The following is a 509,220-nucleotide window of genomic DNA, read 5'->3' as shown; positions in this document are numbered from 1 at the left end:
AAGTAATCAATTAATGGTAAGGTCACGATACAAGTTAAACTTCAGCATTTTCTTGTAAAAAATTTAAAAACGTTTTTTTAATAGGAAGAAAATTATTCTCCTGAATCATTTAGGAAGAAACTGTTACGAGATTTTTCTCTTAAAGTTATTTGCATTTATACATCACTTACATTTTATAACTGATTATATTTTGAATACAATTGTATTTATATTTACCATAAGCAATTTAATGTTTGCTATCTATGAAATTCGATGTGCTTTATTGTGTAGTTCCATATCTTTTATTCTTTGGACATCTTCCATGATAGAGTAAAATCTACTAACTTGGTAGCTTTTGAGTTGTCACGCTATTCTACCCTTAGTAACTTATATAAAAATCTCTCACGAATGGGAAGAAAATATTTTAAATATTTGCGAGACAGGAAGTATTTTTCCGTGAAAAATTTTAACATTTTCTTTGCCATCACAACAGCACATATGCACATCATATATCTTTGATATATCATAAGCACTAAACAGGAATCTTTGCAGTATTATAGAGGTAACTAATATTCAGTATAATTCGTTAAACTCTTTCTCTCTAGATAACATTAAATACGTTTTTTATTAATATTGCACATTTTATTCCTCTTACGCCAATAAAATAAATAATGTATATCCAAAAGATTCAATGTATTTATACTTACAATGTAACGTTTTGCTATACGATACATATATACAAATATAAAACAATGATAATAGATTTTTATCCGTCACCTATGTTACCATCTGGCCCATGTTCGTTAATAGTTAAAAGACGAGATTGAATAAATATAATTGTTTAAAGTATACATCTATTATTCACTTGTATTTATTTTCTTGTATATTTAACGCACAAGGCATATAGAACTAGTTATTCCGGTTTACTGTTTGTAAGAGTTAATATTTCAGGTGCACGTACAAGTGACAAAGTGTTGTACGTTTTCATTCTTTCCTGGTTCCCCAGGTTGTTGTAAAGTGGACAACTTCCATCTGTCTGTGAAATTGTAACTTCAGATGAGTTACAGATACGTTGTAATGTTACTAAAGAAAAATAAAAATTGGACTCGCATTGACGTCATATAACTTTTTATAAGTTTGTTTATTAGACAATTCATGCCTCTGAATGTGCTGTTAGTTTAACAAGGGACTACGGTCTATAGTCCAGGATCTTTTTTCATTTTATTTCAGGATGTATATATAATAGGGATTGTGGTATTATCACTTCGCTCAAATCCATTGATGGCTTAGCGGTATTTGAACCCGTGGCTTCAAGAGCCGAAATCTGGCACTCTACCACTAGACCAGCTCACTCTTTGAGAGTTTATTAAAGAACTACAATTCTAAAATCCTCGCTTACCACAAAAATATCAAAACCTATTAATATCCGATTTCATTTGAGTTTTATTTAAGTATGTATACTTGCAACTATTTTCTAACGAAAATAAACCTCTACAGAATACAACTAATCCTTCCACACAAATAGAATTTATGATATTTTTCATAACGTGTGTGAAGCAAGGCATATATTTAAACATTCATACTTAACAACCTAAAATATCACATTGAATTGCCTGAATTTATATATTATTTTACTGATATAGACAATCTATTTATTTATTACCTCCGATGAATAATTTAGTTGTGTGCTTCTACGCCAGAGGTATTTCTTTTTTTCCTTTTTGAAAGGGAATGGTCCAAACCATGGTCTTGTTACCATATAATCGAAATATAGTTAAAACATACGTATATGCTATAGGCCTACAAGCAAATCATCGATATGTGAATATTATGTTAAAAAATATTTATAGTTTATAACTTGTTATTTTATCAACAAATTATTTCTCCTGACTGACAGTTATGTAACGTATTCAATACTTTAACAAATATGCTCAAAGTACCCGAGAGAAAGTTGGGATCAAATTGTGAGTCAAAACGTGAAGCCTAAAGCCCACCAGAGACATGCGTTGACAGAGTCTGAGGAGAAACTTTTATAATTTAAACAGATTCACGGTTTTATAAAGTGACAATATATTTTTGTAGATGTTTCCTTTCAAACCGTCATAAATGTTTAACTCATACACAGGGTTCCCCGTAATTAGGTACAAAAGATTCAGGAATATGTTAAATGGGTCAAAATAACACGAAAATCAAGCATTTTTTTTATTTTTAATTTTTTTTTTTACCAATTAAACGTATTCCTGAATTCATCACACGTACTTACGGGACGCCCTCTATAAGCAGGCTAGCACATAAGTACATATAATAGAAAAACATTTCATAGCCACAACACAAGAGGAAAAAACAAATTTGACCTTCCTCAGCACCGCTTAGCAAAAACAGGAAACTGCTTTAAAATTAACTATGTGAGATTTTTCAATAAACTGCCTGACACTGCCCGATTTGTGACTATAAAACAATTTAAAATTAAAATATCTGATTGGCTTTTTGCCAATCCTTTTTATAAAATAGAAGATTTTTTATCATGTCATGTTACTATTAACTTTAAGATTTAATTCATGTTATTGACTGTTACATGTAATGTATTTATTTAATTTATTGACTATGCCAATGTCTATACAGTATATGAATGGATCAAAGGCAATAAAGATTCTTGATTCTTGATTCTTAACTAAAATATACTATTTGTTAGTGGATATATCAGTTGTTATAGGTGAAACATTAGCTTAATCTTTGAGTTTAATAATCATAGGTTTAAATAAAAAGAATTCGTTAAAGAAACAGTTCAATTAAAAACAAGGTCATAGATAATCATTGTTTACCTATCAAACCTTTTCATTGACTTTTAATGTAAAATTTTCTTCCTGAATTTTTTGATTTAAATTTAAATGTTTAGTAGCACTTAAGAAATTATATTTAAAATAATACTTTACGACACAAGTTTATAAATATTCTTATGTGTAAAAGTGTGAACAAACATGTTAAATAGTAGTACAGAGGTGTAAATATGAACATCAGACTCAGCAGTGATGATTATCGAAAGAGTGCTGAGGATAAATGAGTTACACATCGCTGATGCAGCGCTGAGTCAGCTAAACAGCTGGTTCGTGGTCTTTTTGTAAATAAGGGGTAATTAAGAGACCCACGATATTTTATACACCTTATTTCTCTACTTCATTCATACATTTTATGAAATATTTTCTTTAGGTTGGTCAGTTTGTCATTCGTTGTAGCTTTCTCATACTTTATTCATATATTTTTGTGAAATATTTTCTTTAGGTTGGTCAGTTTGTCAATTGTTGTAGCTTTCTCATACTTTATTCATATATTTTTGTGAAATATTTTCTTTAGGTTGGTCAGTTTGTCAATCGTTGTAGCTTTCTCATACTTTATTCATACATTTTTGCGAAATGTTTGCTTTATATTGGTCAGTTTGTCGATCGTTGTAGCCAATAAACACATCTCATGATAATTAACATTTACCAAGCCGACCACATAGTAGGTAAGATGATTATAATGCCATAAATTACTTGATTAGCTAGATATTTACATTAGTCCATCAGGGGTTTTTTTTAATACAAAGCTAATTCCAACACAATCCATATATAAATCCCAAAGTACCCATGAACTTTTGAGAAAACTACAAATCACACCCCCATAAACCATATACAATGATCGTCATGACGAGAAACCTTGCGCAAAACTATCCATTATTTCATAAATTGTCCTTGAGGTCGTAATTCATTTCCAAAGGGAACTTTCCATATACCTAATGTTAAAAATACCTCAGCTGTACTTATTTGTTTGTTATTCTTTCAATGTATTACCTTATTAAATTCAGGTGTTATTATTTGTTTGTATTACTGTATTCTGTTTTGTTTATTTCAGCTTACCTTAACCAATCAATAGTTTTATTAATACTTATGAAGTCAAACGGGGCGAAGCCCGTGGATAACAGCTAGTTGGAATAAATTGGCAGTAAATTAAGAATTCCCAATGGTTTTGATTATTCCACGAATACGTCGGAATACCATGGATTAAAAAAATCTTTTCACGCAGACATATTTAATGCTTTAAAAATGTTAAAAAAGGTCCATCGAAAAATACTTAAAATACTTAAGGAAACTTAGTCTTCATTCTTTTTTTAGATTTGTTTATTCGTTGAATTATATTACAATTTGATTGAGTTTGGTCAACTAAATAACAATAGTTAAAAGTACAAATGAGTACATATGTTAAATACATCACAACCTATTAATCTAAAATTTTTTTCAAGTTAGCAGACTTATTTACCTGCAAGTCAATTTTATTACCTAATATTTATATACCTACCCTAATATTTATAATATTTATATTTATATTTATATTTATATTTATATATTATTTAATATTTATATATATATTTAATTTTTATATTTATACCTAATACCTAATATTTATATTTATTACCTAATATTTATATAAATAACCAGCTAGTTTTAACTAACACTTATTTACGCATAGAATATTAAATATCAGATTATTTGTAAACAACTTTTACAGGTGAACAAGATTAATCATTTCAAAGTATAATTAGTTTGAACCAATTGCAGGTGACGGCAGGCGTAGAGGATGAGTAAGTAAATTTCCTCTGGGATGTGAGTCGATTTCATTACCTGTGAAAATAAACACGATATTTGCTGAGGGCTCAAGAACATCTGATCTCGTCACATCAGGAGATGAGTGAAACAGTCTACTACAACTGATTACAGATGAGGTTTAGTGATTCAAATATACTGATTCATTAACTTATAATGCCATTAATTAATTAAGTTAATTAACTTATCATACAGGGTTTGACAAACGTTTGGATACCACTTTTGAACTTTTAAATGGACACTTTGGGACTCATTTAGGGGGAGTTGACGTAGAGCCTCAAAAATGGCGGCGATAACCTATACTACTGAAAACGTTAAGGTGGTCTCAAAATACCCCATTTTGGTGTCCCGGCAAGTTTGCAAGTTGTCTTATCACCTGAAAAGTTGCGCTTTCAGTACTGTAAAGATTTTCATTGAGTTAAGTTTTACTGGTGTAACCTATTGATAAGTTTAATTAATGCATTGTATTAATGCGTTTTCCTTACCCTGTCTAAACATAATTATTTGTATAGCAGCTTTATACATATGTAGTATTGTTTTCTTATATACAGCGTTAGTTTATTATTAAAGCTCTACTTCGAACTGTTTATTTATTAGTGTATAAAAACCAAAAGCCTTATTTGTATGTACTCTGGTTCTGATGCTTTGTTAATAAGGCAATACCCTTATTATTATTTCCATCAGGTTCGTCTGTTTTCTTTCTTTAAAACATTCAATGGCATTTAGTAAAAAAATTATAGAGTTTAACGGTTTTACTTAAGTATATTCTTTGGTACAAATCCATCTTTTACTCAAAGTTCTCACGAGTAAATATCACCTGCAGTTGTGTTTGACTTTCCTAAGGGGAAACAATCAAATAAGTTTCCCCTCAGATGGGGCGAAAAGCGCATTTGTCGAGCTAAACTTGACATAACCCATCAAACGCTTTATGAAAATATAATGAAATATTTTGTCAATTTTTTGGTTTGGATCTCCAGAAAAAGCAACAATAAGTAAGATCAATAAATTTGCTATATCTGCTTTATCTAATTAGTGATCTATGTACGTCTTAAACGTGATAAGTATTAGCAGTATGATCGCTCAGTGTAGTCTGCTCACATTTATCTTCATATTTTTGAATACAGCTGGAATTATTATAAACATGAATAATAAATCAGAGTTGCATTATAATAACTTGATAAGAACAGAAAATACACTCCAACCGATCACACTGCTCATCATCTAGCCCCGTCGGAGAGTTTGAGTACATTAATATACACTTTTCCTACAGTTACCTAACAATGTACATGTTCTCTCGCTGATTTGAGAAAGCAAAGTGGCCAATTCGCTCATCAGTGAGACAATGTTAACATTGTCTCACTCTAATTACTTTGTCTCACTCCAGATTTGCAACGTGAAGGCACGAAATAGTGAGCGCGTAACATGCAGGCAACGTCGTATGCACGCGAAATACGTTGGCAGCACTGGCTGTAAATCAGCTGATCAGCTGTTGTACTGTTGTATTTGTTACTTCACATTAAATTTAATATTAAAAGTTCACTTCTGTGTAAAAATATGTTACGTTTCTTTACCAATTTATTTGTTTTATGGTAACTGTAGGAAAAATATAATGTGCAACTCGAGTGCAAAGTGCAATTGCTCCCTAGTTGCACAAATAACTATAGTTGATAGCAATTTATTAATTATTTGCTTATTAACTCACTCACTGCACTTATTATGGGAGTATTAAGTAAACGATTTAAATATTTTTTCACTTTATCGTTAAGTTTGTTAATGTACATAATCCATTAAAATATCAAGCTACTGTATTAATAGTCAACGCTACTACATAGTAAAAGGTTGAGTTGAGTAAAGGTATGAATTAATAGGTTTACTTCAAAGATGAAAATTTGTAATTTTCTTTAACTGTTTTATAAAATGAACCCCATCCTCAAGTTGCTGCCCCGCATTATCAGATTGGTAAAGTTGCAGATTGTTGGTTGCGAATTTCACGCTCTCCCGACTGTCCAATATATCAAGGGTGGCAAATTGTATGTAGCTTATTCACACTAACAAGTAGAAGTTCATACGTAGATCATTTTTTCAAGCTTCTATAAATTATGAGTACATATTACAATATGTAGTTTTACAAAAGAAGACGAAATTCAAAAGGTTACAGAGATAGAAAGGTGGACTGGGCTGTTACATATTTAACATTCAACGTTTAAAGGGGTACGTTTATGTTGTACTTCAGCTGTTTATTAGTATCCCCGTAAACATTGAGTATTCGTGCTGTAATACTAGCTGTGGGCTCGTCGTACGCACGGGAATCAAGTATTTGGTTTAAAATGTTATTGATTCAGAACAGTGGGTTCAGCTCTTTTTATTTGTTTACGCATTGGCATTTCTTAAAGTTGTTTTCTTTTGTATAGGAAAGGCCCCTTTCGTCTTTCTACTATCAATCGTCGACCTCCTGATAACAAAGGAGTCTACGGGCCCGGAGATCTCTTTTGGAATCAAAATTGCAAACTTCAGATTTGAAGGTTGACTATAATCACTTAATTGTCAACGGCAAAAAAACATTACTTCACATACATTTACCTACAGAAAGGAATTTTTTTTTCATTTTTATCGCAAAAAATGCCTATTAAACCGGTTTTTAACCAATCATTTAAATTTTAAATCCAATGCGTTACGAAATAAACAGCATCATCGTTGTTTTGTAGAAAAGATTTTAAAATGAAATTTGGGGATAACTTTAACATCGGTCAGAAGTAACTACACACCACCTGCCATTGGATAATATTACTTACTTACTTCCGTAGCCATTGAAAACTTAAAAGGTGTTTGTCCTCGTCCAAAATTTGCCTACGTACTCTTCTATCACCTGCATCTACTATTGCAGTGCCCAGTCTGGAGATGTCTTTCGTTAGGCCTACTTGGTCGTTCTACCCCATTCTTGGTGTTCTAAGTGGTCGCCTACCCCGGGGTATCGTACCGGGGCTATAGAATACATGTATTCTATAGCCCCGGTACCGTTCTGGGACTTTTAAAAAAAAATATGTTCATAAGTAACTTTTGATTTCATGTACTTTTCATGTAAATGTTCAAATAATCAAAGAATATAATCATCACCCCTATAGGTGTAACATTATTACATATGTCAAATATTCTCAGCATAGCCCCAATCTGAAATTCGGTTCGGTTACGAGCAAAGCTGATTTAAGACCCGTATACTTTTTTTGCCTACTAGATGCTTTCTAACCAAATCCTACAATAGTTTTGGCCCCTACCCGCACAACACATGTCAAATTACCAATTCTATATAAAAGATAGCAAAAATAAAAGTATTACAATTTTTTACAAGTTCTTGTAGCTTAGCCATAGCTAGATGGGATGCTGAACCTCACAACGCGACTAAAAAGTAGTCATATAGTCATATTTTAAAATATATATTTATCGTATTGAGGCAATGGTATACCATTTTCATATTTGTTAACCCACTGTTTATACAAATGATAGTAGGTAATAGCTCAGCCAACATTTCAGCAATCCAAACAACTTATGTACAAACAGCAATACAGTGGTGAACGCATCCATGCAGAACAATGTTTGCAAAACAGAGCGCTTAAGATGTTTGCTTTCAGCCTTTTTAGCTTCCAAACTCACTCTTAAGCTCCGTTCATACTGTTAGCTGGGACAAAAATTTACTTACAATATCGACGTTCATAATTAATTTACCTTACAACATACCGGTACATATTCTATTAACAAATAAAACGTAGATAATTATGAATGTTTAAAAATATCCCTAGTCTTAGGTTCTATTTTTTTACATTTACCATGAATGTAAAGAAGAGCCTAGCTCATGTCAGCTATTGCGATTTTACTGTGCATTCCTTATAAAATATTGATTTAATCAAATCCATCGATAGAGGGGGTTTTATTTTTTCGCATTAAATAGTAACTCAAACTGCGCAGTTTTAAAAGTAAAAAAATTCAATAAAAACTAAATACATCAAACATAAAGTAGTTTTTGAGCAATACAGTATTAATGTATATGTACTAAACATTGGTTGTATTACAAATACTTTTACATGAATTGTAGATTCTTTATGTCATTATTTTTTTCACTATCTGGAGTGAAACGTTATACATTTTAATTATTTTACTGCCCTTACGATGTTTTAGCTATATTAGTAGTAAATACAATTAATTACAACTAATTAAGTAAAATTATACTTGTGAAGTACAACTTCAACAAATATAGAAAAAGAATTTTCCCACTATTTATTCAAAGAGGTATCCTAACATACAGATAATATTTATGTTCTACACCTTTACACAAATGTCAGTATTATACAAAGGCATACAAAGTAGAAATACTCCTATTCTGCTTGTATTTCTTCTAACTGCGACGCTTGTGGAATTTTGGATTATTCCAAGTATTTACTTGGACTCGGTCTCTAAAGCGAAGCGATCCGATTGTGGTAAATACCTCGGCTACATACAATCAAATATGTGCATTTCTCTGAGGTAGGGATTCTTGGATAATCTTCATTGCTGAGATGTTTATGTGTATCAAAAGATACGTTTGTGGAAACCTTGCAGTGTTTAAGTGCAATTCAATTGTGTGTGTCTTGTTTTACAGTAGGTTTTGATGATGCATTTCAGAAGCAGATTAATCTTAGTGTGTGTGTAGTTTTAGTATAAATGACGAATGAATTCAGGCCCTTAGTATTTTTTTTTAACTCCGCAACGTCTACTGACGGGGAGCGAGCTAGTATAGTAGTTAGAGCGCGGGGCCTTGGTCCCTGAGGTGCCGGGTTCAAATTCCGCAAAATTACCAATACATTTTGTCTAAGTGATAACGCAACCCATAGGTCTAGCCCGAAGTAATGTGAAAAAACGGCTCGTGCCTAGCGTCCTTGGACAAAAAGACTATACTGACGCCATACAGTGTGATTGGAAAGTCCCGTGACAGTGTAATATATAATTTACCATTTAAAAATGTAAGCTTGGTATGTCAATAATAGCCATAAATGTCTATTTTGAGCTATTGTCCTTTTTCCCATTAAGGGGAACGGCCCACGAGGTGTAAGACAAAATTCTTAATAAAAGCATAGGTCGAGTTTGGTATTACATTAAAGGTCTTAGTTATTAGAGCCATAGCTATTTGTGGTTGAACAGTTGCCTCAGCCCATACCAACAACCGAGTTAAAATGACAGCTGTTCAGAGATTCGTTGAATTTGCAATGCTAATTATTTGCTACCTCTTCAGGAGGAGGTAGCCAAAGAAATCGGAAGAAAACCATAAACGTACGCATAGGTAGCATATGCACTTTACATTAAAGGAATTTCTTTAGTAGAATACGATACCGCAAATTTGAGAGCAAAAGAACAGTTGAGTAAAAACTTGCGGCTGTTCAAAGATTCAAAATGGCAAATTCAATAATATTTGAACGGCTGCCATTTTTAACTTGGTAGTCCGTTTGATTTAGAGTTTGTGGAAACATCTGAGGTATTAAAATCTTTTGAAGACAACAAATATCTTAACGTAGCTTTAATGGATCTCAGTAAAGCTTTCGATAGTACGTCACACCAAATTATTTTGCATAAATTAAAATGTTATGGAGTCCAAAAAAATTAGCTAAATTTCTTCAATACTTATCTATGTGGCAGATTCCAACAAGTGGTTGGGCAGGACTCATCTGAGTTTGAGGAAATTCTAGCGGGAGTCCCTCAAGGGTCAGTGTTAGGGCCTGTTCTGTTTCTCTTAATGATTAACGACTTACCTAGTAACCTATCTTGCCAATCACTCTTATATGCCAATGATACCACTTTATTTTCCTCAAGTTGTAGTTTTACTGAGTCTGAAGCCACAGTCAACAACGCAATTACTTTGTCTTCTAATTGGTTTAATGCAAACTCTCTTACCTTAAATCATGATAAAACTGAGCGGATTTGCTTTTTGTCTAAAACACTATGAAGGTTCAAATATCCCGTCAACAGTGAAACTTTTAGGCATACATTTGGATGCAAAGCTTACATGGCAACGCCACACTACGCATGTTGTGTCTAAGATCTCCCGAGTCTGCTTTTTGTTGAGAATACTTAAGAGTTGCGTCTCGGATAGTATGCTCATTACTGCTTATTATAGTTTCTTCCACTCTCATCTTCTGTATGGAAACATTCTGTGGGGTAATAGCGCTGGAGCCAGAAAGGTTTTCTCATGGCAGAAAAAAAGCACTGAGAATAATTTTTGAAATACCACGCAGAACGACCAGCAAACCTTTTTTTAGCAAACACAGAATAATGACTCTACCGTGTATATTTCTTTTTCAAAATTTGCTATTTGTTAAAGAAAATCTGTCATCATTCCCAAAACGTAATGAATTTCACAGTTATAATACTAGAACAAGTAACCACCTAGATATTCCGATAGTAAGATTATCAAAATCAACTAATAGCCACAAATTCCTCCAAATACAGCTCTTTAATAAGCTACCTGTATCGTTTCAAGAGCTTAGCTTTAATAAATTTAAAAATATATTGGCTGTTTGGCTTCTTGACAGAAGTTTTTTTTTTCAGTAAAAGAATTTTTAGAATACCAAATACCTAATATATAGTTCATTGTTTTTTCCCTTTTAATTCCTGCTGTGACTTATTTTCTTTCAACACAATTGACCTAATCCATAGAAAGTTTGTATTTATTTTGACGTTGTCTATTGTACTTTTGTTTGTATTTAATGACAATAAAGATATTCTTATTCTTATTCTTATTCTTATTCTTATTCTTAAACATGTCCTACTAACTCAGAATTTAATTTTTATAACAAATTCGACCAATCCTCTGATCCTTCCCACAAGTGGGACTTTTCAACACTGTTAGTTGATACAATATTTTCAACACACTAACTTGTAGCACGGGGGTGTGTTTTTCACATATGACATTTTAAGATTTTTATGGGTATTTCCTTGACCGATCTTTTTTGTAAGACGTTAATACTGTTCTATGAAATGGCGACCATACAAAGTAGGTAGTTTAAGCCAAGTATGAATGGAGATGAGTGTAGGATGAGTGGCACGATCTTGTGGTCTTGCGAGTGACTAAGGCCGGCATATTCCTTAGACATAGTTGTTAATTAATAGCCCATACAGCTAATGGCAACTAAGGGACCTACAGTTTATAGTGGAATCCGAACTACATTTTTGCCTTGGTAATTACGAATTGGTCTAATTAATTGACAATTAATAGTCATTAATTGACCGTAACACACTTCACTTGACGTTTCACTTTTAAACGAGACTGTAGATTCAGTTTAATGGATTTTTTCCCCCTTAAACAGTAACAATTATAACTTGTGATAGTTATTGTTTCGTCAAACTATACAGAGAAACATTTGGGTTCAATGTCCGTAAAAGTGTGGACTGATAAATAGCTCATTGGGACACAATCAAATAACAACTTTACCAATTTAGCTCGGAACCGCAGTCTCGAGTACTTTCCTTCATCAGTCTCTTGTACTTTGACGGATACTACAAGGGGTATTTTAATGTTTGTTTGTACTTTTAAAAGTGCGCTAGAGTGAATGAAACAATGCATGACCTACTAAAGCCCTTTATTTACAATAACAAATTTGAAAATTACAATAGTTTTGTAGTATAGTATTTTGGCAACTCTTGATTTTTAAATTCCATGTTGACGGCCCCTGGATTACTATGAATGACTAAATATTGTGGTATAATTACCTCGTCAAGTAATCCAAATGTTTTGATGTTAGGTTAAAAACCTACATGTTTCGCCGTTAATACGGTATCTATACGGTATAATACGGTTTTTAACCTAACATCATAACATTTGGAATACTTGACGAGGTAATTATACCACAATATTTAGTCAACTCTTGATTGTTATTTAAGCTACGGTACATAATTTAAGAATCATAGCGTGTATGTGAAACTAACCTGATATTTATTTAACAAATATTTTGCATATGCGAGAATACAATGTTAGCATAGTAGAATTAAGAATTAATTTTATCTGTCCGTACTTCTGTACGGAGTGAGAATACATAATAAAATTATTGGGATTTAAAAAATCTACTGTAAGAAACAGATACAACACATTAGGGATCATAGAGGCAAAGGTTGGTGGTACTAGGCCTATCTATATTATTGTAACTGCTAAAGTCCTTTTGTTCTCTTTACGCCATAACTTCCTTATTTCTTTACCAATTTGCATTAACCAGGTTCCATTTTAAAGCTTTTTTACCGACTACACCAAAAAATATACAAATCACTTAGTTTTTTTTCGTAAAAACAATCGTTTATGGACTTGAAGTGTTTATTTATACTATTCGATCAGCACATAAGAACATGTGTTTCTTATTTTCTTAGTTTCTTATTTTAAAAGATCTGTTATGGGTTATCAATAAGCTGTGTGACAGAATCAAAATTCATAAATATTTTTGTAATTTAAACATAGACAGTTTACATAGTACACGAAAGCCTTCCTTAGTATGTAAAATCAATACTAGTACAGACACAAGTTATCAGATGTGACACAGTTAAATACAAAATACAAAAGTTGAATGTAATTTCTCGTTTCATTCCAAACATTTCCCACATCAGACGGTGTTCCTGTTGCTTGCAGTAATAACTTGGAACATTCATGACGAGACGAAATTACGTCTTGGCTCCGGATTCATACATTTTTAAGGGACGGAAGATTCCTTGCCATTGCAGAGTTTGTTTTCCAGTATTGTGTTGTGAGTTAAATTGGAGTCGAATTTGCGTAAATATTATTTATAGAAATCTAGTTATAATTTATACAATTTACACATGTGTTTCGTTTGAATAACAGTTACTTATACTCGTATATTCGGAAATTGTTTAGATAAATATGGCATTTACGTTTGGTTTTGTAACTTGTAATGCTAAATTCCATTAATTTATCTTTAAAACCTAGTCAAAGACTATTCAAAATCTCTTCTTTGCAAATAAATGTACACTTACAGTTATAAAGCATAGTTAACAATTGTATTATTAGACTTATATGTCCATTGTAGATAGCACGTATTGTGTAGTTACACAAACAAATAACTAAGGAAGCCAACCGAGTTTTAAACTCTTTATAATTAATTAAATTAAAAATACCGGTCAACTTACGTATTAATCTATGTGTATGCAATAAAATGAGATATACAATTTTGTTCCTAATGTGCTGCTAATTTATATAGGTAAAAGTATGATAAAATTGCATTGTAAAAATCGACAAATAAAATATTGCGTTGAAAATTTTTGATTAAATCCCAAACACGTTAAATGAAAGTTTTACTTCAAATTCTGTCGACGTGGGTATTCCTGATGGGGTTTAACCTTTTCATTCAGAAAGTTTGAAGTTCACCGTGTCTCTGGCGACCAAACTTATACATTTTATACTGATCAAATCAGATAAATTGTAAGAATGCATTATTGAATCTTTGATATGCCATCTGGAACTTTTATTAGTGCAGTTATTTTAACTACGAAATCAAACATTTAGACATTTAATAATCTTCGTTAACGTTTAGTTAATATTTGCCCCTTTGGTACTTTCCTGTTAAAGAGAACATTCATTATTATAGATGATTTTTTTCTCGATATATCGATATTAACAAATTGAAACATATCAGCTGACAACTACGAAAAATATTGTTCAGTATCAACAAACAATAATGAAATGAAACTGTTAAAAAAAATAACCCAACATAACTAACCAAACTTGCCGTAACATTTAAAAATTCCGTGTTTATAACTTGCCTTTTATATTCAATCCCAAACGTAATTGTTAAATGGTACAGCAAGTTTGGTTGGCTATGTTAGGTTAGCTTAGAACAGTTTCATTTCTTAATCCATATAATAGACTATTTTAGTCGAAACAAGATCAGTTAGTTGTTGTCAATTTGTAATCGATCGGAAAACAAAAACATCGATATATCGAGAAAAAAATCATCGATAATAATGAATGTTCCCTTTAACAGGAAAGTACCGCCCCTTTTAACCTACTTCCTGGTAGATGCTATAATAACAGTGTTTATAGTAAGAGCAAAGCTTAAATAAAATAGGTTAACCTTTTTGGAAATAAATATCATTCTTCTATTTTTAGAGCTTTGTGAAAGCAAATTAAAACTGAATAATCACTGGCATCTTAAGTGGTTCCAGTTTTGAACTTTCTCCCATCACTGTCTTGGAATAAAATATTAATAATTTATCACTATAGGATCTTGGGAAAATTAAATCATTAGAATGTATACATTTTAAACGATTCTCCGAGAATTTGGATTATTTACACAGATCTCATCGTTCCTTCCCCATTGTTTTCCTTTTCTGATGGGTATTGTCAAGTTAAGGTTGACAGATGCGCTTTCCGCCCCATCCGAGGGGGAACTTATTTGATTGTCTCCTCTTGAAAAAGTCAAACACAACTGCAGGTGATATTTTCTTCAAATGATTCAAGTATTTCCTCCTATATGAGCTTTAGGTTATTCGTGCTACAGGAGCTATAAACAAATGTATTGATCAACTTTGGTTTTGTACATATCTTAAGGGGTTGATCATTTTAATTTATATAATTGGATTATATTTCAATTTCAAAAGTTGATAGGTTTTGTTGTTTTTCTTTCTGATTGACCCAGTATGAATACAAGTTATGACAATGACAATGGCTGCGTATTTAACCTAAAAATGAGTGAAACATCATTGTTGGGTGACTGATATCCCTCAGGTAGCTTTCTTACTGATTAAGACCAGCTGTTTTTAGTCAGAACCGTTTTTCTTTTAAGCTAATGATCAAGGACATGGATATAAACATTAAACAATCAAAACGATTATGGGGCTCCACCACAGCCACCTCGAATACGTGTATTAAAGGTGGCTGTGGCTCCACTCGCGCCGGCTCAACTTAAGTGTGCTATGTGCATGCACTGCGATGTATTCTACCTCAGTTCGGGAAAATAATTAATTGTAAAGACTTTGTAAATGCAATGTGTTCTGTGTTCGGTACAAACTTTAAGTGTATTTAACGAAACGTTCTACGAGGATTGACCTGATGATGTGACCGTCGTCACGAAACCGGTCGTCATCTGACAAAGTCAAAATTGAGGTAACAGTTTATTTAATAACGACAGAACTTGGTTGTGATAACATCTTACCATTGCATTGAGTTTATTTAGATTTTATCCTTTTAAGAAATATAAATAAGTATAGATGTAAGTACTTTAATTTTCCAAACATATTTGGAAATATTGGAGGAGAGTTATCAAATTTCCTGTAGGAATACGTTGTCGATTAATAAAAGTGTTAATTTTTTTTATGTAACGCTTTTGTTATTCATACATTTAAAACTTTATGGCTGGATTGTGTGTTTTTTTTTTTCAAAGGATGTCTATTGGTTTAACATACCATAAGGGGATTTTAAGGAAAAGAATAAACTTGTCTGGTCTTACGACTTTTGGACATAAATTTCAGTTTAGTATGTTTAGGTGAGTCAATGTTTCAAGTGTTGTCAAGTTTATTGTGGTTACCCGGAAAACATACGAAAATATACAGCAACCAACAATCTGTAGGCTATATAAGTTAGATGAGTAGATCTAAAAACGGCACGAGTTACATTTTACATTCGTATGGTAGAACCAACGGACAACCTTGGTGAAGTTTCAACCACCAATTCCTCTATTTGCGGGTTTCCGTTTAAATACTTTATGACGCACGCACAGGTGACTGACTGTTGTACTTTCTCCCCTCACACCAATTTCCCCGAAGAAACACCAAGACAAACTTATAATCTTTCTTTGTTTATGGAGTTTTAAACATCCAAAATACTCACAAAGTCTGTATTTGTGTGAAGAAATTGCAACAATTACACTAAACTTCCTGTTCGAAAAAAATATTTTATATTACAGTAAAACCTCTCTTTATAACTGAAATACTTTCATTTCGAAGCAATTAATTCAGTGTACGAATGTTTTAGCTATGGATTAGTACATGTTAAAAATTGTGTGACAGCTGTAAACATTTGATAAATTTAGTAAATCAGTGTATGTTAACACAAAACGGTAGGTAGGTTTTGGATTGACCAAAACTTAAATTTAATAAACGTACTTACAAATGTATTTTTATTATTACGAGTAATCATAACAGCTAAGTTACCTTGGAGTAGGAATAGTATTTCACCACTTGAGCTTAAAGGGATTTTTTCCACAAGAGTTCACGTTTAACTGAGTGATGGTTAAAAATACGCCTTTTACCTAATGGTAAACTATAGTTTTCGTCATGTTGTACCATTATTCAAGCCAAAAGTTACATAAAAAAATTTTCATCTTACAAAATACTTCCAGATAGTTTTCAATTTTACGGAATGTAATTAAGCAGCCTTTCAATAATTTATTCTATTACGATTGTGTAAGTGTTGATTTTACTATAGATAGCCATCGATATGTCGTATTATTAGTGTATTTAAATCTCGATGGATCGATTGATTATCAATACTTAAATATCGAGCAATTAATTTCAATAATAAGGATTATTTTTTAATAACTAATTAATTATAGATGTAAAAAAACAACCAACTTCAAACGCTCTAAAAAGAGTGAAATAATTTTAATAAAGTAAACTTTTGTAATATTCAAACTCACGTTTTTCAAAACGGCGCGGCCTTATGACGATTTTTGACACAACGTACTCATGATTTGAAGAGGATGTCCACATTGCAGGAAATTATCTATAACTTAAGGTGTTGATCTTCATTTTTTTTTTTTTCAGAGGTATGCGTTGGGAGCGCCGACTTGAAATATGTGAGCTTGAATATTAAAGAGTTTACGTTATTAAAATTGTTTCATTCCTTTTAGAGTGTTTAAAGTCAGTTTCTTTTTTACAAAAATCAATTATTTCATGATTTTTATAGACCATATAGTTTGTTATTGTTATAAGCACTCTATGTATACTCTCTACTGCATGCCATTTTAAGATAAAAAAATATGTTTTATTAATTGTTAAGATCTATTTATATTACTTGTTTTCTTTTAATCAGTTTTGGTCTCAATCATACATCCATTGTTTTTCATATCTTTTATTGGGTAAATCTTATCAATCTTACTATCTATCGTTAACAGTTTAGGTTTTTTGAAAAGTAAAATTGTGTGGACCAATCAAAAACGTCACAGAACAATTATTATTTAAAAACTGCTTGAGTCACCTGTTCAGGGTGCGTAATCAATGGTTATAAAAATGCACATTTTAATGTTTTGGTAAAACAGATGTTGAATTGGCATTGTCAGAAATACAACTTTTGCTCCATGGCAAGAAATAGTTTATTAATCAATATAAAGCAACTGTTTCATGAAGAACTGACTGTCGGTAGCTTAATTTAAATGGTTTCAACTAACCGCTGAAGTTATTATTATTTATTGACTTATCTGCAGAAATATAAACATAATAAATGAATATTTGAGGTTTTCAGCATTTTTTACCGAAACAAATATTACACTTAATCATATTGTTACATTTGGTACCAAAGGAAAAATCTCCTGTTTATTTTAGGGGTGGTGGAACCACGCTGATCAGTGAAAGAAGAATTGGTGAACATCCATAAAAAAAAAATTGCCACTATACAAAATTGAGAACCTTCTCCTTTTGTTGGTAGTGGGAAGTCGGATAAAACGAAGCCCTAGCACCTATTACGAATAGATCATAGTTTATAGGTTGAATTATAGGTTATAAGTAAGCTGTCAGTTTTTCAATTAGGTTCTAAACATTTTTACAGTTATAAGTAACAATTAAGACACTAGTTGTTTGACTCCTCACACACTATTTACACTTTCTTCTAAATGCATAAAATAACTTTTTCAAAACTTAATAATAACAAAAAATAATAACAAAACTTAACTCATAATACAATTATCAATTAATAACATGATGAATGTTTCCTTTAATGACGCAGTAATCTGGGATTGGCAACTCATTTTATAAATCCGCTCAACCAAATTGTTGTGCAAGTTTTATCCAATATTCATATCTAGATTTTGTGAACCAGAAAACGTGTTAGAGCCATTGTTGTTTGCTGATATTACATCGGGAAGTGATAGTTATAATAGCTACCAATGATTACATTATTGTGTATACAGTTATTGTATGTTAACTAGGAATAGCTAGTGATAAATATTACGACTAATTATGCAGATTATACAAATTGGTATTATTTCATGAACAATTAAATAGCAAGTTTAATTTTAAGTTTCAAAATAATATACTTTATTTACAATCGTGTGCATTTTTTAATAGTCCATAATTTATAACATAAAATGTTGTTTGGCATATATTAACGAACTTAAAAATGTTATTAATTCTTTTGGTTTACCTTGTAACACAACTACACTTCAAGTTAATTAGTCAACGCATAAGTTTTCATGCGAAATTGAGTTCAGTGCATTAAAACAACAATACTCATACTTTACGTTTAATTTTGGTGAAGACTGAGACCAGATTTTCCTATTACTATAATGCAACTTCTTAACATTTGCGCAAGGGATAGCAAAAAATCACGTTAGCAAAAAAATCACCCAACGATTGGTTTTGTAACTAATAATTAGAATCCAGTGTGTTTAAAAATAATAATCAATATGAGAATATGTATGTCGAAAAATACAAAGTACATTCATAAACCAATAAAACTATACCTTAAACTTATTGTTAAAACTTAGTTTAACTGTTCAATACTGATCCCAATACTTAACATGTGAATAATACTATTATCACTTTTCCATATAGTATCGCGTTTGTCTGTTTTGATACTAGGCTGTGACTGAATAAAGTATGGCGGCCGTCGAGAAATATCGCCGAACATGAGAACTTTGTTGAATATTTTAAAGCGCAGTTTTGCAAGAAGATACGTCCAGGTGATGTATTCTTACTTCATGTGGAGTATTATATAAATGTCCCTGAAATGTTTTACAGAAAATATTTGAATTGTATACATTTTCATTTAAACATACCGCAACACAGTATCGTTGCCTTCTGATTGTTGACCTAGGCGTCCTGTTAAATAGAGTCAATAAATTTTAATCTCACTTTTGATTGGAACTTTCTTATCTATTGTAGTATTATATATCAATCTAATGGTGTCTGTCTGTATGTGTGTTACTAATAGGTGCTAAAACTTCTGAACCAACTGGGCTTAAATTTTACAAAAATATAGCTACCATACCAAGGACCATTATAGGACTCTTCACATTTCGATACTGCCCGTAGGCCTTGCCCCTTTGGCTTTAAAAGTTCTGAGGTGAAAATTTTATAAGTAAATATTGATTGGTCTCCATGGCTGCGATGAGAACACTAACAATGTTTGTTTACATTTGCTTTGACACTTAAATGTAAACAAGAAGAACTATTAAACTGAAAATTTCACAATTTCAGACAGCTGATACAAAGAAATTAAATATAATATTTTCCATATAACTATGAGGTAGGTTTATTTTAATCTAACCTTTTATCATGGATTATTTATTCTAAAACTATGTCAATGATAATGGAAAAAAATTCTATAACCGTTGCTGTATCAACTCCGGCTCTGCTTTGGATTGAAGCGTCTAAGTTATGAAAATAATGTTATTGATTGGGGGATGTGTAACAGATTATATGCAACAGATGTAAAGATAAAATGTCTCTATTTTGTGTCCTCTTCCCGTTGCAAAGTACGGGTACAACAGCTAGTTGATAATAAATGAAGCGATTTAACTCTTTCAGCTACCTATTGCGTAATACATATAAAATTGGAGAATAAAACTAAATTTTTAATCCCTGTACTTATGCATGGCTCAGATATAGTGGGAGGAATTGTAAAGCCCTATGGTTATGATGGCAGGAAGCATTTGAGGGAAAAATAGAACTCAATATTAAAACATATTGAGAAATGTTACTGAAGGCAGAAGACACCTGGAAAGCATAAGGTCAAATTTTGGAAATTTTGGAACCATGTCCGGATATGAGAATGTTGGGGCTTTATAAAAGAGGGCATTGCAAACCAAACCTATTGGAGAGGTTTTGTTAATGATTATGGATGTAACCTAAAATATTGTTAAAGCATAGAATAAAAAAATATATTTTTACATATTTTGTTAAGATATGTACTCTTAATTTTTGTTTACAAACTATTATTATGTTCCAATGTTAAGCTAGTGGTTTCACGGAGGTGGACAAACGAGAAAAATGCTCTGTTCAGTTCTTCCCTTCGTAAATTTACAATAGTTAAGCTTTTTAGAAACATTATTTTTTAAACAGTCAATTTCTGTGTAGTTGTTCTTACCCATGATTCATACGGTTAAGCACAAAAATAAAGGAATCAGTGTACTCATATTGCATTGTGACGATTCCATTAATGGTGGTTGTAAGGCCAGGTGCAGGTTTCTTGCGGTGGGGGTATTTTCAATTATTATTATTTTTCTTAGGAGTCAATACACAATATTTAGCACCTTTACTACTGACACTGTATTTTATTTCCGTATACTGTGCCACATCGATATTAACAGATATATGCATACAACTACAAATATATAAGGTTTGGTTAAGATTTAAAAAATGTCTATAACATAATTGTCTTTAAAACCTATGACACAAGTATCTCGAAGCCTATATTGAATGAGATGTTTGTGTGAATAAGTAAGGATCGTCGTCGGAAATTATTACCATGTGTATGAGATGAATGTTGAATATTTTACAATCTTTGCAGCAATCTGCATTTTGCTGGATCATGCCTACATCGCTAACAATTTTACCAGGTGTTTATTTTTATAAAACATACAAATCCATATATAAATCCCAAAGTACCCATGAACTTTTCAGAAAACTACAAGTCACACCCCCATAAACACAAACTTAAAACATCTACAACATATACTTAAAACGTTCGTCATGACGAGAAACCTTGTACGAAACTATCCGTTATTTCAAAATTGCCCTTTAAGGTCGTAATTCCTTTCTAAAGAGAACTTTATATACTAATGTTAGAAATACCTCATCTATACTTATTTTGTTTGTTATTCTTTCAATTTATTACCTTATTAAAATCAGGTGTGATTATTTGTTTGTATTACTGTATTCTGTTTTGTTTAGTTCAGCTTCAGTATCCAATAGTCAGTGGCTTTTATGCTTTAACCCAACCAATCAATAGTTTTATTAATACTTTGAAGCCAAACGGGGTGAAGCCCTTGGGTAACTTCTAGTTTGCATAAAGACATAAAAATCTTGATTTTCATAACTATATCTTATTAAATTTATAAAGTGAAATCGGAATAACAATTCCTTTGTTTGAACCAGACTAAAGTTGGGGGTTTCCAATTAGTATTATCAGGTCACATTAAGTATAAGTCAGTGTAGCTACTAAGTGCAAGAAATGAACGTTAAATTTCCCTCAAAATTGAAGCTATGATATAGCTTTTTATTAAAGAGGATTTCCATTACAGAGAATTTCCTCCTAACCTAAAGATCTGTCTACAATCTTGGTGGATCTATAGGTTAGTCTCCAAACCACCGTATCATGTAGATCTCATAGACAATAGTCATGGTTTAATTAAGTTTAAACTCAAGGCCTCCAAGAACATAAATCCTTCAATATGACGTGTTCCAGCACAATTTATCTACCAACGTTCATGATTCAACAGTTAAATATCAATCAATAATGTGTTCTGTATTAAAAATGTGTTTTGAGAGCAATCGATTCTAAACTATGCTATACAGTGTCACCGTCACCCTTTACCATTTATGTAAGGTAAATGCACCAGTAGCTGACAGTGCTCCAGAAGCTGATAGTTTGAGTTTCTTTACATTATAATGTGGTCTCTTAAAAATATTTACACATGATTGCATTGTCAGAAGAACATATGTTTATTCTTGATTTGTTTACAAACAAATCAGTGAAATTAAGCCCATACTCACTGAATGGTGAGGTGGTTTGAAAGCAACCCTGTCTGTACACGTCACATTTAGTCGATTACCTAATTAAATTGTTAAGAAGGTAAGTTTGGTTTTTTGTCATTTTGCTAAATTTCTTAAATAGTATTAATGATTAGGCTCAATATTTTTATCAATTATACCTTTGTTGACAATTTCATGATAAAATTGGGGTGTTAGGGGTCATGGATTTAAAATTATATCAATGTCAGGCTTTGGTACACAAAAGCCATACAAGTATAGCTGACAGGGGATATTTGCTACTTGCACAATATTAAATTGGTTTTACCCATCAAAATTTGCATGCTATTTATAATTTATCTGATATCACATTTTTATAAAATTATTTTAATTTTTTAATTAATAAGCCAAATTATCTTTAAAAAAATGTATATTTTATATATTTAAAATATACAGTATATATATTTTTTAATGTAAATATTTTTATTTTAAAATATGTAAAATAAATTTTCTTAAAAACGTTTTACATGATTTTATAGTTTAATTATTAAGTTAGATTAAATTTCTCTTATAAATTATAAAACCCTTAGGTTTAACAGCTAGTACATAGTTCCAGTGTCAGCTACTGGGACAACTGGCAGTCAGCTACTGGTACAAGCACTTTTTTCACTGTCAGCCACTGGAACACGTACAAAGGTTGAATTAAGTTTAAAAATGTTATAAAATATATTTAAAAACCCCTTTTTGTATCACAAATTTAAAAACTACACAAAATTTAGAATCATAAAATCCTTAATATCTCTTTAGTTCCTATTTATTCATTATTAAGTGCGTATAGTTTCTTATACTGTCAGCTACTGGTGCGTTTACCTTGGTTAATGTAGCCTATCTGAAAAGTCATGGCTCAACGTTATATAATAGAGTAGAATGATAAGATATCCACTCTATCAGCTGACTTTGTTTGCCAGCTGTTTTAGCACACATGTGTTAGGTTGTGTTTGAGTGAAGTGACACAATGTCTAAGTCACGGATATTGTTTGTTGTTTTCGCGGTTTCGTTGGCTTCGTCAAGTGCAGTTGAAAATGAAAATGAACCCTACAAAGTTGTTTTTGTTAACGTGGTAAGTACTATCATAGATAAAAAATTCTCCCTTAGTTTGTAGATCCTTAAGGATCAGGTGAAGACAATTTTATTGTTTATTAATTCCGTCTGGTGCACTCTAGCGGTCGTGTTTTGTTTACAATTTGTTTCTCGTCATTTGAGTGATTATAATCTTCATCCAACCATATAAAACGACCTAATCATAAACAATAATTCGTCCCTTAGATATATAAACAAATTTTAAAGCACAAATCGTGTCACGAACATGAACTATATTTGAAAATCGAGCTTAAAAATTTAGAATGGGATGAGAAGTCTACTTGTGTTGGTTAGTCTATTGCACTATATGTTGAGCATGCCATTTAAAGTCAGGCTCTTTTATAGATGTATACTTTGCTTCTGCCTTATTATGGTCGATGATTCGCAATTTAAAATTTTATTTATTCGTATCGAAGTTGATAATGTATTTTTAAAGTGTATTATTTCAAAGGATAATTATTTTTGTTTTAAGGTAAACCTGAAGGTTTTTCCCTATCACTAGGTTTTAACTACGCTACTTTACGGAGGATAATCGATGATAAGATCATGGTAGAATGAAGTTGAACCACTAAGTCCATCCATTTGATCTTAAATATTAAATAAATACTTAATTAAAGCTGTCGTTGTTATTGTAATAGTTTATTTTACGTCAGTTTTGTCATATATTCAAAACTGTGGATTCGTTTTAACTACGAGTATGATCCCCTTTAAGAGAAACACTACTTTTTATCTTAAGAACTGATACGGTATATGGACCCTAAAAGCTAGTGTTAGTGCATTACCACAAACTTCAAATCTCTAAAGCAAATAATGAGTATTTCATAGTTTAGCACTTTACATTTCTTACCAAGCTTGATAAGCATGATTGTATTAGGATAAGTGCGGTGGGTAGGTAGATTTTTAATTTGCAGCTTTGCAATTTTAATTACAGTATAATGTTGCAGTATTATTAGCATTATGAAATGGTGACACCAGGTTTTCTGTTCACAAAAAATTCCCTTAAAAACTTAATCCTAGCTTTAAAAACACAGCACAAAAGCTGTGTTTCGCCAAAACGCCAATCAGCTGCAAAGAAAAATAAGTAGGGGGGTCTTCTAAACTGCCTAAATTTTGTGAACAGAATATAAGAGTAAGTCACCTGTCTGCCAAATAAAGTAAACAAATTGAAAGCATAGAGAAAACATACGACCTTAGTAGATTTATCATACAGATGGACCAGCAAGACAAATGTTATTGTTAGTTCTGTCCGGTGCACTGTATAGGTCGTGTTTTGTTTACAATTTGTTTCTTATTTCAGTAATTCAAAAACCTCGTTTAACCAAATAAAACAATCCAATCATAAACAATAACTGGTTCTCTGGTTATATACCAAACATTACAGTGCAAATCATCAACCCTAAAATAATATAAACATAACTTTGTCAACCCTAGCGATCAGTGTCACCGGACATGAACTAGTCACGAAAAACGAGCTTCAAAATGTACAATGGCATGAGAAGTCTTCTTGTGTTGGTTAGTCTATGGTGGAAGGAAGTCACTGATTTCACGTGAAAATGTGCCACACTGTGGTCAGTTTAACATACAACATGGCAGTATCGGACCACATTAATATTTCATCAGTTGAGAGGAAAGGAGTTTTTTCCTTAAGTCTGAAAGCGTTTCCTTCCAAATATAGTTCAATAAGAAAATCTTCACTCTTCTTAAACCCATTTGTCCCAGTGACAGTAACGTTCTTTCTAGATTTAACATAGACATTTTTGTTCATTTAAATTTTAGGACAGAAGTAATTATTCCTTTTCTGTGTTTTTAGAGAATTGCCACAGAATAGTACAAGTATAGCTATTGCATTTCTATTGTAATTCTGAAGTATTTTGTATTGTATTGTGAGTTTATTTGGTTACTTTTCACTGTTCTGATGTCACCAAAATGGTTCACTCTTACTTCTGGGTATATAGTCTTAGTCTTGGGTATATCAATCTTTGGTCATACTACCAGAGAACAAGCCTGATTAAATGTTAATTTAATTTATTGGTTAATAAGAAATAATTGTAGAGAACAAAAAACGCCCTGTTTAAAATCCGGGGTGACCTATATTCCAACCCATAAAGATGATAAAACTGCAATAACGTAAGGTTTAATTTACCATTTTAAGTTTTTCTGAATGCTAATTTACACTTCTTATAATTTAACATCAAAACTATTTTAAACAAATAACACTATCCACTTAAAACTATAGCACGTGTCTTCTGATATCATACAGGAAAACCATATTGGTCTACATTATATCACTTGATAAAACTGGAGCGTTTAAATTTAAATTATGAGTCTACTTGTAATGGTTTTACTCTATACACTAGTTTACAAAATGGGGTTTCTTCTCAATGAAACTACAGGGGTTTTAATTTAGGATTACTATGATCAAGGTACATAATTATCAATGATCAATCATTGAGATAGGGACAATCAGCTCCCTAGCTGATAGGTAGGAGGGATAGGTCATAATAGAGATCGATGGGATAGGTGCGTATTTTTAACCTAAAAGAGTAAAATATGAGCGTAAAATATAGCGTGTGAGATGATCTGTGTTGCTTTGTTACTGATTACGATCAGCTGTTTCATTGGCCAGGATGCAAAAGTTTTATTTCAGGATTAGTTTTGCCAACAGTGTCAGTTAGAGCCAGAGCACAGAGGCTTCTGATTGACAATAATGAAGGTTTACTAATCGAAAAAAAATAGTTTTGTTCATAAAATCAAATTATAAATGCCTCAAATTCAATTTTATGCTGTTACTGTCATAGGTCATTTTTAAAGCCTCAATTATCAGGAACACATAAACTATGTTGTATTTACGGTTACGATAAAAAAATATCTTCAGTATCAATCGGTGTTTGCCCTTGTTCTTTAAAATACCATTTACTGATCTAAAAAAATCAATGATTTCATTTATTTTCCTGCGATGTTTTCTGAAATGAATATGATATTCCGAACAACTGCATGTTAACAGACTACAATGTAAACTAATATCCTGACCGCAAAGAATAAATTACTTTGACCACGCAAGAAAACTAGAAACTAAAGAAACGTAAATCCACTTAAGATCCTAGAGTAGTGTAGGGTCACTTACGACAACCAACGATGACGACAACTTTTATCACTGATTGAAATTGTGTAATTATTTTCAACACCCAATACAACACGACCGTAAAATCAGTGTTGCAACCTAACAAAAGTTGGAAACAGATAAAGTAACATTGGTAACTCAAAGACGCTCTTATTTAATCTTGATTAAACATGTGAGGTGGCGCAAAGGTTAAACTTGTGTAAATAAATTTCCTTTGGGATGTGTTTGTGGATTTAATTATACGTGAAAGCAAACAGAAGCCCCGCACTGAGTCTGCGATCCTTAACGTGACTAATACATTAAACCTCATTCAGCTTAAATTATGACTATATTAACTGCATTCAAATCATTGTGGATTTTCACAACTGAACTGTGCACATTTTTTTATTTATCAATGCCCATTCTTAAAATTGTGACTAAGCGTATTCCCTTTTTGATTTAAAATCCTTAAATCCTTATAGATAAGCTTAAGACAACATCAAGATAATTGTGTATGTAGATAGCTAGTTGATATTCACTAATTATTTTGGGTTAGATCAATTACGAATAAAAATAATTGTAAAACAGTTAACTTATTTGGTTATTAGGATTCACCATTTTAAGAGTACTCGCTAAAACAATTACCTTCGAATAGCAGATAAAATTTAGCAAAAGTCCCCGCGATCAATTATTACCAAGATGAAACACACATCAAAAAAGGCTTCCATACACTATTTCAAGTTAAAGGTTTAATTCACAACAATAATCTAAGAAAATGCCTAATTTTATATAGTTGTTACATTCAAGCCTTTTTCATTAAACTTGATCAAGTCCTCATATGTTTTTTGTTTACAATCATTATTAATCAACAACTTTAACTAAATAATACTTTCGCAATAACTTAACGTATTTTCCAAATTTCGCTAATATGAGTGACGAGGTGCGCCAATGCTACATTTGCTACGGGGATAGTGAGGATGGAGAATGGGTTTCTCCCTGTAAGTGTTCTGGAAGTGTGAAATGGGTTCATCAATCCTGTATTCTACTGTGGATCAAGGAACAAGAATCCACCAAGCCTTTCAGTACACCGGCCTGTAGTCAGTGTAAGACAGAACTGAAACTGTCCTCAAATAACGGGGTTGTCGTATCAGTCATGGAGTTCTTCGAAAGGCACAAGAGCACAATCGAAAAAGTGTTTCATGAAATTATCTTTTGCTTGGTCGAATCAAGGGTTCATCAAATGTTCTTCAAAATTGCGTTCATTGCTGTTGGAAACGGACTATCCTACTGTCTCCGGTACAGAAGAGTGAATCGACTTGAAAATGTTAAAATTCTACCGTACAAGGAAGTGTTGCCCAAGGATTCTGTCGAGATGGTTTGAAAATCTGTATAATCTATTGATTCACTAGAATGATCTTTCAAAAATCTTCTCCGTCAGGAGAATAAATCAGATGTCACAAAAGCAACTATCCATCATAAAGGAAATGCTTAAATTACTATCAGTAGTGTTGTAGGCTTATTTTATAAATTAAGTGAACTTTGGGAAATTAAAGTGCCATCTCTTACTCACATTGTTTGTTTTATTGTTTTATACGATAAACAAACCCAAAGAAGTATGCTTGTTAGGTATGCTTGATGTACGAGTAATACTTGTTAGGGTCTATAAATAATGGAAATCACATTCAATGAGTGTAGGGTATTTAAATAAAATCAGAACCATTCATTAAAATTGGTTTAATATTTTCTTTTATCTATGTAGGTTTTCATGAGTAGAACACGAGAAATCTAATTTTTATTAGAAAACATATAAATACGTATTACATTTTAAAAGAAACATCTGCTTCTGAATTATTTGTAAAACTTATTGTATGAGACTTCGTATATTGTAAATGTTACATGTAATTACTACTTCTTTTTATTGTTATTCTTATTTTGTGAAGTCTTGGTTAGTTACCTCTAAGGTATAGGGGCTAGAGCTCAAGAGCAATATTTCGAGCAAATTTCCAACAACCCAAAACATATGAAGTAAGTTAGCTTACTGCAATGAAGTGTTTCTATTTCCATTTTCCACCACGATGATTTTAGTTACAGAAGTTTATTTTAAGATCTACTTGATCATGCAATGCAGCCCTGTCAAAGCAATTGCTAAGTGAACGCTCAGTGTAAAGCCCCATGCCAGGAACCATGGTCGGGTGAAGATTGATAAAGGTAGCTGAGTTGATTGGGTTGGTGATTTTCACGGTAGAACTCACCCCTCATTTGTCTTACTTACCCCCCCCCCCTCTCACCACACAGGCCTAAATCACCTCATGTGAAACCCCACGTCTTTAGGTTGAATAGACCTTAGAGTCGTTCATGTTAAATCAAGATGTTATAAATTCTTAAGGTGGTTACGTAAGCAATCCTACTCCTAGTAAGATTATTTTTACATTTCCTGTACAAACGTTAGCAGTTTTACCAAAATTAAAAACCACCGCTTTTTTATGTGTGTATACAACTTTTTAATGTTAAACAGCCTCAATTTAAATAAATTGTGTCTGGCACAAGATGTTAACTAATAACAGGATGGTTTGTTTGCATGACCTCAGTGTTCGGTTTCTTTTACTTGCTATTTAAAATATCAATGTCACATATTTACTATGTGTAATAATCTAAGGGTTGTAGATTATTAATAATAATAACCTTGTAGTTTTTGAGCGCGCAGTATTTTTCGGCGAGGTATATTTTTGAAGCCAGTGAATATATGAGACCCAATATTATATTTTATTTACTTAAATCTCTCAAACAAATGTTGTACATGCTACATACATTTTCCCTATAAAATATCATAGTTACTCTCACCGCTTACGCATGATAAAGATTGTTCACAAGTTAATGGGAGAAAGTATGGGCAGATTGCTGGTACCGTTTATTTTGTTTTGCCTTTATTAACTTAACCTTAACTTTTGCCTTTTGTACTCACATAACAGCTGATATGTAGTTCCGTATATTTTTAAGGTTTTCTAGCAAAGAGGTAAAAAAGTACAGTATATGCATTTGGTATATATGAGTTACAGGACGGGCAGTATGCTAAATTGTAATGCCTCAAATCAAACTTTATGGTTTTATATTTTCGTATAGAATCGTGTTCCACGGGTGACGACGTGTGTGCTTGAAAAATATTTTCAGATATCAAACGGAATTACTCGATATAAATATTACAATTACATAGCATGTTAGTTAGGGGGGGGGGGTGTTAGTATTTCATTCATGGACACGGATCCCATATTGGTTAGTTGGCACATTTTGTAACTTCATGTTTCATCTGGTGGGGTAGTTTTCCGGGGACTAGTATTCCGCATCCCTGTAAGATGTATTAGAGCCAACAAGATCACTTCTACCACAGAAAACACACTACTATTACCATGTTTTCTGTGCTTCTACACTCTAACGTGTCCTTCACATAGAGTGTCATCTTCATGGTGACTAGACTTTCACTTGTGTTTCAAGTGACTCCACATGCAACAGTTCTAAGTGTTTTATCTTTTCAGTCATGGCATTATCATGACATTGGTAAACTAAACCTGCATTTTTCGAAGCAGCACACGAGTTCGACTTTTTGTTATTTTCTGGATACAACTTTAGTATTATAATTGGGCTGCAATTGTATAGTAGTGAATGTACTCAAAAACAAAATGTAAGTTACTTGTAAGCTTCTCGGACATCTAGAGAAATGGGTCAATTTTCAAGATGATATGTCTGACAATTTTGTACCACTTTACCTTCATTTTTTTTATACTTTTTCTACACCAGAATTGTCTGCCCGATTAGAGAAATAAAATACGAATATAATACATTTTTAGTCACAATGTACTTAGTGGTAGCTTTTATAATCGTTACAGAATATTAAACTTTTAACTGCCAGCTCCACAGACATGGTGCCAGAACTCCGGCCTACTTTTATCCGAATGACCCGTACCAGAATGCTTCCTACTGGCCGGTGCCCATGGGTCAGATGACAAATGTAAGTATCACAATACAAAATATAATAACACATTAGTCAAACATTTTTTTTTTTTTACGTTCTTACAGTCTTTATTGGTCATACTTTGAAACAGGTTCAAACTAATATCTTGTACAATAGTATATATTTTTAGTTGTAAGAAGAAGTTAATCAATCATTTTCAGGGTATGATGGAACAAAGAATAGACTTTTTAAAATACAAATCATTTTAACAGGCTAATGTTTTACTAAACATTTTACAAATTGAAGATTGGAGTTACGTAACATTTTTTTTCTACAATTCAGGGCAACAACGAGGTTTTAACTATTCTCTCCCTTTTATAAAATTTCATAATTTGAAGCCGTATATTTTATGTTGAATCTTTGTTACCAATAGAACATTATGTCTATCATAACGAATGTTTTACGTAGTTGAACATGATTTATTTTTGACAGCTAGGAAAACAACAAGTGTTCGAGCTCGGCCAGTGGCTGCACAAGAGGTACAGCGACTTGCTGACAGACCACTATAGCCCTGACTTGATCTACGTGCAGAGCACTGACAAGGACCGCACCCTGATGAGTGCAGACTGTCTTTTGGCGGGAATGTACCCACCAGAGGGAGCGCAGATATGGCGGGAGAATCTGACATGGCAACCCATCCCTGTGCACACGAGACCGTTGTTTCTCGACGCGGTAGGTAATATTGAGATGTAATTAACTTTTTCCTACAGTTAACAATGTCCATGTTCTCTCACTGATTTGAGAAAGCAAAGTGGCCAATTCGCTCATCAGTGAGACAATGTTAACATTGTCTCACTCTAATTACTTTGTCTCACTCCAGATTTGCAACGTGAAGGCACGAAATAGTGAGCGCGTAACAGCAGGCAACGTCGTATGCGCGCGAAATACGTTGGCAGCACTGGCTGTAAATCAGCTGGTCAGCTGTTGTACTGTTGTATTTGTCACTTCACATTAAATGTTATATTAAAAGTTCACTTCTGTGTAAAAATAGGTTATGTTTCTTCACCAATTTATTTGTTTTTTGGTAACTGTAGGAAAAGTATAATGTGCAACTCGAGTTCAAAGTGCAATTGCCTCACTCGAGAAACCATTCCTCACTCGCCTACGGCTCGTGAGTAAGGATTTCTCTCGAGTGAGTCAATTGCTCACTTTTCTCACTAGTTGCACAAATAACTATAGTCTCTTGATCGCGTTTGTTATTTCACTTCATTTGAAGGCCGTCAACACAAATAATAAACTAAAAAGTGCACACACACACACACACATTCAAAGTAGGTGCACATTAAGCGGAGCTTGCATATTAGCGTTGAAGTTGTGTTTTTACTGCCGGTGAGCGTGGTCAATGATGACGTCCATTCGTTGTATCCTTCCCTCCAGTTAGTTGCAGTGTCACAAATATAGTTTCTTATTATAGGAGTAAAAGACAAAATGGAAAAGCAAGATACGTAGACTGTATGAAGAAACAGTATTTACTACAGGAGAATTTTACATTATATACACCACGAAAAGATCCTGATAATATACTCAACGCGATCAAGATCATATTATAAATCAAATATGTCAAAAAATGTACAAGGCAAATAGAAATAAAATTAATTATTTATCAAATTACATTCATAATCAATCAAATTCGGACGTCATACAATACCCATCAGAGTAATACTACGACGTCATATAAACCCCCCTATTGATATAGTAAATTAAATATTATATAGTCAAATGTATAAAAAATATGTCCAAACTTATATTTCAATTTTTCTTTTGCAGGTTTTAGCACAGCCTCCAAGATCTCCTTGTCCTGCGTATGAAGAAGAACTTTACAGAGTGTTTGCAACTGATGAGAAAATCAAACAGTTGAACCAAACATACGCCGATCTATTAAAATGGACGAATGATAATTTAGGAACAAACTTCGATTTGTTGACTTTGTACAATTTGTATGACACGCTATATATAGAGGTAGGATGTTTTATCATTTATACTTTACCTTAATTTTTATTGGATAAGGTTTTAAGTACGCCGATATATTAACCTAACTTATTTGTGTCATTCTCATCTTCTGTGCCAATTTTTTTTTTCTTTTGCGTATGCTGCTATCGACTATCTCTAAGTTTGATGTCCTGATTGTATAAGAAGTTTACTTGGTAGGATAAACAGAAAGTCCTTCTGACGAAGCTAAGAATGTATTTCTAAGTTTTAAGATTGTTTATTTTTTTAAAGACGTGTATTCATTCCTAATTCTTGAAACTGAATTTTTCAGAGTCTGCACAACCTAACCCTGCCAGCGTGGACCACTAAGGTGTTTCCTGAGCCGATGAGAGAAGCCAATGTTTTCAACTACATGATTGTAACTTGGACTCCCAAACTAGCTAGACTGATGAACGGTAAGAAATTAGGATCACGTCAAAAATAAAAGTTCAATTCTTTCTTCAATTTTTCAAAATGGTATTTCTCGTCTTACTTTTTTTACTTAATTTGTATTCATCCAAAGGTGGGAGGAGGTGTAAAGAAACATCATCCTCATGCCTTTGATCCATCTGCTCCACTTATTCAAGGCCACTTATTGCAGATCTTGCCATTTCATGCAATTCTCAGTTGATCTCTCCCACACAACTTTTTAAATTCCCATTTTTTTACTTCTTTGACACATTGCTTTTGAATAGCACAAGTAGACTTCTCATCTCAGTGGAAAGAAAACTGTATGTTTGTATTAACGTTTTCTGTTGGTTACATGAAATTATTGTTAGCTCTGAAGCAAAATAGGGACTCACAGCATATTGGTGATCTTTTCTTTTCATTTCGGCTCAAGGTAGTTGTGGGATTGTAAGTTAAAATGCACAATTATTTGAGCATAAAATGCAAAATTCTCGATCACTCTTTATAACATAGATCTGTACCCGTGCTTCGCAACAGAAAGCAAATTCAGTTTAGAAAAACGGGTGCTCCCTTTAATGTATAATAACATATCTTGATAGCCTAGTTAATACTATCTCTGGGTTGATACAGCAAGGGTTATAGAACCTTCTTTTATTTCCATAATCAACTACATAGTTTTAGAATAAATAATCATTGACAAATTTTCATACCGTATAGATTTGTGTAAAATATTATATTTCATTTGTTTGGATCAGCTGTCTGAAATTGTGAAACAAGCATTTGCCAGTTCTGGTTGTTTACATTGAAATTTCAACGCTATGGTACACATTGTGAATTTCCCCATGGAGACCAATTAATATGTACTTTTGAAAACCTCACCTCTAAACTTTGGACATACAATCGGCGTAGCCCGAGAGGAACTCAGGGAGGTGAATAGCCTAAGACATTTCTAGATATATGTGGCCCATCTTTGTGCTTAATTTTGGGTGTATCAATTTAGTGTTTTAGTCGTGAGAGCCACACAGACGGACACCACCTAAATTGTATAATAGTATAGATAGAATACATTTCCCGTTGAAGAGCCGTGAATATAAAAAGTATTGTAATATGCTATAAGAATTTTTTTTTTCATTTTATCCATGAGTGTACTTCCAAATATCTGTTTTCCGACGTATTTCTTAATTTTATTCTATGAAATGAGATGTAATGAAAGAAATCAACCTAAGCTGTTTATTAACTTCTTCCAGAAAGAAATAGTGGTGGTCCATTCAATGCTCTAGTTTTTATAAACACTTACCAAAGAGTATGCTATGATGGCTGTTAAACTAAAATCTACCACGGTTTGTATTTAATCTTCGTTACATACTATGAACGTTTCCTCCATTCAGTTCAACAATCTCTGCGCAGGTTTATTGGTCCAAGAAATGATATCCAACATGATGGAAAAGGCGCAAAACAAGACGACCAGGAACCTCCATGTGTATACAGCCCATGACGAGACAATTGCCAACCTCCTCAACACTCTTGGAGCCTTTAACCACGCCCTTCCCCCGTACGCGGCCTGTGTCATGATGGAGCTCCAGGTGGACACGAAGGGAAGCTACTTTGTTTCGGTATGTTAAGTATTTCTTCATTAAAGTTGTGTTTTAATGATATTTACAGAAGATCTACCAATACGCTGGTTTTGGACTTTGTAATAGTGATCTGGATTACAATTCTTATGTTTCAGTCATCCTTTTTGTTGGGTGAGGAAGGGTTCTCTAAAGCTATGTTACACCACAGACAAGGGAAACTTATATTTCCTTAGTCAATGGTGGCACTCTTGGAATGTAACGTAAATTAAAACATTAGAGCAGTTAATGGGTGTTGACTTAATCTAAATTAGTAATTAACTCGTAGTAATACAACAACTTTCATGTTTCTTAAACATTATTCCAGATAAGGATATTTTAGTTATTAAATGTAAAACAAAGGTTTTTATGAGTTTTCTTATTAACATAGGTAGTTGTTTTAAACTCCATACACGCTTGTAGAAGGAATATTTGTATTAAAATATTTTATTCTAATCCAAACACACCCATCATAAATGTGTGCTAGTTTTGTCCTGAGTATACTAATTTGCATCACCACTGGTCCATGCAAAATATTTAGTGTGATATACTGTAACCTTCGTGTTGACAGTTGTACTACCGAAACTCTACTACAGAAGACCCCTACCTCCTGACAGTCGCGGGGTGTTCTCCACTGTGTCCCTTGGACCAATTCATCAACATCACTCGTCCTGTCATACCGGAGGACTGGAACGCCGAGTGTGATGTCTCAAGAAGTAACGGGCATCAGGATTTCTGGAGTGATTACAAAATTCGACTGTATTTATTAGTGTTTATTTATTATATTTTTAATAGATATTGAAAATAGTTTGTTGCCCACACTAATCCATAAATCACATTTAGTAACTTTTTTCGGAAAATCTATTTGTGACTGCATACGTTTATCGTTGCCATATTCTGCTGAAAAAAAGGTTGCCAAGATTGGTTGCTGAGAGCACTGTTGGATTTCAAAAGGTAGAGTAATCAAAACCAATTTTTATATTTAATCTGCAGGCTATCACTTAAATTGTTCACGACATTAACACCTAAGTTAATTAATTTTACTATGATTATTTTACTTCACTGCTAAAACGTGTCAAAACATATTTTTTTTCCAGTTTGAGCTCTGTTAACTCCAAAAAAATGATGACATGCATAAAATTTCTAACGAAATTGGCATACCTAAACTTAAAATATTTTTTTGTTATTTACGTAATGTTTTCTAAGTCGTTTATAATGATCAGTGTCTCCTATCTTGGCCAAATTTGTTTTTATAGTGCAATTTGTTTTAATCGTTTAGTGAAATTATGGACTATTTTTTTAATTTCTCTTGAGCTATATTGTATGTCTATGATTGTATTTTATTGTTTTTGTATATGTTTAAAATACCACCTTAATTTTTATATTGTGTAATCTGTGTAATGTATTTTCTTGTAATAAATACTCATAATAAAATTTCTAGTGAATTATTTTCCTAATTTTGGATTGATATCAATCTATATACTTAATTACATGAAGATTTCTTGGTGGGCGTAGAAGTGTTTTGTATAGAAGGGTTCCATTCTTAATAGACATACATGATTTTTTGTTGAGTAAAGGAACAATTTTGATAATCTTAGGCAGTAGTAAAAGGGGCACGCAACCTCTATATTAAAAATTAGTTATGAAGTATAAATACATTAGAGGAGGGGGGATATTTAGTATTTTTTGGCAATTTTGAAAGTGATTTCGACAAAGTAAAACTAAATGTACCAAGAGAATTGAGTGAACAAAGTTTTCTGCTGTTTCTGAAACTCGAACAAGAAATGTACAAACTGCTCACTTGAGAAGTTGGAGTTCAACTTAGGTTTGTTTTCTCTTGTTTTAGGGGCTGAAGGGCGCTATTCTTTCCTGAACACCGGTTGAAATCACTTGTTTCGTACAAAAAGTGTTTATAACTTTCTAGCTGTCCCACGTTATTTAGTTGTTAAGCCTTAAAAAAGCAATACCAATGATTAAACATTACCAATATTTTTCATCATTACATCACTTGTGATTCTTAAAATAGCATGTGTCCTTATCATGTTAGTGCTTTAAAAGGCAAATTTAGATGGATATTTTCCATATTTTAGATGTACCTGGTTTTATGCAGGAAATAGTAAAGGGAGTTGATTGATGATGACTTGTAGGCCAAAAGAGTTATGCGTGTTGATATATGCTCAAAAAAGACTACTTTGTTGTACGACTAGAATGTGTTGTGTTCAAAGTGTTATCACGACGTTATCAAAGTTGTTAATCAAACGTGGTAGTTTAGAGGCAGTGTTTTGGGCTTGTAAGCCAGATATTGTTGGTTCGAGATCAACTGCATACCTTAAAGCAGTCATAACTTGCCCCATATGACTCATACGTCAATCTACTTTATTGTTTTTGATCACCCACATATCCCAAATCGATAATGAAGAGCAGTTGAAGGAAAATGTGTTACCCAGAATAATACCTAATCATGTGAGGTAGAGTTTTATTTCACATCCTTACACTCCTTATCCCAGTCCTGAGGGATGAGAGACTTGGTTTTAGAAACGAAAGTTTTCAAGGGACATACTTCGTCACATCCAGGAATCTTCAGTAGGCGAGGCTCTGCGTTGGCCGAGGTACGGTAAAACAGCTGAAACATGTGTTTATGTTTGTGCTTACATTTTTATCTGAGCAACAAAAGGTACTGTAGTAGGCTTTGTTTTTGCATTGTTCAGTTCGGGGATGAATCAAAGATTGGATTCTAGTTTTACCCCAAGCCTCAGGGCATTTTTAGGCCCAAGAAGGCGTTGAAGTCAATGGATTAGAATTTTATTTTGGTGAACTATTGAGAATTGACGTTGAAAAAGCAGATTTGAGTTTTGAAAACTCGTAAAAGGAAATACTTCATTTGACGTTATCCGTGGACTTACCGTGACATAATACTCTCCTTCACTGTTTCTCCGCAACTCCAGCATGATACAGGATGCGTAAGGAGGCATCGTTTTGTCCCACACACCCAGGAGGTTCAGGAGGTTGATGATGGTCGTGTCGTGACCTGCATATACTTGCATCACCTTTGTAATGTTACTGTTCACTTTGTTTTCCACGTTTTTCACCATATCTTCAAGCAACGGTCCTTTAGAAAAATAAAAAGGGTGGGTTAGAAAAAAACATATTCTCTTTGATAATTGCAAGGGCTTATCTCGTATGTTGGTATTTTTCCTTGAGATAATATGTATCAGTAATTTGCTTATAAAGCTGCTTAGAAATTATGTTCATATAGAGAGTAAAGTAAAAGTAGGTATATAAAATTCCTGTTTATCTGTTCACATGTTCAATGCCTGCCCAAAAAGGTAGCTTGTTTTAACTTATCAGCTATACAACATCTGGTATACATTGCTGATGTTACTTTTGTTACTCATGTTGTTATTTAACGTTTAACAATCTTACGTTTAACTAGATTTCCATTTTCAAATAATAATTAAAAAGCTTATTGTGTATTATTTGTATACAACACTTAATTTGTTAATAAATGAATCAATATAAGACCAACTAACCATTTGACTCTTTTACAGGACTTGTCTCGGTTATTTTCATCCAAATAATGCAATACCCTGTTAATGCGCGCCTAACTCTGAAGTACTAGATTGGCTACTGGAATAATTGTTACAATTTATATATGACTCGTCAAATACAAAAACTTTCCAGGTAATAGGTTTCCTTTCCCCAAATTATTCGAGTAGATACTAAAAAACCCTATAGGGTACATGCATTTTTAATTAAACCCCCTCACTAGTCCAATGATAAAAGTAGGTTTATGAGTAGCCTCCTGCAATGTTCTTTGCCCCTGAATGTTCGTCATGTGAGTAAAAAGACCTTTAATATGTAGCTAGTAGTAAATGAAAATAATACTTTTATAGAATCGTACAAATTACCAGCCAATAGAAGAGCAAGTTTGGTGTTCCAAGTTGGTAGATGGAACCTGAGGACAGACGCTTCTCCCATTGGCTCAGGGAAAATATCCTTTGACCACTTGGGTAAGGCCATGTTGTGCTCATTCTAAATATAAAAATAATCATAAGAACTTTATATTCATTTTTTGCTCAAAACATCTAAAGGAGGTAAAACAATATGGCATGTTGATGAAGTACTACTGGAGCTGAACGTTTCTTTCCGTAACATTAAATTCACTTCTCAGACCAGATAGACCTATAAAAAACTAGTCCATTTATACGTTAGTACAATAAAACTTGCGTTGAATTGGTTTATCTGATTAGCATTGTTAATTTGAAAAAATATGTATCAATTTACAAATGTACACTTGTACTGTTGAAGAGGTGATAACCGCTGTTATTTTGTTAGTTGCATTGACTATACACAGAATAGACTTCCCATGTGATATGAAAGATTGATGCTAAGAAAATAGATGAAGATCAGGGCCATCTCACCAGAGTTTACTAGTGCATTAGGTTGAATATTAATTAAAACCAATGCAGTATCATAGCAAACATCTGATTGATTTATCACTTAACACAGAATATTGATTCACAGATTTTCTAGTAAAGACATTCTACATTTAATTCTGTAACGTACAAGTTAATAGAAAGTTGTACATAAATATTATTAAAATATTTTGTAAACGTTTGGAAACAATGTGATTTGAACAGATTCTTTTTGACAATTATATGCATGAAACATTAGGAGGTTCATTGATTTTAATGAGATTTATAAGGCAAACATCAAAATTAATCAGTCTTATAGTTGTTATGATCATTCAATATTTAATTGGTACATGTTTTCTGTGCCATTTGCAGCCTTATTTTTTAAGGCAGACGTGTTTACTTTAATTAATATTTTTTAATACGATTTAACCTTAGAAAGCTAGATTGTTCACAACATACAAACCTGAACCCTTAAAGTATCGTGTATATTGGATATATACTTCCAATCATCTCTTGTTTCTCCTGTATTTTTGTTTAGTATGTCTATTATATACTGGTATTTCTTACTTATATCCTTCACTTCCTTTGATTCCAATACGCGTGCTAGTTCGTTGTCATATGCTGGACATTTTTCCTTCATTGCTATAAGCTGGAATAAATTTTGCATCAATTAATGTAAAAAACACTAAAAAAAATTAAAATTTTATATGTTTTTTTTTTTGTGGTTTTATACAAATAAAATATATAACTGATGCAACTCTTTTACCTTGTCGCAGAAATCAAAATATGTTTCTTAATCAGTTGACGTTATCTAAATTTGAGACAGTAATATCAATGAATCTATTTCCATTTGTTAGCGTTAGTAACATATATTAAGTCCGTAGAACGGACACACAGCTAGTGTTTTAATCAATCAAATCAAATCAAACATAATTTATTCCATAAAACTAAAATTACAATGTAACAATGTACAAATGTACAATGTACAAAAATACAATATTGTTTTAATATCATTTAAGATTGTAACATACAACAGTTCGACTCTTCCTTCTTTTTCTACGTAAATTTAACAGCATGTTTAATATTCAGAAACCAAAAGAAAACACTTTATTTCTACAACGTGAACACATGAAAAAATTTCTCAAACTAATTCGTTGATGTTTTACAGCCAATATAACTTTATTGTAACCTAAAAATATAATAATATTTTACCATTCCTGGCGGATTCATTGCAGTTGCGAAAATAAATTGATATATAGACGAATAAATAAATAAATTACTAGTTATGATCACTCAAGGAATATATTATCATCATAAAATAAACATAAAACCATTTTACCCTGTCCATAGTCTGAGGTACAGTGTGAACTGGTACTGGCTGCCACTCCAGCATTGGGTTCCACTTTTGTTCACTTTTTGGCGGGTACATTCCCGCCAAATTGCACTGCGCGCTCATCAGCACCCTGTCTTTGTCTGAGGCCAACACATGTATCAAGGCAGGGCTGTACTTATCTGTCAATAAGCCGTCATATCGCTGACGTAGCCACTGTCCTAGCTCATAATGTTGGCGTTTGCCCTCCTAGAAACACAGATACTTGAATAGAAAAACAAAAAAAAATACTCGACACTTCAAATTTAGCGTATGACATTAGTTCATAATATTAAAACACCTATTATTTTCGTTCAAAATTAAAAAAGAGGGCGTGTTAATGATAGATAGTAAAATTTATACAATAAAAAGATAAATTTAAGAGATGGTTTAATGATCGTGATTTTCTAAGAACTGACAAAATGTAAACAAAAAGGTAAATAGCGTATTAACAATATAATAAAACATATGATTTGTGCACAAAAGGCAGGCAGAACATAGTAATCAGAGAGAACTTCTAACAGGGTGTTTGAGTAAAAAATAAACCTACTCTTTTCTATTTAATCTATGGTTGAGTGTGGCTTTGTTTTAGTGTGCGTATTCATCTGTTAAATACATCTACTCAAATAGTTAATCTAAATCTAAATACGGACTTACATTTGTAAGTTCTCCAAGTCCTTCGGGGAAATCGTTTTTGTGGGGATCATTCTTGTACGTCTTGTCAGGAGTGCGTGCTCCATGCCTGTATAGCTGAAAACCAAACAGGAATTTTTATTTTTAATTAATTAAGAAGGTACTTAAGTTACATAAATGACATTAAGTACTTAAATGACATTAAGCTACATATCTATATTATAACTGTATTTTTCATAAATTTACTCAATACATTAATATTATATTCTATATGGGCATTATTTATATTAAGCGTTTTCTGTCTCTATTTTACTCATGCCGTCACTTTTCATCACGAAAGTAAAACTTTGTTTTAGAAATTAATTAAATATTGGTCCTCACTTTCTGTAGTGAGTACAACAATTGTTCTTCAATCAATTAGAATCGAATGAAATAGATGCGTGGATTTTAATGTTTAGGTAATATTTTACTGATTAGATTTCAATTTCATAGGGACATTTGGAATCGTTTGTTATACAATGTGTAATTAAGAATTGATTGAGATTTTAAGGGGGGAATATTTTTGGGGAATTTTTGCAAGAATTCCGTCATAATTCAAGACATTTTAGACTGTAATAGAGAAACGGGCGCCGTTTCATGTTTATCCTCTAATATAACATCAATATATAGTTTTAATAACAAAAACTTTACTTTTACATACATAAGTAACTTAAAATTTTAAAAATACTTACAACGTTGACGAAAACGACATCACCCAACTCGTGACAGATCTTTCTTGATTCGACAAAAGCGAATGGTAGAATCAGCAGAACACTTAACACAATGTACATCTTACTTCACACGATGTACAATTGTGTATTCTTCCCTGAGTGACTCGCGGTTTGTGATCAACAATTAACACTGTGTAACTTTGAATCAACATTCTATTGTTCCTCAACACCTGACTGATTACAATTGGTAGCACACCAGCTTGGCAAATACCCGACAGAAGGTTGGTCTGCATTGTTGTACAACTGTTGTCATAGAACACTTGTAATATTCGTTTTATTATCATAATTTCCTAATTGATTATTACTTTAAAACAACAACGAACACTTAGATACGTGTTTAGCCTGAATGTGAATCCAATGTGGAAACAGAACTAGATCTGGCTTATCGATAGAGTGCAATACTTCGGTTTCAAAGGTCCAAGGTTCAAATCCCACCAATCACCAACGGGGGAAATGCCGAGTACCTCTAAGACCGAACCTCAGGTAACGTGCAAAATAGATCCGGACTTGAGCCGAGCGTCCTGAGGTGTGAAGGAAAGACATTGATAATGTAGTATAAAAGAGTTATACAGGTTGTATAAAGTCCCGCGCCGGCTTATTAATTTCTAAACGACAACAGATAAATCAATAATATTTGTTACATTAACACCACACCTAAAAATGCACTTGTTTGAGGACCTATCAATTTTCTGTCATATCATGGGGACGTCTTGCAAAGACTCAGAAGGAAATCTTAAATAGAAGCATACACTACACAATCCCTTTTATCGTCACTCATTTATATTTCATTTATAAGCTAATACTAGGGTACATATGTATTTACGAGGGAGCTGCACAATCCTTAAGTTGTTTGTTTTGAGACTAATCGTTCTGTTATGTGAGACAACGGTTTAAGTAGGATATATTACAGATTTCCGATTTAGATTTATGAAATATTGAACCTCCATGTAACTGCAACACTCCATAAAAACCTGCCTGTTGGGTTGCAGTCCTTTTTCTGCAAACTGATTAGCCATAAGATTTGGTAAAATATTATAGAATCTTTACCATTCCTACTTTCATCAACCATACAAATAACTTTTCCAAAGCTGTTATGAACATTAAAATGTCTAACTTAACAAAGTTTGGCTTAGTCTATTAGCGTGACTATGTTGGGCTACTTAAACTTTATTTGGACGTCCTAGGCTAACACATTCAGTAGTCCTACAACATGCACACTTTGCACAACATTTAATAATTCTATTAAATTGAAGTGAACAGGTAAAAAAACACTAGTATTATAGTGTAAGTTTATTCGACAATCTGACATTCCTTGTCCCAGTCTTCAGGTATTATTGGTAGAGTAAGGTTGATCAGCTGATCCAAGGGACACATCGCTGAACAGCCCGGCAAAATCAGCTGATATGGCTCAACAGCTGTATTGTTGCGGTACAACAGCTGGAACATGTAACACTTGTATTATTGAAATGATTTATTGATTTATGAACTCAACTCTTGATGATGACTCTGTGTCGGTGCTTCTTGTTCAAGTCCGTGTAGTATGTGGATATTGTCATTTTGTATTAAATAAGCTGACAAATTGAATAGTGAAACACACTTGGAAGTTTTTTTTCATAAATTATAGATTGATATAAGCTGCAAAAAATCTACTGAACACATTTCTTGATTCATATAAAATCACGCTGTATTGGGAACTACACCTACTTTCTTTCTGATTCAGTTTCATCAATTGTACACATTTCTATTGTTGTTCTATTGTTGTATTTGTTTTGTTCATAGCTAATTTTATTTCCCCAGTTATTGAACCATCCACACATAAAGGTTAAGGTTACATGGTAGGATACGAGATCCTAACCTAGACACCTACATATTTTCGGTTTTTTCTTGAATGCATCTATGGGATCAAACGAGGTAACCCATTCCGGGTTATCCGATTTGTAGAATACTTTTCAAAGTAGTTTTGTAATTGAATAAAACATTGGATAGTGTATCGATGACGTCACATAGCTTTCCTAGGTCACCCACCGTCACGTAATGATCCCCTCCGTTGTTCCTCAGCTCCATCATGATAGTGGAAGAGTACGGGGGATCCTGAAGGTCGAAGACACCCAGAGAGTTCAACAAACTGCCTATTGTAGAGTCGTGTGCCGAATAAAAATACACATTGAGACTTGATTTTCCGTCTATCTTAGCCTTCATGTTGTTGATCATTTCTTGTACCAAAAGTCCTGAAAACGTGTATTGGTGAATTAATCAACCTGACCATATTAGATCAAAGGATGTATATAAAAGTTATATAATACACCTTAGTGGTTAGTTAGGGTAAGGTTGGCTTAGGCGCAATGCTTTGACTATTAATCACGAATACTAGAAAAATACCGGTATGGATCATAAACATAAACAAATGACGTTTTTGGCCCGAAAATAAACATTATTTAACATTGCTTAAATGGAACTGCCAAAACATATGTTCAATGCTAGGATTCGGGCCAACAACGTCATTTTGTTTATGTTTATGATCCATACCGGTATTTTTCTAGTATTCGTGTTATTAATTGATGAAAGTAGAGATCGCATTCGAATGTTTAGTTTGTAAGGAGTTTTAAAGCCTGGTCGCACAATTTGTTATTCAGGATTAGTTTTGCCAACAGTGTCATTTGGAGGCTTCTGATTGAGTATAATGAAGGTTTGTTAATTCGAAAAAATAGTTCTGTTCATAAAATAAAATTATAAATGCCTCAAATTCAATTTTATATTTTTTTTATTATGAAATTAAACTGTCAACCTAACTAAACCAACCAAACTGCTGATAATGAAAAATCGAATGAAGGTTTAATTGAAAAAATAGTTCTGTTTATAAAATAAAACTATACATGGTTCAAATTCAATTTTATGTTTTAATTATAAAATTAAACTTTCATAACCTAACCAAAGCAACCAAACTTTCTGATGATGAAAAAATCCAAGACAAAAAAAATTGTGCCACGGGTGAGATTCGAACCCGACCCCTTCGGTTTATCAGCCCGGCACTCTATCCACTATATTACCGAGGCCCCAATCAGAAGCCTCCAAATAACACTGATGGCAAAACTAATCCTGGAATAAAAATTCAGCAGCCTGGTCAGCTTGCTGTAAATTATAGCATATCTTATAACATATCTCCTTTTAAAAGTACTGTATTTCTGTAACCACGAATATTAAAACATACGTGGTTTGGATCATAAACATAAACAAATGACGTCATAGGCCCAAATCCTACTCGAATAACACTAACATATGGGTTGATCAGTCCCATTTAAATAATTATACTAACACGTTTACTTGAGAGTCAGTGATACAATTTGCTTACGTATATAATACACACCGTTTATGTTCAAATATTCGTGTGTACAACTAAATGCTTAGTTGTCGCTTGTAAATTATGTCTGATCCACGAAACTGACTATCTCTGGTGCATTAAATTTCTCATTACCTGACTTCAAACGAGCGAGTTTTGTATTCCAAGTTGGGAGTGCAAAGCAGAAGCTGGAAGCTTCGTACATAACTGGGAACAGATCAACTACCCATTGTGGCACCGTCATGTTCTTCAGTTTCTGGCAAAACCGTTACAAAACAGTTACAACTAACAGCTTGAAATCGATGTTTATTGTGTTTGTGGTTCCTAAATTAAATATTGTTAATTATAACTTTTACAATTCATATTGTTATAGTGTCAGATGGCAGGCTGATATAAATAAATGACTGCTTGCCGTCTACTGTAACAACTACTACATTTGCACTACTGCCGTTTCCGATATAATTGCATTTTCAGGTTTGCCTGGCTGTCACAATATACTTAATACATTTATTTGTGTTGTGCCGATAGTTTAAATAAAAAACACAAAGAGAAACAAGGTGACAAGGATCACACATTCCACAGCCAGTGATACGCTGAGTGATACGAATTTCATTAAGTACCACCATTTATTATACTAAGCGATACTAGTCAAAGCTACTACTGTACTGCAAATAATTTTTACCGGACACCAGCTGATTTGGCCCATGAGTGGTTATAAAGGAAATAATAACCTCTCTTAGTTATGAGAAGTGATTGTTTCGTACTTAAATCGGTGGGAATATATAACGAGTTTGTAATTTTTTTTCTGTCTAGTTTAGAGTCACACAGCGAAATAGTTATTTGTGTAACTAGTGGTGAAAGTGGCACTTTGCTGCACACGAGAGCAATGTTTACGCACGAGCCGCAGGCGAGTGCGGAATGATCTCGAATGCAGCAAAGGCCTTTTTCACTCGTGTTACACATTATATTTTTCCTACAGTCACTATAAAGCATATAAATAATTATTCTTTCAAACACTATACAACACGTTTTTAGGTTCAGCTGGCAACACAAATGGTGGCCTCCCTATAGAAAGTAGTACCCGCGGTCCGTATCACTCCGCTATTTCTCCTCGGCAAGAAATGTGCTCCACGTTTTGAGAATATAGTTCCGTATGTTTTTGTAATTTTAAGTGGTTTCCGCTCCTAAAAAAATGCTTTAAAGGTATTTTCTTGTTTATTAAGATCGCACGAATGTTTTGAAAACGTTTAAAGGAAAAGTCCAGAAAGTTCAGAAATACCGAAACTATAAACACGAAATGACAGGTTAAATCGTAGTTATAATAGTCAATCAGCTGCTCATAGTATTATCATCTTTAAGTGTTGCCAACCTTATTTCCAAGCGTACACGGATTACGTGCATAATAGAACCACGCTGTTTTGTGTTGTTTCGTTGGAATCCTGATGTGCGGCAAAGTATAAACCGTACGGCAAAGTATAAATATGCAGCAATTAGCAGCTTTCTGTACTATAAACAGTACAAGGAAGCCAAATTTGTTGGGTGACTGTAGGAAAAATATTGTACGTCACTCCTCCAATAGTTATTTGTGTAACTAGTGGTGAAAGTGGCACTTTGCTGCACACGAGAGCAATGTTTACGCACGAGCCACAGGCGAGTGCGGAATGATCTCGAGTGCAGCAAAGGCTTTTTTCACTCGTGTTACACATTATATTTTTCCTACAGTCACTATAAAGTATATAAATAATTAGTCTTTCAAACACTATACAACACGTTTTTAGGTTCAGCTGGCAACACAAATGGTGCCCTAGAGAAAGTAGTACGCGCGATCCGTATCACTCCGCTATTTTTCCTCGGCAAGAAATGTGCTCCGCGTTTTAAGAATATAATATAGTTCCGTATGTTTTTGTAATTTGAAGTGGTTTCCGCGCCTAAAAAAACGCTTTAAATGTATTTTCTTGTTTATTAAGATCGTAGGAATGTTTTAAAAACGTTTAAAAGAAAAGTCCAGAAAGTTCAGAAATACCGAAACTATAAACACGAAATGACAGGTTAAATCGTAGTCATAATAGTCAATCAGCTGCTCATAGTATTATTATCTTTAAGTGTTGCCAACCTATTTCCAAGCGTACATGGATTACGTGCATAATAGAACCACGCTGTTTTGTGTTGTTTCGTTGGAATCCTGATGTGCGGCAAAGTATAAACCGTACGGCAAAGTATAAACCGTACGGCAAAGTATAAATATGCAGCAATTAGCAGCTTTCTGTACTATAAACAGTACAAGAAAGCCAACTTTGTCGGGTGACTGTAGGAAAAATGTGTTTACCATACTCGTATGGTAATCTCATTACTCTAGCTCGGGAAACCCCTATTTTCCGGACTAGTAACGTAATATAGGTACTTTTAGCGAATTTCCCTATAGGGAAGTAGCTATTACCGTAGGTCTCATGGTAAGACTTAGGCCCGGGACTGATTTACTTTTTCATTTTGATGTCCCCAGAGGCCAAAAACACCATTCGTTCAAATTTTTATATATAAGCTTATATAGATTTTTATATAGATTTATATATTATTTTCTTGCATTTTTAGGGCTACTAATATAATAAAAATCAAATATAATAATAAAATAATATAATAAAAATATATATATATATATATATGTGTGTGTGTCCGTGAACACGATAACTTGAGTAATTTTTATCCGATTTTGATGAAATTTGGTTTGAAGGTGTAAGGCGGGATAAACTTGAATGAGTTCGCGATCCAGCATGATCGGACCATGGGAACAGGGTTTTGTGGGGTAAAAATTGGTTTTTCTCACTTTTGACCCTTAAAACACAAAATTTCCCAATTTTTCTCTAAACCTTCTTAAAGAGCTTAAAAAAACAAACAATTCAGTATATCAAAGTGTTTTTGTACGGTTATTGGTTACGGAGAAAACTTAAAAAATGGTAAATTTAAAATTTCCATGTTATTCTTATGGAGAATATTGTAAAATGTTGTAGTTGGCTTGTTTATGGATATCTTTTGATCAAACTTGGCAAATATATTCATTTTATACTAAGCAATAATTATTTTACTTAAAACACAGACTTTATTAGATTCCTTGTAGCAGCAAACCTAGGTACTCGTTAAACCTAATGTTATTTAAATAGATCAATTGAAAATCAATTCAGCCAAATGGAAATTCGCTTAGACGGCAGGTTTGCTGCGGCGGGGGTATTTTTCGTAAGATTATCACTAAGTCGAGTTACTGAGGGTTTTATATTTTATTCATAAAACTTGGTAGAAATTGCAACATCGAGCAATTGCAGTAGAATCAGTGTATTTAAATTCTTTAGGAAAACAAAAAAGTGAAAATTTGTTACTCCCATTACAGGGTACGAATAATTTCTTAGTCGGGATAAGATCAATACTGTATTTCGTTTACTCACCTCTATATAAACATCATGGTATATCCAGTTAATGTCACAGAGTGTGGAGATATTTTCACCTGCAAAGTCTGTTAAGTTCTTTAATATATACGAATATCTAGAAGTTATATTCCTTATTTCTGCGGAGTTTAGCACCCTTAGATGCTCTGCCTGGTATGCTGGGCATGGGTATTTCTGTGCCAAAATCTGCAAGTAGCAAGTAAAAACTACTTTTATTCAAATGTAGCATAGAGTATAAATATGCTATTCGATTTAAATCAATAAATTAACCGTGAACTCTGTCGGTGGCGCACTTTGACTACGGTCGTTTCTAATATAAAACTGGCTAAAAGCATAGATAAAAACATACTAAATTTACAATGGGATGAGAAGTCTACTTGTGTTGGTTAGTCTATGCTAAAAGTAACCTGGTAATGGAATGCTCAGTTCTATCTATAATCAATGATATTGCCATAGCTCGATGTTATATATGTCACGAATTGTGCATATATATAGGCATGCACTTTGGATGCGATACTCCCTGGTGTGAATTAACGTCCGCACGAGTGAGTACTGCGACTATCCGCAGACCAAATAATTAGACCAATTCGTATATACCTAGGCAAAAATGTGGTTCGGATGCCAATTTATAGATTGTAGGTCATTAGTTGCCATTAGCTGTATAGGCTATTAATTAACAGCTGTCTCTAAGGAATATGTCGGCCTTAGTTACTAACAAGACTACAAGTTCCCGCCACTCATCTTACACTCATCTCCATTCATACTTGGCTTAAAATACCTACTTTGTATGGTCACCATTTCAATGAAAAGTATTAAAGTATACGTCCATGTAAGAGGTATTTCTCAGGCTAACTGCTCATCTTATGGTTCTTTTTCCTGGTTACCCACCTTGTCCAGCTTCTCAGGCGTTGTGTGTGTAGGTATGGGTTGCCAGATCAGCTGATCGTTCCACACCTGCTGTCCTTTTGGAGGGAATATTCCCGCCAAAACACACTTGGCGCTCATCAGTGCACGGTCGACGTCGGTGCTGCGGACGTACACCAGATTAGGGTCGTAGAAGTCTGTGAGGAGGCGGTCGTACCTCTGGCGTAGCCATTGGCCTAGAGCGAATTCTTGGCGCTTCCCTAACTGGAAATGGATGGAGTCAGTAGAAAGTATCAAGAGTTGGTAATAAGTCAGTTTACACAATGAAATATTTTCACGCCTTTATTGATGTGGCCTAACCCCAAGGCCCCTCTACAACAACCTCACGATACAATCGCTCCGACTCTGAATCATCCAAATAAATTTTAAGTCAAGATTGCAGAGAGCACAGAATAGAAATTCATATTCTGTGCTCTCTGCAAGATTGACACTAACAGTTTTTTCGTATAGTACGACAGTACCTAAAATAACAGGCTTCTTAATAATCATTGCTGGTTATTATGACTGAATATATGACTGTCATTTTTATCACAATAAAAAACTATAACATGTTTTACTTAATGTTGTTTATATTGTAAAAACTTAAAACTTGCAACTTACATTTGTCAGCTGTCCCAATCCTTCAGGCCAGTAAGACATGTTTTTGTTCGGATCATTTGGGTAATCTGTGATTATGTTGCGATCGCCGTGTCTGAAAAGCTAAACAAATAAGTTTATATAATGAAATGACAACCAATTAAAAGGCTGAACCGGAATATTAAAACACAATAGCTTAAAACACCAACCGTTGCCTGACTGAAAATGATACCGCAGACATAATGATATGTAACATCCTTTGTATGTCTATTGTATGTCCTTTGTTTAAAATACTTGCTACACTACTGTGAAATGACATGTTTCGTTACATGTTTGTCACCTGCGAAAATCTGTCATTACTTTTTTTACTATGGCAAAAGAATGTTTACTATGCAAAAGTAATATTTTTTGTATTTTGCCGACATAAACAAACAATTAGTTTTTAACTGTTTCAATTTTCAACAACTACTGTAAAGTTAACATCAACTTTAAATTGAAGGCATAACCTAAAAAATTCTATGAGATTTGTAATGAAGAAAATAATTATTCTTGTGGCAAAAAGTAACGTTCAAAACAGAGTGAAAGTGGGTATATATTTATTCTCGACCATTTAAAGTGCTCTATAAATCTCGCACTTCAAACATGGTCTCAAATGTGTAATGACTCACTTTCTACTCTTGTTATGAAAAATACTATTTAGTGATGGTAATGATATGTTGTTTCAAGTATTCGTGTTAAAAATCTACACATTGATTACATTTTATATAGTACATAACTTAACCCTATTAGGTAGTGGTGTTTTTGTATTTTATGTCGTTTAGAATACAACCTGTATAATTAAGTTGTGGAAAACCCATTGGGTAGGTAAGGCTAGATAGGGATGTTAGGTAAAGGTAAATTAATATTTAGTCACTTTAAAAATAGAGTAGTTTCCAGAAACATAGTGAAGTCATAACACTTGACGTAAGAAAAGTCTTGTAATGAGAGTAAGAATGAATGAAAAAGAACTTTTATCACCTTTTAAAAGGTTTTTAATAACTTGAACAATACTACATTATATTGAATTATAATGGACTTGTTTACAAACACAACAAAACAATAATAAAGAATTGAAGACACATGTTTTCTACTACATTCTTCCTCCCTAATGTTAATGCACGTAGTCATTTAAATAATTAGGAGTAATAATTTATGGACTATAGTTCGGCCGCTTAGAAAACGACCTGCGCGCTTATGCTAAACCAATGCTGGAGGAGGTCGCTTTCTAAGCGGCCGAACTATAGGAAAGTATTCAGGTTCATGTTATAAAGGTTAAAAGGTGATAAAAGTTCTTTTTCATTAATTCTTACTCTCATTTCAATTTTAATAACTTTATATTGTGAAATGGATACGATCCTAAAGCCAGATAAGTTTAGTGTAGATCCAAACTCATCATCTGCAAGTAAGGAATGAACACATTGGCACAAAACATTTCAGAATTTTGTTACCAGCATCACACCACAACCATCCATATATTATAGTATATTATAGTATTAAAATATTATAGTATATTCTACAAATGCTTATTAAATACTCACCACATTGGCAAATATAACATCTCCTCCGTCATCACCCAACTTTCCGCCCAAAACTGTTTGCGCCACAAATGTTAGAAATAGTGAAAATAAGAACATCATTCCACTACTAATAAAACCCTAGACTGCCATTATGATATGTACACTCCCCACTCTACAATGTAGGTCTTCAATGAGCTATCTAGAAATTAGATGATACTTTGTTCTTTCCAAGCGACCTAATGAATTAATTCCGTGTGTACTTAGTCACAAGTGTTTTTGTTATTGATCAATGTTATCTTGACAGGTGGATTGACTGATATTAATATCACTATATTAATTTCGCAGCTAACTTAATTCTCATGAAAGGGTTTTACCGTAGTGTTTTAGTTATTATCTATACTATTATAAAAAAGAGGTGGTTGCTGTATGTGTGTATGTGTGTATGGGAAAAGTAAACTCGAAAAATACTGGTCGGATTGGGCTGAAATTTGGCATGATGATAGCTCACATTCCCGATTAACATATAGGCATATTCTTATTTCAAAATTCCTTTCGGGCTCCGCCCCAGTGGCTCTGGAGTTTCCCATGTTAACCTTATGAGAAATGGAATTATTGAATCTTAACAGCTGTTTCAATTAAACAAGTTGGTTCTGTTCTATGATGTTCAATCGCATTAAAGTTACAAGGATAACCAACAGGGTGCAGCACTATTATTTCTTTTACATTTATGACAACAGCTAATTTGCAACCAAAAGGTGAGTGAGCGTAGCGAACGAACTTCAACCTGGATGCGAGTTAGCGTAGCGAACGAGCTAACCTAAAGGCAAGTGAGCGCAGCGAACGAGCCCCAACCTAAAGGTGAATGAGCGTAGGGAACGAGCTCCAACCTAAAGGTGAGTGAGCGTAGCGAACGAGCTCCAACCTAAAGGTGAGTGAGCGTAGCGAACAAACTTCAACCAGGACGTGATTGAGCCATGCGAACGAGATAATCTTGAAAATTAAGAAGTTAAACGGGGCAAAGCCCGCGGGTTACAGCTAGTCATCTATATATATATAAAATCCAATGTATGTTTGTTTGTATGTATGTTTGTTTGTTTGTTTGTCCTTTATGGACTCCGGAACCGCTCGACAGATTGTAATGAAACTTTCAGGCATTATTAAGCATTATTCAATGATGGTTTGTGTGAAGTTTGGTGCAGATCCGTCAAAAGGGCTCCGCCCCAGTGGCTCTGGAGTTTCTCATGTTAACCTTATGAGTACTCATATTTAAATGGAATTAAAGAATCTTAACAGCTGGTTCAACCAAGCAATTTGATTCTGTAATGTTCAATAGCATTAAAAAGTTAATAAGTTTGCCAACAGGGTGCAGCACGATTATTTTTTTTTTTTTTTTTTTGTAATTTATGACAACAGCTAATTTGCAACCAAAAGGTGAGTGAGCGTGGCGAAAGAACTTCAACCTGGAGGCGAGTTAGCGTAGCGAACGAGCTAACCTAAAGGCAAGAGAGCGCAGCGAACGAGCTCCAACCTAAATGTACCAGGATCTTGAAAATGAACAAGCATTTGACATAAAACCACAAGTTTAGGACATGACTACGTCTGTCGGGCCAGCTAGTCGGTGTATAAAACTAACTGTATTGTCCATTCTTTAACTAAGGAAAAATGTTATAGAATAATAATTATAACCCAAATTTGGTTACCATAAGAATAACTTTAATACAAGTAATTTAAATTTAATATACAGCTTTTTTAACAGCTTAATACAGTTATAAATAAAATCGCCAAAGCACACTCACTGAATAATAATATAATCTTTGATGACTGAGTTTAAAAACGCATATTCTCTCCAAATTATGCAAAACTACATAACAATATCTGTATAATACAGTATATCTATTTAGAGACTCTCAATTTTTACCTCAAGATTCAAAGGACGGTTTCCAAGCAAAACAGATAACAAGTTTCAGTGAGGTCTTAAGATAGCTTTCTTCACAGCACATAAAGCAGCAAGATAGTCACTTTAGCTCAGACAAAATTGTCTCAATTTTCCACAAACGGAGTCAAATAAGTGTATTAATTTCAGTGGCTAACTCATGTACTGCAATTAACGTTTTATTGAGAATAACTCACGCATTTTTACTATTCCTCCATCGAATTGAAAACTTGTACTGTATAGCAAATCAGTAAGATACAAGTCACTTCAATGAAAGAATACTTATAACACAAACCAATATATCTACAGCTAAAAATATCTCTAAAATGTCACTATACATTCCAAATAGGTGTTCTTAAGTTGAAAAGTTGAGCCAATTCGTGTAATTGATGGTAATTGCACCCTTACAATTATTAATAATACGTGAAGGCGATTTATACGAAATATTACTCATTCGTTAATAATGGACGGATTTTTACAAACGATGTGTCAAGTAAGGTATTTTTTGTGTAGACACCCCGAAATAAAGGTCCTCGGGCTTTGCCCCACAGGCGATCAAAACTCCAATGTATTAATTATGAAGAAAATATTTTGTTTACTTAAACAGACGAATCATTTGTATTAATTGCATACTAAAACAGCTGTGCAAAGTAAACACATGATATCATTACTTATTTAATACGCAAGCAGGTATTTTGTGACAATTACTCCTCCGAAACTACTGAACCGATTGACATGTTTTTGGTGTGATTGGAAAGAGCGTAACGTGAAGTTGTGCAGGAAACTTTCTTTTTAGGAAAATAATAAGAGAGTGAAACCCTGGGGCCCTTTAAAGTTTCGTAATTCTCCATAAGATTAACTTGGGAAACAAAAACCTTAATGAAACTCCAGCTGTTGTAAGAAATTAAAAGTGAGAAGAAGAAAATATGTTGATTGTAAACAGTCAATAAGTTTGCTAATTTAACAGTTTGGTACAAAAACTTACTGACTTGGTTAAAATGAAATATTTACCATTTGAATTTGGGTTGGCGTAAATATTACAATGGAAAAAAGCGAGAGAGCCTGGATAATTTTATTTACTAAAAAGAAAACTGAATTAACACTGTGCTGCATTTCTTAGTAATCATTGGAACATAGGAAAGTAATAGAACACCACCCAGGAGAAGAAATAGAAATAATGTTTTTTTTTTATTATTACCGTTATTATGGACAACCTAATGCGGCTATAAGTAAGTCTATTTGTAGAAAACACTAAAAAACAAGATTGGCTTTAGAAAAATAAAAAAATATTTACAAGAAATGTTGATTATATCAATCAGTTATGTACATCTTGAGTATTTCCATAATCTTTGAGTCGAATCTTTTAAAGTCATCAGAAATTATGACTGTTATTCATTTTAAAATAACACCTGTAATACTTAGCAATTGTTCGAATTCGAGCAACCTGTACACTAGTAAATACATAAACGGCATTTGGTGACAAGTGAATTATTTATTCAAATTTGTTTCTAATTTGATTAAACAAGTTACAAGAAACAAATAGTAAACATTCTCTCCGTAAATCGAGAACAACCTCAAGTTGTTTTAAACTTATTCATAAGAATAATAAGGATTATTTAGCATTTACTTACAATTTTGATAAATGTTGTATGTGTATATGCTAATGTTTGGAATCTCAAGATGGTAGATACAAACACGCGGTACGGATAATAAAATGCAGGAAGGAAGAGAATATCGGCCTAACATTCAACGCCGCTCGCTGATATTGAATATATCAATGTGATTCTCATATTTTCCACAATATTTTCCACGATATGTGCTTATAGCAATCTCCCTTTGTTTTATCTGCTTCTCTAAAATCTGATGGGGAAAATCTTCCTTCGTGGCAAATGGGGTTGGGAAAGTGTTTGGGAGCTTGTTTTCTTTTTTTTAAGACGCTAGGCACGAGCCCGGAATTGTTTTTCGCATTACTTCAGGCTAGACCTAGGGGTTGCGGCATTATCACAGGGATAAAATCAAAATACATTGGTGATTTGGTGGTATTTGAACCCGGGACCTCTGGAACCGAAGTCCCGCAATCTAACCGCTAGACCAGCTCGCTACCCTAAAGTGTTTGGGAATGAGACCCAATAAACATAATAATTGTACATTATACTATATTGAGAAGTAAATGGGTATAGTTATACTTATCCGTTATCATTCTTAGGCCTGTAAATTGTTCATGAGGTATTTAGAAGCTATTGCTATTTTAGAAGGGATTTTTTTGCTTAATTAATTTTTTTACTCCCTGGTTTTAAGTATATAGGCCATTTGTGTACAATGTAATGTAAAGTGTACTAAACTTATATTTTAACCTTAGTTTCAAGATAACTTTTTTGTTTCAAATTTGTCATTACATAAAGTGCCAATGGTATCTTCTAGAATTATTATGACGTAAAATGGTCAGATTTGAGTTATTTATATTTTTAACTCTAGAATTGGTTAAAAATATACGTGAGAGTAAAATAAGGGGTTTTACTGATTAATAATACAATAGAGTGGAATATATTTATTTTCCAATGATAATTATGAATTATCGCACTAACATAATTGGTGTAACTGTGATATGCTACAATTACATTCCTAAGTTTTGAACAAGTACAACCTTTCTCAATGAACCAGATAATTACAAAATAAGTAAACCCTGTAAAGTTCAGTAAATAATTTAGTTAGTAAAAATTAACTTTTTACGTTACACAAAACCTGTGAGTTTTTTTTATTAGAAAAAATGCACATTATGAAAAATTGTTACTTTTCAAAATGATACAAATTGAATAAGCATTTAAAATCTATAAAATAACAAGATTCGTTTGAATCGTTAGAACAATTTACTCTGTCAGTGTATTTGAAAAGGGCAATTTAACTAAGGTAACTTATTTTACCTATTTAAGTATTTAACTCATTAGTGGCATACATGACCACCAGGTGGATGTTCTACGACTCCTGACATTCTTTGTCCCAGTCCTCAGGTATCAATGGCTTGGTGAGGGAGAAGAACCTGTCCAAGGGACAAGCAGGAGCACATCCAGGAAGTGTCAGAAGATGGGGGTCCTCGGTGGTGGAGTTGCGGTAGAAAATCTGTAAAAAACAAAGAAGTCAAAAGAAGATTGTTTTGAAAATCGACACAGCAGTCCAAGATTGGTCTTCTGCTAAACGGTTTTGATTATGAGAAAGAAAGTTTGCGAAACTAATTTGGATAGGAAAATATAGATATGGATGAGATTATGGTGATTGAAATGGAGATGGAAGAATAATTCTTACCGGTGCAGTGACTGCTTACTTTTTACCATTCCTAACCCTGAAAATAAATTTATACTTGGAGGGATACAATAGATTACGAGATCGTGCCAATCATCCTACACTCATTTCCATTCATAGCTTAAATACCTACCATCGTAAGGTAGCCCTTTAATTTTAAAATATTTAAGTATTCGCAGATAATGACATTCAGCAATGATATTCATCATATAGCACCGTCAGTCCTTTTAAAATGGTTCTTGCTAATTAAACAGCTTTATCTTACTCAGAACAAAGCTACACAGATCATATCACTTCATTCTACCATTCTACGCTCATTCTTTACTTATACCATTCTTATACTAGCTGAATAGTCAAAGATTTAACCCACGGGCTTCACCCCGTTAAACTTTATAAGTATTAATAAAAATATTGATTAGTTAAGTTAAGTTGGAATAAAAATACAGAATACAGTAATACAAACAAATTAATAAGGTAATAGCATACAAATAAGTACAGCTTGGTGTTATTTTTAACATTAGGTATATGGAAAGTTCCCTTTAGAAAGCAATTACGACCTTATATAAAATAATGGATAGTTTTGCGCAAGGTTTCGGGTCATGACGAGTATTTTAAGTATACTAGTGCACCTTTTGCTCGAATTCGAGCAATTGAAAAATATTACAGGCGTTATTTCAAAACGAATAACAGTCATAATTTCCGATGACTTAAAAGATTCAACTCAAAGATAATATAATCAATCACTCCACCCCAGTTATCGAAACTTAAAACGAACGCTCACTCTACTCCAGTCAGTCAAACTGAAAACGAATGCTCTTATGTGTATCTATTTACTATGAACAGCTGTAATTAATACAAATTATTCGTCTGATTAAGTCAACATTATATTTTCGGTACTTTCCTGTTAAAGGGAACATTCATTATTATCGATGATTTATTTTCGATATATCGATATTTTTGTTTTACTTCACGATTGGTACATCTGTTTTAATATCGTCATACGCATTTAAATTACAAATTAAGAACCAACCTTGTTTAGGCAAAAGTAATAGCCTGTATATTGGATTAGGACATGAAACTATTCTAAACTAACCTAACATAACTAACCAAACTTGCTGTATAGGCTAAGTTACCGTTTCAAAATTCCATTTGATAACAGAAAAGGCATATGGGGATTAGGCTATCAAACGGAATTTTGAAATTTTACAGCAAGTTTGGTTGGCTAGGTTAGTTTAGAACAGTTTCATTTCAATATAATATTTTTTTTATCGTTTGTTGATACTGAACAATATTTATTTACTGTATCCTATATCGTACTTGTCAGCTGATATGGTTCAATTTGTTACTATCAATATATCGGATGGAAAACAAAAATATCGATATATCGAAAATAAATCATCGATAATAATGAATGTTCCCTTTAACAGGAAAGTACCATATTTTCTTCAATAAATACATTGGTATTTTGATGGCCTGTGGGGCAAAGCCCGAGGACTTGTTGTATTGCAGGAATTGGTGAAAGGGGTGTCTACACAAAAAATTCTTCATTTTGACAAATCGTTTGTAAAAATCCGTCCATTACTAACTGAAGAGTAGTGTTTCGTACAAATCGCCTTCACGTATTATAATATACTAGTGGTCGTCCTGTGGTCGAAACTCGACCAAAAATAATGAATGTACAGACTTCTCTATTTTCTCCCCACACTGTAAATAAAACATGTGATTGGGATTTCTTCCATTTGTTTTGATTTTCTGTTTACATTTTGTTGTTATTTCGTCACCATCATGGCAACCCAGTTGGTCCATGTTAATTTTTTTAAGTTTTCAAATTCGTTGTTTGTGCTTATTTTTTAGCCTATTTTAATTTATAAAGGAATTCTGCACATCTACAGGCAAATATCTTTCTAACAGTATGCGTAGATTTCCCTTGCGATGCACACGAGCTGAGAAAAAAGGTTTTAAAGAAACATGCTTGCCTATTAATATATAGATAGATAGATAAGGATGGTTTATAGGGATTGTGGTTATAGGGATGGTTTATAGTGGGATTTTTAGTTTAGTCAAAAGTTGTTGATACTTTGGGATTTATATATAGATTTGTGTTTAAATACACACCTAGGTAGCTGGCGTCCCTATTGCAAAATAAAATTATAACAAATATTATAAAAAGATAAATATAAATTTCACATTCTTTTAAAAACACAAAGTTCTCCTTATCTTATCTGGCTTAGGCTGGACCTAGTGCTTAAGTTTTGCTCCTAACCACCGGGTAAAAACATTATTAAGCTACTGAAAGCCATTGTTCCTCGGGATTAGAACCTCCAGTAAGTAAGGCCCACGGATTGACCACTAGACAACCGTACCTCCCACCACACGACATACCGTGACAAAGTGTCGGCCGTGGTTCTGCCTGAGCTCCACCATCACACAGGAGGCCAGGGGAGGCACCTCTCCGTCGTACACCCCCAGGGTATGTAGGAGGTTGGCGATAGTCGTGTCATGACCAGAGTAGATGTTGGCCACTCTACTGCTCAGCTGTTCCGTCCTGTTCCTCAGGTTTTCTACAATCTCTTCGATGAGTAAACCTGTTTCAACAGAAATATGCATTTCGAAATCAACGAATTTTAAATTCTGGGAAACGTTCTTTGTGAAAACAACAGCTGTGTGCTTTGTGTGTTGGCGATTGTAAGTTTATGTTATTTGCCGAATTGTTGCGGAAATTTCCTCTCACAGTTAGCGAAAAATAGTATAGGTATTACCAGTACCAAAAGTTGCATATTAGGAGCGTGCTCAAGTTTTACGTGGGAGGCAAAGTTGAACACATGAACACTAAATTTCACGTGAAAGGTGAAGCCGATCATAACAAGAGTCAATTTCAAGTACGAGGTGAAGCCGAGGAAAATCAACTTTAGTTACGGTTATGAATGATATTTCTCACCACTTTGCAAAAATTCACACGCAGAATAGTAACAACAGAATCAAGTAAAAGCAAATAAATGGGTTATAGCAATCTTACACAGCAACGAAAAAATGTTAAGGTTATGAAATTTTTGTTTTTTCCTGATCTTCTTAGGTGAGAAAGACCCTAAAATAAAACTCCTGTATAGTACGCAAACTCAGCAAATGTAAAAAAATCACAAAAGGAAACCAATGGAAAGATAAATTATATATTAGTATCAGTAATTGAAGTAGGGACAACACCTATGTGCGTGATTTATCTCAAATATCAATGAAGGATAGGATGGTTGTGGAATGGAGTGCCTTGTATAGCTTTATTACTGACTAAGATTAGCTGTTTCATTAGTCAGGGCCATTTGAGATTAATGATCAAGGGCAGCTGGGTCCAGCTTCGAACCATCAAAAAGCTACACGTCCTTATTCTCAGGATCGAACCGGCAACCTTTTGATTACTATGTGAGCACTTAAACACTGAGCTACCCATTATAGTCTTTCAATATTTTGAAATTATGTTCATCATTGTAGGCTTGGGGTTTGGATATTACCTGACTTAAGACGGCCTAGTTTCTTCGTGCAAGTTTCAATGAGAAATCTGTACTTTCCAATCTCGTGCAATCGTGGCATAATGGGCTCAGCCCACTTTGGTAAGGAATAGCCATTTCTCTTCTGAAATAAATTTACATTATTATTTCACGAGTTAACTAACATCATCGCCCTAATATATTTTGTTTAAGATCAATCGTGTTCAGAGTTTGCAATATATGTATCCTTAGTTGGTTATCACTATTGACTTTGGATACTGACGTTTTCTTCCCATCTGCATGGACCGAATTCTGAGGATGATTCTAATGACAAAGTTTGTTTGCTTTCGGTTAAGGAGTAAAATCAGCTTTGCAAAATTAAAATCAGACCATTGGTTATGGAGATACGTATCTATATAATTAATACGCTACATGAAACTTTGTCGGTTGAACTCCTCCGCCATATCTTAACCGATTTTATCCATTGACGTCTCATTGGAAAGAGCGTGTCGCGTAGATTTGCAAACTGGCCTTACATTTTTGAAAAAGTCCCTTGGGCTCTGCCCCCAGTGGCTTTGAAAGTTCCCATGTTATCCTTATGAAGAACATAATTGTTTACATTTTGATCAGCTGTATAGTTTAATTGCTGTTATTTATTTTTCAATTCAATGAAACGCATTGAGTACATTTATTTACTATTTGAGTTTATGTAAACATAACCCCCAAAAGACGGATCGTGTTAGTATGGTTGTATCTTAAATTTGTGTATTTATCGTTGTTTTGTGTCGCTATGACGGGTCGTGTTAGCATGATCGTAACTTAAATTTGTGCATTTATCGTTGTTTTGTGTATAGATATACCACGAACAAAACAACCTGCGCAGAAACGAAAAGATCACGTGGTTCGCGCAGGTAGGTGGGCCGTACCATTGAAACCTGCGCGGCTCGAAACGGCTGAGGGTTCTTTTGTTTCTGGTATTACTATAGCTATAATTTGTTTATTTGTTGTTTTATTCTTATGCCTCCGACACGACGACAACGACACATATAGACAGGAGGTGTAATCGTGATAACGACCGCAGCTACAGAACACTGGCTTAATAATAGGCTTAACTCACCACAGTCAGCACCTGACCCTGGACAATATCAACTATTAGGTTACAAATGCACCCTAACACTACCCCAAAACAAAACGACTTTTCGTTCTCAATTGGCCCTCTATCAATGACCTGTGTTGCCTGTACAGCGAGGCATTTTGAGGAGAAAACCGGCCGGAATGCTTTAGGTTTATCAATAACGAAGATAAACATGGTCTGAGGTACACACCGGTAATCTTTGAGTTGACTCTTTTAAACTCAATGTAAATATGACTGTTATTAGTTTTGAAATAACTCCTGTAATACTTTGCAATGTACACTAGTTAGAAAATAATCTAGCAATTTGGCGGCCAAACAACCATGATTTGGACCTCGTGACCAGTTGTTTTTTAGCTCCCATAGGTGTTAAACAAAACCCCGCAACAAAACTTAGGGGACATATAAGTGCACACCGGACATGGCCTAGCGCCTAGACTACATGATAATATAGGATCTACAACAGTTGATCGAATGTAGGAAACTGTATCAGCAATCTGGCGCATACTTTCTTACATTATCTTGTCAACAAGCTTTATCATGGGTAAGCGATAGGAGTAGCTATGATATTTTATAGGGAAAATTTCAAAGGTTGCAGTAACTTTTGAATCGTAATTTTTTCAGCAATGGGGGTTGTGCTATTTTTTAGAATTAATTATAGGGACCATAACACATTAATTTTAATAAAACCCGGGTTTTTCCATAAATCAGATTTTTTATGTGGTTTTTATGGGGAAATAGCAATTTTTGAGCGAAATAGGATTTGTGCCATTTTGTTCAGAGTTTAGAGGACGACATACTAATTTTTCATCAAAATCGTTCGCTCAAAGCTACAATCAAATGCCAATTTGACAATTTAATCTAGGCCTACCTCAATAGTCAGCGAATCCCAGGTATCGTGGATATACGTTAAGTCAATCACGCCTCCGTCCCCAGCAGAACTTTTCTGCTATAGTGTTTTTCAGAATTAACAAAACATGAAGACATGTATAAATGGTTAAACAAGACAATGGTATCATTCGCACTACTTACAACCAGTTAAGGGCTACGAAACTGTTTAGAAAATAAATTCTTGTATGTTATAAAACCCTTGTTATCTTGTTATAAATGTATTTCCAAAACCATTGTCTTTCCTAGAAGGGAAATATTTTATATCAATCCTTTTTAGCCATTGGGATCCTTTTGTGACAAAATATTCTTCTTTCCCTCTTTTTTAATCCAGACAAAGGTAAGCAAACATATTAATAAATACTATTTTTAGCGAACTTCCCCATAGAGAAGAAGCTATACCGTAAAGAACTTCCGGGACGATCGACAGACTGGGGCGGTTGGCGTCGTCCTGTAATCCAGCTACTAGGAGGTCACGAATTGTGGATATTTATAGGGATGCACTGTGGATGCGATGCTCCCTGGTGTGGATTAACGTCCGCAATAGTGAGTACTACGACTATCCGCATTACTATCCTGATAATTAGACCAATTCGTAAATTACAAGGAAAAAATGTGGTTCGGATTCCACTATAAACTGTAGGTCCCTTAGTTGCCATTAGCTGTATGGGCTATTAATTAACAGCTGTGTCTAAGGAACATGTCGGCCTTAGTCACTAACAAGACTACAAGATCGCGCCACTCATCCTACACTCATCCTTCACTCATATTTGGGTTAAAATACGCACATAGTGGCGTCCCCATCTTAAATAATTGATCATTGATTGATCATTGATCATTGATCACCCGATTAGGCTGAGCTATTGATGATGATATCGCTATTTCGAGAAGTTTTAAACAGTGTATTGAATTTACGAATCGGTTTTCCAAATCCAACATGGCCCCACAGTATAACTGACAGTGTGACTTTGAAGATGTCGTACCTACCCTGTCTACATCCTCGGGTGCAGTGTGTATGGGGACAGGCTGCCAGGGAAGACTCGTCTCCCACACCTGACGACCCTTGGGAGGAAACATACCCGCCATGTTGGCCTGGGCACTCATGAGGGTCCTGTCCACATCAGTGCTGTGGACACGCACCAGGTCTGGGCTGTACTGGTCTGTAAGAAGGTGGTCGTAGCGCTGTCTCAGCCACCGGCCTAGCTCGTACTGCTGCCTCTTGCCTGTCTGCAAATGTTCCAACTATCTCACTGTACCAGTATATCCCAAAATGATCATGGAATGTTGCAATAAATTGGACTTTTCCATCGTGTCTTGTGTTCAAAACTACACAAAGTTTCTGGAGGTGGATCAACTCCTCAAGTTACTTTGGCCATACAAATTTGAAAAAATACACTAGCCTCTGACGCGAACTTCTTACCTGGTTCCTGGTCTGCTAGCTTGGTGGTGGAGTCTAGCGTTAGTTCAGTTTTGTTTGTGTTTAGTTGTAAGGTTGTAAGTATAGTGTAGTGTACTAACAGATTTTTTTCTGCATTTTTTAAATTTTGCAATTTATTTTAAACTTTTTGTTTCAATATGTACTTGATCTTTTTTGTGTATAATGAGTTGTAAATAGTTGTTTTCAGTAAACAGTTATTTTTGACTGGCCTTTTCTTTTGAGGCCAATTAGATTGAATAGTAATTTTCAATTCACAACGGAAGGAGTTTTAAACACAAGACATGTTGGAAAAAGTGAATTGAATGATAGCAATTTTTCAGAACCAAAGTTAAACAACTCTTACAATATACATACCTGTTGTAAGGCCAGCAACATGACAGTCTTTATCACATGTTTTCTAGAGGTATTGGGCCAGAGTCAAATTGGATGTGATCAAATAAGTAAAACGGTAAAACCCTTTTTAACTAAATAAACAAGATCCCCTCTAACAAACCCGTCAATGCATCTACCCTAAATGCAAGATACAGCCCACTCAAACAATCATTCGAGTAAATCACTTGGACTTATCACTTGGACACTAATCACTTGGACCTATGTCAACCTTATGAATGAAATTCCATCTAAACACACGAAATCCCAAACACAAACGAAATCAGAATCGAATGAAACCTATGAGGAAAAGAAAGTAAAACAAGTCCTTGATCTTACTGAAAGAGATTTTAAGACACTTCCAAAATCTAAAGTCAGATGAAAATAATATGATTCTCCGGAAAATGTTTAGTAGTGCAGTACTTTACTAATTGGAAAAACTCGTAAATTACATTACTCCAGGAAGCATAAATAAACTCGTCCTTCCCCCAACCTGACTGAAATTCAGAACTGAACGTTCATGGAGATCTCTAAAATAGGTTGGTGAACATTTTCACAAATAGTGATTCCACGTCAAAATTAAAGATAACCAGTAGACTTAGTTCTAAAATATTGACGCGGAAATCTCATTTCACGGAGGTATCGTATGGTCTCCCCAGTCACCAGATCTCAATTCTTACAAATTGTTTACAGAAACCTGACACACTCGCTGATTTGAAGAACTTAAAGAAATTAGATTCCTGCAATACTAATGTCCATGGTGGTACACTAAATAATGACGAATTGCCAGAGAAAAAGCCAGAATTGTTAACTTACGTTTGTAAGCTGCCCCAGTCCCTCAGGCCAGTACTTCTTGTCATGGTAAGGGCTGCTGTAGTGAAAGCTTACTGGAGTCCTCTCCCCGTGCCTCCACAGCTGAAACGTTGCAACTTTTATAGAAACAATTGATGTAAAACGACAATTTAATTTTTTTATGAGTAGGACGTTTAGTTTTAAGATAAACTAGTGGTCTGTAGGGGCCATGGCCCCTAATCTAGACTACAGTAGAATTATACAGTAGCCTATATAAAAAGACAAATACCGACTTTAAATATGTTTTTAAAACTATAAATTTAATGTTACTTAAAGTTGACAGTTTTTTTTGTTTTATATCTTGGGTTTCCTTCCGGTGGAGTCGTATATTAGTTGTTTCTGATATATCAATGAAATACAATTGTCAATAAGAAGGCAACTCCCCATTTCGCGGTAGTAAGTCAGAAATATATCTATGAATTTGTCCCTGAATTTTAAAGCAGTAAGGCCCATTTCCCGGAATCTCTCTATAATTGTGTAGCGGAAAACGACGCAAAAGCCATTGCACTGTTGTATTGCCTTGTGTTTTTTATGAAGTTAGAATCATGTAAAAACAGTTCTTTTAGTTCGTCATTTACTTGTGGTTGTGGCATGTTAATGAGTCCATTGTGGCAACATGCGTTGAAATGACCATTTGTGACCTCCTCTGCGAAGTTAAATGCGCCACAATGCATGCAAGTGCTGTTAAGAGGACCTAGATTGTGAGAAACAACACTCAACTCATTTTCCAGCGTTCTTTTGAAGGCAGGTTGTGAGCTTGTGGATTTTTTTCATAGTTAGGCCTTACCTCTTTCAACATTTCTTGTGTCAGTTGAATTCCTGGATACTCTTCCACGTCTTGCAAGTTGCCCCTACCCCGTCTAGTTACTTCACTCATTATAAAAACGGAAATCAAAAAAATTAAATAAATAGGCTAAATTTCATTTTGAAACCTTATTTAACAACATTGACTTTCGGAATAAATGTAAACATTGCAAATAAATAAGTAACAGCTGATTAGAATGCAGACGTTTTTCAGTCCCCATGACGCACCATGCAGTGGTCAAAATATTACTCTGTTGATTTATTTTCGACTTCAACTGTTCTGCTACCTCTCAATTAAATAAATGAGTTTTTCTCACATTCACTCGTCACTAATCCTCTAACTTTCCAATATGAGATATTACTTTTTAGTTATGTAAAAACTCATACCAATCATCCAAAGTTCCATATGATGATGTACTTGTAACTGTACACAACTCGCTAATTATTGTACTTTAAGGCAGCCATGATCGTGGACTGAAATGTGTATTGTATGCCGTTATATTTCCGTTATATTTAAATCCTTATCGGGAATGAGACATAATCTAGTAACCGTTTTTCTATTTCTGTGTTAATTGACAATTCAAACAATAAATATAAAAAGCCTACAAGGTTATCTTTAGGAGTCAAAATTCCAAATGGGTGTTTTCTGATTTAACACTATCCTACTGAACAAACATTATACAACAACTTACTGGACCGAGATATCATTCTAAAGACCCATAGTACAAAATTCCAAATGGTAACATAAGCCTTGTAGAATTTTCTTTTTGAAAAAACCCCGTGCCTATACTGCCTATACTGTAGCTTAGCGGATGAGTAAAATGTAGCTTTGATTGTTAACTGTAGAATGTTCTGAAAGTGCAATCTTACAAAATAGCATAGAACAGAAATAGCATTCTTTGCTTTGTCGAGGTATTTAAAATCTGCTCTTTAGCGTTTTAAAATATTCAACACAATATGAAAAATACTGTTTGGATTAATTTATTAATTTTACCGTGCGTTAAGGATTACATGCTACAGAAAACATCCTTGTCAAATTGTAAACCAATCTATTAATAAACAAATGCCGATGAATCTTTCCTAGCGTCACTTATTGTCTGCGTTAAGGAATAATTTAATAGATTAGATGCGGTTCGATGACCTGAGTGACCGTTGCGCGCAATGGAACTGTACCTTTGGAGTGTCTAGCGCTTGTCAAAAAGCTGACCGCAAAGCGCAATGGGTATGTGTCCAGTGATATCCCACCTTCGACGTCCAACCTTTGAAAATAGCTTTAGAAAGTAAAACAGTTTTTTTGTAAAATACTATATAGCAACATCTGCATACAGTAATAACATACTATACATACAGTACTATAGTACGATGAGTATAGTCAATTATAATATCAACACAAAATAATTGTCTCAAAAAATTAATATTCACAATGAATAGCATTACCCCTTTTAGCGAATTTCCCATATAGGGAATAAGCTATTACCGTAGTACTCATGGTAAGACCTGGACGCGGGACCGATTTTTTTTTCGTTTTGAGGTCCCTAGAGGCCAAAAACACCATCCGTTCAAATTCATATATATATATATATATATATTTATATATTTATATATTTATATATTTATATATTTATATATTTATATATTTATATATATATATATATGTGTCCGTCAGCACGATAACTCGAGCAAAAATGATCCGATTTTGATGAAATTTGGTACAAACGTGTAAACGTACGTTTATTCAAACGAGTTCGCGATCCAGCATGATCGGACCATGGGAACGGGGGTTTACTTGGGGTTTTATGTGGTAAAAATAGGTTTTTCCCATTTTTGACCCAAAAAACATAAAATTTAGCAATTTCTTTCCAAACCATTTTGTAGAGCTTAAAAAAACAAATAATTTAGTATATTGAAGCGTTATTATGCGCCTAATGGTTACGGAGAAAATACCAAAAAATTGTACATTTAAAATTCCCATGTTATTCTTATGGAGAATAAGTAAACTGTTGTAGTTTGCTTGTTTATGAACATATTTTGATCAAATTTGGAAAATGTTTTTATTTCTTACTAACTATTCACATTTTACAAAAAAAAAAAAAACAGTTTTACCCTCCCTGATGCAGCAAACCTAAGTACTTGTTAAACTAATTCTATTTAAATCAAGAATAAATGTTATATTTTTAAGTAGACATTTCAGTGTAAATCCAATCAGTCAAATGGAAATTCGCTTAGTCTGCAGGTTTGCTGCGGCGGGGGTATTTTAAACTACATTTCCATAAATTAGATTGTTCCATTACATTTGTTCTGTATTACATTTCAAATTAACCGTTATTTCGCATAAATCTATTTTACTGTATAGTTAATTTAAATTCGTTCAGGAGTTTATTAGTGAGTTAACACCTAAGATGTTTTGTTCACAATCAAAATATGCGAAAATGGTGATTATAATTTCGTATAAAAACCCCAACTTACCAAGTTTACGAAAATAACGGATTCACTTGAAACAACACAATCGACGTGTAGATAAAACAACACTTTGAAAGCTAAGATTAATAGAAACTTCATGGTTTAAGAATATTATTTTAAAAATAAAGACTTCAACAAAAATATAAAATAACAACACTAAATAATTTACAGAAAAACAATCAAGGAAACATTGTGTGATGGGTCTAGAAGAGATGAATTTTCTCAACTAAATTAAAGGCAGCAGTAAAGGTCAAGTAAACTAGACAGCTTCTTGATAAGAGTTGACCAGCTGTTTGAAAACAGCTGATAAAATAGCTGGAACATTGGACACGATACAGAGTAAATACTATTATTGACTTTTAGATTGATGACAATAGACAATAAAGTAAATGACCAGCTGTGCTGATTTGTGTGTGTGAGTAAAGTGCGATGAGTAGGCCTATGTAAGCTGGGTTAACTATTGGCAAGAGAAATAGTCACAACCATCGATCTCTATTATTACTACATAGAGATCAATGGTCACAACAAGGAAATATTTTTCTCATACTTTTCAAATCAGCTGTTAAGTCACACCTCGTGGAATACATATTTGTACTACATTTATTTAGACGTTCAACTAATAATACAAAATATAGTAGAACGTTTACTTGTGTACCTGTGTACTTGGTTGGTTTTAATCAAGGTTATCTTTTGTATCTGTAATAACCTATTTTTACAGATTCTTGTATGATTCTTATTATAGTCATTTTACCTTCCATATCTAAAGCTAATAGTAAGGTATAATTATGATAATTAAAAATCGTAGCAAGTTCAAATACATTGGTTGAACATTTTCCAATACACGCATGGCGTGCTCGACATTTTGAATTAAATTTTATCTCAAGAAAGGATAATTTCACTTTTTTTACTGCATTTTCGTGGAAAATTTAGATACTTTTGTCTGAGCTAAAGTGACTATCTTGCTGCTTTATGTGCTGTGAAGAAAGCTATCAGAAGAACCTCACTGAAACTTTTTATCTGCTTTGCTTGGAAAGTTATCTTTTTATGTAGCGTGCATTAAAAAACAGCCAAAAACTATATCTGCATTAAAATAGATGTTATATTTTTGTCAGTGATTCAAATACACCATTTATATTCCAAATAATAATGTTCAACCACTTTTATCCTAGATAAAACAAAAATAACAAGATTGGTTCCCCATTAATACGTTACTTTTGTATAACTTCTTTCTCGCGGATTTTTGAAATATCATTACATTTTTTTTTTTTTTATTCAGAATGATTACCCGATTAGTTTTCGATCTTCAAAAACAAATAAAAAGTTTTAGGTAATGAGAAATAAATATTGTAAACGACAAAACGTTCTTTATACATATCGAACAGATCATGCATGTATCTTAAAATCGTCTCCAGTGGCTCATTATAGTAACATAACATGTAGTTGTAAGATATCGTAATATTTTATATCGTGATAATGTTTTATACATAATAAAAAACTGTAATATTCATCATAATGTACGTTGTGTAAGGATACAAATTAAAATACAGCGAGAATCTCACAATTTTGAAATATTTTGAACTTTAATCTATTTGAACATACCGGGATTTATTTCCTGAACTTTCGCCAACCAGAATAAGCGTCCAAAATTGAATTATGTCAAGCGACAAAAATTACACTCAAAAAGTAATACTGTACCAGTGATGCAGTGCAAAGCTGTTCTCGACTTAGGACTATAATTAATTTATGTAATTCATGTGAAGCAAGCCATTAATGGTGTGTGTTTACTCCAGTGGCATTTTGCATGTATCCGTATACAAAAAAACTGTTCAAACCCACTCTTCTTACTATCTGACGTTGACATGTTGTTGGGAAACATAATTAATTGTTAGACATTAGTTTGGATTCTGGGTCCAGAATTCACTTTACTTGGAATCGAACGGGCAACCATCAGTTTTAAAGGCAAGTACTCTAACCATTCTCCCGAAACAATAACATTGTATTTACTTCACCTCATGCTTGGAAATTGTAATTTTCCTAACAGTGCCGCGTTGAGTCAAATCTACTGACTTGGTGTCAAAAGTCAGTCTGATAAGTTTTGTGTCATTGGTTTCACAAGTTTGTCAGTTCCCTCAAAATCAGATGGCTCTACACCACAAACTTGGGCTTGACACAGCTGGCACATCCTGGCAAATTACGAATGTCTTGACTGGAGTTGTAATGCTCAGATGTTTAACTTTGCGTTTTTACTTTAAACTCGCTCATGAGAGACGTGTGTATGCAACATGTTCAATGTGAAATATTTTGCACAAACAGTTTTAGACTTTTCCTCGTCATTTTGTTCAACCAATGGTTACCTAGCAGCCCATTCTTTAGTCCTAGGCACGAGCACGGATTTTTTCACATTCACATTACTTCAGGGTAGACCTAGAGGTTGCGGCAATGTCACTTAGATAAACTCCATTTGTGACTTGGCGGGATTTGAATCCAGGACCTCTGGGACTGAAGTCCCGCGCTCTAACCACTACACCAGCTCGCTCCCCATAAGGCCACTACTAGCAACCCATAAAGCCAACGTTTGAAAAATGTTACTTTCAATTTAATTTTTTTACGTATTTAGATTTTTTTTGCAGTTTTACCTGCATTAAACCCGTTTTTAGGCCAGAAATGATTTTCAACATTTGAAGGAAATCGTCGAAGCCGAGAACTTTGTACAAGCATATAAACATACAAACAAACATTTCTCATAATATGACAACATTTACGTTTACATACATCGTGTAACGTAAATGTTTGAGCTCTTTTACAAAAACATCGATCCGAAAGTCATCATTTTCTATTTTACAAAATGTTATTTCCCCATTCATTTGGGATTTCACAAAATATTTACCCTAAAACAAAGCATGTTCCGAGGTTTGGTTAATTCAACAATGCGATTCCGCAAAACGCTTTCCCGTGGTTCAATTCCAGACCTTCCCTCGTATAAAAACACCAAATAAATAAACAGCTGGTTGGTGAGGGGGGAGGGGGAACAGTAACATTGGCGTGCCCGTGCGATGTTATTGCTCTCTGCCTCATTATATCAGCTTCTCGCCATGATAAATAAACATAATTACTCTGGAAACCAAGTTTGGAATGATAACAAGCTAAGTGTTTCTTGCGGGAACATGTTTTGGTTCCAAAGAGGCTTAGAATAATCATTTCCTGGGTTGTTATCCAGGTTTACAGAAATACTATATAAAAGAGGAGAGGACGCAGAAGGGAAGTTTACTGGGCAATGTAACTGTACTGTGTATACAAGTTCGCACTTACATTTGTCTACAGAAAACCAGTTGTTTAGTTGTATCACTTAGTTTAATAACTAAGTTTGTGTAGTTTATTGAGTGCATTCGTTGATTTACATTGAGAAATTTAAATTTGAAGGTTATGCCTACTCATCAATCTAATATCTGACAGCCCACACTAATGTTTTTTAAGTGAGTACTTGTATTAGATTCCAATATGGATTTGAAGCAACGTACAGTAAGAAGTCATTATTTCACATTGGTGTACATTTAACATGTGCACTATTTATGACTAGTTTTGCCTCTTTATTTGTAATTTGGCGAATTGTATTTAAATATTTGATTACAACATCGGAGAACAAGAAATAGCTGGAAATAGATTGTTATATTTTAGTTTAAAGTGTAAATATATTTACTTTAATAAGAAATAAATATTGTAAATAACAAAACGCTCGTTATCATAAGGACAGATCATGTGTGTGTCTTAAAATCGTTTCCAGTGGATCCTTATAGATAATATCATAGATTAAAGAATAGACACTGTCCACTCTTTTATCTAGGATGTAGACACAATGTCTATTCTTGGATCAATGATGATATTAACATAACATGTAGGGGTAAAATATTGTGGTATTTTATATCGCGATATTTTTATCCATGGTAAACTATGTCAATCCACCCCTTTATATTCATTATGTACCTTGTCTATGGAAAAGATGAAACGGCAAGAATCGCATACTTTCAAAGTACAAACGTCTAACCTACAGTCAAATATACTTCGACAGGGAATCTGTATGTAAAAGAATTATAGCTTGAACGCTTGAACAGCTGTTTGCACGGGGGCGGGAAATTGTCATTGACGCAGTAAAAGCTTGTACAGCGGAGCTGTGAATATTTGATTGCCCTTCTTGTACAATATGCATCCAGCCTTACACTGCACATGGTTGGTACATAAACCAGCTCAGGTGTTCTTCAGACGCTCCTTTACTTCAACTTTTCAACTTATATTTTACCAACTTTACACTACACAACTTGACGTAACAATACGATTTATGATTGTTTCAAATAGACTTATCGTATCGTCGTTTTAATCATTACGTTGTCTTAGGGACTCTTAAAAAAATTACAATAATTTACCCGTAATGTATAACCTCTTTAAGACACCTTTTGTAATAATTAGTGTCATTTTTAGAGAATAAAAAATAGATACTACAAACATTTATCTCTCAAACATACAAAACATGCAATGCATTATATGGTTATCGATTTCGTATATTTTAGAAGGTATTCTATTTTATGGAATAACATACAATATACCCCAGCCGCAGCAAACCTGCAGACTAAGCGAATTTCTATCCACCTGGCTGGAACTTCACCAAATTATTCCCTTAAATAAAAGTTTCAAATTAATATATAGATTTTTTCTCAGCTCGTGTGCATCGTAGGGAAAATCTAAAAAATTACATGGACCTTATGGGTTGCCATGTTTGTGACGAAATAACAACGCAATATATGTAAACATAAAATCTAAACAAATGGAAGACATTCTAATCACATGTTTTATTTAGAGCGTTGGGTGAAAATAAAGAAGTCTGTAAATTACATATTTTTGAGCGAGTTTTCGATCACTTGACAACCTGAATTAATTTTAATGAGTACAGGTTTGCTGCTACAGGGAAGACAATAAGGTGTGTTTTATTTAAATATCGATAGCTTGATATGAAGTAAAGGCCCGTATGTGTTAAAAATATTTTAATATACCCATATACAAGCATGCTACAACAGTTTATTTATTCTCCATTGGAAAGAATAACATAGTAATTTTAATTTACACTTTTTGGGATTTTTTCCGTAACCGTTATAGGCATACGACCATGCTTCAATTTATACCAAATCGTTTGTTTTTGGTTTTTTTTACAAAATGGTTTTGGAATAAATTGCAAAATTTCATGTTTTGAATAAATGTAGCTTAACACGTCTAAGTTATACCAAATTTAATCAAAATCGGATAATATTTGCTCGAGCTGTCGTGCTAATCAACAACTGCGTGCGACACACACGGTGCCGTGTTTCCCCCGGACGTGCTTGAGGCGGACAGTGCGTGAGGCGGACAAAACTGGTTCGGGTGGGTAATTGAGCGGACGTCTCCCTGCATCTACCCGGCTCGCGGGGAATATCCCCGTTACCGAATCGTCCGAGGAATTATCGCGTTTTGCCTCCCAGCGCCCAGTTCTTTCAACCACACATAAACTACCGAAGCAATATAGCTCTGATTTTGTAGGTTAATAGCTAAGAGACTATGTTTTATCTATAATTTCTAATAACCCAATTACAGTACCTAACACGTAGGCCTAGTCACCTCTGGTTACTCCCCGTGGACGTCCAAATTTTTAATGTTAACATTTTAGAAGGGTTAGACAAATCTTTAAACTCTAAAATACTGTGGAATCTTCAATTTAAATTTAAGACGTGAATAGGTCTATGTGTTAATTTAGGATTTGTTGATTTATATGTTCAGGATTTGGCGTTACCGTACTCATCTAAAATGTCGACAGACCGAAGTATACATTTGAATCTTACACATAGACCGGCTGTCACTTGGATAACAGTACACACAGACCACGGGCAAAACCCTGTAAAACAGTGATCATTTACATTGTAATACGCTACAATAATTGTGTTTGTGAATAATTTATTCTTGGCTGTTTGTTTGTACTTTTTATAACCTTACACCTAAACCTTTTTATGTATAAACCTTTTTATACAGAAATTGAGATAGCACGCGTTTTGGCTTTCCTATCTTAAAACTCGTTCCATACGATGAAACTAACCGAAACATTTATGATTCTAAGCAGTGTACAGACAAAACTCTAATTTTAGCGAATTTCCCATATAGGGACTAAGCAAAAATTCACCCTAGGTCTCATGGTAAGACACATGTAACACATGGTAAGACTAGACCCGGAACCGATTTACGTTATCGTTTTGAGGATAACTAGAGCAAAAATTATCCAATTTTTATGACATTTTGGCACAAACGTGTAAACCTACGTTTATTCGAACGAGTTTGCTAACCAGTTTTATGGGGTGAAAATTGATTTTTCCTATTTTTGACCCCAAAACACAATTTTTTTTAATTTCTCTCCAAACCATATTGTAGAGCTTAAAAAATAAATAATTTTGTACTCGTATATTGAAGAGTTGTTGTATGCCCAACGGTTTGGAGATAATTTTAAAAATTGTAAATTTAACATTCCCATGTTATTCTTATGGAGGATAAATAAACTGTTGTAGTTTGGTTGTTTATGGATATATTTTAATCAAATTTGGCAATTTTGTTTATTTCATACTAAGCTATCAACTTAGTTATCAACATTTCAATAAAAATCACACCTCAATATCTTTCCCGTAGCAGCAAACCTAAGTACTCACTAAAATTAATGTTATTTAGAAATAGGAAATAAATCTGACAATTTTGTGGGAATATTTTAGTAAAAATCGAACGAACCGGGTAAATGGAAATTCGCTTAGACTGCAGGCTTGCTGCGGTGGGAGTATTATTTACATAGATTTTTTGTTCTTGTGTCACTGAATTGTATTCACAGCATTTGTCAGCAACATCAATTTCTATGTTTTCAAAATATACTGAACTAATAAGTAAACAATTGAAACATAATTCAAAGATTTGAATATAGTCGAGTAAATCCGTAAGACAACTCTAAGAAAATTGCTTTAAATTGTTTAATTGGTTATTTTGACTAAGAATTGTGTGCATTTACTAGGGAAACGGTATAAAGAAATCGGAGTCTCGGAAGTCCAAAATTAAAGATGACGTACACGATTTTTGCAAATACTTGTATACTATTCATTCAAAAATTTGTTTTTTATTTATGAGAATTTTTGCTTGAAACAATGATTGTTGGGGAGAGTGTATCTAATTCATCTGTTGTGTGTCTTTATAATTATGTTTTTAGAAGATAGTTACGTTTCTAAATTTCAAATATTGTCAAACATCTAGACTTGTTTACGATCGCATAAACCACTCATTCGTTCTGCTAGGGCAAGTCGGCTTCTTAACAAAGCAGTTGAGACCGTCCTTCTGCGTAAAGAACTAATACGGTCACATAAACTCCCTTTCTATTTGTCTTTAGAATTGCTATCTAGGACCGTGGGTTAAGGGTGGTCTGTGGTCAATATGATTAGTAGGGTCTAGCCTAGAGATTGTCGTGTTCGGCCAAGTAACATTGCTTTCTTTCAGCTTCATAATATTCTTAAATTCACATTTAGTTTACAACCAAATCAGTTTCGATATAGAAATTCATTTATTGTAGTTTTACTATACAGTCCACTGATACAATTTGTTCATATTTACATCAATAAAATCATAGTTCAGTTAAAAGTGTTAGTTTTTATTATTACCAAAATATTGGCGCATCACGCGTGCCGCAGCAATTATTAATAGGTGTGAAAATAAAGGACATAAGCTAAAGTTCAACATACCTATTTTATTTACTTAAATAAATATCACTAGTGGCTTGTAAGGACATGAGTCCCTAAAAAGCTGAATAATTGACAAATTAGTTTAATATTTAAACAATCTCATAAATATGTTATCAATGTGTCAGAATAGATATCCCCGTACACCATATCTTTTGTGTAAAAAAACATTTTGGTGTTTTGCCTTTGTTTGCTTTTGTTGATGTTATACGGTGTTGTGAGTCATGAAAATATATTTATTATCAATAAATAATTTGAATCACTCCATAAGTTTAACTCTGCTAAAGGCAGCAAACATATAATTCATTCAATTCAATTCATTCATTTATTTAGAAAAAATAAACATTACTATACTTTTTACATTAAATAATCTGAAATCAGGTTCCTGCGAAGCAAAGCTTCAGTGCAGGGACCGAGTCGCAAACATCTTCCACCATGACCATAAACCATATACTTAAAATGTTCGTAATGACGAGAAACCTTGCGCAAAACTATCCATTATTTATAAATTGCCCTTTAAGGTCGTAATTCTTTTCTAAAGGAAACTTTCCATTTACCTAATGTTAAAATACCTCAGCTGTACTTATTTGTTTGTATTACTTTATTTTAATACAGTATTTGCTTATGTTAAATTAATTATTTTCAAAGCAACCATTGCTTAATTTGAAGACAATAATTAAATAACAATTTATTCATTAGTTTATTTGGAATTAGGAATCATGTCTCTATTTCACAGTAAATATTCTGTAATGACTATGTGATTTTATTAAAGTAGAGTAAGAGTAGAGTAGCCAGTTTGTTTGTTTTGATTTAACCATAACCAAAAAATTTGACACGTATGAACACATGATCGCACTAAAAAGGTTCATCTTCAAAGATATTTCACCACAGCTTAACCGCTTCTAGCTAACAAAATCCAATTGCACTGTACAGACTTCTCTATTTTTCACCCCACCCTGTAAATAAAACATGTGATTGTAATTTCTTACATTTGTTTTGATTTTCTGTTTATATTTTGTTGTTACCTATTTCGTCACCAGCATGGCAACCCATAAAGCCCATGTTAATGGTTTTTTTTAATTTCAAATTCATTTTTGTACTTATTTTTTAGCCTATTATAATTTTTAAAGGGATTCTGCAAATCTACTGGAAAATATCTTTCTAACAGTATGAGTAGATTTTCCCTGCGATGCACACAAACTGAGAAAACAGGTTTTAAAGAAACATGCTTTTCTATTAATCTATCTATTTATATAATTCGCTAAGCCGATTTTTGTGAACAGAACTCCTCCCTCATTTTTGGACCGATTTTGATGATTAAAGTCAAAAGAATGGCCCTGATCTATAGTTTTGCAAAGGGTTTTTATTTTTTTGAAATCTTTACTAGTTTGTGCAGTATCTTCCATCAAAGTTGGGTTTCATCCCATAAGATTAACATGGGGGAATCTACATATTTAATTGGAAACTTTATCTCCACTAATTTGAGAGAACGGCTGAGCGTAGAAACTTGGTAGAGGTGTCCAAAGAAAGGTCTTGGTCTGTAGATGAGTTATCAAAAGAAAAATGAAGTAAATTCGCTTAGGGCTCTGCCCCAGAAGCCTTTAAAGATCCCTCCACAGGTTTGTTTACATTTTGTCATGTGGATAATACTTTTTAATAAAACAGCTGTTAATTTTAAAATTGTATTGTAAACAACACACATATATTGGGAGTTACTGAATTGTCCAAAAGAAGTATTTGCAATGTTATTTTCTGATTTTAAAATTGATTTTCTTATGTATCATGTCATGTGTTGCAATATAAAGTTCCATTGCGAAATCAGTGGAAATCCTTTTATCACAATAACTCTTACAATCTATATAATTAATACGCTACACGAAACTTTGTCGGTTGAACTCCTCCGCCATTTTTTAGCCGATTATATCCGTTGACGTCTCATTAAAAAGAGCGTGTCGCGTAGATTTGCAAACTGACCTTACATTTTTGAAAAAAGTCCCTTGGGCTCTGCCCCAGTGGCTGTTAAATTTCCCATGTTATCCTTATGAATAACATTATTGTTTACATTTTGATCAGCTGTATAAGTTATCTGCAGTTATTTATTTTTCAATTCAAAGACATTAAAACTCATCAGAAATTATGATGACTTTTCTTTGGTTTTAAATAACTACTTCACTTCTTTGCAATTGCTCGATTTCGAGCAACGTGTTTACTAGTTATTTCTTATTGAACTATCTTATATCTATTTTACGGGTTGGTGTCTGCCTTTTTCACACTTTTTCCTTATATTTTATCATATTATTCTAGACAGATCATTATAGGTTCATGAGATTATTGTCATACATGCTTTAAATCATTGGAAAAATCTTCGATTGTGTAATACAATACAAAATAATACAAGTGCAGAAGGGCACGGTATACCCATTTGAGCCGTGTCCATAATTTGTTAAATTAATAGTGGTTTACATCAACTGGATAAAACATTTATTTTACAATATTTATGTAGAAATATGTGCATGATTTAGAAAGTCATTAAGCTGGAAAACTGCAATATACTGCAGATGTTTCAGAGAGGTTACTTCGATGTATTCATTCAGATTAGTGAAAACATAATAGGTCGATCTCAAAATAGATAAGTATACAAGTAAGAACTTGAACTCTTAGAGAGTCTTTGGATGTTATTAGACTAACGAAAAGGGTCTATGCAGATAACATTATTTCTGGTTTTATACAGTATACAGTACATTGCCGAATATACTGGCAAATAAGAGTATATTTGAATTATATTCGCAATCCTCTAAATTATAATATTGCGTACTGGATTAGTGATAAATCACGATCAGCAGTATTGAAGTAAACAAAAATCAGCTGTAAAATGGCTGCTAATGCTATTCTTGGAGAACACATTACTTTAATTTATTTTACTTTTGTGTAGAAACAGTTTGTTGTTTGTTTTTGTTTGCTTTTGATGATGTTATTTTCAATAGATTATTTGAATCACTCCATAAGTAAATCACTCTGCTAAAGGCAGCAAACATATACTTGTTTGTGAATAAATACGGTACTGTCATACTAAGGTAGATTTAGTTTCGTGATTAACTTGCATAAAAAAGGATTCCCTGATTTGAATGTTAGACATTGCCTTCGTGAAATAGAAAAAGGCAAATAAAGGCAAAGAAGGTGTGTTGAGTTATGCTTAGTTTTTGGCCAAAACAGCTAAATCAAAATAATAGTTTATACCCCTTTTGTAAAAGGTTTAACATTAGTGTGAAGTAAAGGTATCCCATTGGCCAAACCTAACCTGATCAACATAAAAAACTACAATAATTAGCCTAGTGTAAGAATATTAGGTGGTATTCCTCGTAAAGGTGCGATTGACTTGACACCACCACATAAAGTTTGACACCACCATAAAATAAGTCTAATCATCAGCTGATTCCTAACTCATTTGCGATTGGACTGGTTCCATTGCCCAGTTATCGAAACCAATTACGAAAATACTTTTCATCAGCATTTACATGCATATTTTTGGTTTGTTTAAAAAACGTAAAGAAACAGAAACTACATCTAGGTTTTACTGTTATATGTGGATGCTCCATTTACTACTATACAGTACCATACTTGCTAGGCTATATTATTTTAACCTTTTTTGCTTGGAAAGTAAAGACAGTACCTGTTTCAAATCTCCTCCAAACAATATTGTTTTTCCGCCTATTGGAACTTGTCATAGTACTCACTTAGTTAAGAAATTTATTTCCTGATCAAACCTATTTCATCTTTATTCCCAGGTTATTTTGTAAGAGTAGCCGTTGAGGTTATTTCAATTCATACCAAATATTGATTATATACAATAAATAAAAATTATAGGCCCTATTATATACAATTATATACAAAAATTATACAATAAATCTGAAAATTTAAAATGTTAGTTAATTTACAAAGAAGGTGTAGAATAAATCTAGAACATGTGTTTTGAAATATAAACAAAGCAGAAGTTTTCCATCTTGAATCGTTAATTATTTAGTCAACTAGGTTATTTCATGCGTTAAAAATACACAAATTTGAAAAGTTTCACAGTAAAATAATTTACTTCAACATTCTATAACCCTAAAAAGTCTTAATTAATATAGGTAACCTTAACCCTGATTTTATATAGTATACAGTATGTTGCAGAATTGACTAGCAAATGGAGTAATCCAAATGTAATTTTGCATACTGACTTAAAGATAAATCACGATCAAAAACGTTTTGGAATTTCACTACCGGCATTTTTCCCGCCGTTACGGGATCGAGACCTTTAATTTGAGCCCTCTCCGGTCGTTCTACAACTTCCCAATTGCCCACAATTTTGACGCAAAGAATCGACTTAACGTCATTAATATATAGTTGTCCTAATTTAAAAAATCCGGTACTGCAGTAAAGCAGTATAAAAAATTCAGGCTAAGAATCATGAAACAGTCTTGTTCCCCATCCGTGGGGCAGGACTAAAATTGAAGTTTAAATTTTGATTTTAAAATAGCCACCTAAGTAATCATTCTCTAATTGTTATGGAATATGCTCAGGTTCATTGTTAATAAGTATGTGCAATATTTGATATAATACTAAAATTTGAAGGCTTTACTTTCAATGTCCTTTATTTTATTGTTATATTTAAAAGTTATTGCTAAAACTAATATTTGTAATTGTAATTTATAGATTCCGTGCTTGCAATTATACAGGTAGTAATAACGTTTAGTTTTTGAAATCCGAATAGAATTAATAATAAATAAAAAAAACAGTATTTTCTACCACTTTTAGCTACGGGCCACCAGTTCTGGTTACGATAGTACAGTAATAATTCCCTGTGTTGGGAGGGAAACGCCACCGAGCGTCCTTACTCGATATAATGGGGGCGAAAAGCGACGAATTACCCACCCAGCCGTGGCGCGGGGATTTCTGAAGCGTCCGTCCGGGTGAAACACCATTTTGAGGGTGTCCGCGTCAAACACGTCCGGGCTAAACACGGAGCCGACACACACACCCCTACCATGCTTGGACTTGGTCGCAACTAAGGACAATTTTTGGGGCCCTTTGAGGGTTTAGCGCAGTCAAGGAACTCTTTGGCGACATTAAATGCAAGATCCTCTTACCACGAGACCTTCGGTAATAAATTATAAATATAGGGAATTATGGGAAATTTGCTAAAAAGATGGTTAGGGGATAGGTTACGTGCTTTTTATAAATAAAGATAATATAGGATTTTCCTTTTTCATAGCAAAAAATATAACCATCAAATAAAACGGAAATACTATTACAAAACAATATAATATCTTAATTGCCGTACGGTATATAAGAAGATACAATATCACTCGTGCATTAGATTATATATAAAGCAGTGTGTAAAAAGAATTATTCAAACGTTTTATTTGATATGTTTATTATATCGGCCCTTCAGAACGCTACAGGGACGTCAGTAACATATATTTTGTCAAAATAAACCACATACAGTTTTCTTTAACACGTAATTCTTCCAAATTTGCCGATATCCATCCCTTTTCTCATAATTATAGGTTAAACCCTTTGAAGCTGTATGTTAAAGTTCGCTCCAAAATTATATGTCCCCATGGAGGAAGATATTTTCAGACGAAGCAACAACTCGCTGGTCACAATTAGCCGGTTGTTGCTTACTTAAGTCAGCAACGAGCAAACAAGCCTGAACACACAGTCTCAATCCTGATTGCTTGGACGCCGCTTTCTCATATTCAATTTTTGCATTGCCAGAATTGTTGTTTTAGAAATGTTTAAACTATACCCTTGTTGCACCAGTGATAGCAAAACTGTCATCGCTATGAAGCATACAGAATAAAAATATTGTTTTTCAGTGTCCGCTATATTGCACCCACTTCAAACTTGAGTTTTAGATTTGCAAGATCGCAAATGACACCACATATGAAATAGCCTAAATTAGACAATAGACATAATAAGATACTTCCGTATAGATTAGTGAAAGTCTATTATCATTGACTATACATATACCTCCCTGTAGGTATATAGTCAATGCTATTATCATAGACTAATATTATTCATTTCCAAGTGCTGAAAAACAATGTTAAGATTGATATGTATACGGCTGTTTAGTCTAGATGGCGATTTGTTATGTATTTCTTGTTACTTTACCAGCCTTTAAACTTTTTAAACTGGATTTATTTGGATATTTTTGACCCTATGAATATGTTTGTAGAGTCTTGATTGACCTCTGGTAGTACCGGTAGCATATAACCTCAAAAGAAAGTACAGCATTTTTATGTATGTAAATGTAACGTGGTAATATTCATAAGCATGAAATTATTATCACTAAGAATTAGAATGGTATGTTTATATGTTATCTATACGAATAACATAATCAATGCAAAGCAAACTTAATGAGCTCAATATCTGTTTTCTTCATTCGATTCAATGTTCTTCTTTTCCCTTCTCAAGAAAAGAATAAAGAAACATAGAGGATACGCGTCCGGTAACCGGACGTGGATAAGGCGTACGGCAATGACGTCATGGGGTTGCGGGAGCCTGGAACGCCTTTACCACAACAATACAATGTTCAGCCATCGGTGGTCGTGGTGTAGTGGATAAGGTGCTCGGCTGATATGCAAGAGATCCAGGGTTCGAATCCCATTGATGACTTTAACTTTTTGTCGAAGAGTTTGCATTGAATACCATTTATTCTTAACTGTACATCTTTTATTAGAATTTTTGGCATTTATAATTTTTTTTTATAGAGAAAGAATTGAACCTTAATTCGATTTTTTCACTATCAGCAAGTTTGGTTGGTTAGGTTAGGTTATGACAGTAATTGCCGGACGTCTAATCCACGTCTGGTTACCGGACGTGTATCCTCTGCCATAAAGAAAACTCAAACTCACCACCACACACAGAACTAGACAACAATCAACAATGTGCTCTTTATCTTCTTGAAGTTAGTTGATATCACATTTTATTAAATTGTATAATAATAATTTAAATACAATGCAGATATGTCTAAGTATTACTAACAGTTTTGATATTCGTTTTTATATGTTCATTTGTTACCCAAGTTTATTGTGTGAAATTTTTAAGCTAGCTATTTAAAGAAGTCTTCATTTTTTTATTGCATTTTTAATTTAGTCAAAATGGAAAATAGGCCTACAGTTAGTGAAAGTAAGAAAGAAACACGAATGACAGTAAGTGTGCATAATTCTCTGTCGACCTAATTATTTAGCTTTGGCATTCTCTTAATACCAACTTGTTTGACCTCTTAAAACCCTTTTGAGACTTGCTAGCCATTGAGGACCAACTTGACTCGGAGGCTGATTCCAAAACTTAAGTTAGGGTATGCAGGATGTATTATATTGGCATATTATCTTTTGAATGTATATTATTCAACTTTTATCATGTGATATCCCACAGTTTTAAAGATAAGAACATCCTCATATTCTTGTTTTGCTACTTCTAGATGAGGGATTAGGCCTAAGTTACTGGGTAGGAAAGAAACGACTACCAATCTAACATTAGTTTTTAGCAGTTTTAAGTAGTTAGATCTAGAGCCTCTTTAAATCTACTTACTTAACTAAGTTAGTATATTTCCTTACTTAACAGAGGCTATTTCTGGAGGAAATAGCCTAGTAGGCTAAACTTAACGCAGTAAATTAAATGTATTGTCTATATTCTATGTTCTCGATTGGAATTTTTTGTATATTTGGACCTGACTTATTCCTCTGTGTTGTATGTTGTGTACCGTAACTTAATTTAGTTCATTTTTCAAAAAACTAAGTTAATCCACACCTTAAACTAGCCAAATTATTTCAAAAGTCTGACACTCAGCAAACATTCAACATTTTGGAAATAGTTGAAATGAGATTAAATTAAATGCTTTATTTTCCATTAGGCATGAAATGCAATAGGCATCATCAGAACAAATAACAATTTAACAAGTTTCCCCTACAACCCAATTAAACCTGACTGTTAGACCTAAACTGATGTTTAGTTGTTGATTGGGTAAAATTAATGACCTTAACTTAGGCCTAAATGTTTTATTTTTATATAGGCCTAGTCCTATTATGTACCTTATATTTTTTTGTTGTAAGTTGTCTACATTGTCTTATTGTAAATGGTTTGTTATGTACTTAGGCTAGTTTTTGTTGTTAATAGTCTAAGTTATTTAACTTAGGCCTACATTTGTTTTTGTTGTTTAAATTGTCTACCGTATTTAACTTATACTTATTGTTTTTCGAGCAACATAGCTGTTTACGTCCTGTAAATCTCTGTAGTATTTAATCATCAAAACAGTGTTGTTAGGCCTACCTATCGTATTTCACACTATCATTGCCCACACTAAGTTAAGGGAGTATGTTTTTATCTATGGTTATATGTACACACTAACACATACACACTAGGCTATACACATTAAGTTATCAATGTCAACTCAACACTCCTGTAAAATGGTGTTTGCCGTTCATATACAGTAATAAATAAATGAGTGAAAATTTAAAAACGTACGTTTTCAGGAAAAGCACTTTGCAAATTTTTGTCCCCTTTTTTCAAAACTTTTATTATTATTTTTATTTCATTAACATTTGAAGTTTCATAAAATGTCCATGGTAACGCAATGTCTTTGGTACTATTTTTTTAAGAAAAGAGCACCTTTAGTGGAAAAACACAAAATCCTGTCACGACCATAACAGACGTTTAAATGAATATTAAAAATAGTTAATATTATTTTTATAACTATGTTTTGCTATAAACTAATTTACTTTTATGACCATTATACAATAAAAAAGTCACTGAGCTTTTGGTATATTTGGTCTTTCTAGAAAAAAATAAAAATCTCAAAAAATTGAAAAAAAGCCAATAAAATCTTTTTAAGTTTGTATAACTCCGGAAAAACTTACCTGAGACCCGAAAAATCGTTATGTATGTATAGAGGTGTGCTTCTTTTGTGTATAAAACATTGAAATATGACGATATTTTAATTTTTGAAATTTTTATGATAGAAATCATAAACGTGATGGTCAGGGACAAGCGGTACGGTCGTGAATTTTCTGAAATAACCTAAATCTTTCTAAAAAATCCTTCAATTATACTGTTAGTTATAATAAAAATAAGTGTTTCAATTGAACTAAACTGTTCAAATTACAATTATATTAAAGTTATTATCACGACCAAACACACTATAATCCATAAGGCTGGATTGGTCGTGAAAAAACCCGCGATGGTCGTGAAACTTTGGTCGTGAAATTACGTGTTATTTGGCTCTGTTCTGGCGGTAGCCCTGCACCTCATGTTCGAGGATACAAAGTGAACTTCTAGGTTAATCTAGCAATTGAAATATCTTATAAACAAAAATTAAAACCATGTCTACTTCATCGAATGACTACGTACGGTCATGGACACACCAAAATTACAAAAAACACAATCTTTCCTTTATTAATCTTGTAATTCCTCCTTTCAACTCGAAATGACTGGCACTACAATCCTGACGTACATCCCGAACTAGTCTCTAAAACCAACTGACTCCATCGACGCCAGGCTTGCCACTGTCGTGCTCCAAAGTTGAAAATTTTTCCCAAATGGTCGTGACGCCAAATCGAGGGACAGACTTATTTTGTCATGGTAGTCAGTTTGCAATGACAATAAAATTATAATATGCTCCTTTTTTGTAAGTTTAATAACCATTGATGGCATAAAAATATGGCTTTATATATTTTGGCATGAACAATTAGTCTAAAAACAGCGTGAAAGTTGGAAAATGTACCCTAGGGACACGTCATGGTCGTGAATTTCGAGACTTTAAAAATACGAAAAAAATACCTAGAACCTATTTAAAACCAAATAAATGTGTGTAACATGTTGCCCCCGTCCCAAAAAATATTAAAACACATAATAATAAACTACAAATCCAGTATCTACGAAGTAAAAGGCCAGGGACATGAAAACGTACGTTTTTAAATTTTCACTCAAATGCACTTCTTAAATTGTGTAGGCCTAATTGTGTAAAAACAGCGTAAGTTATATTTAAGTTTAGGATAACTACCGTTAATTGTTAGGAGACTTTCTATCATAGACAATGTTGCCAAATTATTATTCTTAATGAGCTTTATGATTCCTAAAATTAAATCTATTGTTTTGGAAAGGTATCAGATGCTTACTTCAACACGACAATTTATTGTATTACACATAAGTTACTAAGTTATAGCCTAAATAATATGGTAGCCTAACTTACCTGGAGCCTAAATTACATCAGTTTAGTCTCAGTTATTTTCTTAGCCATATTTTAACCAGAGCGTTTACCTATGGTCTCCATGTCATATATTAACTTTATCCTTTCTAAAATGACTAAGCAGTTTCTTTATCTTTAATTTATTTTCAGATAGAAGAAATTTGTAAGAGATTTGACTTGCCTGAACGTAAAACCAAGTTAGACACTTTACTCAAGCTACGCCAAGAAAAAGAACAGACAGTCTATTGTTTGTGCCAATCAACAGATGTATCCAAGTTCATGATGTGAGTAATGAGTCCATTATTTTAAACAAATTCATCGTCTACGGTACTGTTGTGTAGGCCTAAGTTATTAATTTATTAGCTAGTGGTGTTAAGATCAGTGGCGGATGTACCATTTAGGCCAATAGGCTTTAGCCCCCCTCCCGCTTGGACTCTTAAACTCACACCAGATGAAACGAGCCTTGGGCTCCTCAACTTATATACCTTTATAAATACTACCTTTGGAAGGTTTAATCCCTTCCAATCTGAGCTGGAGGCAGCCAAAATATACGAGTCACACTTATCAGTGTAGCTCCACTCACATTACTCAAGTCGGAAATAAAGCTATGGAGAGGCAAGTGGAAAGATGATGTTTTGAAAATTCCGTCAACCCCTGCCAAAGCTCTCAAAAGGCTTGACTTTTCTTTTTCCCCCTGACAGCAGTGCAAGTACAAATGTTGGGTACTATGCCAGTAACCACTGCAATGCCAGGGAGAAGTTTTTCTGTTTTGAGGCGATTAAAGATCTACCTTAGGCCCCGTTTATGCACCAAGAGCGGGAGCGGTAGCGACAGCGGGAGCGGTAGCGACAGCGGGAGCGGTAGCGACAGCGGGAGCGATTTCTAACACCATTGAGTTGAATGGGGCAGTTTATGCACGAAGAGCGATAGCGGTAGCGACAGCGGGAGCGGTAGCAACAGCGGGAGCGGCAGCGACAGCGGGAGCGGTAGCGGGAGCGACAGCGGGAGCGGTAGCGGGAGCGACAGCGGGAGCGGTAGCGACAGCGGGAGCGGTAGCGACAGCGGGAGCGGTAGCGACAGCGGGAGCGGTAGCGACAGTGGGAGCGGTAGCGACAGCGGGAGCGGTAGCGACAGCGGGAGCGGTAGCGACAGCGGGAGCGATTTCTAACACCATTGAGTTAAATGGGGCTGTTTATGCACGAAGAGCGATAGCGGTAGCGGTTGACCTCCTGCTGCGGCTTCTAATTCGACCGCTATGTAGTTAGAAATCGCAGCGGTTGCTTGGGATAGAGCGGTTTTCAACTACATTGAGTCAAATGAGACTGTTTATGCACGGCGGGAGCGGTTGCAGGCAGGGTTGCCAACTGCCCCACGCTTGACCCACGCGCACTTGCACTTAGGACAAATAGTTGAGTTAATTATTGCTGTAGTTGAGTTGAACTGTTATGGCTGATTTCCCAAGCCATGTTAATACGTTCTGTAAAGCGGTAATGTTTGCTGACGACACCGTCCTGTTGACCTGCAAGAAGACAGCAGAAGAATTAGAAGTGGATAGTTTCATCGCCCTAAACCTGGCTCAGGACTATTGTGATAACAATGATTTGGTCTTCAACGAAGATAAAACTACCCAGCTCATCATAGGAAGACTACAAAACCAAGTCTCTGGCCCTCCTAACATCCAAACGTGCACTTTTACCAAGCATTTGGGAGTCGTTTTAGACCAAAAACTTACTTGGAATCAACACGTTGACGCACTCTGCCTAAAACTAAGCTCTGCAAAATTTGCTTTAAGGAGGGTTCGATCCGTCAGTACCTCCGAAACTATCGAACATGCTACCATGCTTTGTTTGAATCCCACCTCAGGTACGGGATCATCTTTTGGGGTGGATCATCACAAGAAAACCTGGAACGAGTTTTGGTGCTCCAGAAAGAAGCAATGCGAATAATGGTCGGTCTTCAACCAAGAGAAAGCTGCAGAGAAACCTTCCGTAGCTTACGCATACTCACCGCAGTCTCGATCTACATCTTGGAGGCAATTTCCTACACAATTAAGGTCTCTTCGTCGAAGCATGTTGCCTTCCACAGTTATGATACGAGGCACAACGAGGACTTCCATCTGCCCTCCCACAGAACATCACTCTTCTCGAAGAAGCCTTCGTATGCTGGAGCGAGGTTCTTCAACCTTCTTCCCCAGATTGTCAAAGAGGGCTCACCTACAACGTTGAGAAGGCGAATTCGGAATTGGCTTGCTGACTACCCAATTTACAGCCTTGAGGAGTTTACGGCCCGTGCAAGACCCCATCTACGGTTACACTAAAAATCTGTTCATGTAAAAAAAAAAAAAAAAATGTATTGACACCATTCTGTGCTTGATGCTTATGAATAAAGTACTCTGTATTCTGTATTCTGTATTATTTGGCAGAGTTTGAGTTGGCAAGACTGTGCCCCCCTTCCATTCACCTTTGACCAACCGCTACCGCTATCGCTTGCACAATTTTGACAAAATTTTCACAGTGGGAGCGGGCCCGCTCTTAGTGCATAAACGGGGCCTTAGGAGCACGATGGGAGAATCTCGACTCAATGGCCTAGCTTTAGCCAATAACTTATATTAAAAAACAGGGACAATGATGTTGATAAAGTAATACTGTTTTTCCCAAAAGAAAAGCAGATGTATGGCAATAATTGAGAACTGGGAATAAGACTGATCACTTATAAACAAGTTAAACTTACCGTAGGTTATGTGTATTTTTATTTTGTGATTTTACTATGAATTAAACATAACTATTTTAAATTGTTTTGTTTGGTTTAAAAAAAAAAACAATACCGTTACTCACCTTAAATTACTATCTGAAAAACTGTAAAATGTATCAAATGTTACCTTATATGGTTTTGATTATTACCGTTTTTATTATTTTAGCCTTTTTATTACATATATGTTTTATTTATTAGGGAAAAAATCATCCGTATTTATAATGAATCAACATTGAACATAACGGAATGAGCAGAAGAGAAATGGAAAAATGTAGCCTTCCTTTCTTTATTAAGTTTTTGTTTTAAATATTATTTATTTATTTCTACCAAGATTTAAAGAGGTTATCAACATAACCTTGTTATGATATTTAATATCAAAGACTGCATTAAAATTGTGTTATGGAAGGCTAACTTTTTCAAACATTTTACGGGGGAAGGAACATCTCACGAATCACCTTGTGAATACGGTACTGTACAGTAATTAATTGAACATGGAAATTGAAACAATTAGGTTAATTAAATGACAGTATTTTAATGCTTTTACTTTAATTGTCTGGGTAGCCGAGTGGTGATTGTGATCGCCTTCAAATTTGAAGGTTGTTGGTTCGAATCCATGCAAGATCATTTCCAGACCTAGATTTCATTTGTCATTGGGCTATGAATTAATGATGCTATCTAACAAAAAGGTTGATGTTAGATAGTAACAAGACCAGGGTTTGGACCGTTCCCTTTCAAAACGTAAAAAAAAAATGCCACTGGCAGAAAAACACACAAAAATAAAATAAAAGTATGCCTACAACATTCACATCAGAACAAAAATACTGAGTAACCTAGTGATTTTTTTGCAATGACAACTGGAATCCTTATATATAATACGTGAAGGCGATTTCTACGAAACACTACCCCTCCGTTAATAATGGACGGATTTTTACAAACAATGTGTCAAAATTAAGTATTTTTTGTGTAGACGCCCCCTTTTACCAACTCAACAATTAAAATTTCTCAGGCTTTGCCCCACAGGCTATCAAAATCTTATGGAGAAAATACTTTGTCTAACAGACAATTAATTTGTATTAATTACAGCTGTTCATAGTAAACACATGATACACACAAAAGTGTTCCTTTTCAGATAACTGTAGTGGAGTGATTGATTACATTATTTTTGAGTTGACTCTTTTGAGTAATCAGAAATTATGACTGTTATTCATTTTGAAATAACTCCTGGAATACTTTGCAATTGCTCGAATTCGAACAACAGGTGCACTAGTAACCAATAAATATGATCCAAATTATAAACAAATTAAAATATTAACAATAGGTAGCAAACAGCTGATCTCAATTCAAGATCAAGATTGTTGATATTTTCAAGAATGATTTCAGAGGTTGTGAAAAGTGTGATGGGTGGTTTCATGGCGAGTGTATTGGTCTTGATGAAGCGGACGCCCAACAGATAAAGAAGTGGTATTGCTTTGTAAGTATACTTAATTAATCCATCACAGACCGTAAGTAGTTAAATGTCAAATTCTTTTTGCCAAATACACTGGATTTGCCCAAACTTTTATTGGCACATGTTTTAATTTGATTGAGCTGTTGCTCACCACAATATCCAAAGGATAGGTTCTTGGGGTTGAAGCAAATTCACACCGATTTTAAATATTATTCACCTTAAACACATCATATAAACACATCATCCATTGTTATTCTGTTAAGTGCTGTTATGATTTAGAATAAAACTTTTAAAACTCTTTCCTGATTTGGAAATAAATAAATCAACTAATTTATTAAAATAATCGTGGATACACCCAATCTATAGGTGATTCTGATTATATTTGTCGCCAAACGTTTCCCCTATATTTGTCGCCAAACGTTTCCCCTGACTCCTACTCACTAACCTTTTATTTTGAGGTAGAATCCATATGTTTTCATTGTATCTACTGTATATATAGAGCCCAAAGTACCCATGAACTTTTCAGAAAACTACAAGTCACACCCCCATAAACCCTATAGGTACTTGAAATTTTCGTTATGACGAGAAACCTTGCGCAAAACTATCCATTATTTCATAAATTGCCCTTTAAGGTCGTAATTCTATTCTAAAGGGAACTTTCCATGTAGGCTACCTAATGTTAAAAATACCTCAGCTGTACTTATTTGTTTGTATTACCGTACCGGTACTGAATTCTGTTTTGTTTATTTCACCTTAACTTTTTTAACCAATCAATAATTTTATTAATACTTATAAAGTCAAACGGGGGAAGCCGGTGGGTAACAGCTAGTTTAAGTTAAATAAGTTCTTTTTTTATATAAGTGTTTAAAGTAACTTTGCAGTTTACACAATTGTGTTTATTAAGGAAGGTCATAGTGATTTCAAAATACCCTTTCTTTTTCCAGGATTGCTGTAGAACATACAACTTAAAAGTTGTGTTTTTCACAGAGACCAAAACTAAAAAATCACACAAGAAAACCACAAAGCCAAACAAGAAAATTACAAAATCATTTCCCAAGAAAAATAAAGAAAATGAAATTAAGAATATTCAGCAGAACGTTGTGACAACATGTAAGTCCAAAGGGTTTATAAAAATATACTTTCCATTTAAGTTACTTGAAATTACTCCTACAGGCTTACTGAACTGTTTAGTAAGAGAATTTTGATAAATTAAAGAAAATAAAAATACATAATTCAGTTATGCAAATTTAACTACTGGCAATTTTTTTTACATGGATATTCTAAGATGCATTGAATTTGCATTGTTATACACATACCTTCTCAGAGGGACGGCCCGCTAGAAGTCAGAAGAAAATCAAAGACGTAGCCTATCCATAGGTCGATATGCACATCGAATTAAAGGTCTTTATTAGTAAAATACAATGCCGCAAATTTTAGCTCAAAAGAACCACTGAAAAAAAAATGGCAGCCGCTCAAAGATTCAAAATGGCATATTTAAGAAATCTTTAAACGGCTGCCATTTTTGGCTCGATAGACCGTTTGAGTTCGGATTTGAGTCATTGTATTTTACTATCAAAGACCTTTAATTTGATGTGCATATCAACCTATGCTTACATTTAAGATTTTCTTCTGACTCCTAGCGGACCGTCCCCTGAGGAGGTAGTGTATAGCTAAATAATGTGTTAAAAAGATGTTATTGCCCCGGAACTGTGTATCAAGTTTTAAAGCTATATCTTTATCACTTTTTGAAATATTTAAAACTGTCCCGGGACTTTTTTTCCACCTGTATATTATGACGGAAATTCAAATATATATATTTGAAGGGGTGGTGTTTTCCTCCTATGGGGACCTCAAAACAAAAAAGTAAATGGGTCCCGGGTCTATGTCTTACCATGAGGCCTACGGTAATTAGCTTATTCCCTATTTGGAAAATTCACTAAAATCTAATAATCAGCCTTCTGGCCAGAGACCTCTTGGCCATTGATCAGAAAAAGGTCTAAGATACCTTAACTATTGAGGTTAAAACTGTTCGACTACAGATCAGTATGAAAATTATTAACCTCAGAATTCATGTTTTTCCTCCCACGGTGTTTTTTTAGTCAGTAGCCTATGTTAAAAACAGTACAAAGAATTTCAAGAATATCAGGGCAAGAAAATTTAATAATCTGTTCATTTCAGCCTACGAGAGAAAGCGAGATTTTTGTTGTGGTCAGTGTAGTAATTGTCTTCAAAACGAAGAGTGTGGAAATAAAGATGGAAGAATGTTTTTCAAAAAGCGCCTTATACAACAATTCCACAATAACAAAGAGGTAGGTTCTTAGATACTTCCATTTCATCAGATTGTGGCCTACCTTTAAGTTTATCTTGGCCCAGTGTTTAAGTAGAAAATGCTGACAGTTAATTTGTTGTCATAGTACTTAATAGCCCTGGATCACTGAATTTAAGCTAAATTTTTTAAATTGCCAAGTTATCCTTTGTTAGTAGTTTCAGCCTGTTGAAGTCCATGAGGTGTGACAAAAATATCTGATCATCATGTATATTTGGTTGGATCCATTAATACCATTTAAGAATGATAGTTGGTAGAAGAATGGTAGAACGGTACACACAACACAAATAAACGACAAAAATATGATTAACAAATAAAACAGCTGCCAGTATTATCACAGGAGGCACGTGCGATGACGTTATTTGACATAGCTAATGATGACCAAAAAAAATTTGGTTCTTGCTTTTCCAGCTTTTCAGATGTTAAATCTAAGCATTTCTTATTGTGTATTTTATGGTTTTCTAGCTCCTCATTGTTAAGGATTTTCAGCCCATTTCCAGTATTGGTTGAAGTTTTCATTCCTTGGGTGCGGTATTTTGAGAGGAGTGATTAAGTGCTTTTTCTGCATCTAAGATAGGCTATAATTAAAATATAAGTTGCTGTGGTTGTTCCTGAGATTTAGTGAAATTGTATCTCCAATTTTACTGTTTTGTTTATAAAGGGATTTGGTCAGTGTGGCCTATAAGTGAGATTATTATTTGCTCTTGAGAGTGATTCTGCAAACAGAAATTCTCCAGCATGCATCATCAGGGCTTCATCTGTAATGAACCTTCCATGTGATTGTGGCGTTGAATGTGCTGCAAAGCTAATGAAATGAATGAAGTGTTCTAAAGCTGATCCTGTAACTTCCTGACAACCAAGGAGGATCGCAGGTGTTGGAATTTGGGAATGACCTCTGCAAGCTTTATGTTCTCCATGTGCTTTGTACTTTGTAGATAAACATACTATTTTTCCTCAGCAGTCCTACTAAACATCATTGCAACTACATTGGTAGGGATGAGGAACTGAAAATGAATATCTGCTGCACATAATATAAGCTGTGCTATAAAATATTACAGGGTTGCCACCAGCCATGAAAACCTTGAAAAGCTTGAATTATGCATGAATTCTTGTGACCATGAAAAAAGGCATGGATTATGCATGGATTTCTCCTATGGACCATGAATTTTCAAAATCAGGAACAATTATTCAACCAGTACCATTAAATTTTACAAGTTCCACGATCAAAAACAATTGCTTTAGTTTATTCCAAGTCATCCAAAGATGCTGATGTCAGCTAAGACTTCCCGAGGACTGTACATGGTTTGAAAAATCATTAGTAGGCCTACCCCCCTCCCCCCCCCCCGCGTATGAAAAAGGGGTATGGAGACTTAAATCACAAAAACTGTTGTTTTAGACCATGCACTGAATTGAAACGGTATGCACAATAAAACCGAATTTCCGACTCTGATGCCTGATTTTTTTTAGCTTTTTGAATACCATCATATTAGCGAATTTCCCATATAGGGAATAAGCTATTACCATAGGTCTCATGGTAAGACCTGGACCCGGGACCGATTTAGTTTTTCGTTTTGAGGTCCCCAGAAGCCAAAAACACCATCCGTTCAAATTCATATATTATATATATATATATATATATATTAAAATTAAAACATATATAACAAAGTACCCTTTTAGTAATTATTTTATTTTTCATGACGACATGTTTTGGAACTAAGTCCATTGTCAAGTAATTTTTACCATAACCTCATTTTTTTCAAAAAAAAAAAAAAAAAAAAAAAAATGAGGTTATGGTAAAAATGACTTGACAATGGACTTAGTTCCGAAACATGTCGTCATGAAAAATAAAATAATTACTAAAAGGGTACTTTGTTATATATGTTTTAATTTTATTATATTAGTAGCCCTAAAAATGCAAGAAAATAATAATATATATATATATATATTTATACAGGGTGTTCATTTGAAAACTTTCCATATCTGTTGTGTGCAAAGGTAAGGCTTTTAACACTTGTTTGTTCTCATTTCCCCCTAATTTGGACATGCCAAATCCAATAAAATTATTTTCAATTTTGAAAAATGCCCCAAAAGGGCCCAATTTGGGGGGTAGGGGTGTTTTTTGAGAAATTTTCAAATGTAAACATGGGTTGTGTGATACATCAATTTAAAGGTCTAATCACCCCGATCATTTTGGTGAAAAAAAAGTTTAATTATCTTTAACCGTATTTACAGGGTGGGTCAAAACGTTTTAAAAAAGGACTTTGAAGTTAAGTACCGTATTACCCTAAATACTGAACGGAACAGTGCCAAATTTCTTTCATAGCTTATTCTTGAGTTCTTTCCAAGTTATTTTCCAATTTTAAAAAAATCTCAAATTTGAAGAATAAAAGAAAGCTGAAAACTCAAAATTCTTAAATAGCAATGTATCACAAATTTCATACCACAAGAAAGGTCCTTTTTTAACAAACATTTTACGTATTTAAGTTTTCTTTCTATCTCTTACCGTTTAAAAATTGCAGTGGAAAAACATATTTTTCTATGGTAAAATTATAACTAGTTTTCTAATAAAACACATTGCACTTTGTTCAACGATGTAGTATGATTCATAACAAATTGATCGACTATTTTTACGTGGGTCAGAATTCATCTTGGACCCTTCATCCTGATCTTTTCTCATTGGTAACTGAGCCAGTTTCAGAAAACTTCCTAACTAAATCATTTACAGGCATATGACTCAAGGTTATACCTGGATATCTATTGTTAAACACTTTACAGTTATCCTGGAACACTTTTGTTATGACCAATAAGTAAAAATAAAGTCTATTTTTTTAATTTTACGCCTTATTTGATTAGGTACTACAGGAAATGGTACTTTTGAAATTAGTACTACCATTGACTAGTCAATGGTACTACAGAAAGCGGCCCACGCTTGGGTTTTTCTCATCAGCTATAAAACTTGTTTTTCACAAAGTAAAACGTAATGACTTGTTTGCATATCTGCCTAAAAATAATTATGAATTGTTTCCTTCAGTTATTGCACCATTTAATGTGTCTAGAGACGAATTTTGGCTGTTTTATTAGAAAACTAGTTACAATTTTACCATAGAAAATTATGTTTTTCTACTGCAATTTTTAAACGGTAAGAGATAGAAAGAAAACTTAAATACGTAAAATGTTTGTTAAAAAAGGACCTTTCACGTGGTATGAAAATTTTTATACCTTGCTACTTAAGAATTTTGAGTTTTCAGCTTTCTTTTATTCTTAAAATTTGAGATTTTTTTAAAATTAGAAAATAACATGGAAAATGCCCTTACTACAAGTTATCTTAAAGAGTAGCTCAAGAATAAGCTATGAAAGAAATTTGGCGCTGTTCCGTTCAGTAGTTAGGGTAATACGGTACTTAACTTCAAAGTCCTTTTTTAAAACGTTTTGACCCACCCTGTAAATACGGTTAAAGATAATTAAACTTTTTTTTCACCAAAATGATCGGGGTGATTAGACCTTTAAATTGATGTATCACACAACCCATGTTTACATTTGAAAATTTCTCAAAAAACACCCCTACCCCCCAAATTGGGCCCTTTTGGGGCATTTTTTAAAATTGAAAATAATTTTATTGGATTTGGCATGTCCAAATTAGGGGGAAATGAGAACAAATAAGTGTTAAAAGCCTTACCTTTGCACACAACAGATATGGAAAGTTTTCAAATGAACACCCTGTATATGTGTCCGTTAGCGCGATAACTCGAGCAAAAATCATCCGATTTTGATGAAATTTGGTATAAACGTGTAAACCTACATTTATTCAAACGAGTTCGCGAACCAGCATGATCGGACTATGGGAACAGGGGTTTATGGGGGGTTTTATGGGGTAAAAATGGGTTTTTCTAATTTCCCCTATAAAAAAGTAATTTCTGGCCATATATGGCCATATCAAAATTCCATATATGGTTTTATAAAGCCATATATGGGTTTTGATGAGCATATATGGAAGCATATATGGCCAGATGTGGTTGTATCCATATATGGTGGTGTCCATATATGGCCATATATGTAGTATATATATGGAATTATTGTTCATATATGGCCATACATGTTTTCGATATATGAAATAATTGTTCTTATATGGCCATACATGTTTTCTATATATGAAATAATTGTTCATATATGGCCATACATGTTTTCTATATATGAAATAATTGTTCATATATGGCCATACATGTTTTCTATATATGAAATTATTGCCCATATATGGCCATACATGTTTTCTACATATGAAATTATTGTTCATATATGGCCATACATGTTTTTTATATATGAAAATATTGCCCATATATGGCCATAAATATCCTCCATATATGGAATTATGGTCTATATATGGTCATATATGACTCCCAGGTATGCAATTAAATTACTCATATATGGAATAATAATTTTCCATTTATGCTCATCTATAAATGAGTTTTTGACAATAACTGGAATTATTATAAGGGATTGTTGCCACTTTAGGATTATGTAACTCTCAAACTCCCAAACACTTCTTATAATATTAAAAATCTAAAGTTTATCAGTTTGTGTATTTTCTTGTTGCTCTCCAAGCACAAACTACTTAACTGATTGAGTTGATATGTGGTACAGTAAGGGGGCAGATAATATAGGCAATTCTCCTTTAAAGTAATTATTAGTAAAGAAATAAAATATCCAGATTTGAACCCTGATGACAAAATCCTGTACATACATCTATTGTACAATTTTATTATAACGCAACAAAATCTTAAAACTGACGTATAATTTTAAAATTGTAAGTGTAGTAGGCCTAAATAAGGAGAATATTATATTAATAATTAATTAATTGTACCTTTGCTATCAAACAGCCTCAAATATCAATGTCACGTAGTTAGGCTATATTAATAATAACATTCTTCAAATGACATAAAATGTCTAAGAAAAATCTTGTTTTACGAGACCAAATACAGCTTCTCTTATTCGTAATGGGTTTTGATCATCCACATGATATGAAGCAATCGTGGTGTAGTGGCTAAGGGGGCAGACTCTCACGCCGGAGTCCCGGGTTCAATTCCCAGTCAGATGCTTAAAAATTTTGTTTTGAAATTTTTGAATTTAAAATTTTTATTATAGTTTTAATTTATAGTTTATACCATTTAAGGTAAAAATATGTTTAATTGTTATTTTTTTATTTATTTATATATTTTTTATTAAAAAATTCCATATATGGAGGATTCCATATATGATCATATATGGAGGATTCCATATATGATCATATCTGGGGGATTCCATATATGATCATATCTGGTTGTATTTGGTCCAAAACCAAATATAACCGGATAAAAAAAATTTTATATGGCCATATATAAACTTTTTCATAAGGGTTTTCACCCTGAAAACATAAAATTTTGCAATTTCTTTCTAAACCATTTTGTAGAGCTCAAAAAAAACAAATAATTTAGCATGCATTGTTGCATGCCTAACGGTTACGGAAAAATCGCAAAATAATGTAAATTTAAAATTACCATGTTATTCTTATGGAGAATAAATACAGTGTTGTAGCTTGCTTGTGTATTCACATATATTAATGACATTTTGAAATTTTGTTTACTTCATACTGAGCTATTAATATTTCAATAAAAACCCCCTATTTTCTTCCCTGTGGCAGCAAACCTAAGTACTCATTAATATTAATGATGTTTAAATAGGAAATAAATCTGACAATTTTAAGGGAATAATTTAGTGGAATTCCAGCTGTGTATATGGAAATTCGCTTAGTCTGCAGGTTTGCTGCGGCGGGGTATTCTTAGTATGTTGTGGAATAAGATAAACCAGAATGTACATTTTATGACAAATATGTAGGGGGATAAAACAGGACTTTTTTGGCTGGGTGAGTGGGATTTTTGTTTTACTCCGGTGGAAAGACTTAATTATACCTAGACTTAATATATTTTACAATTCTCCAATATCTCATATAGTTATAATACAAGCTGGACCTGTTTTGTTTTCAACTTTGAATTGAATGTTTATAAATCAGAAAATCACTCAAAAAAAGTTGTATATTAGGTATGAAAGGTTATTCAAAAGTAACACACAAAACTGCCTCTTTAACGTCAGTTTATGAAATCAGCAAAACTCAATTCTGTTGAAATTGTATAAGCGCATCGACCATGAATAAACTACCAATGAAAACCATGAATTCTGCATGAATTTTATCATCCCACTATGGTGGCAACCCTGTATTACCTTTTTTTACAAGTATATTTTTTTATGGATACACCAATTATTGAATTGAAGTAGGTATGATTAATTAATTTTTTATAACCATTTTCAAAACTTTCAGTTTCCTTGCATCTTTTTTCTTCCTTGTCTGAAACATGAAATCCTCTAAAATTGGATACTTAAAGTCTGGTCCATGTTCTTGTAAGGGTTTGCCGATCAGAGGAAGAACTCTTGACAGCGCTCAGTGAATCCTGGGAACTTTAAATGGGTTGCAGCTAATAAAAACATTAGTGTTGTGTGCAGCTTGTTATTTTCATCTTAAATACCACAACAAATTCCATAAATACTTTTTTATGTGATATTTCATTATCAAAAGTGTAGTGTCAGTTTGGTTTACATCACTTAACCCCTTCGCTTACAACGACGGCGATCCGCCGTCGCGCTCCCGTTAGCCATTGTGTGAAGCGACGGCGAATCGCCGTCCGCTATTAAAACCTGTTTGTGCCGAGTTAGTTCCCCAGAAATCCAATAGATCGCATATGCTTCTTGTTCTATGATTTCCAGGCTTTCTTTTGGTTATATTTTCGTCATCTCAGTCCAGTCCAATCGGCAAAAAAACTGAAGTTGAAATGGTGCAACTTAGCAGCTGACGACGTCTACTCTGGTTTCACAGCTGATACGTTGTTGTGTTTACTTCGACGTAAACATTGTGTTAGAGCCTTGTTTTACTTTATTATTTTATTGAAAAGTGTAGTTATCTTATAAAATAAGTTATAGAATTTACTTAGTGTAAGTTTTTATCAGTATTTTACTTTTTCGTCGTTATAATGACTGAGTTATTAGGCCTATCATGTCGTGTTTCACTTCGTCGTGATAAAGATTGAGCTACAGTATCTTGTTTTACTATATTATTCAATTGAAAAGCTTTTGTATAATACGATGAGTCTTCAAAATAACTTGGTATTCGTGGATGAATGTGGAAAAGAGTTAGATGAAAGTGACATCATAAAACTTATAGGGGATTGTGACAGTGACAGTGATTGTGACTTGTTTGAGGAGAGTGGTTGGAGTGATGATGATGATTTGGAAGGGAGCAGAATTCAAGTGAGTAATAAGTCTAATACGCCTATTGATTATGAGACCACAGTTTCCCCAGAACATAATACTAATTGTGTTAGGCCTAGGCCATTAGAAAGTGACCAGTTGTTGCTTGAACAGCCTTCTTGCAGCTATGCTAGGCCTATGACCCCTCCAGATGCCCTTACTGTCCAATATAATTCAGATTTGTCTAGTAGGCCTGAAATATTTGATCAGCATGTATCTTCTCCATCACGTGATGAAGAATTGCCTAAATCAGTCCAGTTTCTTGATCGGTTATACCGCGGTAGTATGAGCGCGCCTTCTCTCTCGCCTACACCGAGTGAGGAAGCTGACGACCCTGGTTTCCCTGACTCTAGGCCTATAAATGATATAGATAGTGGCAGGCATAGGCCTATGACCCCTCCAAATGTCCAATCTGATTTAGATTTGCCTATTAGGCCTGAATTATTTGACCAGCTTGAATCTTCAATCGTGCCTGCCCTCTCACCTACACCGAGTGAGGAAGCTGACGACCCTAGCTTTCCTGACCCTAGGCCTAAAAGTAAACCTGTTAGGGGCAGGTCTAGAGGAAGAGGTAGGCCTATAGGAAAAAAAGCTATTTCACAACCATCTAAGCCTACTAAAAGGTCCAAAACTCAAACTAGTAACGATACAGCTCCACCAAAAAAGAAGAAAAAGGAGGGTTGGCAGTGGACCAGTACCATAGAAAGTAATATAATAAATAAAATCCCTTTTACTGGTTGTCCTGGTGTTAGAGCAAGTTTGGCTAGAAGTTTAGGCTCAGCTCCCTCTGAATTAGATGTTTTCAATGCGTTTCTTGATAATGACTTTTGGCAACATGTTGCAACAGAGACTAATAATTATGCCAAAGAAACAATTAAGAAAAAGAACGAAGCAGGCGGGGTAGGAAAAACTATATACTCAGAATGGTTTGACACAACTGCAGATGAGATGGCTTGTTTTTATACACTGTGTGTCCTTATGTCGCTTGTAAAAAAAAGAACCATACAATCATACTGGTCGCCTAATGCTGTAACTGAGACCCCTTTTTTTCGTAAAGTGATGCCATTCCGCCGTTTTTTGCTACTGTCCACATTTTTCCACCTTACAGACAATAATAGGAAACCTGTGAATGATAAACTGTGGAAGTTAAGGTACGTTATTGAGTACATGAACAGGAAGTTTTCCCATCTGTACATACCTGATGAAAACATAGCTGTCGATGAGAGTCTTATGAAGTTCCGAGGGAGGTTGGGCTATGTCCAATTTAATCCCAAGAAGAGAGCCAGATTTGGCATAAAGTTTTACAAGTGTTGTGAATCTGGAAGTGGTTATTGTTCTAAATTTAAGATCTATACTGGAGCTGAAGTCAAAGAAAATGTACCGGTTGAAGAAGGAAGTGGGGATTCTACACAGGAGGAAAAGCTTTTAACGAGTGAGGCGATAGTCGTTGAAATGACAAAAGATTTGGCAGGAAAAGGACATACTCTGACAATTGATAATTGGTACTCCTCACCTCTTCTCTTCTATAGACTTAAGCAAATAGGTTTCAATGTAATTGGAACAGCTAACTGGTGGAGATCAAACATGCCAGAGAGCTTCAAAGAGGGTAAACTTAAGTTGGGCGACTACGAGACAGCCTATAGCCACGATATGTTAGCAGTAAGGTGGCAGGACAAGAAGCAAGTTTGCATTTTGTCTACCTTTCATCAAAAAGCTGACAAAAGATCAACTGGCAAGAAAGACAGAGTTACCCAAGAAATTATAACAAAGCCAGAACCAGTGATCTACTATAATCGTTCAATGGGTGGAATTGACCGCGAGGATCAGCAATTAGCGTCGTTTCCTAGTATGAGGAGGTATGCTAAGGGATACAAGAAGATCTTCTTTTACATAATGGACATTGGCCTTTTTAACTCTTATGTAGTGTTCAAAAAATTAACCAGAAAAAAATTGGGGTTCAGTGAGTTCAAGGAGAGGTTTGTCAAGCAAATGTTTGAGTCGCGACAACTGCCACCGTACAATCGAAGAGGACGATCATCCAACTCAGAAACACCTCTGAGGCTCCAGGCAGCAACTTGGGGACATTTTCCTAGGCCTATTCCTCCAAATGAAGTCAAACAAACACCTTCAAGAAGATGTAAGGTGTGTAGTGCCCAGGGAAAGCGCAGTGACAGCCGATGGGAGTGTGAGCTCTGCCTTGTCGCACTTCACATGCCAGAGTGTTTCAAGGCATACCACACCAAAATGAACTTTGCTTGACATTTGGTGAGTTTTTATAAGTGTCATACAGTATTATAGACTAGTTCCAAAACATATATGAGCCCTATGTAGCTAAAAATTACCAATAAAAAAGTTTTTTTTAATTTTTTAATTTTTTTATTTTATTTTTATATGGTATAATAAAAAATTATAGTTATATTTTTTTTGGAAATATTTATATATTTTGAATCTACATTTAATTTTGAATAAGAAAATAATAATATCTTGCATATAAATAGTAAATGTTGCCTGAAAAAAAATTAAATCAGAAATGAATGAAACTAGCCACAACAAATTCGTTTGTTTTGGCCTAGGCGGGTAAAAAAAAAATCATAAGTGAATGGGTTAATTCTGGTTTCAGGGATTTAAAAGTTGACCTTATCGATGTTTCTCAAAGTGAGATATGATAAGCTTGTTTCAGAAGGTTTGGCTATTCTATATACTGTGTTTGGCAATTGAGATATGCATTGTAAAGTGTGCTTTATTCAAGAATGCAATTCGTCCATGTCTATTGTTCATATCACACTTATTTACAGATGGAAATTGGCCAAAACTTTAGTAGGAATCAGGAACTGAAAATGTTTCACAAACCAAATGAAAGACAAGCATCAGCCAGGATAGAACAAAGATGCTTAGGCCTGAATTGTTCCAAGTTTGTTAGAGTAAATAGTAAATATTGCAGCGATGATTGTGGAATGGCATTGGCCAAGGCAAGGCTTCTCGGGGTAAGAGTGTTTTTTATAAAATATTTTTATAAGAATATGAAAATTAAATTGGTTCAGTAAATTTTAGTCTTTTCTTTTTACAATTTTAAAGAAATCTTGCTCATTATCATAGCCTTTAGTGCTGGGTTTACAAAATACTTGTTTTTAACTCTCAAACACTTAGTTTCCTCTCCTTTATATTAAAATAAATATTTAATCTTTATTGGTACATACTTCATCACATTTTAGCGAATTTCCCATATAGGGAATAAGCTATTACCGTAGTACTCATGGTAAGACCTGGACGCGGGGCCGATTTTTTTTTTCGTTTTGAGGTCCCTAGAGGCCAAAAACACCATCCGTTCAAATTCATATATATATATATATTTATATATTTATATGTTTATATATTTATATTCTCGTATTTATATATATATATATATATATATATGTGTCCGTTAGCACGATAACTCGAGCAAAAATGATCAGATTTTGATGAAATTTGGTACAAACGTGTAAACCTACGTTAATTCGAACGAGTTCGCGATCCAGCTTGATCGGACCATGGGAACGGGGGTTTACGGGGGGTTTTATGGGGTAAAAATAGGTTTTCCCCATTTTTGACCCAAAAAACATAAAATTTAGCAATTTCTTTCCAAACCACTTTGTAGAGCTTAAAAAAACAAATAATTTAGTATATTGAAGCGTTATTATGCGCCTAATGGTTACGGAGAAAAATCAAAAAAATTGTAAATTTAAAATTCCCATGTTATTCTTATGGAGAATAAGTAAACTGTTGTAGTTTGCTTTTTTATGAACATATTTTGATCAAATTTGGAAAATGTTTTTATTTCTTACTAACTATTAACATTTTACAATAAAAAAACAGTTTTACCCTCCCTGATGCAGCAAACCTAAGTACTTGTTAAACTAATTCTATTTAAATAGGGAATTAATGTTATATTTTTAAGTAGACATTTCAGTGTAAATCTAATCAGTCAAATGGAAATTCGCTTAGTCTGCAGGTTTGCTGCGGCGGGGGTATTTTAATTCAAAATAAAAAATATGAAAAAATAAAATGTGATGGGTCATTTTTAACACGACTTAATTGTCTATTCCTTCTGACTGATTAGTGATAAGGTGTCACAGTTACAACTCACATCAAGCTAGATTCAAGATTCAAATTCACTTTATTTGATATACATTTTTTTTGTACATGAATGACATCAAGACTAAAACTAACTTAATGACTAAATAGGCCCCTGAATATATGGTTTGACCTAGAAATAATTAGAACACAGATGAAACCATTGTTGTTCGATAGTGAAAAGTATTGTGAATAACATATCAAAAGTCTCCAAAAATATCTTTGGTGGAACACCACCTTTTTTCCAAAATGGCGGCCAAATCCAGTAGTTTTTTGCTTTTTATTAAAATTCTGACTTACCAGTCAATATTGGTGAAAAGTTGCCAATACATTTAATGTTCCTCCTGAAATTACCTTTAAAATGATACCAAATACATGTACCTACAACAAAAAATAAACCCTGTAGAAATAATAAAATATTTCAAATAAAAATATTTGTTATAAATTAATGTAATAGTCCAAGCAAACTAAAAAAAAAAAAAAAAAAAAAAAAAAAAAAAAAACAGACACAGGGATCGTATAAAAATTTGCAAGTAAACATTTAATGGTTGTAATTTTATTGTTGTGTGCAGAGTTACATACCAAAAGTTGCAAAAAATCAGTCCACGGGAAACCCCTAAATTAAGGAAAAAATTGTGGTTTTTCCCAATATTGGACAAATTTTGCAACAAAAGATACCACATGTTTTTTTTGCACATTTTTCGAGATATTGACTTGGAACCACGACCGATATTTATTGGATGGTCCGTACTTAATTTCAATAGGGGACGATTTTTGGGCCGCCATCTTGGATCAGCCATATTGGATATAAATATTTTTTTATGTAATTATAGTGTTGTGACACATCATTATGAACTGGATTTCCACGCTGATTTCAATGCTGAAATCCGTTTTTAAATAAGTTTTTTCGTTGCTTAAGATATATTAAAACGAAAACTCTCTCCTATACATCAGTTATGGACGTATCGTAATTTACTTTGAAAATGTGCTTGGATTATTTTTCTCCAGGTATTATTAATGCTTGCAGTTCGTTCTAGCCTTAAAATATTCAGTGATAAAAGATCTTTCATTTTAGTTAGCTTTCATTTTGTTTTATTTATAGTTAAAACAGACTAGTTATAGACGAGGTACAAACTCCAACACAAAATTAAACTAAACTTTTTTTATCAGTTTTTGTTAAAAGATTTATATCTCGGGTTGTTAATATGTTAACAAGTTCGTTCTGGTATCAAAGTACTCAGTAAATGTTTGGCTTTAATTTTATTGATTATTAAATGACACATGACAAATTTAAAACGAATCATGTAGGCCTACCTTCAATGAACTATTGAATGAATTATTATTATTTTGAAATTTGTCTTTAGTTAAAGACATTTATCCCCAATTCTAAATAACTCCCAATAAGGAATCCATAGCTAAAATAAAAGTCAATACTTGAACGAATAGCTATGACGAGTTTTTCCCGTTTTAACTCTGCACAACACTACAAATAAAATAATAAAACGTTTTGTTGAAATTTGTTAACGGCCATATCCTATATTTATCTAAATATAATTTCCAAGTTACACAGTTACAGTTATTTATAAGTACAGTTATTTAAAGTAAGTTAGTCATATCTTCAACCAAACACCACTCCCAATCTGTTGGATCTGCTGGTGAACTATTTCCACGCCATACTTGAACCTGATAGCACTACCTTAGACTGTTGTTATTTTTCAATGTGTTTTTAAATTGTCAAAGTACGAAACGTCCATAAGAAATGTATGGGGGAGAGTTTTTGTTTTTATATATCTTAAAATTGTAAAACGCTATTTAAAAAAACTGATTTCAGCATTGAAATCAGCGTGGAAATCTAGTTCATAATGATGTGTCACAACACTATAATTACATTAAAAAATATTTATACCTAATATGGCAGATCCAATATGGCTGATCCAAGATGGTGGCCCAAAAAGCGTCCCCTATTGAAATTAAGTACGGACCATCCAATAAGTATCGGTCGTGGTTCCAAGTTAATATCTCGAAAAATGTGCAAAAAAAACATGTGGTATCTTTTGTTGCAAAATTTGTCCAATATTGGGAAAAGCCACAATTTTTTCCTTAATTTAGGGGTTTCCCGTAAACTGATTTTTTGCAACTTTTGGTATGTAATTCTGCATACAACAATAAAAATAAAACCATTAAATGTTTACTTGCAAATGTTTATACGATCCCTGTGTCTGTTTTTTTTTTTTTTTTTTTTTTTAGTTTGCTTGGACTATTACATTAATTTATAACAAATATTTTTATTTGAAATATTTTATTATTTCTACGGGGTTTATTTTTTGTTGTAGGTACATGTATTTGGTATAATTTTAAAGGTAATTTCAGGAGGAACATTAAATGTATTGACAACTTTTCACCAATATTTACTGGAAAGTCAGAATTTCAATAAAAAGCAAAAAACTACTGGATTTGGCCGCCATTTTGGAAAAATGGTGGTGTTCCACCAAAGATATTTTTGGAGACTTTTGATATGTTATTCACAATACTTTTCACTATCGAACAACAATGGTTTCATCTGTGTTCTAATTATTTCTAGGTTTTGCTATTTTTTTTTCTTATTTTAAGGCGCCTAAAAACTAAACATGAATTTATACTACTAAGCTATTTTGTTAATGAAGCCTAAGGCAACTAAAAACACAAAATTAAGTCTGTAAGAATAATCATCACATACTTTATAGAGAAAGTAATAAAAAAAAATATTCATTATTCTTTTCTCTCAGCCATTATTTTAGTAGACAATTTTAAAATTATATGGATTAACTGAAAGAATTATAAAAAAAATCCTATTCAGGCTAGTGAGATATTCCTGTACAATTATGACAATTTTCTTAAGTCGGATTTGTACTTCTGTGTATTTGTCCGTCTAAATATTGATTTTTATTGGTGTTTATGTCTTAAACTAATTCTTTGTGTTGTAATTTTTATGGCTGTTGTTTAGATTGTCAAAGACCAGGCTAAAGATCAGTTAACAAATCCAGGAGCAGCTTATCAAAAAGATACTGCAAAATTAGAAGAAATCAAAAATCAGAAGGAATATCATACAAGGGTGGTTCAAAAATTAAATATAAAAGAACACGTAAGATTTTTTTAACTTTTACCATCCCAGTTTAAAAAATTAGCAGATTTTTTTAGATTGAGCATTTGTTGAGCTCATGGTGTTTTCACTTTTCATGTAGTATTTTAACTGGAATTGCCATTTTTAAATATTTATTTATGTTGAAAGACTTTGCATAAACAAATTTCTTAAGTAACTTTCTACAATAATGCTCTAGAAGTCAAACTTTAAGATAGATTTACTAATTGCTTTGTGTATTTATTTTAATTTATCAGAGTGAATTTATCTATCATAGTGATTGTCTAGTCTTCAAAAACCAATTTTTTCTATCCAATTCATGACAAATAATACGGTACCTCTTAATGCCCTTTTATGGGCCTTATTTTGCTTAATCTGTTGTGTTGTGTGCCCTTTTCATTTTACCAAGGCTTATATTAAATTAGCACAAACCAATGTATATGTATGGTTTAGTAAATCAATAGAGCCTACACATTTTTTGTGAATTATAATAAATATATTTTAATTACCTAATTTTATAAATTTAGCGGACATTGTAAACTAGGAAAGTGGATTTGATAGAGTTATTTTTATGATAGTAGACAGATTCCCCCACTTTTGCAGCATTGCATGTAAGTTATGTCTTTATTCGATTAAAATAAATAAATAGGAAAATCATACCAGGTAAAACTTAAAAGTGTGGCTATTGATTTATTTTGGATGCAAGCCCAGGTATTTTAAGAGAGTATTATTTATGTTTCAGATCGTCAGGCGAATCATAGAATCGACAAAACGGTTGCAGATAATTGAGAATGAAGCAGAAATAGCAGATGACAGCAAAATTCACTGTGTTTGTTGCGGTTGGGAGATACCAAATCGATCTTATGTGAAACATGTAGAAAACTGCTTTAGAAAGGTAAATAAAATAAAAGCTTCAAGTGTTGACGATACTCATCTAATCCTCCTTCAGTTACTGTAACACAGTGGTGTAAATAGCACCCCCGCAACCCCCGAAGTCCGATTGTCACCATTCGCTGCAATCGTGGAAAAAAGATTATGGGTTCCTTTTACAGCGGGAGACGAAGATGATGTGTACAAGACCAAAGAAGATATTAATGATTTTGCCGCAATCGTGAGTTAATATTAACTTAGGTAATTTCTATGACCGCGGGAGACGAATATGATATCTACAAGACCAAAGAAGATATTAATGATTTTGCCGCAATCGTGGATTAATATTAACTTAGGTAATTTCCATGACCGCGGGAGACGAATATGATATTTATAAGACCAAAGAAGATATTCATGATTTTGTTGCAATTTATTGCAGAAAAAGATTATATAATTTCCATGACCTCGGACAAGTGAGGATACAGGATAGGCCAAAGTGGGGGGGGCTAGGCGTTTTGTTGTCCATAGTTACCATTATGCCCCCATAGCGGGAGATGATTACTATGTCCACACGACCATGGGAGATAATATAATGATGTATTGACGGCCACGAGAGATTTTCAGAATTTTACCGCATTTGCGCAAGACGATGATATTGTCCACACGACCCATATTTTTGCCTTGTAATTAACGAATTAGTCTAATTATCAGGATAATAAAAATGGATAACATGCAGGGCCGGATTTAGCATTTTGGCGCCCCTAGGCCCAACCAAATGATATTCCGCCCCCTAGTCTGGTCACAGTTAATTTCCTTCAAATCTCTATTTAAAACTATATCGTATCCCTAGGCCTAAGATAATTGCTTGAATACCACTCCTCGTCAGAATTTTATCATTGCAAGTTACTGTATTTGAAGAATTGACTTGTTTAGCCTTAACAATATGGCGTCTTAAACACTTTTTTTTAGCAATTTTGTGCTTTTAGTAAATGCTCACGTTTGTGGGACTGAAAAAAAACAACTCAACCCTCCGATCATCCTGCAAAAAATCATGGCCATTGATTCCAATTTTAGGCCCAAAAACATGAACTCCATACAGTACGTGTACCATAGATTAAACATAGGTACTCCTTTAGTAGATTTGTCATCATTATGGATTAGCTGAAAACAATTATTGTTATTTAAACATATTTTATAAAAAAAAACTATTTAATCATAAACCATAGGTCGTCTCCTGGTTATATTACAATAAATTAAAACACACATCATAGAACTAACCCTAAAATTATAGAAACAAAAGTAAGTCAAAACCAACGTCCAGTGTCACCAACATGAACTAGACGTGAACAAATTTGAATTTACAATGTGATAAGAAGTTGACTTCAGTTATGTGGTTACATTTAATCTATGGTGGTACTGCATCTAGGTTATATTTCCAAAGCAAAACAGAGCAACATTCCGGCCAACCATACCGATCCTTAGGTTTGAGGAGAAAATTAAAGCATTAATGGTGCTTTGGAGGGTATTGCATTTTTCTAAAACCTATTGCAAACTGAGATTAATATTTTTTCGTTCATTTTAAAGATAAATTCATCATTTTTAAATATTCAACACAACGTATTATATTATATTTTAACTTGATCCTGCAGATTGTTGTAAATTAATCAAAAGATTAGTTAATAACTTATGTTTTGTGAGTGAGGGTGGTAACAATGTCTAGCACGCTACGCATGCGCCCCTAATCACTCTGATCAGTAGTAGAGTAGTACCATAGACTAACCAGCACAAGGGAGTATGTTTTATCTATGGTAGTACCTAGATTTGTCATCCTTATGGAACAGCTGAAGCCAAATTCATTATTAGTTCTGTACGTCCAACTGTAGAGGTTATGTTTTGTTTACAATTTGTTTCTTGTTATTTCAGTTATTTAAAACCTCATTTAACCAAATAAAACTATTTAATCATAAACTATAACTGGTTTCCTAGTTATATAACCAAATAGTAAAGCACAAATCATGAAAATAACACTAAAATAATAGAAACAACATTTTGTCTACCCCAGCGATCAGTGTGGACGTACATGAACTATACACAAAAAACAAGCAAAAAATTTACAATGGGATGAGGAGTCTATATCTATGGCAGTAGTTATACTGTATATCGATGAGTGGCAGTGCAGTGGCAATACGATGCGTACCGATCGGGCGCTCGTCAACATCCTACAGCCTACTCCCGTGTAACCAATGTTTGTTACCAATGTTGTAACGAAATTGATGCGTAATTCTGAAAAATTAGTTTACATTTTCTAACAATTATTTCTACCTTTTAACTTCAGAATCAGAATGCTTTACTAGCCAGGGTTTTTTTTATCAAATATGACTACCTATTTATTTTTATTTTTAGATATAACAAAAAATCCTCTCGGCCTTGCGCCCTCTGGGAGCTCGCGCCCATAGGCCCGGGCCTACCGGGCCTATTGGGAAATCCGGCCCTGATAACATGTGTGATAAATTAAATTTAAAAGCTCCTTGATATAAACATTCTGATACAGACGGAAAATAAGGTATTTTTATTTTATTTCAAAACTATTTACAAACACTCATATTGATATAATGATGTAGTGATATAACTTTTTCATCAAACCATGACTGAAATACTTAACACACTCTTTTATGGAACATAACCCATAATTTATTTGCTATTCTATTTATGATTAATATGTTTGATCATTGTATCGGTGGTCCAAAATTAACTCTTGGGGGGAGGGGGAGGGCGTTTGATTATGTTGTATCGGTGTTCTAAAATAACTCATGAGAGGGGGCCCAAAAAATAAGTTTGCAGGGGGGCCCATAAAAATCTGTTACGTCACTGATCCTTGTTCATGTATATTTCAGGCTGAGAATCAAAACATTGTGGAGAGCTTTAACAAATCCAATACTCCGTTTTGCAACATATTTTGTGACCACTACAATGCATCCAGAAATACGTACTGCTCGAGGCTTCGTTATCTTTGCCCAAGCCATTTCAAAATTAGAAAATCTAGAGACGATGAGGTAATTTAAAGTCATTATTTAAATAATGACAAAACTTAGGATACCTATTATTGGAAAGATTTCAAATGTGTTAGTCACAATGTGCTTTAACTCCAATACAATAGTACAGTAGAACTCCAATCATTCGATTCAATTAGGGATCTTACCGCATTCGGAAATGATGATGATGAAGTCTACAAGTTCGTGGAAGATGTTCAATATTATTTTGCCGCGATTGCGGCTTGTGCTCTCTTTAACTTATAACAATTATTATTACCGTAGTATTTTTAACCTTTCTTTAAGCGATTTTGAGAATCATGATTTGGAGTTGGGATAGTTGGAGTTCTACTGTATTATACAATTCAGGTGGCTAGCAGAGTAGTTACAGTGCTTTTACCTGATGTGTTTATTTATTAGGGTATGGGTTCAATCCTGAGGAGCGTATTTTAAGAGTGAGACTACTTGTTGTTACTGACGATAATTGATAAGATCTGTTTCTATGGCCAAGATCTTTTATCAAAACTTAAAAATGATTGAGGTCAGATTCATGTTCCAAACCATATATAATTGACTGACTTTTCTCAGAATTGAACCGCCAAAACCTACATACATCCAGTTATCGCAATCATCATGTTTAATTGGTTTGACCTTGCTTTTAGGTATGCGGATGTCCAATTGTGAACCAACTCACTGTAGATTTATTCTTTAACGCTGACAAATTTTGCCAAAGGCAGAAAAATTTGTGCACTTTGCATTTCAATTGGGAAATTCTTGCAATTAGCGAAGTTGACACTGAACGTCTTAGAGAGGTAAGAACGCTGTACCATCTCTAATCTATAAAACACATAGTTTTGTCAAACATGTAGCTATACTGATCTCCTTTTCCTTGATTCCAATAGTACTTTATAAATTGCTAGTGTGAAGGTCTACTTTGTTAGATATGTATTTTTTTATTTAATATATTATGTGGTTGAATTGGTTCTAAAATAAGGTATTTTTTATTATAAAACTATATGATCAGTCTGTTTTCTTTTTTCGTTTCAGTTAATCAAACTTAACAGTTTAATCAAAGAAGAAGGAGAAATTTTGTCCAGGATGGCAAATAGAAGAGGAGTTTTGGGATTGCTACTCAACTCTTCTCAAGAACACAAATAATTGTTTTGAAATAAATACTTCACTAATATTTTAGTATTTCTTTAATGAGGCCTTTTGCCAGCTATGCAGACAAAGGTTATGTTTATGATAATATATTTTAATATCAACATATATTGGTATTTAAACATAAAGAAATATTCTGTCAAGTAGCCTACATTTTATATAGGTAAAATAATAAAAATAAAATTATATATGTATAAAGAGAAAACCTAAGGTAGGTTTAGTTTGGCTAGCATACACCATACACATACCAACACAAGTAATGGGATTTTTATCCCATTGTAAATTTTTAAGCTCATTTTTTGTGTCTAGTTCATGTTGGTGACACTGATCACTAGTGGGAAGAATTTTTTAAGAATTATTTTAGGGTTAATTTTATGGTGTGTGCTTTACTGTTTGGTTATGTAACTAAGGGTCGAGTTATTGTTTATGATTATATATTTTTATTTGTCTGGTACTGAAATAACTAGTAGTAAATTGTAATCAAAACGACCTCTACAGTTCACAGGTCGGAACTAACAATAAAATTGTCTTCAGCTGCTGATCCCTTTTAAAACCCATTGGCGCCGACTTACGACTTACGAGCGTTACTCATACTCGTACAGCTGCTGCAGGCTGTACGCCCGGCGGCTGACTTACAAGTGCCGCTCGTGTCACTGCTACGCAGCGCTACGCAGCGCTACTAGTTATTTAATTATTATTCTTCCCCCTTGTTGTTTATTCTTACTTTTATTTATTAAGTTGTTGTTTATTAAGGGGACTGTGACCGTAAAAATGATCAACAATTGAAATTTTTATTTTTTGGTCTTTTATTATTAATTAAAATCTTCTGATTACAACGGTATAATTATTTTTTTCCTAGCTTGACTGGAAGTTAGTAAAAAAAATAAAAGAAAATGTTTTTACCCGGTCTCATAGCAACAAAACATTGTTTAGTTATCTTGCACATGGGCCTACGTTTTCTGCGATTCCCGTAAGTTAGCTTTTTATAACTTTGATGTCACTTTTCTCAGCTATCTGTAGGACTAGAGTATCCAAATTTTTACCACATATTTTATACTTAATATACTAGTTCCTCCCAGAAGGATTTTGATTTATTACACCCACGAGTCGTAAAAAAAATCTTTTTGTACTAAATTTCTAGGAAAAAATTGTAATTTTTTGAAAATTAAAAAAAAACACTTGGTGTAAATATATTTTTTAAATCTTCTAGGAGGAACTAGATAAACATATGGCCTTTAAAATAAAAAAAATTAAGGCTCTACCTGTCATAGTTCTCTAGATATGTAGCATATAGATAACATTATATAAGATAGGCAGTCACAGTCCCATTAAGTTTATAAATATCTTGCATCTTGTTTTGCATATTTACTACTTTTTTTGCAAATAACAAACAAGGTTGTGTTGCCATGGAAAGCAGATATCACCCAAAATCAGCTGCGGTAAGGTAAAACAAACTACTATAAAATCCAATGTATGTTTGTTTGTTTGTTTGTTTGTCCTTTATGGACTCCGAAACCACTCGGCAGATTGTAATGAAACTTTCAGGCATTATTAAGCATTATTCAAGGGTGGTTTGTGTGAAGTTTGGTGCAGATCCATCAAAAGGGCTTCGCCCCAGTGGCTCTGGAGTTTCCCATGTTAACCTTTTGATTACTCATATTTAAATGGAATTATAGAATCTTAACAGCTGGTTCAACTAATCAATTTGATTCTGTGATGTTCAACAGCATTAAAAAGGTAATAGGTTTACCAACAGGGTGCTGCACTACTATTATTACCTAGTATTATTGACAACAGCTAATTTGCAACCAAAAGGTGAGTGAGCGTAGCGAACGAACTTCAACCTGTGGCCGAGTTAGCGTAGCGAACGATCTACTCTGAAGGCAAGTGAGCGCAGCGAACGAGCTCCAACCTAAAGGTGAGTAAGTGTAGCTAACGAACTTCAACCAGGACGTGATTGAGCCGTGCGAAAGAGCTCATCTTGAAAATGAACGAGCATTGACATAAAACCACATATTAGGACAGGACGACGTCTGTCGGGCCAGCTAGTATACTTATAAAGGAAACTTGTGATTTTTCTACGTAGGGAATCAATTGAACTTTATAACAGTAGTAGTGTCATTTGGTGTCTGGTGTAATCTTTGAATTTGTAAATCAAGTTTACTTTTAAAAAATAGTCTTAAAATTTGTATTTTAATCTTTATAATTTTTTTTTACATTTTACATTTTGACTATCTCATACCACTGTGAGCGAAAAGACATAAGAATAATTAATTTATTACCAAAGGTTTTCTTTCTATAACAATTAGAGTAAAAGTCTACAAATTTGGTAAAATCAATCAGGCAGGGGCATTAATTCCTTCCACAATGGGTTAAAGAAATCTACTAAGGAGTATTTTTTATCTCAAAATGCCATTTTACTAGTTATAAAAACAAAAACAATGAAAACCAAAAAATATATATGTGGGGTTGTATATAGTAGCATAAGGTGATAGAATATTTCAGTTTTGGTGGGGAACATGCCCCTTGAGGTGGTTATAGTATACACTATACAAGTCCCTGAACGTTAAACCGCCCAGACCCCAATTTTTAAGGACCTCGGCTGTCCGCTATGACGTCATCAAGATGGCGGCTGTAAAATGATGCTGAGTCGCCATGGTTATAACACCCAAATGCCTGAACCGATTTTAATGAAATTTGGCATTCAGAATACATTATCTCGGCCCAGCTTGCCAATGGTCGAGTTAAAAGTCCTTTCCGAATGGCACCCAATAGTAACTATAAAATAAGAAACATGCTTGCTATTTAGGAAGGGAGCCCGGTTAAAATACGCGTACCAATCTCATTCTCATAGTTTTAATGATGTAATTGGAATCTTTGAAGAGATCTGCACGCTGCGTCATAACATTTGAATATGAAACATTCTCATATAATAGGCCTACAAAAATAAATTCCAAGTTGAATAATTTTGATTCCTATATTACGCTAACAAACTCTTAAGATAATGTTGAAAATGCATGCATTGGCCATACAATTACAATATTTATAATCAATGGCACAAGATCAGCCAGAGTAAGCTGTTCCTTCACTTTTTACACAATAATACGTTAAATGTTGAATAATTTGACACAATATATATTATTGTGCTATTAGCTTACTTTTTTCATAGTGATAAGTACTTACAACAATAATTTTATAAACTTTGTCATAGTCTTATAATCAACGCTTCCAATGAGATTAGTACTGTATTAAATTAAGCAGTCAGAATCAAATAATGTTCTTGAACTTCATGGTGTTAAGCTTAAGCTTGCTTAGTTGAGGGAAAACGTGATTGTTGTATTGTATCAACATCAACGTCAAATGTTATAAACATAACCTCCATCTTACCTTAACTTAAGATTTTCCTAGTAAAAATCTTATGCGGTTTGATTAAATTGTTTGCTCTTGAACACAGCTCTAAGATTAGATCGAGCATCAATTAAAAAGTTTCAATAGTGTTTCGGGGTGTCTGCATAGCCATTAGCCATCACGACTTGTCCCTGAGCTGGAACTGTTGTAACTGTATACTCTTGTAGGTTTAATTATGTAATTTTTTATTTGATATTTTCTAAGGGAATAGGATCAACAAATAATAACGCAAACAATTGTTTTGTACAATATACATACTTTTTGCTATCATCACCACTTAAAATAAAAGGTTTCAATAATTTGTTTCCTATTTACAACTAACCTAAGTTAAGTTAACTTAACCAATTCCCTAACTTACATCTTGAGTTATTGTGTGTAGCCTATGTGTCTGTCTCTTTCTTATGATTTGATGATTAATTTAAGCTAAGTTATGTTGAATTCTTACACCTTTTGAATAGCCCAGGCAATGTCACGGGTAGACTTTCATAAGCAGGACTCCAATAAGCCGAATGAAATAATCTAAAAACACTTAATTTTAACAGAATTTTCGATATACCGATGTTATTTGATACCGATTATTTCATTTGATATAAGTTAACTTATCAAATGAAATACCGGTAACCAATATAAGTTATCTTGGAGTCCTGCTTATGAAAGTCTACCCTACGTTTTGAAAGGGGACGGTCCAGGCTGCACTTTACTTCACGTCCTACACTCATTCCAATGAAAATATCGATCGATATATCAATGTAATGACTGGGACGGGTGGTGTCGTCCTGGAATCCAGCTACTAGGAGGTGACGAATTGTGGATATTTATAGGCATGCACTGTGGATGCGATACTCCCTGGTGTGGATTAACGTCCGCACGAGAGAGTACTACGACTATCCACAGTACTATCCTGATAATTAGACCAATTCTTATATACCAAAGGCTAAAATGTGGTTCGGATTCCACTATAATCTGTAGGTCCCTTAGTTGCCATTAGCTGTATGGGCTATTAATTAACAGCTGTGTTTAAGGAATATGTCGGCCTTAATCACTAACAAGACTACAAGTTTGTGCTACTCATCTCCATTCATACTTGGCTTAAAATACCTACTTTGTATGGTCGCCATTTCACTGTAAAGTATTAAAAGTATTAAGTATAACAACTTGGCTACCCAGAAAATCTAAGTTATTAATCAGACTTGGTTGTTTTAGCTTGTTTAAGCCTAACTTTAGCTATTCAGGTGATGTCATTCCCCTAGGTACCTATTTTTAAATCAGTAAAGTGTAGAACTGCTTTATCAGTTTGAATGCAGTTTGCATGACTTGTACTCTCAAAGTTTGGTTTTAAATACCGGTACTCTTGGTCACCAATGGCTGGTTGTAATAGGCCCTAGTGTATTTACAGGGTAGTTAGACCCATCTATAAGCTGTAATCCACACCTTTAATATTTATTTAATGTAAAAAGATCGATCCCTTAGACGAAAAGAACCCTTTACCAAAGGTCAACCCAGTATGCTAATACTTAATACCGATTAATGCTACTAGTTTTTCTAACCTGCCCCTAGTATGCTAGGTTTGCGAAATTCTTTTTAAAGCTTTCAGTATGAGTATGCTTTTGGATGTATGAAATATGTCTTGATTTGTGTAGGCCCTACTTATATGAATAGTAAACTTTGCAGCAGATGAAACATAAGTTACAGACAAGGAAGCCCAAACATCGATGTACGGATAACAACGTTACGAAAACATCGATGTTTTGGGAATAAGACATCGATGTTTTTTCAGGTGTTCGTATGTTCTCTGTACCTTCCAGTAATGGAATACATCGATATCTCAACACTTGGCCAAAAACATCAGTAACCTACCATCGATGAAAAAAACATCGTACATTGATGCTCATCCCCAAGCCCAACCCACCTTCTTCATATGCCTAAATAAAACTGTTTGTTGTAAAATGATCAACCATAAATTAGGCCTAAGCACTTCTAGATCCCTTTGTCGTGTTGGTAATCTTTGCACTCTAAACCTCTTTGCATTTACTGATTCAATAAATTTTCTCCCCATTGTCTTCTAATCTCTTGTCTCGTTCTTGTCCAATTCAATTCAATTTATTTATTTCCACGGTAACACATATGTTTCTAGGCCTACTTATATGTTCTCTAAACACATGTTTGCTTTACACACACAGACTTGTCCAAATTGCCATATAGGTAGTTTAAGTTAGGATGCTATCCGAACCGCTCAACACCTAAAATTAGACCTTGAATTCATAATCTTTTATGTAGTTTTTTCGGACATTTGGGACTCTATCCGACAACAATTTATTGTATTTTAGGATTCAGGGTTAAAAAAAAAACTGTAAAATAGACAAAATATTTATATTTTTAATCTGTGAAACAATAATCAACATTTTTCCTGGAAGAAGAATAACTACAGCTTAACAAAATATATTTTGGTTAATCTTTCCTCTCAACAGCAATGTCTCGCTATTCCTCTCACATTCAGTCTTAGTAAATCGTACCTTGAACTCATTGATGCTATTCATTTATTTACGCCACACTACACTGTTTTAGCAAAATTCCCACACAAGGATTTAGTCCAGAAACAGCTATTTGCCGCCACCTTAATCAAATGAGGTTTCATTACATAATTCTGTACTGTAATAAGTTTTTACCAGACACCAATTAGCTATTATATTTGGCAATGAGTGGTTATTTGTAAGCAAAAACATTTTTAACCTCTCTCAGTCAGAGGTTATGAATAGTGATTGTTTGTCTTTTAGTCGGTAGTAATTTGTACCGGTTTTTATTGTTAAATTAGCTTAGAGTAGTATGGTGTAAAATATTGTGCGTCACTCATCCAAAATGTGTTTACCGGACTCGTATGTTAATCCCCCACTCGACTTTGTCTCGCACAGGAACCCCACTTGTCCGGTAAATACCTATTTTCAGGACTAGTAACGTAATATACTATTGCTTTAAAAGATTATATGTTTTTATGTTTTTGTTAAAGGAATGGTGTCCCCACTTCAGACATTACGAGTGTGTTGGCTGACAACAAGTTCCGTAGCCTTCACTTTCTTACAAGGATCTAAACGTGGGGCTCCTTTATTGAACCACACATCCTGTGTAGCAATGTCAAGCTCAACAAACGCTTCAGGAGAAACTAAACCGAAAATATTTGTCACTCGCACTGACTATCCCAAGAATGGAATTGATCTTTTGCTAAAAAAGTAAGTTTTAGAATTCCGACTGTTTGGATTTATAGCCTAGCTATCGTTATTTGTTAGTGGCAAAAGAACTAGACTTTTTTCGTTGGTTTTTTTAGGTTTTTTAAGGTTTTTTAGTACGTAGATTAAACCTGGGGAGTCCCTCATACTTCATGTGTGAAAAAGAACTCTTAAACTCTTGTCAAAATAAAATGTTTTTCAGTTCAGGTTAACAGTTTGTTAAGCTCCACCTAGGTGTATAAAAGAAGCTGTGTGCATAGAGAGGTGTAAATTCGTCCAGTTTGCGCAGCTACCTCACAAGCGAGCTGAATGTGTTTTATTTTACCAAATCATTTGTTTTCTTGTAATTTCTCAAAGACTTTCAAATGACATTCGTCACGAATTAGCATTGAATATATCGAATATAGCGCATTCAATATTGAATATGGTAGTGTTATACAGAATGGCAGTAGTGTAGAACATTTGATAGTGACTACTTTTTAATCGAAAAATAGTAAAGCAGTAAATACTGTACCTATGGCTGTTTAAAGGCTGTGCCACACTCACCTTACCTCGCTGAATTTTTTTCACGGGCGTTACACGTGTGTTTGGGCGATAAATTGGTATATGTGGTAGGCCACAATAAAAATGTCAGTAAACGCATTTACCAGTTTTGCTAGTTTGACCAGCGAGACTGACAAACGGAATTGGATGTGTATTCTCTACTAACATTCCACGGGCGTTGCGTGTAAATCAAGGTAAACTCAAGGTAATTTTCAATGTTAGAAAAAACATTCATTCACTAAGGTAGGTAATCAATAACCTTTAAAAAAAAGTTAAATGCATTTTAATATTGTCTTTTATTGAAGATGTCAATAACTATTATATATGATTGCTCACCATTTTCTGTCACTGACACCATTGGAATGTTAAGATCTAAGTTTAGGTCCCTAGGCATTTAAAAATGTTGTTGTGTATGTGGTAGGCAAAACTAACTTAAATACCGTACATGTTCTTTAAAAAACGTAAATTAATTTTTATTAAAATTGTAAAGTGACATTTATTTGAATGAGCTTCAAGTTCTTCACCTACAATAAATAAGCATAGTTGACATAATATTTAAATTATGTTCTAGGTACGATGTAGAAATTTACCCCAAAGAGAAGACAATTATAAGTAAAGAAGAGCTTATCCTAGGAATCAAGGGGAAATCTGGGATATTTTGTAGTTTAAATGATAAGATTGATAAAGAAGTATTAAGTGCAGCAGGTAACATTTCCTATAACCTTTACATATAAATATTTAGTTTTAGTTTGCGTACTAGGATAATTCTGATTACTTCTGATATTTTTTGTAGTAGCTCAAACCCCCAATGGTCTAAATTCATCATTGAGCCATCAGAAAGAATGCTAGGCCTACCTATAAAAGACAGAATTGTGCGCTTTGTAAAAGTAAACACCCCCTCCACAGAAAACCTGCAGACTAAGTAAATTGTCATTGAATTTTCACTTAAATATTTCCTTAAACATGTCTGATGTTATTTTTGGCTCTACAATGGTGTGGAAAGAAATTGCCAAATGCTTTGCAGGTCAAAATGGGAAAACCCTATTTTTCCTCCATAAAAACCCCATAAAACCCCGTTCCATTTAGGACAGCTGGGTCCAGGTTCAAACCATCCAAATACTTAAGATCACACTGGGCCCCTTTAGAGTAGGTACTGTACTAGGTGAGCATCTTGACTTATCAGCTATTTTTGCCTTTGACAGGTCCACAACTGCGAGTGGTAAGCACGATGTCTGTTGGTGTGGAGCATGTCGATCTCAAAGAGTGTCAAAAGCTGTCTATAAAAGTCGGCTACACCCCTAACGTTCTAACAGAGGCGACAGCAGAACTTACCATGGCTTTACTGTTAGCTACTTCTCGTCGGCTGTTTGAGGCCAACACACAACTCCGCACGTAAGTAGCCTACACTTCCTGCCAAGAGCATAGCAAGTTAGTTATTGTTTAATGTCGAGGCTACACTCCCAAAATATATTTTAAACTTATTTTTCTTCTTTGGTATTAATATTTACTATCATTCTTTTTTATTATGTACTTTTACCTACAGCATTTAAAATTATATTTTCTCCTCTGTACACTGCATTTTCAAGTTGGCCTATAAAATATGGGGTTGTATGTTGTTTTCTAGCAATCTAGGACTATAGTTTCTTTACTTTCCTTTCTTGATGAATTTGCGTCTTAGGGTTTGTAAGAATAAAAAAATTAAGGTTACCTATGTTAGCTGTTTTAAGCAACTGATACTGATGGATTAGCTAATAAAGTTAAGATTTGCTTCATTATTGCAGCATGATCCACGTGGTCATGACCACGCATCTACCCGTGCCGCGGCGTAATGTACTGTACTGGCCAGTATCTTTGAACATAATGTCAATCCGTGTTTTCATGTTTCATGTTATACGTGTGTGTTTTTGTGATTACCGATGACCTCAATTTGAGTGATGTGACATTTTTTAACCACCTGATGATGGGATTTTAATGTCGAAACCGGTCGCCTAAGACCACAATATGATCACTAACGGACAGGTAATATAAACCATTTTATGAAAAAGTTAATCGGTCCTGGGCCCAAATCTTACCATGAGACCTACGGTATAGCGACTTTCCTATAGGGAAATTCGCTAAAATAAGCAAAGAAATTTCAAAAATCACTGCTGAACTTTGTGAAATGGTGCCCTTGAGTAAGAAAGGCTGAAGAGCCCAGGTTTAAATCAACTCAATCAAGGTAAAGAGGTAAAGAAAAAAATGATTTTTAGCCATGGTCGTTCAATACTCATGAGTAAAATTTCAAAGTTTTATGCTGATGATTGTTACTACAGTGGAGGCTGGAGCTCATGGGCCCCAGTATGGATGTGTGGTCCAGCACTGAAGGGTTCCACAATTGGACTTGTAGGCTTTGGACGGATTGGTAGAGAAGTAGCATACAAACTGAAGGCATTCCATGTTGGCAAAATACTTTACACTGATTCTGGTAAATCACCGTCTGCTGATAAAAAAGAAGGTAAGTGGTTTTTAGGGTGGTACTTCTAGTTTGTCAGTAATTACCAAGTCCAATTTTTGCAGTGTGGGTTACTGCAGACAGGTTCAATATTTACTGTTTTTTTTTTACTCAAAACAAAAGGTTATGTCCATCACTCTTATACAAAAACACAACAAATTGGTAAACGTATCTTTGATATACAGCTATTCCCAAATCTGTAAGTGAACTTGTTATGTATTTATTCTATGCCTCCACAGTTCTTCTTTCTCATCTCTTCATCTTTCCTCTTTCACTTCTTCAACCCTCCCTTCTAGCATCCTTCTCACATGTCAAAATTATCTTATTTTCTACAAATAAAACTTATAAGGCAGCATTTTTTAAAAATCTCTTAATGAAATGTCTAATTCAATTTGATCTTGCTTTACTCTCAAAATCTGTTAAAATTCTCATTTGTACAGTTTTTAATCTCTACCTATTCAAGTTTTCTTCACAGTTAAAAATTTCAACAAAATGCTCTTATGTGTAATTGTGTATGATTGCAATATAATTTGATAAGTCAATGTTTGGCACCCCAAACGTTTCAGTTGATCGATAAATAACGGATTTAAGTTGACAACTAGTATCAATTAATGATGCTACCTAACTAAAGGTCTACGTTTAATGGTATATCAGGGTTTCAGCTGTTTCCTTTCAAAAAACAGAAAACACAAATAAATAAATAAAAAGGTACATGAAATTTTTCAGCTGCTACTGAGCTGGGAGCTGAGAGGTTGGATCTAGAACCGTTGTTGGCTGCCGCTGACTTTGTGATTGTCACGTGTGCTCTGACTCCCCAGACACAAGGAATGTTCAACTCACAGCGATTTGGCCTAATGAAACCCACAGCTATCTTCATCAACACTGGAAGAGGAGGTGATGACTTTTTTATGAGTTTTGATGGTAGTTTACCTCAAAAGGCTATTTTAATACTTAAATACTTTTCTTTGAAATGGCGACCATACAAAGTAGGTATTTTAAACCACGTATGAATGGAGATGAGTGTATGATGAGTTGCGCGATCTTGTAGTCTTGTTAGTGACTAAGGCCGACATATTCCTTAGACACAGCCGTTAATTAATAGCCCATACAGCTAATGGCGACTAAGGGACCTACAGTTTATAGTGGAATCCGAACCACTTTTTTTCCTTGGTATATACGAATTGGTCTAATTATCAGGATAGTACTGCGGATAGTCGTAGTACTCACCCGTGCGGACTTCAATTCACACCAGGGAGTATCGCATCCACAGTGGTGGATTTAAATATTTTTAAATCTCAGTTCAGAAAAAGGAAACATTGCTTACTGTCTGCTTAAATAACTTACTGAATACTATAAAAGAAATTGTGTATACATAGAGGTCCAGTGACGTCTGGTTAGTTTGGACCAAACACGCTCTTAAATAAATCAGCGATTGTTGCACTGACATTAAAATTTACTTTTAAATTTAATGAGTTTAGGCTCATTTCTTCCCTAAACTGCATTCAATACATTTGTGTAAATTTTAAAAATACATATTTCTTTAATTATTAGGAAATGTAAAAATGTATGTAAAAACATATCAGAATTTTTTTTTATGCTTCAAAATGATATTGGTTAGCTCTATGAAAAAATTATAATTGTCTGTCTTAATTTTAGGTCAAAAGAGAAAGAGCATATTATATTTTAACTTTCTTTGACATAATAATTTTCAACGCAGCATGGTTTTGTTTGCAGGAGTGGTAGACCATGAGGCTTTGTACGATGCTCTCAAAAACAGCAAGATTTGGGCTGCGGGGTTGGACGTAATGACACCAGAGCCATTACCTACGGACCACAAACTCATAGAGCTTCCGAACTGTGGTATGTCGTCCAAACAATATGAAGCATAAATAATTGCCTATTGAGTTCCTCTTTCTTGGACAATAAGAGTAATCTTATTTAACTTTACTAATTTGGTTAACTGTTTCAGTTCTACTTCCCCATATCGGCAGTGCTACTTACCAGTCTCGCATGGCAATGAGTGAACTCACAGCAAACAACATTATCTGCGCCCTTGAGGGACGACCAATGCCAGCGGAATACCTTTGATTACGACTAAACATCGCTTCCTTAAACATAAACATTCAATGACGTAACCAACCTAACCTCGACTGCTTGAAATCAAATCAAAGTGCCACCAATGCAAATATTTACTATGCTAGATTATTAGCACTAAGTCATAGATAAGCTTGAAATGTATTTATTAAATATTTAATACTTTATGGAATAGAGTTTATACTTTGTTAAAAGTTTTATACTCGTTAGAGAATTGTTTTACCAAATATATAACTGTTCTGGAATTGTGTGTGGATTTTTTTGTCTAGTACCAAACAAATTATTACCAAAAATTAATTTGTTTGCAAATTTATTTTAATATTGTTAAATTTTTTTTATCTAGGCCAATTCTTATTTTTACAAGAATTTATTAAACATTTTAGTAAAATAAGTGATTCAAGTACTAAATGTACTAAAGAATTAAATGACCAAGTACAAGTACTTAGATAAAACCCTTACATAATCTGATCAAGAATTTCTGACACAGAATGAAGCTTTTATAACAGTAATCACTTAAAATATCAGATATGGAAGAAGAGGAAATACAACAAATTCTAATTTGTCTACACCACTTTAAACAAAAAAATATTCAACATTTCAAATTTAAAATAGAAAAGTATAAGCTTCAAGACGGTTTCTAATAATGAATATAGACTATGTCAGGGATTCGTTGGCAGACTGTCTTTTAAATGATTTATTGTTTCAAAAATTTAAAGTATGTTTTTTACATTTTGGAAGGTTAATAATAGATTGATTCTTCAAACAATAATACTAACTTTATTGAGACCTGTTGTATAAAATATTTACAAATTGGTATTTACAATTCCTACATCAAAAAATGAATGAAAAACATGTTTAGAGTTGGTAAATAAAACAATACACTACTCCTCTCTTAATACAACATAACTGGATAAAAACTTGTTTTACTTCTTCAAAACATATAAAGTAATTTTTTTTTTACGTTACACTTATACACCACCCAACTAGTTTGATCAAAAGCTTGTTTGGTTCACAGGCTATACAAATAAGACTGGGTTTGTTACCAATAATTTCAACTGGTCTAACACTTATCTGTAGTATCTATGATCTGATGTTATTAACGATAAATAGATATATGCTTATTTAAATTTGTGAACCGTAAAGTTATGTTATTAATTGGCACGACAAACACAAACATTTTACCTATAAATTACAAGAAATATTTTCTCCCATATGATACATCCAAGAAAATGTTTATCAAATTACAAATAAAACTTATAAAACTCAAACGAATCCCAGTGACAAAGACCTTTGACATAACGTAAGTCGATTCACAGAATGAAAAGCAAAAACACTATCAACTTTCTTTTAACAGATTGACGGCTGCCATTGTGTACCATATTTTATCCTCAAGGATTTTCCAGTCTCTCATTTGTACCTCCTGAACTTTATCTAAATAATGTAGAAGAGCAGGTGTTGTTGCCACAGTGTTTCCGTGAACTTTCAAAAACAAGGCCATGTACGCCTGGCCAAGCTCAAAGTCTCTGTTACTCTCCAACAAAAAGTTCAGCATTTCCATAAACTTAAGCAGCAACCTCTCTCCGTCTTCCCCTTCCATTCCTAGAGCATTTATCTCGAAATCAATAGCTGAAGGTCCTAAAGACTTTAATTTGTCCACAACAACACCGAAATCCTTTGCGTCCCTCAACAGTTTTGCGAATGGAGTCAAATTTTGCTTAATGTTTTTCAAGGATATAGTTTTTTCGTTGTTTGAGTTTTTTATTGCAGAACTAAGATCAAATTCCATATTCAAAGTCGGTAGGGTTGGAAGGAAAAACGGAGCGTTCTTCGGTGTTTTTGGAGGCTCCAAAGGTTTGTTACGTTTCTTTATTATGTCAATGTCTAGGATATTTTGCCACCTTGAAACCGCTAATGTTGAGAGCGTGATGAGATTTTCTATTTGTTCAAATTCTTCACTTTCATCCTCCTCTGTTTCGCTCTCTTCCACATCCACAGTCAGGCAGGTTGCACCAGTCGATGGCAGACTGACCAAGGGAATGGCGCTGTCAAGAGATAGCGGCTTGAGAGAGACGAGACTCCAAAGAGTTTTATTGGACCACAAGAAGATCCCTTTGTAGTCAACGTGAGATGTAGCAAGCAGCTCTCCTGTAGGTGACATTGTAATTGAAGTACAAGCAGCGTCAACCTGCAACAACAAAATTGAGGAATTTAAATGACTGAAATAATTTTAAATTTCAGTTTATCAGTAGGCCTATTTAAGTGAATTACAGTGTAACATGATGATTGACATAACTAAGTTAAATATAAAAACACAATGTTTTACTGATATTTATTTATTGATCGGAATTCGGAACTACAGTATAATAATTATTAAGTCTCATCAGCCAAGTATAATTTTTGCGCATTTATAAAAAATGGACAGCATACTGATCATTTTTCAGCAACTCTAGCTGATTATTTTTCTGTTAGGGTTATAAAGAGCTACTCACTATGTTCATTGAAAAGAGCTGTCTTACTTCTGAATGACATATAGTAATCTATAATTAATAACAATTATTGAAATGTAAATATAGTTTTGAAAGAACTACACAAAAAAAATCTGTGGTACAAGAATCAGATTTGTTAACGTTTTCGTGAAAAGCCTTTGCAAAACAAAGATTAGCATACATTTGTTTTTAAATCTTAGTATGAGGACTTCACTTTGTTTTGTCCGATAAAAGTGTACTATTTTATTTTACACAACATAATTAAATAAGGTCCTAACCTGGAAACAATCTACTAGCTGAGCAGAAGGGATGTCCCAGGTACGGATTGTACAGTCCATCGAAGCAGAAATAACCCATCGGGAATCTGGGCTGAACGTAACGTCCGTAACTTGACCTGTGTGTCCTTCGAAGCGTCTCACGACGGTTTTGGTATCAAAATCAATGATTGACAATGAAAAATCCTCTAAGGACACACACAGTAAGGAACTTTCTCTGTGAGTCTGAAAGAAATTCACGGACTCTCCGAGTTTAAGGGTTTTTATTGGGTGTTTGCCTGGAAAATGTCAATGTTGATTAGAAACATGATTTAGAATTATACACATAAAAATATATAGCCTATAAATACACATCTACTAATTCACTTTTTTCTTCACTTTACAAGTCCTCCAGGGGACAGAATATTATGTGTAGGCCTAGGCCCTATAAATGCACGTGTGTACTTAATCTAAATTTTCTATGGCCTACCCGTCCTTTTTCAAAGGTAAGCTAGCGGTCCTTTACTAGTCTAAAATCCAAAATCCTAGCTTAAAGCATTTGGGCCATTCCAAAATTAAGTAGAATTTCCGACCAAGATTTTTTTACAAAAGAATATTTACATTTTTTAAAGTCTAATAACAAACTAAATACATATAGGCCTACACCATTTTTTGAAGGTTAAGAGAGAAACTAATATGGGGTGTCCCACGGAAGGTGCCTCAAACTGATTACGGAATAACGGCTTAACGTACAAGGATGAAATAAAATTATTTCCCGCTAAGTAATCGCAAGGAATAACATAAAAGTATTTTCAACTTGTTTCCAATAGGTACACGGTGTGCCAAAAAGCTACACTACTATTTTTAGCCTAGTCTAAGTTTATGTGGTGGTATTCCTCCTAAAGGTGCGATTGATTTTAAATATTCTATAAAAAAGGGTCTAATCAACGGCTGATTCCTAACTATTTTGTGACTGGTTAGGGTTCCATTACCCAGTTATCGAAACCAATCACGAAATTACTTTTCATCAGCATCCTCGACATGCATAAACTTATTTTTGGTTAGTTTAAAAAAACGGAAACTACCTCTAGGTTTTACTGTTATATATGGATGCTCCATTTACCACTGTGCATGCTAGGCTATATTATTTGAACCTTTTTTTGATTGGAGCAACAGGCAGTACCTGGTTAAAATCTCCTCCAAACAATATCGTTTTTTGCCCATTGGAACATGTCATAGTTACTTATTTAATGAACAAATCTATTGCCTGTACGAACCTATTTCATCTTTATTCCCAGATTGTTTTCTTAGGGCTGCTTTCCCCAAATCAAGTTTAACTTAATCTCGGTTAACTTTAATCGGCGGGTTTAACTTAGGATGGCTTTCCCCACTATTTTGTCATGGAAGTTTAGTTTAACCTAGCTTTTCTTTGCAAGCAACAATGTTGGCAACACTGTTATGCAATTAATAAAGCACGGTACTGTAGCCTATCTTTAGAAGAATGGAAGCATATTTCAGATAGGCCTACGGGTACACTTCCATATCTGTTGGCACTAATATCGAATGAGTACTTTTTATCGATATATCGAACAATCGATATATCGATAAAAAGTACTCATTCGATAGTTTGGTTAGTTAGGTTAGGTTATATAACGATTAATCGATACATCGATAAAAAGTACTCATTCGATATAAAAAGTACTCATTCGATATTAGTGCCAACAGATATGGAAGTGTACCCAGGCCTACTTCATTGGGCCTATTTTAAGATAAATATGCCCTACTGCACTTAATTCTTCATTTTCCACTTACCTCCAGTTTTAAAAATCCAAAATTTGCAGAGCCCATCTCGACCTCCTGAGACAACAATTTGGTTGAGCGAGTCTACAGCAACACCTCTGACAGGTCCAGAATGAGCCAATGGTGTACCATAGCTACTACGGTGAATTCCAGACTGGATGTTAAAACGCTCTATGTTACCAGAATTGTAGCCAATGACAACGAAGTTTCCACAGTGAGTTAGACAGAGTGATAGAGCTGTCAGTTTGAGTTTAGGTTTTACATGTTCCCCTTTCAAATTGCTCGGGAATAGCTGTAGCTCACCCATTTTTTGTTTGTGGAATGACCAAGTCGTAACCACTGGTAATCCTAAATGGGCTGCTGCTATATTATCCCATTCTTTTTCTCGTGTAGTTTCAGAAGTGAACTGAACAATAGGTGGCATTTGTAGACGAACTGCATCAAGTTTTCCTTTCTTTTTCGCTAATTTACGATTGAATGATCCTTTCCCAAGGCTCTTATTAGCTGTCTCAGAAATAGTGTTGAACACCCTAAGAGATGAATCGCCACCAGCAGATAATATACTTTGTCCATTATTACCATGAAACCTTATATAGGATGGAGGTGCTGCATGACCTTCTCGTAACCGTAGCAATCTTACTCCCCCATCAGGCAAGTCAAAGATCCAAATCTTTACAGAATTATCAGGTGAAGATGTAACCATTAAAGGTTCATTTGGGAGGCAATGTAAACCAGAAATTGCAGCATCATGGCCATTTAGAAGCTGTGAAGCAACTTTTCTTTCTTCCAGATTCCAGAAAACCACGTGTCCCGCTAATGTTCCAGAAGCCATGATTGGTTCCCCATCTGTGCGGAAGGATAAGGATGTCACTGGGCCCCAATCTTGCGTAAACTCCATAACTGTCTCGTCACATTTGATGTTGTGCAAGATTATTTTCCCACTTAATAATCCAACTGCAATAACGTCAACTGCTGGAGCCTGTTCCAGTTCTGTCACCGAACTACTCCATCCGGGAAACGTGTAAATAAGCTTGGATGTTTTAAGGTTCCATAGTTGCAGTGAACCTTGTTGGCTTCCAAGTAGAATTTTATTCAAATATGTACTAGGGTGGCATAGTGCAGATACTTGAAAAACGTCATTATCAAAAGTCAGTTCAAGATATACTTCCTCACTTTTGATATCCCATACTCTTAGTGAACTTGACTCGTCCACAGATATTAAATGAGGTCCAAAGGGAAGTAATAAATGAATGGCTTTATTATGCCCTGCGTATGTATGCTTCAGCTCAGTACCTCGTCTCCAGGCATAAATACAGTTACCGCTTGCCGAGTACACATGATATGTGTCTCCTGTCATACAAGTGATTTCATCATCATGCAGATTACTTACAGCTAGAAGTTTCAAATGTGTGCTGCCATAGGTGTGAAAAGACTTTCCTACACATGTGACGATTACGTTCTCTCTTCTTTTATGAATATACCTTACTACTGCAGGAATATGGTTGCTAACATAACCTAGGGCTCTGTGGGGTAAAAATATTTTGCTGGAACCTGGCATTTTAGAATCGCATTAACCAGAGATACTCATATACAATCACAAAATAAGCATAAACTGTATCACCTTTCGAGCTTTTTCTGCTATGAGAGATTTGGGCAGCTCTATTAATTAATTTACAACACGAAAAATATAAATATAACCTAAAACTCAACCATCATAACCTCAAAATTCAACACACCACAAAACACAAACAACACTTCAATTTCAATTCAATTCAATTCAGTTTCTAGGAGTGGAGTGGGAGTGATGAGTGGGGAGGTTGGGGGAGAGGTCGAGAGGAAACAAGAAAAAGAAGAAGAGCTACGATACCGAAAGAGTAAGATGTAAAATACCTAATTCCATGATTTGAGACATTGATTATAAAACAGGATCAATTTTTAAGTTCAACTAAATTGACTAATTAATTAAATATGACCGAGTGGGGGAAGGTATGGGGGTTTAGTGAGTCGGAGAACATTTCGCGCCGTTCCGGCCAAACCTCGCATGCATGCGGGGTTGGTTCGGCAGATTGGCCACAACCTAAACCCCAACTCTCACTTGTTAGCTGCGGAGAGCCGGAGAGCTACCTTCTGCCACTGGGTGTTGGTCCACCTACAGTACCAAGTGAGGGGGTAAAATTCCGGGGGTAAAAATCCGGACCGTACAATTTGAGCTGACCTCATGAAGGGGGTAAAAGCCCGGGGGCAAAATTCCAGCCCGTACACTCTAGGTTTTTATAATTTGATGTGTTCTGATTAAATTCACAACCATGACAATATACGTTTAATAAAGCGTTTAATCCATCGAACTGATGTTGCGAAACTCAAACGTTCACGGCCGGAATTTTACCCCCTGGTTTGTGACGTCACGTTCGCCCAGGGGGTAAAATTCCAGGGGGATAAAAATCCGCTACCCCAAATGAAATGAAAGACTTCAACCATCAACCGCAATTCAATGCTCTGTCTGATACTGCCCAGTCAGTGTCCACTGCAGACCTAAAGTATAGCGCCATATAAAATTATAATTTATCTATGGTATTTCTTCAGCGTTTTTGTAAGGTCATAACGTTTGCTACATATCCTAGAACTATGGCCACATCATAATTATTTTTTACTGTTGGTAGCCACGATGATATACATTGTTTTGTTATTATTTTTCCGCAACGGGAAAATTGAAAATTAGATAATTTTTGTTGTGAGAACAGTTTATTTCATAACACCTGTTAATTTCTATTAATTATTATCATATGTTTATTTGTTATTCTATGTTTGTAAAAAGGTAAATAAAGTTAGTTGAGTTTAAGTTATGACATAAAACAGTGCATTCACTTAATTCTTAGTAAAATAGTACATGGTGGCAGCGGTTTAGAGCTATGCCTCAGAAGAGAAATCCAAGAAGGAAACAATCTGACTATAAAGATAATGAAAATGAAAGAAGCAGAGAAAATGAATACAACAATTCAACTAAGAAGTCCATCATTGTATCAAACACTCATTCAGTTATTCAACCTCCAGCTAGTTTCTCCTTTGTACCAGCAGATTGGCCAAGATGGAAAACACGATTTCAAAGATATCGGTCAGCATCTGGGCTATCTGAAGAGTCTGAGAACAAACAAATCAACACTCTTATATACACATTAGGTGAGAAAGCTGATGAGATTTTTGCATCTTTTAATTTAGCAACCGAATCAACGCTAACATTTGAAGAAGTCTTAGATTTATTTGACAAACATTTTATTCCACGGAGGAACTTAATTTTTGAAAGAGCAAAGTTTTTGAAGAGACAACAAAAAATTAATGAAACAGTTGAAGAGTTTATAGTTAGTCTCCATTCCTTGGCTAGAACCTGTGACTGGGGTTCACTTAATGATGAAATGGTGTTGATGGTACTAATACTGGGTTTAAATGATGAGAAACTTAGTGATCGCTTGTTGCTAGATCCCGAGATGAATTTAGACAAGGCCATTACAGTAATAAGACATGCAGATAACGTAAAGAAAGAGAAGGCAGATTTATATGATGAGAAAAGAGTTCAAATTGAAGCAACTACGTCATCGAGTTCAAAACAAAATCAAGGATATAGGTTTCGTCAAAAGAAACAAGAATACCCAGCGCAATGTATCTGGTGTGGTTATAAACCGTCCCATCCAAGAAGCACGTGTCCAGCAAAAAGCGCAACATGTAACTTATGCAAAAAGATTGGTCACTTTTCGAAGGTCTGCAGATCTAAAGAAGCACAGGAAATAACTGACGAAAATGAAGTAAGTGAACTTGGACCTTCAAATAATAAAGTATTCATAGGTACACTTGGGGATGGGTCAAAATGTAAGCCCTGGAAACTAGAATTAGTATTTGAGGGAAAACCACAAACATTTAAAATTGATTCAGGGGCTGATGTAACAGTAATTCCCCCTGGCATAGTTGATCCAAGTAGGATCCAGCCGACTCTAGTTGAGTTGTTTGGGGCTGGTAGAACAAAATTAGAAACTGTAGGTTGTGTTAGAGCTAATATCCAATACAGAGATGTTAAAATAAATCACATGGTATACGTAGTGAAGGGACTCATAACACCCTTGCTTGGCCGTCCAGCAATACAGGACTTGAAAATTTTAACTTTTGTTAATTCAGTTGCAGAGGTAGACAGTGACTTTTTTACCGAATACCATGAAATGTTTAGTGGTCTGGGCGTCATTCCTGATCCCTACACAATAGCACTTAAGGATGGCGCAAAACCATACGCAATAATCACTCCTAGGACAGTACCTTTACCCCTAATGTGTCAAGTGAAAAAAGAACTAGAAAGTATGGTACAAAATAATGTAATCACACCAGTTGAGCATGCTACTGAATGGTGCTCAGCAATGGTAGTAGTGCCTAAATCTAATGGAGATGTCCGCATATGTGTTGACTTAACAAAGTTGAATGAATCCATCCAGCGGTCTTATCATCCGATTCCCAAAATTGAAACGTCTCTCAGCTCAATCTCAGGAGAAAAATGGTTTTCAAAACTTGATGCAAACAGTGGTTTTTGGCAAGTCCCCTTAAATGTAAATTCCCAGGATCTAAATACTTTCCTTACCCCTTTTGGACGTTTTAAATTTCTCAAACTTCCATTTGGAATCACATCAGCACCTGAACATTTTCAGAAATGCATGAACAAAATTCTAGACAACCAGTCAAATGTCGCAGTCCATATGGACGATATTCTGATTTGGGGCAAAACGAAAGAAGAACATGATACAGTTGTTCGGCAAGTACTTGAAAAGCTTAAAAATGTAGGAATGACACTTAACAAAGACAAAACTGAGTTTGGGAAGTCAAGTATTAAATTCCTTGGGCATTTCCTCTCATCCGATGGAATTTCTGTTGATAAGGAAAAGGTTTCCGCCATTCTCAAAATGGACTGCCCAAAAAACGTAAAAGAACTTCAAAGGTTCAATGGGATGGTAAACTTTCTTGGTAAGTTTATTCCTGACAAAGCTAAGATTTTGGCCCCAATGAATTCACTACTTCAAGCTAACGTTCCATGGATATGGGGTCCAGAGCAGGCGAAGGCATTTGATGAAATAAAACGCATTTTGACTAACTCTCCTTGCCTAGCCATTTACGATGTAAATCGGGAAACAATTATCTCCTGTGATGCCTCGCTTCAAGGACTAGGATCAACTCTTTCTCAAGTTCAAGATGATGGTTCTATACGACCAGTATCATTTGCATCCCGAAGCCTTCTTCCTTCTGAAAAAAAACTATGCAAACATTGAGAGGGAGGCTACAGCTGTTGCTTGGGCATGTGAAAAGTTTCAAGAATTTATTATTGGCAAGAGAATAACAATACAAACAGATCACAAACCACTACTTCAAATTTTGAAATCCAAACATCTTGATGAATTGTCTCCAAGAATTCAAAGAATTCGATTGCGTCTCATGAGATATGATTTTTCAATTACTTATATTCCTGGAAAGCAGCTTCTAGTTCCTGATGCTCTTTCAAGAGCACCTCTCCCATTTTCACGTACTGATGACCGTGAGTTAGAAGAAGAAACTCAAGCGTTTGTTCAAATGGTTTTGTCGTCCATCGATATAAACGACTGCATAGTTGCTAAAGTATTGGAGGAACAAAATAAAGATCCGACTTTACGTGAACTGAAAAAAATAATCATCCAAGGTTGGCCTTCTAAGACATCATTACGAGATAACCTAAAACCGTATAATTCAGTTAAGGATGAGCTAAGTGTTGATAATGAGATGATACTACGAGGTTCAAGACTTGTAATTCCGCCAGCTCTGCAGTCTTGGGCACTTCAAAGAGTACATGAAGGTCATTTTGGAATCACCAAGTGTCGTTTACGTGCAAAAGAGTCAGTCTGGTGGCCAGGAATTTCTTCAGCCATTGAAAGTATGGTGAAATCATGCCCTACTTGTATTAAACATTCAAGGAACAGTCATGAACCATTGCTTCCCACACAATTCCCTGACAGGCCATGGAAAACACTTGCGATGGATTTGTTCAAACTTGAAGGCGTTTGGTTTTTGACTGTGACAGATTATTACTCCAGATATTTTGAGATAGCTGAATTAGAGTCATTAACATCACGAGAAGTAATAATGAGATGCAAAGCCTTTTTCTGTCGACACGGCATTCCAGAAGAAATTAGGTCTGACTGTGGGTCTCAATTTCAAGTCCTTGAACATTCAGATTTCAAGACATTTTCCAAAGTTTATGGCTTCAAGCATATAACAAGTAGCCCAAAATTTTCCCAAAGCAATGGAGAGGCTGAAGCGGCAGTCAAAATTGCCAAAATGATTCTAAAGAAAAATGTGGAAGACCCTTATTTAGCGCTTCTAGCCTATCGAACGACACCCCTCTGGAATGGGTTCAGTCCCTCTCAGCTTCTTATGAACAGGCGATTACGGAGCACATTGCCTCAGACAGGACATTTGCTTTGTGGACCAGATCTAAAGGATCTTAAAGGGAGAGAAGAAACATATCGTGAGAAGTACAAACACAACTATGATAGAAGGCACAAAGTGCAAACTCTCAATCCTCTTCATATAGGAGACCCAGTTTGGATTGTGGACCTTAGAAGACATGGCAAAATTGTGAAAATCCTGGACAGCCCTCGTTCATATATTGTTGAAACTGATAAGAGGAATGTGAGAAGAAATCGATTCCACCTCAAACTTGCCCCTTATTTAAGAGAGGAAAACAGTGAACAAAATTTGTCAGCGAATACACATCAAACAGAACCATACAACACAACCGTCCAAAGAGAAATATACACAAACCAAGCTGGTTGAAGAACTTTCAAACTTAAAAGGGAGGATGTTTATTTGTTATTCTATGTTTGTAAAAAGGTAAATAAAGTTAGTTGAGTTTGAGTTATGACATAAAACAGTGCATTCACTTAATTCTTAGTAAAATAGTACAATTTTGAACTTTGAGGTTAAATAAAAGTAAGCAATAAACAAACGATCTTAAAAGATCTAGTGTTGTTTAAATTCGTAGTGCTTCAGATCGCCTTGTATTGATAATCCATAGTTGTTTAATTTAAACAGTTAATGATAGTTTACCAGTTCAATTGACAATCTAAAATTAATTTGTGCCTATGGACCACCAGCCAAGACCTACAACACAAATTTAAGGTTAGTTTAAAATGTAATTGGATTTTCTTAAGTAATCACTTTCAAATTACCTAAATTTAAATGTTTACGCCTAAGAATTGAGAGAATTTGACTTAAGAAATAAATGATATCACCAATCTTGACACATAAATTAACTTAACTTACTTCCTCCTTTTTCCTCTAGGCTTGAGCAAGCAGTGAGAGTAACTAGGCCTGCGATAAGCTTATTTTATGGGGAAAATCACAAAAGTGGCAATATATTTTTAACCGTGTTTTTTTCAACATTGGGGTTGTTAGCCAACAATTTGTTTTAACACTTAAAAAAGCACTATAAGCTTAACTTAGGCCTATCAAACTTGATTTCAATCAAAAATCATTCAAGCCATTTTGGTGAAAATCAGATTGCTAACTGATAGCCACGAATACTAGAATAAAACCGGTATGGATCATAAACATAAATGACGTTGTTGGCACGAATGCTATAGGCCTACTAATGGCTTTAACATATGTTTTGGCAGTTCCATTTTTAAGCAATGTTAAATAATGTTTATTTTCGGGCCCAAAAAGTAACTTAATTTGTTTATGTTTATGATCCATACTCTACCGGGTTTTTTCAAGTGTTTGTGCTAACAGCATTGACTGAATATGCCTTAACCCATGAAACTTGCAAGACACAAAAGTGGCCCGGCAGCTACAATATCTGGAATTTAAAAAAATATCTTAAGTTAGGCCTAATACATAAAATCGTCGAAACATTCAATGTTTGTCACGTTTGATTTTCAATAGCCTGCACCTAAGGGAGTATGCTTAATCTATGCCTATATGCAACCCTTGAGTGTAATTTACTCACACTATGGTCAGGTATTTTAGTGTAGGTAAATGCTATGTTAACTTATCACAGTAGGGACTTACCAATGGGAGCTGGGGGTACTGTTTGAATAAAAAATCACATGTGTTAAATATTTTATTTCATCATACAGTAAAATAATAGCCTGTACAAACGGTATTTTATCATTAGGGCGTAAAGTGACTCTTTTTGACCCGAGCTCAAGTTAATGAAAATAAGGGCTAAAAGAACCTTTTGCCTGTGTGATGAATTATATTTTTTGTCATATTGCACCATTACTTAACCGTTAAGAGTGCCAGGCGAGAAATTAAAGTAACGCTCAAAAAATGCCGATGATTTTTCCCGAAGGTCGCGCTAAAAATGCCGAGCGCGATCTGGCGATTTTTAGGTTAAAATTTTCGTAAAAATCGAATTTTCGATATTTTGACCAACGAAAATCGATGTATCGCATCTAGTAACTTTCGACTCAATGTTAATATATGGGTTAAAAGAATCCGAGTATCCATTCGGTTGTTATGACAACTGTTCGATCATTACGAAACGTCCGGCCAGCCGGACGTTGGCACTTTTGGCTCGTTCTAAAAACATCCGGTCGGCCGGACGTCGGCACTTTTGGCTCGTTTTAAAATCGTCCGGTTCCCCGGACGTTGGCACTCAAAGGGTTAAGAAAACTAAGTTACAACTAAAATACTTTTAAGCTAAAGAAAACCTCTCAAAACGACTATAATATAGGCCTAAACAAGCATGTGTATTGTAAGTGATTAAATCATTTGGTGTATTACGATTGTGTTAAACTGTAGGCTAGGCCTACATTACACTATTGATATGTCGAACTATTGACAAGAAGGCAAAAATAGAGTACAACCGGTAACTTACAACTGAGTTAACAAACAGCTGACTTTTAGTCCTTCCTAGAGACTAGAAACACTTTTTACTCCCTATGGAGAAAAACCTGCAACGCATGTAAGCTACTGTTGCTTTTGCTGCAGTACAACATAAAAAGGTACCGTACTTTCCTGTTAAAGGGAATATTCAGTATTATCGATGATATTTCTTTTCGATATATTGATATTTTTATTATCGTTTACGTCCCATATTCCTTTTGTTTTAATATCTTCAAACGTATTTAAATTACAAATTGAGAACTAACCTTGTTTAGACAAAAATAAAATGTATGGATTAAGAAATGAAACTGTTCTAAACTAAACCTTACATTGCTAATCAAACTTGCTGTACCTGTACCATTTTGAAATTCCGTTTGAACCAACAGAAAAAGCATTATTGGGAATAACGAACAAAATTTTGAAAATGTAATAGCAAGTTTGGTTAGTTGTTAGCTTATAACAGTTTTCATTTCAATAAAATATTTTTTTTATTGTTTGTTGATACTGAACAATATTTATTTAACATAGTTGTCAGCTGTATGTTTCAATTCGTTAATATCGCAATATCAGATCAAAATTAAAATATCGATGTATCGAAAATAAATCATCGATAATAATGAATGTTCCCTTTAACAGGAAAGTACCCCAAACAAATGTAAGATGGAAGACTTGGATTTCACAAAACATAGTGAACATCACTAAATATTAAAGAATTAGAGTTTAGCTATTAAGTTCATTTAGGCTACAAATTTTTTTCAATTTTAGTTTAAAATTTTATTGGTCATAAAAAAGATTATTTTCTTGTAGAGAGATGGTAATTTTTTCTTGTAGAGCTTCACTCCCTAACGTTTAATTTGCAGTATTTTTAGAGTGTTTATTCTTTCATTATGTTGCTGATTAACTTTCATAATAACAGGTTTAAATGTGAATTTTAATTTAGCAGCTGATAGCTCAGTCAAATGTTTAATAAAGGTAAACAAGATACAAACTGTTTTGGAGAATCTTTTTCAAATAGATCACGTTTTTGTGTCCCACCTACCTCACACTGACACGCGACGGTAAGTGTTATTTTACCAAGTGGTTTTGTTACATCTAATTGTCTTAAGCAAACATAATCTTTGAAGAGTTAAAAAGTTTTGCATTATTCTTTTTGCCTCGGAAAAAAGTTTTGAACATTTTAAAATGTGCAATTTGGGCACGAGTACCCTCATATAGACTATTATTAGTGTAAGCGGTAGTTGTTTGAAGATGCATACAAAACCTATGATAATGATTTGTCAAGAGATGGGAGGTTAGGTTTGTAATGCTGCAACACAACAGCTCGATTCTTATAAAAGTTGCTTAGTTATTACTAGCTTGGTAATGGTAACTTCTAGTTGTATAGGCCACCTAAATACCTGTTGTAACATTACACAAGTAATCCACATTTTTATTTTATAATTTATACTCATAGAAACACAGAAAGTATTGCTTATAATACTTTTTAGCTTTCAAACATAATTTTTAACTGGTCTTAATTAATATTCTGAAACAAAATAAAAGTAGCATTCCTAGAGGCTGTAGAATCAAGTTGGAAGTATGGAGTAGGGAACGTACTCCCTTTGGTTTTGTATTTGGAACAGTGGTGAAGTGTCACGGTCGGAAACCTTCTCTGTGCAGTTCAACAACTCGCTCATGAACGAGATGTAGGTTATAGCGAGCCGCAGGGTTTCGATTCTGGAAAGCCTCTTCTCGTAAGCGAACGTGGGAACTTTTCGTCGAAGTTTGTCAAACGCCTCGTTCAGGTTGAACATCCTGCGTCGCTCACGGATGTTGGCGGCCCTACGCTGAGCCATGGTGGCCACGCGACGTCGCGTCTTCTTGTGCGGACTTACACTGCTAGTAGAGGAAGCACTACAACTGCGTTGACCAAACCTGTGGAAATGGTTTTGTATTAGGCTAAGTATTGAAACTGTACAATTTACAACCTCTCTTTAGAGAGTTCTTTATTGACATTTTGAAATTAATTTTAAATCTTGAAAGAGTTTAAACATATTTCATAACTAGCTGTAACCCGCGGGCTTTGCCCCGTTTAACTTCTTAATTTTCAAGATTATCTCGTTCGCATGGCTCAATCACGTCCTGGTTGAAGTTTGTTCGCTACGCTCACTCACCTTTAGGTTGGAGCTCATTCGCTACGCTCACTCACCTTTAGGTTGGAGCTCGTTCGCTGCGCTCACTTGCCTTCAGGTAAGCTCGTTCGCTACGCTAACTCACCTCCAGGTTGAAGTTCGTTCGCTACGCTCACTCACCTTTTGGTTGCAAATTAGCTCTTGTCATAAATGTAAAAGAAATAATAGTGCTGCACCCTGTTGGTAATCCTTGTAACTTTAATGCTATTGAACATCATAGAATAGAACCAACTTGTTTAATTGAAATAGCTGTTAAGATTCAATAATTCCATTTCTCATAAGGTTAACATGGGAAACTCCAGAGCCACTGGGGCGGAGCCCGAAAGGATTTTTGAAATAAGAATATGCCTATATGTTAATTGGGAATGTAAGCTATCATCATGCCAAATTTCTGCCCAATCCGACCAGTATTTTTCGCGTTCACTTGTCACAAACATACATCCATACATCCATACATCCATCCATACATCCATACATCCATACATCCAAACTTTCTCATTTATATTATTAGTAGGATTAGTAGGATAAATTAGGGATGTATAATAAAATGCATAAATTGCCTGGGAAAGTATTTTTCTTGTGAAAGTTCAAAGCAAACATTATTTGTCTGACTCACACCACCTTTGGTTGAATTTGTTCTTGATGGGAGCGGACTAGGATCATCAACACGAAAATTCCCGTCCCCCACTAAACCTGTTCAAGTCCACATTTTAAAAGGTCGGGAACCATTTTCCATCCCAGCCTGGTTAACTCCCCAGGTTTGTCCCATAATATACAATGGAACTCACAATTTATGACAGCATACTACCTACTGCTAAACTTACCTTTGTTGATTACAAAACCAATTACTTGTGTTAAAAAAGTTTTTTTTTAGGTAGGTAGGCTTAGGTAGGTTTAGGTAGGCTGCAAGTTATGGCTGATTTAAAATGCTAAGACTTACCTTTGCTGGATCATACACTGCGCTCTGTGAGCTGAGGCGGGGCCAGACCAGAGCTCTGTGGAGCAAGCGAACCCTGGCATCAGCTCCGGATGGTAGCCGGGAGCACCGTGGTGGTCCCAGAGAGCGGAGTACGCCAACTCTCCATACCCTGGCGCTCCACTCACCTCCCCCTATAACATGTTTAATGGAACAAATGAGCTCTGTGGTGCAAGCAAACCCTGGCATCAGCTCCGGATGGTAGCCGGGAGCACCGTGGTGGTCCCAGAGAGCGGAGTACGCCAACTCTCCATACCCTGGCGCTCCACTCACCTCCCCCTATAACATGTTTAATGGAACAAATGAGCTCTGTGGAGCAAGCGAACCCTGGCATCAGCTCCGGATGGTAGCCGGGAGCACCGTGGTGGTCCCAGAGAGCGGAGTACGCCAACTCTCCATACCCTGGCGCTCCACTCACCTCCCCCTATAACATGTTTAATGGAACAAATGAGCTCTGTGGAGCAAGCGAACCCTGGCATCAGCTCCGGATGGTAGCCGGGAGCACCGTGGTGGTCCCAGAGAGCGGAGTACGCCAACTCTCCATACCCTGGCGCTCCACTCACCTCCCCCTATAACATGTTTAATGGAACAAATGAGCTCTGTGGAGCAAGCGAACCCTGGCATCAGCTCCGGATGGTAGCCGGGAGCACCGTGGTGGTCCCAGAGAGCGGAGTACGCCAACTCTCCATACCCTGGCGCTCCACTCACCTCCCCCTATAACATGTTTAATGGAACAAATGAGCTCTGTGGAGCAAGCGAACCCTGGCATCAGCTCCGGATGGTAGCTGGGAGCACTGTGGTGGTCCCAGAGAGCGGAGTACGCCAACTCTCCATACCCTGGCGCTCCACTCACCTCCCCCTATAACATGTTTAATCAAACAAATGAGCTCTGTGGAGCATGCGAACCCTGGCATCAGCTCCGGATGGTAGCCAGGAGCTCCGTGGTGGTCCCAGAGAGCAAAAGTACGCCAACTCTCCATACCCTGGCGCTACACTCACCTCCCCCTATAACATGTTTAATGGAACAAATGAGCTCTGTGGAGCAAGCGAACCCTGGCATCAGTTCCGTATGGTAGCCAGGAGCACCGTGGTGGTCCCAGAGAGCGGAATACGCCAACTCTCCATACCCTGGCGCTCCACTCACCTCCCCCTATAACATGTTTAATGGAACAAATGAGCTCTGTGGAGCAAGCGAACCCTGGCATCAGCTCCGGATGGTAGCCCGGAGCACCATGGTGGTCCCAGAGTGCAGAGTACGCCAACTCTCCATACCCTGGCGCTCCACTCACCTCTCCCTATGACATGTTTGTATCTGTAAAATACACCCTACATCTACGATGTCACTAGAGTTATGAAAATAGCCAGGAAACTTTATTTTGAGAATTCTACTTCTACAGTTTATGCTTCTTATATCTCTATTTACTGTTGTATCTCTATTTACTGTAGCTAAATTGCAGAATTCTGGACCGTGTGATGTAGGTGCTGTGTCCAAAATATTCCTAGCATTTTTAGTAATTACACAATAGTGTGATTCGCTGCATTCAGCTTTGTCCTGAAGGGGAAAATAAATTTTCCTCGAGGAGCTGGATGAAATATATTTAAAGGTGTTTTGTCTTACTCAAGAAATGATTGAGTGCAAAATCTAATCATGTTTTAATACCTCCATCTGTTCTAAGTCTATTATGTTCAAATTCAAATTAACTAAAATTAAATGATAAAACACCATGGTAGATTATTTAATTCTAGATTTCAATTTTTTGAAATTGGGTTTAATATTGAGTAATGTAATGGTGAATTATTTTCCATACATTATGTAAACTCAAAACCTGATTTTGTCTACAATGTTATTTAAAAGCTACCTGAGTGCAAGGGTGCCTCCAGAAAACTTTTAGGCCATTCATGGCTTATTACCGCTGGGTTCTAATAGTCCACAAAATTGTATAAGTCTAAGAGATTGTTAAACCGAAAAGAATTTTCGAGCTATGCTCAGGTCAGATTATTTATGTTAGAAGCGTTCGAGCGGTTCAATTTTTCAGCCGAGATTTTATTCTCCCGATCGCAGAAAGCATTTACGAAGATTGCACAATCGAAAATTCTCAATTTCACTCCATCGTAGGAGATCTCTATTTTTCCACGAGGATGACTTCCCCGCGATCGTGGAAGATATTCAAGATTCCACCTCAATTGCAAGGAGACGTTTGAGTTTTCCATTTAATGCCCACCTATGGTAGCAGAGAGTTCCCCGGCTACCTTACCAAGATTTCGCTGTGACCACATGACAGTTTCACGATTTTGTAGCAATCACGAGAGACCTGTCATGATTTTGGTGCAGTCGCGGGAGGTAATGTAAACTAATAAATTACAAATCTATCGTGGTATTACCAATTAATATTTTAGGACATCAATATTCTCCAAGTTATCTGATTTTGGCATGACTCGCTGTTAACCCGAAAACCGAAGGTCAGCATTTTTAACCCGACCCAAAGAGTCTAGCCCATAGACAACTACTTGGGGAACTGGGTTACATTCTCAAAACGTTTTTGAGCATTGGTAGCTCAAAAATGTGGTTTAAGTGTGTACTTTTTACAAAATATTGCACACAAAAACAAATGTATTTTCAACATGTAAAAGGGGTGGCCCTTTTATTTAGCCCCGAAAATATGCTAACATCATACACTTAACTCTATTTTTTGTTAAACTATTGTTCAACCCAATAGTTTCTGGTCTCAAGTTACTCAGTAAATTTTTTGCATTAATTTTATTTACCACTTAATAAAATATGACAAATTTAAAACGAGTTATGGACCTTCAACATGGAGTTAACATTAAATGATTTTTATTTCGAAACTTGTCTTTAGTTTAAGACATATATCCCCAATTCAAAATAACTCCCAATAAGTAATCCATAGCTAAAATAAAAGTCAATACTTTGACGAATTATTTAAGATTGAGTGTTGTGTGATGTGAACGAGTTTTGAGTGTTATTTCGATTTGGGGATCCATGTCTTAAACTAAAGACAAATTTCGAAATAAAAATAATTTAATGTTAAATGAAGGTCCGTGACTAATTTTTTATTTGACAGTTTTTATTTAGTGATTTATAAAAATTAAATCCCAACATTTACTGAGTAATTTGAAATCACAAAGAACGTGGGAGGTATTAACGACCCGAAATATAAATATTTTAATAAAAACTGATTTCTAAAAAGTTAAATTAAATATTGTGTTGGGGTTCGTAGCTCATCTCTAACTAGTCCGTTTTAATGATCAATAGCTCAAATGAAAGCATCACTGAATATTTTAAGTCTAGAACGAACTCCAAACGTTAATAAGGACTGGAGATATAAGGAAAATAATTTCAAAAAATGTTCAAAGTATGAAACGTCCATAAGAAATGCATGTGGGCCATGTGGGAGGGTTTTTGTTTGAATATATATTTAAAACAAAAAAAGATATTTAAAAACTGATTCCGGCACTGAAATCAGCTTGAAACTAGTCATTGATGTGTCACAACACTATCATTACATTTTCAAAATATTTATATCCAAGATGGCGGCCAAAAACGCGTTCCCTATCGAAATGAAGTACTTACTAACCACCTAATAAGTATCGGTGGTGGTCTCAAGTCAATTTCTCGAAAAATGTGCATAACGAAATGCATGTGGTAACTTTTTTTAATTTGTCCAATTTTGGGAAAAGCCGCCATTTTTAATCGTGATTTTAGAGGTTTTCCCGTTTATCAGTTTTTGCCAAATTTTAGTATGTTACTCTGCTCACCCGACACTACAAGTTAAAGCCATAAAACGTTAACTTGCAATTTTTAACGATCCCTTTTTTTAGTTTTTAGTTTAATTTGGACTATAAAAATGTTTTGCATTTTTTGAATCTTCTCATATTCGCCAAAATAAAGGTTGGACACCTTCAGACTTGTGGTCAGCCACCCCACAAATATTAAACAAACATTAAGAACAATTACCTATAAACTTTCCACTTCAAGCCCTTTTTAAGTCCATTTGACTAGACTGAGTTTTGAACCATCAAAAAGCTACTCCTAATGGAGCTACGTTATGGCCTATGGGTCACACATTATCTACTCCATTATATAATCACCAAATCACCCTGGTTTTATGTTCAGTCCAAATATACACCTAAATATTCTTCTATATTTTTGAGGATTGATTGATTGACTGATAAATTGAAAGAAGTTTACTGTTTAGAAAATAGACAAGTGGTTTTTACATAAAACCACAGAAAACATATTACTATATATAGTTATAGTAGTATGTTTTCTGTGATAAAACATAAGACATGTTTATTTCCAGTAGACATATTATAAATGTATTAGAAGAGTCAAACATTATTCATGCACAACAGTTGTCAAATTAACAAGTGTGTTTATAAATAATTGTACTTTGAAGTCTACGAAGAAAAAAATAGCATTTTAAGTTAATAAATACGTCTAAAACTAATGTTTATCAGTATCGAGAAGTGAAAACCATTTGAAAGTTTGCAAAACATTACAAAATTAGAAAGGTTGTACTACAAGGCATTAGGTGAAGGCACAAAAGTTAGACAATAACTAAAAACATCACTTTGAAAGGAAGGTCTAAAAAGTCTTTGAGATCGGAAAAAGGATTAACAACAAGCCATTGGAACACTTTGTTTAAAAGAATTATATGGGATGGGAGAGAAAACATAAATGTAGGAATCTTATTAATACATTCCATGCCCACTATTTCATAGCTTATCTTGTATTTCTCCAGTCTAACATAGGGAATGTCGAGTTTATTTCTGAATCGAGTATTGTGCTGGTGGACATCTTTACGGCAGTTAAAAGCATTTAAATTCTTAAAAGTATATAACAATAAATTAAAAATATACAAGTTAACAACAGTGAGAATTTTAAAATCAATAAAAATTGGTTTATGGTGTTCAATAACATCGACTTTGGCCATTTGTGTGGTTTTAGGCCCGGGAGATATAAAACCCTCTGTATTAAAAAAAGAAAAAAAACTATATATGCCTATTACGTTATGCCTACGTTATTTCCGTTATGAAAAACGGTGTAGTTTTCCTACGATTATGTAAACCACAGCGATAAATAAAAATTGGCTTGAATTATTATTATTCGAAAAACCTTATCCTACAAGGAAAGGACCAATGCTATCTTAAGCGCAAGGTTAAAGGTTTTAGTGGGAAAATATTCACTTAAATATGCTTTGTTGTTATCTAGTATTTCCGATGACAAGTACCTATCTGCTTGTATGTATTGTGTAATTACGCATTAAAAGCTGGAACTTTGTTTCATATAAGTTATCACGGCTTTGGGCCAGAGTCACGAAGTTCTGAAGAGCTAGAAATACAGAAGGTAACATTTATTTATTACGAGTTATGTATTGAACAAAATGTGAGTTCCAACAATGCAAAAACATTAGAAACAGCTGATTCTATTTATAGCCAGATGATCAAGAACCGTTGCTATTATTATAGAACGCTGCAAGCACTGTTTAGTGTTTACAAACATTGTTCGTCTAGCCTAAAAAAAGTAGATCCATTTTGACACTAGATGTATACGTCATGAACTGTTTTAAGTTGCGAGACAAAGTATGTAGTAATATAGGTAACGTTCTGATACTGTTAACCGCGGTCTCGTGTTCGGTGACGTTGATTTGTACGTACATTTTAAGTTAACTTTTGGTATTGTTAAAGGAAGGGGGATTCGGTTTGTTTAGGGCCGCTTTCCCCAAATCAAGTTTAACTCTGATCGCGGTTTAAACTCTAGTTTAACCTCAGATTCCCTTTCCCGAAAATAATTTCTCCGTTTAAACTAGGTTTAAGTTAACCCTAGGGGTGAGGCTGGTTTAACTGGCGATCCGTGGGTTAACCCAGGAGAGAAGAATAATAGCTTGATTTTGATTGGCTCTTGGCTGACTTGTTACGTTCGGCAGACGGCAATGGCAAATATCCTTGTTTGACATTTGTTAAACTTAACCTAAAATAAATTGAACTGGAAATAAATTAAAAATAACAAACCAGAACCTATGTAGACGGACAATTAATTCATGACTATTTCAAATTTAAAGATATAAGGCTACAGATATACAGTAATGGTTTTAAGGTTTTTAAATGCGTAGAGTAGGCCTAAATTACTATATTTTCGGTAGGTAGTATCGTAGTTGTGTACAATCACAATCGATAGGTTACCTTGTCCACAGCAACGCAACAGTGGTTGGAAAGTTTGCTCATAAGAAGCCTTTTGGTTTGATTTGATTTTAACACGAGTCTTACATTACACAAAAGTAAATATTAAACATTAATAGTCTATTATTATCATGTGTAAATTAACAATAACAACTACTGCAGTAGGCCTAAAATTAAATTTAGTTTAGAAACATCGAACGTGTCTAATGCTGAGTAGCCTAGGCCTGCCATTACAAAGGATAGGCTCTAGTTTTTAATCCACAAACATTAATTTTGCGTCTTTCCCAACATTTTATTTTCCCATGATTGTAAATGCTTTTATTTGATGCGTACAGTAGGTCTACTGTTTAATTAAGTTTGAGCTTAAATAAACACAATAAATGAAATGGTTATAAATTAGCATCAGTACAATTTATCAGCCTGCAAATAAAAAGGTTTCTTTTTAATGTCAACAATTGGAGACAATGACACGAAACTTAATACAAATAATCAAAACACGAGAAAATTAATGACAGATATGTCATAGTGGGGAGCTAAACAGCTAATATTACAGACAAAATTGCATAACAGTGTTGCCAACATTGTTGCTTGCAAAGAAAAGCTAGGTTAAACTAAACTTTCATGACAAAATAGTGGGGAAAGCCATCCTAAGTTTAACCCACAGATTAAAGTTAACCGAGATTAAGTTAAACTTGATTTGGGGAAAGCGGCCCTTAGTGTCGTCTCTTTAATAATAAAATTTTAAAAATGCTTTCATGTTACCCAACTCACCTTGTAATTAATTAATTAATGTGATAGTTAAACCACATCTTATGTGACGCATTTTAGGAGAGTATTTTGTAGACATTCAATTTGCAAAATATGTTCTTTAATTTTGAAAAGCGCAGGTTTTTAGTAGAGAAGTTTACTGTTAGAACTAAATTACAGCATGCTCAAAGTGTGTGTTGTGGTCGCTGGTTGGTAACTTCTCTTTATTTTTTTTATTCTACAAAGCTGTAAAACCCGCGTGTCGCGATCAATTACAACGCTCTGTTTGTAAATTACTGTTTGTTTGTTCCCTATTATTAAATGGTTTTAAACTATTCATAATTGAGACGAATCGATTAGGTTTTAATCTATGACAATTGTAACAATATACATTTTTAACTTTTCTTGCAAGACTTTGTATTTTTCTATTTTTTTTTATTTCTTCTTATTCCCATTAATGGTTCAAAGCACAGATACAACTATAAGCATTTTTTATTGTTAAACAATGAATTAAATACTGAAATACTGCTTTAAGGAAAAATAAAAATCTCAAAAATAGGAAAAGGTGAAGCTAGTATAAACATTTGCTGGAGTATTATGCGGCAAATTAGCTAAATAAATGTGCAATACTGCATGCATAAATATACCACAAAAATAAAATTAAAATACTAGTTCGCACAGTCCTATAGGTTAAAACTTACAAGAACTAAACAATTACATCCACGAAATCATGAAAACTAAACCCTCATTTTATTTTAGCGAATTTCCCTATAGGGAAGTAGTTATTACCGTAGGTCTCATAGTGAGACCTAGGCCCGGGACCGATTTACTTTTTCATTTTGATGTCCCCAGAGGCAAAAAACACCATTCGTTCAAATTTTATATACGATAAGACTACTTTAAAAAAATCTATAAATGATTTTGTGTTAAGTGGGAATATGTGTGTGTGTGTCCAACCGCACGATAACTTAAGTAATTTTTGTCCGATTTTGATAAAATTTGGTTTGAAGGTATTAATGCGGGATAAACCTGAATGAGTTCGCGAACCAGCATGATCGGACCATGGGAATGGGGTTTAACGAGGGGTTTTATGGGGTAAAAATGGGGTTTTCTCATTTCCCCCCTTAAAACACAAAATTTATCAATTTTTCTCCGGACCTTTTTTAAAGAGCTTAACATGTTAATTTAATACATTAATTGAAAGTCAATCCAGGCAAATGGAAATTCACTGAGTCGGCAGGTTTGCTGCAGCGGGGGTATTTATATTTGCATTACTTTGTCTATAGCGATATAATTTTAAAGGACTGATTATTTCATTTCCCGTGACCTGTGCTTATTTGAACTAAACGCAAACGTAGTTTAAAAGAGCCATCGATAAATTGAGCCGCGCCAATGTACATTATGACTTCTGTCAAATTCACATTTTTTAAGCAAGCTAAACTGGATCTTTTATGTTACATCCCGTCACAGTGTCTGCGAGTTAAAAAAGATACTGTAGCTGGTACAAATACTGTAGATGGTATGTTTCCTTTACTATCTAAACTTTTCTGATGTAGCTTCAAATAGCTGACCACTAATCCCCTGTGCTGGTAATCATTTCCAAATGGCAAGTAAAGTTTCTGAAAGTTATTACAATATTAAATAATGGGAAATATTAAATACAGTTACTGATTAGTCCAGGAGATCAATCATATATGTAATAATAGTGGAAAATGTACAAATTTTCGTTTAGTAAGTCAAGCACAAGACATTTTACATCTGATTCTACCTGGGCTAGAAGAATGAAAATTTTACAGCAAATACTGATAAAACAAATTTTTTTCACATTCACCACTGAAAAGATAATTTATTTAAAATTATATCTAAAATTCTACGATATTGAACACAAGATAGGGTAGTTGCTCACCGTGGGTGGCGGGTCCTGGGTCCACAGGGGTAGATGATGGTCGGGTACTGCCATGGGCCTACTGACTGTCCGGGCACACACCCCCGCGACGTCCACACCAGCGTCCCGACGTCCTATTGGTCGACGTCGTGGCGTCGCCGTCCAATAGCGTGACAGCACCGCCCCCACAACCCCCTTGTACACCCGGTGTGGATGTTGTAAACGACATTTTATTGCAAAATGTATTGGCGTTTTTGTGATTTTTTTATTAGTTAGGTGTTTTTTATTAGGTTTGCCAGGGATGCGTCTATTTATTTTACGTGTGTATGCAAGGATTTGCTGGGAAGTGGGAAGTGTTTTCAATGCGTACATTCCAAGTATAGACTATAGATGTTCGGGTGGCCGAAAATTATAAAGTACTGTACTTGTATATTCATTTATCACTCCAGAGGTCAGCTGAAGACAACTTTTAGACTTGTCGATATCCCGAATATTTAGAGTGCGTGTTGCAGTTTACTACAGTATTTGTTCCTTCTGCCAACTTACAATCTATTTTCACTAATTAATATATTAATCTATTTGTAAAATATTGCTTTTCCTTGGGTTTAACTGTATAATCAACAAGTAAAAGTTAAAACTAACTTAAGAGATAGAGGTATAGAGACATGTAGTTAATTCTTTGTAATAATTAAAATACGAACACAACAAAATAATATTACGTTGAGGTCTTCATACTGAGGAGAAGACAATAGTTTAAGCATGCAAAGTGTGATCGATTTCCTTTGTTCAACTTTATAAGTAAAGTACTGTACTTCTAAATAGTTACTTAAAGCCAGGTCACCTTTAATTGGTTTACGTTTACATTTCGTTATTCCTCGCCCCATCATTGAATTATAAACTTCGCAAAGCTGTCGGTAAATATCTTGATAAATATTTTCTAATATCAAACGTGTAGCCCAAATAGGGATATGTTTAGCTTAAACAACCTTTTCAGTTATGATATTTGTGTAATTTACTCCTTAATGTTTATTCGTTTTATTTTAAAGCTTTTATCTTGCTACGTCGTTCGAGAGCTGTTTTTAGAGCTAAATTAATTAAACAATTGTATAAACCGTCGGTATTCATAAATTTCCTATCAGTGCACAAGTAATTAATTGTTGGTTGAGTGTAAACCCCTGAAGTATTTTTTTCCTGTCACACTCTATTGTTAACTATATTCTGTTTGAGTGGGTGATTGAATGCCAGGCAAAGGAAGCGAAATTTATAATATTTTCCTATTTAGTTGTATCGTACACTTTTGTTACGTATTTTTGTTCAGTTCATAGTATCTTTTTTTATCTGCTAGAGGGTTACGTCTAAAGCTACAATGTGTTTAGTAACCTCAATAACGAAGTTTTTTAATTTCACTTAACTAACTTCATGTTTAACAACAATGGAAGATTTTCAAAACCATAATAAAGGTGATATAGGTAATGAAGACCTAAATTCGATTCAAAAATTAATATCTCCATTGAGCTTCATATTTTATCGCAGACTGGTATTTTGCGATTATACCAAAGGCCCACTATACGATTTCGGTCGTACGACACGGTGTCGGACCGACCATATTCCATAGTGAACCATTGGATCTTATGAGCGCTCGCACACTGTACGACAGTCTCACGACTACGACAAACTGTCGTGGTGCAGTCGTCCACTGCCACTGTGATCCACGACTGTCGCCCGACTGTCGTACTCGTACCCACACTACGATTTTTTTCGGATGTCGTGCGTATTTCCCAGTAGTCTGAGTTCTCGCTCAGGGCTAGAGATATACATATACCTCTCTGGCCCTGGTTCTCGCTGCGCCTTCTCGCTGTGCACTTCGCATACTGCGTTTGTTTTTCGAAGTGGATAGTGACAATGGCATCAGATGAATTGGCGCGTGGATCGAAAACAGCAACTTAAGTGATAATTGACAATCATGTTTTGTGATTTCATTAGTGGAAGCAAGCCCAGTTCTGTGGGATAAAACTTGAGCCGATTATAAGGACAGAAATGCAACGAAAGACTCGTGGAAACTGGTTTGCTCTGCTCTGAGAGAGGATTTTGAATAATCGGAGGATAAAGGACATTCTACTTCAGACATTCTGAAGTAGTTGAAAAACTTGTTATCATCACGCCGGACTTCAAGAGTTTGGAATGTTCCTGTGTGTTCGTTCCCTACTTTGATTAATTGGGTGGATCCAGTACTTCCGCTTAATTCCTCTGCGCCACAGCAGACACATTGCAACAACTCGTAACGGATTCATTGTTTTACTATTTAACACAGATCCACTGTTGAGAGATTGCGCAACACACACTCACTCGTTCACAGCTACCGAGCAACTGGTCATTTATCCGATAAAGTGTCGTAAATTGGGCCATTACCACACATACGATAAAAATCGTACAACACAGTGTTGTACGACCGAAATCGTATAGTTGACGAGGGGCCAAAAGTGTCAACAATATCAATGCGTTGACTTTTGTATCAAATCATTACACATAATTAGACACGTATATTTATTACACGCATCTATTATTTTATCTATTATCTATTATTTATCAACCGCTGTTTATAATGTTCACGTAGTTATATTTAACATTGTGCATGTCCAGATATGTCAGGCCGTGGTGAACTAACTCCGCGAAATCGACGGGGTAAAAGTACGTCTTCTTCTACTGGCGATCATGGTAAGTTTACATACCAGCTCTTGATAAATCATTAGATACAAGATGATTGTTTGGGACATAACTATAACCATTGAGTTGGATACACTGCTGTGTAGTAGATATCTCAGACCCCAAGTCAAATTTGTGTAAAGTTTCAAAATTTAAGAAATAAGCAACCGATAGAGTGTGTTCATGTAAAATACAATCTTATTCCATCACTTAACTAGTGTATAACTAAAGGATATCTTTGTTGTAAAAAACCGCATATTTTATGTCCCCGTCCAGTGTTGTAGTAACAAACACTACAAGAGACCATTTAACTTTGTTAATAGTTCAAACTTTAAAGTTTTTCTTGCATGGTGTGCTTTCTGGACTTAAGCTTGTGATTTAAGAGGAAATGCAACTCTATTTTTGTTAGTTTTAGTGACTTGACCAATTGTAAATTGCTAATTTTAGGCTCAATAAATCTTGAATCTTGAAACTATAAGGGGGTAATTATTTTGTAAAAAAGGTTCTGTGTTTCTTGTAGATAGGCTGTCTACTCAAATTGTTAATCATCGATTAGATTACTAACATTTTCATTCAAGCCAAGAGTACAATTTATTGCATAGAATAGAACCATTCACTGTATAACAGAATAATATTATACATTGCTAGAAACCCTAAATTAATATGGCCTTGGGGTTCTTATATGGGCGTTTTAATGCTGTTACTGCAACAAGGCACGATATGTTCTCATAAAGTGCTGAAGTTTAACGTTGTTGTAATAAAATACATTTTGTAATTACACTGATTCATAATCATGTTTATTTAGATATGCAAGATCGAAAATTTACCTTCATTATGTTTTATAGATCCTCTCAAGTTTTGCAGGTTATGTGCAGTTCAATTGTAATATAGTAGTAAAATTTGCAAAAACACGCTAAACCGGAATTAATTCATCATTTTGGAAGCTTACTCCACTAGGTTGTTGACTGTTTTTGTTAAATTTCCTCTAAGTAATATTATTATACTCACTTGAAAACTTAACGTTACCCCCTTCATCTTGCTTCAAATATGTACAAAATGCAATATATCCAGAATTATGATCACTATAGTTTCCCCGATCCTATGAAATCCGCATTAGCGCCCTCAGAGCAGGGAAGCGGGCAAAGTCAGGTGCAGAAACTGTTGAATTATGGATTTTGCGCGAAAACCAGCAGCTGGCTGTCAGATTACCGCCAAATTGTCAACGATCAGCTGTTTTCCGTCGAATCAGCGAATCGCGGCGACACGAAAGTCACAGAGTAGGCATTAGAGATGATTAAAGCTATTGAGCTTTAGTGAAGTTAAGGTGACATGACAAGATTATTCATGCTTATAACTTACACCCCTTAAATGATACAAATATTTTACTAAAATTTATAGTTTGCTTGAAGTGATTTCTAATGATCATTCAAAATTCTGTGCACAGGGTGGTTTACCTTAAAATTTACAATATTGCCACCTGCCATCAGAAAAAAACTGTTTAAATACGTCCAATCGACCAATCGTATTACGACTTCAGGTAGAAGCTTGTTTGTTACCTTACCATCTAACAAATTGCTCCATGGTGTATATACCGACAGATATACAAATAAAAACCATGATTATGGTAATGTCAAACTTGAATATGTGTTATTCAATATGTAGTGAGTCTTGTCAATCATTGTGTTTTATAATCGTTCCCTTGGATTAGATTCTTGCGTAGCTCCGCTGGGAACGGTGTCCGGACAGTTGCGGACACGGACAATTGGGGACACGTCTTAAAAGCGGACAATTGCGGACGCTAGGGATTGCTACCTAACAAGGGTTTGACAGGTCTCTACAAATATTTCACTGCCGGACAACTGCGGACACATGTTCTGGAAAGAGTCTGATTTCCACCTAAAGAACAGATACATACATGATGTATGTATGATTTGTGTAAGTGTGATGAAAATCAGTCTAAAATCAGACTCTTTCCAGAACATGTGTCCGCAGTTGTCCGGCAGTGATATATTTGTAAAGACCTGTCAAACCCTTGTCATGTAGCATTAATCCCTAGTGTCCGCAATTGTCCGCTTTTAAGACGTGTCCCCAATTGTCCGTGTCCGCAGTTGTCCGGTATTCCTAGGAACCACTGTTCTCATCCAGTAATACGCATTTTACCTTGTCCTTTATTTCAGGTAAAACAGAAAACTGACAGTATTCCGCGCCAAAGCTGGTGGCGGCTGAGGGATTAGGACCGCAAGGTAGGACCCTGGCGGTCCTAATCCCTCAGCCGCCACCAGCTTTGGCGCGGAGTATAATATATAATCAGAAAGTTTGTTCTTTAAGAAGAATCATATGCATATGTTTGTGTAGAGCTTTACACGTTTTGTTTTCCGTTGCTTTGCGATTGATTATGATTAGCACTCGAAAATAAATATCATCTCTGGTTAAATTTTGTCATCCAAGAGCTACGCATTTTCTGTTCGTTTTACTTCGTTAATATGCTGGGAAACGGACAGAGGAGCGCAAGTCGTAAAACTGTCAACCCCTTGGATGAAGAATTAGTCGGGGGTAGGACCAAGGAGCGCAGAGGTGCTTGCGCTCCTTGGTCCGACCCGGGCAAGAAACTAATCCCCTACTTACGAGGGTTGAACAAGACAATGCTTGGGTCGACCCTGTGAGTAAATCCCATTAGTCACGCCTCATTGACTACACCATTGATTCTAGAATATTTTTATAGTGCAACTTACCAAACTAATGTTGTATCAACAAATTACCAGGCCACTTTCGAATTTAAATTGCAATATAAAACCTGATCCTTCAGTTGAATATTGAACCACATGCCACCACAGGTGGCGTCCCCATCTCAATGATTGATAATTGATAATTGTCCAATATCATTTCAAAACGTGCAAAAGTAGAAAACATGTGAAAAAATCTAAACGAACTATCTCTTTTCGATTCCACCAGAAGTTATGCATTTTACTCGACCAACATATTTTTATTTGTAAGGTTTTGAGATAGATCTTTATCCAGAGCGTAAACAGAGAAAGTGTAATTCCTAATTATCCTTACAGTGCAAGAAGCTTTGAAAATAAATAATATATCAAATCACCTAAAGTAAATAGGTACACAATCTTTTCGTCATTTATATCAATACTTGGGTCCTAAACTTTACAACCAACTTCCGCTTCAAATTGAAAATACAACAAATTTAAAATATTTTTGTTAAAGAACAGCGGGCAGATACAATATTTGTTATTTGATTCTAGAATCATCAGTGTATTTTTTATTATAAATCAATTTACTTTGCAACTAGTAACAGTACTTGAATAAAGACCAGTTTTAATGTTTCAACAAATATTATAATTGTAGGCCTATACAGTGTTCTGTAATATAGGAAATAAATTAATTGATTTAATTTTTTTAATTTGTTAAAACTAAATAACACGTTTAGTATTATGATTGTCTTGTACAGTATAAAAATATTTCATACTCTAAAGTCTAAAGCGACGACTAACTAAGTGAAATAAATTAAAACCACTTTTGTGATTTCGGAAAAATAGTCAAAATTAGTGGTACCCTAGTTTTATGTGTGTTAAAGAATTTCTCTTTTGCGATTGCCACGTAAAATAAAAGCAAAATTTAAGTTGAAATTGAAGGTCAATTACTCGGGTGAACTGACCGGAGTGACCCGACACCCCAAAAACTGGAATGGGCTGTCGTGAAAGGGAAATCTGAAGAAATTGCAAATTAAATCCATTCGGAGTAACGTAGGGGATTAACGGGACCTTCATGTACGCTGTTCACTCATGATTCCTTTACATTTCCAAGTATTGACTGTTTACGTTTTGGACCAAACAATAGGTCAAATAGTTTGTACCAGATGCCTACGACTACAATTTACAACAGGTAGTACGTTCACCTTTCCTAGTAATAAATTCATAGTTTGTTCCTCAATTAACAATGAGGCATATTGTGTTATTGTTCTAATACAAATGAGAAAAATTCACCAATTTGTACTGTCCAAACGACAATTTAAAAATCAACCCATGAGTGATCAATACACAGTCTAAAGCTGCGTTTACGCGAGGCAAGTAGAGCAGGCAGGTTTACTTACCTCTAATGTATTTCAACCTACAGCACAGAAAAAACGACGATAATTTAAGATTTATAATTCTCCTTTTTGATTCTAGACTCAAAAGTATTATTATTATTATTTTCTTCATAAATTATTCAATTATATTTTTCATAAATAATTTACTTCGTAACTGGTAACACTACTTGAATTAAAACCAGTCTTAATTTGTATTATAGTTTACTCTTTTTTATCCGGCCAGAGTACGTGCTGGTTATTGTTATTTGAATTTATCATTAAAATATAGTAATTATGAGGCTATAACATCTACCTAAAGTATTCTTAAACCATTACTTTGGAAATAGCCTAGTAAATTCTGACTAAACGAATTTGTGCTTGACTAATAATTTAGGAATAAATAATTATAGGAACTTAAGGGTAAAGGTTTTCATTAGATAACATTTTATGTCGGCAATATTACAGTTAAAAAACTAAACGAAACAAAACAATCGATTTACTTTAAGATATTTCCAATAATATACTACTGCGACAATATACTTTCAGAAAACCCTAAGTTATTCTTATACAAAAAGTATTTTTAAATTTAAACAAAGCCTATGTAAAAATACACTACTTTTGAAGTAAATTTAGCCCAGGCACATTGTCATTTGGCAAAAATATCACTTTCAGCAATAAGCTCCTCACCCATCTAAGCCGGAAATGCACAACATAATATATTGTTCTTAAGAATAAGTTTCAAGAATGGTATGCATTGCTCCTAAATAGTACGAACGTCCGGTACTAGCTAGTATTGAGTCATTCAATATCATAACTCAACCACGAGAGAAAATTCCATGTGTTTCCGTAGGACGAAGGGTGAATCACCGGTAGAGAGAGGATCAAGACAAATTACGTAGAACCATGCATGTTTTAAGCAATAGTCGTCATGCCTTCAAAGCTATTTTAAAATTATACAAACTATACCTGCAAAACAAAATACTGTACATCATTTGATAATTCTCAGAGAGCAAGTTTAACTGTCTCACATAATCTAATATGATTTTAATCATAATAAAATAATGCATATTTAGTTCCGCACTATTTAGTATTAAATATTTAATTTGTATTAAACTGCACTTAGAAAAATATGCAGTGTGTCTGTATTTAAAATGGGCTGATTAACGTCGGACAAAAACAAATTGTTTTCAAGATAACTACTTCGAATACTTAATACAGTTGTTCCTATTCACAAAAAGGGTTGCAAAAGTAATGTCAAGAATTATCGACCAGTGTCATTAGTGCCTATTTTAGGTAAATTAATTGAACGAATTGTAAAGCACCAGGTATGTACACACTTTGATAGATTTAAGCTTTTTTTCTGCATGTCAGTTTGGTTTTCTGAGTGGAAGGTCAACTACGGATGCCATTGATTGCTTTGTTTCTGGGATTTTGGAAGCTTTTGAGGGAAGGAGTCTTGCTCAGGTGACTGCGTGTGATTTGAGCAAGGCTTTTGATTGTGTCGATCATGGTCTCTTGCTGTGTAAATTGGAGCACTATGGCATCCGTGGTTGTCCTCTCCAATTTTTTAAGTCTTATTTAAGTGGTCGTTCACAGTTTGTTGATGCAAAGGGTGTGCATTCCAGGTGCGTTGAAGTGAAAACTGGGGTTCCCCAAGGCTCGGTCCTTGGTCCCCTACTCTTTTTGATTTCTGTCAATGATTTGCCACTTAGTATTGAGGGTTCTCAAACCACAATGTTTGCAGATGATACAACGTTCCTAACTGTTCACCCTGATCTCAATAGGTTAAAGTTATCTGTAGAACATACAATGAAACAAGCTGGGGATTGGTTTAGTGCCAATAAACTCCTTCTTAATGTAGACAAGACACAACACCTAGTTTGCCATACTAAAAACAAAGATTTGGGCTCAGGTGTAATTTGTAAAGAGGTTAGGCCCATAAAAGTCCTGGGTGTGTTGATTGACAGCAGCCTTTCTTGGTCAGCTCACATTGATTTAGTATGTTCAAAACTGTCAAGAGTTATTTATTTAGTGAATAGGTTAAAAACTGTTGTTTCTGAGAAATATATCCGAGTAGCCTATTTTGCATTTTTTCAGTCAGTGTTAAGCTATGGTCTGATTCTCTGGGGTAACGGTAGTAATATAAGTGATGTTTTGTTACTTCAGAAAAAGGCACTTAGAATAGTAACCAAATCAGCTCTCAAAGCCCATTGTAGACCTTTGTTTATAAAAACTAGGATATTGACTGTCATTAACCTGTACATATATGTGTGTTTACTTGATGTTAAATTAAAATTAGGAGACTTGGCTGTTAGAAAAGATTTCCATTCTCATTACACTAGATCTAACTCTCTACTTGAAATTCTGTCCCATAGACTAAGTAAATGTGCCAGTAACCATTCAATCATGAGCTTAAAGTTATTCAATGTATTGCACTCTGAGTCAAGAGCGTTGCCTGAGTTGGTTTTTAAAGATAGGTTATACAACTGGCTTGTTGAACATCCTTTTTATGTGATTAAAGAGTTTTTTGATGTAAAAGTTGTTAAGTTTTGATGTTTAATAGTTTATCTAGTATATTCTCCACCCAGCCTACAGCCTTCTTTTTACTTTTAAACTTTTAAATTTTTACCTGTTATTGTCTGTGATATTAGCTTATTAATCTAGTCTGACTGGGTTACTGTGTAACCCTATTTTACCATAATATGTGACTATGTCTATTGCAAGATTGTTTTGCTTAATGACAATAAAGGATTTCTGATTTCTGATTTCTGATTCTGATTTCTGATTTCTGATTTCTGATTTCTGATTTCTGATTAAAGGATTTCTGATTTCTGATTTCTGAGTATCTTAATGTTAATGTTTCAAAATTACTCATTACACTTTAATTTTTAAGTGGTGTATTCAGTGAGGCGTGACTAATGGGATTTACTCACAGGGTCGACCAGCCATTGTCTCTTTTAATCCGTATAAGTAGGGGATTAGTTCCTTGCTCGCGTAGGACCGAGGAGCGCAAGGTACCTCTGCGCTCCTCGGTCCTACCCCTACGGTTTTTATTTATGACCTCCCATTAGAGGAGGTATTGTGCGCTCCTTGGTCCGCGAATCGCTTGCGAAGTGGATATTTTATTGAAAATATTTTGAAAACAGATATCAAGGAGCAACAGCTGGAGTCATAGTTTACCTTTATGAATGTGTTTTACTTCTAGTTCTCCACTGACAGATCCCGTAGCCCAAATTAGTAAATTGACTACAACTACTAGTCTTTAAATCCAGTTTAAATCCCTATTTAAATCACCGAGTGTATCAAGGGAGGTAGGCCTACACTTGTTCGATGCTAGTTAGCATGACAAAGCGCCGGTTAGACGTGGCGGTCTAAATATTTACATATTTCCATACTGCAGATGCACCGGGCCCTCCCCTCGCAACAATATGCTGCTATTGTTATTGTTATTGAATCGCGCCTTCCCCATTGTCTGACGAACACGATTTTCCGCCGATTTGACATCGGCTAATATTGTCTGTGGTGTTTTGCCGCTGTGACAGTAAAGTGTAATATATTGGTAGTAATTTGTGTTTTATTAAATTAGTTTGATGGGTGAAAATTGAGAGAAAATCGTTTTTTCGAAGCGTGGCTGGACTTGAAATTCACATAGGATTTGACAGTATGAGAGGTCTCATTGTTGCATCTAAAGTCAGGTTGTAGAAATATCAGTACGCTCCTGCTAAATTTACTAAACTTTATTAAAATATTGTACCATAAATCAAACACTGCCTTATCGATTTGCCTAGAGGCCGAAAATCCCATTCTAAAGACAAATTTATTGTATACTAGCTGAACCCGGCAGACGTTGTCTTGCCTTTGACTATTTATAATTTAAGTACCGTTACGTTTAATTTTCAAGATGATCTCGTTCGCATGGCTCAATCACGTCCTGGTTGACGTTCGTTCGCTACGCTCACTCACCTTTAGGTTGGAGCTCTTTCGCTACGCTCACTCACCTTTAGGTTGGAGCTCGTTCTCTGCGCTCACTTGCCTTCAGGTTAGCTCGTTCGCTACACTCACTCACCTTTAGGTTGGAGCTCGTTCTCTGCGCTCACTTGCCTTCAGGTTAGCTCGTTCGCTACGCTCACTCACCTTTAGGTTGGAGCTCGTTCTCTGCGCTCACTTGCCTTCAGGTTAGCTCGTTCGCTACGCTAACTCGCCTCCAGGTTGAAGTTCGTTCGCTACGCTCACTCACCTTTTGGTTGCAAATTAGCTGTTGTCATCAATGTAAAAGAAATAATAGTGCTGCACCCTGTTGGTAATCCTTGTAACTTTAATGCTATTGAACATCATAGAACAGAACCAACTTGTTTATAAGGTTAACATGGGAAACTCCAGAGCCACTGGGGCGGAGCCCGAAAGGATTTTTGAAATAAGAATATGCCTATATGTTAATCGGGAATGTGAGCTATCATCATGCCAAATTTCAGCCCAATCCGACCTGTATTTTTCGCGTTCACTTGTCACAAACATACATCCATACATCCATACATACATCCAAACTTTCTCATTTATAATATTAGTAGGATAAATCAAACACTGCCTTATCGATTTGCCTTGAGGCCTAAAATCCCATTCTAAAGACAAATTTATTGTATATTTACGCCCGCGTTCTATATGTTGGGTGAGTTTTTATGTTTGATATTTATTTATTTTCGTTTAAACATTATTAAGACTAGTTTAACTAACATTTGTCACCGTTAACTTTATTTATTTTACCCTTGAAGGGTACTTTCAAGCCAATTACAATTTTTACTCAATTCGAGTGAATACTGAACTTAAACTTACATTGAGCCAATTCTAGGTATTTGTGCCACAAATATTGGAACATTTTTAAAATTCAAACCAAATTACAATTTAACAAATAGTTGGGCGAGTTAACTGAAAATGTATCTATTTCAAATAATTACATGTCCTCTGGTGTTAACCGAATGCAAAACTATTTGACAAAAGATCATTTAGATGACACGCACTTCAAACCAGTATTTGCATTTATTTTACAATAAAATGAGGTTGAAGACTATTTGGTCGGTTATACAGTATAGACCTGTTTAGATAGTAATAGTATATTACGTTACTAGTCCTGAAAATAAATGTTTACCGGACGAGTGTGGTCGTTCCCGTGCGAGACGAAGTCGAGTTACGTACGATAGTTTACGCCACACTACATTATTTTGATAAACTTTCCACGCAAGGATTTAGTCCAGAAAACAGCTGTTTGCCGCCTGCTTATTCAAATGGGGTTTCATTGCGTAATACTGTTCTGCAATGAGTTTTACCGGACACCAATCAGCTGATTATACTGTATTTTCGTGGCAATTAGTGGTTATAAACAAAAACATAACCTCTGACTAGTGATTATTAGTCCTTTAGTTAGTGGAAATATATAAGGATTTGTACGGATTAAGTATTATGGCGTAAACTATCGTACGTAACTCGTCCAAAATGTGTGTACCGGACTCGTATGGTAATCCCGTACTCGACTTCGTCTCGCACGGGAACGACCACACTCGTCCGGTAAACACTTATTTTCAGGACTAGTAACGTAATATACTATTACGCCATACTACTTAATTCGTCCAGATCCTTGTATATTTCCACCAACTAAAGGACTAAACATCACCAGTCATAACCTCCAAGAGAGGTTATGTTTTTGTTTATAACCAATCATTGCCACGCAAATACAGTATAATCAGCTGATTGGTGTCCGGTAAAATTCATTGCAGAACAGTATTACGCAATGAAACCCCATTTGAATAAGCTGGCGGCAAACAGCTGTTTTCTGGACTAAATCCTTGCGTGGGAAGTTCGTCAAAATAGTGTAGTGTGGCGTAAATAACATTTTTCTGAGGTTAATAATGAACAACATATTGTTCGGACTGAAATCAATAAAATCGCTGTATCAAAGTTACCAAGTGAGTTTGTATAACGTCCAGTTTTATTTGGATACAAATGTGTTTAAATTGTTTGCTACATGTGTAGGATCGGAATATAACTCTTTAAGTCTATTTGAGTAGACCTCAAGCTGAAGTAAGTACATAATTGGTGACCGCAGAGGAGAAATGAATGAAAATTTATATTTAGCCAGAAGGCTGTGGTCTGCTCCTACATTCCTGAGGTCTTAAATGCAAAGGGTTTTTATTACACTGAAGAGATGAAAGTTATTTGAGCATCAGCAAATGTTATAAACAATCTTTTTTACGTTTTGCCTCTTAATGTACAGGCTATTTAAGTTGCAAAAGAAAGTGATAATTAAACAACTGATTGAGAACTCGACTGAAACTGATTGACTACTGGTACTGAGTTCTGGTGTTGAGAACTGGTTGAACTGTTTGACTGATTGAACTGATTGTGATTGTGATATTTCTTTAAAGATAACACTCCCTACGATCAGGTTACTTCAGCAAGGGAGGTGTGAAGGTAAAGAATTCATATGAAGATAGAAGAATTGTGCTAGGCAAATAATTTAAAAACAGAATATTATCAATATAATCCGCCGCAGCTAAACTGCAGACCAACAGAATTTCAATTTGTCTTATTGGGTTTTAACTAAATTATTTTATAGTCAAGTCATATTTAATCTCTATTAAAATAACATTAGATGGAACGATCCTGTAATCCAGCTACTAGGAGGTCACGAATTGTGGATATTTATAGGGATGCACTGTGAATGCGATACTCCCTGGTGTGGATTGACGTCCGCACTAGTTACGACTATCCGCAGTACTATCCTAATAATTAGACCAACTCGTTAATTACGAGGAAAATGTGGTTCGGATTCCACAATAAACTGTAGGTCCCTTAGTCGCCATTAGCTGTATGGGCTATTAATTAACAGCTGTGTCTAAGGAACATGTCGGACTTAGTCACTAACAAGACTGCAAGATCGCGCCACTCATCCTACACTCCTTCACTCATATTTGGGTTAAAATACGCACATAGTGGCGTCCCAATCTTAAATAATTGATAATTGATCATTTATAATTGATTACTAAGGATTGCTGCTATGGAGAAAAGGGTAAACGTGTTTTTTTGTTTTTTCTAAATGTCAATTAAATTTTAATCATTTAACTATTCAATTAAGTCTTATAAGAATCAAATCAAAATCTCTTTATTCCTGAATTAATGTTACATGTTTGTTAAAAATTGTGTGTACACGAAAAATAATTCCCAAGTAGACTATCCGTCTGTGTTTGGGAATGAGTTGCTAATACAGCTATACACAGGTCCATAAACATTCAAGAGTACTTAGACACTTAATGATGATAGTAAATTAAAAAAAAAATATATTAACAAGATCAAGAGAGAATAAAAACCTAATTGCATCGAAACATCCAAAACTCAAATTTAGTGATTGTAAGTGGTATTTAGCAAAGAAGGAAAAAAAGTGACGCATGAAACTGCAGAAATTTACGAGTACAATGATTTGAGTAATCCTTCTGATTGCTCCCTGCCGATATTTAAAAGCCAGCTCATGACTCTACGCTTAAACACAGCGACGCTGTCACTCTCCGCCTCTCGAATATGTGAAGGCAAGTTTCTATACAATGTATGACAAACGTAATAAGGTATAGTTTTAAGGGTTGAATGGGAGAGTCTGGGAAAAGAAAAGCCGAAGTTAATGTTACTTCTAGTCAAATAACGATGTTGAACAGGAGAAAAAACCGAACATTTATTAAGTTTTATGAAAATAAGAAGATTTTTTATGAACAATTGTCGAATTTTTAAAACTGGAAAGTCGCAAAACAGTTGCAAGGAAGAAAATCTAGAGTTTCTTATTTAAAATAGTTTTGATAACAGATCGTTAAAGTAAGATAATAATAAGACGTTTATTTTATTTACTTTCCGTATAAAAAACCCTTAACGTGTCTCGAAACACACCTTTTCCCATCAACCCTACACCGTCAACTCGCAGATTTGTCCACAGAGGTCAAAATTGACACGTCACTGATGAGCTGATGAGTGGCGGAGTGTGCAATGCGCAATGCGTGATGCGTGCGTCATTGGATCATAACGAGTCAATTTCAATAAGTCGCATTTCGCACGCCGCCGTGGCTAAGCGGCTCGGACACGCTGCGGTACAATATGTCATCCCTCCACCATCATCCCCTCGTGCGGCTAAACTGTTTACGAGGACTGTTGACTGCAGCACGCCGAGGAGTTGATCTAGGAGCGTGTGTTTAAGCTGTTCACGCATTAGCTGTCAATGGAGATCTGTTGAGCTCGAAATCTTTATCCTTTGCAACATTGATGTTAGTTGTGAAATTAGCACAAGCATAAACATCGATGTCTATGTCTATAGTTCCTTCTAGTTCCAGCTCTAGCTCAAATTACCGGCCGTAGAACGATTGGCACACATTTTTAGCCGATTTGGAATAGCACGACTGGCACAATTAATCATTAGAGGGGATTAAGAAGGGTCCATCTGTAAGGTTCGGAAAGGCACGATTGGCATAACGGACCGGTAAGGAAGTAGAAGCCAGGTAGCCAAAATGCGGGAAAATGGAAATTGTTTTGTCCCCACAAATTCCCTGCTGTGGTGCTTATTGGAGTAAGCAAGGTGTAAGTTAGCGCGACAAATCTGCAGCTAAGGTCACTGCGCTAGCTGGATCCAAATAAAACTACACTAACCTAACTTAACCTAACCTTACCGAACCTAACTTAACCTATCCTAACCTAACTTAACCTAACCTAACATAACCTAACCTAACCTAACCTATCTTAACCTTTGAAAATACGCGATATTACCGGTAAATGACTGTCGTAGCAAGTTGACGGGGAATTGTAAACTTCCCGTTTTCCCTCGTTGGATGGCGTCTACCTGGTCGAGCGGTTGTGCCAAGCGTGCCTTTTCCAAGCAGGCGAGTTGACCCTACTTATTCCACTCAAATGATTGTGCCAATACTGCCGTGGGCAGAAGACCCAAAAATGTGTGCCAATCGTCCCGTTCCCAAATTATCTACACCATCCATTCCCGAGTAATCTTTGCTTCCAGATATCAAACTTGATGTCCGTAGTTGAATCGGACATCTTGAAAACATGTCTGTGATAACAATGTATGTTTAACAATTGTAAAAATTACACTGTGTTAATCTTACACAGCTTACTCTTAGCATCCATAACTTCATGAGGATTCACATTTTTTAACCATCTGAGGTTTTGCATTTACCATGGAAATCAGTAAGCCTTAAAATTGCTATTCTACTTAACTGATTACCTTCTTCTTTGCCTGCGACAGTAAGCACTGGATAGCCTGCGTCCAAATAATTTATATGTACATATTTACAATAGGCTATTTACAAAACTTCCAAGATGGAGTTAAACGTGTCCCATATGGACAATGGTCTTGTGCTATCGAAATTTACCACGAAAAACTCTCAAACTATAGTAGGGCTTTTCTATCATGAGGCTCTTAAAATTTAAGGCAAACGTGTTACCCTTGAGCTGTTTCGTTCTATCGGAGAGATTATTGTAGAGCTTCAGGGCCATAACTGGGAAAGCATCCCTGGTTTTGCTTAGCCTGCGAAATGGAATGTAGTATTTGGTTTTGCACCTAGTAAGTTATTGTGGCAGTGTACATAATTCCTTTAGTCCAATTTCACTAGGCTATCATGGACATTTTTTATGTACAGATGAAAGAATGTAGTTACTGTAAACGGTCAGTATGCCCGTCCTTATAAAAAGCGGCCAACAGTGTTCACGCCTACTACTACCGGTGATATGGACCTTGAAACAAAATGTTGTTCAAACTCTTTCCGTTCGCTTGTGTCCATGTAAAAAATTAATCTCTTCAAATATTACATCTTAAAGTTCTTTCATTATAATTAAAAAATATATTACTACTGACTTTAAAGTTATTATTTTTGTAACGCCAAGCTGGGAACTTTATGACATTTACGGAATGACGCAACTTTTGTTGCACAAATTACCGTACATACAAATCTATTCATGTTTGAAACACTTCTTTCTGTTTCGGTTTATACCAAGTTTATTTTGTAGTTCCGAAAAAACATGCAGTATTGAGTGTTGAGCTAACTAACTTTTGGAAATATCTTACCCTTTATAGTAACGTTTGGTTAGAAATTAGTTGTCCATAAAAGGTGTTAGGTAATTTTCTTTAGGCTTAAAATACTAAGCGAGGTACACATATTTTCTATACATATATTTTCTACAGAAATCCTACTATCCAGAAGTATTAACAAGCTTCGTTGATAAAAGATGGTCTTGCTATGGAGGTTTTTGTTTTAAATCTATACTATACTGTATAAAATTATATTCCTTAATCCCTTTCGTGCATTTTCACGGATCTTTGCTAAGTTCATCTCGAGCTATGCCATGTCGCCGCCATATTGTTTCGAGGGGTTGTACCCAGCGAGCGGGGGGAGGGGGGGGGCTGCAAGCTGTTACAGTAATATTTCCTCCCCCTCACATCTAGCATTGATTTGCCGTCTAATACAGTACACTGGCAGCACATTATAAATGTACTGGTTTTATTAAAAAAATATTTAATGACAAATTAAACAATTCATAACGAAACTTTGGTCAATTTGACTAATGGGAAATGTTTGAGTTTCTAAAAAAAAAATTTTAAATGGGAAATGTTTTTGATATTTTCTTTGTATCTAGTTTAACTTTCTTACGAGTTGTACTTATCATTACTGAGAATGATGCGTGTTTAGTAAATAAAATGGACACTTTGATTCTGACCAAGACAAACTGACTATTTATCTAGGATCATTAAAAAACTAATAATCAGGGGCAAATTGGTCAAGTTAAAAAACTTGGTTTTTGTTCAAAATCGAACTTGAGATATTTTAATTTCTAGGCGAGCACTATATCCACTCAGTCAACATATTGTTCAGTTAAGTCGGTCCACTCAAATATTTGTGACAGTTATTTTTGTTTACAGCTAAATGTAGAGTTATCTATCTATACACAACACATCCCCTACATAACACAAATTTTGTCGTCTGAACTCCTCCGTGGATTCTTAACCGACATTTGAAAGATCTAATTTGAGTAGATATCATTCAAGGTCTGACCTGTTGGAAAAGTCCCTTGGGGCTCTGCCCCAGTGTCCTTTAAAGTTAACAATTTATCCTTATAAAGAACAGATTTGTTTACATTTTTATCAACTGGATAATTTAATTGCTGTCACCATTCAAGCAGAAATTTAAGGAAACTCATGCGACCGACATTCACTGACTTGGTAAAAATTAAAAAAATACATTATTTCTTTTGCTTTTAAAACTAAATTTTCTACGTAATATGATTTCTAATTAATGGGGTTGAGTAATCACAAGATTTAGTATTTGCTTTGGTTCTAAAATCTATACTTCACTGCAACTAAATATTATATGGGATTATATGGGGATATATGGTGTCATTGATGATATGAGGTGATATTATATGGGGACAAAATCCTTAGCCTCCTCCTCTATAAGGCAGCGCGGAAAAAGCCGGTAAACATTTGTACGAAACACTAAAAAAACTAGGTCAGATTCTAAAAATCGTAAATTTTTACAAGAAATTTTGATTACATAAAATCTTTATGAACAGAGTCAATATTTTTATTAGCTGTTTTTAAACTCTCAAAAGTTATGACCATTGTATGTTTTAGAATAACTGCTGTAATACTGTACCCTACTTGGATTACGATTTCGAGTAGCAGGTACACTAGTTTTGATTTTAATATGCATACAGTAAATCATATTTTAGTTACATTATGAAGAAATTTCTAGTGAACTAACTTTCTCGATGTAGTATAACCATTGACTATTGTATAACCTATTCAAATATAGCGTTACTAGCTGTAACCCGCGGGCTTTGCCCCGTTTAACTTCTTAATTTTCAAGATTATCTCGTTCGCATGGCTCAATCACGTCCTGGTTGAAGTTTGTTCGCTACGCTCACTCACCTTTAGGTTGGAGCTCGTTCGCTACGCTCACTCACCTTTAGGTTGGAGCTCGTTCGCTGCGCTCACTTGCCTTCAGGATAGCTCGTTCGCTACGCTAACTCGCCTCCAGGTTGAAGTTCGTTCACTACGCTCACTCACCTTTTGGTTGCAAATTAGCTGTTGTCATAAATGTAAAAGAAATAATAGTGCTGCACCCTGTTGGTAATTTTTGTGACTTTAATGCTATTGAACATCACAGAACAGAACCAACTTGTTTAATTGAAACAGCTGTTAAGATTCAATAATTTCATTTCTCATAAGGTTAACATGGGAAACTCCAGAGCCACTGGGGCGGAGCCCGAAAGGATTTTTGAAATAAGAATATGCCTATATGTTAATCGGGAATGTGAGCTATCATCATGCCAAATTTCAGCCCAATCCGACCAGTATTTTTCGCGTTCACTTGTCACAAACATACATCCATACATCCATACATCCATCCATCCAAACTTTCTCATTTATAATATTAGTAGGATGTTAATTTCCAGATATATTATGAAAATCAACTTAATATTAATCCTATAGACAACATCTTATACATTGATCACATTGTGTTTTATGCCTTAACATGAGTAGATTAACTTAACGATATTTTTGTTTTGCTTTGGTTTCCCCTTCATAACATAATGCTATAAGAGTGTACCAACGGAGAGATGTGAAGATGTTTTATTTGTTGGTAAACATAATTCACGTAGCATCTGAGAAAGCCATAAGTGTGTACGTGTATACTCAATGGTACTGTAGTGCGATGATAGCAGCATAAGCAGTGAGTGTGTTGTATTGATTGTAGTTTGCTGCAACATTCTTTTCCAAGGACAATGTGTAAGTTTTTAGTTCATTTGTGTCATTAATTGTTGTTGCTTTTAGGATACTTGGTAAGCAAATCTTGCACAGGGAAAAAGTAATGTGTTGTTGTGTCGTGGGTAATTTTTGTTGCTTATAGAGGTATTGGTTAGCGAATCTTGCAGAAGGAAAAAGTCAACTAGAGTGTGGGATGTTTAGGGTGTCTAAAAGATACTTGAGTTGCTGAAAAGTCACTAATTGTACGTAAATAACAGTAATCAATTAATAGAATTTGAAGAAAAAAGGCAATTAATAGTTTATCAAATATTATAAATAAAATAAGTGATAATCGTTTTATTACGGCACTATCTACAGAAAGTCCCTTAAACAGAAAAAGTCTTGGTAAACTTTGTTTTACCAACCAGTTGGTTTGGGGCGGTATGTTTTCAGTGCAGGTCATATACACACTTTAAGTCTGATACGATGTGATTTGTTATTAAATTGTTATATTTAGTTAGAACATCTTATATAATTTGAACTTTACTGCTATTGATAATTGTGTAGTAAACATTCGAGATTCTTCTGTGTCTGTCCGGTTCACGTTGTTATATAATAAACAAAAATTAAAGCTTTGATGTTTAGAATTTCAAATAGTTAAAAATTGGAACAAACGGAGATTTAATTTGACACTGGCTTAAAAATAATAAGGATTTTTGTTTATTTATCTTTAGCATCTTGAATCAGCGTCGTTTTACATTGAAGCTATATATTTTTCATTTATTTTGCTTGGAGTAGGATCTCTAGATTACAGAACCTTATTATACACGATAAATCGATAACAAGATTTATATGGTGATTATTTAATGTTATTTGTTATCAAGGCTGAATTATATCGAGGTTTGCAATAACATGTGATTAAGGGTAAAATAAATCCAAGGGGTATTTGAAAATTACACTTGTTATCGAGGTTCCACTGTATTCCCGTTCTCTGGGGATTTATGACTAAAATACAGGCTTATACAAAAGAAGAAAACTGGTTTTTGCTAAAGCACAGCATTCTCTGTCGATAGTTCAATTAATTTAATTTACTTAGTAAATTTTTTTACCAGCTAAATCTTAAGCATGGGAATGGAGTGTGATTCACAATAATTGTCAACGAGTGCACAATAGTTGGTGTCCTTGTGGGTTTTCTCATTTATGGGCTATAAGTAGTTAACAAAAAACTAATAAAAGCATGTATTGTTTTCTAATTTCTAAAATATAGTTTGATTTGATTTTCTTCGTTACGCAACGCTCCGACCGCAGTAAACCTAATTAACACATAACGGAAGACATCGCCGGCGCAGTGGCGCGAAGGCGGGTATCCGAAGTTACATAACCTGTGTATCTACAGGGTCTAGTTGAGATTTCCACCACCAGAGTGTAGGTAAAAGGGTCGGAACTGTCGGTCCTGTCTCTGGGTCTGGGTCATTCCTCCGGTCTATTACAAGGATCAAGGAGCTGTTGCAGACGTGTACTTCATTCACGTGACTAGTGCTAGGAATTCAGTCATGGATGTAGATGGAGGTTACTCCACTTTTCGTAAGTAGTCTGTGTCTGTGTTAGAATTGTTTGAAGCGTTTATTTCAGTGTTTGTACATTTGCTTTTTGTCCGTGTTTGGCTTATTTTCATTGCTAGGTGCGTATTTTAAGCTGGATTTGAATGTATTAAGTGTAGAATCATAAAAGCGTACTCAGTATAACTTATTTAATCCATTGTATAATTAAGTGTACGATCTGTGTTACTTTTACTGACTGCTTTCTCCACCCAGGAACATTAGTTTGAGTCCATTTTGACTCCAATCAAAGTTATTTGTGTTAGTAATTAGTTAGTAACGGTATAATTTTCAATTTTAAGACCTATAAAAATAGGTAAAGAGTATTGTGATTATTTCCGTATTGAAAATTCTTGAATTGTTTAACCGTATATTTTCTTCAGGTGTATATTACGTAAATAATCTATTGTTAGGTGTAATATAATAAATGTAATTGGGTACAATGGTATCATTGACTTAACCAGTATTAAATGGTTGTATCCAACTTTCTTGGTTGTTTTGTAGCTGAAGTAGTACTGATCAAAAACATTCCTACGAATAACCATCACGATTATTTATATTCTTACAATGTTATGCAGACAGATTACGTAATAAAAACACTATTACAAAAGTCCTTGTAACTTATGTAAAAGATTAGGACTGTAAAGATTACCATTGTAAAACGAATAATTAACTATGACACTTATAATGAGACATACGAGTACAGTACTGGTTTATTTGTACTGATTATTTTCAGAATCAACCTACTACAGTGACTTAAGTGTTTCATGTACGTTCCGGTATTTTTGTTAACTCTAGGACACTGTCAAAATCCTTGAATGTAACTACACTGCACCAGGTTGCAACATGTTGCTATACACAATGTTGCAATTCATATAATATCTTCTTCAGCCAGCCACCAGAGGAGCTGTAAAAGACGTTCATAGTAATATATTTGTATTGATTTTTCTTAAGACCAAATATCGATTCAACGAAAATCAAATCTTTTACAGGCTTTCGCATTATGGCTTAGTTCTTACAGGATTGCGAAATCCTCTGGAGATCCACCAAAAGGCAATCAATGGCTGTTCAGTTCTTTTATCTAATAATTTTCTTTAGCCTTTACTTAGAACAGCTGATGATTTTAAAAAAATATTCATACTGTACAAATAAACATCATTCATTTCTGTTCTTCTTGAAAACATGACTTTTATTTTTCTCTTTTAATTTTTCATTAATTTACTCAAACACTCCACAAATGGCATTAATAATTCGTAATCCGAAACTTTGTGCACTACATAATCAAATCAAATAATTTACTGTCCATAAACATACATAGCCTAAAATGCACAGACAAAACTCAGACAATACTTGACAGATTGTCTATAATTTCTTCGATAAGTTCATCATACTCGGAGAAAGAAAAATCGTACCACTTGGATAGTAGAATTTTACAATAAAATAAAAATTATCAATTTTTTTAACACGTTTAATCCATTATCACCAAAACGTGCAATGCTATAGAAACAGTGGCGTACAGATAGTTTATATACCTTTATCTTTGTTTTGATGATCGTAGGGATGTTTTTGGATTATTGAAAACGAAGTTTGGATGTTTGAGTAACCGACGTTCTATCGATTGCTGGATGACAATCTCAATTACAACTCAGCACGTTATCTTTGTGAAGAAATAAGGTTTCTCATAGGCAGGACATGTTACTAGCATACTCGTACATTCGTGATTTGTACATATGGATATACATCAATTTAAAATCTTTGAGGTTTTATGGCCATTATACAAGTTTTTAACTGAGTTTTTGCACGTAGATGTAACTTTTGGGGGAAAATCTAGAATGGCAGACGATACTTTAGCTAAATGACACAAAATGTGTTGCCCGACAATTTCTTAGCTCAGTAACCGTAAATTGTAAGCAAACTGATAGAGAACCGGTGTCGGGACACATAGGCCTACTGTGAATTGCATACAGTTAAAGTAAAATAAAGATTTCCTAGTTAGAATTTGTTTTTGTACAGACTTGTTTTTGTTACATAAGTAGGCCTATTGTAAATCAGAGACCAAAATAAACTCTTGACCCTTGAGTCAGTGGATATTAGATAATGGACCAATCTTATATAACCCCAGAAGTCATAAGACTACGTTAGACTAATCACAGGTTTTTATAATGTAAAATAACTTATTTCCGCATTCAATTAATGATAAAATTTGATTAATGTCTACCTGTACGTCAAATGCATTAAATTGCAATGAATATCAACCTGTTAATTATATCACTTCGAAACTTATTTTCCAGTAAAGGTTGGCAACCGTTTCTATAGCGATCTTTGCGTCTGCCGGGTTGTCAAAGTTGCCATGTTAAGTATATAATTGTTATTTGTGTAACCAGTGTGCGAAGTGTCACTTTGTTGCACATGAGAACATTTTTACTCACGAGCCGTAAGCGAGTGTGGTAAGTTTCACGAGTGTAGCAAAGGGACTTTGCGCTCAGGACTACAAATATAACCATATAAATCATAAGTCTTTCAAACACTATACAACACGTACACTTGGGTTAGGTTAAATCCAAGCCTTGAACGAAAGTAAAATGTTGACACAATGACACAAAACAACAGGTTAAGTTTAGCGTTGACTGTATTACAGCTGTCGTAGTATTAATACTCAAAAGGCTATGAATCTGAAGCACTGCACCAGCTGATCGTACAGTAGTTGTAAAAGTTGCAATGGTTTCTTCTTACAATAGTCCGACATATCGATGTTATAAAGTACACTAACACAATAATATTAGACAAAATAATTGAATTACTTAAAAGCTGTTTTTTCATAAGCAAAATGGAAGTAAGTCGGAGGTTTTAGTTTTCATAAATAATCGTGCAAAATGGCGATAATATAGTTCAACACATTGGCAAAAATGTCTTTTCAACGTATTTTAAATGTTAACTTCCAATAGAATTGAATAATTAGTTAAATAAATAACATGTTTGAACAGCTGATTTTATTGTTACATTGTTGTCATCTCAAAAATACTAATATTAGTATTTTCTTCGCTAACAACATGAAAATTTTAAATTTTTAACTCGTTTGTAATAAAATAATAGAATTTTGTACTTGATATGATGGAAACGGAATGAACACAATAGCTATGAAGATACAGTACAGATAGTAATGCATTGAAGCGTGTTATCAATGCTGCCTCAAGGCCGTGCTGATAACTGATAAGACGTCTGATGTTTCATAGGACGTGGGAAAGATGAAAACAGCGATGGTCTTTAACCTCTAGACCTTGACTTGTTATCATTAAAATCTGCCATAGCATGAATGACTCACGTCTTGACCAAACTAATTAAGATCACTTCCATAATGGGGATGGAGGTAGAATGTCTAGTTGTATAGTTGAAGGTGGAATCAACAGTAACATTTTGACAAGTGAGAGGAGTGCTGCTTTTTAGTGGCAACATTTGTATTAATACCCCGCCGCCACAGCAAACCTGCAGACTAAGCGAATTTCCATCTACCTGGCTGGAATTCCTCAAAATTATTCCCTTTAAATTGTCAGATTTATTTCTCATTTAGCTAAGTATGAAGTAAACAAAATTTCGTTAATTAGTCCATAGACAAGCAAGCTACAACAGTTCATTTATTCTCCATAAGAATGACATAGTAATTTTAAATTTAAACTTTTTGGATTTTTTCCGTAACCGTTAGACAACAATGCTTCATTATACTAAATTGTTTTTTTTTTAGCTCTACAAAATGGTTTGGGGAGAAAGTAAAAAATGTTATGTTTACAAGGTGAAAAATGGAAAATTCCCATTTTTAACCCCCAAAAAGTCCCCATAAGCCCCTGTTCCTTTAGTCCGATCATGCTGGTTGGCAAACTTGTTCGTTTATACCAAATTTCATCAAAATCATTTTTGCTCGAGTTATCGTGCTTGCTAACGGACACATATATATTTGAATTTGTACGGATGGTGTTTTTGGCCCCTGGGGACCTCAAAACGAAAAAGTAAATCGGTTCCGGGTCCAGGTCTTACCATGAGACTTACGGTAATAGCTTATTCTGTATGTGGAAAATTCGCTAAAAAGAACTTATGTAGGTGAATGAGCCTGTCTATAGAGAGTGTCACTGTCCAAATTCCGTTTTTTCTCATAGTTTTTGAAAATATGGTAGTTTATGTAAGCTAATATACAAAGTTAAAGAATAAATATTTTTCAATCAGTCGTATTTTCAGTATGGTTTTGCTAAAATGTCTGTGAACACTGCATAAATCAGTGATTGACCATAAGCACACACTGTCCGACTCAACTCAATTAATTTACGTTCGGTTTACTTCTGAAACTGGATACAGATTACAACTGGGACGGGTGGAGTCGTCGTCATGTAATCCAGCTACTAGGAGGTTACGAATTGTGGACATTTTTAGGCATGCACTGTTTCATGTTTTAAATAAAAACACAATTGAAGTTTCAATACTATTTATTATAAATTGCATTTAACATCGACAGAAATACATTTAGGCTGCAGTTAATGAGCCGACATCTTTTATTCTGAATCGGAAATCAAGTACACTTAAAAGAGAATACACAAAGACCAAAGAGTAATACCTCTAAACATGGACTTCACTATATACATATATCAACATCCCCTCTCTTTTACAAAATTGAAAATTTTAACTTTCCAAAATACAACTTTAACATTTTCCTTTCAAGTCTAACAAAATATACACCAAAACCTAATCATAAGACAACCTCTTTGGATTTCTTATCAATCTACCCTTTCGGCTTACACAACCATCGAAACTTTTAACAATTTGTTCTTCTGATGAAATTCTAGGAGTTAGGCCTACTGGTCTTTGAAACAACACTGGACTACTTTGCGGAGAAATAAGGCTATTACCATTAGTACCTGACAAACTGATTTGTGAATCTGACTTAGGACTTGTTTCAGGCATTATGGTTTCATTACCTGTATCATTAGACAAATCTGGCCTAATCATCTTCCTATTTCTTACAAACATTTTATCTTTCTCATCAGACAAAACATAGGATCTGGGGATTCTATTTTTTTCTACAACTTTTCCTGCTGTCCAAGGTGAATCAACAGTTTTCTTAAAATACACTTTGTCTCCTACATTTAAAGAAGGTAACTCTTTGCTATTTCTATCATAGTACTTTTTAATACAATCTTTTCTCTTGTCTGACAAAATTTTGTTAGGTTTTGTTACTTTAGGCTGCAAACTACTTTTAGACAGTGGCAATAGGCCATTGAGTTTTCTACTAAACATTAACTCTGCTGGTGAAGGTTGATATTGTTTACTAGTGTTACGATAACTTAACAATGCAAGATACACATCAGACTTAGATTCTTTTGTTTTCTTCAGTAAGTTTTTCGCTATTTTGACACCTGACTCAGCTTGACCATTAGATTGAGAGTGTTTTGGACTAACTATCACTAGCTTAAAATCGTACAACACAGAAAACTCGTGAAAAGCGTTAGAAGTGAATTGACTTCCTGAATCAACTACTAAAGTAACAGGAATTCCATGGCGAGCAAATATTGATTTGCATTTCTCGATTACAGTTTTTGAAGTAATGTCTGACAAAGATACTAACTCAATATATTTAGAATAATAGTCCATTAGTACAAGAAAATATTGGTTATCAAACTCAAAAATGTCACCTGACACTTTATGCCAAGGCAAATCTGGTACATCATGAAACAACAACGGTTCTTTTGCATTCATAGGCTTAAACTTAGCACAAACACTACATTTATTTACAAAACTTTCAATGTCTTTATGTAAGGTGGGCCAATACAATAAATTGCGTGCCCTAATCTCACATGTTTGTTTTCCTACATGGCCACAATGCAAACTTTCAAGCATCATTTTATGAAGTGAACTAGGTACAACAATAGATTGATTTTTGAAAACAAGATCATCTACAACATGAAGATCATGTTTAATACTCCAAAATGGTAAAACCATATTACTGACTTCAGGCTTTTGAGGCCAACCTTTAGATATATACATCTTTAAAATACCTAGACATTCATCTGAACTGGTTTTTTCTCTTAGCAGGTTTAGTTTACTTTCAGACACGGGAAGATAAGATTTTAACATATTTACCTCACAAATGATGTCCTCATCTAAAACATCAATATCTTCTTTACCTTCTACTGGAAGTGCTGCACGTGACAGTGTATCAGCTATATACATCAATTTACCTGGCTTGTATACAACAATTAAGTCATAGCGTTGAACTTTTAGCATCATTCGCTGTAATCTTAAAGGAGCAGCAGTAATGGGCTTCCTAAACAAACATTCTAAGGGTTTGTGATCAGTTTCAACAGTTACTTTCCTAGAGAAAATAAATTGGTGAAATCTAGTGCAACCAAAAACTATGGCTAGCATTTCTCGTTCTATCTGACAATAATTTGACTGAGTCTTAGTGAGCGCTCTAGACGCATACGCAATTGGATTATCACCACATAACAATACAGCACCTAAACCAGTTGAGGAACAATCTACAGACAATGTTATTGGCTTACTTGGGTCATAATATGATAAAACAGGAGGAGATACTAACAAAGACTTTAAAGTCAAAAATGCATTTTGTTGTTCGGCATTCCATTGAAATAAAACATCTTTATGTGAAAGAACTCGCAAAGGAGATGTTACAGTCGAATAATTTGGAATAAACTTTGATAAGTAATTGGTAACTCCTAAAAATCTTTCCAAGTCTTTACGATCTTTAGGTATTGGCATCTCCTGTACAGCTTTAAGCTTAGAAGGATCCGGAGTTAAACCATACTCAGTAAACCGATGACCCAAAAACAAAACTTCACTCTCAGCAAATTTACATTTCCTAGAGTTAAACTTAATATTAAAATCCTTAGCTCTTTTTAATACTTCCTTTAATCTTAAATCATGAGTTTGTTTATCAGGAGCACCTATGCAAATGTCATCTATGTAGGTGACTACACCATCAATACCTTCAAATATTTGAGATACAGTAGAATGAAATATATCCGGTGCACTTGAGATACCATATGGCAAACGAAGGTATCTATATCTACCAAAAGGTGTATTAAACGTACACAACTTGCTACTAATATTATCCAACTTAAGCATCCAAAATGCACTGCTTGCATCAAGAGTTGAAAATATCTTACAATTATTAAACTTTGATGACACTTCATCTATAGTTGGCATTTGACAGTGTGTTCTTTGTATATACTTATTCAGGTTTCTTGGATCTAATACTACCTTTAGTCCAGAATTTTTTTTGTTTATCAAAACTAAACTGTGAACCCATTCTGTAGGTTCATTTTCTTTTACAATAATTCCATTAGCTTCCATTAATTCAAGTTCATTTTTCAAAGGATTTAACAAAGCGAATGGTACTCTACGACATGGTTCAATAATAGGCTTAGCATCTTCACTTAATGACAAATGAACTGTTGTAGGAATGTTACCAATACTACCATCAAAAAGTGAGCTATATTCATTCAAAATGCTACTAACAGAATGTACACTTTCATTAGGCCTATGCATATTTTGACCTAGAACAATATTATTTACACTTTGGTTCTTAACATCAGACAATACCTGACCGTTGTAGGCTGCTATAAGACCTAACACGCGACAAGAATTTAAGCCTAAAATTGGCGAACATTTCACATCAACTATTACAAAAGTAATACAGAACATTTTCCTGTTGAAAGAGCAATCTAAATCTACAATACCTAGTACCGGTATTTTTTCACCAGTTAGTGTACTAAGATTTATATTTGAGGTGCGTATTAATGCCTTTGATAGGCCTAGCCTATTAAACAAATCAATTGGGATTATATTTGTCTGAGCACCTGTATCTATTTTAAATGATATTGTGTGTTCCCTAATGTTCAAATTCTCTAGCCATTCATTAGCCCTGGATTTACACATGTAATTTTTAGGAACAGAATCATTAACTGAACATATATTACTGAATAAAAAGTTTTTGTCAATCACGTAATTAGATATAGATTCAGACGTGAGCGATACCGTATCAATTGAAAAATATTCTTGTGCACAAGTACTTTTAGAAGAACTGTCTTGCCTACCTTGCCTTATAGCTACATCACTCGAATTAGAATCTAAACTTAGGCCTACTTCACAAACCTTTTTGGCTGATTTGCATACACTGGCAAAGTGGTTGTTTTTACCGCACTTATAGCACACTAAGCCATACGCAGAGCACTTGTTAATACCGTGATTTTTCCCACAATTACGGCAGTTTGAAATAAACTTCTTAGCACTTGTACTTTTGTTAGGCCTACCTGTCCCAGTTGATTTCTGCTGTGATGGTGGATGAAATTTGTTCCGTTGGTCCTGATGAACCTGTTTCTGTCTGAACGTTTGTGGTTGTTGGTAACCCCTCTCTCGTTGCTTATGGACGTTTACTGTATGGACATTATGTTCTGCTTCAAGTTCTCTGATGTGTTGTTTAGACAGTTCAGCAGCTTTACAGATTGCTAAAGTCTTCTCCAAGTTAATCTCCGGCTCTCTCAATAATCGTTCCCTGACATTCTGGTTTTGAGAGTTAAGCCCTGATATTAAGACATCGCAAACAAGACTTTCGCGGACAGAGTCAAATTCACAAGCGAGGCTCAAGTTAACTAAGTCCGTATAGAAACTATCGATGGATTCAGATGGCAGCTGTTTCCTATTTAGAAATTTATGTCTCAGAACCGTGAGGTTTTTCTTAGGCGAGAAATGGTTTTCAAATTTACTTACCACCACGTCGTACTTTTTTGCATCTTCGGATGAGAGGTTGAACGAATTGAAAATGTCTATGCATTTGTCACCCAAATTATGTAGTAGTAGAGCAACCTTCCTAGCGTCATTTTCAGAATTTAGGTTAGAAGCCAAGAGATAAATCTCAAATTTCTGATACCAGTGCTTCCAATTTTCGGATAAATTGCCCTCGAAATTAAAATTCTGAAGATTGCATGGAACCATTGTGAAATTTTCAGTTTTTCTAGACACAGTCCTTTGTTCAGTTTGTTGAAGCACGTTTTCATCTTCCGACTCACTCATTGTTATAACACATTTTTATGTTAATTTATTACTCACGCACTTGAATTTATTTGTATCCCACTTATAAGACACCATGTTTCATGTTTTAAATAAAAACACAATTGAAGTTTCAATACTATTTATTATAAATTGCATTTAACATCGACAGAAATACATTTAGGCTGCAGTTAATGAGCCGACATCTTTTATTCTGAATCGGAAATCAAGTACACTTAAAAGAGAATACACAAAGACCAAAGAGTAATACCTCTAAACATGGACTTCACTATATACATATATCAACATGCACTGTGGATCCGACACTCCCTGGTGTGGATTAACGTCCACACGGGTTAGTACTACGACTATCCGCAGTACTATCCTGAAAATAGACCAATTCGTATTTACCATGGCAAAAATGTGGTTCGGATTCCACTATGTAGGTCCCTTAGTTGCCATTAGCTGTATGGGCTATTAATTAACAGCTGTTAAGTCTAAGGAATAAGGAATAAGGAATAAGTCGGCCTTAAGTTACTAACAAGACTACAAGATCGCGCCACTCATCCTACACTTATCTCCATAAAATACCTACTTTGTATGGTCGTCATTTCATTGAAAAATTATTACTGTAAAAGTATGGGAGTGGGATTTTTACTTGTCACATAGTCAAATTTACTTCTTAGGGTATACAATAACAGGCCTATTATAATTATATGTCTATTATATTGCCTAGTTATATTGACGGTAGTGAAAAGCGTGTGGGAAATTAGTTAACTCTGCCAAACATTGGTTTTGTACCTCCTCCACAAAAACGTTAAAAATAAAATCCCTTTGGTAAGAACGTGTCGTCATTATATTACAGTATACTTGTGTTATTGAGCAAACGGGGCATGAATTTTGTAGAAATTCAACATATTAAGGGTAGATTATGTGTCGTGTTGTTCTCTTTAGGGATGATGGGGCTAGGACATGCAAATAAGGGAGGAGGCGGACTTATCGCTGTTACGGTGATCATTAAAAATCTAAACAACTGTTTAATAACTTATTCTGGCAGAGTACGTAATTGAACTATTACAGTATTAGGTGTGATGCAAGTTTAATTCAATACTATCGTTGCTTTCAGATGTAGTCAATGTACTTAACCTTCTTGAAAGGTGTTTTGTAACTGATTTGGAAATATTAATTATGTTAAAAATGTTGTTGAACTGTGTGGTTTTTATTAAAAAAATGTAGTTTTATTTATTAGTGTCTTATAAATAAATAAGAGTGATGAGTTATGAATGTAGATAATTGGAAAATTAAGGTGATGCGGTGTAGCGGAACACCCACCGAATTAATCATTTGTAAAGAATTTTATCTGTGATGTTTCATTATTTCCACAGCCTTTCTCAACTCGAGTATAAACCTCTTGAGTTGTCGTGGTCTCCCTTCAATTTTTCTTAAAACATAATTTTGCTAATAACTGGAATTGTAAAACCGTAGGAATTTCCCACAATGCACCACTCATTGGATTCACGTAACAATACATGAGTCACTACAACCAGCTGATCTGATAACATGGCGGCGTTTCTATACTTAGATAAGCATCTGCGCGTCATCAGGCCCGAGGCCCCCTCCAACACACTCACTCAGTCGAGCCGTTCCACTGTCGCAGTACGCAGTGAGTTTGAGTTAGTGAGTCAGCCGTGAGTTCACTAAGTTGACCGATTCACCGTGTTTTGTCAAGTGTTGTATAATTCGACGGTGCCTACAGCGCGTGAACGTGAAGGACTGCAGACCAGCGGAGCGCATGCCTGCATACACAGTAACCATGACAGATCCAGGTAACCATAACGATAACAGTTTAGTTTCATGTCGCGATTGTCGCGTGCTGGACAGTGTAGAGTTTAGTACTGTAGTGTTGTGTGAAACGCGATGTCCACAGCCCCAGTGCCCGTGCCCGTGCCTGTTGTTACCAATGGGGAAACAGGTTAGATTGTGTGAAAAGTGGAAATAAAGTACAGATTGAGATTCCATCTATACTATTATAAAAAAGAGGTGGTTGCTGTATGTGTGTATGTGTGTATGGGAAAAGTAAACTCGAAAAATATTGGTCGGATTGGGCTGATATTTGGCATGATGATAGCTCACATTCCCGATTAACATATAGGCATATTCTTATTTCAAAAATCCTTTCGGGCTCCGCCCCAGTGGCTCTGGAGTTTCCCATGTTAACCTTATGAGAAATGGAATTATTGAATCTTAACAGCTGTTTCAATTAAACAAGTTGGTTCTGTTCTATGATGTTCAATAGCATTAAAGTTACAAGGATTACCAACAGGGTGCAGCACTATTATTTCTTTTACATTTATGACAACAGCTAATTTGCAACCAAAAGTTGAGTGAGCGTAGCGAACGAACTTCAACCTGGAGGCGAGTTAGCGTAGCGAACGAGCTAACCTGAAGGCAAGTGAGCGCAGCGAACGAGCTCCAACCTAAAGGTGAGTGAGCGTAGCGAACGAGCTCCAACCTAAAGGTGAGTGAGCGTAGCGAACGAGCTCCAACCTAAAGGTGAGTGAGCGTAGCGAACAAACTTCAACCAGGACGTGATTGAGCCATGCGAACGAGATAATCTTGAAAATTAAGATGTTAAACGGGGCAAAGCCCGCGGGTTACAGCTAGTTACTTATAAGAATGTGATAAGAACTAGTGTTGACTAATTTTTCAACGTTTTTACTTTTTGAATTGTTCGGAGAGGTGCTATTGGTTCTAGGAAGTTATTTATGTTTACGATGAAAATAAATAAACATGTTTCAGGATGTAGGATTGTTTTAGTAGTGTGATGTTATGGTTTAAAACTGTACTTCTGTACTGGAGGCCGCAAGTTCGAACCCCAACAATCACCAGGTTCGCGATAAAATGCAATAACACGTAGCCTATGTCATACTCAAACTGATTATTTAATTCTCCTACCAAGTACAATACACACTGAGGCGAAGTCAACGTTTGCGCTCATTTTACTTGACGTTGACGAAAAAGTCCTCGTTTCAAACCGTGGTCCGCGAATATGGAGGGCAGTTTGGTCAGCATACTTTCCCATCCGATTTTGGAAACAAAATTCCAGAAACCCAAAACTATAGTAATATTGTCAATACTGAACCCTGTCATTGATGTTTAAAATGTCCGTGGATTGATTTGTAGAGTTGTTAATAGGTGAAGTTACCAAACCAGTGAGTGGAATTTCTAGGGGAGCATACGTCGTATGTTAGTAGTGACTTAGCCAGGGGGGTCCTGGGGTCCAGACCCCTCCTTCCGGTCTTAAATATAATATTTTTTTGTTAAACTAAATGTAAAATTATATAATCATACTGTGTTGACGTTGGGGTTGATTGTTTTCAATGCCAAGAGAGCTAAAAAGACCTTTTTAGGGCCTATATTTAAAAAAAAATTCCCGGACCCCCCTTTGGAATACCCCCCAGACCCCACCCGGTCGGTTGACCCTCCCTATTTTGAAATCCTGACTACGTCACTGGTAGTACAGTCACGCTTTCGAGGATAATTAATTATTGTAACATTTTTCATTGTTTTCAGTCGTTTCAGTTATTATAACGTAATGCGATGAAAAATTCATTTTCACTGTTAAAACAAGTGTTAATGTGTTTATTTTAAGAAAAAGGAAATTTCATCGTAGAATTGTTGTAGTAAGTCATTTCCACAACAAAAAGTAAACATAAGGGTTTGGCGTGTGTTGACTTGCATCGATTTGTGGACTTGTCGTTTTACTTGATTGTATGTCAAAAGTGTCCACAATCTTGAGGTTCACTGAACTGATGTTACTGAGGTTTGGTTGCCAACAACATCTACAATTTCTTCAGAGTCATAATTAATCTGCCCGTACACTTTGTCGAGTCTTATTGTATCTTTCAAAAACTATCCTTCTTATTCATGGTTGTTGAATCTAAAGATTCTTTTTTAGCCTATTATGAAAACCAGATTATATTTATTATTCTAACATTGTATTTGTATTGTTATTTATACTGCGTTAAATTACTTACAACAACTGTACAGTATGTTAAAACCTGTAAAACTTAATTTGTGAAGACGTTTATAAATTATAAACTATATTCTTTACAATCGAATCAATTTAATAAACCTACATTTTATTTTATTTTCGTAATTTTAATTGGTACTCTACCTTTAAAAAACATTTTAATTTTGTAATTTTTTCGTACAGAAGGAATATTTTATAGATTTCAAATTGTGTAATCTTTAAGTGATTACAATTATTCATAGCAGCATAGCTTATTTAAAATCTAATTCTATAAACAAAATACTTGAGTAACAAATATCGAAATCAAATCAGATTCTATTTCAACAAACTGACGTAAATAATTCTTTGTTTATAGTGCAAAACGGCTGCTAGACTTGAATTGGAGTTAAACTTTTAAAAACTGAAACCCAAAATTAAAATAATAGCTTCGACATTCACTACCTCTCAAAATTATCTCTCTTTCATCGGTAGAATCATGAAAACGCATCTAGTGGTTGAAACAGGACCTTCGAATTAACCCCCCCCCCCACGTTTAATGTATGATAATTAACTATAACCAGAGATACTTTCATAACCGATCAGTATCACCACGTTTTCGAATCTGGTATCTGGAATGTGTTCGTCTTTTGGTGGGAACGAACCAAGAAGATGGCATCATTAGCTATTTCAAATCAGCGCCGGGAAACAAAATAGCTGGAAAACACATATCCCGAGAGTTTTTAGAGCAATCAAATGAAAAAATACAACAATATTTACAATAACACCATTATTATAGGGATCAAACTCTTACATACGTTTGGTTAGGACTCGAGTTACGGCCTCATCAGTTCTTGTATCTTCTTGAAAACTTCTTGAACTGCGAGTTCACGCCTCTTGTCCCCTGAAGACGGGGTCGGATTCTAGACTCCGAAACGTAGTAAAACTACTGTTTTGTATTGTAGTGTTGGAAAACGTCGGCAGCAATACTTCAAAAGGCCTTTATCCATTTATCTCAAGTATAGTTATACTTCCAAACATGTCATCTAAATGTGCCATCATGTCAGAGATCCGTTTTAGCACGCCACGTGCGCTGTTAGCCTTACATCGTTGCTGTTAGCTGCCTAGCTATAAATAATACAAGCGTCGCTCACTAATTTAACATTAACAACTCGTTTACTAATTTACCTATTGCCTATTTACCTATGACATATTACCTATTACTAACCAGTATTGTACTGAGAAGCGTTCGAGAATAAAGGAAATTTGATTAGATGATTTGATTGGATTTGATTACAGTACTATATAGTCAATGGTACTACACTACAAAACTGGGGAGTGAGCTGGTCTAGTGGTTAGAGCGCAGGACATCTGCCCCTGTGGTCCCGGGTTCAAACCCCGCCAAATCACTAATGGATTTTATCTGTGATAATGATGCAACCCCAAAGTCTATCGTGGAGTATTGTAATAAACAATACAATGCTCTTGCCTAGCGTTCTTGATAAAAATACTACTAAACTCCACTTTGTCGGCTGCCTAATAGATTGACAAGAAATTAATTGTTTAGTTTGCATTGGGTTGTTTTCGTGGTTCAACCTAGCGATTGCTTGAGACAAATATTTGTTGAAAGTGAGTGTAAGCGTTACCTTATACTGTATATTTTGAATTAAGGAATATTATTGCTTATTGTTAATTAATATATGTCAGACATATTACCTTTGATCATTAAATTAATTATAGCCATGTATTTCTAAATATTTTTCAACTCCAAAACTGAAATGATTATACTGTGGTCCACCCACGTCTGTGTGTTGTTGATGATTCCCCTACGAAACAAACGTTTTAGTCACTTCAGTTACTTGTTATGTGTGGGTGTTAACTGTGATAGTCCTTATCACTTCCGGCCTTTTTATGTTTATGATGTGTAGTAGTGTGGCGCTTCTAATAATGACTACAAAACAATAATTTAAACACTATGGATCAGCTAAAGAAACTTAAGTTAACATTTTAATCCGGTTTTATAAGCTAAAGGTAGATAACAAATCGTAAAATCCACCCTAAAATAGGAAAAGAAACATTTTTTGACATCAGTGTATTCAATATTTACCAACAATAACCATTAATAGTCAATGATAAAACATAAAGCCTATTCAAATTCACTGCTAATGCTCTGTCTATTCTGTTAATTTGGGTTATTTAGGGATAATTTACTCCTAGTGACTAATTATTGATCAATTAGTGATTGTTCTGAGAGAGAGAGAGAGGTTCAGTTCCAGTGATTGACCAATACTCGACCACCGTTTCCGATTTCAAGGTCTGCAATTGATTGTCAGCAGTCCCGGACTGTTAGTCATAGCATTGACTATAGATACCGTGAACTAGGCATACTATGGTCGTTGTACAACTTTTATCAGTTAAATGTGTGACTACGATTATAGTGGTATTTAACTCTTTGGTGTGAACAAAGTTTGAGTAAAACACTGGTAACTGTTTATGCACTCTACACGTTTTTCTATATTTAAGTTATTTAACTATTTAATATTGAAAATACAACTACAGCATTTAACAGTTTAACCAGTCTGCTTTGACCTTGCGTTTGCCCGCCCGCATCGGTTACGGATCTATGCATGGAACGAATCAAGCAAATCGACCAGTTCAAACAGTAGGGCCTACTTTAGTTTAGACTTTGCATACTGAATTATCATGTATTGTAAAATCTAAAACCTGTTGCCATTTGTTTCATGTTAGGTAGAGTTTGAGTGTAAGACTACAAATTCGAGTTTAATTTCCTGATTTAAGAGTAGTTTTGGTGTGTAAACTTTACCCTTTAGTTAAACTAGTAAACAACAGTTACAAATAAATGTCGTAGTTTAAATCGTTCTACTTAATCTCGATGGATTTAATTGAGTTAGTAAAATAACGTAAGACAGTACTGTAAAACTGTTGAACTTGAACTCCCTTGAAATTGAATCATTTAAAATTTGAATATAAAAATTGTTAACCAACCATAGTTAAATATAACATCATTTCAGACAAAGTAAGACACAAATACATATGAATCGTTGAACTGTACAATAATAAGATTAATTTTGTTAACAACAAACGCGCACTACATATCCTGTGCCGAAATTGTATAATTGTCTTTAGTTGAGACATAAGGTGACAAATCTATCCCGGAGTATGATTTTTTTGTCTTAACGCTAGACACGAGTCCGGAATTGTTTTTCACATTACTTCAGGCTAGACCTAGGGATTAAGGCATTATCACTTAAAATCCATTGGTGATTTGGCGGGATGCGCTTTAACCACTAGACCAGCTCGCTCCCCCGAGTATGATTAATCTTTGTAGTATAACTACAGCTACAGCTGGTCCATGATGGAGGAATGGTTATCAAGCCGCGCCTCAATGTTGTAACTCTAATCTAACTATCGTTGTAATGTAGGTTAACAAGTACAAATCACAACAGGAGTGTACGATACGAAGTGCGTGAGCTGTCAAACGTCAATCGTTGGTTCGATCACTTCTAGAGTGGAGTAAAGGTTTTGGGAACGTGTTGTAAAATTGAACACTTTGCTTTTGTCATTTGGCGTTTCCTGGCTATAGTTGCATTAGTTGTGTTACATGGGCTTTGGAGGATAGATAGAGCTGCGGTTTTGTTCCTAGAAAATGTAGGACAATTGTTATTAGTAAAGATGGTTAATCCTCCTCGCGAGGGGATGATGTTGCCGACGTTTCGAATGAGATGCTGTAGTTCATCCTCAAGGCACTCACACTCCTTCAAATACCAGGATTACCACCTTTGAGTCTACTGACTTTTCACAAATAAAAATTATTATTGTAACCAATTTAAATTGGTGGGATGTATTTAAACCGAAATATGTAACCGTAAAATAAAGATTCCATATGTAACTGTTAGTGAATAATACTTTTTCTTTACCAGGGCCATTTAGAAGCTCATATACTAAGGACAGAAGAGGCTTGTTCCAAACAATCAAAATGCTAGGCAGGATTCAACATCGAGCATGCGACAATGGAGTACCCCAACTACTCAGCTTACATCAATCGTCTCCTAAATTGTCCATGGAAATTAACATATAGTATCAGCAATGTGACGCATACTTTCTCCCATTAGCTTGTCAACAACTCATATCATGAGCGGTTGGAGCAACTATGATTGTTATGGTAAAAATCGCAAAAGTTTCAATAACTTTTGAACCGTAATTGTTACAGCAATTAGGGATGGAACACTTTGTTTATGGTTAAAAGGACTGTAATGTACTAAATTCTAACCAAAACGTTCTAGTAGTTTCTTATCAGATTTCTTAATTATTTAATGCCGTTTTTATGGAAAATTTCAAATTGAAAAAAATGGAAAACGCCTGGAGGTACCATTTTTTAGTATCTTCATGTCAAAATTTAATCAAAATTGGCCAAAGGTGTGTTCTGTAGCTCTGTACACATCCACATATATATACATCACTTCAAAACCATGGTGGACCCAAAACGGATATTTCCACCAAATCTCCAACTCGAAAATGTTGACTTAAACAATACTTTCTCCATATACAATGTCACCATGTCATAGATCATGTGTAGGGAGAGAAAGTAAAAATAAATGAAAAATACTCATATGGAATAAACCTTTGCCCACGCCTCGCGGAGGCAGTTTCAAGGTGAGTTTCGTGGTTTCATTCACCTTGAACTTGTCACAATTTCTTCCGGGATTGTGTTAGAGGGGAGGGGTCAACTTGCTTTGTAATTATTGTAACCATGCCAACTACGCAGGTAACAATAACAGATTATGTCTCTTTGTTTAGGGATTAAATTAATCAGGATATTGCAAAATTGTCTTTATTGTGAAACTTGTAACTTTCCCTTGGAATTTTGTTTCTTGTAAGGTTTTATTGACATTTCGATTTGTATGTCCTGCGGTCGATTTAGCTGTATGGTGAAATTATAAATTAGTAGAACTATTTCTACTCTTGACTGTACTGTAGAGAAATATTCGTTTGAGGCTTCAGATGCTAGCATTTTCGGTCTAGTGTCCATTTACACGTTTGCATTGTTTAATTTTCATTATTTTTAGCTGCATACCTTAAATACTCGCAGAACCTGAGTCTGGGTGTAATTAGATACACCGTTTGTATAACAATGTTTGCCAGTTAATAATTAATACCCTGCTGCAGCAAACCTGCAGACTAAGCGAATTTCCATTTGCCTGTTTTTTTTACTCTACAAAATGGATTGCAAAATGTTTTTAGGGTCAAAAAGGGAGAAAACCCATTTTACTTCATAAACCCCCCCTAAAAACTTGCTCATATAGTCTAATCATGCTGGTTCGCGAAATCGTTCTAATGTAGGTTTGCACGTTTATACCAAATCTCATCAAAATCGGATCATTTTTGTGTGTGTGAATTTGAACGAATGGCGCTTTTGGCCACTAGGGACCTCAAAACAAAAAATTACATCGGACCTGGGTCCAGGTCTTAACATGAGTACTACGGTAATAGCTTATTCCCTATATGGGAAATTCGCTAAAATTGTACACCCTTAGCAATATGGCAGTGCCCTTGAACTCCATATGTCCAAGGGCACTCCCATATTGATAAGGGTTGAATCGAGTCGCCAACAGAGGGGTAAGCACCGATTTCTTTCGTATTCAATAAATAAGCCAACTCGAAGGGAAAGCTAACCTAACTTTATTTAAAACCCTAATGCTTGGAAGACTCTGGACGATTATCATGTTAATTAGATCAGAGCAGTGAGCACCCTTGGGTTTCCACCTGATCGGGGACATTACCCGCTCCATCGCCTCTACAGTGGCTGCGGTCATGGCAACCCGATACTGTAACACTACCGCTACCCGCTGGCTACCTGTGTGATCGAAAAGATAATTTGTAGTACAAAATCCGATATCGTGTAACAATATTGCTACCAGTATGTTAAATTATAATAAATTGAGATGGGGTCCGCCACCTATGTATATACCCATTAGTGAAGGATGAGTGTAGAATGGTGTGAGATGATCTGTGTAGCTTTGTTACAGACTAAGATCAACTGTTTTATTAGCCAGGATCATTTATTAGTGCCCAATAATTAGGAACAGTTGGGCCCAGTTTTGAACCATCAAAAAGCTACTGGCTTTTCTCAGGATCGATCCAGCGACCTTTTGATTGTTAGGCGACCCAGTCAGCCATATTAGGAATACTGTCCCAAATATGGGTCTGGGTGACTGGAGGATCAAATATGATAACTTTAAGCTGACACCCGATTCTGTTACATTGACGCTAACTTTATCTCAGGAATATTGTCCTAATTATAGGATATACTGGGAGCCTAAGGAATCCAAATGCGGGGAGCGAGCTGGTGTAGTGGTTAGAGTGCGGGACTTCTTGAGGTCCCGGGTTCAAATCCCGCCAAGTGACCAATGGATTTTATCTAAGTGATAATGCCGCAACCCTCTAGGTTTAGCCTGAAGTAATGTGAAAAACAATTCCGGGCTCGTGCTCGGAAATAGAAGGAGTCCAAAGAAATTGTTATCTAAACCCCGATATACTGGTCGCCATCGCTACGGGTTTGTTAGGGATATTATACTGAATCGCCACTCATCTTGCACTCATCTCCATTCATACTTGGCTTAGAATACCTACATTCGTAATTTCAGCATTTCAGAATAAAGTATTACAAGTGTATATAGGGTGTCTTTAGGACAAGGGACAATCTTTGCAAGAGAATATTTAACGAATATTCTTCAATAATCTTATAATATGAAATGAGAGTGTTTTCTAGCGAATAATACTAGCAGTCATCCAGTGGCAATAACTACCTACACGTCGTAAGGCCTCTTTTATGCACGGCGTTTTCGGTCGGGCGAAATCGTCGGGCGGAATCGATGTCCCTTTTATGCAGTTTCTCCGCCGAGCGGAATCCGCTGATGCCCGTGGTGGGGGTGGTCAGTGCTACCAACTTCGTTCATTTTGCCATCGTCAGTGACCCAAGAATGATCCTTGTGTATTGGTGTATACTTAATTGTACATGAATAGAAATAGACGACGGCGAAGGATATGGGCTGTACGTGGCTGGTACACCCGGTTAATGAAAGTCGTAGGGTGGATGGGGCTTTCACAAACCTATATGGGTTGCTGCGAAATGATGGGAAAAGTTTGAGAAGTTCCTACGAAACAGTAAGTTTGTATTATTCCGCGGATTTAAACAAAAATGTAATTAATTCTCATGCAGTAATTTTTCCCCTAATTACATCACTTTATTTGTACTCTTCAATCAATTACAATGAATAATGATATTCTATTTCCAATGATTACCGTAGGTAATTTCAATACTGTGGATGACAGAGCGTGGGGTAGGTTGGCAGCACTACATTCCGCCCGACGGAAAACGCAGTTGCATAAAAGGGTTCCATTTGAACCTATGTAAAAACACGATCCACGAAACAAGTCCTCCGTCGGCCTCCGACGGAATTCTGAAACGCGACGGAGATTCCGTCGTGCATAAAAGGGTCCCATATGATCCCATGTTAAAACACTCACCGACGGAAAGCCCGATAGATTCTGATAGATTCCGCCCGACGGAAAACGCCGTGCATAAAAGAGGCCTTAGATATTCTTTACATGTAATCGTCGTTGGTGAACATTTTCTTTTATACCGTACAGTAGGCTTAATAAATTTGAAACAATCGTGGATACAAGAATGGGCTTGGTTTTCCCTGTGTTATCTTTTTAAGTTCGGAAGTAACTGACACAAGGTCTGAACTGGTTTTCCGTACGTTCATTTTTTTATTGTTTCCTCATCAGTCTCAGTCTGAGAGAAAATGGGCTTTAGCGTATACAATCCCCGGATATGTTAAGTTCATCGGAACGATATCGTAGTGCATATTTTTATGTTATTTTTACTTAACTCCTAATATCACTTAAGATCCGTTAGAGATATTTCATTACTAGGACAGAAAGTGGCATTTTCCGACACGCGCTCAAGTTGTGTGCAGGTTGTGGCTAAGTAAGAAAACAAAATTTCAGAGTTATTTTCACGTACGAGCTGAAGCCGAGGACGGTAATAATGGAGCAAGTGTCGGAAAATAGCTTTCGGTACGAGTTATGAACGATACTTTTCATCACGACGCAAAAATACACACATCCAGAAAAACATACCTCGGTAGTATTAAAATAGTTTTAGACCACTCTTTATCATTGAAAATAAACTTCACAACGTACATGGTTTCATAGTTGTAGATTTTTAGATAAATATAAATACCTCATCACTTACTTCAACTGACTTAACATTTTAATAAATTTTACCAGATTCTAAACTTTTTGTATTCCTCTTCTTATCTTTCCCGTGATTTAGTTAGTTAGGTGGTTAGTTACCACTGAAGCTGTTTTCATCAAATCATCAGTAATGTTAGACATACTTTGAGCAATTTCTAACATGCAATATGCTAAAAACACAGCTAAACAAACTAATGCATGTTCCTTTTCTGTGTACATTTAGATTGTGCAACAATGAAATCAGCTGATTTAAATAATTAAACAAACCCAACAAAACACTAGCGTGCATAGTGGATAAATGGATAACTAATCGAGAGCAAGGGAAAGTAAATTTAGAGCTAGGGAAAAACAGCTTATCAATATCCCTCGCTCTAAATTAGAGCTTGGGATACAACTACTTCCTTTGATTTCAGCTGTTATCGAAAATAGTTACTTTCGGTAATGAGTGATGAAAATTAATTTTCAGGTTTCTAGCTTTTGAAAGCGAACAACAAAAGTTTACAAAACCAGAACCTTAATTGGTTGATAAATAATTAAATAGTTTTTTTTTGCAAATCTCCGTAATTAAAAATACTATTATAAATTACTGATAATAATAGATAGGTACTGTAGGTATTTTTGGACCATTCATTTCAGAATAAGTAATAGCCGCAAAAGTATGTGTTAATAAACTCAGGAGATGGTGCGGTATTCGGGTCAATACCCGACGCGCATGTGCGTGTGTGAGTCTGTCTCGTAGTGTTGTGTTGTTATACAGTACATCTCTTATTGTCGTCGTATTTTTTACCATTTTACACGTCAGATTTTCAGTAAGTGATGTAAAATATATTTCTGCCCTATTACATTTTGCATGTCTCCATACAAGGTTTTCTCGACACTGTATTGGAAGCCCAAGTAGCCGGTTGTGATTTTGTTTACAGTAACATATGGTAGACCACCTGTCGCTCACTATTCATTGTTAACCAACACTGATAATTAGAAGGTATTCTGGTTGTTTGTTTATCTTTGACCTGGTTTTAAGGTATGAGCAAAGCCTCCGTGGCAGCAAACCTGTAGACATTCAATTTGGTTCATATGTCAACTTGTTATCTTATAGCTTCTAATCTTTTGATTTTGTGATGTTTTATTTTTGCTTAAACGCTGTGTTTTATGAGCTTAATCAAGCCAGACAATTTAATTTTGCCACCCCCCCCCCCCCAAAATTATTAATTTTAACAGGAACAGTTAACAAGGCTTTGGACCAGTCCTTATGGACCGAAAAAAGTCAATGGTATAGAAACACAAAATACAACATAATATATTTAAATAGGGAAACATCTGATGTGAAAGAAAATATTTTAGTAAGAATCCATACAGATGGATGGTAATTTGCTTAGTTCCTATTTTTTTTTCTTTTTTTTCCTAGGACGCCAGGCACGAGCCTGGGATTGTTTTTCACATTACTTCAGGCTAGACCTAGGGGTTGTGGCATTATCACTTAGATAAAATCCATTGGTGACTTGGCTTGGCGGGGATCGAATCAGGGACCTCAGGGACTGAAGTCCCGCGCTCTAACCACTACGCCAGCTCGCTCCCAAATAGGGGTAGTTCCTATTATGTTGCATACTCACTATAATTTTATAATGTGATTTATAGATATAAATCATGCTGTCCAAATTACAAAACTTAGTACAATTTTAAATTTTATTTTCCCAAGCACCCCCTCCCCCCTTATCATGCATCATGTCCTGTTCGGATTGGCGAATAAAATTCATTGAACACAGTTTTACAATTCTCGATTACTCAACAAATATGACAAATTGAGATAAGAGCAATCGTCAGTAGAAACTACACTTGAAACTGTCATAAACTCATATGCCGTAATACAGTATGATTGTAAAATTTACTTTTACTGTATATGTCAGGGGATTCCCTTGTAATCATCATTCAAAGTACTGTAGGCTTAGTTTGGAGTCTGATGTACTTTTTTGTCAAGAATTCCGAGTCAAAATTGCCATTATTGAAATTCAACATTTATATTATGTTAATATATTAAATAATGTTTTTTGCGGTAGGCACAATAGCTGTCATAGTATTCAACTATTGATTTTGATAAAATTTGGACCAAATGAGACATTTTACATCTATTTGTGTTCATATCAGCTTAATCCGAGAATAATAGGGGCAAGAAGGGGTACAGAAGGGGGTTCACCACAAAATGGATTTTCTTTTTATTTAAAATATTTGAAAATTTCAACAATGCTTTGATATTATAAACAGCTTTGAAAGACCATACAAATTTATAACCCAAGTCCAAATAATAATTCCAAATAGTAAATCTATATCTATAAAAGAGGAACTATGTATGTATGTATGTGTGTGTGTATATACGTTATGGACTCCGAAACCGCTAGACAGATTGTAATGAAACTTTCAGGCATTGTTAAGCATCTTTCAAGGATGGTTCGAGTGAAGTTTGGTGGAGATCCGTCAAAAGGGCTCTGCCCTAGAGGGTTTTAAGTGGGCCAATGTCAGACTTTTTGATCTACAATGTTTACAAATAAATATAATTTAAAAGCAGATGTTTACTTTCACCAACTGTTTTGTAGGTTTGAATAATCACAACATTCTGTATTAGCATTAGTCATGATTTGAAATAGTGCCACAGTGTTTCTACAGAGTGCAGCACAGAAAACTATTTTACTTTTGAATAAGTCCAAATGTATTAAACCCCAATCGCAGCACACCTGTGCACTTAACAACATTAAAATTCTCCAATGTTAAATATTAAAGCATAAAAACCGTTATCAAAGTATTATAAACAATAAAAGGGATGACTTTTTTAAATTTATGACAACAGCTAATTTGCAACCAAAAGGTGAGTGAGCGTAGCGAACGAACATCAACCTGAAGGTGAGTTAGCGTAGCGAACGAGCTAACCTGAAAACAAGTGAGCGCAGCGAACGAGCCCCAGCCTAAGGTGAGTGAGCGTAGCGAACGAACTTCAACCAGGACGTGATTGAGCCATGCGAATACTTATGAAGTTAAACGGGGCAAAGCCCGTGGGTACAGCTAGTCTATATATAAAGCCAAAAGTACCCATGAACTTTTGAGAAAACTACAAGTCACACCCCCATAAACCATATACTTGAAATGTTCGTCATGACGAGAAACCTTGCGCAAAATTATCCATTATTTCATAAATTGCCCTTTAAGGTCGTAATTCCTTTCTAAAGGGAACTTTCCATATACCTAATGTTAAAAATACCTCATCTGTACTTATTTGTTTGTTATTCTTTCAATTTATTACCTTATTAAAATCAGGTGTGGTTACTTGTTTGTTTTACTGTATTTTGTTAATTTCAGGTTAACTTAACCAATCAATAGTTTTATTAATACTTATGAAGTCAAACGGGGTGAAGCCTGTGGATAACAGCTAGTTTACATAATAGTCCAATTATAATTCAAAAAGATGGTCAATAAGTTGATAAATTAGGCACTTAAAATAAAAACACCTTAATTGTGTGAGTAACACAAATTGTGTATTAAATTTAAAACATAATCGTAAACAATCCTGCTTTGAATGTTCTCATTGTGTATCACAGCTTTTTGCTGCTCCTTTATTTCAAATGGTTCAATTCAAATTTTGTTTATTTCTTTCAATTAAATGGTCTTAGGTTACTATTCCAACTATGATGTGCTAATACTAAAGCTTGTTTTGGTATTAAAGGCAATAACATGAAATATACATCAAGCTTAAATTAATAGAGTAAAACTGAACCAAACTCTTTGTCCATTTCAAAATATACATTTCACTATAGAGTACCTGTATTAATTGCTGCTTTGATATGGGGACGCAAGTAAGTCATAATTTATTAATTATTATTTAAACCCAAATAAAAACTGAGTGAGTCATATTAAAGTGAGGAGTGACTAATAAACATACTCTAATAGTTGGGTTTTTGTTTACGTTTTGATGATTATGTTTACATGTTGAATTGTTATTGTAGAGGTTGATTTAAAGGGAAAGTGGTGTTTGTTTTTGTTGTTGTGAATTTTGAATTATCTATCTATATATTAATAGGCAAGCATGTTTCTTTAAAACCTTTTTTCTCAGCTTGTGTGCATCGTGGGGTAAATCTGCGCATACCGTTAGAAAGCAATTTTCCTGTAGGTGTGCAGAATCCCTTTATAAATTTAAATAGGGTCAAAGATAAGCATAAAAAATAAGTTTAAAAATTTGAAAAAATTAACATGGATCTTATGCGTTGCCATGCTGGTGACGAAATAACAACGAAATATAAACAGAAAATCAAAACAAATGGAAGAAACTCCAATCACATGTTTTATTTACAGTATGGGGTGAAAATAGAGAAGTGAGTACATTACATATTTTTGGTCGAGTTTCGACCACTGGACGACCTCTCGTAAAATATAAATAGGTCGTAGAAAAGCACTGAAGAGTTTTATTTTCTTACACTGACTAAGGTCAGCATTTTTAGTCAATACCATTTATCAAAGCCCCACAAACCACAGCTAAATCTATATACATCTGGGATTGTTATTAACAGAATTATTTGAGTTGAGTCATTGTGTATACTCAATGGTTGAGTTTAGGCATTGACTATATTTACCAATTTTATAAGCCAATCATCGGTCTCAGGTAAGAGACACGACTCTCGGCTTTGGAAACAATATGAATACCTATATCAAATGCATGGAGCTAGAAGTTGAACTAATGAATTGCTTTACGAGGTGTAGTCAAATAGCTACTCAAATATCACTGCGAGACTCAACAGATACAGAGTATTCGTAGTAAACAACCCTGGCTTTAAATCGAGACAATTTCCATATACTTATCATTAATGAATCGTAGTTTCTTTTAGTTTAAACTAAATAGATTTTTTGTACCTTTGTAATTTCAGATTTTTGTGTAATAAACACACTTCTATAGATTAGGCCCAGTGACATCTAGTGGTTAATAGACGAACTTTGGCGCACTTTAGTTAGGGTGATACATGCTAGTAGCGCTAGCGTAGTCGTCAAACGCAGTACGTTGTCGATGTGAACACGAACACCGAATGGCCCGTAGTTGACAACGGAACTGTCCTAATATTTACGTAAATTAAATTTTATAGAGGTAATTAAATTTGAAAAACTTGGACAATTTATTTATTTTAACCTATTCATATTTTAATTAAAAAACACTTTATTACCCTCCCCGTAGCAGAAAACCTAGTTAACACTAATTAAACTTTAGGTTATTGAAATAGATTTAATTGAAAATCAAATCAGGCAAATGGAAACTCACTTAATCTGCAGGTTTGCTGCGGTGGGGGTATTTTGCCTATTCCATGAAATGCAGAAACGGCATCCACAACCTGTCATTGCAAGGAAAATGAAAATTGCTGCAGATTTCTGGAGAGAGTTGATAAAACAAAACACTAAACAATTTTTAATTATTTTAGTGATTAACGGCCGCCATTTTGAAATGGCCTAATCAAACTCGACCATTGACAAACTGGGATTATATATCGTATTCAAGCACTTGTAAGCCAAATTTCATTCAAATCGGTTCAGGCATTTATTAATTCATAGCGACCCAGCATCCTCTTACGAGCGCCGTATGATGACGTCATTACGGGCGACCAAGGTCCTTAAAAATTGGGGTCCGAGCGGTTTTACATTCTTGGTCTTATATATTATCTTCACCCTAAGTTGCAGGATCACCGCCAGAACTGAAATATTTTTGCTACTCATACTTAGCCGGACGATGGAGAAGAACGAGTTAGAGACCCTGACCATTCCATGGATGGTGATGATGCATCAGTAGCTGATGAACAATATATGACACGTGGTGGTTAAAGAGGCGAAACTACCAGTTTCTTGGTTAATTTTCCTCACAACTTTAACATTTGACACAGACTCATAGTCAATTTTGTAATACAGTAATTGATATTAACTGAATTATTTTACCTTAATTAATTTGTCATATTTAGTTTTTCATTAATAAATTAGTCTTTTTCTCATAAACCGTCAGTTGTATTGCTTTTATTTTGTTCTTGTTCGATTCTGCATCCTAAGAAACATGAAAACGACACCTCACTTGCTTAGATCCCATAAATAAACATTTTCTCAAAATCACTACCCCCATAAACTTTAACCCCCATAAAATGGTACTTCCACCCCCACAATCACTAGGGACTCTTCAGATTTCAAAACCTAATGGTAATTACTACGTTTTCTGCAAGTTTCATGAATGGACTAATTTTTATGTTATCTACTGGTTTTTTAGTATAATTTTACCTGTACTAGTAAATAATAGTTGACTTTCAAACTGAGTCCGAGAATGTAAAATGGACAATTTTTTTACAACATTTATTTCTAGTTCAATATTACGTTATACTTAGTCAATGATTATACACAGAAGTTTTAACAAAATAGGAAGAAAAAAACATTGCAGGTTCGCTTAAACTTGAGACACCCTGTAACATTGTAAATTTAGATGCAGGTCACATGTTCAATTTGCTTTAGGCTTTGTCCAACAAGAAGTCTTGGGGAAGCCTTCGGCGTAACCTTCTATTTTCTGTCGTTCCACCAAGATTGAATGCCAGGCTATTTTAGAAATATTAAGGTGTTTTTAGCGAATTTCCCCTATAGGGAATAAGCTATTACCTAGTATTCATGGTAAGACCTGGACCCGGGACTGATTTACTTTTTCGTTTTGAGGTCCCTAGAGACCAAAAACACCATCCGTTCAAATTCATATATATATATAGCCTATATTTGTATATGGTTCCGTTAGCGCGATAACTTGAGCAAAAATCATCCGATTTTGGTGAAATTTGGTACAAATGTGTAAACCTACGTTTATTCTAATGGAGAATGAGTAAACTGTTGTAGTTTGCTTGTTTATGATCATATTTTGATCAAATTGGGAAAATGCATTCATTTCATACTAAAATAATAACATTTTACAAAAAAAACACCTTTTTACCCTCCCTGTTGCAGCAAACCTAAGTACTCGTTAAACTAATGTTATTTAAATAGGTAATAAATGTGATATTTTTAAGGAGACATTTTAGTATAAATCCAATCAGGCAAATGGAAATTTGCTTAGTCTGCAGGTTTGCTGCGATGGGGTTTTGTTTTTTTTTTACAATGAAGGACAACACAGATTCTATTCCAAGCTCTTCGTGTATGTATTTGTTTGGATGGACAAAATACCATGACATTAAAAGAATTTGACAAACCTCTATATTGTTATCTACGATAGTGACAGGTGATGTGAAAGTAGGAGGTGTGATTGCTAAGAGCACATAGTGATAACAAAGATAATACAAAGTGCTTGTATTGTTGCAGCAAGAGCCGGAGCCAAGATGGACGTGCCGGAAGACCTGCGGGGGTTCAACCTGCTGTTTTTCATCACTGAGGTTAGCCTTATGTTTTTAAATTACATACTTAAAATTAAAGTTTAGTTAACAAAACCCGGTATAAGTGTAAAAACATCAAGTAATGTTAAAAAACGTTTTCTAGAATTGGTTTTTATATTGTGATTTGATGGTCAAGACTCAAGACATTAATTGGTACAAACCTTACACACTAGCACTCTGCATACATGGAAACACATTTAAATCAAATCTAGCCTTATATTGCACAATCCTGTAGGGTTGTGTACTGTCATTGACTTCTGTGAATAGTCAATGATACTGCGTAGTGTTTTACTTCCTGCGCTTGGGACTATTGTGGATATTTTCCATTACAATTGGAAAAAACCAAGTATTCTCGTTATGGGATATAGAATATGATGATGATCACTTCCTTAGGTGAAATAGTACCTAAACCAAAGCTAGAAATCACAAAAGTAACTTACTGTACACAGAAGAATCAAACAAGAATCATAATCTGTAAAGAAAACCACAATTGGTACAAAAAGTTATAGAATATAGAAATGTCTGCATTAAATGGTGGCTCAAGCAATACTGAAATCATGTGTCTAATCCAGCAAAAGACAAAAGCAATGGCGAAGGGAAGCAAGTGGCATCCACGGAGAAATCTGAAACAAGTAACATGGAGCAGTGATGTACAGTCCCGGCTACGTAAAGAGAGAAAATGTCCAGGTAGACCCGGTCAGGCCTAATCCGCCGTTGTCAAAACATAGCTATTGTTTTGAAACCGAGGGGGCGCGCTACCCCATCCCAGCGGTCATTGCTACTGCCTCCCTTTAATTCTTAGAAATAACTCGGGCCAGTACAAATTCTATAAATCGAACGGGTGATCGCCTACAATTAAATGACAGGTCATTTTATTCACAAAGTGAAGACGAATATCACAAAATTTGAATCGCAATTCTACGTCACTTCGTTCATTGGCTAGTCGATGTTGAGATGCAGCAGGCAATGACCGCTGAGGTAGCAATGACCGCTGAGATGGGGTAGCGCGCCCCCTCGGTTTCAAAACAATAGCTATGTTTTGACAACAGCGGCTTGGGCCTGACCGGGTCTACCTGGACATTTTCTCTCTTTACGTGGCCGGGACTATACAAACCAACATCAAAACATGTTGACGGAGGAAATTTACGTATTTTGCTGGTGCTGTGGGCCTTATTGTGGTGGTCTCCACCATCGGCTTTTGCATAGTAAATTAGACATCTATTTGCACCAACTGTAGCCATGTTTTTACTAAAAAAACATAGTTTAATGAGCCACTCACAGTTTGTGCTTCAGTGTAAAATTCTTTTCCTCCTTCAGTTTATGTTACTATGATAGTTTAAGTTACCTAAAGGACGCTGTATAGTTAAGCCTGGTTTACATGGGTAGAGCTGTGGATAGAGTAGAGTTCCTAGTAGAGCCACTATCTTGTTCACTCTACCGTTTTTACAGAAGCCGGCTGTTCACACACAGTAGAGTGTCGATGATAGTGTGCCTCACTGTTCGTGTTGGTGATAGGTTTTTAAATTCCTCAAAATGAGCGTTGTTGTGAAGAAAATACAAATACAATGATATTCACACAGAACACGCCTAAACACACGAAAGTCAACAATACAAGTCTCAAATACAGCTCAAGACAGCTTCACTCTACTGAAAACTCTACTACTGACTTAATCACGTTTACACGGGTATAGTGTGCAGGAATTCAGGAAAGTGAAAATTTGGGCAGTAGTGGGGGAAGTAGAGTAGAGCTACTATGCCACATGTTGCTAGTAACTATACTCTACCACCTACTATCTACTATACTAGCTAGTAGGCGCTAGTGAGTGTTTTACATGGGTAGAGTTACTCTACTAGAAACTCTACTCTACCCACAACTCTACCCGTGTAAACCAGGCTTAAGATATTCATTCAGTTTGGCTTGGTTAAAAAGTTGGTTGTTTAAACAGAGATCAGAATTTGTAAAGTCACACTCTGTCATTTGCTCAATCCAACTAAGTTCATTTCAGTGAATTTCCCATATAGGGAATAAGCTATTACCGTAGGACTCGTGGTAAGACCTACCCGGGACCGATTTAATTTTCGTTTTGATGTCCTCAGAGAACAAAGTGTCTTGTCTGCACGATAGCTCGAAGTAAAAATTATCTGATTTCAATGAAATTTGGTGCAAATCTAGCACCAATGAAGTTTGCAAACCAGCATGATCGGACTAAGGAAACAGGAGGGGTGTGAGTGTGTAGTTAACATCAGCTACAACTCTAACAAGGGAATGAAATGTCTAGTCCTATCCTCTGTTGTTGCAGGCCATAGGTCTAGTAGGAGTTGTGATGATGGCGATCTGGACCAGTTTTCACCGCGGAGGGTTCGCCTGGAGGTCCAACCCTGGCCTGGAGTTCAACTGGCATCCTCTGCTCAACACCATCGGCATGATCTACCTCTTCGCTAACTGTAAGTGCAAAGTTTTGTAAACCGTTATTCTTTTTGAACAGCTTTTCTAGTTGAATATCAGCGTTTACGATATCTAGTAAATCAAATCTGTGGCTGTAAATGATAAATCAAATGATTTAGTAAAGCAGTTAGTTCTTGGGGTCAATAATACTCATTATAGATCCGTCATCCTTATGGTAAAGCTGAAAACAGTTTTAAGTTTACTATTTGTTTCTTGTTACTTAATCAATTTTAAAACCATTTAACTAGTTGTATAGCATGTACCTTTAGTCTTGGAAACTTAAGTTCTAATCCTGCTTAGTACCACTGACTTGTGATAGTGTGGAGTAGTAATTGATTGAAACCCCACCTTAAGTTGTTGTTCTGCCTGTATCCAAAACTATTAAGACATTTTGCTAGAGAACATGTACTTTGTATCGTAATGCTTCCCACTCCAAGAAGATTTGACATACTTCAGGAACAAATTGTTGTTTGCTAGGAGCTCGACATATCTTGTTCTATATCAGTGTTTGCTTAACCCCAGGGTTTTTACATCACATAATTTCAAGAGGTAAAAAGCTCTTTCTAAAACCACAATGCCAAAAGTCCTAGAACTGTACTATTCTACCTACGGGTTCAAGTTCAAGAAAATAGAAATAAAACAAAACCTAGATAATTTGTTTGAATTTTACTAAAAACCAGCAAAATTTTGATTAGATTGTCAGCTTATTAGAGTAGTATTGCGATACTGCTTTGAAAATGGACATCTGCAATGACGACAAAACTTCAGCACTCAACCTAGTGAGAGTTTCGACAATTATAGTTTAAGATTTGTTAGCAAGACCAACACAATTCAGATTTTCTGGTTTGATAAGCAAGGTGTATCACACACTGATATTGTTTACCAATTAGTCATTGTGTAAACATTAGTCATTTTTGCCACACAAAACTAATGACTAGCACTTCTATAAATGGTTGCTTTGGTTGTGGATGTAATTTTCTGTTTAATGGTTGTAAGATGTCTGTAATTCAACAGGCTATAGCTTCAATATTCCCTCCTTTTGTTGTGTATTATTTACATCAGAAACTTAAACATGAAAAATAGATGAGGAACAAAAAAAGGTAAAATATAAAATAGTATCTTTTTCTAACTTACCGTTCTTCTCCACAGCTATCCTGGTGTACCGAGCGCTGCGTACTATCCGCAAGAAGACGCTGAAGCTGATTCACGCGGCCATCCACTTTGTCGTGCTTGTGCTTGTGCTGATCGCCTTCATCGCAGTTCTCGACTCCCATAATCTCGCTGTTCCCGCCATTCCCAACTTCTACTCTCTGCACAGCTGGCTGGGTATCGTCACTGTGCTGATCTATGTGCTGCAGGTATGGACAAACTGACGTTGATTGGATTCTGTAATAGTAGCCTATATGACGTAATAGGTGTTCACGGTATGAGCATGAGCATAGGATTACGGTTTAAATGCCTCACGTATGATGCTTTTTGCCACAGTATCAGCAACAAATACAGTAGTACTGTGCAATTAGACCGCAATAATGTCTGAAATTAAACAATCCATAAATAAACCGCAACATCCAAAGTGTAGTCCCCGTATTGTATGGTAAAAAGTTACACCTTTTTGAGCACCGAGTTTTGGGTGAAGGGGGTTTTAAGTTGAAAAAATTGTAATTTTTCTGTGTTTTAACCTATTAGCAAGATAACTCGAGCAAAAGTTCAATTTTGATCAAATTTAGCATAAAAGTGTAAACCTACATCCTTATATATAATTCGTGTCTATTTCTACCAAACACTACTCCTCCGTTAATAATGGACGGATTTTTACAAACGAGGTGTCAAAGTGAAGTATTTTTTGTGTAGACGCTCCCTTCTACCAATTCCTGTAATAAAAGTCCTAAGGCTTTGCCCCACAGGCCATCAACATCCCAATGTATTTCTTATGAAGAAAAGATTTTGTTTACTTAAACAGACGAAAAATTTGTATTAATTACAGCTGTTCATAATAAGCACATGATACACATAAGGGCGTTTGTTTTCAGTTTCGATAACTGGAGTGGAGTGATTGATTAAATACATTATCTTTGAGTTGACTCTTTCAGTCATCGGAATTTGTGACTGTTATTCGTTTTGAAATAACGCCTGTAATACTTTGCAATTGCTCGAATTCGAGCAACATGTGCACTAGTTTTTTTTAATGAGTTCACAAACCAGAATGATTGAACTATTGGGAACAGGGGTTAATAGGGAGTTTTATGAGGTAAAATTAGATTTTCCCATTATTGACCCTAAAAACATAAAATATTATAAAGATGTTCGCAATTTATTTCAAAATTATTTTGTAGAGTTTAAAAAAAACCAAATAATTTAGTATATTGAAGCGTTCTTATGCACTTAACAGCTAAGGAAAAAATTCCAATAAACTGTAAATTTTTTATTTTATATTCTCATGGTATTTTCTTGTAAATTAATTTTAAGTTAATTATTAATTGTTGTAGTTTGCTTTTTTATGAACACATTTTGATCAAATTTGGAAAATGTATATATTTTATACTAAACTTAAACTTACATTTCACTAAAAACACTTGATTAACTTCCCTGTAGCAGCAAACCTGAGTACTCGTTAAACTAATGTTATTTAAATAAGGAATAAATATAAAATTTAAGGAGATTTGAGTAAAAATACAATCAGGCAAATGGAAATTTGTTTAGTCTGCAGGTTTGCTGCGGCGGGGGTATTTATTATATATGTCTAAAACCATGTGATTTTGCGTTAAATGTGTTATTTACAATAATTATGTACATTAAATTTATTTGTGATCATTTGTGCTGCATTTTTAAATGGTGTTTCACAAAGAACTGGCTACATATGGTGTTACCCTGGTGTCTAAAAGTCAAGACTGCTGTGTTTAACAAACTGTTGGTTGTGGAACACCTATCATCCAAGACCATCCTATACAAGTTCCATCTGTCATGTTAATGTGTGTGCTGCTACAGTGGGTGTTTGGGTTCGCTGCGTTCCTCTACCCAGGATTCCCTCAGAATCTCCGAGGAGCCATCATGCCGATCCACACCTTCATGGGATTGTTGGCCTTTGTCCTGGCCATTGCTACTGCCTTCACTGGCCTCACCGAGAAAGCTCTCTTTTCTGTGTAAGTGGCTTGGACTAAAAATTCACAACAATAGCTATTTGTGTATTAAAAGTGCAAATTGTACATTTTGAGAGCGGCAATGACTACAATTGCCGGTCTCTTCTATGACAGACGCAGCGCTGTGGACGGACTAACTCACAAGTGTTTAGTAACCTCGCAGACTCTGCGGGATACTTTTTTCTCCGTTGAGCTTGTTATTATATTGGTTTTAGGCCTAAAATTATCAAAAAAATAATCAGCTTTGACTTTTTGGAAAAAATATTTTTTAGGTATATGTAGCATTGCGGTCAAGGCCACCGAACATATCTGTAGCGCGGTAAGGGTTAAGTGAGTTAAATGTTAAACACCCTTCCCCCTGTAATACGTTAAATCACTGCTGTTTTCATGTTGCAGTAAGGACTACTCAGCTTTTAGTGGGGAGACATACCTCATCAACTTCATGGGCCTCATCTTCATTTTGTTCGGAGGGATGGTCGTCTACCTCGCCACTGAGCCCAAGTACAAGAGATACCCTCGTCCCGAAGATGGTGGACTTCTCTCAGGCTCCTCTGAGTAAACCATCTGGTACCATTTCAACTCAGTGTATTATATTTCTCCTACGTTTAAGCATTAAGATAGTTAAATGTGTATATTGTGAACGTTATGTTTGCGAGATAGTTTTTCTGTGATTTTAAACGATTTGTCTAGGCCTATTGCACACTTGATTGTTTGAATTTTTAACTGTGTCTGGTGCTGTTTATGTATTGATGTTTTAGAGGTTCTTAAAAACTCCATGTCGGTTTATTTATTTTTTAAATTTAAATGTATGTTGGACTATGGGTGCTCTTTCTGGTTTCACATTATTCTGATGATATGTGTTATTAATGTACTTCATAAGGCTGATGTAGTTTGCTTTAGTACTTCTTAGGGACCACTGTGTAAGCGGTTTTAACGCAAATCAAACATGTATTTATCAAAAACTATATATTTATATTGGTGGTGTAGCAGTTCAAAAATTAACAAAAGACTGCAAAGTCAGTAAAAAAATTTTTATAAATAAAATACAATCATAAATACATAAAGTATCATAAATACAATCCTAACTACATAAAGTATCACAAATAAGAAACTACATTTGTTTTTTACCATTTTACATAGACAGTAGTTTTACATTTTATTAACATCGCTAACATTTTTAATATAAAATCAATTCAATTTTCAATTTTCACTTGATACAGCGATAGTTCAATTTTGGTAGATTCTCTTTAAATTTGCAGTGATTGTAATTAAGCTTGATTTATTTACTAGTTACTTGAAGAAGTAGGCTATTTATTTCTTATACAATTTATTTTAAGGTACAAAACCATTATCCAAATGTCTTCTTCTTCATTTAGAGTATGACTTCTCTTTTCCTAATTATGTTGTGAATCTTAAATACATTACCATAATATTAGTTTAATATCATTTCGCACAAAATCAGAACAATTTTTCTGTAGTTTTAATATAACATACCATTTACCTCATAAAAGTTAGTTAAGCTTATGTATACTTTGTCAATTTTGAACTTTAAAGAAAATATTTTACTATATTTTTTGTACAGATATATTTATTGTGCAGTATTTATAAGTCTGATTAGCAAAGAATAAATGTATATGATAGAAGAACCTGTTTCAGTAACCCTTCCAAACATATATAAAGAAAATTACTCTTTTGTCTGTAGGCTTACATTGTGTAGAATTTTTTTTTAATGGCAAAACCTATGGAAGGAAATACCGGGAGCTTGTTGTGCGTGATGTCGCAAGTTAGAATCGCTTCCTGGAAGAACCATTCACCATGTCCGAGCTAACTGCAGTCATTACTAGCTTAAAGACTAATAGAGCTCCAGGTATTGACGAGATCAGATTCAAACAACTAAAGAACCAAGGTAAAATTGCCATGCAGTGGTTGTTGAGCCTCATGAACATGTGCGTAAGCCAAATGCATATACCAAAAGCATGGAGAAAAGCCAGTGTGGCTGTGTAATTTCATACTGACAACTGTTTTATTTCATTTAAAAAACAAATGCGTTATCAAATATAAACATATACATTTTTCTGAAAATGAAAAGTGATATGACTTACGTATGCATTAAATGTTGTAAAATATGTAGGCATATATTTGTCACTCATACAAACAAGTTGAAAGTTCTCTTAATTTTGATTTTTTTCACTTAGTGCTATTTTTCAAAACATTTGCCCCTATGAAGTCCTGGATTGTTCAAACAAGTTTTACAAAAACACTTAACATCGCTTTCGTGGTCTGATCCATAATAAATATCGGGATTGTCAACATCTTCTTCACCAGCAAATAATAATTCTCTCAATTCGTCTGATTTTAAGCAATCGTCCATTATTACTTAGTTAAATATTTGGGAGTAAAAACAAAACAAACATAACCCCATTCTTACTGCTAAATAGTTGTACGAGAAAAATCAGTTTTATTATAGGCCTAATTATAACAAAAGTGTAGGCCTATATGTAAACGTACAAGTGTTCTAATAATCACCTTAAATGTACACTTAAACTTAATTAAAACTACAAATAAACACAAATCTCTCTAGAAAATCACGAAAACTCTATTAAAATCACGTAAAACTGAACCAAAACAATGATGATTATGACAGCACTACTTGTGCCAGAGCAACAGCTGGTCAGCTGGTGTTTATTTTAGTTGTTTTCACCACAATTTTTATGATATAATGTTGCAAGCATGCTAATCGTTTCAAAGTTTAACAATTCCTCTCTCGGTTGCATCGCTTTACAGGCATTATCCAGTCAGTTTGGAATATTTCAAACCAAAACATTGTTGTTGGCCAGTCCTGCTGGATGCCCGAGCGTTTGTTTGATTTCCGATCGCAAAGGACAATTGCTGTGGGAAAAAATCCGACTTCCGCGCACTAATGGTAGATCACTCACAGGCCTGAGGCCTATGTGGACAGTCAAACGTGTGGTTAAAAGAGGCGGCCAACCTCTTAAAAAAAATCAAATTGTATGAAAAACAAAGATTAAATTAAACTTAAACAGTAGTACAATCTATGAGATGCTGATTCAATCAGGTTCTCTGTATACTACTGGCTATAACCGTCTAGGAGGTGGAATGTGTATTTCTGTAACCAAAATTCTTAAATAAACGTATAGCTGTCTTTGTAAGAAAATTTGTATCTGTTTTAGTTTTAGCGAATTTCCCATGTAGGGAATAAGCTATTATGTATTTCTTTCATATTTTCATTGACAAGGAAAATCCTTTAACTTATGTTTTTTTTTTTTTTTACTTGTTTCTGAAACCTTTCTATTTATTATCACCTAGTCATAAAATTTTTAATTAGCTTCAAGAGTAATTCCCAAGTATTTAAAATGTTAATATTTCCTCCTTTATTTCTGCTTACTGATAACACAAAGTAAACAAACAAATCTATTGGGTGGGATTTATTGGCTAGGAAAGTTTCTGGCCTTAAACACTGTATGCAGTTTGATTGAATTGTTCAAGGTACACATAAGTTTTTTGTTATAGTTCTAGTTAATTCTTTCCAAAAATATTGGTTAGCTTTTATTTCACTCTGTAGAGTTATTTTAATGTGTAATGTTTGGTTCTTGTAGTAAAAATCTTTGATTTGGTCAGTATATCTTGTAAAATATGCTAAAAGTAATCCATTCTAAACTCTTTTTTCAAAAAAATAATCAAATCAAAATCAAACTATAACTCTTAATGGCAACCATTTAAAGTGATTAAAAAAAATTCAATTTCACTTCAATTTAAAGTTTTCAAAAACCGATTATATTATTTATTCATTATAATTACTAAGAAGATAATAATAGGCTATATGCATTAAAATAGCTTTTAAAAATTACTATTTTAAATACCTGTGTTAACCTTTCAGTAGTTTTAATTTGATTTAGACTTTTAAATGACACCAAATTTCCATTTAAAATAAAAACTTTTTTCTTAATCTTCATAGTATTAACGTGTATGTCCCACAAACAGAGCATTTGATTTTTTAAAGTATTTTAAGATAAAAACAAATGTTTGAACTCAATAGTTGAGTACTTACTTATACACTAAGCTAATACTTAAGTTCCATATGATAATAAGTGCTACGTGACCAAATGCACACATTTCTCAATTGCTATAGAATGTTTTAAGTGTGCTTGAACTTTGAACATACCGGTGCTTTTGAGCTATACAGATAAATACAGTGAAATAAAATTGTATTTTTAAGTCCATTCAACGGGTTGTCTTGGCTTTCACAACACTGTTTTATGTGAAAAAATCCACCTTGTTATCAATACAGTGATTTGTGATAAAGTTTTGCTTAGAGGATAACTAAATTTTTGTAAGCTGCACTTAAAATAATGAAACTTCCAACTCACTTCATCAAAAACAGATAGCAAGTTCATATCATTCTGTAGTTCGGAGGGGAGTAAGTTCTTTCTTTATTGGGTAGATCTATTTTAAAGTTTAATTATTTTTGCAGTTGATTGTATTAGTGCTACTTAAAAAACTGAGTAAAAAGTAAGCTGATTCAGAGTTTTAATTACTTAAATACTTTTTTAGTCTTATTAAATAAGGCAGATTACCTGTTTATTTGGTACAACACTTGAGCTCTTAGATTGAACTGGACTAAGTGCTTAATTGAATTAGAGTTAAGTTTTGACATAAATTTTGAAAACTGCTTAGTATGCCTTCTCATCATGTTTTAAAATAATATGAAATATGTTTTAATGTGTGTTTCAACTAAATGTTTCTAACAAACTTTAGGATAAATGTGTAATGTGCTCTTCAGTTTTTAATTATATAGATTACAAAATAGTTGACAAATAAATCATTCAATCTAAATTGTAATAAGTTGATGAAATAACAAGGAATAAATAGCAAACATCATCATGTATTTTGATCAGAATATTACAGTAATGGACCACAATGTTTTGGGAAAAAATGCATATTTATTTGGCATATCTTGTATAATTATTCTATTACATTTATAGTATTAGTATAGTAATTACTAATTACTAATTAGTATAGTAATATGTCATCAAATTGTTTATATTGCACAAACATGCCGTAAAATGGTCTAAATAAGCTGACCCATGGATATAAATACCTATAAGAGCTAATGTCTTAACATTCAGTTTTAAGAGTCATAATTATTTCATTTTAACCCACTTTTATACAGCTTTCAAAAGAGTTAAAAGTGGAGTGAAGTTCACAAAATGTCATCAGAAACTTCAACTGCTACTTCAGGTGAGCATGTTACTTTACCTTTCCCTTACCTACCTTAAATATAAAAAATACATTGAATTTTATGTGTTAAATTTTGTTCTAAATACTTTTCTTCCTTCATTTTTCTTTTGCTTGTCATTACCCAGGCCAAAAATGTATGTAAAAAGTCTACAGTGTTGAATAAAAACTATGCAAATCTATATGTGTTACTAGTCAGGCAATGTTTTTGAGAAAATTAAAATAATTGAAAAGCAACTAACCAAAGATATTTTACAATAGTTCGTTGTTTGTAACTTGCGGTTTAGTAACTGGTTTGCTGCACTGCTCAGTAAAAAGGAAAAACTATGACTAACACCTCTAACTACGCTAGTGTACTATGGGTATGTTTACCAGAAAGAAAGTTTCTGTTTTTTTTTACAACATTTTTAAAGAACTCTAGGCCTAAGTTACGGTACATATTGTAGTTGTGACATACTTTTTTTACAAAGCTTTTTTTTGGTAACTTACACGTCAAGTTTCATACAAAATTACAGAATATGCTCGTTAGTTGTACGATAATCAGTTGTATAACATAGTTTCATTAGCTTCTTTATTGTTAAAATGTTTTTTTTGAAGTAAATGCATAAAATACTAATATTTTCATACTCTTGATAATTTGGCACGGACATTTTCTTTTGGTATATCACAACCCACGAATTGTTACACAATAAGCTTGAAAAATCCTAGTTGTCCATGACCAATTGTTTGTTCTTAATAAACTAACCTGGCTAAAAAACACAGGCTCGACAAAAAGATGATCCTGTATGAATGATATTCAAGTCTTCTTGCGTCAATCTTTACTCGTTGTTAGTGAAACAATTAATGATGAAAGTTGAACTAATGTTTGATTTATTTCAAAATTTATTTTATACCTTGACAGGAAAAATAGAACCTTTACAGACAAAAGTACAATTTTATACTTATCTCACTGTATTTTGTTGACATGTAGACTCCTACACCATGTCTCCCAGGGTGCCCCACCACCGAGGGATGTTGATTGCTACTCTCTCTGTTGGGTTGGTAGCTCTGCTGCTGATGATAGTCTGGGTGTTCTTCTACCAGGGAGGAGTTGCATGGAGCTCTCAGCCCAAGCAACAGTTCAACTACCACGTGCTGGCCATGACTGTAGCAATGGTGTATTTTGTCGCTTTCGGTTAGTTAATTTTTGTCTCATTAAAATTTATCGATATTTATTCAAACCTACATAAAGTTTTGGGCTTAAAATAAATAATCCTGGCTAAAGAATCTGAATCTGTTGTACCACTCTTTTATCTGTGCTACACACATAGTGTCTTCTCCAAAGGCTTGCTGAATCGTTTGAGCTTGGGTATCACCCAGTGTTTGGCAAAGTTAAATTCAGTATCGCTGTTCCACCAATTCTGTCATTTTGCTCAGCACAAAAACACGACAAACACTATGTACACAGTTTCATGTTCGGCAGCCGACAACAAACTGGTGCCATGTCAAAGTCACGTGACGTGCTTTACAGTTGCCTTGATCTACGTGCCAGGCGGAGTCAATGCGGTTGTTGGATTACTAGAAAAAAAAGTAATTTGAACAGACCTCGTAAGCTAACTAAAGAAATGTGTAGCAGCCTATATTATGTGAATGGGTTGGTCTATTTACAAGTTATACACACTTATCATTCACTAACTGTTACGACTCATAGGGTTGGCTAGAGGTTTAAATTTCCTGGTGACAAAATTATCCTTGGTAGTATACAAATACTACAGCTGTTCCGTGCTGCAGATAGAGCACATTGTCAGGTCAGAATGTCAGCATCTTTTTATAAATGTTCTTCATGGTGGAGTTGGTCAGAAGCTTTGTACTATACAAATAACACAGGACATAACACGGAAAATACCCAAAACTAAACATTTAAAGCTGGTCAACCAGTTGGTAACTATCGCTGCAGTGGGTGAGTTGCGACTCTCACATGTCGTGTATAGTAGCACGTCAGCTCCATCCACATCAAATATCAGCTGTAGTCTTTGTAAACTGCAAGGATCGTTTTGACAGTAACCAGGTAATTTAAACTGCTATTAGTTAATTCAGACAATCCAGAGGCCATTCCATCATGTCAAGGGGAACTAAAATATCTTAGTCTTCATTCTAAGTAAACTGTGGAGGGTAATGCAACTGGAAGTAACCAGAAACAATATACGCAAAGTTTAATGGGCTTTTTGTTATATACCTCAACAAAATTGATCTAATAACTATACTGTTCATAACAGAGTTGATGACTTTCCGTGTATTACGGAATGGAAGAAAGAAGTATCTAAAGGTGATTCATGCTGGATTTCTTGTCCCAAATATTTTCCTCTTGGTTGTTGGCTACTGGTCGATTCTTGATGTTCATGCAGGAAGACCAAATTTCTACTCTTTCCACAGCTGGATGGGAATTATCACGACTGTCTTGTATCTTGCTCAGGTATTTATTTATGTTTATGTACCAATTTTTTTTAGATTTATAATATTTTATTGAAATAAAGCACAATAAACAATTTTATACCATAGAGTAACCAACACAAATAGACTTTTCATCCCATTGTAAATTTTGAAGCTCGTTTTTGGTGTGTAATGTCTAATTAATTGTGTGTTGACATTCTTGAAGGGGTTCATCGGCTTTGTTTCATTTTTATGGCAAAAAACCAAGCCAACACATCGAGGAGCTTATTTGCCTTACCATGTGTTCTTCGGCTTAACTACATTCGTCTTGGGTGTAACTACAACTCTTCTAGGATTGTTTGAGGAAATAAAGAAAATGTAAGTACAGATTTTTATAAACCTACAGTATTACCATACAGTGACAGTTCCTTATTACATAAACCATCATCATCAAACCATTTTCAGGTTTAGTTATTGTAAGATAGAGAGCAGGCAGGCTACATGGAAAAGAATCCTTCCATGGAAGAGAATCCATGGAAAAAATAATTTAATTGTCACTGACAACAATTTTGGTTAAAAATGCTGCTGGTGACCGTGAAATATTCTATACTAGGGCCCACGAGAGTCTGCATTTGGTGGCAGCCAATACTAAGACTGGACTGGCGTGTTGTTGCAACATCACCCGTTCACTACTTTTCGTCACTAATTAAAACATACTAAACAATATTTTCAAATCAGCTGGGATTATTACATTTGACAACACCACTGTCCTCATTGGCTCCTTCGAAGTCATGTGGTAAATAGGATCCTCCCTCAACATACTGTAGTTGTTGTGTATGTTACACTCAATCTGTGAATTCGGACAATGTCCAAAATTTCTACCCACTCCGCGATGTGGATAGTGTGAAATACCCACGTCGCGGAGTGAGCATTTTATTCGGACATTGGCCAAAGTGAAATTCCCAGACCGCATTGAGGGTAATCACTGCGGCAATCACTTTTGCTCACATTGCGTTGTGGGTATTTTGAATTTGCTCAATCGCCGAAGAAGGTTTTGACTTCGGCGTTTGAGTAAATCAGTTTACCCACAACGCGGTCTGGGCATTTCGTTTCGGCCAATGTCCGAAATAAAATGCTCACTCCGCGACGTGGGTATTTCATACTATCCAAATCGCGGAGTGGGTAGAAATTTCGGACATTGTCCGAATTCGGAGATTGAGTGTAACATGTACCTATACTAAAAAGGTTGTCTTAGTTTTTTTTTTTTTTTTTTTTTACATTTATGGAAGATTTATTTTCTTAACATGACTGGCTTTTAACTTTGAACTTCCTTGCAATGAACTTCTACAAGAGCGAAGGAGCACTGTGTTTTAATATTAAACTTTATCATTTTACTTTTGCAGACCCAAGTTCTCAGAAGAAGCTATAATGATGAATATTTGTGGGATTTGCATTGCTGTATTTACTGCTATGGTTATTTTCTTCCAAACCAGGCCAGAATACAAAAGACGACCGATCCTTCATGGTTAAGTTTCATGTGGCTAATATCTCTACCCTCATCTCTTATTTATGTTGTTTTCAATACATATTTTATGATTTAATTGTGGTTTTCTCACCCTCTACCACGAGTTCACCATTCAACATTAGTACAGCAACACAATTTAAGTTAAATGAGTGTATTATGGAGTTGGATGCCTTGTGTAGCTGTTTGTTTGTAAAAGGCCCATGACCAAAATCATCTAAGTTTAGTTTTGAATCATAAAAAAACTACTACTTCTTCTCATAAGGAAAATCTTGTCAAACTTACGGTATTTTGGAAAATTTGTAGTCACTCATAATTTACCTAGGGATACCTCATAGAGTTTTCAAAATAACCTGACCCTTATCTCAAACCAACATATGTCCCATTAATGTTATATTCTGCAAATCCTATTACAAACAGTATCTCCAATTCATATAAATTATTATTTGCATGGACGCCTCTAATACAGGGCTGTGATGGTAGAAAAATGGCAAAGCGGCATACTTTGACAGCTGTAGAACTAGTTCACATGAAGCGAATGTGTGATGCTAATGTTTACTTGTTTGTCATTACCCCAGAGAATTAAAGGACAAACACAAAGGAAACACACTTATGGGACTACACTGTGAACTTTCAGCTCAGCTCTATGATGTGCGGGAAATATACTTGTGACGAGCTAGGAAAAGCCCGAGCGGCAAGCTCTGTGCTGAAATTCCTATAGTACAGTACACCAGGGTCTTTCTCCACCGTAAGTGTTGTAGGACATGATGGTTAGGGGGGGGGATGGGTACGCCAGCACTATAGACACCACATTAGTGTACCATCAATGTTTCCTCAGTGCTTCTCTGTGTTATGGAAATAGACTGGCGAGTCATTGTTTGGCCCTCCCTATTGGAGGAGGATATTAGTAAATGTTTAACTGTAATATAACAAACACAACCAAAAATCTTTGCATTTAAACCATTGAAGAATAGATAAAAGAAGTTTAATTTCTAAAAGTTTTTGTAATGTTTTGTACATAATTGTTGTTTTTTTTTTCTCTGTGACGTATTATTATTTTTATTTTCTACATTATTTACTTATTTTTACATACTTTTACATAATATATACTTAAATTATGATAATCATGAATGGAAAGTACAGCATTGGGTTGAAATTAATAATTTTAACCTACTGTAAATTATAATATGTACATCACTAAATGCTCTTGATTAAGTTATGTTAATTATTTGTATACACTTTACCAAATTATAACATACTATGAAAATCAAAATTTGTCTATAAAAAACTTTTAAGTGTAAATATATGTGTGAGAAAAGTTATTCTTAAGGCTAAAATGTATTTAAAACATAATACAATCTTAATTACTATTCTGATTACAGTAAGTCGTTGAAACACATATCAGCTTTCTTTTTTCTTGTTTTTCATCAACACCTGAAATATTTTCAGAGTTTCCAACTCTTTACATATTTCTGGCAAAGCCTGTCGGTAATACTGAGCTTTGAAGGGTATTAAAAGAGGGTTGGTGTCAAAGTCAAAACTGGACAAACTGTTCTCACCCAAGGTTTCTATCTTACTTACGTCAAAAGGGTCTTCAGGGTCAGGAAATATCAAAGGCAGGTAGAGACAGAGGAGTAAGATGATCGGGCTACATTTGGACACATGTTCCTTCAGCTCTAGTCTGCCGAGGCGTTCCGGACATCCAGTCTCAGCAAGGCAGCCATTTAGTGTGTGGCGATACATTTCCAGCAACTCGAACATTCTCATGCGCGCTCCGTCGTCTGCACTTGTCCAGAACAAGTAAAGTAAGTCTATCGCAGGACTACCAAACCTCCGCAACTGATAGTCAACCAGTTTAACGTCACTGATACAACCCGAACTGTCGTATTTGAACAAAATATTATTTGTCCAAAAGTCTCCGTGGTTTAGCACATTCAGTTTGTTTGTCGGTTTAAACACTTCCACAATCAAATCCCAAAATTCCTCTCCCGTGTCGAGTAAGATGTCTCCAAACTTTTCACACCCGTTGATGGTTTGCAACACTTTCGCAACACCGTAGAGTCTCATTAAAATTTGAGGTTTGAATATTTCCGCGTATTGTGGATCATGAGTGTAAACGGTTTCGGCCCCATTTTGCTCAATGAGTCTCGGTGAGTTGTGTTTCACAGTGATCGATGCTGCTTGAAATTTGGCAACAGCAATTAATGCCGCTTTGACGTGTTTGTAGTCCAGTTTCTTAATTGAATCGCACATTGTATATCCGGCAGCGTTCAAATCTTCCAATACCAAGTATTCGGGTATGGAGCTTTTGTATCGCTTGGGAGTAACTGTTAAGTTGGCTAGTTCACACATTAATGGGATCACCTCGTTGTACATGTCAAGCTCATTTTGGGCAAGAGTGTCCAGATTATCGTTTGTCAAAGGCACTTTGATCATGAGTGAGATTTTGAGAGAATCTTTGAGACCGTCGACATTATAGTCAATTTCAACCTTAGTAATATTACTTGCAAAGTTACGGCCTCTCTCGACCCCCGGGCCTGTAACGTAGCTTTGTATGGACAACTCTCCATTACTGACTCCAAACTCTTCATTTGATTTAAGGATGTCTTTTAAATACTTCTCATTCAGCCATGAAGACGGGATTACCATAATGCCTGAAAGATCATAACTTATGACTATTTTACTTAGGTACTGTAAATTTAGTACTACAACTGGATGTGTGCTACACTTTAAAACTAACCTCCTTAAGTATCTTTTAATTGTACTTATTCATAATGAGAAATTGTGCTTCCACACCTTATAACTCACAAAAATGTCTTAGTTAATTAAACCTTATTTCATCAATTTGGACCCCCCCCCCCCACACTATAAATAAACCAAATGTAGTCACAATTTGTTACCCAACTAAGTTGTTTTGAATTTTCAAATAACTTTACTCAAGAAAAATATATATAATATTTTTTTCTGTTTCATAATATAATAATAATGTGACATTTTTGTATTTTAAAAATTAATTCCCTCTAATTTTTGTTTAAAATGGGGTATTTGGCCACAAAAATCGATTGGAGTTGGTCACAAGGCTTGGAAAATCCAGTTTACGTCCTACAGCCCTTGAAAGTGCCCATTTATCATCAATACCTTTTTTGTAGCTGTAATTAACAAAACAGCTAATACAGAATATTTTTATTGTCATAATCTGATATGACGTTTAAACAAAAATAACTGTATTTGTTAGTTTAGACTAAACGTTTTTAAGAATAGTTATACTAAGCTTGGTTTATTAGGTACATATCAGTGTTAAATGTTTTTAAGGTTAATTTTCAAGGAATGAAACGGGGAAGACCTCCAAAGCGATAATTTATACAGAATCTTAAAGGGAGAAAAGCTACAAATTTATGGGGATCGTTAGGAAACAAATTTTATCATATTTATTTTATTTGTGTACAACCGACCCAGTTTCAACCAGCTCATAAATCTCACCTGATGTCACAGAACCTCGACCAAGTCGCACATCGAAAAATGAAAGTAGAGAAATAATTGCAGGTGAGCAATATGATTAACAACAGGGTGATCATCTTTAGCAGGAGTGTCAACGTTTTACATTGACCGAAGATTGTTCTTAGAGTATACTTATGATTTTCTACGAGCAAAGCTCGGTCCCCAGGAACTATGTTTTTAATCAGAGGTGCAGCTAACAAAAAAATTGACCCATTCCATCAACTTCTGTTTAATTTAGGTGGTTTCACACAATCCCTCATGAGTAGTAAGTAAGAAAAGTAAGTTTAATCAGATCTAATGGTCTTCCTCACTAGCAATACTGGTAAACCTAGCAAACTACAGCTGAATTGATGTCAAATACTGTTCATTTCAGTGCATACTGTATATAAATAAAATATATGTCAACATATACTATTGATATGCATACCTCACTAACATCACTTTTCTTTTCTTAGCTTGTCTATTTCTGTACGAAAAGTTAAATAACAGCTTTTTCAATCGCCATAGCAAAATAAAATTGCACTCCAACTTACCTACTATAGTAAAACAACTGCTAAATCTTAAACGTTGTTAATAAGCAAAATTCTGTAACATTCTAAGTGTTTATAACTCACAAGGCAGAAAAACACTGAACCAAGATGCAGGGTCATGTTTATAGTGGTTATCTGGTAAGGTTATGTGTCTAGCAAGATAAGTGACTTAATGTTAGAAAAATAATACGATATGGATATGTCAAGCTTTCTCTACTATAAAATTCAAGACACTTAATGATTATGGATTAGCTGTAATCTTAGATAGTGTGATTATGGTATTTAGATTCACTAGATTATCTAAATTGCCATGTGGGTTAGGTAATAATTGACCTTCATTTCACAGTGTGTGTTAACATTTGGTTTTAGCGAATTTCCCATATAGGGAATAAGCTAAAACCGTAGTACTCATGGTAAGACCTGGACCCGGGACCGATTTAATTTTTCGTTTTGAGGTCCCTAGAGGCCAAAAACACCATCCGTTCAGATTCACTATATATATATATTTAATTATATATATACTAGCAGTTACCCGGCGCGCGTTGCTGCGCTAACAAAATACATCTGTCTGTGTGAAAAGCATGTTTTTTCTACATTTAAACCGACTATAGTCAGGGATTGCCCTGGTGCCTTATATTGGTGATTGCGAAAGCAAGACACTATAAGGAAATTGTAGTTGCTTAAATTCAGAGGGTAATATGGATGAAATCATCAGTATTTCTCCCTTAAACCTACCACTAATAATTTTGCTTTAATAAATTTTGACATCATTTTTTTAATCGTTAGCTGGTAACGTTGTACAGCTTCGGTGGATTTAATAAATATGTCTTATTTATGGAAATATTTTAGTAATACAGTAGAACCTCGATAACAAGACTCTCATGGGGATTATTAAATCAGACTTGTTACCAAGGTTGACTTCTTATTAAGGTTTTTAATAACATATGATAAGGGGTAAAATAAAATCAAGGGGATTTGAAAATTACACTTCTTATCAAGGGTGACTTGTTATCGAGGGTCTTCTTATCAAGGTTCTACTGTAATGTAATCAGACAAGTTGAAATTCGCTTAGTCTGCAGGTTTGCTGCGGCGGGGTATTTTTATTTTTTGTAAGTATATGTTTAATTTTTTTTGAAAATTTATATACAAGGCATATCCTTCCAATATAAAGAATAAAAGAATCTCCATCTATTTTATTGCAAGCATTTTATTGAAATAAATTAAAGGGCCATTTAGTTAAATTAAAAATGATTATAAACATTTTGTGTGAAATATATAGACTACGGCACAACTACATATCATTTAATTTCAATAATATTGTTTGTGAAGAACTAAATTCTACATTTTTGGTCTTATCTGCTTTAAACCGATCAACAACTTTTGACACACATTACTGTTTAACAAACCCTCTGGGCTTTAACTCAGTTTCAAATTTCTACGTTTGAAGTTTTTGAAAACACGTGTTAAACATGTAGTCAACAGGGTGGTTTTTTCTATTGCTGATTTTGTCATGAATATTGTTCATTTTACACTAAACACACACTTTGCAACTGCATTAAATTAATCTAGTCATCATCAATTAACATAGGTTCTATGTCTGGGGCTGTAAATTCATCAATGTTCATCTTGAACAACATAAAATGCGTTGGTGTTACATAAGTGTTCTAAAAATTAAACCCGCACATCTAAAGACTAGTGTAAATTGGCCAATTGGCCCTAATTATAGAAGTAAAAATGTAATCAAACAGTTTAGGTTTGTTAGTAATAGCAAAAGGCAAAACAAATATTGAAAAACTAATTTATCCTAAATTTACATATCACTTTTCAATTGCTTGTTTAACATACTTAGAGTGATTTTCCCGATTGTTTTATTTTTTTTAGTGTATCAAAACATAAAACAAACCTTAGTACTAGTACTACGTTTCAAGTTCCTAGGTTTCATATGTTTTGATAAGATAAGTAGTATTAAACTGTTAAAAATGACGGTACACTGCATTTTTCAATGGAAAGTATCAGGGAATATCACTGCTCTGGCTCTAAGTAATTTTATATAGCAAGTAGTTCAAATCATTTGGTATACCTGAAAAAATCTATATATATAAAAGCAAAGCCCTCACTGACTGACTGACTGACTGACTGACTGACTCACTCACTCACTCATCACTAATTCTCCCACTTCCCACTTACCTAGGAGGCTGAAATTTGGTACACTGATTCTTTAGGCATTAAATAGGAAAACTAAGTTGGTTATAAAAGTTTTAAAATAATTATCAGCTGTTCCTATGAATTTCTCTAACATTTAAATTAATTAATTGAGATTTAATCACAGCTGGTCCTTTTTTTTTTGATTTTAATCCCATGTTATTTAAATGGGCCAAAATCGTACTTTGAGGGCTTCCCAAGGGTTTATGGGTCAACGCACCGACTTGAGACCCTCAAAAGGCACATCTACACGTTAAGGGCTTTCAAACAACACAAAAAACATTAAAATTGAGCTAGTGGTTTGGGCTGTAGGTCCGTCAACATTCAAGGAGAAGGAGGAGAAGGAGAACGCGGAACATTTGTGAATTTTCAAACTAGTTTTTCTTGGCTCAAACACAACCGTTTTTTAAATTTTTTTTTTTATTTTGTTGAGAATGAGTGCCCCTATCCAGTAGATGAACAATTATTTTAATAGTTTTTGTTTCTTCAGAGCTATAGGCAAGTAAAAAAGCCACTTTTGTGACGTTATGTATACACTGCAGCAGCTGTGTACCACTGGGGGGCTTGGCGGGGCGGAATGCTGCCGCGTTCCTTAATACGAGTATTTACCAATACTAAGGCCTGTGCGCAGGTATTCCACAAAAACTTTGAACAGCCGCCATTTTGTAACGGATGAACCTTTTGAGACGCGGTTTCCGGCAATTAACTCCACTTGACTAACCCTTTAAAATGATGTGCATATCAACCTATGCTTATATTAAAGATTATGTATACCTACTTCTCATAGGTCGTCCCCTGGTAGAGGTAAAAAAATTAAAATGCTTGGAAAAAGTAGTTGTTATACATGTAAGTTGATGTGAAAGGTTTGAATTTACTAACGGATTTAGTTAAAAAGATATTAAGCCGTTTCCAGACTTTTTTGTCACCCTGTATAAATATTTACATCACTATTCTTGGAACTGATTTTAGTTGCAAATTCATGGACGCTGTAACAGGTAAACTTTATCAACAAAGATTTTAATTTTTTTATTTTTATTTTAATAGGTTTGGTTCAAGTTTAAGAGAAAGTGGAAGTAAATTAAACAAGTGTTATATGCCATATTGTACAGCAAGTGCTTGTTGAAAAATAGTTGTTGAATGTTTAAGAGTTGGTAATGTATGTAAATTGGGCAATGTGTATAGGTTTTGTACAGAAAAGTCAAATTAAGAAAAATCCTGTTTCACAAATGTTAAAGATTCAAGAATGTTAGATGGTAGTGTCAAAATTTTTGAATAAAAAAATATTTTTCATTTTTTCATTTATTTATTATTTTATTTTTTCATTTTTTGGAGTTCAAACAACATTTTAGTCTGCTGTCACTCTAGTCCCCAAATAGGAATGGGTATGCTAAGTGAGGATAAATGAGCCGAGCCCATAGTATGCCGTCAACAGTATGAAATAGTTTTGTCTAACTGTTCTCACCAAGCAAGATCAAACCTTCTTATTTTAAGGCAAGCACTGTATCCTATCACGGCCACCTTAAAAGTGCCTATCTCGAGCCGCGGCCTTCGAAGTGGTAACGTCGCAATTAGGGTTGTAACCGCTGTTTTCATTGGTTTTTACTGGACTATGAAAACATTGACTCCACTTTAAATGTACAGATATAGATTTTCAATTCATTTCATATTGTTTTGGTTTTCAATTATCTGTGTTTTATTTTCAATATAAATAAAATTTGTTCATAAATTTAAATCTAAGCCAATAAAGTGCGAGTTAGTGAGCAGATGTTACCTGTCTGCCATATTATCTTATGGGACGTCTGACACTAAACAACCCTACTTCTACTTGCGACGTTGCCAATTCTACCAGGCCGCGGCCTGCAGTTAAAGGTGGCCGTGATCCTATCCAAATCCAACTAAGTTGATTCAGTGGAAGTTAATCGAATTAATTAAGATAAAGTCAACGTATATTAAATAAGCCCTCAGGGTTCGCACAGTACTTGTTCTCAATTCAAAATAGAGAGCCCTTCTCTACACATTCTAGATTATACACTGGATGTAAATTAATTTTCATATTTTGTTTATCTTTTAATTCATAGATAATATCAACGTAAATATTTTACGGAACACTGCCCCAGCCCTATTTAATTGAACTTTATATTGGTGTCCAAATGCTATACTGTCTTGTTTCTTCAATATTTTGTACTGCATACATCCATTTCTTATCATATTCAGATAACAATCTTGTAGTGTTGGCAGCACTGACTAATATCATATGTTAATTCATAGCACTTTTTGTGATAATTCGTAATGACGTCTGCTCTGCGTTTCACGTCAGTGGTACTGTTTGTGTAGTGTTTACAAAATAAATTTGTAATCAGCTTGTTGAATTCTATCTTTCTTTGTAGTAAGTTACAGTAGTAATTTCCCTTTATCGTCTTTATTGAAATTGTTTGCCAGCTTACAAGGACAATATAATTATTGACGCGCTTAACTACGCACTAGTAAAGCCAATATTAACCTCACATTCAGTTAGGCTGTTTATCATAAATTCATTTAATCAGTAATCAGAGTAGTTTGTTGAATAAGAGACAATCAACATAACTTCGAGTCATTGACTTCTAATAGAACTAGGATTGTAATTAAATGATTTTTTAGTGTCAATTAATTTTGTGTATCGAACTCTAGGCTAACTTAGTAGCCTAACCATGACAGTACCTCGATCTGGACCTCAGGTTAAATATGAATTATTAGAAGAAAATGCAAGGTGAGTTTATTCCTAAAACCAAAACTAAGTTAACCACAGTTTACAAATTTCAATGGGTACAGTGTCTTAACTTAACTGGGCTACGCTAATATCGATTGAAAATATCAATTTGATTAGTAGGAAACCTTCATTAGATTTTTTTAAAATTACTTAGGCCTAAATAATAAAATGAAACTGTTATAACATAACCTAAACAACCGAACTTGCTGATGATGAAAAAATCGAATGAAGGTTTACTTAATTGAATCGATATTAGCGTAGCCCAGTTAAGAAACTGTATCCGTATTATATTTTACCAAAGGGTTTGCAAAGGTTAGCCTACTTGTGTTAACTTAAATACTGTAGGACAGCCTAGATTAGTTTTTTGATAAATTTAGCGGCAGCCTTTAAGTTACACATAAGTTACTCAATTTTTATTTTACCATCTCTCAAAACTTCTTTGAAAAACTAAGGTGGTGAGATTTAGGTTGCGCTCTATTTCACCTCAGCTCGGATTTCTCAGTACGATGTTTGCTAACTTAATGCCGATGTTCCTATACCATTGCACTGAACAGCGCCATGAAGAGTGCTGGCGTAAGAATATCTTGCTTTCACAGCAATACTGAGATCGTCACAGTCGATCGTGGCAACACTCGTGAGCCTCTCTCGCAGTCCCCGGAAACACTCATACGCATGTTTAAAGTTTTATTGCATCACAATGGTAAAAAACAATACAGAACATTTCTGGATCTGAAATATGATCCCGTTCTCAGGTGAAAAAACCTAACACATTACAACTAACAATAGAAAGCACCCAACCTAAGTTGGACTTCACTAGAGAGAGTAGCAGTCAAGAAGCCTATACACTGTATAGTAGTCAAGTCATACAACATACAAGATGCAACCAATAACAAAACACAAAAAACTCTGACGCATATTTTGCATCGAAGGCAATTCCTTGATCGTCCCCTGCAATAGCAGAAATATTCGTACGGTACCGATATATTGTTATGTCAGTGGTACCGTGATCGCCATCTGCGATCGTGGCAACTTTCGTGTGTATAATCAACTCCGGTAATCACGATTACCTTACGCATTGAAATAGAACCAATGGAAAGGAATAAACCAAAATCTGTTTTATTTCAAAAGTGTACAGTTTAGACAACTTAAGTAGGATAGTAAAAACAATAAATATCATTACTAAGCGTTTAACCTACAGCTATTGTACACTGATTTAAATTGTTAATTATTCTAATCGCCATTAACTTAAATGTCAAATAAAATTCATTTTTTAGTAGATTTATTTAGTGGGGGCCTAACTTTCTATACCGTACTGCAATATTGTTGACCCCGCCTGCCCTTCCTCTAAAAAATTATAATCTGGCTCTTTAGTAAATAAGCTTTGAGGCCCCTGCTCTTGTCGCAGCGCTGTTTTTAACTGTTCGGCTACCCAGACAAATCACTGTACAGCAATATCAATTTCTCATGTAGGTAAGCCTTTTACATACCGGTACTATGAATTAACTTTTATTAGTCAAAGGTTTTACTGTTTATCATCTGGTCTTGATTCAGGCTAAATAAAGGTCTAGGATATTTTGAGGGTCTTTTATGTGTTTTACTATAAGGTTTATGGATTATGTCTTTATAGATTTAAACTAAAACATCTAGAAAGTCATCTGATAAGTTCATGTGTAAATTTCCCTAAGAAAATACTTGCAGGCCTAACTGATTAAGTGTTTTTTCAATGTGTGTATTTAAATGTTTTTCGTAGGTTAAAGATACAAACCTTGGTCCGGTTTATTTTTAATGCCATCCTGTTGTTTACAGCATTGATTAATTGCCGATGTTAGATGGTGACTGAGTCCAGTAGATAACAAACACACGTTGTTCAGCTGACTACTTTTCTATGACCACAGATAATGGGATTGCGTAGGTTTTCCAAAGAGCCTTACCCCACCACTCTCTGATAACCTGTCGCTGAACAGTGGGCTGCATAAAATAGATCATTTTTTTGCCGCACCCTGTACAATTAAATACAAATTTTAACATTATCTTTGAATTTTTTTCAGAACTGCAGTGAAAACGAGCCACTTATGGTCAGCAGTGCTATTTACTATATTAGTAATTTGTTCGTCAGTAATAGGAGTATATTTAGCATGGCAACATATGCTCGGTGCTACAAAAGATGGGGACAATGTTGATTTTCTTATGATTGGCCCAAAGAAGTCTTATCTAGGTAAGTACACCCATCCCATCACTTCCATTTTTTGTAACAAAGGAATCAATCATCGTGGGAACATTTTGATTTTGTAAATGCATCCGCTTTTAGCGAATTTACCCAATAGGGAATGAGCTATTACCGTAGTACTCATGGTAAGACCTGGACCCGGGACCGATTTACTTAAATTAGTTTTGAGGTCCCTAGAGGCCAAAAACACCATCCGTCCAAATTTGTGTTATTGGTTTCGGAGAAAATTCTAAAAAATTTTTAAATTACAAATTCCCATATTATTCTTATGGAGAATATGTCAACTGTTGTAGTTTGCTTGTTAATGAACATATTTTTATCAAATTTGGAAAATACATTTATTTATTTCTAAACTATTAACATTTTACAAAAAAAAAAACACTTTTACCATCCTTGTTGCAGTAAACCTAGAAGTGCTCGTTAAACTAATTCTATTTAAATAGGGAAATAAATGTGACATTTTTAAGGAGACATTTAATTGTAAATCCAATCAGGCATTTGGCAAATGGAAATTCGCTTAGTCTGCAGGTTTGCTGCGGCAGGGGTATTTGTGGTATTCCACAGATTTGTGACTAATAAGTAACTACAGTATTTGACGGGAGCTGTACACAGTGGTTTTGTCGTAACTTTTCTAGTATAGGAACTCTTACCGTCTTCTAAATAAAACAGGGGTCGCCTATTAATATATGGACTTTTTTTAAATCAGTGTGGGCACTATTGCAATTATTGGATCTATTGGAATTATTACAGTGTTTGATATCAGAATACTCTACTAGATATCATATCATATTTTGATAAGATATCAAAAACTAAGCTAGTGTTTAATCTATCAGTTGTTGATACATTTTAAGCCCTTGGTAATTTGCAAAATATCATCCGATTTTACCAATCTGAAATTTGTCTATGCTATTACTTATAAATTAAACAACTTGTGATTTTTCTAAGTAGGGAATCAATTGAACTTTATAACAGAAGTGTCATTTGGTGTTTGGATTAATCTTGAAATTTGTAAATCAAGTAACTTACCTATACTATTAAAAAATTGTTTTTCAAATTTTTAATTTCATAATCTTTATAATTTTTTTGTTTTACTCTTTGGATATCCAATTACTTTTTTTGTAGACAATTTTACTGTGAACAAAATGGCGAAAGAATTATTTTTTTATTACCGAAGCTTTTCTTTCTATAACAATTAGAGTAAAATTCTATAAATCCGGTAAAATAAATTGCCAACAGACTACAGCATAAAGAATTTGTATTTGTACTGTGGTACTTAAGTCTGGTTGACCCATGATGACGTCATCGTCATGTCAATTTTTGTTAGTCCCAATGAACTTTTGCAGTGTCTTAATGTCATAAACATGCTAGCCCAACCCTAAAGTCTATGGATTAGAAAAAATACGGAAAATAAATAAAAAAACGTCTTATAACACTTAAAACATATATTTGCGCTTGGGTCATTTTCAAATTGAATGCAACTTTCAAGTTAAGAATGGATTAAATAAAAACTTTGCTAGAGCCCCTTTGTTTTTACAAACAACATTTCAACATATATTAATAAACACTACCTAATAGAAATTTTTTCAGTTTATCCAGTAATTTATGATTTTTTACGGTTTTTTATTGGGTAATACCCTTAAAATGTCATGAGTGTTACTGTAATAAGATTATGGAAAAACTGTTTCTTTGAATAAAAAAATTTTATACTGGAACAACATGGTGTCATAAATAACTTACTAGACCTTATAATATATTGTTTTTAGAATTTTTTTATTTTATTTTTTGTTATTAACCTTTTATGTGTCAGGAGTGTTACCTGACAGCAGAAAAGAAACTATATTTTTTTAATTTACTCAACATAACCAAGAAAATTTCAATCGATTATCAATGATTGTTGTTAGTGTGTATTGATATCTTTCCTTAATATAAACAAACGACTAAATATACAAACTTAGAGTTTTCTATACTAGTTTTTATTATTTTTATATTCAGTAACATGCATGACTGTAGGTAACACTCATGACAATAAGTAACACTCCTGAATTATACATTGGGAATTCAATAAAATAAAGCCAGTTTTTAATTATAAAAGTGTATTTTCTAACAAAAAAAGTACATAGGCCTATATAAAAGTTTATATTCAGTTATATTATTTTTATATTCAGTAACATTCATGACTGTAGGTAACACTCCTGACAGGTAACACTCCTGACTAATGTTACTATTCAATTATAAAAGTGGACTCTGGGTAAAGACCAGAATTTGGAGGTTAGGTTTACATTCATAGTACATCAACACTAAACAACTGATATTAAGTAAACTTTTCTAAAGTATGCATATCACTTTAAAAAAATAGTAACACTCTTGACAATGAATTAAAATACTTATCATTATTCTAACTTAAATCATAAACTTCCACATTGCTGGAAACTAGAAACAATATGGCTGCTTATTGCCAACAAAACAAAACAAAATTTCCCTTTTTTCCCTGTTTTCATTGGGTAACATTCCTGAAGTAACACTCAGGACCGATTGTGGGGGACAGTTGTTCAAAAATTGTTATAAAAAAATATATGCATATTAAAATTGAATTTTGCTATCAATGTTTCTTTATGGTTAAAATACTTCATTGTTAATAAGGTATTTACATTATATACTTGCTGCAAACAGCTTAATTAAAAGTTATATCGTTAAGTTCATGTTAAAGGACAGTAGTAAAACAATGACTTACCTAGATTCAAAATTTTATATAAAAGAAATTATGACTCAAAAATCAATGACAATTCAAAAGTGTGTTCTTATATATGTGTTTCTTCACTCAAAACTTTTTTTTAACTAAAATTGTTAAGATATATATATTTTTTAAATCCTAAAATGTTTAGGACTGTAAAGTTGCATCCAGTTTGAAAATGACCCGCTTATACTATTACTCACAAGACAGTAAATGTACAAAAAAGGTGGTAAGTGGCAAGTGGTGATCTTCTTCTTCATGACGTTCCAATCCAGTGAGCTTAAACACTACTGGACTGAGGCTGTTTTAGGACTTCGTCCTCTTCAGACGCAATTTCGATTGGACACTCCAATCATCATCAGACCCAATAGGCAAATCTAGATGATGTTTCTTTTATTTAATTTCCGTACAATGCTGATCAAGAAGTTATTTATAAAAGAAAAATGTACATGTTATTCCTACTAGGTACTTACCTTTACCTTAAGTTAAAATACTTTGCAAAAGCTTATCTAAAAAATATTTTTAGCCTCGCCATCACGTTTATACAAATAAAATCTTAAAAATACCTGTTTTACTGTATAGTAATTGTATTTTTCAACTAAAATACCATAGTGTAGAGCCTAAAAGTTAATTTCAAGCAGAGTACCAAGTTAAAAAAGATCATCTTCCCTGGGATCACAAGTCATCACACCACAAAAACACAAGCACTCACACACATAAACATTTTTTTAACCAAATTTTCTCTTGACAGCCAGTTATCAGCGGTCGTCTCACCACCGAGGTGCAATTTACACTGATGCAATCCTACGGATGAAAACGGCCAATTTGAGTCTCCCGCAGATGCCTGCCCGGAGTAAGCCTCGAGCGGAGTCTGCACAATACAAGCTGGTGTGTTACTACAGTCTGCCGCCCTCAGCACACGCTTATCACCCGCTGACTCCAGACAAGTTGGACCCTCAGCTTTGCACGCATATCAACATTGCGTTTGCCACTGTCGCCAACGGCACCATCTCACCTACCGCTGACGGTGATGTTAAGGTTGGTGACTTATGGTTGTTGTTTTGGTATCCACGCTGTAGGCATGAGAAGAGTTTGGTGATAAGCTTTTAAGGGAATGTTTTGTAAATCCCTAAAATTTCAATGGGTAATGATTAGATTAGAAGTGAGTGAAGGAGCTTTGAATGAATGTGATGATAGTTTGATACTTATTTAACAAGGACCATTCATTAAAATCCCAAAATCATCAAGCACAGCTGGGTCCAGCTTCGAATAAAAAAGCTTTTGACCTTTATCAGGATCAAACTGGTATTACAAGGCATAATGATTGCTAGGGAGCACTGTATTCACTCGGATAACCAACCATTTCGATGGCTTGTTTATGAATTTTTTTCAATAATAAATCATTGTTTTATTTCATTGGTGACTTTTGAAATGTGGTCAAAATAACAACTTTCGTGTTCCTCGTTCGAGGTACTGATGGTTAATGTATTGTTAATGTACTGATGAGCGTAATTCATTTTTTTTATGAACTTGTTTGAATGCAAACTGAACAATGCAACTAAAAATAAGGCTTAGTCTGCAAATTTGCAGTGTAATGAATGTGGATATTGATGTTTACAGGAGTATAAAGCGCTTGTGGCATTGAAGAAGAAGAATCCTGAACTAAAAGTGATATTATCGGTTGAATGGTTCTCTAGCACTGGAGAATTTGCTTGGATAGTGTCTACTGAAGAGAACAGAACGAGGTAGGAAACTAGTAAAATAGTACATAGTTTATTTATGTCTTGTAATATAATAATACAAGCTGTTGGCCCGTCCTAGGTACGGGAATAGAGTAGTCCATTAAAACTGTATATAGCGTGCCTATTACTAATTCAGTTCAAGCATAGTTAAAGTAGTTCAAAATTTATAGTAAAGAAAAAGTTGCATGATGAATTAAAACATGTTTTCATTGTTATTTTCCCAACCTTTCCTCAAAAAGTCGAGTAGTAAAATAATTTTCATAAGCTTTCTTTTGAAGATTCGTAAGCTTCGATTTGTATACAGCAGCAGTGGTTATAGAATCTTACTTATTACCTATAATCAATGACAAAATCACAGAGTAACTAACCTCATAGTTCTATATAATATTTTATTATTCAACCAGCTGTTAGTTATAACAAATTATATTGCACTAAAACAAACTAAATATTTTAAAGACTGCTCAAAAAAATAAATTAGAATATCTAGCATTTTACTATGTATATTTAAATAATCTCTCATCCTCTTACCGAATAAATGAATGTATCAATGATTATAGCATTACATATAGTATAAATAAGTCAATTCTACGTATATCATTTCATTTTCATCCAAATGCTGAATTTGTGTCACAAACGCTGAATGTTTACAGCTGTTATGTTAAGCAAGTTATATCATCCCAAAAGCTAGTTTAGAATGTTAGTGTCGGCTGCTTGACTTAAAAAAAATTAAAACTTAATTTCTAATAAACTGGGACACTACACTAAAATTATGGCTTCGACATTCCCTAGTTCTCAAAATTATCTTTCTTTCAACACAAAAATCATGAAAATCCGTCAAGTGGTTGATTCAGAATCGTGAAATAAAAAAACCCTGTCGCGTTTTAATATTATAGATATTCATGCATAGCAATATTTTATGAGAATTGTACGGTTTTTCATCTGTGAGATTTTTTCTAATTTGAAGTTTTCTATCATTTGAGTAATCTAAATTAAAAACAATAGACAATAGACAATAGACAATAGACAAATAATCTTTATTTACACATTCATTAAGAATAGTAGTAGCGTCAATTTAAAATTTTTTCTAAATGTTTGGTTGAGGTGTTGTTTAGTCAAAGACCTGTTGATGGTATTCTTCTAAGGAATAGAAAGGTTGATTAATGAGCCATTGATGCAAAGCTGGTTTGAGGTCATCTTCTGACTTGCTTCTTAGATCTGGAGGTAGCCTGTTGTAGATTTTCATTCCTGCGTATGAAGGTTTCTTTTCAAACTGTGCCGTGCGATGTTGTGGAAGGTTGTACTGCATGGTGTTTCTCAGGTTGTGTTGGTGCATTTCGCCACGCCTTGTAGGGTTATTTCTTACTGCAAATAACACAACTTCCTGGATGTAGAGTGCTACAAGGGTAAGTACTTTGAGTGACCTGAATGCTTCCCTGCAGCTGTCGAGTCTGTGGAGTCCTGCAGTTATTCTGACTGCCTTTTTTTGTTTTCTGAGAACTCTTTGCATGTTAGTGGCAGAGGTTCCACCCCATGCTACAAGTCCATATCTCATATGCGACTCGAAAAGTGCAAAGTATGCTACTTTTGTTGTCATGTCATCTGTTGCATTTTTTATATGTTTAAGAGCATAGATGGTTGAACTTAATTTTTTACATATATTGTCCACATGAGGGGTCCAGGTTAAATTCTTGTCGAGTGTGATGCCCAAAAACTTAGCTTCATCTTCCACTTCTACATCTGGGAGTCGTGGCACTTCTTGAGATTTACGGCCAAAAGCTATTTGAGTTGTTTTAGACGTGTTTACTGCGAGATCATTGTTATAGCAGTATTGGTAGGCCATACTGAGTGACACATAGGATTTTACTTCTAGATTTTCAGCTAGTGGTTCATTAAACACTAAGGTTGTGTCATCAGCATACATAAGAGTAAGGCAGGCGTCTCCTATTTGTTGCGGCAAATCGTTGGTAAAAAGAATAAACAGTACCGGACCCATAACTGAACCTTGGGGAACTCCTCGATTTATTGGTTGAAAATTTGATCTTGTTTTTCTTATTAGGCTGTTATCTCTGTGCCTTAGTTCTACAAACTGACTCCTGTCTGTAAGGTAGCTTTGAAACCATTCTCTTACTATCCCTGATACCCCCAGGGAATCCAGCTTTTTAATGATTAGCTGGTGGTCAAGGCAGTCAAATGCCTTACTGAAATCAAGAAAGATTCCTGTTGTTAGATTTCCTTCATCTAGGCTGTCAATCAGGGACTCAACCATCTGAATTATTGCTGTTGTTGTGGATTTCCCTTTTGTAAATCCATGTTGAAGGTTGTTTAGTAGGTTGTGATTTGTGCAGTGGTCTAAAAGTCTTTTTAAAACAACTTTTTCGTATATTTTGGAGAAGGTGGAAACGAGGGAAATTGGTCTGTAGTTGCTTGCTTCTAATGTGCTACCTTTTTTAAATTTCGGGTATACTTTAGTTATTTTAAGTAGTGAAGGAAAGATGCCTTGTTTTAGGGACTTATTTATCAAATCAGCCAATGGTAGTGCTAGTTCATTGCAGCAATGCTTAAGTATTTTTGACGAGATTTCATCAATTCCAGACGAGTTTTTTGCTTTAAGTTTGTTTATAATCATTTTAACTTCCTTCTCGTCTGTGCTTTGAAAGGAGGAAAACAGTGGACCTGTTTGAGTTACGTCAGGAGTTTGAGCTGTGGTCTTTAGGTGTTTTTGTTTCTCTACTGTTTTTTCTCCTACTTGTGTAAAAAATGTATTCAAATGCTCTGCAACATGGGTCACATTACTTATGAGTTGGCCATCTACTTGAAGGGTTATTTCATTTAGGGATGTTTCCTTTTTGGACCACACTGTGTTTATTGTTTCCCAGATAGCTTTAGATTTATTTTCAGCTTTCATCAACTGGTCAGAGTTAACCTTTTTCCGCATCATTTTCAAGTACAGGTCATAGTTCTTTTTATTTTCAATAGAAACCCTTCTGTCATCTGGATTTCCCGTCACCTCAAACTTTCTTAGAGCTTTAAGAAATTCGGCTTTAAGTCTCACTGCTTCTGGGTCCATGGAGAATTTTAGTTTATGTTTTCTTTGTATTTTTATCTTCTTTTGGGGGCAGGCTGCATCCATAGCTACTCTCACTATGTTACTAAAAGTTTTAAAAGCTTCTTCGGCATTGTTTATTGAGGTAACACTAAGCCAGTTTTCTTGACTGAGAAGATACTTGAGGTCTTGCAGGTTTTTATTTTTTAGACAGCGTCCAATTTGGGCAGGATAACTTGAGTTGATAAACAATGTCAATGGTCAAGTACGACAAGAGGGTAAAAGGAAGAAACCTGATAAACTTACAGACAATAAAAATCTTGCATACAAACCAGAAGGCAATCTTTACTAGGACAGCAGGAATAAAACAACCAAACAAAAACCATATATTAAAACTAACTTGCTAGCTTAGTTAAAGTTTGGAATAGGCCTTCATAATATTGTTATTTTAAAATATCCAAAGTCAAATTATTTGTCTCTGGAGTTTTAAACATAACTTACATTTATGTATACCATGAAATATATAATGTAAACTATTGTATAAATACTTATTATCTTGTCATATTTAGTATGTAATATTTACATTTGTTACAAACAGGTTGCCGGTTTTGTTAGTTGTTCTTAAATACAATTTTCCTCCAATACACAACTGGATTGATTGACGTAAGTTACAATTGTTAAATACAATGTTTTCAATAAAACGTAAAATTATCCACAGCAGTAAAAGGTTATTATTTTGTCCAACAGGTTTGTAAACAACGCAGTTGAGTTTCTGACAAAGCACGAGCTGGACGGACTAGACATAGACTGGGAGTTCCCCTCGTGGCCGACGGTGGTACAGAACCAGACCAGCTGTTTCATGGAGTTGTTGCGGCTGCTATCAGAAAGGCTGCATGCTACAGTCCCGCCAATGACACTCAGCGTGGCGGCAGGGGCGCCCAAACAGATCATAGACCAGTCCTACAACATCACTGCCATGGCCGAGTGAGTGTAAACTGATCGTAACACGGAACGCAACAATAAAGAGGACAGAGTCCTAAAACAGCCTCAGTCCAGTAGGGTTTCAGCTCACTACAAACATCACGAAGAAGAAGATATTATGAAAATTTCCACAAACAATTTAAAAGATATTGGACAGCTTTCCCTTAAAAATGTTTAAATTATCCTCTTTAAAAATGCAACTGGGGTTGGACACTAAAAAAATATATATGCAGCTAAAATAGTGTCAAAAATCAACCATACAACTTTTCTGAACACCACAGACTTCAATCTGCATTCCCGAGGCTTATTTAGTGTTTATTGATGTTGTTTGGAAAATTTAATTAGGTACGGTACAGTAAAACTTCTTATAACCGGTATAAAGGGGCTTTTTGGATGACCTATTTTTGGTTAATCAATGTTTGGAACATAAAAATGCTTTTTCAGTTCAAGGAGATCTTCATTGTTTTTCGTTTTGTTTTTGTTATTTTAATTATATAATCATACTATTATCCACAAACAAATGTATGAAAAAATCTATTTCTTAAAATAATCCACAATCGTGTCTGAGCTTTTTCCTTATCACGGTATTCGATCTGTGTTGTTCACCGCTCCGTTACTTTCTGTTGGTTGACAACCCACACCCTGGTGCACTATTTCAGCTATCTAATATTCCAATTAATTTTAATAATTTGTTATGGTTTCAATTAACCAAGATTTTGATAACCGAGGTGCAATTAAATGGATAACTTTTGCTGTACTTGTATTACGAGTTGACATTGATTGTTTTCTGACACATATTTAGACTTAAATGTAATAGCTTACAATTACCACATGTACCAGAACTACCTGTTGCTGACTGGAGCCAATGCACCGTATCTTTACTGTACTTTATAAGTCATTGTAATAGGCCAACTAGCTGACATTGACTTTTTCTGACAGATATATAGATTTTGTCAATGTGATGGCCTACGACTACCACATGTACCAGAGCTATCTTCCTCTGACTGGAGCCAATGCACCGTATCTTTACTGTACTTTATAAGTCATTGTAATAGGCCAACTAGCTGACATTGACTTTTTCTGACAGATATATAGATTTTGTCAATGTGATGGCCTACGACTACCACATGTACCAGAGCTATCTTCCTCTGACTGGAGCCAATGCGCCGTTGTACCAAAGGCCTGCAGAGCAAGGTGTCTTCACCACTCTCAACACCAACTGGACGGCTGAATACTGGTTGTACAAGGGTATGCCGATACATAAGCTAATCATCGGCATACCCACCTACGGCCATTCCTTCACGTGAGTTAAAGCCGTGTTATCTAAATAAGTTTTGCTTTAGGTACTTAGTCTAAATTATTAATTTTTAAAAAATCCACGTGGATTGGTTTTCTACGTGAGTGAAATTTTCGTTCTCTCCTCATATGTTCATAGTCAACTTTGTTCTAAAATATCGGATTGGAATTTAAAATCCAAAATGCATTCCTAACAATGTGTTAAAGAAAAAGTAGATTGTTTCAGTTTGATCTCAAGTTTCATTTATAACAACGTGATATTTGGGTGTAAGGTAAACACCGTTTTTTAGATGGCTGATCAATTGAAAACGATTTAACTTTACTTACGGCTGATTTATTTATATGAAACAATAAACAAAGAAAAACAAACAAAAAAGAAAACTAAATTTTGAGTCTTTATCTCTGGATCATTTTATATTTTTTTAAATCTATAAGTGATCACAAACATATTGACTTTGAGCTGCTTCTTGTTAGGTTTTTGAACTGGTACAGATTTGGTCCCACGGTTAATTTGTTTGATCGATGTGTTTTCAGGTTGTAGATTACATCCTGAATTTTTTTTAAAATTTGTTTTAAGGCATGGGAAATTTTTTCCTTACTGGCCTGATAAATATTTATCTGATGAGAATATGGATGGCAGATTTTGAGTCTCTAATTTGTCATGAACTTATTTTCCACTATTAAATACAGTTTTTATGGACTCGTATCCATTTTTATATTATCATCCATATCTCATTGGTGTTCAATGCCATTTTGCATCAACACACATCTAATAGGCTGTTATTATAGAAAAATCCAAAGCCTCGGGGACCATACCAATTCATCACATCTCAGATCTAGTATTACTAGCTTAAATTTCACTTCTCTATATAATTCTTGGACTTTGACGGAAAAAGAAATAGATTGTTATAATTTACCAATTGGATGAGAGTGATAACATTCTGAATAAGTTTTCATGCAGTAAACAGCTCTTTCCCTGAGCACGTGCATATTATTCTTCATAAGTTTAATTTTTTGTATTCTTCTCAGGTTAGATAATGAAGCTAACCATGGATGGGAAGCGCCCAGTAGCGGTGTCGGTACTGTTGGGACGGACGGATTTGTCGCATACTACGATGTTTGCTCCTTCATGACTCAATCCAACGCTCAGTCGGTGTTTGACTTTGAGAGCAAAGTTCCGTACGCTTTTAGACACAAAGAGTGGATATCGTTTGACAACGAGCAGAGCGTCGCTTATAAGGTTTGTTGACTCTCGGTTAATGTCATGATTCTTTTAGAATGTGGTTTCACTTATAATACACACCCTGATTTGTCGGCATCTCAAAAACCTAAACCAAATGTAATTGACCTGAATGAAAAATTTTGCATAATCTGTGTTTTAAATTATTTCGAACAGACTAGAATCTGTGTGTGGGATCCTAGTGGTTATTATCTCGGACTTTGAAGTGAGAAAGACAGGTTTGATCTCCTACATATCCGAATAAATTTGATGGGTATCTACTGCTTTCGCAAAGTGTTGTAAGAATTACACTCTTTTAAGGGAAAACACTCAAAAGCCCTAACATTTTTGCGGTGGGGCATACGGGAGGGACTATGGCTAAAGGTGTGGTGACGTCATATCTTGTAGTGTCAGCGTTCGCTGCTAAAACCGCTAAGTTGAAAAAAATTTAAATTGATTTTATAATTTTTTAGTTATAAAATTAACTTTTTAATTATAAAATGAACTGTCATAACCTAACCTAACCAACCGAACTTGCTGTTAATATAAAAAATATATAAGATGAACGGTTTACTATAAAAAATGAAATAGTTCTGTTCATAAATAAAATTATAAATGCATCAAATTCTAACAAAAGATATACAGTTAAGAAGTATTCGCATTCTAAGCAAAATCTTTGACAAAAAGTATATGTCCCCTGCTGGATTCGAACTACAGACCTCCAGAACAACAGTCCGAGACGCTATCAACTACGCCACTAACGCTGCTGGAATCACATCGTTTCGTTACGGTAATGGTGTTCCCTCAAGAGAAGACATTAGCCACTAGAGATATGACGTCACCACACCTTTAGCCATAGTCCCTCCCGTATGCACCACCAAACATTTTTGTAAATACCGTACACTAGCTGGGAATCAAACACATCCCGCTCGCACTGAAGTCCGAGACAACAACTACTACGTTAACAACACACCCACCAATACTGAGTGCCACTGCAGTGAGACAAAAAATGTCTGTATTTCAATCATATAAAAACAGAGGAACTTTTAACGACCTTAACTCCATGAATTTAAACCTATATCAATAACCTAAGTTCATGTGTAATTCCCACATATCTGTGTAACAGGCGGAGTTTGCCAAAGAGCAAGGTTTTGGGGGCGTGATGGTCTTCTCCCTCAACACTGACGACTCCGACGCTACCTGTGATGGCCGTACGAGGTTCCCTCTGACGCAGAGAGTACGCAACGTACTGCAAGACGACCAGTTGTGACAGGTAGAGAGAAGTCTCAACATCGCACTCCATCTGACTGGCAGCTGGTGAACTGTTTGTGTTTGTGTCATGTTCATTACTCAAGTGTCAAGGGTTTGAAAGGTTACCATAGGCATCATCTTTGGCTTTGGATACTATAGTAGACATTCCATCTCACCAGCTGGTCTTCTTTAATTTGTTTTATGCTGCATGACTGTATTGAAGATCAGGCTATAGGAACCTGGTCTTGAATATACTTTTCCTTTGTTTTCTGTAATGTATGAAAAAGTTGAAAGTTTTCAAATTTAAACAGACCATAGTTGAATGAACCTTAAATAACCCTGTCAGTGATACAACATTTTATTTAGTTTACAACAAGTTGTACTTTAATTTGGCTTGGTTAAAAAGTTTGACAAGAGAAATAAAACACTGATCGACAACAGTACACTCTGGCTCGGGCTAAATTAAACTACATGCCTTTTGATTTAAAAGCTAATGTATCAGCAATCTGACTCAGACTTTCTCCCGTTCGCTTGTCAAAAACCTTTATCATGGGTAAGCGGTGGGTGTAACTATGATATTTAAGAAAATAAAAAAAGTTGCAATACCTTTTAACTGTATTTTTATAGCAATGGGGGATTGAAATATTTAATTATAAAGATCATAACAGAAAAATTTTAATCAGAACTGGTTTTTTTAGAAAAATCTGAATTTCCGTTATTTTACGACTTTTTATGGAAAAATAGTATAAGCTGCAATAACTTTTGAACTATACTTTTTTCAGCTATGGGAGTTGCACCATTTTGTTCAGAATTTAAAGGACTATAACATACTAAATTTCTATCAAAATCGTTAAGGCCATTTAAAAAAAAAATTTGGGTTTTCCGTTATTTTATGGGGTTTAATGGAAAAATCTCCATTAAAAATAAAATTTCAAAAAAATTCCAAAAACACCTGGAGATACCATGTATTAGTACCTACATACCAAATTTCATCAAAATCGGACTCCAGGTGTGGTCTGTAGCCCTGTACACAACAAACACATACAGACACACACACAGACATAACTTTGAAACCCACTTTTTTGGGTTCAGGGGGACCCAAATTGGATATATCCACTCAAAACTCAAATTTTTTTAGAAAAACAGTACGGTACTTTCTTCATTTACTATGTAGGCCTATAGAGGGAGAAAGTAAAATTGGGAATGGAATGTATCCATAGTCAAAGACCCATTGAGTGTTATGACTGTTTTGTAATGAAAGAACGTAGATACAAAATTTCTCACATTTACTAACGTATTCAAAAAGTATGAGCAACCTTAAATCATTGCAGGTCTAATTGTTGTCTATATGGCCTAATATGTTCATGAGTTTTATCCTACAACAAATTAACTATCTCTGTTTTCTAAATGATTATCTTTAACCATTGACCATTTATTCTATGATCGAATAAGATTCCTATCCTTACGCAATCCTTGGAACTGACTCTAAGGTCAGACTATTTGGTTGAATGCTTTGGTTATTGAGTACCTACTCAAACAAGATGTAGTTTCTAGTTGTTTTAAAGCTGTTTATGCTGGTTATTGTTATTATGTACTGCAAAAAAAATTTCTAACAAATCAAGCTTAATATTGTAACAATTGATTGAGTGGTGAAATGTCTACGAATGTATTTGAGTTCAGGAAACTGTGATAAACGAAAACAATGACACAAAGACGACAGAATTTAATTTTTTATTTACAGTACAAAATTACTAACAATAATAAAAAAATACAGTTGTAAAAGTTTATTCAAATCGAGATATAAAGAGTTTTGTTCAGTATAACTTGGGATATCACTTACAGATACCTAAAATTGACATTAAGTGTTGTTTTAAAAAAGTATAAGAAACCATGTTGATATTGTATTTGCAGCTTGTAAAATTATCATGAACGTTTGTTTTATAAATTTAAATTAGTTATGACAAAGGCATTCCAAGATGTTCTCTTGAATTCATTATATTTTAATTTTGATGCATTATTTGATTTCCATACAGTTTAAATGTATTTAAAGATATATGTTAGTAACTTGTTGTATAAAATGTATTTAAGAAGAAACTTAATGTGTGTGTTTGTAAGAAAGTAAAAGATTAAATTTGTATTATTTTCTACTGATAAAATATTCATATAATTTTTTACAGGATGATTTGCATGTTTATATGTATATTAATTTTATTCAAATGTGTAATGTTTATATTTAAATTTAAATATACGTTTGAATTATAGTTTTAAACAGGCATGTTACCATAAGTTGAGTATAATCAAATGAAATGTACATTAAACCAATAAGTAAAAAAAAATATTTTTTAAGCATAGAACCATTTTAATGTAATCATAACTGTGTACATTTGGATTCCTTTCGATTCAGATTTGTTTGTTTTTGCAAGGTTCCTCTTCATATTAGGTATTGAATCAAATTCAACGTTTTAAAAGTCGCTTCTACTGATGTTTGGTATTGAAGATGTTATGCCAAGTATTAACTTGCTGGAAATTGAAGGGCAGATATACAGGGTGTCCCGGAACTCTCTACCAATATTTTAGGACATTGCTCCTGGGTAAGAAACATACCTAAATATTATATTTAAATTGTCCGGAAGTCCTTAGTTACTCACACAGCCGCCATTTCGTTTTTTTCAGTTATTAATTTTTTTTCTAAAGAATGGTTAAACATACGAAATGGAAACTTTGCACAAACATTTATGACAACTGGACAAAGCTACCAAAAAATTATCACATTTTTTCAAATTCATAAAACAAAATGGCGGCCATTTAAAGTTTATGTAAAATCAATGGTTTTTGAGTTATTTAAGAAAGACAATTTTAAATGGCCGCCATTTTGTTTTATGAATTTGAAAAATCCTCATAATTTTTTTGTAGCTTTGTCTAGTTGTCATAAATGTTTGTGCAAAGTTTCCATTTCGTATGTTTAACCATTCTTTAGAAAAACATTAATAACTGAAAAAAACGAAATGGCGGCTGTGTGAGTAACTAAGGACTTCCGGACAATTTAAATATGATATTTAGGTGCGTTTCATACCCAGGATCAATGCCCTAAAATATTGGTAGAGAGATCCGGGACACCCTGTATATTTTTGTGGATGCTAATGATTAATCCAAACAATGTAGGCTACTGATATATTTACCTAAACTGATTTCATTGTTGTAAATAAACTTGTGCAATAGTTATCATTGCCATATATTTGAATAACATCACTTTAGTCTGAGATTAAGAACATAGTCTGTTCCCTTTACTTTAGAACACCAAAGGTATATGAACTTAAGGTAATTAACTACTGCTTATAGTGTCTAAGCTTATATTTTGATAGTTTAAATAAATAGTATTAATTCAACAAGAACTGAAAAAGGTAATTTTTTACTTTTAAAAACTATCTCTTAATAATTGCTTGTAAAAATATACAATTATCAATTTTTTTTTATTAAAATAAAAAGTGTTGTTTATGTAAAAAGAAATGTTTGATTATATTATACATTTCAAAGATTTTATTTAAGGATTTTTGTCCTAAGTACAATATTACAGCATCGTTGCTTCAGCTGTTAATCTAGGCGTGCCTTTCAATGTTGTATACTAAGAAAAATAAATGTATAGTGTTAATTTAGTTAGTGTGCAATAGGTTTTTTTTGTTCAACAGCAAAGTTCTTAACAATTTTGAACTTGTACATTTAAATAGTAAATCTGAGTTTAAATAGTGTCTGTAATTTAACTTTTTGGCGTGAGTTCAATGTTAACGAGTACAAAATTCAGTTAATTGAAACTTTTGGCTGTGTGATGAACTATTTTTGCTACACTGTCAACAAATTCACACAAAACAATTGTGTACCATTCACTACCAATTGGGTTTACCTTTGTAATTTGACTCCCAAATGACTTTCATCTTGTTTTTAAACATACAGCTGAGCCAACCTATTGGTAGTATTTATCTATTCATCATGTCACTCACATCAGATTATAAGTAAACAAAGCCCAGCTGATAAAACACTACAACTAATCATTACTTATGATCGATACCGGTATGGATCATAAACATAAACAAACAACGTTTTTGGCCCAAAAGTAAACAAAACCCCTATACTAATAGCATTAATTTGGTTTTGTTTACTTTCGGGCCAAAAACGTAATTTTGTTTATGTTTATGATCCATACCGGTATTTTCTAGTATTCGTGGATAATACCATAATACAATTTTTTATTTATTTCATGTAATCAAAGTTCACGAGTAAGGAAAACTGACTGTAAAACAGAGAGGGGAACCAGCTTTTATTGTACAACATTGGAATGTAAACCAAATTTGTTGTTTCTGGGATTAAAATTAAATTACTGTAGTAGACAATATTTCAGTGTGGTGTTGACTGCTTTGAATGAAAGGACACTATTCGTGTTCATAACCTTTTTAAACAGGACTTTGCTGTTAGACATTCATTGTAGTTAGTTACAAGCAGTTAAATATTTTTATATCATACTACAAAGTAACTGGTACTTTTCCATCCTTATTGATAGGCTGGAAAGTTGCTCTTTACCGTGCCTAAATACGGAAAAGTAACGTTATTTACTTTTACCGTGCACTGCATGGTAAAAACTTTTTGCCGTGCACTTAGTCAGCTGATGAAATAAATAGCTAACTGCAACGTCCTAATATAAAAATATTATAATTTATGTAAATTAATTGTGTTTTGCGTTTAAAATTTACTAATTTTTCTGTGTATTATGATGTAAAGTAGGTTACTTGCCAGGTTAGCTTTAACTTACTCGCATGAAAATCCTGCAAACTCATGGAACTGTTGTGCTCGCACGTAAAACACCACTTACCGGGCTAGTAACGTAATATACTATTACTTCTTTCTTGAAAATTATAGTTTTTTAAACGTACGAAGTTTTATATTAGCATGGATATATTTTATACTAGTAAGAATATTTAATCTATTCTAACTATGCAGAAAATAAAATATTTATGTTTAGTATTATTTTGTTATTACACTTAAAGTATATGATAACAGCATAAGAATATCGATTTTATATAAGTATACTTGGAAGTACATTCCAGTTTTACAATATGAAGACACTTTTATTCATAGTGATTTTATTTTAATATGCAGGTCAAGTTTTTGTTGTGGTTGTGAATTTATTTTGATTTTTATGATGGTATATATTTGTTTACATTGCTGTATAATTGTATTGTACATTACGAATAAAGTGTTAACCAAGAAATTTCATACTTCTGTTTGTATTGTAACAGTTTATATTGTATATATAACAGTAAGGTGCAAGAGAGGTGTTCCAAAATAATTGGCGATGAATGACGTTTAAATTTCATTCAGGTTAAATTGAACACCAAATTGCATTACACATGCAACAATTTTATACATCTGTCTTTTGGCTTCATATATCAGATTAAATTCAGAGCCATATTTTTCTGACTACTCCCCTCAAACTTGAAAAGAGAATTTTTACTTTTTGAACTTAACTTGAATGCAATTTTAGGGGTATTCCAACTAAAAAGTGAAACCCTAGGAAATATAAAACCTCTTTGAAAGTATATAAAATAAAATAACAAACATGATTAGGGACTAAAAATAGATTCATCTTCCGTATTAAAAACTTAATGTATGTGCATCAAAGTTTTATGATTTTTGCCGTAGGATAGTTGTCATGCATGTAATTTATGTTATTGTCTATTAGTGCCTTGTAATTGGCTGTTTAAGCTGTATAAGAGCACTCAATAAAGAATTTTGAATTTTTAAATTAAATCTTAAGGTAAGTTTTTGATACTACATATTTGGTAACTGCTTGTCCTTGTCTCATACATTAATAGTGGATTTCATAGTGTTATTGTACCCTGAAATAAGAAAGAACCATGAAGTAGTCATCAACTCATTTAATCGCACCCGTTATGAAAAACACAAACAAAATTTTAAAAATACCAACCTTTTGATGCACTTTCAAAAGTTTAAATTTTGCTCACTGTTTCTAATCATAAAACTAATCAACACTTAAAGTGTTATTTATATTGCTGGGAAGAGGTATAACAAGTTATAAAAAAGCATGCTAATTTCAAAACTGTATTTCATTGAGAAAAATCGTATTTCAATATATACATAAATAACACTTCCTAGTTTAGGTATTAAACGTTCCTTTTTTTACATTAAAATGTATGCTGCTAGGATCTAAAAGTAAGGGTTACTTAAAAAGTATTTTTAATCTCACTATTAAGACCTAAATATTCAAAATAAATAAATTGTAATTTTTTTTACTGTGACAACAATAAAACATAAAAATCTCAAGCTTTTATATTTTAACAGATTAACCGTGATCAACATACATTACCATTTTTTAGACAACTAACAGTCAAAAACAAGCAATGCCCTTGTGATAACATTGTTATTAAATTATAATGTTCTGAATATTTCAAAGACAATTGTTATTCGGTTTCAAAATTAAAAAGATTTTAAAATGTTTTGAACTAACAATATTTAATTAGTTGTTCAACCATGACATTTTGCCCCTAATTCCTGTACGTAATAATTAATTACAACTTAAATGGTAACATAACCATTGCTTATGTTTTCAAATTTAAAATAATAACATGAATAGTTACTAAAACAGTTATAACTATATCTTGGGGGGTTTGATATACACACCAAAAAATAAGAAAACTAGGGAGACATACATGCCTGCTCAATAATAGTTTTTAGCGAATTTCACATATAAATAATAAGCTAGTACTGTAGGTCTCATAAAAAAACCTAGACCCGGAACTGATTTAAATTTTTAGTTTAGATGTTTCCTGAAGCCAAAGACACCATCTGTTCAAATTCATATATTATTTGTGTGTGTTTGTTAGCATGATAACTAAAATTAAAGCCATAATTTTTTTATTCAATTGGGTAAATATAATTAAACCTACAGTTAAACTTACAAGTTTGTGAACCGGCATTGTTGGACTATGTTGGATTCTCCCAGAAAAATTTGGTTTCTCCCATTTTTTTACCCCCAAAACATAAAATTTTGCAATTTATTTCCAATCTATTATGTAGAGCAAATAGAAAAACAAGTAACCATGTACACCAAAGCATTGTTGTACATCTAATTGTTACGAATAAAATAATAAACACTGTAAATGTTATAATTCCTATGTTATTTTTATGGAGATTAAATTAACTGATGCAGTTTGGGGTGTATTTTGATGAAATTTGGCAAGTTTATTTATTTCATTCTAAGCTATTTACATTTCAATAAAAAACACACTTTATTACGTTCCCTGTGGCAGCAAACCTAAGTACTCAAACAAGTTTGCTTTGTCTGGAGGTTTTCTGAGGCGGGAGCATTTATATGTCTCACCTTCGATGATAGGACGTAGGACATAGCCTCTTGCCCGGAACCGTTACACATTACTTCAGGTTAGGCCGTCCTGTGAGCTACCACTAGTTTAGCTAACCACCAATCTTATTCAGTACAGTAGTACTGTATTGATAAATAAAAAGTCTCTAGCTAGAAACTTTATCAGAATAAGCACAATTGCTATTCGCAGGTTTGCTGCAACAAGGGTACATTTGTATGTATAGTGCCAAATATGCACACTTGGTTGAGCTTTTTCATAGAAGGTAAAATTCAACCAAGCAAAAATGATCTCGAGTCAAATAAAATTGTAGCTTAATTCAGTTGAAAAGGTCTAAGAGTTTCATTAAAGCGAACGTTGGCCTTAAATGTTTATGCACCATTAAACTAATTGTTAAAAGACCTAATTGTTTTGGTGTAATATTTTAAATCAAACAATTAACTGGGGGTGTAACACTAAATATAAAGTTACGACATAAATAAGGTAAAATAATTTTATCTTTGGTATTTGTCAAATACATTACACATTCAACGCATAAACAAATCAATATATAGGTTTCTATTTAATTAAAATTACTACAAAATTAAGAAATTACGCATGAAACGAACATGCAGTGCCATCTTTATATCGACCCAACAATAAACATTTCTACAAATATACAGTAACACCCTCCTGAAACATCAACCTTTTGAGTCTAACAACATACATCGACTGGTCAACGCAATGTATAATTTACAAAATTAAATAATACTAGTAGTGGGTGGACAATGGAAACCGGGATTTTGAAGGAAATAAATACAATATGTGTCTGTGTGTGGTGTAGAGCTACCAATACTAGTTGAGAGAGGGAGTGGCCCCTGACAACCACCGGACTTCGATGCTCGGCCACTTGGTCTGTAGGCAAGTCAACATCGGGTTGCTGTCCAGGACACACTTCATGTTGCATTCTAGCAACACAGCGCTGCCTTCTTGATAGACTACCTGTAACGATCAAACAAGATGTCATTACACTGGGACATATTCCTACGTCAACCTAAATATGAGTGGCCTATGTAGCTATGTTACTGAAAAGATCAGCTGTTTCATTGATCAGAGCCATTTATTAACACGTTCGCTGCGGCCGACGTTCCGGAACGTCACCGTGACAGAGCGCCAGGAGCGGGCGACGTTCTGGAACGTTCCCTAGCAACGTTCTATTAAAGTTGCTATGGACAACACAGCATATCAGGAACACACACAATATTGTTGCCGCTTGTGGGGACGTACTTTTCCCGCATTTTTTGCAATGTCAGTTTTTAGATAGCATTTTTTTTACATTTGTCAAATAAATATATAAATAACAAGTTTACGTAACGCACGTTACTATTTTGAGAAATTGTTTACACCCGAATATTTCGCTGTTTGTCGCTACAGAAACAAAATTAGTAATCTTATTGACCTGATTAGTGCTGCTATCTACGGTAATCTCCGTAACCACGTCCAGGTGGTTGAAGAATTAGCTGACAACAGATGGCGCGCAAATCGCACCCCCGAATATTTCGCTGTTTGCCGCTACCATAAAATAGGAATCTTCTTGACCTGATTAGTGCTGCTATCTAGTATCTGCGGAAATCTCCGTAACTACGAGTGGTTGAATTGTGGGTACGGGTGGTTGAAAAATTAGCTGACAACAGAGGGCGCGCTGATCGCAACCATTGTTTTTCATGTTTATTTACATTTTGTTCCAAGTTGTTTATTTACATAAGTTGAGTTAGTTAGTTAGTTAGTTTTTATTTGGTTTTAGTGAAAAGTTAATTGCTCGTTATATACTCATAACCACCATAATGTTTTGAACTCATTTCATTAGTAGGCCTAACTTACGTGTGAAGTTCATAAACTTGTGGGTGTGAAAGGCCATTTTGGCGTAACCTAAAACTTTTTATCGACGTACAACTTACCTTTCGGAGAGTGTTGTTTCATTTTATTTTGTTTGGTACAATATGGATCAACGTCCAGGTCCCAGTGGGGTGGTTTATCCAATTCGAACACGCACATTGGATGATGACAGTGACTTGGACTTGGATCCAGACGACCCAGACGACCCGGGCGATCCAGACAACGACAATCTGGATGATTTGGAGTTTGGTTTGGTGTCTGAAGACGAGGACCCAAATTACGAAGAAAACCCTCCAAACTGGAGCAATCATTGTGCCATTGGGATGAAAGAAATTCCTTTCACAAAAGAGGAAGGTTTTCTGGTGCCATTACCAGAAGAAAAATCGCCGGTGAGTTTTTTTAATCTACTGGTGGACGACCTTTTTTATGAGAACATTGTAAAGGCCACAAACGCCTATGCATTAGGTTTATTTTGTGGACCGTCGACCCTCCCAAGATCAAGAATCACGAAGTTCAAAGACTTAACTGTGGAAGAACTGAAGATTTTTATTGCTCTAGTTATCCATATGGGAGTTATTGAGTTGCCCAAAATCCAGGACTATTGGAAAAATAACAAACTGTTCAAATCTTGTTTTTCGTCCTTCATGAGCAGGGATCGTTTTCTAATCATTATGCGATGCATAAACTTTGAAGTTCGACCTGATCCAAGTAATCGTGCCAGCAAAGTGCAGTTTCTTGTGGACTACTTCAACAACAAAATGAACCAGGTGTATTACCCTCAAAAGAAACTATGTGTTGACGAGTCAATGGTTTTGTGGCGTGGGCGCCTATACTTTAGGCAGTACATCAAGGGTAAAAGACATAAGTACGGAATCAAACTGTACACCTTGTGTGACCCCCATGGATTGATAGTGAAGTTCTTTATGTACTGTGGTGTTTTGGATGATTTTGGAGGGAAAGGGCACGCAGCAAATGTAGTGCTTCATTTGATGCAAAACAAGCTGGACTGTGGACACAGCTTATTCCTGGACAATTTCTATAACAGCTTCTCCCTTGCGTCTGCGCTGTTGCGTAAGAACACGTACTGTACAGGTACACTAAGACTTGACAGAAAGTACAATCCAACTGCAGTCAAGAACAAGAAGCTGAAAAAGGGTGAAACAGTTTGCCAGTATTCTGAGGGGGTCATGGTGGGTAAGTGGAAAGATAAAAGAGTTGTGTCCTACATTTCCACTGAATTTACCAATGAAATGGTCACCTCCCTCAACAGAGTTAGGCTTGAGAGGACGAAACCACTCCCCATCGTCCAGTACAATCATTTTATGAAGGGAGTGGATCGTGCCGATCAAATGATGGCATACTACCCCTGTGAGCGAAAAACTATCAGGTGGTACAAAAAGATATTTATACATGTCTTACAGATGCTGCTGTCCAACGCCCACTATCTGTATAATGAAGTTGAAGTAGCAGCCGGGGGAAAGAAAATGCCCCTCTACGATTTCCGCCTGAGAGTCGTCGACGCAATGCTGCCAGACACAGCACCGCCTGAGCGCCCCCTGAAGAGGAAGTCAGTGATGCACACGCCAACGCGCATCACTGAGCTGAAGCCAGATGGCAAACGGCTAAAGCAGAAGCGCTGCAAGGTCTGCTCCTCCAACGGAAGAAGAAAGGACGTAACCTGGCACTGCTTAGAGTGCGAAGGCAGCCCGGGATTTTGCGTCCCTAAGTGCTTCGACGACTTTCATCAGTAATGTACATTGGGAAGTGTAACATGACATATTTATCTACTTTTTGCGTGTGAATTTGAATTAGTGTAAATGTGAATTTGAATTTGTGTAAATGTGAATTTGAATTTGTGTAAATGTGAATTTGAGAAATATTTTATTCGTGTAAATGTAGTTTTTTTTTATTTGTAGAATTGAATAAAACCACTTTTGTTCCATTGAGTATTCTTTAGGGTGGGTTGGAGGGGTTGTACATAGTTTTTCACACACCTTTTATATAGTATAACTAATTATCGTGCTAAGCAATGACCCATGAAAAAATACGTCTCTGGGAGCTACAAACGTTCCAGAACGTCTTGAAACTTGGAACACCATCCCCAGGAGCTGCCGACGTTCCAGAACGTCAAACATCCAAAATGGCGGAAACATATGTTTTGAGCATCGGGATCTCTTTTCCAGTTGATATTCACCATATAACATCGTTTGGTAAGTAAAATAAAAAAAAATATATTTCAGCATATACCAATGTCTATTACAGCAATTTCAGCAGCGAACGTGTTAAATGCAAAACTATCATTACAGGTGTGCCGATGGGTTTATGAATAATTTATTTTCGCTATCCAAAGTATACGGTAAACAAAATCTTCATTATTATCACCTTTAGTTTTTCCGGACGTAATTCCAACATTACATTTCCAACTACGTAACAGCGGTCAAACAGTTATCATATAGGAATCAAATTTCAAATCATGAGTGTAATCACCGTGAAAAATATTAAAATTTCATCACCCTCTAGAAAGGCTAGAAATGTTTTTAAATGCCCAGGTATTTCATTACTGCATGTAAATATCCAGGATATTTACTTGGGTGAATATCTATTTTTCATAAATACCGGGGTATTTATCATTATTCAACTACTCACTAAAGAGAAGTTTTAATTTAGTGTTTTCCTTTTAAATTAAATTGGAGGATTTGTATCATGCATATTTTTATTTTAGTTTATCAAATTATTATTAGATTAGAACATGTAATGCAAATTAAATGTGTAACTACTGTATTAATAAGGCTCTTTGGATTTTTATTGCCCAAATGTAGTGAGTAGACTATTGATAAAAACTTTATCGGTATATGTTAATGTATAATTAAAGGGAGAAGGGTTTGTTGATTAAGCTTATTTTTAAAAAAACATAATTAATGGTCCTATTGGTACACCCACATTTCAATTGAAACTAAAGGCCACGTCCATGTCTTGAGTTTGATAAAAGATTTGGTAAGTTTTTACAGTGATATTTTTCAGATACGTAATCTACTAGGCAAGAACAAAAATATATTTGAATTAGGCTAAATAACTGTGTTGCCCAAATTTTGTTACTTGTATTCAACTTGTGTTGTCTTCCTACAAAAATTGTTCACATTTGAATAAGTTGACAAAATATTTAGCATTTTGTATTCAGGAGAGTGGTATAGGTAAACCACTATATTTTTATAACTACCCCGCCCTTTGGGTATTTACCCAGCCCAAAGGGGTGGCATCCACTTCAGGGGAAAGTCAACCCCTTGCAAGAGGGCAAGTAGAACCTAAATCCAGTTTTTCATACAAATCAGTGCTGTGTTGTATGGGATAAATATACAGTTTGCACTTTTTACCGTAATTGAATAGACTAAATGCAAATAGGTTCACAAGGATTGTCTGCAGCTAGTGGTTATTTTATGGTCATCTATAACCTAAATTATGCCTTGACAGACACATGAAAACACTATATGACAGTATTGACAGTATATTTGTCCAAAAATATTTATATTTTTCTAGTACCGGTAGATAAGCTGGCTAATTCTCTCTGTAAAATTCAATATCTTTGTGGATTTGCTATATTCCCATCCCTAGCTTTAAAACTGGAAATTCAATATTGGAATAGAACAGTCCTCAAACTTTAGCCCATCATAAATGACTACTAAAACATTCACAAGGAGAATATGAGTGGTTATATTTATATATGAAACATTAGTTGATAACTTAACAGTTCAGAATACAAACTTATTTCATCAGTGTCAGTTGTGATCTGTTAGCTCCATTACTGCCAGCTTAAACACTTTAAGTTCAAATCTTAAAGCTTAATAATGAATGGCAACTAATCTTTACAACTTGTGAGGAAGAAAATGCCAAACAAATTTGATATCCTTGTAAGGATGTTGCACAATATTTAGAGAGCAGACAAGGTAAAAAATAGATTATGATTGTATCAACATCACTAGTGAAGAGGTAACAAAAAACAGAATGCTTACGACTCGTAGAATCTCAATACCGAAACTTACAATACTTGCGGATCGAATCTCGAAACAGAAACTTTTCCAAAGTTTTGATGGTTTTGAGATTTGATATTTAGTTTTGACACTAGAAACATATATATTTTTAATCTTTCTGAAAACGCAACAAAGATTTACCTTGTTACTCGGACAAGAGCGAGGGAGCCCGTTGTAATGAAAAAGAGTGAACGTGTCAGGCACTGAAATAGACTCTTCAGGGAAGAACTCGTCCATGAAAGCACTGAGAAGTATGATACCTAAATTGTCTGGGTCCAGCCTCTTCTTCATGATTTCTACACTGTTAAAAATAAAAACACTTAGTTATATGAATAAATAAAGTACACACACACATGCCCACAGGGTACACCTAATGTTACTGGTACATTAATTTTTCTTGACTTATGATAAAACCATTTTAATTTTATTCCTAACTTTGGAACTTGCGTATTATACGGAGGCCACATATTTTACAGCGCGCTGCAGCGGTTATGTTAGGTTGGGTTATCATAAATATATGTTTTTTTATCAAATTAAACTATCTTAACCTAACCTAACCAACCAAACTTGCTGATGGTGAAAAAATCGCATGAAGGTTTACTAATCAAATTGAATCTGTAGGTTAGGTGGCCTCCGTTTAATACGTAAGTACCCTAACTTTAAGTATTGGTACGGAATCACCATGTAAAAATTGTGAATCCATAAATAAATATATTATTGGCTGGGTTCTTAAAAGACAGCTGTTGAAAGCTTTGCTGATTACAGTAATTTTTTATTCTCTACCGTGAGGAAGCACAGGGATCTACATTTTAAAATTGGCTCAACATTCATAATTTGTACATTTTTTCTCAATTATATCTACTTAAAGTTACCATTTGCTTCAAAAGTCATTTTCTTGTATTTGAGATAATCAGTATGAAAGTTCACCTGAATTTATTAATAAGAGTTTAATACTAAACAAAGCTTATTAGGCTACTCACTATTCTGGGTCAGAGACTAAGTTCAACATGCTGAGGACATCTTGTAGAAGGTCTGAAGAGATGAAGTTGTTACCCTCAGGGTCAAAACTTTTGAACACCCGTCGCGCCACCTTCATTCAGAAACAAAATCAATTAGGCCTACACTTGTTATACCAGATGTCATTAATCTTGTTATATTACTCAATTCTAAATAGTCAGCTGTTAGTAAATATTAAATATTACACACTTCTTATTGTTAGTTTTGTAAACATTACATTAGAAACATCTATGGTGTTACAATAAAGAGATATCATTTACAAAGTGCGTGTAATTCAATAGTACGGTCACACCACCAGACTAACTCCCACATATTTGGGTCCTGATAATCTATAGTCTCCGTTGTAAAATTTAAAAAGAAATACACTTAAGTTCTTGGAAGCTTACCTCCGTAGGCGTTTCTGCGCTGACCAGCTGTTTCTCGAAGGAGAAGAGCACCGTGAGGTGAGTCTCGCTGCCAAGGACCCACACAGGGTTCATGGGGTTCTTGAGGAAAGACCCGACCTCGCAATACCTCAGATGTTCTAAAAGCGCCAGAAATCCTACAGTGCTCTGCTTGTCTATGCCTCGCAACTCTGTAACAAACAATCCAAGTAGGGTAAAGTGGTTTAGGTCTTTTTTTATATATAGTTTTAGCTTATAACCAGGTTACATAAAGTTATCTTTTAGATATTAGGTATATTAAATTACTCAGTAAAGCTTTGAGTAGAAATTATTTACATATTTGATTACTTTCAAGCTATGCATATTCCTGACCTGAAAGATTGCGATAACTAGGGTAATTTTTGTCCTATTTTGATGAAATTTGGCTTAAAAGGCTTTGGCAAAAGGCTAAACTTAAATGCGATTGCAAACCAGCATGATCGAGCCATGGGAACGGGTTTTATGTGGTAAAAATGGGTTATTCCCATTTTTGACCCTCAAATCATAAAATTTTATAATTTCTCTCTAAAATAATTTGAAGAGCTCAAGAAAACAAATAATCTAATATATTTAAGTGATTGTGTACAGTCAGGCCTATTGGTTACAAAGAAAACTTAAAATTCCCATGTTTAATCTCATGGGAGGATAAGTAAACTGTTAAAGTTTTCTTGTTAATGGATATATTTTTATCAAACTTGGCAACTGGATTTATTTTATACTAGAAGCAATTAATATTATGGTAAAAAACACAATTTATTGCCCTCCCTGAAGCAGCAAACCTAAGTACTTACTTATTAAGCCTAAAGTTATTTGTGAAAATCAAATCAGGCAAATGGTAATTTGCTTCGTCTGCAGATTTTCTGCAGCGGGGGTATTGTTGTAGTATAACAACCAGTGGTGGAGAGAATTCATAGGAAGAGCTAAGAGTGATAGAGGGAATGAGATCTTGAGGAAGACTAAATAAGGTGGATGGATGCGATGAGGATATGTGGAGGAGAGTGGAGGATCGTGGAGGAAGAGGAAATGTTGAGTTATGGAAGGAAATTAAGAGAAGAAAGAGGATCGACGAGGTGAGGAGGTACAGAAGGGAAGATGGTAGAGAAATCGTGGAGTTACAATTAACGAGATCCAGGATCGACCAAAGCAAAAGAGGATATGTATGTTTTGACTTTTGAGTAGCCTATAAATGAGTAGGATGGAGAGTCTTCTCACTGATGCAGCTCAACTCTTTCCTTATTCCCAAGATGGTTAGTTAAATATCTGATAACCAATGATAGACATGTTACATTTCAAATCATCTATTTTAATGCTTTTCTCAGGATCTTCTAACCCTGTTCACATTTACCTTTTGATTTGAAAGGGAGCACAATAACCAACTATCCACCCACAAATTTTCACGCAAACCTAATCACCCAGTTACTAGCTAGACTATTTATTTATGCATATATGTAAGACATTTACTGAGGCCGCCGACATCCTGGTCGTGGTTCCAGACATGGGCTACGGCGCGGCCTGTGATCATCAGGTTGATGAGACACTGACTGCCGTAGCCGTACTCTCCGTCTATCATCGGCTCTCCAATGTCCGTCACCTCCGTGTTCAGCTGTTCCAGTCCCTGCCAGACCAAATTAAATTATATTTATTCTGAAATAGCGACATTAAGTTACATACTATACAAAACACTTAACTATGAAACCAGGTGTCTGTGAAGCAAAGCTTGTTTGTAGGAGCTGATATTAATTAATAAGATAACCTACAAAATTCTACTCACTCCTTAGTTAAGGAGGTAAATAATGAATTTACTTTATCGAGGAAAAGTCACTTTGTCTATACACTAATAAATAGATACTTAAGTAAATGTTGAAGCTTAACTTGCCAAAAACTGCAGATTAGAATAAGATATGCAAAATATAAATGCTTTAAAAATACTAGAAACTAAAAAATATTTAGGATGTGCTCACACACAGATGATATTATGCACATGCACAGATGTACGCAACCTTATATTGCTACTAAATAATATCAAACAAGTATTTATGTGTGTTTAGAATATGATTAATCTTTCCCATGAGAGTTTCAAGAGTAGGTATTTAATTCAAAAAGCAAATGTTAACTCTTTTAAGTTATATATTGTTTTTGTCCTATGTACAAATCCGGGATTGTTTTTCACATTACTCCAGGCTAGGAGTTGTGGCATCATTATTTAGATAAAACCCATTGGTGATTTGGCAGGATTTGAACCTTTAAGGATCAAAGTCCACGCTTTAACACTATACCAGCTCGCTCCCCCATCTTTAAAGTTATATTGTAAATAAACTGAATTACAAAATATTTTAAACGCCATACCTTTGTATACATAACAGAGTAAAGAAACAGTAAGACTCCAAATGTTTCTCGCAGCATCTGTATCCTCTCCAGATAAAACGCTTCCACTTCATCTGAGCTGTCAACACTGTGCACTCTGGAAAAAATTTAAAAACATAGTTTTTATTGACTATAATAAGTTGTAACGAATTTATAGAGGGAATAAGCTATCACCGTGTCTCATGTTTTGTTTTGAGCACAGGCCTGATCAAAGTCTTTATATACTCAATTGATAACCATTGGTATTACTGATTAACCCTAGAAAGGTATCGTCATTCAGCATGACGCTAAGGGTATCAATACGTAAATTTAACGTAGGCCTACATAGGAATTGCATTGTAAGGTATCGTTATAATGTGTGACGCTAAGGGTATCAATATGTAAATTTGACGTACTGCCGGCTATTTTACTATATACACAAAGGGTATTGACACGTAAGTTTGACGTATGCTAGCAAGAAACCGACTAGTAAGGAACATAAAGAAACACACTACGACCCAACCAAGGCAGCCATCACCAGGCAATTGACTACTGAGAGCACTTCTGGAAGGAGGGTAGCGTCGGTTGAGGGGGTGTGGGGTGGGACGCTAAAAATAACTTGCCCTATGTCAAATTTACATGCGATACCCATCTAGGGTTAACTTGATAATTGGACAAATTTACTGAAAAGTGTTTTCTTTATCACCTTATCACTTAATTCAGACACTACTATTCGTTGTACACATATTTTAAACTGAATACAAATGCAGGATGAATATCAAACAAAGTGTGATGAGCTTTAAAGCTTAGTTACTGACTAAGAATAGCTTGCTATCTATTATAGCCAGAACTATCAGCCCAATGAACGAGAACAGCTTAGTTTCAAACCATCAGAAGCTACTCTTTTTCAGATTCAACCTGTCTCTTATTAATAGACAAATGCTGTAACCACTTAAAGAAGTCCCAGACCTTGGACTTAAGACATGACAACCACTGTAATAGCTTTCTTTGTTGCGTCACAGAAAACATACTACTATAACCCAGAATGCCAACCGCATGGTAAAAAGCATTAAGTGTTTTGAGAGAGTACCTGTCAATTCGTAGGCAGCGCCACCAGCGTTGCTATGCACTCAGCATAGCAACACAGGTGGCGCTGCCTACGAATTGACAGGCAAAGCTCTCTCAAAACACAATGCTTTTTACCATGCGGTTGGCATTCTGGGTTATAGTAGTATGTTTTCTGTGGTTGTGTGCAAGTTAATTTAGTTAAATAGTTTACAAATTATTATTTTTAGACTTACCTAAGCTGGGAGTGAAAGTAGGTGTGGTCCAGTTTTGGCTCTGTTGAGCTAGACTCAGTGTTCTGTTTCGTCTCTGTGTTGGGTGTTTGTTCTTGGTCGTTCATGTGAACCAGACGGTACTTCTGACCTCCATAAGCCTGACAGAGAATCTCACAGGCAGCTCGGATAAGCAACCTGTTCACCCTCTCCGTCTCCACCTGTAGTTAAATGAAACAAGGCTTGAGAAGATTCTGAATCTTGGTTTCTGACCCATCTGTTTATATAGTAGACTATGGAATATGGTGAATGGTTTTTATTTAGTACAATTAACAGCTATTTCAATGTCAAGACATTTTTTATACTTTTTGGATTGATACTTTGATCTACTGGATCCACATCACTCAATCTTAGAAACATTTACGATTCAATTGGTTCACAGTCAATGGTACAAAGTCTCATGATGTAGTAATAGAAAATAAGTTATTAAGCACCTGAAGTGAACAATGTTTGGTTTCTTTTGCAAAGCAAGGGGAAGATTCTTAATTAATATGGTGCTGCTGTAATTAACATTTTTTTTTTGTTTGGAATGGGCAAATTTGTTACGTATAAAAATATAGCAAAACTGTTTTAAAGCAATGAGTACGGTTTCATTTTATTTGACGATTGTAAACGTTTGCAGAATATGGATGGATGCGGGTACTGTAGTTAGAATTTTGAATTCAAAGAATGATTTTTAAATCCCACGCCAAAAACTACCTATGTGAATTTCCACTTTCCTGTTTGGAATTTCACCAAGATATTTTGTTAAAACATGATAGCCTAGGCTATATATATTCCATATTTAAATAGCATTAGGTTAATTGAGTGCTTATGTTTGCAGCTACAAGGAAGCTGATAAAATAAGTTTTTTAGTGAAATGTTAAATAGTTAAGATGTTAATAAATGAATTTGCCAAATTTTGTCAAAATATAAACAAGCAAACTACAACAGTTTACTTTAGTTTTCACCCCGGTATAAAATTGTGTTCCCATAATATAAATGTATGTATAGTAATTTGAACGGATGGTGTTTTTGACCTCTGAGGACATAAAAAAAAAGTAAATCAGTACCGGGTCTAGGTCTTACAATGAGACCTACGGTAAAAGGCCTAGATTAATCTCTATATAGGCAATTGGCTCACTATTATATATACAAGTTTTGACAGAAATACAATTGCCTAGTTGATTATTTATGACTACTAATTTTGTAGAAACCCCTCTAAACTGTTAGAAAAATAATGCTTTCTGTACCCCTTACTGTACCCAAAATTCAAGGTATATTTCAAAATTTATTAGATTTTGTTGTTTGCCCACATTCCCATGACAAGGTAAGTTATTATTTAATCTATTCTAAAAACAAAATTTCCACTTGGTCTTAAAAGTTAATACAAGTTTAAGCAACCAACCTCTTTCCAGTTGCTTGTCCATGATTCTGACACTAGGGATTTGATGATAAAAGCTTGGACTGGAGCCAACACAGCGCAAGGTCCTCCCTCCCATTGTACAAGGGCAGTTGGTTCATCTGCGCTGAAATGAAATCCTACAAAAGAAACACAAAGTAAGCTAGGATTCCCCCATAACCTTACTTTAAACATACCCCTACAAATATTCAATCTAGGCCTAGTTGACAGAGACTGGAGTGGATTTAGCGCAAAATATCCTTTAAACCTTTGAGAACCGTGGCAATTCGTTCCGAGAAGGTCCATTATCATAGCTTGAGTGCCGAGCGTCTTGTAACGAGGCGATCAGGAAATCACTTCTTAAGTATCATATTTCAATAAAACTCGCTGCCAATCAGACCAAAGGCAACAGAAGGAGGCTGGCAACCATCATTTATCAGACAATTGTCAACCAGACAAAAACGATCATGCATCAACCAATAGACTACAGCTTTAGACAGCTGGTTTTTGTGATATTGTTCCATCCCTTTATGATCCAAATAAATGTTTGTTGTTTACAATTTTGTTGCTTTAATTACAAGTTATAATGGTAAATAAATTGTGTTATACATTTTAAATATTTTTTAAATAAACAACAGCCATAGGTCCTATTTAATTTTATTTTCCTGATAGCCTAGTTTTTTTAAGCTTAGTTAGTGGATACGGTAGTTAATGTATAGGGATTTGGTAGGCCTAATTAGCTACATGATTTTAATTTTAAGTTTACTTTTTATATTTTGTAGCCTAGGCTGTGACATGTTTTTTACTAATAGGCTACAGTGGTAGGCCAAAGTTATAATTTGACACGGTTAACCTAGTTAGTCAATAAAATTGACTAAGCCCTGAATGATGGTGCCAAATTTGAAATGTGTTGGAGGACGAGACTCTCAGTTGATTTGTCAGTCTAGACAAACCGAATCTGGTTTGTCTTAGAAACAAACACCTCTGTCTTTAGGTAACTTAACTTAAACATATCAACTTACGTACTTAAGGTACCTACTTAACATATTACTTAAGGTAACTTGGACTTCACTATCAGATGGAAACCAATGGAAACCATTCAGTTGAATAACACTTACAGGGTTGTAAGTTAATAGCCCCGCCGCAGCAAACCTACAGACTAAGTTTCATGATGGGTTAGCCTCTGGATCGAAAATTGCAATATAAAATGGTTTAAGTTACCTTTTGCGTCAAACGATCCTTGATGTAGTAAGTGATAACTACAGCTGTTTCATGCCGCTGGGGCACATCTTCAGGTTGTAGAGCGTCAAGATAAAATAGCTGTCATCCGTGGATGATTTTGTCAAAATAAATAAATTACACAAAAAACACGAATAAGAAAACATTTAAATACCTACACAGAATTATTTATTTTGACAAAATCATCCACGGATGACAGCTATTTTATCTTGACGCTCTAAAACCTGAAGATGTGCCCCAGCGGCATGAAACAGCTGTAGTTATCACTTACTACATCAAGGATCGTTTGACGCAAAAGGTAACTTAAGCCATCTTATAGTACTACAGACTAAGCGAAATTCCATTTGCCTGGCTGGATTTCTACTAAAATATTTGCTAGAAATTGTCAGATTTATTTCCTATCAAAATAACATTAATTTTAATGAGTAGCCTAGGTACCTACCGGTACTTAGGTATGCTGCTACAGGGGAGATATTGAGGTTTTTTTATTGCAATGTTGGTAGCTTGGTATGAAAAAAACAGAATTTCCAAATTTGGTTAAAATATATCCATAAACAAGTAAACTACAACACTAAAATCTATTTTCCATAAGAATAACATTGAAATTTAAATTTAAAATGTTATTTAAGTTATCTCCGTACCAGTAACCGTTGGGCATACAACGCTTCAATATACACCATCATCATTTCTTATTTTAATCTCTACAAAATGGTTGGAGAAAAATTATGAAATAGGCCTAGGCCTATTGTGTTTTTAGGCTAAAAACACACGGGAAAAAACGGACAAATAATAATATGAATTTGAACAAATGGTGTTTTTGGCCTCTGGGGACCTCACAACAAAAATATAAATCAGTCCCTAGGTCTAGGTCTTACCATAAGACCTACAGTAGGTAATAGCTTATTCCCTACCTAGGCCTATATGGGAAATTCGCTAAAAGGAATCATAGGTTTGAACATATGAATTTGGCAGTTTAGTAATTATCTGGTAAGAGTGTAGGCCAGGTCCAACATTAACTTATTGAAGATATTATTACTCAATAATTACAAATGTGTTCGTCCAAGATGGGGGGGGGGCAGCACACCCCTCGTGCCCTCTGGCAGGATCTGCCACTGAGCAGGGTCAATTATTGACTTTGTTTACCTAGTTTTAGTGACTTTTGCCCTGTAAGTTACCATTTTGTGTGGCAACAGAAAGATTCTGATTCTAGATAACTTATGCCTACTATTTGTCATTGGGCTATCGATCATAACACGTAGGATGGTGTTAAAGAAGTTGACAGAATAATAATTGTGGGATAGGCCTAGGCCCTACATATTAAATTGTGAGAGTTAACTAAAACCCACATAAAAGCAGAGCAAGGTATTTGGTCTAGCTTAATAGCATCTTTGACTAGACCTAATATAACATTAACCCTACTTTAGCCGTAAAACTTTCCATGACATTTTTCGCGTTTAAGTTACAGTGCATTTATATCATACCAGGATAAAAATAAATGTATATTGCTTACCCTGAGTCCATCTTTGGAAAACATCTTCTTTCACATTAGTACCCCACATAAGTTTAATTATATCCTTAAGTTCATCATTTTCAGAAACGTGTGCTGCCATTAGAATTGTGACCACATCAACTGATTATCTTCAATACAAGAAGGCTTAAAGATTATTGAAATAAATCATTAAACACAGCTAACATAACCTAATTTACAGACGGTTTGATGCCTTAATAATATGTCAACATCACCCAAAATTTATGATAGTACCACTCTTTCACTCACTGGGCACAGTACCATTACATTATATCCTTATAGGATAGGCATAAACTCCATTCTGTTTTCGGTTTTCTATTTGACGTTGAGTCTTGCTTGAGTCGTTGACGGTCTGTCTGACGGACGGACGGAATATTAGTTTTCTCTTCACTTGCCATCTTCAATATAGTACAGACCACAATAGATTAAATACGGCGAACCGCCCTAACCGCCCTGTTATTTATTAAAAGAGTAGGCCTACCCTACAATGGGTGCTTTTAAAGAATACCCCCGCCGCAGCAAACCTGTAGAATACGCGAATTTCTATTTGCCTGATTTTATTAACACTAAAAGGTCTCCTTAAAAATATCACATTTATTACCTATTTAAATAGAATTAGTTTAACAAGTACTCAGGTTTGCTGCAACATAGAGGGTAAACTAAAAAGTGTTTTTTATGTTATAAAAAATGCTGTAAATTGTTTATTATGAGAAATAGTTTAGTAAAAAATTAAAAAAATCTATTCTACAAATTTGATCAAAATATGTTCGTAAGCAAGCAAACTACAACAGTTGAATTATTCTTCATAAAGATAACATGGCAATTTTAATACTAAATTATATGTTTCTTTAAGCAGCTACAAAATAGTATGGAAAGAAGTTGTGAAATTTTGTGTTTTAGGGCTAAAAATCGGGAAAACCTATTTTTACCCTATAAAACCCCCGCTCCATTAGTCCGGTCATGCTGGTTTGTGAACTCGTTCGAATAAATGTAGGTTTACACGTTTGTACCAAACTTCATCAAAATCGGATCAATTTTGCTCAAGTTATCATGCTAACGGGCACACATAAACACACGCGCACACACACATATGTATGTGAATTTGAACGGATGGTGTTTTTGGCCTCCGGGGACCTCAAAACGAAAAAGTAAATCGGTCCCGGGTCTAGGTTTTACCATGAGTATTCCTATATGGGAAATTCGCTAATGCCCAATTAGCTGCTTCAAAACAAAACAGCAGAGTTACAACACTACTTATGACGTTGCCACTTCGAGGCCGCGGCCTTGAGTTAAAGTCGGCCGCATTACTGATAGCGCTAAATACAGGTTTTCTTTAAATAATTAGTCAATGTCCGCCATTCCCTACATTATAAAATATCTGCAGGCCGATATGGCTTTGTCATTCGCTTGTAAAGTAGCATCTAATGTGCAAGACTGGTAGGTGTGGACAGATCAGCAGATGGCCAGGATCCTGAACAGCACAACACGCACACAAGATGTTTTCTTCGTCTGGTAAGAGACCCCATTTCTGCATGTTTGTCTTGCATTTAAACTAGGTTAATTAAAAGATTTAATAGGGGAAAAGTTATACTTTTAAATAAAAAAAAATCATAATTATGGGCGTTTTTTAATTTTATAATTTCGTTAACATATTTATTTGTGCAACTAGTGGGCAAAGGGAGCAATTGACTCATATGTGGGCATTAACTACAAAGTATTTACAGAGAAGAGGTGGCACATATTGGAGAGGAAAGCAGCCACACTGGAATGGTGAAAATCCAAATCCAACACTGCGCCAACCTTGTTGTTGACCCGCAACAGGCGAGGGATAGTGCTTCGCTGCAAATATACAGTATTGTAGTGCCGCCACTCAAACGTATCCTTGGATATTGTACGGGCAGGAACGTGGAATGGTATCCCTCACAAAAGCTCAGGGCAGTTGATGGTTCCATTTGCAATCCTCATGAGAAACAATGCGTCCGAAATTTTCCTACGATCTTCCAAGCTGCATAGATTGAACTGACTCAACTGAGATCTGATGAGTTTTGCGGAAGCATCAAGGTAGCGATATCCCATTCAACAGACAAGAATCCTAATGAAACGGACTTGAACTCTCTCCAGCGAAGATATGAGTCCAGAGTATTAGACGAACCGAACCAGTGCACGAAAAAGCAACACCAAGACCAAAGCATAATGGAGAGTCCTCGAGTGAAGCGGAAGAGAAACCCCGCAACAACGTATTACATAATATTGTATATTTTATATCAAAACATAAATATCTAATAAAACGCCTTACCATTGACTTTATGACAAATCACAAATGTTACCAATTTTTGTACAGTACTTTTTACTAAAAAGGTTTAATCAATGGCTATGCATTGCGTATGTGCTGGAAGAAGGTCGAGCAAGCGCAAATAACATGTGGCAGACTGCGCAGGTTTCAGATTGGAAATAAAGGTCACGTGATCAATTTTCGTCGTCTTCTTCGTCCTACTCTCATCGTCGTCATGTTCAACGCTGTTACGAGATCGGCTGCCGGGGTTTTAAAGGGCCTTAAACCCTCGAAAACTCCCCAACTTCTCCAAAATGAGGCAACTACAATCCTTGGAGCCCTCACTGGGACCTGTGAGTACAAAAATTATTCATAATTTGGTTTAATTTATCGACTTATCGATGTCGAGCAGAGCGGCGCTCGCCATTACACCTCAAGGGTAAAGGGGTCGTCCGACTAGAAAATGAAAATGACTTTGTAACTTACTTAGCCTAAGTACTTTATTGTTAAAGAAAAAAACACTCTTCCTATGTTTGACCTAGTATATCGAAAATACATGTACCTTCGGATGTTGTAAAGGTGCTTTTATTAGTGAATTACAATTTTTACAGGGTACAACCCTAGTAGCTAGGGCCATGACGTTATCTTCTAGCCTTTTGGTTACAGCAATCTACTTTCCCCTAGGCCTAGTTATGTTTTGGATCTATACCCCACTTCTTTAAATTCGGATGTTAAAATCTATAGGCCTATTAAGTTAGGCCTTTTTGAAACTTTGATTTAGGCTGTGAAATTAGCCTAGGTAGGCTACTTAACTTAAGTTTCTTAGGACACATTAAGTTTAGGTCTATAATTATTTCAGTAAGAAGGTAGGCTTAACTAACTTACTTAACCTTATGAGAGTTGGTAGGCCTGACCTGCCGGTAAATTACGTTAGAATTACTGTGTCTAGAAATTTCAGTTATTATCAGGGTAGTTATTGTCAATCTATGTTAAAGTGCCTTTTAATCAGTTCAGTTAACAATCATAAGATAAATATTTAAAGGATCTAAAGAAACTTTCAGTTGTAAGTAAATTTTCGTATAGAACCGTGACTAACCTACATGGCTAATAGCATCTGAAACAGGCCTGATAACAACTTTCTTGTCAGTTGAGCGCGGCCGGTGATCCGTTCGCCTGCCAACTGCGCAAAGACTAATATCCCTGCTAATCAAAGCCCTCCCGCTCTGAGCCGCCGACTAGAGGGACTGTGTCGCGGCCGGTATTCTCTAGCGCCTTCAATTTTGTCAACGCAAAGCCCACACAGATGTCTATTGGGGTAGCCTTATTTGATTGAAGGAGATATTACTTCTAGCAATAGCCTTTGACAATGGAATTTAAAATTGAAGAAGCAAAAAATGGGAAGCCAAGTATTATTTATGACAATTATAAGTATAGGCATAGCTATACATCTAAAAGTGGCGAAATTACTTGGCGCTGCCTGGGAAAAAACTGTAATTCAACAATTAAAACTAATGCTAGTAAATCAGAAATAATATCAACCAACATTAAGCACAATGGGCCTCATCCTATCACAATGAGGTCTTTATTGACACCCAAAAAATCAACTAAAGAAACACCTGTTCATAGTCCTATAATAAAAACTGACAATGGCTCTTTTGAAGTGTCAACACCACAGTTAAGTATAGTTACAACTGACTAATAAAATCCTGAATGAACTGCATGAAGAAGTTTCACCTGACGTTTTGAGACTTCAAGAAGAGAATAAACAACTTAAGGAGCATGTTGAAACCCTAGATAAACAGCTTAGATGTGTCTTGGACCATTCCATCGAGTCGGACACTCGTTTAATGGAATTCACCGACGAGATTTTCCCTGTTCCAGATTATGTACCTAAGCATATCGAACATCAAATGATAAACTGCTCCACACAATGTAAACCTGAAACATCCACCTCATCAACATCCACGTATGACCTACTACAGCCTTTACAAAATACTACAAAAATTGCTACATCTACAGGAACTCAAACTGAAAATTCATGCGTTAATAAAGCAATGATTACTTCAGAACTATTGGGAACCGATTGGGTTACAGATCTGACCCTCAACCCTTATTTGCAGATCTTAAATGACAAATTTTTAAACTCAACCAAGTGTGTAATAATAAACCCTCTTCTTGTTCATGCTGTCAAAAACTCAAATGATCCTCAAGGTTTGTTGTGCCCCTTAACATTGGCAAATAAAAGTGTGCTGATCATGCCTGTCAATGATTCCGAGGAGTTGTGTAAAGGGATTAGTGGCTCTCATTGGAGCACTCTGGTCTTAAATAAAACTGAAAACAAATTTTACTACTACGATTCCCGTGATAATTACAACCTAAAACATGCAAAAAAGGTTGCTCAAAAAGTAGCAGAACTTTTGGGTTGTGATATACTGTCAATGGGCTTTGTAATATTAAATGGACCACAGCAGCCTAATGGTCACGACTGTGGAATTTATACATGTTGGGTTATTGAATCGTTGGTGGAAGATATCATAACGTCTGGGTCATTAAATTTTAATTTCATCCAAAACAAGAAATTGTCAGAATGGGAAGCGGTGCAGAAGCGATCACTAATATCCTATTATATTCTCAACCCCCCATCTACAAACAGTCAAACTTTTCACTTTTTAATGTTAAAAAAATATGGAAAAACTCCAGTACCTGGAAAAAAACAAACCAAGGGTGAGAAAATTACTGAGAAGATTTCTGTAAAAAACAATGCCTGGACTCAAGTAAAAACTAAAACATACAGCAGCCAAAGAAGTATTATTGAACCTGTTCTGAAAATATCAAATAAATTTGATGCTCTTCACAGTATTTGCCCAAAGGGTGAGAACATGGATATAAACACAAAGAAGCCGACCTTCACAGAACCCCTCCCCAAACACACAAGAAACCTGAGACATAATACCAATAAGAAAAACGAAAACGCATCAAGAAATAACTATCCAAATATAAAAGTAACACTTTGCTCGGATAGTCAAGGCAGACACATAGCGTCTAAAGTAGAAAGCTACAGCACTAAGAGAATAAATACCTTCGGTTACGTTAGGGCTAACACCACTCTCCTCCAAGTCTTGAACTCCTCATCCATCGATAAAAATAGCCCTTTGATCGTCTTAGGAGGCACTAACGACAGTCTTGAATGTGACCTGACTAGCATTTATAGTGACCTCGAGAGCAAACTGCTGGAAATTTGCAAAGTCAGACCAGTGTTTCTGTGCAGTGTACTAGCAAGATATGACAAATCTCTAAACCACCCGGTCAACCTGGATCTGTATATATTAAACAACTACTTAAGAGAGCTAAGCAATAGGATTGACAACCTCTTTTTAATAGATTTGGATGGACTGCAGAGATTTGATTTTACAACACACGGCCTGCACCTTAATAACAGAGGGAAGTCAAAGGTAGCGTTGTTAATTGTTAATGCTATAACTGACTGGTGCAAAAAGATTCAAGAGGCTACTTCAGCAAACAAAATGGAACTTGTTGAGAAAATAACAAACTCTGAGGACGCTGCTGTAAAAATACTGGAAGCTGATATGAAACAAATTATCAAACAAAACTTGAATAAGAAAAATACAGCCTTTGCACATTGCATATCAGCAGATTTCACACACGAAAGAAATATGAGTGCAGGGGTAGCAGTTGCCTTTAAAGAGGAGTTTGGTAAACCAACAGCTAATGATTATTGCGAACCTAACTTGACTTTACAAACAATTGACAATGGGGCTCATGTATTTAGCCTAGTAACAAAACTAAAATATTTTCAGAAACCAAAAAATAACCAGTATGCTTTTTATGATGCTGCTTTTGACCAAATCATTGATCAATTCAATAAGCATAAATTAAAAACTTTAATTTGCTCGCCTTTAGGATGCTCAAGAGATCAGGTACCACTTCTTCATTTTGCCAAACACATTGTCAGATTCCAGAGGTCCACTGATGCAACAGTTATCATAGTGTCATCTGATGAATACTACAGAGAAAAGTACAAGAACAAACACCTGCATTCTGAGTTCCTGAGAAATCTTGAACAAGCAATTGCTGTGGAGTCCACCACCCAGATGCGGCAGCGAGTTGACAGCGAAGTGTCGACCGTTCCCACCACCCAGAGGCAGCAGCGTGATGACAACGAAGTTTCAACCTTTTCCACCAGCCGCAGCGACACAGCACCACAGTGTGATAGTGAAAGTGTCAGTGAAAAGGGCAATAATGTGTTACCTGTGTGCGAAGTCTCCCTAATGTCACCTGAGACATCATCATCAAAATTAAAACCTGATTCTTTGTCTGGCTCAACAAATGAAAAAAACGACCTTTTTGTGCCACAAAAAATAACTTAAGGTTACACAATGTCTGTAAATTTACCAAATCAATTCAGAGTAATGTTAATTCAACAGTAAATTATAGGTTAGGATTAAATTTGTTTCACATTAATATTCAACATCTGCCATCACGAATAGAGTCCCTAGAAATTACAATTAATGAGTTAAACCCTGATATAATAGTTTTAAATGAACATAAAATGGTAAATTCTGAAATAGAAAGGTTCAACTTAAAAGATTACAGTATAAATGCCTCCTTTTCAAGGGTTTTATCTGTTGGAGGTGGTGTCATGGTTTTAAGTAAGGATAGCATGAAGTATAAAAAAGTAAACTTAAATTGTATTCAAAACATAATTTTAGAAAAAGAATTTGAATGCTGTGTTGTTGAGTACAAAACAGTTGGGTTGAATTTTGTTTTAATGGCAGTATATCGATCTCCTAGTTCTAGCGTATCAGTATTTTTAGAAAAATTATGTTTTTGTTTAAGAGTATTAATTAAGAGATTCAAATTTGTATTAGTTGTAGGTGACATTAACATAAATGTTTTGGATGACTCAAATCGACAAAAGCTCAATGATGTTTTGCAATTGTACAATATGAGATTTTTAGTTAATTTTCCTACCCGAATAACTTGTACTACAGAATCCGCATTAGATAATGTTTTGACTAATTTTGATGAGCTTTCAATTAGAGTCGAGGGAATTGACACACAATTATCGGACCATGATGGGCTAATGGTATCTGTAGATCCTTCTGTTGGAGAATACTTAAATAAAGCCAAAATTAAGCACAAAAATAAATATGTGACAAGAGAAACTAGAGTGTTTAATGAAAGCAATTTGTCATTGTTTGGTACGATATTAGAAAGACAGAATTGGTTTAGTGTATATAATGCTAGTGTTGATGTAAAATTTGATACTTTTCATGACATTTTTATGTACTATTTCAATTTAGTTTTTCCTAAAGTTAAAAAACGGTCCAGGAATTGTAATGATAGTTGGATAACACCTGATTTAAAACAAGATAGACAGAAAATTGTAGAGTTAAGTATAGAAGCCAGAGTTGTTAAGGATCAACAAATGTTTAACAGAATTAAAACTTTAAGGAAAAATTACAAACAGAATTTAATTAATAAAAAAAAAGATTTTTATAAAAATAAAATAGAAGAATCTAAAAACGTTAGTAAAACAACCTGGCAGATCCTCAACTCTGAGATTGGTAATAAGAAAAAACAGTGTAGCAACATTGAAATTGTATATAACGACCATACATTAGAAGATCCGCAGGAAATTTGTAGACATTTTAATGATTTTTTCTCCAGTTATGTTGAACGTTCGATAATTCCACAGTTAGATCCAAATAGTCAAAATAACAATGATGCTCTGCCTTGTTTCAATAATTTCACAAATCAAAATTTTAAATTTAGACCAGTTACAGAAATTGAAATTAAAAAAATTTTAAGTTCTTTTCCAAATAAACTTTCAACTGGATATGATGAGGTTCCAATGATAGTGATAAAGAAAGCAAGTAATCAACTAATAAAACCAATAGTCCACTTAATTAATTCCTCTTTTATTAGTGGGATCTTTCCGTCAAAACTCAAAATTGCAAAGGTAATCCCGATCCTCAAAAAAGGAGATGCACAAAATCTAGCCAACTATAGGCCATTATCATTATTACCAACCTTTTCTAAAATTTTTGAAAGAGCAGCCTACAATCAGTTAGTACATTTTCTAGAAACCAATTGTTTGCATGATAAGGAACAACATGGATTTAGACCAAATAGATCAGTTATTACTGCTGGCATAGATTTCATTAATTCGGTAATTGACTCTGTGGATAAAGGAGAGAAAACAATAGGTATTTTCTTGGACCTGAGCAGAGCTTTTGATAGCGTCTCACACAAAATTCTTTTAAACAAAATCAAAGGCCTGGGAATCAATGGCAATACTTTAAATTGGATTAGCTCATACTTGGTTAATAGAAAACAATTTGTTGAAATAAAAAGTACCATTAATAATCAAACAGTCACCAGTCATTCTTCGATAGCACAGATGCAGCATGGGGTCCCGCAAGGTTCTATCCTTGGACCTCTGTTGTTTTTGTGCTATCTAAAAGATATTCCACATTCTTTTCAAAATGGCTCAACAAAAACACTTTGTCTATATGCAGATGATGCAAGTTTCAAAATTAGTAGCAATACAATAAATAATTTGGAACATAGTTCTTCTTCAGCTTTATTGGGTATCCATAACTTTTTAAATAATCACAGACTATTATTAAATACAAGTAAAACCAATTTTATCATGTTCAATGCAGGAAGAAGTAAAAATTCAGTAAATCCAGTAATAAAAATAAACAACCACTCTTTGGAAAAAGTTGTTTCTACCAAATTTTTAGGCTTAACATTGGATGAAAATTTATCATGGAATCTCCACATAGATCATGTAGTTAACAAAGTCACCTCTGGATTGTATGCTTTATATAGGATGTCTAATTTTTGCTCAGTAAATACATTAAAAACAATTTATTTTTCTCTTATTGAATCAGCAATCAGTTATGGCATTGAAATCTATGGAGGTACATCAAAACAAAATTTGGATAGAATTCTTATTCTTCAAAAAAGGGCGATAAGAATCATAATGAATTTGAATTTTGGTGATTCGGTTCGTCAGCATTTTACAGATTTGGGCATAATGACTGTTTACAGTTTATATGTTTTTCACACAGCACTTCATGCTAAAAAACTAAGTATAAACAATCTGGTTCCCAGGTTAGGTGACAGCCATTCCTATTTTACAAGAAATAGAAATCAAATTGCCATTGATTTCCACAGGCTAGAGTTTTATAATAAAAAACCATTAAATGCGGGTGCTAAGTTTTTACTACGGCTACCTGTGGAATTGAGAAACGTTAAATATGTAAACATGTTTAAGAAAAAATTAAAACTGCATTTGACAAATAAAACATTATATAAATTTGATGAACTCTGACAACCATACTTTTTGTTGTTTATGATGATCAACTGTTGTTTTAAATATGTACCTTATGGCTTATGGAGGAAATGTAAAGAAATTAGTTTGTTAGATGTAATTTAGTATAATGACGCCATTCGATGTATACCACTGTATATAATATGAATAAAGACATTTTCAATTCAATTCAATTCAACCAGCCAACTTGTTTCGTTTTGAACTTACATGAGTGAGGAATTTCAAACCATCACCGGTAGGCTGACTTGTTCATAGCTAAGTTAATTAGGACTTTAAAGAATGGATTAGGGTAACCCTATCAGTGGCCAACGAGCGTAATACGCTCGTTTGCCCTGATGCCTAGAATGGCCACCAGCGTAATACGCTATTATGGGCCAAAATTTTGTAACGGTGAAAAAACCGCTTATAACTTTAATCAACTCTGATAATGAACAATATATACCGTAGGCCTACCATTCGAAAAATCACAGGCTGCACTTTACTTTAGGGCCTACACTCATTCGAATGAAAATATCGATTATTCGATTCTTTCATTTGATGTATCGTTTGGTTAGTTAGGTTAGGTTAACCTTACCTAACTAACCTGAACGATAAATTGAATGAAACAATCGATTAATCGATATATCGATCGATCATTTTCATTTGAATGAGAGTAGGACCTTAAGTAAAGTGCAGCCAAATCACATTCTGAACTTTCATTTTATTATAAAGCCTACCTAAACAAACCCTGTAGCAGTTACCGGTTTATAACAATGTCTCGACGATTAGATATCAAATCAATTTTTGGCACGGCACGACTTTTGCAGCTGACACTTGGGAACGGCTGCACTTTACTTTACGTCCTACATTCATTCGAAACTTTCTAAATCAATAATATATTACCGGTACTATTTCTAGAATCTCCTGTTCTTTCCGAACAAAAGAAATATGAGGTTGGCTAAGTTTACTTCCACGGTTGAGTTTTTACATATTTTCAAAAAAAGGTCTGCAAAATCGTCAAAATGGGCTGGCCATTCCACACTTCTAACATTGGCCATTGCTGTTAACTTATGCATTCATGAATCATCACAGTCAGTAGTAAGTTTATTTCAACCTCAACGTAACATTACAGCCTACGCCACAGCAGCAGCCAAGCCAGCAGCAGACTCAGGCTCCAAGGGCAGGATTGTGGCTGTCATTGGTGCCGTTGTAGACGTTCAATTTGAAGGCACCCTCCCTCCCATCCTCAATGCCCTGGAGGTCAAGAACAGGAGCCCACGATTGGTGCTTGAGGTTGCTCAGCATCTGGGTACGAACTAAAACTTATGAACTAAATTTTGTTTATTTTAAAAAGTTGTCTGTAAAGTGGACATTGGGCCTAGGTCTATTAATGTTACTGATACTTATAAGTACAAATACATTTGTACTAAGTTGTTGTTTTTTTTATTGATTGGAAACCATTAACTTATTGGTAGAAAGTAACTTTAGACTTAATTTTTCAAATTGGATTGGTTAAATAATAATAGCCTAATCAAAGTGTAAAAATTCTTAAGTAGGTACCGGTACCTGTACTAAATAAACATAGGCCTAATAAATACATTTAAGTAGGTACATTTTTGTAAGTAGACTATTATAAGAACTCTCCACTTAACTTAACGAATCGCTGATTGTCAATTGCTTTTAGAAATTAATTGTAAAATTCCAAAAATGGGCCTAACTTATGTTTTAACAATTTAAAAAAATCTTGAACATTGTAAAAGATATAGTAAGCTTGGTTCAAACTTTAAGATAGTTTTACTTAGTGCTCAAGTATTTTCTATCGAATGCCCTGATTTTTTGTGAACACATGTAGGCTAGGCCCTAACCATCAGAGCTTTCAATTATCCAAATCTGGTAGGCTATGGTAATTTGGATAGTTGAAGTTCTTTTTCCCTTTGCTTTTTTGCTTGTATCTACGCTACTTCTGTGTGTGCGCAGTTCTACTGTAGGCTTACTTATATTTTTTAGTAATGTAAGTTAGTAAAAATAAAAAAATAAAAAACAACTGCCCAAAAGGTTCAAAAATCTCTAGGCTCTATTCAAAAGGCTTGTTGATTAACCTTCAACAGTTCCCTACTAGCATAAATAAAGGCCTACGATAACATAAATTCATTATCACTTCTATGTCACAGTCAATTTTTGGTGTTGGTGATTTCTGTTTAATTAAGACATTACTATTATTATTATTATTATTTTTTATCACCACTATTAATACAATTTTCTCTTTATATGTTTTTCATTTAGTAAGTTAGGTACATACATTGTTTAATATTTGTAGTGCTTAAGTTATAATCAACTCGGAAGTATCAAAATTCCATCTTTCAGCTAATTACACTTATCCAATTTCTGTTCTTTTTTGTCTAAATTTTCTCTCAATAGGCCAAAACAATTTTTAGACTAGGGACTACGTAGTTTTTTATTTTTATATTTCTTGCACATGTTTTTGTTCTCTCTACTTATTTGATGATATTGTGTTTGCAGGAGAGAGCACAGTGAGGACCATTGCCATGGACGGTACAGAGGGTCTGGTGCGAGGCCATGAAGTTCTGGACACTGGATACCCCATCAGGATCCCTGTAGGAGCCGAGACATTGGGCAGGATCATGAACGTTATCGGTAAATACTTGACAAATAATGGATAAACGTACCTTGTCAGACGACCCTTGACATGTAGTATCAAAACTTGCTGGCTATGTTTCGCCTGTTATTTATATAACTCCGCCATCATCAGGCTAACATGCTGATCCACTTTTTAAGTCGTCGTCAAAATAAATTATAAACACATTTTAGACTCAAAAAGTAAAAACGATAATGATAGGCCTATCAATTACACGAGCTGTGTCATGAACTGGACAGAAAGCAGACTGAGCTAGTTTATGACAGACTGACTGGACTCTGGGTTGTCGTACAAAAAATTGGCTGATTATATGAGAAAAAAATGCCAAGTACACATATAAAAATTCTCTATCAAATGGCATCATGTTCAAAAGAATAAAATAATAATTTATAGTTGAGAAATTACAATATTTTGGCACAAAGTACTATAAGTTGGCCAACCCTTGCCGCTTGGCCTTATTTTGCCTGGTCTGTACAACTAGATTGTGATTTCTCAGCTAATTATTATTTTAATAAATCAGCATTTTTTTTATTTGAGTACCCAAAAACTTAAATGGCCGCCATTTTAACACAGAAAAAAGTTGTTTTTAATGATTATTTTTTTAACAGATTATGATTTCATAACGTTTTATAGGCCTTACCAAGTTTTATAAATGTATCTTAGTATTTTCAGAAATGGAACTTTAAAACACAACAAAACACAATGACAGATATCTGCCTTACAAAAGATTTGAAAAAGTGTTATTTTTGATTGATTTTGTTTTTTATTTTGACTAATTAAATCTATTCCTGAATATTTTGTACTTAGTTATGGGACACCCTGTATTGTTTCAGTGGGAGTTTTAAGAGAATACAACTTTATCTTTAGGAATTTAGGCAACCCTTATTTTTATGTTTTTAAAAAGAAGTGAAAAAAAACAAATAACACAAGTTGTGTACAATTTTAATTTGCCTTATAGGTGAGCCCATTGATGAGAGGGGCCCCATCAACACAGACAAGTACGCAGCCATTCACGCAGACGCGCCAGAGTTTGTGGACATGAGTGTCGAACAGGAGATCTTGGTCACTGGCATCAAGGTCGTCGACCTCCTTGCCCCCTACGCCAAGGGAGGAAAGATTGGTAAGCATCTAACCTTGAAGGAGTTTAACCTGATTTACAGTATACTCACAGTGTATTATTAAGTGTGTAATTTGTATAAACAAGGTGATAGTTAGCCAATTAGTGATTGTGGTATCTAATGAAATATGTTAAGCTATTTTAGAAGAAACCTTTTTGTTCCAAGAATTTACGAGGTACTGAATGACTAGTGAATGATGAATAGTGGTTCGAAATCGTAAATAGATTGAAGATGGTAGGTTTTAAAGCAGGTTAATGGATGTTATTGAAAAACTTCTGATTTTACTTGGGGGTCACTAAAAAGATTCATTAGGCTAGGTATATTTATATTCATATTCATATTATACATACATGTTTCAGTATTTAGAAAAAAAAGAAATGATACATTACATAACTCTCACAACCAACCTTATGATCAACTAGGTATTTCCTCTAGGCTATAAAAAAATTTGGTATTGCCAATAATTTATTGTGACATAAATCATTAAAAAATTCTACTTGGGTTGGCAGGTCTGTTTGGAGGAGCTGGTGTTGGCAAGACTGTATTGATTATGGAGTTGATCAACAACGTAGCCAAGGCCCACGGAGGTTACTCTGTGTTTGCTGGAGTCGGAGAGAGGACCCGAGAGGGTAACGACTTGTACCATGAAATGATTGAGTCTGGAGTCATCTCCCTGAAGGACAAGACTTCCAAGGTGCGATAAAGTTCTGTTTGTTTAAGCATGAACTACATTTTTAATTGTTATTGTTGAGGTCAATTTCATTTCTAATTTCTAGTAGGCCTACTAAGTAATTTTTGGTTTCCATCTAAATCTTCATAGATACTACAGCAGACTGTTAACATGCTATGGGATGCACTGATTCCATTTTTAAGGGTTACTATACTAGAATCATACTGGTATGTAGGCCTAACAGTTGAGAATTTTGGTTTTGCTAGCAATTGACTTTCTTGATTTTCTAAAAACTTAGCCTACTCTTATCTTAACTTACATGTTGGTTTTCTCAATTTACAGTTAAAAAAAATTGTTTTTCTACGAACACAGCACACATATTTTACTGGCACTGGCTGTATCCAACATTCACACATAGTTTTGTGTACTGACCAAGCCTTGTATGGTTGCACAGGTAGCGCTGGTGTACGGACAGATGAACGAGCCCCCAGGCGCCCGTGCCCGTGTGGCTCTCACTGGACTGACTGTGGCTGAGTACTTCCGTGACCAGGAAGGACAGGACGTGCTGCTGTTCATTGACAACATCTTCCGCTTCACCCAGGCCGGTTCTGAGGTGTCCGCCCTGCTGGGTCGTATCCCCTCCGCTGTGGGTTACCAGCCCACCCTGGCCACTGACATGGGTACTATGCAGGAGAGAATCACCACCACCAAGAAGGGATCCATCACCTCTGTGCAGGTAAATATGTTTAAAGCTTTGTGGCAAAGGAATTATTGATTAACGAGTATGCTGATAAAAGGATGAAAATAAGCCAGCAGTCAGCGGTAAGAGTTTGTATCTGAATAATTTGTACTAAGAATTCCAGTATTATTTACAAGCTTTTCAAGTGACTAAGGTGAAAAACTATAGAAATCTGTAGTTCCATAGGATAGGGCCTATTGCCTTGTGCCATTTGGACCTCTAATGCCTTTTTGCTAATTGGGGAAAATCATAATCTGACCTGACGACCAAAGCCTAGAGAGCGAGTCAGTCCGTCAGTCAGCACTATTATTACAGATTTTAATAAAATCGTCTGTGTTTTTACAAAGGTTAAACTCATATTTTTCAACGTTCTGGTGTTGTAAATTTCATTGTCTAGGCTATACCAGAGAAATAAAAGGAAAATATAATATTAAGATGTGTCAGTTTTGACAATTTTTTGAACTTGGCACCTTTCCAGTCCACATCTCGCCTAGTTTGTGAGACTGCAATGATACCAATGTCAATGGGGGTGTACTTAACCTTGTAGTACCATAGACCTAAGGCACATACCCCTGTAACTTGTCTCAGTTTCCTAAGTCCCTCTTAAACCCCTTTCTTGACGCAAGTATTGTCTGATGTTGCAGGCCATCTACGTGCCAGCTGATGACTTGACTGACCCTGCTCCTGCCACCACCTTCGCTCACTTGGACGCCACCACTGTACTGTCTCGAGCCATCGCTGAGCTGGGTATCTATCCCGCTGTGGACCCTCTTGACTCCACCTCCCGTATCATGGACCCCAACGTCATCGGTGCCGAGCACTACAACATCGCTCGTGGAGTACAGAAGATCTTGCAGGTAAGACATGGCAAACAGCGACAATGTTTGGTGTGTTCAGCTGAATAGGACTTCTTCGGAGAGTAGATGTCATCACTCATTATATGAAGTAACCGTATGGTACTTTATCCTGCCTTAATATCAATTTAAGAAATGAAAAATAGTTGTTGTAATAGGCCTAGTATAATTTAAATTCTCGGAAAGTAAATAAAAAACGTCTAAAAACACGTGCATTATATATTTATACTTGTACTGCTGACTCACAAGACGGAATACATATCAAAGATGGTAAGTGGTGATCGATTTTGATTGGACACTCCATTCATCATCTGACCTGATAGGTGAATGTATGCCCATAACTTTTTACTTTCTCCCCTTGCCAAGGAAGTATTGTTTTCGTCAACATATTCGAGTTTGAGTTTTGAGTGGATATAGGCCTATCTGTTTTGGGCCCCAATGAACCCAAAAAAGTGGTTTTGAAGTAATGTCTGTCCGTGTGTGTGTCTATCTGTACATGTGGATGTCTTCAGAGCTACAGACCACACCTGTGGTCCGACTCTGATGAAATTTTGATTTTTCATTGTAATTTCCCCATAAAACCCATTAAAAAATTTAAAAAATCTAATTTTCTTAAAAATAGCATGAAAGATTTTTATTAAACTTTAGTGTATTATAGTCCTTAAAAATTCTGAATAAAATGTGGTACGGCTCCCATCGCTGTACAAATTACGGTTCAAAAGTTATTGTAACTTTCCCTATAAAATATATCAGTTAGGCTACACCTTACGCTTACTCATGATAAATGTTGATAATAAGCTAATGGGAGAAACTATGTGTCAGATTGCTGATACCGTTCTATTATTCATAAAAACCTGGGTTTACTGTGTTTTACAAGATTCTACATTATTTAACGACTCATGTGTGATGATTTTATTTGAGTTCAGTTGTCAGTGAGGTTGTGTTTGTCCAGGACTACAAGTCCCTGCAAGACATCATCGCTATCCTGGGTATGGACGAGTTGTCAGAAGAAGACAAGCTGACAGTCGCCCGAGCTCGTAAGATCCAGAGGTTCCTGTCCCAGCCCTTCCAGGTGGCTGAGGTGTTCACTGGCCACGCTGGCAAACTGGTACCCCTCGAGGAGACCATCAAGGTATTAAGATGAATTTAGAAAAGTTTAGAATGTTTTAAGTTGTAGCTTGAAAAGCAAGTTGTTTTGTCTGGAAAATTCAGGGAATTTTGTTTTCCAAATTAAGTACCAACCCTGCCTCTTCAACAAGGTACCCCGAACCCTTAACTGCAAACCTTTTAACTCTTAACTTGACATTGTATTTTAATTAACTTTTATCATTCTACATTAATTGTATCTGAATTGTCCGTATTAAATGAAAATTGTAATTTTTACTCGAGTACTTTTCATAAACTCATATAGAAGTCAATTATCTGAAACATAAATGGAGATTGAGGGTGTTTGGATACCGGTTTTTCTATGGATAATCTGTTATTGACAGTAAAATCAAGATGCATAATTTTATCTTCAATTGTTGTTAACATTTAAATACAAATACCTGCTTACCTGTATTTTTTACTGGTTTTGATTGTCTCCTGCGATTGTAGCAATGTCTGTGACCATATATTGGGGTTTTAGCGACAACTATAATTGTTTCCCGCGATCACGGCAACACCCGTCATCAGCATTGCAAATGTTCGTCTTTCTTGATTGCGGCAACAGTGGTTATTATGGCTTTTCAGTTGAATAATTGACGACTGACGCTCTATGTTTATTTCAATCCATAACATGTATTTTTAACCTCTTCTACTTTGTAACCGTCGTATAGAGATGTTTTTCCCAGTGTCATCTGCTGTTGTTTGTAGGGATTCTCCAAGATCCTGGCTGGAGAGTACGACCATCTCCCTGAGGTAGCCTTCTACATGGTTGGACCCATCGAGGAGGTCGTGGCCAAGGCGGAAACACTCGCCAAGTCCACCTAAGTTAATTAGTCCGCATTTGCTTACTGAAGACTCTTCAGCATCTGTTATTTTCACCATGTGAATGTTAAAGAAGAGAGTAGACAAGAAAGTTAACTGATGTCCGTAATTCCATTACGATTATGTAAAATTCTACACTACAAAATTTAATTTTAAGTTTACAAGATTCTGTTGTATATTTCCATAAGCAATCGAATGAATTGTACTGTATTTGTTACTTTATATGTTATTAAACCTGAAAACAACCTTTTATCTTGAGTTTTACTTTAATCCTTTTTACTTTCTCCCTATATACCATAGTATATGGAGGAAGTATTGTTTTCGTCAAGATTTTCGAGTTTGAGTTTTGAGTGGATATATTCGTTTTGGGTCCCCCTGGACCACAGGAAACATACCACTATAACCCAGAATGCCAACCGCATGGTAAAAAGCATTGAGTGTTTTGAGAGAGCTTTGCCTGTCAATTCATAGGCAGCGCCACCAGCGTTGCCATGCACTCAGCATAGCAACGCTGGTGGCGCTGCCTACGCTCATCAGCTATTACTAAATCTTTCCAAAACTAATTTTACACGCTTTAATCTAAAAACTAATACCAATTCAGATTACCCAGCACTAAAATTAGCCGGTGAAGATATACAAATTGTTGAGAACACTAAATTTCTAGGATTATACATAGACAGTAAATTAAGCTGGAATGATCATATTGATCATGTGGCAAATCGAATGTCAACAGGCCTATCTGCACTTTATCGATTATCAAAATTTTGTAAACTTGAATCCCTAAAATTGGTTTATTTTGCTCATATTCACTCACATTTATCCTTTGGTATAAGTATTTATGGAGGAACATCACAAGCTAATTTAGACAGAATTTTAATTCTCCAGAAAAGAGCAATACGCATTATGTTAAATTTGGATTGGCAAGATTCTGTTAGGGAAAAATTTGAAGAACTAGGCATAATGACTGTATATAGCTATTATTTCTATCAATGTATATTATATACTGTCAAAAATTCAAATAATGTCTCACTGGTAGGGGATTCTCATCAATACTGTACCAGAAACAGAAATAACTATGCAACACCTTCACATAGATTAAGATTTTTTGAAAAAAAACCAATGTATATGGGTATAAAATGTTACAATGCTCTTCCAACAAAACTAAAGGACTACACAAGGACTACAAAATTTAAAAATAATCTAAAAATGTACTTTTTAACCAATCCCCTGTATTCAAAGAACGAATTTTTCCTCTTACATAATATATTAGAATAAGAACTTTTTCAATAGTGATTATATCTTTTGTACTTTTTTAGGATTAAGCATTATGATTTTGATCCAATGTAATGACGCCATTCGTGCACATGTTTGCAAAGTATGAATAAAGTTGATTTCATTTCATTTCATTTCATTTCATTTCATTTCATTTCATTTCATTTCATTTCATTACGAATTGGCATGGTACTGTCACTTTGCTGGAATGCTTGTACTGCATAGCAAGGATTTACCTGCATGCCAAATTATAATGTGCTGGTGAACAAAACTACTACTTTACGATAAATTAAATTTGTTGATTTTAGATCTTCTGTATACCATAAAGAGTGATTCACGTTAAATCTATACTATTATAAAAAAGAGGTGGTTGCTGTATGTGTGTATGGGAAAAGTAAACTCGAAAAATACTGGTCGGATTGGGCTGAAATTTGGCATGATGATAGCTCACATTCCCGATTAACATATAGGCATATTCTTATTTCAAAAATCCTTCCGGGCTCCGCCCCAGTGGCTCTGGAGTTTCCCATGTTAACCTTATGAGAAATGGAATTATTGAATCTTAACAGCTGTTTCAATTAAACAAGTTGGTTCTGTTCTATGATGTTCAATAGCATTAAAGTTACAAGGATTACCAACAGGGTGCAGCACTATTATTTCTTTTACATTTATTTATGACAACAGCTAATTTGCAACCAAAAGGTGAGTGAGCGTAGCGAACGAACTTCAACCTGGAGGCGAGTTAGCGTAGCGAACGAGCTAACCTGAAGGCAAGTGAGCGCAGCGAACGCGCTCCAACCTAAAGGTGAGTGAGCGTAGCGAACAAACTTCAACCAGGACGTGATTGAGCCATGCGAACGAGATAATCTTGAAAATTAAGAAGTTAAACGGGGCAAAGCCCGCGGGTTACAGCTAGTTTATCATAAAAGAATTTAAAATCCATTTACATAAACTTTTTCTTTCTGACTGTGGTTTTTAAAACTAACAGAAACATCAGCTGGTAAAATTACAATTCACATTCACACCTTTATGAAGAGGTTATCATCACTTAATCTTTGAAAGCGAACGCTAGAAATAAAATCAAACTCAAGGAGAGCGAAGCCATGAAATAAATTACCTTTTTAGTTACCATCCAGCTCTCCGCTAGCTCATAAGCTTTAAAATGACACCTCAATCCCAAAAATCGGTTAAGTACTACAGTTGGAAAAGAGGTGTTACAGAGACATCCCCGCCCCCTTGTTGTGTTAAGTATATACAGTAGATTGATAAAACATAATGTGACATACGTAATATGAGATGGTAAGACCGAGATGAATAGCTTAGAGCTGTTGGCTAGTGCAAAAATGTTCTTATATGTTTGTTTGACTGGATGAACAAGGTTTTTTACAATGTAAAACATCTTGTAATGTTAAAGCCATCTTCACTAACCAGAGCTTTTAATATATGTTTTAAGTTATAAAATCACATATATGTTAAATAAACATAAAAAACAATAACATTCATTACCTTAAAGTCTAAAAATTAATAATATTTTATTAGCTATTGTTACTATTGTAATCTTTTCCCTAACGATGTCTTAGAATCAAGGTCCAGAAGGCAGTGGAGGTTTGTAGTTTGGATCTTTGCTTAAACAGTCTTTCTCAAGGTTTTCTGGTAAAACTTTGGTTGAAAGTTCCACAAGTTTGTCCAGAGGACAAAAATCGCCACAAGAAGGCACCCTGAGGTGATATGGCTCGTGTTCTGTGGAATTTCTTAAATACACCTGAAATTGAAAAGTAAATATTACTTAGATGCTTTTGTATTCTAGTAATACCTATGTAAGAACATGTTGTGGAGGTGTAGGTGGAGGTAGGTATCGCATGTTAAGGAGATTTACCGCACTGCTTTTCCCGCACCACTCCAGTCTACATTCAGTCTGTCTCCAACTGTGTGGGGTAATAGCACGTAAGAATAACTCCTGCAACGTTACATATATCAAAACATTTCACCAAAGCTGGAGAATCTTAAAATGAATAAGAATAAGAACTTTATTCAGCCAGAAAATATTTCATGCAAATACATTGGCACGTCAATTTTACACGTCAATTGGCACGTTAATGTCCCTTAACGTACATGTAAACCCAGTCTGCCCAGAAGAACAGCTGGTAATTGCGCTAACGTAGTGGCACCTGTATTAGTTTATATGAACGGACCAATCACAAATAAGCAGCGAGGTAAAATCAAACTAGTTTGTTCTTGAAATTTAAAAACATCCGGCTAGACCTTGTAAGCGGTGACCTACACCTCCACCTCGACCTGCTCACTATGCGCGCATATAATGTGTTTGTTTCACCTCACGGTTACGGTGAGCTACACCTCCTCAACATGTCCTTACCCTAAGAGGAGGTGGAAGGGGATGTGTAGAAGTGAGATGGTAGATGGTGGAGAAAGAGTAACAAAGAAAAAATTGTGAGGCCAACTCACGCCCAGACCTGCAGGATTTGAATGAATTGTGCCCAAGATTGTCAAAGGAAGAGGTGGTTATAAGACTTTCATACAAGTTTTGAATACTAACATAAGGTGTTAGAAAAAAACTACCAAAGTTGTTTATGCTGACAATTTTAGACAAAGCCCAAGTCAATAGGCACTTGGCCCTCACCTAGTTATGTTAAACTTTTTTTTACCCGTATGGTTATAAAAAATTGACAAAATGCCATTTTATTCTTTTTGGGTGTAGTTTAATATTGTTAATGCATTGATGACTAAGATATTAACAACTAAGCAAAGTATTATCAAGAGGAACTAGATACGATTTCTAACCTTATAAACTTCTAACGGGTTCTAAGTATTTATAACCTTTAGCATTTTTCCACATGCTCTTAATACATACAATTTTCAGTCCCATTTTAATTTATATACACAGCAATTTTATGATTTCTCTTTTGATTAAAAAGAGACTTTTATTATAAAATTCATACATCTGGTATGATAAATTTTACAACTGCAATACCTTAACTCCATAAACTCCATTCAACTGATGAAGTTCAATCATTGTCATGATGTTGTAAACGGGGATTTGTTCGTCCCAGACATTCAATGCCAAAAGAATATTGGCTACTGTCGAGTCGTGGCCAGCGTACAGAAACATTTTACGTCCATTGGGTTCTTTTATCTTTTCTTTCATGTTGGTAATTATTTCTTTCAACAGCGGCCCTGAAAATGAACACGCTTTGTTAGTGATTTTCTTGCGTTGTCTGTTATTAGGTCAGTAGCAAGACAGCACAGGATTCTACACTCACCCTGCACAATTCATTTTCAGCATGAATTACACACCCAAGTGTGTAAGTAGCTCTTCTAAAGAACTAATTTATACAATTTTTATTGTTTATTTTAAATAATTCGAAATAAAGTCAAGTATTTGAGAGATAAATTCTATTGTAGAATGTTTAAAATTGTATTTCCAATTAATTGACCAATCCAGAGGATCAAAAATGTTCTCACCCCTTCAAAAACCAAAATATTATCGAGTAAATCTGCAACTTGAAAAAACATATTGTGTCAATCGGCAAAGTTAGTATGTTTTACCTCCTTTGAGCTTCTTCAATTGGTCATTGTACGCATTCAGGGTGAAACTGTAGGCGGTTACTTTTGCCATCTTCTCTGGATAATAATCCTTCGTCCATTCTGGAAGGGTAAGATTAAATTGGACCTGTTGGAAAATGTAATTTCATTATTTATTTAAATAATGTTGGGTTTATACTTACAATTAACTATAATTGATGTTTGAGATTCTCAATATGGCTCCTTCTAACACTTAAACTATAAATACTTAAACTATAAATACTTAAACTATAAATACTTAAACTATAAATACTTAAACTATAAATACTTTCAATAATAAAAGGTTACTAGGTGAACCCGTCGCACGAATAATAAATTAGAATATTATAGCAACGTCTTAGAAATTGCGTCGATGTATCGACGTTGGTCTTGAGCTCGATCCTTGGCTATATGCATTCTAAGTTCTTTTTGCTATTCAGTAGGAGTAGTTTGCAGGACGGAGCTGAAAACTTGCGTGTATGGATTAATATAAACAAAATTTTGAGTCAAAATGTGCATGAGTACAGTGCTGCAAGAGCCATTAGCTTTGTTTAGCATTCTTTCTTGAACAGCGGTTTCGACGTCGTAGATATGAATTTGGGCATATGTGGGATGCTCCCCTTCTGACGGTTGAAAGGTGCCAATTCAGTGATAAATTGTGTCGTGCACCTTATACATGAAAGGCCCTCCACCGTTATGTACTTCAAATTTAGCTCAAGTGCTGACCATTGCGAGCGCAGAGTTGTACGATCTAATGTTCTCTTCGTAGTTTCTGCTCAAATGATTTGTTCCATTAAGTAGGCTCTGTATATAATAGATTTCTCGGTATGGTGGTAGGTGGATTCACTTTTAGCGAATTTCCCTATAGGGAATAAGCTATTACCGTAGGTCTCATGGTAAGACTTAGTCCCGGGACCGATTTACTTTTTCATTTTGATGTCCCTAGAAGCCAAAAACACCATCCGTTCAAATTCATATATATATATATATATATATATATATATATATATATATATATATATATATATATATATATTTATACTAGCTGACCCGGCGAACTTCGTATCGCCTAAGTTATAGGTTTCCCCTAAGACAGACCGATGGAAAGAAAGTACCGTTACGTTTAATTTTCAAGATGATCTCGTTCGCATCGCTCAATCACGTCCTGGTTGAAGTTCGTTCGCTACGCTCACTCACCTTTGGGTTGGAGCTCGTTCGCTACGCTCACTCACCTTTAGGTTGGAGCTCGTTCGCTGCGCTCACTTGCCTTCAGGTTAGCTCGTTCGCTACGCTAACTTGCCTCCAGGTTGAAGTTCATCCGCTACGCTCACTCACCTTTTGGTTGCAAATTAGCTGTTGTCATAAATGTAAAAGAAATAATAGTGCTGCAGCCTGTTGGTAATCCTTGTAACTTTAATGCTATTGAACATCATAGAACAGAACCAACTTGTTTAATTGAAACAGCTGTTAAGATTCATTAATTCCATTTCTCATAAGGTTAACATGGGAAACTCCAGAGCCACTGGGGCGGAGCCCTTTTAAGAATTTCGAAACGGGAAATAGTTTACGTCCGATTCGCATACCTACAGAATTTACACACCAAATTTCATAACGATCGGTGAAGTCGTTCCGGAGGAGTTTGCAGACAAACACTGTGACACGAGAATATTTTATATATTAGAAGATATATATATATATATACATGTGTCCGTTAGCACGATAACTCGAGCAAAAATGATCCCATTTCGATGAAATTTGGTACAAACATGTAAACCTACGTTTATTCGAACGAGTTCGCGAACCAGCATGATCGGACCATTGGGAAACGGGGTTTTATGGTGGGAGTTATGGGGTAAAAATTGGTTTATCCCATTTTTGACCCAAAAAACATAAAATTTCCCAAAATTCCTCTAGACCATTTTCAAGAGCTTAAAAAAACAAATAATTCAGTATATTGAAGTGTTTTTGTATGGTTATTGGTTACGGAGATAATTGTAAATTAAAAATTCCCATGTTATTCTAATGGAGAATAAGCAAACTGTTGTAGTTTGCTTGATTATACATATATTTGGATCAAACTTGGCCAATCTATTAATTTTATACTAAGCTATTAATATTTTACTAAAAAACACACTTTATTACCCTGTAGGCAGCAAACCTAGGTACTCGTTAAACCTAATGTTATTTGAAAAGATTTAATTGAAAATCAAATCAGGCAAATGGAAATTCGCTTAGTCTGCAGGTTTGCTGTGGCGGGGGTATTTCTTTATGGCAGCAGGATGAAAATCCTTCGCCTCGCCCTCTCTGTTCTTCTTTAAAATGTAGAGCACCACATTTCTGACATTTTAATGCCATCTCGCCACGTGAATGCTGCTGAATTCATGTATTTGTCAGTGTAATTTTGTAAGTACACGTTGCTACTAACTGTTCCAGCTCCTCGTCTGGGCTCCTAACGTTTTGCATTGCTTGCCGTATGTTGACTCGCCGTGTCCGACCAGCAATATTTCTTTGTCGTCGGGTCCTTGGCATGTTTAAACGAAAATATAATGTAAAACTTTTCTCCCGTCGTGTCCTATAGGTAACATTTCTTTGCCAGGTTTCTAATTATTTTTAAAAACATGCAAACTGTTTACATTTCAAAACCAAACAAAAAAGCTGGGATTTTTTTTTAACTAATGTATTGACATCTGTTTCAGAATATAGAATATTTTGGCTCATTAAACTTGTATGTATTTTACTATTTTTAGTGTCATAAGTCTCTGTTAAGTATATTTGATTTTATAATCACTGTTTGTAGCCAATGCTTTTTGGAATAAACTATATATTCATTCATTCATTCATTCATAATAACAATCAAATCAATCACAATGTAATCCTTATGGAAGGAACTTTGAGGGCAGCCCATGCCCTTAAAAAGATATATTTCGAAAATCTAAAGCCAGTTTGCACATCTACACACCTAGACGAACATTTTGGTATATAGTATGTGGGATTAAATCTTAAAACAAAAAAGCCTTATTGTTCACAAAGTTTCATGTCGCGTATTAAATATATAGATTGTACAGTATCGACAACTTTATTATCCTCACTTGTTTAACAGAACAAAAACAAAACAAGATATAAAAGTGTTGTCAGATAAAAACTGTATCAAATTAGTCCAAAGGAGTTGCCAAATTTTTCTGGTAATACATTTGACTGTAAATTGCATCACAAAAAAATGGCAACAATGCAGGGTGACGTTATAATAAAGTCATGATTGACGTCAAGTCGTTTTAAAGTGGTTTAAGTATAATAATTCCAAACCTCGGCCAGCAAGGTGCTGTAGAGAGATTGTACATCGTCTGGATCAGACACTGTGAGGCCGGAGTGTAGGGAGAGAGATTTGTACAGATCTGAAAGAGAGGCCAAGTAACTCTTCACCTCTCCCTCGCTCTTCAGTCTGTCTCTCTCCTCATGATACCTGGGACAGGGAATCCTCACTAGCAGCAACTGGAAATAGATATTTTTCATAATGTACAAACATATTTGAATTTTCTTATACTGGAATGAAAGTTATTGTGATTTTGAAATAGGTTCTTCAAATTTGAATCCACTATGAAGGGGCAAGACTGGTGTAGTGGTTAGATCAATATAGACTTCTCTCGTAGAGGCCTGAATTCAGAAACCACCAACCACTTTGCTTTCGATAATACCATGACAACAGAAGTTGAAGTCTAATTTAAGCTGCAGACTCACAAACTCTAGCGAGTAAAGAAGTTAGATCTTTTAGGTGGGATAACTGTGTGGAGAACTCCTTCCACAAAAAGTTTATGTTAATAGTAAATAATTTATAAATGAAAAATCTTTTTTAAAATTCCACGTTTTTAAATGCACTAAAAATTAGAAATTTTTTCTATAAATATGTGGAGAGAATAAATATTTGTAAGATTTAAAATTAAAAACTTGGCTTCACCAAGTATTGTTGCGGTAATGGTGTTCCCTCAAGAAAAGAATGACGTCACGCCCCCAAATCCATTGCTAAAGAGGTTCTCATCGGTTCCTGGCCAAGAAAACGAGACGCTATAATTTTGTTATTGGTCCCAGGAAATCAGGAAAGTTATGATAACCCTGCCTTGAGAGTAAAACCTGCTGTATCACTAGTATTTATGTTTTATTTGATCATTTATCATAAACTCCGCAAGTCATGGTTAAGCTGTGAATACTCATCTAAATTCGTAAAATACCTTTGTCATTAGAATATTTTTATTTTATGATTAATTAATATCAAGGAGCAGGAGGCAAATATTTCTCAGGCCCAATAGTGCGCATAGTGCGTCGTATGCAAATAGCGAGTCTGCTGGGAAATATGCCTTGCACAAAATTATTTTTTAATTTGTTTGAAAGGAAATAAATGAAGGAACGTCAACCTAAAATGTCTGGGTAGTTGAGTGGTTATGAGAGCCTCCTTTCAAATATTAAGGTTACTGGTTGTGTACAAAATAAATTCTGCCATTTGGTATTAGTCTTTCAGTTAACAATGCTATCTAACGAAAAATTGACAATAGATACTAACGATATCAGTGTTTACACCGACTTTTTTAAAAAAACAAAAGGTTTTATCTCACCGAGTCCTCTTCTAGTGGTTGCGAGTGAACCGCCACCGGTTGCCAGTCCAGTTTTTGGTTCCACTGTTGCAGAGGGTGAGTGGAGGGGGTAAACAACCCAGCTGCTACTAACTGTGCGCTCATCAGAGTTCGCTCCACCCCTGTACTCTGCACACGGGCTACTTTGGAGGGGAAACCATCTCCGATGAAGCTGCCGTAGCGATCACGAAGGAACTCTCCTAGTTCGTACTGCTGTCGCTTGCCTTCCTAGAAAATAGTTCATAGAAACTCATTTTCTTAACAGAAGGTAAAACAAGTGGTCCATCTCCAAATTAAAGTTCAAAAAAAGATTTTTTTTTAAATTCTATTGCTGCATTAAGTAGTGACTACATTACATAGTAAACTAGTTTTACATTTATTCTTATGGAAGCAAGTTCTCAGTATTACTGCTGTTTTCACAGAGTGCTTAGTTTTGGGATAGCCTTTTGGGGTAACTGTGCTACCATAGAAAGAATCTTTTTAAATGAAGCTGTTCAAATGACTCATTTCTGTAGAATACATAAACTTTTTAAATATATGTTAAACTGATGAGACGACTTATTTGTAAGCTGTAGCATCTTTACATCAGTAGCAAAAATTAAGGGAGAAGATAGAATTTTAGAATGTAGCGGACTCTGTTGGCGGCTAATTCAACTATAAGTTATTAACTAAATACAAGACTCACATTGGTCAGCTGCCCCCAGCCGTAGGGATGGAAGGTCTGGTGTAGGTGGGGATCTGAGGGGTAGGTATCTGCTGGAGTCCTCTGTCCATGCCGGAACACCTGTATTTTCAAGGGATAAAGATCTGTATATCAACTTAAACTTTAATCAGGGAACATTCAAATAAAATAAAATCATGTTTATTAGCACATAAACGTACAGAGGCTATAGATAAATGTACAGATTCTTCGTCATTATTCTTATAGACTAATATTATATAATGTCCTTTCTTAAAATGTATTTAGTACCTAATAATAAATAAAATAGTTGTTTAAAATTTGAGGAACTCTTTGTATAGACTAGCCAAAAGGTTTAATAAAGAAGATAATGTCAAGCTTAAAATTAAATAACAGGATTTATAGAGTTTAATTATACACAAAACATAACAAATGTACAAAACATTTAATTGTAGTAAACAAAGAAGAACCTATCATATGAAGGAAGAGGTGTTATCCTTTTACAGGAATACTCTTCTCCCAATTGTGCTTTACACGGAATGGAAGGAATAACATTTGAATATAAAGAAGCATTGAAAATGATAGGTGATGTGAGTGCGACCTTGAGTGAGGTCAATCCAGGGCAGATCCAAGGATGGCACCAATGCTTGCGTTGCTCCAGCACTGAGAATTACACTTTTGAGTCTTTGCCACATATCCTTAGGTTCTGTCCTTTTGGAGAACTTTTGAAAAAACAATAGGCATCAACTTATCAGGACAATTTCAGCAGACTCATTTTGTGAACGAAAGTTCACTGTTTACGAAGAAGTGCCATGCGTAGCTGAAGGTGGATCTCAAAGAAGAATCAACATTTTAATTATTAATAAGGAAAGGAGTAATGGATTTATTTTTGACCCAACCACCAACCATAAGATTCAAAATAAGTCAAGAACAACTAATGGAAATCGTTGCTAAAAAATATATATGAGCCATTACATACATTATGATATGAGTCGACAGTTCCATATTTTAAAGAAAAATTTAACAAAATATTGAAGTAATAGGTTTATTAACTGGGTTAAGATGGACCATTACAAGTTTTTTTATTTACATTTTCATTTTGTGAAAATTTAAATTGGACAGATAACAATCTAAGGAAAATTTTCCATTGTGACATTGAAAACTTCAATATCATTCCTAAGAAATAATTTGTACTCTAACTGATCAGAATCAAGATTATTGTATAGTTTTAATTAGTTTTTTTTTTAGCCTAAATTGTTGTTAGTTATCCTTTGTGTTCAGTAGTTTGCTGGTGGTTGTAATAGAGCAAGAAGGATGTAATTTATTTACTAATTATCTTTATATTTGAGATCAGTGTTAACAAAATTTTTTTTTAATTCTTAGATTTAAAAATTAAAATAATCATTACCGGAATATCCTTAATGTTAACATTGTGTAACACAGACAACTGCTTAACACACCTGTTTGGCCTTCAACTATGACACACATATCTACACTATCTTCTCCTTCAGATATCAATTTCCTCTCCAAGAGATTAGCTTGAGCCAAATAAATAAATTATATAAATTTGCCTAAGTCTAGGTGATTGTTGAAAATGAAGGAATGTTACATTAATTACAATATTTTGTTGTTACCATTTCCAGTAACTTTAGATGATCATATCAAGGCCCCACTAGAAAAATTCATTGCCATTGCCATTCAAATATGTTTTAGGTAAATAAACAAGCTGGCTGTTTGTAAGATTTTTATGGTAAGAGTTTAGTACAACTATCCACCACTGTGATGTAGTGTTGCGCTGCCCGTGCTGCAGCATGGCCTGTTTTTCTAGTGGGGCCTTGATCATATCCTTGATTGTTATTATTCTCAATATAATCAAGCTTGGGATTGCTATAAAAAAGCTATAAGGTGAATACGACCACTGAAATAAAAGAACGTAGAAAGGACAAAACTAATGTATATAAAGACTTGAAAAACGGTAGTAAATATTCTAGTAGGCTAACTACATAAAAATGTTACTGTAATTTATTGATATAATAGTACCAATTGACCTGTTAAAAAATTATGTATTTAAACATTACTCAATTAATTAGAAAAAGATTAAGTTATATAGAGTCAAAAAAGCTATCAATACAAGTTTTATCATCTCATTCACTCATCATTCTTGTTTTTCAACACAAAATTAATTTCCTAAGTGCATTGATATTTGTTATATCCTTCCATTAAATAATCGTGCAGTAATTTAAATGTTAAATAATTACTGAAAAATTAGTTCCAAAGTAACAAGTATTTGCAAAAAAGTTACATGATTAATTGGAAAAATCTTTAATAAAAACTAACACTGGCAAACATAGATGGTAGGAAAACGGGAAGTAAGTCACACCAATTCGTGGCTTACACAGTATCACATGGTATTGCACAGCAAAAATAAATTAGAAAACAGCCACTTTGAAAAAAAATATACTTTAGAATTCCCTTCTGTGTCTACTTATTTGCCTTACTTATATTGTCATTGTCTTTTCTACTTATTGTCTACTAAGTGTGGTTAAGTTTAAGGACTGTAAGGACTGTATTCTAATTTTGTTTGTACGTCAATGAATAGCCCACATTTTTACTACCAACAAGAAGATAAAAAGTGATAATGCGGTGAGTCAAGGACGCCTTGAGCTCATTTTGCCAGCTGAGTTTCGTTTATATGTATTTTAGTTTGTATTGTACTACTAAACGTATAATAATCACATTGTTACTTACCACGTTTACCAACCTCAACGAACCAGAATACTCTTGAGATCCTACATAGCTGTACAGTGCTACCAACACAAATACCCGCGTTACCTTCCACATTTTTATCTTACGTTTACACCTTACTTACTACCATGTGTTCTTTGTGAAACCAACCTAGTGAATGACCTTCCTCCCGCAAACTCAAAACTGGTGGGGCAGGTTGAGATGTGGTTTGAATTGCAACATCATAAATACTATCCTGACTTCCTCAACCATGTGTGATTTGATCTTGGTTGTTTTAAATTAAGTGAAATGTTGTGTACAAAGTATATAAGAAATTAGTTTTTTCTGTCATCTTGCTCTTATCGCCATGCTAGATTAGGTTGGCTTAGATATAATGTTTAAATAACACATTATTGTTGTTGAAATCGAGTTATTGGCAATGAGCCTAAATGGTATAATAGTTAATTTGCAGATACAATCTTAGACCTTTTACCTATAGTTGTTTTCCAGAAAAGTGGATTGTTTGTTCCGTGTGAATTAACAATACAAAATACTATTCACTAGTAAAAATTATTTCAAAAATAAAATTATCACTATAATACTAACAGTATGATGTGCCTATGGAAATGTATTTCTTACTGACTTGCCTATTTTATGTTGCATCCCAATACACCTGACCTAAATAGAACTTCAGTAATCAAAAGTCGTTAGTTGATGATTTAATTCTCTGTTGTACCGGTTGTCATTGTTGTCAATAATTGACAACAATGACAACAATTACACAATTATTGGTGTTGCCGGTGCGTTCTTTAACATAGAAAGATAATAGGAACGATATACAGCTGACATCTACCAGTAAGTTACCTACTAAGGTATATATAGTCAATGCTACTACACACTGCTGCTGTGCTTTACTGTACATATATTGTATATGCCCCTTAATTTATGCATAATATTGTTATTATTCTTTTTAATATGAATAGGACAATAAATTTCACCACAGCAAACCTGCAGACAAGCAAGTTACATGCTAACTTATCTGATTAGATTTTGATTAAATTAATTTGTTAACTTGTCAGAATAATTCCCTATTTATAATAAAACCTTAGATTTAGCGAGCACAGTGCAGTACTTGGATTTCTGCCTCAGGGAATGAAAAGTGTTTTTTAATAAAAAAAAAAAAAAAATAGTATGGTATGATTTAAATAAGTTGGCTAAGTTTGATCAACATTAAACAACCAAACTACAACAATATAAATTTTCTTTGTAAGAATAAATTAAAAGGAGATTTTAAAATGTACAGTTTTTGGATCTTTTCTCTAACCTTTAACCCTACAACAACGCTTTATTGTTTTAATTACACTGTTTTATTTTTTAAGCTCCACGCGGATGGTCGTAATAAGAATTAGCAACTTTTATTTTTAATGGCTAACAATTAAAAAAAACCATTTTTAAACATTTCAAAACCCCTATAACCCGTTCCTACAACCTCCATCTTGCCAAGGCCCCACTAGAAAAAAAAACTTGCTCGTTTCGTGAACTCTTTCATGTGTCACTGGTCGAAATATGACCAACGACCAACATGACCTTGAGTTATCGTGTTCACTGACACACACATACACGTGGATTATAAACATAAACAAATGACGTCACTAGCCAGAAAGTAAACATTCTTTTATTATAATGCTTAAATGGAACTGTCAACACGTGTGTTTAAATGTGTGTGTGTCAAAATGCCCAAACCAGCTGTTGTAGCTAAACATTTCGTACCAGTGACGGCGTTTGTTTCTGTTTGTGATCCATCCGTTTCTGTTCTAAAACTCGTGGTGCCACGGCCACCATGGTAATAGCTATACTTCCCTGTAGAGAAATACATGACGTGTAACTCAATATGTTATCCTCTATGGAATAAACTTCTTTATTATTGTTACAAACTATTTAACCATATGTTAATAACTAATTTTAAAAACATTAAACTCGTTGCTATAACAAAATTATTCATTTTTGAAAAACTGTTGTGTGAAACTCCTGTATTACTAATAATTAATTCATATACATTTAAATAATTATTAACTTTGTTATTATTACACTTTCGATCGGTAGAAAATGACAAACGTTCAAGACAGTGAATACAGGACTGAATTCTTAGAAAATCCTTCGTCATTTCAACCAACGACCATGAGACCTAGAAGTCTGTACTCGTTCAGCGATGACCCAAACTTCTGTTTCCAGGTAAGGAGGCGGTATTAATACAACGTGTAATATTAATCAAACAATTACAATGCACACACAAAAATATTATTTGTAGTTTTGCATACTTTTGCCATTTATTCAACATTGACAATCGACATATTATTCCTAAGGGCCACGTGTAGGTCTCTTTTATTGGTTTGTACCTCTATCATCTGTTCTCCACTCTCCACAGGAATTACTGTACAACATTTTCCATCCTGCACAAGAACACTTTGCCCTTTCCAAGTGATAGCCTACTGGGTATGTTTGAGGAATTGTCCATTCTTACTATTCGACAGTTATTCATTAAAAACCAATTAATAGACACCTTTAAAAATCACACTAATATATTTCAAGGAATAACTCACTCTCACAGTACCTACCCGTTATTCTTCACGAGTAGGTATCTCATCACTTCAGATAAACTATACTTTCTCTAAAACGAACTCTTTCTATATTTCTAATATACTCTATCAAAATATCTGTAAATATTTTACCAATGATAATCTTTTCGAATCACCTTAATTAATGTGTTCAAACTAAGAATCAAACAATTTCTCTTCAGGCTTGGTATACGAGGCTCGTAGATGAGGCCGACGTTATCATCACAGCTGATTACCGGCGCGTTTGACCCGACCTTTGCCCACTCCACTCTGAGTCAGAATAAATCCTTAGGTATAGGTCTAGCTCCCCACCTGATCATATACTAGGAGGTCACGAATTGTGGACATTTATAGGCATGCACTGTGGATGCGATACTCCCTGTTGTGGATTAACGTCCGCACGAGTGAGTACTACGACTATCCGCAGTACTTTCTGATAATTAGACCAATTCGTATATACCAAGGCAAAAATGTGGTTCGGATTCCACTATAAACTGTAAGCCCCTTAGTTGCCATTAGCTGTATGGGCTATTAATTAACAGCTGTTTCTATAAGGATTGTCGGCCTTAGTTACTAACAAGACTACAAGATCGCGCCACTCATCCTACACTCATCTCCATTCATACTTGGCTTAAAATACCTACTTTGTATGGTCGCCATCTATCTTAGCATCTATCTTAAATGCTAAAGCTTCATGCAACAACCCACAGTTCTCGAACGGCAAAGACTGAGCGCCGACCGGCGAAACGGGATAGTGTGGCGGCGGCCTGGCCAGGGACACACTTACCGGCAAAATCGCCGGACGCCGGAGAAAGTTGAGATACACAGGAAGGCATGGGGAAGGACACACTGCTCCGGTCCGGCGAAACCGCCGGATATGCCTTACTTTGCCGGACCGCCTGTTCTGCCGGCCCAACAGGTAGATTGTACAAATGGAGATGAACACACATCCCGGCGAAACAGCCGGACCTGCTCCTGCCCCACTCATATTAATTTTAGCTAAATTGGTTTAAATTATATTGTAACGTTTAAAAATTGTTTTGCAAAAAGCACTGCCTACTTAACAATTTAAACAGTAAACATCGTGCAATTTGATAACAATGCATCAATGAATGTGTTGTTTCCAAATAGTATTTTTTATTAAGGTTAACAATTTTTTATTTGTGTTTTAACGGTAATTTTGTTGTACGATTGGTATATAAAAATAAAAACTATACATTATTTGTTATTTAATTATTTGCCAATCGTTTACCTTCTGTTCTGCTCGCTTTGGATAACTTTTAAAACTTAGGGATATTTGAACAGTTTATTGAACAAGTAGGCCTACCTAGACTATATTTATTAATTATGATATTGAACCATTTTAGAATAATTCATAATTTGTTTACATTCATTTATTTGTTCAAGACATATATTCCAAATAATAAATAATGAAATTTAGTATAATTAACATAACAATATAGTTAACCAGTTAAAATAGCAGTTTCATCGACAGATAAGTAATAGTAGTTTAAGGCTCGTACCTTAAATTTTCTACTCGTGTCGTTAACACTATTTACGCGAGTTGCGTACACTATTTTACCTACGACGGTGTTTTAATTACTAAAAATCACTACTCATAACTTGAAAGGGTGGTTATGTTTTTGTTTATAACCTCTCATTGCCACTGACAGTGAAGCAAGGAATCAAACACTAATTCACTAATTGCACCAATCAACAATTAAATTGGCGTGAACAGCTGATTAGTCGAATTTCGAATCATTACAATTTTGCTTCTCCTCTCTCAATCCTTGAACCTCATTGGTCCGTTACCCGTGTTGTTATGAGTAAAACTATGCTGTTATGAATGTAAACAATGCTGTTATGAGATACTTTTCAATTCTAAGAACTGTACTGAAACGGCTACTTTAAAAAACGGTCGTAGGTAAAATATTTTACATGGGAATCAAAGTGTTTTACAACTCAATGAATGTATTTACTAATAATTTGAGAAATGATTATTATTATACTAGTTCAAAGGTAAACTGTTATTATCAAATTTTCAAATGTTCCCACAAAAATATTATCTACTTAAAACAACTTTAAATGGTGATAAATTTACTTTAAAACGGCCAATTTATTAGGTGTTTATAGCACCATTTCAAAGACATGACTGATTCAGAGTTCATTGCACTCTATTTATTGTCACCGGCTCCAGCAAAAGTTTTCGCCGGGACAGTGTGTTCTGACCAACGTTCTGACATTCAACCTCCGGCGGTTCCGCCGGAACCGGCGTCCGGCGATTTTGCCGGCAAGTACGTGTCCCTGGCCATGCCGGCGCCACACTATCCCGTTTCGCCAGTCCGGTCAAACGGGGATGATTCGAACTCATTTGTTTTAATTGGAGCGGTCACATTGTTGCGGTTGCGGTGCGTCGACGGGAAACTTCTAAAGAAGAGGTTTTCATCAGTTCCGGACGAGGAAAATGAGACGCTAGTCTTAACTCCGACAAGGGAAAACGATCATCTGATAGCTGATTTCCCTTGCTCTCAATCAATTCTCCATTTGCACACTTCTCGCGCTAGTGTTTGTTTACAATTTATTTCTATTGTTGAAATCAGCTGTTTCTATCGTTCAACGATAATATGATAAGAAATCGCATTCGCTAGTTTTAGTTTTGCTGTGGTTCAGCTTGTCGTGCGTGTTTGTATGCACAAAGATTAAGGAACATAACCTTGCACGATCTTGTAATTTTCACGTTGGTGGTTGGTAGGTTTGCTAAAACCTTTTGGCATTGCATTTAAGTTTATCATATCAATATTATAATTGTGAAAGTTTGATTGTTTCTTTGTTTGAAGTTCAATCACGCATAACTGATGATAGCTCTAATTCCCGATACACTTAAAGGCCTATTCTTATCTCAAAAATCCTTTCGGGCTCCGCCCTAGTGGCGCTGGTCTTTCCAATGTTATAACAATATGAGTTTCATATTTACAAGGAATTAAAGAACCTCTCAGAAGTTCAAATTGCTAATAGACCCATTTCAGCGAATTTCCCATATAGGGAATAAGCTATTACTGTAGTTCTCATGGTAAGTCCTGGACACGGGACCGATTTGCTTATTCGTTTTGAGGTCCCTAGAGGCCAAAAACACCATCCGTTCAAATTCATATGTAGCCTTATGTACGTTAGCACGATAACTCGAACAAAAATGATTCGATTTTGATGAAATTTTGTATAAACGTGTAAACCTCCATTTATTTGAATGAGTTCGCGAACCAGCATGATCGGACCATGGGTCGGGGGTTTATGGGGGTAAAAATGGGTTTTCCCATTTTTGACCCTAAAAATATAAAATTTTGGAATTTCTTTCCCAACCATTTTGTAGAGCTTAAAAAAAGAAATTATTTAGTTTTTTTTGCATTGTTGTATGCCTGATGGTTATGGAGAAAATTAAAAAAGTGTAAATTTAAAATTCCCATGTTATTCTTATGGAGAAAATAAAAACTTTTGTAGTTTACTTGTTTATCCGGATATATGTTTGATAAAATTTGGCAAATTTATTTATTTCATCCTATACTATTGACAATTAGTAAAAAAACACTTGTTACCTTCCCGGTAGCAGCAAACCTAAGCATTTGTTATAAATGTTATTTAAATTGGGAATAAATATGTCTTATTTATGGAAATATTTTTGTAAAAATGTAATCAGACAAGTTGAAATTCGCTTAGTCTGCAGGTTTGCTGAGGCGGGGGTATTTTTATTTGTTGGAAATCCCATATACACCCACCAGAATGCTGTATTACTGTATTTGAATTAGTCATCAATTCAGAGTTATCATCACCATAGAGTCTACAAAATATTGTGTTGTCTTTACCAATTTGCAATATAATCCAATTTGATAATTTGACTAGTTTTCTTTTGAAAGCACTTGTGATTATATATTCCAAAATGCCACTGGAATCAGATCCAAACAAAACTGAATGGTAAGTTATCATCTGTTCAACAAATTAATAAAAAAAAAAATAAATAAAAAAAATGAATTGACATATTATATTTATAGTGATGAATATTTTATGCAGAGGTATGGAGCAGAGTATAAGTATGAGCCACCAGTGACTGCCAACTTGGACCAATGGAGTACCAGCAACATATCTTCCGGATACTCGTCAGGCTCGCTGTGGCGACCCCCATCCCGCTACAACCTCCGGTCTCAGATGTCTCTGCCTTACGTTCCCAGCGAAGACACCATCTCTTACATGGTAACTCAGTGTGTACAATTTGTTGATAAAGTTAGTAATACGTTTTTTAACTATACCCTGTATTGTGGATTGGGAGTAGTTTGTCTACACATGAAATCCCTGAAAAAAGCTGAAAAATGTATTTTTTTAAATTGTTGAATAACTATATGTTTAATTTATGAAAAGTTTTAATTCACTTTCCTTATGTGATTTTCATTTACTATTGTTTTATAGGCTTCGTCTTCATCACATAGCACTTTTACTGTTTTTATCATTATGATTACAGGCAGACACAAAATGGTGCAAATTTTAACCAAAATATGAGTAATATGGACGAGTGTACTTTATAAGACCAACTGTTTATTTAGCAATACTATTTAAAACTCAATAATTAAGGACAGGTGTCCAGTTTCAAAAAGCTACTGACTTCTCACAGGATCAAACAAACCACCCTCCGATCATTATTACCATTATTATTATTATAACCTGCAAGATGCAGTTGAAATTATTTTAGTTGTGGAATAAAGTACGCTTTCATGTTATTTAATCTAATGATCTAAGTTCACTCTCCTGAATTCTCGAGATTAATTTCCTGTCGCAGGATACGTTGCGAGACAGAGATTTTGTGGACAACCTGAACAACGGCGCTGTGATTGCCACGGAGCACGGGACCATGTCCATCAGACTACACAGCAGGATGCGAGTGGACATGACCATAGACAGAGCCATCCGAATCACCAATCTGAAGGTCTGAGCATTCCAATCTTGTTGGCAAAACTGTCAAAACTTTATCTAAAGATTTGGCATTGGGACCCACCATTCTATGCACCATATCACCACAGAAAAGTTAAAAGCAGAGGATACATTCAATACAATATCTATCGTGTAAAGACAACTAAATGTAATACAATGGATAATAGGCTATTCACAACTTTGTGATGCCTGAAACTAAACATTTTTTTTTCAATTGCTTGAAAAAGCAAGACATTGTTTTGGAAAACTATGCAAACTTAATATTTTTGATTAGTTTCATTTTTGCTCAGAGATCAGCAGTCACTCAACACTAATTCAAAGTGTGAAATATGAGTACCTAATTTTATTACAATTGCGTAGATGTCAACATGATGTAACATATAGTTTGTTATTAAAAATTTAACATTTTTACAAGCAAATGCAGATGTTATGCAACTGTGCTGAGTTTTGGAATATTTACTAAAGAAAATAAGAAGATAAATTATACATTATTATGAGATACACTTTTAGCGTTTTAGCTGTTTCTTTAAGTAACATGTTTCTGATTTGTATCCTTCAGAGTAACATTGTAATGTCATTGGGTGCGTCAGGGGCCTCGTCTGCTCTGTTACATCCCAATGGACGTATCTACCAGTATGGCAGCCGAGTGGAGATTCAGGCACACGACGTTCAAGGCAACAACAAGTAATTCATAAATTATTTTTAAATTAAACTCCTTATGAGTAAAATTAGCTACTTAGTAAATACTTAGTGGACTCAAGTAAAAATTGTGTACTTACTTAATACTTATCATTGAAATGGCAACCATACAAAGTAGGTATTACAAGTATGAATGGAGATGATTGTAGATGAATAGTGGCGCAATCTTGCAGTCTTGTTAGTGACTACTGTAAGGCCGACATATTCTTTAAAAACAGCTGTTAATTAACCAATACCCGGTATGAAGTAGTAAGTAGGCATATAAATGCTAAAGAACTTATATTTTTCCAGAACGTATAATTTTTTGGGTTTTGTCTCAGAAGTAAACCCTTTATGTTTTTGAAACGGAGATAATACCGCAAAGAAAAGGTTCAAAACATTTTATGTATACACATTCATTGAAATTAATTGCGAATATAATTCAATATAATTACGAATAAATTTAAAATGTGACAGAACAAACATCAACACTCACAATTCTTCTAGGTACGACCATGTCACAGATTGCCAATCATAACTAAGTGCCGACATTTCAGCCTCAATATCGTTTTGCTGACGTTTTCACTAGCGTAGCTGAAACTTTTGTACTTGGTTATAAGTTTCTGTCCGTAACACCTTCGTATCCAGAAGACCTAGTTTTTTGTGATAGTGTTGATTAGCGCGCCTCTTACTTCTGGTCCCGTCTGTGCACATAGGCTTGCCAAGATGTGGTACAAAGGAGTGAGCTTCACATCTGAGAAGTGTGCACTCGTGTATCTTGTAGACTCCGCCGGGACTCGCACCACAACTGACAGCTTCTCTGACATGTCTCAAGACTTCTCTCTCGCTGTTTTTTACAACGAGAGTCGCCATGGACTGGGCTACCAGCAGGAGGCGATGCACCTTCTGCAGAACGCTCAGTACTTCATTGATGACAAGAAAGTGCAGAATTGGATCATCAACAATGTCAGAATATCTCAGACGCCAGACGGATTGCTACGGTAAGACTGTGTTATTCAATTATTGTCTGTGAGCATTTTTGAGATATAAGTTTGTGTATTTGAGGTGCTTTTCCTGATGTCAATCACTTTGATTTTCATAGTGATGCATTACTTTATCGAAAAATATATGCAACTACACAAGAAAGAATGAGTTTCAAGGTTTATTTTGAAACATAGTCAAAACTCTTATTTCCAATATTTCGTGATTGGTAGCTGTATCAAATCTTGAATTTGTCCATCCATATGGGACTCAGGAGCCCCATATTATTATGAAGCTAAGCAAATGGTGAGCCAGAATAAGAATGAACTGCTATGATAAATTTTAAGTGGTGGCATTGGGACACGACCGCAAGCCATTGCTGCCTTGATTTCACAGTTTTTGTGCTATCACACTTATTCATCATTTTCCATCACACCTCCTTTCTTTGCATTGGATGACCTGGGTTTCGACCAACGTCTATCAAGCTGTATTCATATCCTTCATCTTCACATTCCTCAAATAATCTATATAGCGATGTTGACTAAAGCTTGATAAAGTCCAAACCTCATGATATTTACCTATAGTAGGAAAGTAATGGAGATAGAAAAGTCAAAGAAAAGATTTGCAATTGACAACCATACAGTAATAGATTAGAGTAGATTTTCCAACACATTAAGAAACATATTTATAGGGTTCCAACCGCCGGCTGTAACCACGTAAACATGGTCCTACAAAAAAGAACCTCGTGGCAGTATTAAAGTTTTTATCAAGTTGAAATAAATTGTAAAATATTCAAAAAAATCTAAACTAGGCACTGGATGAACTGAAACTTCGTCATTTTCTTTAAGTATTTACAAAATCATTTTGAAAATCTGTAAATTAGTCTTTTTCACGTGTGACTTCAACTTCTAAATAATAGTTAAAAATTAAATTTGTCCCTGCTATTGCAAGCTCTGTTATGTTTAGAACACAAAAAGCACACACTCATTGGAAAAAAAAATAGTTTTAGAATGTTGAGAGCTTTTACAATAGAGGCATTTTCAACCCCTAACTATATTTCAATCCATATATAATCCGCCATCATGAATTGAAATTTAGGCTGCCGGGTAGAATGCCCTTAAGGTAAAAATGAGTAAAGCGTAAAAATGTCTCAACGAATGAGATTGAACTAAGATCAGCTGTTTTTAAGCCAGGACTATTTGTATAGATCCCAATGGTCATGGACAACTGTGCACTGTTTTGAACCATAAAAAAACTACAGAACTTTCTCAGGATAAAACCGCAAATCCATTCATTACCGGGCGAGCTCTATATCCACTCAGCTACCTAGAAGGTATATTCTTCGGTACTTATAGTTTATGCAACGATTGCGTGAAGCATAGTGTTAACAACACAAGTCCAAAATTTAAGTTACGAGCCTTGGCGAGTGCCTTAAAAACTTCTACGAGTGTCGTTAAAACTATTTACGAGATTTGCATACACTACTTTACCTACGACAGTGTTTTAATTACTAAAAGTCACTACTCATAACTTTTAAGCAGGGGTGGCTCCAGGGGGGGGGCAGGGAGGCCATGGATGGCCCCCTCAGAGAATCCATGCTGGAGCCGCCCCTGCTTTTAAGAGAGGTTTTGTAAATAACTTCTCATGCTACTGACAGTAATGCAACGAAACATTGTACCAAACACTAATTGCACCACTCAACAATTAAATTAGCCTGAACAGCTGATTAGTTGAAATTCGAATCATTACAATTTTACTTCCTCTCTCTCAATCCTTGAACCTTATTGGTCCGTTATCCGTGTTGTTATGAGTAAAACTATGCTGTTATGAAAGTAAACAATGTTGTTATGAGAAATTTTTCAATTCTATGAACTGAACTGAAACAGCTACTTTAAAAAAAAGTCGTGGGTTTAGAACAACAATGCAAAGGTTATTGTGCATTATCAGAATTGCACTGACCACAGTTTTTCACAACAAAATAAAAACACTTCTTTAACCTATGCTATGTTTATATTTGATTAAATTATACTTTGTGGTTCCAGTATCGCCCGGAACAGCAACAAGTACCAGTTGCGTACTTCCCCCACCAACGGCTCAGCGACCATCACAACGCCCTTTGTCCACACGACCGCCTCGCTTGGCCAGACGTCCCACTTGTTTGTGCGGCGAGGCGAGCGTCGGATGCACTACGATGGTGTCAGCTTCATTGTACGCAATGCTGGGCATTCCGCCGGCTTTGATGAGAAGAACATGCTGAAAGTGTTTTGAAACTGGGTTTTGAAATTCTTAACGGGGAGTATCGCTTTTAGACCGTTGAGAGGAAGAAACACAGGCTTTTTTATAAGACACTATAGAGTTTTACAATCTGATAATGTTTTACAAGTACAGACCCATGAAGGAGTTTGTAAAATAATTTGGAAATTGAAATTCCAAAATGTTTTTTTGAGAATTTTTGTTTTTGAAATTGGGAATGTTCCAGTTTCCTAGCAATTGTAAAATTGTTTTAGTTGTTAAATTTGTTTTAAATACAGGGTTAAATTTGTTTGTTGACGTTAAATTGTTTTTCGATGATACTTATTGTTTGTAATTATTCTTGTGAAGTTTCATTGCGTTTAATTATTGTTTGTTTAGGGTTTAATCCTAAATTGTTGTTTATTGCTGAGAAATTGTTGTTTTCCTGTTTGCTAAGTTTCTTTAGAGCTGTGATAACTTGCCAATTTGTTGTACTTTTATTGTGAAATAAAAATTATTGTAATGAAATAAAATCTGTATGATTGCAGATTAAATTATTAATACGACCAAATTAGTTATTCATTGTGACCAACTGACCAAAAATGTAGAAAACGATTTACATGAAATCTCTTTCTTCTTGAAGTACACTCTTAACTCAAATAACTTTGAAATTATACCAACCAAATCCAGTGAGTGTACCGGTGTACCATACCATTATACCAAATAATATAAGTGAAGTTTCTTTTTATAAAATATTGGAAACAGGAACAGTTTGAATATTTAAAAAAATAATAAAGACGGAGTTACAGAACTTGGGAAAATGATACTGGCTATAAAAAACCATTTTAATACTATTATTCAGTGATGCACTACCTCCTCAGGGGGAAGGCCCACCAGGAATCAGAAGAAAATCTTAAAATGTAAGCATGGATAAATGTTAATGCACATCAAATTGGAGGCATTTGTTAATAAAATCCAATACTGAGATGTGATGTCTAGGTACTTCAATATCCAATAACATAGATTTAACATACTCTCTTAGTTGTGTTGAGACTGGTTGAGATTAGTAATATCATAGACAAATAGAATAAATATAGACTGTCAAAGGAAGCTTCCGGCGCCCACCGCTAGAAGTGTTGTGTAGTTACGGCGCAGACCGCTGCAGGCAAGGAGCGCAGGAGCCGTGTCGCCATTTCATTGGAAAGTAAAGTATTAAAAAGTGTGCTACCGGCAGACACTGCAGCGGTTTGCGCCGTAACTAAACGTCACTCCTAGCGGAGGGCACCGGAAAATAATCTAACCACAGAACTGCTGCCGGTCTATTCATTCTATTTGTCTATGGTAATATCTCTATAATGTTTCTAACAGTCTGTGTTTTATATTAATTTATTGTTTACTAGCAGAGTACCCATCCTTCGTACGGAGATGGCATATAAGTTGGTAAAAGGCTTATTGCAGTTATATTCAAGCTTTGCTTTTGCAATGGGGGAGGGTAGACAAAATTTGCTTCTTTAAATTTACGGTATACTATGGCTAGGATTATACTAGGAACCTGGCGTCCGGGATGCTGGCGTCTGAGAGGCTAGCGTCCCACTTCGAGCCGAAAATTACGTGATTTGTGTAGGGATTCTAGACCTCTCGGACTGCCATTTTATTTCAATGTTTTGTCACTTTTTTTTATATCTACTTAAATAACATTAGGTTTAACAAGTGCCCAGGTTTGCTGCGTCAGGTAGGCTAATAAAGTGTGTTTTTAGTAAAATATTAATGGCTTGGTATATTAATATAACAAATTGCCCAAGTGTCATCAAAATATATCCATAGACAAGCAAATTCCAACAGTTAACAATATTTTCTATAAGAATAGCATAAGAATTTTTAATTTACACTTTTGTGAATTTTCTCCGTAACTAATAACCGTACAAGAACACTTTAATATACTAAATTATTTGTTTTTAAGCTCATTGAAATTGTCTAGAGAAAAATTGGGAAACTTTGTGTTTTGTGGGTCAAAAATGACAAAACCCCTTTTTTACCCCATAAAACCCCGTTTCCAAGGTCCGATCATGCTGGTTTGAGAACTCATCCAACTATGTCCCACCCTACACCTTTAAGCCAAATTTCATCAAAATCGGACAAAAATTACTCAAAATATCGCGTTTACAGACAGATATCTAAATCTACATGAACGGATGGTGTTTTTGGCCTCTGGGGACATCAAATCGAAAAAGTAAATCGGTCCCGGGTCAAGGTCTAACCATTGTGACCTATGGTAATAGCGTATTCCCTATATTCGCACAAATGTCGAAAGAGGGCGTCTTGGATGCTAGCCGCCTAGTATAATGCGCCACATTTGAACCAATGCCCCACAACCGATTTTGCCCATCCTGGGAGGCGAAAAGTCACTAGACGCTCAAATTTCTCGAGCGTCCGGTGGCTTTTGTAGCATCCGACACTGGCATCCCTAGTATAATCGCCCCCATTTGATTTAATGCCCCGCTAGCGTCCTAGTATAATCCTATATAGTGTTAGCAAAACGGGAGTGCCGATGGAGACCTGTGGGGGTGCGTGCGTTTGAAGGGACTTGACCTGGTCTCCATCGGCACTCCCGTTTTGCTAACACTGTAGCCTATGGCATTACTGTTCTTATCTACCATAGCCATAATGTTCTACCACGTCACCTAAACAATAAAGAAAAATAAATTATTAAAAATTTTCAAAAAATAACAAATTATTAATGGCGTTAAAAACATAAACATCTGTAAACATTCCTACTTTGACAGTTCTCATTGACAGTTTTTTGTTGCTGCTTAGTTCAAATTAGCAATTTACATAAATGCAAAAAAATATAGTGCTGCACCCTGTTAATAAATCTTATAACTTTTTAATGCTTTTGCATATCATAGAACCAACTTTTTTAGTTGAAGCAGCTGACTAAATTAATTCTTTAATTCCCTTTAAATATGAACTAGTGTACCTGTTGCTCGAATTCGAGCAATTGCATTACAGGCGATTCAAAGATTATGGAAATACTCACAATCTACACAACAGTTAGATATAATCAAAATCTTTTGTAAATATCTTATCTTTTTTCAAAAAGCTGATCTTGTTTTTTTAGTGTTTTCTACAAATTTTTCCCTCTCATAGTCACATTAGGTTGTCTATGATAACGATTATAAATGAAAAAAAAACATTATTTCTATTACTTCGACTTGGTTGTGTTCTATGACTTTTTCTGCTTCCATTGTTTGCAAATCGGTTATTTCAATGATTGCTCAAGAAATGTAGAACAGTGTTAATTCAGTTTTATTTTTAGCCAATGTCAAATAGTCCAGGATTTCCCACTCTTTTCCATTCCATACACCAACCCAAGTTTCGTCTACAGATGCAATATGCCAACGAATATCACCTACGTACAATCTCCAAGAAGTGGTAAGAAAGGCAGAAACCAACCCATACAATAGATATATGTTAACTCCAAAAGAAAAGAGTTGCTGTGATAATAGGATTTTCCACTGATTTGGTAATGGAATATTATATTGCAAAACATGACACGATGCAGAAGAAAATCCATTTTGAAATCAGAAAAACCCATTGCAAATACTGTACTTCATTTTGACAATAGTATATTACGTTACTAGTCCTGAAAATAAGTGTTTACCGGACGAGTTTGGTCGTTCCCGTGCGAGACGAAGTCGAGTACGGGATTACCATACGAGTCCGGTACACACATTTTGGACGAGTTACGTACGATAGTTTACGCCATACTACTTAATCCGTACAAATCCTTATATATTTCCACCAACTAAAGGACTAATAAACACTAGTCATGAGAGGTTATGTTTTTGTTTATAACCACTAATTGCCACGAAAATACAGTATAATCAGCTGATAGGTGTCCGGTAAAACTCATTGCAGAACAGTATTACGCAATGAAACCCCATTTGAATAAGCTGGCGGCAAACAGCTGTTTTCTGGACTAAATCCTTGTTTGGAAAGTGCATCAAAATAATGTAGTGTGGCGTAAATTCAATAATTCACAATTTAATTATAACAGCTGTTTCATTAAAAAGTAGTGTAGAATTATGCATATGGTCGTAATGTAAACAAATCTGGAGGCAACTTTAAAGGCTTCTGGGGCAGAGCCCTAAGGGAATTGACCACGTTCCTCTTATGATGGCACATCTTCAGACCAAGACCTTTCTTTAGAGACCCCTACCAAGTTTCTACGCCCAGCCGTTCTCTCAAATTAGCTGTGACAAAAATCCCGTTTTCCTCCATAAGAATAACATGGGATGGGAATTCAAAGGCCACTGGGGCAGAGCCCCAAGGGAATTCACCATGTTTCTCATTTGATGGCTCATCTACAGACCAAGACCTTTCTTTAGACACCTCTACCGAGTTTCTACGCCCAGCCGTTCTCTCAAAATAGCTGTGACAAAGAAAAAGAGTTTCAAATTAATATATAGATTGTGGCATAATGGTGGCACATTTTGGTGATCTGGTCATGTGAATCAAATTCCAGACCAAATCGTTCTTGTTGGAAACGTAAACTGAACACATTATATAAAACAGAGGAGACAATTTACCGCAATTCACAGGCCCCAAGAGCCAGCTTTGATGATTGTTTGATTAATTAATGCATTTATATCTGAGAAATATATACTTGGTTCAACATATGAAATATAACTAATATATAAGTTGACTGGACACAACGTGAACTAACATCTGAATAAATGACTGATAATTAATGATGCAATGAATGATATATTGGATTTGATGTGATGATCTGAAATTACATATTATTTAATTCTACTACTACGACACAATACCTTAAGGGGGCGTCCCCCCATTTCCCAAAAGAACTTAGCCTTCCATGATGTCCGAAGTCAGGTGCACGACAGAGCGATTTCTCACTCGTCTTACCCGCCTGCTCCCTGCGCATGCGCGAGCAGCGGTAGGGGTTGAGATTGGCGGGACATTCAAACAGTGTTGTGTTGTGGAGATTGACTCCACAAGATACTCATAAGGTTAACATGGGGAACTACAGAGCCACTGGGGTGGAGCCCGAAAGGAATTTTGAGATAAGAATATGCCTATATGTTAATCGGGAATGTGAGCTATCATCATGCCAAATTTCAGCCCAATCCGTCCAGTGGTTTAAGCGTGATTGAACTTCAAACAAACAAATAAACACACAAACTTTCACATTTATAATATTAGTAAGATTAACAGATGATTAGTTTGTGTTAAAAGTTTAATTTTGAATAAACTATTCAGGTTTTTTGTTAAAATAACTTTTTTTATAGTTTTCTGGTTACAGTAGTGTAATTTTAGATTCTCGGAATTTTCAACAAGTTGGTATGTATGAATAGCACTATAAGATCTGATTACACAATACTTAATGGTTCGATCTGATCACTATAGGATTCAACATCCAATAAAAAATACAGTAGGGTATAAGATTAACTAAGATAATATTGATTTTTAAAAATATTCATCCAAATATAGTTGTTATTCTTAGAGATATTTTTCTGATTAGAGATTCTTTTCAATGTACTTTCTAATTTTTGTTCTGTGAAGCGTGTCATATTTTGACTGTCAAACTTGCATTGTGCACATCAGCAATTGAATTTTGAATTGTCCGCCAGGACTGTGGGAAACACCCATTTGACTTTGTGCTCAAGAAAAAACCTGAACCTTTTATAAATATCTTGTTTAGATTTTTGAAAAAATAAGACCTGTCATAATAATATGGAAGGAAGTTTTAAATTAATAATTTACATACAAACTATTACTTTTAGATATTTCATGAAAATTGTACACCTTTTTTGAGTACCGCAGCACATTTGTCAGAGAATGGTGGATTGTGGGTTGAGGTTGTGTTGTATATTTAGTCCGTGTTCATTAAGTGTCACATTTTACATTTGTAATTAAATGTAGTTTTCGTGTGTTATCATGGAAGAAACTAAAGTTATCTATCATATTGACGAAGAAGAAACTCCTTATTTAGTTAAACTGCCAATCGCTCCTGAGAGAGTCACTTTGGCGGACTTCAAAAATGTCCTCAATAGACCGAACTACAAGTATTTCTTCAAGTCAATGGACGATGATTTTGGGTAAGAGAAAAGGGAAATTTATTTTCGTATTGCAATTTTATGATTATTTTCTGGTCTAGGCATAAAGGTCTTTCGTTCTTAACTGCGTCAAGATTGTGTTATTTAGTAATTATTATAAACCCTATGCCTTTAAGCCTCTAGGCATAGGCTATCTTTTAAGTCTAATGGAAAATCAAGGTAGGCCTAGCCTATTCAACCAGGAGACTCAGGTAAGTTGAATGAAAGTAATTACTATGAATATTATTTGACTTATTTTTGTAACAGTCTATGTGTAGAACAGAGAAGTCACTTGTTAACAAAGGTCCTAGTCCTAGGACTACTAAAAGGCTTACGTCAAGGAGTCAATCCATTAGCTTTACTAAGGCCATAGATAAAACCATTGACTATACACAGAAAGATATTTCTGTGTATAGTCAATGATAAAACATACTAGCCTACCCTAGTAGTAGATTTCTCATCCTTAAGGAACAGCTGAGGCCAATTTTATTGTTAGGTAAGCTAGGCCTACTTAGATCTGTCCGGTGCACTGACGAGGTCGTATTTTAATTTGTTTCTTGAACGTTATTCTGTCACTTAACTTAAATCTCATTTAACCAATGAAACGGTCTAATCATAAACAATAACTTAACTCGTCCACTAGGCCTACTTAGTTAACAGTAAAACAGATAGGTAGGAACTAAACTATATTTGACATAAATTAATTAGGAAGTAAACTTTCACTATATTTGAATGAATAGACTTTCAGTAACTTATCCAATATTCAATGCGGGTACCGGTACACTACGTGTATATTTTTGGTAGAGTTTTTTAATAAAAGAAACGCAGAGGATACGCGTCCGGTAACCGGACGTGGATTAGGCGTCCGGCAGTTACTGTCATAACCTAACCTAACCAACCAAACTTGCTGATAGTGAAAAAAATCAAATGAAGGTTCAATTCTCTTTAACATAAAATTATAAATGCCAAAAATTCTAACAAAAGATGTACAGTTAAGAAGAAATTACATTCAAAGCAAAATCTGTGACAAAAAGTTAGAGTAACCGCTGAGTTTCGAACCGGGGACTTCTCGCATGTCAATCGAGCACTCTATCCACTGCACCACGAACACTGATGGCTGAACATCGTATCATTGTGGTAATGGCGTTCCGGGACCCCCTACCGGACGCCTAATCCACGTCTGGTTACCGGACGCCTAATCCACGTCTGGTTACCGGACGCCTAATCCACGTCTGGTTACCGGACGCGTATCCTCTGTGTAAAAGAAACCTCTTATAACACTTAAAACATATATTTACGCTTACTGTTACTCACAAGACGGTAAATATTAAAAAAACATGGTAAGTGGTGATCGATTTCGATTGGACACTCCAATCATCATCAGACCCAATAGGCAAAACATAGGCCTAGGTGATTTTAAGTACGTTTCTTTTATTTACTTTCCGTAATAAATATTTCTTCACGTAGGTAAGTATAAAGTAAAGTTGTGTATAGTAAGTTACAAGTAGGCCTAAGTTAAATGTGCATTTATTGTAGGCCTATAGCCAATAGTTTCTCAATTTTGTATAGGCCTAAGTTATGTAGTTTAGTGAAATATAGCGTTCGTAAAAAATTATCTCTAGCCCCGGCAAAATATAATTTTCGGCTCTAGGTACAAAATAAGTTACTTTTATACTGGTATAGCCTACTTATTGAATCGTTGTTGTGCGGTTAAAGGTTACGGAGAATATCAAAATGAATACTGTTGTCTCGGTAAGTTTACATTTTAAAATACCATGCCATTCTTATGGAACAAAAATAAACTGTTGAATGCCTAGTTGTTTTGTTTCAACCCGTACTGTTCTATGAATAAAAAAAAAAACAATTTTCTTTCCCTGTGTAGCAGCAAACCTAAGTAGCTTGGGCCTACTTGTAAACTTACTCGTTATGAATCTTAATGTTATTTTTTTTAAGTTACGGTACACTAGGCTAAATGGGTATATCTGGCATGTTTAATGAAAATATTTTCAATCAGGCAGGTCTGCAGTGTTTCTGGGGGTAGGCTCGCTATATTAATGTTTAAGATCATGCTTAAATGTATAACCCAACATTATTTTTAAACTAAACTTAAACTTTTTTACGTCAACAGTTCAATTGTAGTAGGCCTAAGTGTAGAACTCACAACATGTTTCGCCTAATCAGGCATCGTCAGGTGGTATCCTAGCAAGAATGCTTTGTCTTCATCCATGATGGGGTCGTCAAGAAACATTTAAATAAACACACACACATTACGAACGAAAACATTTAACTGTTAAATGTTTTCGTGCGTAATGTGCCTGTCATTTTGTTTCTTTAACAGTCCTAATTCGTCCTACAACAACATAAATTTTAAGTTTCCATTTTAAAGATCTAAACATGTTAAGATACACATTTTGAACTCGTCAACATAATCAAGGCTACATTTTAGTATGCAGTTTCAAGTCAGAGGAGTTTTGACCTGCAAAATAGTGGAGACATTTATTTTTCAAACAATCAATCTCAAGATGATGTACACTTTCTGAGTGTGTAACTTAGGCCTACTTTAAGCTGATTATGAGTGTAGGATGGTATAGAATGGGAAGAGATTAGGCCTACTCGTGTAGCTTTGTTGCTGATTAAGATTAGGTGTATCTTAGACAATACCATTTATTCAAAGCCCCAGAATCAAGGACAGCTAGGCTCAGTTTTGAACCATCTAAAACCCACCGAATTTTCTGAGGGTTGAACCGGTGACCGGTTTACTAGTAAGCACTAAAACCACTCAGCTACCCAACTTTTTCCTACCATTTTTATACTATAAAATACTTCATCTGAATAAAAGGTGTTCAATTCAATCAATTTATTTTGGTTTTTGTCATTAACCAGTTTACAACTTAATTCAGTACAAGCATTTTACAATCAACACAATGACAGGTACTCCGTTAACAATAGGATTAAAAATAATCAGGACAAAAACATACCAATTTCAAGGTTCAATATTGCGGAAATACATTGAAAAAATAGGGGTGAGTGGAAAAAAGATAAATCTCTAAAATTAATTAGCCAATTTGGTAGGTACTTTACCTAACAATTCAAAAAATGAAAAGTAACAGTTTGCATTAAGACAAGACAACTTTTGACTTTACTTGCAAAGATAAGGCTTTTAGAAACTTGCAACTATGTTAAAGAAATTTTAAACCCTCCACTCAGGCAGATGCATGAAGATAAATTGTCAATTACTGAATTACTCAATCAATTTCTGAACTGATAGATCTACTTAAACAATGTCATGAGAGTGTTTTCACAAGTTTAATATTTAACATTTATTTTAGGGTGGTGAAAGAAGAAATAATAGATGATGACGCCCATCTACCATGCTTTAATGGCAGGGTTGTGTCTTGGGTAAGTGTAAGCTTATAATAACTAATCTAGGCTATTTAGTGCTTCCTATACTGTATGTAGTGCTCCCAGTTATACACTTTCAGTTGCTTTAATTAAGCTATTTGTTGGATAAATTGTGCTAGATTAGATATCACAAAAATCCATAAAAAACTGTTTAACCTTTGGTTTTATAGCTTTGTAAGATGTTTGAATCGTCGGGTTAATTTTGTTGTTGATAAACCTACTCTAATAAGGGCCTTAGATTTATAGGAAGGCATTTCAAATTAATGGAAAAATGAAAATCAGTCTTGGTATCAAATTAGGCTGACAGAAAGAACTAAGTTAATGACTAACTTAGTTTTTTCTGTCAGCCTAAATTGTTTTTCAGCTAAAAATTTTCTTTTTTTTCAGCTTGTTTCAGCAGAGGGAAGTAATGTTTCTGATGGTACATCGCAGTGCACTGAGAGTGCGGGACATTCCGACGGTAAAAACCAACCTGAAAGAGCCGCTGAGCCACCTCCGTAAGTTATGTCTGTGAAAATTTATAGCATTCAGAATTCTACTTGCCATGCAGTAAAACCCCAACCAACCTAAATAAAGGGGTCAAGGCAGTTTTTAACAACCCAATTTTCAGTTAATCAATGGTTGGAAATAAAATCCCATATCGGTTCAAAGAGTTTATAGTAGATACCAGCACACCAGTAGTTTATTACGTTATTTAAACCTATTGTCATTTTAAAATCCACAAATGTTTATCAAAAATCTATTTCCTAAAACAATCTACAGTGGTTTTCTAAACTTGATATTTTTCATTGTCAGGTATGAAATTTTGTCGTCATCATCTATGCTCAATTACACTTTGTTTGCCAAGCCATGCCAACTGTGTCTTGGCGTATAATAACTTAGCTGTTGCCTAGATAATTTTCCAATTTATTTGGCTTTTAAAAAATCCCCACCACAGTTCAACTTCCTTCGCCGTCTGCTATCTCACTCCTCTCTCCAGTTTCTTTATCTACTGTTCTTCTTATTCTTCCTTGGATGAGCTCCTCCCTTGTATCATTATCCCAGGAATGATATATTCTTGCATTATTTCCACATATGTCCAAATCATCTCAGTCCTGTTTTTGTCTTTTAATTCTCATCATGATAGTCCAGTAAATAGAGACAAAAATGGGGGAGTTAACTTGTAAACAGTCCAGTTTTTTATATGTTATGTAGGATGGTAAGTAGGTGTTTAAAATGCACAATTTTCCCCCTCCACGCCCGCCGCCATATTGGAAAAATCAGGGAAAATCGGCACTTCCCGATTTATATATAAATATTAGGACTAATTATTTCAGACTTTATTGATTGTTTTTTCCCTGCAGAATCAACGCAACTCACACAGTTCGCACAAACACAGATGACCTAACATGTACGGAAACTGAATCCATCATAAGTTCACGACCTGGTGGTAAGTATTACTCTGCTAATTTTTCTTTAACTTTAAATTTGGTTAAGCTTTTACTAAGCCTATATGACTTACTTACTTAAACAGTTCAAATGTCTTCTCGTTTTGTTAAAACCTTTATGGTTGATTTTTCTTATGGGTAAAGATCTTAAAATTGTATAATTTTGTCCTCCTCTAAACTTTCAAAATATTCAACTATTCTGTCTCTGAATTTAAACTTCGGTTTGAAGTAGAAACTCTCTTAGTAGTTTATATCTCTGTAGTTCTGGTTTCAAATCAAGTAAAATAATCTTCATTCACGACATACCACACATATACCACACATATATGAGGTTCATTGAATGGTGTCAACTAAAAAATAAACAAGTTGGCTATTTAAAAATAACAAACTTGTTTTTACATGTATGGAGATTAAACAAAAAACAATCAATGTGTGTAGGCCTATAAACACAAATAGGGGTAAATGTCTATGGTTAAGTCTATGGGGGGGGGGGGGGATACACTAAGGGAACAAATAAACCAAATATACTATTGTCAATTCCTAAGTCAACAATTTTTAAAAACAGGCTAATTCTAATTTAATGATGCTAGGCCTAAATACCAACAAATTCTATCAAACATAATAATAGATTTTTTAATAGGCTTTGCTGATCAATAAGTTTTCCCTTATTGTAAAATCTATTCCTAGACGATTTGGTAACAATTTAATTGGAATTAGCCTATGAATTGGTACGGTAGTTGCAAAATATCTCTGTTCCTGGGGTTATGACAATACTAATAATAGAAACGTGTTCCTCCACAATGGGAACCAAATTTGTCTTGATAAGGAGCAGGCATGTTCAGATTATATATTGAAGGTAAGGTTAAAAATGATATTGACCTATTTTTTATTTCGTTAACATGTTGCAACAGGATGTCATCAGTGTTAGATTAATTCATCTAAAGAATTAGTTTCAGCTTAATCAAATATTGTGTTCTTATATCAAAATTCTGTTAAATAATTTCAGGTCATCACAATATACACAAGGAGGCCCGTCCCCATGTCGACAAGTACGAGAAGTACCATAAATATAATGGTGAGTTTGGGGACAATTGTTTGTAATAGAAAACAGGATAGAGTACTGGTAACTATTAAATTTACAAAATACAGCTGGAGTTGTTCATTTCAGCTGGTCATGAGATAGGGTTACCAAAATTGTTTTTAATTGCCGTATGTCTATCATTGTATTAATTTGTTTCTTGTAACAATAGGCTATATATTTTTTGGCAATTTCAAAAATCTTCTGGGATTTGAAAATGGAGCTGTAAAGCTCCAAATTAAATCCCCCAAGTTTATACTATACAGTCTTTGTTTCAACTTAAATTTCCTAGAACGACACTATACGAAATAAAATATATTTGATCTATTTAGTGACTTAACAATATTCAAGTAAGTAAAGCCGATAAGTAATAACTCAACTTATTCATAGGCCTTTCATTTTTAAAGTACAAAACTGTTAGCCTAATGTTGATTTAAAATTAAAATTTAATGTCAGGTATCCGGATCAACGGCCACGGCAAGATGCGCAGCATGCCGGGTGGTCACGGCTATGAGAGTTCGTCCATGTTGAGCTCTGATCTGGAGACAACAAGTTTCCTGGAGTCCGAAGACGACGCTTCAAGTCATATCACTACCACCACCGGCCGCGCAACCAATCTCTCCATTGATAGAATGGGTATGTAGTAGCACACAACTTTGGCTATCAATGTTTTTGTTGGAAATTTGATCTTTCATTTTTATCTTATGTTACCAAAATTTGTCTGTTACTGTGCTTTGACCAATCCCAGCAAATGATTAGATAAGCCAGACCAATAAACAGATCTACGGAAATCATTATGATCTGCCATTATGTCTCAGAAGAACTTCCAACTGAGCCACGATATACTGATATAATTTGTCAAAACATTCTCCAGACAAACCATACATTCATCATGCATCAGTAATTTTATGTGATCTTTTTAGTGTTGTCTTGCGTTTTTAGTTTTAGTACTGTATGAGAATTTCACCTGTTACATCAGCTTTGCTGAATTTTGTTGTGTAATGTTATGTGAAAGTAAAGGATTGACTATTTACCATTGACTATTAACATCAGACTTCAATTTTCAGCGAATACCTGAAACCGACCCAAACTCGCTAGTTAGTTAGAAAGACCTTTATATACACTAATGTAAGGTTTACCCAAACAAGATTTGTCATTTTATTTTTTGTAAAACGTAACTAACAAATAACTTTTAAATTTATGAATTGCGTCTATTATCTTCACTTTGCGCAGACTCAAGCAGCATGGTATCCCGGTCACGTCGCAGGCCTCAGCGGCGACGTAGACATCGTCAGCCACTAGCCATGTCTCGTACTTCCTCCTTCTCCTCCATCACCGACTCCACGATGAGCCTGAACATCATCACGGTGACTCTTAACATGGACACAGTCAACTTCCTGGGCATCAGCATTGTCGGCCAGAGCAACAAGGGTGGGGATGGCGGAATCTACGTTGGCTCCATCATGAAAGGGTGAGAGCTGATAAATATTAATTAGTAAAATACACCGTAGTCCTCGCTATAAATGGTAGGTATGTTCCGCACAAAGTGGAAGAACGTATAGCATATTTGCTAGTTCTAGACTTATGCGTTCGGTGAAGATTTTGCAACCAATTATATCACAGATTTTTCAGAGAAGCTTTTATATTCAGAAAAAGATTTTACTATCCTTATACTTGTTATATACAATAAGTAAAAATTGGTGTAGGTATATACCTGCTCCTTAGTTATCCTTAATGTTGTAACAATGACGCAAGTAGTTTTGATTTCACAAAGTCATCATCAGGTGTCCAGGGGGATGTCAAAATCACTTCATCAGAAGGTCATCGATACATATATATTGGATATACAAAAATACACGAACATGGACATGGACACAAACGCAAACACAAACATAAAAAATATAAAAAAGGTACATTTATTTATTCAATGTAATCCGGAGGCTAACATCAAAAAATGAAAATACAAATAGCGCCTAGTAGTCTAATTCAGTAAATTTATTTTTCAATTGTATGCAACTAACTTTTTTTTAAATTCAAATCAAAAACTGGCTTAATGAATCCAGACGTTACATATCTGTAAGTCAACAAAATGCATAAAATTTAACCTAGTTTTTCTAACATCAATTGTCGTATGCTACAGAGGTGCAGTTGCGCTGGATGGAAGGATAGAGCCGGGAGATATGATACTGCAGGTGAATGACATCAACTTTGAGAACATGTCCAACGATGAGGCAGTCAGGGTGCTGCGAGAAGTTGTACAAAAACCAGGGTAAGCCAGAAGTAGTCTTATTATTATTCCTATCATAGGATAAACATACCTAGATATTTTTAGATAATGTAACATGGACAGAATTGCGTAGAATTTTCTTTTTTTAGCTATTCTTGAACTGCCACATTTTAACTCTAAATGTCTAGTTCATGTAGATTGTGGATCAAAGTTATAGGCGAAACATCATCCTATTATGTTTATTAACGCCCAATTCTACCAGGTAGATGTACGCCAACTACTGCTTTTGTCAGATTGGAGTAACAAATTTGTCCCCTGACAATTCATCACCTTGGTCATAATCCACCCGAAGTCGTATAAAACCATAGGGATTCTACAACTGGTGTACCTTGTTTGGTAAGACTTGTTAGTTGTTACTATTTCTCAAATGCAAGTTTAATTCAGTTGCTGTCTAAATGTACAATCACTTTTTACAGACCCATCAAGCTGGTCGTGGCCAAGTGTTGGGATGCCAACCCCAAGGGCTACTTTACCATCCCCAGAACTGAACCCGTCAGACCCATTGACCCAGGAGCATGGGTTGCCCACACTGCTGCCATCAGGGGTAAGTAGACTGCTAATTTGTGGTTTGATAAACCGTAGATGGTTAGTGGGAACTTTAGTTGGAAAGCACAGTAAGTAAGTTCAACAACATTTATTTAAGGCAATAATTAACAGTTAAAATATACTTTTTCTATTTGAAAACTCCTCAAGTACTTCTGTAGTATTTAATAAATAAGTGACTGCGGGAATTTTGAAAGTTGGGATGGAAGTCATTGCTCACTTCAATTTAAGATGGTTGTGGAATTTCGGGACGGGACGATTTTGCAGTGAAAGATGTTGACAAATTTGCTTCAATGGCCAGAGAAGATCATGCATGATATCTGTGATCTTTGTTCATGATTTTGGGCGCGATCGTGGAAGATGATCACAATCAGTCCAGATATCCAGACCAGTGTGATCCTTTATCACTAACAATTTAAGGAATTTGTATAGCCTAAATTATTGATTCAGAGGTATTTATTGTTAAAAATGTTTTCTAGGTGAAACTTTCCCTCTGAGGCCTCCGTCAGTGACAACTCTGACTTCCACTAGTTCTTCCATCACCTCCAGTCTCCCAGACACAGAGAGTGAGTTTATTTTATTTATTTAAAACATATTCTATTTATTTTATTGACAGCTAGGCTGAAAGGCTATAAGCTATTGTTCAACATTAAACAATGAGAAAATCGTCTTTACATTGCATTCTGGGATTTTTCTCCTGTAGCCTGGAAATAAAGTTGATTGCATTGATCAAACCTTCATATTATGTGATTCATATTTCAACGTGGTATTGAAAATTTAAAACTGTTGTCTAAATAAGGGCAAATAGATAAACAATGTTTTAAGGCGTGGTTGGGTTATTCAGTTTTAAAATCAAGCAAAGTCCTTATTGATACGTCTGGATTAGTGACAGTTTCTAATTTTGTTTATATATTTGTCTGTGTGTGATGTAAGGGTCTTCAAGAGTAAGGGAAACACTAAAAAAAAACTAATCCTTAACAAAAGTATAAGGATTTTCTTCAATGGGGGGATCTTTTCAAACTAATAAAATGTTTTGTGTCGAACCAAATTCATATTTATATTTTTTGTACATAACCAAATTGTCCATCCAGCTTGAATTCATTTACCCTCTCTAACGTTGATTGGTTTAGTTGATGTTTTCGGTTAGTGAGTACACTTTTCATTTATCTACTAAGCTAATTTTTTACATGATTATGTGCTGTGTCCAGAGCCCTTTGACGAGCTACACCTGACGGTCAACACTGACATGGCCACCATTGTGAGAGCGATGGCTAGACCAGACTCTGGCCTAGAGATACGTGACAGAATGTGGCTCAAGATCACGATACCCAACGCGTTTATCGGTATGTTAACCATCTGTTAATGGCTTAAGCTTATTGCCCTTCAAGTTTATAATTTTTAAGACCATTTAAAGGTATTTTTTATCCAGTATCTCTGATAACGGATACAAGTAGGTATCTCCTTCCTGTTTAAAGCTGTAGTCTTTTTTATTTTTTTCTAAATAAAACATAAAGAATATAGTTAAATTAGTAACTATCAGAGTGTGTCGCTGTCAATTGCGCCAATTGTTTAACCAAGCCAAACTGAAAAGAAAAGTTATTTTGTAACTTAACATCCTCATGTCACAGTAGTAAAGACTAATGAAGAAATAATAATTCCGACATCAGCGCACCCTGTGAGTGACACATCCAACTACAGGTTTGTTCTATCAAAAGAAAATCTATGTTGAGAGGATTTTTGGACCTCAGTACCAAAAGTCGATAATTGAGATAAAGTACCTGCAAGTATTATTCAACAATCATTCTTCTAACGGATCAGCTGAAGACAATATTATTGTAGTTTTTGTCCAACTGGTATACTTATTTATTCTGATGTGACTACTATTTCATCTGTGCATATTTTTATGATTTTAAAACAAATTCTTAATCTGAGAGTTGTAAATTTTCAACTGTTGACCACTGTTTTCTCTTACCTAACTAGATTCTTTGACTTATTTTCCACAATCATGCAATGCATGCATAACATGCTAATAAATGTAAGCAACCACATGTTTTTATATGTTTTTTGCATTAACTAGCCCATTCTTCAGTAGTAACTGAAGAAGGAGCTAGTAGCTCCAAAATTATATGTTTTATATTGTTATTTGTAATTTTTTCCAGTAAGGTTAGCCTACTGTTATACTCATCCACCACAAAATCCTACCTGGTATAAAGCCTTGTTTATCATTACATGTATGAAGTTATCTGTGAATCTTATTGGATGGACTATAGACATCCCAGAAACAAAACAACCCTGGGACTTGTCGCGCCACGCAGGTTTGTAGGGTACGTCACACCCACCGGAGAAAACCACGTGATCTTTTTGTTTCTGCGCAGGTTGTTTTGTTTTTGGGATGTCCATAGTACAATGTTTGTTTCTGAGTGTACTGACTAATGTCTATGTACAGGTGCTGATGTAGTGGACTGGCTAGACACACACGTAGAAGGGTTTGTAGACCGCAGAGATGCTCGGAAGTACGCCTCTCAGATGCTCAAAGCTGGTTACATCCGTCACACGGTCAACAAGATCAACTTCTCCGAGCAGTGCTACTACATCTTCGGTGAACTGCTCACCACAGGTTCAGAATATACAGCTCTCGAAGGTTTATTTTGTTTTCTCACTATTTTAGTTAAGCTTTTGAAGCTAGTTCATACATCCTCTTCCGTTTTCTTTATTCACAGGTCTCTCGATATCATCTAGGCCTTTCCACCTTCTCCTGTAAAGTTCCTCTTTCCATACTGTCTACTGTCTAACTCTTTTCTCACATTCTCACCTCGTCTATACTCTCTTATCACTGCCTCATTCCCACCGTCACTGTCAACTCCATTTTCTTAGGAATTCCATCATCTCACATTTTTGTCACATTCAAACAATTTGTCTGGATTTTTTTTGCCTCCATATTAGAACTTTTTTTAACACATCTTTTGATTCGTAATGTTGTGCATAAGATAGAAAAAAATATTAATAAAAGTTGAGTTTATAAAAATAACCAGTCATTTTGTGGTTTGTGGTAACCATAACTTTTTTGATTGGTTGTGTTGTAGCCTAATAAATACCTTTTGAGTGAACAAGAGGAATTGCCTTGATATCTTTAACTTAACTGTAAGATCTATATATTGGTGACTGGATGTATATTGAAGAATTTATCATTCCAATTCAGAACCATTGAACTAACAAAATTGTTTTCCTTTTAAAAATCCTGAGGTGAATTCTATTATTAGAACATTTTAGACCTATCAATCCAGTCAAATTTGGTTATGTTGCTCATACCATGGCGTGACATGATCAAGAAGTGTAGTGTTTCAGTCCACTGCACTGTTCTTTTTATTTAAATTCTTGAATATAATAAATTTAATATTATATTGCCCCCGTACAATTTACATGAACCAAAATGTAATATTAAGTTTAGATACCCCTCTAAACTAGAAACCGCCCAAACTTTCTCTTTATTTTCTTGCAAGCCCCTTATTCCTGGGGCTTTGACTTCAGCCTTCACATTCTTGATCAAGTCCATGTGTCCAAACCCTGAGGTGATAGTATAAGTACGTTGTTGTGTTGCAGCCATGTCGTCACTCAAGCTGGACGACTGTGTGAGTGTAGACAGAGACACTGTAGGTCCTCTGCCCCACCCTGGCTGGCCAGCTCAGATGCCGTACAGTGGCACCTACATGCCACACACTCACGCTCCCATGCCTTTCAACTACACTACGGAGACACCCCTCTATGGCTTTAACAGGGATGAAAGCTTACACAGTGGATCAGGTCTGTAAAAGAGATCTTGTTTCAAATAATCTTCTTTTAGTTATTCCCTGATACAGACGTCAATTAGGGTTTTCTAGCATTTCATATTCATCCATCCCATCCACAGTTCCTCTTCCTAGAGGCATCCTTGACCTCATATATCCACCTTATCATCCTTGCTCTTCTTCTCTCTGCCTTTGTCCTCTGTTCCATCATCTCCGTTTTCCTCTTCACTCTTCATACGTTGGTTTTAAAGGCTTGGAAATACACTTTGAATTTATTCATCTGGGAACTAGAAAGAGTAAAGAAAACTAGCCTACTTGATTTGTGTGTCATATAGGCTAGTTATTTGCATACAACAAATAATCTGTTTAAGAAATGTGGATGGAAAATTAATATTATTTCTTAAAATCTTAATCAATGTCAACCTTTCATCTGATGTATGTATGTGTGTAGGAAGCAGCAACGGGTCGCAGCACTCGCGAGTGTGCGCACCAGCCACACACAAGAGTGGGGGTAGCTCTGCCAGCGAGAGTGGAGTGGACATACCTCACAAGACCAACCACAACCCCCACAGTCGTAGCGGAGGCAGTAGGAGCAGCGGGTCCTCTGTTGCTACAGCGACCACCTCACCCCAGCCTCCCCCACCTCACCCCCCTGCCCCCACCACTGCAGACAACGACCTCTCCGCCAGCCGACAGTCCTTCCGCATGGCCATGGGCAACCCCTGTGAGTTCTTTGTTGACGTCATGTAAGAGTGTGCGAGCTTCTTATTGTTTACCCCATGCGATGTTTTTTGTTTTGTTCTTTTTTATAATGGAAACATAAGACGATTTCCATAAGTGTATGTTTACAGTTAAAGTAACACTGGTAATGTTTGTTTTTGGAAAGAGCACTTTGCTTGAGAATACATTGTGACGGAAGGAATGGACACACAATTAACTTATCCTAGAAAAGAGTTTGTGACAGTTGATATCACATAAAAGTTCACAACATAATTAATTTTATACTAGGGACAATAGCAGCAATTTCTGCTTTTTAGTTACTGTATGTATACAAATTGAAATTAAATACATACTTTTTACACGTCATTTAGTCACGGTCTTCCCCTAATATGATACATTAAATTGATACTGTATCACCATTACCAACCTAAAAACAGAACTCTAAAATCAATAAATATACAAATACGCAATGTTTACATCAGCTGGTATATTTAAAACCGCTTATAGAAACACTGTAGCAGTACTTCTATTAGAAAATGACTGAAACTTTGAACAGAGCAGGGGTAATTTTTGACACTTCTGATATTTTTCCCACGGTCCTCAAAAGCCATGCTACCATTTTCCTAGCTCGAGATATTTCGTGGGACCGATTCGCTTACGGAATCAAATATATAGATTTCGTCCCTTAAAGGAGGACAATAGGATATTCATCAGATATCCAATTGTTGTGGACTTTTGGTGTGCTTTGAACTGCCTGAAATTCTTTTAATGGAGACCATTTTTTTAAACAGTTGCTAAAAAGATGTAGAATACAAAAAAAATCTTAGTGAAACAAATCAAGTTTTACAAGTTCAGTTCAATCTACATTTACATTCTATATTTAATTATATTACTTAGTCATGTTCAAATAATGTAAAGAGCCATAACAGCTAAATTTGTATTTTTATTAATAGTAAAGATTTTAAAATGCTCTCTGTTGATCAAGCGCAAAAATAGTGTAAATAATCAGTATTACATATTACTATTATTAGCTTTACATTTCCATATATGTTTAAATGTTTAAATGTATTTGTAGATGGAATTTATGGAAAATTAGCTCCAACATTTGGAAATTGAACTAAGTTTAAAGGTTTGATATGAACAAAATCAGAAGGGCTTAATTTGAAATACACATCTACTTATTTACACAGCTTATTTTTGTTCATATGTAAGACACTCACTGGATTATTCTTAGTATGATAACCCAACCAACATCCAAATGCTTAAAACTATAATTGTCACACCAAAAAGATATAGATACCTCCAACAAATTTAACATATAACTCGATTCTGTAATGTTAAACACACTTCTTTGTCCCACAGAGTTGAAAAATTAACCTTTTTCTTTTTATAGTTTGTTAAGTTAGCTGGTCTTTAAACCGTCAGACAATACTGTTATAGAAAAATATTAGAAACTGCTAAAACGTCAGACAATACTGTTATAGAAAAATATTAGAAACTGCTAATGTATTAAACTTTTTCTTTATTTTAGTTGCCCTACAGATTTTGTAAAAGATATAAATACAATGAATTATATTTATGAGGCAAAAAATCCATACAATCATCTAATTATGATTACCTGTACAACATGATTTTGTTGGCGTTGTTTAAAACAAGAGGTACTAAATTTTATTTTCAAATACAACGTTTTAAAGCCAGTTTGTGTTGAGTAGATATATTGTCGGTTACAACAATTGTTGACAGGGAAATAGAATCAAATGTCTTTACTTAATTTTTATTGTATTTGCATGCAACAACCAAGTTATTTCATTGTAAATAAGCCTATGTTTGTTATCTGTATGCGTTTATGATTTTGTTAGCTCTAAACTTGTTATTCCCTTTAACCTGCTTTTGAAAGTTAGAAAGTTATTAAGTAGCTCAAAATTTACCGTTTCGTTTTGATGAATATTTGGTGATTAGAAGTTAACAATTGGAAGAAATAGTTGGGTATACAATATTTGCTGTAGAACACAAATGTATAAGGGGCCCTCGTTGACACTAATTAAAAGTTGGTAGTTTTTTGTAAGTCAGTATTACATTAAAAATAAGGACAGCCTTATAGAAAAATCCTTATTTTCCTGGTTACAAGTCAGCTAATATATTTTCGTACTTAAATATATTCCATCAAGTACACACTTCTGGGAATTAACTTAGGGAGCCCACAATTTTTGATGGTGAATAAAAAGTGACCTGTCATATGATAACTATGTTTATTTTGGCAGTACCCCCTCTGAAAAACTAAATAAATAGTTTCACATAACACATAACTGTACAAAACGAAATAAAAACTTAATAAAAGGTCATCTTGGTTGGGCAGGATCAAATGATATTTTGATTGACACGAGTTTGTTTACACAATTAAACTTTTAAATTATTGAAGATAGCTAAATTGATCAACTAAAGTTATCTATACAAGTAAACATTATAAGCATGGCTTGTGCTTGATGCTTAGTTTGTTCGTGATTATTTTTCAAATTGTTGATTGGTTTTATCATATGTTTTATACATTTTACTTTATGTTTTTTACTTTATTTTCACTTTTGCATTTTTGATGTAGTGTTGCTTGAAAACAAATACAAAACAGCAACACAATTGCTTATGTAATAGTTCTATTTAATCTAGCTCGGAATACTTTCTGTTGGATTTCCAGTTGGAATGTTTCAGTAGCGTTCAATACTTGTCTTTGAGGCAATACTTGAAGTAAAAAAAAAAAATACTCCTGGTATTTGGCATTTTTATGCGTTTCTACAAACTAGAGTTACTTTTGTGTCCCACTAGAATTTTTGGTATACAAATAATTTACTAATCTTCGTGCAAATATTTCTTACTGTATATTTTAAATTTACCGATTGGCGATTATTCCATTATTAATTTTTTTGATAAAAAAATAATTGCTTGATGTTCACAATGCACAGTGTTTGCAGTACATTTCAGATGGTACATCAATTTAACTCATATTTTATATATTTTTTATTGAGTGGAAAACTTGTAACATTTTTAATATACTTCTTTAATTTTTTATTTCTTCTGTCACCAAGGACCTATTGGTCTAAGGACGATGGAATACTGGTACATTTTAATTCTCATGAGGGTCACAGTGGTCACTAGATAGTCAGACTTTATCCAGCAATGTTTGACTCATCTTGGAGTATAACACAGTCGCAAATCTTGACTGTCAACTCTATGTTACAGCCAGCTGACTGAGAAGGGATTGAGTTTATACGTATGTATACGACCAACCAGACTCTCTGCGTTAATGTTACGGCTTTCTCTCGTTTAAGCTGTTGATTGCTCATATTGAAATGTTTTTCAAACGTCTCTTAAAATTCCATGTTTTTATAGAGCGTAAAGAAGTAATTTTTTGTAAATGTACAATTTGTTTAGTTCGCCATTTTCTGCTGCTACAATTTTTCCAATGTTTTCTAGATATTACACTACGTGGTATGTGTACCCTCTGTTGTTTTTTATATGTACCCCAAAGCTAGGATTAAATTATATCACTGTTAAAATTATATATGAAAAATTAACTAACCAATCTGTACTAGTAAAAGTAAAAAATAGCTACATTTATAAAACTTTTTACTTAAACTTATGCTTGATCCTGCCCAGTCATCGATAAAATTTGTTTACAATAACATAACATTCCTCAATTTAAAGGATCATTTTCTCATGTGTATTATTATATAGTAAAACAATCATCTTCAAGTTAAGTCAGTGCTCTAAATAAAAATTTGAATTATGATAGTGTACTAAAAATAAGTTAACATAACCTATTTAATTGATTAAATATCTGGTTTGATACAGTAATTTGTACGAGTTTGGCTCAAATTTTGTGTAGAAACGTTAATTGATAACCTGGCCTAATATTTTTCTCTTGTAAGATAATGAAAACCCATCTAGAAATCAAAAGATAACCTGTGTTGTAAAACTATATCTCACCATAGCTCATTTAAGTGCCATAAACATTTTCTACAAAATATAACTCCTAACAAATAATAAAGCAATGTTTTAAGTAAATTGGTCATCTTGATAAGTAATTGATCAACTTGTGTGGGGATATTTTGGCCAAACGTTGAAATGTTGAAATATAATAAATTATAATAATTACTTGGTAGCTGAACATTAAAAGTAATAAGTAGTTTTATTTTAACTAATTTTTGTTATAATTAGTTGCATTTATTGATTCGAGCAAAGTCAGACTACAGAATGTCAAAAAGTTATTTAGTATTCAAACATTGTGTAGAATTATTTAAGCAAAGGCATTGTAGCCCGGTGAATAGCTCAATCTATATAACCGGTTATTGTGGATTGTGTATATTTAATTTATTTTAATTTGGAAAGAAAATTACATATACCTTTAAATTTTAATAATTACAAAGTCCTTTAAAAATTGGTAGACATATTTTAAATAAAACATTTAGTGATGTAATACCTTAAGTTTAAACACTTGTTGAATTACACTCGAGTTTTGTGATTCTTGAATTATTCTGAACACATGTTAGTGGGTTTAAATGTTATACAATATGGACGAACATTGTTTGCATATCTTTTTAGTTGATTCCTTAATTGAGGACAGGGTATTTACTAACTTTTTACTGTGTGTAGTAAGTGTTACTGTGAAGTGTAGAATTAATGTATAGAAAGACGAGCTTTCGAGTGGGGTTTATACTGGTGAGGAAAAAGCTGTACAGTATCAAATTTGTAACAAAGTATTTTACAATAATGAACGCACTTTGTTTGGAAACGTGAATGTGTAATCTATAGATTATCTTGCGTATTGTGATAAATTTAAAGTAAGTAATCGTTTTTGTATCAATAAAAATATATTCTTTAAAGAACATGCATTTATATAATGTATGAATTTGTTTATATACATTTCGTAGGTCATTTACAAGAAAACATTAATTCTATGTAGGCTTTTGTACTGTGCTTTTTTGTTTTATCATCTTTTTCATTATGTAGCCTAATTTGTACTTTTTTGTAAAGTTAAAAATATATGTACCATGAGAATTTTACATCAGGAGGGCATAAACTCCCTCTCAATTATTGTAATATTTAATATTCCTATAGTTTTAATTATTTTTATACACACTTTTTGTATTTATATGTAAGTATGGATTACTTATGATGTGCCACAGCATTGTGCTAAAGTCGTGTCAAGCACAACTCGTGCCGTAACCCTTTAGTCAGCTGGACCAGTCTGGCGCAGATAGTTATTTATATCCTAACCAATTTAGTTATTAGCTGTACTCTATATTTTATTTACAGTTTTGAACACTGTACTCCTATTTTATTCATGTTGTGTTATGTTGTTATTATTTCATAAGTTTAATTATGTAAAGTACAATGTTGTAAATAAATTTAACATTTTTTGAAATCTTGTGTACTGTTGGCAATTCACCCTGATCTTCAAAGTTGTTTATAAAAAGTTAAGATATTAGAACTTGAATGGTAAAAACTTGATGTGCAAGTAAATTAAACTTCATGCATAATTTTCTTTACTGGTACATTTTTAAATGTACAGTTTTTCATATATTATCATTCTGAAAAAAGTACCATTCTAGAGTTATCTCTGGAATATCTAACATGATAAATAAACGGCGCTTGCAATCTGACGCATACTTTCTCCCATTGGCTTGTCAACAACTTTAATCGTTAGTGGGGGTAGCCTAACTATTATTTTTACAGGAAAAATTGCAGAAGTTGCAATAACTTTTGAACTGTAATTTTTATAGCAATGTGGCAATGTGGTTTTGTGCCTTTTTGTAAACCTGTAAAGAGTTAAAAATGCTATAGCATACTAAATTTTAATCAAAATCAATCCAGCCATTTTTAGCAAAATCTCCTATAGGGAAGTAGCTATTTTCTCTATTAGGTGCCACGGTAAGACCTGCCCAGGACCGATTTAATTTTTCATTTTGATGCGCCCAGATACTAAAAAAACTATTTGTTCAAATTGTTATATATTTATATAGATTACTAGCAGAGTACCCGTCCTTCGTACGGGGTTGGTATTTAAGTATAAACTGCTTATTGCAGTTACATTCTTGCCTTGCGTTTGCAATGGGAGGGGACACGTTTTAAGAAAATTTGGTTTACCATAATTTACAGTATACTATGGCACACCTACCATAGCCATAATGTTCTACCATTTCACCTAAACAATACAAAAAAAAATGAAGTTTCACAGCTTTTATTGCGGCTTGGTTCAAATTAGCTGTTGTCATAAATGCAAAAAGAACTAATAGTGCTGCACCCTGTTGGTAAACCTTATAACCTTTTAATGCTATTGAATATCATAGAACCAACTTGTGTAGTTGAAACAGCTGGCAAAATTCCGTTTAAATATGAATACTCATTTAACATGGGAAACTAGATCCACAGGGGTGGAGCCCGAAAGGATATCTGAAATAAGAATACATTTAAATGTTAATCGGGAATGTGAGCTATAATCATACCAAATTTCAACCCAATCCAACCAGTAGTTAATGCGTGATTGAACATCAAACAAACACACAAACTTTCACTAGTATGATGTGGCCATGAACACAATAACTCAAGTAATTTTGGTCCGATTTTGATGAGATTTGGTTTGAAGGTGGGATAAATTTGGATGAGTTCGCAAACGAGCGAGATCAGGTTTTATGGGGTTTTCTCATTTTTGACCCTCAAAATATAAGTGTTCCCATTTTCCCTTAAACCAATTAAAGAACTTAAAAACAAATAATTAAGTTATCATGACTCCATAGTGAAAGTAATTATTTCGATAACAGCTGACATCAATGAAAGTAGTCGTTTCCCAAGCTCTAATTTAGGGCGAGGGAAAATGTTGTCTGATTAGTAGTACCTACTGTACGTAATTTAATCAAAATTGGACCACTGATGTGATTTGAACTTCTTACACATTCACACATACATACAGACACAAGGACACACACAATCATACGGTCAACAATCCGAAAACCACTTTTTGGGTCCAGGGGGTCCCAAAATGGATATTTCCACCAAAAACTCCAACTCAATAATTTTTACAAAAACAATACTTTCTCCAGTCTCCATTAATGTATAGGGCGAGAAAGTAAAATATAAACTCATAAATTACATTTTGATTTAATTATTTTTTTGTAGTGTAGTGTGTTTAAACAATTATTTAATGTAAATAAAAGTGTTTAGTGAATATTATAAAATTTGAAAACTAAGAATTTATGTACAAAGGATGCAATCAAACTACTAAAACTAGTTTTTTAATCTGTCAAAACCCACCCAACGGCAACCACCATATTTTATCACACGGACACCTAAACACTAAAATTTATGGATTTTGGTACAATACACAAGTACAAAACCCCACAAGTTGGTACAAACTCCATTATGTTTATAGATCAAACTGGTCACCGGTTGCTATGGCAACAGATGTTGTTTTCATTGACATTTTGGTTATGCAAGTATTATTTTCTTTAGTTTGCTATCCCAAGTGTTATTTCAGAAAATAAAATGCCACAACTTGAAGATCGGGAGGCCGCTTTATCAAGATTACAGGCAATAAAAGAAGAGGAAAGAAAAGGGCCAAGGTAAATAATTACTTTTTTGCTTGCATATCAGATTTATCTCATCCACTCCTAGAGTTTTCATGTTCCAAATAGGAACTATCACACAGTCCCTTTGTTGGTAAATAAAATTTGTTTGGAATAAATATCTAATTAAAAACTTGTTGTAAGTTAACCCTTTGAATCTCGGAGAAATATCATAAATGGTCTTTGTTTGGTTTTAGTTTTAGTTATAAATGTTTACCTCATTTTCAAGCATACATCATGAAGGTAGCTTCTAATGATAATGAGACATGTTTCATTACAAAATTATGTAAATAAACAAGCTTTTACATCTGAAGTAGTAGAGTAGGTTAGTAATTTTGATAAAGTGTACATTCTACAGTTAAAAGGTGATTGCAAATATCAATTATCTAATTAGTTACCAAGATCTTATCCAATTCTTACATTTGAGCCCTAGTGATTGGTGTACAAAAATAAGTATACAGTACTATATGTGTTATGTGTATCTGAAAAACAACAATTATGGCTGTCTACAAGGACTATTTTAATTTTTGGCCATGAAAGATTTTGCCCAATACCACCTTAAACACACTAAAAGAATTGATATACACAAGGTAAATTATGGGTCTTTTTTACAGAATAACTAAAGAAGTTTTAAGGAAGCATTGTAAAGAAAACAAACTTTACTTCACACCACATCTGAATGATGTTTTGTATTTACATTTCAAAGGTATGTGAAATAAACAAGTGTATTTTGGAGTTGAGAATGATAGAATAGAAATAATTTTAAAGTTTTTAGCTATCTTATATTTTGGGGCCGATCCATAAAACGAGAAGTCGTTTTCTAAACCAAGGATTGTTAATCAACAATTTGACAAGGAATATTTTGAATCGTCTTTTGAAGGAAAGATGATAGGCCTATTTAGCTGAAGAGAATGTATAATTTTAGCTTTTGTAAAATTAGGTACCTATAATATTTTTTTTACAGTAACTATAATTTTTTTAAGTAGCAATTGACGTAACATATTTTGTAACTAGGCCTAGTTTTTGGTGCAATACCATTCATTTCAATTTAACCAAACAACCGACTTAAACATTCAGCATTTAATAAAATGACAATTCAACATTTGAGAAAATGAGAGTTAATTTCGTTTGTTAATCAATGGTATGTCTATTTGTCTACCAGTGATTTATATTAACATAGTAAAAGACTAGCTGTTCAATTTGTTTTAAGTCCAGCAGTTTGACTCTAAAATTTAAGTTTTTTAGTGCAATATAATTTAGTTTAACATCTAGCATATGTAACACTTATGGTATTGATTTCAAATAGATTGGTACTACAGTAGACTCCATCTTATCCGGACACCTTTTAACCGGACTCCACTCGGCAGAAATGACATCGCTTTAACCTGACAATTTTTATCAGCATATCGGTTTAACCGGATGTGATCGGCAGGAAGTGGGTGGTACTGAAACGACTGTTCTCGTGGGAAAGATTTGAGACCAGTGATCACGTGTCTAAATACAATTCTCCTAAACTTAAGTCAAATACTGTATACAGTATGCATTTTAACGAGTTTTTGGGGACGTTGGATTAACCAGAAAAACCTTTATGCGGACTGGTCTCGGTTCCCAGGAGTCTACTGTATTTTAAATCAGAAGAAATGTAACACAGCATTAATTGACTATTACCCAGATAGCACAAAAACGTTATTTTTACGTGAAATTCACGTTATCTTTTTCACATTTTCACGTCATTATCTTGTGAAAAAAAAGAGAAAATCACGTTATTTTCACGCGATAATAACGTAAAAACCGCACAACATTTCACGTGAAAAAACGTTACAAAAAACGTGAAATTCACGTTTCTCTGTCACCATATATACACATTTTCACATTTTTTTCACATGAATTCAACATTTTTTTGTCACCTTATTTTCACATTTTCGATATTTTTACCTAAAATTCACTATTTTTTTTACCAAATTTTCACTTTTTTCTTATATTTTTCACGTGGAATTCAAATTTTTTTTACTTTATTTTGACATATTAATACTTTTACCAAAAATTCGCTATTTTATAACCTAATATTCACCTTTTTTATACACTGAACATTAAATTTACGATTTAATGTCACTGTATATTTTTATTTTATACCTCAAATTTTTATAACACAAATTTCACTCTTATAGAAGTCATTCACAAAATCTTCTGGAGATACTAAACTCCTAAAAATTCCCAACATTTATGAATGTTAAGATAAGAGTGAAATTTGTGTTATAAAAATTTGAGGTATAAAATAAAAATATACAGTGACATTAAATCGTAAATTTAATGTTCAGTGTATAAAAAAGGTGAATATTTGGTTATAAAATAGCGAATTTTTGGTAAAAGTATTAATATGTCAAAATAAAGTAAAAAAAATGTGAATTCCACGTGAAAAATATAAGAAAAAGGTGAAAATATGGTAAAAAAATAGTGAATTTTAGGTAAAAATATCGAAAATGTGAAAATAAGGTGACAAAAAAATGTTGAATTCATGTGAAAAAAAATGTGAAAATGTGTATATATGGTGACAGAGAAACGTGAATTTCACGTTTTTTGTAAAGTTTTTTTCACGTGAAATGTTGTGCGGTTTTTACGTTATTATTGCGTGAAAATAACGTGATTTTCTCTTTTTTTTCAAGATAATGACGTGAAAATGTGAAAAAGATAACGTGAATTTCACGTGAAAATAACGTTTTTGTGCTACCTGGGTAGGTGGTACAAAGATTTTCGGTTCAGCTAGTTTCAATATTATATTCTAAAAATGTTGAGCAATTACTCCCAGGTAACACACTTAAGAAATTATAAACTTATCGATGCAAAATATAATTTTTTTTGTGTATCAGCTATTTTATGTATGTCAAGAATAAAATTTAAGATCATATTTAAAGATAAAAAGTTTAGCTCACTTTTACAGGATACACTGTAATCGAGAACTTAGAAGAATACACAGGCCTGAAATGTCTTTGGCTTGAAAATAATGCATTATTACGTATTGAAAATTTAGAGAAACAAATAAACTTAAGATGCCTTTATCTGCACAACAACATTATTAAGAAGATTGAAAATCTAGAGGAGCTTCAATTACTGGATACTCTGAACCTTAGTCACAATTACGTGGAGAAAATTGAAAATTTATGTGAGTATTAGCACAGAATAAAGACCTATTTTCATAGGTCTTTATTCTGTGGTTATTAGTAACATTATTGCATCTGTTGGAACTACTGAGCTAGGGATACAGCTGAAGGTAGCACTGAATCAATGAATGAGAGAAGCCGGCCGCCATATATAATACATTATACATATAATTATAATACATTATACATTATAATACATTAATATAGGTAGTACATTCTAGACATTGTACTTAGTACAGTGGAACTAGGCGTTGTAATAAAGCCATGAGCCAATTAGCTGGTTGATTCCTCTAGTTGGTACCAACATAACAACATTTTACAGCATGTCAATTTTCCAACTGAGTTGCTGTGCCAGTGCTACTTCCGTTGTAATTTTCTAGCTCAGTAGTATAAGAACTTTTTTTTTATCGTGTGCTTATAAACATTCAACAAGTTACAAATTAACAATTCCTTACAATAAATCCTTCCCAAACAAATTTTAGAAAAAGCAATGTTATTTGCTAAACCCCAACAGCACAATGGGCTTGCTGGGAACTTGTTCCAAGCCCATTGGCCCAAGTTCCCAAGCCTGGTTTAGACTCAGGGACCAAAGTCTGTAGGCTTGGTTTTGACTTGTTTTAGAGACCGAAGTTGGCAGTTGTTCAACTTGTTATGGGTTTGGCTCCCCAAGTCCAACCCAAGTCCCAACCCCAAACCTACAGTGAACTCATGGGCACAAACCCACCCTAAGCTTGGAATGATGGATACAAAACGGGTCTGGTGGATTAAGCAGGCTCATTATGGACTTGTTCGGGACTTGGAGACCCAAGCCCAATTTTAGTAGGCTCATATTGGACTTGGCTTAGACTCACATTGGAATTGGTTTTAGCACATTTTAGACTTGGGCAAACAAGCTCACACTGATAAATTAAACAGGCTCATTATGGACTTGGAGACCCAAGCCCGCTTTTAGTAGGCTCATATTGGACTTGGCCTAGACTCATATTGGAATTGGTTTTAGCACATTTTAGACTTGGGCAAACAAGCTCACACCTATAGACTCACTCAGAACTTGGTACGATGTTTTATATACTTCAATTACTGTCATGATCAGAGATAATAATAATAATTATTATTATTATAGGCTATAGTAATAGTAATATAATTTATACCTATTTAACATATAAGCTGTTTCACACCATTCATTTGCTAGCCCACATTTTTTCTTTTATTTTTTTACCAAGAAAGATTTATGATAAAATGAAGCCTATTTTATGAGTGATCTTGAAAAAATATTGGTTATATGTGAGGTTTAGAAAGCAAGACATTCACATTTCAAGACAATTTATTAATATAATAAATACAATGCCCACTATCTTCCACTTGACCTTCAACTTCTTTTCTGAACCCATCAACTCCACCGCCTGCTTCAGAAGATCTATAAAAAATACAATTGCATTAGAATTATTTGGTTTATTAAAATTTATCATTTAAATCATTTTTCATTATTTTTATTTGTTATTATAATTATTTGATTATTTGGAATTTGTTGGTGTTGCAAACACAGGGTGTTAACTTACCTTTGTTTTTAAAATTGTTATCAAACTTTTATTTCTTACTATTTTACTTTTATACGTAAACTAATGGTTTGGCCTGTTTTTATCTGTAGACTAGGTTAAGGCATTGACTATAATGGTTAAGGTTAAACACAAATTTTTGCACTGTTCTGTTGAGTTCAGCAGTAGACTATTAGAGTATAGTATAGTGAGTGACGTTGTCGATTCAGTGAAGCGCTGAGTATGTCAAAGGTTAAAGCACAAAAGGTTTAGGCTATAAACAAAATTCTACGGTTCTTGATGCAATGAAATTAATTGTTTGCTTAGCTTACTTATATCATCATAGACTAACCAACACAAGTATATTTTTTATCAATGGAGTTTAAATCTTACCTTTACAGGAATCCCTTAATTCTTCTTTGCTTCGTCTTGGTATCAAAACCATAAACAAAACTCACAACTAGTAACGAAACGAGTAACTCACAACACCAGAACTAGATAAGTGAGAACTGACAACTGAGAGTGAGGAAGTCTAAATCCAACAAAAATGGTGGTTCAGCACAAAGAAACAGGTTTTAGGAGCGTTCTGGGTAGGGGTGGAGGGAAAATTCTTTTGTCATATGGCACTGCTCACTTTAGACTCACATGAACAAGCTTGTCGTGGGTCTGGGTAGGTGTTTAAATTGTGGACTTGGCCAACCAGGTTATATATGTAAATAAAACAAGTTTAGTTTTGGCGCATTCACACAAGTTCACTTAACCAAAGCTGTTTTAAATTTGTAGTGGGTTCCAAACTCCAAGTTTGTCATACCAATTCAGAAATATGTAAAAACCAAGTTTGGTCCAAGCTCACGTGCTGTCTGGGAACCAACTGTTACTACTCAGCGAAGAAGTTGTACACTATTATGAGAGACTTTTATAAATAAATAAATAATTCTTTATTGTCACATCAACGTTTTGAATCATAGCACAGCTAAAAAACAGATGACATTGTCAAGATTATTACTAACTTAACCTAATGTACAACAATATGTCTTATGCATTAAAAAATGTTTTAAACAAGTTGGCAAAATTGGTTAAACAATAACGGAAAAAATAAGTTTCTAGTCATACAAAATAAAAGTCATATTGATTGGTTAGTTTCATTGAGATAATCATTAACACTGTAAAATGTTTTACTTATCAGAAAATCAGCAAGGCTGCTTTTAAAAGATTTATTATTAATTAAAGTTTTTAGATTCGAGGGTAGTTTATTAAAAAGTTTTTTTCCCATGTATTTAGGTGTTTTTTCTACAAGCTTCAGTCTGTGTCTTGGATATTGGAAATTATTTTTAAATCTAGTGTTATAGATGTGGTCAAAGTTTTCGCTAATGTAGTCATCAAAATTTGAATGCACCGCTAACAACGTTTTGTAAATAATCAAATTTGGAATAGTCATAATATTCAATTCTTTAAAAACTGTTTTGCACGAAGATTTACATGGTAAAAAAGTCATAATTCTTATAAACTTTTTTTGAATTTTAAAAACTTTTTCAATTTCAGAGGCGAACCCCCAAAATTCAATTCCATACTGTACTATTGAATAAAAGTAGGCATAATAGAGCATGACAGAAGTTTTCAGGTGTATAGAATTTCTTAAACATAGCATTTGAAAACAGGCAGAATTTAATTTTCCGATTACCGACTGAATGCACTTACTCCAGGTCAAGTGTTTATCAATATATAGCCCTAAAAATTTTACATTATCCTCAGTTGGTTGAGATTGATCAGTGAGTGCCATTGATTGAGGTGTACAAAATCTTACAAATTTGGTTTTCTCTTCATTCATTTTCAATCCATTGATCTCAAACCACTTCCCCAATTCGGTTAGGCTTTCATCAATTTTATGTTTTAATCTCTCATTGTTTTCTGTTTTAACTACTGCAGTAGTATCATCTGCATACAGAATTAGATTATTTGAAACATTTTTTGGAAGATCATTGATATATATAAGAAATAGAAGAGGCCCCAAAATCGAACCTTGAGGCACACCTATTCTAATTTTTTGCCATTCTGACTTTACTTTTAAATTATCTTTACAAATGACTGTTCTCTGATTGCGATTATTTAAGTAAGATTTCAACCATGACACTGAATTTCCAGAAAAGGGATACGACTCTAGTTTTTTAATGAGGATATCATGATTGACACAGTCAAACGCCTTGGATAAGTCACAAAACACCCCCATCGTGCTATGCGACTCATCCAAGGCATTATTAGCACCCATCACTTATCTTTGACCTATTGCTTGTATGTTCTCAAAGATTAAATTTCTACAAGATTAAAAAACATGTCCCCGTCAGTGACAGTAATTATCAAACCTTTCATAGTTTACACCATTGACTATTGGATACTGAAGTAGACATCCCTATAAGATGAGGCTAGTAACTAACCGAAGTTTAAGTTGTAAACTTTACAACTCGTTGACTGTCTAGCCATCCTACCGGTTCTACACACATTGAATCTGAGTCACAACAAGTTGGAGACTGTGGAAGATATCAGTCATCTGCGAGACTGTGTGGAGTTGTCGGTCGTAGATCTTTCTCACAACAACCTTCAGGATGAATCAGTTGTACAGGTATTTGTTTGGTAATTTGTAATAGATCTATACAAAGATTCAAGCTTCTTACTGTTTTAATGTGATATATTCTTGACAAATTTCACAAGCTGTATTAGTGCCTGTTTTGATTTTCCAAGACACATAGAAACTCTAACAAATCTTTTATTTTAATACCTACATGGTTTTAAGGAAAAAAATGACTCTTCCTTTGTTATAAGATACTATAATGCTGGTAACAACTCTTTCAAAGAGTAAACATGCTAATTGAAGTACCGGTCATTAAAAATCAAGAATGTATGACATAAAGCACAAGAGCCTAGGTTTTAGGATTTTTTGTTAGTTAAGAGAGGTTCAACTCTCTCGTGTCAATTTTTGTGTTTCTTGTGCCAGATTGAACTTTTTCCCATTCTCATATAAGCCTTTAGTTCTCACAAAGAATCGTTGAAAAATTAGTTACGGTCCTCTTTATTTTTAGTTTATTACCAATCCTGTTTAAGAGGATGTGAAAATTGTGACAAGGGTATTATTTTCTGGCTAGTAGATGAAGATTTTTTGATGAATTGTATGTATGGATGATAGGAAAGGTGCCGTCAAGACGTTCTTTTTTCAATAAAGGTATAACTACTTATTCCTAAAAAGCTCTCTATATTCTAGATCAGCGGTGTCGACTGATGTAGGAATTGAGGGTCTTATGTCTTTCATAAGATTTATATACCTCAAAATTTAAAACTATCCAAAGTGGTCAAAGCCATAAATCTCTTGTAACAGTTTTGAATAACCATGATTTTTAGGCAGCCCACATCTTACTCACTTAAACTACTTACTTAGTTATTTACGCCTACAACCCACACCACATACAATTTACAATGATTTGTAATCATTGTTTATAAAATTATTTTGATACTTATTTCTAAATCAGTTGATATTGTTTGCAGGTGTTTGCGTCGATGCAGAATCTTCGAGTACTTAATCTCATGGGGAACCCAGTTAAAGGGAAGATTCGTAACTACAGAAATGTTATCACTGTTGAATGTGTTAGTTGAGAATATTTTTATGTATCATTTTTGTATAATCCTTAATTTTCTAAATTCAACATTTTAAAAGGCTTTTACTCCAAAGCAAGTCCTGTGGACATCAATCTTGTTCTTGTCATAATGCATTTATTAGTTTTAGCGAATTTCCCATATAGGGAATAAGCTATTACCGTAGTACTCATGGTAAGACCTGGACGCGGGACCGATTTTTTTTTTCGTTTTGAGGTCCCTAGAGCTCAAAAACACCATCCGTTCAAATTCATATATATATATTTATTTATATATATATATATATATGTATATATATATGTGTCCATCAGCACGATAACTCGAGCAAAAATGATCCGATTTGGATTAAATTTGGTATAAACGTGTAAACGTACGTTTATTCGAACGAGTTCGCGATCCAGCATGATCGGACCATGGGAACGGGGGTTTACGGGGGGTTTTATGGGGTAAAAATAGGTTTTTCCTATTTTTGACCCAAAAAACATAAAATTTAGCAATTTCTTTCCAAACCATTTTGTAGAGCTTAAAAAAACAAATAATTTAGTATATTGAAGCGTTATTATGCGCCTAATAGTTACGGAGAAAATTCCAAAAAATTGTAAATTTAAAATTCCCATGTTATTCTTATGGAGAATAAGTAAACTGTTGTAGTTTGCTTGTTTGTGAACATATTTTTATCAAATTTGGAAAATGTTTTTATTTCTCACTACCTATTCACATTTTACAAAAAAAAAAAAGTTTTACCCTCCCTGATGCAGCAAACCTAAGTACTTGTTAAACTAATTCTATTTAAATCAAGAATAAATGTTATATTTTTAAGTAGACATTTCAGTGTAAATCCAATCAGTCAAATGGAAATTCGCTTAGTCTGCAGGTTTGCTGCGGCGGGGGTATTTAACTAAAGCTAAAGCAAAGTCAGTTTGGTACTGGTATCCAATTAAACCATTTCTTAAATACTATTTAAAACATAAATGACCATTTAAACATGTACTGTATCTCTGATAGTGCTGCACCTTGAGAGTACGCATATTTTCTAGATATATTTTTCTCCACTGTAAAATCTTGATTAATGTTCTTTCCATTCCAGAAAAACTTGCAGTATTTGGACGACCGTCCAGTTTTCCCAAGGGATCGTGCTTGTGCTGAAGCTTGGTAAGAGTAAAAAAAGCTTAACTTTTTTAATAAAAATTACAAGTTAGAGGATTTTTGGCTATTTTTGCACAACTGATCGTTAAAAAATAACTTCACTAAAGGTAGTCCAGAGTGATTTTCTTAAATTTCAAAGGTCAAGAAGAGAAGGAGCTTTATTCAGGGAGACGAGGATAGAAAACTTAAGTTCCTAAATTTATGATGATATCAAGTAAAATGTCAAAGATATATCCATTAACACATATACAAGTCTTGAGGATATAGCAAGGTGTATTTTGTTTTTATAGTGTAAATGGTTGATTCTCTGATTTTCTACAGGGCAACAGGAGGATACGAAGCTTCCGAAAAAGTGAGGTTGGAGTGGATTGAGAATGATCGTCTGAAGATACAGAGGAGTGTGGAAGGTACACTACAACATTTAAACAGTTATGGTATATCAAAATTGTAATATTTATAAAAAAGTTTATGGTAAACAAAAGCATTCCACTTTTGTATGTATGATTCAGTGATTAGACAAAATCCCAAAAGTTATGTTAAAGTTACAATGTAAGCATTGGCTGTACAACATGAATGTAATATACAGTAGACCCCCTCTTAACCGACCTCGTATTAACCGATAATCGGATTATCCGCCTTCGATCGTAAAATAATACAGTTTGTTTTAAACGACCTTGCTTTGAGAGCAGTTCGGTTTAACCACCGCTTTCTAGGAATCTCGGCATTTCCGCTCCCACGCTGGGCGATGAGAACTGAACCATACGCTTATCTCCACAGGATATGACTAAGAATAAATTATTTTGTATAAATCGCAAAAATTATAGCATAGCCTATTGTCAGTTTGTCATCATCATTCGTAGTGCGAGCACATCTGATCTGATTTGTTATCTTTACGGCAAATTTATAACATCATAAAGTGTGCGTTACCTGATTATCTTATCACTGGAATAAACAAACAGATACAACACAACTTGTATGGAGGGCAGGGAAAGGGGGTTTACAACTCCAAGGTCAAGATCGTTTTTGTGCCTGGAGCCTCCATGGAGAGGTTATAAACATCCTGTCTTGTAACAAAATGGTTGCTTGCATCTTTAATTTTGACAAAACACAAAAGGTTCTTTACTGTATCAATTAATACATTACAGTACTAAAGTTACGGTATTGAAATATTTTTATTGATTAATTTTTATTGACTCTTGCCTAGTATTATAATATATTCCTCTGAAAGTAGGCCTATTTGACTTAACCGTGTTTTGTGTTTATTTGTGACTTTTCTGTCAATACGAAAAAGGAGATAAGAGTAGTTTATTTTATAAATAATGCAAGTATGGCTTCAAAATAATGATTATATAATTCCAAATGAATAGCACTTCATTATATTATGATTTCAGGGATTGCCCGTTTTAACCGACCTTTTGAGTCATCCGACCTAGGTCCGGTCCCATAAGAGGGGGTCTACTGTATTATATTTTATATTTTTCTTCCCCAACTTTTGAACACAGTGAGAAACATCAGTACTTTCACTAACCTGATTCTGTGTCTACTTTCCAAATCGAGCACTCCCTGGAATCCTAGAAATTTTATGTAGAACTAGTGTACTTGTTGCTCGGATTCGAGCAATTTGTTAGCATTACAGGCGTTATTTTAAAACAAATAACTTCTGATGTCTTTAAAATATTTGACTCAAAGATTATGGAAATACTCAAGATGTACATACCAGATCGATATAATCAACATTTCTTGTAAATATCTTCAAAAGCTGATCTTGTTTTTTAGTGTTTTCCAAAAATATCCTTACTCATAGGTTACACATTAGGTTGTCCATAATAACGATTATAAATTCTAAAAAAACTATTATTTCTATTTCTTCTCCTTGGTGGTGTTCTATGACTTTCCTATGTTTCCATAGTTTGCAAATCGGTTTTTTCAATGATTACTAAGAAATGCAGCACAGTGTTAATCCAGTTTTCTTTTTAGTATATCAATCCAGGCTCTCTCGCTTTTTTCCATTGTAATATTTACGCCAACCCAAATTCAAATAGGTAATATTTCATTTCAACCGATTTAGTTTACAATTAACATATGCTCTTCTTCTCACTTTTAATTTCTGACAAAAGCTGGAGTTTCATAACAATGTTTGTTTCCCATGTTAATCTTATGGAGAAATACGAAACCTTAAAGGGCCCCAGGGCCTCACTCTCAAATTATTTCCCAAAAAAGAAAGTTTACTGCACAACTTCACATTACGCTCTTTCCAATGACACCAAAAACATGTCAATCGTTTCAGTAGTTTCGGAGGAGTAATTGTCACAAAAAACCTGCTTGCGTAGTAAATAGGTAAATAGATGTTAAAACAAAACACACCTATTTTTAAATTTTCAATAATCTACCATACAAACTCTATTTTAAAGTCTGAAGTTTTATTTTAATGTGATTTAACATATTATTTTGCCCTATCTTTGAGGTTTTACATTTTGTTTTGTTTGTTTTAGCCCTTTTACATTTGAAGGAAACTCGCAAAGCCAAGGCATTGGAAGAAAAGACCGAGGATGAAAATTCTGGAGAGGAAACACAGACAGAACCAACAGGAAATTATATCCAGAAGGCAACTATTGAAAACCATCAAAAAGAATTTAAGGAAGAGGTAAGATACATACATCATGTTAAAATGTTGCAAATGTCTTATAAAATACTAGTAATATTTTAAGAACATAAATTTGAATATAGTGGGGATGGTTCCCAATGTACAGTCTCACCCTAAAAAAAAAAAAAAAATTTTACTACAATGACCTGACAAAGTGGGCTTCCTTGCACTGATTATAGCACGCAAAGTAGCTAATTGCTGCATTTACTAACTTTTGCTACAGGACTCCAGTATTCCAACCAAACAACACAAAACAGTAAGCTTTTATTAGGCACATAATATGTATACGCTTGAAAATAAGTTGGCAACAATTAAAGATACAACAACTACGATCAGCTGGTGAAGTGTTTCCCATTTCGTTCAACACTTGGATTTAAGCTAACCTAAAAAAGTGTTTTATAGTATTTAAAAGGCTAATTATTCATATGATTTATAGTAACTGTAGAAAACATTTAATGTGTAACGCGAGTGCAATGTGCCCTTGCTGCACTCGAGAAACTTTCCAGTTTCTCTTATGTCCAGAGAGTAAACATTTCTCTCACGTCCAACAAAGTGCCACATCGCTAACAAGTTACACAAATAACTATTTTCTATCATCTAACAGTAGGTTAGTAACATTTTAAGAGCCTAATTCAAATATAATGGGGATGGTTCCTAATGTACAGTCTCACCCTAAACAAAAAATAATTTTTTTATAATCTAGCAGTAAGTAGAAATATTTAGTAAAAAGAGTTTTATTGTTTCAGGAAAATGAAATAGCACCTTCAATCTCACCCAGGGGTTTGAAAACTGAGGAAAATATAAAAAAACTGAATCCTGCTGTTGGTTTGGATCAGATTAAATCTGAAGATACAGAAAAGAACGGAATAATACAAGAGTGCAAAGAGAAATCTCAGGAAATGTTCTCAACAAAAAAAGAAAAGTATTTAGATACAAATTGTGGTAATACTGATTCTGCGGGTGAAAATGAAGCATGCATTTTGCCTTTAACCAGTACTAATCCAACTTCAATGGTTGATTTAGAAGAAAAGTATTTAGATACAAATTGTGGTAATACTGATTCTGCGGGTGAAAATGAAGCATGCATTTTGCCTTTAACCAGTACTAATCCAACTTCAATGGTTGATTTAGAACCACCAAGGACCCTTATCGAAGTTGTAAGAAACAAAGAAGACGCCACCGAAAATTTAAATTTAGTTGGAACAAAAGAGTTGGAACCAGTAGATAACATATTTAAGAGAAGCTCAACGAATAAAAATAATAAATTGCTGAAGCATGTAATCAACATTAAAGTAGATGATGGTTGTGAGGAAGAAAAATCTGAAAGCGTGGAAGTTTCACCACTAAATTCCCCAGAAGATCATTCAGATCTAATAGAAATTTCAACAAGGAAGTACAAAACTATAAATGTGGAAGAAAGTTTGATAACAGAATCAAACGATGTTTCAGTGGAGGTTTTCAGACGACCAAAACCATTGATTGAGGAAATATTTAGTGATGATGACAATGATGATGGATCTTTGAACAATTGTGTTGAAGGTAAAGATAATCTTGTGTCTGTGGTTGTGAAAGACGACAGTTGCAACGGTACAGATACTTTTCAAGTAGAGTGTGATGAAGTCACAATCAAAGAGGGTGATGATAAGATAAACCAAGACTCTCAGGGAAAAAAAGAAACGACATCTGATAAAAGGCTTTATATCGATGTTGATGTTACCAGTCAGACAGCAGCTGAACGACTAGATGTTTTTGACATTGACTCTAACAGCTCCTCATCATATTTGGATGAAATCGAAACATTACCATTTAAGGGAGATTTTAGTTGTTGTGATGAAAACAGGTCAAGTCCTTATGAATTGGAAGCCAAAAAAACCATGATCTCTCTAGTAGACTGGCAAAGGCTGCTGGGAAGAGATTCTGCTGAAGATGAGAAAACTGAACCTATCAGGGAAGTTGATGAGTTAGTAGGAGTAGGAAAAACTGACGCCAAAGGATCTAATTCAGATATTAATGATTTCTTCAAGATTCATCTTGAAGAAACTTTAAACAATGGGAGAAAAGATGTTGAATTTTCATCTTTGCCTGACCTTGATTGGGAATATTTATACAAGGATGAATACAAGATGTCTTGCAAATTTTCATCCACTCCTGATCTAAATACATTTTTCAAAGCTGAATCAAGCAGTAGAGTTTCTGAATCTATTGGTGGAAAAGGAAAACAATTCCACAAGTTTAACATCCAAGAAGCAACAGGGGATTATGAAAGGGGAACTGAGTTAAGCATTGGTAATAACACTGTGCCAAAAGTAGAAAAATTTGCAGCTTCTGAAACAAATGAAGACAGAGTTCCTTGTTTATCTACAGGAGAAATTACAAACACAAACATATCCCAAACTGTACATGGAGTTTCAAGTACAGCTAATGAAGAAGAAACCAAAATCCAACATGAACCTCAGGTGACTAGATATGTGAATCGCTCACTTGAATTGCAAATTGCCTCTTCGCTGACGGAAAGTGACACACATGAGAATGAGCAATAAAAGAGACTTTTCCTAGATGTTCTCATTTTTATTTTCAATAGAATATAGATAACAATTACTTCAGAAAAATAATAATTTTTTCCTTATTTTATAATTTGAATTTATTCAAGATATTGTTCATTAAACTTCGAATCAAGTACAATTTGTCGTCAAAACAAAATCAACCCTTTGAGCTTCAACAGCCGATATATCGGGCAAAAGACTAACCTCAACAAACTTCCGCTTGAACTATCTATGTCACTACAATTCAACAAAAACAACTATAAGCTACACCTAAAATGTGCTACAACCGGGGAGTATGGTTTATTACTACTGTACGGTTTTTGGTTGACTAATGCTGTTAGATTTTTATCAGTGGTCAAGCGGTTGAAGGTGTTGTCTTCCTAGTCAGAGGTAGTAGCACTGTGGATCGAGGGTTGAAATCCCACCTCGGTCAGGTCTGTGGAAAAGGCCTACTTACAATAACCAGTGGTCTCATAAAGTTGACGGGATGGTTGGACTCGTTGTGATTTGCTTAAAATCGTGCATTTTGCCACTTTTTGCTTATATTGACTGTAAAAGTGTCCACCAAAAATTTGTTTCACAATAGCTTTGATTTTTGTGTTTTATAAGACAAGGGGTGGAACTATGATACACTATGGTGGAACAAAGTTAATTTACTAATCAATGTAGTTCAAAAACTTTAAGTTAGTGCATCAAAATGACAAAATGTGGAATAAGACAATGTATTTCCATGTTCTATATTTATTTATATTCCTTTTTCAATATTCAACAAAAATAAACATTTGGTAATATAACAAGTATCTAATCCTAATTGAGCCATGCAGTATGATGTACCAGTCACCCAAAAATATTTTGTTTGGATGTTCAATGACATATCAGTGTTTGATAAAAAGTGCTATCGTTGAAGTTGTGCTAATCCTAAACCATATATGCAAGAGCAAATACACATTTGTTGTAAACAAATTAAAAACCTCAGTCTATAAGGTGCAGGATAGTTTTATTAACTTAAACTTAAAAGCATTGCAAATGATTATATTTAAATTAGAAGATAATAACAATGGAATGCTTTTTCATTACAGTAAAAAAAGTGGTATACACATTGGTATGTTATGTTTTATGTTATTAATACAAATTCAAATATACTGTACTGAGTCATATTTGGTTTAATACTGAAGTTTTATCCTGTTAACCATAAAACAACCATCACGCCTATAGTAACATGTATTTTATTGTCTCCTATCAATCGTCCCCATCTCGATGATTAATAATTTATAATTGGCAATCATGTAAACTACTTTTTATGGGTAAACTAGATAGAATTAAATTGTCTAACTAACTAAACAACAACAATGGTATAGAAAATAAGAGTATGAAAATAACAAAAATAAAATAAAATAAAATTTAACATATATAAATGCACTTTAAGGTACTAATATATCAGTAATATCAATAAAGTATTATTACTGAAGTTATAAAACATAGTATTCTGTTAAAAAGGAAATAATACATAGGAGTAAAATAACCTAACCTAAATTCCCTACTAAACAACAGCCAAGTTATAAAAATATATATTATTATTTAATCATAATTCTAAACTCTTTTTAAGTACACAAACAATATTTCTAGCGATTTATTCACCAAAGCCATATTAGGTTTTAGAACTTCAATGCCCTTAACTTTAGTTCTGTGAATATATTTTTTTTTAAACATGGTATATATGAATTGGTATTTATGTATTCTTTAAAATTCTTCACATGGGAATGTTAGGACTTATAGTGTGACTCCCAAGGTTTTCTTTTCATATTGTTTGATGGTGTTGTAGATATCATAAAGCAAAACCCTGATATTAATTACACATTAAACAACAATTTACAACTCTGCATAATGCACTTGGAGGGATATATTCTGGTTAAATCTAAAACGTAACGATCAATCACAAAAAAAACTTTGTCACTGCAAAAAGATAGGAATGACTTTGAGCAGGACAAGTTGTCTATTAATGTTAAAAAGGCCATTCATCACCAACCAAACTTGTTATCGACATGAAACTTTGGCAAACTTCTGTTGCCACTACAGATTCGATTTTAAGAATGGTTTCAAATACTTGTGGAACGACTCGTCTACCGGCTGTTCGTTCAGAGGGCTTTTGTTGGCCTCGTCAAACAGTCGTTGGTAAACATTGCCGTCGTAGGCGCCCAGGGGAGATGCGATGATTGCATCGTTGATGTCGAAGCCGTCGACGATACTGACAGCGTTGGGACGGATGGCTTGTAGCAGAGAGTCTTGCATCGCCTGAAGCCCTTGGACATTGGCCGGCTTTAGGGCTGAGAACTGTCAACGAGGGAGTTTGATGTAAAAATCAATGTTAAAATATTCAGTTTTTGTTGTATAGGGCTACATTAAAAAATAATAGTCCTTTCAAACATCTCTACTGATTCGGTGAAAACTGTTTGGAAAAATTTTTTTAAGGGTTAAATGGATATACAAATTACCAAGAAAGGTCTTCTCTATGAATATAATAGTCCACTCACTTAAGTTGAATTAAACTAATTTGGGAGGTAAAGTTTTACTAAAAAATAAAATGTAAAATGCCAGAGAAGACCAGTCCCTACTTCTTTATCCTGATTAAGTTCCAATCAAGGATAACATCACTTAATATTTATTACAGTATATTGTTTATTTACATAAGGCTACCTGGGGACTTGCTTAGAACCACAGAAATACCTAACCCAGTAGGTTCACGGAGCCAATTAAAAATATTGCACTCTAATCTGCTAAGTGTCTACACCATTACCAGCTGATATAAAAAATTGACGATTGATAAATGTGTTTTTCCTTAGAGGTGTATGAGACTGAGATTTTAGATCGAGATTTAAGTTGAATATTATTGTTAACAATTTATTTTGAATAGACAGCATTTTCGGTGATTAGTACGGTTCACTTATCGTCTAGAATTGAAATAAATATACCAATGTTAAAAACTTGACTGGAAATCAAAATGAGTAATAAAATATAAAAAAAGGGAATTTTCATCAAAGATTTTTTATAGAAATATATTCATTTGGCAAACAAACATTCATGTAATTATCTCACTGATGGCGCTGTGGCACCGTGATAATTTATTGTGGTCACATAACACCTGTAAGCATTTCATGCAATCACCGAACACCTCTATGATCCCTGAATGCCTGTGGGTATCTCATAGGATCACAGAACACCTGTGAGCAACTCGTGTGATCCCAGAATACCTATTAGCAGATCTCATAGTTTGGTTATTTTTGTCTTCTGCAAACACGGCAACACTGTGATCCTTTCCCGAGATTGTGGCAACACATAAGATAAGGCAACACTGTCAAGCACATTGAGCAAGGTCGTCTCCCAACAAAACTACTAGTTGCAATTTCTTTTGTGACAATCTCCTCAGATTATGTCAACATGACAAACATATTTCACAATCAGGAGCCATAAAAAATTATCGATTGCTATTTATTATGGTCATTACATGTTTTACAGAAATTTTTCCCATATCACATGAATTGAACGACTTGATTACTCAAGCTTTCAAGCTCAGCTGTTTGCAGTTGTTTTCAAGCTGTTTGCACTACTTTAATTTAATACTAGGAAATGCATTAAGGTTAATTTTGTCTAATGTTTACCATTAAAAAGTCACCAAGATTCCTCAACATCCAGTAGACAGTGTAGAGGTCACAAAGTTGAGTCAACACCTCGTGTAGCTCAGGTGACATGGTGGCCTTGGCTGTGTTTAGAGTGTCTACGAATGTCTGCACAATGAATGCTCTACAGTGAGCCTACAACAACAATCACCATTACACAATTAACAAGGCTACTCGTAATCCTGTAGACAGTGTAGAGGTCACAAAGTTGAGTCAACACCTCGTGTAGCTCAGGTGACATTGTGGCCTTGGCTGTGTTTAGAGTGTCTACGAATGTCTGCACAATGAATGCTCTACAGTGAGCCTACAACAACAATCACCATTACACAATTAACAAGGCTACTCGTAATCCTGTAGACAGTGTAGAGGTCACAAAGTTGAGTCAACACCTCGTGTAGCTCAGGTGACATGGTGGCCTTGGCTGTGTTTAGAGTGTCTACGAATGTCTGCACAATGAATGCTCTACAGTGAGCCTACAACAACAATCACCATTACACAATTAACAAGGCTACTCGTAATCCTGTAGACAGTGTAGAGGTCACAAAGTTGAGTCAACACCTCGTGTAGCTCAGGTGACATGGTGGCCTTGGCTGTGTTTAGAGTGTCTACGAATGTCTGCACAATGAATGCTCTACAGTGAGCCTACAACAACAATCACCATTACACAATTAACAAGGCTACTCGTAATCCTGTAGACAGTGTAGAGGTCACAAAGTTGAGTCAACACCTCGTGTAGCTCAGGTGACATGGTAGCCTTGGCTGTGTTTAGAGTGTCTACGAATGTCTGCACAATGAATGCTCTAAAGTGGGCCTACAACAACAATCACCATTACACAATTAACAAGGCTACTCGTAATCCTGTAGAAAAATGTTAACTAAATTTTTAACAGTTGTATTCACTAACAGTTCTAGAAGATATAGGTGTAACATACGGCACAAGAGCCTAGGTATTTACAGTTTCCAACAGGCACAAGAAACACAAAACTTTACACTACACAAAACGTAAGACACTGACCGGCAGCACTTTCAATTAAGAAAATTATGAGTTAGCGAGTGAGTTTTTTTTTAAGAGGACTGAAGAAAACTCTCTCTTTAAGTCATATGTTTGTTAGGGGAAAACGTTGTGGGATACATTGAAAATATTCTAATGTTTTGTGCAAGGTATTAAGTTTCACAGAGGATACGCGTCCGGTAGTGACGTCACCGGGTTGTGGGGTCCCGAAACGCCATTACCACAACGATACGGTATTCGGCCAGCGTTGTTCGTGGTGTAGTGGATAGAGTGCTCGGCTGATAACCAAGAGGTCCCTGGTTCGAAACCCATCAGTTTCTTTAACTTTTTGTCCCAGATTTTGCTTTGAATGTAATTTCTTCTTAACTGTACATCTTTTGTTAGAATTTTTGCCATTTATAATTTTATGTTATGAAGAGAATTGAACCTTCATTTGATTTTTTTCATTATCAGCAAGTTTGGTTGGTTAGGTTAGGTTATGACAGTAACTGCCAGACACCTAATCCACGTCCGGTTACCGGACGCGTATCCTCTGCGATTAAGTTTTGTGTCCCTTGTCTAAGTTTGGACTCTTTCCCATTCAGGTAAGCCTTACACAAGTAAGCCTCCCAAAAAAAAATAAAAATCCTTAAGTTTTTGAAGATAGTTACTACTTTCTGCCTTAATGTATTGTGTATGAACAAAGGTTGAGGGTATACAATTTAAGTTTTAAAAGATATAAAGCTGCAAATTATATAGTACAGAATTTCTTCAGCAATTTTATAAAATACAATATTCCTCAGAGTACTTTGTCACATCATATTTTTGGCAAGGATAACATTAAGACTGTTCCAGAAGAAGTTGAGTGGGTTTCAGCATGAATTTAATTTTCAGATTGGTTTTGTTCCAAAAAAGTAAAAAGGTTCTGAACTCTAAATAGCAAGCAGTTATACGAACCTCAGCACACTGCACTAGCTGGACTGACGTTTCATTCCAAGCATCTTCTGTGGAAGTTCCAGTTCTGATCTTTCTCTCGATTGTAGAAGCACATCGAGCCACATTACTAACAGATTACAGATTAGTTATATTATTTACTGTACCTACATAAAGCTAATTACCCTGATAAACTTTAATAGTTACTTAATGAATTACATTTTTTTTTAAATTACGACTTTGTAATATTATACTTATACATAAATTAAAAACCAATACAGTATAAGATAATTGATTAATAAACGCACAAATGGTTGCACATATTAAGGTGAATAGAATGACAGATGAGTGAAGAACAAAACATTTTCACTTGACTAGTTCATTAACATATTAAGACCCACTTATCAATGGGTATTTAAGCCAGTATCACTATAACACAGAAACAATACTTTCCCGGCACACATTTTTGTTAAAAAATATAAGTTGAAGTAGGCCTATTTGTTCAAGCTAACACAACTTAACATAAGCACTGTGAACAGACTTCAACAAGTTGAAACAAACATGGTATAACAACCACCTACAGTCAATAACTGTTAGTTAGCACCTTTCAGGGCACAATCAGATCAACCAAGCTCATTTAAACAATGAAAACCCACCCAGCAGCGACTTGTTGGTACGCCTTGATGAAGCACGCCATCTTGTTTTCCCACCGTTTCGACGTTGGTTTCTTCAGCAGGTATTTCACTGTCGGAGGCATCATTTCTCCACTTCCTACTTGGTGCCACGCCTTGATCAGGTACCTAGGACACATAGATTAAAGATTCTTCTCATACAAGAGGACCCAGCCTTCATTGCCATTTTAGTTGGTAAACTCATAAGCGCAAAATATATAGACTGGCAGAAGGTGGTAATGCTATCAATTCCCTTTGAATGCCATTTCGTTTGGTATAAGCTACTAGGTGCGAAATAGCTAGCGGTTGGTCAAGTAATCAATTCAGTTTGGTAATTTAATGCTTAAGAATATTCTGTGGTAGTTAAACATAATTGTAGCAACTCCTTTTATCAATAATTTGGATTGTTATCATGTTTGTTATCTCATCTCAGGTTTGATAGCTCCAAACCACGCACCACACTTGTGCCACCAGGCGGCTGATAGCCCCAACATATTGCCATCGGGCTATAAACATCCCCTAATTTATTTATTCAAATACAAAAATTATGTTTTTTTTCAATGCTTATGAAAAAAAGGTTAATACAACAAGACCATGGTTTTGACCGGTCCCTTGAATCAAAAATGCTAAGGGTGTGAAAACTGAAAATTTACTCTTACACACCTGGCAGTCTGTAGTAGCAGCACAGTGTTCTCCCCCTCGTAAGTCTCGGCGGCCGTCGTGTGACCGTAGCTGGCGGGGAAGTTGCTGCACGTCATGTAGCCGTGACCACCGCACGCACGCCGACACACCTCTATAGCCTGTGCCGCGTCACTCGTGCACACCGCCTTCAGGCAGCATGCGATGGCATGCAGCTGGGCAACGATATAAATTCGGGTAAATATGTTTAATAAATTTAGCTCAATGGTTGTCATTCTAATATACCTCAGGCTTTCACCTCAACTTGTAAAAAACGAATTAATATATTTTTTCATAAAAGTAAGTTTTTCTAATGTTTTTGCCACAATAGCATTGCCATTAGAACCAAAATAACTTTTTAATTTCGGTACAGAAGATATCGTTCTTACGTCTCTCATTCAGATCATTATCTCCTGAGAACGCAATGAGTGATTGCTGAAAAAAGATATTGTCAAATTTTCAAATATCCTGTCCACATTATGCCTTAAAATTCTACGTTTTGCACTAGGGTAGTAAAAACACGAATTATAAAGTCTTATTCAGGTGCATAACTAACCTCAGGCAACCGTTCCATGTCCCCCTGTTCCAACTCGCCAGTGACATTGTTGTACATGTCCCACAGCCAGTTAGCAGAGAACAGCATGGCCAGACTGGTGGCTAGGGCAGGGAACAGCTTGTACTGCTGTGTTCTGTAGTCCAGTATCTGGGGCTCTCTCTCACTGCAACATGTACCAACTTCACGTTTAAGAGCCCTAAACTCTAACCCGGTCCCTGCATTATCACATGACTGAAGTCATTGATGATTGATGGGATTTGAACTGGGGACCTGAGCCCCAAGCTCTACCAATAAACCAGCTTGCTCCACAGTATGTTAAAAACTTAATTTACTTATAGAAAAAAGTATGGAAGGTAAACGAAAGAGAATGAGACAGAATGCATGGTAGATAAATTACATTGACAAGGGCTTGTGAGCAAGAGTTCCAACAAAAATGTAGTTGATGACGATAAAGGGAATTTGGCCGACAGGAAGATCTAGGCAGATGAGGTTTTGAAGGATGGAAGACGAGTGGGATAGCCGATGTTGGAGGAAAAGAAAATGTGGAGGATAGTCGAGAACAACCTAGAACAGAAAAGGGTATGTATGTTTTTTTTCTAAATCAAAATCACAACAAATGGATGCTAACACACATACTATTGGTTGTTCTGCAGAGCTACAGTAACGGTTATTCATTAATTTGTTCTAAACAGCTGGTAACTCACCCAGGCTTCATCTCAGACTGGCGTCTCACCGCGCTGTACCTTGTTGCTATGGTAACAGCCTTGGCTAGGTAACTACTGGCCACCCCCTTTACAAGAGCGACCCTCACAAAGATCATTGTACCGTACGTCAACTTGTTACTGGGCGCCTTTATGTACGTTCCATCCTACAAACAAAAATGGGAAAATGTAAAGTTTATCTTGGCTAATCACAACAGTCTTGGATAGCTAACTAGCCGTTTTCTGTGTATCAGTTTGGCAGCCATGATGATTTCCCACCAGCTTATAATTTAGTTTGGTTCAAAAATTGCTCACAATGTATTACGGTACCACTATTTTTTCCCAACCACCCCTAATCAGTCTTAGTTAAGTTCTTAAAGTGTATTTTTTAGTTAAGTTTTTTATAATAATATACTCACTGGCATGATTTTTGAATTCTTCATAAGCATGTGTTCTCGAGGTATTCTGAAATTTTCAAATCCAAGATAGCCATTGTTTATTGAGTTCATTCCTAGTTTAGCACCAATCTCACCTATTTTGATACCTGTGAAAAATTAGCACAAATTAAAAAGTTTAGTACCAGGTAGAAATTTTTACAAACTTTTGATCTATGGCCACCTTAAAACTCTTAAAGACAGTGATTGCAGACTATAACTCCAAAAAACTAGTAATCAAATATTTTTCCATGTACAGTAGAACCTCGATTACCCGGGGTAATAGCCGGGGGAGGGAGACCACGGATAACTGTAACCTTGGTTAATCTAACATTAAAAAACCCATAAAAAGCCAAAAACTGTGAAAATGGCTGTTAATGTGATAATTTAAATATTTCATCATTAGTAAGCTATTGTGCAATCACTGTAACATTTCTTACTCAAACTTTTACACAAACAAAAAAAAAACAATGTATGTACAACAATTAACCACTAGTTCCTAGTGCTAGCCATAGGCTACTGCTACATGCTGGGAGATGAAGTTTATAAGAGGGATAAAAGGTAAAACAAGACAGAATGAGGAATGAAGAGCTGAGAAGAGGAATAGTTTAAGAATGTTTGAGAGAATGAGTAGAGAAGATGAGAACGGAAACGTCATCGTCTGCATGCAGGATCGCGGCAAAATCATTTTAAAAACCAGTAGTCGTTTGGAGTTTGGACATCATCATCTTCTATCAACAGCTAGTTTAGTTTAGTCTGTGATACTCTTATACTACTTATAACAATTCATTTATCTACAGTAGCAAATATCCTGTGAAAAAGTTAGTTACTAGCTACTATTTGTTAGACACAAATGAAAAGACAGTATATTTTTACCTGGTAGGGGCTCATGTGTCTCCTCGTCTCTGAGCTGTACAATGAAGGCGTGAATGCCGTGACAAACATTAGCCGAGTGCAGTTGAGCCATGACAATGGCGTAGTTGGCTGTGTGTCCCACTGTATGATAAAAATGTTCAATGTTAAAAAATGTGAAAAAATTTAAAACATTTGAAAATATGTAAAGTATTCAGGAAGACTTTTGAGCTGACGAATGAAAATGGATAATGAAGCATAATAAGGAAACTAAGAAATCTGTTTCAAGCTCCAGACGTAGTTGCTGAACAAAAGGTTTACGTATGAGATAGACTGAACATGAAATAGTACTTTACGCAACGATCACGTATAGTCTTTAAGACACGAGTAGAAAATTTAAAGTACGAGCCTTGGCGAGTGCCTTAGGCATAAGAAAAAAATGTTTGTAGTTTTTTTTATAGGTTTCTTTAAGTGCCTCAAGCTATTACAGTAGACTCCCTCTTATCCGGACTCCTCGGGACCGAGGCCAGTCCGGATAACGGGTTTTCCGATTAAACCGACGTCCCCAAAAACTTATTAAAACAGACTGTTTACTGTGATATTCGACTTAAATTTATGAGAGCATTGTATTTAGACACGTGATCACTGGTCTCAAATCTTTCCCACGAGAACAGTAGTTTCAGTACTGCCCACTTCCTGACGATCTAGTCCGGTTAAACTAATGTGCTGATAAAAATTGTCCAGTTAAAGAGATGTCATTTCCGCTTAGTATAGTCTGGTTAAACCGATGTCCAGTTAAAAGGTGTCCGGATAAGAGGGAGTCTACTGTAACTGTTACCTTAAAATATTGATACAACTTCAGTACCCAAAGTCAATGCTGTTCTATTAAATGTTAAATCAAAACAGAATGTTTCATCGCCAAGAGGTAATAAATCATCAGAGGTGTAATTTTACTGTAAAATTTTCTGTTTTCAAAGATGTTGTGTAAAGTATGATATGAACTTTTTTTTTCCTAGGACGCTAGGCAAGAGCCCGGAATTGTTTTCAAATTCCTTCAGGCTAGACCTAGGCGTTACTGCATTATCACTTAGATAGAATACATGGTGATTTGGCGGGATTTTAACCCGGGATCCCAGGAACCGGAGTCCCGCGCCCTAACCACTGATGATATGAAATTACAAACACCGATATTGCGGATTCATAGTAAACAATCATTGTTCTATGTCTTTGAGTTTAAAAATTATTACCAATTATTTAGTGTAATAATTTCAAAAGAAATTTGTTATATACTTACACCCTCCAGGCCACCACTTATACGATGTGAGTGTTGGGCTATTGAGGACAAATTCTTCTGTCTTTGGATCGTAGTGAGCCGTTGTCTCCAATCCTCGAATAAATGTTCCGTGCCCCAATTCAGTCTGGAATCGTTTTGTCATATTGCATTTCAGCTCGTCATATTGTGTGAACATAATTTAACTGATTGAAAAACTGTAACCACTAAACGAGTCAACGTTATCCATTTTAATATATCCTTCAGTATTATAATTAGGTACTGTTGAGATTGTACTACTACACCACAAAAACGCCATAAAACACAAAATTCATCTTACTAATATGAAGAAGTAAAGTAAAAGTGAATGCTTCGAAATCTGGTTCATTCCTTTGAAGCATGATTATTCAGCCAGATACTATTTGTCATAGGGCTAAAATTATGATCCTATCTAAAATCGAGTTGACTGCTCCAAAATAAAAAAAATTAAAGATGCCACTGGCTTAAATAAGACAAAAAATGTATATTTTTATTTTATAAAAAAAATATTTAATAATCAAATTCCACCCGTTTACTACGCAATCAGTTAATACTAATTTTATTTCACCTGTGCATACGTTCCCATGATCTCACAGTTCCAGGCTCTGCCGATCCAGTAAGCCTGTTGTTCCATGGTGGCCTGTCCCATCAGCGTGGGCACGAACATGACGTAGTGAAGGGAGAATGGGATACCTTCCTTGACAATGGCACTGCCTAAAGCACCGCCCAACACCGACCTGTTAAAAATACGATTAAGTTGAACAAAAGATTAAACAGGAAGACTAAAAATATGCTGATTTTAAAGTGTGTCAGATTGTTTGTAAGTAAACAGATGTATTAGTTACTGTCTTAGCAATCCAGATGCGTTACAGCTGTTTTTTCAGAGTTTACTTCATTGTCGTGTACGCATTCGACAATGGGGTCTCTGTAATGGACGTAGTGCAATACATCTGAATTGCGAAGAGTGAGTAACTATAATAACTTTATAAAATTGTGCTCCCTTATATAGTGCACATTGAGCGAAAAAACTTAAAGATTTGGTTTGTATCTGAATCTGTTGTAGAAAACACATTTTTTACCAATTTCATGTTACAGATTTTAAATATGATAGTACAGATTCTAAATGCTCATACTTACTCATACATACCGACGCCTCCACCTTTGTTACTTATGTTTTGCCATTCATCGATTTTCCGGAATAAGATGCAAGATTTACGAACCGCTTCCTGGTACTTTTCCTTGTGGCTTAAGTATTCGGAAGGAACTTTATCCTTCAGCTCTGGGTCATTAAGGAAAAAGTCCTCTAAAACCAATAATACATGTTATAATAGAAAAAATAGTATCAACAATGTCTTATCTTGTTAAGTAGGCCTATTGAATACCTTTGAGGTGGCCTATTTGAGTTTTTGCAACGCCTTTCCTACCTCTAAATTTTTTCTCTGAGGTCTTACCATGAGACCTACGGTAATAGCTTATTCCCTATTTTGGATGTCTACTATAAGGCTTAAATAAATCATTGATCCTAAATCCCTGGGACTCAAAGTGTTAAATGATTATTAAATTATTTTTTTAAATTGATGAATGTGACATAATTGAAGGGGTTTTAGGTGCACATAAGCTTCGGTTGAAATGCTAGAACTCTGAGTCCACCTCTCTCACAATACAATACAATATATAGTACAATATATATACAACAATAAAAAAATACTATATACTATAGTAAAAAAATTGACTATTGATTACTTAGTACTATAGTACTCTTGCGTAGTTTTACTATATACTAGTACTATACAGGGTGATCAACTCAAGGAGGCCACCATTGGGATATCGGAAACGGTTAGAATTAGAGAAAACTTTAAATGGGGGACATTCCTTTATTTTTTGTAGCAGTTAAAAATATGATTTTAGATTTTTGAAATTCAGCCGCCATTTTCCAAAATGGCGGCCAACTTTGAAATTTCTTATGAAACACCCTGTATTTGATCATGTTTTCGGATAGAACAGGCAATTTAAAAACTTTTTTATTCTTGACATTTTTTCGATAAACCCACTCGTTTAGGAGTTACAGCCTATGGAAAAATGACTTCCGGTGTACATTTACACCATGTAGCTCCAAAACAAGCAGGTTTATAGCGAAAATGCGAAGATTAAATAAGTCAAATGAGTCTTAAAATTGCATCCACATTCCAAAAAGACCATAAAATACACAGTTTTCCACTTTTCAAGTTTGCCGCCATTTTGGAAAATGGCCGCCATTTTTTAAAACAACAGAATTCATATTTTTAACGGATTTTATGGTCTTTTTGGAATGTGGATGCAATTTTAAGACTCATTTGACTTATTTAATCTTCGCATTTTCGCTATAAACCTGCTTGTTTTGGAGCTACATGGTGTAAATGTACACCGGAAGTCATTTTTCCATAGGCTGTAACTCCTAAACGAGTGGGTTTATCGAAAAAATGTCAAGAATAAAAAAGTTTTTAAATTGCCTGTTCTATCCGAAAACATGATCAAATACAGGGTGTTCCATAAGAAATTTCAAAGTTGGCCGCCATTTTGGAAAATGGCGGCTGAATTTCAAAAATCTAAAATAATATTTTTAACTGCTACAAAAAATAAAGGAATGTCATCCATTTAAAGTTTTCTCTAATTCTAACCGTTTCCGATATCCCAATGGTGGCCTCCTTGAGTTGATCACACTGTATATTGTATATAGTACAATATATAGTTTTTTTATAGTAGCCTATTTTTATGGCTTTGTAAATATTGTATATAGTTTTATTTTATTATATTATAAATTATATTTTGAATGTCCATCAAAATTTGTTGCAATTGTTAATTTTTATCTTAATATCTGTATTTTGTTGTTGGTTCATATAATTTATTCTTTGTTAAATTTTCATATTTATTTACAAAATGTATTTATTGTTAAATCACACTCCATATTGTTGGTAATCCACAGAGCTGACACCAAAAAAAATTAACATATTGGACATGTTAGTTGTAATGTCTAGCCTGACTGTAGCCATGCTATATACACATGACAATTGTCAATGCATTTTTGTAATGTCCAATGACAAATAAATATTTCTGATTTCTGATTTCTATGACGCAATCTATCAGACTAGATCTGTCAAAGATGCAGGATTCAAGTATCAAGTAAGTAAGTAGGCCTATCAAGTAATACAAGGGGGTTCAAATGACAAAATCCTGTGGTTAAAATTACACTTGAAGTTTAGCTTAAACAAAAGTTTGATTGCATCTGCTCGGTTTTAGTGCATTGCTACAGGTTAGATTACTTATTTTTTAACACAAACTCACCCATTTCCTTTCTTTCCTTAGTTTTCTCGGGACCTCCATCTAAAAAATTTGTCAGCTCACTGACATCAAAACTGCAATTTTCTCTTTCTCGCTGGATGTCTTCGTTCACTTTTGATGACGGCATTTTATTCAGGATAGGCTATACTATTGAACATTAAACTTAATTAATTATTTAACAATATAACTTCGCCAGACTTTACAAAAATACATTTAGCCTATACAGTAGGTACTAAACAAATTTAAAAATAAAATTTTAGTTGATTAGATCTTTTGTTTGTTGTGAGGGACTGCACACGTTTAAATGACTTCTAGGTACCTATCAGAATAATAAAAAACTAGTGTACCTGTTGCTCGAATTCGAGCAATTGCGAAGCATTACAGGCGACTCAAAGATTATGGAAATACTCACGATCTACACAAAGTTAGACAATCAAAATCTTTTGTAAATATCTTATCTTTTTTTCAAAAAGCTGATCTTGTTTTTTGAGCGTTTTAGTGTGAAAAAAAACATTATTTCTATTTCTTCTACTTGGTTGTGTTCTATGACTATTTCTATGTTTCCATTGTTTGCAAATCGGTTATTTCAATGATTGCTCAAGAAATGTAGCACAGTGTTAATTCAGTTTTATTTTTAGCCTATATCAAATTGTCCAGGATTTCTCGCTCTTTTCCATTGTAATAATTACACCAACCCAAGTTTCGTCTACAGATGCAATATGCCAAAGAATATCACCTACGTACAATCTCCAAGAAGTGGTAAAAAGGCAGAAACCAACCCATACAATAGATATAAGTTAACTCCATAAGAAATAATTTTAAAAGTTACTGTGATATTAGGATTTTCCACAGATTTGGTAATAGGACATTATATTGCAAAACATGACACAATGCAGAATAAAATCAATTTTAAAATCAGATAAAACCATTGCAAATACTGTACTTCATTTTGACAAATTCAATAGATCACAATTTAAATATTAACAGCTGTTGCATTAAAAGGTAGTGCAGAATTATGCATATGGTCGTAATGTAAACAAATCTGAAGAGGCAACTTTAAAGGCTTCTGGGGCAGAGCCCCAAGGGAATTCACCATGTTTCTCTTTTGATGGCTCATCTACAGACCAAGACCTTTCTTTAGAGACCCCTACCAAGTTTCTACGCCCAGTCGTTCTCTCAAATTAGCTGTGACAAAAACCCCGTTTCCCTCCATAAGAATAACATGGGATGGGAATTTAAAGGCCACGGGGGCAGAGCCCCAAGGGAATTCACCATGTTTCTCTTTTGATGGCTCATCTACAGACCAAGACCTTTCTTTAGACACCTCTACCGAGTTTCTACGCCCAGCCGTTCTCTCGAAATAGCTGTGACAAAGAAAAACAGTTTCAAATTAATATATAGATTTACATTTAGACAAACAATTTGGCTTATAAGTTTAATCTGAATAGGAGTTCATGTTTCTGACTCCTGAACTGTTCTGTTAGGACAAAAACTGGATTTACATTATCTCTGTCAAATTCAGTTGAAACGGGTTAGGCCTACATATTTCATTCTGAGGACAACATCTTTAAAGCTTGCAACTATGTCAAACATATAATTAAGACACGCACAACACAAACATAAAAACAGAATGTAAAATAGAAACATAATAAAAACAATATCTAAATGTTTGTAAATAAATTAGGCCTATGCTTACATACGTTTTAAAGCATGTTATATAGGCCTAATTATTAATGTGTTTGACGCAGTTGCAAGCTCGAAGCTTCAACAATCTTATCTTCACATCAACAAAAAATAAATTGAAGTAATCCAGGGGCCATCAACAAGGAATTTAGTAAGAATATTGTTTTCCTTGAAGAGAGGCTTGAAAGAAGTACAACGGGATATTCTAATACCTAATACACCCTCCATTCAGTAATCTAGTAAAGTTAGTAGGTTATCTGGTAATATGAGCAGCCTTGCTCTTAGAGCATTTTTCTGAAGACGAAAGACAAACTTTGTTCGTCCACGCTCCCACAGCCCCAAACTGCCTCTAAATAACTGCACTGCATTTTTTTATTGCAGTTTAGAAGAAGCTTGTTGCTTTGGAACCATTGCAAAGCTCTATTAATTGGAGCTATCAAACTCTATTGTTTCTAGATAAGCGACGTCCCTAGCTGAAACACAAAGCGAGGTATCGTCGGCATATAAACAAACATCTACATTTGAATTTGGATTATTTGATACAACTTTGTTGCTCTTATTTTTCGTAGGTACTTGCTCTCGTTTTTGTCAAACAACCTGTCATGGTATTATGTAAATTTAGTGTATTTACCTTTGGATGAATAAATAAAGGCATAAGTAAGTACTTAAGGATAAAATAACAAAACAACAGCAACATGAGTGGGCAAGAGACAACAATAGTTAAAAACACTGAACATGATGAAGGAATAAAACAAATTGTAGCAATAAGTTACTAAACAGTTGGATAAACTAGCGGAAATTAACAACAAAATACCTTGATTATTAGGCCTACTTCATACCATTGATGACTAAGTACCTATAGCTAGCTAACTAGGCAATTAAGTTACATAAACGTCAGAATTAGTTTTTGAAAGTTGTGGTTATTTGCAATTTAGGTAAATGAATATCCAAAAAGATCAATTAATTAGCTCATAAAAATAATCGATTAAGAAATTCTTAAGTTCAGTAAACTTAAACATAAACTTACCGTAGGCCTAGCTGCTTTTCTTTTAATGACTAGAAACTTTTAATGACGTACATACTCAATAATATAAATATAACCTCTGGATGGAATAACACTGAAGTAAACAGAGATTGTATCGAAAACTTAATAGTGGTGTGGTATAACAAAAGAAAATTCTTTCAACAAACAAGTAAATATGTAACTTTAAATAGTAATTAAGTGTAAAATTAATCATACAGAATATTCGTGAGTGAAAAAGTTATTACCTTCCAGTAACAGACAGAAACAGCTACAGCAAATAGAAGAACTCAACTCAGACAGACAGAATCAGAACAGAAACTTTAGAAGAGAAGAGAAGAGACGTGACGTGACGTGAGAACGGGAAGAGAACAGAACAGAACAGACAGAGACAGAACAGAACAGAACGAGATCTGTTCTCTCTCACAACACAGCAGCTGTAAAATGTACAATTTGACAATCCAATCAGATTTATCGTTTTTTTTAGAATCACAATTCCATCGAGTACAATCAACGAAATCCTAGCTTAACCTGGTGGGTCCCATACACGGCAACTACTGGCCGCGGCCTTCGAAGAGGCAACGTCGCAAGTAGGGTTGTAACACGGCCGCCTTTAACTCCAGGCCGCGGCCTTCGAACTGGCAACGTCGCAAGTGGTGTTGTAACAGCTGTTTTTGTTTGGAAGCAGCTAATGGTATTTATGTATTTACGAAAGATTGGTTACTGGACTATGACAATATTGACTCCACTTTAAATGTAGTTATATAGATTTTCAATTTATATTGTTTAGGTTTTCAATTCCGTATGTTTTATTTTCAATATTTTAATAAATTTATATTTAAATGAATTTTACGCAAATTAATGAGCTGGTGTCACCTGTCTTCCATTTTATCTTATGGGACGTCTGACACTAAAACGCCACTTGCGAATGTGACGTTGCCAATTCAACCAGGCCGTGGCCTGGAATTAAAGGTGGCCGTGGTCCCATATGACCGAAAACCATTGCTATGTTATCAAATTGTTTGTTACAATACAATACAGCAGACTACATAAATAATCCCGTGGTAAAAGCTCGCAAATTATAGGTCGTAAACCTATGTAATGTACAAAAATGTACCTATTTATTTTTTTTTTTTCAATGTCAATCACCATTTTACAAAATAATACATGAGAAATGACATACATGTAACAAGATGTATGTATGTCCCATTCTTTTCTTGTAGGCAGGAGGCGGCCGTGCCCTGGCCCTAACACTACTTATAACTTCACGGTTAGTTAATGTGCAATAATTGTAACTATTTAGGTGTGCCATTTGCTATTCCCATCATATTCTGACGTCACTCGGAATGCAAGCAAAAGATTAATTGATTGTAACTGTCAAATTAGTATATGTGTTTGTTTTGATTTTGTTGTTATTTTTTATTATTATAAAAACAATACCAATGAAATAAAAACAAATACATACTAATTTGACAATTACAATCAGGTGATCTTTTGTTTGCAATCCGAGTGACGCAGTGACGTCAGAATACGATGGGAGGAATAGCACACCTATGTTTTTCCTTCCACCATGGGCCCTAACACTACTTTTAACTTCACGGTTAGTTGTTAATGTAATGTGCAATAATTGTAACTATTGCAACTCTGTACTCTATGCGGTCACTCAATTTCATAAACGTCAAACACAATCCTGTCTTGACTTGACTGTTTTTTTTTATTATTTATTCTTCATTCAAAACAAAACAAAATTCCAGGTTATGTTATGTCTATGGTTAGGCCGTCAGGTAAAATTTTGTTTTTGTATTTATTTATTTTCGGCATTACCATTTTACAGCAATTAATAATATACTTTCATTTGCAAGAATGATAATTCTCAAGATAATTCTTATAGAATATTAGTTCATTTATGCTAAACGTAACTTAAGTTAGGCTAGGCAACGTATTGTCAGCGAAGATGACTTCTCGTTCTCACTCAGCATTCTAAAAATTAGTTTCACAAGTTTTTAATTCTGGCAATGTTATTTTTAAACGATCAGATTTTCAGGTTCGACTACATTTGGGTACAGTTTCTTAACTGGGCTATGCTAATATTGATTGAAACTATCGATTTGATTAGTAAACCTTCGTGCGATTTTTTCACCATCAGCAAGTTTGGTTGGTTAGGTTAGGTTATGATAGTTTAATTTTATAATAGATATATTTTAAAATATCGATTATTAATCAATATTTTCAATTCGATAGTTTCAATCAATATTAGCATAGCCCAGTTAAGAAACTGTAAGTTACCCCTACATTTTAAATTCATAATACCTACCCCTTTATAGTTCAAGTTTGAAAGTTCACTTCAAATGTTTATCTTATAGCCTATGTTGCCTTCTAAGCATAGGCTAGACGAAATTATTGTACTTAGGTTTTGGGTTAACCGTAACCCTCAAATACTAGAAAAGGCCTGGTATTTTTTCTAGTATTCGTGAGATAACCCATTTAAAACTACTGGTTTTGCTAAGATTTAAATTGATTTCCTACTGTATTTAAGTTACCTAGGCTAGAAGATTACCTTTTGAATTCCATTGATTGCAAAATAAATTCATTCATGTCAATTTGGTTAATGTTTTCAACCTCTTAACTTGTCAAGTTTAGGCCTATACAACTTTTTTCATAAAGTGCTATAATTTCATGTGTGCTAACTAAGTTAATTCATTTATTGAAACATGTTTAATAAAAAATATATATATAGCCTACATTAGTAAAACTACAATATATGTAACTCTCCCCGAATTAACATAGGCTTATATAGTAAGGGTATAAAGAACCAAAATCGGGACTGTCCTGACGGAATCGGAACGGGTGGCAACCCTGTGGCCCATATTGGAAAGCTAAAAAGAGGTGTCCTGTTTTCAAAACTTTTGTTGTACACAGCATACCTACTTTGACCAGCAAATATTTTTACCAAATAAGTTACGGTACAGGTTCCGCTGTCCATCTTTCAGATCTGTAAGTTAGCTTCCAACTGCAGACTTTTTTATGTAGCCGGTAGATCAAAACCTTACCGGAATGGACGAAGTCTTTCTCCGGTTTGGGGACAAACACATATAGGCTAGTTTAGGGACTTTGCCCTAGGCACCAGCACTAGAGATAGACACCACTTCAGTGTTCCGTACCATTGAGTATATCCTCTGTTTCTTACTTCTCTATGGTTAATCTAAATAATTTCATTATCTTAATTTATAATAGCTGGTAAGTTAGTTTTATTTTTTTATTTTATGATTATGAAACAAATGATTTTGATAAGGTAATACCGTATTCTTGTTTATTTACAGGAATAGTACAACCAAAATGAGTTCCAGTTTGACACCTGAACAACGGGCGAGAATTGAACAAAATCGAAGATTAGCTCTTGAAAAAAGAGCAGCAAGATTGGCAGCTCACTTATCACCTGAGAAAAGAGTCCAGTTACAATCATCAACTTTATCAACATCAGTGCCAAGTTTTAAAACACAACCTGTAAATTCATCAACTATAAATCAACATGCCACTCAAAACCTGAACAGCAATCTTAATCATAATGCGTCAAACGCTTCTAGTACCGTTGTTAAATCTTTCAAATTAAATCAACCAAACACTCCTGGCACACTTCAGAAAACCATGAATTCTGGTTTGTTTTACAAATACACTCCACCAGGTTCAAAATATCCTTCTCTGAATTTGACAAAATCAAACAAAACCACTGAGAACCCGCCACAGCTTAATCCCACAGTTTCTGGCTCATCTGTTTCCATCCCTGCTCCTGGGCCTAGGCCTCAAACAAGAGTAACCGGAGAATGCAGATTAGTGTCTAAGGAGAGGTTCACCGTGGATATCACGTTCCACCAGCATGCTATTGATATTTTCCGAACCATCAATGGGAAAGAGTATGGTAAGATTATACTTGAATTACTTATCTTTTAGTTGCAATGTATAGGCCTACCGGGGCTATTATTATCATACAAAAGTCACACTTTTACATGAGTGTTGTATTAAGTCTGTTCTTTTTATCATATGATTTATTTGTGTTTAAATATGTTTTGTTGTCAGATGATTTTTGTAAACATTGGTTTAGTTTGGAAATAGAGTTTGTTGAAGCAAGATGTGTGAATAATATTCTTGTAGAAGAAATAGAACATGGTGGCAGCTTAGTGGATTTTTTATCGAACAAAGTCTAAAACCACGCATGATGTCAAGTAAGGGCAGAACAAAACGAAATAGGCCTACTCGTAGGCAAAGGTATGAGGACATTGAGAACGATGCCCAAAGTGAATTCAACTACATGTCAGAAAGGGATTCTAGAAAGACTGAAGGTGAGTCACTAGGTTTTCCATTGGGACAGACAAACCGAGAAAATAATGCAGTAATGTGTACTCCTACTCCGATGATGAATCTGACGTTACCAACTGAGGAAATGCATCGAATGAGGGCTTCAGATGTGATTCGGGTTTGCAAAACCACATTTTCACGTTTTGGAATTCCTCAACGTGTTTATTCAGATAGTGGGACACAGTTTCACCATATTGACTCAAGTGAATTTAAATTGTTTGCAAAGGGGTTCTCCACATTCAGAAGTAGTCCCCACCACCATCAGGGAAATGGGGCAGCTGAAGCAGCTGTGAAAGTAGCAAAAGGGCTAATGAAGAAAAACAAGGATACATTTGAACTTGCCCTACTTTCTTATCGGACCTCACCTCTTGAAACCGGCTTTTCCCCATCTGAACTTATGTTTGGAAGGAAATTAAGAGACAATCTTCCATCTACTTCACTTACTTGTTACTTTGGTTGGAAATCCTGTGGAAAACAAGAATTTTCTTGAGAGGGAGAATAAGTACCAGAATAAGTACAAGATACAATTTGATAAACGACATGGAGCGAGTGGTTTAAGTGAATTAGAAGTTGGAAGCATGGTATGGCATGGCCCTTTTTTTGTTAACGATGTCTATTGTAACATATGTTATTTAATGACCAATAAAGATTTATGATTTATGGATCACAGATCTACGTCGACACGGTAAGGTAGTCAGGAAATTGAACGAACCACGTTCCTACCTTGTGGAAACTGACAAGAGAACCATTCGCCAAAACAGGAAGTTCTTAGTTCCTGCACCGTACTACGGAGGAGATGGCATTCTTTCAAACTGTTCATCCATGGTCCTTAATCGTCCATGCAACTCACGTGATCGTCCAGGAGCTGGCACAGTAACCCGTTACGGAAGGTTCATTAAGAAACCGAGGCGGTACTGAGGTTCATAAAGATGTTGACATCTTGAGGCGGGATGTTGTATTAAGTCTGTTCTTTTTATCATATGATTTATTTGTGTTTAAATATGTTTTGTTGTCAGATGATTTTTGTAAACATGTTTTTGTAAACATTGGTTTAGTTTGGAAATAGAGTTTGTTGAAGATGTGTGAATAATATTCTTGTATAAGAAATAGAACAATGAGTGTTACGGTCTGGATTTGATAAGTGTTGTAAATAAATCTGGCAGCTCTAGGCCAATGCAGCCTTGCTTGCCACAATGCATTTACTCTGTTAATTTTATTAAAGGCATTATAAGCATCAACTAATATCATGCACCATTCATTTTTATTGTCAAAGTTCTCATACATAACAGTTTGCATAAAATGTATTGCTCCCTCTATGCTTGATTTTAGGCCTCCACATAGTTGATTAGTACCTAAAACATGTTTGGTATCATCAGCAAATGCTACTATGCACTTAGCTACGATTCGCCTTAGGTATTTTCCAATTCCGATTGGTCTCAATCCGGGACATTTGTCAATGGCTATCAATCTATTTGCCATTAAGGCTCTTATTTTATACCAAAATATTATTTCTACATTTAATTTCATGGCTTTAAACTCAACCAAAAATATGTTATGTACAGACTTCTCTATTTTCTTTAACCCCTTGATGTAAATAAAAAATATGATTGGGATTTCTTCCATTTGTTTTGATTTTCTGTTAACAGAGAAAAAAGGTTTTCAAGAAACATGCTTGCCTATTAATGTATAGGAGAAGAAGGAAGTATATGAAGGCTGTCTGTTAAGTTAATCATGTCATCAGACACAAAATCTACCATTAGGGGCTTGAAGGTTAGGGGAAACATGTTTTTACAAAGGTGGTAACTATTCATTCAATAACATTTTGATAATATTTTCAGATTTCAAATCAAAACTTTGGACATTTCCTGTCACAGAGTATTTTAATTTGAAGAAAGCAGTGTCCGTGTTAACCCCTGATGTGATAATTGGAAACCTACCAAAATGTGTTATTGAGGTAAGCATACTTTTGTCAAATGCGTTAGTTTTGTCTGTATTTTCACTATGACGGAATAGAAAAATTGTCAGATATGAATGTAGATTTAAGAATTTGGGGGTTTTGAACGAAAGGAGATATCCTTGTGTTAATTAAATTATCTAAAGTTGTTCTTGACTTAAATAATTTAAATTGGTTGATCAATTTCTGTTGTAGTTAAAATATATCATTGACTGTGCAATATCCAAGATAAATACGGTATCTGAACCTGATGTAAAAATAAAGTAGTAGTAAATAAATATCTATCTAGGCCTATTGTAGACTTCCTATCATATTTAAAAAGCTTACGTTTTTTTTTTACCAATATGTTTTTCATGTCTGTTTCTGCTTGAGTTTGCTGATGTTCAGCACTATCATAGTATAAACTTATTCTTACTGACAAATCGGTCATGTTATCATCATAAAATTAGGCTAGTTGTAATTATCATTGTAGAATGTTTGTGATTGTGTTAGCAGAGTCTATGTAAATTATAATTTACTTCTATATAATCAACAAAATTGAAAGTTATCTATAGTCATTAGTGTTAACATTAACTTTTGTTTTTAATAAGACAAAAAAAAACTTGTTTTTCCTCATACTGCAGCAAACAGCCGTTTTTAATGCATGCATTGCGGGTCTAAAGTAGCATTTTTACTCTCTAGGTAGTAAAAAGCGTTTTTGGCCCCTAGGGAGTAAAAATTAGCTGTTATCAATTCAGTTGTGAATTTCAATTGTAAACGACCACATTTATCGAAAGTATGTATTGATTGTTTAATTGTAGCTTATTGTTAATAGTTTGACATATCGATAGTATAATGTCACTAACACTAACACAATCGTACGGAACAATTGAATCACTTACTAAACAGCTGATTGTTTCCATTAACAAATTAAATTGAAAACAAGTTAGAAGTTAGTTTTGAAAATTAAGGTAGTTTAGACTATTAAGTTGAAGTTAGTTTTGACAGGTTATCTTTGAATGAAAACGAATAAAACTATTTTAGTTTTGCAGGATAGTTTGTTGTCATGGTGCAATATGATAAAAATATAGTTCATCACACAGGCAAAAATTGTCTTTTCCACCCTCGCTCATTTTTCGTCCTCGGCTTTGCCTCGATCGTAAAACTTGAACTCGGGTAGAAAAGAGTCACTTTAGGCCCTAGTGATGAAATATACTATTAATTTAAACTTTAAAAGTGCTGTGGTATTTTTACAGACTTTCATCACAAAAGCAAAGAACTACCAGACGGATATTAGTAAAGTTGATATATCCAGGGTGGATTCCAAACTGAAGGATGCTATTTACCCTTTCCAAAAACAAGGGATTCAGTAAGTGCCTTGGTGTGATAACGTAGTTAATTCTATACAATCTTAAAATGCAATACTTTGACAAATATTTCACAATGTACAATCGGTATTTATTTGATATAGGCTAGTTGCCTCCTCACACATATTTGCTGTTTCTGTATTATTTTATAGTTTTTTACCTCCTAAACCCAAATACAGTAGACTCCCTCTAGTTCGGCCACCTTGGAATGTCACTGGCCGGACTACAAAATGGCCGGACTAAACGGATGTATTTTGGGCGGTTAAAATACTCCTTTTAAATTAGTAAAAAACACTAAAAAGTCAACAAATAGCATTATTTTATCATTCTTTTACGACATTATTTACCAAAATTAAGCTTCTGACATCTCTTTCTTGAATCGTCTAGTTTCCACCTATAGATACGTTATTATTGCAACACTGGACTGATTTTCCCTTATCAAAACACTCTAGAATGCAGAGTCTTTATTTCATTGTCACGTACGTATGTTTAGGTTTTTAATTCATTTTAGAAGACATTTTCCTAACAGTAAAACCGCATACAGAACACACGTATACTCACAACGTTCACACCCAAAAATAATCTAATACTGTACGGTAAAAAACTAAACACATGATACAAAATTTCCATCAAAACGCATTGCTTAATACAACCGTTTGGCGTAGGCAATATGCAAAGATGGTTCACCCATATAAGCACTTGTCAACCAAACTGATATAAATTGTTTAGGCCTACTTGTATTGTATATTGTAATTAGAAACTAACCATTCAAGTTGAATCCTGTCAAAGTTCATAAGCCCGTGTCGATGTGACTTGTCCACCTGAGAACGAACCGGACCATCCGGCGACCGATACATCCGAAGCCGATCTAGAAGGAGTCTACTGTATATGACTTTTTGAGGTTTTCCGTTGGCAGTAGACCTAATGGTGTCACTTCACTTAAATAGAATTACCGTTACTGTACTGCTAATGCTAAGTTAAGTGTGGGTGAGGGGAAGAGAGTTGTAGAGATGATGAGAAGAAGGAGAATATTGTTGATTTAAAACAATCAATGATTATAGAAACATTTCCAAGTGATTCTGTAGTCGATAATGTTTCCTCTAAAGAGAATCCCGTCTAATTATGGAGATATAGATGGACTGGTTACTGTTACATATTGTTCTTATCTAGTATCTAGTCATGTGAGAATGGACGGTTTGGCTTTATGCAAATTTTCGGCTGTATTAAGTTAAGTGTTTTAAGTTAGATTAGGAAGGTCAAGTTTAGGTTTTAATAAACAGAGTTGTTGGTTTTTGTTACCTCCAGACTGTTTATCTACAGTTAAAACACTGAGAAAAACACTGAAAAATAATTTTAAAATGCTCACCTTTACCAATCTACCAGTTTAAAACAATTTAAGTTCATTTCAAAGAATGAGAATCTCTGAGACAATAGTGGGACGCTGATTACTTTCCAAAGTCAACACAGCTGGTTTCAAATGTAAAGGAAACTGTGTTAGCAACATGTCCCAGGCAGTACGGGGGTACCAGTATAAATTATCTTATCTTTAAACAACAACTTGAAAGCAATAGTAATGAATCCCCTGTTTTATTCAATTAGTTTTGACTGTATCTTGTGATTTATTTTCTTCTGCAACCGTATTACCTGTAAACTTATAGGTTTGGGGTCACACGGGGAGGTAGATGTCTAGTTGCAGACGACATGGGTCTCGGAAAGAGCATTCAGGCACTCGGCATTGCTGACTACTACAGAGACAATTGGCCACTACTCATAGTCTGTCCTTCCTCTATGAGGTATGGTGAGTCGCCGCAGAATTTAACATTAATATTTCTTTGTTGTAATGGTCTGGTTTAATTGGATTGAGAAATAACTGACTTTGTAAAATTTTTGTATAATTTTTCAGTCAAGTTAAATGTGCTCTTAGCCTTGTCGGTAGGGTTTCACACGTAGGCATGAAAGGGATAGGCTCAATTGTTGGTATGTCTATACAATTTTGTGGGAGTTAAATGGACCTTGTCCCTTTAAAACATTCAGTGCGTTTTCCCTTGTAAAATTCCATCACTGACATTCAAACTTTTAAAAATGTGAACTCTGTAACTTGAACTTATTTGCCATGCAGTTATGAAATACTGTAACAATATTAACATGTTTTCTAGCAATTAACCCTTTCTGCGTTTCAATGAAGGTATATTTTTACATTCTCGTTACAGATACCAGTGGGAAGAAGAAGTTAGAGTGAGGCTGCCAAACTCTGTTCACCCTCATCAAATTTTTGTAATGACCACTGGGAAGGATGTTGTAGAAGGAGCAAGAGTTCTGATCTTGTCTTATGACCTTTTGGCCAAAAAGAAGGATTTGATCAAGGAAATGCAGTTTGGAGTAGTTATCATGGTAGATAATATTCATTGGCCTGTAACATTATTTGAACAATAATTATTTTAGGTTGCGGATCAATAATTGATACTCATACTTTGATACTTGATCATTAATTATTATCAATTATCTATTACTTGAGATTGGGACGCCACCTAGGTGCGTATTTTAACCCAAATATGAGTGAAGGATGAGTGTAGAATGGTGTGAGATGATCTGTGTAGTTTTGTTACTAACTTAGATCAGCTAGTTCATCAGTCAGGATCATTTATTTAAAGCCCAATGATAAGGAACCTGGGTCCAATTTCTTGTTTTTGTATGCTACAAATGTTTGTAAAATGTTGGTAATTTTTTAAAGTGTAATCAATTGTTTTTAAGTTTAACTAGAGAACCATTGCTGCTCCGCAGCGTTGAAATAAATATATAAAATATTTATATCATATTATAACACATTAATATAGGCTTTACGTTATTATTACTTACTTACTACTTACTGCTGTGGCCACTGGTACCCTAGATGGTACTTGGCCTCCCCAACACTCTGCCTCCATAGGTCTCTGCTTCTTGCATCTTCCTTCCTTCTCCCTAGCTTCCTCAGGTCTTTCTCCACTTGGTCGAACCATCTAAGTTTCGGTCTTCCAAGGGGTCTTCTACCTTCTGGGTTATTCCTCAAGATGTTCTCTGATAGGGAGTTGTCATCTTTTCTCAGAATAGGCCCTGCCCATCTCAGTCTTCTGCTCCGTACCTCAGCGACAATATCCGGATCCTTAAATAATTCTCTAAGTTCCCAATTATGTCTCGATCTCCATTGTCCATCCTCAAAAATCGGTCCGTACACTTTCCTCAAAATCTTGTTCTCAAATACAATAGCTTTCCTTTCTGATTTCTTGCTTAAGATCCAATTTTCTGAACCATACTAATAATAATAATAATAATAAACATACCATAATAATAATTTACGTTATTATTAAAAAAATAATTTTGAAATAATAGTTTGGTTCGTCTTTTTAGCAAAAAATACCAAGGCAGTTTCAGCCTTCAGTAGGTTCTTAGTAGTAATAAAACACAAAATTATATCGGGCGAAGCCGACGAACAGCTAGTATTATATAAATTAACAATTATTTCAGTAAAGAACTATGTAACTTTTAAAAATAATATTCAATTATGAATTAAAAGTTCCATATTTTTGTATGGCTATTTATGTAGTTTTCACAGAGATTGAAAATTTTCAATATTTAATATTTAGTTTTCATGACAATAAACAAGATGTTTCTTATAATATAGCATAACTGACTCCCGTGAAATCTGTGCTGTGAACGTGGAATGGAGAATAGTCATGGCACAGTTCAGAAGCCGATGGCTAAACAGATTAACACTTATAACACTACTTAAAAGTGTTAAAGGTTTTAACACTGTTGATTTCCAGGATGAGAGTCATATCATCAAAAGTGTCAAGACGCAGAGAGGCAAGGCCGCTCTGGAGGTTGCTGAGCATTGCCGGAGAGTCATCCTGTTGAGCGGAACTCCTGTTTTGTCTAGACCTCAGGAGCTGTACAACCAGATCAAGGCCATTGACCCCGCCGCATTCCCTTACTTGTAAGTAACTTTGAACATTTTGTCTTAATATACTTTTTTATGATAAAATGAGGTTGTTAGTTTCATTTAAGCATATGCCTGTCTGTAAACACCAAAAGTGAACAGACAGGCTTAGAACATATGAGGCAGCCCAAAATATGGTGACACTATCGATCTTTTCCCTGAACAAGACCCTAAACCGAACAGGGAGAAACAATTTAAGGGATTATAATGATAGTAACAGTATTAAAGTGTTATAATAGTTGTAAAGATTGGTTTTCACCCTACATTTTTTGTTATGTTTTATTAAAACTTGTGTTGGAGATTTATACATTACTAGCTGGCCCGACAGACGTCCTGTCCTATTGTGGTTTTATGTCACATGCTCGTACATTTTCAAGATGAGCTCGTTCGCATGGCTTAATCATGTCCTGGTTGAAGTTCGTTCGCTACGCTCACTCACCTTTAGGTTGCAAATTAGCTGTTCTCATAAATTAAAAAAAATATAGTGCTGCACCCTGTTGGTAAACCTATTAACTTTTTAATGTTATTGAACATCACAGAATCAGATAGTTTAGTTGAACCAGCTGTTAAGATTCTTTAATTCCATTAAATATGAGTACTCATAAGGTTAACATGGGAAACTCCAGAGCCACTGGGGCGGAGCCCTTTTGACGGATCTGCACCAAACTTCACACAAACCATCCTTGAATAATGCTTAATAATGCCTGAAAGTTTCATTACAATCTGTCGAGTGGTTTTGGAGTCCATAAAGGACAAACATACAAACATACATTGGATTTTATATATATAAGAAGAAGATAGTTTCAGTAAAAATTTGTTTCAGTAAGGAATTTGGCATAAGATATTGCAATGGAGTTCAAAATAAATTTGGCTGGGACTTTTCTGGCTCTAGCAACATGGAAGAGCTGAGAATACTTTTGGAAACAAGAATGATGATTAGAAGAATGAAGTCAGAAGTACTGAGTCAACTTCCTGGCAAAATCAGGTATGGAATTTTTTTGTAATTAGAGTAAACTCTCCAGACTATCTATAAAAAAAACAAAAAGTTATAATTTTATCATGTAGGCTACAGGAATTTACACATGCTCAACTGGCAAAGGACTTCAATAGTGGTTGATACCATGAATCAAAGGAATCTAATCGCAGAAACTAATTTATACTTTGCAGGGAACATCGATTTTCCTACACTTCGTTTTCAGCTGTTATGTTCAGGGTATTAGTCACATGAAAATTGCTAGAGTAGTGTGATGATGAAGTGAAGAATACTAAGGTGTCAGATTTGAACTGCAGTAGAGCCTCGCTAATCCGTCACTTACGGAACCGGGAGCATGGTTGGAACAGCAAGGTCGGATTATCAGAGGACTGTGTTTATTGAAATAAAAACATAGTATAACTGTATTTTCAACAGACCACGGATAACAGATAACCACGGTTAATCCAATATGACATAAAATAGTTATTTCCAACTCATAAACAACACCTAATACTAACTGTATGGAATGGACTTTAATGAGATAATTTGCATATTCCATCATAAAAATAATACAATTCATAGGCTATTGCACAATTATGATAATTATGTTATGAAATTAACCTTGGTTCAGTAATAAAAACTGTAACGTTTAAAATCACAGCTTTTTCAAACTTTTACTCAAACAAACAAATTGCCAAACGTTGTACAGCAAAATAAAGAACAGAACAATAGAAAGTCTAGTAAGCTACTGCTAGTCATACGCTACTGCTACGCTGTTTCAGGACAGAAGAATGTTGATAAAAACATTAGATAACACATAAAATAAAATAATAATAGTTGCCTACTTATAACATAACAACAGTCGTAAAATACACCGATAAAGAAAACAATGATATAAAAACGTTGCTTTTTTATCTTTGTTCTATTATTTCTTGAGTTTCTCTTCATTCACCCATTCAACAAGTTGCCATGGTTACTATTACTAATCACCCAGTCACAGGCTACTAAAGTTGTCATGATTACCAAATACCCAATCACAAAATGTTGTGACATAGCAAGCGCACAGCAGACAGATGTGTCATGTGTAGGCCTAAAGAACAGACGATTGTCAGTTCAAAGGAATAGCTCGACCTTGAAGCTTTGATCGACATTCCTTTGTTTTGCTTCTATTTTATTTTTGTTAAATGAACTGTGATTTTTCAAAAACAATAATGAGGGAGCCTACTTAATATTAATAACTAGCTGTGTGCCCGTTCTACGCACGGGGATCTTATAGTAGTCAGTTGAAACCTTCTTATATTAAGATTAAGAGCAGCATATTTGCAGATATGCTGGCAAAACTATTAGCCTATATATAAACCTTCGCAAATACAGTATCTGACAGTTCAAGCCAAAATAAATGCTTCGCAATTAAATGTCGCCCGGATCGTGTTGGTCCATATGTCCAATGATTAAACTTAAAAATGTTTTATAGATCCATGAAGCGTAGCCCTAAAGTAGGCCTATAATTGAAAGTTACTTTCCACATCGGTTAACTTAAACGTATTTAAAGTACTACCTCAACCTCGCCATTTAACACTTTATTCCGGTTGACATTTTCAGTATCAAAGGTGCTCTTGTCCATTCCGTGAAACACTGAGAAATAAGGACATTAATGCGTTACCAACATACAACAAAACAACACAATACAACAATCCAACAAAGGCCACGAACTATTGATACATAAACAATATAAAGGCGTAAACAATTCATGATGGTTTGCCCAACAAATGTTTTACTCAAATAGGTTATCATTTTCTTAGCATACCGGGTAAGCTAAGATTTGGAATCCAGACAGAAAAAGCAAAACTTATACAGAGTTAAGACATCACTTAAATTGAATACGGACGGCTCTAATAAATAAGGTGAAACACCAACGATATCTAATTTGTAAACTACCGGTTCTAAGGAAAAGAACCAGTACCTACGTAAGAACCTACCTAAGAATTACAGTAAATCGGACCAATTAAATACATTAATATCTAGCTTCGAGGTTATTGATCTCTTGCTTTTGGATTTTCTCGTAAAAAGTTATAGCGTAAACTTATCGGTGTCAGTTTGAAAAAAAAGCAACCTTACCCAAACAACTTTTTGTTATTTAATAGATTACGCATTCTCTAAACAATGATTAGTATATCTAACATTAGAAGGAAATGTGACGAAAATCACACAATGTTGGGGTTTTGGTCATTTGTAATTTTATTTTTTAAGTAGGTAGGCCATGTATTCTATGGAAAAGTACCGGTATCAAGGATCGTTGTCAAAAAGGTTGTTATGAATAAATATGTAGGCTTACGTACCCAAGATATGAGCTATGGGCCTATTGGCTGTATGGTCCAGCGATTGCATCACACGGTGAGTAGAAACAGAAAGTGACACATTGGAAAAGCGAGTTTAGCACTTCCTCTGTAAAACCTCTGTTACAATCACCCACTGCAGTTGTGATTTTTTACTTTACACTTTACACAATCACCATTGAAGCGCCGTCAATGAGTGGAAACCTTTTTTGTAAGCTATTGGCGACGATCATTTCAGTGTCACAGCCCTATACAACACTGATTCAAGGTCTTCTTCTTTCTGGTTGTCAAAACTCAAGAAACATTTTATACTCAAAGAATTTCTGGTTCCGATTTGGACGATGTCTAGTTATTTAATTTCATTTACGGTTACACTATTAGACTATATTATTGCACTTGCGATTAATTTAATCCGTTATGTAAGAAAAACGTTTTTAATCTCACTTGGTTGGGATTTGCTTTCAAAACGTGATTCGAAATAGTTGCGGTATTTGTAAACAGCATTTGTAAACATGTCATTGACAGCTAGAAAAAATAATCTTGATCCGAACAGCTGTTCATTATTTCATAGACGATTCTGTGATAAAAATTGAACGAAAATTTGACAAAAATCGCACAAAACTGCATTTTTGAACGTCCGTAATTTTATTTACAAAGTAGTGAGGCTATATTTAAATCACTAAAGACACTCTCGCCAATCCAGTGAATACATTAAAATGGCTTGGATCTTGATATGTACTCTGGTTTTCACGGAGAAGATTGCGTAAAATGCCATCTTGAGTGTTACAGACAAAGGGACAGACAGACAGACAGAAATTGAGATAAGACTCGTTTCTGCTTCTTTAATGTATAAAACGTAAAAATAACCTAAAAGTATATAATTCTGAGCAATGTACAGACAAAACTCTAATTTTATTTATATAGATGGGCAGACATGGTTAAATATACAACGAATTTCAACACACTAAACTAAAAAAAACACAATTTTAATTTATGAAGGTATTTTTCTTGGGCAATGAGGTTATGTTAGCAGAAGGCTATTGTGCTGGCGGCACGGTCGGACCAAGCGAGGAGTCGGACCATCGGAGGTCGGATTAGTGATGTTCTACTGTAGCTCGCCTCGCCAAGACGGGAGCTCATCAGTGACCTTATGGACAAGCCCTTACAAAAATTGTAAAATATTCTTATAGCGTAAAATAGAACACACAAAATAAAAAAAATTATAGTTTAAGTTAGAGGAAAATTGTTAATAACTATTTGGTTGAATAAAATACTATACTATTGTTTTTATAACTTTTGACTGGCATTTTTATGTTTTTGTATTTTTAACTTTCTACCATAGGCAAGTGATAACGTTGAACAGTAAATCGTTAAGTACAAAGAACAACGACTCGATGGACGCTTTTGCCCTGAAGCTGCAATCCTCAACGCTGAAGGGACGAGAACGTCACGGCTGTCTACTGCAGTACTTCTCAGAAACGGCCAAGACCAAAGCATCGGCTGTCTGGTATGTGTATTTTATAAACAGTAGATATAAAAAGCCTTAAACTCAGTAATAGAATAACCTCTTGGTAACAAGATACAAATGTAAATCCAATACTATAATATGAGTTACTATAGTAGTAATAGTATAGTACTATACAGGGTGATCAACTCAAGGAGGCCACCATTGGGATATCGGAAACGGTAAGAATTAGAGAAAACTTTAAATGGGGGACATTCCTTTATTTTTTGTGGCAGTTAAAAATATGATTTTATTTTTTCGAAATTCAGCCGCCATTTTCCAAAATGGCGGCCAACTTTGAAATTTCTTATGGAACACCCTATATTTTATGTTTTATGCTATATTTTATATTAAACAAGTAGGTTTATAGCGAAAATGCGAAGTGTAAATAAGTCAAAGAAGTCTTAATATTGCATCCACATACCAAAAAGACCATAAAATACACATTTTTCCACTTTTCAAGTTTGCCGCCATTTTGGAAAATGGCCGCCATTTTGGAAATAATAGAATTAATAGTTTTAACGAATTTTATGGTCTTTTTGGAATGTGGATGCAATTTTAAGACTTATTTGATTTATTTACTCTTCGCATTTTCGCTATAAACCTACTTGTTTAGGAGCTACATGATGTAAAATGTACACCGGAAGTCATTTTTCCATAGGCTGTAACTCCTAAACGAGTGGGTTTATCGAAAAAATGTCAAGAATAAAAAGGTTTTTAAATTGCCTGTTCTATCCGAAAACATGATAAAATATAGGGTTTTCCATAAGAAATTTCAAAGTTGGCCGCCATTTTGGAAAATGGCGGCTGAATTTCGAAAAAATAAAATCATATTTTTAACTGCCACAAAAAATAAAGGAATGTCCCCCATTTAAAGTTTTCTCTAATTCTTACCGTTTCCGATATCCCAATGGTGGCCTCCTTGAGTTGATCACCCTGTATAGTACTAGTTAATAACTATTTTAGAGTTAGTTATGACAGTTATATTTTAAAGAGTGATTGCTGCTACTCACTTGGTGCATTCTTGCTGTTAGGCCTACTCTAACAGAAAATTAACTGTATGTAATATTTAAAAAAACTTTTGCCGATGTCTATTGTAATACTTGTATTACTTAATGACAAATAAAGATCTTGAATCTTAAATGAACCTTTTTTAAAATGCTTTGTTTTTACTAACTTTTTTGAAAAGTGTCTGCAAGATTTTAAGAGAATGAAAATTGTTTTATTAGCAAAAAATTTATAGAATATCACAAACACAACTTGAACACGACATAAAATATTAAACATTTTTAATTGAATATGTATTTTTCAGCGAGTATATTGAAGACGTACTTCAAGATAATCGAAAATTCCTGTGTTTCGCTCATCACGGAGACATGTTGGAAGCCATTTGTCAAACACTTGAAAATAATAAGACGTGGTAAGTTGTGTTTTTAAATGCAAATTCCCAACTTTTAACTGCATTTTACATGTCGTTAGAGGATAAAAATTGTTTGTCTTGAATCAGTAGGCTTTATTTAACACAATTCACAATACATTTATAAGCTCGAGTTGAGTCAAGCAAATGAAGATTAACTATAATGATTACAAACAGTCAACATAAAAAAACAATTAACTAAGTAGAACATGTTCTCTGAATATTTTCTACCACATTTGTGAATAAACAAACACCATGGAAGACCTAAGTTCCACCGTTTTGTCAAAACCTAAGTAGTTTTGTCTGTGTTGATAACTGGCACGAGGCTGGTGGCCTGATCTAGTTTCTGCAGTCATCAATGATGTTTTATGAGCAAATCCTAGTTAAAGTAAAATAAGTAACTTGAGGCTTAAATAATATTCATAGATTATATTGATTGCAAGTATTATTTTTTTTTTATGAAAATTAAATCATCTTATTACCATTTAGAGTTTTTAGACAATCGAGAAACCAGGAACTGTAGGTGAATTTTGTATGGCCAGGAAACCATCTGTGAATGATTTGTAAATTGTTTTTAGGATAGGAAAGTGCTTTTAATGTGTTAAATAATGTGTGTTTAATGTGTTAGATAGGAAAGTGGCTAAATTAGCAGAATCCAATATGTCAGGACTTTCAACTAAAAAGTCTATCTTTCACTAAGTTTAAGTTGTCTGTTTACAATTGGTTGGTTGCAAGGCCATTTTACAAGCTCGATGAATTCTTTGTATTGCCTGTTGATATTCAATTTTAAATTCTGTCTGTCTGTGATATAGCCAAGGGCTGAGTTGTTTTATAAGTTATTTATCTGTCTGTTTGTTAGTATTGTCTTTAAATTTTATACTGTTTTCTTGCCCCTGCTATGTTTTTTTCTAACTTATTTTAAACACACTGCATGTATTGTATACACATTGCACCTGTTTTCATGTTTGCTCTAGTCTTTGCATACCTATAAATTTTATAAACTTCAGTATTTTATTTTTAAGATGACTGTGATACTTTTTGCATGTACTCTGCACTTGTTTATATTTTATTGTCTATATTTATTTTGCCTTATTGCCTGTAAACTTTAGGCTACTATTATGACGTTCATCCATTGCATGTGTTGTACATAGCGTTAACGATGAATAAAAATTCTTGATTCTTGATTCTATACTGTACATTTAACAGGTATATCCGTATTGACGGGTCAGTCAGTGCTGAGGAACGCAAACAGCTGTGTGACAAATTCCAGTATGAGGACAAGTGGATGGTGGCCGTCCTGTCAATCAAGGCTGCCAACACGGGCCTCACACTCACTGCCGCACAGATGGTCATCTTCGCAGAACTGTTCTGGAACCCAGGGGTAAGAGGATCTTCTTACAAGATCTTAGCTACCAAGAGATAGGTTTCGTCAAACACTTACTGTTGATTCGTAGTCTTATGGCAACGACCTTCATGAAACACTTCTATTCACTAACGTTTGGGCCTTAAAATAGGCTGCCGTTTTCAGGTTGCAGAAGTCAAGTCTGTCTTCTTTAACCTGACGATGACACTACATCGAGGCAAAAACATGGATTTTTTCACACAGTTGTTACCTGAAGACTATGAACTTCTAAGATGTTAGATGTTTCTAGAAACTGTTCAGTTTTAATTTTTCCCTTTCTATTTTATAAAAGAGAGATTCTTTAGTGACAAGAAATGACAAAGTGACTTACCAAGATTTGCCTGTTGTGGTTCAATCAGTTGTTTGATTTCTTACATTGCAACAACATTTTAGGTTTATGTTAATTAATTTGCTGTAACCTTGGTGGATTTTTATTCAGACCACCTTATCTAGAGTGAATATTTTCTAATAAAGAATTTGTATACTATATTTTTTCTGGTAATGAATATAGCTGAGTAGGTTATAGAGGACGTCGTCAATTCTGAAGGTTGCTTGTTGGATTCCAAATGGGGTGGATTCTGGACACAGATACCATTTGTCATTGGACTACATGTTTTGTTTCAGGATTTAGCGCAGGCTGAAGACAGAGTGCATCGTATAGGCCAAGAGGACTGTGTCGTTGTCAAGTACTTGATAGCTAGAGGTACGGCAGACGACTATCTCTGGCCTCTGGTACAGTCGAAGCTGGAAGTGCTGAATAGAGCTGGTCTGAGCAAAGACAGTTACATGGACGCTGATCATACGTGTTTGAAGGTTAGTCCTCTTAACATCCTCTCAGGTTATTTATTGCAATGGTAATTATATGTTTTTTTAAAAATTATTACTGTGGACATATGTCATCATGATAAGTGAAAAACAAAAGTTTTCATATCATTTCTAGATCTGGAATCAGATACAACTCAGGTTTATTACTATTATACTTATACTTATTACTCAAACATTCCATAAATCAAAACTTACGATAAGTCAAAGTAAACTGTCCTTATAGCTCGATATTTTAAAGGTTAACCACGTATTTTTTAATACACTCCGTATTTCAAAGTCCAAGCAGTGGTTTGGACCACTGCCAAGCACTGGTTGGCAGTGTTTGTTCGTTGCAAAAGCCGCAAAGCCTAGGTGTTTAAAAGCATCCAGTAATTCCCTGTAACTTAACTGTTAAAACAATGTTTGGGTGACAAATTGGTTCAATGAGTGACTAGTTATTATATTAAGAAAGATATGAAAAGCCAAAATTGTAAAATTATCTTATTCCTTGAAAATTCTTCCACAGCGCTAAAATTTGTCAAACGTGAAGCTTCAATTTTTGTGCCAAACACAATGTCAGAACTGCAGTTGCTTGACCAAAGCAAGGCATCATACAAAACTACAAAAGAAACCTTATGTATAAAAAAATAACATTTGTAATTGGAATGTTTTCTACTTTATTTTTCTTACCAATAAATCAAACCTCTTGATAATTAACATTTTATTTGCTTGACCATCCAATTTTGAATTATTAAGAGTCTACTATAACAACAACAGGTGGAAAGTACCTAAATGCAACACAATCAGTATGAAAACCCAACCAAAACTGAAAAATCAATAAAGAAAACCCACCCAGGTAATTATATAGCAGGCTAGTCAAAACAGAACATTAAGAAACAAGGAAAAGTAACTAGGCCAACACAATGGACATGTCCGCACAAGATAGTTGCTCAAGCGAGACTGTACTTGTACTAATTATTGTCTTTCTTTAACCACCTTAATGTCCAGGTAAAATCCCAGAGGTAGGTTTTTAATTTTAAGGACGATACCTTTCTAGTTTCTACTCTTATAATTTTCTGGCACTTGAAGTGGTACTTATAAAACAAGTAAACAACCACATCTTTCAGGGTTCACCAGAAAAGAAAGAGTCGCAGACAAAAATCAATGATTACTTTCAAAACGATGACGATGATGACGATGAAATGCTCCTAAGCATGATGGATGAAGTGGAGGGTGTTGTTGAAAAAAAAATAAAGCTTGGCTAGTATTTAAGACTGATCGAATTCTCGTAATTTACCATGTACCTGTGATATTGCAAAATAATATAAATAGCAGTTTTATACATACAATATACAACTTTACTCATCTTTTTCTACCTTGTCACCAAGACATTTGATACTGTACATTTTATTTCTGAAAGTAAGTTATTATCATTGTATTTAGTTATATCTGTTTTATTATTCCTTATAACTTATTAGTTCATTCAACGTCAAGTCAATAATTGAAAATACACCTAACCTAGTGGTTGTACATAAAGTTTGTGTGTGTAACATAAATGTTTCGGAATCTGATACTTGCCAGCGTTCTTAAACAGCCCCCATTAGAAATTAAATTGAGAGGAAATGTTAAAAAGATTCCTAAAACTGTATTTAACTGTTTTGAGATAATGCTCTTCTCTTTGGAATAGAATGATTAAAAATATATATCCAACCCATTTCAATGCTGTAGGTCTATTTTGTGATAATGTAACAAAATTATGATATTTTTTATAAATATTGATTGTATGATAAACCGTGTGAAACCTAATCATTCTTTGTAAACATATAAAATAGTTTTCTACACAATACATTGTGTCTTATTTTCCCTCCTACCGTAGCCTAGTTAGCACAATGTTGTTTGATCATGTATTGTAAATCAAATCAAAATCATGTTAATTTCAGGAAGTAAAATACATTGTTACAATACTTTGTCAGTAAAAGTTTTATAGTTATATGTGTGTATACTGACATAGTCATTAAATATGAAATGCCTCTCATATAGGCTACGGCCTGTGCGTGAGAGATTTCCGCTATCAGTAAATAAATATTAGAAATTGAAAAAAAAGATATTTATGTAACATGACGAGCAATCATGCATGTTAGTCCAGGTTTAACGGACCTAGTTTTATCTTTTTACAACAATAAAATGTTTACTACCTTTGACCTGAAGATTCTTAAGAAATGCATTGTTGATATGTTAAACAAATTGAAATTTTTATATTCCAGCTCCTTAAAATCTTGATCTATCAATCTTTATTTAAAAAAGATCCATCCAAGTTTTTAACAATAGTCAAGTTGAATCATTATAGTTCTTATGAGTTTTAATTATCAAGTCTGCCAAATAATTGAACTCCGATAACAACATACTCGCCATTCTACAATTGCACGATTGTGGCATTGTCATTATATGCCATAGATAAAAGGAGTAGACACCTTTAATCTAAGATCTAGCTAAGAATGAACGAGATTGTACTCATCGAACACTTCTGATCTTCTCTCTTGAATACCAATTATATTATTAGTTAATAAGTGATAGGCCTAAGAGAAGGCAGGTGCCATCCCAACAAATAATAGATTAAACCTGTCAGCAAATAATTATTGTTTTGCAGTAAGCGTACTTGTATTACGTGCCTAATAATAGCAAGCTGTTTTGTGTTGTTTGGTTAGAATACTGGTGTGCGGCAAAAAAAAAAAAAAAAAAAAAAAAAATTTTGTAGCAAAAGTAGATACAGCAATTAGCAACTTTCTGTGCTATAATCAGTGCAAGGTACTTGGCCTGGTAACTGTAAGAATACACTTTTCATGTTACAAAAATAATTTAAATATTTTCATTTCACCTAATTAAAATATAACCAGCTGACAAAAGTATTCATGTAAACAAATCTTTTCTAAGGATAAAATGGGAACTTTAAAAGCCACTGAGGCAGAGCCTTGATGGAATTTCATAAAATGACTTTTTATTGCAGACTTAGAGGTTGATTGGAACCACCATTCCAATTCCTGAGTTTTTATGGCTTGTAGTTTTTTAGATGTAGTGATCAGTGAGTGAGTGGTAAACATAATAGGTAAACATGGATACAAGTATACAGTGTAGAAAAATAGGATGTATCATCTCACTCCATTATACCATGGATTAAACATACTCAATTAGATTATACACTCACCTTGAATTCATGTTAAGCTTCAAATAAGAGTTACTGTCACTGTCTTTGAGTAATAATAATAATTATACCGATAAAACTAGTACAAAAGTCAAGGTGAAAAAACCCAAGTAATTGCACATATTATTTTTATTAGAAACAATATTAAAATACCAACTAAGTTACAATAATATCTCACAAGGAACGATAGAAAAATGCAAATGCAAATCAGTCATTATTCTCAAATTTTCTGCAAGAGAAAAGATTGTTTCCATTCTACAGGCACTCAAACGGTACACAAACAAAACTTAATTCGACAAACAGCTAAATTTGTTAAACAAACCTAAGTGAAAATAACGGAGGTGAGTACATTACAAACAAATCTATAAAAGATTATATTATTAGTTAATAAGTGATAGGCCTAAGAGAAGGCAGGTGCCATCCCAACAAATAATAGATTAAACAACCTGTCAGCAAATAATTATTTGCACGCTGTTTTGTGTTGTTTGGTTGAAATACTAGTTTTTAGTGCGGAAAAAAAAAGAAAAAAAAAACAAACAAACAAAAATTGTGTGACAAGTAGATCAATGTTATAGAGGTGATAGGTAATGAGTGTCGGGAAGAGCTGGGGTCAGCTGAGGGATCTGGCGCGGGACAGATGAATGGTGAGCTCTTCTGGATGCCCTATGCTCCCGCTAAGGAGCGACCGGAAATAGTCAAGTCTCAACCAATGCTATTATGACTGTATGATTTATTTTGCCTAAGATTCCGCAAACTGATGTTATTATTATTAGGACATAGTGAAAGAGGCATTCCGGCAATCACAAGCTGACATATATTTTCTTTTCTTTTCTTCCTCAGAGTATTTTATGACATTGTCATGAGGTTTGGGAACATATGAGGGAGCACAGGCACCACAGCCAGACAGGCGGGGCATTCTGGGGCTGGCCGATTTTCTTGCCGACTGCTCCCCGACTCAACTGTCGTGTCATATTGAAAAGGCATAGATGACTAAATAGTCTCTCAGACTGTGTTAAGTGCGTTGTGGCTGCGTCAAGTGCAAGTGTTTTGCGAGACGAAAAAGTTGATAAACTTATTAATGAAGTGGAGGCACGGCCCCTCTTTATAAAAAGTCTTTGTAGGAGTATTCAGACTTATGTATTTTATTTACTATGTATTTTATTTACTGTGTATTATTATGTATGTAATTTACTTTATCATATTATTATTAAAAACTATCAACACTCATTCGTGAGTACATGAAAACTTTCAACATTTACTACTCTCTGAAAAAAGATCCATTCAGCTTGTAATGATTTTGTAGCAACAGTACGGGCTGATTGAGGGTGTTTTTTAGCAATCCCAGCAAGATTTTCAACACGCTGTGTCCAAGCATTGATCTTTTCTGTTGCATTTTTTTCTTTTCTTCCTCACAGCCAATAAAGCTTCCGAAAAACTTGCTGCCATGAACAAATTCCATTCCCTCCATTTGTTTCACAACTGTTTTGGGGGTTTCTAATTCATGGTTCCAAATTAATTTTTTGTTTTTTTTTGGCTTGAGGGTAGTATCCATATTTTGGACCTATTTAATATTTTGACGTGGTAATTTAATAATTTCCAACTTTTAATAGTATAGATATTGTTTAAAGCTGATGACAACTGATGTTTGTGTTTTTTTTTTATGATTTATTGTGAATTGTGAGTGGTTGAAGGATTTGTGATTTGTTTAGGAGATTGATGTAGCCTACCTAATACAATTTGTTTATTTAAATTAAACAATTAGTTAATAATTAGTAGTTGTGAAACTTCAAGATTGAAATTTAAAATGTGAAAAATAACGAATATAGATAAGTAAAAAGGGAGACAAGGTGAATAAAGTATATGAAAATGTTATTGGAAAAGTTGGTAAGATTTTCTGATATCGTATAAACAAAATTTAAAATTAATCAATTAAACTTAGTGAGTCGGTGGCTCAGTCGGTAACGTCGCGGACTTCGGGCCCAAGGCAGCGATGTTGTGGGTTCGGATCCTGGTCACTGCCACTAAAATTTATCAGTACAGTTCACAGTTACTGTACCGGCTCACTCCTTGCTTTGCTGTAAACGTTCCACGCACAGGTGGTTAGTCTATGATGGGCAAACGCAAGGTTAAAAGAGGCCGCCAACCTCTAAAAAAAAATTTCCAAACCAAAATGGCGGTTTCCACTTCTTATCTGATTTAAAAGCCATAAATGTTTATAAAATGAAGTGGTATGGTTGAACTTTCTTTCTTAAGTGTTGGCGGATGTCTAAATATTTTATACAACATATTATGTAAAGATCAAATGTTTCTATTTCACGTTCTCTTCCCGTTGCAAAGCACGGGTTACAACACCTAGTTAATATTAAAACTCAAACATTTATCACATAAAACATAAAATCAAACTTGACTTATTAAATAAATAAAATAAACTATACATTCAAGTTATACTAATCTACGATAAAAATGTTCATAAAAAGTTAAACAAGGATTGTACAGTAGACCCCCTCTTAACCAACCCTAATGTGACCCGGACCTATGTCAAGGATAACTCAAAAGGTCGGTTAAAATGGGCAATCCCTGAAAGCATGAAAAAATTAAGTCCTATTCATTTGGAATTATATAATCATTATTTTGAAGTCGTACTTGTATTATTTATAAAATAAACTACACTAATCTTGTTTTTAAACTTGATTAAGTCAAATACTCTCAGTGGAAGTACTACTATTGTAGGCAATAAAAATTACTGTAATATTAGTTTATCCTTATCATAAAACATGCAATATAGAACGTTTTGTCAAAATTAAAGATACAAGTAACAATTTTGCTACTAGACAGGAAGACAGGATGGTTATTTATAGCCTCTCACTGGAGGTTCGAGTCACAATAATTATCTTGATCTTGGAGTCGTTAACCCCCCTCCCCTGCCTACAAGTTGCGTTGATTGCTTACTCTTGCGATAAGATAATCTAGATTATATTACAAAAATTGCAGCTGTTTACAGAAACATAATTTTTTTTATAAATACAATAGTTATTTGTGTAACTAGTGGGCAAAGTGGAATTTTGCTGCACACAAGAGAAATATTTACGCACGAGCCTCAGGTGAGTGTGTAAAGTTTCTTGAGTGCAGGAAAGGCAGTCAAATACTACAACACGTTTTTAGGTTATGTTAAATCAAAACATTGAACGAAATGGAAACACTGCCACCAGTGATCCTAGTCTTAATATCTTTAAGTGTTGCCAACCTATTTTCAAGCGTAAACGGATTACGTGCATAATAAAAGCACACTGTTTTGTGTTGTTTGGTTGGAATACTGGTGTGCGGTAATAAAGAACAGTGCGGGCGGATAATCCGGTTATCAGTTAATACGAGGTTGGTTAAGGTCTACTGTACTCATAAATAAATACAACAACATACTTAATGTTAAAAACAAGACCTATAGCGGGTCTAGTTTAGTAAAAGTCTAACTACGGTATAAAATTGTTGTAAAACATTAAAACAATAACATGTGAGGTACCAAATTTTAAGGGGGGTAAAAAAACGTATTGATAGTCAACAAACACCATAACTTACCCGATTTTTATCCACAACATCCTACTCCTAGGCCTATGTGTTGGCCATAGCTTGGGCTATGGGCCAAAGAACGTAGGCCTACTTTTAATAACAGTGAAGTACACAAACACACCCACAACGATATATTTATTCATAATAGCACTCCGTTTCACATAAGAAAGTTAAAACGACCGATTTTACGAATATTTAACGCCGATGACAACATCACTTAACCTCGAAATGGTGTTTGTTGACCAACGACATAGCACATGAGGTAAATAAAGAAGATATTGAAAAGTATCTTTTAAGTAGTAACATAAAAGGTGAGTGCACTAAGTTGAGATCCAGATATGAGACTTATAGCTCCTTCAAGGTGGGTGTCAGTCCGGCTCATACCCCTGATCTTCTGAATGCTGAATTCTGGCCCTCTGGAACTCTAATATGCAAGTTTGTAGAGAAGCCTAACTTCAAACCTAGGTCCTACACCCAGTCTAGAACTTTTTTAGGGAAGTCTCAAACACATCAGACCTCTGCCTAGAGACCGTGCCAGCTGCTAGGCCTATGATAAATCTTTGCACAATAAACATTCAGTGCATGCGAAATAAAACTAATGAAATCAAAATTTTAAGCATTGAGAAGAACATTGATATTTTGTGTATTTGCGAGCATTGGCTCTTAAGTGATGAAATTCAGTTTTACAATACAGTTAGTAATTTAAAACTAGCAGCATACCGTTGCAGGCAGTCAGCTACTGGTGGGGTGGCTGTGTATCTCAGTAACAAACTTGTAGGTAATTATAAACCTTTGGACTTAAGTGGTTTCTCTGAGGATCTCCAGGTTGAATTTGCAGGTGTAGTGCTGCCAAATCTTTCAATGGCGGTAATAAGCATGTATCGCTCTCCTAGTGGTAATGTATATAGATTTTTTGAATTGCTTGAACTTTGTCTAAGTTACCTTACAACCTTAAGCCTCTTTGTGGTGATTGGAACCGATCATAATATCAATTTGCTTAGCTCTGACAACTACGCCTCTGATTTTGTAAATTTGATGCGAACTTTTAATATATTCCCTTCAATCATTGAACCAACTAGGGGTCCTGCATCTTTGGACACTTTTCTAACCAACTTGGACAGTTGGGACTATGTGGCTGCGGTAAGTGTGGACAGTATTGCAGATCACAAGCATGTTCTGCTGTCGGTCACTACTCCGAATGTGGATCAACATCACCAGGTGTCCTCAAAAGTGGTATCCTTCAGAGTCTACAGTGAGGAGGCAGAATTTAAACTTATAGAATACCTAGAACTGAATGCACATTTCTGGTTTGATGAAATCAAAGCATTGACGGCAAATGATGCTTTCATGTTTTTTCATGTCAACTTCAACATGGCCTTTGATCATTTTTTCCCAATAAAATGTAAAAAGGTGCATGTTGGCAAGTCAGGGGTTTCTAAAATAATGGTTTGCCTGTTGTTAAGGACTGGTATACCCCTGAACTCTCTAGGCTAAAGAACATGATAACTTTAGTTAATGATTTAGTTAGTGTAAGACCTGATCTGTCTAACTTGCTTAAGCTGCTTAGAACACAATACCGTAAGAATGTGAGGGATGCAAAGATCAACTCAAATGCCGCATACATAACAGGGGCTTCCAATCCCTGTAAGGCGGCCTGGAATTTAATAAATAAAAATAGACCTCAAACAAAGTCTGATATTCTTGATCCGTCTTTTGCATCTGCTGATGAATTCAATTCGTACTTTGTTGAGTCTGTTGAGTCCATCTTGTCAACCATTCCAAATATAACACAATCCTCTCCTGTGATCCTGTCAAGCATACCTGATGGTGCACCTACTTTTGAATGGAAACATGTATCGGTCCAAGACATTATTAATGCTGTTATGGGCTTTGCTTTAAACTCTCTAACAGTAAAGATGTGTATGGCATGACACCTAATCTTTTGAAACACATTGTGTGGGCACTGGCACCTATACTAGCCCATTTGGTTAATGTATGCTTTTTAGTAGGTATTTTTCCTGCTCCATTAAAAGTCTCTAGAACTGTGCCTGTCTATAAAAAAGGGTCCCGTGATAATGTTGCAAGTTATCGACCAATATCGTTGATTCCTGTATTTTCTAAACTGTTTGAAGCTATTATGTTTGCTCAATTGTACGACCACCTTGAAGCACACAGCCTTCTGGTGCCTGGTCAATTTGGCTTCAGGAAAGCCAAATCCACTATATTGGCTGTTGATTCTATTGTACAATTAATTGTTGATGCTTTTGAGTCTAAGAAATCTACCTCCGTAATACTTTGTGACCTCTCTCGCGCTTTTGATTGCGTGTCACATGAAATTTTGCTCCTGAAATTGGGAAAATATGGCCTAGAAGGCAGTGCTTTGAGATTGGTCAAATCCTACCTCAGTGATCGCCAACAGGTTGTAAGTTGGAATGGTATTACATCTAAACCATTACCTGTAAGACACGGGGTTCCGCAAGGTTCCATTATGGGACCTCTGTTATTTTTAGTAACAATCAATGACCTCTATACCAGACTTGAAGGTAATTGCATGTTGTATGCAGATGATACTTCCCTTATATCATGTAAAGTGACCCGTGAACAAGCAGAGCTGTCTGTTAAGAAGATTTTTGAGTCAGCCTCAAATTGGTTTGTTGACAATAAATTAGTGCTCAATAATGAGAAAACACAGTGCATAACATTTAGCCTATGTGATTCCCAGATTGTTCCTTTCCAAGAGCCTGTCAAACTCCTTGGTATAACCCTTGACCCCTGTCTCAATTGGAAAGACCACATAAGCCAAGTCTGTACTAAACTAAGTAGAGTAGTACATCTTTTAAGACGTCTAAGTGACCAATTGCCACAGAGTACCCTTAGAATGTCCTTCTTTGCATTTTTCCAACCTCACATATCCTATGGGTTAATTTTGTGGGGCCATTCACCCAATGTCGAAAAGATCCTGCGACTGCAAAAGAGGGCAGTAAGGATTCTCTGTCATGCTCACTATAAAGAACACAGTAAGCCCTTGTTTAAGAGACAAAGAATTCTGACAGTTGTAAATATGTATATATTCCAATGCCTTGTTAGTATTAAGAACAGCATGAATGATTTACATGTAACCAGTTCAGTGCACAATCATGACACTAGGTTTAGTTCTAAGCTTGTCATTCCTCGGTCCAGGACTGATAAAAGAGCTAGGTCATACCCTGTTTCAGGAATAAAACTGTTCAATCACCTTCCTGGTCATGTGAGAAATCTGGAAAGAAAGAACTTCCAAACCGCAATATTTGATTGGCTGATTGAAAATCCTTTTTTCAAATTCAAAGAGTTTTTTTGAAACTGTATTTAGTTAAGTTTTCCTCTGAACAGCCTGTTTGCTGTTTTTGCATAGTGCATGCATTTTGCATGAACCGCATTTGTTTGCCTTGAATCTTTTTGTGCATGGTCTTGAACATATTTTTTTTCACATGGTTGGTTTTGATCGATTTTTGCTTGGTTTGATTTTTAAGTCTTGATATTTATTTTATTTTATGCTTGTACATTGACATAGCCTGTAACAATGTTGTTGTTGATTGGCCAAATAAATTCATTGTATTCATTGTATTCAACGACAGACGACAACTAGACCGGCTCAACAGGTGAATTTCCGATCAGCTGTTGGCTAGTTCTCGAACTCACCACCAGAGCGATTAAGCCTCGACCGAGGAAATCATGATTTGAGCCGGACAAGATGATTCCCTGTTTGACCGCCGACTAGCTCACACACGACTTACGAATACGACCCTACGATTCGATTATGAAGGTTAGCTAACACACCAGTTAGGCTCCTTTTTACGTTTCACGTTATTTTTGTTTTATCTTTATTATACGCATACTTAACTTATTTTACTTTTTAGTTTTCTTGAATTACCGATTCGAATTATCCAAATTTAATATCGTAACTCGAGTCTTGACCCGCCAGTTCCTGCCTGTCAGTGACTAGCGGTGACGATCGTTTATTTTATTTTAATTAACTGGTTTCGAAATTGCGATTTCTCCGTTCGCATAACGAGTAATTATTATTTTATATTATTTTAATTGACTCAACGTTTTAATACCCCGAGACTTGTCGTCTAAGTTCTAAACCCCGTCTTTGGCGGGTGAAAGAATCAAGTCTTGGGAGCAGGCGGAGTTGAACAATCAGCTACGTAAATTAATACTAAATTTATTTTAAATCATCTCACGTCAAATTATCCGTCCAATTATATTAATTAGGCCCCGACGACTCTGTAGGAATTGCATTTACATTATATTCAATTTTATATTATTTACCTAGACCTTTAGTTAAATATTTTAAAGTTCATTACGAGTATTTATATCACATTGGCTTAAGATTGGATACTCGTCGGCCCTACAGAGTCATTCTAAAAGTTAGGCAAAATTCTCCAAAACACTTTTACAAGGGCTGGGATGATATAGCTCCATCTGAGCGTCTGCAGGATTTCCTGAGCGCTTCTAGAGCTCTGAGCCTTCGATTAAATTTAAATAAATTGATCAGTCAAAGCCGTGACAACTTCGTATCGACCCCTGGGTTTTTCTCGGCTCCTTCTGAGCACTCCGGGGAAGAAATTTGAGTGTGGCTGGTTCTAGGGTAGGCCTAGCCTGACTTAGGTGAATATTAGTTTATTCCCCCCCTAGAATTTTGCGTCACAAACAAATACACCTGTCACAACAATAGTGTATTCCTAGGTAAATTTAAATTTTTTTCATAAATAATGATTCCTATTAACATGAATTTTGTCTAAAATATATATTGAGCATATTATTCAAGGCTTCAAAAACTTTCTAAAGACTAAACTAAATTTTCTATACCCTTTTTTATACCTTAATGTGAGATATTTGGAAATTCATTGAGCGAGACTACCATAAAAAAATGGCACTAAACGGTGGTGAACATTCGCAATGCAATAAAATTATTTAACAAGACTGTTTTTCAAATTATCATCTAAAGTCGGGACCACGAAAGTTTGCAGTTGAGGGAGGAGCCTATTTACCACGTGACTTGGAAGGAGCCAATGAGGACAGTGCGGTGTTGCCAAATCTAATAATACCATCTGATTTGAAAATATTGTTTAGTATTTTAATTAGTGTCAACGGGCGATATGGCAACGTCGAAACTAGGCTTGTCTTGTGATTGGCTGCCGCCAACGGCAAACTTTCGTGGTCCCGACTATAATACTACACTTAAAATTTTGCATGGTTTTTTCACAAATGTTTTTTACAACTTGTCACACCTTCAAAAATTCTCCAAAAAGTCTTGCTTTCAAAGAAAGTTAACAAAATTTAAATTAGATTTATAAAATAGTAAAGTTATGAATTTATGAATAAAATATTTTTTGATGATTTTGCTTGTGTCATTTTATAATAAAATGAAAATCTGATATAAGAAAAGCTTCTGTTACTTTAGTTCCTTCTTTTTGTCCTTTTCTTTTTACTTGTTTTTCTCTTCTTGTCCTTATTTTTGTTTGTTTCTTGTCATTATATTTCTTTTTCTTAGTCTTTTTTCTTTAGTATTCTTTCTTTAACGATGTCCGGAATGGAAACATCTCTTTGTTCATCTGCAAGACAAAGTTTATGCTTTATAACAATATCAAGAAAACTGGTCGATAACAGTGGTGCAGATAGACCTTCTTCAAGGGGGGGATGCCGGGGGATCTAGAATACCCACCAGGAGGAAGAAGTGGGGTCTGGGATGGTCCTCCACCAGGAAAAATTTTAAAAAGTTTAGAAAAAACTTCTCTAAACACTATTTATAAGCATTTAGAAAGTGAAATCTGGCATTAATAAGCAAAAAAAATTCTATGAAATATTTTTTATGAATTCAAGTTTTTTTGTTTCTGTTGTAGGTAGACTAGTTTTTTAATTACATTTATTTACAAACTACATAGGCTCTTTTGTTATATGATACATTTAACTTTACATTTTTTAATTCTTGAACACTGTATATTTTGATAAAAATGTTAACCTAAACATATATTATTAGAATTTGATTTCAAAGACAAGTAATGAAATTACTTAGTTTTTGTTGCATTACTACGCCTGCAACCTAACAATTTTAGACACCGTAAATTATGGAATATATGTTCTCTGAAATGTGCGCATTAGGCGTTACATAGTCGTTTTGTGATTGTTGATTAGCTCAGAGGTTCAGGCCTACTCTTCTTGAATTTATAATGGAAATAAACTAGACACCCTGTATGAACAACAAGCTTAATAATAGAGGTAAATACCCCCGCCGCAGCAAACCTGCCGACTAAGCGAATTTCCATTTGTCTGAATTGATTTTCAGTTAAATATATTTTAATAACATTAGGTTTAACGAGTACCTAGGTTTGCTGCTACAAGGAAACTAATAAAATGTGTTTTTGAGTAAAATATTGATAGCTTAGTACAAAATAAATAAATTTGCCAAGTTTGATCAAAATATATCCATAAACAAGCAAACTACAACATTTGACAATATTCTCCATAAGAATAACATGGGAATTTTAAATTTACAATTTCTTTAATTTTCTCCGTTACCAATAATCGAACAAAAATACTTTTATATACTAAATTATTTGTTTTTTTAAGCTCTTTAAAAAGGTCTAAAGAGAAATCGGGAAATTTTGTGTTTTGAGGGTCAAAAGTGAGAAAAACCAATTTTTACCCCATAAAACCTCCCGTAAAGCCCCGTTCTCATGGTCCGATCGTGCTGGTTCGCGAACTCATTCAAGTTTATCCCGCCTTACACCTTTAAACCAAATTTCATCAAAATCGGACAAAAATTACTCAAGTTATCGCGTATATATATATATAAGTCTATATATATATATACACATTTATAAAAATTTGAACGAATGGTGTTTTTGGCCTCTGGGGACATCAAAATGAAAAAGTAAATCGGTCCCGGGTCTAGGTCTTACCGTGCCACCTACGGTAATAGCTACTTCCCTAAAGGGAAATTTGCTAAAATAAAAAGATAACATATTGGACTGCAAAAAATATACATCAGTATCAAAATTTAAAAAAAATTAAGAATGTATTTTTTACCTATTATATGTTCAAGTGAGGGGACATATTCCTGTGATCCCCCCCAGACCTACACCACTTGTTGACAAATAGAAGTATTAAGTAACATTTCTCTTTTAAAACAAATACCTAATTAAAACCAGCTGATTATTGAAACTTGAAAGTAATCCATTACCGATACCTTTGTAGTTGATTAGTTCTCTTTCAGCTAATCAGGATGTTTTTGTTATTTTTGCTTCCGACAAAACAATCTATTCCTTTTACTTATCTTCCAAATTTTATATTTACGATAAAAATATTAAATTTGCAAACTGTCGGGTCTATTAATATTTGTGTTGAATAATTCAATATGGTAAATGAATTAGGAAGATCCTGCACACAACCGATAAATGTGCTACAGCGAAAATGTATAAGAGCAAATTGAATAGTTATATACACAGATATTAAATGCTTTTAATAGGTAGGCGTTTTTATTTTTATAGAAAGTTAACCACACTTAAAATACGAGTCCTTTTTCTCCGATAGGCGATTTTACTAAAAATAATGGGTTCTAAATTTAATAACAACATTTGCTGGACAGTGAGGTCTGAAATCAGAATGGGTTTTACTTCAAATATATATATCTTTAATAATAATCGTACATAAAAGACAATTAAAATACACTTACCGTCATAATAAATCAATTTAACAACATTCTTCGTCTCTGGGTTTTTATTAATGAGTTTTTTCAAGGTGTGATAAAATGAAGATACAACTACTTGTTTGTTTTCTGAAAAAGAGTTAAATTGTTATTAATCCAGTTTTTACTAGTAATTTGTTTTACAAGAAAGGATGCTAAATTGAACCAATAAAGACACTTGAATGGGTAACTGAGTGGTTATAGTGCTCACATTCAAATCTGAAGGTCGCTGGTTTCACAGGCCTGGGTAATTGTTGTGACCAGGATCCGTACTGAACACCAGTCATTCATGTTACTTTAACTATGTTTTACTGAGCAAGGGTCGATAGAGTACAAAAATTAACTGATAAGTTTTAAGTGGTGCACATGTACGCAAACCCTGGACAACCCTGCTGTTGTATATTTTATTATTCAAAATAGTAATCTTGTATTCGGTGTTGTCATGTTTTCACCCTGCGAGGTGACTTAAGGTGGGGAGTTGTCTAGGGGATCTCTCTCTCTCTGAAAATGGTGATAAACGAAAAAAAATGTTTTTTCTTCACTCAGTTCTCTAATTAAAACCCCATATAAAACACCGCCTTACTTTTCGGTCTGTTGCTCTACGACTAAACTACTAGTTCAGCACTTCCCGTAGAGTTTACAGCATCAAAAACAAAAGATCACAATAATCCAGACAATGTAACATTAAAAGTCTAATTTTATTAATTCGGGTTGTTCAAGACCTATAAAGTTATGAAGGTTTTTTCTTACTTTCAAAATCATTCATCTCTTTACATGTTTCATAGAATGTCTTGATAGGAGTTGCCCCTTCAAGGAGTATATAATATTGCTCCTTTTCACTGTATTGTACTATATACATGGTATTTGAGTAGGTTCTGTTTCTCACTAAAACTCTGTCTTGTCTGTGACTCTCGAATTTCTGCAACAAAATTTTTGTTTACAACATTTACCATGAGGATTTGTTGATTTTACTCCAAGCAATGGCTTAGTGCTTAATAATTTGTATGGGAAGGATAGGACTGTGTGTAAAGAGTTGTATTATGTATCACAACCTCCTCTAGCACTAGGCCGCGGCATTGGTGTGTGGCAACGTCATACGTATAATAACAGAAATAACAAAATTGTAAAAATTAACATTTCCTGTCCGTTATAAATTAATGCAACAGCTGTTTTGGTTTGTCAGGGCAGCGGTGTTGCCACTTTTCTCTCGCCGCGGCCTTGTATCCTACACTCATCTATATTCATACTTGGCTTAAAATACCTACTTTGTATGGTCACCATTTTAATAAAACGTATTAAAGTATTTAAAATATTATTAGAGGCTATGGTTGGATACACTTGCACAATATAAGGTATGTAACAATAAATTAATTCTTGCCTAAACCAAACTAAAAAATATATATTTATCTTCAGAGGAAGGAAATAATTGTTTCAGTAGGAATAATTTTTTTCAGTAGGCTAGTTTTTTTTTAAATTTTAGTTTAAAAGAGTAATCAAGACACTTATTTGTAAAAAACAAAATAGGTAGGCTATAGATTTTGCTCAAAAGACAAGAAAATTATATTTTATTTTCAACATCAGTGTAAAATGGATAAGTATACAAGTCTCAGGAAACTTGTTTATATTTTGGATTTTTGTGTAAATACCTCTCTGGATCGATTAAAATCAGCTGTTGAATAGAGCATGCTGGGATCAAGAGTGGAATCTATCTCCTAAAAAGAAAAAATGTTAACAGAAGTAATTGCGGGCAAATTTACATTAAAAACAGTCATAGACAAAAAATACAAACAAATACGAGGCATGTTTTTTAAGTAGGTAAGTAGCCTAAGTACCGTCTTTAAATTTCTCCGATCCAGCGCTGCAATTAGCATTTTGGACATTTGTGCTGTGTATGTGCATCTATTGGAAAGCCTGCGCCGGAAATTCAGCAACATCCGGTTTTGCGCATTCAAAATGGTGCCGCCGACTGTGAAATGGGCGCTGCAATTAGATTTTTAAGAGCTAAAGATGTGAAAGCTATTGAAAGCCATCGACAGATCAGTGAAGTGTATGGCGAGAACATTATGAGTGACATGGACATGGTAGGCAAAGCAATTTAAAGACGGCCGCACCAAAGTTTTTATAACATTACAATTTTTATAACTTCAATTGTCCATGAAGACATTGTCATTGTCTCCCGTGGTCAAAATCCTATATGTTCACTGCGGTAACGGAAACATCATGATAGTTTTCCGCGATTGCAACAAAATCATTAACACCTCTCTCGGTCGATTGGACATTATCGTCTTATCCTCAATCGCGGCAAAGTTCTGAACATCTCCCGCAGCCGTGTAGACATCATCACCTCCTGCGGTCACAGAAACATCATTGATTGCGGAAAAAGCGGAATTTTTCCAATCACAAGATCTTTGCAAAAGTGTCTGTGTTTTTATTATCTGGTATGGGTAACAACGTCTAAGTGGTATCGAGAATTGGTACACCAGCACCCTCGGGCTTCCCTGGATAAGCTACTGAATAGCTTCTTTGCTAATGGGGAGATTTGCTTATAGGGATTCCACTGTAGTTGCCGAAAATTGAGTTAGTACTCACTTCAGCAACATGGTGGATTTTGAGATCCTGTTTTTTTGTCCATTGCTGATAGCCTTCAAGTTTGTCAAAAACAAATGATGATGATGGAATCAGTATGTAAAGCTTTTTTTGTGGAATCTGGTTGGCTTTGATTTGTTCTGAGTCCTGAAATTGAGTTATTCTGCTGATCAAGCCTGAAAATTATAATTGATAAATAGCATAATAACATTATGATGAATTGGTTTTTTGCTTCCCCCACTTAGTTTACCCGATGAGAGGCCTTGTTAGGCAATTTGAACAGATTTAGCATGAACTGGGAATAAGTCATATCTCCCTTATTTTTCAATATATTTGGGAAATCTATTTTTTTAAATTAATACTAATAAATGGTGTTATTTTTGTAATTTAGTCTATTTAGGTTTACCAAAAAAGCTTGTTTTACAATGTATGAAATAGTCATATCTTACACTGATCTTATTGGCAATATTTACACTGTACAAACGTCAAAAGTTCATCAAACAAACTTTTAAGTAACAACTTACAACTAAAATAAATACTAAAATATAAAATTTGAACTTATTTTCCCCTTTAAAGCAATAAGTAGCAATGGTAATTGTTTTTGTTTGGTCTTGGTGTCATTGAAACAGAATGCAAAGAATAAAACGTAACACTGGTGATCACTTTTTACAGTTAAAGAGCAAAAAATGAACCGGTTTTATAATTTAGTGCTTTTGGACAGAACAGACAAATTAACTAGATTATTGCTTATAATATGAAATACCAAGAGTCACTCTCAGCGACGCTTGCACTGAAGCGGATGACTACATTGAGGCTGTGAGTTAAGCCAAGCTAAAGATAATCAAAACCAACTGATTAAATCATCTAGTCAATACCAGTAGACTTTGCTCTATGTACAAACCCTTTTTGATTGATTTAACATCAAATGATGTGCATAAAAAAAATCAGCGCATCTACAGCTGCGGAAGTGGAGTGTATAATGGGGTGTATTACAGTATAGCACAACTAGCATGAACAAGATGGAGTGAAAAAAAACATAAGTAAGATTTTTAAATCCTCTGAAGAGGTTTTCAAATTGTTTCTTTACCAACAGTCTAAAAATGGTACTAAAAATCTCAGGAATGTGTATGGGGAGGAAACTACAACACTATTAAGCTGTCCCAAACCAGCAGTTTACATTTCTGACCCAATTTAATCAAAACTATTTGTAAAATACCCACAAAAGTATACTAACCAGGCGCAATCAACTTGAGGTAACCGTGATAAAAACCGAAAGCCATCGCACTTCCACCGCTGTAGGTTAACGGCTTTGTCAGCCTGCGAGACTCCAACAGGGCGCAGTCTTGCTGGAAAATAAATTCTTAGTGAAAATTCTTTGAACTGTAATATTTAAGATTAGTAATTATTCACAAGGTAAGTTGACAAATAAGCCTTCTATATAAACTTATTTTTTCCATTGAAAAATAATTTTCTTTTTGGTTAGGTCAACAACCTAATAGAAATTATCTTGTTTTAAATAGCTAATTTTCCGAGAACATTGTGGATCAATGTTTAAACAGTTGTATACAGCCTTGCGCCCTTGCCTGATAATAGTTTGACCTGCTTATGACTAGACCATTGTGAGGTTGTAGAAAGTAAATTAATATTACTTTTGGTATTTGTAGGGGCAACGCCTTATCCAGGCCAATTGATGTGGCTTTTGTTACATAACCAAATACCTCTTGGTTTATAAGATATTTATTATTTTCAAAAACATCATAGCTAAATATTTGCAAAACACTACTTGTCTGGTACTACAACACAACAAAAGAGCTAAATTATAAAATTTACGGTAAAAAAAGAAAGAAAAATTCAGGCGATCCTGTTTTTCAACAAATCCTATTTTTCCTGTATATCAACAAACTCAAGCATTAATTAAAAAGTCTACTTGAAGTTTGTCAAGTCATTGTCAATGGTTGACTAAATTATAATGTAAAACTTAATGGACACTGTTGCTCAAACTTACCCATTCCAACACTATTCCTAGAATGATCAGGAGGACTAATACAACTATATCAAATTTATTATCAAACCAGATTTCCTGAAACAAAAACAACAATTGTAGGACGAAGATGAGTGCTAAGATGGCATCATGTTATATAAAAATACCCCAGCAGCACCAACCCTGCTCCTGCTGACTAAGTAAATTTCCATTTGCCTGGTTGGATTTTAAATAAAATATTTCCTTAAAATGTACAGATTTATTCCTCATTTAAATAGCAGTGCGTTTGACGAGTGTTAAAGGTTCGCTGCTACAGGGAATGTAATAAAGTGTTTTTTATTTTATTTTTTGTATTTAGGAATGTTAATCACTTAGTATTTAGTTTCCACATTAGCGTGATGTATAAGCTACATGCGAGTGTGGTTGCTCGTGACTTTTTAAAAATGTATTTATTATATTCTAGAGTGGCATAGCCTATCAACACTTATGAACTGTAAATAAGAAAGACGGGTGATGAAAGTTCCGGCCAAATAGTGCAGTGTAACACTGATAAGGCCAGTTTAAAACATTAAACGACTTAACGAGGGGACTTCTCGTCCATTTAAATGGCTAAAGTTAAAATCATAAAATAATATGATCTCGCGATTGATCACGATCACCGCTGACACAAAGTCACAAAGTATTGGAATCAACGTTCCTTCAATACCATTGAGTACAAGTTTTGTGGAATCAAGAAGAAGAATTATTATTAGTTAGTTATAATTAGAATTATTATATAATTCTAAAAATTATTATTTATTAGAATTATTATTAGTTAGTTTCGTGATGTTTCAGTCCAGGGAGCCAAAACCCCACTGGACTGGGGCTATTCTAGGACCATGTCTCTTCAGCCTGCAAAAGCTTAAAAAATCAAGAATTTGAATCTGACCATCTGTTTTTTTTTTTAAAGATCTGATTATGAATTTTTTAAGCTTCCAGGGTTTTTTATGGTTGACAAAATCACAATTTGCATGTGCCTAATAATGATGGCATTGTGATGCCAAAATGGCCTTAACAGTTACAATTTTTGAACTGTATTGACAAAGGTACAGCCTATTTGTAATAATAAAGTAACACTTCAACAGAACCAGTGATTTTTAAGACAATCCAGGCCTATATTACTTTATTTTCAAACAACCAGCTTTATGCTTACTGACCTTAGGAGAACACTGTGATAGAGAGAGAAAAAATGCTAGAATCCTTAACCAAAATCCGTTCACATTCGGGTATTCAGAAGAAGTGCTACTGGGTTGGATCAAAAGTTGCAGCGTATGATACATGTCAAACTGTCTGTACATGAATATTTCTAGCAGGAAGAAACAAATTCTCTGACAAATAAACACGAACAATGCAACAGCAACTGGAACACCTGTAGGATGATAATTATTAGATTAGATTATTTGACAATATTTTTAATGTATGTATTTATGTATGGATGTATGTATCTGAGGATGGCATTTTGATGCCGAAACGGCCGTAATATATACGGAAACTACGGAGCTGTGACGAGGTAACTGTACAATTATATTATAGTCAATATTTTTAAACTAGCCTACCTTCATTACACTGTATTAAATTCCAACAAATACAAATTTGGTTGGTCTCTTTGATTGACGATACCAAACGATCAATTAAAAAAGACTTTATTATGTGTGCCCATTTAAGTGGCTCGGGACCATGACTGCTCAAATGCCACTTTCAGTGAGCACCATCACTTTTTGCCCGGGACGCCTCAATCAATTTTTTTGTCAAAATTGTATTATAGCCTAATTATTTTTTAATTATAATTAATATTATTGTCAAAACTATTTTAGTTTTATTTTAAGGTAGGTGCTAGCCTCTCCTTAGCTGAAAGAAAATTATTCACATTCTTGTGGGATACAGATAATCTTCTATTTTTTCTATACGTTTACCAAAAGAACGTTTTGGCATTCGGAAATACAGTTGAATCTCGTTTGTACAAACCTCGATAAAACAAATTTTTTTTATCCCCTTGAAACTTTCATATAGGTCAATGCTAAAAACACCTCTATACAACGTAGTATTTAAGTTAAACGAATTTGTTTGTGACATGGACTAAGACTGATTAACCTCTATACAACGAAAATTCTTAGCACAATACCTCTACAAGACGAACGTGACCTCTATAAGACGAATTCATCATAATCTTAACCTCTATAGTACTTAGTTTTCAAAACAAACAGAAGCTTGTCTCAACATGAAACCCCCACCCATCCCTCCTCCTTCCTCAGTCATTGTATGGAGAAATCTTGGAGGGAGGAGAAACCTCTATAAGAAGAATAACAGCAGCATTAAACCTCGATAACGACCATCTTTATTTAGAATACCTCTATGATACGAATTTTACCCATATCCCTTGAAATTCGTCTTATAGAGGTTCAACTGTATCCCAAAAAACTTTTTGTCCTCTTCTCTGTGATCATCTTAAAAAGTTCATCTTCTTCACTCGACAAGTACATCATTCACACTGAGAGACTACATTCAAGACTGTATAAAATTCAGTCAGACGCACAACCTCGCCACACCTGTGGTTACCCTAGCGACTGAACAGTTGTGCTGCTCGAGTGGCCGCGCATGACTTAATAAGGCTCTTAGTTTAAGAGTAAGTATTAGTTTAAGAGTTTAATTTGAGCTATTTGACCATGAGCTGATAGATTTAAAATTATCGCTACTTTTTATGAGATGGGTGGGAATATATAAAGGTCTCTTTTTGGGATTGCTAATGAGGCGTATTGGAGCATATTTTCAGCTCTTAAAGGCTATGCCGAGAATTGATCTAGACCGCCTAAATTTTAATAAAAATCCAAAAGAAGATAAATGATATTGAGCAAAGACTGCTCTCATAGTAGAGCCTATGCTAATAAATTATTTTTCCGAACAAAGTTCTATCCTTAACAAGTGGATGCTTGAAGAAACAGATTTTTTATAAAAGTGTTGCTGTACTTAAGTTAAAAGCACAAAACTCCATTTAAAGTAAGCCTATCGAAATATTCAAAACTTTAATCTTAGGCCAAGGCTACATGATTTAAAAAAATAGCTATAATAATTGTAATACTGTACTTACATAATTCACTAAATTTCCTCTCATAGAGGCATGCGTATATGACAACAACTGAAAAAAAAAAACACAAGTTACTCATGTGGTTAATGTCATGGGCATGGGTAGGCCTAGTTGATTTAATGTAGTTGTAGTGAAATCATAGATAATAATAAATGTTCCCTTTAACAGGAAAGTACCCAAAATGAGGAGTCAGAGCTGAGACAGAAAATCTGGAAGTATAAGTTAGCAGAAAGTAAATAAAAGAAACGTCTAATAACACTTAAACATATATTTACACTTACTGTTACTCACGAGACGGTAAATATACAAAAAAGATGGTAAGTGTTGATCGATTTTCATTGGACGTGTTTTGAGTGTAGCCTACTCCAATCATCATCAGGCCCAATAGGATATAAGTAGGGACGCCATTTAAGATTCTTGTCATTCGCCTATTGGGTATGATGATGATTGGAGAGTCCAATCGAAATCTATCACCACTTACCATCTTTTTTGTATAGGTATTTACCATCTTGTGAGTAACAGTATAAGTGTAAATAGGCTATATGTTTTAAGTGTTATAAGGTGTCTGAAGACTCTACAATACCGGTACAAAGAAGTATGACGGTTGGTAGCCTTTTAGTGAACCTGATAAATCTTTCCCTAGCTGGTGTCTGGAGGACTCTACATAAATTACAGAGGACTAGAGGAGTGTGACAGCAGGTAGTGACCTCCAACTTATTAGCAACTTATCAAATTGCTGATTCAATGATTCGAATACTTAGACTAGGTATATTATCTACTGTGTTAAATAAATAAGCCAAGGCTGTAGGTCTATTTAGGGCTGCACTTTACTTTAGGTCCTACACTCATTTGAACGAAAATATCGATCGATATATCGATTGATTTATTCAATATATCGGTTGATTAGAAAGGTAAGGTTAACCTAAACTAACTAACCAAACGATATATCAAATGAAACAATCGAATAATCGATATTTTCATTCGAATGAGTTTATGACCTAAAGTAAAGTGCAGCCCTATTTAGTAATAACTTAGTAGTACCATAACATAGTAATAATGTTGCACTGAGAATACTCACAGAAAATGAAACTAGTTAAAACAATCCACTGTTTAATTTCTTTAAATCGATAGGGATTGTGATGGTTCTTAGCTTTACTGGCCTTCATGTTATTAGAAAAATGTAAGCGAACTAGTTAACTACTACAGTACTCATACTAGTTAGTTACCACTACCAGGAAGGCGTAACTTAATTCTATTTATTAGAAAATTAAAAGTTTGTTTCAAGTCAAGAAATTCATTATCATAGCCTAACATAACAATAACAAAGTTGAAACAACAATCAACATAACCTAAATAAAATATAATTTGTTTTTTGTCTCAGTTTCGCAATTGGTAGGCTTAGTTTTGATATGCAGCTTCGTTGGTCGATATTTTTAGTTTGCTGACCTGGGGCACGGCCGCCTTTAACTCCAGGCCATGGCCTTCGAAGTGGCAACGTCGCAAGTGGTGTTGTAACAGCTGTTTTGTTTGGAATCAGCTAATGCTCATGATGGAAGGAAAAAACCTTCCATGTATGTAGTGTAGTGTAATGATGTTTTTTCCTTCCACCATGGCTAATGCTATTTATGTACAGAGTGTCCCACGAAGGGGTTTAAACGTTTGATTTAATACTACTTGCCCATTTATGCTCCGAACATTTTGAAACTTTACACAATTTATAAAGTAGGTTTAAGAAAAGTTCTGGGAAAATTTCAGCTCCCTAACCCTCGTAAAAACAAAATGATGGTGGTATATAGAAAAAATGAAACTTTAAACACATTAAAAATAGTGTTTTTGGTTGTGTAAAATTGTTGTATGATCACATATGGAGGTGGTCCACTTCTGAGACACGGGTAAGTCCCTCCATTTCTTGGCGTGCTAATTATACATTTATAGTTAGAAAGATAGATTTAGATAAGATGGATTTATTTAGAGCAGCTCTTGGTAACATATCATGGTCAGATACTCAATATGGTGACTCATGCAGCTTTGAAACATTTTTTGTCAAGTTAAGGTCAGTTTTTGACGTGTTTTTCCCTTCCACTGTCAGGTCAGCTAAGCCTATGTCGAGAACAAAAAAAACCAGTCAGGGTAGGCTGAACAATGGTTGCGATTGGTTTACGCCAGAGCTAGCTAAGGTTAAGTGTGACATGCTTGCCTTGAAGGATAGGTATTTAGTGTCTAAATCTGATAGGGACAGAGAAAGCTACCTTAACCTAAAGCGAGCCTATAAGTTACGTATTATAGAGGCTAAAAAAGAAGCGAATGTAAATAAAATAAAATCGGCCAAAAATCAATGCAAGGCCGCATGGAATGTGGTGAAGTCAGCTACCAGTAGTTATGCGCCCCACAGACTACCTTCTAGCCCTGATGACTTCAATGATTATTTTATTGAGTCAGTGAACGACATTGTCACTAACCTTGGGCCTGTCAGAGACATCCAGCAGGTGGCCGGGGGGGGATTGCACACTTCTGCCCTGCATCACTGGCAACCTACCTCTTCAGCAGAGATTTTGTGTATTGTCGCTAATTTTAAGAACTCAAATAGTCCAGATTTTTATGGAATGTCGGCATCCTGGTTGAAGAAGGTTATAGATGTTATATCTGCTCCTCTGGCCATTGTTATAAATAGTTCCCTGAAAAATGGTGTTTTTCCCCAATGCCTCAAGACCTCTAGGACTGTGCCAGTGTACAAAAAGGGAGATCGAGACGTCCTTACTAGTTATAGGCCTGTCTCCATAGTGCCGGTTCTGGGCAAAGTCATTGAAGCCGTAATATCATCACAACTGACTCAGTACTTGGAGACAAACAGTTTGATATCAGATAGGCAGTACGGCTTCAGGAAAGGTAGGTCCACCACTGGAGCAATTAAGAGGTTGGCTGACTTGGTTGGTGAAGCCTTCGAGGCTGGCGATACAGTGACCCTCACAATGTGTGACTTGAGTCGTGCTTTTGACTGTGTCAATCATGATCTTCTGAATGGAAAGTTGAGGAGTTTAGGAGTAGGTAGCGTGGCACTGAGGATGATCGACTCCTATCTGGCGGGAAGACAGCAGGTGGTCTCCGTTGAGGGTGCAACATCTAAGCCCAAAAGTGTCAGGTACGGTGTTCCTCAGGGATCGATTGTAGGCCCGTTACTATTCCTTGTAATGATCAACGACCTTGATAGAGATGGAGGGGTGGTGCTCTTTGCCGACGATACAACCCTGATATCACGGGGACCCCAAGTTGAGCTGTCGACAGCGGATGCAAACCGGCATCTCACTGAAGCATCCCGCTGGTTTGAAGGAAATGGTTTCCAGCTCAACCAGGATAAAACCCAGGCACTGGTCTGCAGTCTGGCGAGAAATGCCCCACGGGACGAGCCAGTGAAGCTCCTTGGATTTCATCTGGATAGGAAGTTGGCGTGGAACGATCACATCAGCAAAGTTAGTAGCAAACTTTTTAGGGTATGTTGCCTGCTGCTCAAGCTACGAAACTTCATCACTCAGCCATACCTGCTGAACATCTACCATGCTATGTTCCACTGCCATGTGAGCTATGGCCTACTGCTATGGGGCCATGCTGCGGATGTTGAGGACATCCTTGTGCTGCAAAAACGTGCTGTAAGACTCATTACTTTTAGTGACCGCATTGCCCACTGTAAACCCATCTTCGCAAGATTGGGAATCCTCACAGTCTTCAGCCATTATATCCTGGCTTGCTCACTACTGGTATATGACAATTACGACAATCTCCAACTCCGTTCAGCATTTCATGACCACCAAACAAGGCAGCACGAGCTACTGGATGTGCCTAGGGTTAGGCTTGCAAGATCGCAAAGGAGCTATAATATAGTGGCAATTCAAATTTTTAATAAGCTGCCTCACTCGATCAAGCGTCTTGAGCGTAAACTTTTCATGAAGAAGCTCGTCCCTCTCCTTAAGTCAAGAGCGCACTACTCTCTAAAGGATTTTTTTGAGGATAGTTTTCCTGAATTGTCTGGCTAAACCGCATATCCACATGCCAAAGTTATTGTAAATATATGTTTGTATCTACTCAAATTCAGTTTGTTATTATGTATTTTTGTATATATTGAAATTCTGACGCCATCAATCCCTTATTGGGTAAAAGATGAAGACATGGTAATAAGGTAATAAGGTAATAACATCCTAGGGAAAGAATGCTTTTTAATCAGGAAATTAGAGCATAGACTAATTAAAAACTTAAAGAGTCCAAAATTATTCAAACTGTGAGTAATCACTAGTTAATTAATAAATAATAATAAATTAGTTATTTTGATATAATTAGTTAATCAAACATTCAATATGCCACCATTTTGTTTCTACAAGGGTTAGAGAGCTGAAATTTCCCCAGAATATTTTTAAAACATACTTAATAAATCATGTAAAGTTTCAGCGTTTGACTCTTCTTTGGTAAGGCCTGAAAGGTGGTCGTGCCTAAGCCCGTGATGATTTACTTTTTTGTTTTGAAGTCCCCTCGAACAATTAGTGTGAAACACTCACTATTCACTACTATTCCAAATTTAAATGAATAGCACGAGGTTGAATGAGCGGAATGCCGGAATACATCTTTCTGCCATCAACGGCTACCTTCAACTCCAAGCCGGAAGCCGCAAAGGTGTATAGTATTGTATTGGCAACATTGTAAGTATAGTGCTGCTGTAGAACCAGACGTCCCATAAGGCAGGCAGGTGACACCCGCTCATTTTAATCGAGTACTATTAATTTAAATTTATTACTATACATTTATTAAAATATTGAAAATAAAATATATGGTGTTCTAAAACAAAATAATATAAATATAACATTTATTTCTGTACATACTTAAAAAAAATTAGTCAACATTTTTATATTTTCACTAGCTGGACCGACAGACTTCGTCCTGTCCTAATGTGGTTTGATGTCAAATGCTCGTTCATTTTAATTTTTTTTTAATTTTGATTTTTGATGGTGATTTTTCCATAAAATAGCAGAAAGTTGAATTTTTTCAAAGATCAATTATGGTAAATATTTATTATGTTATATATCTTTAAATCTTGATCAAAATGAAGTCCAATTTCCGTAAAAATTGCAGTTAAAAAGCTATCGTAACATACGCTATTTTCCAATTAATACCGGGTTTGATTAACATTTGTAATTGTAAACAAAATATTGCAGCCTCCCATTACAGTAAAAATTACATTTAAGAAGCTTATGCAACATTTGTGATTTTCCATATAAAAAAGCCTTAAAGTCACAGAATATTGCGTTGCAGGGGGATGACTGCCAACGTGCTTTTTAGTGACCCGTCTCAACTCGTAGCGGGCCTTTGTAATATACGTAGCCTCTCGCATCATATCAGGGAAGCTGCGACTTAGTTTTTGGCAGTGCGCGCGCAGTTTGTTTTGCCGTCCGACCACCAATTTCCTTCCCTATAAACTCGTTGATACTGCGCCGTCTACTTGTTTGCGCACACACCGGCGATACTTTCATGGTTTCAGGCTGGTTTCTTTTCGATTATACTCTAATTTATAATAGCTTTGTTTGGTTTACGTCCAATGCTTGTTAACGATATGGATGAAGAAGACAAGCAGCACACCACAAGCAGGAATTTCTCATCATTCAACTCCTTCTTGGCGAATGGACTATGACACGAAACTGAGTACATTTTTTAGTGAAGACACCGTGTGTGAAGGGGCAAGCGAGGCTGTGACTTGTATAGGGCCAGGGAGGTGGCTTCGACCAATTGAGAAGGCTTCCTTAGGTAAAGTGCTAGCGAATCAGAGTATACAGTGTTAGTGTTGGTCTAAGTAACACCCCGTTTTATTCTACTTTCTTTTAATTTTACTGTTTTGGGTGCGCTGATGTCAACTTATATGGTTTTAAAATAAGTTGAATATCAAAAAATAAATGGTCTTTGCCCTCATTGGCCAACAAAATTAATAACGATGTTACGACTGATTAATAATTTGCAGTATCTGATGTTATTGACTATGATATCTAAAGCCTGTGTCACACTTGGCTACTTACTAGCAGCTACCTAGTAGCAGCTACTGAAATAGCAGCTACTTTTCCTGTCACACTTATTTTGGTAGCGTCTATTCACTAGCTGCTACTACTAGTTTAGCTCAAGAGAGGTTATGTCCCAAAGACACGGATATTTTTTATACAGGTTCAAAAAATTAATCACATCTCCCCCACCCCACTTCGGATCACTCATGATTACTTCAGAAATTATTCAAAATGAACGAGAATAAACAAATCAGGCAGACAGCACGTGGTGCAAGTAGCCGCTAGTCTGCTATTGAAGCTGTCACACTGGGCGACAGTCGCTACTTGATAGCTGCTAGTTGGTCACGTGACTCACTAGCGCAGTTTAGTAGCACGGAAAGTTGGACATGTTCAACTTTCCATGCTAGTAAAATTTCACTAGCGCGCTACTCTTAGTAGCTGCTACTGCCTATGTCACATTGGCTACTTAGTAGCTGCTATTTCGCTAGCTGCTAGTAAAGTAGCGTAGTGTGACACAGGCTTAAGATTTATAATCAATGCTAATGTACTGCCACGGCCGCCTTTAACTCCTGCACATAGGATTTTACTCTAGTAAAAAAGATTAACTTGCTAGTCTTTGACGTAGCATCATGAATTGCAATTTTGGCTTGGACTCGGCTTTGTGTTGTTTTGGTTATGGTTAAGAATGTCCAATTAATTTGTTCATGAATTAAGTTATTTGAACAATAAATCATACTATTTGCCTTTGTTGGCATCAATAAAGATCAGTATTTAAAACTCAAGCTTCACCCCAACCTCAGGTAAGAACCCTTTTACATCTTCCGAAAACTCCTTTTTCAGGCAGGTTGTGCCTAGGCTAGGGTAGGCCTAATTTGTCAATGAAATTAGACTAAATACACAAAAATTAAATCGTCTAGGCCTGGTTAATGCTGTTGTGAAACTCCTAACTGAGTGAGCAAGAATGTTTTATATTGTTCTCTACGGTACCGGTAAGTTATTTTGTTGTATTTCACCCACTAAGGCCTATTTTTATTGTGCAAAAACAGTCTTGGAGGTAGCATAAATTATCAGTTCAGTAACTTACATCCAAAATTTTACCTTCCTAATCCAACCTAACTTTGGTAATTGGTAAAAAAGAAATTGCAAATTTCTTTTGTTTTTTGGGTCAAAAATGCGAAAAACCAATTTTTACCCAATAAAACCCCATAAAACCTCCGTTCCCATGGTACAATCATGCTGGTTAGCAAGCTCGTTCTAATAAATGTAGGTTTACACGTTTGTACCAAATAGACAAGACCTCTAGAAATTAGCCTACATCCTATCCCAATGTAGACATGCAGAAACCTTGCCACTAAGTAAGATACCTCTAGGGTTAAGTTAAATAGGGAATAAATGTGATAAATGAGATATTTTAGTGTAAATCCAATCAGGCAAATGGAAATTTGCTTAGTCTGCTGGTGTGCCGCGGCGTGGGTATTTATTTACCATTGTGATGGAAAATGTCCACCATTAACCTTTAAACAACACAGACCTAATCTACAAATTATAGAGGACCTATATCTTCAATCACTTGTCATACTGCTGAACAGATGATAATTACACTTGATTTACAGATGGACAGACTCTTGCGATTGGGGGGTGGGATGCCGGGCCTGAACCAGGCCCCGCCTTCTTCAGACGCGCCTGTTGTGGACACTGCTGAGCAGGTGTACATCTCGTCTCTGGCGCTTCTCAAGATGTTGAAGCATGGCAGAGCCGGGGTACCGATGGAAGTCATGGGTCTGATGTTGGGAGAGTTTGTAGATGACTATACTGTCAGGGTCATCGACGTTTTTGCCATGCCTCAGACTGGTACTGTAAGTATACATTTTACCTTATGGTTATTTATTCTACAGGGTTATTTTGAAAGAAATTAACAACTTTTTTGGTTGAATACATATTTTAGTTACAAGTCCACGTTTTCTATGCAGGCTATCATAAACATTCAATATGTGCACCCCGGTTCACATAATGTAAGTCATTCCTATATTTGATTTCTGACCAAATTCACTGAGAAGTTGGCTAATCAGTATTCTATACCTACTGCAGAGACAATCCTTTCCTTAAGCTGCAAGAGGTTCAATGGGAGAGGTGGTACAAGCACCGTTCCTTTACATAACCTCACAAATTTAAATAACAAGGAGTGAAACCTGGGCCACACGGAAGCCATTGCAACATTGGGTTCTTGATGTAAGCTGCATAGCCAATACTTTTATGTTGTTCCAAGATATTCCTTTACCATCAGTGCCAACATATAATTAGTAATACTAATATAATATAAATACCTCGTCACAGATCTGTAGTTTCTGTAGATTACAGCTGTTTCGGCATTAAAATGCCATCATCAGATACACAAATATCCACCTGAATTGGCGTCGTTAAACTGTACATATACACGAACACGATAAAAACATAAAAACACGTAAAACAAGAGACAGGCCTGTCACGTACATGATTGCTACGAGTACGGAAGATGACTGCTTCTTATGTTTCTGTTTTTATGTTTTTATCGTGTTCGTGTATATGTACAGTTTAACGACGCCAATTCAGGTGGATATTTGTGTATCTGATGATGGCATTTTAATGCCGAAACAGCTGTAATCTACAGAAACTACAGAGCTGTGACGAGGTATTTATATTATATTAGTCATCAATTCAGCTCAGGGGCTAAACCATGTCTATTGATAATTAGTAATTTTTAACTAATTGCTCATAACTCCCTAAACCGATGATTGTGGGATTTAAAGCTCAAAACTTGCCTTCCTTTTTAGAAATGTTGACTTGAACAAATTAAGTTCAACAGTTGCATTTAAACTAGCCCAACTCAACTTTAAGCATCAGTTATCACAGGCCTCCCAGTGTTCTTTCCTTTGTCCAAACAACCTGTAGTTTTTAACTTCTTTTGCCACATTTGTAACTTAGATAGACTTTATCTTAGAACAAGAGGGGTCTTTATCTTAACTGGTGCTATATCGACTTTTAACCACAGCAGCTGATAAGTTTATTTAAAACCCAAACACACAAAATGATTTCTCTTCAAATGCTAGACAATTCGTTCTCCTAAATACAAAACATTTTAAAACAACAATAGGGCCTACTGTTTTTCATTGTTGATGGTAGTCAGTTGTTTCAAACTAAACTTGAAGTATTTTACTATCCGTTGGTACTACACTAAGTAAATACAACCTTCACGAAGTTGGCAATATTGGATTAAATAAATCAAAAATAAATACTTACCAATATTTGTTACAGTGAAGCAAGTTATGTGGCCACGTGTTAACAGTGGCCAGATTTCTGCCTCTCTTCCCTCATTAATCCTTTTTTTTCACTGTATTGTGCTTAAATAGACTTGTTAAAACAAGTTGTTTGTTAACTACAGGGTGTGAGTGTGGAAGCCGTAGACCCGGTGTTCCAAGCCAAGATGTTAGACATGTTGAAGCAGACGGGACGACCTGAGATGGTGGTCGGGTGGTACCACTCTCACCCTGGCTTCGGCTGCTGGCTGTCCGGTGTGGACATCAACACGCAGCAGAGCTTTGAAGCACTTTCCGAGCGAGCTGTGGCCGTTGTCGTCGACCCTATTCAGAGTGTTAAAGGTAGGATGTTAAACTACTCCAGATTGTGGACCTTTTATTTGGAACAAATCATTAAGTCTGTTGTTTGTAATTGGATATAGGCTATTGTAAGCTTGAATTTTACAGTAGATATTGCATTTTAATCTATAGCCTATATAAAGCCAAAAGTATCCATGACATTTTGATAAAACTACAAGTCACACCCCCATAAACCATATACGTAAAATGTTCATCATGACGAGAAACCTTGCGCAAAACTATCCATTATGTCATTAATTGCCCTTTCTAAAGGTCGTGATTCCTTTCTAAAGGGAACTTTTCATATACCGGTACCTAATGTTAGAAATACCTCAGCTGTACTCATTTGTTTGTTATTATTTTAATTTTTTACCTTATTAAAATCAGGTGTGATTATTTGTTTCTTTTACTGTAGGCCTATTTTGTTTATTTCAGGTTAACTTAACCAATCAATAGTTTTATTAATACTTATGATGTCAAATGGGGTGAAGCCTGTGGATAACAGCTAGGTTTTTTTTTAAATCTATATCAGCTAATACCAATGAACCAAAGTATTTTTTAAAACCATAAAGCTTTTGGTAAGTGTGTCAAATCCCTAAGTGTTTGTGTACATGGAATATGGATGTTGTGTATTGTATATTTTCTCGTACCGAAGTCCGTGGCACTGACCACTAGGCTAACTAGCAACACAATAATTTCAATTATGCTCTCAGGGAAGGTGGTGATTGATGCGTTCAGATTGATAAACCCCAACATGATGGTGCTCGGACAGGAACCCAGGCAGACGACGTCCAACCTCGGTCATCTGCAGAAGCCTTCTGTGCAGGTATCAAACACTGTTAGCTTAGTGTCTTTTGTTGTTTGATGTAGCCCAAGCTTTTGTTCTTAATATGATATTATTCAATTGCTGTTCATTTCCTGAGATAGGAATAAGTAATGTGTTTACAAAAGTTGAGATTGAAACTTCTGTAAAAGAATGAATACTATTTGAAACTTGTAAAACACTATAATCATTCACGCTTGAATAATAATTTAAATTCTATGGTGGGACATGGCACGTTTTTTAAGAATTATTGAATCAAATAAACTGATGTGTACAGATATGTTAGTTGGCCTACACAATTCTCGATAAATCAATACTCTCCATGAATATCAGCTAAACCTTAACCTACCAGTGTATTATGTTTGCATATTTTACCAAATGTCAACAAGTTTACACGAAGCTATTCACAGGCACTGATTCACGGGCTCAACAGGCATTACTACTCGATCAGTATAAACTACCGCAAGAACGAACTTGAGCAGAAGATGCTGCTGAATCTGCACAAGAAGTCGTGGATGGATGGTCTAATACTGCAAGACTACAAGGACCATTGCAAGACCAACGAGACAACTGTCCATGATATGTTGGAACTGGCGAAAAACTACAACAAGGTGACACCGTTGTTCTGTTAATTTGTACGATCGGAAATGTCCTGTTTGTTACTTTGTTGTACAGATTCTTTCCTACTTGAAAAGCCGTTGTAGGCTATTTTACATCCCGAAACAGGTGCTAAACAACATATTTACTCATTTGCCTTGTTTATTTAGAGCGCACGTCTGAAATAAAACTAGGTCCATTTGAAAATTCTTCGATTTAAAAATTACTTGTTCATTTGATGGTGTGATATGGGTACAAGGGCCTAGATTTAAAAAAAGTTTTAGGATAGCAGACTTACCTGAATTATACCTTCTTGTCATTCACCAAAATATTGCATCTCACATATTCATTCCCGAACCTCAGAATCATTCTACTTTTATTCTGTGAAAAGTAAATTGAATTAAATGGATTCTGCTTTTATTCTGTGAAAATTAAATTAGATTACATGGGAAAGAACCCTTCTTGGCCCAAAAGAAATTCACTGTCACTGACAGCATTTTTCGTTATTTTTTCCCTTCCTCTGGAGAAAATGCTGTTAGCAGTGGTGAAATGTTCCTATTATTGTCTATAGTGTAATGTGTTCAATTTATTTTGCCAGGATGGACTCATTCCTATTCAGGTGACTTGTTCATAAGTAGTAACAACTTCTCCACTTCATTGCAGTTCTTTCCGATTTAATGACTTTAATTATAATTTAGGCATTGGAAGAGGAAGAAAAGATGACTCCCGAACAACTTGCTATCAAGAATGTAGGAAAGCAGGATCCTAAACGCCACTTGGAGGAGAAGGTCGATACTTTGATGGCTGCAAACATCGTTCAATGTCTCGGGGCCATGCTGGATACTGTTGTCTTCAAATGACTGTTTTGTACTCTGTTTTGTCTTATTTATGTCACATTACGCAAACTTGAAAACTTTGTAAAATAAATCCTTATTTTGTAAAGTGTTTACTCTATACCCTAGTTTGTTTGTGTATCCATGGTTGTTTCTTTTATATTGTACAATTGGTTTACCTCAAATAACCTTTTAGGAGTTCTTGCCACAGCCAAAAATATGCCACAAGTCTTGTGCTAAAATAGCTGAGGCCTATTAATTATTTAAACTGAGTTCTCGAGCTGAAGTCAACATTGGAAGTGAGGGACCTCAACGAACTAATAACCGAGAAAGTGGTCTCCATTGCAGCAAAGTCAATGGACCAATGCACCAAAGTCAATGCAAAGAGGTTTCTCCTCTTTGCAGATGACCTGAAACTCTTCTGTGAGATTTCCTCAAAGGATGACAATGCTCGTCCTCAAAGAAACCTTGACAATGTTATTCATTGGTGCCACTCTATGGACCTGAATGAGAAAAAGTGTGTGGTCATGCAGTTCACACGCTCTTCGCAGGAACTATTTCAATTACCGTATTGGTCTTCAAGTTCTGCAGTCTGTCAAAGAGATCCACGACTTGGGGGTTTTCTTCACATCCAACCTTCACCCTGGCGCTCACATACCTCGCATCTGCTCCAAGTCCTACTCCGTGCTCGGTTTCATCTTCAGAGCCACTAGAGGACCCTTTTCTCTTACCACCATAACTCTCTATATGACTCTCGTTCACTCAATTCTGGAATACAACTCAACTGTGTGGTCCCCTTACCAACTGGGAGTGATAAATGAACTAGAAAAAGTCCATAACCATTTTCTCAGATTGATTTGGAGTCAAGATGGGTCTTCCTACACGGAAGTTGTAATCAGGAAAATCTATGTATCACCTATTTAATCATCAAAACAGTTTTGTTATCGTATTTCACACTATCATTAATTATTGCTCACACTAATCTATTTCAGATTAAGTCACATATTATCAGTGTCACAACACTCTTGTAAAATGGCGTTTCCCGTGCATGTAATAAATAAATAAATGAGTTAATAAGGAGGTCCTTAGGGAATCCGCCGAGATAAAGATCTTGGTCTTTATCTTGCTAACTCTCATGAGCAAAATATGGCATTACTGACGTTAGGAACTTAATTATGGGAAAAACTCCGAAGGACACTAAAAGGCTGGATGGGTGAAATTTTGGAACCGCATGAAACTACATAGTAGCCTTCAGGGTGTTTCAAATGCCTGGGTTACGGCCACATAGCCATTTCTGCAAAAGTCCCGACAGAAGCAAGATGCTGCTCAAGTTAGTGTGGTGGCCAAGATCACAAGGCCAGGGTGTGAAACTGCTGAAACCTGTGAACTGTGCACAGAAGCTTGCTTGTCAAACAACGACGTCAAGCACGCTGCGGGATCAAGCCGAAGCCGTTGTGGTGCTTATAGCAAGCACTGCAGGTCTGCCAATCCTTTAGGAAATGACCCATGTTCTCTTTAATTAACATGCAAAGTACCGCTGATATTTTGCTGCTTAGTGAGCAGTACCAGAACTGACGCACTCCTCAATGGTTCCCTTATATTTCCGGCCCGAGCAATGGTTTCACTTAGGTGCGAAGCAGAGGTTCACAGGCACTTCCAGGCGTTTTTGCACAGAATTTGGAGGGTTATTAGCTCAGACTGTCTGTTGTACCGTCCCGGCATTGCAGACACTACCGAGCACACCTTCTTCTTCTGTGTCAAGTGGCATGTCCACCGAGGTTCTTTGATTTCTGAGATCGGCGTCGACAACACTCCCACCCTATCACCCTAGCTCACCACCAGCTAGCTCATCGCTGGAGCTAAGTATGAAAGGCGGCCGTGCTTTCACAGGATATCCAACAAACCCACAAAAGGCAAATCTAAAGGATTAGACCTTTAAATTGATACCCAATATGCATATACAAATAAATATTTAGGAGTCAATTTGCTGCACACAAAAATCCAAAAAATCCTTTAAATAATATAGATACTTTATTCATCATATTTACAGTATGGTATATTTGCAAATGTAAATTTAAATATACAAGTTTCTATAAAAACCCTTGATGATTTTGCCACATAGTAGCACAGTCTTCCATAATCAAAGGCAAGAACGACTGTCTGTCAAACTATTGTTCCTGTATTGTTGGCAACCCTGCGAGATCATATGATCCTTTACTTCTTGACACTTGGGAGTGATCGAAATTATTGTGACTATTTAAAATTGGTGTAAAAAATTATACAAGATGAGTGTAAAACCAAAACAAGTATCTATGAAAGAAATGCTTCGAGATTTGCCTGATGAAAAAATTGGTATGTTATTATAATTTATCATAAGGTTGTAGCCCAATATTACTCAAGCCCAGTGGGAAGCCTAGTTTAGAAATTTTTGTCATTTTGTGGGCTAAGGTCCATGTTTCTCGAGAGAAATTCATTTTAAATAATTTATTAAATTTAATTAATCATTGATGATTCATCTGGGTACTAATGAAACTATGTGTTATCCCATTACAGGCTAGGCTAACCTTTTCTAAAGTTAGGTTAGGCAACCATCATAACTGGCAATTTGATTTTAAACATAAGGACTAACTTACCGTAAGTTACACCTAGGAGGATTAATTTAAAGAGAGGGCACTTGAATAGAATGGAGATAGGCCTATAGGTCCTACGTCATGTTGCTGTGAAGCCAGCTTCAGCAGAACTCTAGAGAGGCGAGCTGAGCCGCGGAGTGGCAAAAACCTGCCGCCATAACAGGGAAGAGCTAGGGAAAAACACAACGCATTTGGCATTGGAACCAGCACTGCCACAAAATCGGTCACCATGGTTGAAAAAGAAAGAAGTCACGGAACCCTCACTTCTTTCACACTTTGGTCTCGTTCTTAGTTTGTTTTTAAACATGCATTTCGACCATGTTAAGGTTCATAATATAATGTAACAATAGGCTAGTCCATTTCAAAGTAACCTAAAACTTTGTATGTGCTAGCCTAGCCCTATGTTGAGTTAAATATCAACCTATCATGCCAAGATGTAACTTAGGTAGCGTAATCTACTCACCTGCCACAAGAAATGCTGCTATTATTTGTCAATTTTACTTATACAGATATATGTAGCAATCAAAAGTAAAAAACTTCTACAAATAAGATTTTTTGTTTATTAATACCAGAAACAAAAAAATGTCAGATGAGACTAATTTAGTGTGATAACTGGACAAGCACTTAAATTTTAGATGTAGACAGACCACATATCATCTGTTTGCGCAACTTGATTAGAAGATAACAGAAAACATTTAAGTTAAGTAGGCGACTTCTTCAATTTGTGGGTAGGGAAATAAATTCCCCTAGTCCTAAGTACAGTAGCCTAATGTACAAGAAATATTATCTTTTCCCAACCTAGTCTAAATATGCACACATTTATTTTTTATAACAAAATTGTTGCCAATAAGTTAAATATCGTTGCTAATAGCTGATGTTTATGTATACTTCATTAAAAAAACAACGTGAAACCCATGTCATGGTGTCCTATGTTAAGTTGTGGAAGTAGACTAGGCCTACCGTACGTCTTTTTTACAAACATTTTGATTAATTTCAAATTACAATAATGCATAAATTTAAAGATGTGGAAATAATCTAAAGATGAATATCTTTGATTCATTTGTATAATGAGGGATCTTGTTTTTAAATTAAACTAATTAAATTGGTATATCTAACAGAAAAAATTGTTTAAACTCTATTTTAAGTGCTGCTAGATACAAATAAATAAACTTCACTCGCCCTTAAAACATACCAATGTCTATGTGTGAATCGTCTAAGAATGCTCCACAGAAAGTGTATCCAAAACTGTGAGCTAACTCAGATTTTTGGCTCCCTCCCAAGACAACAGTGCTTTCAGTGTTGGTTTGATTTATTTTTAACCAGGCCTACTCACAAGAATAGAAGGAAATAGAGTTTCAAAATAACCAGGAATACATTTTGTTTACCAATTTTAACAGCAGATAAGATGAACCAGTTAAATATTTTTGATGCAATGACAAAGATGTGAGCACTTTGAACTCTGTGGTGGATTAGTGTTTTCTTGCCAAGATCTACTACACATTATCTTCATACTGTAGTTGTTATTTTTCAATTTGTTTCAAGAGTATATAGGCTACTGTAAAGTGTACAATGAGTACTTCAAAACACATCGAAAAAATGTATTGCCCAGCTCACAAAGGTGAGTTGGTTTTATGATTATAAAAAAAAACAAATATTGTGTTTTTATTCAATTTTTGAGGTTCAATGAATAGGCTGCATTGCTGACCCCTTGGGACCAATTCCAATGACAATAAATCTATTTCCAAATTAAGATAGGCCTAGGCCTAATTTATGTCCTCTTTTACTTTTGAGTTTTGAGTGGATCCGTTTTGGGTCCTGAACCCAAAAAAGTGGATTTCTTAGTGATGCCTGTATGTGTGGATGTGTACAGAGCTATAGACCACACCTTTAGTCTGAATTTGATGACATTTGGTTTATAGTTACTAATCCATGGTATCTCCAGGGGTTTTTAATTTTCTTTTGACATTTTGATTTGAAATGGTGATTTGTCCATAAAACCCCATAAAATAACAGGAAAATTTTTTCAAAAAGGGCTCGAATGATTTTGAAAAAAATTTAGTATGCGGTAGTCCTTTAACTTCTGAACAAAGTGGTATAACTGCCATTCCTGTAAAAATTCGGTTCAGAAGTTATTGAAGAAAAAATAAGAATTTTTGAAAAAAAGCCGGTTTTGATTAAAATTAAATGTGATGGTCCTTCTTATTTTTAACAACATAGTACAACCCCCCATTGTTGTAAAAATTATGGTTCTAAAGTTATTGGGTACCGGTAACTTAGGTTATTTTCCCATAAAACCCCATGAAAAATGGTTCTGATTTGAATTTCTCTATTATGGTCATTATAATTCTAAACAAAATAGTAATAATAATAATAATAAAGGTTATTGACAAGCTAATGGGAGAAATTATGTGTCAGATTGCTGATACCGTTTATTTCATAGGCCTTCATCATTGACGCTCTGGTAGAGGGAATAAATAGTGTGTTTCTAGTTTCAACAATTTTATTTAAATTACCCTTCTAATATATTAATGATTTATTATTGGATTGTAAAATTTACAATGGTTGAATTACATAGAAACAGTAATGCAATGCTGTTGTTTATGGAGTTTGAATGCACTTGACTACACTTCTTCTTATCTTCCTGTTGCTATGACAAACTTTTATCGAACACCATAGCTGTGGTTACTTGGGCCGATAAATCAGACATGCTGGTTTTAGATTGTCTTACACTGTATCGCATCTTATTACTGCAGTCACCAAACAATTTGTTTAAGTTATGTGATTTTTACCATAATGTTACCTTGGTGTTTCAAGATCACAGTTTTTTTAAGATATAGTTTTTTTTGTGTAGTTGTGGGGGAAATGTTACACAAATCGCAAGCTGTAGGCCTAGATAATTTTTCAAATTCCCAAGGCCACAGCAGTAAATAAATCTGTGTTACTTTTCTCTCTTGGCCCAAAACCCTTTTTCATTGGTCCAGTCTAAAAAATAAGACTTTTTATGTAATTGCTGTGCTAGTGAATAGTGGCCTACAGAGGATCAACTTAGTTCGGTTTAAGACTGATATACTTGGCTTTAAAAATCCAGTTATCTTAAAGGGTCACAAAAGTGACAGGTAAGGACACTGAGTTTGGTTGCAAGACTACCTTCAGGCTTCAAGACTAATCTTAATCTATAAAGGGAGCAGGACCTATTTCTTTCGTCATCCCAAATCACCAGTTGAGGAAATAACACCCTAAAAAAGATTAGATAAGATTTATGGCCCTCCACAGTAAAAAAATAAAGACCCTGTTTCCCAGCTGCCTCAAAAAGAGCCTGTTTTCTCTCAACTAATGCTGTGTAGTGTTTACGGTGCCAGTTACAAACCTGGTTTGCTGTTGCGGGCCAAAGAAAGGTTCTCTACCATAGTCATGTAGCCTACAGCTGGAACTGTCTCATTTATTTACTACAAGATAATTTTGTTGTTTGTTCTCAGACATGCTGGCTGCGACCAGTGTGCTACAACAACAAGCCACGGAGATCCGAGGACAAAGAGTCAACTGGCAGTCTTATCTCCAGTAAGTCTAGTATACAGAACTTACACACATAAGTGTTACATGTTATTTAAAGGATTATTGCAGACGTTTTCCATGATTATAGTTATACGACCTAGGTCCAATCCCATTTGAGTCGGTTAAGAGTATTGTCTACTGTATTAACAAGTTGATAACAACCTTTAAGACTTTGAAGCTAAACCTTTGTATCTAACTTTCTTGCAACGGAATGATATGTTTTACAACTATTAGCGATTGTTTCAGATCACAGATGATCACACAGGAGGACTTTTCGTTTATCACAGCATTTGACAACGCGGACGCAGCTGGTCGTGAGGCTCTTCTGAAGGAGAAGAGAACTCAGTGCGCCAAGACGTTCCTAAACCTGTTGGAACATGTTTCCAAGGATCAGACCATCCAGTACGTGCTGGTCATGATTGATGACATGTTGCAGGTAGGTGTTTTAAATAACTTTATAAATGATGCAGTTAATAGAATTTGGATTTGTCACCAATAGATTCTTCTTTAGGTTTGGATACATTGAGTTTTAAGGGAACTGTGGAACAAGAGGTCGGGACACCCCTGGATTCTTGGTGTCTAGTAATTTGCGTATGAAAATTCAGAAAATTCGGTCTGATGAAAGGGTACACTTCTGTCTCACTATTTTCAATTCATACACAAGTCAACAAACTGCAAGTTTACATTGGTCATCAGCAACAATAATATTTGCCAAACTACATCTTCTCAGCATTCTTGCTACTATATTCAACTTAAATCTAGCTCCTCTACCTTATAACATGTCCAGACGTTTGCTTTTTGCTTCTGTAACCACATCTAGGTTTTGAAGTTCCTTGGTACCCTATTATGTGTGATTTTACATTCTTCATCTTCTTTGTCCAATCCATAGATTTCTCCGATTACTTAAATTTTTAAATGTTTTTCATTTTTGGCCAGCAGCTTTGTCTACTTAGATTGGCCTACTTGCAAATCTCCCTCTGAAAGCGTAACTAAGCTGTGGGAGTAAAAATTGTCACCCATTTCCACTACAAAGTTATCTGCAAGTGAGCAGTATGGTTTCCTCAATAAGTATTCCTTGATTCGTGTCTTTATTTCCCCTGGTCAGTGGTCTTCCATATTCTCTATTCCATTTGAAATTCTGCTAAATATCTTTACACATACTTCAGGGCCTTAATACTTTAATTAGGGCCTTTATATACTTTGATGGACGGAACATTAATAGATTTTTAATGTCTCAACAGGAGGACCGCAATCGTGTAGAGATCTTCAGAGAGTATTCTATCCGCAAACGGGAGCCGATCTGTGGACAGTTCCTCAATCTCCTCAACGGATCCGATGGCTTCATTGTCAACATGACAGCTCGTATCATTGCTAAGGTGGCATGTTGGGGCTCCGAGCTGATGGAACAGAAGGATCTGCAGTTTTACCTCACTTGGCTCAAGGAACAGCTCACTGTGCAGGTGAGTTATTTGTACTAATTTTTTTATGTATTTGGAATTTTAATGTTTTTGTAAGGAGATGGGCCAAACTACTGATCTGTTACCATCCAACCTTTGGTATAATTGATAGCACAATAAAAAACCAGATAAAGCCTACAACCTTCAGATTTTAAGACAAGCACTAATAGCTTAAAAGTACTTTTCTACTTAGATAATTGAGATTATGAATTGAATACCTCCGTCAAACAATGTTGCAAACTAAATATTTTATGAAGTTGAGATTTGTAAAGAACAATGCAAATGAAATTCTCTACTGGGTGGGATATTTTGTTTAAAAAAATACATAGGCTGGCAACACCTACATGCAATTGAATGCACGGAAAACTGGCTGTGTATTGGCATTTGCCTGGCCAAAGCGTTTTTGTATTTTCTGAAAAAATTCACCTTTGTCACTACAACATTGTTCAACCGGGGCTATTCAATTATAGGGATTGGTTTTTGGGATCGTAACTTCAGCTTTGGGATTGTAAATTCAGCTTTATTTAGTACCTGAGCATTACAGGTCAAAGTGTCTTGTGTACAAGGTTACATAACATTATTGTCAGTTTACGTAATCAGAAAGATCAATTTTTGTATTAAGAAAAACACCAAAATATGCCCAATATTTTGGGTCGATTGTATTGTCAGATAATCAGTTAAGTTACATTTTTTAGTTGGGTTCACAATTTTTTGAACATCTATATCGCAAACGGAGTTTAGGATACTTCTCTCCTGTAGGCTTTGAACCAATTTCAACATTTGAGGTGTTAAAAAAATTCACCTGTAGTCAATGCAGAAAAAAACTCTACAAACATTGAAAGAGTCCGGGCGAGTTTGTGGCTCAGTTGGCAGTGTGACTACAGATCCATGGCAGCAATGACATTTCGGTCTTATCCTGTACTGACATGTTTTGCAGATAATTGTCCACACACAGACCCAAGACCTTTGTGGATGTTTATGGGTCATATTAATTAATTAAAACAAGTGTGTAATTAGTAACACAAGTTTATTAATAAAACCACATTGTAGTCACAACAGATACACAGGGTCACATGTTGAGGAGTTGACGGAAGAGTGTGTAGTTGGAATGAAACTAGAGGGTGGAACGGAAGGGGAATGGAGATACATAGAGGAATGGAAACAAAGAATATATAATTATACAATACTGTATCAACATCTCCCTTATCAACAAATAACAAATTTTTTACTTTTACTGTTAAGAATATGTGAAAGAACTAAACAAACATTTTCAGCCTACTCATATCTAGTTAGGTTACAATGAAGTACTAGTTAGCATCAAATGTAAGTCTCCTAGGATTTCTGATTGTTCTACCTCTTTTAGTCACATAACCCTCCATGTTTTGGATAAAATTATTTTCGTCATGACCACTGGGAGTGGGAGGAATCAAAGGACTGGGCTGAATTAGACATTTTTGTTGGTTGGGAGTGGGACTCTGGTTTTTATGATTAGGATCCTTAGAATTGGTGCTAGGATGAGATGGATTTACATTTTCATCAGGATTGTCAGTTGGAGATAAAATAAAAAACTTTCTGTTGCGATTATACAATCTACCATTATCATCCTTTACCACATAAGAACGGGGTGCATTTCCTAAAGCTGTTATCTTACCAGGGGACCAAGGACCATCTAGGTTCCTTTTAAAAAGAACTTTGTCATTTACATTCAACTCTGATAAAGGTTTAACATGTTTGTCATAATATTTTTGTACAGACTGTTTTCTTTTATTTACAAGATTGGGGTTTGGTTTTGTGACCTTTGGCTCTAGGAACTTTGCTGAACATGGTAATAATGAATTTAAGTTTCTCGAAAACAATAATTGTGCGGGTGAAGGTAAATTACCTTAGGAGTGTTCCTGTAATTGAGTAAACCGATGTAGGGGTCTGTGTTTGAATGTTCACATTTTTTCAGTATACCTTTGGCTATTTTTACTCCTGACTCAATCTGTCCGTTGGACTGGGAGTGCTTTGGTGACGATAAGACATGACTAAATTCATAGCTATTTACAAATATTTGAAACTCATGACTAGTGAACTGAGTACCTGGATCAGTTACTAGTATTTGGGGAATTCCATGTCTTGCAAACATTGACTTTAGTTTGTTAATAACACCTTTTGAGCTAATATCATTTAGAGACACTAATTCAATGTATTTAGAGTAATAATCCATTACAACTAAGTAGTGCACAGATTTTAATTCAAAGAGGTCTGCTGAAACTTTAGACCATGGCAGGGATGGTATTTCATGAAATAGGATTGGTTCTTTACAGTTATTGGGGGAATGTAAAGCACATGTCATACAATTATTTACAAACTCCTGTATGTCTGACTTTATACTAGGCCAATACAAAATATTTTTTGCTCTCTTTTCACATGTACTTACACCAACATGACCTTCGTGCAGTTTTGTTAACATATCTTTTTGCAAACTGCGAGGAACTATTAATCTATCATTTTTAAACACAAGTTTGTCAATTACATGGAGACTATCCCTTAAGTTCCAAAACGGTTTTACAGAATTGTCAAGATTATTTTTGTTTTCAGGCCACCCAGATTTAACAAATTCTCTTACTTGAACTAAAGTACTGTCCTCATCTGTCTTAGAAATAAACAAGCTAAATTTTTCTTGAGAAATAGGTAAACTATTTTTGAACAAATTAACTTGGCATATTATATCATCATCTGTATGATCAATTTCCTCTTTAGTTTGAAAGGGTAAGGATGACCTTGATAAGGTGTCTGCAATATACAGAAGTTTACCAGGCTTATAGATCACGTCAAGATCATATCTTTGCACTTTTAACAACATAGTTTGCAGTCTCAAAGGGGCTTGTGACAAAGGCTTTTTGAATAAGCTAACTAGGGGCTTATGGTCTGTCTCTACAGTTATTTTCTTAGAAAATATGTACTGATGAAATCTAGTACAACCAAATGCTATGGCTAGCATTTCTTTCTCAATTTGACTATAATTTACCTGGCTCGGAGTCAATGACCTTGAAGCATAGGCCACTGGGTTACTATCACACAATAACACCGCTCCTAGACCTGTTGAGCTACTATCAACAGACAATGTCACCGCTTTTTTAGGATCAAAATAACACAAGACTGGGGGGCTGACCAAAATCTCTTTTAATTTCCGGAACGCGATATCTTGTGGCTGATCCCAACGAAAAACAACATCCTTTCGTAACAACTCTCTTAAAGGTGTTGTTATTGTTGAATAGTTAGGGATGAATTTAGATAGATAATTAGTCACACCAAGAAACCTTTCCAGCTCTTTGCGATCAGCTGGGACCTGCATATGCTGTATCGCAAGAACCTTCGAGGAGTCTGGAGAAACGCCACACTCTGAGTACTCAAACCCGACAAATTTAACTTTAGGCACACGGAACTTGCATTTGGACATGTTAAACTTGATGCCGTTAGCCTTTGCGATTTCTAAGACTTTACGAAGTCGCTCGTCGTGAGATTTTTGATCAGCCGCACTAATACAAATATCATCAAAATAGCACACTACGCCCTCAATATTACCAAATAACTCTGTCATTTTAGATTGAAAATAGTCAGGGGCACAACTGATTCCATAGGGCATACGTAGAAATCTGTATCTTGCAAATGGTGTATTAAAGGTACATAACCTACTTGAATTTTCATCAAGCTTAAACATCCAAAAGGCAGAACTAGCGTCAAGAACAGAATATATTTTAGAATTTGTTAGCTTACTACTAATCTCTTCTGCATTGGGAATTTGACAATGGGGACGCTTTAAATACTTATTTAGATTTCTGGGGTCTAGTACAACTCTAAGACCAGAGCCTTTTTTATTAATTAAAACCATACCATGTACCCATTCAGTAGGTTCGTCTATTTTAACTATTATGCCCAATTTCTCCATTCTGTTTAGCTCATTTTTTAAAGGCTCCAACAAAGCAAAAGGGACTCTTCTTGGAGGCTCAACTTTAGCCTCATAATTACTACACAATTCTAATTTAATCTCACCAGGGATTGTACCTAAGTTACCATCAAACATGGTTTGATAATCTTTGAAAACAAAGTCATCAGCGTTTTCAACTGTTACAGAATTCACTGTTCTACTTATGAGACCTAAGCTACAGCAGGTTTCTAGGCCTAACAATGGTGTACATTTTATATCTACTATTACAAAAGAGATTAAGTGTGTTTTGTTCTTAACCTTGCAATTTATATCAACTTTACCAATGACATTTACTTGTTGACCCGTGAAAGATGAAACAGTAACGTTACATTTGTAGATTATGTTCTGATCTAGACCTAACTCTTTGAAAAGTGAAAACGAAATTAGGTTAGTTTGAGCTCCACTGTCAAGTTTAAATTTGACAACTTTACTGTTAATTCCTACGTTTTCAAACCAATCAGCAGAAGTTTGAGTATGATTCACACATTCAATAGTGAAATTCTCAAGGTGTAGGTTATTTTCATCTAGGTTTTCACTAGGTTGAGTCTCATTTAGTTCATCAAAATTTACTTCATTTACTTTTTTGAAGGACTTTGTAGGCCTATTTTGGCTTTTGATTTGATTATTAGTTGGTTTTGACTTAGATTGACAGTAATTTGCAAAATGGTTCTTATGCTTACAAGAAAAACATTCAATACCATACGCGGGACATTGATTCACTAAATGATTTCTACCACAATTTCTACAACTATTAATGAATTTCTTATGATTAGGCCTAAACTTAGACTGGCTATTTGACTGATGAGCGCTGGGTGTCACTTTAGGCTTGGCGAATTTGCTTGAGGCACTAACTTGGGCAATTTGGGCTCCTTCTATTTCTTTAATTTGAATTGACGACAGTTCAGCAGCTTTGCATATGGCAACAGCTTTGTTTAGGGTGAGGTCCGATTCCCGTAAAAGTCTTTCCTTCATATGCTGATTTTCGAGGCCACATATCATTACATCACGCACTAGGTCTTCGCGAAGTTCTTTGAATTCACAGTTTAAGCTTTTATTAACCAAATCTGTGAAGAACGAGTCAAAACTTTCACCGGGATTTTGCTTTCTGGTGAGGAATTTGTGTCTTTCTACAGTCAAGTTCTTCTTTGGGGAAAAGTAGGCCTGGAACTTATCTACCACAGTGTTGTATTTGGTTAATGAATTAGAGTCTAGATTAAAGGAATTGAAAATTTCGAAACACTTTGCACCTAAATTATGCAAAAGGATTGCAATTTTCCGTTCATCTTCCTCTTTATCAAGGTTTGAGGCAGTTAGGAATATCTTGAAACGTTGATACCAAAACGTCCAATTCTGGGCTAGGTTTCCTTCTAAACTTATGGGGCCTATATTTGAATCGATACTGGCATTTGTATTTGGGCTAGATGATGAGGAAGCCATTTTACCACGGTAATTTAACAGTTCTTACTGAAATTTATTCTTCAATGAAGATTATCCACACTGAGTAATAGGTTATGCTAGGTACTTACGGCAATTCTCGCGTAACCTAACCTAAAACTAATCCACTTTAATCTGCTGACTAGCACTGAATTTACTGTTCACACAAGTGAAAACTAACAACATAACCTGACGCCATGTTTATGGGTCATATTAATTAATTAAAACAAGTGTGTAATTAGTAACACAAGTTTATTAATAAAACCACATTGTAGTCACAACAGATACACAGGGTCACATGTTGAGGAGTTGACGGAAGAGTGTGTAGTTGGAATGAAACTAGAGGGTGGAACGGAAGGGGAATGGAGATACATAGAGGAATGGAAACAAAGAATATATAATTATACAATACTGTATCAACAGTGGACGGGCAAACGCAAGGTTAAAAGAGACCGACCTCTTCAAAATCTAATGTACTAATGTACATACAAAATCTAATGTATGTAATCTAATGTGTCTTTCTAATGGTTTTTTTTTCAACAGAACAACGAGTACATGCAGTCCGTGGCCAGATGTCTGCAGATGATGTTGAGGATAGACCAGTACAGAGCTGCTTTCATCTCTGTCGATGGCATCTCTACTCTGCTCAGCGTGTTGTCAGGACGAGTCAACTTCCAGATCCAATACCAACTCATCTTCTGTATCTGGGTGCTCACTTTCAACCCAAAGCTCGCCGAACGAATGAACAAGTATGTCGGGACTATTTTGTTAAATATTTAATCGTTTATTCCTACAAATTCTTTTTTGATAGGTACTTTAGAGACTTTTATTCTGATATACTGAAATGGAACTGTGTATATTTTGAACATATAACATCTAAATAAATGTTAGTTTTGTATAGATTTGTTTAAATTAATGAACAGTGGCAAAATAGATGATTTAAAAAATGCCTCTATTCTTGAACACATTATAAAAGGTTGAAGTTTACACAATGAATTTGAGATATAGTCAGTGTACAAATTTTTATTTAAAAGATATTGTTTTTGAATGAGGTAGTAACAGAAAATAAAATATGTGTTTTCGCAACACTTTTAGGTACGGTACCGTAATTTATGGTAATAAAACTGTATAAAGATCATGATTTTTTCTGATTTTAGAATTTGATGAAAATAGTTCATTTTTCCTTTCATTATACTTAATTTTTATTTATCATAAACTATTTCTGAAACATATGGATGTTTATTTCAGATTCAATGTTATTCCTATCCTTGCTGACATTTTGAGTGATTGTGTCAAAGAGAAGGTCACTCGTATAATTCTTGCGGTTTTCAGAGTAAGTATTACTATTGCAGAGTTTCTCCATCCCCACTATAAGTACTTGATAATAAATCTTAATTGGTTATTAAATAATAAAGTTACAATAGACCCTGTCAACAATGAAAATGGATAAAAAGGGCATTAGATTATTGAATATTTATTATATTACTAAACACAGCCATTAAAAAACTCAAGACTTCCACAGTATTGACGTCAAGGATCTAGGTTTCAAGTGTAAAGCAACATTGCTTTGCACACTTGAATAGTAAGAGCATAAGCAAAAATGAACTTCACTCCCTACGCTGTAAATAGGATATTTCACTATCACATTATTTTTAACCAAAGGTTATTATAAACATTGAACCACTTCAAGTTATATGAAAGAAGTTCTACTGTAGTATAATTATGGATCAGTCACATTCTCGTGTTTCTATAGAACCTGATTGAGAAGCCTGAGGATGGCTCTGTGGCCAAGGAGCACTGTATCGCCATGGTGCAGAGCAAGGTGCTGAAACAGCTCAGCATTCTGGAGCAGCGCAAGTTCGACGACGAGGACATTGTCGAGGACGTCAGCTTCCTTAATGAGAAACTGCAAGCTTCTGTACAAGATCTGAGGTGATTGAAGACGCTATAGTAGGCTACAATACTATTTTATATTGTAGAGGAAAGCCATGTGTCAGGCTAGGAGGAAAGGGATATCTTAGTAAGCTTTCCTGGCACAATAGATTGGGCTAATAGAAATACAAAAAAGTCAGAAGTTTATCTTTATATCTTTTGAAACAAATCCTCAGAATGTATGAAACAGTGCATTTATAATCCTACTGTAGACATAGGTTAATCTTTTTTTAGGCCAAAATAACTGTACCGGTACTCAATACAGTTTAGTAGTTTTCCACAAATAAAATTAGTTAATTTTTATATTGTACATTGGTAGGCAAACAACATCAAGGAACATTGGTTTACCTTAGAAAAATATTTATCTAGTTGGTCTCGTTATAAAATTAAGGCAAAAAAGCCTATTGTGTATTTTTTGTACATCCATTCTAGCCCCTGAACTGTGGTAAATATGACTAATAGCCTATTAACCTTGGGTCAACAGTTCCTTAGTGTGATAATTTTCCATCAAATATAATTATTTTTCCTACAGTCACCCGACAAAGTTGGCTTCCTTGTACTGTTTATAGTACAGAAAGCTGCTAATTGCTGCATATTTATACTTTGTCGTACGGTTTATACTTTGGCGCACATCAGGATTTCCATAAAACATCACAAAACAGCGTGGTTCTATTACGTAATCCGTGTACGCTTGGAAATAGGTTGGCAACACTTAAAGATAATAATACTATGAGCAGCTGATTGATTATTATAACTACGATTCAACCTGTCATTTCGTGTTAATAGTTTATGTTCTCTTTTCGGTATTTCTGAACTCTCTGGACTTTTCTTTTAAACGTTTTTAAAACATTCCTATGATCTAAATAAACAATAAAATACCTTTAAAGCATTTTTTTTAGGAGCGGAAACCACTGCAAATTACAAAAATATACGGAACTATTTTCTCAAGTCGCGGAGTTCATTGCTTGCGGAGGAAAAAATAGCAGAGTGATACGGACCGGGGACTACTTTCTCTAGGACACCTATTTGTGTTGCCAGCTGAACCTAAAAACGTGTTGTATAGTGTTTGAGAGACTAATTATTTATATGCTTTATAGTGACTATAGGAAAAATATAATGTGTAACACGAGTGCAAAAGGCCTTTGCTGCACTCGAGATCATTCCGCACGAGCCGCTGGCAAGTTTGTTAGGGGTGAGTGTAAACGTTGCTCTCGTGTGCAGCAAAGTGTCACTTTGCTCTCTAGTTACACAAATAACTATTGTAATATTACTATTAGATATTTTCATATTTTTGTTCTGTGTTGGTATAAAATACTTAACTTCTTCCACAGCTCGTTTGACGAGTACGCCACAGAGGTAAAGTCAGGTCGGCTGGAGTGGAGTCCAGTACACCGTTCCGCTCAGTTCTGGAGGGAAAACGCTGGACGCCTCAATGAGAAAAACTACGAACTCTTGAGAATCCTCATCCATCTGCTGGAGAACAGCAGAGATGCTTTAGTTTTGAGCGTAGCTTCGTTCGACATCGGTGAATACGTTAGACACTACCCACGAGGAAAACAGTGAGTTGATTCGTCCATAGGGGTGATTAATAAATATTAACACAAAGCCTCTCGCTGAGGTAGTGTGGTACCTCTAAGGAAAAGAAGTAAATAGTAAACTTTGGTCTACAATAGGCTGGTAATCTTGCCGGCTCTTTACTAAGAAACATAAACCGCATGCTTAGCAAATGGCTAAACTCCTCTAACTTGCTTAAAAGCTAGTCAAGTATGACTTTTCCCCCAAAATGTTAAATTCACTGTGTTGTGCTCGTAACAGTAATAGAAGTTCTATTTTCACAGTTTCCAAAATAAATTTCATTCCAACAAATATAAACCTGAAAGTTTGTGTCTTTTTAGTTTAATAAAGCAAACAACTGGGAAAATTGCACTGTATTTTTAAATCTTGTAAGCTAATACTGTACGTGTAAGCAGTACTTTTGGTTATTCCGATTGAAAAACTAATGAAGCAGTCCCACTGTCACCATGATTTAAATATAGCTTGATGAAAAATTATTTTGGTTAAATAAAAATAATAGCAGCAGCTAAAAAACTTAACAAAATATTCAAGATATTTCATGTTTTGGTAGCACCTCTTGAGCATGCACCTTATTTTTTGTTTGTGATGCTAGTTTTTCTCTATTTTATTAGGGCTGTGTTTTACCATGATGCATTAACTAGCGTTGTGTTCTGTTAACAGTGTTATTGAACAGCTGGGAGGCAAGCAGCTTGTGATGCAGTTGTTGTCCCATGAAGATCCGAACGTGAGATACGAAGCGCTGCTGGCCGTACAGAAGCTCATGGTTCACAACTGGTTAGTGGGAACAGAGTATTTACATAGAGTATTGTTATGTCCATGGAGTAATGACAATATACACCACTGGCAAGTATAAAAGCCAGTATGCCCTACCCTCCTGGACATTAGGCTCTAGTCTGTAACCGTTCTGCCCTTACATTCTGATTAGAACATGAGAATTGTCCCATTATGAAATGGCTAAATCCATTGGGGATTGGTAGGATTTGAACCTGACCTTGGGGACTAAATCACAGTGCTCTACTACTAACCTAGCTCTCTCTCCCCTTATGACAGTAGCGTCTAATCTTTTTATTTTAGTAAAAAAATCATGTATGTATCAAGAAATCAATTGTTGTGTTCATTAATACAGAAGATGGAATATATTATTTTCGCCCATCTGGGAAGAATTGGGATGGATGCAGTATGTACAGTACAGGTTAATTTACTTGTCTTTAGTTTTTAACAGTGATTTGTCAAAGTATTTATGTTTTTTATTTTTTTATTGCTATGTTTACAGTAGAACTCCTGTTAAACGAATTCGGGTTTACCAAAACCAAGGTTAACCAAAATGATTGCATAAAATAATACAGGGCTGTAAAATGATTTAGTAACTTCAGTTGTTTAGCTTAAAGTGTTATCTAACCCAACATTGTTGTAGTTTAAGTAAAATACTGGGTTATATAGTCATTGTTTGAAATTCATTTTTTCACATACTGTGGGAACACATTGGTTATTTTTAGCATATGATGGGTTAACCGAAAAATTGGTTATCCGAAACAACTCTCCCCCTTTATTTTGGTTAACCGGGGTTCTACTGTATTTATTTATTCGGGAATTGCTTCACACAAGTCACAACCCTTGTTTGTTAATTGTTTCAGGGAGTATCTTGGACGACAACTGGAAAAGGAGCAAAGTACTACGACTGGGAAACCTGCCGTTGCTGGAAAAGCTTAGGTATAATCTGATAAAAGTAGCATAAGGATGTATCCAAGATGTACACAAAGTATGAAAATACATTCCATTCGGTATTATACACTTATAGTGAACCTCAATTTGCATGTCGGATGGAGAAATGCTAATAAATTTGTCTGTAATTTTAGTGTCATAAATTGTTAATGGGTAAGTTTCATTTTAATAAACCCTTTTATTGTCATTAAAAGCATCACTAAAGGCAAAAGTGTTTAATATTAAAGAAAAATGTATAGACAATTCAAATTTTTGGTGGAGATTGTTTCAATGATTGTTACTCACTTTTCTCTCAAATAGATTGTAGTAGTAGCTTCTGTAAGATGGACGTTGTGCTGGTGGGTTAGTTTTTGGGTTTTGTAAATAAGATGTTAATACAATTAACTGCAGTATTGTTTATAACATTTAGGAGAGTCTATTGTACATGTGAATAAAATAAATGTTATTCAAAGTTTGTTAGCTGTCGGTTCCAATGTGTTTCCTTTGCCCTTACCCTGACGAATAACAAATCAAATACTTTGGTCCTTTCTCCTTTGACATTACATCACCATCACATTTATATATATTATACGTTGATCAGTTGATTCATTATCAGTTAGGTTGGTGTCATGTTTCATTATTAAGTGTCATTACAACAATCTTGGATTTAAAAAATATTCCCTTTATAAAAAATTATTTTTTCAAATTGCATTTATTTAAAGAATCAGAAATTCACGATTACTCATTTATCGGACAAAGAAGGATGCCTTGACCTACTACCGACGTGTGCCATGAGCGATAAGAATGGTAACAGAAATCTGAAATCTTAGATTTTAGAAGTTGTAAAGATGTGGAACTTACTCTTTTGCTATTACATGAGAGTTCCGCTATTTCAAACTATTTGGGACCAGACCGTGTTGGATTACCAATTTTTTTCTGGATTTGATGGGAATGCAGTAAAACTGCATGACAGAATTAAAACAATTATTTCATATTGCTCCCACGATCACAATAATACTGTGATTGTCTGATGGTCAATCGTGGAAATATCTGTCATTAACAATACCACACCCATGATCATCTATGGCGATTTGGTTCATACTACAGAACAACACTAAAATAGAACCAATGGAACATCACTGTCAATGAATGGACGCTGGGCCATAAGCATGATGGTAAATGCTGTTGGAATTGGAAATATTCAAATCTAATGTAGCCAACAATTATTCCAAGAACTGGGATTAACAATTAAATAGGATTTGTCAAAACATATTTATTGAGTAAAAAATCCTTAGAACAAAAATAAATAGGTAATGTAGAAAAGTAAATTGTAATTATTTGAGTTACACAGTTATACTGTATTGTAAAATAAGTTAAGTGATTTTTTACATTTATTATTATTATCTTTAAGCCCTTGGACTCATCATTTTCTGAGGTTAGCAATGAAATGAAATGTAGGATATCCTTTTCTAAAATAATCTTCCTAGATAATTTCACTTAATTAATTATGCTTTCACCTCATCTAAAAAATCATAATACATAATCCACTACTTAAGCTTATTCAAAATTCAACTTTCAAACTTAAAATTTGAAGATCTCATTTGCTATGTACCGGTACTGTAGTTGATAAATTTGAGATTTGGAATTAGGATTCAAACGATGAGGGGTGGTACAAATATAAAGCAGTAGTATAGGCTTGTGTAGTGAAGTTATTCCATTTACTGCTACTGCTTGTTAGCAGCAGCAATAGCAGCAGCCGGAGTTTTGTTGGGTTTCCTCAGGTGATGATAGTTGGGCAGGATCTTGCTCAAGAAATCTATCTGAAGTGTTTGCGCCTAAAAAAGCCACAAAACATTACTAGCAGTTAAATTTAAAATGATATTTGATCATTTTTACCAAATACCTAGAGCGTCTTTTATTTAATGGTCGATTCAAAACTGGACCAGCTCTTCAAAATCGATGACTCTGAGACAAAATCCTTTAAAATTCTATCATCTTCATTACCAACAATGAATTTCAAAGAAGGAAAATCCTTAGCTTGTATAAATAATTTAATAAATTGTTCGGGTCCAATGCTTTTTGCATACCTGCCATAGTTTTAAATTTTATACAAAAAGAGAACTAAATTTGTACATCTAAGGAAAGATAATAAGTTTATTGGGAAGTTGTCTTTGTTTTGGTTCACACACATAGTATGCTACAAAGACCTAAACCTGGACATTCAAAGTGAAAACACTTTTGACTCCCAAGTTGTTCAGAGCAGTCCACATAATGTTCGGTAAAAAGTTAATTGCTATTTGAGCGTTGGGTTTGGGTGGGAGGAGAGGAATGTAGAAGTTGGAAAAATGGTACTTTTTTGAGTTTTATTGAACACCTTAGAAACTATGCATTTTAGCAAAAATTCGACCTATACAAAAATATTCTACACTAAACAAGAATGGTCCTCTTCGTTATCTTGTTAAAGTGAATGATTACAGAGTTAGTTACACAAGCTTAAAAATTGACATTTTTCAACCATCTTTAACGCTTTAAAAGTCCTGGAGATTGCTAAATATTCAAAAAAGTTATAAAGATATAGCTACAAAACTTAGGACTAAGTCACTGGACACAAAAATAATTTATTTAATTATTTATTGATACGCTACCTTCTCAAGCGAGCAACCAGCTAGGACTCAGAAGAAAATCTTTAAGGTAAACATAGGTTGAGATATACATCAAAAGTAGAGGTCTTCGTTAGTAAAATACAATGCCACAACCCTTAATTTAACGAACAAATGAGTCAAAAAGGGAATGTTGCTGAAAGTCAACAGTCCCGGAAGATCAAATAATTTATACCTGTGCCGCTAGGTCAAAAACTACAATGTTTGCAGTGTCTGTAGATCAAAATTCCCAGTAAGTCAAATAGTACAGTCCGAGCTAAAAACGTGGTCTATGATAAAGCAATTGACTTATTGGGAATTTGACCTAATGCAACAGCAGTTTTAATATAACGAAATAAGGTAAAATACAAGTTCAGTTTCGCTGAGTCAACAATGCCGGAAGATCAAAAGCAATAAAAGTGAACGTCGATTCAGTATAAAGTAGACCTCCTGCAACGCTTACTACACCAACAAAACTCGCTTTTAGTTACTTCGTGTTTTGTCATAATTAGAATAAAGCTAAAATTATCATATTTGGTACATAGCTTATCTATTAATGCTTCTTGCCAACTGTTTGGTCAACACTGTAAATAGGTATAGTTTATGTAATAAAAAGCCTTTCGTCAAAATTTGTGGCATGAAATACACGCAAGGGCGATTTGAAAATTTCTGGTTATTATATACGTTTGTAAAAGGAGATCCATTTAATTTTAGAACTATTTTATGAGTTATAATGTAGTCTACACATAAACTGTGTAAACGTATTACGCCTCGGAAGGGTTGAAACCTGTCCAAACTATCATATATATTATTAAAACGTAAATGGGGTTTTTTCCACATTCTGAATCAACCAGTCGACGGATTTTCATTATTTTTGTGTTGAAAGAAAGATAATTTTGAGAACCAGGGAATGTCAAAGCCATAATTATAATTAAGGGTACCAGTTTTTTAGAAATTAAGTTTTAATTTTTTAAAGTCTAGCAGCCGACGCTAACCTTCTAAGCTAGCTTTTAGTTCAATATAATTTGCTTAACATAACAGCTGTAAACATTCAGCATATGTGACACAAATTTAAAGACATATTTAGAGTTGACTTATTTATACTATGTGTAATGCTGACCATTGATACATTCAATTCTTAGGTATGAGGATGGCAGATTAATTAAATATGCATAGTAAACTAGTAGGATGTTCAAATTAATTTTTAAAGGAATCTTTGTAATCATTGATTTGTTTTAGTCCCATATAATTTGTTTTAACCAACAGCTGGTTGAATGTAATATTGTTCTATATAACTATTAGGTTTTTGGTGAATTTTCCATATAGGGAATAAGCTACTAAACACCTGGACCCGGGACCGATTTAATTTTTAGTTTTGAGGTCCCTAGAGGCCAAAAACACCATCCGTTCAAATTCATATATACAGGGTGATCGACTCAAGGAGGCCACCATTGGGAAATCGGAAACGGTAAGAATTAGAGAAACCTTTAAATGGGGGACATTCCTTTATTTTTTGTGGCAGTTAAAAATATGATTTTAGTTTTTTTATCATGTTTTCGGATAGAATATGCAATTTAAAAACTTTTTTATCCTTGACATTTTTTCGATAAACCCACTAGTTTAGGAGTACAGCCTATGGAAAAATGACTTCCGGTGTACATTTTACATCATGTAGCTCCTAAACGAGTAAGTTTAGAGCAAAATTGCATAAAGTAAATTCGTCTTAGAATTGCATCTACATTCCTTAAAGACTATAAAATAAAAAGTTTTCCACTTTTCAAGTTTGCCGCCATTTTTAAAATAATATAATTCATATTTTTAATGAATTTTATGGTCTTTTTTGGAATGTGGATGCAATTGTAAGACTTTTTTACTCTTCGCATTTTTGCTATAAACTTACTTGTTTAGGAGTTACATGATGTAAAATGTACACCGGAAGTGATTTTTCCATAAGCTGTAACTCCTAAACGAGTGGGTTTATCGAAAAAATGTCAAGGATAGAAAAGTTTTTAAATTGCCTATTCTATCCGAAAACATGATAAAATTTAGGGTGTTCCATAAGAAATTTCAAATTTGGCCGCCATTTTGGAAAATGGCGGCTGAGTAAAAAAAAAGAAACTAAAATCATATTTTTAACTGCCACAAAAAATAAAGGAATGTCCCCCATTTTAAGTTTTCTCTAATTCTTACCGTTTCCGATATCCCAATGGTGGCCTCCTTGAGTTGATCACCTGTATAGCCTATATTTATTTATTAATATATTTTCCCCGGGGGGAACCCCAGGACCCCCTTCCTTTTTGGGGGGTATTCCATACCCCCCAGGCCCCCGGTGACCCCCCCAAAATATATGTCTAGGACCGCCCTTATCTTCTTTACCTATAAAACACATGGGATACAGCCTTTCTTCACTGATCACGTAATGCGTGATTTTCTATAAAGTCTTGGAAAAATAAAAGGTAAAATAGATAGAATACAGGTGTACTGTATGTGGTTTACACACAATGATATAAGCAACGGTTCTTGCAATTTATTGCTTATTGTTTTTTAGAGTTGTTTTCGGACTTACTCTGTTTTTGGACTTACTCACACTCGTATAAGGTTGTCCACAGCTGTTAATTAATAGTCCATACAGTCAATTAATAGCAACAGAGGTCAAGTTTGGTATCAAGTTAAAGGTTTTATTCATAAAAATACGTTGCCGCAAACCCAAACTCAAACGATGATGATGATGATAATCATGTTAATGATGTAGCTAAAACGTATCGTTTGAAATTAAACAGCTGAAAATAAGTGAAATAGAAAAGGTTTTTGTTAAATCCATCAAAGTAAGTACTAATGCACTTGTGATCCCTCCCCCTTCGGTTTCATGTATTCCTCTCAATCAGTTCAAACCTAGGAGGATTAAACTATAATGTTAATTAATGTTAAATCCTCCTAGGTTCAAACCTGAAACACCCAGATCGAAACTCACCTGTCGTTATTTTAACATCGCCATATTTTTTTACTAAATTTTTCAAAAAAGAAAGATTGTATTGATTTACTTTGGATTTTAAAAATGTGAACGTTTTATTTTATTAAAGATTTATATGGTGATACGTAAATATTGTGGTGTAGTAAAGTATATTATATTGTAGTTAAGTGTTAAATTTTGAAATTTTAAGGTTAATAGAGATGAATCTTTTTTAATAACATGGGTCTCTCCTACCTTAACATACATACCAAGTTTCATTAACATCGGTTGGAAAAGTGTAAAGATAAATATTTGTATGTAAAAAATACAAAATGGTGGATATCTGGTTAACGAAACGATTTTGGAAAAAATGTTACGGTATCCTTCATTTTCTGTTTATTTTGACCCAAGGAATTACTAGGTAAAATATCTCCCCGCTTATTTTTAACACACTGTTTATGATGTATTCTTATTAATATAAGTGAAAAGTGTAAGCTGGTAATACAGAAAGATGTTTTATAAATAATATGAATGAACTGGTGATTTGTATATTCATATTTTTCTTGTCCTTAGAAGTGTAAATTAAAAGTCCACTCAGCAGTCCCATCGTACGATGTAGTTCTTTCCATGCGTTGCGAAATGCTAAATTTGCCGTCCTCTTCAACCCAAGTTATCTATTGAACCACTGATTGTAAAAAATTTAAAAAATATATATTTTACGCATCACACTTTTAGCTACAACTTTGCCACAGACAAAACCTCTCTAACCCAAAAACAAAAAAAAATCTCGCATTCTAACTTTTTCATGTTAGAAATCACGATTTAAAACTATTTCACCATACATTTTTCAATTTTTATTAATTAGATCGGTAAATAGTTTAAAGTTCCAACAAAATAGTCATCGAGTAGGACTAACCAAGAAGCTCTGTGCCAAATTTCAAAATTTTAGCACAACTTTAAGTACACCAAAACACGAAATTATTGAAGTCATGCGTCGAGAGGACTGTCGTTGTTTTTAACAGATTATACTTTTGACCTTCCGGCACTGTTGACTCAGCGAAACTGAACTTATATTTTATCTTATTTCGTTATATTAAAACTGCTGTTGCATTAGGTCAAATTCCCAATAAGTCAATCGCTTTAACATAGACTACGTTTTTAGCCCGGACTGTACTATTTGACTTACTGGGATTTTTGATCTACAGACACTGCAAACATTGTAGTTTTTGACCTAGCGGCACAGGTATAAATTATTTGACCTTCCGGGACTGTTGACTTTCTGCAACGCGTCCGTCAAAAATGGCAGTTGTCGAAAAAAATCTTCAAGTTGCAATTTTAGGGCGCCCAATAGAAGTCAGAAGGAAATCATAAATGTAGGCATGGCTTGGTATGTGTAGAGGTTGCTGAGTAACTGTACATACTTCAACACCGTAGTGTACCAGCTGGTGTTTTATTGTCACATGTTTAATATTAATGATATGTTTTGAGTTCAGTTGTTTGTTTACTCAAGTTAAATACACATCAATTTTACAAAATATGTCTTGCAGTTTATTCTATTAGTATAATTTACCACTTTATTGGCGGGATACAAAACCACAAACCTGAACTCAATCGGACAACTGGGTCAAACAAGGGAACCGTTCAGAGATTCAAAATAACAAATTCAAGACATTTTTGAATGACTGCCATTTTTGACTCAGTTGCCCGTTTTGAGTTGGGGTTTGCGGCATTGTATTTTACTAACAAAGACCTTTAAATTTCTGTACATATAAACCTATGCTTACCCTATAGATTGTATTCTGACTCCTAACAGGCCCCACTCCCTTCTTTATAATATCTTGCTACCTCCAGGACTCTTAAAGAAAATTGTCCATTTCTAAGCTTCGTAACTCTGTAACCCTTCAATTTAACAAGATAACGAAGAGTTTTCCACTGTTTTCTGTTTTAGTGTAGATCATTTTTGGGCGCATTTCCTGCTAAAATGCTTAGTTTCTGAGATATTAAATACTAGCTGTAACCCGCGGGCTTTGCCCCGTTTAACTTCTTAATTTTCAAGATTATCTCGTTTGCATGGCTCAATCACGTCCTGGTTGAAGTTTGTTCGCTACGCTCACTCACCTTTAGGTTGGAGCTCGTTCGCTACGCTCACTCACCTTTAGGTTGGAGCTCGTTCGCTGCGCTCTCTTGCCTTCAGGTTAGCTCGTTCGCTACGCTAACTCGCCTCCAGGTTGAAGTTCGTTCGCTACGCTCATTCACCTTTTCGTTGCAAATTAGCTGTTGTCATAAATGTAAAAGAAATAATAGTGCTGCACCCTGTTGGTAATCCTTGTAACTTTAATGCTATTGAACATCATAGAACAGAACCAACTTGTTTAATTGAAACAGCTGTTAAGATTCAATAATTCCATTTCTCATAAGGTTAACATGGGAAACTCCAGAGCAACTGGGGCGGAGCCCGCAGCCCAAAAGGATTTTTGAAATAAGAATATGCCTATATGTTAATCGGGAATGTGAGCTATCATCATGCCAAATTTCAGCCCAATCCGACCAGTATTTTTCGCGTTCACTTGTCACAAACATACATCCATACATCCAAACTTTCTCATTTATAATATTAGTAGGAAAAACAAAAAATGTGCAGTTTTTTACTTTTACTCTTCCTTTAAACCAAACACAAATAGATGTAACTTTTTACCAAACTTTTTGTGGGCTGTACAGAACCACTAAAGAGTCAAAAATGTGCTTTCACTTTGGATGTCTGGGGTTAAAGCCCTTTTTTGGCTAATTGCACCGTACTAACAGGCATGGCAGTCCTTAGAAGCCAGTAACTTTTTGATGGTTTGCAACTGTACCAGCTGTTCATGATCATTGGCTTTTAATTTATGTCTTGGCTAAAAAAAACAGCTGGCCGTTTATTTACCAGCAAGAACTAGCTGATCTTAGTAACAAAGCTGCACTAGGCCATTCACTATAGCGCCTCGTTTTCCTCCTCACAAACGGATGAGAACCTCTTTAGAGAAGGAGTGGGGGGCATGACATCACTCTTTTCTTGAGGAAACACCATTACCGTAACGAGACAATATGAGTTCATCAGCGTTTGTGGCGTAGTTGATAGCTTCTCAAACTGGTGTTCTGGAGGTCCCCAGTTTGAATCCCGCCGGGGATACCTACTTTTTGTCAAAGATATAATTCGAATACTTCTTAACTGTACATCTTTTGTTAGAATTTGAGGCATTAATAGTTTGATTTATGAACAGAACTATTTTTTTTATTAGTAAACCTTCATTTGATTTTAATCTTATTTTTTTTTTATACTATCAGCAAGTTTGGTTGGTTAGGTTAGGTTATGACAGTTTAATTTTATAACTAAAAAAATGATTGAAAGTTTTTCTAAATTGACGTTAGGGGCTCTCCCACAATCCCCCACTCCTTCGCAGAAAAGGTTCTCATCAGTTCCGGACGAGGAAAATGAGACGCTAGTGGCAATTCACTCATCCTACACCACTGTTCCACTCCAATGTTTTTGGGTTTAAGTAGACTTATAGCCCATTCACAAAATTTAGGCGGTTTAAGGGGAAGTTCCCCCACTACTCCTTTTGCTTAATATGTGGCAGCTGAATAACATTTTGGAAAACCTCAGTTGTTGAGCTTTCATTTTAAGATAGGATCAAGTGGAGGGGATATATTTCTTCCTCTATAACTGCCTAAATTTTGTTAACCAAGTATACAGTAGACTCCCTCTTATCCGGACACCTTTTAACCGGATATCGGTTTAACTGGACTACACTCGGCGGAAATGACATCTCTTTAACCGGACAATTTTTTTCAGCACATTGGTTTAACCGGACTAGATTGGCAAGAAGTGGGCAGTACTAAAATGACTGTTCTCAAGGGAAAGATTTGAGACCAGTCATCACGTGACTCAGCAAATATCACAATAAATACACACAATATCACAGTAGGTTTTAACGAGTTTTTGGGGACGTCAGTTTAACCGGAAAACCCGTTATCCGGACTGGCCTCGGTCCCGAGGAGTCCGGATAAGAGGGTTACTGTAGTCGCATCCCATTATAATATGGTGGCAAGTAAACAGTTCCTGTTCAAATTACTTCCAAATTAACGTTAGTGGATTCTCAGGTAAAATATCCTTTTACATATTTCAACTACTCTTTGTAGCAAACCTGGTTTTGCTTGTCTTAAATTATAAACGATCACAATGAAAAGGATATATTCTGGACCCAAATGATTTTTTTGTTGGGCTAGTTATATAATGCTGGCTGTGGCTGACCAAAAGTCTATGTCACATAGAGATTTTTTAGATCAAGGTTTTGACTGTCCTTTTACACAACAAATTTTAATGAGCTGATTCACTAAGCATTGGGAAGAAACTAAAAAATGTAAAAAAAGTATTTTATTTACTCTAGGGGCTTATAGAAAATATAAAAAATATAGATTATTAAAAAATTAATTCATCAAGAACCTGGCAATCAAAAGGTAAACAGCATAATAAAAATTCCATTTTGTTGGATACTAATATTGGTGATATAACATCTGTGGCTCTTATTTAAATGAGCGTAGATTTAAAATAAGTTTTGCGGAATAAAGTTTTACTAACTTTTTAAGTAAACTAGACTTGGGTAAGTTTTCATTTTAGTTGAGGACATTACTTCCCAGTTTTCTCTAAAACCAAAAATACTACCTTCATAAAAGTCACTGGGTTAAAACTTAACTAGTCATACGCAAATATAGATTCATCAGTAAAACTTGTCAACAGAAACATTTTATTAAACATCGGATTAAAAATATAATATGAGACAATTATCATAAAAAGGATTAAAGATAAAGGTGAGATGCTTAAGCAAATACAAATTGAGTACATGAAGTATCATTTTAAGAACTTGTGTAACGGAAATATTAATCTTAAGTTTAACTGAAACAGACCAGATAACAATAAAAAACAAACTTAACAACTTATTAAGAAACAAACCAAATTTATACTAATTACAACTGAGCTGTATGCTACAAGCCTTGATTCTTCATACAAATACAATGTTTTATTTTAAAATATGCAGTATAAAAGTTGCAAAAATAATAATAGTAAACTGCAAGGTAATTACTATCTAATAGTAACATATTTGCTATGTGAAACAAACAAATTTTACACTACCTAATTAAGTTACAAATTACTCATGGTGTAACAGCAACAACTGTACCATACCCTCAAAGCATCACTTCTTAATTGTAAAAACTGTTTGATTTTGTAATATATACAGTATAGTTGCAAAAATTGTAATTGAAAAACTGCAAGGTACCTAATTAGCATATTTGCTAATTGAAGCAAACAAATTTTACACTGATTACAAATTACTTACAGTAGCCTATAACAAACAACTGTAATGTACTCTTCAATCCTTGATTCTTGATACAAAATAAAAACTCTTGAGACTTTTTAAATACAGTATAACAATTGTAAAAATGCCAATTGCAAACTGCAGGGTATTATATAATAGTATCATGTTTGACTAAATTATTATCATGATAAAACATTGTACATGACTGCTTACAACATTTGTAAAAATGCTAGGTTACAGTAATTATTGCAAATAATAAAATTGGATAAGGCTAAAATGTAACAACAAATTTTAATTCTGTAAAACTAAAATATGATTAAATAATTGCAATAGAATGAAAAAAGTAATAAAACATTTATCATATGATACAATTTAGGGGTTTCCACAAATAAGGAAAACATAATGAGAAAACTAGCCACAAAAAGATATCTGATGACAATTTAAACACTGATAAAATATTAACAATTCAATCAAATAAAAGTCTACTTAAATGAATGATCTTTTATTAAATAAACCTTTTTTGTAAAGCCATTTAATGTGTTTTTAAGTATCCAAAACTACCTTAATTTTAAAAAAATATGATTTTTTTAGTCTATCTTTTTTTTGTTTAGCATAGGCTACATGTTACTTTTGAATCCAGGTTTTAAAGCATCTATGGTAAACTTCAACCAAGCATTTCAATCATGTCATTAATTTCATCATCGGAGGCAATAGCTTCATCAGGGACGAAGAACACTACTTCTTCATTGCCTTCGTCTTCCTCTTCAATGTCTTCAATGTCCTCAATACCTTCAATTCCTTCAAACAATAAGTTAAAGCACTTTGATTTAGGATCCTGGTAGTGTAGGTAGGGATTTAAAGAAGAAACTCGTGCCAAACAAAGCCAGCAAAAGTTTGTGTTGCACTTCCTGCAGATCATTTTGTTGCAGCCGTCGTTTTTCTCTATGTTGATATTGCAGCAAGGACACTTTTTGCTGTTTTGTGACATCCACGCTTCCGTGTCAGCGGTGTTCACAAGTTCTGTCAGTTGTTTTTTACCATATCGCTTTTCCAAATCGAGCCTTTTTTCACGATCTGCGTTCTTGTACGCTTCGACCAGTTCAGATTTTTCTTCGCTTTTCAGTCTACACCCCTCTATTCCGTGATAGACTCTTCTGCAAAACACGCATAAAGCGAAGCCGCAGCTCGGACAGACGGCCAATGATTCCTCGTCTTGAGTGGAGATGGGGTATTGGCAGGCTGGACGGGGGCAGTAAGTCATGTTGCTAATCTTGTCTAACGTTCTGTTCAACATCAATCTGTCGTATCTGTCATACAATTCTTTTGACACCAGATCGTTTATGAGGTTGGCGGGCAGTTCAAGACCACAGTTCTCCTGAGGACACACTATACACTCCATCGTACCTTGCTCTATGTGCACCTGACACAGACGTCGTAGACACTCCACACATGTGATGTGACCACAGTTCAGCTGTTTACACTGCTCCCCTATCACTTGACTAAAGCACACGTTGCAATCCTGCATGTTCTTGCTAAACTCATCTTTTGATTTTGAAGCGTTGTAATCTATCAAGTTGAAAAATAGTCGTTTGACACATTCTTTGTGATAAAACATAAACTTTTCATTTGCCTCCTTGGTTAGTTTGCTTATGACTTTACTACGGGCAAAATAATCTACACCCCTATTTTTCCTCCAACTGTACTCTTGTCTTTTTTGGTCGAATCTGTTGTTATTTCGTTTGTCTTTCAAAGCTTGTCGACTATAGTACAATTTGTATGGTTGTTTGATTTGGTCCAAGCAACTTTCTGAACCCTCTGATTTTGGAGTTGGATCTTTCTCACACAGTTCATAACTGTTTGTGATATTTAATAAGTCTAGACTCTGGTCTTTTAAAAATGAACACCAGATAAAAAGTATCTCACACTTGTTTTCATCCCATAGTTTATTTAATTCCATAACAAGTAGTTCTAGCTTAGTCTTACTAAGCCAGCAACAAGATAATAAAAAGTCAGGACAACTGATGGACGGATAATCCTTTGGGAAGGAGGTGCAGAGTCGGATCGGAGGCAAGTGATTAATCGGAAAACTGGTCCGACCAGATTCTTGAGACAGCGACAGAGTAAAGTCACAAGGGAGTGGAACGTGAGCTTCAAACACGGCTGTCACTTGGTCACAAGCCGAACTGCTTGAAAACTCTTCTTTTGTGAATATTTCACTCATGACTGTCAACTCATCTAGCTGGCGTGTTAAGTCCTCACATCCCTGCAATGTAAAAGCCTTAGTTACCATATTGAAAAATCACAAAATGAAAATATATCTCTTGAAATTGTTTAGTAGATGAGAAAATACAATGACAAGATTTTTTGTTAATTTCTTAAAAATGCGAAAAGTAAATGAAATAAGTTAACAAACAGGATAAATTTTTAGTAATTTAATACACTAGCTAGAACATTAAAAAGAGAGTTAACATATTATTGTTCATTTTATAAACGCTGCTAATTTGCTATTATTTAACAGTCAGTAAAAATACTCTCATGCCAAAATTTACTCATTGCTAATAGCTGTAAGCTATTAAAATGTTCACTAAAATAAAAAATGTGGATTCCAACTATATTGAAACACTCTGCAAGTTCCTGCATTTCAGAACAAAAGCCATGAAATGCTTGTATTTAACCAAAAGCATTCGATTGAAAAAATTGTGTTATTATTGACCCAACTGTTGGACTAAATAAAATATGACGTTAACACTATTGGGATTAAGGACTTAACAAGCCAACCTTACAAATAACTCACAAATGCATGAAATTGTTTACATTGACAGGAGTTTTTGCCATTGCCATCAGCAGAATTTGCTGCAACCTCTAATCAAAAACAAACTAAGTTCTATTCTAGAACTTCCCCTGTAAATTGACAACTTGACGCTGCACTGTGGTCTGGTTTTGTTAAATTAGAGCAAGTCAGCTCCACACCCCTTCAGTAGTGTTCGCTTGCCTTTTACCTATAGTTTCAAACTGATGGGATGTGGGTAATGGCAACCTAATTCCTCCACAACATCCTTCATGTTTACTGGACTTGCTCCTGGAAACATTTCTCTGAGGAAGTGGCTGTTAAACAAGCGAATGCATGCATCAACCAATCACCTTCCTCATCTGTTCAATACTGTTCAATGAAATGGCAACCATACATAGTAGGTATTTTAAGCCAAGTATGAATGGAGATGAGTGGCGCGATCTTGTAGTCTTGACTCGTCCGGCAAACACTTATTTTCAGGACTAGTAACGTAATATACTATTACGCCACACTACATTATTTTGACGAACTTCCCACGCAAGGATTTAGGCCTAGTCTAGAAAAAAGCTGTTTGCCGCCAGCTTATTCAAATGGGGTTTCATTGCGTACTACCATAGATAAATCATACTCCCTTAGTAGATTTGTCATCCTTATGGAACAGCTGAAGCTAATTTTATTGTTTATTCTGTACGTCCAACTGTAGAGGTTATGTTTTGTTTACAATTTTTTTCTTGTTATTTCAGTCATTTAAATCATAATTTAACTAATAAAACGATTTAATCATAAACAATAACTGGTCTCCTGGTTATATAACCAAATAATAAAGCACAAATCATGAAAATAACCCTAAAATAATATAAACAAAATGTTGCCTACCCCAGCGATCAGTGTGGACGTACATGAACTAGACACAAAAAACAAGCTTCAAAATTTACAATGGGATGAGGAGTCTACTTGTGTTGCTTAGTCTATGGTACTACTGTACTGTAATGGGTTTTATCGGACACCAATCAGCTGATTATACTGTATTTAGGTGGTAATGAATAGTAATAAACAAAAAGGATCTATACAGATCTAGTAGTATAGCGTAAACTATCGTACGTAACTCGTCCAAAATGTGTGTACCGGACTCGTATGGTAATCCCGGGAACGACCACACTCATCCGGTAAACACTTATTTTCAGGACTAGTAACGTAATATACTATTGGTATCTTACTAGTCAAACACAGCTGATTCGTTCAAGATTAGTTTTTGTTCAATATTAGCTGCTGTACCTGTGCTTTGCAATGGGAAGATGTACTATACCCCCTAATCCAAACACTTGTTAGGTAGATCGAATTTATAAACAAAAAGCCACCAAATGTTTACAAAAAGTATGACCTACATTGTAATTGTCCTACTGTTTACATTAACATCAATAACATAATTTTCATAACTTACGGTTATAGAGTCTTTCTTTGTTTTCATAATCAATGACATAAATAAACCTACCACATAGGCCTAGTTGTGTAGTAGCTATTTACATTACAAGTGTAGTAAGAGCGTTTTTACGGGAATGTTGCTGAAAGTCAACAGTCCCGGAAGATCAAATAATTTATACCTGTGCCGCTAGGTCAAAAACTACAATGTTTGCAGTGTCTGTAGATCAAAAGTTCCAGTAAGTCAAATAGTACAGCCCGAGCTAAAAACGTAGTCTATGTTAAAGCAATTGACTTATTGGGAATTTGACCTAATGCAACAGCAGTTTTAATATAACGAAATAAGGTAAAATACAAGTTCAGTTTCGCTGAGTCAACAGTGCCGGAAGATCAAAAGCAATAAAACAAAACGTCGATTCGATTCAGTGTAAAGTAGACCTCCTGCAACGCTTACTACACCAACAAAACTCGCTTTTAGTTACTTCGTGTTGTGTCATAATTACAATAGAGCTAAAATTATCATATTTGGTACATAGCTTATCTATTAATGCTTCTTGCCAACTGTTTGGTCAACACTGTAAATAGGTATAGTTTATGTAATGAAAAGCCTTTCGTCAAAATTTGTGGCATAAAATACACGCAAGGACGATCTGAAAATTTCTGGTTATTATATACGTTTGTAAAAGGAGATCCATTTAATTGTAGAACTATTTTATGAGTTATAATGTAGTCTACATATAAACTGTGTAAATGTATTACGCCTCGGAAGGGTTGAAACCTGTCCAAACTATCATATATATTATTAAAACGTAAATGGGATTTTTTCACGATTCTGAATCAACCAGACGATGGATTTTCATTAGTTTTGTGTTGAAAGAAAGATAATTTTGAGAACTAGGGAATGTCAAAGCCATAATTATAATTAAGGGTCCCAGTTTTTTAGAAATTAAGTTTTATTTTTAAAAAGTCTAGCAGCCGACGCTAACCTTCTAAGCCAGCTTTTAGTACAATATAATTTGCTTAACATAACAGCTGTAAACATTCAGCATCTGTGACACAAATTCAGCATTTGGAAACAAATTTAAAGATATAATTAGAGTTGACTTATTTATACTATGTGTAATGCTGACCATTGATACATTCAATTCTTAGGTATGAGGATGGCAGATTAATTAAATATGCATAGTAAAATAAAAGGATGTTCAAATTATTTTTTAAAGGAATCTTTGTAATCATCGATTTGTTTTAGTCCCATATAATTTGTTTTAACTAACAGCTGGTTGAATATAACTATTAGGTTTTTGGAGAATTTCCCATATAGGGAATAAGCTATTACCGTAGTACTTATGGTAACACCTGGACCCGGGACCGATTTCATTTTTCGTTTTGAGCTCCCTAGAGGCCAAAAACATCATCCGTTCAAATTCATATATACAGGGTGATCAACTCAAGGAGGCCACCATTGGGAAATCGGAAACGGTAAGAATTAGAGAAAACATTAAATGGGGAACATTCCTTTATTTTTTGTGTCAGTTAAAAATATGATTTTAGTTTTTTTATCATGTTTTCGGATAGAATATTCAATTTCAAAACTTTTTTAGCCTTGACCCTTTTCGATTAACCCACTCGTTTAGGAGTACAGCCTATGGGAAAATGACTTCCGGTGTACATTTTACATCATGTAGCTCCTAAACGAGTAAGTTTAGAGCAAAATTGCAAAAAGTAAATTAGTCTTAGAATTGCATCTACATTCCTTAAAGACTATAAAATAAAAAGTTTTCCACTTTTCAAGTTTGCTGCCATTTCTTAAATAATATAATTCATATTTTTTATGAATTTTATGGTCTTTTTTGAATGTGGATGCAATTGTAAGACTTTTTTACTCCTCGCATTTTTGCTATAAACTTACTTGTTTAGGAGCTACATGATGTAATATGTACACCGGAAGTCATTTTTCCATAGGCGGTAACTCCTAGACGAGTGGGTTTATCGAAAAAATTTCAAGGATAAAAAAGTTTTTAAATTGCCTATTCTATCCGAAAACATGATAAAATATAGGGTTCGATAAGAAATTTCAAAATTGGCCGCCATTTTGGAAAATGGTGGCTGAATTTCAAAAAACTAAAATCATATTTTTAACTGCCACAAAAAATAAAGGAATGTCTTCCATTTTGAGTTTTCTCTAATTCTTACCGTTTCCGATATCCCAATGGTGGCCTCCTTGAGTTGATCACCCTGTATAGCCTATATTTATTTATTTATATATTTTTCCCGGGGGGAACCCCAGGACCCCCCTCCTTTTTGGGGGGTATTCCATACCCCCCAGGCCCCCGGTGACCCCCCCAAAATATATGTCTAGGACCGCCCTTGTCTTCTTTACCTATAAAACACATGGGATACAGCCTTTCTTCACCGATCACGTAATGTGTGATTTTCTATAAAGTGTTGGAAAAATAAAAGGTAAAATAGATAGAATACAGGTGTACTGTATGTGGTTTACACACAAATATTCATCAAACTGTGTGATATTTTGTTATTGCAATGAACAATTTGGGAGTATCGTATTGTTTAAGTCGATGGAAAATCTTTGTTGATCTTGTTTTACAAGCAAACCAAAAATATACAGTAGTCACCACTCTATGCGACATATTCTAACCAGAAAATTGTAATCATATGATTCTATAAGCATTGGTAGGATTGCAAAGTACTACACAAACATTATTTCAAGGGTAATAACAGTCACAATTTCCGCCGACTTTAAAAGAGTCAACTAAAATATTATACTAATGGACACACAACTAAATGGAACAACTAATGGAACAACTCACGATGTACATATAACAGTTCGATATAAGCATTGAGTATACACGTCAGTGGATACGTGTATACCCAATGATATAAGCAACGGCGCAACGGTTCTTGCAATTTATTGCTTATTGTTTTTTAGAGTTTTTCGGACTTACTCACACTCGTATAAGGTTGTCCACGTTTGTCATTGATAATGTAGCCATGTAACATGGTTACACCCATTGTCACGAATATGTTTACAAGTTTTCCGTCTGTTTTTGAATAGCGATACATTTTTTCACATACTTAAGAACCATCTGATTTTGTGCATTACATGTTCGTCTCAATTTTATTTGCTTTAGTAGGCATTCTTTTGGTTGATGAGGACTTCAATCGGTCCTTTCAATGATTGCTCATGAAATATAGTACTTTGTCCATTAATTTTTATTGTTTGGTAAAATGGATTAAATTATCCAGCAAACCCAAATTGAAATAGTAAATATAGTATTTCAAACAAATCAGTAACATGTTAATAATGTAGCCTACATTATTTCCTTGAATTGCATAACAGCAATTAATTGGGCTGATCCTAATATAAATAAATCAATATGTTCTTCATAGGCATAGCATGGGTTCATAACATGAGCCGCTGGGGCTGAGCCCAAGGGATTTAAAAATGTAAGGTTGGTCTGCAAATTTACGTGACACGCTCTCTCTAATGAGACATGAATGGTCAAAATCGCCTAAGAAATGCGGAGGAGTTCAACGGAAAAATTTTGTGTTGGCGTTATACAGTATGGTTGAAAAGTTATTATCACTTTTTTATCCCTTAAGAGGGATGGACCACAAAGACTAAGACAAAATTCTTATATAATTGTAATACTATTTTACTTGTTTTTGAAATGGCGACCATACAAATGTATGCATTTTAAGCCAAGTATGAATGGAGATGAGTGTGTGATGAGTGGAGCGATCTTGTTGTCCTGTTAGTGACTTAAGGCCGACATAATCCTTAGACACAGCTGTTAATTAATAGTCCATACAGTCAATTAATAGCAGCAGAGGTCAAGTTTGGTAGGTATCAAATTAAAGGGTTTATACATAAAAATACATTGCCGCAAACCCAAACTCAAACGATGATGATGATAATAATGTTAATGATGTAGCTAAAACGTATCGTTTGAAATTTAACAGCTGAAAATAAGTGAAATAGAAAAGGTTTTGGTTAAATCCATCAAATTGTAATTGGACACTAGTAAGTACTAGTGCACTTTTTGCTACTTCCCCCCTTCGGTTTCATGTATTCCTCTCAATTAGTTCAAACCTAGGGGGATTAAACATTAATGTTAATTAATGTTAAATCCTCCTAGGTTCAAACCGTAAACACCCAGATCGAAACTCGCCTGTCGTTATTTTAACATCGCCTTATTTTTTTACTATATTTTTCAAAAAAGAAAGATTATATTGATTTACTTTGAATTATAAAAATGTTAACGTTTTATTTTATTAAAGATTTATGGTGATACGTAAATATTGTGGTGTAGTAAAGTATATTATATTGTAGTTAAGTGTTAAATGTAGAAATTTTAGGGTGAATCGAGATGAATCTTTTTTTATAACATGGGTCTCTCCTACCTTAACATACATACCAAGTTTCATAGACATCGGTTGAAAAAGTGTAAAGATAAATACGGTATGTAAAAAATACAAAATGGCGGATATCTGGTTAACGAAACGATTTTGGAAAAAATCTTATCCTTCATTTTCTGTTTATTTTGACCCAAGGAATTACTAACTAGGTAAAGTATCTCTCCGCTTATTTTTAACACCCTGTTTATGATGTATTCTTATTAATATAAGTGAAAAATGTAAGCTGGTAATACAGAAAGATGTTTTATATATAATATGAATGTACTGGTAATCTGTATATTCATCTTTTTCTTGTCCTTAGAACTGTAAATTAAAAGTCCACTCAGCAGTCGCATCGTACGATGTAGTTCTTTCCATGCGTTGCGAAATGCTAAATTTGCCGTCCTCTTCAACCCAAGTTATCTATTGAACCACTTATTGTAAAAAATTTAAAAAAAATATATTTTACGCATCACACTTTTAGCTACAACTTTGCCACAGACAAAACATCTCTAACCCAAAAACAAAAAAAAATCTCGCATGCTAACTTTTTCATGTTAGAAATCACGATTTAAAAATATTTCACCATACATATCAATTTTTATTAATTAGATTGGTAAATAATTAAAGTTCCAACAAAACTGTCATCGAGTAGGACTAACCAAGAAGTTCTGTGCCAATTTTCAAAATTTTAGCACAACTTTAAGTACACCAAAACACGAAATTATTGAAGTCATGCGTCGAGAGGACTATCGCTCTTTTTAACAGATTATACTTTTGACCTTCCGGCACTGTTGACTCAGCGAAACTGAACTTATATTTTATCTTATTTCGTTATATTAAAACTGCTGTTGCATTAGGTCAAATTCCCAATAAGTCAATTGCTTTAACATAGACTACGTTTTTAGCCCGGACTGTACTATTTGACTTACTGGGATTTTTGATCTACAGACACTGCAAACATTGTAGTTTTTGACCTAGCGGCACAGGTATAAATTATTTGACCTTCCGGGACTGTTGACTTTCTGCAACGCGTCCGCGTTTTTACATCACGCAGGTGAATGTTGTGCAACGAGCGAAGGCGAGTTGCATAATTCACCGAAGTGATGTAAACACGCTCTTGCGTAACGTGTAACGTACAAGATTTTACCTGACCCGACAATATTCAGGAGGTCACGAGCAATATTATGCTTCATTACCAATTTCACTCATCTTCTAACAGTAACGTTCATTTACAAACAAAAGCTAGGTTAGGAAAATTCTTCAAAGCATAACAATAAAATTCAAACACAGCTGATTTCTAGCGTTGAACGTCGTTGGCTCCATAGAGGTATATTTTTTAAGTTATCCACTCAATGTTATTTAAATGGGTTTTATTACATCACCGAGTGAGTTTTTTTCAACTTTACATCACTCGAGAAGTAAGGAAGTTGTATACATCACGCTTGGGATAGGGAAGTTTAACATGGCGGGTTAGGTAAAATAGTTTTTATTTAATTTGTTTGGATCAGCTGTCTGAATTTGTGAATAAGCATTTAGCAGTTCTGACTGTTAACATTGAAATGTCTACGCAAAGGTAAACAAAGTTTGTGAAATTTCCCAAGCTTCCATGGAGTGGAGACCAATTAATATTTCTTTTGAAAACCTCACCTCAAAACTTTAGACATCCAAGGGGCGTAGCCCGAGAGGAACTCAGAGAAGTGAATAGCCCTATGATATTCCTAGGTACGTGGACAATCTTTGTGCTTAATTTGGGCTGTGCCAGTTTAGTATTTTAGTCGTGGCAGCCAGACAGACAGACACCACATCAATTTTATTATTGTATTGATAGATGGATAGATTAGTTTCGTTAAAATTCAAGATACCTTCATATTAAATGCAAAGCCCTCACTGACTGTTTGACTTACTGACTCAGACATCACTAAATCTGCTACTTCCCATTGACCTAGAAGACTGAAATTTGGTACACTGATTCTTTAGGCATTAAATATGAAAACTAAGTAGTTCAACATGTTAACCTTTCATGACTTTTCATAATATTTAGAAGGAATAAACGAATCTTAACATCTGTTTCAATTAAACAAGTTGGTTCTATGATGTTCAATGTTCAATACCATTATAAAGTTACAAGGTTTTGGTGCAGAGCGATTAACTTTTTTTAAGTTTAAGATAACAGCTATTGAACAAAGCAGCAACAAAAAAAAAGCTGTGATAGACAAAGAGAAAACTGTTAAATTATAAATTGTTGTGATTGTTCGAATAGGGTAATTTTATTTTTAAGTGCATATAATTCATCAACTTAATGAATTTTTTTTTAAAGTAGGCCTACTGTATTGTGTTTGTTTTTCCAAAAATAACGCCTGGGAAACGGAGTAGGCCTAGCGTGTAAATAATTTTAGTGCATTACTGATCAAATCAATGGCTTATCTTATCTTATCTAACAGGGGCAGGTCAAGACCTTAAAGCACTTCATCCGAAATCAAATTTTTCAATTCAAATTTAAATTTTCATTCAAATTCCTTCCAAATCAATGGCTTGGATGGAAGGAATTAATATTATAGATATGAATGTTTGGAGTGTGTCTATAACGTGAAAATTAATTGACCAATTGAGCTTATTTTTTTCCACGATAAGAGCCAATATAACCACAGAATTAATGGGGATAGTATTTTTTATTTAAATACTCTCCTAAGGCTCTGCCCTGACAGCTTATTAAGTCCAATGTTGTTCTTCAAATTATTCATGAAAAGCCACTCGAAATGCCACCCAACCCAATACGGCTATCAATAGTTAATATTTATGAAGGCAAATGGGGCGAAGCCCGCAGGTAACAGCTAGTAGCCAATAACCAAGTACCTATTTTTGTGATGCCGAATGATTTTTTTTAGTCCTAAACTCATTCTAATTTTATCCCAATTCAAGACTTGATTTGTTGTTATTGTGTTTGTTGACTACAAGGAGGAAAAACGGAGATGTTGTAAATGTGAATGCAAACATGCCTAGTTATGATTTATATTAACTTGTGGTTGTTAACCATTATAACAATGAAACTCGCTCTAGAATAAAGACGTTAATTAATTTAATAACATTGGAAACTTACCGGTGGCTTATCTAAGGCGAGCCGGCGCACACACTCTTGTCCTGTGATCACCGTCAGGTCGGGCAACCTCTCAGAGACTGTGATGCGACATCCGGCGCCAATGATGCAGCCATTACCAATCTCCACATTGGGGCCAACATAACCTTAAAATAAAAAAAAATTACAATAGAACTGACATCGCAACATGTAAATAATCATGATAAAATCAGTCACTTACAATGACAAAGGGCCGGTAAAAATAGTATATTCATTCATTACTACTCAATAAGTTGAACAATTTTTAGAATCGACAACAAACAATATTTAACAATGACATACAATATATATTGTCACAATGCATATTACTATACTAATACTAAGGTCATTTTTGTATTTATCAGATATTTTAGTTTATACCAAAACAACACAGTTGGGCCTATACCATTTACTTTTGTAGTCAGATACTTAAACACACAAATTCCATTATTTTTCTTATATTTATATTTATTTGCTTATGTGTTGCCAGTGACATTTTAAATTGAATTCCAAGAGTTAGTTCAAACGCTATTAAGGGAAACTGGTCCAAGTCCAAAAGTTAAGGTTTTGTGGATGTGGTAAGTACACCCACCCCTCCCATACCGAAGTCCGAGACGCTTACCTCTAGGCTGGCAACACACCCGAGTGGATTAATTTAATTTATATTTAAGTGATCTTGATGAGGAAACTTCCCATTGTTTGGGTAATTTGCTATGGTCATGGACTATTTTCAAATGCAGTGTGGCGTGTAAATTGTTAATTTATTTTAGAGTTAATATTTATATTAACAGTTTTGTTTTAAAGAGAGATTGCTACTCAATCTGTGCATTTTTGCCGTTACTCTAACAGAAAATTAATTGTTTGTAAGACTTAAGAAAACATTGAAAATGTGTATTGTAATACTTGTATTACTTAATAACAAATAAAAATCTTAAATCTAGATTAAAACTAATAAAAAACTCTTATCGTGGTTTTATGAAGCAACCCAACGACATTAGGCCTACACTACTAACTATAGTACCGGTAATATTGGATTTTAGGCTGGTTGGTAGCCTCCAAAGTACATGCATTTCACCTTGGGCCTGTATGTGAAATTTATTCAGGAAATTGAGGGTTAAGTTAAAAGAGAATTGATAAAAGTAATTATACAAGAGGAGGTTCCACCTAGTTTTTGTCATTAACCGTTTCAGAAGATATTGATTTCCAGAGGTTTTCCGATTACAGTGTCTTACATATTCTCACTCTACTCTTCTTTCTTTTAAGTCCAGTCCACTTCGCAATGCTTTTACATTTGAAATAGCCTTTCAAGGGAAGAAATACAGAAATTCCATTTCAGATATGGAGAAAACATCCATATTTCAATAGCCTAGTTTGCCAAAAATCATTGATGTTTTTTTTTTTTTTTCTTTGATGTAGCAATAACAATCGTAAAGGCCTAGACCATCAATGTAAAAAACATCAAACATTGATAAAAAAAACCATGTTTCAAAAACATCGGCTATCGATACTCATGCCAAGTGCTAATATTTTCAAGACATTGTAAAAACACCAGATTTAAACAACCAACTCAACACACTTGTTGGCAACTATATAAGTTTTTATATAAATGTCTAGATAGACAGATATTAATATGAGTGGACTTACATTTAGATTCAAACACGTTGTGATCACCAATTGACTTGGCATGTATTTCACATCCAACTTCAAACACATTATTCACTCCAATGTTTAATGGCACAGCATTTTCTTTTGATGTGTCATCCCTAGACCTGAAATAAGTGATGGACTGAATAAATAAAGTCATATTTGTTTATGCTTCTTGTTGCAAGCTTGTCCAACAAAAATGTTGTGTCATAATTCACCTGTTTTTAGCAAATTTTCCATATAGGGAATACAGGGGTAAGACCTAGACCTGAGACCAATTTACTTTTTCGTTTTGAGGTCCCTAGAGGCAAAAAAAACCATCCGTTCAGATTCAAAAAAGTAATTTTTTTCCAAACTATTTTGTAGAGATAAAAAAAATAATTTAGTATATTGAAGCTTTATTATGCGCCTAATGGTTAACTTATAGAGAAAAATTCCAAAAAATTGTAAATTCAAAATTCCCATGTTATTTTTATGGAGAATAATAAAATGTAATTTGCTTGTTTATGAACATATTTTGATCAATTGGTTATTTTACAATGTATTTATTTCATAATAAACTTTTAACATTTGACAAAAAAAAAACTTTTTCACCCTACCTGTTGCAGCAAACCTAAGTACTCGTTAAACCAATGCTATTTAAATAGGGAATGAATGTGATATTTTTAACACGTTCAGTGCTGACTACATCAATTGATGTAGTACGTCACAAGCTCCCATGGCGGACTACATCAAAAACTGTAGTCGCACCACTCCAACTATATTGGTACAGTGTTAGCTCAGACATAGACGGGGAACGTTGTATCTCGCGTCAGCCTGTTGTGCCAGTTCTCGAGTTTATTTTGGCGCGAATCGTTTTCAGCTCCGGGTTTTAACTTCGACACGGGACCGTGGTAACCTTGTACTTTTGTGTGGTGTGTGTAAATGCGGTGGGTGGGGTTGTATATAGTTTTCGAATAGTTTTTAAATTTCTCAATAATTGTCTTACTCTGTAAGAACAGTGTTTTTATAAATAACAATAACTCATTCTTTGACATTGTGTGTGTGAACTAATTTTTTGCATTGCCGATCGTTCTAAATGACACTTGGACTGATTGTATATAATTTTCTGTGGTTATTATTCCAATAATTACCAACTTTTGTGTCAAGAAACAAGTTTGTCCCGTTAGATACAAATGTGACAGTAAACGGACTACTTCTTCTTCGCGGGGACTCAGCAAACCGGCCCCTCTAGCGGACTACATCAATTGATGTACCGGAAGTGACGTCACCAATATTGACCAAAATGGAGGCCTGGGGATCTTCTAATGGCATTTTGGATTCATTCACATCATTTACTTGGAGATTTATCAATAACCATATTTTAACACTTTAGGCACGCAATACTAACCCATTTCAGCACTGAACGTATTAAGGAGATATTTTAGAGTAAATCCAATCAGGCAAATGGAAATTCGCTTAGTCTGCAGGTTTGCTGCGGCGGGGATATTATTTTATTTAGACTGTAGACATGGGCTTCCTTCTAAATTAAAAACTATTATGAGTAAAAAATAATATAATATAACTATCAAATAAATATTGTAATCCTTGACATTTATTACAAAATAACAGAAACCATTATTTTCTCTAAGAAGGCTTACCTGTATATGATTGATGCTTGTTCTTCAATGATATTATTTTCTCCTATTATGACTTGTCCTGCTTCAGCAATTATAGATGCTTTAGGATGGATTATTGTCATGCTTCCAATGGAAACACTGCCCTTGAGTTTGGATTCAACGCATACAACTGCTCCAGGAGATATTTTAATACTGTGAACAAAATGTTATAATTACTAGGTGAAACCCGTTGAAATCGACGGTTAACGTTGATGTTTCTAGCAAAATCATTTAAATATCAATAAATGAAAAATCACTATATTTTTTTAACGATTTGGGGTTTTTGTGATTAGGCAGCGTACTTTAGGTACTTCCGATCTTAATATTCAATACCTAACTCAAATGAAGTCTGGTATTTCACTGAAAGTTCTTAGATAACGTAATAGAACTGAGTAAATATATCTAAAATTAAATTCCATATCCGAGAAATAGGGTAATCAAATTTATGTTTTTTATTGAGTAATACAGTAAGCCTATCTTGAACTTAACCGATTCAAACGATCAATATCTCATAATGAAAGCCTTACTACTAAGAGTATTTTAAGACCAAGACATATAAAATAACTAAAATAAAAATGGAGTTATGTATCATTGGTTGCAGATAAGATCTAAAATAATTATAACAAGACAGTTGCTCAAAATCAAGCAAAACTGCAACTTTTAATAAAATAATAAAGAACGAGAACATAAACAGCCTCAAAGAGTCGCAGAAGAATTTAATTTGACTTCTCGGAGCCTTTGTCCCCACAAATTTTTGTCACAGTCTTAAAAGATTGGACAAATTGGTTGGTGTTTCAATGTGTGACCCTACTCAGGGCCGGCCTGAGGGGTGTGCGACAGTGACGTAGCCAGGGGGGGGGGGGGGTCCTAGGGGTCCGGATCCCCCTTCCGGTCTTAAATATAATATTTTTCTGTAAAATTTAATGTAAAATTATATAATCATACTGTATTGACGTTGGGGTTGATTATTTTCAATGACAAGAGAGCTAAAAAAGACAGTTTTAGGGCCTATATTTTTCAAATTTTTCCGGGACCCCCATTTTACCCCCGGACCAACGCCCCCCCCCCCCCCCCCGGTCGGTCGACCCCCCATATTTTGAAATCCTGGCTACGTCACTGTATGCGATGTATGCAGCCGCACACTCCAGCTTTTTGGAGGGGCATAAAATTGACCATTCTTTATAAAAAAAAAACTTTAATTGGCAAATTCATAGAAATTGATTGAAATGTTGGGCAGAAATATTTAAAATGTTAGGCTATGTTCTAAAAAAGGCTCTTAGAGGCTGTTGATGAGTACCCGGGGTTTCGTGGCCTGCGGTTATCGTTGATTTCAGCCAATTTTCTGATCATCTCTCGAGGTCGTGTGTAGACATACTGTATTGTCGTCTCCCGCAGTCACTGTTGTCATGCGCGATTGCAGTAGGCTAAATTGACATTTATAGGTAGAAATACAACATTCACGCATAATTCTTGATTCAAACAAATCCACGAATAGCCTAATTCCCAGATTACCCGATTGGTGGTCACCCTTTTCTATAGGCCTACCGTATAAGTATTGCAGTCACAGTTATGGCGCTAACTTACCTACTATTAGTTGTGCCTAGGGCACTGACATTGTCAAAAACGGGCCTGGCCTTAACAAAACAAATAGGCCTACAAAAAAGTGGACTTTATGTTCATATGGATGACTCCCACTAGCCTAGGCTTAATCATTTTAGGGGTACAGTACGGTAGGCCTACAGATTCTTAACTGGGCTAGGCTATGCTAATATCGATTGAAATTATAGATTCGATTAAACTTAGTCCTAGTAAACCTTCATTCGATTTTTTCATTATCAGCAAGTTTGGTTGGTTAGGGGGGTGGACTTCCATATCTGTTGTCAAAAACAACCGAATGGAAATATCAATCGTTTCATACGATATATCGAATGAAATAATAGCTGGGCTATATTGATCAATATTTTGATTCGGTTTTCAACAACTCATACAGAAGTCTACCCAGGTTAGGTTTTGACAGTTTCATTTTATAATAGCCCAGTTAAGAAACTGTACCTCATCTTAGCCTGAAATAAGTTGATAAAGTTTTTTGGCTTACTTACTCCTTACTATGAGATTCTCTGTTACTGGAAGAACTCATGTCACTAAGGAATATTCAGTTCTAACGTAAAAAACAATCAAGTAGGATAAGTTAAAGCCAAATAAGGATGTTAACAATAACGTAGACCTAGGACTAGGACTGAGTTTACGACGGCTAGGCCGGTAGATCTAGTAGGGACACGGACAGTCCAAGATTTTATGATTACAAACACAAACAAATGAAAAAATCTGAACTCCCTATTACTAAACGCTACTAAACACTATAACACTAAACATAAACAAACTGAAACTAGGCCTAATCCCTATAATAATGGAAGTTTCTATTTCTATTTTCTAAAGTAATCTTTTTTTTTATCATTTATGTCATTATCATAAACCATCAAACGAAAACTTGTCACTGTGAGTCATTCTCAATCCAATCCACTGTCCACTCCACTCTTTCTACTAACCACCAGACTGAGCAATTTTAAATTTTAGTTTTATTTCGTTCCAAATTACCGTTCGTTCCGTGCCACCATCGATTATATTATTTTTATTTATAACAGCCACCACCATGCACATAGCAAAGCAAACCCTTCTTCCAGAACCTGGGCATCCTGATCATCCATAACCAATAGACAACCACTACATGAGGACATGCATGTTTGAAATAAAGAACAATGAACAGGGCCTGGGGCCCATTTCATAATAAAATACAAGTTACAAGCTACAACTTGTAACTTGTAATTTCCATTAAATTTGCATTGGGCGATCAGCTGATTTACTAATAATATTATACTAACTGTGCACGACACTACTCTACAACCACGGCCAGGCCGCGGCCTGGAGTTAAAGGCGGCCGTGCTGTAGCACACCACTGCTCGCCTTGACTACTTCCTTCAGCACTTCCTACGTTGTGGACCTGTTTCCCTCCCCCCTCCCCTTGGCTTCCAAATAGATCCGAAACTAACTTGGGAGAAGCATGTTAACTACATCTGCAAAAAACTGAACCGTGTGATTTGTCTCATTCGTAGGCTGAAACGGCTTGTCTCCAAGGATTTTCTTGTTACAGTCTACTTGTCATTGTTTCATAGCCACGTCATCTATGGTCTCGAGCTGTGGGGCCATGCGTCAGCCTGTTTAAAAATCCTAGTCCTACAGAAGAAAGCTCTCCGAATAATGGATTCCGCCAGCGATGAAGAGCACTGAAAGCCCATATTCAAGAAATTGGGCATATTTACAATCTTCAACCACTATATTTTGGTCAGCCTTTTCCACATTTATCAAAATTTACCTACACTTCCAATACGAGCAGACCAGCGTAGTTATAATACCAGAAAAAAAACACATTGACATACCATTCTGTAGACTTACTAAAAAGAAAGATTGCTACCCTGTCCTGGCTATGAAATTTTTCAACTTACTCGCGGCTGTCGTCAAAGAACTAGAACCAAGGACGTTTGAAAATAAAATTGGGACTTGGCTTAAAAACAACCCCTTCTACACAATTAATGAGTATCTTGAAGCCGACTACTCCTCAATAAAGTGACCTGCCGCCAAATTTCAATCAAGATCCAAGAATTTAATTTGTCAAAGTTTTTTTTGCTGTAAATATATGTTTTCTTTTAGTAATAGTATTTTTGACGCCATCTGTCCAGTTATACTGGTCAATGATGAAGAGAAAAGTATGAAGTAAGTATATGACGTCACGGATGGCTCCTGTAAGGCTGTCCGGAAAGCGACCCTGCTTGGTGCTGTTGAATTTACGTTCTTTCTGATTGTTTTGGTAATTAATTGTTTTTTTTTTTATTTTGGTATTTGGTTAATGGTTTGATCTTGGTATCGATAGGTCAAACATCAATGCACCGATATCATCGTTGCAAAACATCGATGTTATTGGGGGAGTAAAACATGGATGTTTTCGAAGTTTTTTTTCAGATTTTCGTCTGCTTTTTGTAACCTGTAAACATTGGTATCTCAATAGTTGGCCAAAAGCATCGATGTAACAAAAACATCAGTATCCTACCATCGATGTAAAAAACATCGAACATCGAGGTTTCGAAAACATCGACTATCAATGCTCATCCTACTTGGTGGTAGTTTCTTCTTCTTCACTACTACTTCGCTTCCACTTCTTCTCTTCAGTTCTTGGTAGTGGTACTGGGTTTGGGTAGGGTAAGGGTACTGGTACAATTCTTTTGCACTGAGCTATAATTCTAACTGGAGGTAGCACTGAATGTCAAAGATGCGTGTCGCCAGCCGCCATGTTTGCGTGAGTCTGGTGTCATAAGAAGCCATATTATTGCTATAACTATTATTATACTTGGCTTAAAATACCTACTTTGTATGGTCGCCATTTCAAAGAAAATTATTAAAGTATTAAAAGTATTCAAGTATGACAAAAATACTCACTGCTATACCAACCTAGTTATAGAAGCCATGTTATTGCTATGGTAAGAAAACTTACTGCTATACCAACCTAACAAAATCAGCGACACGCTTTTGACAGACTTCTGCCATGGCAGTGCTACCTCCCTTTTGTCTATAATGGTACCTACGTGTTATGCTTTTAAGGTTATGTATGTGTTTGTGTTGCTTCGCTGTGCAATCGCAATGTGCCTTTAATAGTGAAATACTGAAATCTCTATTCGATCCACTAGTAGGCCTAAGTCACTACAAGCTATTAGTTGTGTGACACAAAATAATCTAAAATCGGACTTATTGCATCGTCCTTCTGGAATTTTACTTAGGGCCTAGGAGAACAATAGACATAAGAGCTTGGAACCCTTTGATACTAGATAACCTGTATTACATTTAATTAGTTGGTAAGTTAAGAGAGCCTAACTTAAGCCTCGTTCACACGGTGCAAAGCCGGCGAGTTGGCGAGTGTGCTTGTATTCGTTCACACGGAGCTTGTCCACTCGCCAACTTGCAAACGTGTAGAAAGACGTCGGCGAGTGCGCTTTTAGTCGTTCACACGATGCTTTTTCCAGTAGGCCTAGCTGACTCGGACCAAATCCTCACACATCTTTGAGTAACATGCGGGTATTTGTTTACTTTAGGGGCTTCTAACGAATTTTGAAAAAAATGTTTTTTTCTCATTATTTGGCCTATTTTGAACACTTTTTACGTTTGGCACTTTTGGGGCAAACGCATATTTCACCCTGAAAATTGCGTTTGAAAATCGCGAAAATTTTTCAGCAATTGCCATTTTTACTTTGAAAATCAGGGTTTCCCCCCCTTGCCTTTCTTTAAATGTGTTTTTATTATTGTAGTAATAAGCAGATGTTATGTTTATTATAACCTAACCTTGGTTTAACTAAAAATCCGCTATTTTCGGCATATTGCTAACCTAAGCATTGGTTAGGTAGGGTTGGGTTAGGTTAGGTTAGGTTAAGTTAGATTAGGTTAAGTTAGGTTAGGTTAGGTTAGGTTAGTTTAAAAATAGTTAGGTTAGTTTAAACGTAAGGTTAAGTTAGGTTAGGTTAGGTTAGATTTCAAATATTCAGGTGATTTTAGGCTAATTAAATTAAATAATAACTTAATAACTAGCCATACCTTACCTAACCTGAACTAACCTAACCTAACCTAAACTAACCTAACCTAAACTAACCTAACCTAACCTAACCTTGGTTTAACTAATAATCCGCTTTTTTCGGCATATTGCTAATCTAAGCATTGGTTAGGTAGGGTTGGGTTAGGTTAAGTTAGGTTAGGTTAGGTTAGGTTAGATTAGATTAGATAAAGTTAGGTTGGATTATATTCAGTTCTGTAGGTCCTAAGTAATAGTAAAAACACATTAAGAGTAAAAGTACCACTCAAATTTTTAGCACTTTTTGCAATTTTCAAACGCGATTTTTAGGGTGAAATAGGCGTTTGCCCCAAAAGTGCCAAATGTAAAAAGTGTTCAAAATAGGCCAATTAATGAGAAAATAACATTTTTTTTTAAATTCATTAGAAGCCCCTAAAGTAAACAAATACCAGTTGGCGTGTAAAGTAGCGAAAGCGTTAACTTTTTCCAGAGCTTTTTTACAAGCAGCTTTTGAGCGAGTACTTCGTTCACACTGAGCTATTTTACTAGCTGCGTGTAAAAAAGCCGGCGTGTAGCTTGTAAACTCGCCCCATGTGAACGGGGCTTTATGATTCTTCTAAACCCCGTGAAGCACTTAAAATGATCGTCATGACGAGAAACCTTGCGCAAAACTATCCATTATTTCTTAAATTTCCCTATAAGGTCGTAATTGCTTTCCAAAGGGAACTTTCCATATAGGTACCTAAGTTAGTGTTAAAAATACCTCAGCTGTATTCATTTGAATGTTATTCTTTTAATTTATTACCTTATTAAAATCAGGTGAGATTATTTGTTTGTATTACTGTATTCTGTTTTGTTTATTTCAGCTTAACCTAACCAATCAATAGTTTTATTAATACTTATGAAGTCATACGGGGTAAAGCCCGTGGGTTACAGTTAGTTGAATTAAAAGACAAACAAAAAAGTCTTGCAAAATACGAATTATTGGCCTAGCACTCAAAGGATTAATCATCTTATCATAGCAGCAAATTATATAGACCTACCGGTAATTGTTTTATTTTTTTCAAATATTTAAACTATTATTTAGCATGTTTACATTGTCCATAGGCCTATGTATTTATTGCAAAAATGGTGTTGATTGAACGAATAGGCTAAGTAAAATAAAATAAACTAGGTGAAACCCGTCGAAATCGACGGTTACTTTCAATGCTTACTAATTCAACTAACTGCGATAAATTGAGTGAAATAATAAATATTTTGAGCATTCAGCATTGTTTAAAGATTAATAAGAGTAAAAAAAATAATGATATTAATTGCCTTGGGTTAGTTAACAAAATATGGTTGATCATTCAATGAATAAAATATTTCCCATACTGTACGTCATCGGAGTTGTTAGTATGCTATCTGGTATCTCTTCCTTTGGAAGAACCTTTAAATAGTATTAAAATCGTATTGGTAGATCTTTTGTAGTTAAACACTTCCGTGATTTTATCAGTGTAATGCAGATTAATCTACGATTTTATTTGAAAAAATATATCCGTTTGTTGGGAAGACACGTTCTAACTTCAAAGGGAGGTATATCCGTTACATTGTAAGTTTGATTTTTCCTTCGTCACGTCGCGTCAGTTCATATCGTACTTCTGTGCCTATGAATAACCCTCTAGCACAGTTTTGAGAAATTAAATTGGTTGTGAGGTTACTGTTAAAGCTGGAATTCCTTGACATGGGGGAAGTCAGTTAGTTTTCTCAGCCTTATCAATTACATAACTTTGCCAATATAATCTCTCTACAGAATGTTAGGTGTAGTGAAATATAACTTACTTGAAGTGAAGTTGGCTTTTATTCTTGAACTTAAGGGGCCTCCTCATTTATATGGTCGTGCGGCTTCATTGGCAACAAATAATACAAATGACATAGGAATATGGCATTTCAAAAAAGTGAAAAATAATGTAAATTGGCTGTTACGTAAATATTGACGTGTACATGCATTGTTAATCAACGTATTTTATGAAGGATGAAGTGATCTAGTTTAAAAGGAATATGACCTTTCTGTCATGCATGACAGTAGCTGATTAAATAGTATTTGCTTATTGGGCCATTTTTTACAGCCAAAATGTTGTGTTATTTTCAATAATGTTACGGCCACGGTCCGTAATATAGTCCACTGCAAATAATTTGTCAAGATAGGTACCATTTTAGGCAAGGTTTCTGTGTTTGGATGCTATTAGACACAGTAAGAGCACAAAATTCTTCTGCAGATGAATTATTTGTTGGACAAATATAAGCCGAATTATAAATGTCACAATGCGAGTTTGAGCATTTTGTAAGTATGGGTAAGTTACAAAGATTTTTTAGGCTGCTGCTCAGTGCACTTTAAAAATGTATATTTTATAGATAAATTAAATGGTTTTTGTTGCTGAGTAGCGCTAGTAAACATGCACATCCCTTTTCGTTAGTCTAATAACATTCAAAGGCTCTCTAAGAGTTCAAGTTCTTATTTGTATACATATCTATAGGCTATTATGTTTTCACTAAGCTGAATGAATACATCGAAGTTACCTCTCTGAAGAATCTGCAGTATATTGCAGTTTTCCAGCTTAATGACTTTCTAAATCATGCACATATTTCTAAATAAACATTGTAAAATGTTTTATCCAGTTACTGTAAACTACTATTAATTTAACAAAATATGGACACGGCTCAAATGGGCACCGTGCCTTTCTGCACTTGTACCGTATTATTTTGTATTATATTACACAATCGAAGATTTTTCCAATGATTAAAAACATGTATGTCAATGATCTCATGAACCTATGATGATCTGTCTAGAATAATATGATAAAATATAGGGAAAATGTGTGAAAAAGGCAGACACCGACCTGTAAAATAGATATAAGATAGTTCAATAAGAAATAATTGTAAGAGTTACTGTGATAAAAGGATTTTCCACTGATTTCGTAATGGAATGTTATATTGCAAAACATAACATGATACGGAAGAAAGTCAATTTTAAAATCAGAAAATAACATTGCAAATACTTCTTTTGGACAATTCAGTAACTCCCAATAAATGTGTGTTGTTTTTGTTCAAAATACAATTTTTAAATTAACAGCTGTTTCATTAAAAAAATATTATCAACATGGCCAAAATGTAAACAAACATGTGGAGGGATCTTTAAAGGCTTCTGGGGCAGAGCCCTAAGCGAATTTACTTCGTTTTTCTTTTGATAACGCATCTACAGACCAAGACCTTTCTTTGGACACCTCTACCAATTTTCTACGCCCAGCGGTTCTCTCAAATTAGTGGAGACAAAGTTTCCAATTGAATATTCAGATTCCCCCATGTTAATCTTATGGGAGAAACCCCAACTTTGATGGAAGATCCTGCCCAAACTAATAAAGATATCAAAAAACTAAAAAGACTTTGCAAAACTACAGATCAGGGCAATTTTTTTGACACTTTAATCATCAAAATCGGTCCAAAAATGAGGGAGGAGTTCTGTTCACAAAAATCGGCTTAGCGTATTATATATATAGATGATTCCAGGTTAGACTAGTAGATGGGCTTGATTGAAAATGAACTCGAAGAAGTACATAAGCTTTGTGAACATCTCATCTCTGGTAGTCGGCTCATCTCCTGTGTTCAGTCTATGGTCCGCGTCGAAATAAAGTAAGTTTTTCTTAAAACAGAGCAGATGAAATACAAGAACATTTAGCATAGTGTGCCATTCAATGCGAATGCACAACAAACAATCTAACCTACTCGTAAACACTAAGTGTATTTTTAATAATGTCACAAAGGAATCATCATCACCCAACAATAAAACACCACAGTCAAGTTCTTAATAATCATGAAATTGCTTGAAAATATGACAAAATGTGTTGAAAACGGAACGTGCCCATTGTAATACATGGGATAGTGCCGCTCTGTCCACTGACTTATGTTGGGGAGAGCCCTCAGTGGCCAGCTCGTTTTCGCTGCATTAACTCAGCATTCCACATTTATATTTCTATTGACCGGTCCTACCATGAAGACCTATGGTAATAGCTTATTCTTATTCCCCATATGGGAAATTTGCTGAAAAGTGCAGTCTATAACTGGCCCAAAAAACTTGGCGAGTACAGTCAGGGGCAACAAGGAGTTGTCTCAACACACCCGCTAAAATGTTGTACAGTCTTACCACTTAAAAATAAAGTAGGCTATGATTTCACATTTCTTTATCTTCCACAGGTCAGATACCATTAAAAAAGGTCACGTACGTCTTCCAAAGGTTCCATTTTGCTAGAAGATAGACAAATTTTACTAGCTTTGGTGCTACACTCATTTTAAAACTCAGTTCTTACTTGTTGATGTTTATTTATTTTTTGCAGAAAAACACAGTTTAAACAAGTGGTGATTTGTATCCAGTTTCCTAAGGATTATCCACAGTCACCTTTGCTCATTGAGTTGAAATCTAAAACTCTGTCAGACCACTTACTAGCAAAACTCACCTCAATCTGCGAGGAGGAAGCAAAAAAGTATCTAGGAAAGCCTCAGGTAAAGTTTGAGAATATACAGTAGGAAGTCTATTATAATTAGAACATTGGGTGGTGTTTGGATGATTGATTTTTCTTATTAATTGGGTTGGTTAATTCTGGGTTGGCTCTAGTTAGTTGTTATATTGAGGGAAAAATAGATACAAATTTATTTTAAATCAAAAATTTTTGAATATATCTTTTGGAGAGGACTCAGCTAACTCACCGGATGAAAGGTTGCAGACGAGTCAAAGATAGAACACATAAAACACACACATAATAATAGCCTACTTGATATTTCGCCTCTTTCAGAGGCTTCTTCAGAAGTAGGCCTAGATGGCAGTTACAAGAACAACAAATAGGATGACACAGTTTGAATTCAAAATGTCTGACAGGTTGTCCAACTGACACTACACAAAGCACTAAATACAGGCACATTGCAATATTGTATTTACATATACTGTAATATGTATATTGAAAAGCAAATTAGTTTTGTCCACGATAATATAATTTAATCCAAGCTAAATGCTTTTTCCTAAAAACATGAATATATCTTTTATTTAAAGTACCTATACCAAACTTAAAACTCGAGTGTCATATTACATGTATCTACAGAAAACAAATTAAAAATAGGTACCAAAATCGGTTTTTGCTTTTTAAAATTATTTTGCTGTTGGACTTAACAATTGTTTAAATGGTAGCCTAGCATTTGCGGTGCTAGTGCTGGTTTGCTGCTATTTTCATGGTTTTTCTATGGGATTTCCAATCTTTACTGTCGAGGCACTCATAGATAAATTTGGTGATAGCTTCACATTTCTTTGAATGTTAGATATCGTCACATTCCAAAACGTGATCCACCAGCAGGGTTTTGCTGCTACAAGGTTACGCAATGAGGACATTTAGATGACATAATAAGTTTGAATCAAACTCCACTCCATTTAGATTTTTGTTGTCTATAGATAACTATACCCGCGGGTTTTGCCCTGTGCGACTTTAAATAAACAATACAACTAAGCGATAGATTTTAAATAAACAAATAATATTGTTTGTCTATTTTCAGATCCTCAAGGTCCTGAAATTTTTAAAGAGTTTTATTGAAGATAACTTACTTTCTTGCTGCTACGATGAAGTTGTCACCTTAAAAAATAAATTGGTCAGTGAGACCGACGAATTAAAAGTTCGTCAGAAAACATCATCTTTGAGTCTTAAAGTTAGTCAAGACGGTTACTTTTTGAAGACTAAGATCTCGGTGCCTGACGACTATCCACTTGCTTCAGTTAGGTGAGGATAATACTTTGTTAAAAGCTCATTACACTTTTACTTGGCAATGATTTCTGGATTAAGTGCTTACCTAGTCATCCAAAGGTCCCAAGTTAGATCTTAAGAATCTTTTGAAACAATACCTAATTTTAACTGGATCCTGCTAAATTCATTATACATTACTATGTTTACATAAACATCTGAAGATAGTTGCTGCATTTAGTATAAAGCTTACTATTGCACTAAGTGACATTTATGCTGTGATCATTGAAGATATATAATTAAAAATACCTTAATTTCCTTAGTTATCTACTATCTTAACCCTTTGAGCTCCAATGCACAGTATATTCACTGATATTAACAAAATATAAATTCCACTAACTATCTATGCGAATGTAACTCAATATTTTTATGATTATTTTAGAGTAATCATGGCTGAAGGTGAACGAACGGGTGAACTGCCCCATGTGAGCACCTACTCAGGCGGGGCAAAAATAGCTTTTTGGAAAAGAGTAAGGGATTTTTAGGTGTGCCAAGAAAACTCAAAACTAGGATCAATACCATTACTCACGGAGTGCAACCGTGATGTACAAGCTGTGGTCCCTCACCTAGTAAGTGGGACAGGGTCTATGACAGACGGATCGCTTGTATGGTGGCCTGAGGTGGAGTCTGCTGCTCTGGTGGGTGAAGGTTTTGCTGGAGTCCATAGACTTGCTGACCTCATCATCAGGAGCAATGAACAACTGTCCTGGATCAGATCTTGACTGTTTACTGGACCTTATACTCATTGACATCTTCATTAAGAGTCCTTGGAGGCTAGTGGCCATCTTGGATGATTTCAAACAGCTGCTGAAGAGTTAATTATTATCCAAAAATAGTGTTTCAAACCCAGAAATGATTAAAATATAAATATCTAGTATACTATGAGATTATAAATGTTGTTTTTTGTGTTAAATGTATTTCCAGGGGAGTCCATGGAAGCCAACGGCCATCTTGGATTTGCCTGCCATAAGAGCAATGTTAATTTTGTTATTTTCAAATAGCGGCTGAAGAGTTATTTACCACCTCAAAATATCTTTTCAAATACCAAAGTGATTGTAATTTAAATATCTAGTATACTGTGAGATAAAAAATTTTCTTAATTGTTTTATGAGTTAGAACGTCCAGGCTGCAAGGACTCTTAAGGCGGTAACAAGGAAGATAGCACTCCGACTTTAACACAGGTATGAACAAGGGACATGTCCTTTCAGGATGGAGCTGTCATACGATATTGAGGAGTTACCTCATTGATTGACCTGGGGTTATTACAATGAAGTTTGTTTACAGGGTAGAATATGTGGACACCAACTTTCCACCTTTGTTCCACCGGTTCTTTGTTGCTCAAGCAAACGAACTATCAAGACAGTGTGTTGAACCTCCAATCAGGAGGAAGACTACAGACCCCCCCTTCAGTCCCAAACCCTCTCTGCTTCCAGTCGCTAGCTTTTTTGTTGAGTCAGTCAAAAAGTTTCCTCAAGAAAAATGTCAGCTGTGCAAAGAAAAATGTCTACCAACCGATCCTCAGGTAAGGGAACCAACCAATCCTGGCTCAAGAAAAAAAATGCTCTTTACATAAGAATTTCTATGTTTCACCATCTCTGTCATTATCAACCAAAAAAGATTTAAGAGGTATGTCAATAATTTTAATACCTGGCCTCATCAAACCTGCACATTAACATTAGATTTGTACTGTACTAAAATGTTTCCTTAAAGGTGTTAGATTTATTCCTAGTCAAATCAAATTATTTTTAACAGGTTGTTGGGTTTTGCTGCCACAAGGTATTAAAGTGCTTTTCCTGCTGACAGTGTGCGTACAATTATAGTCAGAGTCACGGTGCAGCGTACACAAGTTGGTCTACTGTGACCTCCGAATTTATCGGGGATCAACTAAACTATGTCAGCATGTTGTGCTGGCCCTACACTTAAATTTAGTCTAGGTTGGGTTTTTTAGGTTGTTAGTAAATTTTCCTGTAAAATCCCTGTAGAAGACACTGGCTATGGACCCAGGCTTTGCTGTGAGTTTTTCAGTGAACTACATCCACTCTGGATTACATAGCACCATCACCACGGTTGTTTTGCCTCTGTCAAGACTGAAATATTTTAATGTTAATTGCGTTCGCTGATTCGCTGGCACGCCGAGGGTGTGTCGCCTTTCCGACCACTCCGCCAATGGGATTCTTACAGCAAACGTGTTAATGAAATGATGTATTAAATAATAAATAAGTAAAAATGTTAAATTTAATTTATTCTCTGTAAATATTAACTCTGTGCAGTACAACAAAATTCTATGTTTTGAAGAATTGTTCGTTTTGAAAAATGGGAAATCCTTAATCCCATAGTCCAATCAAGCTAGCTCGCAAACCGAACTTGTTAAAATAAACATAGTTTAACACAGTTTCTACAAAACTTCGTCAAAATCGCATAGATTTTATTCGAGTTATTTTTGTGATGTAGACTCACATGAGATTGAACATGGTGTTTTTGGCCTCTTAGACATAAAAAAAGTAAATCAGTCTAGGTCTTACCATGTCACCTACTTTAATAGCCTCAACTGGAAAGATTAAATTCTCACAAGGAAAAGAGTTCTCACAGTTGATAGCACAAACAAGTTCTCAACAAATTTAATTTAAATTGTGGTAAAATATCAGCATTTATTGTTTATGAGCATTGATGACTTTATTCAGAAATAGTTATTGTGTATTTGAGTAAAAAAAACAAAGCAACTTTTTTGTGTACAGAAAGTGGAGCCTGATGAGTCTGCAGATATGCATGTGGAGAGAGTTTACTGCGGACATTTGTTTCATCTGCTATGCCTCATCACCCACATGAAAACCCCTCCATTTAAAGGTAACTCATCAGTCAACTGTGATATGTCATACAACATATCCGAATTGTGGATATTTATAGGCCTGCACGGTGGATGCGATACTCCCTGGTGTGGATTAACGTCCGCACGAGTGAGTACTACGACTATCCGCAGTACTATCCTGATAATTAGACCAATTTGTATATACCAAGGCAAACATGTGGTTCGGATTCCACTATCTGTAGTAATAATAATAGGTTAAATACCTTGTATACGTCCTCAATCCAAGTCGTCTTTTATAATGACTATAGTTTCGGGGCCAACAGCCCCATTGTCAAATTTTCTGTCTTGTTAATTACTGTTTACAGCATTGGTCACCGTTGAAGTACACATATACACATACACTGACACACGAAACATTTATATTTACACGTAACATTGAAAAATTATACTTTTGGCCGGCCTAAACAAAAGTGATTACATCATTGTGCGGACCGGTACACTGACTGACTCAAAGTCTGTAACGGTACATGTCTGTATCGGTACACTGACTGAGTCAGTCAGTGTACCGGTCCGCACAATGATGTAATCACTTTTGTTTAGGCCGGCCAAAAGTATAATTTTTCAATGTTACGTGTAAATATAAATGTTTCGTGTGTCAGTGTATGTGTATATGTGTACTTCAACGGTGACCAATGCTGTAAACAATAATTAACAAGACAGAAAATTTGACAATGGGGCTGTTGGCCCCGAAACTATAGTCATTATAAAAGACGACTTGGATTGAGGACGTATACAAGGTATTTAACCTATTATTATTATTATTATTCAATCCAGGAGGCAAACATGGATAAACTATCTGTAGGTCCCTTAGTTGCCATTAGCTGTATGGGCTATTAAGTAACAGCTGTGTCTAAGGAATGTCGGCCTTAGTCACTAACAAGACTAGAAGATCATCGCGCCACTCATCCTACACTCATCTCCATTTACTTGGCTTAAAATACCTACTTTGTATGGTCGCCATTTCATTGTAATCAAAAGTATTAAAAGTCCTCCCTCAACCAAAAGTAGCATATTCATAGGCATTTTTATCAACATCTTGAACTGTAAAACGGCTATTACTGAGGGTAGTGATGTCTGCAGGAATAATTTAATCTAGCTTTAAATAGATTCTACTAGTTTTTTAAAACTTCACTGAGTCTATGATATTGGGTTGGTTTTATGGAGAGCTGTTGAAAAGGAAAAAAACTTATCTTTGTGTGTGTAAGAACATTTGGGTCTATAGTTCACCAGGGTTTGAATTTTGTACCGACTTTGCATTTAGCTTTGTGAAGTGTGATTTTGTTGTAAAAATATTTGTTGTTCTTCATATTATTCATAGATTTTTTCCTAACTTGGCACTGTAAAACGCATATTCAGAATCCAGTCTTACAGTTTACCAAGGTGGCTGATTATAAAAGCCTTACAAAATAATAGTTTTCAGGTTTACCTTCAAAATATTTCATTGGAACAACCTTAACTTACTTAATTCACTAATTTCTTTAATTAGAAATTTTCTTTCGGTTTCTTTAACTAGCATATTTGTGTTGTATTCAGTGTTATAATTAAAAATTATAATTTAAATTATATGTACATATATACTTAAAAATTCAAATTTAATTTTTGTATGCAAAAGTATTTTGATTTTTAATGATGGCAACTGTGTCATTTAGATGTGCTGAAACAAACTTAGCGTCAAAAGCAAAAGACACTTTGTAGGAGATCATGCTTACCAGAATAGGAAAGGATTTCCCCGGAGAACCATCATTTTACACTAGGCTATATAATTTTCAGTGACAGTGAAATATTTATTTTTGTTCTTTTGCCAGAGTGAGCAAAAAAAATTCCTATTCTCACACACAACCATCCATAAAACCTAGAATATTTAGTTGTTTTTTCTTTGTTCACTTAATATTGTTCTACATCGTCTTTATTTACCGCTAAAATATATTGAATCATTGAATGTTATTTTACATTTTTGCAGATGGCAAGAAATGCCCACAGTGTGCCAAGCAGATCTTCCATGACAAGTGGAAGGTGAGCGAGCGCTTGGCCGAGGCTCGATGGGCTCACCAGCAGGCCCGCGACCGAGAACTGCAGGAGGTGTCTGAGTTTTTTGAGTGAACTCTGCACAGGTAAAGTAATGGTGAAAACCAGGAATTTTGAATCCAAATCCTAAAAAAAGTCCCAAATCTTGAGTTGAAGTACAGCGTTAAATTGATTCTCACTTATAATTACTTTATTTTTAATCGAATCTAAAACTTAAAACTAGTTTTAAAAGCTGTTTAAAACATAGATGTTCTTGTGATCATAACAGCGATCGCATATCTGTGGGAATATCTTGCAATCCTATCAACATAATAATATAACAAGATTTCTGCCATGAAAAAAAATCACGAGGTTGAAATCCTACTGAAAAATAAAATATTCATTTCTCGTAGAATCACCAAAATTCAGAACCTTAAAAAGTCATTATTATTATTTAATTATATTAATATAATTCTAACTGTCGATAGAATGTTATTCTTATACAAAATTGTAGTCTAATAAATCTAGGGGATTTTGAATTTGTATAACTATAGCAACACAAGGAGCATTGTTTAATCGCTGCTAGTTTATTCCTAAGGAGTTATATCGTATGTGTCATCATTGATGTATCAGATTTCCACCTTTGCTTCTCTAGGTAAATCTTTACCTCTTACACTTTTTGTGGATATTTTCATTTCAGAGTTGTATGGTTTTTATTGATATCTTATCAATTTTTTCTTTGCTTTCAACAGTTTCAACTCTTGTAAGCTGAATTATTAAATTGATATTAAATTATAATATCACAAAAAAATTTAAAATCACTATCGTTTGAATAATTTGTGCCTTTCACATTTCTTATGGTCTTTTTAATTCTGTTTTGTTACAGGTAATCGAAGAAGTTTATCAGTCCACAGATAAGCTCCAAATAATTCTTTAGTATATTTGATTACTTAAAATTTTATATTCACATCAATGTTACAACAGGTAAAACAAACTTACTGTCCAACATCTCAATAAAAATGTTAACGTTTGGATTATTTGTATCCAACTAAAAGAAAAACAACTAAAAGAACAATTGTAGTTGTTTTTCTACAACTAAAAGAAAAACTACACAAATTTGCATTATAATGAGCAATTGATTCAATTGTCATACTTGTGTTTAACATAAAATTAACCACAGACCTGAAAAAATGATCTTTAGTTAGTTCAATTAGGATAAGCGATTGATCAACTAATGTTGACAATTGACTAAATTGAGTTTAAATTGTAGTTTTTTGAGCTCAGTATTGCTCGTTTGTTATGAAACAGAAACACAAAGGCTTAATTTGAGTATCCAAACTATTTTCAATGAATTAAAAACATTTGCTAGAATCTTTTTGTTGCCAGTTGGGTGAAAGTAATGTTTATCTTAAATTGAACAGAAGTCAAACGAATTAAGAAAAAAGTCTATGCTACGTTCACAAAATTTAGCCGGTTTGAGAGGAAGTGCCACCACTACTTTTGTTGTTCAATGTATATGTTGCAGTCGATTGACGTTTTGGAAAACAGCTGTTGGGCTATTGTTTTAAAGGTACGATCAAGTGGAGGAGATAGATTTCTTCCCTTATAACAGGCTAAATTTTGTCAGTGGAGTATGCTCAGTGTTTAGACATTTAAGTGCATAGCAAGTGAAACAGCAAAAAGGACCAATGAAGTTGATAGACAAATAGGTACTGTAAACTCAACTTAAGAATCAAAACGTAGATACGAGGGTAATTTTTTAAGTAGGAACCGTTCTGTAATAAAATAATAGTTAAGAGACTTTTAACAACCTAAAATGTATCAAAAATTAAAATGTGAAACTTTTTTACTTTTCAACGTTTCCATCCACATTTGAAGTAGTCAAACCGAGGCTCTAGCTTTTGGATCCCTTCATCATTATAACCTTGCCGTCTGACCATCATCAGTATATAACTGTTTCTTTGTCATCATTGCCAAGTGCTCCCCACCGAGACATTGCTCCAGTTTCGGAAAAAATTATGATATAATAGTGTCAAGTCTTGGCTGTAAGGCAAATGCATGATCCAGTACTTCCAAGTGAACATTTTCTAGTTCTGTTCTTGTTCTTGCAGCTGATAGTTGTGAAGCAGAACAATTCCGCTAGACTCTAGCAATTTTGAACAGCAGACGCCATTCACTGGATTGGTGTTTTGTCTCTGTAGTGCACAATTCAAGTTTCATCTCCATAACATCGTTGTAGGGGTCCAAAAAATACAAAGAATGTAACATTCACTTTTTTGTGTTCTTCTGTCAACATTTATACCATCTGTCTGCCACACATCTTTGAGTAGTGAAATTTGTCACAACATTGTAAAAAGGGCAATAGTGAAGCACCTCTTTTGACAGATTTCTCTATCAACATTTTGTGTCAATTCTTCATTCATGACAGTGGGCCCTCTATATTGTATCAGGAAGATTTGTTCCTTCATTGAAAAGCCTGCACCTTTTAGTCACATTACCATAGAGTATTACAACTTCAACAAGCTGCAGTTGAAGTTCAGCAGGACAGACACGATAACTGTGTTAAAAAACTGAATAACGGCATACGCTTCAGAATCAGCAAGGTTACTTAAAGACAAACTACAAACGCAGTATTATCACACAACCAGCACTTGAAGGGACGTGAATCGCAATGGGAAATCGGGCAAAGGTTGCCCGGGTTGGGAATTACAACCTTTGCAATTGGTTGTTACTTTAAAAAAATACCCCTATATGTATGGAGAAGATTAAAGGAAAAAGTAATGAATGTATAAGAGATATAATTATACAAAGCTTGTAAAAATAGTTTAAATACAGCAAGATTTTATGAATCAGGATTTACATAAAAGTATTATTTGAAGTTTATTTGGATTTTTCAATTGCTTAGGAAGATGGTAAAGAAGCTAAGTTTAGTTGAGTTTTAATGTATTGAAGTTTGTCTTGATGCATGGTAGTTGTAATTTAGGAATTAAAATTGTGTTTTTAAATAATTCTTATGTCAGTGTTTTTGAATTTTCCAAGTGTAGTGTCCATGATCTTGAGTTTAATGTTTAATGTTTTTCTAACAAAATGTTAGTACAGTACACTCCCCATTAACCGAGTTTATTGGGACAGACACTGCCTCGGTTACCGAAAAACTTGGATAACACAGAGGTCTCTTAGATTTGGAGGTTAGGGGTTACAGTAGTAGGCATACCTCATTAGGGAGTCAAAGACAATAGTGAATACAATTGATGGTATTTTAAGTTAGTGTTCCTAAGGAAAACAATAAGAATAAATCAAACAGCTTATTTCGGAAAACCTTAACCATTCAAGTTAAGTAAATAGTTATTTGTGCAACTAGTGAGAAAAGTGAGCAATTGACTCACTCGAGAGAAATCCTTACTCACGAGCCGTAGGCGAGTGAGGAATGGTTTCTCGAGTGAGGCAATTGTACTTTGAACTCGAGTTGCACATTATACTTTTCCTACAATTACCATAAAACAAATAAATTTGGGAAGAAACATAACCTATTTTTACACAGAAGTGAACTTTTAATATAACATTTAATGTGAAGTGACAAATACAACAGTACAACAGCTGACCAGCTGATTTACAGCCAGTGCTGCCAACGCATTTCGCACGCATACGACGTTGCCTGCATGTTGCAAATCTGGAGTGAGACAAAGTAATTAGAGTGAGACAATGTTAACATTGTCTCACTGGTGAGCGAATTGGCCACTTTGCTTTCTCAAATCAGTGAGCGAACATGTACATTGTTAGGTAACTGTAGGAAAAAGTAGTAACTTACATACAAACATATAATTTTAAAGTATTAATTTTAGGAAATCACTTTACACACTATTTTAACTTTACTTTCAAAAGAAACTTTCCTAAAAACGTAATTATTGTTTCCTGGCAGCCTTTTGATTATGCCTAAAAAGACCTCGGATAACCTGCTCGGATAATCGAGAGTGTACTGTTGTACTTTATTATCACACAAACTTAATGTCTTTGGTGTGTTTATATTTGAGATATTTTTTATGGTTTCTTTCAGTATAGGTAAAGAGGTCGCTGGTTCAAGGGTATAAAAATGGCAGGGCTAACTTTGTAAGAATAAAAAGAACCATTGTAGGCTATTGTTATGTGACCGATTTTGTTTTGATGTATTGATAGTGTAAAGTTCTTAATTAAAGTAGTTTATGATCTGTCAAAAAATGTAGTTATTATAGTCATGTAAAACAGAAGTAAATATTGGTTTTGCATAAACTTAAGCAATTTTAGTTTTTGACTTTTAATCTTTTTTATGATACTTAAATACTTTTTTATGAATTACTAGAAACGTTTTGTAATTTAAAGGGCACCACTGCCTAACCTTAAAAATCCTGTTTCTTTTTCCATCCTTGAGAATTGTTGTATGAGGTCATAAAAAATATGAGAATGTGTTTTTAGTGGTTCTACCAAAGATATTCACTTTAAAAACCAAACGTATAACATAAAAACCACACATTTCAATTATGTCTTTTGATTGGTTGTTTACATTGTATGCACACATTTGTATGGATGAAAAATAAATATAACATAATAAAATAAACAACTACAGTACTGTCTATTAACAGTCAATGGTAAAACATTAAAAGTGTTGTTTTCATGTATTCTGTTGTATTTTTTCAGTACCTCAGGGGCAAACTTAACTTGGAATGTAGTATTTCTCTACCTTGATGCAATACAGAACTCATTCCATCCTAAATTTCTCTTCCCCCCATTTTGGGTTTGGTGATAAAAAGATAGCCATGGTATTTCCGTTCTGACTTTCGTTGATTCTCATAATGATTTGCCATGACATTTTTACCACACATTGTAAATGTATTTTGGCACACTACCCTGTTAAAATGGACTTTGAATGCTTTGATTTACCTTGAAAACAGCTGTTTACCACCTGCCTAATCAAATGGGATATCATCCATCACATATTTTAATTGGACACCAGCTGATTATAATAATTAGCCTATTTTTATTAGATACTAGCTGGCCCGACAGACGTCATCCTGTCCTAATGTGGTTTTATGTCAAATGCTCGTTCATTTTCAAGATGAGCTCGTTCGCATGGCTCAATCACATCCTGGTTGAAGTTTGTTCGCTACGCTCACTCACCTTTAGGTTGGAGCTCGTTCGCTGCGCTCACTTGCCTTCAGGTTAGCTCGTTTGCTGCGCTAACTCGCCTCCAGGTTGAAGTTCGATCGCTACGCTCACTCACCTTTTGGTTGCAAATTAGCTGTTGTCATAAATTTAAAAAAATAATAGTGCTGCACCCTGTTGGTAAACCTATTAACTTTTTAATGCTATTGAACATCACAGAATCAAATTGTTTAGTTGAACCAGATGTTAAAGATTCTTAAGTCCATTTAAATATGAGTACTCATAAGGTTAACATGGGAAACTCCAGAGCCACTGGGGCGGAGCCCTTTTGACAGATCTGCACCAAACTTCACAAAAAACCATCCTTGAATAATGCTTAATAATGCCTGAAAGTTTCATTACAATCTGTCGAGCGGTTTTGGAGTCCATAAAGGACAAACAAACAAACAAACATACATACAAACAAACATACATTGGATTTTATATATATAGATTTACACCTCTTAAGATGTTTCTCAATCATAAATACCTAGCCGACCAGTGAGAAGCTTTCACACAGAATCCTTCTTAAATCCCTCTTTTTGAAGTACACAACATACAGTTAATACTGAATAGTAAATGCATTGTCGATTTAAGTATTCATCCTTACTTTAAGAATAGTGTGGGTTTAGATTTTAGATAATAAACTTTTTCAAACATTCAGAACATTACCTAAATTGTAAACCCACACTATTCTTGACATAAATATTGAGCTAGTACAACAAGTTGTGCCTGAAAATCATAAATTAACAATCTAAGAAATTTTACTCGCTCAATGTTTACGTCATTGACTGCTGTTGAAGGACGTCCACTACGATGGTCATATTTAACGCTCTCACGGCCTTTACGATTCACAAAACCGTTTGTGCCAATCATAAATTTGACTTTTCTTCGTCGCCTCTTCTCCATAAGCTTGAATTAACAACTCAAGAGTCTAGGTGGTTTTTTGAGTAAACACATAACTTGATGTTAGCACGCTGTTTGTGCCATTTTTCAATGCAGGCACACGATTGACAGTAACCGATAATATACTTGCAGCTACATGAAAAGTGCTTTCCAATGCTGGACTACGGCTCGTCAGCTATACTCTCAATACCCAATTCATTCCGGGAACTTTTTGACTGTTATATGTATAATGTAAAATTATTTAGGTTTTTATATGTTTATAGGACCTCTTTGAACAATATGTTTTGAATTAATAATATAGCTATATCGATTTTTGTATTGATAGCTTTGTTTTTACACAGATAGTTTCACTGAAAAATCACATCTTTGTCAAAGCCACAAACAATTCAATGTGTACAAAAAAAAAAACAGGTACAACAATGTACAATCCTTCCTTCATTAGCGTCTGTCCATGTGCCTTATTTGGCAAAGGTTACTTTTATCTCTAATAAAAGTAAAAGTAAAAGTTCAGTTTGAAAGGATTGCTTAGTATTAACAGTTTTGCCAGAGACAGCCAACTTCGCTTTGATAGTTGCAAAGTTAATAATGTCCTCATGGTTACGAAAATGTGTAGGTGCCCAAGTACCAAGTGACTTAAATAAACATTTTAAGTCTAAATTACTTGTAATATGATATGATATGAAAATATGTAATTTTTATGAAAAACTACTAAATATTGAATGATTTTTATATTTTACCATGTAGAGGAAGATGAAAGCTTTAAAATGACACCGCATTTATGAAAATTGATGAAGAAATAAGGATGTTATGGTGTACTGACAAAAAAAAAAAAACTTTAGAAATTATAATAAGCATTTTTTCATAGACTTAACCTGTAACAAAATTAACACAAAAAACAAATTAAATTAACATTATTTTTACAGAAAAATGTCTATATTATCATCAAAATTCTTTGCCAAAAAACCAACCATGAATGCTACTGCTACTAACTTTCAAATCATTTCTTTGTTTGAAGTTCATTGTTGGTGATGGTGAGTTAATGTTCAAAGGTTTATTGCGGACATTTTCCATCACGATGGTAAAAAACAATACACAATCTTTCGGGATCTGGAATCTGATCCCGTCCTCAGGTCAAAAAACAGTCATTGTGTGAGCTGTTCACACTACACCTTTTATAGACTAAAGTGTTTTGTGATTGGTTATTTTTTGGATGTTGTATCATGATTTGACTGCTATACAGTGCATATTTTTTTACTGTTACCCTCTGTAGTGTATTCCAACTTAGGTTGGGCGTTTGTGTATTGTTAGTTGTAATAGTTAAGTTTTTTCACCTGAGGACGGGATCAGATTTCAGATCCGGAAACGTTGTGTATTGTTTTTACGATGGAAAATGTCTGCAATAAACCTTTCAAATCATCATGTTCATATAATATTTTACAGTAATTCTAATTTTTCACGTTAAACTTAATTCTAAACATAAAATCACAGAATTTTATAATAAGTAGTCAGACGTCATGATTATGGTGATTGTTAGGTGTTTTAGTCTGTGGATCAACCGGATCATACAACGAATTTTATTTTATTTATACATTGTTAGCTCATCAGCTATTTAGTTAGGGTAGTAATTGCAAAAAATATTTCATAAATAAATTCATTCAGTAAATAAATTCATAAATTCATTTCAGTCATTCGTCCAAAATTTGTTTACTATACTCGTATCAACCCAGTAACGTATTATCCGGACTATAAACGTAATCCTATATTTAAAAAAAATATTGGTCATTTAGATCACGCAGATTGCAAGACCGCTTGACAGATTTTGATGATTCTTTTTATGATTTGAAGGTCATTTTATGCAGAAGGTCCCCAGACCCAGAATTTTGATTTAGACCACGGGCTTCCAAGTTCCCATGTTATATTCACATGGAGGAGTTTTTTTATATTCTTTTATGGTTTATCTATACCATCTGTTAGAACATTTTAATTTCAAACATCTGTCTCAAAATGTTTGTTTTTGTTTATTTATTAAGATTAAAATATTTCCAGGTTAACCTGTTTTGGTAGTGGTTTTGGTAAACCATAAACTTCTAAAAGGTTTTGTGCTTGGCTACTATGGTTTTTGTACTTCTATTTGATACAACACAGCTTTTGTGTGTGTTACTTATGTAATTTCCTATTTTCTGTCTTTTAGAATTTTAAATCTTGGATTTTTACTTTGTGTACAAATACCTAGACCTTTTTGGTGGCGTTTGGGCGTCTCCTCATATGGACAAGATTCATGCCTTTTTTATACAATCGGATATTTGATCTATGGAAGGTATCTCAATGATTGTAGCCTATCCAGTACATAAGGCAACAAATTAATCAAAGTTTTTAAAGCTGCATTTCTAATTTATTTTACAAAATATTGTCTGTGCGAAAAGCGGGCCAAACAGCTAGTAAACTATTACTTTCTTTGTAGGCTTTAAAATTTATTCATTGGTTCAGCATTTCTGTACATTACACCAAATTAGCATAGATAAAACGATGGAGTATGTTTAATCTATGACATTACCTAAGTAAGAACTGGGTGACACAGATTTATTTTACCGTCATGTGTCTAACCATCTAGAACATGCCCCTTTGACATCTAGAATTAGAACCTGTTAAAATGGAATTTAAAACAGTTTCAAATTAGCTGTATGCAGGTTTGCTGCGGAGTATTGTTTTGTGAAAGTTCTATCTTGCTGAAGCAGACGCCTGCAAAGGTAATGCAACGATACTCACAGATATGTGTGTTGATGTAGTATCGTAAACATTGTAGGCGTCTTATAAATCACAAGTGAGCATTTTCTACCCAAAAATGCATGCAAAAACTAAAGCCCTGCTTTGCCAACCAACACATAAAAATCAAATTTGCCCTTGGAACCAGAGATACAAAGGGATGACAAAGTTGTTGGCCGGAAGTTAGTTGGAGAAGTCGCCAAAGTTAGGCGCAGCGGAGTTTGCTGATGTACATGAAAGAGGAGATATTGTGAACTTTGAACAATGGACAACTTAGACAACGAAGATATGCGGGACTTGAGAACTGGAATTGCAGATAATAGTAGGGAAGGTCATTCTTTGTAAAGTGATTAATGTGCAACTATGATTAATGTACTAGTTAAAAAACTAAAATTAATTTTCCTGACCGTTGATTGTAATAGAAAATAAAGTATTTTTTAAGTTTGGATTTTTTATCCTTAAATGTGGAAAAGCGTTAACTGCTGACCCATTATTGTTTACGTATTTTTTTCTGTTCAGTGCCCGATGTATAATCAACCTGCTGGACGAATTTTCACCCAATGTGAAAAGAAAATTGGGAAAATATCTCTACCACTGTCGTGCTCACTAGAATTTTTCCTCATCAATCAGTGTTTAAGTAATAAAATATAATATTCTGTACAGTTCGCTATCTAGTGCTTTTACGAATCAAATCAACTTTATACATACGCAGTATGATGTCCTTTGAAGGTTTCATATTTATGAAAATGTCGCTTTCGTCAATCTACACAGTTTTTGTGCAATTTAAACAAAATTTGGAAGGGGTCTTTTTATACTAAAGCTGACATGGGTGTGATAAGCATGACTCGCTCCCCGCGTATCATAGCTTCCCCTTCTGCGTCACGCGTTTTTTGTGGGAATTCGTGACAACGAATGCGTGAGGACTTTATGTCAGTACATGCGGTACCCCTTTATTCTACCATAGACAAAAAGAATTAAATATAGACCGTCAGCTGTGCTACGGTTACCATAGGTTCTGGCGCACACCGCTGGGAGCGCCATGTAGTTGTGGCGTGCGTGCTACGTAACTAGACGGCGCTCCAAGCGGTGTGCGCCAGAACCTACGAAGGTAACCGCAGCACGGCTGGCTGACAGTCTATATTTAATTCTTTTTGTCTATGATTGTACTTTGTTCTACGGTGATTTATTTGATTTACAATATTTAGGCGTTTGAACCGCTTTACTTTTACTGAAATTTAGTTTCTTAAAAATGCCTTTCGCGTAGATACCAAGCCCGTTGTATTCGATTTACCTCTTGTTTAGTCAACAACATAGTTTGCAATTTTTTTGAATATAATTTATTTCGTACTCATAACACCATAAGTGCTGTTGAGTCAAAAATTTGCAGCAACGAATTATCTGTTATGGGTTCTGTTCACATTTTTCGTTGATTAAACATAACCAATTTTATAGCCCTTTGACTTCTTTGATGACAAAATAGTCAACTCGGTCTAAAGTCAAAATTTCCACCAACAAAGTTTTATTGCAAGTGCAACATTGTAAAAGTGTGCAACACGTAAAAAAATCAAAATAAATAAATTCAGAAAACAAGAAAATAATACAAAATAATGACGATGCAATATCATAAGCAATCGGCCCCACCGACCACGACGTTTCGTATTATGTCCGTGTTTTGTGTCGTGTTTTATGCATTTGTTTGTTTTTTTGCCTTGTTGCACGCTTTGACATTGTTGCACTTCAATCAGCATTGTTTTGATGGTAATTTGGGTTACAAGCGTATAAGATAGTCTAATTTGTTATAAACGCAAGGATTTCGTTAATTTTCTATCAATAACAGAATTCAAACAAATTATGATGGATTTTAAATCAATACCGTGCTTAGACTACAAAACAAAATTACTGCTAATAACTTTTAATAAATCGTTTTTCCTACAGTCACCCGACAAAGTTGGCTCCCTTGCACTGATTATAGTACAGAAAGCTGCTAATTGCTGCATTTGCTTACTTTGTCGCACCGTTTAAACTTTGTCGCATTTTATACTTTGGCGCACACCAGTATTCCAAAAAACAACACAAAACAGCGTGGTTTTATTATACACGTAATCCGTGTACACTTGGAAATAAGTTGGCAACACTTAAAGATACTGCTACTATGATCAGCTGGTTGACTATTGATTACGATTTAACCTGTCATTTCGTGTTTATGTTCTACTAGCTGTAACCCGCGGGCTTTGCCCCGTTTAACTTCTTAATTTTCAAGATTATCTCGTTCGCATGGCTCAATCACGTCCTGGTTGAAGTTTGTTTGCTACGCTCACTCACCTTTAGGTTGGAGCTCGTTCGCTACGCTCACTCACCTTTAGGTTGGAGCTCGTTCGCTGCGCTCACTTGCCCTCAGGTTAGCTCGTTTGCTACGCTAACTCGCCTCCAGGTTGAAGTTCGTTCGCTACGCTCACTCACCTTTTGGTTGCAAATTAGCTGTTGTCATAAATGTAAAAGAAATAATAGTGCTGCACCCTGTTGGTAATCCTTGTAACTTTAATGCTATTGAACATCATAGAACAGAACCAACTTGTTTAATTGAAACAGCTGTTAAGATTCAATAATTCCATTTCTCATAAGGTTAACATGGGAAACTCCAGAGCCACTGGGGCGGAGCCCGAAAGGATTTTTGAAATAAGAATATGCCTATATGTTAATCGGGAATGTGAGCTATCATCATGCCAAATTTCAGCCCAATCCGACCAGTATTTTCCGCGTTCACTTGTCACAAACATACATCCATACATCCATACATCCATACATCCAAACTTTCTCATTTATAATATTAGTAGGATTTTCGTTCATCGCTTGGTTTGAACATAACCTAAGTGTAGTATTTGAAAGAATAATTATAAGTGGGCCTAACATGTTTGAGAACAATGAACTCAGTGATTGTGAACATATGTGTACACCAAAAGGTAGCAGAAACTGCAAAAAATGTTTAATTAAACCTGTTTCCTGAAAAATCAAGAAAGAAGTATGAACGAGCATACGAACTGTTTTATTCTTGGTGCGTAAGTAAGAAAGTTACAAAATTACTTTCTTGTTTATTCTGTACTGATTATTACTGTACTGTATTACTCTTGAAAATAAGTAACACCTAAAGGTTCTACGACAACGATCCGACGCAGTGTTTCCCATTCCGTTCAACGCTTGGGTTTAAGCCTAAAAACATGTTATAGTGTTTGAAAGACTAATTATTTATATGCTTTATAGTTACTGTAGGAAAAATATAATAAGTAACTATTTAAGACCTGAAAAAAACTGATAAGTTTCATGCCCTGTAGCGTTTTGGCTTGGGAAAACGTAGAGTGTAAAAAACACCCTATCGAATAGGATGAGTGGAACTAAATTGGCGAGGGGACAAAATAATTTTCAGAAGGGAATTATAGTTTGAAATGGGACAAAGATTAAGTGGAAATGACTGTAACGCACTGCGATGGTGGGGGGGGGGCGCAGGTGGTATATGACAGGTGGGGGCGACAGACCGTATGTCCACCGTTACGGACCACGGACTACGCACTACGGTACCTCAGGGCTGTCGAGAAATGTAGGCAAATCCTTATTCTTTACTGGAATTAATTATCATATTTTCCCTACTACTGGCATGGAAATTATCACATTGCCACACCTGTTAACAGTACGCAAAATAGCTCATTTCCGCGTTATTCATTCCTGCTCAATTTGTGCTTTTTCATCTCGCTAAATCAGTCGATTTTTACTGTTGGCGTTTCTATAAAACACTAACATCCGATAACAACCTAAACGACATTTAATTTTATATACATCTCAAATCTGTTTATTATGTTAATTACGTAGTATGGTGGCAGGAAATATCTTTTGCGTATTACGAGCACAGTCACTCGGCTAGAGCCTAGTGCGGCCATATACAACTCTCGAGCGGCAAAGATGTACTTTGCGCTCTAACACAAATACTGTAGCTATTTCGTGTAGATTTCCCTCAGTCGGTTTGCTGACTAAAAAAACACATTTGTTGTTGTAGCCGTGTGCCATCTTCGGCAGTTTATGTTACCTTCGTGTTTTGCGTTGTTTTATATGTAGTCTAGCTATTTATTTTCATGTTTGGGCGTGTTACAAGTTTTGACAAAGTTGTACTTAACTTGCAACTCGTAACGTAACTAGTCAACCCCTCATTGTGGGTGAAAATCTACCCTACATAGTTAAAGAAACCTTGTTTTCTCATACAGGAGTGCATGTGCTATAAAATGGATTAATATACAATTCATCTCACTTCTTGATCATAATTCACTCAAATTCAGTTTAGGTGCGTAACTTTGTGTACCGGTACCTGTCTCAATGAAATTCGAATGAATAAATACTCTTTTAAACTACAATTCTCGCCTGGGAACATTAAGTTTAATTTGCCATAGGTTTGTGTCAGTTTTCATATTCTTTCTCCCTTGCCTCTTGCGGTCCAACGGTCCAGAGGTCCCTGTCCAGGTGTGGGGGAGTAACAGACACGGACCATTTCCTTCGTTCCATCATCCAGGGATACATCACGGACCGATGGTCTGAACTCTACGTGGTACACAGTATCGTTGACTTTGAATACAGCAAGTGGATTTCTCATACTACCTGTTGTAAAATCTGTAGTCTGGTTTGAAGCACATTTCTCACATTTGTTAATATTGAGTTTGCAGATGTGCAGAGGTGGCCCTATACAGGCATCGTGACTTGTTCCCCAAACCCACCAAATTTCGGCTTGTGCAGGCACTTGTACTGTCTGTGTTTGATTACTGTCTTCCGGTGTATGGTAATGTTATATCACTGGGAGACATGAGTCGGATGCAGAGGGTACAAAACATGTGCGTCAGGTACGTCTGCGATCTGCGAAAATTTGATCGAATTTCATCAGACCTCACATCTCTTGGCTTATTGCCTATGGCTGACCTGTGCCTTTTACGCACTTCCTGCATCATCCGGAGGGTACTGTCAGAGGAGAGACCTCAGTACCTGAAGGTAAGACTGAGAGCTCGCTCTGAGATGCGATCCCGATGCACACGGCAGGATGACATGCTGGAGATGCCCCGTGTGCGCTGTGAGTCCAACCGTTGTGGGTTTTCTTATTTTGCCCCTAAAATCTGGAATATATTGTCATCCAGGACTGAGCCAGGGGTCTTGGACAGTGAAAAGTCGTTTAAAAAATATATAACAAATGGCTTGAAGAATGGTAAAATAAAAAGGAATAGAGAACATATTTTAATTTTTAATTAGCCTAACTTAAGATTTGAAAGTTTGTTTTATATTATTTATGTTGACGTGAGTTGTTTTGAAAAAACATATGTTGTAATATGAAAAACGCTCAAGAATAAAGACGATTTTCATTTCATTCATTTCATATACGAGTATATAGGCGAACAAGGTGGTGCCTGGGGCCTTATAAAAAAAATCTGAAAATTTATCATTTTTGTTTTGTGGTCAAGGTATTAATAGTAAATATGGTCCGATATGCATACAACTTCACATGGATATTTTCAAAAGCATGAACAATAAGAAAATGGCATTTTTGAAAAATTGTAAAATAAAAAAAAGCCCATTTTAGTGGTGGGTCCCCTTAAGACAAAACAGTGGAAAAACATCATGAACATGGGTTGCGTACATTGGCTGGTTTTCTGTATGTATGTGATTAAACCTATCCATAACCTAACAGATAAGACCGATATTTTTTCACAAAGTACCATATTTCTATGTTCTACCAATTCAAAGTGTGCTTATATTTAAATTGTTCTATCTTAAATACTCGTATCTCTAAAATAAGTGATGGGTAAAAACTATTAGGAGTATGCGTTTTTGGGAGATTTTATGACTAATCCAAGGATACCTTGATTAATCGGTTTATAAACTTACGATATAATTTTTTTTGTGATACCTATGTGATACCGCGCATAGACCACCTCTTCTACGTACAAGGCGTAGCGTAACGATGGGAAATATTTCATTTTTAATATTTCATTTTTATTGATGGGAAATAGTTTAAGCCTCATAACATTCAGATACACGGTCTCCCAAAAATTGTTACATCTTGGTTGTTTATTAACCGATCTTTCAATTCAATTGTTGTTTGATTAGTCATAAAATTCCATAAAAAGTATACTCCCAACAGTTTTTATTATAATCACTTAACTTAAAGATATTTAAGATAGCATAGACAATTTTATACGGCTGCCATTTTGTATTGGTAGAATTAAGAATTGTGATATTGGTGCAAAGATTATTTGTCACTTCTTATGTACCAAATTTGAGACCAATCGCGAACACCAGGCAGCTTAGACCCATGTTTATATGGGTTTTTTTCATTATTTTGATCTTAGGTATTGATCTTGTGGTATGTTTCAAAGATCACCTACCGCCCTAACCAACACAAGCTACCGCGTGCAGATACACATAATGCTCAACTTTATATTCTTATCTTGTTAAGTAAGAACAGTTGTATAATTTGAAACAGTTTCTAGATCGTTGGCCTTTAAAAAAATAATAGTTTCTGGCTAAAGGAATAATTAGTATTTCAGACATCTCGTTCAATTCTAAGTTCATATTGAACTCTTGTTCAGTTTCACATCGTTGCGCCCTGTACTGATACAATGGTAACTCCTTGTAGTACGGAATGCCAAGTTTTCATTAACGCCGCAATGTCCATTGGTCGACACGCCATACTGCAGTCGTACTTTATTCTGGTTGCGAAACCAAGTAAACTTGGCGAGATTTGCAAGTTTAAACAGGATACTAACCAGAAAATATAGATTTTTTAATGTTTTAGCGAATTTCCCTATAGGGAAGGAAGTAGCTATTACTACTTAGGTTGCATTTGCTAATAATCTGTTGTTATTTCATCGTTGTTTTTAGAACTCCTTCCAACAATAAATAAATGGTATAGTTTAGAATATAACTTAAAAATAAAAATTGTGCAAGTATAAAAATTACACCAAAACAGAAAAATTAAATCAACATACATTTGTTTTTTGTAAAAACGAGACGGTATGTGCAAGATGAGTATGCACAAGGAATACAAGTAAGGTGATACAAGTAAGTGCACTCACTATAGGCACATAGAACACAATTAAAAGGTCTTACCACAAATAATTTGATGCATTGAAATAGATAAATTGGTTAGTTAAAACAGCTGGCTAAATTCTTTAATTCCCTTTAAATATGAATACTCATAAGCTTAACATGGGGAACTGCAGAGCCACTGAGGCGGAGCCCGAAAGGATTTTTGAAATAAAAATATGCCTATATGTTAATCGGGAATGTGAGCCATCATCACGCCAAATTTCAGCCCAATCCGACCAGTATTTTTCACGTTTACTTGTCACAAACATACATACATCCATACATCCAAACTTTCACTATAATAATAGTAGTAGGATAAGTATACTGTTGTGGTTTGCTTGTTAAATGAACATTTCTTGATTGAATTTGGAAAATGCATTAATTTCTTACCACACTATTAACATTAAAACAAGAAACTTGTTTACCCTCCCTATTGCAGCAAACCTAAGTACTCGTTAAACTAATTCTATTTAAATAGGGAATAAATAAATGTGATATTTTTAAGGAGGCATTTTAGTGTAAATACTAATGGCTAATGAAAATTCGCTTAGTCTGCAGGTTTGCTGCGTCGGGGGTATTGACCTAATATTAAAATGGTTTTTTAGTTTAGCCTAATTTCCACCGCCGACAATGGTCAGCTGATGCAGCTCACAGCTGAGCCGGCGTCGGATGAGTGAGTGTCGGATCTGTGGGGGTGGTGGGAGGGACGCATGCGCTCCAGTCGAACCCGGGTCAGTCAGTCCAAGCTTTAACACCGATCTGTACGTTTCGGACTTGCGTTTTATAGAAACCCTTTACACCGGTGTGTGAGTGTGTTTGTGGTCTAGTTCGTGGTTATTTTTTTATTTTTGTTATTTTAGTTTTCATTTAAAAACCCACGTTCGAAAACCGGTAGTGTTTCGCCGACTTCGATAAAATGTGACAAAACAATTCAAATATTTCGAACCAGGATCTGTCAAAGATAACTTCGATTCACCCGTCGTGCCGTAAAATAAAGGTAAGTAAAGGGTCTATACCCTGTCAAGCAAAAGGATAGACCTAAACATGGATTAGTGAATAAGAATCTTACTTTGTGAGGTTAAGTTAAAGGTGAACACAATTTGAAAAAAAAATAAAATGTTTAAGCAGGTGTCAAATGTGTTTTGGCGATGAAACAGAATTGCTATGTCTACAGCAATCATTTAAGTAGGCCACCATTGATTTTCTAATCCGACCGAACGTTTGCTAGACTGCCGCCTTTCATTTGAAATTGTCTTCGAGTTTGATCAAAATAGATTATTTTATTCAATGAGACAAAATAAAATTTTTGTTTAATTTAATACAAGTTTTCTACATCATGTCATACACACGTGCTCATATGTTCGTTGACATCTTAACTGTTAAAGTTTTCTTTGAAAATTAGTTTTTTCCATTAATTACATTAAATAATAACATAAAAACCCGGGATAGTTACAGGAATTAGTAAATTTAAATAGTTGAAATATTATACTTCCAAACGTTATGAAATAATTTCACTCGTAGTACAGTTTACACACATCATTTGCTTGTTAGCTATCTTTTCTTTACACCAATAAACATGTTTATTAAATTAAGTTTTTGGTACTTTCCTGTTAAAGGGAACATTCATTATTATCGATGATTTTTTCTCGATATATCGATATTAACAAATTGAAACATATCAGCTGACAACTACGATAAATACTGTTCAGTATCAACATACAATAATAAAATGAAACTGTTCTAAAAAAATAAACTAACATAACTAACCAAACTTGCTGTGTAACATTTAAAAATTCCGTTTAACTTGCCTTTTCTGTTATCAAAAGGAGTTTTTAAATATTACAACAAGTTTGGTTGGTTATGTTAGGTTAACTTAGAACAGTTTCATTTCTTAAACCATATAATAGTCTATTTTAGGCTAAACAAGATCAGTTGTCAATTTGTAATGGATCGGAAAACAAAAATATCGATATATCGAGAAAAAATCATCGATAATAATGAATGTTCCCTTTAACAGGAAAGTACCCGTTTTTAGTTCAATCCCAATTATAATTACAAACGGAAAGATACAACTGTTTATAACTTTATAAATTCGGTTCGGTTTACAACAAAAGCTAACTGAGAACGTGATTTTTTTATGAAACCATTACCGGTATGTATATAATTGTATTTATCATTATTTTTATTAAGGTTCATAAGGATTGTTAATTATTTATACCTAGGTGAACAATTTAAGGAAACAGTACTAGGGAAAGTACCCTAGCCGCGTTGCTGCAAACCTGCATTATACACGTTTCGCAGTTGTCAGTATGAATTAAACTCGAATATTTTATGGAATTATACGATTAACAGTTGAACGTGTTATCTTTTACGGATACAATTTAAAAAAATAAATTAACTTTGCCCAACGAGATTCGAGGGTTAATACTGTGAAATAAATACATTTAAATTACTGCAGGCAACCAATAAATATTTCTTAGCAAATTAACTTAACATATTCTTAAAATTATAACATTGAAGCCAATATGCATAAATAGTACAAAAAATATGTATCGACATAGTGTAAGACTTAAGAGTTTACCCCGTTTAATGGTAAATATCGTTGCGATTGATGGCTCATGCAATTAGTTCTATTATAGCACTTCACTTTAAAAATACACTTGAGTAAAATAAATAAAAACGCACTCGACAAACCCTTGCCTTTGATAGTCGAGTGTTTAGAAGAAACCGCAAAGAGGAACTTGTGTTTTATTAATGAATCATAGCTCCTGAAAAGCTCAAAAGCTTTTGGTATAATTTTATACGAAGAGAGCTTAAACGTATTATTTTATTTTAATGTAGTTTCTTACACAGTAAGACATACCAATATTCATTAGTTTAATTAATTTTACAATATGGGAGGTTTAATAATACTGTGCAAAAATATAAAAATAATGAAAATGAAATGATTAACTATTTATTTAGACAGGCAAAGGTTAGGGTCACATGGCATTATATGATAATAATATGTTTGTGTTGACATACCTTATTATGACATTTTCTACACATTTTGTTTATTATAACAACAACACTGTACACTTGTCAATGAAATCCAAGGAACGGTTACTTAGTGCAAATCACAGTTGTAAAGGTCGCTCATATTACTTAATCAATACTTGTACACTATTGAAGAGTTGGGACCCTTGGGCCCTTAACGCTCATGCCACAAGAACATGAAAAACAACACAGCAAAATGAGATAAAGTTGAAAACGAATTATTTAAAAATATTGTCACTCGAAGGTTTTACTTTGAATTATTTGTGTATTACGAATCAAAAAGAACGATAGAAAATACAGCGATAGAAAATATACGATTATATCTTATTTAATTTTACATTTATTTTTGGTTAAAAAGTGGCTTTTAGGTTAGAATCCTTAAGATGAATTTTAAATTAACAATATGTATTTGTATTTTAATACGAGTTGAAGTGTTTTGATGGATAAATAACAATATATACAGTTATTATCTGGATATGTATGATGAAATAAAATATAAAGTTGTCGATTCCAAGCGAAATATATTCCAGACACAGATTTTACATCTGGCTATTAAATAACGAGTGCATAACGAACTAAAACGTAGTAACAAGACCAGAGTGGACATTTCCTTACAAAACCACCGCAAATCAAATATAACAATGTTATATAGCATCGTAGTTGAAAAAATATATTTCAATAAATAGTCTTAGTCGGTGTAAGAAGCTTAAAAAATAATCATTTAAGTTAAATAGTTATGTATAGACACAATAGGGTATTTACGCACTACTAAATACAAAATTAATCAAGCAGCTGTAAATGTAAATTGTTATACAAACTGCTGTACCCGTGCTTCGCAACGGGAAGATATACTATATCGCCTAATTCAAACACTTAATAAGCAGTTAGAATTAATGAACAAAAAGCCTCCAAATTTATACAAAACAAATATAGCCTACATGTAATTGTCGAACTATTTAAATGAAAATATATCAATAACATTATTTTCACAACTTAGACTCTTAATAAATCAAAAGCAGTGCCTGGATTTATACAGTAATGGTTATAGAATATTTTTTTTTTAAATTTCAATACTCAATTACATAGTTTAAGAATAAATAATCAAAGACAAAGATTTAGAATGAATAAACCTACCACATATTTGTGTAAAATGTTATTATTTAATTTGTTTGGATCAGCTGTCAGAAATTTTGAAATAAGCAATTTGGCAGTTCTACTTGTTTACATTGAAATGTCAATGCGAAGGTAAACGTTGTGAATTTTATAATGCTTCCATGGATATCAATTATTAATATTTACTTTTGAAAACCTCACACCAACATTTTGGACGTCTAAGGGGCGTAGCCCGAGAAGAACTCGGGGAAGTGAATAGGCCTATTGCATTCCAAGATATATGGACCATCTTAAGTGCTTAATTTTGGCTGTATCGGTTTAGTATTTTAGTCGTGACAGCCGCACAGACAGACAAATAGATAGCCAGACACCACCTGAATTTTATAATACTGTTGTATAGATAGATTCATCACCAACTAACGTTAATCAGCCATCAGGTGGAATTAATTCAAATGTTCCTTCCCCTATTAGTCCACACGATGCCCCGTGGCGTTCTAATTCCCTTGTAAATCCTGTAAATAATATTAATTACTGCAGGGTGAGTTAGCACTAGTAAGATAATTGGAGGAGGGATGAAATGTCTAATTGGTGGCCTAACACATTACCCCCGTGGGGCGACTATCCACACCCCACAGATACCCTAGTGAACCCCAGAAACGAATGGTAAAAACAAGTTTAATACCTGTTCTTTAAAGTATGATATAGCTGCAAAAATTTGTAAGCTATTTAGTTTGCTTTTGAAACGAGTTTAAAGGAAATTACAAACAAAATTTCTCCAGAATTATTAATTACTAACGAAAGAATAAAATTGCGGAGTGTAGTATGTTTATAGGCAATCAACACCCAAAATCCTTTAAGGACCTTTAATTGATTTTCAAATAAAATAATTCAAAGTAAAATTGTTTTTTTAATTGTTTAATTATGTTGAAAATCTTTAATGACAACATTTATAGGTCGCTTTGCCAGGTTTTTTTGCAAAGGAACCGCACATTTATTGAATATTTTTTTGAATCCTTGAGTTGAATAACGATGTCAGTTGGTGAAAATAAAAAATACCCCCGCCGCAGCTAACTAAGCGAATTTCCATTTACCTGGCTGGATTTCTACTAAAATATTCCCTTAATATTGTCAGATTTGTTTCCTATTTAAATAGCATTAATTTTAATGAGTACTTAGGTTTGATGCTACAGGAAATGTATTGAGGTGTGTTTTTTTACTGAAATATTGATAGCTTAGTATGGAATAAATAAAATGGCAAAATTTGATTAAAATACATCCATAAATAAGCAAATTACAACGGTTTATTTATTCTCTATAAGAATAACGTGGGAATTTACATTTTTATATATGAATATATAAATATATTATATGAATTTGAACGGATGGTGTTTTAGCCTCTAGGGACCTCAAAACGAAAAAGCAAATCGGTCCCGAGTCCAGGTTTTACCATGAGACCTACGGTAATAGCTTATTCCCTATATGGGAAATTTGCTAAAAATGTATGGCATTTGATTATAATGCTAAAGCAATTTAAATGACGTGAAAAGGTAACAAAAATAATTGAGACGTTTAATTTATGTTCCTCTTTGGGTCATCAATTATTAATTGTGCACTAAGAGCATAACCGAATTAATTAGGCACCGGTTTAATTGAGCACTGGAAGAAAAATAACCAACATAAAAGGTGTTGGTACTAATAATATATTAGCTTTTTGTCACAACTACAGTTAATCTGAATAAAGTATAAACAAATACATTCTTCAAAGCTTTACGATATATTTACAGCAATACTGTAAATAGCCTCATACCTGTAGAAAGACGTATTTAATTGCATTCATTTAATATAACCAATACGTCCAAAATAGACGAACTTACAGTTTATAGAATTTTATGAAAATATAGAATATTTTGTAAAATAACCGATTTCACCCCAAATATCGTGTTATTTTCTTATCCTCCAACCGGTTTATTCCGGTCTTGAAGTATTCCAGTGAATGTTTACAGAGTTTTAACAGTTTCGCGTGTCTCCGCAACTCACGCTACTTGGTGCCGTTTGTAGCGTGATATTGTGTTATCAAGCGCTACTAAAACATGGCGATATTAACATGTGATCGCGCCGATTGCATTCACTTTCATACATTTGTAAATGATCTCATCATTAGACGAATTATTATCCATATATATATCCCAAAGTACCCATGAACTTTTGAGAAAACTACAAGTCACACCCGCATAAACCATATACTTAAAATGTTCGTCATGACGAGAAACCTTGCGCAAAACTATCCATTATTTTCCGTAATTCTTTTCTAAAGAGAACTTTCCATATAACTAATGTTAAAAATACCTCGGCTGTATATGTTTGATATTCTTTCAATTTATTACCTTTTTTAAATCAGTTGTGATTATTTGTTTGTATTACTGTATTCTGTTTTGTTTATTTCAGCTTTACTTAACCAATAAATAGTTTTATCACGATTACTAGAAAAATACCGGTATGGATCATAAACATAAACAAATGACGTTGTTGGCCCGAATCCTATACTAATAGCATTGAACATATGTTTTGGCAGTTCCATTTAAGCAATGTTAAATAATGTTTATTTTCAGGCCAAAAAGTAATTTGTTTATGTTTATGATCCATAGTTTTATTAATACCACTAATTGTCAAACAGGGTGAAGCCCGTGGGTAAAAGCTAGTAGATATACACACTTGTTTTAATGTAGGAACGTCAACACAGTTTCGTAATTCAAGTTAGGTGACTTGTATGTGGTACTAGTAAAAATAAAATGTAGTAAAAATGATTCAATTTTTTAAATAAAATAAAGGTGTTCAAGAAGAAATTACTCCCGCCGCAGCAAACTGCAGACTAATCGATTATAAATTTGTCTAAATTAAATTTTTACTAAAATATTACCATGAACAAGTCATATTTATTTCCCATTTGAATAACATTATATTTAACCAGTACTTAGGCTTGCTGCTACGGTGAAGGTTAATATTATAGGATGAAATAAATAAGTTTGCCAAATTTGGTCAATATATCCATTAACTAGCAAACTAAACGGTTTTATTTTATCCGTAACCAATTAATTGTACAACAACAATTTAATATACAAGATCATTTGTTTTTAAGCTCGACACGATGGCCATAATACAAATTAGACACTTACTGTACATGTTTTAAGGGTAATATCTTATAAAAAGAAATGTTTAAATTTCAAAACTCACTCTAATTACTTTGTCTCACTCCAGATTTGCAACGTGAAGGCACGTTTCTTTACCAATTTATTTGTTTTATGCTAACTGTAGGAAAAATATAATGTGCAACTCGAGTGCAAAGTGCAATCGTCTCACCCGAGAAACCATTCGTGAGTAAGGATTTCTCTCGAGTGAGGCAATTGCTCACTTTGCTCACTAGTTGCACAAATAACTATTATTTTTTATTTCACTTATTTTTGAAACACATTTATTTATTACTCAAAACCTAGACGCTAGTTACATGATGTTTGCAGTATTGATGTTTCATAGATAAAAATGACGTCACTGTACTACACGAAATCGCCGTACAAACATTGTAATCTGTATCCACACTCCACGGTGTCTACGAGTCATAGGTGGATTAAGCAATAACTTGTGATGTCATTTGGGGCTCAAATATTACGATAAACCTGTATGCTTAACCTCCCGTATATGAGAAACCCTCCCATAAGACATAGCGTCACACACACACATTCCGACATAACTTCGAAAACAACTTTTTTCGGTTCAAGGGGGCCCATTACGAATATGTCTACCCAAAACTCAAACTCAAACATTTTGACGAAAACAGTACTTTTAAGCAGTTATTTTAAGAAGTTAAAACGTTCATGTTCATTTCATCCCAAGAGCTAACAACAGCCTGCAAAAGCACTCTGCTTCTCTGGCCTGTAGTCATCTCCAAATTAGGTTTCGTATTTGTGTTTGTAACTTAGTCTTCACTGCTTTATATTAGGAGTTTTTTAGATCTTCAAAATATACTACTAGACAATATGAACTAAAATCAAAAGGAAACTCGGAAGAAGATTGAGTTAAGTCCTTGATAAATAGGTTAGTCCAAATAGATTTCTATAAAATAATAGAATACGCTGTTTGTGTGAATGCCCAATTTTCGCGTCAAATGTTACCAGTTTATAAAAAAGTACCTGGGGACCGAGCCGTGGCTCGGAGTAGTTTGTTTTAATTTTAAAAGCAATATAAAGGAAACTCGCCTTTTTTACAATTACTTATTTACTATTTTCATTTCAGTGAAATTTCATTTGATTATGGTGGGAATTTTAACCTTGCAATTTAAAAGACATTGAAATTTACATTATGGTAAAATCACTAGCATATAGGCCTACTGGCATAAACATTGTTTTAACAGTTTACATACAATAAATGTAATATTATCCTTTTCCTTGGAAATTAGCTGTTGTCATATATTAAAAAAAAATAATAGTGCTGCACCCTGTTGGTAATCCTTGTAACTTTTATGCTATTGAACATCATAGAACAGAACCAACTTGTTTAATTGAAACAGCTGTTAAGATTTATTAATTCCTTTTAAATATGAAAAACCATAAGGTTAACATTGGGAACTACAGAGCCACTGGGGCGGAGCCCGAAAGGATTTTTGGGATAAGAATATGCTTTAATGTTAATCGGGAATGTGAGCTATCACCATGCCAAATTTCAGCCCAATCCGTCCAGTAGTTTATGCGTGATTGAGCAACACACACACACACAAACACACACACAAACTCACAAACTTTCAGATTTACAATATTAGTAAGATAGTAAGATTTATTTCACTGTTAAAACCAAACTTTGTTAAAAATTGCCTCAATACTTCAGGGATTAAGTTTTTGTAGGACAGAGCCAAGTAAAATAATCAGTATTTGATAAGAACTATTCTCACCTATATCGAGTAATCTTTGCTCAAAAACTGATGTTTTTAATTTGTACTGTATTTTGATTTTTTTATATTACACTGTGCATGGCTTGTTATAAACACATGCTACAAGTCTTTTGTTTACTTTTTCCTTGTTATTATGTTCAACCAACATTGTTACTTGTCAACCCATAAGGCCAATGTAAACAATTACTTATGTTAATTTACTTTCAAGTAAATCTTTTTACGTAATTAGATTTTTTTCTGCAGTAAACACGTCCAGAAATAAATTATTTACCAATTTGAAGGAAATCGTCGAAGCCGTTTACGAGATCTTTTTGCAAGCATCATACATACTTACAAGCAAACATTGCTCATATAAGAGTATAGGATTACAAAAAGTCTAAGCACTTTATGCATAGAATAATAACTACCGTGATCTCTGAAAGTGTGATATAAATAATACTGTAGCGTGTCTATTATGTTCAAACATCCAAATTGATATTGCAGTCATCAATAGTGTCCTGGATTGAGCAGAAAGAGACATTACCATAAAAAGTTTAGAGTGCTATAATATACTAATGGAATCGAATCAGGATTATGGTCTCTCTGATATTATTGAATACTAGCTGGCCCGACAGACGTCGTCCTGTCCTAATGTGGTTTTATGTCAAATGCTCGTTCATTTTCAAGATGATTCGTCCTGGTTGAAGTTCGTTCGCTACGCTCACTCACCTTTTGGTTGCAAATTTGCTGTTGTCATAAATTTAAAAAAAATATAGTGCTGCACCCTCTTGGTAGACATATTACAGTAACTTTTTAATGCTATTGAACATCACAGAATCAAATTGTTTAGTTGAACCAGCTGTTAAGATTCTTTAATTCCATTTAAATATGAGTACTCATAAGGTTAACATGGGAAACTCCAGAGCCACTGTGGCGGAGCCCTTTTGACGGATCTGCACCAAACTTCACAGAAACCATCCTTGAATAATGCCTGAAAGTTTCATTACAATCTGTCGAGCGGTTTCGGAGTCCATAAAAGAAAAACAAACAAACTTACATACAATGGATTTTATATATATATATAGATATGAAGTCTATTGTTTAGGATTAAAAATAGAACATAATTGATTATTTCAATTCTGAGGTGTATTTTTAATCGAGTCTCAAGGAGTTAATAGATTACTTTTATTAGATCCAGATATTGTTATTTGTAAACCAAATTTCAATGGAAGATGAGTGTGAGGTTTAAGAAATGTTTACATTTTATCTGACGATGACAAACTGTTTCTGAATGCAGAAAAGATTGTAATACTAATGGTCAAGTGAATGCCGGGTCCAGTTTTTAACTATAATAATGTAAACTAATTTTTATCAGGACTTAACCGGCCACCTTTGACCATCAAGTAAGCATTATAACCACTCAGCTACTTAGTTAAAATTATTTGACCCTAGGCTTTTAGTAAAGGCGATTTTCATTTAATTTATGTCAGTTATCTAAACCCACAGGATTTCAGTTACCCTGTCTTTGGTTTGAGTATGGAGTGAGTGGGGGTCTCTTAAGATATACATAAAGGCCAAAGTACCCATGAACTTTTGAGAAAATAACAAGTGACACCCATACAAACCATATACTTAAAATATTCGTCATGACGAGAAACCTTGCGCAACACATAAATTTCCCTTTAAGGTCGCAATTCCTTTCTAAAGGAAACTTTCCATATTATACCTAATGTTAAAAATACCTTAGCTGTATTAATTAGTATGTTACACAACAAGATAGTAACAATTACACTCAAGATTAAATTTCCCATTATACAAATTACCCGCAACTCATGTCTACGCATAGGCCCCTGCCTATGTAGACCTTTTCCTTATAATTTGATAAGGTATTTTTTTTCTCTCTTTGTGCCATTTAGATATAGTATACTTTGGTATTTATTTTTTTAAGTTAAGGATATTGTATAATAATTATGTAAATACCACGAATTGTGTCAAGCAGTTGCGAAATAAAATATTATTTCATTTCATTATTTCATGTTATTATTTCACTTTATTACCTTATTAAAATCAGGTGCGATTATTGTTATTACTGTATTCTGTTTAATCAGTAGTTTTATTAATAGGTTAATACTTAATAAGTTAAACAGGGTGAAGCCCGTGGGAGACAGCTAGTTAATAATAATTGTAAATGTTTTTCTTAGGGTCGGAACCCAAGTTAAAATATGCACATTTACGACTAAAAACATTTTCTTCTATGTCACTTAAAAAAATTAATAACGTTTTTGCATCTATTCTGGAACACGCAACCAACAACAAATTAAAAAAAAATAGCTATTATCCAGGGTTCTTAAAAAATCTGTTCACAATAGAATTGCCACAAAGTATCGTGTGATCCGAAGCAGTATATGTGTCAGCGTCTGCAAATCATAGGTTTGGCCCGTGGCCAGCCTTACATGTTTCTGTCTGGCCTGTGGCCATGTCTGCACACCCGCCCATGCTGTCATCCCTATATCCACACCCATCCCAACACGACATATTGTTATGCCCAGCAAGTGCAAAAATGTTAAATATTTCCTCAAGTGAGTAAAGAGTTAGCATCCCTTTGACGTCATAAATATACAGGGTGTATATAAAGTCCCGCACGGGCTTAATATTTTCTACACGACAACAGATAAATGAATAAGATTTGGTACATCAACACCACACCTAAAAATCAACTTTTTCAAGGAACTATGAGTTTTCTGTCATATCATGGGGACGTTCCACAAGGAGTCAGAAGGAAATCTTAAATAGAAGCATAGGTCGATATGCACATTAAATTATAGGTCTTCACTAGTAGATTACAATGCCACAAATTCAAGCTCAAAAGAACGCCTGAGTAAAAAATGGCAGTCGTTCAAAGATTCAAAATGGCATATTCAAGAAATCTTTGAACGGCTGCCATTTTGCGCAGGATCAACCTTTTGAAGTGCGGTTTGCGGCATTGTATTCTACTAAAGAAGACCTTCATTTGATGTGCATATTGACCGATGCTTCCACTTAATATTTTCTTCAAACTTCTTGTCGGCCGTCCCCATGATATGACAGAAAATGCATAGTTACTTGAAAAAGTAGATTTTTAGGTGTGGTGTTGATGTACCAAATCTTACTGGTTTATCTGTTGTTGTTTAGAAAATGTTAAGCCCGTGCGGGACTTTATATAGGTACACCCTGTATAAGTGTGTTCTTTGAATGTTTCTTTTGATAAGCGTTTCAAATTTATTTGACCATAATTTAAATATGTTACTGGTACATGCAATTAATTACTATTAACATGAATATAGTAAAAGTTTGATTGATTTAGTTTCAGCGTGGTAATACTCGCATTCAAACATGAAGGTTGTTCGTTCCTGAGAGTCGTAGATTCTCCAAAATGCAATTTATCATTGAACTGTTTGCTGCCTAACAAGTTGATAGTTGATGGAAACAAGAACTATAGTTTGGATGAAAAAGAAAAAAAAACACAAATACATTACAATTTGGGAAACCTAGGAGTATTGAAACGTAATGACAAAACACTGTTACACTTTAAAATATTTAATTAACTTAAATTCAATAATCTAAGTCAGTTAATTTGATTTTACTAGGAAACGTTGGTCGATCAGTAAGTGTTTTGTAGCAGTAACAGTTGTTCTGCACCATTAGACCATTAGACGGTCCTTGGAGGGCTTCGGCTTCCCAATCCATCGACCGCCAAACCTCACTTTCACACCGCATTGGTGTACTTGTAATCAGATGTTCGATAATTTACTCACTAAATTGTTGTACTAGTAATGAACAGATGTATCACTTACACACCGCATTGTTGAATTGTACTAGTAATAAGCTGATAATAGGCTATATCACTTATACGACGCATTGTTGAATTGTACTTGTAATCAGCTGTTTTCACTCTCATTTGCACACGTTGGCATAATCATATGTTTTCTATAGCTTAGAACCCCTTCAATATAGGCCTATGTATTATGCACCATTGATTATGTGCGTTATATTAAGGTTGAAATCACTTCTGTGACCGGTGTACTATATGTAAAACACTCGTTTTACTGCTAACATGTCGATTTATAACTATCCTTTAGCATGCGAAAGGCTTCGTAGAAGGAAGGAAATAAATGTCCCTGTTTCAATTCAACAATATTTATTTATGTGCACTGGAGGACGGATGTAGTTAATTGTAGTCTTTGCTCAGACAAACTGTAAATAAAAGCTCTCAAATATGTTTTTTTTTTGTTAGCCAGTTCACAACCCTCAATTTCGGTAACTTTTAACTCTACCTACTAATATGTAAACAAATACACAAGCTCTACCCCCTTCAAAACAATCCTTCAATGGCTATTGGTTTATCCATCAACCAAACAATTCATTATAGTCTAGAGATACTATTGTTGTTTAAAAACCAGTATCATTTTGGTTCTAACATTTATTTTGTTTAAACGTTTATAAAAACAAATTCAAACCATTCAAAGAGTAACAGTTTTCAATTTCCACCTCAATTACGTGCAAAGAGGTGTACCCAGAAATAGCGCGAAGTATATTATTTATACTTGAGATGCATAAAGTGGAAATAATGCAATTGAAATACGACACCTGAACCTTTTTAGGCTTAAAGGAATAATATGGAAGAATACACCCCTTGACGCAAAACACACATAAATCTTAATTAGTGGGGCTGTAAAGGGGTTATTACACCCTCGAGGAGTAAAATACCCAGTTTATAGGCGGTTGGGTTACGTTTTTAAACCCACTCCGCCCAAAGAACTGTTACTGTTTCCTTTAAATCCGATATAGGATCTCCCTCGGGGAGTAAAATTGTTATTGCGAGTTGTTATTTGAGTCATAAACATTTGTGTTTATGGTTGAATATATTTCTACTCTTTGAAAAACTGATAGCTTTTGAGATTTGTTCGTAGGATGTTTTTATTGCTATTTTATAAGGAGATATGTATAGTGTTTAGTCGTAATTTGTTTACTTAAAATCTGAAAAGTTTAGTAACACGAGAAATAACACAATTGTGAATTTTAAACAGATAAAAAATATGAGTACTGTACCCTGACATCGTAATTAATTTGCAACAGCCCAAAAAACAATTTGAGGAGATGACTAATAAATATAACAAACAATTTTGCATTTTGAATTAGTTAGGTAGCTAAAGAATACTATACGGTAAAAATATTTCCATTTTCACTACATTTACAGGTTTCAAAACCGACCAGGACTTCATGTCCTGTAACTTCACGTACTTTGAAACACTTATTAGGAAATATAATGCAGTGTGATACCTTCAAACAACGATTTGCTGTTCTGCCACAAGGAAAGATACAATTAATAAAGGGTGCATTGTCTGACACACTGATGTAGACTATACATACACACAGGGACAGGCGACACGGAGACGAGACAAGAGAGAGACAGTGATACTAGGGCGAGAGAGATAGTCTCATAGGCTACATGTGCAAGTGCATACTGATTACACAGTTGTGTAAGTAGTCTAGTCTACTGGCACAGAGCTTGGGGTGTAAAATGCGTCAATGTACAGAGTGTCTATAAAATATCAGTACAATTTCATTCGTAAATCCTTACGGTTATTTTTCTACGTACATTGCTATACCTGTGTTGGTTGGTTGTATGGGCCACATGCTAAAGTTTAGTTTTATATTCAATGGTTTAACCCATAATCATTGCTGATCATCTGACGATTAAAGGCTACGTAGAAAATATAAACAAACTGTAACTTTAAGTTTCTATGTTATTCTATTGGAGAATAAATGAACTGTTGTACTTTGCTTATTAGTTTAGATATGGCTATATTGTGATCAAATTCGCCAAATGTATTTATTTCAGACTATATGCTACTACATATTAACACTTTACAAAGAGCCTTTTCTTCCTTCCCCGTAGGTACTCCTTAAAAAGCCAACGACTTTCAAACGGAGAATTAAGTGTGACGTATTTAAGGATATATTGCAGTAAAAATCTAATGAGAAAAATGGAAATTGCTTCTTATGCAGGTATGCTGCGCCGGCGGTAGGGGAAATTACCTCAAATTTGAAGGAAGAAATTTGCTACAGCTGGTACATAAGATGAATTTTAAGGGAGTTTGTGTTTATCTATGGATGAATCTAGTTCAGTATCCAAAAGTCAATGTATCCTTCTACAAGCTAGAGTCGTTGGACAGTGAGGACCAACTGTCATACAAGACAAAGGCTTGTTAGTTTAGTTGGCGGAGGGCGTATATTGGAACAGGTGCGATAGTGCTATAAATAGCGATAATATTGTGTGATGGCGGCGAGAATTCCTCAGTGATAAGGTGTCAATAGAGACTGATAAGAGCGGACCTGGATAAACACGGCGTTCCCACGCGCCGACGCAATACATACAACACGGCGCATGCGTCGTCGCGAACTGTACTATAGTGGAATTGGCTTGACTTTGGACATTGACGACGCCGACGCAATACATACAACACGGCGCATGCGTCGTCGCGAACTCTACTATAGTGGAATTGGCTTGACTTAGTGCCTCAATTACCTATTTATGGATTGGAAAATAGATCAAATAATAGTAGTTCATATGTCAACAAATTGTAAATATTTTAATAGCTACTGAGTGTAATAAAATTGAAGTTAAACCTGTTATTGAAAAAGAAAATGTTCTACTGTATATTTAATAACTTACAAATTTGCATTATTTTAGGTGACGTAGAGTTTTAGCAAAAAAGTGTTACAGTGACGTGGTAAGATTTGTTCTACTGCACCGGTATGTTTGATGTTTTTTTGTTTTCGAGTGTTAAACTGTGTACAGCGGTATCGGCCACCTAAGTCTATAACCGGGCTTTCCGTCATCATACAAACAAAATTTAATCGAAAGCTGTATGTCTACACCAAGAGATATGTAGGGTAGTACAGAAACGTTGAACTACCCAGTCATGAGAATCTACCTAAGCCAGCTCTGTTTACCTACTATGACAAACGTATCTTCTCTAGGCAAAGCTCAGTCCCCAGTCGCATGCGGCACCTGGCACCCGTCACGGTCAATTACCGCCCCTCGTATTGCCTAGATACAGTACTTGTTATCTGCCGTTCATTCCCCCTATTTCCATTTTAATTCGGTTCCAAACAGTACAAGCTCCGAGTCTAACCGAGAAGTTTTTATTGCTCGAGTAAATGTTTCTGAATAATTTAAAAGTTTCCCCAACGAGGGAATGCCAAGTTCGATAGCAAATGTTGAACTGTGGATTTTTTAGTAAACATGGATTAAGATTGGTAGGCCTAGTTCTTGAAATAAAATGAGATGTAAAATTATTCATTTATTTAGGCAAAGTTGGGTCACATGGCCCTTTCTTACACTCAACCTGAATTCTTTAGCAGGAAATAGTTTTTTTACATAGTGTTCGTCCAAATGAAAACTTAACTAATGGGCACAACCGCTCATTACCATTTCCATAAAATTAATTGTGTTGCGCCAAAATACGTTTAGTGCTAATTTGTCTTTCATTGACGACATTGGAAATAAACTACCTTCATTGATAGGCCTTGCAAAAAAAAAAGAGTTTTGTATACATTTCAAACTGATTCATTTAAGAAATTATGTTTCAATTGATCCTCTTTTAATTCGGTGAAGTAGTTCTAAATTATTTTATTTTGGACGTAAACTTTGAAGTGTATTTGAAGTTGGAGGGAGAAAGATAGGTGTATAGCCGTGTTTTATATAAAAAGTTACTGTGTTAATTTAATGGCTTTTGAGTAGGTACAAAATCGGGAATCTTAATTTATCATGGGGATTGAGGGAGGATGTAAGACTTGGTGCGGTCCTAGGGGCGGGTTGTCCAGGGGTACAGGGGTCGGCAGGCTAGGACCCCTAGGTTAATAGATGCAGGGGGGTCGTGGCCCCCCTCGATTGTGCTGGTTCTAATGCTTGTAGTCTATGTTAGTACAGTATTTTGTTGTATGTTGACAGAGTGAGCGAGGATGCGGGGCTCGGTGCGGCCCCAGGGGCGGGTTGCCCAGGGTCGCTGACAGGCTGGGACCCCTGGGGTCATGGATGGGGGGGTCACGGCCCCCCTCGATTGTGCTGGTTCTAATGCTTGTAGTCTATGTTAGTACAGTATTTTGTTGTATGTTGACAGAGTGAGGGAGGATGCGGGGCTCGGTGCGGCCCCAGGGGCGGGTTGCCCAGGGTCGCTGACAGGCTGGGACCCCTGGGGTCATGGATGGGGGGGTCACGGCCCCCCTCGATTGTGCTGGTTCTAATGCTTGTAGTCTATGTTAGTACAGTATTTTGTTGTATGTTGACAGAGTGAGGGAGGATGCGGGGCTCGGTGCGGCCCCAGGGGCGGGTTGCCCAGGGTCGCTGACAGGCTGGGACCCCTGGGGTCATGGATGGGGGGGTCGTGGCCCCCCTCGATTGTGCTGGTTCTAATGTTTGTATGTTAGTACAGTATTTTGTTGTATGTTGACAGAGTGAGGGAGGATGCGGGGCTCGGAGCGGCCCCATGGGCGGGTTGCCCAGGGTTGCTGACAGGCTGGGACCCCTGGGGTCATGGATGGGGGGGTCGTGGCCCCCCTCGATTGTGC

At 34.8% G+C, this 509,220-nt stretch overlaps 25 protein-coding genes and 1 long non-coding RNA gene across 42 annotated transcripts; 15 read left to right on the top strand and 11 right to left on the bottom strand.

Annotated features, from left to right (window-relative positions):
* Positions 1–23,538: 23,538 nt before the first annotated feature.
* On the top strand, positions 23,539–36,021 carry LOC128989984 (prostatic acid phosphatase-like). The gene is made up of 7 exons (XM_054412173.1): positions 23,539–23,661; positions 30,686–30,784; positions 31,220–31,459; positions 32,555–32,746; positions 33,048–33,171; positions 34,571–34,776; positions 35,345–36,021. Exons 1-7 carry the CDS (start codon positions 23,557–23,559, stop codon positions 35,573–35,575), a joined length of 1,197 nt encoding a protein of 398 aa, XP_054268148.1. The 5' UTR covers positions 23,539–23,556; the 3' UTR covers positions 35,576–36,021.
* Positions 36,022–37,232: 1,211 nt separating this feature from the next.
* LOC128989476 (lysosomal acid phosphatase-like) lies at positions 37,233–52,014 on the bottom strand. The gene is made up of 14 exons (XM_054411370.1): positions 51,809–52,014; positions 50,256–50,354; positions 49,620–49,859; positions 48,732–48,917; positions 45,433–45,553; positions 43,986–44,188; positions 43,252–43,397; positions 41,922–42,024; positions 41,215–41,307; positions 40,528–40,767; positions 39,652–39,837; positions 38,682–38,805; positions 37,677–37,882; positions 37,233–37,396 (listed from the first exon to the last, which is right to left on the bottom strand). Exons 1-14 carry the CDS (start codon positions 51,905–51,907, stop codon positions 37,250–37,252), a joined length of 2,193 nt encoding a protein of 730 aa, XP_054267345.1. The 5' UTR covers positions 51,908–52,014; the 3' UTR covers positions 37,233–37,249.
* Positions 52,015–56,261: 4,247 nt separating this feature from the next.
* LOC128989475 (prostatic acid phosphatase-like) lies at positions 56,262–68,643 on the bottom strand. The gene is made up of 7 exons (XM_054411369.1): positions 68,446–68,643; positions 65,140–65,238; positions 63,504–63,743; positions 62,500–62,574; positions 60,521–60,641; positions 59,400–59,602; positions 56,262–56,837 (listed from the first exon to the last, which is right to left on the bottom strand). Exons 1-7 carry the CDS (start codon positions 68,536–68,538, stop codon positions 56,694–56,696), a joined length of 975 nt encoding a protein of 324 aa, XP_054267344.1. The 5' UTR covers positions 68,539–68,643; the 3' UTR covers positions 56,262–56,693.
* Positions 68,644–83,079: 14,436 nt separating this feature from the next.
* LOC128990295 (CXXC-type zinc finger protein 1-like) lies at positions 83,080–112,602 on the top strand. The gene is made up of 11 exons (XM_054412621.1): positions 83,080–83,166; positions 86,596–86,729; positions 90,577–90,667; positions 91,588–91,753; positions 92,822–92,952; positions 103,097–103,285; positions 107,395–107,532; positions 108,272–108,424; positions 111,294–111,452; positions 112,091–112,240; positions 112,476–112,602. The coding sequence occupies exons 2-11, from the start codon at positions 86,725–86,727 to the stop codon at positions 112,584–112,586; spliced, it is 1,293 nt and encodes a 430-aa protein (XP_054268596.1). The 5' UTR covers positions 83,080–83,166; positions 86,596–86,724; the 3' UTR covers positions 112,587–112,602.
* A 3,344-nt stretch (positions 112,603–115,946) lies between these two features.
* Positions 115,947–124,585, top strand: LOC128989652 (glyoxylate reductase/hydroxypyruvate reductase). Of its 2 annotated transcripts, none has more exons than XM_054411615.1 (8): positions 115,947–116,160; positions 119,002–119,221; positions 120,333–120,466; positions 120,964–121,153; positions 122,074–122,255; positions 122,979–123,146; positions 123,987–124,112; positions 124,222–124,585. In XM_054411615.1, the coding sequence occupies exons 2-8, from the start codon at positions 119,004–119,006 to the stop codon at positions 124,338–124,340; spliced, it is 1,137 nt and encodes a 378-aa protein (XP_054267590.1). In that variant the 5' UTR covers positions 115,947–116,160; positions 119,002–119,003; the 3' UTR covers positions 124,341–124,585. The 2 variants fall into 2 exon arrangements, with proteins under 2 accessions (XP_054267590.1, XP_054267591.1); XM_054411616.1 differs by lacking the exon at positions 115,947–116,160 and adding an exon at positions 116,170–116,286.
* Positions 124,586–125,034: 449 nt separating this feature from the next.
* Positions 125,035–130,628, bottom strand: LOC128990505 (WD repeat-containing protein 36). Its single transcript, XM_054412879.1, has 3 exons — positions 128,899–130,628; positions 127,111–127,385; positions 125,035–126,531 (listed from the first exon to the last, which is right to left on the bottom strand). Exons 1-3 carry the CDS (start codon positions 130,442–130,444, stop codon positions 125,683–125,685), a joined length of 2,670 nt encoding a protein of 889 aa, XP_054268854.1. The 5' UTR covers positions 130,445–130,628; the 3' UTR covers positions 125,035–125,682.
* A 3,718-nt stretch (positions 130,629–134,346) lies between these two features.
* LOC128989474 (uncharacterized protein K02A2.6-like) lies at positions 134,347–135,720 on the top strand. Its single transcript, XM_054411368.1, has one exon. The coding sequence runs from the start codon at positions 134,347–134,349 to the stop codon at positions 135,718–135,720; it is 1,374 nt and encodes a 457-aa protein (XP_054267343.1).
* Positions 135,721–135,930: 210 nt separating this feature from the next.
* Positions 135,931–206,873, top strand: LOC128988329 (plasma membrane ascorbate-dependent reductase CYBRD1-like). Of its 5 annotated transcripts, XM_054409516.1 has the most exons (7): positions 135,931–136,065; positions 152,396–152,470; positions 199,597–199,667; positions 201,968–202,112; positions 203,263–203,471; positions 205,099–205,253; positions 205,647–206,873. In XM_054409516.1, the coding sequence occupies exons 2-7, from the start codon at positions 152,398–152,400 to the stop codon at positions 205,807–205,809; spliced, it is 816 nt and encodes a 271-aa protein (XP_054265491.1). In that variant the 5' UTR covers positions 135,931–136,065; positions 152,396–152,397; the 3' UTR covers positions 205,810–206,873. The 5 variants fall into 5 exon arrangements, with proteins under 5 accessions (XP_054265491.1, XP_054265495.1, XP_054265494.1 ...); XM_054409520.1 differs by lacking the exon at positions 152,396–152,470; XM_054409519.1 differs by lacking the exons at positions 135,931–136,065; positions 152,396–152,470 and adding an exon at positions 170,765–170,898.
* Positions 138,887–141,902, bottom strand: LOC128989473 (uncharacterized). The gene is made up of 5 exons (XM_054411367.1): positions 141,759–141,902; positions 141,469–141,636; positions 141,179–141,346; positions 140,887–141,056; positions 138,887–139,689 (listed from the first exon to the last, which is right to left on the bottom strand). The coding sequence occupies exons 1-5, from the start codon at positions 141,900–141,902 to the stop codon at positions 139,341–139,343; spliced, it is 999 nt and encodes a 332-aa protein (XP_054267342.1). The 3' UTR covers positions 138,887–139,340.
* Positions 206,874–207,065: 192 nt separating the features above from the next.
* On the top strand, positions 207,066–214,502 carry LOC128989472 (transmembrane ascorbate-dependent reductase CYB561-like). Its single transcript, XM_054411365.1, has 5 exons — positions 207,066–207,156; positions 211,477–211,680; positions 212,762–212,958; positions 213,142–213,293; positions 214,319–214,502. Exons 1-5 carry the CDS (start codon positions 207,066–207,068, stop codon positions 214,443–214,445), a joined length of 771 nt encoding a protein of 256 aa, XP_054267340.1. The 3' UTR covers positions 214,446–214,502.
* Positions 214,503–215,724: 1,222 nt separating this feature from the next.
* Positions 215,725–218,552, bottom strand: LOC128989959 (uncharacterized). Its single transcript, XM_054412130.1, has 2 exons — positions 218,469–218,552; positions 215,725–217,091 (listed from the first exon to the last, which is right to left on the bottom strand). The coding sequence occupies exon 2, from the start codon at positions 217,084–217,086 to the stop codon at positions 215,839–215,841; it is 1,248 nt and encodes a 415-aa protein (XP_054268105.1). The 5' UTR covers positions 217,087–217,091; positions 218,469–218,552; the 3' UTR covers positions 215,725–215,838.
* A 4,433-nt stretch (positions 218,553–222,985) lies between these two features.
* On the top strand, positions 222,986–240,515 carry LOC128990038 (acidic mammalian chitinase-like). The gene is made up of 8 exons (XM_054412263.1): positions 222,986–223,413; positions 225,462–225,628; positions 229,123–229,409; positions 229,992–230,116; positions 233,904–234,140; positions 235,225–235,440; positions 236,463–236,673; positions 237,779–240,515. The coding sequence occupies exons 1-8, from the start codon at positions 223,355–223,357 to the stop codon at positions 237,920–237,922; spliced, it is 1,446 nt and encodes a 481-aa protein (XP_054268238.1). The 5' UTR covers positions 222,986–223,354; the 3' UTR covers positions 237,923–240,515.
* Positions 240,516–244,000: 3,485 nt separating this feature from the next.
* LOC128990071 (ubiquitin carboxyl-terminal hydrolase MINDY-3 homolog) lies at positions 244,001–260,749 on the bottom strand. The gene is made up of 9 exons (XM_054412301.1): positions 260,441–260,749; positions 257,698–257,831; positions 256,275–256,471; positions 254,977–255,091; positions 254,092–254,245; positions 252,595–252,782; positions 252,172–252,281; positions 251,333–251,492; positions 244,001–246,272 (listed from the first exon to the last, which is right to left on the bottom strand). Exons 1-9 carry the CDS (start codon positions 260,538–260,540, stop codon positions 246,126–246,128), a joined length of 1,305 nt encoding a protein of 434 aa, XP_054268276.1. The 5' UTR covers positions 260,541–260,749; the 3' UTR covers positions 244,001–246,125.
* A 2,177-nt stretch (positions 260,750–262,926) lies between these two features.
* On the top strand, positions 262,927–278,327 carry LOC128988640 (ATP synthase subunit beta, mitochondrial). Its single transcript, XM_054410120.1, has 9 exons — positions 262,927–263,083; positions 271,205–271,381; positions 272,593–272,727; positions 273,687–273,848; positions 274,356–274,540; positions 274,971–275,252; positions 275,900–276,112; positions 277,062–277,241; positions 277,964–278,327. Exons 1-9 carry the CDS (start codon positions 262,966–262,968, stop codon positions 278,078–278,080), a joined length of 1,569 nt encoding a protein of 522 aa, XP_054266095.1. The 5' UTR covers positions 262,927–262,965; the 3' UTR covers positions 278,081–278,327.
* A 2,428-nt stretch (positions 278,328–280,755) lies between these two features.
* Positions 280,756–291,132, bottom strand: LOC128989882 (prostatic acid phosphatase-like). The gene is made up of 7 exons (XM_054411987.1): positions 290,978–291,132; positions 288,236–288,334; positions 287,533–287,778; positions 286,232–286,417; positions 282,914–283,037; positions 282,339–282,541; positions 280,756–281,111 (listed from the first exon to the last, which is right to left on the bottom strand). The coding sequence occupies exons 1-7, from the start codon at positions 291,068–291,070 to the stop codon at positions 280,932–280,934; spliced, it is 1,131 nt and encodes a 376-aa protein (XP_054267962.1). The 5' UTR covers positions 291,071–291,132; the 3' UTR covers positions 280,756–280,931.
* Positions 291,133–292,924: 1,792 nt separating this feature from the next.
* LOC128989985 (uncharacterized) lies at positions 292,925–302,984 on the top strand. Its single transcript, XM_054412174.1, has 6 exons — positions 292,925–293,185; positions 297,631–297,810; positions 298,391–298,537; positions 299,102–299,226; positions 299,937–300,221; positions 302,244–302,984. Exons 1-6 carry the CDS (start codon positions 293,060–293,062, stop codon positions 302,467–302,469), a joined length of 1,089 nt encoding a protein of 362 aa, XP_054268149.1. The 5' UTR covers positions 292,925–293,059; the 3' UTR covers positions 302,470–302,984.
* Positions 302,985–308,318: 5,334 nt separating this feature from the next.
* On the top strand, positions 308,319–327,181 carry LOC128989915 (segment polarity protein dishevelled homolog DVL-3). Of its 3 annotated transcripts, XM_054412046.1 has the most exons (15): positions 308,319–308,552; positions 311,879–311,948; positions 312,339–312,448; positions 313,295–313,380; positions 314,385–314,453; positions 314,913–315,092; positions 315,690–315,927; positions 316,597–316,725; positions 317,160–317,287; positions 317,766–317,852; positions 318,495–318,629; positions 319,733–319,927; positions 320,887–321,087; positions 321,523–321,795; positions 325,023–327,181. In XM_054412046.1, exons 1-15 carry the CDS (start codon positions 308,392–308,394, stop codon positions 325,028–325,030), a joined length of 2,070 nt encoding a protein of 689 aa, XP_054268021.1. In that variant the 5' UTR covers positions 308,319–308,391; the 3' UTR covers positions 325,031–327,181. The 3 variants fall into 3 exon arrangements, with proteins under 3 accessions (XP_054268021.1, XP_054268022.1, XP_054268019.1); XM_054412047.1 differs by lacking the exon at positions 325,023–327,181 and having other exon boundaries at positions 319,733–319,903; positions 321,523–323,242; XM_054412044.1 differs by lacking the exon at positions 325,023–327,181 and having other exon boundaries at positions 321,523–323,242.
* Positions 327,182–329,271: 2,090 nt separating this feature from the next.
* On the top strand, positions 329,272–344,069 carry LOC128989471 (dynein axonemal assembly factor 1). Its single transcript, XM_054411364.1, has 9 exons — positions 329,272–329,401; positions 330,019–330,110; positions 332,343–332,564; positions 336,572–336,714; positions 337,632–337,730; positions 338,827–338,891; positions 339,207–339,292; positions 341,378–341,529; positions 342,276–344,069. The coding sequence occupies exons 1-9, from the start codon at positions 329,325–329,327 to the stop codon at positions 344,067–344,069; spliced, it is 2,730 nt and encodes a 909-aa protein (XP_054267339.1). The 5' UTR covers positions 329,272–329,324.
* LOC128991156 (uncharacterized) lies at positions 333,869–334,755 on the bottom strand. Its single transcript, XR_008490603.1, has 2 exons — positions 334,491–334,755; positions 333,869–333,979 (listed from the first exon to the last, which is right to left on the bottom strand). It is a non-coding gene; the product is annotated as an uncharacterized LOC128991156 (long non-coding RNA).
* A 728-nt stretch (positions 344,070–344,797) lies between the features above and the next one.
* Positions 344,798–361,250, bottom strand: LOC128990328 (probable peroxisomal acyl-coenzyme A oxidase 1). 4 transcript variants are annotated; one of them, XM_054412663.1, is made up of 14 exons: positions 360,900–360,955; positions 358,193–358,336; positions 356,009–356,174; positions 355,440–355,608; positions 354,857–354,980; positions 353,587–353,706; positions 352,696–352,820; positions 352,280–352,443; positions 351,576–351,738; positions 351,005–351,195; positions 350,327–350,470; positions 349,695–349,800; positions 347,729–347,881; positions 344,798–346,403 (listed from the first exon to the last, which is right to left on the bottom strand). In XM_054412663.1, the coding sequence occupies exons 2-14, from the start codon at positions 358,314–358,316 to the stop codon at positions 346,143–346,145; spliced, it is 2,010 nt and encodes a 669-aa protein (XP_054268638.1). In that variant the 5' UTR covers positions 358,317–358,336; positions 360,900–360,955; the 3' UTR covers positions 344,798–346,142. The 4 variants fall into 4 exon arrangements, with proteins under 4 accessions (XP_054268638.1, XP_054268636.1, XP_054268637.1 ...); XM_054412661.1 differs by lacking the exons at positions 344,798–346,403; positions 347,729–347,881; positions 360,900–360,955 and adding exons at positions 348,005–348,388; positions 361,142–361,250; XM_054412662.1 differs by lacking the exons at positions 344,798–346,403; positions 347,729–347,881 and adding an exon at positions 348,005–348,388 and having other exon boundaries at positions 358,193–358,331; positions 360,900–361,005.
* A 1,392-nt stretch (positions 361,251–362,642) lies between these two features.
* On the top strand, positions 362,643–382,768 carry LOC128990997 (SWI/SNF-related matrix-associated actin-dependent regulator of chromatin subfamily A-like protein 1). 3 transcript variants are annotated; one of them, XM_054413690.1, is made up of 13 exons: positions 362,643–362,664; positions 364,214–364,809; positions 367,085–367,200; positions 368,436–368,548; positions 370,205–370,339; positions 370,757–370,937; positions 372,347–372,516; positions 373,343–373,504; positions 377,171–377,335; positions 378,645–378,752; positions 379,956–380,130; positions 380,776–380,964; positions 382,083–382,768. In XM_054413690.1, exons 1-13 carry the CDS (start codon positions 362,651–362,653, stop codon positions 382,218–382,220), a joined length of 2,262 nt encoding a protein of 753 aa, XP_054269665.1. In that variant the 5' UTR covers positions 362,643–362,650; the 3' UTR covers positions 382,221–382,768. The 3 variants fall into 3 exon arrangements, with proteins under 3 accessions (XP_054269665.1, XP_054269666.1, XP_054269664.1); XM_054413691.1 differs by having other exon boundaries at positions 362,646–362,677; XM_054413689.1 differs by lacking the exon at positions 362,643–362,664 and adding an exon at positions 362,894–362,937.
* Positions 382,769–392,446: 9,678 nt separating this feature from the next.
* On the bottom strand, positions 392,447–404,432 carry LOC128989612 (stimulator of interferon genes protein-like). 2 transcript variants are annotated; one of them, XM_054411549.1, is made up of 9 exons: positions 404,214–404,432; positions 403,139–403,186; positions 401,211–401,422; positions 400,039–400,113; positions 399,268–399,379; positions 398,037–398,209; positions 396,198–396,366; positions 395,436–395,537; positions 392,447–393,315 (listed from the first exon to the last, which is right to left on the bottom strand). In XM_054411549.1, exons 1-9 carry the CDS (start codon positions 404,299–404,301, stop codon positions 393,251–393,253), a joined length of 1,044 nt encoding a protein of 347 aa, XP_054267524.1. In that variant the 5' UTR covers positions 404,302–404,432; the 3' UTR covers positions 392,447–393,250. The 2 variants fall into 2 exon arrangements, with proteins under 2 accessions (XP_054267524.1, XP_054267525.1); XM_054411550.1 differs by lacking the exon at positions 395,436–395,537.
* Positions 404,433–409,792: 5,360 nt separating this feature from the next.
* On the top strand, positions 409,793–415,161 carry LOC128989615 (26S proteasome non-ATPase regulatory subunit 14). Its single transcript, XM_054411553.1, has 6 exons — positions 409,793–409,967; positions 410,781–411,023; positions 412,586–412,802; positions 413,513–413,625; positions 414,033–414,233; positions 414,918–415,161. Exons 2-6 carry the CDS (start codon positions 410,781–410,783, stop codon positions 415,077–415,079), a joined length of 936 nt encoding a protein of 311 aa, XP_054267528.1. The 5' UTR covers positions 409,793–409,967; the 3' UTR covers positions 415,080–415,161.
* A 2,102-nt stretch (positions 415,162–417,263) lies between these two features.
* On the top strand, positions 417,264–433,781 carry LOC128989611 (V-type proton ATPase subunit H). Of its 2 annotated transcripts, none has more exons than XM_054411547.1 (10): positions 417,264–417,404; positions 421,159–421,240; positions 421,481–421,670; positions 422,476–422,694; positions 428,642–428,847; positions 429,347–429,431; positions 429,852–430,030; positions 431,362–431,589; positions 432,266–432,379; positions 433,240–433,781. In XM_054411547.1, exons 1-10 carry the CDS (start codon positions 417,338–417,340, stop codon positions 433,313–433,315), a joined length of 1,446 nt encoding a protein of 481 aa, XP_054267522.1. In that variant the 5' UTR covers positions 417,264–417,337; the 3' UTR covers positions 433,316–433,781. The 2 variants fall into 2 exon arrangements, with proteins under 2 accessions (XP_054267522.1, XP_054267523.1); XM_054411548.1 differs by lacking the exon at positions 417,264–417,404 and adding an exon at positions 419,036–419,300.
* Positions 433,782–443,764: 9,983 nt separating this feature from the next.
* On the bottom strand, positions 443,765–461,702 carry LOC128989610 (E3 ubiquitin-protein ligase RNF14). Its single transcript, XM_054411546.1, has 5 exons — positions 461,389–461,702; positions 459,272–459,442; positions 457,632–457,756; positions 455,973–456,115; positions 443,765–446,509 (listed from the first exon to the last, which is right to left on the bottom strand). Exons 1-5 carry the CDS (start codon positions 461,424–461,426, stop codon positions 444,911–444,913), a joined length of 2,076 nt encoding a protein of 691 aa, XP_054267521.1. The 5' UTR covers positions 461,427–461,702; the 3' UTR covers positions 443,765–444,910.
* A 2,222-nt stretch (positions 461,703–463,924) lies between these two features.
* LOC128989614 (uncharacterized) lies at positions 463,925–477,911 on the top strand. Of its 3 annotated transcripts, none has more exons than XM_054411552.1 (8): positions 463,925–464,190; positions 468,444–468,566; positions 469,268–469,433; positions 470,472–470,692; positions 471,998–472,235; positions 473,449–473,557; positions 475,540–475,690; positions 477,109–477,911. In XM_054411552.1, the coding sequence occupies exons 2-7, from the start codon at positions 468,457–468,459 to the stop codon at positions 475,677–475,679; spliced, it is 984 nt and encodes a 327-aa protein (XP_054267527.1). In that variant the 5' UTR covers positions 463,925–464,190; positions 468,444–468,456; the 3' UTR covers positions 475,680–475,690; positions 477,109–477,911. The 3 variants fall into 3 exon arrangements, 2 of the variants coding, with proteins under 2 accessions (XP_054267527.1, XP_054267526.1); XM_054411551.1 differs by having other exon boundaries at positions 476,470–477,911; XR_008490460.1 differs by lacking the exon at positions 473,449–473,557 and having other exon boundaries at positions 476,470–477,911.
* The last annotated feature ends 31,309 nt before the right edge of the window (positions 477,912–509,220 follow it).

Source organism: Macrosteles quadrilineatus, unplaced genomic scaffold (assembly GCF_028750875.1).
Source record: "Macrosteles quadrilineatus isolate MER2022 unplaced genomic scaffold, UCM_ALF_1.0 Scaffold_3__2_contigs__length_128488019, whole genome shotgun sequence".
Taxonomy (NCBI): domain Eukaryota; kingdom Metazoa; phylum Arthropoda; class Insecta; order Hemiptera; family Cicadellidae; genus Macrosteles; species Macrosteles quadrilineatus.
Note: the sequence above shows the minus strand (reverse complement) of the source record. Positions and strands in the feature narration are given on the sequence as shown.

Bases quoted from the DNA above. Each gene is read 5' to 3' on its own strand.
- LOC128990071 (XM_054412301.1), bottom strand. From the start codon at position 260,540: ATGGCAGCACACGTTTCTGAAAATGATGAACTTAAGGATATAATTAAA. The intron at 252,282-252,594 runs GTAAGCTTCCAA...TTCTGAATGAAG, and splicing joins GCGCAGAAACGCCTACGGAG to GTGGCGCGACGGGTGTTCAA. The intron at 251,493-252,171 runs GTGAGTAGCCTA...TATTTTTAACAG, and splicing joins TTAGTCTCTGACCCAGAATA to TGTAGAAATCATGAAGAAGA.
- LOC128989472 (XM_054411365.1), top strand. From the start codon at position 207,066: ATGTCCGAGCTAACTGCAGTCATTACTAGCTTAAAGACTAATAGAGCT. The intron at 211,681-212,761 runs GTTAGTTAATTT...TGTTCATAACAG, and splicing joins GGTGTATTTTGTCGCTTTCG to AGTTGATGACTTTCCGTGTA. The intron at 213,294-214,318 runs GTAAGTACAGAT...TTACTTTTGCAG, and splicing joins TTTGAGGAAATAAAGAAAAT to ACCCAAGTTCTCAGAAGAAG.
- LOC128989614 (XM_054411552.1), top strand. From the start codon at position 468,457: ATGGGCTTGATTGAAAATGAACTCGAAGAAGTACATAAGCTTTGTGAA. The intron at 472,236-473,448 runs GTAAGGGAACCA...TTTTGTGTACAG, and splicing joins GTCTACCAACCGATCCTCAG to AAAGTGGAGCCTGATGAGTC. The intron at 473,558-475,539 runs GTAACTCATCAG...ACATTTTTGCAG, and splicing joins GAAAACCCCTCCATTTAAAG to ATGGCAAGAAATGCCCACAG.
- LOC128989612 (XM_054411549.1), bottom strand. From the start codon at position 404,301: ATGAAGGCCAGTAAAGCTAAGAACCATCACAATCCCTATCGATTTAAA. The intron at 403,187-404,213 runs GTGAGTATTCTC...TTTTTTTTTCAG, and splicing joins TTTAACTAGTTTCATTTTCT to TTGTTGTCATATACGCATGC. The intron at 395,538-396,197 runs GTAAGAAAAAAC...ACTCTTTTTCAG, and splicing joins AGAGATGAATGATTTTGAAA to AAAACAAACAAGTAGTTGTA.
- LOC128988640 (XM_054410120.1), top strand. From the start codon at position 262,966: ATGTTCAACGCTGTTACGAGATCGGCTGCCGGGGTTTTAAAGGGCCTT. The intron at 273,849-274,355 runs GTAAGCATCTAA...TTGGGTTGGCAG, and splicing joins CGCCAAGGGAGGAAAGATTG to GTCTGTTTGGAGGAGCTGGT. The intron at 275,253-275,899 runs GTAAATATGTTT...CTGATGTTGCAG, and splicing joins GATCCATCACCTCTGTGCAG to GCCATCTACGTGCCAGCTGA.
- LOC128989611 (XM_054411547.1), top strand. From the start codon at position 417,338: ATGAGTGTAAAACCAAAACAAGTATCTATGAAAGAAATGCTTCGAGAT. The intron at 421,241-421,480 runs GTAAGTCTAGTA...CGATTGTTTCAG, and splicing joins AACTGGCAGTCTTATCTCCA to ATCACAGATGATCACACAGG. The intron at 422,695-428,641 runs GTGAGTTATTTG...TTTTTTCAACAG, and splicing joins AGGAACAGCTCACTGTGCAG to AACAACGAGTACATGCAGTC.
- LOC128990505 (XM_054412879.1), bottom strand. From the start codon at position 130,444: ATGCCAGGTTCCAGCAAAATATTTTTACCCCACAGAGCCCTAGGTTAT. The intron at 127,386-128,898 runs GTAAGTGGAAAA...GACATTTTCCAG, and splicing joins TTGGATTTTTAAAACTGGAG to GCAAACACCCAATAAAAACC. The intron at 126,532-127,110 runs GTTAGGACCTTA...TTGTTGTTGCAG, and splicing joins AGCTAGTAGATTGTTTCCAG to GTTGACGCTGCTTGTACTTC.
- LOC128989615 (XM_054411553.1), top strand. From the start codon at position 410,781: ATGGACAGACTCTTGCGATTGGGGGGTGGGATGCCGGGCCTGAACCAG. The intron at 411,024-412,585 runs GTAAGTATACAT...TGTTAACTACAG, and splicing joins CCATGCCTCAGACTGGTACT to GGTGTGAGTGTGGAAGCCGT. The intron at 414,234-414,917 runs GTGACACCGTTG...ATTATAATTTAG, and splicing joins TGGCGAAAAACTACAACAAG to GCATTGGAAGAGGAAGAAAA.
- LOC128989882 (XM_054411987.1), bottom strand. From the start codon at position 291,070: ATGTGGAAGGTAACGCGGGTATTTGTGTTGGTAGCACTGTACAGCTAT. The intron at 286,418-287,532 runs GTGAGATAAAAC...ATCTATTTCCAG, and splicing joins AACCACTAGAAGAGGACTCG to TTGCTGCTAGTGAGGATTCC. The intron at 283,038-286,231 runs GTTTGGAATTAT...ATTTTCCAACAG, and splicing joins ACAGCACCTTGCTGGCCGAG to GTCCAATTTAATCTTACCCT.
- LOC128990295 (XM_054412621.1), top strand. The intron at 90,668-91,587 runs GTAAGTATACTT...TTCTTTTTCCAG, and splicing joins TAAAGAAGTGGTATTGCTTT to GATTGCTGTAGAACATACAA. The intron at 91,754-92,821 runs GTAAGTCCAAAG...TGTTCATTTCAG, and splicing joins GCAGAACGTTGTGACAACAT to CCTACGAGAGAAAGCGAGAT.
- LOC128990997 (XM_054413689.1), top strand. From the start codon at position 362,909: ATGTTATTTTTAAACGATCAGATTTTCAG. The intron at 377,336-378,644 runs GTATGTGTATTT...TGTATTTTTCAG, and splicing joins ACCAAAGCATCGGCTGTCTG to CGAGTATATTGAAGACGTAC. The intron at 380,131-380,775 runs GTAAGAGGATCT...GTTTTGTTTCAG, and splicing joins AACTGTTCTGGAACCCAGGG to GATTTAGCGCAGGCTGAAGA.
- LOC128989473 (XM_054411367.1), bottom strand. From the start codon at position 141,902: ATGGAGAGTTGGCGTACTTTTGCTCTCTGGGACCACCACGGAGCTCCT. The intron at 141,637-141,758 runs GTATGGAGAGTT...AACATGTTATAG, and splicing joins GAGGTGAGTGGAGCGCCAGG to GGGGAGGTGAGTGGAGCGCC. The intron at 141,057-141,178 runs GTATGGAGAGTT...AACATGTTATAG, and splicing joins GAGGTGAGTGGAGCGCCAGG to GGGGAGGTGAGTGGAGCGCC.
- LOC128989652 (XM_054411615.1), top strand. From the start codon at position 119,004: ATGGTGTCCCCACTTCAGACATTACGAGTGTGTTGGCTGACAACAAGT. The intron at 122,256-122,978 runs GTAAGTGGTTTT...GAAATTTTTCAG, and splicing joins GTCTGCTGATAAAAAAGAAG to CTGCTACTGAGCTGGGAGCT. The intron at 124,113-124,221 runs GTATGTCGTCCA...TAACTGTTTCAG, and splicing joins CATAGAGCTTCCGAACTGTG to TTCTACTTCCCCATATCGGC.
- LOC128988329 (XM_054409516.1), top strand. From the start codon at position 152,398: ATGTCAGGCCGTGGTGAACTAACTCCGCGAAATCGACGGGGTAAAAGT. The intron at 202,113-203,262 runs GTAAGTGCAAAG...TCTTCTCCACAG, and splicing joins GATCTACCTCTTCGCTAACT to CTATCCTGGTGTACCGAGCG. The intron at 203,472-205,098 runs GTATGGACAAAC...GTGCTGCTACAG, and splicing joins TGCTGATCTATGTGCTGCAG to TGGGTGTTTGGGTTCGCTGC.
- LOC128989474 (XM_054411368.1), top strand. From the start codon at position 134,347: ATGAGATATGATTTTTCAATTACTTATATTCCTGGAAAGCAGCTTCTA.
- LOC128989959 (XM_054412130.1), bottom strand. From the start codon at position 217,086: ATGGTAATCCCGTCTTCATGGCTGAATGAGAAGTATTTAAAAGACATC.
- LOC128990038 (XM_054412263.1), top strand. From the start codon at position 223,355: ATGACAGTACCTCGATCTGGACCTCAGGTTAAATATGAATTATTAGAA. The intron at 223,414-225,461 runs GTGAGTTTATTC...AATTTTTTTCAG, and splicing joins TTATTAGAAGAAAATGCAAG to AACTGCAGTGAAAACGAGCC. The intron at 234,141-235,224 runs GTGAGTGTAAAC...TTTTTCTGACAG, and splicing joins AACATCACTGCCATGGCCGA to ATATATAGATTTTGTCAATG.
- LOC128989476 (XM_054411370.1), bottom strand. From the start codon at position 51,907: ATGATGTTCTTATTTTCACTATTTCTAACATTTGTGGCGCAAACAGTT. The intron at 41,308-41,921 runs GTAAGTATTTTT...TTTGGTTTTCAG, and splicing joins ATGTCGTTTTCGTCAACGTT to CTATACAGGCATGGAGCACG. The intron at 39,838-40,527 runs GTAAAATGGTTT...AATTTATTCCAG, and splicing joins TACCTCAGACTATGGACAGG to CTTATAGCAATGAAGGAAAA.
- LOC128990328 (XM_054412663.1), bottom strand. From the start codon at position 358,316: ATGCCGTCATCAAAAGTGAACGAAGACATCCAGCGAGAAAGAGAAAAT. The intron at 350,471-351,004 runs GTGTGTAAGAGT...TATGTGTCCTAG, and splicing joins CTGCTACTACAGACTGCCAG to GTACCTGATCAAGGCGTGGC. The intron at 349,801-350,326 runs GTGGGTTTTCAT...GTAATCTGTTAG, and splicing joins TACCAACAAGTCGCTGCTGG to TAATGTGGCTCGATGTGCTT.
- LOC128989471 (XM_054411364.1), top strand. From the start codon at position 329,325: ATGCCACAACTTGAAGATCGGGAGGCCGCTTTATCAAGATTACAGGCA. The intron at 330,111-332,342 runs GTATGTGAAATA...TCACTTTTACAG, and splicing joins TTTGTATTTACATTTCAAAG to GATACACTGTAATCGAGAAC. The intron at 336,715-337,631 runs GTATTTGTTTGG...TATTGTTTGCAG, and splicing joins AGGATGAATCAGTTGTACAG to GTGTTTGCGTCGATGCAGAA.
- LOC128989915 (XM_054412044.1), top strand. From the start codon at position 308,392: ATGGAAGAAACTAAAGTTATCTATCATATTGACGAAGAAGAAACTCCT. The intron at 314,454-314,912 runs GTGAGTTTGGGG...ATTTAATGTCAG, and splicing joins GAAGTACCATAAATATAATG to GTATCCGGATCAACGGCCAC. The intron at 317,853-318,494 runs GTGAGTTTATTT...TGCTGTGTCCAG, and splicing joins CAGTCTCCCAGACACAGAGA to AGCCCTTTGACGAGCTACAC.
- LOC128989475 (XM_054411369.1), bottom strand. From the start codon at position 68,538: ATGAAGTTTCTATTAATCTTAGCTTTCAAAGTGTTGTTTTATCTACAC. The intron at 63,744-65,139 runs GTAAGTTAACAA...GAACATTTGCAG, and splicing joins GACTGGGGCAGCTTACAAAC to ACAGGCAAGAGGCAGCAGTA. The intron at 59,603-60,520 runs GTAATATCCAAA...CTGTTGAAACAG, and splicing joins ACTAGGCCGTCTTAAGTCAG to GTTTACTCATCGAAGAGATT.
- LOC128989984 (XM_054412173.1), top strand. From the start codon at position 23,557: ATGTCTAAGTCACGGATATTGTTTGTTGTTTTCGCGGTTTCGTTGGCT. The intron at 31,460-32,554 runs GTAGGTAATATT...TTTCTTTTGCAG, and splicing joins GACCGTTGTTTCTCGACGCG to GTTTTAGCACAGCCTCCAAG. The intron at 33,172-34,570 runs GTAAGAAATTAG...ATCTCTGCGCAG, and splicing joins ACTAGCTAGACTGATGAACG to GTTTATTGGTCCAAGAAATG.
- LOC128989610 (XM_054411546.1), bottom strand. From the start codon at position 461,426: ATGAGTTCTTCCAGTAACAGAGAATCTCATAGTAAGGA. The intron at 457,757-459,271 runs GTAAGCCTTCTT...CACTTATTTCAG, and splicing joins CAAGCATCAATCATATACAG to GTCTAGGGATGACACATCAA. The intron at 456,116-457,631 runs GTAAGTCCACTC...TTTTATTTTAAG, and splicing joins CAACGTGTTTGAATCTAAAT to GTTATGTTGGCCCCAATGTG.
- LOC128989985 (XM_054412174.1), top strand. From the start codon at position 293,060: ATGACAAACGTTCAAGACAGTGAATACAGGACTGAATTCTTAGAAAAT. The intron at 297,811-298,390 runs GTAACTCAGTGT...TTCCTGTCGCAG, and splicing joins AAGACACCATCTCTTACATG to GATACGTTGCGAGACAGAGA. The intron at 298,538-299,101 runs GTCTGAGCATTC...TGTATCCTTCAG, and splicing joins TCCGAATCACCAATCTGAAG to AGTAACATTGTAATGTCATT.